The 576,716-nt window shown below is 36.7% G+C and overlaps 2 protein-coding genes, 2 long non-coding RNA genes and 2 pseudogenes across 4 annotated transcripts; 2 read left to right on the forward strand and 4 right to left on the reverse strand.

Moving 5' to 3' along the window:
- The first annotated feature begins 3,652 nt into the window (after positions 1–3,652).
- On the forward strand, positions 3,653–214,241 carry MEI4 (meiotic double-stranded break formation protein 4). Its single transcript, XM_042986699.1, has 5 exons — positions 3,653–3,727; positions 32,378–32,623; positions 64,637–65,172; positions 141,346–141,477; positions 212,906–214,241. Exons 2-5 carry the CDS (start codon positions 32,392–32,394, stop codon positions 213,164–213,166), a joined length of 1,161 nt encoding a protein of 386 aa, XP_042842633.1. The 5' UTR covers positions 3,653–3,727; positions 32,378–32,391; the 3' UTR covers positions 213,167–214,241.
- On the reverse strand, positions 187,434–459,098 carry LOC122238674. The gene is made up of 4 exons (XR_006217715.1): positions 459,027–459,098; positions 435,817–435,981; positions 434,021–434,114; positions 187,434–187,554 (listed from the first exon to the last, which is right to left on the reverse strand). It is a non-coding gene; the product is annotated as an uncharacterized LOC122238674 (long non-coding RNA).
- LOC122238673 (probable ATP-dependent RNA helicase DDX43) lies at positions 267,961–269,919 on the reverse strand. Its single transcript, XM_042986698.1, has one exon. It carries the CDS (start codon positions 269,911–269,913, stop codon positions 268,096–268,098), a length of 1,818 nt encoding a protein of 605 aa, XP_042842632.1. The 5' UTR covers positions 269,914–269,919; the 3' UTR covers positions 267,961–268,095.
- LOC102958207 lies at positions 346,074–346,581 on the reverse strand (annotated as a pseudogene).
- On the forward strand, positions 447,641–448,653 carry LOC102958482 (annotated as a pseudogene).
- A 63,805-nt stretch (positions 459,099–522,903) lies between the features above and the next one.
- On the reverse strand, positions 522,904–525,120 carry LOC122238406. Its single transcript, XR_006217320.1, has 2 exons — positions 525,081–525,120; positions 522,904–523,065 (listed from the first exon to the last, which is right to left on the reverse strand). It is a non-coding gene; the product is annotated as an uncharacterized LOC122238406 (long non-coding RNA).
- Positions 525,121–576,716: the final 51,596 nt, after the last annotated feature.

Below are 576,716 nucleotides of genomic sequence, written 5' to 3' on the forward strand. Positions count from 1 at the left end.
GTTTATATCTTTTCATCAATTCAGGTGGTAAAACTGTGAATCTTTTCAATCAAAAAGGCACTGAAATTCAGTAATGCACTGCTCTGAGAAAACAAAAAATACTAAAAACAGAATTTCCAATCACATAAATTAGGAGTCAATATTCATATGAAAAAGAATTATTCACTTCACACATAGATTTGGGGGAGCATATTTCTTCTAAAAGCCTAATGTTCTCTGTAAATTCAGAATATAAATTTCCTAGAAAATACTTTTTAAATTTTTCTTTAATAAAAATATTTAAGTAAAGTAACATACTTTAATTTGGGGAATAATTATTTTTACAGTATGTGATTTTAGGTATGTTAAAAAGATGTAATTCATAGTTGTAAAAGCTTCCTATCCTCAGCCATATTCTTAATCATTCCACTTTTCTACAATTTGAAACTTTAAGATTCAAAATTACATACTTTAACAACAAACTTTTTTTTTTTTTTTCATGAAATTGATGTAGTTTAGTGGTCTTAAACACTTGGAAACTTTCACGGACTTTGCTCTTCTTAAAGCAAAGATACCAACCATTTTGACAAAGGTTGGGAAACTGTAAGATGTCATCTGGACTACGCTAATAATTATATAAATAATAGTATGAATTACTAATTTCATGTTAACAGTAATTGAATAATTGAAGACAATGGTAGGCAGGATTCCATAGTATAATGTTAATTCTAATGACCATAAGATCATAATCTGCTGAAAATTCTGTTAGGGTTTTAGATCAATTTGAGAAACTGAGGGGTGCTAAAATGGTGAGTGGTGACATATGAAATTGTCAATGAAATTGAAGCAGATGTTAAAGTTATCAGGGTGAAATCTAACCAAGGGACCTGGCTCCAAGAAGTCTGATGAATGGTTCAAAAACACAAAAGCCTTATAGAACTAGCTGCCCCAGATGCCACTGAGTATGTTAAGGTGTTAGTTGATGGAACATTCTGGATAAGGACTACAATTAAAGGCAGCAGCTAAAGTGGGACTTAACTGGCTTCCTGGTTGTGCTAGAGTGAAAGGGTTAAGTTTATTCATTTTGAAGTAAGAGAGTGTGGTGTAGGAATCCTAGCTACCCTGTGTACAAGCTGAATGTCCTTGGATGAATTAGCCAATCTAACGTTTATTTTCCTCCTTGTAAAATAAGGATTAAAAACAGTACTTGGCCTATATGGATTTTGTGAAGATTAATTAAACAAGGTAGCCCATGATTACCTGGCATAGTAGGGATGTTTAGTTTCCTACTAGTTATATTGTCTTGATAATAAAACTTGGCTCCCTTATTGCACAGCAAGATCATTTAGGAGGAAGAGTTTTTTATACTCAGTACCTAACATGATAAATGTTTCTTGAACTACTAAATTGAACACAGAATTAATAATTTTCTCTGTGTAAGTGGGTGTTGGCCTAGGGATTATTGAAGTTTCTATTTCTTGATAGAGAGGCTTACTACTGTTTCCACAATTTTATAGTATAAAATAATGCAAATTACTTTTCCAACAACAGCATTTTCTAACAACAGGCTTTTTAAAATACATGTTATATATTATTTGAAATTTTATGAGAGTTATTTTGTTTATGGTTAAAATAGTCTTTTAAAATTAATATTGTTTTTTGATTACATATGCCGCATTCATTTTATCCATCTTACTTACTTATTTCAGGTTTACATTAAACTGGCTAATAATAACTTAGTATTCTCCATCTAAGGTTTTATATTTTGCGTAGAGGTAAACCATTTTCTTTTATGTTTTTACATAGATCCTAAAAATTTCTTCATAGATACCATTAATATTTTCTTTGCTATATATACAGATTGGCATTTAATGAATTTCCTTTCCTAAAAAAATCTGTTATGTGAGAGAAACATGATTTTCTAACACATTCTGTTCTGCCTCTTTACCCAAGCTCCCTTCAAATATTTTGCATTTAAATGCAGCGACCAACCTGAAGAGATAAGAGATCTTAGGCACATCTTTGCACTTTCACCTTACCCTTCTTTATAAACTCTTTTAGAAAAGTTGTTTGGGCCATGACACAAATAGCTGAATCACAACATTTATAGAAAAGTAGTTCTAAAAGGCATAAATTAAATGTTTTAAGATAATGGGAATCCATTAATTTTTTTATTCAACAAACATGTACTGATTACTTATTACATATTCCCATTAGGGATGAGTAAAGCTAGTATAAAAACTAGTATAAAAACTTGTACAATTTTCATGACAGTTATTTTACATTATACAGTTTTGTAAAATCCATTCCATCTTTAGAAGTTCAAAGAAAATTGTAAATATACCCTAGTTAATAAATATCTATGTAAGGCTTAATGAGAAAGGATATGCTCTCGTTAAAACTGACAGCAGTTTTCCAATAGGATTTCAGTGACTGCAGTTATTTTGATAGTTTGTTTACCTATTTGTTTTAGTTACCAGACTACAGTTGTAAAGGGCAAAAACCATGCCTCACTCAGTGCCTGGCACAAAATAGGAGTTCAATCCAATTTGCATAATGAATGATTAAGTGGAAATGAAGTGCATTTCACACATGCAGTACAAAAGGCAACTTTGCAACATTTCCCCTATTTGACTCTTAATCATCTCTGTGATAGATGAACTATGACTGGATTTTACATTTCTCAAATAAGAACTGCAAATACAGTAAACCATTAGTCTAGTGTTCATTAGTTTGGAGTTCAAGATAATTCACTCTTGACTTATCTGAAATTTACCTCTGCAGGATTAGATATTAAACAAATTACAATAGACTTGAAATCATTGACTCTTTTTCATGGGCAGATGGTTAGAACACTGATACTTAATGTTTTAAAGAAATTTACAATAACTCTATGCAAATGAATGTCTTAATAAAGAAGGCTCATCCATTTAGAAAAGTAAGCTGAACAGAACTCCACATAGAAATGATCGATGATTGATTCTATAAATGAAACTTCTACCCAATAGCAACCAAGTATTGTGTATAATACCAAAGAAAACTACAAAGACTCTGTCCTCAGTATGCTTAGAATCCATTTGGGATTCTAAAATATGAGTTTTAGAAAGAAATAAGGCAAAAACGATTTAAGAACGTAGACTAAATGTGCAACGTAACAGGTAAAAAGTGAGCAAAACCATTTATAATAATCATAATTTCTTGCAAGAGACAGAAATTTAATTTCACCTTGGGAAAAAGAAAAATTGTTTTAGAACTCAGTTTTTCCTCAGTTCTCCGAGTTCCCCCCTCCCCCAATGGCATCAATGCGTCTCTGTCCGACAGTCTCTGCAAGGATTTCTTCCTCCTCAAGGCCTCCATGTCACTGGCAAGCTCCAGAGGGCGCACTTCTTCGGAAAGCGACGGGGCGTGTCCTTTTCCTTCGCCGAGCCCTCCTTAGAGAGCTTCGGGGCGCCGTGCCGAGCCCGCTCCTGGTGACCGAGCTCCCATTCACTCTCCTGGTGAGCGGCCGCGGGGCCTTCTGGGGCTTGTGGTCTCTGGGCCGTGGCCCTGCTCTCCACCCCTAAGGGTAGAAGGCAGGACGAGCTGGGCAGCGTTCCAGGCTCCCGGTCCGGCGCCGGGCCGCCAGGGCGGGCACTCAGGCTTCCCCCGCTCCGAGAGGGGGCTCAGAGTCCCAGCCCCAGCGCTTCCCTCCCCGCCTGCACTGGCTCCCGGCGGAGGGCGCCCTCCCTCCTCTGCTGGAGCCCCGAAGGTAGGTGGGGAAGCGCCCCGCAGTCTTCCCCTGCCCAGCCTCGCCGGCCGTGCTCTCTGCCCAGGTGGCCCGCGGGTGCCTTTCCCATGGCCCTGGGCTTGGACGTACATTCACCCCAGTCACAGGGCTGTGTGGAGTTACGCACGCTGTTGGGGTTTCCCTTCACTTAATTACGTCGATTGCGCCTGCATTCAAGTGCTTGGGGTTACAGGAGCATTGGCGCAGAAATCTATGAATTTCTGTGTTTTGTTCCACGCCTCTGAGCATGTTTAAGCCTAGCTTGACCACTGAAATGGTTCCTGAGGCTTCGTAGAGAAGGAGGGACCTGTGTTTTGAAGCTGTTGGTGGGAATGTCAAATCATGGAATAGATCTTTTATTGATCACCCACTATATTGGAGGAACTGTATAAAGTGCTGTAGGTATCTAATTGGCACACACATGGCTTTCTCACTCAAAGACCTCACAGGCCTGTCCTGGGGATGGATATACAGGTGCCCGAGAAACATTCAGAGGAAAGGGTGAATTTGCATTAGAAGGATCAGATAAAATGCTGTAGGACAGAGAAGCTTCATGGAGAAGGGGGCATTTTAAGGAGGGATAAGTACCAGATATTTAGGAAATAGGGGCTGAAGTTGGGAATTCATTACAGATGAAGGGGTTAGTAAGCAAAGGCATGAAGTCAGGCGTGCATGGAGAAAACAGAATGTTTTAGTGTGTCTAGAATGTTTGAAGTGGCAGGAGAAATTGCTTGGACTGAATTATGAAAGGCTTCTGGTAGCTTGGTAGTCTGGAATTGTGGAAACATGTTTTTGGACTTGGATTCCATCAGGATCCATAGATTATAAAGAAATGTACTGTGTTTAGTATTCATAGAATGCTCATAATGTCGAAAAAACACATAATAAGATGGGCTCTGTTCACGAGATGGGTATATTTTTCAATAGTGATGTTTTTGCCAAATTAATTGCATGCACATTGATCACTTTCTTGGGCTTGTTTGTGTTTCCTTTTTCCTATTTAAAATCGAGAATTTACAGTGCATCATGTGACTGCAATAAGAGTCGCCTGGCAAAGATTTGTGAGTTGCTATCTGCTATTCTACTTGTTTTTATTTGGGAAGACTTACTGCTTCAGAAGGGTTTTAGATCAAGTGCAATAAAGAGCATGTATAATTTGGGACATGGATAATCTGGATGACTTTCAGAGCAGAGAAGTGGACCAAAATGACAAAATTCAGAGGCAAAATATGGGAGTGAGGTTCGGGAGTACAAACTGATGATAAGCATCGTTTTTATTCTTTTTATTTTTTATTTTTTTTCATGAATGATGGAGGGAATACCAGCGTTTGGAACCAGCTTTCCAAAACCAGTATTTTGGAGGCCTTGTTAAAGCTTAGAAAATACTATCTTAAATATGTTTTTGCATATATAAAGATATTAGGAGTCCAGTGGACATTGTGGTGAAGATTGGAGAGAATATTTTAGTTCTTTCACGGGGCATGTGTATGTCACATATGCATTAAACTTCTTGAAAAAGGTACTAGAAGTTGAAGGTCAAGAGTCACAATTTAATAGAGCCAGTTAAATTAGGCCTGGTCACTTTGGAGCATTATTGAGGAAGGCATATGACTGCACTGTGAAGAATGGATTAGAAGGAGCCAAGAGATCAGTCAGAAGGTTGATGCAGTAATAAAAGCAAGATATATTAGTGATTTGAAGAAAAAGTAGACACATCTTTAGATTAGGTTATAGAATTGACAGGGAATTGTATAGAAGGATAATTGGGGGAGTAGTGTCACTAAAGTCAGAGAGCAAAGTGTTTTAAGAATAGAGGAGTGGTCATTAGGATCATATGAGTGGTCAGATGTTGCAGAGAAATAGAATGAGGATTTGCAAATAGCCATAAGGTTTGGCAATTAGGATGCCATTTGTGACCTTGGTAAGAACAGCTAGGTTGAGTGGGGGTGATTAGAGAGGGCTTTTTTTTTTTTTTTTTTTTAAAGCTGGAAGCAACCTGAGCATGGTTGTATGTTGAGAGATAAAATTAGTACAGAAAAAGAGATTAAAAGAGAAGAGAGATGGTTGATAGAGAAGAGTTGGTATGCAAATAGTGCATATTCTTAGAACATTGTGTGTGGTACATAAGTATAGGAAGATGTTGGCTATTTTTTTTTTTCAGTAGCATATCACAGAAAAACCAGAGCTTTCTTATATGCTTGCAGAGTACCTAGGATCTAGCTTACTTACCTATCCATTCATTCATTAGGTCAGTCTCCTGGTATTTTTCATTGAGCACCATGTATTAGCTGTAGGGATTTCTGCTCTGAGCAGACATATAATGAGCTCAATGGAGCTTGCTTGTCACTGAGGGACATAGACATTAAACAACTAATTAAATAGGGAATTATCCAGTTGCGGTTGTGAGAAATGATGTGAAACAAGACTATGGAATGTTAAAAGCATATGTATTAGAGGAAGTTGTCATGGTCTAAGGAAGGCATTTTCAAGGATAGAACGTTTAAGCTGGAATCTAGAAGAGATCACTCTTGTTACCTGTGAGCCAGTCCTTCTTCTTGCTGTTTCCCTGTTAGTCATCCCTTAGTTGTCTGTTCATTGTTGGGCTCAGTTGCCCCTCTCTTGAACACTTGGTGTATATTTTATCAGTGGATTGGTGGGTTGGCAAAACTTTCAGGAAACAAAACTTGGCAAGGATCTTTTCTCAATCTAGTGTTTGCTGCATCTTAGTGACTAAATATGAACTAAGTGGCCATTTAATTTTATTCATGCTACATTGATTACCGTTAGGGAAAGAAGAGGGTTTGGGCAATGGCAAGTTGATGGTCAGCCACAGCCACCACTGACTTAGCCTCTTAACATCCTTTGGAGGAACCACAAGCAGCACAGATCCTGACACTTATTAGGAATTTTTGGTAACTGCCAATGATACCTAGGTTTTGTTTTCTTTGATTTAAAATTTTAATGTTCTCTTGGACAAGTGATTGGGGAAAAAGCAACTACTTATGCTTCTGTCTGTAGGGAAGTGAACATCCTCTTGCTGCTATAATTTTGCATTTATATAGCATTTGAGTGTGAGCTAAGTGCTTTTACAATCAATTTTATTATTCAGTTTAAAAGAGAGCCTACAGTCACCCCTGTCAAAATTTGTTTGGTGTTATTCAGGGAAGGGAATCTTTTATAAAACTGGCCTTCTGTGATGGGGAAAACTGATCAATCAAAAGACTAGAAATAATGAGGGACAAGGTGAACATCATCTAAAGACAGCTGTTGATAGAAGACATTGGCCACATGGTACCTTTTTTCACAATGAAAGAAGGAAAAAAAAAAAACCCACAAAACCAAGTAGAAATACAATCTTTCAGAAAGCCAACTCCCTCATGATTTGGTTTGTAACTGCAGTACTCAGGGATGTTTTACAAGTGAAAATATGTGTCCTTAAATCTACATCCTTAAAGTATTAGGTTTTATTTAGAGCAAGTGTTGGCAAACTTTTTCTCTACAGGGCCAGATATAAATATTTCAGGCTTTGCAGGCCATGCTGTTTCTGTAGCAACCATACGACTCTGAAATTGTAGCACTACAGCAGCAATAGACAATACATAAGCTAATGGCCATGGCTGTTTCAATAAAACATGGTTTCTACAAGCAATGCCACCCAGATTTAGCCTGTGGGCCATTGTCTGCCAGCCTCTGATCTATAGCACTTCTGAGAATCGTTTACAGACTAGGGATGTTATAGATTAGACTGACTGATATTCAGCTCCAAGCTCTATGAAGGCAGAGATGGACTTGTCATGTTGACTGTTGTGTCCCTGTGTCTAACACAGTGCCTGACAAGTAGGAGATGATTAAACATATGTGTTGAATAAAGGAAGGAGTAGCAAGGCTCTCTGATGGAAAATTACCTAAGGTGGGGTAAGTGGTTCTATATTCAGATTTTCAGGTTCCACATCATGTATTCTATGGTACTACCATGTTGGGTACAGCAAATATATTGCAGTTGAGTGCTTAATTCGGAGAACAAATCCAGGGAATGCTTGCAAAATGTAAAAGAGCCAGTGATACAAAATGATGGTAAAGAACAGTAGGTCTATGAGTCTCCATCAATAAAAATACATACTACATCCTTTGGAAGGGACCTGAGAGAGAATATATTCCAACCTCTTACTCAGGCTAGGGCTTTCATTATTTGCCCTGTTTTGTGTGCCTTGCTAACTAGCATTATGCTAGATAGCCTCTTTTGGTCCTCCAGATTTCTCCACTCCTCCATTCTGCTGATTCATACCGCTCTCTGCTCCCTCCACAGTCCTAACAATGGCCTGTAGGATGAAACGTCACAGCTCCTGTCAGGTGGTCCTTTCCCCATGGTGCTCTCTCTCCTGGTTCTGGTAACTGCTTCCTCCTCTCATCCCCTTAGGCCTGGAGTAAATGAAGGATGACCTTGCCCCTTTCTGTTGTTGGCCACCAGGATATTGTGTTTCCCCCTTAGGTCACCCACACTTTTAGAAACAGTGTCTTTATTTTTTTATTTTTTTAAATGTATATTTATTTTTGACAGAGAGAGAGACAGAGCATGAACGGGGGAGGGTCAGAGAGAGAGGGAGACACAGAATCTGAAGCAGGCTCCAGGCTCCGAGCTCTCAGCACAGAGCCCGACGTGGGGCTTGAACTCACAGACCGTGAGATCATGACCTGAACCGAAGTTGGACGCTCAACCGACTGAGCCACCCAGGCGCCCCATAGAAACAGTGTCTTTATTAAACTCTCCTTATATTACCCAAACTGTGGTGCCCTTAGCTTTCTCCTTGGACCCTGGTGGATATAGTATTCCTACCACTTTTTCAAAGGCACCTATTGTATGTCACTGAATGACTTTTAAGTCCCCCAAAGTCAGTGACTGTGGCTTCTATTTCTTACAATCACAGGATTTCAGGGTGAAAGTGATCCTGGAAGGTGAGCCATGTAACTTTTCTGTTCAGGGTTGGGGTGCATTCTGCCCCATCCTTATCAGAGCTCATTGTACCTGAACACCTTCCACAGAATTCACTACTCTTAATGTTCTCTCACACATCTTTAGCCACAACTGACTGGTAGAATATGTATAGTTAATTTCCACCCATTGTCCTTGTCTTGTTCCTTGGGGTTTCATGGAATAAGTCCAGTTTACATTCCATTCCTCTTTTCTTCAGACAGCAGGTTTCTGAGTTCCTTTACCATCTCTATCTGTTTACAAGCAGTACCTAGAACAGAATCTCTTTTTCCATCTGTTGTCTGATCATGCTCAGTTGAGAATGAGCATGATAACTTTCCGTGGAAGGCTTACTACCTCCGATGAATAGAAGGATCAATATGTCCTCTTTCCTTGTTTTGGAGATTTAAGAGGGAACGTGATCTGACTCCATTCCACATTCCCCACCTCTGCCAATTTAAGTGTTACATGTCATGTAAACAGCTATCTTTGACAATGGCTTATTTTTTTCCTTGTTATTGAGTTTATATTTAAAGACTGTCTATCAAGGGACTAAAGTAGTTTACAAATTGTAGATCTATAGAGGGCTATGTCTACTACCCAGTTTCCTTTTGCTTTTCTTCAAATATCAAAAGTACACTGATCATCATTTAATTATTTTAGGGAGTACTATTTAAAGTATTTTACTGAACTTTTGGAGTGCCTGGGTGGCTCAATCTGTTAAGTGTCCGACTTTGGCTCAAGTGATGATCTCATGGTTCCAGAGTTCGAGCCCCATCCATATCTGGTTCTCTGCTGTCAGCACAGAGCCTGCTACAGATCCTCTGTCTCCCTCTCTCTCTTTGCTTCTCCCTGGCTCACACTCTCTCTCTGTCTCTCAGAAAAGTAAATAAACATTTAAAAAAAATAATAAAGTATCTTACTGAACTTTTCATTTAGGTTTCAAATCTGAACAGCATATATCACCAGACTCACAGATTTTTTTAGCATTTTGTTCCTTTTTTTTTTCCTGGACATTCACTCTCACTTATGCCAATTACTATTATCTCTTGCATTTTGGAAATATAACAAACTATTGAAAGGCAGTATTTTTTGGTTGCTAATCAAACTGACTTTAAGGAAATGCTCTGAAGTAGGTTCTTAAGTATATCATTCATTTAAGTCAATTTTTATAATGAAAGTCCAATTTATTTTTTAACAAACCTCCAAAATATCTGTCAGCTTCTTTAATTCTTCCTTCTGATTTATTCAGTGAGCTCATTCCCCATTTCATTTTTGATTAGATTGGCTTCACTGCAGCAGAAGTCAGGAAAATAAATCCTCTTGTATTTAATGTGTGCTTTGGTTTAAGCTGGATGAGTAGAAGAATGAAAACAACCCATTAGAAAGTAATGTTGATTGTTAGAGAGAGAGAGAGAGAGAGAGAGAGACGTGACTTTCTAAATTTTTAATAAAATTGCTTGGAAATATATTTCAGAGGCTGCTTGCCGATTGCTCCTTTTCCCATGCCTTCCTTCTATTTTCATGAATATCTGTTTCTGACAAGATTAAAAAACAAAACATACTTGTGATTCTTTTCAGATTCCTCAAATGGGTTTTACAGTAGCTGATTGTTTATGATGCATTTCTTTTTATCTCTTAGAACAATGGTAGGAGAAAGCTACTTTCTCTTCTGATCTGTTTGTATACTTTATTTGAAGTTCTATTATTCATGCATTAGCGTGTATTTTATTTATTTTCTTATTTGTCTGCCTCCCCCAGTAAAAGAAAAGCTCCAAGAGAAGGGGCATACTTAGGTCCAATGGCTGGCCCAACATTTGTCAGCAGAATATAAATGGATCATGACAATCTGCCATTTTATAACAGTGCGCAAAACACTTAGGTAGTTCTCAAGAAGTTGCTGCTTCCTAAAAAAAAAAAAAAATTTCTCTTATAAATACGGGTCCTAAATTATCCAGTTTTATAAAGATTGTTTTGTCTTTTAATTAAAAAAAAGTCCACCATCCATAATCCTTTTATTTGATAATTACTAAGCACTATTTCATGTATGTAATGAATAGATTATAAAAAATACATATTTCCAATAAGCTTTCTTCATCAGAATCAGTTTCCCCAAGCCAAAATTATGTGCTTTACATGCTTCATGCATGCAAGTAACTATGGCATAACTGTGGATTGCAAATGAAGCAACCATTTCAGCTCCAAGACCCCGCAGTACATTTTGTACTAGATGGCTGATGGTAAATAACAGTCAAATTCCCAGTTTCCCAGTATATTCCAAAAATATGACTCTGGCATAAAATCACTGAGAATGGCACTGATGCAAAGCACATAGCAGGAGGCTGGCTTCTTTAATTATTAATGTGCTTACCTCATTACCATGCCTCATTGATAAAAAGCTAAGATTTAGAACAGAATTAAAAAACAACTTCAGAGCGTAGTTCATGTGGTCTGAGTAAATGTTTGTACATTTTGTACTTTCCAGTCATTTAGTATAGATTTCTGACTAGAGTCCATTCTTCACCAGCCTAATATTGGCGTGGTGTTGGAGTCTTCCCTCACTTTTTCTCCCTCTCTTTAGTCTGGCAGCAAGCCCTACCATTCCATAAACATCTTCCAGAGCTTCTGGTCTTCTGTGTGCTCACTTTCAGTGCCCTGGCCTAGCTCTCCTTCCAGCCCTTCTTTCGTGTGTGTTGAAAATAATCCTGAGCTCCTTCCTACCCAGCACCATCCACTTCCTAAGACACTGCTGGGATCATTTCACTCCTTCACTCAGAAGACTACGCCTGTTTCCATTTGTCCGGTCAGCACTTCCTGACTGGCTCTCAAGATCCCAACTTCCCTATCTTGTATTATTTTCCATTATTCCCTAAAATACCTTATTCTTTAGTCTCTTGGACTCCTCTCCCATAACTATATATGCCATTATCTGCTGTCTGCTTACTGACTCCATCTAAAGTGCTCTTTTGCCTGCTCTTTGCCCCTCTGAAATCTGCTCATCCTTCAGATCTCCCAGGCCTGCTTTGGAGTCTTTCTCCTCCTGTTCATGTTTGCCTATATGTGTCTCTTCTCTGAGCTCTTAATAGATTTATAGTCAGACCCATGTGGAAGTGCAGGCTTGGGAAACAGTGGGCCTGGGATTGAGTCATGGCCATGTACTAGTCTCAAGTAGACCAAACATTGCATTGAGTGTTTACTATGTTCATGATAGAGTTCATAGGGGTCACGTGCCTAAACTGATTTTATCATTTTGGGAACACCTGGATGGCTTATTCCGTTAAGTGTCCAACTTTGACTCAGGTCATGATCTCACGGTTCATGGGTTTGAGCCCTGTGTCAGGCTTTGTGCTGACAGCTAGGAGGCTGGAGCCTGCTTCAGATTCTGTGTCTCCCTCTCTCTCTGCCCCTCCCCCGCTCATGCGTGCGCGCCCTCTCTCTCTCAAAAATACACATTTTTTAAAAAGTACTATTTTGATTCCCACTTTACAGATGAGCAAACTGAGGCACAGAGAGGTTGAGCAACCTGTCCAAAGTCACTCAGCCAGGGAGGGGGCAGAGCTAGGAAGCTTGGCTCCTGAACCTGCTCTCTTCATCCCTCTCCTATGCTATTCTTGTCTTGGAAGACATATTTGAAATGACATATTTGATAGGGATTTTTAGGGTTTATTGATATGCATATTACACTTTCCTGTCTCACTGAGCAGTCTTTGGAGGAAGAAAATCTAACAGTGAGTTTAGAGTTAGTGCGCCTGCATATGTATTGTGTGTGTGCGTGTTTTGCTGTGGTGACAAGCTGGGATGGGCATCAAGGCAGGCACAAGGTAGTTTTGGGGGAGCCGACGCCTTTCCAGGTTACACTTAATTCCTACTCTCAAACCTGGAAACTATATTGTAGAAAGAATGTGTGCACAAAGATGAATATTAAAAAATACAATTTTACCACTTGTTAACTGGATATCCTTGAGAAAGCCCCCCTCTCTGAATGTTAATTTCCTGAGCTCTAAACAGTGAGACTAAATTGTACTTCACCGAATTATTAAGTGAGATGATAAAATGAGGTAATTTAATGAAGTACTGGATGTAAAGTGAATGCGCGGTGTCTACTATGCAGAGGTGTTCAAGAGGTATTTATGTTTTCCTTTGAGGCTCCATACTCCAGCCAGGCTCATGGCTTTTCTGATCTCTGCTGACGCTCTTCTGTTTGTCTCTATAGCCAAGCAGGCCCTCATTTCCACATTGCTAAAATCTCCTTAACTTCTCCTGTCTTTTCTTAGGTACTCTCTTCTTCATGAAGCTTTCTGCAACCCCTTGGCTGGAATTAATTTCCCCTTTCTGTGAAGTATTTCACTTCTGACCTCTTTATCGTAGTCATCTGTGTACTGTATGGCTTCATCTTTCCCACTGAGCCCAGTGCTAGAAATAATAAAAGATGAAGACCCAGTCCATGCCTCTGATGAGCTCACTTGTTGTCAGGGTAGAGAGACCCCCACATGACTGGTGATACTACTTTATGGTAAGATTTCCAGAGTGCTGTGGAAATGCAGAGAAGGGCACAGTTAACAGAGCCAGGGGGAGGAAGGAAGGAACAGGAAGTCTAGAAGATTTCAGACACTGGAGGTTGAACTGGGCCTTAAAGGGTAAGGGAAGAGTCTGCAGACAGGGAATGGGGAAAGGGTGCTTCTGTCAGGGAGTGAACATCATGGACAAAGGTGCATAATCATGAGAGCATGAGGTTTGTTCTGAAGCCACAAGTCCTCTGTGGCTAATTGCCCAGGGGCACGGGAGAGAAGTCAAGCTAGAGGGTAGCAGTGGTTTTGGTTTTCAACAAATCAGTTGTGTGACAGATCTAGCTTCAAAGCAATTTTGAAAAAAAAAATACATGTTGAATTGTTTCTTCTTTATGTCCATTTGAACCATCATGGAGACTGACCAACAACTTATACTATTTTGGGTGCATGAAGAGAAAGGTTCAAGTGTTGTGACTGATTATGTTCATTGCCAAATTGGAGGCTAAGTGCTGAGTGCCACTGAAGAGGGATTTTGCCGAGTCAGAGAATAATCAAAAGAGGCTCAATATTATGATGTTATGATGTTATGATGGGTATAGAAGATTTGACAGGATTTTGCTTACTTCAGATCCTTGGCGGGTGAGTCAGGAAAGTCGGCTTTATACTGTTTTGCTTTCAAGAGTGGACCTGGGCTTCATAAGCAGAAGTTATAGAGTGTCTGGAAGGAGTTTCTCAGAACTGACCATTAGGTAATCCGATTTTTAATACTGTAATGTCCATGGGGACCAAGTTGGACTCCTGATTCCGTCATTGGGTGACAGATGGGATCATTTCTTCAGACACCAAGCTCTTAGGAGTCCATTACACATGTTCAACACTGTTTTGGTATTCAATATATTTTATTATATTTGAAATCTATTAAAATAGATGATCTGTGTCAAAATATACTAATTTAATGTGTGTACATGACAGACAATATGGGAAGATGAAAAGTTTTAGAATCAAATTGTATCTTCATTTCCATAATATTATGTGACTGAATAAGTTACTCTCTGAGCCCACTTGCATGTTGAAAAAGCAGGGATAATAGGAATTATATCACAGGGTTATTGGAAGGATCAAATATGATGGATATGAATCCATATATATATTGTTGCATCATGCAAGTACTGTTAGTGAAGGTACTTTTTTTCCTTTTGTGTATTGTGTCTTACTTACTATGACTTTCTAACAGCACTGAGCACCCAGAAATAAAATATAGTGACATCACCCAAGTTTTTTTCTAAAGTGGAGGCTTCCTTTCATCACTGAGGTCTATTCTTGAATGTTTTCCCATTGAATAATAAATGTCAGTTTATCCAGAAGGGCAAAGGAGTGATGGCAAGTTAATCTAAAGTTGTAACTCACTCTCCACCATCTAGAGGCATCTCCAGATTACAGCATACAGATATTACTTTCTGTGGTTATTTCTCCTTCACTTTATATTAATACAGACATATATGCATAAAATACTTGGCCTTAATAAAAATCTGGAATACTTATGCTCATTAATATGTAATTTAAAAGTTACCCTGAGTTTCCTAGTTTAGCTCCTTAATTTTGAAAAAGAAAGCCTGTGTAAATGTGTGTGTGTATGTGTGTGTACACACACATGTACACTTGAGTATTTGCATATACACACACACATTGAATATGGCTGCAGATTGTTAGGTGTTCTTTCTCCTGCTGAAAGACTTTAAATTGTTCATAATTGTTTTAATTAAGAAAATGTTGATTTTTCTTTCATTAGTTTTAAATTCGTGTATCAAATGTTTAAAAGATTTCTGTATATCCTATTAATGAAGAGAGACATAATATGAAATGATTAGTCTAAGAGGCTGACTGTTTATGTGTTTATTATGACTATTATTGTTAGTATCATCATGTTGTAATTTACTCTGCTGTTACAATTCAGCTTTGGACATTGAACTCTTCTTGCCACTGAGTAAGATTAAAACAGAGAGAGAAATTTGCACACATCTTATATATATACATTTTGTACACAGGCTTCCCAGTATACTTACCTATTAGGCTAAATGTCACTGAGTTTTTACTCTGTGCCAGGCACTGTGTTAAGTACTTTACATGGGTTATATATGTCATTGAATTCTCTCAATAACCCCTATGAAGCAGCTTCTGTATTTGCCTTTTTTTTTCAGATAAGCAAACTGAGGCTTGCAGGGGTTGAGTGCACAAAGCTTAATACTTATAAGTGGTGGAGACTGGATTTTAGTGAAGCTGTCTGATTTCACAGCTGGAACTTTTCACTGTACACCACACTGCCCCGATGCTTGTATAATTGCGGACTCGGAATTGGGTAAGACCAGTCAATCCACGTAGCTTTCACATCAGTGTAGAAATCTGTCTTCATCTCAGACAGATGGCCATTCTGCCTCTGCTTGAGTAACTCCAGTAATTGGAATTTCATAACTTCACAGGATAGCCCATTCCATTGTTGGACAGCTCCTATACTGGCACTTCCAGCATTCATCTATTTATTGGAAACTTGTCTCCCTGTAATTTCCATGCACTTGTCCTAGTTCTGCCTTCTGGAGGATTATTGAACACCTCTCTTCCCTCTTTGGTCTGGCAGCCTTTCAGATGCTGCTGTGCGCAGTCTTCTCTTTCTACAGCAACTCCATGTGCTGTCTCCAGAGCCCTTGCTCTTGCAATCACCCATTCTGACCATCCTGTTTCATCGGTTGCTGCTGATGAGTTGTGGTATATAGAACTGGACGCAGCAGTGTGGCAACTGGTACAGTGGAAAGACTGCTGGACTGAGCTGTAGCACCTAGGTTAAGGTGTCAGCACTACTAACTGTGTGACCTTGGGCAAGTGGCAAAAGACCTGAGCTTCAGACCCTCACTCATAACATAGGAATAATAATTTCCTTAAAATACAGCAGTATGGTGCTGGGAAGAAGCTCCGTGTATCATGGCCCTGGCCTCAGGCCTGTCAGCTTCCCTCTCTTTGGCCTCTTCTTCTACACTCTTCCATGTCAGCATAACGTTGTTTACTGACCTCCCTTTGCATCTTTGTTCAAAAGTCATCTGCCAATTGAGGCCCTTCTTGAGTACTGTATTTAAAATTGCAACCAATCCCTTACTGTCTCCCTCCATCTTACCTGCATGAGTTCTCTCAGCTGTGTTCATCACAATTTGGCACACATGTATTTTACTCATTTATTTTGTGACTCCGTCCACTAGACTGTGAGCTCAGGAACTCACCTGTTTCCATCACTGCTATATTCTCTGGACATAGGAGGCAATCGAAAAATACTTACTGAATAAATGAATGAGTTACCATCATGTTTCTGTTTCTGGTGTAGAGTATAGTTGGCACATTTACAAATTGTTCTTTTAAAATTTTTACTTTAAATTTTTTTTTAATTTTTATTTTAGAGAGAGAGCATGAGTGGGGGAAAGGAGCAAAGGGAGAGAGAGAGAGAGAATCTCAAGCTTGATCCCACGATCCTGGGATCATGACCTGAACCGAAATCAAGAGTTGGACACTCAACTGAGTAAGCCACAGGCACCCCTTAATTGTTATTTTAATGTTTCAATTTCATAAATTAATTGGTCAGTCAATTTCCTTGTGCTACAAGGGTATTTTCTGACAGAACAGTTATCTGAGCTAGACTCCTGGAGTAAAATAGAATTTTCAAATTAAGAAATGTTACTGAAAATGAAAAAAAAAATTATCACTGTCTTCAGTTTCTAATGACTCAGGGTTATAGTTTGGTGGGTAAATGAATATAAATTTTTATTTTAAAATAGCAATTGCTCACTGAATTTCCTGTTAATGTGCTCACTATAGCTATTCGCCATCCTGATTTCTGATCCATAGTGTATCTTACAACCACAACTTTTGTCTCATAGTACACAGCCCTACCTAGTTGGCTGTTTCTGCATTAATATGTTTTTGTTTGTTTTGTTTTGTTTTGTTTTGAGTTCATGGATGGAGGGTAAGACAGAAGTGCAGATGTATTTAGGCCGTACAGATAGGAGACTAAGTAGGGCCAGAGAGGTGCTGGGATCTCAGCTTGCCTCCCAGTGTGAACAGAGTCTAGGAACCATGCTACCTGCCTAGACATGGATCTCAAGGTTGGGTTAGTAAAACCTTATTCATCTATTTGAAGTAGATTGTGGGGTTAAGATTCCTGGGGTTGCAAGGAGTGCTGAATTTCCAGACTGATTGTTGTCGTCTGTGGTTTAGTGACTTGTACATTGAGCTAACTGGTTGCCTGGTCTTAATGGACTAAACAATTGAAGTCAGCAAAACATCTGATTGTAACAGGTGATGCGTCTACTGGCAGGCTGAATAGGGAAGAATTTCCTCTCACACAGCAGAGTCGTGTCTTGGAACGTAGGGGAAAAAAAAAGATACTCTTTCCTTACCCAGGAGAGTTGTCTCTAGATCTATGAATTATTGACATGCTTTCTTGTTGTTAAGCGTTTGCACGTCTACTGAGATCAAATAATGCTGTCAGCAGCTAGTGCTGGGTCCAACTCTTCTGATTTGAAATCTGCAGAATCATGTTTGGTAAGAATGCCTGAAAAATTCCGCAGCTCCTTATTTGAACTTATTTTTAATTTGCTCTAAAGTGTATTTGAATCACAAAGGAGCTTTCAGCAGAATGCTATAAATCTGTCATTGCTAAATACCAAAGCATTGCAAATACACTTGGCATGGGAAAATAATGTCCACATGAATGCATTGTTTATTTATGTCTCATGTTTTAAATGGGAAAGGGAATATGTTTTAGAAGAATCTGTATTTGTGGTAGATGTATGAAAATGTCTTTATGATTTTACAAAATATGGGAATGAAACAAAAATAATTCCACTGGAGACATCACAGGTACAAGGCCAATGTAAACTTTTAATTAATAACAACAATTATGATAAAAGCTTTTGTTAAGTAAACAATTACCCTTGTCTAGGGAAGTGAACAGTTTGGGCACAGAATTGACTAATTGTTTTTCTAGTTATACCAGAACTGCATTTGGATTCCAGCTTACTAATTGGATGTCAAGGAGACGTTGATCAATGTAATGGTTAAACTAATAAAATTGGGTAGGAGAGCACAAAATTAGGAATCATGTGGTTCCAAGACTCATTTCTCCCGTCCTAATAAATAGTAGCATAATGGCATAGCTGTAATGGTAGTAACTGTCCTAGTAGTGATAAAAATAACAATCCTTGAGTGCTTACCATATGCCAGGTACTATCTCATATGCTTTACAATCATGTTTTACTTGAGTCTGCAGAACAGTCATATGAGAATATTACTAATATATTTTCCATTTTATGGATAACGTGAGATGCAGAAATTACTTTGTCATTCAGTTGGCAAAGGACAGAGCTGGGTTCAGCTTGCAGTCCCTTCATTCTGAAGTCTGGGCCTTGGCTCTGCGACCCAATCCAACTGAGAATATACCTACTTATTCAGACCCTCTTGGGGGTGTGGGTGGAGGAGTGAAAAAGGGGAAGGCGGGGGCGCCTGGGTGGCTCAGTCGGTTAAGCGTCCGACTTCAGCTCAGGTCACGATCTCACAGTCCGTGAGTTCGAGCCCCGCGTCGGGCTCTGGGCTGATGGCTCAGAGCCTGGAGCCTGCTTCTGATTCTGTGTCTCCCTCTCTCCCTGCCCCTCCCCCGTTCATGCTGTGTCTCTCTCTGGCTCAAAAATAAATAAACGTTAAAAAAAAAAATTAAAAAAAAAAAGAAAAAGGGGAAGGCGACATAGGCCCTGAGTTACAAGGAACTTAATCCTACCAGAAAGAAAAGACAAAAGCAGATGGTTATTGATTAAGTGCCAGTGTGAGTGGTTCGGTTGACAGGTACCCCAGTTGTTGGAAAAAGGGAGAATTACTATGGGCTGAAGTGGTTAGGGAAGGCTTTCTGGAAGAAGTGGACTTTGGCTTATGCCTTAAGTGACATAAAAGCTTTTTGCCAAAACACATCGTATCCTTTAGTGTTCAGATTCTGATAAGAATTTTATGAATGGCAGCCTAATTCTAGCCTTGTTTATCTTTAAAGAGCTTTTGGGACCCTTTTTTATTTTTTATTTTTATTTTTTTATTTAAAAAAATTTTTTTTAACGTTTATTTATTTTTGAGACAGAGAATGAACAGGAGACGGGCAGAGAGAGAGGGAGACACAGAATGTGAAACAGGCTCCAGGCTCTGAGCTGTCAGCACAGAGCCCGACGCAGGGCTCGAACTCACAGACCGTGAGATCATGACCTGAGCCAAAGTCGGACGTTTAACCGACCGAGCCACCCAGGCGCCCCCTTTTGGGACCTTTTAAACAGTTCTAATATGTGTATATGGTTGACCCTTGAACAATGTGGGAAATGGGGGCCCTGATCTTGCTACACAGTTGAAAATTTGAGTATAACTTTTGACTCTCCCAAAACTTAATTGCAAATAGCCTACTATTGACTAGAAGCCTTACTGATAATATAGTCGATTAACACATATTTTGTATATGTATTATATACTGTATTCTTAAAATGTTATTTTTTAGCATTTTTTAATTAATTTTTTAAGCTTATTGATTTTGAGAGAGAGTGAGCGCGAGTGGGGGAGGGGGAGAGAGAGGGAGAGAGGGAGAATCTCAGGCAGGCTCCCTGCAGGCCAGTGTGCAGAGCCCAATGCAGGAACTCAAACCATGAGATCATGCTTACCCAACCTCCCAGGCACTCTGAGTATGGTGAGATTTTTAATAAATGTTCAATTTCTTTAACAGAGGGCTACTGAGAATTCTTTGTCTTCTTTTGTCAGTGTTGGTCAGTATATTTCACTGTAAATTCTCTAATTTATTAACATAGATTGCTCATAATTTTGCATGAGTTTTTAAAAAAATTTAATTCTGAGGTTCCACAGGGTGGCTCAGTCAGGTAAGCACCTGACTCTTGATTTGGGCTCAGGTCATGATCTCACAGTTGTGGGATTGAGCCCTACTGCATTGGGCTCTGCACTGACAGCACAGAGCCTGCTCGGGGTTCTCTCTCTGCCCCTTCCCCACTCACGCTCTTTCTCTCAAAAATAAATAAACATTTGAAAAAAAAAATTTTTAATTCCAATGTACTTAACATATGTGTTCTATTCCTTTCAGGTGTACAATATAGGGGTTCAACAATTCCATGTATTACTCAGTGCTCATCAGGATAAGTGTACTGTTAATCCACTTCACCTATTTGCCCGCCTCACCTCCATTCTGGGAACTATTTATTCTCTGTGTTTAAGAATCTGTTTTTTTGGTTTCTCTCTCTTTCTCTCTCTCTTTTTCCTTCGTTAGTTTGTTTTGATTCTTCAATTCCACATATCAGTGAAATCGTATGGTGTTTGTCTTTCTCTGACTGGCTTATTTCACTTAGCATTGTATTCTCTACATCCATCCATGTTGTTGCAAATCACAAGATTTCGTTCCTTTTTGTACACACACACACACACACACACACACACACACACACATATATATATATACACATACACACACACACACATATATATATATACACACACACACACACATATATATAAATACACACACACACACACACATATATACACATACACACACACACATATATATACACACACACACACACATATATATATAAATACACACACACACACACACACACACATATATATATATATATGTATATACACATACCACATCTTCTTTATCCATTGATCTGTCAATGGACACTTGGGCTGCTTCCATAATTTGTCTATTGTGAAGAATGCTACAATAAACATAAGGTTGCACATATCCTTTTGAATTACTGTTTTCATATTCTTTGAGTAAAGACCCAGTAGGGTAATTTTATTTTTAATGTTTTGAGGAACTACCATACTGCTTTCTACCATGGCTGCACCAGTTTGTATTACCACCAACAGTATATGAGGGTTCCTTTTTCTCCACATCCTGGCCAACACTTGTTTCTTGTGTTTTTGATTTTAGGCATTCTGATAGGTCTGAGGTGATATCTCATTTTGGTTTTGATTTGCATTTCCTTGATGATGGAAAATGTTAAGAATCTTTTCATGTGTCTGTTGGCCATGTATTTCCTTTGGAGAAATGTCTGTTCACATCTTTTGCCCATTTTTAAATTGGATTATTTGTTTTGGGGGTTTTCAGTTGTACACATTTTTTAATATATTTTAGATACAAATCCTTTATTAGATACGTCATTTGCAGATATCTTCCCGCATTCAGTAGGTCGTCTTTTAGTTTTTTTTATGTTTCATTTGCTTTGCAGAAGCTTTTTATTTTGATGTAGTGCCAGTAATTTATTTTGCGTTTGTTTCCCTTGCCCCAGAAGACATACCTAGAAAGATGCTGTTATGGCCAATCTCTGAGAAATTATTGCCTGTGCTCTGTTCTAGGATTTTTATGTTGCACATGTCACAGTTAGGTGTATCACCATTTTGAATTTATTTTTGTATGGTGTAAGAAAGTAGTCCAGTTTCATTCTATTGTATGTAGATGTAGCTGTCCAGTTTCCCAAAAGCAATTATTGAGGAGACTTTTTCCCATTGCATATGCCTGCCTCCTTTGTCAAAGATTAATTGACCATCTAATTATGGGTTTGTTTCTGGGCTTTCTATCCTTTTCCAGTGACCTATGTGTCTATTTTTGTGCTAATGCCATACTGTTTTGAATACTATAGCTTTGTAATAAACTTGAAGCCTGGAATTGTGATGCCTCCAGCTTCGCTTTTCTTTTTCAAGATTGCTTTGGCTATTTGGGGTCTTTTGTAGTTCCATACAAATTTTCAGACTGTTTGTCCTAGTTTTGTAAAAAATGCTGTTGGTATTTTAATAGAGATTGCATTAAATCTGTAGATTGCTTTGGATAGTATTGACATTTTAAAATTATTTGTTCTTCCAATCCATGAGCATGGAATGTCTATTTGTTTGTATCATCTTTAATTTCTTTCATCAGTGTTAGAGGCTTTTCATCTCTTTGGTTAAGTTTATTGCTAAGTGTTTTATTATTTTTGGTAATTTTGCATTAATTTTTTAATCGCTAGAGGATATACAGGAAATTCTTTCTGTTATTCCTGATCTTGGTATGATGGTGCTATTTCTCTTTTTTTCTTGATAAGTCCTAGACATTTATTAATTTTTTTTAAATTTTTTTAACGTTTATTTATTTTTGAGACAGAGAGAGACAGAGCATGAATGGGGGAGGGTCAGAGAGAGGGAGGCACAGAATCTGAAACAGGCTCCAGGCTCTGAGCAGTCAGCACAGAGCCTGACGCCGGGCTCGAACTCATGGACCGTGAGATCGTGACCTGAGCCGAAGTCGGACGCCTAACCAACTGAGCCACCCAGGCGCCACTAGACATTTATTAATTTTATTAATCTTTTTTAAAAATTAACTTTGCCTGCTAATTTTCTTGATTGCAATTTCCTACTTAATTGCATTCTGGTTATATCTTTATGACATCCTTCCTTTCACTTCCTCTGGGTTTTTTTGTTATTATTTTTCTAATTTTCTAACATAGAAATGTAGGTCATTGAATTTAAACCTTTCTTCTTTTATAAAATAGATACTTGAAGCTATTATTTTTTTACAAGCTGTTTTAGTTTCCTTTCTTAAAGTTTAATAAGTTGTGTTTTCATTATTCTTCAGTTTTAAATATACTCTAATTCTGTTTATAATTTTTTCTTTGTCCCTTATTTTATTTAGAAATGTGTGGTTTGTTTTCCAAATATTTGAGAGATTTTTCTAGACATTTATAATTGTTTTTCTTGTCTTAGAGAACATGTTTTCTAAGATTTCAATCTTTTGAAATTTAATGAGAATTGCTTTGTCTCAGCATATGATCTGCTTTGTTGAATATCCCATGTGAACTTTTATAAGCATCAATTGGTTCAGGATGGTTGGTAGTATTTTTCAAATCTTTTATATCATCATCATTACTCTTCAGGATTTAGTTGTTCTATCAATTGCTGAAAGAAGTGTGTTGAAATTTTCACATATGATTGTGCATTTGTCACTGTCCCTCACATTCTTTCAGTTCTTCTTCATGTATTTGGAAGTTCTATTATTGTCATTATGTGCATACACATTTAGGATTGTTCATCTTCCTGATTAATTGACCTTTTTAAAATCATAGGAAATATTTCTCTAATCTCTGGTAATATTTTCTTGTCATGAAGTTTCTTTTGTCTGATATAGAGGCAGTCCATATTTCTTACGTTTGCTATTTGTATTTTCAATCCATCCTTGTCTGAAAAAAGTTAATTACCTTAGCCTACATATTTGTACTTTAGCCCTTCAGACACAGATCAAATAACTTAGAGCATCTAGGTAGAAGTTTTCTTTTGAGATAAATTGCCAAATATATATGTAAGTTAGTGAATATTCTTTATTTTCTATATTTCAGTAAAATTGGTAAGGGGATAAAATTCAACTCTATTTTCTTGTAGTAATTGAAAGGACAAATAGATTTAGGCATAGAAAGTCTGACGAGTTAAAGATCTGAATTTCTTTTATAGCATGAGCTACTTTGAGAAATTCCTATGGCTTAAACAAAGAACTTTAATTGATTACCCTGGAGTAAAACTGAACACTGATATAGCTAAGGCTGGTTACTGATACAGCTAAGGCTAGTAACCAAATGAGTATCCCATTTATAAGATGAAATATATTGATATTATTTTCAATGAAAGACCTCTTTTGTGGTTAAAAAATAGCATGTTAAAAAGGTTCTAGAAATTCTTTTTTTAATTTTTTTTTAAATCTTTATTTATTTTTGAGAGAGAGAGACAGAGCACAAGCGGGGGAGGGACAGAGAAAGAGGGAGGCACAGAATCGAAAGCAGGCTCCAGGCTCCGAGCTGTCAGCACAGAGCCCAACGCAAGGCTCGAACCCATGAACTCCAAGTTGGGCGCTTGCAAGTAAGCCGAAGTTGGACACTTAACCAATGAGCCACTCAGGTGCCCCTAGAAATTCTTAATACAAATGGCATTACTTAAAAAAGAAAAAATAGACACTCATGCAGTGGTGTTCTGCCTATATTTTCCATGGACACCAAAGTTCAAGCCTGGCCATGGTGTCATTATGAGGCCGTTTCTTGGCTATCATGAATTTGGGTTGGTAATCTCGGGTTGGTCAGATCTAAATTTTAAGGAGGACAGCAAGTTCTGATGGGTAGGAGAAACGGAGTTTGGGAAGTTTGATATAGCTACCTGGGAAAATTAGACAAAAGTTAGGCCACAGGACTGCTGATGCTTCTGACCTTGAATGGTTCCTGTTACATGAGTGGAGATAGGTATTGGTTACAATGGTGGAAGGAAAGCTGGGGGCCCATTCCTGCTCCAGATGCCATTACCTGGTGCCAGGGACAAGTGCCTTATGCTGTTTTTTGTTGTGCTGTTCTTCTGGAATGGCCTGCAGTTTCTTCTGATATTCCTCAGTTGGTTAGAAGTTGTTGTAGTGGTACTAAGTGAGGCAACATGAATCCAGTGAACTGACAGGTTCTTGGTAGAGAAGAGCATTGTATTGATACAGGATGCACATTCTGTGTTGTGTCTGATTTCAGAGTCTACAATGCCATAGGACTAGGTTGAGAGTCTGGGCTGGAGCAGGTGGGATGTTGATGAAACAGTTGTAGATGAAAGCCTGAAAGACCAGTCTTTAGTGATGGCTTGCCTGCAACAAAGGCTTTGTGTGTTTATTGTCTGGAGCATGTTGAGGGGCTGAGTTTAAAGCGACAAAAATTCAGAGGACATCATGTGTGAGAGGATGTCGAGAATCAATGTGCTCAGTATTTGTGAAGCCTTCCCTCTCTTTTAGTAGGTTATTTTAGGCTAATAAAAGTAGAATTCTATTACTTTCTAATGTTTATTTATTTTTGAGAGAGAGAAAGGGACAGAGCACAAGCAGGGGACGGGCAGAGAGAGAGGGAGACATAGAATATGAGGCAGGCTCCAGGCTCTGAGCTGTCAGCACACAGCCCAGTGCAGGACTTGAACTTATGGACTGTGAGATCATACTTGAGCCAATGTCAGATGCTTAACCAACTGAGCCACCTGGGCACCCTTATTAAATGTAAATCTAAGTAGAATGTAGCAGAAGTATTAGATTTATTTGTAAAATGAAGCCTGTGAGGAGCATGAAGCATTGTCAGTTATCTGAAATTCGTGGTGGTCACCTTGGTGAGATTTCAGTGAGGGAGAGAGATGAGAATTGAGGCACTTTTTCAGCCTTAAGGAAAGTTCTGCGGAGTTTCTCGCACTTTCTTGGCTTCACGTATTAAGTATGCACAGATGGGAAGTATAGAAGATACTATGTTATAGCAGTTAGAAAACAAATCTGATTTCCAAAATGGGACTTTTTTGGATAGGGCTGTTTACTTCTTCCAGGAGACTCTGCCTCACCGCCTCCTTCCTTAGTCTTCTGTTTTCCCTGCAGCTCAGGCCCTGGCTCCATGGGTCTCCAGCAACCAGCTGTTCCTCTCCCCTGGTATTGGCTGACCTTTCTCAGTTGCGTCCTCTGGCTCTTTCTTTGGCTTCTGGTTTCATCCTAGACTCTTCCTCATTTTCTGACACATAACTTTTTCCATTTCCAGAGTATAGCCACATACAGATTCCAAATTTGTGGAGTTTATGGGTTTGAGTTCTGTAGATTATCAGATTTTTTAATATACCTAGTGAGAACAAGAGGTTTGTTTTTGTGATGAGGATTATGTCCATATCCGTGTGTGAAATACCAGTGTAACTAGGAAACACCTGCAGTCCTTCTGAATTATATTTTAAAACATGTGTTAATAGTAGATATCAGGTCTTTTTCCCTTCTGGGAATTTATGCAGTGGAAGATGGTTGAGGATTGTGCTATATATACATGACTTTGCATTTCTGAATCAGTGTACTTTTTGCTGCCTTATAAAATGTGTGTGATGCATTTTTCCCACATGAAATTCTGCAACATCTCTTTCTGGAATCCAGAGAAAATCTTGTCTGTGACAAAAAAAAAAAAAAAAAATCATTGAGGCGTCAAAAGGGAGGGTGGGATTTGCATAAAAAGAAAGTGTGAAGAGACTCTGGAGACAATTAAAATCTAGGATTAGTTAACTTTTTCAGCAAGAGGAAAATGCAAGGATCCTTTTATCTTTACTTGCCTCTTGTCCTCAACAGATTCTCTTTGCTGGGAAGGGTTTTAAAGGCCCCCTTAATAAAGTGGAGAGATTTGAAATCTTGAGTAACTCCTGATTCTTTTATGTAAAATTTCACGTGATGTTAATCTGCTGAGCACTTCACAGTAAGTGTGTGCTGAAACTATAACAATAATTAGAGAATTTTCAGCTGGATCTAATCCAAAAATCAGATGTCAGACCTTGTCCAAACTTTACTGAAATTAATTATCCAGAAAATCTTGTGATATCTCACTGTTCTGGCATTGCCATAACTCTGCCCTGTCCCGGACTGATATTTGATAATTGCATATTCCATCATCATAGTACATAGGAACTTCCTCCTGTACTCACTTTGTCCTATCATATTCATCTCAGTGATTTAGGGAATGTTCTTCCATTTCTTGATTTATGAGGAAGGCAAGTATTTATTATAGGGTTCACATGACATTAAATCTGGCTTTTTTCCCTTATAGCTTACCCTCTTATATAAACCTGTGTATGAACTAGATTTTAGCTTTCTTGTATTTTCTTTTTTTATATAATTTTTTTAAGTTTATTCATTTTGAGAGAGAGAGAGAGAGAGAGAGAGCACGCAATCATGTGGGAGAGGGGCAGAGAGAGAGAGGGAGAGAGATAAATCCCAAGCAGGCTCTGCCCTGACAGTGCACAGCCCGATATGGGGCTCGAACTCATGAACTGTGAGATCATGACCTGAGCTGAAGTCAAGAGTTGGGCACTTAACCTACTGACCCACCCAGGCGCCCCAAATGTTTTTATTTATTTATTTTGAAAGAGAGAGAGAGAGAGAGAGAGAGAGAGAGAGAGAGAGTCCACGCATGCACTAGTGGGGGAGGGGCACAGAGAGACGGGGGGGGGGAGAGAGAGAGAGAGAGAGAGAGAGAGAGAGAGAGAGAATGAATATCCCCAGTAGCCTCTGCACTGTCAAAGCAGAGCTTGACATGGGGCTCCAACTCAAGAACTAGGAGATCGTGATCCAAGCTGAAGTTGAACAGTTAAACGACTGAACCACCCAGGTGCCCCTCTTGTATTTTCTTTACTCAAGGATTATTTTGGTGAAAGTTTAAGGGTATACTGTAGAAATGTGTAAGTTTAGAGGGAGTAGATTCACTGGAAGTAGTCAGGAAAGGATGTGTCACAGAGTCAAGAGAAACTGATGTGACCCTTCAGGTTAACTAGAAATTATGCTCCTAATCCATTCTCCCTCTAGTGCCATGCTCCCTAGTATGTGATTAACAAAGACTTTCTTATGAGAGCCAGGGTTAAGAGCTGGTCAAGCAGCCTTTTGTGACTGCCTGACCTATACTGATATATTCATTCATTAATTCACTCACTGACTCATGTACTCATTCAGGTATTTAGTAGCCAGTCTGTGTTCATGGCATTGGGAGTAAAATGGCTAGTAGCCTGCTGGTTAGTCATATTGAATAAAGTTTTTCTGCCCCACCTCCAAAATCCACGGTGTCCTTTGGATTAGTGGGAGTAACACCAAACACATCTGAATGAAGGGGCATGTATCTACTTGTGGACATGGAAAGGTCTGAAGTCCACAGGCTTGGTGGAATTTGGGGAAAGCTGATGAGGGATGGAAATTTGAGAATTTATGGAACAGAATGTTCATTCCATTGACTGTGTTTCCTCAATTCTGAAGGTACTCTCCTAGTTTAAAATTTCTGAGTAGGTTTAGTGTGCTGTGATTTCATTCTTATCCCACTCCCCTTCTCTCAAGCTGTAGTTGAACTGGTGGTGTATTTTACAGTTGAAGATGTCTCAGAATTGAGGTGAGCTCTACAGGCCAGAGCCTCTCATCACAACCATAAAATGACAGCTTGTAGACTTGAGGCTTCATTTAAAACACGTCTTCATTTTTCATATAACATGTAATTTGAAAAATATAGGATAGGAAATATATTTGTATGAGTAGACATTTTTCTGTTGTATATAACATGTTTTATAAATATTTATTGTGGAAAACTTGGAAACTGTAGAAAAGTATAAACAAGAAAATGAAATCAGACTTACTCAATTCACAGTCAGTGTTTTGTTTGTTTTGGTGAATAACCCTAATCTATCTTCCTCCCTCTTCCTTTTCTCTTTACCTGTTTTCTTTCCCTCCTCCTCCCCTCCTGCTTCCTATCTCTACATCTATCAGTATATCAATCTCAGTCTATGGATTTCTCCCCCAGTTTCCAGTTTTACTTCACTTACTGTTTTATGTTTACTCTGCAGTTAACAACATGTAGGAAATATTTTCCCATAGTTTTAAATGTTTTAAAAAACATTTTCAGTTCAATTGTACATTATGTCACAATTTAATGCATTATGTCACTTTATTGTTAAGTGTTCAAGCTGGTGACAGGTTCTGTTTTGTTTTGGTAGTTATAAATAATCCTATAGGATCATCTATGGGCACAAAGTTTTGTATGTAGTCCTGGTCATTTTTTTAAGATAAAATCTTAGAATTTGTATTGCTGGCCTAAAGGGGGATACATATTTTGAAGGTGTTTGATACACATTAGGGAAATATTCTGATTGGTTACCTAAATTTAAAATTTCACTTCTTATATAGAAATTATCTGGGGCTCTTTAGTTTATGGAATTTTCATCAGTGATCTTAGGGATGAACAAACTTTAGAATTCAGGATTATAAATAAAATCTTAAAAATATAAAATCTTTAAAAAAAGAATCCAGAATTCTAATTCAAAACAGTTTGACAGTTCAGAGAATTGGTTAGTTGATGCAAAGTTTGGTAGCGGAAAATGAGGGCAGGAGAAATAGGGCAGGTAAACATTGCCAGAGTACTGTTTACAGAGTAGCCATTTCTGCATGCATTGCCAGAAGGAGAATACAGGGGTACTAGGGAATGTGACTAGATTTTTCTGTAGCCCTATGGGGGACCTTGCCATGGTAAGGTCTGTTCCCAATTGTAAAGAAAAAGAAAGCTCATTTTGAACTAATGTTCTATTCTAAAAACACTGTTAAAATTTTGTGTTTTGTGCTGTTAAGAATTCAGAGACACTAAATACCTTCTTGGGGAACATTAAATGTTCGTTTTAATTATTTACGATAATTATTTGAGCATAAATTGAATTTTAAAAAGACTTTCTGAAAGTTACTACTGATCTTTCTTCAATTAAGTATAGAATGTGTTTGGGAAGCTCATCTTTTTTTCCCATGAATTTTCAGGGGAAATAGAATTATCTTTACCTTGCAAATGGCACTCTGAGAATAGGAATGCTCTTCTTAGATAAAAACAACACATGTTTATAAACACACACACACACTCCAAAATACGAGGAAGCAGTTTAAAAAGCTTCTGTCTAGGTTCCGTCCAGCTGTAGGTTGTAATTTTGTGTTTTTTTAGTGTAATTTATATGATAGAAGGCTGTACCAACATATCTATTAGCAATTGTTTCTCTTCACTTGTGGTACAATTCTAATTAATGTTCAGACAAGTGACCCTGGGATAGTTTTAATCCAGAAGGACTTTATAATTTGATCCTTTTATGTTGTTGACTGATATTCAGCATGGTTTGAAGACTATTAACAAATCACATGATGACATAAAAATCAGAGCATTTAATTAATCTGCTCGCTTAAATCAATTAATTAAATATCTTTGCAAGACAACAGGGAGTTTGCTGTGTTTTCTGCTATCCAGAGAACTTTGTTGTCTTGTGCTAATAAACAGGTTTTTTTTTTTTCTTTTCAGGTTTTAGCCTGGATTCCCACCATTCACAAGTAAATATCAGATCCTTTTCTAACCAAAATACTTTAAGTTACTTATTATTTTCATTATTGTTATTTTTATTTTTTGTCAGGACTGTTACATCTGATAGTAGACTTACTTCTTTTTTTTTTTTTTAATGTTTATTTTGAGAGAGAGCATGTGAGAGAGCAGGGGAGGTGCAGAGAGAGAGAATCCCAAGCAGGCTCCATGCTATCAGTGCAGAGCCTGATGTTGGGCTCGAACCCACAAACCTTGAGATCATGACCTCAGCCAAAACCAAGAGGCAGAGGCTTAACCGACTGAGCCACCCAGGTGCCCAGTAGGCTTATTTCTTTGGGGAGGGTCATCCATGCTCTGTGCTCTCGGCACACAGGTGTTTCCTGAAGCACTGAGAGGTGCTGTTCACCATTGCTGACCCAGCAGATGAGGGATGAACCAGCCAAGTGAAATGGTTGCTGTGAAAGCTAAAATACACGGAGCTATAATTCTAATTAGTTTGTCTATGTTAACAGTATCTAGTCCTGGGTGTATTATATAGCTATGAAAGGCTAAAAGTATAGCAGGTATACCTTCTTTTGGAAATCTATTCTTCATAATTTTTTTCTAATTATAATCTGACATATGTTCATTGGTGAAAATTAGGAAAATTCAGAGAAGTATCTTCAAGAAAATAAAAATCAGTCACTCTATAGTAGAGATAAATCCTATTTACATTTTTTGTATTTCCCATTTTTTATATAATTGGGATCCTACTACATATATATAATTTTATGCCCCCACTGTTTTTACAGTCAGCATATCATTAGTACTTTCTCATGCTAATAAAGAATATCTCTGAAAACCCTATTTGGATAGATAGTATTCATATGAATGGTCGTATCATTATTAACTATTTGGTTGTTAGCCCCAGTTTTCAATTATAAATTATTCTGTTATGAGCATATCATACATACATTTCTGTGTTGCTCTTAATTATAATAAAACAGCATGATGCTTCCTCTTAGATTGTGTATTTTCAGTGTAAACTATAGAATATCAAATAGATACACAGTTTTGTGGGTGGTAATAAATCTGAAAGGATTTGATATGGTGGTATATGAATCGTTTTTTGAAGGATGCACAGCAGGACGTTGGCAGCTGTGAGAGTCATAGTGTCACAACTGGGGAAAATTCCAGAGCAGAGATGTGAATGGGAACGAGCTGAGACTGTGTGCATCTGTTTGTATGAATATGATTTAACCACAGTGGAAGGATAGGCTTGAGAAATGGAAGAAAATAAAGTGTGAGATGTGGAGTAAAGAATTTGAACTTGTTAGTAGAATAGATGTGGCAACCAAAGCCCTAAATTTTCTGGACCATTGTGCTATTCATTACAAATTTTTATGCAGCACATTATATGTGCCATGCTCCCCCTTGTGGAGGTCCACAAGGGGTTTATACTTCGGTATCGGTTGTTGTATTCATCCAGTGAAGGCAGTGTGTGTCCTCACAGATACATTCCTATAGTTAGACTGTGATGTAGTACTACTTTGGAAAAGTACGCTCATGGTGGCAGTTGGAAATCTTTGGAGGCACAGAATCAGAGCAGAGCCACAATTTAAACGATGCAAATATTTTAAAGATTGTTCTCAGTATCATTGGAGGGGCCTGGTTAAAGGCAGCAATGTAGTAGTTAGTTAATGGTTCAATCGGGAAGCAGGGACTGTGCGACTTAGCAGAATGAGTTGGAACAGAAGGGCTTACGTTTAAATAAATGGTTTAATTTAGTGGTTCTGATTACAGAGTAGACCCTTCAAAATGTAAGAGCCTCAGTGCCTATCCCAGCTTTGGTAGATCTGAATTTTGGGGAGCTAGGACCAAATATATGTAAATGTATGTATTTAAAAACCTCCCTTAGAGATTCTGAAGTGTGCCTCTGGTTAGAAAACACTAAATGAATTAATGTGTGTTTTTTCCACCCCAAGAATTTGTCAGATTGTCTGAACCTGTGGTTTTGGATTTTAATACACTTAGTATTCATGTATGTGCATTTTACTTTTGCATATTTTTCGTACTCTTTTCAGTTCCTGAGAAATTTTTTTTCTGTTACTTGGTGTCAAGTTGTATTACAAACTTACTAATTAGTGGTACTCTGCAAAATCAATTTTGAGCAAATGCACTCCAAAAGTTAAAAGGAATTTCTGTAACTTTTTTCCTTACTAACACATAGGGACAAAAGCCAGGATGGATGATCAAGCATGGTATTTGAGAACTTCAAAGCTGGCTCTGGCTGTGGCCATTATCCGCTCAAAACCAGCAGACAAAAGCAGCAGAGAATACACAGAGCACCTTGCGAAGGTGGTGTCTGAGCAGGAGTCAACGTGGAGATCAAAAGTCGAAGCCTTGGAAACTGAAGTTCTGCAATTACGTCAAAAACTTCTTCTGAGCAGGATGTGTTCAGGATTGCTTGAGACTGGTGAGTGTATGAAATTGTCTTCTGGTAATACATCATTCTGGTTTTTTTAATTGTTTATTTTTAATTTAGTATAATTTTTTAAAAAATTGAGTATAGGGGTGTCAGGGTGGCTCAGTCGGTTGAGTGTCTGACTCTTGATTTCTGCTCGGGTCATGATCCCCGGGTCATGGGATCGAGCCCTGCCTTGGGCTACCGGGCTGAGCATGGAGCCTGCTTGAGATTGTTTCTTTCTCTCCCTCTGCCCTTCTTCCCCTTACTCTCTTTCTTTCTTAAAAAAATAAATAAATAAATAAATAAATAAGTAAATAAATAAATAAATTGAGTATAGTTGGCACACAATGTTACATTAGTTTCAGATGTACAGTTCGGTGATTCCATAGCTCTATATGTTATGCTGTGCTCACCATAAGTATAGCCATCATCTCTCCTGTTATATTGCTATTACAATATTATCAACTCTATTCCTTATGCTGTGTCTTTTATTTCTGTGACTTAATGCATAACAGAGGCCAGTATCTCCCTCCCTTTTCACTCATTTTACCTAGTCTCCTGGCCCCCTCCCCTCTGGCAACTATCAATTTGTTGTCAAGGGTCTGATTCTGCTTTTTGTTTGTTTATTCTTTTTTTTTTAAGACTCTATTGATGAGAGGAATCAGATGGTAATTACTTTCTCAGTCTGACTTATTTCACTTATATAATACCCTGGGGGGTGGTATAATGCCCTAGGATATACCTTCTAGGGTAGTATCATACCTCAGATGACATCTCATCCTTTTTATGGCTGTATAATATTTCTCTATCTCTCCTCTCTCTCTCTCTTTCTGTGTGTGTGTGTGTGTGTGTGTATAACATTTTCCTTACACGTTTGTCTATTGATGTACACTTAGGTTGCTTCCATTTCTTGGCTATTGTAAATAATGCTGCAATAAACATAGGGGTTATATGTAAGTGATGAATCACTAAATTCCACACCTGAAAGCAATTTTACCATAACCATATGGTTATGGTAAAATTGCTATATTTATGGTTATGGTTATTTATGGTTATGGTAAAATTGCTAATATATATATATATATTAGAATTTAGATAAAAACTTGAAAAAAACCATAGAGGTACACATATCTTTTCTTGCTAAGTTTTCATTTTCTCCGGGTAAATATCCAACAGTGGAACTACTAAATCATATAATATTTCTATTTTTAATTTTTTGAGGAAACCCCATACCATTTTCTACAGTGGTTATACCAATTCTGTTTTATTTAACCTTCACAATTATTTAGAAATTGGTTAGTTTTCTAAAACTAGACTTCTTCTTGCCCTATAAAGATGTTTTTATTTGTAGTTGTTCATTAAAAGTTTATTGTTACTTCCTAATGAATGGGGCTACATTAGACATTGGGGTGGAGTTGGAGAATGAAAGTAATGTAGATGTGAAGGCAGTAATGTTTTAAGTTTACTGGATAAAAAAAATTTAAAATCTCATTACTCAACCTTATCATTTTACTATGTATGTTATGTTACACTTATATTAAATAATTCATCCAGCAGTCATATACCAAGGACCAACAATGGACCAGTATGCAGTGGGTGGTGAGGACCCAAAAAAAAACCACTTAAGGTGCTGTCCTACCATTGAGTACCTACAATTCTTGCAGGAAATTGGACCTTTAAATAATTTACTCAGTATGATAAATACTTTAATAAAGATATTGACAAAGCACAGAGGAGGAAGCCATTCATTCTGCCTGGTTTTTGGCAAGACTTCTCAGGTCTGGCCCTCAAGGATCTATCTACTAGTCAGTGGTCACAGAATGTGCAGCAACAGGCAGGAACATAATCAAAGGCAGGATACTTGCCTTTTTAGGATACTTGCAGCATTACATTTCAGAAGTGGCCAGAACACCATGTAGGAGAAAGGAAGAGAGGTGAATTGGGACCAGGTTCAGAAGGGCCTTGAATGTCAACCCAAGGACTGTTTTATTTTATTCCCTATAGTAAGTTGACTGTGCGATTTATGGTCTCCCTACCACCCTTGTGAGAGTTGAAAGCAGGGAACTCTTAATAATTACACTGGGACAATAGGCAGAAACCAGGACTCACTTGAGCAAGCTGGAACCTGTGGTTACTCCATTCATCAGGAGCCATACAACTTTTTTGATGCACAGAATTGACCCTTGTATTGGGACTGGGAAACAATTCTGGTGATTTTTAAAGAATGTAAACCAGATCATGTGACTCCTTTGCTGAAAACTTCTACCTGGCTTCCAATCATGCTTCACATTAGATTCAGACTTATGATCGTGGCCTGTGATGCTGTGGGTGATTTCACCTCTATTTACCTCTCCCACCTTGCCCTAGTTACCATGGGCTTCCTTCCAGCCTTGGACCTTTGTTATGTTTGTCTCTTTGACTCTCTTCGTGACTGGCTTCTTCCCTTCCTAGAGGTCTTATTCTAAATAACACCTCCTGGGGGTGCCTAGTTGGCTCAGTTGGTTAAGCGTCCAAATTCATCTCAGGTCATGATCTCAGGTTCATGAGTTTGAGCCTCATGTCAGGCTCTGTGCTGACAGCTTTGGATTCTGTGTCTCCCTCTCTCTCTGCCCCTCTCCCACTCATGCTCTGTCTCTCACTCTCTCTCTCTCTGTCTCTCTCGCTCAAAAATAAACATTAAAAAAATTTTAAAAAATCGAAATGACACCTCCTCAATGACCACTCTATACACATAGCATTCCCCACTAGTTTTTTTTTTTTTTTTTTTTTACCCAAACATCCCCTGTGGACTATTTGTTTGTTTACCTAGTTGGTGCCTTATCTCCTGAACTAAAGTTTAAGTTCACTGAGGAGTGGGTCTTTGATTTGCTGAGCACCCTCTACTAAATGCCCACCCCAAAGCCTGACACACAGTCGATGCTCAATAAATATTTGTCACATGGCCATGGAGCAAAGAAGGTGTTTCTGGTCATAGCAATGATTCGAGGGAAGGATACCAGTTTTAAACATTTTACCAAAACCCATATGAAGAATGATGAATTGAAATCGATCCATGATAGAACTGAAAGGAGGTGAGACATTTAGGAGCGATTTCAGAGTAGACACTTCAGATATTTGTAAATGATGTCAGAGAGTGATTAGGGACATGGAGGCATTTGGGATAGTGAGGTCTCCAATCCCCATTTATTGAATTTATTGCAATGCTTTGAATCTTGAAAGTGAACACAGAAATAAGTTTATAGGATAAAATGTGGAGTTAAGGTTTGTCTGAGTATAGGCTAGTTCCTGAATATATAGAGATTATGTAGAAGGAAGGTGGAAGGATGGTTCTTAGAGTCAAAGGGGATGATGAACAGGCTGGAAATACAGACATAGACGTAGGATCCACTGATATTTAAGTAATAGTTGAAGTCTCAGCCAAGGATGAGACTTGCAGGGAGGACGGAGCTGGGAGGTTGGTGGCATTGGGGGTCCCAACATTCCAGGGGTGGGCATGGGAAAAGGAGCCACGAAAAGAATATGACTGTCCCATTAGGAATGTCACCTAATGACTACACATTAGCAGGTGTAGTACACATATGATTGCTGTGGGTAATAGGGTACTCACTAACTTTACTTTTGGGTATTATCAGGAAAATCTGCTAACCTAATACACAGATGTTACTAAAATCTCATTATTATGTGAGTGAAAATAGTGTTATAGAATTTATAGCCACATTTTAGTCTCTCTAGAGTCTTTCTAGGTAATGGGCTCTTTGTACTCAATGAATGCAAACACAATCAATATTCTTAATTATTTTATGTGCAGTTATATGATTAATAGAATGGCACACAAACATTTCCAGTAATCTTAAACAGACTCTTAAGAACATCTGTGATATCAAAACCATTGTTTACCATCAAGGGTCTGTTTATACCACTGCTCTAGTGGTGTGCATGATTTGTTTGGAACATGAGTATGCCTGACAGTGAGAACCTAGGTGAGAACTTGTTCTCACACCGAAAACTTTCACTTACAATGCCTGTGAGAGAAATCTTCAACTACCTTACAATTAAAATCAGTTTTACTCGCAGCAGGAGCTATAGGTAAAGCGTTTCCACACAGATGTTTGGAAGTAACTTGTCTCTCCATCTGTTAGCTTAAACTTGAAAAATGAAGAATAAATAGATGGATTCAGATAAATAGAGTCGCTATTAAAGGGGAAGGAACAAAACCTAACAAAGGGGGGTATTAGGTTGATAGGAAAATAAAAAAGGAACACAGCTGTTATTTAAAGATACATAATTTGAGGGGCACCTGGGTGGCTCAGTCGGTTAAGTGTCCGACTTCGGCTCAGGTCATGATCTCACAGTTCTTGAGTTGGAGCCCCGCGTCAGGCTCTGTGCTGACAGCTTGGAGCCTGGAGCCTGCTTGGGATTCTGTGTCTCCATCTCTCTCTGCCCCTCCCCTGCTCATGCTCTGTGTCTCTGTCAAAAATAAATAAACATTAAAAAAGATAAAGACATATAATTTGAAAGACTGATGTAACTTACTCTAAGAAAACTCCATACCTGAGATTCAAAACTATATTATAGATATATTTATAATTTTTTAACATTTTTATTTATTTTTGAAAGCATGAACTGGGGAGGGGCAGAGAGAGAGAGAGAGAGAGAGAGAGAGAGAGAGAGAGAGACAGGATCTGAAGCAGGCCCCCTGCGCTGACAGCAGAAAGCACAAAGAGGGGCTCGAACTCACAAACCATTAGATCATAACCTGAGCTGAAGTCGGACACTGAACCCACTGAGCCACTCAGGCACTCCAGATATATTTAGATTATCAAATATTGTTTATTGGGATTTTCAGGATTGCTTTACATATGCAACTGTTCTCAAGTGTTTAGAGACAGCAGGCCCTCAATAAATGTTGAATGGGATGCTTCTTGACAGATTGACAGAGGCTGGGGAACTTAATTTATAGCATCAACTATCCATTGAAACAACTGAGCAACCCAGAATTCAATAAACCAGAGCTGAAATGGCAAAGTAAACAAATAAGAAAGTATGATATCGTTTATCCAGCATTTTGGGAACCCAGCTATGTCTTTATTCTGATTTATTTTCCCACAGCTTCTTAGAGAGAGATATACTTCTTTATTATATTTATTAAATATAATAATACACAGACTGTACGCAGAAGGGATAAATAGAACTTGTTCTTAGAATTCTGCTACATTGTAATTTTACTTAAATGCTCCTTAGTAGTGGGAGGAAGGAAGGGAGGAAGGATCAAAGAAGCCCAGATAATCCATTGACACATTTCCCAAAATCATTTTGAGTGATGTGTGGCAGGTGCAGTTAGTTGTCTACTCAATGTTTAGCTTTCTGCTTCCTTCCTAAAGCACTCCAATTTTGTTTTGAAGAGATGTGCTTATTCCCAGTGGGTTAATCCATGAAGGGCTTAGATTTGTTTTGTCAATATTGTTCTAAGGTTGGGCAGGGGCCAGTGAAAGGTAAAAAGCAATCTTCTGAACTTTTGATAAAGATTTGCCTCTTTGTATGAAGAGACTGAGGCTCATGAAAGAGAACAATTAATTTTTTTTTTTTTTTTATGTCAGCCACTTGTTTCCTGTATGCGGCACTGCCAATTGAAGATACGGAGCCTGGATCTGTGGTAGCCAGTTTGCAACTGTGAGGCAATATTGAGAAATTAATGCCAGCACATTCAGGATAGTGAAATAGTTGGGTGAAAAGAACCTGGGTCCTTCCTGACATTGCTAAGCAATCGAAGCAACGCTAGGATTACTTTATTAGGAATGTTTAAAAAGACAAACAAGGGTTTAATCCATTGTGTCCATGTGTTTCCTTCCTTGTATCTGAGCACATCCTAATTTGTAGAGTGGAGAAGGGGTGGAGGTCATGAATAAATTAGACCAGCGCTACTTTTTCTTTAGCTGAGAGTCTTCTTGATCTATAGGGGAGGGAATGAGTGAGAAAAACTATGTTCTTTGTTCTACAACAGCTTCCTGTTAACAATGGCTTCATAACGTTGGCAAGAATTTCATGTGTCTGAGTAGGTAAGTGAGGGAGACCCAGAGCATAGAGACTGGCCACTAACAGGCATTAGTGTGTGTTTTTAATTGTTGACTAGGGATTGAAGAGGACATAGTAGCAGGGGCAGGGCCTTATTAGTGGGATAAATGACATTGAACTTCAATGAGCAGATTTAGGATTAAAACTTGAGTGTGTATATGTGTGCGTGAAGGTGGGACAAGCAAGGGGAATCTGGGCAGTTGCAATTATACAGTAATTTGGCATCCATGGGAGGGAAGTGGGTAGATGAAGTGTCAGGTATATGCTTTTTCCCCTATAATTAAAATTTTTTTTAATGTTTATTTATTTTCGAGAGACAGAGACAGAACATGAGCCGGGGAGAGGCAGAGAGAGAGGGAGACACAGAATCCGAAACAGGCTCCAGGCTCTGAGCTGTCAGCACAGAGCCCAACTCGGGGCTCGAACCCATGGACCGCAAGATCGTGACCTGAACTGAAGTCAGTCACTTAACCAACTGAACCACCCAGGCGAGAGACAGAGAGAGATAGAGCATGGGCACGGGAGGGGCAGAGAGAGGAGGAGGAGACACAGACTCTGAAGCAGGCTCCAGGCTCTGGGCTATCAGCACAGAGCCTGATGCGGGGCTCAAACCCATGAACTGTGAGATCATGACCTGAGCCGAAGTCGGATGTTCAACCGACACAGCCACCCAGGCGCCCCACTCCCCCCTACAATTTTGTCTTCATAGATGAGAGATAGGCCCTGGATGAGCAGATGGCTATAGTGAAAAGAAAGTGAGAGACAATGAAACCAGATTAGTTCATTGATTTCCATGTTTATTTAGTAAATGTTCACTGAATTCAGAGCTCATATCTAGAGTGTTTGGGGGTGGGTGGTGGTGGTGTGCTCAGCAGCACTATTATTTTCAGTTGGACTTAGCTTTTCTAAGTTTGGGGTCCTGGGAAACAACTGACTGACTAGATGGCTTTAGAAGCTTCCCTTCCCTCTAGCTGACAATGCTTAAGTTTTCCCACCCCCTGGTCTGTTGTCCCCTTTACTGCTTTATTTTTTTTCTTTAAAAAAAATTTTTTTTTAACGTTTATTTATTTTGGGGACCAAAAGAGACAGAGCATGAACAGGGGAGGGGCAGAGAGAGAGGGAGACACAGAATCAGAAGCAGGCTCCAGGCTCTGAGCCATCAGCCCAGAGCCCGACGCGGGGCTCGAACTCACGAACCGCGAGATTGTGACCTGAGCCGAAGTCGGACGCTCAACCGACTGAGCCACCCAGGCGCCCCCCCTTTACTGCTTTATACTCTGAGGATCCAATCCTCAGTACTCCCATTACCTGCCCCAGATCCTACTTCTCATGTTGTATAAGCCTGGATTCAGGAAAAGGCTTTTAGCTACATTGGTGTTGATGAGGGGTCAGGAAGGGGCTGGACATCGTAGTGACCTGTGTGCACTTTGCCAGACCCAGCACGGAGCTTGTCTTTGTCTCCTAATTGCTGCTACTTTTCTGGTCCCAGCTTACTCAGCCTCTGTCCCATGCCACCCTGTCCCAAACCACATACTAAGGAGACATCACAAATAACTGACATCCAGTCATGGTTTTGGAGCTCAGTGTTTATATGTTGGAGCATTCACTGTTTTACGGATGCTGAAAAAGCATGGAAAATGAATGCATAAGTATTTCTCATCTTAGTTTTTACATAGGCTTTTATGATATAAATTATCAAATATAATGGAAATTTTCTTAAAATTGCAGTTTATTTGAAACATACATGCATAATGTACATGAATGTTAGAAAATGTGCCTCTAATTTAATATGGATTCTAATGAGAGCCTCCAAAATAAAGTACATTTATAATTACACATCAGAGATGCTTTACTCATTACATAAAAATTGAATTAATCTTCTGATATTAGAGACCATCAACATACAGAGAAATTAAGGTTAAAAAAAGCTCAGAATATAGTAAATGGCTTTAGTAGTGACAAGGCAATCCTTTAGACATGTAAACATCTCAGTTATCACAAGAGCTGGCTGCCATAGGAATGGGGGTGGAGAGAGGGAGCAGGAAAGGCCACAGGAGTACCAGGGAGGGCCTGGGCCTGAAAGAAACAAGGAGCTCCGGAGGCTGGGCTCAGGTGAGGGCAGTGTTCCAGGTGGGCATCATCAGCCCTGCTCTTCCTCGTATGAGGCTCTGAACCTCACTGTGTGTCACAACCATCTTCTTTGTCTGAGCTTCATTCCAGGGAGGTATCGTGAATGTCCAGGTAATCCCCTAATTAGGGCGACTCTACTTTGTATCTCTGGATTCTTTCTACTTCTCTCCAGTCCAGTGCCACGACCTTGGTCCTGTCTGATTTATCCCAGTTAGACTCCGTGTTTAGAGTTGCAGCCTTGACCTTGGTCCTGCCTGATTTATCCCAGTTAGACTCCATGTTTAGAGTTGTAGCCTTGCCACTTTCAAAGCTAGATCGCAGCCCAGACTCAACTCTTCTCATTTACTTCAGGTTAAATCTACAGCTCTTAAAATAGGCTGCAAGTTTCTCTACTATTTGGCGCTTGCTTTCTTCTCTAGCCCAACCTGTCATCACTATGTCCTCGACATTCTGCACTGAAACGCGCAAAATTTCTTTCACTTTACTCGAATCCACCTTGTTCTCTTTCAGTTCTAGGCTTTTACACGTGTTGTTTCTCTCTGTAGGATATGTTCTTCCAATCCTTTTTGTCTGGTTGTGAGCTATTCTTTTTTTCTGATGTAGTTTTAATACCCTTTCTGCCTTTGCTGACTGCCTCCTTAGAGTAGGTTAGATTCTCCTGCTGGGGGACTATACTATTCTGTACTTTTCACAGCATTTGTGAGCCAAATTGTAATTGTTTAAGCAGCCTGTCTTCCCTGTAGGACCTAAAGCCCATGCTTGCAGGAGTGTGCTTTTTCTCATCACTGCTGTATTTGTAGGGTTAGCACAATGCCTGGCATGAGGTGGTGGGCGGCTGGGTGGGGGAACTTGGGGATATTTGTTGAATGGCTAAGTTTAGACATGGTTTATGTGAGTGTTATTACCTGGAACAAAGGGGCCTGGCTGATTTGTCATTTCTGGGTATCTACAAAACCACTATAGTGCTGAAGGAGGATCAGGAGAGCAAGACCAAAGCATCCTAGGGAAGGAGATACTCACTAAGGTAGGGTGAGTGTCAGGGCTCCTACCTTTGAGGGAGCCATGTGTGCATAGATAGTTTGACCAGAACTGGAGAAATGGAGAGTGAGAATTCTGTCTTCTCATCTATGGAACAAAAGCTAAAACTGTTCAAAATACCTTTGAACTCCAGGATCTTTTTCAGTGTAATTTTTTTGAATAGTTTAACCTGTGGTAAACTTTAATCTGGCCCTTATATTTAGGATTATGTTTATTTTTTGCAGGTTTTGTCTGTGTTTTTAAATGTCCTGCTGTTTCTCTGGATTTGATTTTGTAGATTCTGTTAGAAATCTAAAGGTATCATTGAGGATTCTGAATTTAATATTTTGACCCTAGACATCTTGAAATTTATTTTTTACAATAAATTCATTGTGGAGTGAGTAGAATCCAGTTAGATGACCGTGGACTGTTGTTTAGACTGGGAAAATTAAAGGAGTAATATCAATTTCATTATCAAAGCAAGACAGAAACTGGGTAAATAGGGTAAATGGGAGAAGGCTTGAGATTCTACAGTTCTGATAATCTCTCAGGTGATGTTGATAGTGCTGGTCTGAGGACTAGAGTTTGAGTAGCAAAGGACTGTGGACTATTTTGGGGTGGAGTTTGTTTGTGAAGGGAAGGAGAAGAGGTATGTTGGTAGCTGGAGAGGGAGCAAAGTAGAGAGAAAGTTTTTAATTGTCAACATAGAAAAGACATCAGCACACTGGTACCTGGGTAGGAAGGAATTAGTAGAGAGGGGACAGTGGAAGATTTGATAGGAAGAGGACAGTAAAGGAATCACAAGGGCTTGGGACCCGAATCCCAGAAGAAATATGGAGCACAAGTGTTGGGCCTGGCCCTGTGGACCTCAAGAAGGGGCCAACATTTCTTCTTCTGAGACTCTTTTGAAGGTAGGAGTAGGTGCCCCTTGATTCGTGTTTTTGCTGAATTCATTCCTGGCAGCTGTCATGTAAAGTTCATTTTTGTTCCCTTCTCCTCCTCCAGCGTCCCTTAGTCTCAAATCTGTCCCACTGTTTTGTTGTTGCTGTTTCAAACAGCTTTTGGATTTTCATTCTCGCATTTCTTTGCCTGCTGCTTCAACTCTTGTCTCAGCCATCTCCACCTGGTGCCTTGGTTGTAGAAAATTAAATGAGGAAAGCAGAATTAAGTAACTTGCCAAAGGTCAAACAGATAGTAAATGGAGTGGAATTCTTGTAAAATTCTGGAACAGTGCTTTTCTAGTACTTTGAGGTGTTTTCTTAAACTGGTGGTTCTCAAAGTGTGGTCCGCAGGCCAGCTGCATCAGTATCAGGTGAGACCTTGTTAAAAATGCAGATTCTCAGTCCCACCCTTTGCTTACCGTAATCAGAAACTCTGGGGGTAGAGCCCAGCGACCTGTGGCTTAACAGACCCTCCAGCTGATTCTGATGAAAACCGAAGTTTGAGAACCCCTGGTTTAAATAAATTAAAGTGAAATATATGTTCAGGGAACATAATAAGACCTCTCCAGAAAATGGGTCAGTAGAAACCTATTCATCCCCTGTTCAAAACATGTAAGTGATAAATCAAGAGGGATTTGTAGGCTAGCCTCTGAAAGATTTCTTAATACCAATAGATAATATTTGGCCCTGGTCACCCAAGAATTGAGAAAGTGTTCACTGAGAACCTGAAGGAGCTCTGACAGATAGTAGAAATTAGAGAAAATGAACAAACAAAAACTAGTAACCTTGACATCATTGTAACAACTGTGTTTCATACTGTTCCATACTGTTCAGTGAAATATGTGTATAAATATAATAGGAATCCAAGGAATGTATACTGTTGATTTTTGATGTAGGAGAACTTCTCTCTTCCTTCTTTATCCCCTTGCCCTTCTTTCCCTCCCTCCATCCTTACTTCCCTCATCCCATCCTCATAAGCGCTGGTATGTGCTATCATAGAAGATTCTGGATACAGATATCCTGGTATATAAGATGTGCATTTGTGTAAGATAGCCCCTCCCCTATTTTGCAGGGGAAACATCCTTTTTAATATCTGTTTTAAGTAATTTTGAATACATCTTGTAGAGGAAAATTTTGGGATCAGAAATGTAGGATGCTTTATCCTAAAATTCAGTAGAAAGCCTTAAATTCTGATTATACTATTTTACCAATCCTTAAAAAGTACATAAAGTAACATAGCTAAAAAGAACTGTATTGCAGCAAATGAATGCTAGCGTTTTCCAGGCAATAAGACAAAACACATTTACTCATAAATAAAGTCTCGTATCATGTCTGTGGAACAATAAACACACACACTTGCATTATATTCTTGGTCATACTGAGAAGTAAATAGCTAACTTCAGTACAAAATGAATTTGAATGAATTCCTAAATTGAATATGAAGACAAAGCAAGGGTCTCAGTGAAAGTGGCAGAAAACCAGCAGCAAAGTACTGCACTTGGGAGTGAATATGTGTAGGGGAGGGGCTGCACGGGGGACCACACTTAGCTCTTCTATCATTTATGTGGGAGGGCTCATTACCAGGAGGAGCCTCGTTATGCTTTCCTTATACTACAGGGAGATGGTGGTCTTTTCACTCAGGTCTCCTGTTTTGGAAACCTCATTTATGTGAATTTTAAAATTTAAACTGCTTGCAAGCATTTCTTATAGCATGAAAAAAAAAAATACATCAGAGAGCACTCAGCTGTGGGGTATGTGGGCTGTGAGGGAGACCCAGGTTGTGAGCCGCTCTCAACTATTCAGTGAATCCATTGTTTCCCATCATCGATTATTTTATAGTGAGCATGTGATAATTTTTCTTGTTTTCAGTCTCTCCCATTTCTCTCGGAGTCAGAGAGAAGGATTGCCTATGTGTCTTTAATACATTCAGACCATGTCTGCCAAGTTTTACACTTTGAAATAAAGAAGGGAAAGATTGCTTCCAGAGAAAGCTGGTTCTTCATGCTTGCAGAAGCCTAGCTGTAACAATTCTGCATTACTCTTTTAATTAATAAGTCACATGAAGAACAAAGACTAAGTTGCTTTTGTGCCCTCCCTTGGTGCTTGATTCAGCAAGATCTTTCACACAGTGGTTTTTCAAAGATGTTTCTGGGCTTGATATTTGATTTATCACTACTGGTTAGGCTTGTAAATATTTGTAGCAGAAATAATTTTTGTGACCTAAGGCCAGGTTTTCTATGTAAAATGCAATATAAGACATACAAAATGTCGACATTTTATATCAGTTTGACAACTAACCACAGTGGTGTAGAAGTAACTGATAAAAATTTGAACAATGCTTCTGATCCTTCTACATACTTTTTATTATATTTGAAGTTTTTCTAATTCATCAATAAAGCAGAATATACAGAATTTAGGCCCCTTTCTCCTTTCCATTGATACTCCAGTAACAGGAAAAAGTGACCTTATTCTTCAACCCAGGTCATACAAATTAGATGATATTTTGCATATTTTAATAAACTGTTTTGCTAATAATTGTGCCTTTAATAACTCTGAAGCTACTTCTACCTGTGTACTTTATGAAGTGTTTATCCTGTGAACCGCAAGGTGTCTCATCATATCGGTAATTTCCAAGCAGGAGTCAGTCCAAAGTAGGCCAAGTCCACGCTGGTGAGCTGCTTTGTGTGGCTCTGCAGCTCTCTGATGTCTGATGGGGCGAGAGATACAGCAGGAGCCGGACCTGGAGAACTGTATGCTTCAGTGATCTGTACTTTTCCAGTTCCTCTGAAATTTTTCTTTAAAGAAGTGCTTCGTCCGCGTACAGACGTCTGTGATGGTGAACACAGTGATAACAAACTTAACCGCTCACTTACCTTTTTAACAGCAAATGCCATATGAATCTAGGCCTTTTGTACCTATAGGTCCATGTGAAAAAGAAAAGTACCATTAGTCACATTTGCAACTTTAAATTTAAAATTTTATTTTTATTTTTAAAGTGTCTTTCTGAAAGACTTTGCCTTCTTTGTAGATGTGAGGCTAGAGTTTCAGACGGTGGCCCTGAACCCTGCCTATACCTTAGAATCGCCTGAGGGGCTCTTAAAAATCCTGATGCCTAGGTTTCCCCCCAGGCCAATTATATCATAATCTCTGTGGATTGGATTGAAGCATCAGTATTCTTTAGTAATCTCTAGGTTATTCTAAAGTACCCTCAGGATTGAAAACCACTGGTGTAGGCAAACTTTTATTTTTTATTATTATTACTTTTTTAATGTTTATTTATTTTGAAAGAGAGAGCACACGCTCATGCGTGCGCACGTGCACGCATACACACACACACACACACACACACACACACACACACACACACACCACACCAGCAAGGGAGCGGCAGAGAAAGAGGGAGGGAGAATCCCAAGCAGGCTCTGCGCTGTGAGCACTGAGCCCGACTCAGGGCTTAAACTCATGAATCATAAGATCATGACCTGAGCCGAGATCCAGAGTCGGACGCCTAACTGACTAAACCACCCAGACGTCTCTAAGGCAAACTTTTATATTCTATATTTAACTCAAATGTTCGTATTACCCGTTTTCATTGTTAATCCTACCTAGTTTTAATACTCTTATTTCACTAGGGCTATCTCTGTGGTATGCTGCAAATCTTTATTAGAGTAGAAGACACTGCTTTTGGCCCACTGGGGGGAAACATCTGACTATAAAATTAGTCTACATTAATGTCCTGACACCGGTGAGAGGGGACGGTGGGTCTGTGGGCAGCTGGGGGAAGGACCGTTTAGTTGTCTTCATACATGTTTGGATATGCTCGCAACACAGATGGGTTTGAAGTTGGGTCCTAGGTGGGCATCTCAAGCCTTTTTGTGTGAATAGTGAGCAACTATAAAGTGAAAACTGGCATTTGTTCCGATCCATTTTTTTTCTTCTCCTGTAAGTGTAAATAGTAGCAGATAGCTCATTTTACCCTGTAAAACCGATGTCATAAGGCATTTGTTTTTAAAAATTAGGGAAAAGTTGTATCTCTGTTCTTCCTTCAGTATTATTTATTATAGTAGGTAGCTTATTGAACAGGTTGTGGTGCACTTGTAAAATGGATCTCCTTATGTGATTGCCATTATTTCATTACTGTTCAGAGTCCTTGAGTTAGTAGTAATACTTAGCAGCCTGTGATGAGTCAAAAAGCCTCTGGAGAAAGGTCAACTCACGTGTAATAGGTGACTTCTTGTATAAGTAGGCTATAAAATCTTATTGGCAATACTTTTGAGACTTTTCTGAGAAATCCTATATCCATTGATGCAGAGATGTTTTCTACTGTGTGATTTGTCAGTAAATATTTAAGTAACAGGACACTTGCTTTTACACACAAACACACCCCTTAGTTGTTACACTATAAGCCTTGTGGCAGCATGGTCGTAATTTAGGATTTTGTTAACAGTGTTAACTTAACCAAGAATTCTCAGCTATTAAAATTTCTCAGATAACTAAGAAAATATATTTTAAATAGTTCCATAGTAAATACTCTTTTTTTCTCCAACTATTTAAAATTTTCTACATTTATTGGGAAGTAGTACAGTATTTATGGCATGAATATCATGGAGTTATTTGTTTACCAGAAGGCATCTTGGAAGAAAATAGAAATGATGTGATTGTAACATCCATACTGACACACGTTTGAATAAAGAAAGGGTGATGCCTAGAGCACCATACTTAACATATAACAATTTAATGCACTAATGAATGCTCATCATCAAGGTCAAGCATGCAGGAGATACTCAACGATTATTTTAAGAATGCTCAATCGTAAATGAGGGAAGAACATTCCAACAGAGGGCGCGGAGGCGTTATTGATGGTGGGAAGGGTTGCTGAGGGCAAACTCTGGAGGTAGATTGCTCATTGGGAAGAGCAAGAGGTTTGGAGTTAGATGAATCTGGGTAGAATATCAGCTTCACCAACATTAACTAAATTCTTTTAAGCAAATCACAGATGTCACATGAAACACACTTTTCTCCTCTATAAAATGAGGATGATGATGAGAAGGATAAAGATGGGCAATCAAGGTTAATGGGGAATGCTTGGCACCAAGCTTCCTGATGCAAGGACAAGAAGTAAATACATTTCCTTCCTCCTTGGCCTTGGTAGTCTGCTGGGAATTGCCATTGATTGCTTAGCAGCAGATGAACCTATTTTTTTTTTTTTTTTCCTTTGGACATGAGAATTTTATTATTTAAATCTGTCTTGCAAAGACCTGGATCTATCTGGTTTAGCAGATTCTACTAGTAGGAAAGAAAATAACAAAGGTTTAAGGGTGTTTAAGGTTTTTTCTTTCCAGTAGTAAAACTTTTCTCGGTTCCAGTCCAGTAGCAAACGTGGAAGGTCCTCAGGCCTGGCAGCCTGATTTCTTTCAGTAAACTGCTTAGAAAATTTTGTAGGAATTCAGCTGCTACTCTGTTTAATTATTTTGAGAGATACATTAATGAAACTTGATTTTCATTCTCTACTCTGTCTCTATATTGTTACAAAAAGTTCTAATCTGATTTCTGTCCTGTTTTGATTTCTCAGTCATATAATTCGATGTGTTCTCCTTCCACAATGAACCCTGTGATTTTTCTTTCATCAGGAAAATGTCATCACTCCTTCCTTGACTGTTTCAAGAGGTTTCTCTATAGGTTATCTGTCACACACCTTTTTTATTTATTTATTTTTTTGCCTCTGCGATTTCTTCTAAGATAGTTTAGATCATGTTTTTTTGGTTTTTTCCTTATTTTATTTTTTTTTAATTTTTTTTTCAATATATGAAATTTATTGTCAAATTGGTTTCCATACAACACCCAGTGCTCATCCCAAAAGGTGCCCTCCTCAATACCCATCACCCACCCTCCCCTCCCTCCCACCCCCCATCAACCCTCAGTTTGTTCTCAGTTTTTTTTTTTTTTTTTAATGTTTATTTATTTTTGAGACAGAGAGAGACAGAGCATGAACGGGGGAGGGCCAGAGAGAGAGGGAGACACAGAATGTGAAGCAGGCTCCAGGCTCTGAGAGGGAGACACAGAATGTGAAGCAGGCTCCAGGCTCTGAGCTGTCAGCACAGAGCCCGACGCGGGGCTCGAACTCACGGACTGTGAGATCATGACCTGAGCTGAAGTCGGACGCTCAGCCGACTGAGCCACCCAGGCGCCCCTGTTCTCAGTTTTTAAGAGTCTCTTATGCTTTGGCTCTCTCCCACTCTAACCTCTTTTTTTTTTTTTTCCTTCCCCTCCTCCATGGGTTTCTGTTAAGTTTCTCAGGATCCACATAAGAGTGAAACCATATGGTATCTGTCTTTCTCTGTATGGCTTATTTCACTTAGCATCACACTCTCCAGTTCCATCCACGTTGCTACAAAGGGCCATATTTCGTTCTTTCTCATTGCCATGTAGTACTGCATTGTGTATATAAACCAAAATTTCTTTATCCATTCATCAGTTGGTGGACATTTAGGCTCTTTCCATAATTTGGCTATTGTTGAGAGTGCTGCTATAAACATTGGGGTACAAGTGCCCCTATGCATCAGTACTCCTGTATCCCTTGGGTAAATTCCTAGCAGTGCTATTCCTGGGTCATAGGGTAGGTCTATTTTTAATTCTCTGAGGAACCTCCACACTGCTTTCCAGAGTGGCTGCACCAATTTGCATTCCCACCAACAGTGCAAGAGGGTTCCCGTTTTTCCACATCCTTGCCAGCATCTATAGTCTCCTGATTTGTTCATTTTGGCCACTCTGACTGGCATGAGGTGATATCTGAGTGTGGTTTTGATTTGTATTTCCCTGATGAGGAGCGACGTTGAGCATCTTTTCATGTGCCTGTTGGCCATCCGTATGTCTTCTTTAGAGAAGTGTCTATTCATGTTTTCTGCCCATTTCTTCACTGGGTTATTTGTTTTTCGGGTGTGGAGTTTGGTGAGCTCTTTATAGATTTTGGATACTAGCCCTTTGTCCGATATGTCATTTGCAAATATCTTTTCCCATTCCGTTGGTTGCCTTTTAGTTTTGTTGGTTGTTTCCTTTGCTGTGCAGAAGCTTTTTATCTTCATAAGGTCCCAGTAGTTCATTTTTGCTTTTAATTCCCTTGCCTTTGGGGATGTGTCAAGTAAGAGATTGCTACGGCTGAGGTCAGAGAGGTCTTTTCCTGCTTTCTCCTCTAGGGTTTTGATGGTTTCCTGTCTCACATTCAGGTCCTTTATCCATTTTGAGTTTATTTTTGTGAATGGTGTGAGAAAGTGGTCTAGTTTCAACCTTCTGCATGTTCTCCCAGCACCATTTGTTAAAGAGACTGTCTTTTTTCCATTGGATGTTCTTTCCTGCTTTGTCAAAGATGAGTTGGCCATACGTTTGTGGGTCTAGTTCTGGGGTTTCTATTCTATTCCATTGGTCTGTGTGTCTGTTTTTGTGCCATAGATCATGTTTTAAGCAGTGGATAGTTTTCTGTTGTCTAGGAGCAGGTTGCATTCAAGTTCTTTGCCATTGTGAACTCGGAATCTTTTCTCAGCCTCGTACCGTACTCTTGGATGCCTCTGCTTTCCTTCTGCTCCAGCCACACCTTTTCTGAGCCACTGCTCAGACCGCTGTCGCTTTACCTTTGCTCACACACCTTCCTGGTAGGAAAGGCCTCCCTAATGAAAGCACTGTTGTCGATCCCTTGACTCTCATATTCTATGGAATCTTTCAGGTTTTCCCCCAGTTTGAACTAATTCCTTTGTGTTTCTATAACAAATCCCCTCTACCTCGGTACCTCTGCTTGACACTACTTTTGCCGTGTAGCAGAGGTATTTGTTGGCTGGCCTTTTTCTTAGTTCTTTGATCGTAGGAGGCATGACAGTTAGGTCTATGACTTTTGGCTATATCCATATGTTCTTATTTACCATGTGAGTCCTCTCAGCCCTTATTCCAGTGCCTTTATATTGTAGCATTGAATACAGCATATGTTCTGTGGAATCATCTATTCTGGCAAGGCAGAATATATTTAGTGTGGTTTATTTTCTCCCTGAAAAAAAAAATGTGTCTTAATTTCATTTTAATGTTAAGAGATTATGTTGCTCTTTGGTCAAGTTTACTTAATTTCCTAGGCCACTGAGTTTTACAATAAGTGATGAATGAATGGACCATAATACCAAAGCTGTGTTGTCCTGCTCTGTAACTTGGCCTCACAAGTTATGAAAACCAGAACCTCTGAGAATGGACTTTACTTTCAGGACTATCAGTGGAATGAGTTTTGCTTGGTTAGTAATGTGATGTCTTCAGAAAATTGACTTTGAGCTCTCCTTTTTACTACTCACAAGAATATATTTTAATCATAATTGGCAGTGTGATAATTGACTACCAAGCTGTCTCTGGCTATGCCTCTTTTTTCGGAATTAAGAATATTTTTGCTTTGTCTCCTTCTGCTAAAGAACAGATTCTATGGAATTAAGTATATGACTTTTGGCCACATCCGTATGTTCTTACAAAGTTGTCATTTGGGGATTTACTGACAGATAGACTATACTGTTAAAAGAGAATGTTTGCTATGGAAATGCATATGTCTCCAAACAGTGCCACGTGACTGATTCTTGGTCTTCATAACAAGCTGGTAATTAGTTCATATAGTTAAGGCATATGATGAGCTATTCTGTCATCCATCAAATGTTGTATTCCATGGTGAAATGAAAGGCATCTCATTCCTAGATTCAAAATTGGCCAGTTACAGTATTTTTCTATTTCTGGATTGTCTGTCGGTCTAAAGGTATTATCAATATTTTCAAGTCTTGTGAGTTTTTAGAGAAAAGGGTCATGTATGTGGTTCTACAATGGAATAATCTTCACCTCTGAGCTTTTACAATGCTTTTCTTATAATGCTATTATAACATTCACTTAGCAGAAATTGCTGATGATCAGGTCAAAAAGGATTTTGCATTTTGGGAGAGAAAGGGAATGTGCATTTAATGAGCCAACATTTTATAATTTCTTTTTGGTACCTGCAAGATCCATTATCAGATTCCTCTTGGAGTGACATCTTTGTATGAAAAGGAGTGGTGATTTCTGAGCCCTGCAAGGGTCAGTGAGGGTCTTGGAGCAGGATCCCCTCACCTGGGTTAACAGACTTTATGGGAACTGCTAGCACCCTGGGGAGATAATAGGTAAATACATCAAGGCTTTGAAAGGCACTTGTAGGATGACAGGCTTGTACCATGGCTTGTTATTATAATTTTCAGCACTTGGGAGAAACATTATCTTTAGTCACCAGAACTGAAGATTAAAGGGGATTTTATAAATGTTGTGTGTATCCTCAGACTTAGGGAAGCCTAAGTTATTTGAAGATATATGTTTCACATTTACCTGGGGACAGACTGAACTGTTATTGATTCTGAAATAAATAAGAAAGTGATGTTGGAAGGTAGTATTGCCCCACATTGGGTATAAATAAAATCTTATTTTAAGTGATACTAGCAAAATAACTGTGATTACCTAAATTTTGTGTTTTCTTTTCCTCTGGTTCATAGAAAGCAATTTCCTTAGTATTTGTGATTGTCAGTAAGGTTTTAAACATTGGTTTTAGTAGTGCAGAGTGACTTTTTGATAGATTTTTAAAATGTTTTTATTTGTGTCTGAGAGACAGAGAGAGAGAGACAGAACATGAGCATGGGAGGGGCAAAGAGAGAGGGAGCCAAAGAATCTGAAGCAGGCTCCAGGCTCTGAGCTGTCAGCACAGAGCCTGACGCAGGACTTAAATTCACAAACTGTGAGATCATCACCTGAGCCGAAGTTGGAGGCTTAATTGACTGAGCTGTCCAGGTGCCCCCACTTTTTGATAGCTTTTGAACAAAACCTAGATTTCAAGGACTGGCTTTGATATGTCATATGTACATAATAATAATAATAAAGTCTTGAAACCAAAGCCTGTAACCACAAGCCTATACAAGGAAGGCTTTAAAAAACGTTCTAGTCAGAGGAAGGCCTTATTTCTAGAGATGCAGCTGAGACTTGGACCATCCCTGTAGCAGTTACCTGATTGAGATCTCTCTCTGCTTGATCTGCACAGAAGTACATCGGTCAGACAAAAATGGGCTTGACTCTACCAGGCAATTCAATGGCCACAAACAGGCAAAGCCTACAATCATGGATTTACAAGTTGGATGGTACTTTATATAAGATGGGTGTAATTTAGAGAATGGAATTGAAACGTGAAAAAATTGGAGGGTGAATTAGAATGAGGGACTTCGTATTGTGTTTGTTCAGGTGTGATATAGTAAACATTATCATTTGGTGTGGATGCCTGTGGGTCAAAAGACTGTAGGACACTGAAAGACAGTTTAAAAAAACCAGTTATCAGGGTGCCTGGGTGGCTCAGTCGGTTAAGCATCCGACTTTGGCTCAGGTCATGATCTCGCTGTCTGTGAGTTTGAACCCTGTGTTGGGCTCTGTGCTGACAGCTTGGAGCCTGGAGCCTGTTTCGGATTCTGTCTCCCTCTCTGCCCCTCCTCTGCTCATGTGCTCTCTGTCTCTCTCTGTCAAAGATAAACATTAAAAAAAAAAAAAAACCACTTATCTTTTTCTTTCAATCCAATATTGAAGATCTTCTAAAATAGCCCAAAATAATCAACAAGTAAGTGCTTACATGTATGATATTTGCTCAGTACTGTGCTTGACTTTCAAGATTGGAAAAAAAGAAGTTTATTTGCTACCTATTGTGAGTTTATTGTCTGGTTGGAGAGGCAAGATCTCCTGGGATGGACACATATAAAGAACCACATATGATGTATACAGTTTTGTTTTGGGTTATATTTATTCATGGTCACTCATTCGTTAGTTGATTCATTTCCTCAGAAGCTGTGATTTCTGGAGGTTGTGGTGAAAAAGAATGAAGAAACAGAATCGATACTCCTGTGGAGTAGGCAGACAATAAAAACAAGTAAACTGATAAGCAGGAGAAGTTTGGAGAGTGTTAAAAGCTGTGGAAAAAAAATATATACAGCAGGTTGGAATGATGGAGCGCCTGGGGATGGGGCAGGGCTACTAACAGACTGGGTGATCTGAGAGACCTGATGGAGAAGGAGGTGTTTGAGCTGACTCCTGAAGGAGCAGCATCATCTGAGTGGCCCCTGAGGCGGGAACTAGCTTGCACGTTTAGTGAGCAGAAAGAGAGCACAGTGAGTGAGATGAGACCAGAGAGAGGGCGGAGGTGCTGACGACGCAGGGCTTGCTCCAGTGGGTAGGCCTTTAGGCACAGTGGGAAACCTTTGGTGAGCATGAAACAGCAGCTCTGAACTTTTTGCTGCAGTTGCTGTGTGGAGAATGTACGTGGGAGGGGAAGCAGACTTCCGGGTAGGAGTCCAAGGCTGTGGTCCAGAAGGGACGTGATGCTGGCTTAGATAAGGTGAGAAGGAGACAGCTAGAAAATAGAAGGCTCTACTTTTGCAAAATAGGAGATGCAGTGGCAAAGATGACCCTGAAAAGGGAGTGGGATTCCAGCTGAACTCTGAAAGATTAAATGTGAATTAAACATGAACACATAAAGAATTGGAAATGGGTATTTCTGGGAGACTTGAAGATGGAAATGGCAATGGCATGAAGGAATGGGCCACAGTCCAGTTCTCTGCTATCTGGAGAAATCAGAACAAATATAAATTAATCTAAGATAGTGATTCACACACTAGAATCACCTGGGGAGCTTTAAAAAAATATTGACATCTGGGATAGACCCCTGAGATTCTGGCATGGTATTTAGAATGGGATGTGGTCTGGCATTGGAGTTTTGAAATGTTCCCAAAGTCACTTTAGTGTGCAGGGAAGGTTGAAAACCACCAGTGTAAGATCTCGTAAGTAGGAGAACTGTAGCCCAGCAAGAAACACATGAAGCAGGCTGAGTGCCTAAGTTTGGGAGTAGTGCAGAGCAGTGTTTTTGAGACTTACCCAATTATAAGACTCCCTTGAGATGTTTATTTAAGCTACAAGTTCCTGGAGCCCTCTCCTGAAAACACTGATTTATTGTGCCTAGGAATACTTAATTTTAATATGTTCCCCTTATGGCGATATAGGTTGGGAAAAATTGTACTGTGTAAAAGATCTCAGTGCTTCTGATTTTTGATAAAGAGAGTGAAGTGGGCACATCACTGGAAATGAATGCCAGCCTCAGCTGTCTAGCAGGGTGAGCTTGGGGGACCGAGCCAGCTTGAAGGTAACATCTCAGCAGTACAGATGTGAGCTGTTGAAACTCTATGGTGAAGAGCTGAAGTCAAAGCAGTGGCATCAAGGGCTTGGTGGAAAATAGATTCAGGCAAATTCTTTTGGAAAGAGACTTGGTCAAGGAGAGATTGGAGATGTGTGTGATCTCAGCAGGAAAGGTAATTAGGGCTAGATTGTAGAGAGCTGTGTCATTGGGCATTCACAGCATTGGGAGGCCAATGAATGTGGTGTATTGCTGATGCCAGTGATTGTATTGTTTTTACCAATTCTGCATGACATTCATGACATCCTCACACTGATGGATGGAAGTTATGCAGGTGGATTCATTGGTTCATTTGGTAGAGGGTTGTATTTTCAGGGACTTGATGTTATTCTGTAGGGCTTTTATATGGGTGTTCATGGTCTCTCACCATGGTATTTGCTGTTTGTTAGAAAATGAAATTAGGACTATGCTTTTTTACCTGCATTGCTATCTTTGCCCCCCAAATAACTGAATCCAAGAAGAAATTGCATTTTCTTATCAGCTTCTAATTTTGTCCTAAAAATCCTTTTCTGTTAGAGAAAGTCTGTTGTTCATTTATTCAGTCCCTTTTTATTCTGTAGCTGTTCAGCACAAACAATGTGGAGAATGTAAGGAGAAATAAGGTCTATGTCCTGCCCATGGGCTCACAGAGTCTATTGGGAGCAAGACCACATCACTAATGATACCCAATGAAACTATGGTCCAGAGAAAGATACTAATGTATAGAATAGAGAGTGTTTGCCTTAGAGAAAGGACTTTTCAAAGTCTTTTTTGAGGGTGTTGCTGACTTTGAAGGATGGGTAAGATTTAGAAAGCTATGGATATGAGGAAATTTCAGGCAAGAGGGAACAGTGTAAAGCACAGACACAGGAATCCGCTGGCAAATGGTCTAATTTGACTATGGCATACAGAGCATGAAGAGGTGTTCTGGAAAGTAAGATGAAAAACTAGGTTGGAGCCTATTAAGAAGAGGTGTGACAACCAGTGGAAAACATTCTTTGTTCTGTAGGCAGCAAGGAGCCTTTGGAGATTTTCCAGCAGGAAAAGAGAAGAAAAAGTAGAATTTATTGGGTGTGTGCTATGCATGTGCCAAGCAGTATGCTTTCTGAAAGTGGTGCATTTAGGTGATGTGAGGCATACGTTATTTGGACACAATAATTGGGCATCGTGTTTAGGGTTGTTTGGAAGAGGGAGGAGTTGGAGACAGGAACATCACAGTCCTGGCCCACGTCTTACATGTAATTATTTTGGCATGGGGAAAAAGAGGTGATATAAAAAACAGTTTTTATTGACTGAGTAAATATCTGTTGAGTTCTCACTCCGTACTCCAGGCTGTGGGCTATGGCGGTAAATCAGGCAGTCCAAGACTGCCATACTGTGTACATTCTTGTGGGTGAGACAGAGTATACTGGCAGGAAATGATCAGGCGGTGGCAAGTGAGATTTGGAGAATTAAAACAGAAATGTGACAGACACTGCTCTGGTGACATTTTTAGATTGGGTGGTCACCTAAGGCTTCTCTGCAGAATTGACATTTTAAGAGACCTTTGAATGATAGCAAGGAACCTGCCTTGAGAAAATTGGGGTTCGGTGGGGGGAGAGCATCGCAGGCAGAGGGAATATTTAATACAAAGGCCCTAAAATGAGAACAGATGTAGTGAATCTAAGAAACAGAAGGGTGAGGCAGAATCAATATTATTTGTCCGTGAAATATATATGAGGGGGGTCAAGGAAGAAGTCACAGTTGACCCTTAGGTTTCAAACGTTGGAGACAGACCATGGTAGCGGTGTTATCAGGGAATTGGACCAAGTGTAAGTGAAGGATGTGGTTTATTTTGGGCCAATGTGGTTTAAAGTGCTGAGACCAAGTCATGTTGAAATACATAGGGACTTGAGCTTGGGAGAGGAGGTAGGATTAGAGATAGAAATTTGTGAATCATCTGCCCAAGAGATTCCTTTGAGGCTCTAGGAAAGGTGGTGACCTCCAGGAATTTAGAACATGAAGAGAAAGCCAATGACAACAATGAGGAAGGTTTAAATTGGCAAACTGAGAGTCTGGCTTGGGAGAGAGGGATGGGGACAACCAGGAAAGCTCAGGGTCTGAGCACTGAACGTGGGAGGCAATGTACTGTCAAGTAGTTCTGGACCAAGCTGACACATAAACACACTGTTTGTTTCATGAGCCTGATGCAGTGGATACAATTCTGTTAAGCCCAATCATTCCATTAGCTTGTCATTTCATGCATTTGACATTGCCGTCTCTCTTGGTGCATTCAAAACTGGAATTATGGTGCCAACTGCTACAGTGGGCTCAAACCAAACTGCACGCATTTTTTTGGTCAGCATTTCTCAAATATGCTTTTTAGTATGCCAAAATACATCCTTCCAAAGGTGGAAGACATTTTTTTTTTCATTTTTTTCTTCCACATTTTTATTTAAATTCAAGTTGGTTAACATATAGTATAATATTGGTTTCAGGAGTAGAATTTAGTGATTCATCCCTTACATGAAACACCCAGTGCTCATGGTAACAAGTGAAACACCATCATTTCAGAATTGCGTGGTACTTTAAAATAGCATTTTCTATTTGACCACCAGGTGGCGTAAACACTACTTTTAAGTTCAATTCCTCAGTACGTGTGAGTGACTGTTAATACTAAGAAGTCCTAGTCGGTAGTGACAAGTTCTGTGTGTCTGTGATGACATTTCAGTACATTTGAAGAGATGCTACTTCATTTCTCTTTTTGTTAATATGTATTAAACAAGTATTCACCCACCAACTATGTAGGAGGGCAGGCATCAAGCAACAGAAATTCCTAGATTAGTAAACTCTGTCTGCCCTCAGGACTCTCTCCCTTCCAACAGGGAGTCACTCATATACTCAGAACAAGTTGATGAATGCAGTGATAGAAGTATGTTTATGGTACATGATAGCCCAGATGGGGAGTGATTTTCATCTGCTCTGGGCAGAGCAGGGAAGGTTTCACAGAGAACTGGAATCAGGGTTTAAAGAATCAGTCCATCTCTGGGTTATAGCATAAGAACACACCATGTAGTGGGAACAACTTGTGCAAATGCATAGTTGTATGAATTAGCATGGTGTGTGTTCTGGTAAACTGTGAGGGCTCACTTTTACTTACACATAAATAAGAGTGAGAATGGAGGCAAGGTTGGAAAAGTAAGCAGGGCCACACAGTAAAAGGCTTTGTGGGCCAAACTGAGGATCCTTTTTCTTTTCTTTTCTTTTCTTTTCTTTTCTTTTCTTTTCTTTTTTTTTTTTTTTTTTTTTTTTTTTTTAAAGAGAGAAAGAGAGCAGGGGAGAGGGGCAGAGGGAGAGAGAGAGAAAATGTCAAGCAGACTCATGGAGCTTGATCCCACAACCCTGGGATCATGACCTGAGGTGAAATCAAGAGTCAGATGCTCAACTGACTGACACACCCAGGTGCTCCAAATCTTGAAGGATTCTATCTGGTAAAAGGAAGCCTTTGGAAGGTTTTAAGGATGACAATCCTGTGATCAAACTAGTATTTCAGCAGGGTGACTGTCAGGTTCAGAATATGGCCTAGAAGAGGACAGAACCAGAGGTAGGTAGATCACTTAGGCAAGAGTATTTCAGTAATCAGTGAAAGAGATGATGATGTTGTGAGCTAGAGCAAGGGAGAGGACCAGGGAAGGACAGGTTCACATGTATAATGATTGTTAATTTTATGTGTCAACTTTACTGGGTCACCTAGTGCCCAGATATTTGGTCAGATATTATTCCGGATGGGTCTGTACAGGTGTTTCTGGATGAACTTAACATTTGAGTAGACTGAGTAAAGCAGACCACCTACCCTAGTGTGGATGGACTTCATCCAATCAGATGAACTCACGAAGAGAACAAAAAGGCTGAGTGAAAGTGTATTCCTTCTTCCTGATTGCCTTTGAGCTGGGAATTGGTCTTTCTTGCCTTTGAACTTGACCTGAAACATTGACTCTTCTTGGGGCTGGAGCCTGCTGGCTTTTAGACTGGAACTTACACTGTCATCTCTCCTTTGTAGGCCTTTGTAGTTGCACTGGAACTATAATACCATTGGTCTCCTAGGTCTCCAGCTGGTTGACTGCAGATCTTGGGATTTCTCAGCCTCCATAATTGCATGAGCCAATGCTTTATAAGAAATCTCTTTTCTTCCTATCTCTTTGTATATAAATTCTATTGGTTCCATTTCTCTGGAGAGTCCTGACTAATACAGGTACAGAAGGTAGAATCAGCGTAATGTGGTATTTCACTGTATGTGGAGGGTGGAAGAGAGTTGCCAAGGGTGATTCCTCATTTGGGCCTTATGGCTGGAGGAATAGTCTTGCTATTGGCTGAGATTGGCAGCATGCAGTATGAACAAGAATTGTATGTTTATGTGTGCAGTGTATGAAGATGATCTGTACAGCTGTATAAATAGAAAGTTCATGGGATTTTCAAGCTGTACAGAAAAATATGCCTTTTATACAGTTGGTTCTGTGGGTCTAATTTTACTTTATTTTATTTTATTTTTTAAGTTTTATTTTATTTATTTTGACAAAGAGAGAGAGAGAGAATGGGAGCAGGGAGGGGCAAAGGGAATCCCAAGCAGGCTCGGCACTAACAGTGCAGAGCCCGATACGAGGCTTGAACTCAGGAACCGTGAGATCATGACCTGAGCTGAAACCAAGAGTGAGACACCTAACTGACTGGGCCATGCAGGTGCCCCTCTATGGTGTAATTTTATAAGTGATGCAAGAATCGATGTGGATGTGAAAAATTGGGAGGCTGCAGAAAATACATTTGATTCAGGGGTGGGCATTTCTGGGGTAGGCTGTGTAGCAGGAGGGCACCAGCTCTATTTGGTTGAGCATGCTGGAGATCCACTCTTAAATGGTAAGCGGGGTTAGGATGGAATTTAATAACTGAAAGAAGATGGAAGAGACAAGGGCCCCATAAAATGGAATTGAAAGTCTTTGAGGTCCAGAATAGAAGAGGGACTACAGGATATTTTAGACAGAATCTGTAGTTTTAGTTGGTATCTTATTTTATGTACTTTGACATCTGATGTCATACGTTAGCATAATTTAGATTCTTGGTGCGTATTATCATTTAATAACAATGGGTAGTATTTCTGAGCACTTAATATGTGCTGGACTCTGCTCGATTAGGATGTGTGTGCACATTCTTTATTATCTCTTTCAATCTAATGACGCACATGTTGGTTGGATCATATCAAATGACTTGGAGAGAAATTACAGCCCTCTGTCCCTTCAGCCCAATAACAAATTAAGAGAGAAGCGTTATTTGATTTCTGCTTCACCTTAGTCCCTCCTGAAAAAAACAGGAATTACAGAAAGTTGCAGTAAGTAGCAGGGCTTCATCTTCTCTTTTCTCCTTTGGGTCTGATGCTTTGTTAGTCCAATTTCGAGATTTATTTTGAGAAAAGTTATCCAAGCAAAATGAGTAGCATCTGAGTAGCATGAGTTATGTAAGGCTCCTTTAAGGAGGTATGTACAGAAGCTGGTGTGGGGACACAGGGACCCTTTTGGTGTGGTTAGAAGTGATTGGACTTGGAACGGAGTAATTGGTTTTGCTTATCCCTCGGTGGCTTTTCTTAGACCTCTTAATCAAGTTGAGCCTGCGTTTCCTTATTGCTAAATTAGGGATAATAATAACACATGTTCAAAAGTTGTTTGAAACAACAATCGAATTATTATCATGAAACTGCTTTGTAAAGTGAAATGTGGATATAAGATTCTTGTATTCATTTTGACAAAGTGACTTTAATACTGTTAAGTCTACATTTCATAAAATCTCACTGTGGCCCTCTCTTGAGGAGTTTGTGCATTCCTTTTGGGCACTGAAAGAACATTCCTCTCTGTGTGGTTTTCTGCATTGGTGTCTCCAATATATGCCCTCATCAGCCTTTTCTGAACAGCCAGGAAGAATGACGGTCAGTTTGTGCATTTCTATGCCCGTAGCACATGCATGGGTAGAACCACTCCCTGCAAATATGTACCTATCAGCACATGAAAGAGATGAGACAGAGTGGTTGTGACTTGCCAGAAGGTGCACCACTGCGGAGTAAAAAGCAGAAATAAAACAGTGTTTTGCTTCCCGGTATAGTTGTTAGGCGAATTCATTTTATGTCTTCCCTGAAATCATCACCCATGAAGTTCATTCAGCTTACTTGATGGAAAATTGAGTAGGTTCATAAAATATTTAAATTTGTGTTCATTTTCTTAGTAAAGAACCATTTTGAATTCCAGAAAAAATATAATCTACCTAAATAATTACTGTCATCCCCACCCTTTACTTTTGTGAAGAGTGAGAAGTCATTTCAAATATTTATTCTTGCTCATAAGATAAAGAAACTGTTGGCTTAAAACAAGCAGACTGTGTGCCTGTTTTAGTATAGAAATAGCCACACATAGTTAAAAGTTTTGCTGGTAGTTTACTGTTTGGGTTATGACCACATTTTTGGTTATAGTAGGCACTTGTTAATGGAATGAAGTCTAAATTAAAGCCTGATCTTCCGATTTTGCTTCATCATCACCTTCTAATTGTATTGAAGGACGAAAGAGCAACAAATCAAGTAGATTTCTAAATCTAAGGTGGGAGGGTAGATTTTCCTTTTATTATTCTTCCCATGCCCTGTTCAATGAGTCTCTCCCTGTCTTTAACTTTAAAAGATTACTATTAGGCGAGATCTCTTTTAACTTCCTGTATGCTAGGGGTTTCTTTCTTTTCTTTTGTTTTCTTTCTCATCCCTATACATTCTCATTCTCTTTCCTTCAGCCTCAGAAGAAAATAAATAAACAAAATTTCTCCATCACTAAGCACAACCCATTCACTGGGGTCTTTGACTCTGTCTCCCTTTGCCTTTCCCAGGGCCAAGCCCCACCTGGCTTTTTTTTTTTTTTCTTTAATGTTTGTTTATTTTTGAGAGAGAGAGAGAGAGAGAGAGACAGAGAGACAGAGAGAGAGAGAGAGAGAGAGAGCGTGCAAGCAGGGGAGGGGCAGAGAGAGAGAGAGAGAGAGAGAGAGACAGAATCCAAAGTAGGCTCCAGGCTGTGAGCTGTCAGCACAGAGCCCAAAGCAGGGCTTGAACTCATGAACCGTGAGATCTTGACCTGAGCTGAAGTCAGACACTTAACCAAGTGAACCACCCAGGCACCCCACCTGAATTTTTAATTTTTTCTCATATCTCCAGATTTTGCTTCTGTGTTATTTTTTCTTCTTCTTAGCCTGTTAATTGCTTGAGTTTCTCCCAATTTGACATACAACATTTGCCTGTAATTACTCTCCCATTTTATACTCTACTGATACAACTCCTCAGAAGCCTTGGCTTTTCTTCTCAGACTTTCTGCCCAGTCACTCCCATTGCACTCTGGCCTCTGGCCCACCACCCTGACTGGCCAGAGTTTCTGTGGATACAATCACTGGTGATTTTCTAATGAGTGATTCCAGCATATTTTTTTCAGCTTTTTGTTTTATGGACTTTTATACTATATGTAATTCTTCTTCTTGAAACTTTTTCCTTGACTTTCATAACACAATCACTTTTTAATGTTTATTTATTTATTTTTGAGAGAGAGAGAATGCAAGTGGCAAGGGAGTCCCAAGCAGACTCTGCACTGTCAGTACAGAGCCCGATGTGGGGCTCAAATTCATGAACCCTGAGATCATGACCTGAGATAAAATCAAGAATCGGACACTGAAGTGACTAAGTCACCCGGGCACCCCCATAACAAAATCATTTTTATTATTCCTTTTGTACCTCTTTAATTGTTCCTTCTCTGTCTTCTTAGTAATTGTGTTATTTTTCTTTACTCAGCCCTCAAATATTGATACTCCTCAGTGTCCTTCTTTGATCTTGTAGTCACTGCTCATACTCTGTCCAAGTGATCATAACCATTTTCATAACTGCAGATATCACCTACACACTGATGACTCCTGAAATGTATTTTTAGTCTAGACCTGTTCCCCACCTATAGGCTCATGTGGCCAATTTCCAGGTGACTCTCTTTGCCTAGACTTCCTCCAGTTGCTTCACAGTTTACAAGACCAAACCTGAACTCTCATGATTTCTCCTAAGCCAGGTTTTTTGTTTGTATTTTTACCATTTCAGTTAGTAACACTGTCCTCTCCCCAGCCACCTGAGTCAGAAACAAAAGATGCATTTATTCCTACTCCCACTTCATTGTGCATATCCAGCCAAACCGCTGGCTTCTAGGTTCTAGTTTGAGGTTTTGTATTTCTTTCCCTAGTCAGTTCCTCCCTTTCTCTTCCACAGCAACTGCTTGGTTCATTTCTTTAGTCATTGGCTATTAGGACTAATAGAGGTGCCTTTTAACTGGTTCTTCAGTGTCATTGTGTCCTCCTCAAATCTGCCCTTCATACAGCCAACAGAGTGAGTGATCCGTGAAATGAAAAATAACACCATTTCACTTTTCTGCATTACCATTTAGTGTCCCATTCCTTCTTTCCTTGCTGGCAGCAATATTTCCCAAACTTGGCTTCATAGACATATGCATGTGCTTTAGAATGTTCAATGAGAATTTCTCAATTTTGCATGTATATTTTACTGATAATCATTTTACAGATGATAACCTTATTTGTGCTTATGATGACATCTCTGTAAAAGAATGACCTAAAATTACTAAGTTAGCTTTAACTGCAGTATTTCTCAGCCAACGTCAGAAGATTCTAGTGTTTTATGACATACTTTCAAGGATCTATGAACTCTAGTTCTATCTATCCATCTGTTTATCTCTCCATACAGATATGGGTATACTTGAATAATTATAAGTACGTATATATATAGAAGTTGCTTATAGATACTGATTTTTGTATATCAGGTATATGTGTGGATGTGTATATAATTTTTCCAAAGGGGTCTTACATAATTCAAGTTTGAATTACACTCACTCTACCTATAAATTCTAAGGTCCTTAATATGTGTTTTAAGATTTTTTATGACCTGACCTCTACATATTTATTTTAGTATCTTGCCTTATATTTTTCTGTAAAGGAGTATCAAACCACTTGTTGGTCCTTATACACACAGTGCTTGTCTTTTCCTTCTTAAATCTGTGCTTTAGGTCTTACCCCTTTGGTATATGGAATTCTCTTCCTGCATTTCCCTAACTTTTCACTTTGACCTCCTACTTATGCTTTATAAATTAGTTCCACTATCTCCTCTTCCAGGATGCACTGATCCAACAGGGTGTGCTGTTCAGTGGTCCTCCTGTTTTCATAGTGCCCTGAGTAAATCTCTATCTCTGGATACACCATATTGCTTTGTAGTTACCTCCTTCAGGTCTTGTGGTTTCTTCTCTGTATCTTTCAAGCATGGCACATAGTTGAATGAGAGATAGTGACCTGAAAATATATGGGGGAATCACCTTTGATTTCTATTAGTAAAGAGAAAGATCTTTCTATGGTCAGCTTAAGCAATTTCTGTCACAGTTTTTCTTCTATTTGATTTTTTTACACCCCTGGTTTTTAAATGCTTAATATGTATCTGCATGCTTCATTTAGTATTTTAAGTTAGGAAAATCAATGTCTAGTGTTTATATGAAGAAATTTTAGCAATAGAAAGATAACGCTTCTAATCTTTTCTGTTTCCAGGAGACCCATCTTCCCAATTTCAAGCTCAGGAACCTAGCAGTTCTGAAAATACATTAAATCTGCTGGAAGATTCTGGGTGTGATTTATCAAATGAGCAGAGAAGTGAACCTTCAGAGATGTCCCAGAATTTTGTGGAGAGCTGCACCCCACACCCCCCTCTACCACTCCCCATTGTGAGAAGACATTGTGCCACTCTGGAAAACCCTCTGTCTTCCCACATGCAATTCTTGCAACATCTACTTGAACTGAAGAACTTGACAGAATCAGGGAGTCTGAAAACAGACTTAAGCCACTTTGAAAATGACTTTTCCACAGTATCTCATTCTGTTTGTCAGTTGCTGGATGGCCTGATCGCTTTTTACCGTAAACCCAAATTTCCTTTTTCGAGCTTTTGGACAGAAGCTGTTAATACTTTAGCTGGACTGATCAGTGATTGTAACTTATCTAATCATATTCTTAAAAAGTGTTCCAAGAAGTTGGAAGAATTTGAGAAAACCCTACTACAGGTTATTTTAAGGAGCAACCATATAAATCGGGTAAGTATAAAATATCTTCTATTCATGAATAATATGTCCGTATTTTTTGTGAACATTCCCATTGGATAATATCAATTGCTGTCCCTTAGACTTGTGGCTCAGAGTCTCCAGGTAAGACCTTCTTTTGCAGCCATCTGCAGCTCTTACCCATTGTCCTGTCCCCTTCTCTGGCCTCTGATTGCTAAAGCATCATTCTCTACCTAGGTGCCTACTTCCAGCTTGCACATCACTACTTTGAGTTATATGCCTTGTTTTTTATTGGTATCCTTGAGTTATTATCTTCTTTTGTTTCCCCCTGCCTACATTTACTTCCTATTGCTCAAAAAATCTCAATATTTTTCAGAAAACCACTAGCACTTACGGTTTCCCAATCTATAACTTCTCTTGAGTGTTAAATTCCTCATGATGGATTACCTGTACTGTATTGAATTTGTTCTTTTTCTGGCATTGACTAGCAGATGCCTGGAGGTCAAAGAATATTTTTCTCTTCTTTTAGAAATTTCATTGTAAGTGGTATAATACCTCATGGACCCTCTGCAGTTGTGGATTCAGTGAGCAAATCAGCTGAAGTACATATAATATATGGATTTATTATGTTTTTTCTTATTTATTTAACAAAGCTTAGTAAGGTTGACTCAGAGATTCTTTTTTCACAAGTGACATTGAGGTAACCTGACATCGTTTTGTGGTTTGGCTCTTGAGACATAATGGATGGTTTCTTTTTTGTATTACTTCCTATCTTTCTTCCTATCTGATCCTTTATTTGGGAAACTCCAAATGCATTTTAATCCTTCTAATTGACTACTAAAAATACCACAGAGGAGACTAAAAGGTCTATCTAACTTACTAACTGTATTTCACTGTAGGAAGAAAGTTGTTAGACCTTGTTTCTTCTGATACATCATTGTCAAGTGTTTGTCCTCAGTGCCATTATCTGAATGTTGTACAGTGTAGACTTTACCTGAATTTTTAAGACACTGACAAAATTTGAACTAGTTGTCACCTAATTGTTGCACATACATCTGTTTTTTTCGTCTCTGTTAATGTATGATTTGACCAATATTATAGAAAACTTGACAATTAAGCTTTTGGCATTTGTGAAAGATACTGAATTTTCTGTCTGGCAAACTAAATTTTTTTTCTACCTGATATGGTCAATCAGGAATTAAATATCAGATTTTTCATAGTAGTATCTGAGGTATATAGTCTGTTTCTTAACCATTAATAAATATCTCATACTTAATATTTCTTAATATATTGTTGCATTCTTTTAAAACTACTTTAAGCAGGTTTTATATTGACTTGGAACCTTCCAGATATTGGAAGGAATTGATTCTTTATCAATTACCAGATGATGCGTGAGTATTTTTTTCAGTCTAGTCTTTCACTTAAGGATTAGACTACACAAGAGTAGCCTTGGGACTTGTATGGAGGGAAAGGAGTATGTAGAAGAATCTTGTGATGGTACAGATGGATCTGAAGAATATTTTCTATACCATTTGTCATGGTTCCAGCTGTTGTTGAATAGTTGGTCTGCAGTGGGGGAGTGAGTGAATGAATGGCTTTGGTATTTTTTTTTTTTTTGAGAGGTAGTTGTTGTATTTAGAGAAAGTAGAATCATAAAATTGCTCACTGCATTTGCAATTAGGATGATAGCTTATACATAAGTTTTAATGACACTGTCTCTGTTTTTTTTTCTTACCAGTAAAAGCTTCTTAGATAAAACCATTCAAACTTCTGTTGTCATTATTGCAGTCATCATCATCGTCCAGATATGTTCATAAAGCTTCTTTATTAGAAAAAATGACTAATGATTGCTCTTAAAAATGCTTTTTTTTTGTCTTTTTTAGTTTGAAGAAAGAATATATTCTGATGTGAAATCTAGATAGCTCCTATCATTGCATTTTTTCACTGATACTATTTTAGATTGATTAAAACAAAAAAAAATAGTTCAGAAAAAATTTTGCTTTTTGGAAAAAACCTGTTCCCATAGATTGGAAGTGTTTAAGTTGTATTGCTTAGAAATTCGAGCCCTGCTATCGATTTTGTTAAAGTAAACTTCTGTTTGGGCAGTGTGATAGGAAATAAGAAAAGTTGTGGTATGAATAGAGTCTGACAGAGGGATTTCATGTGTTTACAGTTCATCTATAGCCAGGTTTTAAATAAAATATGTATCTTTTACATGCTCTCAATACATATAGTAGTAAAATTATTCTGACCATAGCTTAGTTTTTCTTTAGTGATCAATAAGAAGCTGCTATCTTTCAAAATCTTGAGGTTATTATCGTGAATGTCACTTATGTTGGGGCTATATATACTCAAGAGATAGGAGGTTGAAATGAGACACCATGGAAATTGTCTTGAATAATTCCCTAATATTAGCTTGGTTGAAATTATTAGTAAGTTTGGGGTAAATATATGTGATTTGTGGTTTTTCAGATTAGGATAAATCCTATTTATTTTTGTGCTATTTTGTGCTATAATATATACTATATTTAATAACAAATGTTTAGGAATTGTTATCTTAGTGCTAAGCCTGCATCATATTTTTAGGATAACCACTAGTGTGGGACTAGAAGGTGTAATTCACAATGACATATCTGACAGGTACAGAAGATATGTATCTTGAAACCAGATGGCTTACAGAGGTCTGCAGTAGGCTTGCTCTAGGGGTTCTGGGAAGCAGTCTTGACTTAACTTGTCTTCTACTTATAGGCCCCAGCATGGCAAGTACCTCTCACTTGCATACTTGCCTTGGGGTCAGGAATGTGTGCCTGTGAGGTATTTAATGCCCTTTGCTTGACTGATAGCCTGACCTTTCCTATATTTCCAGACCCCAAAATGTGTTTATTTCTACTATTAGGTATTTCTTCCACTTATTTTTTCACAGGCCAGGATACTATCATAGAAGTTTAACAACAGAATGCTTATGATTCTATTTAGATTTAGCAATGGTCTCTTTGTCTTAAATTTCCTTTGTTTTGAAAGATGGGAAAGATTATATTAAGGTAAATATCAAAATGTATAGTTATCTTTGAGTTTTCAGGTACTTAGCATTTATTGCTAAATCTTAGAGGTATAATAGTGAATTACCTAGAAAACTTTGTCTTCAATTTCTTATTTCTTAAACCATAAAACAACTCTTGGACATATTAGCTGTGAAATTGAAAAAAAAATAAAACAATTTACTGCCAAGTAGATATTAAATTAGAATCTTTCACATGTATAGTAGGCAGAATAATGGTCTGCCAAAGATGTCCACATCCTAATCCCTGCCTGGAATTTGTGAATCTTTTATGTTGCATGATGGGTTGGGGGTAGGGGATTAAGGTTGCTGACCTTGGGATGAGATTAGCTTGGATATCCGTGTGTGCCAAATACTTACACGGGTTTTTGTAAGTGAAAGAGGGAAGCAGGAGAGTCGTCCAGGTGGGAGAGGAATTTGAAGATGCTGACTTTAAAGATGGCAGAAGGGGCCATGAGCCTAGAAATGCAGGTTGGACAAGGCAAGTAGATGAATTCGTCTTGAGAGCCTCCACAAGGAATGCAGGCCTGGCAACACCTTCACTTCGGCCCAGTGAGACGCACTTCAGACTTCTGACTTCCAGAACTGTGGCTGAATAAATTTGTGTTGTGTTAAGCACTAAGACTGTGGTAGTTTGATACAGCAGCAATAGGAAATAATACACTAGGTTTAATATTTTTACAGTGTTTTCACATCCATCATGTCATTATATATTTATACAATAACTCTGTGAGATGGGCATCATTGCCATTTGTTAGATAAGAAAAATGAGGCTTAGAGAGATTTGCCCAAGGCCACCAAGCTGGTTAGCACTGTGAACGCTAACACCTAGTATGAGATTTGAATGTGGCCGTGCTTTCCCTCTTCATTCTCCCTCCTCAAAACCCTCAAATTTGGTAAAATTGACCCAGATTCTAGGATATATGCAGATATTGCTTGTATAATCCCCCACTCCAGCTCCTTAGTGCACTGCTCAGAGACCAGAACTGCCAGATCTTTACTTCTGTTCTACCACCATTTACACCTCTTTTTTAAAAAAATAAAAGTCTTACACTACTATTTCTTAGGTCATTCATTCACTCGTTCATTTTTGTTTATTTTTTAGTGAGCTCTGTGCCCAATGTGGTGCTCAAACTCACAATCCTGAGATCAAGAGTTGCACGCTATACCTAGTGAGCCAGCCAGGAACCATGGTTATTTTATTTTTTATCTGTTCACTTTGTATCATGGAAGGTAAAAATTTGTGTCTTATGTCACTGCCCTCCTCTACCTACTCTCCAAGCATAGGTTTCGTTAAATCAGTATTACATATTTGTATTAAGTATGTAATTTTATTAGCACTGAGACATATAATACAGAATGATTTCATTTCCTTTTTGTACAACTTTTTTTTTAAAGATAATAGCTTAGAATAATTTCCCCTCCTATTTGCTTAGTTTTCTATGTACCCATAATTGATTCTTCTTTCAAATACTTTGCTAGGATTGTAAACATCCTCTTAGTGTGGCCAAACAAAGTAAGCCATTTATCAATTTGATCTTTTATTTTTAAAGAAACACCTTCTGGAGCCCTCCATCTTCCTGTTCTAATCTGGGCCGATGCTCCTGTGCCTGCTGCTCGGCGTTACTCTAGGGACTCCTTTTCCTTTAATCACCACCTGGAATTCCTTCTGCTGCTTTCTTGTGTCCTGTCTTGTCGTCTCTGGATGTCATCTATTACTTTTCTTGGTCTATAACTTCATTTAGTGATGCCCATTCTTTAAGAGCTGACTTAGAATGGGTTCATGGGATATAATCTTAAAATATTTGTTTACTTCAAATGTTGTATTCCAACTTCAAACTTTATTAATGGATTAGGATAGATTTCCAGGTTGGAAATCATTTTTCCATATATTTTAAGACATTTTTCTACTAACTTTTAGATTCCCGTGTTGCTGAGAATTCCAATGTAATTGTGATTTTAATTCCTTGAATGTGATTTAGTCCGCACCATCATGTACCCCCAGAAGCATTTAGCATCTCTCTTATTCTAACTTTGTTTTGTGACTATGGGATGGTGTACCTCAGTGTGGGTCTTTTAAAATTCTTCTTCTTGAGTCCTTAGTAAGTCCTTGAATCTGGGATTTTATCCTTTGGTTCTGAATTTTTTTTAAGTTTTTTCTCATATAGTTCTGTCCTCTCTGTTCCCTTTCTCTAGAACACCTCTTGGTCTAATCCCCTAAATTTCTTTTCTCTTTTATTATACTGTTTATTCTTTTTAATTTTTGTTTTTTTCCTGGGAGATTTCCTCCACTTTTTCTTTCTAGCCAACTATTGAAATTTTTATTTCTGCTGAAATATTTTTAGTTTCTAGGAGTTCTTATTCTCTTGATTGTTCCTTTTGATGGCCTCCAGTTCTTGTTTTATATCAATAAGATATAAAATGTTTATATTTTCTTAGCTCCCTGCTTTGCCTCTATTTTCTTCTAGTCTTGATTTCTGTATCTCAGTTGATATAATCTTCATTTTTAAGGGTTTTATGGTGCCTTGAGCGAATCTGGAAAGATGGGTTAGACGTGAGATGGCCACCTGACAGATAAGTTGTAGAAGTGTGCTGAGTGGTATGGAAGCTGCTTGGGAAGAGCCAGTGAGGCAAGAGAAAGCCTGGAGAGCCCTGGAACGGCCACAGGTTTCATTTGGGAAAGAGTAGAACTCAGTAATGAATGAGCCTAATGTGATGGAGAAGGGCCAGGTCATTAAGGCTCTTGTATGTTTTGTTAAATATTTGAGTGTCTTGAGGTGTACAATTAAATATTGCATGCATAATTTTGTATATAGAAGCATGTGCTCTTTTTCCTAGGAAGGTGCTTATAGTTTTTATACGATTCTGAAAGGATATTGTGATCCTCAAAATAAACATCTCGGAAATCATTTGGACTGATTGGCACACTTTGCTGAAATGAATCGTTTCTTCTCATCCAGTTCTACCCAATTTTCAAAACATGGCTCAAATCTTATTTACTCATAAATTATTTCTTATCAATCTGATCCAAAAATGGGCCTCTCTTCTAAACTTCTGTAGTGATTATTATCTACAATATTCACTTTTCAATTTGCCACATGCTGTCTTATTTTGGCTTATCTGATATGACTTGGTTTTAAAAAATATTTACTTTTCAAATGTGTTCATCACAGAGATTAATAACTTAGGTTAGAATCCCCAACTTTTGTTAGTTGTCACCTTACAAGTTAACTAACCTCAAGTTCCACATCTACAAATGGAGATAATAAATATGATTACCTCCTAGTGATGAAGTTTTGGGGTGATTGGGGGGTGGTCCAGAGCCAACGACCAAGAAAGAATTCTTAAAGACATCTTTGGTGCAAAAAGGTGATTTTATTAAAGCATGGGGACAGGACCTGTGGGCAGGAAGAGATGCACTGGGGTCACGAGGGGTAACTCATTATATACCCTCAGGTTGGGAGGGGGTCAGGGATAGAGGAAGTCTCTAAGGAATTTTGGAAGCAAGGTTTCCGGGACCTTGAGGAGCTAGCTGTTGCTATGGAAATGCCATTTATTACCGTTTAATAAAACCTCAGTCACAAGACCCTTCAGATGCATATTGGGGGGCCATAAGTTTGGAATAAGATTACCAGCATATATCTTGGGGGCAGTTAAGATAAAGGAAGCAGACTTACAGGATCCTCGAGGTTGGGATAGTGTTAAACTAAGATTCTCTTTTGCCTCCAGCAAAGTGTCATCATCGAGGAAGCTGAGCTCCTAGAGGGAGGTCATTTTGCCCATCTCAAGAGCTTGTCAGTGTGCTGTAGGCAGTAAGGGAATTTAATTTTTCATTTGCCTTAGTTTCCCACGTTACCATGGCAACACTTAAACCCCTTTCTTTTGTTCTTGGGTAGCCAGGAGTGTCCGAGAACTATCACACATATTCCACCTGGGGGTCCTGGTGTATGCTGTTAGCCAGTATTTTGCCCTCAGCTTGCCCCATGCTCCCTCATCACAGCGCCCCCCCCAAATGAGGTATTTTTTGAAATGAAAATAAGACAAAGTAAATGACAAGTAATACTTCATAGGTCCTCATACCTTTAAATACCATCTTCTGACTTTTGGTCAAATTTTTGTGTATGGCACCTCCCTTATGGCAGCTCTGTGTTATTGGCACTATAATAGCATTCCTGAAGCACCTCTGTGTACCAGATAGCTGGTATCATCTTGTGATGTCACTATCCAGCCCCAGTCACAGCTGCCCACTGACGAGCTTAGTAGGCATCACGGGCTTTTTTTCTATTTTAATTACAGAAAATCCATTGTAAATGGACTATTTGAGTGTCATGGTTTCACTTATCCTTTGCACCAATCCCTTCCTGTAGAGCTCCGTTGGGTTGGATCTCTTATCTTGTAGTTGATTTTGTAGGATTTTGTAGTCGACAAGTCCCTCTTAGACTGCCATATTTACTTAGATCACCAGTGATGTGGCCTTCAGGAAGTATATGGGTAAATCTGAAGATACAGTTCCTGAAATCAAATGTATTGTTCACCAGTGTGTACCTCTTAGTTGTATCTTAAAGCTCATTCATGCCACAATTGTATCAACCTGCAGAACCTATTAACTTTTAATTCTGTTCCAGTAGCAATATTTGTTATTGATTTCTCTGCTGTGAGTTAGGACATCATTTTAGTAATGACATAGGCTTTTGCTCCTGCGCTGAGTTTTCCAAAGAGCCTTATGTTCTGCTGCTTTTGTTTTTGTCATAGGTGTTCATCAGTTTCTTGAAGTTTGCCTCGAGGATTTTTAAGGCTGCTCACAGTTTGTTTTGTTTTAGGATATTCCTGGGGAAATAAAAGTGGAATTGAATGTTGAGGCCCCATGCTTGATCTCATCTTTGTGCAGAGCTGTATTTAAATTAAAAAATAATAAAGAAGGAAAAATCTGGGCTAACATTCCTACAGCTGTACTTTATTTTTTTATGAATATAATTTATTGTAAAGTTGACTTACGTACAGCACCCAGTGCTCATCCCAACAAGTGCCCTCCTTAATGCCAATCACCCATTTTCCCCTCTCCCCCACCCCTGCATCCACCCTTAGTTTGTTCTCTGTATTTAATAGTCTCTTATGGTTTGCCTCCCTTCCTCTCTGTTTGTAACTATTTTTTTCCCCTTCCCTTCCGCCATGGTCTTCTGTTCACTTTCTCAACATCCACATATGAGTGAAAACATATGATATCTGTCCTTCTCTGACTTATTTCACTCAGCATAAACCTTCTAGTTCCATCCACTTTGCTGCAAACAGCATGATTTCATTCTTTCTCATTGCCAAGTAGTATTCCATTGAATATATAAACCACATCTTCTTTATTCATTCATCAGTTGGACATTTAGGTTCTTTCCATAATTTGGCTATTGTTGAAAGCAACTACAGCTGTACTCTAATAAGCATTTACTGAAACAAGTTGTATCATAAACTCAAACACAAATCTTAATACTTACTTTGATCACTGCATCAGTGTATAAATCAAACAGTTTTTGGATTTTCAGAACAGTGTTTCTGACCACTTTCAGTGCTGATGCAGAGGAAGGAACAATAGAGCAGAACTTGGTTCTTTCAAGGTATACTTTATAATCCAACATCTCTTCCTGAGATAATTAACAGCAGTCTACCTTCATATTATACTTTATGGTTTTTAAAGCACTTTTATCTGGAGTTTATTATTTGTTCAGGCAACAACTTTGTGTCATGGGTATTAATACTATCTTCAGTTTATAGATGAAAAAATTGAGGGCAGGCAGGTTAAAGGACTCACTTAAAGTACTTAATTAACCGGTCATGGAAGACCTGGGTCTCAAACCTATGTATGTGACTACAGATACCTCCCTCATTCTTCTATATCTTATTTCCATATTAATTTATTTTTCAATTTTTACATATTTTGAGGGGAGAGCAAGAGCGAGCGAGCAAGCAGCAAACAGAGAAGGGGCAGAGAGAGAAGGAAAGAATCCCAAGCAGGTTCTATGCTGTCAGCACGGAACCCCACATGAGGTTCAATCCCATGAACAGTGAGATAGTGACCAAAATCAAGCCACTAACTGAGCCACCTAGGTGCCCCTCCATCTTAATTAAAAAAAAAAAAAAATTCCATACTTTTGTCCCAAATGCAAAAGAAATGAATTGACTTCAGTTTATGGGTTAAAAATGTTAGAAATCAAAGACCTTACCAATATGTCTCACAATTTTATAATGAGAATATGTATAGTTTGTTTGGGTAAGTTGCTGCATTTTATTTAGTACAGTGATTTATGTTTACAGAAAGCATAAAAGAAAAAAAACTATGACTGTGTATTACATTGTAGGATCACCTGTTCCTTGTTTTCATTTTCTTTTTTGGCTATAAATAACATATCTGTTGAAAACTTTATAGCCACATATAGATTCTAGTTTCTAATCGAATATAAACTTTGTGGTTTTGGTTATGTCTACATAAAGATAAAAATGTTTTCCTCTCTGCTTTAACAATATTGTGAAATACATTTTAAATTTTCTTGAAGCTTTATAAATGAGATTTTGAAGCTATCATTTAGTTCAGTTTCTCCATTGAGTTCAGAATCTGCTTAAAGTAACTCCCCTCCCTGCTCTGCCCATAGTTATCAATACTTTTAGGAGTTGGAAAAACTTAATACATAGCTATCAGATGTGAGGCCTGGAAAAATCAAACATTTCTGAGAACATGAAATTGCTTCTCATTTATTTATAGGCATAATGGTTTTAAAGCAGAACATTTTGAGCATACAGAGATTAACCATTAACCCACTTACTCTTTTATTCCATGGTGCTGTTCCAGGGCTAGGTCTCTAAAATGAAACATGGGACTCTTCTCATGTGCTGGGTACTGTCACAGATGCTGGATATAGTCTGGTAGACTAATGAGTCCCTGCCAAGGGTAACTAATAATCCAGATGGCCATTGAATAAATGAACAAGTGATGTAAACTGATGTAAAAATTAACAGGATACAATGGGAGAGAATAAAAGAATAGACATAATTTAGATTGGTGATATTTGTGAGGTTTCACGGAGGAAGTAGCTTTCAAATAGAAGGAACAGAGGTTTGGAGTAAGGGCTCTCAAGACAGTGGTCATAACGTGTGCTACTGAGACAGGATGTATTTGAGTAATTTATTTTTTTAACATTTTTTAATATTTATTTCTTTTTGAGAGACAGAAACAGAGCATGAGCAGGAGAGGGGCAGAGAGAGACAGAGACACAGACTCCAGAGGAGGTCCAGGCTCTGAGCTGTCAGCGCAGAGCCCGACGCAGGGCTCCAACTCACAAGCTGTGAGATCATGACCTGAGCCGAAGTTAGATGCTTACCCAACTGAGCCACCCAGGCACCCCTGTTTGAGTAATTTCTTGAAGCGAGGCGGTGTGCTCAGGTTGAGAAAGCGAAAGGCAGAGAACTGCATAATGAGTAGAAAAATACGGATTGTAATGGATTGGTAAGGTGCCTGCTGTATTAATTTCTTAGGACTTTTGAAACAAGTTACCACAAACTTGATGGCTTTTAAAACAGTAAAATTTATTCTCTTACAATTCTAGTGGCCAGAAATATGAAAAAAAGGTGTTGACCTGATCATATGCTTCCAGAGATGCTAGGAGAGAATTGCTTCCTTGCCTCTTTCAGCTTCTGGTGGCTGCTAGCATTTCTTGGCTTGTGGCTGCATCTCTGTTTTTAATTCATACTGCCTTTTCTACTCTGTGTCTAATCTCCCTATGCCTTTGTCTTCTAAGGATATTTATAAAGGCATTTAGGAACTATATAAACAACCCAGAATTATCTCTTCATTTCCAGATCCTTATCCTAATTGCCTCCGCAAAGACCCTTTTCCTTTTACCTTTTTACCTAAATAATATGGTTAACATTCACAGGTTCCAGGGACTTGATGTGAATATCTTCTGGGGACTATTTTTCAGCCTACCTCACCTACACAGCATTCATTTTCACTCTTACCCTTTGAGAGAGGGAGACACAGAATCTGGAGCAGGCTCCAGGCTCTGAGCTGTCAGCACAGAGTCTGACATGGGGCTCGAATTCACGAATTGTGAGATTATGATGTAAGCTGAAGTCAGACGCTTAACTGACTGAGCCACCCAGACGCCCCCCGAAAAAGCAGGTTATCATAAGGATGGATGCAGAGTGGGTTGGCAGGCTGGCCACAGGTAGCTGTGGGGTCAGGGGGTCAGGGTATTTTCTCATCCCCTCATGGTTTTTCTTTTTAAGTTATATGGGTGTTACTCCACTGATGAGCTTCTTTAGCGACCTTGTAATTTTGGCTTATTGTTTATCTGTCTTTGTATCATGACCTTTCAGTTCCCTCATGCTTAAAACCAAGTTAAGGGCCTAGCACATCTCCTGGTATATTATAGTCTAATTGAATTAAATAATTCTAATATATATTCTTTGTATTGAATAAGTGAATTAATGAGTGAGTAGCTAATGTTCCCTCTGTTAAAAATGTTTATCAAGAGCATCATGCTAGAATCACCAAACATGTTCCTGTAAGTCTCACATATGAAGATAAATACTTTTACATAAAATTTACTTTTAAAATAAGGTACATCCTGGTGAAATTAATCCATTAGTCAAATGTATATACTGACACTGTATCTCCAGATTGCTTTTTTATAAAGCTAAACAGACATTTCCTTCCTTTACTTTGCTTTTTTTTGAATGCCTATGATTTGCCCACATCAGTGTAGTTAGATTTCCCAAATATTGTGTGCTGTTCTCTCTTACAACACATGAATGCTTACTCCTATATATATTAAAACCTTGCTGCTCAAAATGTAGTCCAGGGCCCAGCCATGCCATGTGACATCATCTGGGAGCTTGTTAGAAATGCAAAACCTGAGACCCCTATCTCAGATTTCCAGAGTCTGATTTTGTATTTTAACAAGATCCCCAAGTAATTCAGATACATGTTAAAGTTTGAGGAACACTGCATTAAAAGACAAATTTTGATTCTAGTTCCCCACTAATTAAGGCCTGCCTTTATTGAGTTCTTGCTGAGTGCTTTGCAGAGATCAATTCACTTAATCCTTGTAACAACCCAGAAAAGTATTTATTTTTTTATTATCCTTCTTTTACAGAGGGAGAAATTGACACATAAAGAGGTAAAATCACTTCTCTGTGAGCACAGGTAGGCACACCCTGGATCTAACACAGGCAGTCCTACTCAAGAGGCTCCCTTCTCCAGCAAAACAGTAGCTACCTTCATAAAGCTATGATTTCCTTACTGCCAGCTCCTGCTAGCCCAGACCTTGTGTATTCCACTGGGGTGGCATCTGTCTTTCAAGCTCAGAGAATCTCTTTCTCCCCCACACCCTAACTGTAAAAATCTCTTGGAAGAATATTTGCCTTCTCTCTGCCCTGGTTACTGGAGGGTTTAAAGCCACATTCAGGGATTGTGTCTGTTGTGTGTCAGCCCTGAGGAGGCACGGGCCACTGGGGAAGACTCACAATGGATGGAAAGACAGGAATGTTATGAATGCCATCTGGATTCTGATATGTGGAATTCCTTTGGGAAATAAAAGTCGAACAGTTAGGATTAAGGGAAAGATGAGAGAAGAGGGGAATCACCCTGGGTCCCTTTTGGTCTAGGCACCCTAAACAATGAAGATAGGTGAATCTTCAGTATCAGCTTAGGACATCATGTGAATTTAAAGATAAGGAAAGGATATCCATCTCAGAAAAAATATTTTCTTCATTTACTCAGGTTTTAAAGCAGCTTTATTGAGTGATGAAATACACTGCACATAACACAAACAATTTGATAAATTTTCATCTACTCAGTTTTGTCTGATTTTTTTTCCCATGGGAGACAAACACTGTTATACTACAGAATGCAAAGATGAAACTCTGTGGGAGAGTTTACACCACTATGATTGAGATTTTGGCCAAATGACACAGTACGGAACTTTTTTTTTTTTTTTTTAAATCCGAGGGTTTTTGTTTTTGTTTTTGTTTTAAACTTTTATTCATCTTTGAGAGACAGAGAGAGACAGAGCATTAGCGGGGGAAGGGGCAGAGAGAGGGAGACGTGATCCTAACAGGCTCCAGGCTCCAAGCTGTCAGCACGGAGCCTGACGCGGGGCTCGAACTCACAAACTGTGAGATCATGACCTGAGCTAAAGTCAGACGCTGAATCAACTGAGCCACCCAGGCGCCCATAATAGGGAACTTCATATTTTTGGAAGGTGAGGATTTCTTCCAAACTAAGAAGGCATTTTGAGATTGAAAAAGAAATCACCAACTCCATACTGTGTGCATAGAGTTTAATTCATGGTTAACTTAGTAAAAAGAGGGTCAGGCAGAGGATGATATGGACAGCTCCACAGCTATTCTTTTTTTTTTTTTTAATTTTAATTTTTTAATTTTTTTTAACATTTATTTTTGAGACAGAGAGAGACAGAGCATGAACGGGGGAGGGTCAGAGAGAGGGAGACACAGAATCTGAAACAGGCTCCAGGCTCTGAGCTGTCAGCACAGAGCCCGACGCGGGGCTCGAACTCACTGACCGCGAGATCATGACCTGAGCCGAAGTCGGATGCTAAACCAACTGAGCCACCCAGGCGCCCCGCTCCACAGCTATTCTATGCAAAGTCCAGATCTTATTCTACAGACTTTATAGAGTGAAGGGATGTGAAGGAGGGCATTGTAGTGAGATCAGAGCACTCACATGCACTTTTTCAAAGGGTCTGCATGCACCTAATTGACAGCTAACATTTAATAGATCTTGTGGTGCTATCTGTGCATCAGGAGGGGGAAAGACTATGTTATCTATAACAGAGTCATGGGAGGCCAAAACAACCCTCCTCCATATTCTGGTCTTGGCAGACATTTATTATACCAGGTATGTATATTAATCTCCAAGGGGCCCGGAACATGTAGCTCCAAGAGGAGTCATCAAGTGGACATGAACAAGATGGAGGCCAACTATGGAATCAGTATTGTCAGCACTGCTACAGTTATTTATATACATTACAAATGAGCACCACAATAAGTCTCATCATCATCTGTCACCATATACAGTTTTAACAGTATCACTGAATATATGCCCTGTGCTGCACGTTAATCACCATATCTTATTTAATTTTAAAACTGTAAGATTGTACCTTTTAATCACCTTACCTGTTCCATCCATCCTCCCTGCCTTCCGGCAACCATTAGTTTGTTTTCTGTACCTATGAGCCTATTTCTGTTATGTTTTGTTTGTCTCTTTGTTTTGTTTTTTAGATTCTACATTTAAGTGAATGTACTTGTCTCTGTCGGACTCATTTCACTTATCATAATACCCTTAGGTCTGCTATGTTGCGAATAGCAAGATTTCATTCTTTTTTAAGGCTAGGGAATATTCCATATATATACACCACATTTTTATTCATCTATCAGTGGACACTTAGGTTGCTTCTATATCTTGGCTATTGTAAAAAACGCTGCAGTAAACATAGGGGTGCATATATCTTTTAAAATTACTATTTTTGTTTTCTTTGGATTAATATCCAGAAGTGGTATTGCTGGATTATATGGTAATTCTATTTCTGATTTTTAAAGTAAACCCCATAATATTTTCTATAGAGGCTGCATCAACTTACATTTCTACCAACAAGGCAGAAGGGTTCCCTTTTCTCCATGTCCTTGACAACATTTATTACTTCTTTTCTTTTTGATAATAGCTATTCTGACAGGTTTGAGGTGATATCCCATTGTGGTTTTGATTTGCATTTTGCCAATGATTAGTGATGTTGAGCATCTTCTTTATATGCCTGTTGGCCATCTATTATGTTGTCTTGTTAAACTGACCCTTTGTAATTATATAATGCCTACTTTGTCTTTTGTTTCAGTCTTTGCTTTAAAGTCCATTTTGTTTTATATAAGTATTGCTACCCCAACTTTCTTTTGACTTCTGTTTGCATGGAATATCTGTTTCCATATCTTTACTTTCAGTCTGTATGTATCTTTAGATATGAAGTGAGTCTCTTATAGTCAGCATATAAAAGAATCTTGTTTTTTTAATTCATTCAGCCATCCTATATTTTGATTAGAGAATTTGGTCAGTGTACATTAAAATAATTATTGATGGGTATGTACTTTGCCATTTTGTTAATTGTTTTCTGGTTGTCTTTGTTGTTCTCTATTTCTTTCTTCTTATCTTGCTCTTTTGTGGTTTGATGCCTTTCTTTAGCATATCTATTTGTGTATCTATTGTAGGTTTTTGTTTGTGTTTACTGTGAACTTCATATATAACAACATATATGGCAGTCTGTTTTAAGTTGATGGCAATTTAACTGTGAATGTATTCTAAAAACGCTTTCCCTACATACCTCCTTTAGTTTTATGTTTTTGATATCACATTTCCCATATTATTGTGTATTCCTACCTAATTATTGTAGTTATAATTAGTTTTACTACTTTTGTCTTTTAACCTTCACATTAGTTTTGTAAGTGGTTGATCCATTATCTTTATTATATAATTGCCTTTGCCACTGAGATTTTTTTCTTTGAAATATTTTCTTATTTCTAGTTATGGCCTTTTCTTTTACACTTAAAAAAGTTCCTTTAACATTTACCATAAGACCAGTTTATTGGTGATGAACTCCTTTAGGCTTTGTTTGTCTGAGAAACTCTCTCAAATTCTGAATTATAACCTTGACAGGTCGAGTATTCTTGGTTGTATTTTCCTTCAGTATTTTGAATATATCCTGCCACTCACTTCTGGCCTGCAGTTTCTGCTGAAAAATCAGCTGACAGCCTTACAGGGGTTCCCTTGTACATAAGTAGTTGTTTTTTCTCTTTCTTGCTTCTTTAAGATTCTCCTTTTATCTTTAACTTTTAACATTTAATTATAATATGTCTTGGTGTGGATCTTTTGGGGTTCATCTTGTTTGGGATTCTCTGGCTTTTCTGGACATGGATGTATGTTTTCTTTTCCAGGCTAGGGAAATTTTCAGCCATCATTTCTTCAAGTCAATTTTGTGCCCCCTTTCTCTCTCTCTTCTCCTCCTGAGACTCCTATAATATGAATATTAGTACACTTGGTATAGCCAGAGGTCCTATCTTCATTTTTTATCATGAACATTTTTTATAATAAACTATTGTCATTTTTTTTTAATTATTTCTTTTCTTTTGGCTGTTCTGACTGGGTGATGTCCACTACCCTGTCTGCCAGATTGCCTATCCATTCTTCTGTGTCCTCTAATCTGCTGTTGATTCACTCTGGTGTATTTTTCATTTCATTTATTGTATTCTTCAGCTGTTATTGATAATGTCTTATATTTTCTATCTATTAGTTGAAATTCTCTGTGTTTATTTATTCTTCTCCCAAGTTTTGTAAGCATCTTTATGACCCTTACTCTGAACTCCTTATCAGATTGCTTATTTCTATCTCATTAAGTTCTTTTTCTGAGACTTTGTCTTGCTCCTTTGTTTGGAATATATTCCTCTGTGACTTTATTTTGCCTCTGTTTTTTTTTTTCTATGTATTAGGCAAATCGGCTACCTCTCCCTGTCTTAAAGAAATAGCCTTGTGTAGGAGATAACCTCTGGAGCCAGAAGCACGGTACTTCCTGGCCACCAAGCTATGTGCTCAAGGGTTGTACCCTGTGTGAGCTGTGTGCACCTGCCTGTTATTGCATGGTGCTGGTTAGAGCTCTTTCCCCAGCTTGGCTTTCTGGAGTGCCATGGCTGCTGCTTTTATTGTGGAGGTGGACAGGTCTCTCTCTGCTGCCCAGCTGTGTGGGGTTCCATGGCCACCCTAGCAGCTGTGACAATGGACAGGGCTCTCCCCCTGCCTGGCTGGCTAGGGTTGTGGCATGAGGCAGGCTTCTCAGTGGGGGCATGCCTGCCAACATCAGAAGGTTAGAATGAGAGTTCCAAGATGTTGCCCACCAACTTCAGCACCAGCAGGGTAGAATGTTTTTGCAAAACTGGCACCCAACAGTGTCATTTTCCCCAGAGAGTCTTCAGCAGTTCCCTGCCTCTCCTGCAGATGCTCCAGGGTTAGCTGGTGGGTCTCCTTTACCTGTATTCTGGGTGTTTTTCCAGCTGGTGGTTTATTACTTGGTTCTGGGGCAAAGGAGACCTTGTACTAGCCCTTTTAATACAAAGTGCTCCATTCCCTAAAGCTCTGTGGTTTTCTTGAACACAATCCCTGTTTAGTTTTCAAAGCCTGACATTTTGGGGCCTTGTCTTTCCTATACATGATCTAAGGGTTGGAGTATGTGTTGTGGAGTTTCAACCCTTGCTCCTCAGGGAGAAGTTCCATGTCTTTGAGATCCTTTCCAGTTATAGATAGACACTGCTGTGGTGGGGTTTTTCTTTTTTGGTGAGGCCTTGTCTCCAAAACTCCTACCTGGCTCAGTGATACCATTTTATCCTTTGTTGTGGAAGTTGTTCATCCAGTTTTCAGGGCTTTTTCTGAGGAAATCATTCCATATGTAGATGTTTATTTGTTGTGCCCAGGGGACGAGGTGAGCTTAGGATCCTCCTATACCAGCGTCTTGAACCCTCCTACCTGAAAACCTCCTATCTGTTTTGATAAGAGAAGAGGTCTAGAAGAAAGAAGTCACAGACGGCCTTCAAGGGGAAAGGGAAGTATACAGATGAGATTTAGATAAAGGAAGATTGGAGCAACTTCTCTAATTTCACTGTTTCAGCCTCTTTATTATTATCTATAATCAAAATGGTAGTTGCATGTAGCGATGATTGAACCGGACGTGGGATCATTGCTTCTATATGCATTGCCCTGAATTAGCAAATTGAATATGGGTTTTGAATGAATAACTTAGTGAAGATATGTAAAATTACTTACTATTTTTAATCAAGGGCCTAGAAACTTCATATTTGTAGCAGTCTGTGGCTGAGTAACTATAGCACATGCAGTGCTGTAGTAAGCTACCGTTTAAGTTGAGGTAATTCTCCATAGGGAATTCACCTGAAATTCAGAAGGGACTATTAAATTTCTTTGTAAATCTGTCCCCCACACTTATGTTGTAGTCAATCGCAGCTTTGTTTAGCCTTCTAGAATGTATTTGTCTGGGAAACAGAAAAAAAATTGAGCTTTTCTATAGATTCCAGTGAACACCATCTCAACGTGGTGGCTTTTTCTTCTCCTGATTCCCTAGCAATCACAAAACACAATGAATTTAGGTTTATCTAAGACAAGGAATTCAGCAGTATGAGTTGGGGTGCAGGTGAGCATATATATAGAAATATATGCTTAGTCTGTGACAGGTATATATCTAAGGGCAGAAAAGGGACAAATGGCAAAGTGATTTTTAAAAATATACCTTCCTTCATTATATATAGCTTGTTTTATTTTTCACATTAGTTCATTTTCTTTCCATGAGTCTAAATAGAAACCATGAAGAATCTGATGAGGCTGATCTCTCTACATGACTATAATAACTTCAGATGCTAAGGAATATGGGACATATAATAATAATATATATTCCATTTCTGGCCTTGTAAATAATTGAAACCAGAATAGGCTTAGAAAGGTCTCTTAATTTCCTTTGGTGGGAGTTTTACCTTGTACTGTGGAAGCAAGTTATTCTGAAATATGAGATCAATTTTTGTTCAAAGTAAAAGGTTTCTTTTAGCCATTTTCATGAATATTTCTGTTATTTTATGATAAGCAATTTTTCTTGAGGCTCATCAGATTGAGCAAAATACTAGGAAGTAGATACTGCCAGCCTGATCTTTTCATCGCTTCTTAGTAAATTCAAATAATAAAATCAGAATACTTAAACACTACTACCTGCTACCTTTAAACCAAGATTTGTATGTAGTTAGTTGTAAATATATGTTACTGATGTTTACTTGGTTTCAGTCTTTTTCTAAGAGATGATTCTCTAGAAAGCAGTACTGAAACTTCCTTTTTATAGCAAACTAATCTTAAATAATTGAATTAAGAGAAATCAAGTTGGATAGAGTTACAGAGAACTTCAGTGTAGAATTTGTCTTCAAATAATTTCTACTAACTGACATGAAATTAGCAGTAGTCATTAGCCTATTTAAAAAAAATGCTGGTGCCTGAATTCCCACCAGGCCTATTGAAATGGAATCTTTAGGCATCTGATGCTTTTAAAAGTTTCATAGGTGATTCTAATGCTTAATATGTTGGAGAACCAGTAAGTTAGAGGGGCAGTATATTTCAAAAGCAACACACACACACCATTTAGTAACTTAAACACCAAAATATATATTTTTTAGATGTTAGTGTGGGTTCTGAAGTTTTCGAGTGCTGGCATGAGCACTGATCTTTCAGTGTGATGTTTATGTGTCATCCAGTTTCAGCTGTTATGGAGGAAACAATGTGAGCTGAGCAGCCCATCTCATGCTGATTGTTTTGGCAACTTTGGGGTTGACATAACCTGATTCAGCAACCAGGAGAGATTTCCTGTTTACAGACAAATGCTATTTAAAAATAGACTAATGTATCTCCTTGATGCATTTTTAATTTATGGACATGAAGTTTATTCTCTACGAATTAATTAAATACCAAGGGAATTAATACTGAAGAATACTCTACATTCTTAGGTGCAGGAGTATCAATTAAAGCTGGCAGAACGACAGTTCAATCACAGGGGTTATTAAGAAGCTCTTTGAAAGTTTGCAGTTGGGTGAGTAACAGCAAATGGCTAGATGCTGATCATTGTTAAATGTAAATGTCAAATTAAATGGACTTGCCCTGGGTTGGTTTCTCAGAGTGTTGTATTTACTTGCATAATTTCTCCTTTTATACTCCATAATAAAGAGGAAAATAAATTGACCAACTGGGTTCTGTTCAGTTGCCATCCTAGGCAACCCTTATTACTCCTATTTTTCCTTCTCACCTTCTGATGAGCTACTTGTCCAGTTTCCAGGATATCAGCTACAAGGCACATTGCTTACTCAGGGATTGGAGCTTATTAGAAGTTGTCATTATTTCTTCCTTCCATCCCAGGTACTTTTATGAATAACACACTGGCACTAAAATTCCTCAGATAAACATTTGAGTTGAGATAATATAGAATACAAGAAATCACTAGGGATTTGGAGTGGGGACTGAGAATGTTTCACTTACTAGAAAATCACATAATGTCTGTGCAATTGCATTTTGTCATTTGAAAATGGATTAGGGATGGGGCACCTGGGTGGGTCAGTCGGTTAAGCATCTGACTCTTGGTCTCGGCTCAGGTCATGATCTCGAGGTTTGTGAGTTTGAGTCCTGCTTGGGATTCTTTCTCTCTCCCTCTCTGCCTCTCTCCTGCTCATGCTCTCTCTCTTTCTCTCAGAATCAATAAATAAACTTTAAAAAAAAAAAAAAGAAAATGGATTAGGGAAGACAAAATGTTTAAGGGAGCACTGTAAATATTTGAAGCTGTATGCAAATACTATTATCTTATTATTAAATTCAGCTCTCTCTGAAGTGGGAAAGGATATATAAAGGCCACCTTCATCATTAAAATCCCAACTACAGATCATAGCTTGGAAATAATAGGCCTAGATTGGTATCAGAGGTATCATATTTTACATATTTGCAGTAAACACTAGGGAATGAGAGAAGGCATAGTAGAAGAATAAGAGGCCACTGAGAAGGAAAATGGTAGGACATTGACTAGAAATTTCTCACATTTCATTCTTCCTTCCTTCATTCTCATCTGACTCTGTTGCATGATTCTGTAAAGGAGTTATCTGGAAGGAACAAGTAAAAGCAAGACATTATGTAGGGGATTGTGTATGTATGTGCCACTGGACATTTGCTGATTTATTTATATGAGATGTGGGAGAAATTGCCAGCATTATATTTTGGGGGTGGGAGAGGTGAGTAGAGCTTTGAATTTACTTTTCTTTATAAGGAAGGCCTTGGTCCCCAGGGTAAGAATAACCTAGCAAAAATAACTTGGAGGAAATGGATTATTAAAAAGTGGAGAAAGAAGCAGCTAGATAGAAACAAGGAACTGAGCAAGGAGCTGTCATTCTCCTTACCATAGTTGTGTGTATGTAGGTAGTCATCAGCTTTCTTGGTTTGCCCAGAGATCCTCAGTTCTCACTAGACATCAGAATTACCCAGATGGCTCCCATTACATTTATAGTGTTAGAATCTTAGATGGTACCTGTGGTATATATTTCATTTTGAATGAATAGCATAAAGACATCTGAGGCACAGCTGGTGTTTAATCTTGTTTTTACCTTTGACAAATCTCTGACTTAGCATACCTAAATGTCTTTTTAAGTATCCACTATTTCTGTTTCAAAGTAAAAAGAATTTTAAGAAAAAGGAATTGCATGGAAATTATTTAGTTAAAATGTTTCTTTAATTCACAGTTTACTTAATAGCAATAAGAAATATACATGGGTAAACCTAGAAGAGATATGTAAGATCTCTGTGGAAACAAAAATTAAGAACGTTAACAAAGAAAAAACAATAGGGTAAGGATGTCAGCTCTCTCCAAATTGATATCTCTCTCCTTCTCTCCCTCCCTCTCTCCTTCACTCTATCTATATATCTATATCTAGATCTATGTGTGTGTGTGTGTGTGTGTGTGTGTGTGTGTGTGTGTAGTGAAAATTTATGTTCTATGAACTAGATTAATTTATAAAAGATTTAAGTCATAATGTTGGGAATCACTTCCTACTTCTGGTAATGGAGCTTTTCTATCCTCTGCATACAACATCTAGATTTGATGAAAAAAAAAAACAAAACGTTAATTTATGCATTGAGGAAGATAAGTGAACTTTAAATAAGATAAATACAAGAGAGACACACCTAGAGACAATATAGTGAAACTACTGAGATCAGAACCAAAGAGAAAAATATTTAGAGCAGAGAGAAGAAAGACAGCACAGTAAGGTGAACATTAGCTTTTCATCAAAAACAACTGAGGCAAGAAGGGACTGGAGTGACATAGTCAAAGTGTTGAAAGAAAACAACCAATGACCAAAATTCTATATCCTGCAGATTTACCTTTTTAAATGAGGGCAAAATAAAGACATTTCCAGATAAAGTAAAATGGAGGAAATTTGTTGTTAGCTCACTTGCACTTCAAGAAATGCTAAAGGAAATTGTGAAAGGAAATGAAAGGAAATGGCTGCAGACTGGTAATTTGGATCCAAGGGAAAGTGAAGAATACTGAAAGTGACAAGTATGTAAGGAAATACATTTTTATTTTTTCTCCTATTAATTTCTTTAAAAAATTACTCTGTAAATGAAAAATTATAGATACACAATACACAAAATACTATATTGTGGGATTGTAATATAAATAAATATAACACATAATAATAGTAGAAGAAGGGTAAATAAGCTAAACTAGAGTAAGTTTATTGTATTTTCCTGAAGATGCATCAGTAGTAACTTGGAGATTATGAGAAATTAAATATACTTATTTTAATACCCACCACAATGCTAAAAACTTAAATAAAGATAACTAAAAATTCACAGATAAATTAAAAAATATATGTACATTTGACATAAATAAGACAGTAGGAAAGGAATAATAGAATAAAAAGGAGACAAATATAAACCAAAAAGCAAGATGGCAAGCCTAAATCCCAACATATAAATAATCAGTTAAATAATTACTTTTATATGTTGCATGTTATTTATCTAACTGGTAAAATAATTAAATATTAGTTAATAGTTAAAATATATTACATTTGAAAGACTAAACAGTCTAATTAAAATACAGAGATGGTCATACTGGACAAAAAATATAAAATATAACTATATGCTGTCTAGAAGTGAGGAACTTTAAATTCAAAGACAAAAATGTATGGAAAGTAACAGATTAAAATAAAAAAGATATACAACAGATGTTGGTGAGGATGCAGAGAAATGGGAGCCCTTTTGCCCTGTTGGAAGGAATGCAAACTCGTGCAGCCACTCTGGAGAACAGTATGGAGGGGGCTAATTTGAAGGGGTACATGCACTCCAATGTTTATAGCAGTGGCATCAACAATAGTTAAATTATATAAAGAGTCCAAATGGCCATTGACTGATGAATGGATAAAGAATGGATAAAGAATATGTGGGGTGTGTGTGTGTGTGTGTGTGTGTGTATACATATACACACTGGAGTGACATGTATATGTATACATATACACACACACACATATGGGCTAGGTGAAATAAGTCAGTGAAAGGCAGTTATCATATGATTTCACTCATGTGGAATTTGAGAAATACAACAGATGAACATAGGGGAAGGGAAGGAAAAATAAAATAAAAACAGAGAGGGAGGCAAACCATAAGAGACTCTTAAACACAAAGAACAAACTGAAGGTTGGAGGGGAGGTTGGTGGGGTATCAGTTAAATGGGTGATGGGCATTAAGAAGAACACTTTTTGGGATGAGCACTAGGTGCCATATGTAAGAGATGAACCACTGGGTTCTACTCCTGAAGCTGATACTACACTGTATGTTAACTAACTTAACTTAAATTAAAAAAAAAGAAAGATACCCAATGTTAATAGTAAGCATTAAAAAGCTGACGTGTGTACATTAATATCAGACAAAAAAGATTTTAAGAATAATACTAGAAAGACGAAGGACGTTTCATAATGATAAAAGTATAGAAGTGTCAATATATTAGGAAGATATATGTAAATGTATGTGCACCTAACAGAATCACAAAACTGAAAGAATTAATAGGAGTAATAGACTATTTTAATACTCCTCCTGCAATAAATGATAGATTAAGTAGGTAGAAATTCAGTAAGCATATGAAATACCATCTACCAACTTCATCTAACTGACTTAGAAAACATCAGCCAACAGCAGCAGAATGCACATTCTTTTTTAAGTACACATAAAACATTCATGAACATAGGCTATTCACTAGACCCTAAAAGTACCTGCTTGTGAAGAATTTTTATAACATCATCATTTATAATATCCCCAAATTAGAAACAACCCAAATGAACATTTGCCTGTGAATGAATAAACAAAGTATGGTATATCCATACAATGAAATACTATGAATAAAAAGTTCCAAGCTACCTGTATATAACATAGCTGAATTTTAAAGACATCATGTTAAGTGAAAGATACCAGGCAAAAAAGTATATATTACATGATTCCACTTATATGAAATTTCTAGAAAAAAAGCAAAACTGTAGTGACTGAAAGCAGACCAGTGGGGCTGCTGGTGGATGTGTGTGGATTGAATGCTTTATATCTTTAACAGAATTATTTGGAATAGAAATGATCTATTTTGATACTAAGAGTGATGGATTTTATAAAATAGTCTTTGATAGTCATTAACTAAAGGTTCAAATCAATGGAGCCTAGTCTTACTAACTTAACTCCAATCCCTTTCCCCAACTTTAAATCAGCTTTTAAAAATTGACTATGGTTATTTCACCATATTCATGACTTTTAATTTTGGATCAGGTTTGTACAAATATTTATTAATAGTATTATCATGTTTTTATTTCTGTCATGGTTAATGGTATGTTCCAAATTTAAAATAAGGAGACAGGGGCGCCTGGGTGGCTCAGTCGGTTAAGCATCCGACTTTGGCTCAGGTCATGATCTCACGGTTCATGGGTTTGAGCCCGCATCGGGCTCTGTGCTGACAGCTCAGAGCCTGGACCTGTTTCGGATTCTGTGTCTCCCTCTCTCTCTGCCCCTCCCCCACTCATGCTCTGTCTCCCTCTGTCTCAAAAATAAATAAACATTAAAAACATTTTTTAAAAAAATAAAAAGTAAAATAAAATAAGGAGACATGAGTCAGACAGGAAAAAAATCTGGTTCAAAATATTACTTACATATTTGGGAAGAAATTTCTTTAACAGGGAATAATCAGATTCACTTATCTCCCAATTTTTTTTTTTTTTACCACTCTAAAGTATATAGCTTTAGTGTTATCTTTTTCCATAATTTAATATTATTCACTACGGATCTTTAGATTTTGATAGTAACATTCAGAGTGATCCTATTTACTTTTTAATGAAATCAAGTTGGTATATTAATACCGAAATTCAGTGGCTGAACATTATTCAGAATATACTCCTTATATGTTTTGGATATAAGAAATATAGAGGTGGTAAAAATTTTGTGCCATATTTTCAAGGAATTATGGCTGTGCATTTAGCTACAATTCAACTTGGAAGTGAGACATTAGCCACTGTCATATTACTTATTTGACAAATGTTTAAAAAAATCTGATTTTTATTGCAGACTTGAGAGAAGTTGCCATTTAGGTTCTAGTTGAAGAAATACAGCAGTGGCCTGTGATACTCTGGGAAGAGTACATACTGAAAATACTGTTAAATAATATGAGTGCTTATTTCCTACTATTTAGGCAAAGATATGAGATCATCAGTTTAGTTACTTGTACTATCAGAAAAGGTGTTGATGGATCGGACAATCGTTTGGGCATAGCTCTCAGGATATCCATATAAAATACCAGGAATTAATCAGATCCAGGCCAGGAATTTCCCACATTTTGTATTTGTGCTGTGTTCTGGTATGGTAACCGAAATAAAAATGAATGTGGATACCTAAGCACATGGTGGAAAACCTGGAATACTACTGCCTGGCTAATAGAAAAGGATTCCAGCACCATTCAATAGAACTTTCAGGAGTGATGGAAATGTTCTGTGCTTGAGCTGTGACTACGTAAGCCTTAGTGCAAGTAGTGTACCATAATTACAGCCATTCTGGTTTCATTCCAGCCCTCTTGGACTAGATTTTATGCAGTTTACAGGAGTTCTAATAACTGAGAACATAAGCAGAAGAAATTAAAGCCAAAGAATTAAGCAAGAGATGGTTGACACTTGGGAATGCTTAACCATGGATGGACCCACCTGGAATACTGCCTTTTGAGCTTGCAGAGTCCAAGTGCTTATACGTATTGTGTATTCTATGAACTTTAAAGTCAAACATAAATACCAAAATTTGGTGAAATAGACAAACCCACTCTGGCTAAACCAGTATATTGAGAATTAGAAACAACCCTCTGATTCCAGTTAGTCTCTCTAACATAAGATTTAAGAAAATCTTCTATCCACAGGTCATTCTGGAGAATGGGTTTAGGTGGCCATGTTTTGTACTTACTTTCTTCTTGGTTGCAAATAATAAGTTTACCAGAGAAGGATACTTAATTCCGGCAGAGACAGACAGATTTGTTCTCGTAGGAATTTATAGTTAAAAAAGAGCCTGAGTTCACTGATGGTGAACACTATAGAGCTTCAGAGTCATACAGTCTAAGGATTGAACAAAATGTTGAGTTGCAGGAAAATGATAGAGTACAGATTTTTGACACGAGAATGCAGTGAATAGAAAAGTAGAAACAGTTAAAACTAGTGGTTCCCAACAGAGACGGAAAAACTCGCCATTGACGACTTTCTCATGGGCCTGTCTCTTCTTTCAGCACATTTGCCCTATCCACACACCACACATTTATTCCTTTCCTGTCAAACGATTTCTTTCTCCTTTTTTCTTTCTCTCTTTTTCTTCCTTCCTTAATTTTTTTTCTGCATTTTTTGAGAAAATAAGGTATTTTTTTATTAAATAAGTTTCAGGTTGTAGCTTTATAATTCGACATCCGTATATGCTACAAAGTGATCCTTACCACAAGTCTAGTTACCATCCATCACCAAACAGTTCCCCTTAACTCATTCCTCCCACCCGCCAACCCACTTCCCATCTCATAACCACTTGTCTGTCTGTTCCCTATGAGTTTGTTTTTGTTTTATTTTGTTTGTTTATTTTTTAAGATTATACACACATATACATATACAATATTTGTCTTCCATCTGACTTATTTTGCTCCTCAAAGTCCATTCATGATGTAACAAATGGCAAGATTTCATTCCTTTTTTATGATTGAATAGTATTCCATTGTATATGTATGCATCTTCTTTATCCATTCATCTATTGATGGATACTTAGGTTGTTTCCATATCTTGGCTATTGTAAATAATGCTGTGATGAACATAGGGATGCAGATATCTTTTCAAATTAGTGTTTTTGTATTCTTCAGGTAAATACTCAAGGGTGGAATAGTTAGGTAATATGGTAATTTTATTCTTAATTTTTAAAAATTTACGTTTATTTATTTTTGATAGAGACAGAGCACAAGTGGGGGAGGGGCAGAGAGAGAGGGAGACACAGAATCCGAAGCAGGCTCCAGGCTCCGAGCTGTCAGCACAGAGCCCGACGCGGGGCTCGAACTCACAAACCATGAGATCATGACCTGAGGTGAAGTCGGACGCTTAACCAACTGAGCCACCCAGGCGCCCCTTATTCTTAATTTTTTAAGGAATCTCTGTACTGTTCCTCTTAGTGGCTGCACCAATTTACACTCTCACCAAAAATATACAGTGGTTTGCTTTTCTCCACATCTTTTCCAACACTTATTTCTTGTCTTCTTGATAAAAGCCAGTCTAACAGGTGTCGGGTGATATCATTGTGGTTTTGAGTTTCATTTCCATAATAAATTATTGGTGTTGAGTATCTTTTCATGTGCCTGTTGGCAATCTGTATGTCTTCTTTGAAGAAATGTCTGTTTCGATCCACGGTCCACTTTTTAATTGATTGTGTTTTTTTATTATTAGTTATATTAGTTTTATTTTAATATATTTTACCTATTAAGCCTTTATCAGATATTTGGTTTGCAAATATCTTCTCCCATTCAGTAGGTGGCCTTTTCATTTTGATTATGTTTTTCATTGCTGTGCAGAAGCATTTTAGTTTGATTTGTGTTTATTTTTGCTTTTGTTTTCCTTGCCTCTGGAGTCAGAGCCACATAGATGTTACTAAAACTGATGTTAAGGAGCTTACCATCTATATTACTTTGAAGAGTTTTATGATTTCAGGTCTCACATTGAACTCCATAATGCATTTTGAGTTAATTTTTGTGCACAGTGTAAGACAGTGGTCTAATTTCATTCTTTTGTATGTTGCTATCCAGTTTTCCCAGTGCCATTTATTGAGGAGACTGTCTCCATTGTAAGTTTTTAACTCCTTTATCATAGATTAATTGCTCATATATGTTTGGGTTTATTTCTGAGCTCTCAATTCTGTTATACTGATCTGTGTGTCTGTTTTTGTACCAATACTGTACTGTTTTGATGACTATAGTTTTGTAGTATAGTTAGAAATCAGGGAGCATGATAACCTCTAGCTCTGTTCTTCTCAAGATTGCTTTGGATATCCAGGATCATTTATGGTTTTAGATAATTTATACAAAATTTCAAATTATTTGTTATGGTTCTGTGAAGTGTACCATCGGTATTTTGATAGGAATTTCATCAAATCTGTAGATTGCTTTGGGTACTGTAGATAGTTCAACAATATTAATTTTACCCCATGAACACAGAATATCTTTCCATTTATGTTTCTTCAGTTTCTTTAATCAGTGTCTTACAGTTTTCAGTGTATAAGTCTTCACCTCCCTTGTTAAATTTATTCCTAAGTATTTTATTTTTTGATGTCATTATAAGTGGGACTGTTTTCTAATTTCTTTTTCTGATACTTTGTTATTATTGTATAGGAATGCAACCGATTTTTTTGTATTGATTTTGTATCCTGCCATTTTACTGAATTCACTTATTACATCCAACAGTTTTGGGTGGATTCTTAAGGGTTTTCTATATATAGTATCATGTTATCTGCAAATAGTGACTTTTATTTATCAATTTTTACTTCCATATGTTTTCTTAATTAATTAATGCCACTTCTTTTTCACTTAAAGAAGTCCCTTTAACATTCCTTCTAGGGCCTATTTAGTGGTGATGAGCTCCTTTAGCTTCTCCTTATCAGGAAAGTTAATCTCTCCTTCAATTCTGAATGATAACCTTGATAGATAGTGTAGTCTAGGCAGTAAGTTATTTTTCCTGTCATCACTTTAAATATATCACACTACTTGCTTTTGGACTGCAAAATTTCTGCTGAGAAATCTGATGGCCTTACGGGGTTTCCCTTGTTCATAATAAGTTCTTATTCTCTTACTACCTTTAGAGTTCCCTCTTTATCCTTTAATTTTACCATTTTAATTGTAGTATTTCTTAGTGAGGAGTTCTTTCATTTCATCTTATTTGGAACTCTCTGGGATTCCTGGACCTGGATGTCTGATTCCTTCCCTAGGTTAGGGAAGTTTTCATGTATTAATCCTTTAAATAATTTTTCTAATCCTTTCTTTCTCTCTTCTTTTTCTGAGGTTGCTGTAATGTGAATGTTATTCCACTTTAAGTTGTCTCACAGGTCATTTAGGGTATCTTCACTTTTCTTTCTTCCTTTTTTTCTTTTTTATTATTTTACTTTTATTTATTTTTTAGAGAGAGAGTGTGTGAGTGGAGGAGAAGGGCAGAGGGGGAGAGAGAGAAAGAGAGAGAGAGAGAGAGAGAGAAAGAGAGAGAGAATCTTAAGCAAGCCCTATGCTCACCTCAGAGGCCAACACAGAGCTCAATCCCATGGCCCTAGGATTGTGACCTGAGCTGAAATTCAGAGTCAGAGGCTCAACTGACTTAGCCACCCAGGTGCCCCTGAAGTCTTTCTTTTCTTTTCTTTTCTTTTCTTTTCTTTCTTTCTTTCTTTCTTTGAGAGAAAGAGAACATGAATATGCAAGCGGGAGAGGGGCAGAAGCAGAGGAAGAGAGAGAATCCCAAGCAGTCTCCACCCTCAGTGTGGAGCCTGACACAGGGCTTGATCTCATAACCATGAGATCATGACCTGAGTTGAAATCAAGAGTCTGACACTCAACCTACTGAGCCACCCAGGAGTCCCTATATATGTATATATTTTTAAACTGAGAGCTTTTATTTGTTTGTTTATTTGTTAGTTTATTTATATTTTAGAGAGAGAGCACAAGCAGGGAAGAGGGGCAAAGGGAAAGAGAGAGAATCCCAAGCAGGTTCCACAATGTGGGGCTCAATCCTATGACCCTGGGATCATGACCCGTGTTGAAATTGAGTCAGACACTCACCAACTGAACCACCCAGGTGCCCCTAACTTTTCTAAATTCTGTATGCATTTTGCTCCTTTGACTGAATTCCATTGCCTTGTTTCCCAGCTTGCTGATCTAATTTTCTACTTTATCCAGTCTGCTATTGAACCCCTTTAATTTATTTTTCAGTTCATTTATAACTTCTGTTTGGAATGTTATATTTGTTATCTCTTTGTTGAAGTTCTCACTGTGTTCATCCATTCTTCTCCTGAGTTTGATGAGCATCTTTATAACCATTACTTTCAATTTGTTATCAAGTTGGTTGCTTATCTTTGTTTTGTTTATTTATTTTCCTGAAGTTTTATCTTGTTCTGTCATTTGGAGCATATTTCTCTGTCTGCTCATTTTGTCTAACTCTTTGTTTCTATGTATTAGTTAAGTCAGCTACCTCTGCCAGTCTTAAAGGAGGGCCCTTTTGTAGATGTCTTGTGCCCAGAAGTGAATCTCCCCTGGTCACCAGAGCCAGGAGTTCAGGAGTATCCTTTATGTGGACTCTGTGTGCCCTCTTGTGGCAAGGCCACTGATGTAGTGCTTTGGTGAATGAGGCTGGGTGGTGGTTGGTGCTAAGCTCTGGCCTGGCTTCCCAGTGCAGTCACAATTATTAGGGCATTTTAGGGATGAGGGCTGGTCTCTACCCCAGCTGGATCCTTAGACCCATCTTCTCTGGTGATTTGGTGGGTGGGGTCCCCATGAGGCTTGCCTACTGGCGCTAGTAGGTTAGAGGGAGAATTTCAAAATGGCCTCACCAGCCAGGTATTTGTAAGGTACACTAAGACTACAAATATGGCTCCTGCCAGTGTCTCCATCCCTGGGGAGTGTTTTCTGCCTTTCTGGAAGATGCTTTAAGTTTAGTAAATGGATCTATGATCTGTGATCTATGAGCTTTTCATTGTGTTTGTGTTGGTTTCTGAGTTGATGGAATCTGTGCATGAGCACTTTAGGGGTGGTTTTCCATTTTGTACAGCTTTATAGTTTTCTTGAATGTAATCCCCATTGATTTTCAAACCTGAAATATACAGGGGGCTTGTTTGGGGGCTTGTTTTGGGGGCTTGTCTCACCTCTGCAGGAGCTAATGCTTGGGGTCTCTCAAACTTGAATCCCTTGCTCCTCAAAGAAAAGTTTCATACCTTTGATATTATTCCCAACTGTGACTCATTGCAGATGGGATTTTTTTTTCCCCTGGTGGGTCTGTGTCCCTGCCTCTCTTTCCTGTCTCGATGCCATTTCTTTTATTCTTTGTTGTGGAGGCTTTGTTCATTCAATTTTCAGGTCCTTTTCAGAGGGACTTATTCCGTAGGTAGTGGTAGATTTGTTGTGTCCATGGGAAGAGGTGAGCTCAGGATCTTGCTATGCCACCATCTTGAATCTAACCTTTCTTTTTTGTATGTTTTATATAATTCCTTCTCTGTTATCTTGTCCCAGCAGTGGTTCATATCACTTGCTGTGTGTTAGAATTATTTGGCCAACTTTTGAACATACTGATGTCCAGGACGCACCCAGACAAATCAAAAATATCTGGGTGATGAGCTTCAGGTCTCAGTATAATTTTAAAAGCTTCCCAGGTGATTCTGAAGTATATGCAACTTTGAGAGTTATTGATAGTTTTCTAGTCTTCCAAGGTAAGAGTCATCTATTAATTTTATTTAGTAGAGTTTTATTCACATGTATACTTATAGATGTCTTAATTTTAGTAAAATATGCCAATCATATATATTTTATGTGTCATTGATTTTTTTGTCAGCAGGTTTTATCTGTACTTTCAGCATCGCTATTAAGCATATGACACTTGAACAATAAAAATTCGCTTTGAAATCCAATTTAGAAGTGTTATTTGTAGCTTTTGTTTTTATACAGTGATGTACAATAAAATAATAGAAGATATTTTGATCTGGGATGAGAAAGATAAGATTATTCTATTAAAGAGAAAATTTCCTCAGTTGGAAAGTTAAATAAGTGAAGAATGAGAAGACCTAGACACAAATAAGAATTCCTTCTCTCTGTGTCATCACCTCATCCTTTAGATTAAATTGAACTGTAGTGCTTTGAATATGAATGAAATAGCATTCTGCAAACGATCACCATTCCCTGCTATATGTTTTTCTTATTCAAAGTGAATCATTACAATTTCATGAGCTTGTGAACCTCCTACTTTAGATAATGCTATGTTTATTTATTTTCAATTAGATATTATTATATAAAAATGGATATTTGAAGAATCTTCTATGCATACCAGGTTAAAAAAATTGTTAGAGGAACATTATTGTTCAAGGGCTAAACAAAAGATAGGAGCTGAATTTTGAATTCTAATTTTTTAAATTCTATTTAATAATTAGAATTTTACATTCTGATGAATAATTCTTATTTCCATAACACATAGGGAAAGAAAGCTAGTATAAGCAGTTATTTAGCACTAGGTTAGATCAGAAAAATAAGTGTTTGGAATTAAGTTTCAAATACCTTGCAGGTTTTGAAACCGGGGTTACTGCTTCAAGAAATGAAAATTCTGAAAGGATGAGGGCAGATAGGTTAGGGATAATTTTATGAAGTTTTAAAACATATTCATATCTCTTACACAGGTAATGTATGCTATTTTCCATCTCTCCTGAGAACAGGACAAGAAAAAATCATTTTATTCTACAGCATAAGGGACTTATGAAAATTATTTTCTGAGAGCAAAATTTGTTAAGCATTAGAACAGATACCAGGGGAGCTTGTAAAATCGCTTTCCCTTGAGGTCCCTAAAAATAGAATCATTTCTCCTTTTCCTGGTATTTTACAAATTCTTCCTCAGAGAAGAGGGATGAATAACTTGACCTCTAACAGTCCCTTTTTTCTGGCCTGTTGCAAGTTGCTGTGTGTGAGTAGAAAATATGGTCAGAAACGTCATTAAGGTCTTGTCAAGAAAAAAAAAAGAAAAAAAGGAATAAAGGAATAACTTGAGAACAAAGCATGTACATAACATACATATGAATCATGCTCTTAATTTCTATGAAGTCCTGTTTCTGCATATTTATTGCTTTGGACTTTAACAAAAAGAGATAAGCTTCGATTTTATTTGTACTGTTCATTTTTTCCCCCTAGAAATACAGTTTCTGCTCTGAGAGGCTGAAATGGCAGTGTTCACAATACTGTGATTTTTGGTGTCTTGGAGGATCCAGAAATGCCCTCAAGACCATTTGATTACAAATCAGCAGGGGCAATAATGGTGAGGATATATAACTTAGGGAATCGTAATATGTGATATGTGATATATTCACAGCATTATATACATGTATCTATGGGGTAGTGTTAACGCTATCAAGATTCAGGGTAAGCATAGAATATAAGGAATATAAGGAAGACTTCACCTACAGAGTCATATTTGTTCTTGGTATCGGAGTATTAATATGTCCTCAGCCAAAGGTTTACCAAGTCTGTTTCAATGCAAAAAAATATGAAGAAGCTTCCAGAGCATGGGGTTTTAGTCGGAAATACAGCTATAATGGTGGTTTGGGTCATATTAAGTACTTTGCTTTACTATTTTAAAGGAATTTGGTTTTTAACATAGCTCAGCGATTGGAAAACTGTGCTATTTAGTCATATCCATCCTGTCACCTGTTTTTGTAAATAGAACATATCTACACACGTTTCTTTATGTATTATCCGTGGCTACTTTGCACTACAGTGGCAGAATTGGGTAGTTGCAACAGAGACCTTATGGACCACAAAGCCTAACATTTATTATATGACCCTTTACAGAAGAAGTTTGACCACTTCTGTCATAGATAATTTTGCTTTGTTTTCCCTGGGGAATAGTCTGATCAGATTTATGACTTACAAAACTGGCTTTGGCAGACAGAGAAGATACTGGTTTCTTGTCATATCCTAGTTCTTTGCAAATAGATGTACTTCATAAAGATATTTTGAAGAATGAATGAGTGAACGAATGAATATATTCATTAGGGCATAGCACAGTGAGTCAAAATTAAATTCAGATTTCAGGTGAGAAATAATAAAGTCCTGAAATAAGGAGATTAGCAAGAGGAATAGTAAAGAGAGGGTCTAAATGAAAGTTATTTGAAAAATAGAATTAGCTGGACATGACTTAATCATTTTAGTAAACCAGTCATTTATTTGTTTTACCAATGACTCTTATTTTTAATCTGTTATTATCAAATTTTTTTTAGTTTTTTTTATTATTTTTTAAAGTTTTCATTTATTTATTTATTTAGAGAGAGAACAAGCGAGGGGATGGGCAGAGAGAGAAAGTAGGACAGAGGATATGAAGTCAGCTCTGCGCTGATAGCAGAGAGCCAGTGTGGGGCTCAAACTAACGAACCGTGAGATCATGACCTGAGTTGAAGTTGGACCCTTAACCGACTGAGCCACCCAGGCACCCCTGTTGAAATTTTTAAATATATACCAAAGTAGGGATGAACAACCATGTGGTGACTCCCTCGTCTCAATAGTAAGCAACATTTGCCAATCATGTTTTTCTATCCTCACTCCTAATAAAATACTGTTTTTTTTCTGGAGTATTCTAAATAAAAAATAAGTGCAAATCTAAGAGTAATCAATAATGCTAAGGCTATTGATACTTTTTCTGCAGGTAAGGGTACATAGTCATTGTTAGTTTGCTCATTTAACTTAAAATGTGGCTGCAACAGTGCTTGTCATAGAATAGCATGATGGTTCTCACTCTGGGAAGGCTTTCCAAAATACAAATTCCTGGACTTATCCCCAGACATTCTGATTTTGTGGTTCTGGAAAAGTCTTGCGGTCATGTATTTCGAAAATGTCCCAGGGGTAATGCTGATAAGCACCAAAGGCTGTGAAGCACCAAGTTAGTCAAATACCATAGTACCATGAGATGTCTCTATGGGTTTCGCAAAAAGTAGCTGCTAAGTTTTTGGCTATTACATCATTTTGGGACCTGTCAATACTAAGGCTGTGAGCATTAGAACATTAGACTATGCGTAGGCCTTCTGGAACTTTAGAAAGTTTGAAAACAGTGCAGTGGATGCCTTACACACAGTATGAACATATGTCTCCCATTGCCTGGGTTAGTTCTGGTTATTGTCTGTTGTCCTGGAGTAGTTAGTAGCACTCTGTTTAACTCTCAAAAGGATCCCAATTTGGGTAATTATGGATATGATTGAATATGAAAAATGAACATTCTCTAATATGAAGAGTTTTCAGTGGACTTTTAGATCATGGAAAAGGATTTGAATTTTTGTCTGAAAATACAACAGAAAGCCACCGAGACAGAAGACTAATGTGGTTCATTTTATGTTTATAAAAGATTAGTGACCAGGATATGAAGAATTGATTGAAGGCAACAACAGTGTCCCAGCTTCCAAATGGGGATGCCATTCAAATGAACCGTTGGCTATCTAAGTGTGAAATTCAGAGAGTAGGATTCATCAGCAGTCACCATGGGAACTCTTAGCTTCCAGAAGTACTTACATGGCTGAAGTCAACTGAGGGAGTATTAAAAAAGAAGAGGACCAGGGCTGGCTGTGAGTCAGTCTAGTGTAATAGGAAAAGCAGAGGACTGTCAAAAGATGAAAACTATGAGAGGAGGTTGTTTCAAAGAGGGAGTTTCATCTCTAGTAAATACTTTTGTGAAGATGTCACAGGTTGAATTCCCTGAGAAGCAGTTTCTTGGAAGAAGTGTAATGTGCAGGGTGTTTATCTAGAAGACCTTTGGGATCAACATCTGTGGAAGAAAGGTTTGGAGGGAGGACTAGCAGGAGAAGTGGGGCTGTGGTGTAGCCCAGTGGCAATGTTAGCTGACACCCCAGGGGACTCTGGAGCTATAGAATGGTCCTTAGGAGCTGTCCTGAGTTGGACCAAAAGGCCCCCCTCATTATATTCCCACAGGAATGTGGGTCACACTAAGGAAGGGTATGACTTGGACCAAGGTGGCTCTCTGCAGCTGAGGAAATGTCTGAAGGAGCTGGCAGTTGAAGGCTATCCTGCTGACAGCACTCCTAGCAGCTTGGGCAGCACGTGCTTCATTGGACGGGGATTTGGGGTGGCCCATCGTAGTGTCTACCACACAGGGAAGCTATATGAGGACCAATGAGTGATCTTTACTTACTCAGCATACTTACTGAACATCACAATGTGCCAGGCAGTGAACTAAGTGCTGGTAGATAAATGTGTAAAACAACTGTTACACCTTGTAATACGTGTCGTGAACTACATGAACAGTTAAGTAATGGAGAATGTAGAGTTGAGATTTACTTATTTAAAGAGGACTTTGTGACCTTTACAATAGTAGTTTAGTGGAGTGGCATATGTAGAAACAGACTGGAGTAATTTGAGCAATGAATGTAATAATGTTATTTTCAGATGCATAAGTTGTGATTTCTTTCTATTTGAAAAGATAGCATCAACTTCCTTTATTAAAAACATACTGATTAATAATGACTCACAGATAAAGTTGGCTTCTATTCAGATTTTAGAATTCTTTCACTTCTGTTCACTTAGTTGATTCTCAGCCTTGTAAGGTTGACAGGGAAAGTGTTATTATCCCCATTTTATAAGTAAGGGTACTGGAAAGAGGTACTTCAAAGGTGAGAGGATAAACGGAGAGTCAAAGTCTGGTAGGAGGTGAAATGAGGCTAAGAATCGCATCTTTTGCAATATCTTTCCCTGGTCTTTCCTTCAAGTAAGGTGACCAACCAAATGGTTGATAATAATAGGGAGGACTTAAATACCTTTTATCAAATTCAAATCATCATAACATTGCATGTAGAGTTGCCAGATGAAATATATGAGATATGCTTATACTAAAAACTTATTCATTGTTTATCTGACATTGAAATCAACTGTATTTCCTGTATTTTAATCTGATACATTTGGCAGCTCTTGTTGTGTGACACAGTGAGTCTCAGCTTCCTTTATAGTTGATGCTTAAAAAAAAAATCCCCTGATAGCATGTGCAGTTGACCACACTGTAAGACCTGACCTGCCAAATGTAAGACCTATATTGATGGGCATGAATAAATGAATGTAAGTTAAAATGAGCTAAATCAATACATGCTGAGCAAGTCTGGTGTATATGGTATATGTTGCCCACCCTGAGATGTGGAATCTCATTAATGCCCACCCCAATCTTCCCACGTAGAGAAGAGACATGACAAGATAGTTTTAATGAGTGTAGAGGTGTGCCTGGCAGATGGTCTAGCGTTTTGTAGTGCCGAGCAGCAAAAATGTGTAGTTAACACTCGAATGGATCTTCAAATCTTCCTCTAGGCCACCTGTTGGGGACTCTGGAAGCCTGCTTAGGCTTCAGAATGGTAAACGTTCTGGAAAAAAGGGAATAGGAGCAGTTTGTCCCAGTTCACCATGATTAGACATGGCCAGCTGCTGCTCAGAGAAGGCATTTTTAAGAATTTGATCATGGAAGTAAAACTGTTTGTGGGCTTGACAAGAGGTAAAGAAGGCATTTGCCTGGTGTCAGAGAATAAAAGGTAAAGATAAGTTCATCAATACATTTCACAAACATTTGTTGTAATAGAAGTGTTCATGTAAAGCTTATATTAAGCCCCTAAGCTGTTATTTTAATAATGTAAAAAGTAATTAAAACTGAGGCTTTGGGAACTTTTTTAGTATTTGGCCCTATAAATAGAATCTTACTGCTATTAAAGGGAAAATATGTGTCACAGACCCCCTGAATTCTTAACCAAAGTTTAATAAATAAATGGATCACAAAATATAGAGGATCACAAAAAATGAAATACATCTTTTTCCTGTTACATAAGCAGCAGTATCTATCCTTATTTGTATTTTGGATGTTTTAATGGTTTCTTTTTATATTGTAAGAATCCATGATCTGTCTCCAGATTAATGCATTTGAATATATCTTCTTGATTAGATCTCTTGCTGGGAGGAGAAAGAAAGAAAAACATCTACTTAAAATCAGAACTGCTTATATTGAAATTGATTGCATGATTGGATATTCAAGAGTATTTAATTAAAGCTGTGTTGTACTCTAATTTTCTTTTAACAATTGATTAAAACTGTGTAAATAGATATCAGAGACATCATTCCATTGTTTATAGATGCATCTCCAGTGTTGGAAAACAAATTTGTTTAAGCCTGCATGTGTATTTGGTAGTTTGGCATGTAGTTAAGAATGCAGACTTGTATCAGCTTGTGAAATGGTCTGAGATTTAGTCCTGCCTTCCCCATTCCTTTGTTGTGCGACCTTGAGAAAGTCACTTCACCCTCCTGAACTTCAGTTCCCTAATCTTGTAAAAGAGGGTGAATAAATGTGCCTTCTTTGTGAGGTTATTGTGAAAATTTACTTAGAATGCTGTCTAGCATGATAAACCCTATAAAGTATGTTTTATTGTTATTATCTGTTCATAAAATTATGGTAAGATTGATACCTTCTATAAATGATGTAATTTTGAAATAGTTCATAAAATAACATTTGAAATAATCATCTTAGAAGTATGTCTTAATAATACATTTTAACATTTTGATAGATAATAGGAAGGTATTTGTATACACATAAATACATGCACCAATTAGCTATTTTTTTTCTAATTTTGGACATTCACAATAACTATTTGGTGTGTGTACTTGATTTCTAAGATCTTTTTCAGGTAATTAATAAACTCTTATAGTATATGAAGTTATGTATTTTAGGATCCTGAGAAATACATCTTATGAAGGTACTTACATAATGGTAATGAACAATCTTTTTCTATGAAGTTATAGCTGAAACCTTTTGCTATTTTTTGTTTTACTCCTGAGTAGTTGCTTTTTAATTTGGAGCTAATGTTCATGAATGATTCTTGAAAAGATCAACACTGGAATATATAAAAACTGTCATGAACTCATATCAATTACTACTCTTTGGGGAATCCACAAAGAAACATTTCCTATATTCCTTAATTATCACAAGTTTTTGCAAAATACTAAATATTTATTTTCAGTATGTAGTTCCTACTTCTCAGTGATTATTATTATATTTATTTAAATTTTAGTTAACATAGAGTGCAATATTAGTTTCAGGAGTAGAATTCAGTGATTATCACATACAACACCCAGTGATTATTAATATATTAATTTTGGTAAGGAAAAGATTAAGCAGGTAGGACTTGTGAAGGAGAAAATAAATAACTAAAGTGTCTACATACATTATGCTATAGGGAATTGTGGCAAGCTGCTGTCCTTGATTTCTCCTGTAGTCAGAAGGAGTGGAAATGACCTGATCTTGAGGTAGGGCATCTAGTGGTGACACAAAGTTTGACTCTCTGGAGGTGGAGGGTGAGTTGGGTTAGCAAGGTGTAAATATCAGGTTGCCTAGATTGAGCAGATCTCTGGTAATTTCCTCAGAGCATGGCAAAAGAGAGCCTTTGTGTTTCCTAGTCCATGGATCTTTCTGTGTAGTGGTGTCTACTCATTTGAGCAGGTCAAGACGCACATGGGCTGTTGATTCTCAAATCCCTAAAAGACCACCAGAATAAAACTATTGATAAAACAAAGCCAAGTTTTACTAACATCCTCTTGACAGAGTCATAGTATTTCCAAATGGGAAAATTAAGGAAGGTTAGTTCCTGAAGTTCTAAAGGAACTTTAGAGCCTGAGTCAGTGATGTTCAGGTAGGTCTTGGCCAAGTGGGGAGCTGATTGGGGCTGGAAAGTATCTGTGATGTAATAGTTTTAGACTCTCGGGCATAGGCAGGTGAGGATCCTAAAGCAAGTCTTCTTAAGCAAATTATTTTGGTTGAACACAATCTTATCTTCTGGAAACAGTTATTTTCTGGAGCAAGCAGTTAAGTTTTTTAATAACTGGACTTGGTATTTTTTTTCTAATATAGGGACAGAGAAGAAGTCTTTGTAACCCTGTTGTTTACCATAGGGTCAGGAAATTGTGCCTGGTCCCAGTATTGCTTAACTGTTTAACTCTTGGTCTTAGTTTTCCACATCGACCTAGAGATGAGTTTCCTTGCATTTGCTGGCTTAAATTCACATATGGATACAAACCTGTCTCCAAGACAAACAAACAAAACAACTATACTCTTCCCTTCTTCCTTTTTCTGTCTCTTAACTCTCCCAATGGTGTTGGCCCAGTACCGTCCTTAAGACATTCTTATGGGGCCACTTACTCTGAAACCAGACAGGGCCCTTGAAATATGTCCTCAAGGGGTGCCTGGGTGGCTCAGTCGGTTAAGCGGCCGACTTCGGCTCAGGTCATGATCTCGCGGTTCCGTGAGTTCGAGCCCCGCGTCGGGCTCTGTGCTGACAGCTCAGGGCCTGGAGCCTGTTTCGGATTCTGTGTCTCCCTCTCTCTGACCCTCCCCCGTTCATGCTCTGTCTCTCTCTGTCTCAAAAATAAACGTTAAAAAAAAAATTAAAAAAAAAAGAAATATGTCCTCAAAATATGCAGGAATCTTTATGATCAGGGTAACCTTCTTTGTTCCCCAAGAATCCCTTCCTTTGAACTAGACCTAATGGTTGATTTTGAGTATTGCAAATGATTTTCTCTTTCTGCTGTTGACGTTTCTCTTTTCACAGTTGACATTAAACATTTCTACTCATAGTTCCAGCAGAACCTGTTTCTCTTTATGTTTGTTTTTAAAACAGAAAGACTGATGGTATTTGAGTCTGCTCTTAGTGCCCTGGGGTTGGTACCTGCTAAGGACTGTCTTTCTGATTGTTGTAGTCTTGGAGACCCAGGAATGCCAACCCTCCTGGCCACCAGAGCAAGGCAGTCAAGGGTTATGCCCTGGCAGCAGACTAAAAACTGGGGCCCAGACACATGTAAAAGCTCCACTCTGGGAGATGCTATCATTCTGGCACAGAGCAGAGGGAGAGTGTGAAAACAGTTCCAGCCCTCTAAAGGTCTCAGTCAGCCCTTTGATGTGTGTTAAATTAGAAGCCTGCCCCTCTGGCTGCAACTACTGAAGATAACCTAATAGGCCTCTTTCACTGAAAGATTAAGCACCTGGGTCTGCTGCCTCTTACAGTGTTCAGGGTGTGGTAACTCTTTCTCTGTTGGTTATAGTCCTGTGGGACCTGTGAGCATAAGCCTAAATGTCCACCAAGAGGCAGATAATGCAGAGGTTTCTCCTGGCAGCAGCTGCTAGAATCAGGGCACCAGAGGTGGGTGTAAGATCCTTTCTGGAAGATACCAGCTAGCTGGAATGAAGCATACAGACAGCACAAAGATTGTGTCCATTGGCCTCCATTCTCGGAGAGCATGTCCGTAGGTCCCTACACATGTGCCAAGCCAGAAACCTGCTCTCAGGCCAAAGGTCCTGAACAAGTAACAAATGGACCTCTAAGAAAGGCTGGGGGCATGTTTCAGTCCATTATCTGTATAGTGTCCAGTGAGTGGTAGTCTGCCAAGAGCTGAATTTCCGATTGTTATAGTCCCATGCACCCAGAGCCAGATGGTGAAGGGGTGTCCTCTGGGTGGCAGCCACAAAGACCAGTTAGCCAGATGTAAATACTGGGGCACCACTGTGCGTAGAAGCTCCCCCTGGCAGGTACTGGTGCTCTGGAGTGTAGCATAAGGGGTTTGCAAAAATAACACTCACTGAAAAAGAGGGAGGAAAATGAAAGGGGGAGATAAGGCATTCATTGGACTTAGCAAGGCAGAGGGAGAGCAGGAAGGTGGCACCCACTAGCCTCCATCCAAGAGAATATCTAGAAGGCCCCTGTTCCTCAGACCAATGCTTTCAAGTTAGAAAATGAGTCTCTATCACATAAAGTCTGGGCATTTTTCGAAGGGTTGCTTCTGCACCAGGCCCTGGAGCCAATGAGTCCTGTGTGTCCTTTACAAGCTGTTTCTTAGTTCCCCACAGCCCTGTGGGTCTTGTGAGCAAGAGCCCCATGGGTCTTGAGAGCTGAATGTTTTCGGGGCTTTTTTTCTCAGGTGACAGCCTTAAAAGTTGAGGTGTCTGATGTAGGGTAGGAGCCCTTTGTTCTTCAGGGAGAAGCTCCAGGTTTTGAGTTCTCTTCTGATTGTGGTTCATAGTGCCAGGTATGGGGTTTATGGTGAGATTGTGTCTCCACCTTTCCTACTGTTTCAATATGGTTTCCTTCTTATTTACCTGATGTGAAGGAGTCGCTTCACCTGTTTTTAGGTTTTTTGTTTTTGCTTTTTTAGAGGAAGCTGTTCCATAGATAGCTGCAGATTCAGTGTGTCCATGGGAGAAAGTACGTTCAGGATCTTCCTATGTTGCCATCTTGAACCAGAACCCCATACTTTTGTTGTGTTTAGCTTTTTTTTCATGGTGAAATAAAGCTCTGCTTAGTTATCTTTAGTGGTTATGTTTAAAACTAGCTGGTTTTATATAAAATATATTGAAATTCCTAAACCTAACATGTGTTAAAAGGATAGTATCAAATTTAAAAAGATTTCTTAGTGACTGATAGCTGGAATTCAGTGGAGATTTTCTCTTCAATGACTAGATATTCTTATTTCTGTTATGACTGCTGCTTAACAAAACACCATAACTTTGTGGCTTAAAACAATAGTCATCCTTGTATTATCTCACACAGTTTCTGTTGGTAAATACTTTAGGAAAGTCTTAGCTTGAGGCCTTCCATGAAGTTGCAATCAGACATGATGTGGAGATGGATCGGATGGTAACTAGCTCTTCATATAATCTTAGAGTCTCTCTTTTCATATTGTCTTCAGTCTTTGTATATGGATTCTGTGTGTAGTCTCATTTAGGCTTTCTCACAACATTGTGGTTTAATGGCAGTTGGACTGTTTACATGGTAGCTGAAGGTTTCAAGAGTAAGTATCCCAGTGAGCAAAGCAGAAGCTACGTGGTGTTTTATAATCTATCCTTTGGATTCACATAGCATTACTGTCTTTACTGATTGGCTAGACACAGCCTACCCAGTTTCCAGGGGAAGGGACACAGAAGTTGGCCTCTCAGTGGAAGGAATTTCAGAGAATTTGGGGCCATCTTTTTAAGCCTCCACAATTCTACGCAATTCTATGCAATTGTTAAAGCAAGTTGGTGGACAGGATTACAGCATAATGTTTAACATGGGTTAATTCCTTGGGAACTGGAAGAGGCTTACACTTAAAACCTTTTCAATTATGGATGCATAAGAAAGAATGAAGAGAATTCAACAGCAGTCACTGGCAGAACCTTTTGTTTTTTATTGTCTCCCTTATCCCCTTAGTTTAACTCTAAACTTATAGATAGTACAGTATGTTACTATGCCCCTTTATATTCAAAAAAAAAAAAAAAAAAAAGACTTGATACCAAAACCCTGGTATAGTCAGCCTTGCTGAGCATTAATTTTGAGTAGTATAGCTGAGTACAAATATTAGATATTCTGGCAGATGTATATCAGTCTAAAGGCATTTGATGGATCAGTATCTGTTTTGGTTACCTTTGCTCAGCTACTAGTGTTATGGCAAAAGCTAGTGCCAGTGAAAACACTCATCAGTTCTAAAAGATAAGGTCACTTAGGGCACCTCAGCCTTCCAATTTGGTGCAGATTCTTGTCAGCAATTAGATATCTGAGCACCTACAGGATTGCCAGTCTTTACTTGCGTTATGATCTGTATTTCAAGTGAAAGGCTGCAAAAATACAGTTATTGTGGAAGTCCGTCAATTCAGTAATGTAATTAAAATTCAAATGCAATCCTCAGTAACTTAATTAAAAAAGAAAAGACCCATAATAATCTGGTTAGAGTGGAGAAAATGTGATAAAATTCATGTTAGGATAGGTTGACTAGTGTAATAATCCTCATCTCTTGGTGGTTTAGTGCAGTGCAAGATCGTTCTTTGTGTCTTTGCATTCTTTGTATCTAATCAGAAGGTTTGAGCAGCTTTACAGATGGTTCTTTGGGAACTTGAACTTCTTTGTTGTGCCTTCACATCCCCTCAGTTCTTGGAGCTCTCTGCCAGATTCTCTGCATGCAGCCAGAAGGGAGGTGGAGAGATATGTGGCATGTTTGATGGGCCAGAGCATCCCCACTGCAGAGGAAGTTGGCAAATATGGTCTCTGTGCTTGGAGAAAAAGAAAAGGGATGTGGTGAGCAGGTAGGAAGTTTCTGCCCCAGAATTCTTCATCATTACATTCTTTTATATTCATAAAATAATGCCCAGAAGTGTAATGGTGCCTAGGGATTTACACTGAATAACAAGTTAATATTTATTGTTTACGCTGTGTAGTCTCTAGCCTGGTAATAAGTTGTGTCCTTGATTTTGTATGAAAAAGAACTAGAATATGAATTATTGCCTGAAAGGGTAAGCAAATATAGTCTTTAAAAGATAAATACGATGAAGGTGGCATTCAGGTGATGGCAAGAATTTCCTCAGGCCAAGTTGGAATTGAACATTAAACCACAGAGTATTCCAAACAGTAGATTCACAATTACAATAAGCTTATAGCTCAGAGCATCATTTAGGGAGTAAACTGTTCAAATGTTTACTTGAAGTCAAGTTAGAGTTACATTAGCAATCTATCTTTGGCTCTTATTTAATCTGAAGCTTTGATTAGTATTTGTTTAAATTTTTTATTAATGTTTATTCATTTTTGAGAGACAGAGGGTGCAAGCGGGGGAGGGGCAGAGAGAGAGGGAGGCATAGAATCTGAAGCAGGCTCCAGGCTCTGAGCTGTCAGCACAGATGAACTCACAAACTGCAAGATCGTGACCTGAGCCGAAGTCAGACGCTCAACCAACTGAGCCACCCAGGTGGCCCTGACTTAGTATTTTTAATAACAGAATCAAATTGGATTAGGTATGGGTCAATTTTGAAATGATCAACTTTAAGCTAAAAAATTGCCAGTAATAGTTTAAATGTTTACTACTACTGCTAACTTAAAATATATACTTAGAATGAATAAAAAGCCAGTCAGGTAGACAATTAAAACATGTAGGCAAGGCGGTGTTTCAGCTTAATTCAGCTATTTAAATTGTTTAGGAAGTTACATTGTATTTACAGTTAAGTGTCTATAGAAGGGAGACTAACGACACACATAGCTAAGTATGGGTAAGGAAGAGAAAACAAAACGGAGGCTACCTAGATGAAGACAGCAAGATCAATTATAGGAATTTTAAGAAGGAAAGGAATAAGTGATCAGTTGTTATTCTAGAATAAGTGGAAATGAAGGGCAAAACAAAGCAAACTTCTTTTATAAATAAGAAAAAGAGAACTACCTAGTCTAAAATGTCAATAAGAAAAGAATCAGTAACCCTTTTTTGTTAATAAAAATGTCTTGGTCATAAAATATTAGCTCCATACTTCAAGTGTTCAACAGAAGTGACATAAAAGGTATTAAGGAGACGCCCTAAAGGACTCCTAGCCAGTGCTGTATATAGTGAGGCACATTTGGAAATTAGTTTTGGCCTCTGGTGGACAATAAATCTGCCTCAGCTCCATAGAAATCAGCCCACAGACCAAAGAAAAGTAAAGACCCAGAGGAGGAGAAACAAAATCAAATCAAGCCCCAGGAGTAGGAGGAAATCATCTCGAGGCATTTCCATGCCACTCTCCTGACACGGCCTCTCAGGCCATTCTCTGCTGAGTACCTTCACACACTGTGGGAGCCCCTGACCCCTGACTGTCTTTGCCGCATCCTCAATGTATAAGTTATTGATACTTTAGAGAAGCCTCCATTACTTCCTTTCCTATAATCACCATTTTCTTTCTTATGTTTTCTCATCTGTGAAAATATAAGGGACCTTATACAGGGAGTGCTAATTAAAAGATATATAGGCTCTTGGAAACAGCTAGACCACAGTCCAGCTATAGACAGATTCCCAATTGCTGCATTCTCTGTGGGGCGGAGAAGGGGCAACAGAGAACTGAGGTGAAATAACACTATACCTGCCAAAATTCTAGATTCACACCATAGGCAAAATGTGTTCGAGGTATCCAAAAGAACGTGCCCCTAAACTTCCAACATATACATATTTTTTCCCATATGGTTTCTTACTTGATTCTGCTCCTAGACAGGATCCCTATTTTTATTCTCCTCAGAACAAAACTCAGTATCACATTGCCAGAAAACCCATTACTGAATGCGGTGAAGGCCTGAATCTTCTACCAAATGTCTTATTGATTACCCTTTTTATAATGACCCATACATTCCTAAGCTCAATTTCTGTCATTTCCTTATGTGTTTGCAAGAGTAGGATGACTCTTTACACCTCTTTATTGCAGAATATAACTCATACACAGAAAAGTGCCTTGTTATACATACACACATCGTATTTTAACAAATGGTTAACAAATAAACTCCGTGTAACTCTCTCTCTCTTAAACACTTTTCTGGCTTTTATGCTGATAACTCCCTTTTTTGAAATAGTTATATCACCTGTGTGTATGTGTCCCTAAAGATCATATTTTAACTTTAGAATCGCAAATATTCTTTAGTGTCTTGCTTTGCTCAGTGTTCTATCTATAAGATACAATCAGATTGAGTAAAGCTGTGATTTGTCCTGTATTCATTACTGAATGACACCAAGGTCTGTGTATATATGTGTTTCTTCCCCCCACCCCCCACTTTCTTAAATACTCATGCTTATCAGCATTTTATCTTTAGCTCAATTCTGTTCTGATTGTACATATGTTATCTTGGTATAAGTGAGATACTGGGGTGGAAAAAAAGTCAATAAAGACAACATTTCTCCACTCCACAGGTTAGGTTCAGAGAAGTCCCCAGAAAGCAGAAATTTGACAGAAGCTGTCCTTCTCTGCTGTACTCTACTCTGTTGAAAGATGTAGCTCTTTGTGAGGATAGAAATGGTAAAGTTCCCTGAGTGGCAAGGACCATCCTTGAGTTTAGAGGCTCTGGATTTCACTTCTTATATCCAGGGTGACCTGAACTGCCTGATCCTGAATCCTCATCAAGGTTGTCTCTGCTGATACCTCTATTGACCCCAGTTCTGACTGTTCCTGATGGCACATCAGGTTGTCTCTAGACTTTGCCTGTGCTCTTTTCATTCCCCATAAATCCGTACCATCTTTTTTTTAAATTATTATTTTGAGAGTGTGTGTGTGTGTGTGTGTATGAGGAGAGGAGGGGCAGAGAGAGAGAGGGAGAATCCCAACCAGATTCCACATTGACAGCGCAGAGCCCGATGGGGGGCTTTAACTCACAAACCCTGAGATCATGACCTGAGCTGAAACCAAGAGTCAGATGCTCAGCTGCCTAAGCCACGCAGCACCTCTGTACCATCTTGAAGGAAGTTTGCCACATATCACAGAGAAAGCAATAACTAGCCTTTATAGACCCTAAAATCTTATTTCTCTAATCTCACTCTTATTACTCCCAGAATTTTTTTTTCTTCAAAAATTATTTTACTTTCTCTTTTTTTTTTTTTTTTTTTTTTTTTGTAGGCCAGAATGATACAGACAGACTAGCTTTTAGGGCCCAGGCCTGGAGAGAAAGACCCCATGCTTCCCTCGGCTTACCATGCCTTTAAGTGCAGCATTCTGCATTGCTTCGCTCTCACCCCGACAGTGTCTATGATCGGCTCACTGTCCTTGCTGTATTGACACTGACTTGAACTGCATTGTTCACGGACTGCAGATATCTTAGGCAGTGTATAAGAACCTACTTGTTAGAATCTGTAAATGATTACATCAGATTAGAATCAGATGCCAATAGAACAGGGCTTTTTCAAAGTGTTATTAAATTGGGTTTTTCGGTTTTTGTTTTTTAATATGATTGCTGCCATCTACCCTTGTAAGTCTGGACAATTTATATTGCTCCATAGCCTCTGTTTCAGAATTTTCAATATATTTTGGTACTTGTGTGTTTGTTGCCTTTTCATTGAAACTAATGTTTAAAATTAGTGTCCCTGGAAAAGTTTCTTTTGTATCTAATTTTCCTTTAGATCATATCTGGAAAGCATTAGAGGATCTTTCAAAATAGGAGCTTTGCTTTGCAAATCTTTCATAAGGTTAAAAAATCAGGTGTCCCATTAAAGTATAACAGTACCTGAGTTACGTATCAGTCTAATTGGTTTCTTATATTCATGTTTTCTTAAGCTTTTTAAACAAATACCAATATCAATACAACTCTAAAATTAAGTGGAATTAATTTTCACAATCCTTCTTCTTCCGAAACTTAAAATTTCCTTCCTGCTCTTTGTAAAATTTGTAAAACCATCACTTGTTTTCTTTTGTATCTTTATATTTTAATACTTTTTAATGTGTATTATAATGTTAAGTGTTCTATGTTATTACATAATTGTGATGTTTGTGATATGTATTTAGTGGATGCAACCCAATTTTACCTATTTACACACTGTTGGATATTTAGCTGTTTAAAAAAATACAATTTCAATGTAAACATACAGTATTTTTTATTCTTTCACATTATTTAAATATTATGTTCTAATTGAATGAGTGTAAGGTGGTACCTTCTTAAACTTTTTGGTTTGGTTATTTTGAGATGTAGAGAATTTTTTTCATATATTTATTTACTATTTCTGTTTACTTTGTGAATTACCTATTAATATTTTTTTTTGCTATTAATCTGTTGGGTGCTCAGTAATGTTTTAACTGGTTTAACATTTTTTGATCACTATCATTGACTCTTTTTTTGTCATATTTAATAGGTTTTTCCCTCACAATGCTTTTTTCACTTTCAGTTTACTTAATGTTTTGGTATCGTAGCTTAATCTTTTCATATTTTTTGTCTTATTCATTTTACTTCTCAAAACTTAGAAAAATTATGACCTGTCCAGAACTCTAATGTATATATGTATTATTTTCTGGCATTTTTCCTAGGATTAAAAAACAACAAAACCTAACCCCTTTTAATCTACTTTTAATTCAATTTGATGTGAATATTATGATTAACCTGTGAATACCCCAAATTCTTTCCATGCAAAGTTTTCTTCACTTTGCCTTTTTCTTCCCCCAGTGAATAGATTCCCTCTGATATGGGAAATTCTTGTAAGTGATGATGTAGAACTGAAATTTGGCTGGTAGCTTTACTGGGTTATAAAGACATCTACCAGTTAATGACTTAGGAAATAATAAGAGCCCTTTTTTTAACTGGGATTTAGTATATCCTATATATATCATGGTGTTGGTTTCAATGTATCAGTTTTGTTTAAAACCTGAAGAAGTCCTTCTGTTTCCTATATCTGATCTTCTGTTGGTTCAAGGAAGATTACTTTGAACTCTGAAGATTTATTCTGATTCATTTGTTCAACTTTCTTCTTCAAGAAGCTCTGATTTTCATAATATTTCACTTTCATGTGTACCTGCGTTTCTTATTTTCTTTCCTGCATTTATTGCCTCCATGCACTGATTACATTTGAGTTAGCTTTTTATTATTATAGAGAGCAAATGTTATTTATTTTCCCTATTTTTTTTTCTTTCCTCGCTATGCACTCTGTAGTTGTACTAACACATCCAACAAATGTCAGTATCAGGATTTGAATTCTTTTGATGCAGATTAACATGAAATATAAAAGTATATCTAAAAAAAACTTTAAAACAGACATTAGAAAAGGGAACCAGGCCTCTTCTCAATACTAAACAATAAAAGATTCCTAGATCCATTTTTCTTTAAGTCTTTTAGAGGCCTCTTTGGTGCGGCTTTCCAAGTGTCAAACTAACTCATTTTTTATTCATTACAAAAATGTCTTATTTTCTCTTTGTTCTTTAAGAATAGTTCTACTAGCTATATAATTTTAGATTAATAAATATTTTCTCTAAATATTTTGATGGTAATATAGCAAAGACTTATGGCTTTTATTGTTGCTATTAAGGAATTATGCTGCCAGTCGAATTTTTCTTTTGTTAGTTATACATTATGCTTCCTTTATCTGTGAATTTTTCTTTTGTCTTATGCCTGGAGTACTTTTGTCCTTTATGTTTTCCTATACTGTTCTCCAGATGTCTCTCTTTAAAAAAAAACTCTATATAAACACATATTATACCTTCTCATTCTATTTTCTAAGTCTCTTATATTTATGTATTACACATCTTGTCTCTTTCCTACATTATGGGTGATTTCTTTATATCCATTTCCAGCTTACTACTTTTCCCCTTACTTGTCACTAATCAGATATTCTCCCATTCACAGAGGTTTTAATTTTGATTTTTTATTTCTCAGTTCCATTTGCTTTTATTTTTTTCAAATCTTATCATTTCATTCACAGCTATTTGATAAGCCTGATTAATACCTGAAGTATTTGGAGATCCAGGTTTGTTATTTTCAAGTTTAATTATCCCATGTTTCTCTGAATTTTATCTGTGGATATTCTGAAAAACTGAACTTGGAATGTTTTCATCAAGGATGGTTTGCAAGGGCTTTCCTGGAGAATTCTGCCAAATATTTAAAGAAAAATTAATATCAGGCTGTCTCAAAGTATTCAAAAAAAAATGAAGAGAAAGGAACACTTTCAGATTTATACAAGGCCACCATTACCCTGACACCAAAGACACTACAATAGAAGAAAACTACAGACCAACATCACTGATAATTAAAAATGCAAAAATTCTAGGGGTGCCTAGGTAGCTCAGTTGGTTAAGTGTCAGACTGCAGCTTAGGTCATGATCTCATGGTTCGTGGGTTCAAGCCCTGCGTCGGGCTCTGTGCTATCAACCCAGAGCCTGGAGCCAGCTCTTGATTCTGTGTCTCCCTCTCTTTCTGCCCCTCCCCTGCTCATGCGCTCTCTCTCAAAAATAAATAAACATTAAAAAAAATTTTTACGGGGTGCCTAGGTGTCTCAGTCGGTTGAGTCTGCAGGCCATGATCTCAGTGGTGGTGAGTTCGAGCTCCTCATTGGTCTCTGTGCTGACAGCTGAGAGCCTGGAGCCTGCTTCAGATTCTGTCTCCATCTTTCTGCCCCTCCCTGCTCATGCTTTGTCTCTCACTGTCTCTCAAATATAAATTAAAACATAAAAAAAAATTAAATGTAATTGTTATAAATATGCAACAATTTGCAACAAAATATTACCAAATTGAATTCGATAGCACATTAAAAAGATCATACACCATGGGGGCGCCTGGGTGGCTCAGTCAGTTAAGCATCCAGCTCCTGGTTTCTGCTCAGGTTAGGATCTCAGGTTCATGAGTTTGAGCCATGCATTGGGCTCTGCGCTGGCAGCACAGAGCCTGCTTGGGATCCTCTCTTCCCCTCTCTCTCTCTGCTCTCCCCTGCTCACTCTCAAAATAAATAAACTTTAAAAAAAAAGGATCATACACCATGATCAAATGGGATTTATCCCTGTGATGCTAGAATGGTTCAACATACACAAATCAGTAAATGTGATACAATACATTAATAGAACTAAGGATACAATGTAATCATCTCAACAGATGCTGAAAAAGCATTTGACAAACACATCATTTCATCTTAAAAACTTCAAAAAATTGGGTATAGAAGGAACATATCTCAAATATAATAAAAACCACATATGATAGTCCACAGCTAACAACACACTTAATGGTAAAAGTTTGAAAGTTTTTCTAAAATCAGGAACAAGATAAAAGTGTAGACTCCCATCATTGTTGTTCAAAAGTACTGGAAATCCTAGGCAGAGCAAGTAGATAAGAAACAGAAATAAAAGGCACCCAAATGGGAAAGAAAGAAAGAAATATTCTATGTTTGGATGTGAAATAATCTTCTATTTAGAAAATCCTTAAGACTCCACTAAAATAGTACTGATCAATGAATTTTCAAAAGTCATAGGGTATGTTATCAACATAAAGAAATCAGATGCATTTCTACACTAACAATATCTAAAAAAGCAATAAAGAAAAGAGTCCCATTCACAATAGCATTAAAAATAAAATACTCAGGAATAAATTTAACCGATGAAGTGAAAGGTCTGTACACTGAAAAGTATAAACCTTGATGAAAAAAATGAAGATAAAAATAAATATGAGAAAATATCCCATGTTCAATGATAGGAAGACTTTTTTTTTTATTCCACTCATTCTGCCCTTCCCTGCTCCCCCACACCACCAGTTTGTTCTCTGTATTTATGGATCTGTTTGTTTTTTAGATTCCACATATAAGTGGAATCATGTGGTCTTTTTCTCTGTGTGACTCATTTCACTTAGGATAATATCCTTGAGGTCCATTCACGTTGTGGCAAATGGAAAGATCACATTCTTTTTTTATACCTGAGTAACATTTCATTGTATGTATGTACCACGTCTTGTTTATCCATTTATCTATCAGTGGACACTTAGGTTGCTCCCATATCTTGGCTATTATAAATAATTCTGCAAAAACATAGGGGTGTGTGTATCTTTTCAAATTTATGTTTTCATTTTCTTTGGGTAAATATCCAGTAGTGAAGTTACTAGATCATATGGTATTTATATTTGTAATATTTTGAGGAACCTCCATACTGTTTTCCATTGTGATGGGACCAATTTGCATTCCCACCAACAGTGCATGAGGGTTCCCTTTTTTCCACATCCTTACCACCACTTGTTATTTCTTCTTTTTGATGTTAGCCAGTCTGACAGGTATAAGATGATGTCTCATTGTGGTTTTGATTTACATTTCTCTGATGAGTAGTGATGTTGAGCATCTTTTCATCTGCCTGTTGGCCACCTGTGTGTCTTCTTTGGAAAAATGTCTATTAAAGTCCTCTACCCATTTTTAGTCAGATTGTTTGTTTCTGTTTTGTTTTTTGTTTTGTTTTTCTTTTTTGGTGTTGGACTATATAAGTTCTTTAATATTTTGGATATTAATATCTTTTCCCATTTAGGAGGTTGCCTTTTTGTATTGTTGATTGTTTCCTTTGCTGTGCAAACTTTTTATTTTGGTGTAATCCCAATAGTTTCCTTTGGTTTTTATTTCCCTTGACTCAGGAGACATATTTGGAAACATGTTGCAAAGGCCAACATCCAGGAGTCTACTGCCTATATTTTCTTTAAGGACTTTAATAGTTTTGGGTTTCACATGTAGGTCTTTAATACGTTTTGAGTGTGTTTTTGTATATGATGTAAGAAAGTGGTCCAGTTTCATCCTGTTGCTTGTAGTTGTCCAGTTTTCCCAAGATAATGTACTGAAGACAGTGTCTTTCCCCCCATTGTGTATTCTTGCCTGTTTTGTTGATTGACCATGTAAGCATGACTTTATTTCTGGGCTTTTTATTTTGTTCTGTACACCTATGTACCTGTTTTTGGTTTTTTAAACTAGTACTATACTTTTTTGATTACCGTATCTTTGCAATATAGCTTGAAATCTGGGATTGTAATACCTCCAGCTTTGTTCTTCTCTCTAAAAGATGTTTGGCTGTTTGGGTAGAGTGGGAGAATTATTGTTAAAAGCCATCTATACATTCAGTGCAATCCCTATAAAATCCCAATGGTATGTTTCACAGATATAGGAAAAAAAATCTTAAAATTCGTATGGATCCACAAAAGATCCTGAATAGCCAAAGCGATCCTGATAAAGAACAAAGCTGGAGTCATCACACTTCCTGATTTCAAACTTCAAATACTAAAAAGTTATGGTAATTAAAACACTATGTTTCTGGCATAAAAACAGATATGTATATCAATGGAACAGAATACTGAGCTCAGAAATAACCCCCCACCTATATGTAAACTAGTATTTAATGAGGGAGCCAGAACATTCAAAGGAGAAGAGATAATCTCTTTAACAAATGATACTGGGAAAACTGGATAACCACATGCAGAAAAATAAAATTAGACTCCTTTCTTAAACCACTCACAAAAATTAACTGAAATGGATGAAACAATTAAAGTATCTGATATTGTAAAACTCCCTGAAGAAAACATAAGGAAGAAGCTCTTTGACATTGGTTTTGGCAGTGAGTTTTTGGAGATTACAGAAGAAGCACAAGCAACAGAAGGGGTTTCAAGATGGCAGCAAAGAGGATCATGAGCTCACTTTCTCCCACAGAAACAAGAAATATACAACTAAATATGGAATAATGTCTTCATTAAAAGCCCTGAAATCTGGATGAACAGAGCATCCACAAATGAGCGATAAAGACGAGGTCTTTCCAAAAAAAGAAAAGCCCTACCCCAGGCACAGCTATCCAAGATTGGGAAGGCTCTCAAAAATACGGAACTTCTTCCTAAATAATAAGAGGTTGAAGCTCCATAGCAGGCACTCCAACCTTTAGATCCTGCGAAGAGATGAGTCCCCCAAAAGCCAGGCTATGAAAACTAACAATGATTACATTCAGAAAAACCACAGAGCTATAGGAATTGAGAAACTGCTGTTAAAGAGGTTAAGCACAGTCTCACTCACCTGAGACCCAATGAAGACTCCAGTTGGAAAGTTGCCGAAAATATAGGTGAAGAGACCCACTTACTAGTCCTCGGGTATCTTCAAGAGGGCAAGAAACTGGTGAGACACTGTCTGGGAATGGAGACACAATTGGATGCCATTTTTGTGATTACATTTTACCTTGCTAGTTCTGACACTGGCAAGCACCATTTTGGTATTCTCCCTTTACCTATTAATGCTGGCAGGCACAGTCCATTAAAAGTCCCACCAGCTACCATAGCTGCAGTAGCCACCACAGCACCTCCACCAGCCTGTTGTATGTGTGGGTGGGTCGGGGAGAGCCCTGTCCACTACATTGGTCCCTAGTGGCAGTCACAGAGCTCTTCCAGCTGAGCTGGAAGAAAGCCATATCCACTGCCACAGCACTAGACAGAGAGAGGGGAGAGCCCTGCCCAGTGCTACAGTTGCTATGACAGGTGCAACCAAGCACTTCCCATCTCTGTAGTCCCAGCTACAGCTGTGGTAAATCAAGCATCCCAGCTGGGGAGAAAGCCCCACCCTCAGCCACTCCACAGCCTCTGCCATTGCATTATCTCTGGGACAGCATCAAACATGTTAATATTTGCACTGCATGTGTCCAGAAGGAGAGAAAGAGAGTAAAAAGGGAAAAGTTATTTGAAGAAATGAGTAGTGGCTAAAAATTTTCTTAACCTAGGGAAGACAACATGTGCATGTCTGGGAAGTACAGGGAATTCCAAAGAAGATGAGCCCAAAGGGATTAATACCAAGACACATTATAATTAAATGTCAAAAATTAAAGAGAGACTCTTACAAGGAGCAAGAGAGAAACAACTAGTTATGTACAAGGCAACCTCTGTCAAGCTATTAGCTGATTTCTCAGCAGAAACTGTGTAGGCCTGAAAGGAGTGACATTGTATATATAAAGTGCTGAAAGGAAAAAAAAATGTAAAATCAATAGTACTCTACCTAATAAGGTTATCATTCAAAACTGAAGAAAAGATAGAGTTTTCCAGACAAGCAAAAGATAAAGGAATTCATCACCACAAAACTAACATTGTAAGAAATATTAAATAGATTTTGAACAGAAAAGATCCTAACTAGAAATAAAAAATATATAAAAGAAATCTCACTGACAAATATAGGAAGATCAACCACTTATAAAACTAGTATGAAGATTAAAAGACAAAGGTAGTAAAAATCAACTGTAACTATTATAATTAGTTAAGGGACATACAGTATAAAAAGGTGTCAAGTATTATATCAAAAACATAAAACACAAAGGGGGGGAAGCAAATAAATATTAGAATAGGAATAAATAAAGCAGAGACTAACACACACACACACACACACCAAAAAACAATAAACGATCAGTGAAGCTAAGAACTGCCTCTTTGAAAAGATAAACGAAATGGATAAACCATTAGACTCATCAAGAAAAAGAGATGGCTCAAATATATAAAATCAGAAGTGAGAGAGATATTACCACCAATGCCAGAAAAATATAAAAGACTACTAAGAAAAATTATGTACCGACAAATTGGACAACCTAGCAGAAATGGGTAAATTCCTATAAACATATCATCTCTACCATTGGATCATAGAAAAGTAGAAAACCTGAATAGACCAATTACTAACAATGAAATTGAATTAGTTATCAAAAACCTCCCAACAAATAAAAGTCTAGGTCTGGGTGGTATCACAGGTGAATTACACCAAACATTTAAAGAAAAGTTAACATGTATCCTCAAATTATTCCAAAAAATTGAAGACGAAAGAACACTTCCAAACTCACTTTACACGGCCAGCATTGCCTTGATACAAAACACAGGAAAACACACACACACACAAAGAACCAAAAGGACAAACTACAAAAAAAAAAAAAGTAAAGAAAAAATTATATTGAATATCCCTGATTAACATAGATGCAGAAATTTTCAACAAATATTAACAAAATCAAACAATATGTTAAAAGGATCACACACCATGATCAAGTAGTATTCATTCCAGTGATATAAGGATTGTTTAATCTCTGTAAGTCATTAACATGATATATCACATACATAAAACAGAATATAAAAATCCTATTAGCATTGTAATAGATACAGAAAATGCATATGACAAAATTCAACATCCATTTATGAAAAAAACTATCAACAAAGTGGGTATACAGAGTACATACCTCAATGTAATAATGGCCATATATGACAAGCCCACACCTAACATCATATTCAATGGTGAAAAGCTAAAAACTTTTCTTCTAAGATCAGTAACAAGTCTTGGATGCCCTCTCTCCTCACTTATATGCACCAGAGTATCAGAAGTCATAACCAAAGCAGCAGGAGGAAGAAACAAAGCCATCCAAATTAAAAAGCAGGAAGTGAAGCTATTTGCAGATAACATAATACTATACATAGCAAACCCTAAAGACTCCACCAAAACTATTAGAAGTAATAAATTCAGTAAAATTATAGGGCACAAAATTAATATATAGAAATCTGTTGTGTTTCTATACATAATAAAAACCATCAGATAAATTAAGAAAACAATCCCATTCAGAACAGAAACAAAGATAATAAAATACATAGGAATAAATTTAACCTAGGAGGTGAAAAGACCTGTACTCTAAAAACTATAAGATATGATGAAAGCAATTGAGGACAACACAAACAACTGGAAAGAAATACTGTGCTCATGGATTGGAAGAGCTAATATTGTTAAAATGTCCATACAGCCTAAAGCAATCTACAGATTCGACAAAATCTCTCCCAAAATTCCAGTGGCATGTTTCACAGAACTACAACAAATAATATTTGTTTGGAGCAAAAGAGGAACCTGAATGAGGTACCCAACCAAGAGGGCAATGTAGGAAGACCCTAAACTCACTTTCTTCATGGACACACCAAATCTATACTTAAATATATATATATATATATATATATATATATATACACACATATATACACACATATATACACACATGTATATATATGTATATATACATGTGTATATATACACATGTATATATATATACTTATATACATATATAAATACATATATACACATGTATATATATATACTTATATACATATACATACATATATACACATGTATATATATACTTATATACATATATATATATACTTATATACACATGTATATATATACTTATATACATATATACATACATATATACACATGTATATATATACTTATATACATATATATATACTTATATACATATATATATGTAAAATAGTTCCTCCTGAAGAACTGAGGTCTGACTGAAAAGGTTCTGCACAACAAAAGTAAAGCTACATAAAAAGAATGACAAGAGGGGGGCTCCTGGGTGGCTCAGGCGGTTGAGCATCAGACTCTTGATTTTGGTTTGGGTCATGATCCGAGGGTTGTGGGATAGAGGCCAGCATTGGGCTCTGTGCTGACAGCCAGAACCTCCTTGGGATTCTTTGTCTCTCCCTTTCTGTCTTCTTCACTCTGCCCCCCTCTGTCTCTCTCTCCCTAAAATTAACAAACAAACAAACAAACAAAAAACAACATTTTTGTTTTAAGTACAAGAGAGATCCTTGATGCTGGGAACTGCAGTGGGGAAAGATAGTACTGAAGGACCCTGGAGAAAAGGAAAAAAAGGCATGTTTTAATAGAGCAGTAGTATGTAAAGGAACCAGCCACAGAACCCTGACAAATGGTGGGGGAACTATTGAAACTCTGTGGGTCAGAGGGGCTGACAATTGCCACTGCTTATGTACCCCCTCTGTCTTGATAGCTCAGATGTGAACAGGTTCCAGGTGCCATAAACATCCTGCCACCTCAGTGAGCATCAGGTCACTAGCCCACACCAACTCCAGATATCCTGAGCTTAGAAAAAACAAACAAAAAACACAGTTTGAAAGAATACCTAGGATATAAAGGATCCAGCCCTAGAACTCTAGGAAAGCTGCTTAAACATTCTCTGGATTGGAGGGGTTGGCAAGTACCATGGTTTACATTTCTCCTCTTCCTTGATAGCATAGATAGGAGCAGGATCTGGTCACCCTAAGTGGGATACTACTTCAGTGATCCCTGGGGCTCTAGCCCACACATGCCCAGCATAGCCTATACAGGGATACCCCAAATCAGTGCTCACTACAGCTACAGCTGTCTCACTCAGGTGACATGGGTACAGAGAACCTCAGAACACTCAAACACTCAAGGCTTATACCATTTCTGCTCCAGATAAGTTTCCAGAGCACCTCTGGAGTAGAGCACCCAGACACTCCATGGCCCATGACCACCTCAGCTCCAGTCAGGCTGCCCCTGACCAGAGTGTCCCAGTACCCCCTGGTGTGCTCCTGCCTCAGTTCTACCTGCCCTATCAAGGCACCCCTTGCATGGAGCACCCTCGGACCCCATGGCTTGCACCCTCTTTACTACAGCCGTCCAGCTAAGGCACCTGTTGCATGGAAAGCCTCAGGACTGCCCTGGCCCACATCCACTTCAGCTGTGATCAGCTAGCCAAAGTCACCAGTCACACAGTCTACATAGGAGATGATCATACACAAGATCATTCTTTCAAGTTCAGAAGTAGTTGTATCTGATTCATATAAACAAACACAAAAAGTCAATCACAATGAGGAGGCAGAGGAATATGCTTGAAATGAAAAATCAAGACAAAACCTCAGAAAAATGAAGAGTTCAAAGTAATAGTAACAAAGATCCTCATTGCACTGGAGAGGACCAGATGAACTGATTTCAGAATTGAAGGAGAGATAAAGAGTTTCCCAAAGAAAAGCTAAAGGGTTTAATCACCACTAAACTGGCCTCAAAAGAAATGTTAAAGAGGCTACTTTAGGTGGAAAAGAAAAGGCCAAATTAGAAGAAAATTATGAAAGGAAAAAATTTCAAGGATAAAAGAAAACAAAGTTAGTAGAGCAATCACTTCTAAAGCTTGTATGAAGATTAAAGGACAAAAGTAGTAAAGTCAGAATCACTGGGAAGATGGTGGAGGAGGACCCTAATTTCACTTCACCCCACAGATAAAACTAGATAATATATCAGTGTAAATAACCCAGAAAACAACCCAAAGACTTGCAGGGAAAAACTCCACACTTGCAGAAAAAACATGTAGGAAAGAAAAAAGAGAGTAGGATGGGCAGAGACAGGTCAGGAGCTAAACACACCTGTGGGACTGTCCTCGAGAGGGAGGGACTTAGGGGCACAGAAAGGGGAGAGAAACAGATTGTTGCACCAGGGACCCCATACAGGAAAGACAAATCCCCATAATATTGGCTTTGAAATCCCGAGGGGCTGAATTTCATGAGTTCTTACAACCAGTGGAACTTAAAACCCAGAATATTAAAAAGCGGTGGGCTCAGCTCTGGGAGAGCCAGGAGGGTGAGAGGAAACTGAGTCCCAGCCATTAAAGACACGGCACAACAAAAACCTTCAGAGATACAGCATAGAAGCAGCAGTTTGAAAAATGCTTGGAGCATATGTGAGGGAGAGTTGTTTACTGATCTCAGAGTACAGCTTGGAGGGGGAGAGATCCTTGCAGTGCACACTTTGTGGATCCATCCTTTGCAACCTGGACAGCGTTGGTCCTGGCTACTGCAGTGGGTCCCCTCTTGCAAAGTATCTGCATGCAATCTTTGCTAACAATGTGAGCCCAGCCCCTTGTGCACACTGTGGGTTCACTTTTTCTAACACACTGTTGACCAGAGACCATCTAAAGTGCTACCACAAGCCTGGCAGTGTGTAAGCAGCTCTGACAAGGGTCAGTACTACTCCAGAATGACTCTGCACTGGGGAGAGGGAATGATAACAAAACACACCAGTAAGACTGCAACCCCAGCAGTGGGATGGAGGCAGACAGCTGGTCTGACAACAGGCCCCACCTAACAATGAAAGCTTCTCCCAGGACAACACCCTGCAGCTGGGTGATACTGCATCTCTGGCAAAGCCTGGTCTAATTCAACTGAAGCCTAAGGTGGACCCCTAGACTGGCTCACTAGTACAAGGACAGAACACTGCCCACAGCAAGCAAAGAGAGCCACTGCTGACCACTGGACTGAAGGAAAAAGTGACTCAGCCACAATAGCAGTGTGCACACAGAACACATAGAAGATAGCCCTGAAACACGAGGCTCTCGTGAACAGGGGACACTGCACTGTAGGGCACTACAGCACCTCTTCTAAATAATGCCCCTACATTTAAGAGCAAGTGACATAGCTGACATGTGTAACACACAGAAAAAAGACTCAGAGTTAGACAAAATGAGGAGACTGAAGAATATGTCCCAAATGAAAGAACAGGGCCAAATCAGAGCAGGAGACCTAAGCAAAACAGAGATAAGTAATATGCCTGATAGAGCATTTAAAAGTAATAATCGTAAAGATTCTCACTGGACTTGAGAAAAGACTGGAGGACATCAGTGATACCCTTCACAAAGATATTAAAAAGAACCAGAGATAAAGAACACAATGAATTAAATTAAAAACACACTAGATAGAATAAACAGTAGGAAGCAGAAGAACGAATGAGCAACCTAGAGGACACAGTAACTTCTAATTTTAGTAGATGCAGAGAAAGCATTTGACAAAGCACAACGTCCATTCATGATAAAAACCCTCAACAAAGTAGGTTTAGAGGGAACATACCTTAACATAATAAAGGCTATATATGAAAAATCCACAGCTAATCCTCAATGGGGAAAATTGAGAGCTTCTCCTCTATGGTCAGGAAAAAGACAGGGATGTTTACTCTCACCACTATTATATAACATAGTACTAGAAGTCCTAACCACAGCAGACAACAGGAAGAAATAAAAGGCATCCAAATAGTCAAGGAAGAAATAAAACTTCCACTATTTGTAGATGACATGATACTCTATATAGAAAACCAGAAAGAAAAAATAAATTAAAAAAAAAAAAGTAGCGGGGCGGGGGTGAGGGGCACCTGGGTGGCTCAGTCTGTTAAGCCTCCGACTTTGGCTCAAGTCATGATCTCACCACTTGTGAGTTCGAGCCCTGCATGGGGCTCTATGCTGACAACTCAGAGCCTGGAGCCTGCTTCGGATTCTGTGTCTCCCTCTCTCTCTGACCCTCCCCCACTCATGCTCGCTCTCGCTCTCTCTCTCTCTCTGTCAAAAATAAATAAACATTAAAAAAAAATTTAAAAACTAAAAAAAAAGACTCCACCAAAAAACTGTTAGAACTGGTCAATGAATTCAGTAAAGGCATGGGGTACAAAATCAACATACAGACATCTGTTGCACATCTATACACCAATATGAAGCAGCAGAAAGAGAAATTAAGGAATCAATTCCATTTACAATTGCATGAAAAACAATAAGATACCTAGCAATAAACCTAACCAAAGAGTTTGTGAATGACCTGTACTTTGAAAACTATAAAATACTGATGAAATTAAATTACTGATAAAATTAAAATAGTGATGAAATTAAAGATGACACAAAGAAATGGAAAAACATTCCGTGCTCACAGATAAGAACAAATACTGTTAAAATATCAATACTACCCAAAGCAATCTACATATTCAATGCAATCCCTATCAAAATACCACTGGTATTTTTCACAGAGCTAGAACAAACAATCCTAAAATTTGTATGGAACCACACACACACACACACACACACACACACACACACACACACAAACCCGAATAGTCAAAACAACTTTGAAGAAGGGAAGCAAAGTTGGAGACCTCACAATTCCAGACTTAAAGTTGTATTACAAAGCTGTAGTGATCAAAACATATGTTATTGGCACAAAAATAGATGCAGAGAATAGAAAACCCAGAAATGTGCCCATAACTATATGGTCAATTAGTCTTTGACAAATCTTGACAAAGCAGGAAAGAATATCCAATGGGAAAAAGATAGTATCTTCAACAAATGATGTCAGAAAACTGGACAACAACATGCAAAAGAATGAAACTGGATCACTTTCTTACACCAAACTCAAAATGGATTAAAGACCTAAATGTGAGACCTGAAACCATCAAAATCCTAGAGGAGAATACAGGCATTACTTTAGCAACTTCTTTCTAGGTGTGTCTCCTGAGACAGGGAAACAAAAGAAAAGAATAAACTATTGTGATTTCATTAAAATAAAAAAGCTTCTGCACAGGGAAGGAAACCATCGACAAAACTAAGAGGCAATTAAAGGTAAACCTACAGAATGGGAGAAGGTATTTATTAAATAACATATTTGATAAAGGGTTAGTATCCAAAATAGATAAAGAACTTATAAAATCAACACTCAAAAAACAACTAATCCAATTAAAAATTGTGCAAAAGATGTGAATAGACATTTTTCCAAAAGAAGACATGGCCAGCAGACACATGAAAAGATGCTCAACACCACTGATCATTAGGGAAATACAAATCAAAACTACAGTGAGATATCACCTGACACCTATCAGAATGTCTAAAATCAGCAACATGAGAAAAAAAAGGTGTTGGCAAGGATGTGGAAAAACAGGGACCCTGTGTACTATTGGTGGGAATGTAAACTGGTGCAACCACTGTGGGAAACATGGAAGTTCCTCAAAAAGTTAAAAATAGAACTACCCTATGATCCAGCAATTGAACTATTAGGTATTTACCCCCAAAGTACAAAAATACTAATTCAAAGGGATACATGCATCCCAATGTTTATAGCAGCATTATCCACAATAGCCAAATTAGGGAAACAGCCCAAGTGTCCATAGACTAATAAATGGATAAAGAATATGTGGCATACCCCCTTCTCTTTTTTTCCCTATTCTTTTAACTACAGAAAACAAACTGATGGTTATCAGAGGGAGGTAGGTAGGGGGATGAGTTAAATAGGTTATGGGGATGAAGGAGCACACGTTGATGAACACCAAGTATTGTGTGGAAGTGCTGAATCAGTATTCTGTACACTAGAAATTAATATTACTATATATATATATATATATATACATACACACACACACACATATATATACGGATATATATGTGTGTATATATATGTATATATATATGTATATGTGTGTATATATATGTATAAAATAACTAATTTAAATAAAAACTTAAAAAAAACAAAAAGATACATGCACCCCTATGTTTATTGCAGCATTAATTATAATAGCCAATATATGGAAGCAGCCAAAAGGCTCACTGATGGTGAATGGATAAGGAAGATGTGGTGTATAAATATAATGGAATATTACTGAGCCATAAAAAGAGTGAAATATTTTCATTTGTGACCAATTGGATAGGCTTAGAGGACATTATACTAAGTGAAATAAGTCTAAGACAAATACCATATGATTTCACTTTTATGAGGGCTCTAAAACAAAAGAACAGGTAAACAACCAAACTAACTAACAAAAATAGAAATAGAATTATAAATATAGAGAACAAACTGCTCATTTCCAGAGTTGAGGGATTTGGGGGAATAAAGGAGATTAAGAGGTACAAACTTCCAGTTATAAATAAGTCACTGGGTTGGAAAGTACAACATGGGGATTATAAACAATAATACTATTGTTTATCTGTATCTAAGATTCATAGATACAGAGAACAAACTGATGATTGTCAGCAGGGATGAGGGTTGGGGGCTGGAAAAAATAGGTGAAAGTGATTAAGAGGTACAATCTTCATTTATAACATAAATAAGTTACAGGGATGTAATGTATAGCACAGTGATTATAGTCAATAATATTTTAAAGACCTGTGTGGTGACAAATGGTAACTAGACTTATCATGGTGATCATTGCACGGTGTGTATAAATGTCAAATCACTGTGTTCTATATAATGATTATATATAGTAGAGTTATATAATTTAAATAAGTAGTATAATATAGATGATATAATTGAAACTAATATAATATTGTAGATCAGTTATTCTTTGATAACAAAAGACATGTAGAGATGAACCTGGAACTGAGCACTTGCAAAGCATGCAAACAAAACCAAGGCCCAAGCAACAGAAGCAAAATTCAGCAAATGGGACCATCATACAGAAAAACTGCACAGCAAAAGAAACTATCCATAAAATGAAAAGGCAGCCTCCAGAATGGGATAGAAAAAGAACTCTTACAGCTGTATCAAAAATACAAACAGTCCAGTTAAAAAATGGTCAGAGGAACTGAATAAACACTTTTCCAAAGAAGGTATACACATGGCCAACAGGTGTGTGAAAAGATGCTGAACATCACTCAGCATCAAGGAAATGCAAATCAACACCACAATGAGATACCACCTCATACCTGTCGGAAGAGCTGTCATCAAAAAGAGGAGATAACAAGCATTGTGAGGATATAGAGAAAAGGGAGCTGTTGAGCACTGGGAATATCAGTTGGTACAGTCACAACAGGATATGGAATGGAGGTTCCTCAGAAAATTAAAAACAGAACTATCATAGGATTCAGCAATTCAACTTCTAGGCGCGTGTGTGTGTGTGTGTGTGTGTGTGTGTGTGTATGTATATACATGTATATGTATATACATACATATATGTATATATGTATATATATGTGTGTGTGTATATGTATATATACATATACACACACACACACGTATGTATATATCTCCAAAGGAAATGATATCAGGATCTTGTAGAGATAGCTATACTCCCATGTTCATTGCAGCATATTCAAAATAGCCAAGATACCAAAACAACCTGTGTCTATCTGTAGATAAATAAAGATGATACGGTATATATAAATACAGTGGAATGTTATTGAAACATGAGAAAGAAGGAAATCCTGACATTTGCAAAACATAAATGGACCTCTGAGAGCATTAAGTAAAGTGAATTAAGTGAGAGAAAGAAAAATACTATTGATATTACTTATATGTGGAGTCTTAAAAAGCTGAACACATAATAGAATGGTGTTTACCAAGAGCTGTAGGGTATAGGAAATGGGGAGATATTCGTCAAAGTATACAAAGTTCCAGTTAGAAGATGAATAAATCCTGGGGATCTAATGTACACCTTGGCAATTACAGTTAATCGTACAGTATTATATGACCCAGCAATTGTACTACTAGGTATTTACCCAAGGGTTACAGGTGTGCTGTTTTGAAGGGGCACATGCTCCCCAATGTTTATAGCAGCACTATTGACAATAGCCAAAGTATGGAAAGAGTCCAAATGTCCATCGACAGATGAATGGATAAAGAAGATGTGGTATCTATCTATACATACATACATACATATATACATACAATGGAGTATTACCCAGCAATCAAAAAGAATGAAATCTTGCCATTTGCAACTACGTGGATGAAACTAGAGGGTATTATGCTAAGTGAAATTAGCCAGAGAAAGACAAATCTTGTATGGCTTCACTCATATGAGGAATTTAAGATATTAAACAGATGAACATAAGGGAAGGGAAGCAAAGAATATAAAGACAAGGCAGGGGGACAAAACATAAGAGAGCCTTAAATATAGAGAACTTGCTGGAGGGTTTGTGGGAGGGGAGATGGGCTAAATGGGTAAGCGGCATTAAGGAATCTACTCCTGAAATCACTTTTGTACTATATGCTAACTAACTTGGATGTAAATTAATAAATAAATTAATAAAAAATAAATTTAAAAAATCATACAGTATTATACACTTAAAGATACTAAAAGTAGATCTGAAACATTCTTACCACAAAGAAGAAATTATGGGAAGCAATGGATGTTTTAACTAACCCTGTTGTGGTAATCATTTTCCAACATGTAAGTTATCAAATCATTACAGTGTGCATCTTAAACTTAATGTCATATGTCAATTATATCTCAATAAGGCTGAAAAGAGAAGAGTGGTTTTAGATTTGCATCTTCTAGTTTCCAGAAAAGCTTACTTTCTCAGCTTGGGGTCCTGGCATATTCAGTAGTGTAAATTTGAATCCCAGACCCAACGGAGACATGGCTGACTTTGCACATTCTCACGGGTGACTGTGATTAGTTCTACTGTTGGTACCATTCTTACTAACTTGGACGTTCCTTCCTTTTGCTGGCACACAGATGTTTATCAGCCTGTCTTCCATTAGTACTTCAGCTCTGTAAGATTAACCTGAGGGATATTAGACAATTTGCCACTTTGGAAGGGTGCAGGCCTTAGTTGAGGGTTCCGTGCTGCTAATATTATTTGCCGACAAGGCAACCCCTGCTTATCCATCCCTGAAAGTTAATTGTTTGATTTCATCATATTTTTATTTCTTCTATTTCTTTTGGCCTCTGAGGATTTCCTTTTCTTTTCTTAAGAATTCAGTGATACACTAATATATGTTACTTTATCCAGTGTTACAGTACATTATCATGATCCTATAACTAAGGCAAGATGTTGGTAACTTACCCTCTCTGACACTGTAAGCCATTATTTAGCAGGCTAACCCAAGGATTATTTAAATGTCTGGGGGTGTATTTTGTCAGACTTATTTGGACTCTGTGAAGTTCCAGATTAACCCATAATTCTTATCTGGTATAGACGTAAACAATTTCTATATATAAAAATTCTGGGGGCACCTGGGTGGCTCAGTGGGTTAAGTATCTGACTTTGGCTCAGGTCATGATCTTGCAGTTCATGGGTTCGAGCCCTGTGTCGGGCTCTGTGCTGACAGCTCAGAGCATGGAGCCTGCTTCGGATTTGTGTCTCCCTCTGCCCCTCCCCTGCTCACGCTCATTCACTCTCTCTCTCAAAACTAAAGAACACATTAAAAATATCTTTAAAAAAAAATTCTATGTACACACATACACAGGCATCCCCAGAGGTCATGGTAGGGGTTTATCCTGATAGATACTAACCAGTTGTGTATCTAACTTAACAGTATTATTTCAGTGTTTTTCTTTAAATCCAGTACTCAATTCCTAAGTGTTCTTTACCCTCACTAATAATATAAACACACCATTGACATGTATTTACTCTAAATTTGTATTAGAGTCACATTTTTAACTTTTTGGAAAGTATTCTTTCACATCAGGATCAAGCTGAATTGCATTTTGATAGCGTTTTAAAGTATCTTGCCAACCATAAACAGAAGTAACTACTGAAGCAAAAGTAATCTTATTTTATTCTTCGTTGAATCTAAGTGATAATGGGGTCTAGCACAGTCACTGGCACATGGACCATACTCAGTCAATATTTGCCATAAAGAATGAATGAATGTAGAACCATTTACATTTGGCTCTGATAGCTTTAATTTTATTGTGTCCTATTCTTTAGAATCATGTTTTTTTCGTGAATGATTGCCTACCTTATAAGAATCTTAATACATCTAGTTATTTTTAAAACATCATTTTATGTAAGTAATTGCAACAGTAACTTTTACTCTAAACTATGTAACATATTTATTTTTATAGTATATATTTTTTCACCTGAGTGAGAGCTTTTAAAAAGCGTTTTTTTGTTTGTTTGTTTTTTGGTTTTTTTCTGATTCACTTTCAATTGAGTCTGGATAATTTACTTTTAACTTTAATGCACTGAAGTTTTAAGATCTTTGTACAACAGTTTCTGTTCTACAGCACAGATTGGCACTGCTCTGATCCGGAGAGCTAGGGGAGTGGCCCAGCCCCTTACTCATGCTGGTTTGCTTAAAGCCATGATTAGTTCCAGAGGTCAATTTTCCGGACATTACTGTCTGCTAATTGCTTGCCTACTGTGATCATCTACATTCTGATAAGCCAGATTTAATTAATAGCTATGGTTGATATTGCTGAAGATTTGGGTTGTTTCAGAAGTTTTTAGGTGCACTTATAGCATTTATGGGAAAAGGGTTTTCATACCTATTTATTTACCCACTTCTCAGAAGTAACATCCCCTAAAATATTGTTTCCTTGTCCTAAGTACTTTGGTTTTCTTTATACAATTAATTAATATTAATTATAGAGTAATAGGAAAATAAAGGGGTGGAATACATTAGATGCTTTTGAAAGTAGGAAACACTAACTGAGGGTTGATGGGGGGTGGGAGGGTGGGGAGGGTGGGTGATGGGTATGGAGGAGGGCACCTTTTGGGATGAGCACTGGGTGTTGTATGGAAACCAATTTGACAATAAACTTCATATATTGGAAAAAAAAAGAAAGTAGGGAACACTTAGTGCGTTGTCTACCCAGATTTAGGGCTGGTACCATCTGTCCCTGTATATCTGAGTCTCTTTTCCCCTACTGTTCAGTTTGCTTCCAGTGCTGCTTCACTAACAGAAATTGATGGTGCACAGTCTAGCAATTGTGTTTCCTTCATTTACTGTGGCAATTGATAAACATTGTAATCAGAATCTGGCAAGTGGTTGGAAATTTTCCATAAGTGTTCCTGGGGGCTTTCAGAGTTTTTATGCCTTCACGAGAGATCGGGATGTGATGGCTTTGGATATATAATGGTTAACAGCACAAGGGAATTCTGATTCTTATGCATATTTGATCTAACTTTGAACAAGTTACTTACTCTCTCTATACCTGGGTCCCTGTTATTTAAATTGAGATTATACCTCCTCATAGGGTTATTTTAAGGATTCAGTGATATGATATATAAACACTAAGAATTATACACAAGGCAAAATAAATCATATTATATTAATGAATCATAGTATATTTATATTGATACTGTTTTCTGCTCCTCTGTTGCCATGTTTTCCTGTAAGTTTTACTTCACTGGCAGAAGAGATAATAGGCATTCAAGTTAAAAAAAAATCTGAACCTAACACTAGACTCTGCCCCTCACCATGTGAACTTAACATGTCTGAGTGTTATTTCCTTCCATTTAAAAAATGAGAAATCTAATTATCCAGGTTGTTGGGATACTAGATGGAGTGTCCCAACTCTTTTATCTAGGCAGAAGAAAGCACATAATTCTTACTGTCCCCATAGTTTTTAGTTGGTTTTACTTGATTTTGTTCATTAGTCGAGTGAGATGAGTAAATAACAATAGAAACAGAGGGAATGCATGAATCTTCCAAGGCATGTCCCTCGGCAGCCCTTCCACATGACCAGTTTCTGTCACTTGTTCTGTCATGATTATATACCTTTGATCTGAAAGTGTTTTCTTAACATTTATTTCACAGAATTCATTTGTGACCTTCCGAGCACTCACCTCTTTTCTGTTACTCTATAGAGCCAAGTACTACGATCTGCTATTAGAAGAACCCATGCAAATTATAATCCATTCTCTTTAGGAGCAGTTTATTCACCCATCCTGAAACTTATGTGGTCCCTACTGTATCTAAAAGAAATCCTAAGGGCTTGCTCAGAGTTCTTGTTGAAATCAACGTATTCTATGTCTGGGACTTCTTTTGATAAAACATAGCAACTCTATCATAATAGGACAGGAATTAAAGTTAGTGTGGCCTGACGTTATTCTTTAATTGATGCACCTTCCTAATGACTCTGTATGCTTTTCTGACAAATTTCCTGCACAGCAGCATCCTAAAATTGTGCTAGAATCCACATATATTATTCCGTGGGTTGAGACAACTACTTTCATTTTTAAAAAATTCACATAGCCCTTCCTACTTCTATTCCTTGTTGCCTATTCCTTGTTGCCTCTATTCTATGTTGCCTTTTGTATGGTTTCTCAGTAATTATAATGGAATATATTATTAATTACATCTACAAGTACTTTGTGTACTTTAGGATAAATTTCTTCCAACTTTGAGTTCAGTTCAGGTAACTAGATTCTTACATACTCATTGAATTTGAACCTTGAATTCTGCTTTATCGTTTATATTTGTTATGTTTATTATCTCCAGACTGAAGATCATTCCTTTGAATGGGAAAAGTGAGAATAAAATAGATTTTTTTTGTCATGTGTTAACTCCGTATCATTTTTTTTTCATGAGACTGCTCCATCTCGTCCTTGCTCTAAACCTAAGCAAATATTTGTTTGCCTTTTGATTTTTTAAGTCTTGCTTTGTTTTGAAGCTCAATGATAAATATATCCTGATGTATATCAGTGCCTTACATAGTTTAATTTTTCCCCTTATACCTCTTTTTCCAGCAGCCAGTTGACCCATACATGTGTGCTCAACTCCTTCTCAGGCTCTGGGCTCTCACCTGTACCATGGCAATGATTCAAAGGGCCATGGATAATTTCATTACAAATTAGCAGATGAGTAGTGCGTCTAAAAAATTTGACCTACCTTACATTCTAGTCCCAACAAATGTTTTCTGTGCCTTGTTCCCTATCTGGCAGGCATGGAAACAGAGTTCCTGTCTTATTTCCGTCTTCTTGCTTCTCTGCATTGTCTGCCTTCCCAGTTTCTTACCAGCTACTTAAAACTGAGATCCTGCTGTCTACAGACAGATCATGGGTCTTCAAACGTGACCTTTTCTCAGAGCCTCCTTTCTTCTGTTGTACTCCCTTGCCAGGGTGCCTGTTACTTCTTGCTGTTCTTCTGATGTGGGCTGAACTTGTCTACTATTGTTGTCTTTCCAAACACACTTTGTAGGCGTTCCTCCCTGTGTTTATAAAGCCCAGGTCTTCCCTTTGGAAACTGCCATGCTCTTTAGTTTGTAGATTTCCACTTAATGACACCTTTGAGAAGATTTCTGGAATACTGCCCCTGGTTTTATACATAGTTTTAGAGCAAAACCCTACTATAATACAGGCCTACTTGGAATTTTGCCTTAAAGAATTGGACTGTACCATGTGTCAGTCATAGTTTTGACCAACAATAGAGCTTGATCTAAGCATTCTTGGTCAATGCCTTGTTTTTCCTAATTTTCACTTATTTTTTCTTTTTTAAACTGAGAAGTATTCTTAGAAGATAGGCACACTCTTAGAGTCTCTTATCACTGTAGTCACAAAGAGATTAAATTCTTTGGCAACTAAAGCCTAAGGAAAGATTCTGCCAGTCTTTATCTATAGTGTTTTCCCTCTGGCATGTTATTCTAGACCTCAGTCTTACCTGTGCTTCTTCTCCTTGAAAGAAACAATGGGGTGGAGGAGGTATGAGCTCTCCTGCAGATGTGATGGAAAAAGAGAGAGAGGAGAGAGGAGAGAGGAGAGAGGAGAGAGGAGAGAGAGAGAGAGAGAGAGAGAGACCTTTCTATTTGGTTATCTTCTTTCCTTAGAGTTAAAAATAGCTAACATTCATTACAAATATTTCCATGTATTAACTCATTTATTTTTCAGAACAAGCCTGGGAAATAGTAGCTATTCTTATCCTCCTTTTACAGGTGAGAAAACTAAGCTACAGAGAAGTATAGTAAATTACTAGTGGTCACATAGGTAGTAAATTGCTGAGTTAGGTCTTGAACAGGCAGTCTGGCCTCAGAGTCTGATCTCTTTTATGTAATATGTGTATATCTATATATAGAGAGATAGAGCATGTGCAAACAAGAGAGAGATTTAGGTTTATTTATTTATATACTTACTTACATATGAATTCAATAAAGCTTTTTCCCTTGTTCAAACTTCCCCAAACTATCAATAGCAAAAACTGTACTTGGAAGACATAATGTACCAATTCTCTATAGAAACAAAAATCTGTAGACCTCTTCTCCAAAGGAAAGATGCAAAGAGTCAATCATTTCATGTGATGTGAGGTGATGTGATGTGATTTTATGTGATAATGTGATAATCATTCCTATGCCAGTTCCATCACAATATGTTGCAGTTCATGGACTAAATTATAAAGTGAGCCACTGCCAAAATGCCATACCTACACACACACACACACACACACACACACACACACACACACGAAGAGAAAAATAACCCTCCATGGCCTTCAGTTGTACAACTAGTTATAAATCTACAATTTATATGGACTTTCTTCCTCCACTGAAGTTATACCCTCCACTTGTCCTTAGCCAGAACCTCAATTAATTGGATTTACCCACAGTTTCATCTCTGAAGGATCTGGCCTTTTGGTGGTCTTGCCTCATGAGGTTGCTATAATATTCTATTTACTTACATTACTTGGACATTCATACCAGGTAACACCTGGCTTCCAAATACAATCTTCCCTGCTGCCATTGTGTTTTAAATGCCTGTTTTCCTCAACCAGAGATCAATTGCTCTAGCCAACATAGGAATGTCCTATTTGCTATTGATAGGGTGGCACAAATAACTTCATATAGCCAGGTGGAAATTTCAGCCTCCAATTCATGAAACAATTGTGGGGTTCTTTAGTAGAAATCATTCTTACTTGTTTATTTAGACTTCTAAACCAGAATCCAGTCACAAGGATGTAAAGAATACTTTACCAATGAATCATTAGATATAATATTGAGAATTCCCAGTCTCTTTCATACCTTGGTTCCTGAACTCATGTATTCTGGGTATCAGAGAAAGAGCATCATATATTTGTCACTGGTTTAGAACATAAATTTCTTATAACTCAACCTTATAAGGAGTGGTATTCTAGTTGGAACTAACTGTTCAAGCACCACTTCTGCTTTTATTTCCTGCTTGATCATGATTTTATATATAGTATAGCTACTTGATGACAGAGTGTTGCTGTGTATAACTGACTTTAGGTACCACTGTTCAAATGAGCAGCTTTGGGCATATGTGACTAATCGGTGTCCCATGATCAGGCAGTTATTTAATCTCTTGTAGGACCAAATAGTTATATGTATGTATGTGTGTGTGTGTGTGTGTGTGTGTGTGCGCGCGTGTGTAAGATTATACTTATTTGCCAAGAAAGGTTTGACTTTCTTCCCAAACCAAGTGTAATTTTCTTTGTGATTTTCTTATTACGATCAGCTACAGGCTTCATAAAGTTACTGATGAACTCCAAGAACGTTAGATATTATTGTCGTAAGGCCCAAGTGGCAGAGCTTCCTGTTCCTCAACTTAGACCAGCTAGAGATCTTTATATGACTCTGGACTCTTCTCAAAGTTTATAAATAGGATTTATTCAATGTTGCCATCCAAATGGTAAGCCTAAATGAATATATGCTGCCCCAAATATCCACAAATTCCCATCAAGTATTAATATGTTTTTATTACTGATAGGAAATACATACAAAAGCAACCTGTTTTTTCACTTTGAAGGGGTATTCTAACATGCATCAGACCCAGACACGTCCCAGGTGTATCAGGTACCTGAATCCTGGTGTCCACTCTCTTGTAATGCATGTTTTTTTTTTTTTTTTACCAGGGACTTTAAAACAATTGCCATATCAGCATGATATCAATACAGTACACCAGCATGATGTTCTGTGGAATGTTTTCTTGATCACAGTCCTATGAACTAAGTAATGACACAGAGCCCAGCAAGTTGACATGGCCTTAAATAGGACAGAAAAATTATACTGAATGTCTCATTAGGTGAATGCAAGCTGCTTCATTCTATCCTTATTGGGATAATAAAATATATTCCCAGATTAAGACCTGTCTAACAATATCAGAAGCAGTGTTGATTGTGCTAAGAAAGGAACTACAACTGGAACAAGTAGAACTACCCCTGATGAAATCTGTGCTAATTCACTGCCATTCTCCAAGATCCTTCTATCTTTTACACAGATCAGATAGGCAAATGTACTGAACATGTGGTAGGAACTTCTGCCTCTGCATGTTTCAAGACTTAAATGTCAGCACTGGGTTCTGTGAATCCTCCAGTGGAATATGTGGATCAACGCACGTTTGATTTGGCTGAGTTCACAAGTATTTGAGAAGGCTGAGTTTACAGGAATGACTCCCAAACCACTAAGCCACCAAGGTAGCATCCTACTGCTTCCATCAGGATTAAGAATTTGCAAAAGTAGGAAGCTTTGAACCAGCTGCAGGATGAGCCAAAACCATGTCCCCTCTGCCAGTCGTCACTAACAGAATGCATGCTGCCCTGCTTCTCTTCTTCCGTAATGTTCTTCTAAATAAAAATCTCAAGTGAGTACTTCCGATGGGCAGAACTCAAATAATATCCAAAATTCTAACTGCACAGGAATCTGGGGGAAATTATTAATAACTTTCCAGTCCCCGAAATACAGGAAGATGTGTTGGAGTAGAAAAAGATAGCATAAGTATTGAGTGAGACCTTCCATGTTTTCCACCACAGTAGCCACTTGTATATTGTATCATGTAAGCCCTAGCCTCCATGCCAGCCTCTTTCAAAAGTTCCACTGTGTTTTCAAAAGGGCAAGTGTCAATTAAAATGTAAAGAAGTATAGAGGCCATTTTTATAAAACATTAACAGAATTTTACATTACCTTAACAGTTATATACTTAGTCTTTGTTCTCTTACAAACCTCAGTCATATTGGGGAGACAGTAACAATTCCTATCTAGATTCTGGAAAAGGTGTTTATGATGAACTTTTCTTCTTATCAGTGTTCTCTAATAGGATTGTATTAACTCTAGAAAAACATTTATTTGTATTTTATTACTAGTATTTAACTTTTCAGGGTTCAATAAATTAAATTTCTGTATCCTTCAGTGCTTTTACATTATAACATGTGACACTTATTGAACACTTATTAAATGCCTGGCACTGTGTTAACCATTTTTACTGTCTAAATTAATATGCACAACAGCTGAAGTGGGTGCTATCACAATCATTATTTTTCAGGTGTGGAAGCTCAAACATTAAAAAAGGTAACTTGCTAGTAAAAGTTAATAAGCAGTAGAGGTGACATTTGACTCAGGCAGTTAGGTTCCAGAGTCCACAAACCTAACCTTGTTAATACCCTCATAATTTCATTCCCACTGTCTGAAGTACCTTTTATTTTACTGTGAATTTTTTCTGCACTTTATCTCCTAAAGAATTAAATATTAAGAAAAGACATAAGTACAACTAAAGCATCAGTGGAATACGCAACAGAAATTTTTTTAGAGTTTATATAGGAGTATTCTTTTTTCAGGTACAAACAAAAATGTGAAAAATCTGCAAAAAACTGGCAGTGGAGAGCTACAGAGGGTGTCTTAGCCAATTACATTATTAAGAAATAATAATGATAAATAACTATGATTTCTTATGGTAACAAATCAATGTGGTTTTAGTATTGAGTTGACAAGTTGACTTAGGAAACTATTACTAGGAACTGGTTACATAAATCTGTATTTATAATAGAAATTTCTTTTGAACTCTAATATGTTCACCATTTTACTGTCATTGATTAAATTTTAAGGTATATTATTAAAATATCTATTTGAGAAATATCTACATTAAGTGTTTATCTTAAAGGACACAGGTGACATTTCCTAATTTCATAGACCATTATTTGCTTAACATTATCATTTAAACGTTTTATATACAAAAAGCAATGTCTCCTTAATATGATTTTAACATGACAAGGTATGTGCTATTTCTTTAAGATACTTGTGAAGCTTCCTTTCTCCAAAATATATTAAAGGGTACATTTAATGAAGTTCCAGCTATGATTTATACATAACTTTAATGTGATTTATAATCAGATGGCCTTTCTCTTAATAATTGTATGGGATATAGTTTGTTGTCTCCTAATGTCCTTTTATATTTGTTTAGTCATGAGTACTTTTTGCTGCCTCTAGATGAAAATTTATAGTTCTACATTTTTCTCCTCTCTGTCAAATGCCTCTCTCCTGACTTATGGAGAATAGAGAAGTCCTTCTACCTGTCTCTCCAGTGTACAGTTGGGATTCATAGTGTACCAACAGCTATCCCAAAAGACATTTTCAAACTCCATTCTTTCACTTTTTATATATATCTATATCTATCCTTATATCTAGTAGATAAGCACTTAAGAGTTTTATCATCTTTTATTTTTTTATTCATTCATTCTATATATGGTCTATCATCTAAATATAATTATTTATTTTGATATTTCAGCTAAAACTTATATTTCAGCACTTTGTCATACATTTCAAAATATTAACTGCTATAGAAGATGTTATTACTTATATAGTTATAATGTGTCTATTTCATAATTTCGCTTAAGACTGACCCAGAATTATGTTGACACTTTTTATACTCCTGACAGTATGAATTCAGTAATGAAGTCTTAGAAAATGCCCACTAAATATATTTTGACTTGACTTGATAGAAAGTAGAAACCTATTCATTTTTATCTTTAGTTTCAGGTGCAGCACCATGTGTCTCAGAGTCTGGTAACCCTGGGAAGTTGCAGCTTGTTGAGAAAATCTATACTATCTCAGCTTTTATCAGAAGTAAACAGCTTCACTGACATTCTGGGTACCATCAATCAGGTACATGTAACCCGAAACTGTAACTCTTATTTATTTAATACAGCTATAGACTTTTCTTTCCTTTTCTCCTCTCTATTCTTCTTGCCCGGCTGATATTTTAGTTTCATTACCTTTTTTCCCCAAAGTATGTGAATAAAATTACTGTCTACTAAAGATATTTTACTTTATTTACTTATATTTACTGTCTACTAAAGATACTGTAAAGATATTTTCAGAAAATAGTTTTCAAAATAATACCATCTTATCACCCTTACATGCATATATGTGCCAAAGGTACCACCAGTGACAAGGAATGCTTAGATGAATGGCCTTAAATCTCTCTAATCAGGCATCATGTTCCTAGAGCAAAACATTGAGAGGAAAGTGAATAGGAAAGGATGCTGTATGAAGAACAGCCTCTAACCAGTGGTTTTTATTTCTAATTGCTCATGAGACTCATCTGGTTAACTTTTAAATACCCTATTGTTAAGCCATATGCTAGTTTGGTCAAAAGGAAGTATCTGGATTTAAGATGCAGGTATTGGTATTATTAAAGCTCTTCAGGCATCCCAATTTGCAGCCAGGGTTGAAAACCCGTGCTCTCAGCTCTCTTATCTGTGCAAACTCTTACATCAACGCTGACAAACGTGTCTAAGGAACAGAAGTCATTCCTTTATTTTCATGTTGATACTGGTATATCATGTGTTCACTTTGCCAACTTTTAATACCATTACTGTCTCTGTGATAGAATGAAGCACAATTAAAGGAAATCAGAGACAGGAAGAAACGTTTGGGTAAAAAAGAAAAAATTTAATTAGAAAAATATGTATATAATTTTACATAATATTTCACCAATTGCTTACGTCTAAGTTCCCTACATTTAATAATATATTCCAAAAATACCATTTAATCTAATTGAATTCGGTGAATGACATGATAAATCATCTAGGTGACTACTAAATGGTAAACTCTCTTAAGTGCTCTGTTAGATTTTTTTAAGTAATTGTTACTGGTATTAAGGGGCTAAAAGTGCATTGGAGAAAGAAAGAAGACACATTTACTAAATGAAAAAAAAACAGTGAAGTGCTAAAACACTTGCTGGTGTTTGTAGAAGCTCCAACATCAAGGAAGTGATCAAGGTAGGTTGCAGGTCCCTGAAAAGATGTCATGGAAAAGGAACAACTTGAAAAATGTATTTGAAAAGCAGAAGATAACAGAAAATAGAGGCACTGGCTGTACTTTTTAAAATGTGTGCCCAGCATTCTGAAAGTGCAAGGTAAGGTCATGGAATTTAAAAACAGGAAGCCATGTGGGAAATGACTTGATGAAATTAGATTGCTTGTATGGAAAATAACAAAGTACAGACAAGAAATTTTTATTTACATATTCTCATTTAATTTTCGTGAATCTCCATGAAGTAATTGTGCCTTTTACCTAATATATAGATAAAGAAATAAAACCTTAGAGTGGTTAAGCAACTTGACCAAGATTGCAGAAAGAACATATGCTAAAGCCATAATTCAAACCCAGGCATCTTGATTGTTAAATCACTTGGGAAGAAGGATAACAATGGAACAATAACTACTTTCTGGCAGGTGATAAATAGGGTATTAACATGCTTTACATAAATTTTCTCCATCAAGGAGACAAGAAAACTATTAGTTGGTAAGGAAACAATTAGTTGGTTTCCTTGTTTAAAGACAAGGAAACTATTAGTTGGTATTCTTATAGTATATGACAATATCCACTTCAGCCATTTTAAGCAGAAAGGATGCATGAGTAGCTATGGATTGTTGAGAGGGCTGAGGAAAGAAATTTCAGGCTGTACTTTCATGAATGACTCCCATAATCACACAGCAGAACTTGACTACCAAAGGAGTTGCTGCCTTTGCCATCATGACCAGGTGGCTTCTTAATAAATCAAGGAGATGCTGCTACAGTCACAGGTTCCAGAAAACAGTCCTGCCAGAATGTACAACAGACAAATGTGTGACCTGTGCTGTACCTGTCTCACTATGTGATTCAGTTTGAACTACAAAGTTTTTGTGAGTGAATTTGTTTCTAAACCAACTTTATATTCATAACCCTACCAGCAAGAGAGTATAGGAAATGTAGTTTAACAAAATACGGAGGGCAAGGTTCAAGATGTCAAGGTAGGAAGATCCTGAGCTTACCTCCTCTCATGGACACACCATGCAATAACTACATAATATAGAGCAACTGTATTGGAGAAGAAACTGAAGACTATCAGAACAACTTTAACGCAGATAAAGATATAAAGAAAAAGCCACACCAAGAAGAATAGGGGCAGAGAGGTAGTCTGATTGGGACCCAGACCCCCAGCACACCATTCCTACAAATGAGAGAGATATCACAGGTGTGGAGGTCCTTCCTGAAGAGTGAAGTTAAAGTCCACATTGAGCACCTCCTCCCTTCAAGGATATGTACCAGAAAGGTAAGTTCCCTTAATATCTGGCTTTGAAAATCAGTAGGGCTTAGCTTCAGGAGAGCTGGAGGCCTGTAGGATTGGCCTGCAGGCAATCTTACTCATTCTTGGACCCAACACAGAGGCAGCAGTTTGTAAAGTACCTGGGCCTTAAGTGAAGGACATTTATCGACTACTTTTAGGGCATGCTGAAGGGTCAGGGATCTGTAGGAATGTTCTCTGGGGACAGAAGTATTGGCAGGCACAATTTTTCTTATCCTTCTTCAGCCTAGTTGGCCCATGCCAGTTCTGAACATTCTCCATCAACCTTAATAGCACTGTGTGACCCACCCTGGTGTTCTGTGGCTGCCCTGACCAAACCCACCTACCCTGGCAGCTGCCCTTCCAATGTGGCTCCCACCCTGCCATACGTGGTGGGCAGCCTTATCCAGGATCAGGACTCCTTCAAAGCAACTTCTGCCTCAGAGAGGGAGGGAAGAGCCCTACCCAGCAACAAATCCACAACACTTGCCACCAGGCCTCCCAGCCAGCACCCAAGAACACCAAGAACTAAACCCACCCATCAGTATACCCACAGCAGCTGCAGCTGGGACTCTTAACCAGCCACTGGGGACCACACACAGTCCACACAGATGACACTCACTGGAGTGCCTTATTCTGAAGAACAGGAAGTATTGCATTTCTGTGCCCCAAAGAATGCCTTCAACATCAGTACACTACTTTCAAAACCAGGAAATATAGCTGACTACCTAAAACATAGAAACAAATGCAGAGAGCCAAGCAAAATGAGGAAACAGAAGAATATGTTCCAAATGAAAGAACAAGACAAAACCTCAGGGGAAAAAAACTAAGTAAAATTAACATAAGCAGTCTCCATTTTATAAAGAGTTCAAAGTAATAGTCACAAAGGTGTTCACTGAACTTGGGGGAAGAATGGATAAACACAGTGAAAGCTTTAACAGAGAGACAAACAATATAAAAAGGAACCAATCAGGGCTGAAAAATGCAATAACTGAAATGAAAAATACACTAGATGAAATCAACAGCAGATTAGAGGATGCAAAAGAATGGATCAGCAATCTGAAAGGGTAGTATAAATCATACAAACTGAACAACAAAATGAAAAATAATTTTAAAATGAGGATAAGTTAAGGGACTTCTGGAATACCATCAAATGTATAACACTCACATTATAGGGATTCCAGAATAAGAGAAAAAGGGCCAGAAAAATTATTTGAAGCTGAAAACTTCCCTAACCTGTGGAAGGAAACAGATACTCAGATCCAGGAAGCATAGAGAATCCTAATAAAGATGAAGTCAAAGAGGTCTACACCAAGACATTAATAATTAAAATGTGAAAAATCAAAAATAAAATATTAAATGCAGCTAGAGAAAAGCAACTAGTTACATACAAGGAAACACCCATAAGACTATCAGCTTATGTTACAGCAGAAATTTTGCAGCCCAGAAGAGAGTGGCATGGTATATTATTCAAAGTACTGAAAGGAAAAACACTACAACAAATAATATTCTACCCAGCAAGGCTATCATTCAGAATTAAAGGAAACATAAGTCGTTTCCCATACAAAAGTTAAAGGAGTTTATTATCACTAAACCAGCCTTACAAAAAATGCTAAGTGTACTTATTTAAGTGGAAAAAGACAGAAGAAGAAGAAAATTATGAGATAAAAAATTTCACTGGTAAAAGAAAATATGGTAAATGTAGTAAATTAATCACTTATAAAGCTACTATGAAGGTTAAAAGACAAAAGGAGTTAAGCCAGGTATATCTACAATAATTAGTTAAGGGATATACAAAATAAAAAATATGTCAAATACATAAAATGTGGGGAGAAGGGTAAAAAATGTAGTGCTTTTACAATGTGTTCAAAGTTAAGTTACCATCAAATTAAAGTAGACTGAAGTATACTTATGATGTTCTATATGAACCTTACAGTAACCACAAACCAAAAACATGTAATAGATACACAAAGAATAAAGAGAAAGGAATTCCAGTGTAACACTAAAAACATAATCAAACCACAAGGAAAGAGCAAGAGGAGAAGAAGAAAGGAACAGAGAACTACAAAAACAACCAGAAAGCAATTAGGAGAATGGCAATAAGTGTATACTTATCAATAATTACTTTAAATGCAAATGATGTAAATGGACTACATGCAGCAATAAAAAACATAAGATGATTGAATGGATAAAGAAAAAAAATAATAAACCCATTTATATGCTTCCTGAAAGAGACCCACTTCAGACCTAGAGACATCATGACTGAAAGTGAAGGAATGGAAAAAGATACTCCATGCAAATGGACATATGATTTCATTCATTTGTGGAATTTAAGAAACATAAAAGATAACATAGGGGAAGGGAAAGAAAAACAAGATAAAAACAGAGCAGGAGGCAAACCATAAAAGACTCTTAAATACAGAACAAACTGAGGGTTGATGGGGTGGGGTTAGAGAGTGGAGATATAGGTTATATGGGTGATGGACATTAAAGAGGGCACTTTAGTGCAGGACAGTGGTCCTAACGCCACCACAGGTTACAGGCATGGACAGGACGGACACCCGTCCAAGCGGTAGAAGACTCACCCCGGCTCCAGGCAACCGCAGAGCCCAAGCACCTACCCCTGCTTCACTCCGTGTAGCTCTAGCAAGTGCCCCTTCCTCCAGAGAGCCCTCCCTGACTCCACCCCCATTCCCAGGCCACTTCCTGCTCACAGGCACATTCTTTCCCTTTCCACGCATCTGCTTTTCTCCACCGAGGGAGGATTTGTGTGGGTCTTGAGAGCCGGGACCGTGTCTTACTTGATTTATGTCCTTGCGTGCGTGCAAAGGCCCGTAGTGGCACAAAGCTAGACTGCTGGGCTTTCCCGGGAGGGGCCGCCGTGCGGAGTCGAGGAGGCGGGGGGCTGAAGCGGAGCCTGGAGCCGGCCTGTCACCGGCACCACGTGTGGGCAGCTCAGTCGGTTGAGTGTCCGACTTCGGCTCGGGTCGTGGTCTCGCGGTTCGTGGGTTCGAGCCCTGTGTGGGGCTCTGTGCTGACGGCTCGGAGCCTGGAGCCTGCTTTGGATCCTGTGTCTCCCTCTCTGCCCCTCCCCCACTTGTGCTCTGTCTCTCTCTCTCTCTCAAAAAATGAATAAAAAATTTGAAACCGGTAAAAAAAAAAAAAAAAAAAAAAAAAAAAAAATAAAGAGGGCACTTTATGGGATGAACACTGGGTGTCATATGTCAGAGATGAATCACTGGGTTCTATTCCTGAAGCCAAGACTATACTGTATTTTAACTAACTTGAATTTAAATTTTAAAAAATCTGGGATAGAAATACGTATATCAGATAAAACGGCAAACAAGGGCATTGCATAATGATAGAAGGATTAATCCAAAAAAGGATGTAAGAATTGTGAATGCCCATGCACTCAACAAAGGAGCACTAAATATATAAATCAAATATTAAGAAACATGAAGGGAGAAATTCATAGTAGCACAACAATAATAATAGAGAAATTTAAGAGACCACTTACTTGAATGGATAGATCATACAGGCAGAAAATTAATCAGGAGGCAGAGGATCTAAATGACACTTTGGACCAGATGGACTTAATAGACATATACAGAACACACCATCCAAAACACATTATTTTCAGGTGCTCATGGAGCATTCTCCAGGACAGATCACATGTTAGGCCACAAAACAAATCTTAATAAATTTAAGAAGATTGAAGTTATATCAAACATCTTTTTTTTTTTTTTTTACCAAAACAGTATGAAACGAAATCAATTATAAGTAAAAGGTGAAAAAACACACCTGTGGATGTTAAACAACATACTACTAAACAACCAATGTGTCAATGAAGAAATTAAGAGGAAATAAAGTACATAGAGACAAATGAAAATGGGAACGCAATGCTCTAAAATATTTAGGACAGTTTTAAGAGGCAAGTTCATAATGATACAGGCCTACCTCAAGAAATGAAAAAAAAAATCTCAAAAAACAATGTTAACGTTACAGCTAAAGGAACTAGAAAAAGAAGAACCAAACAACCAAAAAAGCCCAAAGTCAGTAGAAGGAAGGGAATAATAAAAATAAAAATAGAAATAAATAGATACAAAAGAAAACACAAGAGAAAACATCAATAAAACTAAGAGTTCATTTTTTAAAAGATAAAATTAGCAAACCCTAAACCAGATTCATCAAGAAAAAAAGAGCGAGAGCTCAAGTAAATAAAAACAGACAGAAGAGAAATTACTAGTACCACAGAAATACAAAGGGTCATAAGGTAATACTATGAACAATTATATACCAACAATTTACACAAACTAGAAGAAATGCTTAAATTCCTAGAAACATACAATCTTCCAAGACTAAATCATGAAGAAACAGAATATCTGAACAGACCAATTGCTAGTAACAAAACGAAACTAGTCATCAGAGCTCTCAACAAACAAAAGTCTAGGACCAGATAGCTTCACAGGTGAATTCTACCCAACATTTAAAGAAGAGTTAATACATACTCTCAAATTATTACAAAAATTGAGGAAGATGGAACACTTCTAAACTCATTTTACAAGGCCAGCATTACCCTGATACCAAAACCACAAAGACACACGAAAAAGAAAATTACAGGCCCATATTCCTAATGAACATAGATGCAAAAATCCTCAACAAAATGTTAGCAAACCAAACTCAACAATACATTAACAATATCATACTCCATGGCCAACTAATCAATGGGATACACCACACTAACAAAGTATAAAAATCGTATCATCTCAATAGATGCAGAAAAAACATTTGACAAAATTCATCATCATTTATGATTAAAAACTTTCAACGAAGGTAGGTGTAGAGGGAATGCATTGCAACATAATAAAGGCCATGTATGACAAACCACAGCTAACATACCTAAAGGTGAAAAGCTGAAAGCTATTAAGCTATTCCTCTAAGATCAGGAACAAGGATACCCATTATTCACTTCTTTCAACATACTGTAGGATGTTATATCTCTAGCAATTAGGCAAGAAAAGAAATAAAATACATCCAACTTAGAGCTGGAGAAGTAAAACTGTTGCTATTTGCAGATGACATGATACTATAGATAGAAAACCCTAAAGACTCCACCAAAAAACTATTAGAATGAATTCAGTAAAGTTGTAGGATACAAAATCAATAAACAAAAATCTTCTGTGTTTCCATATAATTATAATGAAGTATCAGAGAGAGAAATTAAGAAAAAAATCTCATTTAAAAATTGCATCAAAAAGAATACAATATCAAGGAGTAAATGTAACCGAGGAGGTGAAAGACCAGTACACTGCAAATATAAGAAAGTCACTGGTGAAAGAAATTGAAAGTGACAGAAATGTCGCGACCGGCGCGACAAACACCAAGGTCAGTGTCCTGAGGGTAGGGGAATGCAAGAAGAAAAGAGAGAAGAGAGAAAGTTTGGGAACAGGAGGGTCCCCTGGGCTGATGGCCCAAGTGACGGCTTTATTGTTGCTGTACACAATCTTTTATAATATAAGACTCTTATGGATCAGGTCATTCTAAGAATAATCAGGTTTCACATAATCGCTGCCAACCAAAACATTTAGTTCTGTGTTTCTTGTGCATTTTCTAGACGGGTCACAACAAGACCTTGTTGATAAGATTGCTAGCAAAACACAATTCCCATGTTTGTTTCTATCTGACTCGGGATAGAAAAAGGGAGGTAGCATTACTGCCAACACCTGCAGACCACAGGCTTCAGGAATTAACTTTCTCAGCCTTGACAAGGCTTTCGTATGCCCTTGAGAGTGGGGGAATGGGAGGGGGAACCACCGGGTTGGCTTGAGTCAACAGGGAACATTGCTCGACCTGGTCTCAGCCTGGCACCGGGGCCCGGCCCCCCACACAGAAATAAATGGAAATAAATATTGTGTCCATAGGTTAGAAGAACTAATATTGTTAAAATATCCATACTACTCAAAGCAAACTGTAGACTCAGTGGAATCCCTATCAGAATTCTAATGAATTTTTTCACAGAACTAGACTAAGTAATCATAAAATTTGTATGGAACCACAAAAGACCCCCAAAAGGCCAGAGCAGTCTCAAGAAATAAAAATATGTGAAGGTGTCACACTCCCAGATTTCAAACTGTACTAACAAAGCTATAATAATCAAAATAGTTATAGTACTTGTATAAAAAGCAACACATAGATCAATGGAACAGGATAGGGAGCCCAGAAATAAACTCACACTTATATGATCAATTAATCTACCACAAAGGAGACAAGAATATGCAATGGGGAAAAGACAGTCTCTTCAATAAATGGTGTTGAGAAAACTGGACAACTACATGCAAAATAATGAAGCTAGGGGCTCCTGCGTGGGTCAGTCAGTTAAGTGTCAGACTCTTGATTTCGGCTCAGGTCATGATCTCACAGTTCATGAGTTTGAGTTCCGTATTGGACTCTATGCTAACAACACAGAGCCTGCTTGGGATTCTCTGTCTCCTTTCACTCTGCCCCTCCCCAGCTTGTGCTCACTCTCCCTCTCAAAAATAAATAAATTAATAAAAATGAAACTAGACCTCTTTCTTACACCATACACAAAAATAAGCTCAAAATGTTTTAAAGACTTAAATGTAAGACCTGAAAAAATAAGCTTCTAAAAGAAAATATACATATTTCTGCTTTGACATCAGTCTAAGAAGTTTTCTCTTGGATATGTCTCCTTATGCACGATAAAAGAAAAAATAAATGGTACGACATCAAACAAAAAGCTTGTGCACAGTGAAAGAAACCATTAACAAAATGAAAAAACAACCTACTGAATGGGAAAAGATACTTGTAAATGATATATTGGCTCAGGTGTTAATATCAAAAGAACTCCCACAACTCAGTAACAACAATAAAATACTCACTTAAAAATGGGGATAGGATCTGAATAAACATTTTTGCAAAAAAGGCATATAGATAGCCAACAACAACATGAAAAGAAACTCAGCATTACTAATCATTGGGGAAATGCAAATCAAAACCACAGTGAGATATCACCTCACACCTATCAGAATGGCTGGTATCAAAAAGATAAGAAATAACAGGTGTTGCTGAGAATATAAGCAGGGGACTCTCTCATACTGATGGTAAGAATATAAGTTGGTGCAACGCCTATGGATAGAAGTATCAAGGGTCTTCAAAAAATTAAAAATAGAATTACCGTATGAATAGCAGTGTCACTTCTGAGTATTTATTTGAACAAAATGATAACACTAATTTGAAAAGATCTATATATCCCTGTGTTCATTGCAGCATTATTTACAATAGCCAAGATATGAAAACCGCATATGTGTCAATTGATAAATGAATTGATAAGGAAGAGCTGGTATACACACACAGCACACACAACGGAATATTGCTCAGTGGGAAAAAATAAAAGAATGAAATCTTGCCATTCGTGACAACAGGGAGGGTGGTAGAAGGTATCATGCTAAGTGAAACAAATGAGACAGATAAAATCATATAAGTATGATTTAACTTATATATGGAACCTAAAACAAAACAAAAACAGACTCTTAGAGAACTGGTGGTTACCAGAATGAAGGGAGGTGAGAGGACAGGAAAAATGGGTGAAGGGGACTAAGAGGTACAAACTTCAAGTTATGAAATAAATTTGTCATGGGAATGTAATGTATAACATAGAGAATATAGTCAATAATACTATAAATTTTATGAAGTAATAGATGGTAACTAGACCTATCATGATAATCATTTCCTAATGAAAAAAAATATCAAATCACTGTCTTGTTTATCTGAAATTAATATACCATTGTTTGTCTATTATAATTCAACTAAAAAAGATAATGTAGTTTATGCTTTTTCAGCTTTGTTACTCTAAAAAGATGACAGAATGGCTATTGATATAGTCAGTCCAGTATATAAGTCCATATATAAGGTTCAGAGATTCAGTAATATTCTTTTAAGAGATGGAATCAGAGTAGGACACAGGGCAGAACACAAGGCAAAGGGTGTGAATAGAGGGAAGCCATTTATTTGGGACTGTCAATACAATAAAGCTTCCACAAGCAGCAAAAGAGATAACCACTGTATATAAGTGGTGTTATCCAAAGGGACTTGAGGAGAAATTTAATGTGAAGGAGAGAGGAGAATCACTGGAAAAGTTAATACTGTAAAACTAAGAGATAAGAAAAATGATGTTGTTGAGAAGAATTAGGTAATCAGGAAGGAATGTTTATTCATGAAGAGAATAAGTTTAGTTTAGATATATTGAATTTGAGGAAAAACTGAATTAATCTAAATGTAGGCACAGGGAAATACGAAATTAAAATTTGAAAGAAAGGAAAGGGGCATACCTAAAAATTTGGGAAATACCACAAATATATGGCAATCATGAAATCAGAAAGAGAACAGGGTCTCAGAGAAAAGTAAGGTGGAATGGGAAAGAATATATGAACAAAGAAAAGAAGACAAGCTTTATTTCAATATGTATGTTAGATGGCTGTTAAATGTCAGACTTAAATGGTTTAAAATATTTGTCAGGAGCCTCTTGGTGGCTCGTCAGTTGAGCGTCCAACTCTTGATTTCAGCTCAGGTCATGATCTTGAGATTCATGAGATCGAGCCCCATGTTGGGGCTTAGAGTGGAGCCTGCTTGGGATTCTCTCTCTCCCTCTCTCTCTGCTCTACCCATGCTCATGTGAACACGTTTTCTCTCTCTCTCTCTCTCTCTCTCTCTCTCTGTGTCTCTCAAAATAAATGTAAAATAAAATAAAATTGTTGTCAAATATACAGTAGTATATATTTATTTCATATAATGTGGATTATGCAGAAAATCCATAAGTAAAAATATTAATGTTAATACCACACTACACATTTTATGTCTTTCCAGTTTTCTTTTTAACTCTTAAGAGTTTTTGGTCCCCAAAATATTTGTATCATACAGCACATAGTTTTGTATTCTGCTTTCTTGTGTAAAAGTATATCATTAGCACTGTTCATGATTTTGATTGCCTAAGGTAATGTGATTTTTAGTGACTCAATAGTATTTTATGCTATTCACATTCTTCATTTATTTAGTCTTAACTGCATGCGACTCTTAACTGGCGATTTGCCCCCCAAACTTGCATATTAAGATGATTTTTTTTAAAAAGCATATCTTTTTTTTTGAAAAGCATAGCTATCAAAATACCTAATTATTTAAAACAAATATAATTTCTTGGAGGTTCTAAAAAAGAATTTGAGGGACTTCTGGGTGGCTCAGTTGGTTAACTGTCCAACTTTGGCTCAGGTCATGATCTCACAGTTTATAAGTTTTAGCCCAGTATGGAGTTGAACTGTTCAGGAGTACTGATGTAGGTATTATTTCTGGGTTATGGTCATGGAGAGAAGAAAATTGTGAAGAAGAGCTCAAGAAATTTACATAGAGGCTTTCTTGATTATTCATTGACTACTAAGTTGCACCTGTGCAGGAAGACATTCCACAAGGCCAAAGAAGGAAAAACTGCTGAGAAAAGAACTACTGCCAAGAAGCTGTGAACTGAACAACGCACAAGTGGTTGGGACCATCCACATTCTATCCAGCCATAATGGCAAGACCTTATTTAATACTCTGGGCGTTGAGTAGAGACCCTAAAAGTTTACAACTTAACCATATGGTAATGTGTAGCTGTAGGATAAAAGCTATGGTAGAATGATTCTAACAAAGCTTAGAAACAAACTTTGAAAAGGATCTTGCTGATTCACAGCTAGTCGACAACGTGGTATCATTAATGTCTAGCATCCATTCAGAAATTTAAACATGTGAAGAAGAATGTATAACCCACAGCCATGAGAAAAAAAAAATCAGTTAATTGAAATAGAACCAGAAAGGACAGAAATATTAGAATTAGTATACAGGTCCCAACAGCTCTTATAAATATGTTAGAAGAAAACATGAATAATAAGGGGAAAAACAGGAAATTTAAATATAAAAATAAGAGCAGTATATATTGATACAGCTATTAAAAATATAACAGGTCAGTATAAATATGAAAAAAATCTTTGCCAGTAATCAATAATTTAGGTTAACATACACATTCCTTGAAAGATTAAAATTCCCAAAACTGGTAGTAGAAAACATAAATTACCCTAATCTAATTAAATATTGTATTTAAAATTATAAACCTTGCCACAAATACAACTCTAGTGCCAAATGTATTCTGCCATCATACATTTGAAGAAGAAATAATAGCACTCTTACACAAACTTTTTACAAGAGAGACTAGGGAAGATTTCCTAACTCATTATGAGATCAGCATTGCCTCAGTATCAAAAACAAAGACATCGCAAGAAAAACACAAACTCAGACCAGTATCTTCTATATTCATAGAAGTAGAAGCCTTACTGCATATTAGTAAACAGAATCCAGCAACATATAAAAAGAATAATACATGATGATCAAGTGGGATTTATCCCAGGAATGAAATGTTGTTTTCACATTCATAAAACAATGAATATAATCCACAGTATTAACAGACTTACCAAGAAAATTCATGTGATCTCAGTATATGCAGAAAAGGCACTTGGCAAAATTCACCAACCTTTCATGACTTAAACAAAAACAAAAACAAAAACAAAACATATAAGAATAGAAGGAAAATTTCTAAACACGATCAAAGTTTTTTTCTATGAGAAACCTCCAGAAATACCCAGTGGTAAAAAAGACTGAATGTTTTTCTCCCAAAACTGTAAATCAGGCATGGATAGTCTCTCTCATCACTTCTATGTAGCACTATGCTAGAGATCCCAGCCATTTCAATTAGGCTAATGTACTTTTAGGAAGGACGAAGTAGAACTATATTTACAGTCAACATGATCAGGAATATAGAAAATCTTAGTTTACAGAAAGCTACCAAATAGATAATATTGAAATAGAACCACCCACATATGGTTAATGAATTTTAGACATAGCTAAGGTAATCCAATTGAGAAAGTATGGACCAAAACAACTGAATAAGCAAAAGATTTGAACACAGAAAAGAAGATATTCTAATGGCCAATAAATACATGAATAACACACAATATCATCAGTCATCAGAGAAATGCACTGAACGAACACTGGCCAGAATGGCTAAAATTACAAAGACTAATACTAAATTTTGGTGGGGTAGTAGGAGCTCATAAATTGCTACTGGGAACGTAAAGCAGACTGGCAGTTTCTCAGAAAGTTAATTATACACTTACCATATGGCTGAGCAATTCAACAACTATGTTGACATAAACAGCTGTTCAGGAATGTACATAGCATTTTTAATTTTGAGTATCAATCTGGAAGTAACTCATATCTCCATTGACAGGAGAATCAATAAGCAAATTATCTTCTACCTTTTCAGTAGAATACTGTAAAATGTATTGAATCAATGATACATACAACAGCATGGAGGAACCTGAAAAATACTAGGCTAAGAAAAATAAGCCAGACGCAAAAGAATATACATGATATAATTAAATTTCTATGAAGTTCTAAAATTAGGCAAAACTAATGTATGGTGAAAGATACTGCAGTAGTGGTTGACTTAGGGAGTGGGCCTGGGAGAGACTGGAAAGGGGCAAACAGGGTTGGGGTGTGTGTTTATGAGTGTATACAATTGTAACTATCCAAATGTACACTGACAATCTGGGCATTCCATTGTGTGTGAATTATACCTCACTTAAAATATATGCTTTGAAATCTAAGTTTTTTTTTTATCTGAACCCCAAATAAATATAATGATATAATTTTTCTTACTGATTTTATACTGTTTTTTTAGCTCACTTTAAAGACTATTTTTTGTTCATATCATAATGAATGCTAACATGTCATCAAGAACTGTATGAAAACAGGGTTTTTTACATTTGTATTTAACTTGTAATTGACATACAGTGCAATATTGGTTTCAGGAGTAGAATTCAGAATGGATAAAGAAGATGTGGTGTGTATATACAATGGAATATTATTACTCAGCCATCAAATCTTTCATTTCAAGAATGAAATCTTGCCATTTGTAACAATGTGGGTGAAGCTAGAGTGTATTATGCTAAGCAAAATAAGTCAGTCAGAGAAAGACAAATGCCATATGATTTCGCTCATATGTGGAGTTTCAGAAAAACAGTTTTTAATGATGGAAAGCTTTGTAAATAATCACTAAGTCAAAAAGAACATATAGTACAATAATATAATACATATGGATCTGATTCAAATTTTTTTTAACGTTTTTATTTATTTTTGAGACAGAGAGAGACAGAGCATGAACAGGGGAGGGTCAGCGAGAGGGAGACACAGAATCTGAAACAGGCTCCAGGCTCTGAGCTGTCAGCACAGAGCCCGACGCGGGGCTTGAACTCACGGACCGTGAGATCATGACCTGAGCCGAAGTCGGCCGCTTAACCAATTGAGCCACCCAGGCGCCCCATATGGATCTGATTCAATCTCTAACAATGCAGGAGGGATCGTATTTTATAAAAATAAGTAAGAAATCTCATCGTTTTTGCCATAGGTAATAATGCGGCTTTATGTGGCAAACACTGCTGTAAACATTTTCGACTTCTCCAAGGCTTTTACATATATTTTTTGTTTGTTTACAGTAGATATTTATTAACTTTGATTTTTTGGTTATGTCATTTAATTCTCCCAACTACACTGTTAAGTAGTATTACTGCCATTTTACAAAACAATTAGGACTAGAGGCTTTAAGTAACCAGTCCACGGTCACAGTAAGCACAGCGCCAGGTTATTGAACTCTGGAAGTCTGACTCCAGAGTCTGGAAGATGAACTATGCAATATTTTCTGTTACTGACTGACCACCTTAATTCTTTATATTTAACTGACATTGTTTTATATTTTAATTTGTCCTCTGCAACTCATATGTATATTGTTCCAGTTATTTCTTATATAAGTAAAATTATAGTAGATAATATATTTGTGTCGGTTTTAATATATTCTTCCATAATCAACTGAACCGGATGTTTGAGAAAGTAGGTTTGTATCCTCTATCTTATCATCCTTTTCCATAGCTGTGCTTATTTAAATGCAGTTTTCTTGGGTCTTGAAAAAATCATTTATATGATGCTAAGGATAACACTTTCCTAATATCTTGAGAGATGTGTATTTTGTATACACCTGTTTGGAGTATTTTCTTTATCAACGGATTAGAATTAAGAGTTTTTATTTGTTTGGAGTGACAGAATTTTCTCATCACGGTTATTGTAGATTTACCATCTTGCAACACAGTTACCTTGGTTTATATTTATTTTGAAAATGACTTTTAAAAAGTGGCTTCTGTAGGATTCCATAGACTGCTGACATATTGAGTTTCTAAGGGCCTGAATTGTTTGGCTTTTCAAAACTGAGAACAAAATCAAAATATTGATTTTCATTTTTCAATCATTATGCCATTGGGACCTTGTGTTGGAGAGCTTTGTGAGCAACTCCTTTGAATGACTTTTTTTCCTCTTCAAGCATCTGTCATCTAGGAAAAGCCAGTCAGTAAACAAATAGTTACAAAGCATCCATGGGGTAAATATCTCCATCAAAAGCAACAGACATGGTTCTAGTAAATTTTCTGCTTTGTTTATAAGAATTGTGTTAATAAGTTTACCAGTTTCTCTGGATATCTAGATGTTTTGTGATTTTCATAGAATTAGCCTTTACTAAATTTCATAGAATTAGCCTTCTGGTCAGTCATTACTAAAATTTTATACTGCTGAAAGCTGACTTATCAATATATTTTATTTTTATTTTTAATTTTTTAACATTTATTTATTATTGAGAGACAGTGAGAAACAGAGCATGAGCATGTGAGGGGCAAAGAGAGAGGGAGACACAGAATCTGAAGCAGGCTCCAGGCTCTGAGCTGTCAGCACAGAGCCGGATGTGGGGCTTGAACTCACGAACCGTGAGATCATGACCCTAGCTTAACCGACTGAGCCACCCAGGTGCCCCAATATATTTTATTTTTAAATTTTAACAAAAGTAGAGTGTTTATGTGGAAAGGTGACATGGAAAAACAAGCACAACTATTGTTGCTAATGTTGTTGTAAACATCAGCATGCATGTGTCCCTTGAAATTATATTTTTTGTATTCCGTGGATACATACATTTCCTTGGGTAAATACCTAGTAGTACAATTGCTAGATAGTAAGATAGTTCTATTTTTAACTTTTTGAAGAACCTCCATACTGTTTTTCCACAATGGCTGTACCAGTTTTCATTCCTACCAACATGGTAAGAGTGTTCCCCTTTCTCTGAATCCTTGCCAACACCTGTTGTTTCTTGTGTTAACTTTAGCCATTCTGACTGGTGGGCGGTGATATCTCATTGTAGTTTTTTATTTATATTTCTCTGATGATAAGTGATGTTGAGCACCTTTTCATGGGCCTTTGCCATCTGTATGTCTTCTTTGGGAAAGTGTTCACATCTACTGCCCATTTTTTAACTGGATTATTTGTTTTTGGGTGTTGAATTGTATAAGTTCCTTATATATTTTGCATACTAACCTTTTATCCAATATGTCTTTTGCAAATATGTCATTCCTTAGGTTGCCTTTTAGTTTTGCTGATTGTTTCCTTTGCTGTGCAGAAGTGTTTTATTTTGATGAAGTCCCAATAATTTATTTTTGTTTTTGTTTCTGTTGCCTCAGGAAACATATCTATTAAGAAGTTGCTATAGCCAGTGTCAAAGAGCTTACTGCCTGTGTTCTCCTCTAGAGAACATTGTCTCTCATTTAGGTCTTTCAGCCATTTTGAATTGATTTTTGTGTATGGTGTAAGGAAGTGGTCCAGTTTCATTCTTTTGCATGTTTCTGTCCAGTTTTCCCAACACCATTTGTTGAAGAGATTTTTTTCCACTGGGTATTCTTCCCTACATTGTCAAAGATTAATTGACCATATAGTTGTGAGTTAATTTCTGGGTTTTCTACTCTGTTCCATTGATCTATGTGTCTATATTTGTGGAAAGATCCCAAATGTCCATAGACTGATGAATGGATAAGGAAGATGTGGTATACATCCATACAATGGAATATTATTCAGCCATCAAAAAGAATGAAACCTTGCCATTTGCAAGAACATTGATGGAGCTAGTGAATATTGTGCTAAGTGAAATAAGTCAGAGAAAGACAAATACCATATGATTTCACCCGTATGTGGAATTTAAGAAAAAACAACAACAACAACAAATGAACATAGGAGGAAAAAAAAAGGAAATTCAAGAAACAGACCCTTAACTATGGAGAAAGAACTGATCGTTACCAGAGAGGAGGTGGACAGTGGCGGTGGGGGGGTGGGGGGTTGGAGTTAAACAGGTGATGGGAATTAAGGAGGGCACTTGTGATGAGAACCAGGTATTGTATGTGAGTGTTGAATCACCAAATTCTACAGTAGAAACTACTATTACACTGTATGTTAACTAACTGGTATTTATTTTTATTTTATTTTTTAATATTTGTTTATTTTTGAGAGACAGTGCACAAGTGGAGGAGGGCAGAGAGAGAGGGGAGTCACAGAATCCAAAGCAGGGTCCCAACTCTGAGCTGTCAGCACAGGGCCCTGAACTCACAAACCATGAGATCATGACCTGAGCCGAAGTCAGAAGCTTAACTAATTAAGCCACCCAGGTGCCCCTAACTAACTGTAATTTAAATAAAAACTAAAAAAAAAAAAAAAAAGAAGTATAGATGTTTAGTTTATACTTTATATGAATGTCAAAGAATACTAACTCAAATCTAACTCCAATCTGGGCCCTATTAGCCAAGGACTCACCTTGAGATGAGAAGTAGGAAGGTAGCAAACATAAGATTTTATAAAGAAGCTTAAATCAATAGAAAAAACAGTTTCTGTAGAATGTCAAGTAAAACAGGATGGGCAGACAATGCAGAAGCAAGACAAGAGGCAGACAATGTAGAGGTTCAGTGGGGATCATTCTTAGCCCTGGCAAAATAGTTGCCAACACTTGTGAAACTTACACTTGAATTGTCAAATTGAATTCTATGAATCAGAGAGATATTATTCAATATCAGCTTCAGTAAAATTTTAAAGAGATAGATAATCAAAGGGCACAGATGAAGTAGAAAGGGATATGGGACATCAGTTTGGCTCCCAAGGCCCTTGTTTGAGACGTGTCTCTCCATCCTTGAATGACAGACGAGGTCCCCCAAGTGAGATTCTGCAGGGTTTTTCACAGGGAGGGAGTTTTAAGTTGGTAAGTATCTCCATTTCATAACCCAGAGAATTCTATAGCTTAGAATAGAAGGAGCTTAGAATATACAAGGAGCCACGTATCATAGATCCTGAGTCTTTTTAATGTAAGTTATTCTTTGGCTAGGAAGTTTTTCTTAACTTTTTTTATTATTATTTATTTTTGAGAGAGAGAGAGAGTGAGCAGGGAGGGGCAGAGAGGGAGACAGAGGATATGAAGGGGGCTCTGCACTGACAGCAGCGAGCCCCATTAGGGGCTTGAACTCCCAAACCACAGGATCATGACCTGAGCCGAAGTCAGATACTTAACCAACTGAGCCACCCAGGTGCCTCTAGATAGGAACTTTCTAAGGACATTGAATAGATAAAATTTCCTCCTGATAGTAAATCCCAGGAGGTCCACTTGAGGAGATAGGCCTGGTCATCAGCCTTTTTATTACCCTGTGGCATATTCCCAGTTAGTACCAGGGGCTTTATTTCTTCCTCTAAACTTGCTGTCAAGTTCCTGAGGCCTCATTATGCTAGGAGAATTGTTTATGAACGTGAGTCACCTAAGAAAGAAAATTCTTTATAAAGGTGTATTTCAGCTTTTAACATGATGAATAGGTTTATGATATTTCCCTCAAAAAGTCTGTATAATTTATAATAAATAAAAGATGAATACTAAGATTATATAATGCAGTACACACCCACAGGAAAAGGAGATAAACAATCCAATAGAAAAGTGAGCTAACAATATGAAAAGGCAGTTTAATAGAAGAGGAAACATGAAAAATAAATTGACATGAATGATATTCAACTTCAGCAGTAACAGGGAAATGCAAATTTAAAAAGCAATAGGATGTTTCATACTGATTATATTGACATAAGCTAAAAAAATTAACAACAATATCAGGTGGTAGTGATTATGTGAGGAAATGGAATTTATCACTGAGTAAAACTAAAGATGTGTATTTTCTAGGATATTAAACAGGGCTACTAGACAAAGGAGATCTGTACTCATTTTAACATTTTTATAATAACTAAAAATTGGAAATAACAGTGTCCATTTATAAAAGATGGCTGGCTGTGGTATATTAAATATGAATATTCTCTAGCAGTTAAAGTGAATAAATCAGGTTTCATGTATTAACGGTGATAAATTTTGAAAACTATAGTGTTGAGTTAGAAGTAAAAACAAAGTATTGAAGTAATAAAGCTACCCAAATATGCCAAGTTTGAAAATTATATATACAAAAAATTTTACACACACCCCCCCACATGAGACACTCTTTCAGTAAATCCCTACTTTTATTTATTTATTTATTTAGTTATTATTTTTTATTTTATTTCTTTATTCTTAAGTTAGTTAACATATATTGTAGTCTTGGTTTCAGGAGTAGAACCCAGTGATTCATCTCTTACATATGACACCCCGTGCTCGTCCCATTAAGTGCCCTCCTTAATGCCTGTTGCACATTTAACCCATCCACCATCCCTACCTCCATCAACCCTCAGTTTGTTCTCTGTATGTAAGAGTCTCTTATGGTTTGCTTCCCTCTCTGTTTTTATCTTATTTTTTCTTCCCTTCCTATATGTTCATCTGGAATTTCTCAAATTTCACATATGAGTGAAATCATATGATATCTGTCTTTCTCTGACTTATTTCACTTAGCATAATATCCGCTAGTTCCATCCATGTTGTTGCAAATGGCAAGATTTCATTCTTTGTCATCAATGAGTAGTATTCCATTATGTATATACCTATATATGGGTACATACACCACATCTTAATCCATTCATCAGTTGATGGACATTTGGGCTTTTTCCATAATTTGGCTATTGTTGATAGCATGGTTATAAACATTGGTGTTCATGTGCCATTTCAAATCAGCATTTTTGTATCCTTTGAATAAATTCCTAGTAGTGCAATTGCTGGGTTGTAGGGTAGTTCTATTTTTAATTTTTTTAGGAACCTCTATGTGTTTTCCAGAGCGGCTGCACCAGTTTGCAGAAGGGCTCCCCTTTCTCCACATCCTCACCAATATCTGTTGTTTCCTGAGCTGTTAATTTTAGCCATTCTGGCAGGTGTGAGGTAGTATTTCATTTTGGTTTTGATTTGGATTTCCCTGATGATGAGCGATGTTGAGCATCTTTTTATGCATCTGTTTGCCATCTGGATGTGTTCTTTGGAAAAGTGTCTATTCATGTCTTCTGCTTGTTTCTTCACTGGATTATTTGGTGGTGTTTTTTTTTTTTTTTTTTTTTTGGCTGTTGAATTTGGTAAGTTCTTTATACATTTTTGATATTAACCCTTTATCTAATATGTCATTTGCAAATACCTTCTCCATTCCCATCGGTTGCCTTCAGTTTTGATTGTTTCCTTCACCATGTAGAAGCTTTTTACCTTGATGAGATCCCAATAGTTCATTTTTGCTTTTGTTTCCCTTGCCTCTGACACATATCAAGTAAGAAGTTGCTGCAGCCAAGGTCAAAGAGGTTGCTGCCTGTTTTCTCCTGTAGGATTTTGATGGTTTCCTGTCACATATTTAGGTTTTTCATCCATTTTCAATTTATTTTTGTCTATGGTGAAAGAAAGTGGTCCAGGTTCATTTTTCTGCATGTTGCTGTCCAGTTCTCCCAGCACCATTTGCTAAAGAAACTGTCTTCTTCCATGGGATACTCTTTCCTGCTTTGTCATAGATTAGTTGGCCATATATTTTGGGGTCCATTTCTGGGTTCTCTATTCTGTTCCATTGATCTATGTATCTGTTTTTGTACCAATACAATACTGTCTTGATGATTACAGCTTTGTAGTAGAGGCTAAAGTCTGGGATTGTGATGCCTTCTGCTTTGGTTTTCTTTTTCAGGATTGCTTTGGCTATTCAGGGTCTTTTGTGACTCCATACAAATTTTAGGATTGTTTGTTCTAGCTCTGTGAAGAATGCTGGGGTTATAAGGATAGGGATTAAATTAAATGTGTAGATTGCTTTGGGTAGTATTGACATTTTAACAATATTTGTTCTCCCAATCCATGAGCATGGAATGTTTTTCCATTTCTTTGTGTCTACTTCGGTTTCCTTCATAAGCTTTCTATAGTTTTCAGGACACAGATCTTTTACCTCTTTGGTTAGGTTTATTCCCAGGTGTTTTATGATTTCTGTTGCAATTGTAAATTGGATCGATTGCTTGATACCTCTTTCTGTTGCTTCTTTATCGGTGTATAGAAATGCAGCCGATTTCTGTACATTGATTTTATATCCTGTGACTGATGAATTCATGTATCAGCTCTAGCAGTTTTTTGGTGGAGTCTTTCAGTTTTTCCATGTAGAGTATCATGTCATCTGTGAAGAGTGAAAGTTTGACTTCTTTGCTGATTTGGATGCCTTTTATCTCGTTTTTGTTGTCTGATTGCTGAGGCTAGGACTTCCAACACTATGTTAAACAACAGTGGTGAGAGTGGACAGCTCTGTCGTGCTCCTGATCTCAGGGGGAAAGCTCTCAGGTTTTCCCCAATGAGGATGATGTTAGCTGTGGGCCTTTCATATATGGCCTTTATGATATTAAGATGTTTCTTCTATCCCGACTTTCTTGAGGGTTTTTATTAAGAAAGGATGCTGTATTTTGTCAGATGCTTTTTCTGCATCTATTGACAAGATCATATGGTTCTTATGCTTTCTTCTTTTAATGTGATATATCACATAGATTTGCGAATATAGTCCCTACTTTTAAAATGTCTTGTAAAGATACAGAATCTGAAGTGAATGTGAGAAACTATTAATGAGCATTGAAAATTTACAGCATGTAGACTCAAATGCTATGTATTATTTTTGCACATGTGAAATATTTTATGTTGAAAAATATTTAAGAATTAAAAATGTAAAACAGATTCTAAAATAAAAAGTCTCCCTGGGTATAAGAACTATATTGATTTAAAGTGAAGCCTCAGTGTTTAATGGCTTCCTTACAGAAATATTTTTTCCTTAGATACAGTTCATACTTCTGTCGAATCAGCATGTTTTTGGGTATAGTAGCCAGGCTATTAAAAATGAATAATAAGGATGGGGTGAAATCTGAATTTAGAGTATTCTATACATACTCACATTAAATACTTAAGAAACCTAATGTTTACAAAGTAGATGAAATTTCTACATGAAAATAGATTTTTTTTGAATTGGAAAAAAGCATATTAGCAGAAGAAAACTCAAAAACTTTGCTGCCTACATCAGGGAGCAGTTTTATTATTCAGATGTCTGTTTAACTAACTTGTTAAATAAAATAAAAGCTAATCAGTTCATTTATAAAAATAGAACATGCAAATTAAACATTCTGAATTTGAATGAGTTTGTACATACTTTTTCCAAAGTAAACTAATATTCTATATCAGGGCAAAACATAACAACAAAATAAGCATTTTTTAATAAACAGAGAAAAGTAGTCATAGCTCTGAGCAAGAAACAGCTGACCTATTTCAGTTAAGGGGGGAACCATATTATTTTCTGAAATTATGCATATTTCGATCATATCTAAGATCTAGGAAGCCTGGCTCAGTCAGCAGTCAATCCATTAGGGATCGCAGTTTGTAGCAAACTGCTCAAGTGGACAATATAGAGATTAGGGGCTCTCAGCACCGGCTTTTCCCTTTTTATTTTGGATTGTTTAACAAGAACTTATGAGAAATTCATGATAAAGAGCTCTATTTTAAATTAGTGCTGTTTCTCCTTTACTGGTGTTTTGATGCAAATACTAGGTATGGATGAAGCAAGCTGTAAAATTCTCCAAAATACACTATTGACCTAAATATTTCTATGTTGCTGAATGACTTTTTGAAGCTGATGCTTATTAAGAAAAAGTTCTATCTGTGAGCTCAACAGGCAACAAAGTTGAAAGTTCGCTAGGGCATTTGCCACACATAGGCTAGATCTTTTTAACAGAAGTCTCCAAGAGTAAGCTAAATCATTGTGGCTAAGAGCATGAGCTTTGGAATCAGATGCCTGGTTAAAATGGCATGTGATCTCCGAAGTAGTTTCTTTTGTCAACAAATCAAACCCAAAGGCCCTTAGAATGAATGACAAACTAAGGCAATACAGAAGAGAGGAACATGTTAAATTAGCCATGAGGATGCAGTCAGTAAAATCCAGACTATATAGGAAAAATAACTCATCATATCATCTTCAACAGATAGACTGCATTATAATGAGAAAGTAGTGCGTTGGGGAGAAGGAGCCTATATTTTAAGAGAGTAAAGAGGCATATTAACCTATTGCTGTATATGAGAGATTAATGAACTGTGGCCTGTGGGCCAAATATGGCCTGCCACCTGCTTTTGTAAATAAAGTTTTATTGTAACACAGCCACCTTTATTCATTTATGATTAGTCTATGGCTGCTTTTGCACCCAAACAGCAGAGTCAGGTAGTTGCAGCAGAGACCATATGGCCTATAAAGCATCAAATATTTACCATCTGGTACTATACCAAAAGGGTTTGCCAATACCTGCTACATATGAATCTTATTTGTATAACTGATTTGAACAAGCTAGAAAATATAATAAATTATGAAACACTTGGGGGAAGTTGAATACTGTATATGAAGATACTAAGGAATTGTTAAATATTTTAAATGTGGGAATATTATTGTGGTAATGTTTTTTAAAAGTCCTTATCTTTTAGAAATAAATTTTAAATATTTAAGGATTAAATAACATAAAAATAATAATGCTTTAAACCTGAATTTTTCTTCTTTTAAGTATTGACAGCAATAGTATCTATCACATATAGTTTTTGTGGGTCTCGTTAAATAATCCATATTTGCATTTAGCAAACAACACTATGTGTCCAGTGGCTATTATATAAAGCCTAAAATAACAAAAATCCCCTGATATTAATTTGCATTTATAAAAATGAATGATATTAGAATCATCCTCAAGGGCAGTGTTTCAAGTATTATGTTTGACACCTCATGGTCTTTAAACCATCTTCTGTGGAAGACAGGCATGGGTAACCATAAATATTGTTATTTACTCTTTCTGCTCAATATAAACATTGGACAAATATTTAAGAAACACTTTGAAGAGGTGCCAAATTAGTCTGCTAATGTCTGAATTTCCTTGTGTTGGCTATGGCACTGAGAAAATGAAGAGGGCTGAAAGATTTGTCATGGGAGGTCAGAAAATAAATTTTTCTTGCTTTATGATTTTGCTTTTGCATAATGAATTATATTTGAAATTCTTAAAGTTCATAATCTAAAATGTGACTTACTTTGCATTGGTGGTACAGTGTGAGCATAGCTGCCTTCCAAAATGTGACTTACGATGCTGGATGAAATGGTATACATCATTACAGGCTATCTCCCACTGATTAAAACTTAAAATTTTGAAAAGAAATACAATAAATAACTACCTGAGGACTCTGAAATGTACAAACAATAGTATGTGATTGTTAAGTAGGACAAAACTTGAAGGAAAAAATGTATGGAATATATTTCCTTTTTTTTTCTCTTTTATCTCCCAGATTTGATCCAAGAGCAGCCCCACTCAAGGAAGTATACAGTGCTTGAGAATAACAAGAGCTTGCACAGAAACAGGTCTTCTGGCAAGCAAACTGGGAAATGAGCCTTTGTGAGCTGGAGACTATAGCAGGAATCCTTAAGATGTTCATTTTTGCTTTTGTTTTCTCCAGGCCCTTCAGTAGGGGTCATGGTCATTGAACTGTGCATGAGTAGCTGGGATGGTTAAAATTCTGAGAGAAACCTAAGCCTTTTTGGCAAGAAGAAGAGGAAAAAGAAGAGAGGATAGGGGTGGGGATATATAAATTCTGATTATCTTTTAGAGACATAGGCATCATGTTCTTTTCTGTTTTGTGGTTGATTTTCACAAAATTGACTATCGCAAGTTTCTGGGGTGGTGGGATGTTGATTTAAAAAATTACTTAGCCTTTGGGGTGCCTGGATGACTCAGTCCGTTAAGCATCCAACTCTTGATTTCACCTCAGGTCATGATCTCACAGTTAGTGAGTTGGATCCCTGCTTTGGGCTCCGTGCTGACACCTGGAGCCTGCTTAGGATTCTCTCTCACCCTCTCTCTCTGCTCTTCCCCCACTTGCTCTCTCTCTCTCTCTCTCAAAATAAATAAATAAACATTAAATTTTTTTAAAAAACAGCCTTTTAGAAATCTATTGATATTTTGGACACTATGCTTAGTTCAGATAAATGCTTTAAGGTTGAATGGCATGTAAGTGGTGACTATTTAAAGTATTCCAGCAATTGCATTACTAGGTATTTACCTCAAAATTAGAAAAATACTAATTCAAAGGGACAACATGCACCCTGATGTTTATAGCAGCATCATCTACAATAGCCAAATTATGGAAACAGCCCAAGTGTCCATGAACTAAAGAATAGGTAAAGAAAATGTTATATATACATACAATGGAATATTATGAAGCCATAAAAAAGAATGAGATCTTGCCATTTGCAATGATGTGAATGGAGCTAGAGTATAATATTAAGAGAAATAAGTCATCAGAGAAAGACACATACCATATGATTTCACTCATGTGTGGAATTTAAGAAACAAACGATCAAAGGGGAAAAAAAAGAGACATAGAGGGGGAAACCAAGAAACAGATTCTTAACTGTAGAGAACAAACGGATGGTTACCAGAGGGGAGGTGGGTGGGGGGATGGGTGAAATAGGTGATGGGGATTAAGGAGGGAACTTGCAATGAGCACCAGGTGTTGTATGGAAGTGTTGAATCCCTGTGTTGTACACCTGAAACTAACGTTACACTGTATGTTAACTAATTGGGATTTAAATAAAAACTTAAAAAAAAACAGAATAATGGGGCACCTGGGTGACTCAGTCAGTTGAGCCTCCAGTTCTTGGTTTCGAATCACATCATGATCTTGTGTGTTCTGCGAATTCCAGCCCCACGTTGCGCTCTGTGCTGGCAGTGTGGAGCCTGCTTGGGATTCTCTCTCTCTCTCTCTCTCTCTCTCTCTCTCTCTGCCCCTTCTCCACTTGCTCTGGCTTCTGGAAATTAATAAATTAGCTTAAAAAATACAAAAAGTAAAACATCATCACAGTATTTCTGTGGACTACGGCTTCCACTTAGATGATTCTGCTGAGAAGTTAACACTGGAAGTTTAGTTTTATTTTTGCCTAAAAGTAAATATCTTTAGATCAATTAAAAATACTTACTTTGCAAAAGTTTCTCTATTACCATAATATTCTCACTAAATGTTTGGTGATTTTAATTACTCTTTTTTTTCTGTTTCAGTTCAAAGCTACACCCTTGTTGAGAAAAAACAACAAAGTTGTAAAGATATAGTCAGGCTATTCTTCTTCAAAGCTATTAAAGAACAGGTGGTTCAGAGCAACCATTTGAATCTCTACCTAGTGCATGCTAGAGGGCATAATCAATCAAAGATAAAGAACAGGATGATTTCTCACTAAAGGCCATACATTACTGTATACTTGTATTATAATGGTCCCTGTGCCCTAATTTCAGAAGCCATATCTGAAAAGGCTGTGACAAAGCAACACAACATATGAAAATGAATTATTTTATGATTTCTTAAAAATGATAAGCTGACAGTCTAAAGTAATTAATTCATGATTTGATCATGGGTGAAAACAGAGATATAATAGAGTTGGCAAAATGGTTAGAAAGAGAATCGAGCGCCAGTTGGAAACCCTGGGTTCTTTTCTAGTTGTTATTTTTTTGTTGGTGTTTATTTTTGTGAGAGAGGGAGAGAGATAGTCCCAAGCAGGCTCTGTGCTGACAGCAGGGAGTCCACAGGGCTCAAGCTAAAGAACCATGAGATCATGACCTGAGCCAAAGTCAGATGCTTAACCGACTGAGCGACTGAGGCCTCCCACTGTTCTAGTTATTGTTAACTAGTTTAGTGGCTTTGGAAAATCCACCACTCTGAGCCATGCAGCTGCTATATGATGGGAAGTATATTTTTTTGTCCCAGGCAGTTGAATCAAAGATTTAGGATGGCAGACAATCCAACATGCGGTTTATGGGTACTCTTCACACATACTGCATCTTGATCAACCCACTTTTCTGGCCTCTTTACCATTTTAGTTTGGAGAATGTCTCAAGGGTAACATAGAGCAGATGACCACACAAAGCACAGCAGCATTACTGGTATTTGTTTGAATGGTTCATGAATCTGTTTGTGTTTGCCTTTCTCTTGACACAATCACTATCTGTAGGTTTGTGAATCATGATATGAGTAACTCTTTAAGAACGGTTTGTGATCACGAAGCATGTCCTAAAATTTAGATTTGGAATTCCTGACTATTTTTATACCTGCAAGCAAAGACTCTCTGCTACATTGAAAAGTCGCAGCAAAACATCTTCCAAAGTGTTAAAAACATAACAGAAACCTTCCAGCAATGCGTGAATGCAGTGAATGCAGCGTGCATCTTCATCTTGAAGATCTAGTTATTTCTCCATGAATTGATTAAACTTTTTCAGCTCTCTAAATTTCTACTTATGAGTTCAGAAGTTTGTATTGCCAGTTGATATCTTTATATTAAAGACTGAAGGGGTGAATACAAACCACTAAATAAATACACAGAAATCAGTAATTTGGTAAATGTTTTGATTCCAAAATTTAAATTATGCAGTGAGCATATCAGAGTATATTTTTTTGTTACATTTTTATCAGTGACCATGCCTGAATGCATCCCCCAGTTCTTGCCACATTTGAGAAAAGAAGTTAAAGGCAATGGCTTTAATTTTATATATAAAATAGATGGGGATTAAGGAGTGCACTTGTGATGAGCATAAGTGATTATTTATAAATATATAAATATATATATAACCACAATGTATAATTTACATATTTGTATTATATGGATAATAGAAAATGAAAGGGAGTCTGAGATCTCTACACCCTTTCCCTAGCCTCTCAGAAAAATGTGTCATATACAAAATGGCTTTATTACCTATGACTACGTAGCTTAATAAGACCATCTTAAAATTTTTACAATAGATTTGAGCTGCATCTCCATCGTGTGTAGGTTTCTGACTCCAAATGTTTAGAAAGTACCTGCCCTTTTCCTTATCCACTGGGAACCAGGTGAAGCAGGTGGGAATTCACACTTTTGCTCTTTGAGTTTGTGGGCTTTTTCTTGCAGTTTGTCTACTCGCAGTGACTTTTGATGGCTTCAGCCTTACATGGGTGCCTCAGTTCCAAAACTGCACCTTATCCAGGCCTCGGACTTTGTCTTCCACCCTGTGTAGAGGTAGCCAGGTGAAACCCAAGATGTTGCTCAGCAAGGACTGGCAAATTCTCCTGAGGGGACAGCTCCAGCCCTATCAAACAGATCATCTCTTTTTTTTTTTTTTTTTTTTTTTTTAACGTTTATTTATTTTTGAGACGGAGAGAGACAGAGCATGAACGGGGGAGGGTCAGAGAGAGAGGGAGACACAGAATCGGAAGCAGGCTCCAGGCTCTGAGCAGTCAGCACAGAGCCCGACGCGGGGCTCGAACCCACGGACCGCGAGATTGTGACCTGAGCTGAAGTCGGACGCTTAACCGACTGAGCCACCCAGGCGCCCCCAGATCATCTCTTTGTATTCAGCCTTTCTGATTCCTGAGTCTGAGATGATTGTTATCTTCCAGACAGCTCAGTACTTCTACTCTTGTCAATTTTAGGTCTGCGTGTCTTCATGAGTCTGTGAGGGGGAATGTGTTTACTTAATACTTTTAGGTATTCTATAGCATGAGGGCTAATTTGGTCACCCAGTTCATCATATTGCTGGGAATCAATATCAATTTATACCTCAATTTTCTACACTTATTCAGGATATTTGGAAAGGATATTGGTGCATGGAGTGAGGCGAGGCTCTATGTGGAAAAAAACCAACTTCCCAGTGTTTATGGAGTATCTCTGACTCTTTTCCTTCAGTTCCTTCGTGATGCTTCATTATGTATTTAGTTTTCACGTGTGTGTTGTTTGTTCATTAACCTCCCTGTCAGTTCTCACACTGCTACCACACGAGTTATTTTAGCATTACGTTATATATTGTAATGCCTGATTGTCATAACTGCTTTTTATTAGGTGTTCTTCCTGTTTATACTCATGAATGCCTTTAATAATGTTTTCAAGTTCAAAAATAAAACCTTATACATTTTGATAATTTTTGTTGCATGCTATGAGCCCTTAAAACAGCATTTTTTTTTTCCTGAGGAAACATCTTTTAAAATTATTTGCTCAAAAACCAGTGATTGTGGTTTATAGCTCACATTCTCTATGCTATAATATTTTATCATCATTCCCATCCCTTTGTCCCTACCCATTGTATATGCAAACTTCTCAAGCTCTTCATGCAGTTTTCTGCAATGCTGCTTCTTCAGTTTATCTTCAGTGTGGACTTCAGTTTTTCTTTGGGGATTTTAGTTATCTTGATTTTTCCTCATTTGACCACATTTCACTTTTATTTCACTCTTTATGTTTTTTTAGAATTCAATATGCTTGTCTTTTTATCTTTTCTTGGCTTTCACCTTTTTGTAATGGACATGCACCAAACTGGCCGAACCATCTTCCCTCTGTTAATTCTGGTTTATTTAGTAAGTCAGTTTCAGTCTTCCTCATATTTAGGACACTAGTCTTTTTCTTGTATCATCTGTGTTTCTCATGGTACCTGTGTTTTTGTTTAATTGCCTTTTCCCTTTGCCTTTATCTTCCTTTTTTAATGTTTACCTTTTTTTGAGAGAGAGAGACAGAGACAGAGACAGAGACAGAGACAGAGAAAGCGAGCAGGGGAGGGGCAAAGAGAGGGAGACACAGAATCCGAAGCAGGCTCCAGGCTCTGGGCTGTCAGCACAGAGCATGACGCGGGGCTTGAACCCACAAACCATGAATTCATGACCTGAGCCAAAGTCAGATGCTAACCAACTGAATCATCCAAGCGCCCTGTCTTTGCCTTTATCTCCTAATGAGAAAATTATTGGATCTGACTGAGATTTCCCCACATGCCCATGTCAGTTGTCTCTGCCCCTGGTCATTGTGCTCTCAGGTGATAATACCCCTCCCATTCCACTATTCTGCTGGAGAGACTGTGGCACCTGTGTCCAGCACTTTTCTCTTCACCTCAACATGGAAGCCTGTCATTGAGCTTAGATGAGCTTATGAGATACAGTAAGATCAGAGCGCTAAACATTGAGAGTTTCCAAAGCTTTTGCTCCATCAGTGTTCCTTCATCCCCCATCCTGTTGTTTGGCAACAACAGGAGAATTTATGGAGGGCTCTGAGTTATGTTTTTCTATCCACTTCAATCAGCCTCTGGCTCAGAGTTCCTCTGAGAAACTGGAGGACTCTTAGGAAAATCATTTTTAACAAGAATTCTTGTCACCTTTAAGGTTTCTGTGCTCTTACTAGAAGTTGAAAGGAGTTAGGGAACATTTCCTTATTTATTTATTTTGGTGAGTTAATGAAAAATGTGCCTAAATAAAAGAATCAGTGGTATTCTCTTTACAAGTTGTGAAATGGTGCACAGAATCATTACATACAGGAGCAAATAGTGGGGGAGCCAGGTGCACAGTTGCTGTCACAGTTCTGTGCCTTAGCTTATATTTAATTTAGGAGAAGTTTTGATTAAGTACAGAAAATAAAGCCAATTATTCCCTCTGTATTTGGCTATGGTAACAACAAAATGTCAATTAAGGATGATTAATCTTTACTTTTTTTCAACAAGCATGAGATTGTGTTGCTGCAGTTTTTTTTTTATTTTAATTTTTTTTAATGTTTATTATTTTTGAGACAGAGAGAGACAGAGCATGAATGGGGGAGGGTCAGAGAGAGGGAGACACAGAATCTGAAACAGGCTCCAGGCTCTGAGCTTTCAGCACAGAGCCCGACACGGGGCTCGAACTCACGGACTGCAAGATCATGACCTGAGCCGAAGTCGGCCACTCAACCGACTGAGCCACCCAGGCGCCCCTTGTGTTGCTGCAGTTTTAATGGCTGTCATGATGAGGTCTATTGGTACTGAAAGAAATCATCAGAGTCACTGTGGTGTCATGAGAAAATTCCACATGTATTTCAATAAGGTATCTTTTCCTGATTGCTTTTCTTTTGCTCCCTGTGGCAAGTAAAACCATATTTGTTCTGAACAATTTTCTGACGCAATTAAAATCTAATTCTGTAGCCTTCTGTAACCTAATCACCATGGCAGGAACACCCATGTCCTTACTGAATCTACCTTTGGGAAATATTCACACATTTTATTGGAAATAATTATAATCCAGTATTGTTTTCATGTGTTTTTCTTTGGACCAAGGCTAGTGAAAAATGTCTTATCCATAGTTTTATTTCTATAACTCACTTATAAAAAAAAGATGTGTGTTGACTGAATGAGAACTTTTCACTTTAAACAGAAAGGAAGCAACCCAGGGGGCCTGGGTGGCTTAGTCAGTTAGGCCTCCGACTCTTGATTTCTGCTCAGGTCATGATCTCACAGTTGTGAGATTAAAACCCACATTGGGCTATGCTCTGAGCATAGAGCCTACTTGGGATTCTCTCTCTTGCTGTCTCTCTCTCTGCCCTTCCCCTGCTCATGCGCTTTCTCTCACTCTTTCTCTCTCTCTCTCTCTCTCAAAATAAATAAATAAACATTTTTTAAAAATCAATTTGTAAAAAAGTATAAAGGAAGCAAGCCACAGTGAACAACTGTCATGACCCTGAAACTCACATCACTTCTTTCGTAAACTCTAGTTCTCAGAATTGAAAAGGAAAAAGGGGAAGAAAAGATCATTGGAATTTACACCTCTTCACCATGTCCACTTTAAGCACAAATTCTTGAGTGCCTCAAAAGAATGATTCCAGGAAAAAGATGAATGGTTGGCTCTCGATATTTTTCTAAGAAGGTGGGATGTGTTTGGCACAAATTTGTTACATTAAAAAGCACTTACTGGAGGAATGGAAAACAACAATTTGACAACAAAAGAAAAAATAAATGAATGGGACTGCATAAAACTAAAAAGCTTCTGGACAGCAAAGGAAACCAACAAAATGAAATGGGATGGGAGAAAATATTTGCAAATCATATATCTGCTAGGGGGTTCATATCCAAAATATATAAGGAACTCATACAACTTAATAACAAAAATACAAACAATCCAATTAAAAAAATGGGCTGGGACAACAATAGCCAAAGTATGGAAAGAGCCCAAATGTCCATCAATGGATGAATGGATAAAGAAGATGCGATTTATATATACAATGGAGTATTACTTGGCAATCAAAAAGAATTAAATCTTGCCATTTACAGCTACCTGGATGGAATTAGAGGGTATTATGCCAAGCAAAATTAGAGAAAGACAAATATCATATGACTTCATTTCATCACTCCTATGAGGACTTTAAGATACAAAACATGAACATAAGGGAAGGGAAGCAAAAATAATATAAAAACAGGGAGGGGGACAAAACATAAGAGACTCTTAAATATGGAAAACAAACAGGTTACTGGAGGGATTGTGGGAGGGATGGGTGGGCTAAATGGGGAAGGGGCATTAAGGAATCTACTCCTGAAATCATTGCACTGTATGCTAACTAATTTGGGTGTATATTAAAAAAATAAAATTAATAAAAAATAATAATAAATGGGCAGGGAAACTGAATAGACATTTTTCCAAAAGATATCTACAAATAGACAATAGGTACATGAAAAAATGTTCAACATCACTAATCTTCTGGGAAATGCAAATCAACACAATCAAGAGAGATCACCTCAGACCTGTTAGAATGACTTATCATAAAAAAGACTAGAGGTAACTGTGTTGGTAAGGAGGTAGAGAAAAAAGAATTCTTGTGCACTATTAGTAAGAATGTAAATTGGTGTAGCTACTATGGGTATGGAGGATCCCCCAAAAATTAAAAATAGAACTACTGTATGATTCAGCAATCCCACTTCTGGGTGTATACCCAAAGGAAATGAAATCAGGATCTTAAAGAAATACCTACACCCCTATGTTTATTGCAACATTATTCATTCACAATAGCCAAGGCATGGAAACAACCTAAGTGTCTATCAATGGATGAATACATAAAGAAAACATGATACACACATACTTGTGCACGTGCACACACACACTGGAATATTATTTGGCCATAAAAAAGAATGAAATTTTGCCATCTGCAACAACGTCATTGGACCTGGAGGGCATTATGCTATTTGAAGTAAGTCGTATAGAGAAAGACCAATACCCATAACTTATATGTGGAATCTGAGAAAACTGAACTCACAGAAAACATGATTGCCAGAGATGGGGGTGGAGGGTGGGGGAAATAAGTGAGGTGATCAAAAGGTACAGACTTCCGGTTACAAGGTAAATAAATTCTGAGGACATACTGTATAGCATGGTGACTCTAGTTAACAATACTACATTGTATATTTGAAAGTTGCTGAGAGAGTAGACTTTAAAAGTTCTTATCATAAGAAAAAAAAACATTTGTAGCTATGTGAGGTGATGGATGTTAACTTATTCTAGTAATCATGTTACAATATATACATCTATCAAATCATTTTCCTAAACACCTTAAACCAATACAAAGTTGAATGTCAATTATACTGCCATAACATGGAGGGGGGGGGGCGGGATAAAAGCTACTAAAAGGTATAGTGATAGAGTTGTTCTGGATAGGGTAGAGGTGTCAAATGACAAGTCCAGTGAATAAAAGAAAGACAGAAGGAAAGCTGTATTCTGCCTGTGGAAGTTTGGAATTTAAGATTTTAGAATTGAGGCCCTTTTAGCTGTTGGTTATGGAGTGGGTGTCAAGTTCAGTGCAGTTGAATAGGACAAGACATTGTCAGGGGCCTTGGATGGTTCATCCAAGGGGCATAAGAATCATTCAAGATGACGGCAGCATGTCAGGCAGAAGGAAAGGGGCCTAAGAGAAAGATGCCTGACACTTAATGCCTACAGGAGTGTAGGGCATATATTATGTCAACAAATGAATGAAAGAATGAATTATTTGGATGAGAGGTAGAGAAGAAAAATACTGGTATAAAGATTTATTATTAAAGTCCCTGCTGTGGGCAATGGGCTCAACTCTCCCACAATCTCTGGGAATCTATGTTTGATGGTTGTGATACAGCATGCTCCTCTCTTCTGCCATATTGTCCAACCCCCTTCCCAAATAGATTGGCACCATCTGAGCTCCTCTTTAAAGGAAACTCTAGAGTTGCCACAGTTAAGTGCAGAGCCAGGTTTCTGTGAGGTCACGGGGGCAGAAGTTAGTCTCTATAATCATGATTTGCACTGCTAATCAGAATACCATCGTACTTCTGCTCTCATTTATTAAGCACATTATTTTGAACATGAACTGTAGCTTCTTTCACAGCTTTATTGCTGTCAATATTATTAATCTAATATTTATTGCGTTCTTACCATGAGGCAAGTCTTGGTACTGAACGCCCTGGAGGGTGAAGCATGTGGAACACTTTACAGTTTAACTGGACAGATAAATGCTTGCTGTGACATCCAAACCAAAACAGGTCATGAATAAGTATTTTGAAGGAGCACATAAATAAAACAATTGTTGAAGGAACAGGTCTCATATCATTTAATATATTTAGATTTGTAGAGAGAGATAATGTTAGTATTTTAATACGGAGAGCAAGTCCAAAAAGATTTAAGAAAAAATAAAACTATGTCGGCTGGGCACTCCCCTGACAGTCTCATAGGGGAGAAAGGATTTAAGGCACTGAAGTGAGGACAGACTGAAGGAGAACATTTCAGGTCAGCTGAGGGTACTGACAGCACAGCACGAGGCCTGGGTATGTCAGAAGGATGGATTGGCAAAATCAGAAGTGCATTCCTGTACGCTGTGGGAAAAATCACACTTGATGTCCTTGCTAATGCCTTCCTTGGAGATTATAATTTTAACCGTAACCCATGGTTTATGGCTTTTTATAAATATTTTCCTGAAAGTGCTTAGATGTTCAAAGAATGCAAATAGGGAAAAAAGCTAACGCCAAAGAAATTCATGAAGAAAGGCCTCTCCTAATAGTCCTGGTGATTATAGATCCGTAGTGTGTAATACAGAATCGACTGGGGATTCAGTGGTGCTTGGCATGCCGAAGCGATCATTTCATGTGATTCTCTAGCAGTACAGGAAAACCTCTTTGACTCTCAGTGTGTGTTTATTCCTAAGAGTCTGGCATTTTTGTGGAATTGCTCTTTTACACAATATTACATTAACATTTGAGGCGGTGTTTCCATAAACATTCATCCCATGTGGCTGATTGATTTTAAACCCTTCACCGATGAGCACATCTGATACTAAAATGTGAAAGCAGTGACAGAATTTAGGAAAAAGTAATAGCAATTTTATTTCCATTTTCATCTTAAACATGTACAATATGGTTAAGCATCTGAGGAGATAACTATATTATATATTCCATTTCATCTAGCCTCTAAAGGACGAATATACTGAAAAGCACCTACGGAAGTTGAAAGTAGGGATTTGGGAAAGGAGAAAATGCTGATAGCTTCTGAAACAATGAGGTTTTGTTGTTATTATTATTATTATTAAATAGCAACTGCTTAACCCTTTAATGGGCTAAACATACATTCCAATTCAAATATAAATTAACTTGCTTATTTGCAAATGGGCCTAGGATATTTTTTAAAAAGAACAACATCTAACTAAGTTCTATATGTAAGTGGACCAGATTAAGGATTCAAATATGTAATAAAGTTCCATTTGTAGAATTTTAGTCAAGTTCGCTCCTTTAGCTTAAGTAATATTGTTTTCTTTTTTGTAGAAATAAAAATGCCTTCTGAGCTTGGTTATGTTGTTGTAATCTCCCTCTGTTAGGAAGCTGTCCGCTTCCCTGTATCAGAAAATCGCAAAAGTTCATGGGATATGGCGAGTGTTAAAAAAGAAAAAAGCTTTAAAAATGAAAATGCATAAATTAAATCTTACTTTAATCTTCTGTCTTCAAGTGGTGCTATACTCATCCTAAGGACAACTTTATTACTTAAAATATTCATGCTGGAAAGCAGAAAGAAAGCTTTTAAGATATATTTTTATTCATAAAAAGCTGGCATAGTGCTTTCTCTTTTTTGAAAATAAACTAATATGAATAGCTCCAGGTAGAGACAAGTTTAGATTTGGCTTCTGGTATATGTGTCTTAGAATTGAGCCCAAATCAGCAAATATTTTTTAGTATGTCCTATCTGCAATGATCTAAATCAGATGTTTGCGATTCACAAAGCAAAAAAAAAAAGACCCACCCACTGTGGTCAGGGGATCAAAAAGTTCATTGCTATTTGCATTTCTAGCAGGTATCATTCGTGCATTTTGAAGAAACTTATGAATTATCCAAGCTGCTATCATTTTTTTATGTTGATATAGAAAAGCAGAGCAAGCCCTACTCATTATGAGTCAGCTAATTCATTCATAAGCAATATTATGTATATAGTACATAATACTGTAAATATAGTAAAGCATATATACTGCCCTATTTTTTTATGTTTTGATAACTTTTTGAATAAAGATGGAATACAAATAAATGCAAAAATTTACATAAAAACAACTAAGAAATTTTAAAATGTTCTTTCTTAAACTATGGGCATGGAAGCAAGTGAATTCTTCCTTGTGCTAGAACCTAGCAGGTGTTCAATCTAGCAGGTGTTCAAAGGGCTTGCAGTCTTCCTGAGCTGTAAAGTATATAATAACTGATAGGCTTCAAGTAAATTCAGCGCACAGTGTGGGGTAAAAGAACACAGGCAATTGGGATGCCACAGGGCCTTTCCAGGTAGAGAGTGTGCAGGAGGCATCTGTATCCTCCAGAGAGAAAGTATTTTCCATGCACCTCTGAACCCTCAATATCTTTTAGGAAATGGCCAATAAACGCTTCTTTATTTCTCGAGTTGAGATTTGAAAGATTTGGCTTATAACACAAATGAATGCATATTTCTTAGTACCTCCTATATCCAAGATTTGATCAACTTTAAAGAATGAAAACAGTATAGAGACACAAAGAAAATGGGAGAGAATTGTAGAAATGGGAAAGAACATGAGCAAAACAAATGAGAAATTATTCTGGGTGTCCACTGGTTTGAAACCACAATAATGAACTTTTCATACTCTCTTATCTTAAAACCCATTGGTTTATCTTGCACTTTGAATGGATCTTTTACTCATGCATTAGTCAATTGGAAAATATTGGCTCAGTGAGTTACAAAAATATTCTAAATGTTGATACATTTCATCGCACAATATTTAAAAAGAATTACATCTGTTAATATTACCACTGATCTCATCAGAAAAGTCTTTAAATATTAGGAAACTTTCCAGCCCACTGTGGTGGATACAAGTTTTTCAGACTTATGATTTTTACTTAAAAGCTTCAATTTATCATTGGTAACAAATACTGTATTTTTTTTCTTTGAAATGACAGTTTCACTTCATAGTTTTCTGTTAGCTAGCTTCCAAGTAGAAATGGTGTTCCGTGTAAAAAAAGAAATTAATTCGGCTCACAATTCAATCACCCAAGTCATTTTTCTTGTGGAAACCATCATACTTAAGCATACAACAGAGTGCTTTATTCATACTTTGAATTTTGTCACAGACTATTAAAAAATGTGCATTCGAGAATTGCTATTTAAGAAAATTAATATTTTTTACTGCTTCATCAAGGACATTCTTGAAACTGGAATTTTGTTGTTAATTTGTATTATTACTTTTGTTTGTATGGTCATGCTAGGTGATGAAGAAAATAATGTTTTCTTGTGTTCCTTGTATTTCTTTGATTTGGTGCTAAGGTGCCCATGATTGATTGATCCATTATTGCTTTCATTCAATCAGTACAAATTATTTGTCTTTTTCACAAACACAGTGAAAAACACAAATAACTTTCGAAAATATTTATTTATTTTGAGAGAGAGAAGATGCGTGCATGTGTGTGAAGTGCAGACGGGCAAAGAGGGAGAGAGATAGCCCCAAGTAGGCCCTGGCGGTCAGTGCAGAGCCGGATGAGGAGCTCTGTCTCACAAACTGTGAGGTCATGACCTGATCTGAAATCAGGAGTCGGACGCTTAACCTACTGAGCCACCCAAGCACCCCAAAGACAAATAATTTTAAAATTGTATTCTGGTAGCTTAGCTTCAGAATAGGCTTTAGGCCCCCAGCAGTTTATGAACCATACTTTAAGAACTGCTCATGGAGGAGAAGAATAGGGATCAGTAAATCCAATAAGAAAGGTTCATGCTAACAAAACAAGATACCCTAATACCTAAGTATTAGGGATATAGCAGTGTGCTCTAGAGGGTTGTAGCTCATAGAATAATAGAGCTACAGGGGAAGAGGAAGATCATCTTGACTGACCCCTGCATTTTTTCCTAGTGAAAGACTCCAGGGAGGTTCTGTGACTAGCCTGAGATTGCTCATTTTAATCACAAAAATACCAGTGCTGAACTGGCTCTGCAATTTCAGTTTTGTGTCCTTAGGAAAAAAAGACATCTGATCTCTCTGAATCTCGGATTCCTTGCTGTAAGTCAAAGATAACAATATGTACATGGACTCCATAACTTAGAGGGCTATGAAAAGCATATGAAAGTGTGCTCAGCATGCTTTGAAAAATATACTGAAACTCTATGACAGATCAAGGTCTGGAGAATTCTTATTCTCTGGGAAAATACTAACTGTTCAGTGTTTTCCAGAAGAGTTAAGCCCAAAACATGACCTGAATCCTTGCATGTGTCTCATGAATTTTCTGCATCAGGATATAAATTAGGTTGTGTTAGAAGATGACAGAATGAAATAATGAGAGGCTTAGAGAGTATAATCTAAAAGATAACTATGTTAGAGAAGATCTGTTTTTGATGACTTTAATTCTTCAAAGATTATGCAACATTTTGTTGGAATATCCAAGTAACAGGCTATTATGGTTAATTGTTAATTAGATTTTCTGTTTAAGAGTTAGTTCAACATAATTATTTTCTAGACAATCTTGGAGAGTATGATGCTTGTGAATGTCCCTTCTCACTGGACTTGAGCTTTATTAAAAAGACTGGATTAATGGTGATTTTATGTGACCATGAACTCTTTTTAAAAAAATCTGAAGATCTAATTTTTCCCTTTTACCATCAAGGCATAATAAAATAAATATGTCACCTGATAAATGCTGATGTTAGATAACACACAAAACTTTCCCACAAATGAATAATATGCTTACTAATGGTCAGAGGCATGTATACAATTGTCCAGAACTTTTAAAATTTTCAGCATTTTGGTAACATTATTTGAAAGATAACTATAATGCCAAAAATTATGTATTAACAGTTTAATTATTTGTATAAACAGTTTAAACCTATTTTAAAGCAATAAATTTATATAAGCACATAGTAACTGGGAATTTTTTTCTTTTTCATTTAATTATAATACTGAATGATCCTGCTAGGTCAGATTTCCATGAACACTTATTGACTACAGTGTTCAAAAAACATCAATCACCTTTTTAAAGAAATTGAGGAGGGCCTTTAAAGGACTTCACTGTGGTTAGGAAGAAACATTTACTCAATATAAGTATCTTTTAAAAAGTCTAATTCAAACCTAAGAAACAAGTAACATCTTTAGCTGCTAAGATTTGGTCTAGCATATGTTTCTTTCTTTTTAATTCCTTTCTATATATTTCAGTCGCTAGTTATTTTTCAGTTTCTAACAGTGCCTTTCTTCCTGTCCTACTGAAAGGAAATGCCTATAATTTATATAATTGGATACAGTTTAAGCAGGATGGTTTTTCAGTTTTTGGTAATCCCTTCTAATCTGGTATTCTGAATTCTGAAACAACCCTAATGGGAAATAAGTAGAATTTTAGTAGACTTAGGTGAGAGAAGAATTTTTATTGAGGTTACCCACACAAAACAATGAATCATGGAAAAAGCAGTCTCTTGATTTCCTCTGAGTTACTGATCTCATGTGCTCAAAGATCCATTTGAACTGCAAGACGTAAAGATCCTATACCCACATTTGAGAGAGGAGGCTGTTGGGCCCATCTGTGTGTTGGCAGCAGTTTAGTTGTGATCCAGGCTGATCATTACATCACAGACTCGCCCTTGCTCAGAAGGTGATGCAGATCCTATAAACATGAATTGACTCTACTGACTTTTATTCCATTAGATATCAGTGCATTATTAAACTCCTGTACTTCCAAGAAGAAAAATTTATTACAGAATAACCAAATCCTAACATCTTAAAATTTCCAAAAATTCCTTTCAATCCTCTTAACTAATTTTCTTCTCATAATAATGTGGCCACCTGTAGAACAGGCATTGGGATCTCACTTTACAGATGAATAAACTAGACTCTGCATCCCTTACTGATTAGCAGGAGAGGTAATGTGGATCTGGAGTTTCTGACCCTATCCCACTGCTCTCTACTATAATATATGCTTCTCAAAAAATGATTGTGAAAAATCTGTGAAATGAAATGAAATTTGAATAAAGTCAGAGGGGAGAGTTGATAGCAGCTGCTGTGTGTACCTAAATGCTGGTTTATGATTCCAGTGGAAAATGGAGCCATAATGTTGTTTAGAAAGATTGACCAAGCATTTTGGTCGATGTACTTTATTAAAAAACCTGTTCATGCTCAGCTAAGTGCTAATGGAGATAATCAAGGTGGATTGAAATCCTATATGATTATTTTACTTCATAAAGAAGCATCTTTTCATTGATAATAACCAGGGCGCCTGTGGCTCAGTCAGTTAAGGGTCCAACTTGGGCACAGGTCATGATCTTGCAGTTTGTGGGTTTAAGCCCCACATAGGGCTCTGTGCTGACATTTCAGAGCCTTGAGCCTGTCTTGGATTCTGTGTCTCCCTCTCTCTCTGCCCCTCCTCTGCTCACACTCTCTCTGTCTCAAAAATAAGTAAACGTTAAAAAAATTTTTAATAATAACCATATCTCTTATCCCAGGCTTAGTTTCTAACAGTGATATCATATCAAACTACTTATAGAATAATAATTTTATTTTACATTTAATTATACCTCTTTGACCATAATGAGTTGAGTAATATACATATAGACACATATATACAGTATACGTATTATACATGTATACTGAATATGAGTATCTCCAGATCCAGTTCAAACCTTTCCACATCTCACCATCTTCTCTGTTATCACCATCACATCTGCCACCATGTGTCACTTGGATTACTGAATTTGCCCCTCCAAAATGATCTCATACTGTCTCCCCCTTCACTACAAATTTTTTTTCGGTTCCTTCAGTTTTCTTATACGTGTTCTTTGCATTTCACTGTGAATATTTTTTTTTCTGTTCTTCTCTTTCTTGTTCATGCTGTATGCATTCCTGCCTCACCATTTTCCTTGTTATTCTCTGTGCCTTGAATGCTGTTTCTCCATATCTTATCATGTCCAGCTGCTTCTTGTCTTACACGGTATTACTCTAGTAACAGTATCACCTGCTTAGAGAAGGCTATCCTGGCAGTAGCATCTAAAACAGAATTCCTCTCAACCCCATCACCCATGTAGAACTTAGCCGAAGTCATCTTTACATACAGTCAGTGTTACTTTTTGAAATGGCCTTGCTCTTCCATAATGCTGTCTCCATTTGTCTGTCTTATTCCATAATGCCTGTTTGGTTGGTTGCAAAGGCATGGTAACTGAATTATCTGCTTCTTAAAGCTCAACAAAATTTGCCCATAATACTGTCTAAGCCTGGTTCTTTCATTTAAGGCTTTGCTTTCATTTTGTTTTTAAACAGCAGCTCCTACTTTTTTCATGGCTGCTGGGTTTTTAAACTACTTTTTATGTCAACTTGTGTCAATTACATTTTCCTGCAAAGATCACTCATTTAATAGAAATTTAAACTTGTGCCACAAGAATTTTAATATTCTCTTGCAAATTTTAATATTCTTCATGTATTTTGTTATATATGCCTTTTAATTCTTAGTTTTAGATATTTGTTTTCTCTGAGCAGCTGCGTATATAATCATTACAAATTTGGGTTCCGGAGTCAAGCGGACATGATATCAAAACTTGATGGAGGCACTTAGTAATTGGGCGAACTTAAGCAAGTTAATTAAATTCTGTAAGACTTGGTTTCTTCATCTGTGAAATGAGTACTCCTATTTATCATAAAAGTTTATTGCAAGGATTAATTGGTGATATAGTACATACGAAATGTTTAGTCCACAGGCTAGCCCACAGTAAATTCTGTATGACAGTTAGCTCTTGCATTGTTACTATTTTTACTAGAAGTAATATTGCTAATCATCATTATTTTATAATTAACTATACAGTTGTTTGTTATTGTTCACACTTCAAAAAAAGAATGTTAAAGCTTTAGTAAGTATATTGGTTTTCATTCTTTAATTCATTAATTTCAACTTTTGACTTTTTCTTCTTGCTTGAATTACATTTCTTTTGTTATTTAAAAAAAACTTGGATTTTAAACTTTCTTTCTAAGAAAAGTTCATTTCCAAGAGTTCAGGAGGCAATGCAGGATAGAGGCTAAGCTGAAAGTTTTGACATAAGACTTCCTGAATTCAGTGCTGGCATCACCTCTGATTAACTGGGCTTCACTTGTCCTCTTCATCTATGATATGCAGACAATAACAATAAGTACTTCAAGGTCTGGTTGGCAGCATTAAATTAACAAATACAAGTAAAATGCCTAAAGCCATGTTTGTAGTATGTAGTTAATCCTAACTATTATTCTTTGGTTATTATTTAAATTTTTATTATCAATTACTATTTCTGTTGCATTCTGGTTAGATCATGGGGCCCACATATTTCTTTTAATGTTTACTTACCATATTGAGTCATATATCATATGTAGGATCAGCTTTAATAAATACTTAATAGACAATTGAATAAATACTGTATTTTCTATAAGGTTGACATTCTATAATTGTTAAAACAGCCATACAGTTTCATAATATTCACATTCTCTACAGCTTTCTTTGGTTTGATTTCTTCATTACTCCATCCTGTAGCTTGCCTCACCATCTGTTGGTTGGACCTCTCCAAGCCTTCCATGGTCCCTCTCTATCATGCTACTTATGTGAGGATATGCCTCATTTACTATTTACCTAGAAATGGAGTTTGGGAGAATTAGGGAGCTATGTACATGATTTGTGTTGCCATACTGACATCCCAAGATGTTTACTTTAAGGAAGGCTGAGCCTATGGTATGTTAACAACTGTGCTTTATAGGTGAAGCTTCTCTTTCTAATTTGTGTGTGTGGGGTAGACACACATAGGACAGAAATGGGAGAAATCCCTAATTCCTAGGAAGTACATATCAGTTGTAAGGTTTTTTGCATTAGACTAAATGATTCCTAAGCATTTTCTCATTTATCTTATCATCATCCCCATTTTACAGATACTAAAGTTGAGGCTTAATGAAAATAAATAACTTGACCAAGAGTAAAAAGTTATAAGTATCAGATGGGAATTAAAACCCAGGTCTGTCTGATATCAACCTCGTGCTCCTTACTTCTGTAGATGTTGAGGTTAATGAGAAATGAAGATAAGAATGCACCTGTAAAGTTGTTGTCCCCTGTCCTTAAGTCAAAAGCAGACAAAGCTCTTGAGCAAAACTCTGCAGAGAATGAATCTAACTATATAGATAATCTAGTCTAGCTATGCAGTAGTAGTGATCCTGTGATCATCCCTAAGAGAGATTACAACCAGCAGTGCTCAGATGAAGCACAGCAAGGCCACTGGTGTGGGAAAGAGGGGATTGGCAATTGGAAGAACAACACCTGAACTTCATACAGCCCATGCCCTTGCTTGGGGTCTGCTCCCTTACTCTTGGAATGTGACTTGTTCTTGGATGCATCTCCTGCTTCGCCCAGCCCAGTGTGTGATGCCAAAGAGATCCTCAGAAAAGTTACTCACTCATTCGGCGTTTATATACTGAATGGCAACCCTGTGTCAGAGACTGGTTTACGTGGTGGAAATACTGCAGTAAGCAAAACAAATTATTTCTTAGATCTTATATTCCTGTGTAGGGAGCCAGAGGGGAAAAAAAAGCAAATACATATAAATAATGTCAAATAATAAGTTCTATGAAGACAATAAGTTGCAGTGAAGAGATGGAGTATTATGGAGCCATGTCATTAGGTAGGGTGGACATGGTGGACCTCTGAAGAGGGGACATTTGAATACTAGCCTGGATAAAGTAAGGAAATGGACTCTGGGTAGTTGAAGAAGACATTAGGGAAAGAAGGCAGAAGGAAAAAAGGTCCTGAGGCTGCAGAGTGCTTGGAATAAATAATTAGTAAATGCATGAATGGCTGATTGGGAGGGTAGAAGAGGATATAAAGGAACTATCTGTTGAATTGGGAGGTATAGGGATGAATGAACTGGCCAACAACTTTCCACCACTCCTGGACACTCCATCTTTTCAGGGCTCTGGAGGGTAGGTTGGACATAAATGTGGCACTGCTTTATGGAGAGGGCAGTTCTCAGGGCAACCCCACCATCCACTGGAGAGGAGATGGAGCGAGTGCTACAGTATGGATCTAACACAAGGAGAGGAACAGATGGGATGAGGAAAGACAGAAAGGATATGGGTAAACTGGTCCTCTTCAAATGTAAACATTTCAGTGATGCATGTGCAATCCACATTTTGAATTCCAAGGAGAATGAACAAAAGAATCATCAATTAAGTTTTGAATAGTTATACAATGCTGCTAAATGTCACTTTACTTCATAAAGCGATATGTCCAAACTATAAAGCTAAATGGATATAGCTTTGACTTTCTTTAACTCTGGAATGACTTTTTTAGGCATTTAACACAGAGGGTCAGGAAGAGTATTAGGAGAAAACAGATAATTACATGCCATTCAAACTGTTTACAAACACGAATGTTACAGAGCTAGCATAACCGTAATTACACTGAGCGAAGCTGTGATATGCTGGTTTGCAATAGTTGCATTATTAAAAGTTTTTTTAAGGCAAAGAAGTGTAGTTTCTAAAAGAAGCTTGTGTCTTGAATTTGTAATGAATATCTGCTCATCATATTGCATTCTGGTAATAAATTATTGTAACTAGTTCTTCCTTTTAATATAATGATGACAATATAATTGTTTTACATTAGAATTTGAACACTAGGTTTGTTTAAGGTTTCATCAGTTAATTTATCATTTTTTGGCAAATATTTATGAGTTATGTTTAAAGAGAACTTCTATAGTAATAATAGCACATCTCCTGTGCATATTTTTCTATTTGTATACTTAGTACCATGAGCCTTACCTTATTTTTTGATCATCACAGAATTTTTTAGCTGGAGTTGGTTTATAGTATTTACTTACCTCTCCACCAGTCTTTCTTTTTACAAATAAACAGAACTCAAGGGAGAGCAAGGACTTTTTCAGGGTAATAGAGCAGGTGACCAAGACAGGACTAGGACTGGAAGCTTTTGGCCTCTATTGTTCTTTTGTCCTATTAAAAAACAAAAAGAAGAGAAAAAGAAAGAAACAATCATAAGTCTTTCAGAAAAGATACTTGAAATTTTATAATGCTCCCGTAGAATATGTTCATTTTGAACTTAATTTGGTAGATTTAAATAAAGATGCCCCAAAATGCTGTAAAAAGTTACCTTCAGTAGAAATGGTTATATAAAAAAGCAAAATTGTCTTTTGTGAGCCCTGAAGAAGGCTGGAAGGTAGAGGTCTTGCTTATTTTTAATTTAATTGCTTTAAAAGCTGAAGGGCTTTTAGCTAAAGGATGGGGGTTCAGATTATCCAAGTGTCCACATGGACCCAGTCATCCAGCCCAATTCATGTTATTCTCTCTGTCTGGAGTGATCTGCTTACTTCCCTTCACAAAGGTGGCTCCTCTATAGGCTCTCTACTCCCCTGATGGCAGAATCATGCATAGCTCCCATCTCCTGATATGATTCCATTTATTTTCTTCATAATATTCATCGCACTGTGTATGCATGTGTGTGTGTGTGTGTGTGTGTGTGTGAGAGAGAGAGAGAGAGAGAGAGAAAGAGAGAGAGAGAGACTGTGTGTTTAGTTATTTATTTTCTTCCTTACTTACTAGACTGTAAACTCAAGTAAGGCATTTTCTGTATCTTTTTGGTTCACTATTCCATAAGAGGCCCTGTGGTTTTTGTTACATATAGTAGGCACCTAGGAAATGTTATGTGAATGAGTGACTTCATGAATAAACGGCTATGTGATTAAGTTTGAAGGAGTTGTTTGTGATCAAAGTGTAGTTTAGCAATGGCTTTAGCTTTCTAGTATATTTGACACAACTGTAAAAGATGTAGAATCCTTCATGACACACTGTAACTCTCTGAAATTGTGGAACAAGCCTTGAAAAAGTCTGTCAACTGGACAAAAAGTAGTTTTAGCCATATTTAGTGATTTGTAGTGTTTCAAAAGATCAGAAATTCTGAAATCTTGGGAAGGAATTTTCTTTAATAACAAACACTGAATTAATACCGTTTCATATTGTTTCATGCTAAATCAACATCTTAATAAAGTTTTGTGGCAACAGAATTTAACAGATTTTATGAATGTGAAATACATATTTGTGATAAAATGCACATTATACAGCACAAGAGATGCATGAACACTTAATCTGTGCATTTGGGGGGAGCTCTAGTCCATATGGAAGCTATCAAAGCAGAGTATTAAAATGAAATTGAGAGCCTCATTTTTGACAAACTGTAATCCAGAGAGATTAGGTGATATATCTATTTCACATCCTTTTTCTGGAATGTGATGATATAAATCAATATATAACTGACTTCTCTAAATTTACACCACCAGATGCTGGAATTTAGGATAATAGAACACAGGCTTCAGGGCCATAGGGACCTGGAGGGAATCACAGCTCCATCATGATCCAGGACAGCTTGATGGTTTCTTTATAAAATAGCAACAGTACAACCACCTAATCCATTGTCATTTAAATAAGAATTCCTATGTCAAGTTTTTAGCATAGTGTGTGAACCATAACTGGTATTCAATAAATATTAGTATCCTCTACCTTTCCTTAAATGTCACCTCTCTTGATATAATGTCCAATATAATAGGAAATCCATAGTGTTGCTGCCAAGACAATCTGTTTATTGATCAATTAAAGCTATTAAAATGTCAATTATCATGACTTAGAAAAATATAAGACAAAGTACTACAACAACTCAAGTGACAAAATGTCTTAGTGAATGCTTCTCAAATTAGAAAGAGACATAAAGTAAGTGTGAAATAGAGGGACAACGGGGAGGGAAAGAAAGAAAAGAAAATGGGAAATGCAGAATGAAAATTTCAAATGTTAGCATAAAATATAATTCCTCTTAATTCTTAGTGTTACTAGCTACAAACAGGAGCTTATATATATATATTATATACAGTATATATATATTATATATATACATATTATATATATATATTATATATATATTATATATATATAAAACCTTTGAACAACACAGGTTTGAACTGCATGGGTCCACGTATATATAGTTTTCAACAAATACAGTATGGTACTTTAAATGTATCTTCTCTTCCATATGATCTTAACGTTTTCTTTTCTCTAACTTACTTTATCATAAGAATACAGAGTATAATACATTCAACATATAAAATATGTTAATCAAATGTTTATGTTATCAGTAAGGCTTCCCATCAATACTAGGCTATTAGTAGTTAAACTTGGGGTGAGCAAAAAGTTATACATGGATTTTAGATTGAGCCGGGGATCAACATCCCTAACACCATCATTGTTCAAGGGTTATCTATCTATCTGGCCATTTTCCCTAAGTGTTATCCAGTTGGTGGTGGCTGACCAGGGAAGATTTCCTCACCCACTTAGATTTGCCAAACTTTTTCGTTCACATCCATACGCAAATGGATGGATGGCTCATAGTTCAAACTTGAATAACCATATTAAATATTGATTAACCAGAAATGTCAAACTCTAGCTATTTGAAAAATGAGTGTTTTTAAAATACCAGGTGTTGTGACTGATAGAAGTTTGGTTAAGTCTATTTTCCTAGTGGTTTTATTTTAGAGAGGGTAAAAATGTTGTGCTCCAGGAACCAAGTAGTCAACAGTCTTATTTGGAAAACTCCCTGAGTATTGAATACTAGAAAAGACCATGGAAGTTGTGAGAATGCTTCTCCTCTCAAAAATCTCAAATCTCTTGAGACACAAACACATAAACATTAAATTATTTAAGTGAGAACAAAAAGATTGCTTGGAAAAGATAATCCATTGTATGACTTTTCTGAAAACTGCATCGTGGAAGCGTTCCAAGATGATGGCACAGGAAGAACTTGAACTCACCTCCTCCTACTGACCAATCAGATCTATAGCTACATATTTCCCACAGGAAAAAAAAAAAGCTGAAAACTAGCTGAACAACTCCCAATACAACAAGGGATAGAAAGGCCACCTTGAGATGAGTAGGTGAGGCAGAGGCACATGCTCACCAAAAACCCTACTCTGGGCATGGCAAACCACAGTACAGAGCTTCTACCTAAGAAGAAGGGTTTGTGTCCCAAATTGAATATCACAACTCTTGGGACCTGTACCAGAAAGAGGAAGACCAAAAAATGTCTAGCTTTAGAAACAAAGTTTACATCCAGAGGACTCAGGGGGCCCTGGGGATCTCAGATGCTTCTGAGGGGGCTCATGCTTGGACTCAATTTCCTGGGACCCAGCACAAAGGCAGAAACTTGAGAGGTGACTAGAATATATGTGAAGGAGATTTGTTTGCTGTTCCTAAAACATATGCCAGAAAGGCAGCAACCAGGTGGGACTTACTTTGGGAAAAGAGGTGCTAGTGAGCATCCTTTTTGCACTCTCTTTCTACCATGCTAGTGCTGGCAGGTGTACATGGAAACAGATTTGCTAAAGCCAAGGATGTGCCCTGCCCCCAACATCCTTTCCCTATACTGCTAAAGCCACAATCTTGCCAGCACCCAGTGTTCTTCCTTGGCTTCACTAAAGCCATGGGTGTGCCCTACTCCCTGCACTCTTTCCTGGCCTTGCTAAAACCCCAAGTGTGCTTCACCTGAGTGCTCTTCCCCTGCATCACAAAAGCTGTAGACATGCCCTGTCCTCAACACTCTCCTGCAGTATTGCTAAGGCTAATGGGAAAGCATAGTCCATACATGGGATGCCCCTCAATTACCTGGCTCTGGTAGCCAGAGGGGCTTATATTCCTGGGCTGCATGGGACTAACAATTGGAAAGACAGTTCTGGGCAAGTTACCACACCAGGACAATACACAGACAGCAACAGAAACATCCCCAGTCTGCCTTTGAAAAAGGCCCGTTTCATTGTCCTGGAGTTTCAGTTTCAGGGACATGCTTCAGCTTTGCTGCGCATTTAGAGGCTACAGAGGCACTCTCAGGGAATGTAGGCAGAGAGACACCATCTTTGTGTCCTCTATTATCCTTGCCACAGTTCACTGGTATCTCACAGAAAGGAGCTTATACTCGACTAAAGCCCTGTTTCCTGCAACTGTCACTCAGAGGAGGGTCCAGGAGATCTGGAGGTCATCATATTGCAGTTCCATAGGACTATGCATATTTGCACACTTTAAAAGCTGCTACCTACAAGGAATCACTCCCCTCTGTGCCTGGTAACTATGTATCCACAGGAGCGGGATTGATGCGGAGGAACAGACAGCCCCTCCTCCAGACCAGCGCTGCTGCATTGCCTGATTTAACTCTCAGACAATTCTTATATATATAATATACTCTTCCTTCCTTTTCTCCTTCTTCTCTCATCCCTCCTCTAGTCTGGTTATTCTGGTTGTTGGTTTGTTTAAGCAGACATATTTAATCTATTGTCTTTATACATGTTCTACACCTCCTTCTTTATTTTCCTTTCTCTCTCACTGGATCAAGCCATATAATTTATCTGGTCAATTTTCTTTTCTTTTTCTCCGCCTCTGTCATTTCTCTCTTTGTATGGGACAAGGCCTCTTCCATCGGCACCACCTCCACCCTGTTATTTACTTGTAGCTGATGTTAACTGGGGGTTTGGGGTGTTTTTTTAATTATTATTTTTGTTTGTTTGTGTGTGTGTGTGTTTTTGTTTGTCTTCCTTTCCAGGGCTACTTCAACAAGCAAATCAAAGCACACCTGGTGGAGGGTCCAAAACATCACTACAAGGAGAGAAAGTAACCAAAGTCACAACAACAGAGAGCAAATAACAAACTTCAAAAAACACCTCCTGAAGGGCCAGGCCCTGGACAGTGTATATTAAAGAGGACAGTGACCCCTCTTTAATAAAATAGTGTTCATAGGTGCAGGACACATAAGAAGTTTTAAAACACATAAGGGACAGAAAACTAGCCAAAATGACGAAATCGAAGAATTCTCCTCAAAAGAAATTCCAGGAAGAATGACAGCTAAAGAATTGATCAAAACAGATATAAACAATATAACTGAACAAGAATTTAGGATAATAATCATAATATTAATCAATGGGCTTGAAAAAGCATAGAAGACAGCAGAGAATCTATTGCTGCAGAGATCAAGGAACTAAAAAATAGGATGAATTTAAAAATGTTATAAATGAGGTGCAAAATAAACTAGAGGCAATGACAGTAAGAAATGAAGAGGCAGAGGGGAGAATAGATTAAATAGAAGATAAAATTATGGAAAAAGAGGAAGCTGAGAAAAAGAGATAAAAAAATTCTACACCACAAGGGGAGAATTAGAGAGTTCCAGAAGAAGAAGAAGAGAGAGAGAAAGGGGCAGAAGGTGTACTTCAACAAACAATAGCTGAGAATTTCCCCAATCTGGGAAAGGAAACAGACATCAAAATCCAGGAGGCACAGAGAACTCCCTTCAGATGTAACTTGAATCAATTTTATGCATGACATATCATAGTGAAAGTGGCAAAATACAAAGATAAAGAGAGAATTCTGAGAGCAGCAAACAGGGCTTAACCTACAAGGGTAGACACATAAGGGCAGTAGCAGACCAATCTACTGAAACTTGGCAGGCCATAAAGGAGTGGCAGGAAATTTTCAATGTGCTCAATAGGAAAAATATGCAGCCATGACTCCTTTATCCAGCAAGCCTGTCATTCAGAATAAAAGGAGAGATAAAGGTTTTCCCAGACAAACAAAAACTGAAGGAATTCATCACCACTAAATCAGCCCTACAAGAGATCCTAAGGGGGACTCTGTGAGTGGAATGTTACAAAAACACAAAGGACGAGAGACATCACTACAAGCATGAAACCTAGAGATAACACAATGATTCTAAATCCCTATCTTTCAATAATAACACTGAATATAAATGGACCAAATGCTCCAATCAAAAGACATAGGGTATCTTGGGGCGCCTGGGTGGCTCAGTCGGTTAAGTGTCTGACTTCAGCTCAGGTCATGATCTCACGGTCTGTGAGTTCGAGCCCCACGTCGGGCTCTATGCTGATATCTCAGAGCCTGGAGTCTGTTTCAGATTCTGTGTCTCCCTCTCTCTCTGACCCTCCCCCGCTCATGCTCTGTCTCTCTCTGTCTCAAAAATAAATAAACATTAAAAAAAAAATTAAAAAAAAAAAAGACATAGGGTATCAGAATGGATTAAAAAAAAAAAAAAAAAAAAAAACAAGCCCCATCTATTTGCTGTCTACAAGAGACTCATTTTAGACCTGTGGACACCTTCAGATTGAAAGTGAGGGGATGGAGAACCATCTGTCATGCTACTGGAAATCAAAAGAAAGCTGGAGTAGCCATACTTATATCAGACAAACTAGACTTTAAACTAAAGGCTGTAACAAGAGGTGAAAAAGAACATTGTATCATAATTACAGGGTCTATCCATTAAGAAGAGCTAACAATTATAAATATCTATGCACTGAATACAGAGGCACCCAAATATATAAAACAATTAATTACAAATGTAAGCAATCTTTTATTGGTAAGAATGTAATAATTGCAGGGGACTTTAATACTCCACTTATAGCAGTGGACAGATCATCTAGACAAAAAATCAACTAAGAAACAGTAGCCCTGAATGATACACTGGACCAGAAGGACTTGACAGATATATTCAGAACTTTTCATCCTAAAGCAGCATAATACACATTCTTCTCAAGTGCACATGGAACATTCTCAAAGATAATCACATACTGGGACACAAAATACCCCTCAATAAACATAAAAGAATTGAGATCATACCATGCATACTTTCAGATCACAGTGCTATGAAACTTGAAATCAACCACAGGAAAAAGTTTAGAAAACCTCCAAATGTATGGAGGTTAAAGAACATCCTACTAAAGAATGAGTGGGTCAACCAGGCAATTAGAGAAGAAATTTAAAAATATAGTGAAACAAATTAAAATGAAAACATGACAGTCCAAACACTTCAGGATGCAGCAAAGGTAGTCCTAAGAGAAAAATACATTGCAATCCTGGCCTATCTCAAGAAATAAGAAAAATCCCAAATACAAAATCTAACAGCACACCTAAAGGAACTAGAAACAGAACAAGAAAGGAACACCAAAGCCATCAGAAGAAGAGAAATAATAAAGATCAGAGCAGAAATAATATAGAATCAAAAAAAAACCAGTAGAACAGATCAATAAAACTAAGAACTGGGGTTTTTTTTGAAAAAGTGAAATTGATAAACCCTTAGCCAGACTTCTCAAAAAGAAAAGAGAACTGACCCAAATAGATAAAATCATGAATGAAGATGGATTTATCACAACCAATCCCTCAGAAACATGAGCAATTATCAGACAATACTGTGAAAAATTATATGCCAACAAACTGGACAACCTGGAAGAAATGGACAAATTCCTAGACATCCACACACTACCAAAACTCAAATGGGAAGAAATAGAAAATATGAACAGACCCATAACTAGTGAAAAAATTGAATCAGTATTCAAAAATCCCCCAACAAATGAGTCCTGGGCCAGATGACTTCCCAGGGGAATTCTACCAGACATATAAAGCAGGGTAAATACCTATCCTTCTCAAGCTGCTCAAAAAAATAGAAACATAAGGAAAAATTCTGGACTCATTCTATGAAGCCAACATTACCTTGATTCCCAAACCAGATAGATACCCTACAAAAAAGGAGAATTACAGGGCAAGATCCCTGATGAACATCAATGCAGAAATTCTCAACAAGATATTAGGAAATTAAATTCAACAGCATATAAAAAGAATTATTCACCATGATCAAGTGAGATTCATTCCTGGGCTGCAGGGCTGGTTCGCTATTTGCAGATCAATCAATGTGATACATCACATTAATAAAAGAAAGGATAAGAACCATATGATCCTATCAATAAATGCAAAAAAGCATTTGGCAAAATACAGCATCCTTTCTTAATAAAACCTTCCAGAAAGTCGGCGTAGAAGGAACATACCTAAACATCATAAAAGCCATATATGATAAGCCCACAGCTAATATCATTCTCAATTGGGAAAAATGGAGAGCTTTCACCCTGAGATCAGGAACATGACAGGGATGTTCACTTTCACCACTGTTGTTTAACACAGTGTTGGAAGTCCTAGCCTGAGCAATCAGACAACAAAATGAAATAGAAGGCATCAAAATTGTCAAAGAAGTCAAACATTCACTTTTCACAGATGATATGATACTCTACATGGAAAACCTGAAAGACTTCACCAAAATGCTGCTATAACTGAAACATGAATTCAGCAAAGTTGCAGGGTACAAAATCAATGTACAGAAATTGGTTGCATTTTTATACACCAATAATGAAGAAAAAGAGAAATCAAGAAACTGATCCCATTTATAATTGCACCAAGAACCATAAAATACCTAGGAAACCTAACCAAAGATGTAAAAGACCTGTGTGCTGAAAAATATAGAAAGCTTATGAAGGAAATTGAAGAAGACACAAAGAAATGGAAAAAACATTCCATACTCATGGATTGGAAGAATAAATATTATTAAAATGTCAATACTATCCAAAGCAATCTACACATTCAATGCAATCCCAATCAAAATTGTACCTACATTCTTCTCAAAGCTAGAACAAACAATCCTAAAATTTGTATGGAACCATAAAAGACGCCAAATATCCAGAGCAATCTTGAAAAAGAAAACCAAAGTGGGAGACGTCACAATCTCAGACTTTAGCCTCTACTACAAAGCTGTAATCATCAAGACAGTATGGTATTGGCACAAAAACAAACACATAGACCACTAGAATAGAATAGAGAACCCAGAATTGGTCCCACAAATGTATGGCCAACTAATCTTTGACAAAGCGGGAAAGAATATCCAATGGAAAAAAGACAGTCTCTTTAGCAAGTGGTGCTGGGAAAACTGAACAGCAACATGCGGAAGAATGAACCTGTACCACTTTCTTACACCATACACAAAAATAAACTCAAAATGGATGAAAGACCTCAATGTAAAACAGGAATCCATCAAAATCCTCGAGGAGAAAGCAGGCAAAAACCTCTTTGATTTTTCCTGCAGCACCTTCTTACTCAACACGTCTCCGGAGGGAAGGGAAACAAAAGCAAAAATGAACTACTGGGGACCTTGTCAAAATAAAAACTTCTGCACAGCAAAAGAAGCAATCAGCAAAACTAAAAGGCAACTGACAGGATGAGAGAAGATATTTGTAAATGACATATCAGATAAAGGGTTATTATCCAAAATCTACAAAGAACTTATCAAACTCAACAGACAAAAAACAAATAATCCAGTGAAGAAATGGGCAAAAGACATGAATAGACACTTCTCCAAAGAAGACATCCACATGGCCAGCCAACACAGGAAAAAATGCTCAACATCACTTATCATCAGGAAAATACAAATCAAAACCACAATGAGATACCACCTCACACCTGTCAGAATGGCTAACATTAACAATTCAGGCAACAACAGATGTTGGTGAGGATGCAGAGAAAGAGGATCTCTTTTGCATTGTTGGTGGGAATGCAAGCTGATGCAGCCACTCTGGAAAATAGTATGGAGGTTCCTCAAAAAACTAAAAATAGAACTACCCTACGACCCAGCAATTGCACTACTAGGCACATGCACCCCCATGTTTATAGCAGCACTATCAACAATAACCAAAGTAGGGAAAGAGCCCAAATATCCGTCGATGGATGAATGGATAAAGAAGATGTGGTATATATGTATACAATGGAGTATTACTCAACAATCAAAAAGAATGAAATCTTGCCATTTGCAACTATGTGGATGGAACTGGAGGGTATTATGCTAAGTGAAATTAGTCAGAGAAAGACAAAAATCATATGACTTCACTCTTATGAGGACTTTCAGAGACAAAACAGATGAACATAAGGGAAGGGAAACAAAAATAATATAAAAACAGGGAGGGGGATAAAATAGAAGAGAGTCATAAATGTGGAGAACAAACTGAGGGTTGCTGGAGGGGTTGTGGGAAGGGGGATGGGCTAAATGGATAAAGGGGATTAAGGAATCTACTCCTGAAATCATTGTTTCACTATATGCTAACTAATTTGGATATAAATTTTAAAAAATAAAAAGTAAAGTTAAAAAAAATTATCTTAATAAAGATGGTCCTGACATAAAAAAAAAATATTTTGAGGCAAAACATTGCTGTTGTTCTAGTTGTCTTTACTTTTTGTAGTTCTGAGGCCAATGTAGGACAAAATAATTGTCATAATTATTGATGATTTAAATAAATAAACAGGGTGAAATTAAATAAAAAATAAATGTTAAAAAAAGAATCTCACATTAACAATCTAACTTTACAACTAAAAGTGCTAGAAAAAGAATAACAAATGAAGCCCAAAATTAGGAAAGTTAAGGCTAAATTAGGCTAAAATTAAGGAAATAATAAAGATCAGACAGAAAATAAATGAAATTGGGACAAAATAAAATAGAAAAGATGAATGAAAATTAAACCTGGTTCTTTGAAAAGATAAACAAATTAACAAACCTTTATCTAGGCTCACCAAGAAAAAGAGATTCAATTAAATAACATCAGAAATGAAAGAAAGTTACAACTGATACTACAGATATACAAAGGATAATAAGAGACTACTATGAACAATTACACAGCAACAAATTGGACCACCTAAAAGAAATAAATTTCTAAAAATATACAGTCTTCTAAGACTGAATCACAGAGAAATAGAAAATCTGAAACGTCTAATTATTAGTAAGAGGATTGAATCAGTAATCAAAACCTCCGAACAAGCAAAAGTCCAGGACCAGACAGCTTCAGTGGTGAATACTACAAAATTTTCAAAGAATGATTAATACTAATCCTTCTCAAACTCTTCCAAAAAAATAGAAGAGGAGGGAACTCTTCCAGACTCATTTTTTCTTTTTGTTTGTTCTTTTCTTTCTTTTCTTCTCTTTTTTTCTTTAAAAAAGATTTTTTTAACATTTATTCATTTTTGAAAGGCAGAGAGAGACAGAATGCGAATGGGGGAGGGGCAGAGAGAGAGGGAGACATAGAAACAGAAGCAGGCTCCAGGCTCTGAGCTGTCAGCACAGAGCCTGATGTGGGGCTCGAACTCATGGACCACGAGATCATGACCTGAGCCGAAGTCGGCCACGTAACCGACTGAGCCACTCAGGCACCCCTTTTTTTCTTTTTTTTAAACAATATAGTGATTCGACAGTTCTATACACAGTGCTCATCGTGGTAAGTGTACTCTTTAGTCCCTATCCCCTATTTCACCCATCCCCCCTTCTACCTCCCTCTGGTAACCATTAGTTTGTTCTCTATAGTTAAGAGTCTGTTCCTTGGTTTGCCTCTCTTTTTTCCCTTTGTTCATTTGTTTTGTTTCTTTCATTCCACATGAGTGAAATCATATGGTATTTGTCTTTCTCTGATTTACTTCACTTAGCAATATATTCTCTAACTCCATCCATATTGTTGCTCTTCCAGACTCAACTTACAAGGCTAAAACCAGACAAGGATACCACATGCCACAAATTAGAGGCCCATATCCCTTAGGAAATTAGATACAGAAGTTCTCAATAAATACATTGGCAAACTGAATTCAATAACATATTAACAAGATCATACACTAGGATCAAGTGGGATTTATTCCAGGCATGCAAGGGTGGTTCAGCATCTATAAATCAATGTGATATATCACATTAATCAAATGAAGGGTAAAAATCTTATGATCAATTTAGTAGATGACAAAATTCACCATCCATTTATGGAAAAAAAACCTCTCAACACTGTGAATATAAAGAAAACATACCTCAACATAATAAGGGCCATATATAACAGATCCACAGCAAACATCATACTCAGTGGTGAAAAGCTAAAAGCTTTTCCCTGAAAACAATGATGCCCATTCTTGCTATTTTTATTTAACATAATACAGGAAGTTCTAGCCAGAGCAGTTAGACAAGAAAAAAATAAAAGCATTCGAATTGGAAATAAAGAAGCTAAAACTGTCACTATTTGCAGGTCACATGATACCATATACAGAAAACACTAACGACTCCACCAAAAACAAACAGAAACCAAAACTGTTAGAATAATAAATGAATTAGGTAGTGTTGCAAGATGCAAAATTAATCTGCAGAAATCTGTTGCATTTCTATACACTAACATGAACTATTAGAGAAATTTAGATAACAATCCCATTTACAATTGCATCAAAAAGAATAAAATACCTAGGATAAATTTAAATGAGGGGAAAGACCTATACATTTAAAACTCTAAGACACTGATGAAGGAAATTGCAGATGGCACAAATAAATAGAATACTCCATGCTCATGGATTAGAAGAATTAGTATTTTCCAAATGTCCATACTACCCAAAACAATCTACAGATTCAGTGTAATCCCTATCAAAATACCAATGGCATTTTTCACAGGACTAGAGCAAATAATTCTGAATTTTGTATGGAACAACAAAAAACCTCAAATAACCAAAGCAATCTTTAGAAATACAAACAAAGCTGGAGGTATCATGCTCCCTGATTTCAAACCATATTACAAAGCTATAGTAATCAAAACAGTATGGTATTGGCATAAAATAGATACTAGATGAATGGAACAGAATAGGGTGTCCAGAAATAAATCCATGAATACGTGCATGGATATATTTGTTATATAATTTATGACAAAGGAGCCAAGAATATACAATGAGGAAAGAAGAGTCTCTTAAGTGCTTTGGAAAAACTGGACAGCCACATGCAGAAGAATGAAACTGGACCACTATCTTACACCGTACACAAAAATCAATTTAAAGTGAATTAAAAACTTGAACATCAGACCTCAACCATATAACTCTTAGAAGAAGAATTATGTAGTAAGCTCCCTGGCACAGCCTTGGGAATGATTTTTTGAATCTGACACCTCAAACAAAAGCAACAAAAGCAAAAATAAACAAATGGGACTACATAAAACTAAAAAGCCTCTGCACAGTAAAGGAAACCATCAATAAAATGAAAAGACAATCTAGTGAATGGGGTAAAATATTCACAAAAAATATACCTGATAAGGGATTAAGGTCCAAAATATACAAAGAACTCAGACAACTCAATAGGAAAAAAAAAACACGCAAATAGTCCAAGTAAAAATGGATAGAATATCTGAATAGATGTTTTTCAAAGAAGACATACACATAGCCTATAGGTAAATGAAAAGATGCTCAACATCACTAATTATCAGGGAAATGCAAAATAAAATCTTAATGGGATGTCTCTTCACACCTGTCAGAATGACTATTACCAAAAAGACTAAAATAACAAGTGTTACCAAGAATGTAGAGAAAAGGGAATGCTTAGTGCACTCTTGGCGTAAATGTAAACTGTAGAACTACCATATGACCCAGCAATTCCGCTTCTGGGTATTTATCTAGAGAAAATGAAAACATGAATTTGAAAAGGTATATGCAGCTTCATGTTCACTGCAGAATGATATACAATAGTCAAGGTAGGGAAACAACCTAAGTGTTCATTGATGGATAAATGGATAAAGAAGAGGAAGAAGATGTGAGATATATAGACAGGCATGCACGCACGCGCACACACACACACACACACACACACACACACACACACATACACACAGAAATACTATTTAGCCATTAAAAAAATCTTGCCATTTGCAGTAACCTGGATAGACCTTGAAGACATTATGGTAAGTGAAGTAATTGAGCCAAAGAAAGACAAATACCATATGATCTCATTTACATGTGGAATTTAAAAAACAAAATCTCACAGATACAGACAACAAATTAGTGCTTGACAGAAGCATGAGGTGGTGAGTTGGTAAAATGGGAAAAGCGGGTCCAAAGTATAAACTTCTAGTTGTAAAATAGATGAGTCCCGGGGATGTAATGGATAGCATGTTGGCTAAAGTTTATAATAAATACAATATTGCATATTTGACTGTTGCTAAGAGAGCAAATCTTAGAAGTTCTCATCAAAGAAAAAAATTTGCTGTAACTATATATGGATGGATGTTAACTAGACTTATTGTGATTTTTCATATATAAAAATCATATTACATTGTACACCTGAAACAAATATAATGTTATATGCCAGTTATACCTCAATTTATAAAAGTGTGAAATATGAGGGGGAAATCCTGTGAAATTTATGTTTATATTTTTGTGACCTCCTTAGATCTTATGCATACCTTCACATAATGTGGCTTAACTTCAAGACAAACTAGTATATTCCAATTCAGTTCAATTCTGGTGCTAATTACCTGGAATTACTGTAAACCCCATGGGTTAGAGGTATAGTCCCCATCAAGACTCCCCTCACTTCAGATGCCAGCCCCAAGTTCATGGGCCTCCAGGCTACCTGTACTTCTGACCAACTTGCTACAAATGTGGATGAATTCCTACTACCTCCTTAAGATTCAATAATTTACTAGAATAACTCACAAAACTCAGGAAATTTCATTTTAATTACAGAGGATACAAATCGGGTCAGTTGTAGAGACACATAGCACAAGGTCTAGGAGAATCCTGAACATAGAGCTTATGTGCTCTCTTTTCATGGAATACAGGTGCAGCACCCTTTTGGTATATCAGTGTGTTCGCCAATAAGGAAGATCCACCTAGTATCATTTTCCAGAGTTTTTACTGGAAAGTCATTATGTAATGAATGATTGACTCACTGGACACATGACTGAATTCAGTCTCCATCCACTCCCCTCCGCAAAGGCCAGGCTGGCTTCATGCCCCAATTCTCTAAATACATGGTTGGTGTTTCAGGTGATAGCCCCTTCTTGTTAGCGTAATCTCAAGTGTGAGCTGTAGGCCCACTATAAAAAACAAAAACACACCTATCGGTAAGGAAATTGTGAGGATTTATAGGATGTCTTCCAGGAATGAGGTACAAAGACCAAATTCTTCATTTTATAATACATGCTTACCAAATTGTTTTACTACGCTTTTATGAAAAATAACGTACCTTTAAGCCAAAGTTCTTTTTTTTTATGAGAGCCTATACAGGTTTTCCCATAATTGCTTCAAAACTATGTACATAAAATGGTATTGTTGCCAAGATATTATATATACTTTCATGGATCATTAAAGTATGTAATTATGTTCATATTAATTATATGCAATTGTATACACAAATATATTTATGCATGTGTGTATGTATATACACACATTTTCCTAAAATAGTTGTATATATACTTTGGGTACTCTTTGTCTCTAAGTGAGTTTTCTTAAAACTGTATCTTTAAAAAGATAATACCAATAAACTTTCTAGTATACTTGAGAAGAGTAACTTTTATAGTAATTTTCTCTGGGTAATCCCAGAAACATATTAAAGTTAGGCTAAAATAGATAATGTTATTTGATGGTACATCATATCATCTAAGATCATTAGAAAAATTAAGTATTCTGCATAAGAAAATTTTCCCACATGAACAAGATCCTTTTAAATTTTTGAATTTCCTCTGGCAGCATTTCCTGCTCTGCCCTTGTAACCTTGAGAATTAGCTCATGGTAGGAGTTGAGAAGATCCAAGTGAGGACCCAGTGACCCTCCTGCAGAGTCACATGCACAGTCTACCAGGAATAGTTTCCTGGTAGCTGTTTCACTGGCTCAGGGACTGCAAATTCCAGGATTTTTGTTGTTTGGAAATTAGACATCCTGATAAGTGGGGCTTTATTCCCAAAAAGTAGAGCATTTTATGAGAACCTGTGTATTCCCTTATGCATGAGACATTGTGAATTAGGGTACTAAAAAGCTTTTGAATAAAATACTCATTTTTTTTTCTTTCTGAAGCCCCTTTCTTTAAATATTTGGAGGGTTTTGTTGTATTAGTAAATATATAAACTTAAAGCTTTAATGTCAGTGTTATATCAGATCCATTTGAATTTGAATAAAGAATTTATCACTCTTCTAATGTTAGCAGCATAGTTCCTAAAAAAGGTAAAATTTTTGGAATTTCAGATTCAAACTAAAAAATATAATTACATTTAAAATGTAGTCAATGTTTATTTTAAACATGTCTTTGAAATTAACCAATGATAGTCAACTTATTGGGAACATTTTTTTCTGAAAATAATTGCTTATAAAGCATGTATCCAAGTCCCTACATTATTGGTTAAGTATGCTAATTGATACGTCTTCTAAATGCAAGTATCTCCCCAGAATATTTGATTTTAATTTTGTAATATGTATCTGAAAAAGACAAGAAACACTTTACACACCTGCATATTATATGCATAGTAAATTATTCTACTACTTATTTTATTTCCACTGCATTTAAGTAACTATGTGAATTTCCCATCGTGTATTTCATTTCCCTTGTAAGCCATTGCTATTTAATTTTCCAAGCAGTAGCATTTAGAATTCTCCATTAATATTATTTGCTGAGTGCATTCTTCACCTTGTTTTTTTACTGTAATCTACTTAACAGCAATGCCACTATGATAATGCTGTGGACCTAACATTCTTATACTGTATATCACATTATATTGTGATTGTTTATGTATTTAACTCCACCTTGAATTGTGATGCCCAAAGGATATGAAGCCATATTTCCTGTCATTTTTTGTAAATTCCATCCATATTATGGTTGGCAGTAGTTACTGAGGAAATGTTATTTGAACAAGAGAGCCAATGGAAGCCTAAGTTCTCTGGTTCTGTACGTCACACACACCCCCATCTGTCATCAGATAATGACTCTCACATGCTGCTAACATAAGAAGGCTTCCTATAGGGTCACCTAGCATTTTTATGACAGATAAATTTCCCCAGCAGCATCTCACCATGAAGATTATGAAAATAGTTAAACCGGAAAAGCTATCTCATAGTTTGAAATCTAGTTCCTTCTTCTAAGCATTCTGCATTACATGTGGATCTTTTCTTTTCAAAAATTTCTCTAGAGTATCATCAGATAACAAAATTACAGTTGAGTGTGGAGAAGTATTTCATGTAGTAGAGAAAATAACAGTAAATGAATATATATTAATAAAAATCAACTAGATATAAGGTAACATTTAAAATGTTATTAAACAATATCACATGGTTGTAGCATGACTGCTGTTTCTTTATTCAGAGATTATTTCTATTATGACATTTCTCTGTTCTTACAAGTAATTTATCACATTCATAAACATACTTAAAAGGAGTAAATTTTTATGTAGGTCAATATATCTCAAAAAGCCTTATTTTAAAAAAAGGAGTTGGTTGATTGAAAGAAAGAAAGAAAGAAGAAAAAACAAAAGAAAAGTAAGGAAAAGAAAAGAACAAGAATGTATTACTTTGCTCTAGGCCCAGGCTCCACTTCAACAATATAAAGTGTTCTTAAGAATACATAGTTTTTCCTCCATTGTGTTTCCAAACTTTTCTGTGTGTTGTGCAGTTTCACTTAACCCTCGATATCAAGTTCTGATAAACTGGCTTCAATGAATTAGTGGTGATACATATTGAAAATAGTAAGGAAAAAGGGACGAATGTGTTGACTTTTAATTTCTATGATTCCAACCCTGTTCAGTTGGCCTTCGGGAGATAATTAGATCACCTGAGGCCAATCAGATTTGGCTTTCAGTTTTACAAACAAAATTATTGCAAAGGATCTGGTCACTATGAGCCCATCTTCTTGTTGTCATTGGTCTTGGGCTTTGGATCCAGTGCTCTTAAATACACACACGCACACACACACACACACACACACACACACGCACACACATTTCTTGCTTACTTTGACTACTGTATCAAAGCTTAGATAAGCAGCCTCTAGGAAACTATTTTTGCCTCTGGCTTTGTTTGTCCTGGCTAGGCAGTCATTGATGCTACTCCAACAAATCTGGCTCCCCCTGCCTTCTGCCTAGTTGGGTAGGTTTTGATGCTGTCTTGGATAATCTTTATTTAGAATCCTAAAGAAGAATGTTTCTTGATTTTACCCCCGCTGGCAATTTGGACATTTGTTTTACATCAGTAATGGCCATCCGTTTTTAATATATATGGGACACTTCACCAATTTTGATTTCTTTTTCTCAAGCTCTATCTTAATTACATGATGGGAATGGCTTATCTTGGTGAAACAGTGCATTGTCTCCCAAGAATACTACTTCTGTGCTTCTTTATCTGTGCCTTCCTTCATGAAGCTAAGTATAAAACATTTAAGTGACAGTAGACCTCAAGGAACCAAAGACACTGTTTAAGATTTTGTTAACATAGAGGACTGATTTGGCCCTTGACTGCACACACCAGTTAGTCTAGTCTGGTTCCACTGCCTTAGAGAAGGCTGAAGTATAGGGATTCTGCAGAGATTAATGACATCTTTTCCCCGCACCCCTTTAAGCTTTCTGCCTCTCCCTGGCTTCAATACATATTCACCAGCCAAAAACAGAGGTCCCTGTGGTAGTAGCCAAACAGGTGTTTTACCTATGCTGATAATAACTTTCAAGTCATCTCTCCGAAAGAATCCTGCCATCCTCTTAGGAGGAAGTGAGCCTACAACATCATCACGACTAAACTCATTTCCTGACGTTCAGTGTCTTCTCATACCATGTGACTCAGTTGTCTTTAGAGTGGTTTTTTTTTTTTTTTTTTTAATATCCCTTACAGCATGCACTCTGCATTGGCATTATTTATTTACTTCTTTGTCTCCCTGGGGGCATACTAGGAATTTCTATAGAGGTAGGCATCTTGTCTTATTCATCTCTGTATCCGCAGCACTTACTATAGGGTATGGCACTTGAGAGAACTCAACAACTGCAATAGGACTGACAGAAGAGAGGGAGGAGTGCAAAGCAAGCAGAAACAAAATTGTAAAGTGCTAAGTACTCCCAGCTGAATTAGTCCTTAAAGAATTTAGCTGCTTTTATCCCAGTCTCTGAACCCTGTTCTTTCACTTAATAGACTCTTCTATTAATAACCAAATTGTCTGGTTTGTTCTGCTTTGTCAGAAACTACTGTGATAGAAGTCCAAATAGTAAATGATCTATTTGCCTCTCAAATGTACTTGAAAGAGATTTCCAGCCTTAGATTAAGTTTAATATTATGGTATAAAATGGTGACAACTTTCCTATGAGTGGGATTGATGACCCCATAATTAAGGGAAAGAGCCTGAGAAAGCAGTGAGGATTCAGTGTAAAAGTATTTAAAGTTGATTTAGGAAATGTTAGAACAGAAAAATGCCATCTCCATGTATCAGGAATTCTGTATTCTTTTTTTTTTAATTTTTTTAAAATGTTTATTTTTGAGAGAGAGACAGAGTGTGAGTGGCGGAGGAGCAGAGAGAGAGGGAGACCCAGAATCTGAAGCAGGCTCCAGGCTCTGAGCTGTCAGCACAGAGCCCGATGTAGGGTTGAACTCACAAACCGCGAGATCATGACCTGAGCTGAAGTCAGACGCTTACCGACTGAGCCACCCAGGCATCCCAAGAATTCTGTATTCTTTATGTGAAGAAATCTGAGAAATAAAATCTATGTGGAATCTATCTTATCATATCCATCAATATGCTTATTCTGATGGCCAAGAAAGTGATAAATCAGAGTCAAATCACAGGATATTTCCCCAGAGAAAAGTGCAAATATAAAAATTTTTAGTACCTGGGATTTAATCTATGATGTTATTGGGTTATTCACTAGAAGGGCAAATTATTAGGAATCAGAAAGTCATTTTTACCAACTTGCCTCTAGGATAGACTTGAACAAGTTGATCTATTTCACACTAGTCAGATAATTGGAGAATTTAACATTTTCAAAAAGACCGTCAAGCTGGGTGCTTAAATATCATGTCTTGTTAGGGAACTAGATAGAGGTAAGGGATTGGGCTGATGGACTTTTTTACAGTTGTTCATATCCCATAAGACTGCATTTAACCCATACTTACACCTTCCTCAGGGCCTTCTAATATCAGAAAGGCTTTAAAATAATTATCACACATTTTGGTTCCTCAGCATCACCCTTCTATGCAAAAAGGAATGCTCTGCTACAATTGTCGATGAACAACTTTCTTCATAGAGGAAAGTAGATGAAGACACATCCTTAGGTTCTTTACACAGCCCTAGATGAACAATTTGAAATGCTTCCAAAAATTGATCACAGTACAGTACTTGAGTAATACCAGTAGCCTTCTTCCAGGTGCAAAGTACCTTATGGATAGGGACTGTTTCTTTTTCACTTTGGGTAAAAACATAATAATAATAATGGTGATGATAACAGATAATACGGATTTGAAAATCTGTTTTAAATATGTAAGTATGCATGTGTGTCCTGTGCTGTGTTTTAAATATTTAATTTAATCTATTCTCTCAGCAACCCCAGGGAGGAGTTACCCTGGTTATTTCCAAGTTTTAGATGAGGAAAGTGAGGTTTAGTGAGATTAAATAACTTTCCCAGCTCACATAGCTCATAAATGGCAGAATTGAAATTTAATAAGCAATGAATATGTTTTCAATTGATGGTCTTCCTTTATCAAAAAAAAAAAGTCTTGCTTGATAAGATTCTATTTTCTCAAAGATCTCAACCCATAGGGGCCTTTGCCATATCTATTCTTGTTTGGAGTCAGCCTAGATCTTTTTGTCAAACAAATACAAGTCATCCTTCCCCTTTCTGTGATTCTTGTCCAGATTCCTTGTACACTGTGGGCCATTTTCTTTTTCAGTCTGTTCATTTTGCTATTACTTTATTATATAATTTCAACCTTAAGACACATATTTGAGAAAACCAGGTACAATTGGTTAATGAGAAAATCATTTTTAAACAAGGCTCATAATGACATAATTTAATTTTTGTTATGTATATGAAATTCATAAGTAGCTTTAAAGATTTTTTTTAACATTTATTCATTTTTTTTTTTTTTGAGAGACAGAGAGAGACAGAGCATGAGTGGAGGAGAAGCAGAGAGAGAGTCAGACACAGAATCCAAAGCAGGCTTCAGGCTCTGAGCTGGCAGCACAGAGCTCAATGCGGGGTTCAAACCCACTGACAGTGAGACCATGACCTGAGCTGAAGCGGGACGCCCAACCCACTGAACCACCCAAGTGCCCCCCTAAGTAGCTTTACGTATAAACCTTGCATACGTGAACTATTTCCCATGGGAAACAAGGCAAAAATCAAGATTGCAAATGATGATAGTCTTAATAGTTTAGAACTTTTTATCTATTACTCCCAAAATTAGAAATAGGCCCTTAAAACCCATCTCCAGGATTCAACATTTTAGGCAGACAGTCACACCATTATCTGAATAAAGCAAACTGGATTAATACCTATTGTATCCTTTTTACTCTCCTTTACCTGGCAATCTGATCAAAAGATGATTCACCGATCTGCACCCTCATTCCTTTTGAGCCCTGGCTCACAATTCATCTCTAGGAAATCTTCCCTAATTAACTATACTCTGTTCTGATCAGCCTTTTTGCTTTATACACTTTCAGTATGGTCTGGCACCTAGCTTGTAGGGAACAGAAAAGCATATAACACAGTTTTTACGGAGACAAAGTTTTAAGTGAATGTGTGCTTCTACTGCAATCATGAGTGCATTGATTTTATATGTACATACATTATATATACTGTGCATGTGGTTCTCCTCCTCTGTTCTCAAGCACTGTTGGCTAGCACGGTGATACTCAGGATTGTGCTGGGCCCCTAGCTAAGCACCGGCTTATTTGTCAGCTCTTCCAGTACGTTCTCCTGCTCTTCAGAAGCTGCATGCAAGCTGCTTAGTAAACTGTTGATAGAGGGTTAACTTCATCCTCCTCATCTCCTTCACTGAAACCTACTGTCTTTTTTGCTTTCTAGTAGATAAAAAAGGCTAAGTTATTAAAACTCAAGGATAAGTTTCCCACTTAATTATCCATGGTGACAATTGACCTTTTCCTCCAAAGTATTATGTTTAATTCAGTCTGTTGGAGACTACCAATTTTAGTTGTACCTTACTTATTGCGTCTAATAAATTCTGGCATGAAGGATACAGAGCCAATGGTATATTTATATTCAATGAACATTTAATTTAACATTTTGGTTACTTGCCTGTACTCTGACTTGATTTTCTGCTCTGTAATGATCCAGTTTTCTTCACCTCTTGTGCTTGTAGCAATAAGAAAACCGTTGTGTTGTGTTTTCGCCCCTTCCATACGTAACAGCATGTTTATTTCTGATAGTGTGAGACTTCACCTCTGCATACCTTTGACTAGCACACATAAATTATCATATGCTGAATTTAATGAACTATTACATTTTCATATTTTCAGTATTAAATATAAACATCCAAACTGTGAGCCACACCTTACATACACAGCACATTTTGTTACATCATCTGCTGTCAAGAACTGTGACTTTGTTATTGCCCCCTTAGGCAACTCTGTCCTTTTTGTGTCAGAGACAGCAGAAAGCAGGACCTACTCAAGGCAAAGAGACCTTCAGAGCTCCCTTCCTGCCTAAATGAAGTCTCAAGGTTCCAATTTTAAAAGATCGAAATGGAAGAAGGGGACCCCAGCATAGTGCAGGAAGGTACAGCCATCCTGCGAGGGGGTATTGAGCTGCACCGGGCCTCCAGAATCTGCCCCTTCTTACTGATCCATGGGCGACCCTCATCCTCAAGCTTACAAGATGGCCACTCTGCCTCCAAGCACTGCATGGGTATTTCCAAGCAGGAACAATGGTGAAGAGGGAAGCAAAGCTGCCTTCTACCAGACTTTGCCTTCTATTAAACAGCTTTCCCAGAAGCTCCACCCTATTACTTATATTTACATCTCTTTGAACAGAATTAGCCTTAAAACAGACTGGGAAAATATGCATTTTTAGGTGATCCATTGCCACTCTGAGTAAAACTGGGGTTCTTTTGATGAAAAGGAAGGGTAAAAGGGATATTTGATAAGTAAATAGCAGTGTCTGCTTCAAGAATAATTAGTCTCTACAAAAACAGGTTAACCTTGACTGAATTCCAACTAAAACAATAATTAAGAAACTGGCCTTAGTGTCTATAGCTTAACTTCAGAATCTACATTTTGAAGTGAAATTTAGCAGCATATAAAGAAAATTAATATTTTTTACCACTAGAAAAAATATTTAGAGACTTTAGCTTTCTTAAGCCCAGCTCAAGGATAGAAAAATAAATATAAGAATTGTTTTAATTCTGAAAATACTCTGCAAAAACATCTGGTGATTTTTTTCTACCAGGAAGGTATTTTCCCTTTGGAATGTCTCCTATTATATAAAATGGGATTAAGAAGTAGTCATGGGACTCTCAAAGCTTCCTTTCAAGGCTCCTTAATTCTAAAAGACCTGGATAGAAAGACAGACTGATAGCATTTTATCAGATACACACAGCCATTTTGATCCTGTACTGGGGTCATTCAGTCTTTTGGCAGGATTTCAGGCAAAACACTTGAGTATTTTCCTAGTGGACGAGCTCCACCTGTGTTGGGTATTTTCCAACACTGATGTGACTCAGTCCAGTTTAATGCTGAGAGTACAAAAATTACATCAAAATATAGTAGACTGTCGTCTTAATAGCATTTATTTTAGTTTTCACTCAGTTTAGACACTAATTCAGAAAATGCCTGAGCACATGATTAAGCAAAACAGGCAGCTGCCAGTGTGATGAAATTTGGGAACTCCAGGAAAGACCTCCCTGACAGACATGCCCTTTTAGTCGTGTTGAGAGGAAAGGCCGCTAAGGCATGTTAGGTAAGTGCATGCTGTCCCTACAGAGAGGAGTTCGTTTCAAAATAATATTCTATAACTGTCAATATCTTAAAGGAATGTATCAAATGATTTAGTATAGGCATTTAGGATATAGGTAGAACCCAAGACAGATAAATCCTGGTGAGAGTAAGAGCAAAGTCCAAAACAACATGACAGTAGGGATGCCAGTCCACCTGTAAGTAAAGTTGAACATGCCCAAAGTAAGAGTCCCAAAACCAATGGAAAGGTACCAAGACACTCTCACTGCTTTACACTCTTGCCCTCAAATTGCCTGGGATGCTATGGCTTTTATCAGAAGGGAGAATACATGTGTGTGTGAGTGTGTGCGCATACGTGTGCATGCACATGCATGCACATGCACACACATAATGGATTGTTATTCAGCTATTGAAAAATAATGAAACCTGCCGTTTGTGCCATGTATGTACCTTGAGGGCAGTATGGTAGGTGACATAAGCCAGACAGAATAAAGGTAAATAGCATATAATGCAGTTATATGTGGGATATTTAAAAGCAAAACAAAATTGAACCAAAACCAAAACCAAGCTCATGGATATACAGAACAGAGTGGTAGTTGCCTGAGGTAGGGGTTGGGAGGTGGCTGAAATGGGTGAATGGAATAAAAAGGTACAAATTTCCAGTTACAAAATGAATCTAAGTCATAGAAATATAATGTACAGCATGGTGACTGTAGTTAATAATACTGTATTGCATATTTGAAAGTAGCTAGGAGAGTGGATCTTGAAAGTTCTCATCACAAGGGAAAAAATTGGTAACTATGTATAGTGACAGATGTTAACTAGATTTACCATTTTGCAATGTATATAAATATCAAATCAAAATCATTACCTTATGCCTGAAACATGTTATGTCAATTGCATCTCAATAAAAGAAAGTATCAGATATCTGTATATATTTAATTGTTTAAGGACCCCCCCCCCTTGTTGAAGAATACATTCCTCTGAACTCTAAGAGAATGTCTCTTTTATGTATTATTAGAGTGGGTAGATTTGGGGAATGTTTCCAACACATGTCTCAATAAGCAGATGATAAAGCCAGTTGATATCTTAAAACTGATTCCTGTCTTCCCTCATGTTATGCTTTCCATTGTGCTTTTAGGCCTCACTTTGACTCATCCCACTTTCAACCATCTAGAGTCAAGTAATAACTTCTACAAGACACATCCACATTTTTCCTCATGACCATGTATCCAATTCCACACAGTCTAATCCTATTCCTCCTTGATTTGTGTAGAATGAGATCATGTCTAGTCTCTTACAGATCATAACTGTTCTAGGACTGAGTTATACATTGAAATGTGTTCTTAAACCCTACCCATAAGCATCTTTGTGTTATCATTGGCAAGGGTGGCATGCATCGGAAGTCTTTATCACAACACTGAATTCAACACACAAGACATTGTCAAATATTCTCAGATTCATCTGAGTAATGAATTATAGGAGTAATACAGACAAGGGGTTTGGAGCTTTGTAAGCCGTTAAGAGAAATCATTCACCAAAATCATAAAGTTTTTGAAAAATAAAGAATGTCCTCCCTTGTTCTCTCTCTCTCCATCCCAGTTAAAGGACAGGAAGACAGTTTTAAATATATCAAGTATTTACTTTTTGTCTGAAAATTTAATATCTTTATTTGGCTTTGTCTGAGCTGAGCTACAACCAATATGTTTTTTAAAGGAATTTGTTGTTTCTTTGTAGGTGCAAGCCAGTTATGTGACACACTATGAAAATATCTTCTCCCTGTTCTGGGTTCTGGAGCAGCTTCTTCAAAAGGAAACCCAAGAAGGCAACACTTCAGGTATAGGGCCTGAAGACCAAGAAATCCAGAAATTTCTTCAAAAGCATGATGAAACTATTTTCCAACTCTCTGATGCATTTCCTTTATTTACCTTTTATTTATGGAGACTAGGCATTCTCTTGAACTCAGTTGAAACTGTTGAAAATAACTCACCTCCTTAGCAATTTACTAAATGTCAGAAGCATACTGAAGTATGAAGATCTTCTGCTTAAAATATTTTCAATAATGTTTTTTAAATGAACATTTTAAATGGATCTCTAAACATAATCATTAATTCAATAGTTTTAAATTGTGTATAAAAGATTATGAGTCCTATTTCTATACTAAAATCAGCCAGTTTCAGTTGAGAATGCCCTTATTTCCATGTAACTGTATTTTACAATATATTACTCAATGTAGTCTCCTCTATTATTCTCTATAGTGGACATTAATTGCCTATCTCATAAGTGATATTTACATTTTAAAAGATTTATATGTAATAGATAGTAAAAGGGAACAGATCTTAAAAGTTTTGCTGCTTTATCAACACAGTCTTTAAGTGGTTATAAGTGAAATTTTTAAACATTTTTTACATAGTGTAACTTACATCATTGTCTATCATCTTAGGGGGAGTCATGTAGAAGAAGAGTCTTTTACATTTATAAACCTAATGACCCTCAGTATCATAAAATCAACATACCTCTCAAGTCATCTGAAAGTACTAACTCATTGCTTAAAATGTTGTTTTCATTTTGTTTACTGTATATAATATTCCTGTTATTATTAAAATGTAGTTAAACCATGTATTTTTGTCATTAATATTTTACAAATTTTTACAAATCTAACATCTGTCCAGAAATATACTTTATACTTACTGAAAGTATATTTATACTTATTAAAAGTTTTAGTTGAATTTTCCAGTTACATCAACTTTATTTCAATTATTAAAATCATAACCAACTAGCTTAACAAGTACACATTATGTACTTTCCTATGGTGCAATTTAGGGCACAACAAATACAAATTTGCTTTCTTAATTATGTGTGATACTGCTTCATAAGTTAATTACCATTCTTAAATGCCACTGGTCTTTAAAAAAAACAATGTACAGAAAAGTATATCATCATCTACCATAGTTATTTTTGGAATTATTTCTGGCTTTGTAGGAAACTGTTTTTTTATACTGAAACTCAACATATGTACCATTCACCTATTTTTATGAAACAAACTACTACAAAATCTCAGTGGCATACAACAATAAATATTTATTTCTCAGGTGTCTGTGGGTCAGTCATTTGGGGATCGGCTCATCTGAACTGGGCTCTGTTGGAAAGCTCTTCTTGCGTTGCAGACCCCACTGGGCTAGGTTATTTATTATAAATTGGACTTTGGTCTCTTCCATTTGTTCCTACTCTGGGGCCCAGCTTAAGAGGGAGGCAGCTACTCAGGGCAGCAACTCAGGTCTTCTGTGGCAATGACAGATTGGTGAAAGGAAAAGGGCTAGGTTGAGAAAGTTACACTAATCTGTCTACATTCATAAGCCAAAGTACACCAAATGGTCAAGCACAGAGAACCCTGTGCCCAGAGTGGGAGAACTTGCAAAGCTACATGGCAAAGGGCATGGATATAGGAGAGGATGGAGAATTGGGGCAAATTGTTCTCCACACATACAAGTTGAGCACAAGAAGTGTAATCCATATCTTGAATTAGGAGGATTTTTTTCTAATATTTGATTCCTGGGATTTGAATAGGTGATGACACTACACAAAATCCACTACCCATGACATCTCCCCATCCTTACTCTTAATGATTAGACAAAGTTTGGTAATTACATAAGCAACAGCAGTGGCCCTTTTCCACTGCAGTCAGCTAACACAATGTTCCTAAGAAGCCTTTTGTAACTAGAACAGATTTCTTAATTCCAGTAGTCTTCAAAGCTTCATTGTCTGAAAATTAGTCTAGAAAATGTATTTATTTTAGAGGAACAGACAAGATGTTGAGATCATCATTTAATGTACAGAATGGAGATACATTTTACTTCCATTTGGTATTAATTTTATGTAAACAGTTAACTTTAATCAGTTATATGATACCTAATCATTATCCTGGGTTTCAATTTCCAACAGTGTTAACTGTCCAATATTGAGGTCTAAAAATGTTGGTGAAAAGAAGACAAAATGAGACATCTGTATCTCTGTTTCAGTAAGATGGTGTAAGAGAGAATGAATGAATAATTTAAACTAGAATTAAAATTATTTAAGAACACTGTAGCAATTAAGATTTGATTAATGTCTAACTTTACAATTAAAATTTGGGGGATAAGAATAATGGAGACAGTAGAAATTAGGCAGTGCTGAAATTGATTTTAGCATAGGATAGGAAATAAAGAGAACCACATAATCCTAAAAATGGAAGAAATGATAACAATGATAATAAGTGCCAACATTCATATAGTATAACACTCATGTAGACAGATACAGTAGGTGCCAGCCAGCACTTAGCTAAGCATTTTGCCTGTATTTGTTCATTTAATTCTCCCAACAACCCATGTGATAACCTTATTATCTCCATTTTAGAGATGAGGAACTCAGCAAAGCAATGTTCAGCAACTTGCCCAAGTTTACACCACCAGGTGTGGAAGACTAAGGTTTCACCCCCAGGAATTCTATCTTCCCAGTCCACACTCCTGATTAATCTACTACACTTCCTTCTCATTACAAATTATGCCAGCACTTCGTGAAAGTTTCATAAATACCACTTCTTGGCAATTGTCATCAAAGCCTTATATGCCTTCAACTACAAATCTTACACCATGGCAGTGATGAGCTTATTTTGGATTCTTCAGCCTCCGCAGAGCAGTTGTTCTATCTACCATCATCTTGGAGCAACAGCTTATTTATTCTGTTCTAAATTCTTATTCTTTTTATAGTAGCATTTACGATAGTAAAGACTCTTTAGGTAAGTTACAGATAATCTTCAAACAATTATGTTCTAAAAAATACAAAGCTCTCTTTAAAGATGGGCTAAGTGAACTGTCAGGCTACAGTGCTCCACCTGGTGGGGAGAGGAAACAAATCTGATTGTTTTATCCTTGGATCTATAAATAGATATTGGTGGTGTGTAATGCAATTCTTTCACAAACTTGTACTTTTCCATTATATTTGTTGGCATCCTACAGATAAGGGTAGTTATCCTAGAGAGACAAGGAAACAAGCCATTTACATTTCCACAGGTTATCTGCACACATGAAAAATAAACATACTAAGTTTTAGCTTCTAGCAAATTTATAAAGCAGAGCTTTCTTTTAGTGGTCACTATAATTATGCAACAGCATCAATAGCTTGTATTTTCTGAAGGAGATAATCAGAGTGAAAATATTTATCTGCTTTTGAAAAAAAAAGATTTTTATTATCGAAAGCCAATTCATTCTTTTTAAATTATTTATAGAATTGGACAGCACTAAATTTATCTGGTCAATGAATAGGCTGCTCTTTTAAGAACTGCCTCAGTATTATGGAGTATGATTAACATATAGGAAATGATGTTGGCCTCTTTTTTTATTTTCTGTTTAATATGAAAGTCCTTTAGTTTTAAGAATCTATTACTAATAGGAAACAAAGCTTGTATAAAGATAATATAAGTCTAACATTCAAGACACTGAAGTAATTTTATAATTCATATATATATATATTGCAATATTTTCTTTGGATATTTTAATATAATTTTTGTTTTAGTTGCTTATAGGTTGGTGAACTTTGCTGTATATCAGTCAGTAGTTCCAAATGTTCCATAGCCAATCCACGGGGGCATCAAGATTTATAGATAACATTAACCTCATTTGTCTCTGATCTATATGTAAAGCAGTGGTTCTCAAATATCATCCCTAGGCCAGAATTATCAGCAACACTTTCAAACATGTTAGAAACACAAATCCTTGGGTCCCGCTCCAGATCTACTACAGAATCAGAAAGGCTAGGGTGGAGCCAGAAATCTGTGTTTTATCAAGTCCTTTAGGTGATTCTGATACCCACTAATGGTAGAGAACCATTGCTATAATCATGGATTTTACTGACAGGAAGGCTTAATACATAAAAAATCATTCACAAAATAGAAATCCAATCATCCCAAGTTATTTAACTGAAAAATTTTTAGCATTCCCTCTACGTATGTGCCTTAAATTCCAAAGTAGGATTTGAGGAAACTTAGTTATTCCTAATTCACTTAAAATGAGTAACAAATTTACAAACATATCAGTCAACCTGAATAGCACTTTAAACAGTTACCATCTTTACATTTATTTCTTAGTTACTTCACTAAAATTACTCCCTATTGGTGGCATTTAAAAAAATTATAATTCAACTTTATGAGATATAAATTAACTATAGCTTTCTGTATTAGTCTTTGGTATAAAATGCAGAGAGATGTAGATGTGATGGTACTTCACTCTTAAGTGGGCACCCCCAAATATCAGAATATTCATCTTATTCCCAGAGATGTTTTTATAGATAAGGTAAATATAGCCTAGTTATGAATACATAATTCTATATCACAGCCATAGAGATGAAATTCTACCTTCTTTAAATCCTTCTGGAATATGATGAGATATAAATAAATAGTTAATAAATGATTGCTTATTCTCAACTCTTGTGTTTATTTCCACCACACTGCATCCTTACCACATTACTGTGAGCTCCAAGTTGCCTAAGGACAGAACCCTTGACATAATGAAGGAACAGAGAGCTATCACTGCTTTAACTTTAACAACTTAACCATTAAGACATTTTCATGAATGATTAATGATTTCAGGAGCATTAGAAAGGCCAGACATTCAACCATCAGGGAAAAGGATGTATTTGTTATTTTGCTCTCACATACACATTGAAATTCAACATTTGTTTTGTAAAAAAGAGATCTAAAAATCTTTTCAAAGGAATTCTAAAGTTTGGAGGGGGAAAAAAGTTTCCTTTGTTCTATTTTACCTTGTGTCCTTTAAGGGGTCCCACCACAAGGAGTGGCTACACCTTTGGTATCTTTTTGCCCTGACTTGCATCAAGGATGTGAAGAGGCCCTCAGAAATGACCTGTCATGACCTTCCTTTCTAGAACTCCAGTCAGGACATTCCTCTGAACAGAGGGACCTCAGGCCTTTAAAATGTGTGGCTTACTCCCTTCCACAGTGGCCCATGACCAGGAAGTAGGGTTTACCGGATATGACCACGCACCTTATCTTGCAACTTAATATAGTCTAGGAAAGAGCACATCAGAGACTAGACTGAGAGAATATGGTTAGTCCAATTATTAAAAAAACAAACAAAAACAAAAAAACAGCTGGAAATAACCCTATAGAAATGTGAGGATGACTCCAATTCCAAATAAATATACTGATATTATTCCTATGTAAAAATTTAATAATAATTTCTGAAGTTAGTATGATCTTGGCTCATGAGGTACTTTGCTCTTAAACAGATTCTCTTCCACACATATCATATAAGCCCTGTGCCTTTGTACTGTCACTTGATTAAGGCTGGTAGTAATACCCAGCATAATAAACCCTTGGCATGTGCTAGGCACTCCACCAAGTTCTTTAAATTTATTGTTTTGCTTAATCCTTCTAACAATCTTTGATTTAAGTATATTATTATCCCCAGTTAGATGAGGAAGCAAACACAGAGCATGTAAGCAATTTGCCCATAGTCACAGGACTGGAAACAGAAATCAGAGCCATGATTAAAATAGCAACAAGCCACTGAGTCAACAGTCTTCACTCTCTGCACTCAACTATCCACAGCTGCCACACTCTAACTGTGCAAAAATAGAAATTGAGTGAAGAGAATAGTTACCCTGGAAGTAAAACTCCAGTTTTCATTCTTTTTAGAGTTCTTCTTAGGGGCACCTGGATGATTCAGTAGGGTGTCTGGCTCTTGATTTTTGGCTCAGGTCATGCATGATCTCATGGTTCATGAGTTCAAGCCCCACATTGGGCTCTGCACTGACATCATGGAGCCTACTTGGGATTCTCTCTTTCTCTGCCCCTCCCCTTCTCTCTCTCTCTCTCTCTCTCTCTCTCTCTCTCTCATAAATAAATAAACATTAAAAAAAGTTCTTAGACATATTCTTCATGCACTTATGAGAATTATAGTAGTAGGAAATTTACACTCTATTAAGTAAAATCAGATGATTGAAAGTATCTTGTCATGTTTGGAAACATAAAAGAAATGTGGTAAGAGGTTTCCAATTGGTTGCATTTGAAACAGATATAAATTCAACTGTAGTATCTGATTGTTTTGTAAGCCAATTTAACACTTTCTAAGGAAACGCAAGTTAAATCTTCCAAAATGCAAGGATCAAGATCAGACAACCGTGTATGGATTAGAGTTAATTCCTAAGTCTTAGACATGGAAACAAATAATACACATGTAGCATAACTTCTCCATACTGGCTCCAAAATCATACTTTTTTGTTGTGACTATAAAGAAAAATATCCCTATTTCATGATTAGAATTGATCAGTATAATCCTGTTGACAATGTTTGACATTTCTAAAGCATCTTATGAAGTAGAAAGAAAATGTCTTCATAACTCTTTACATCACAGGGGAAAACATTAATAAGTAATGAATTAAAAACATCTCAGTGATATGTTCTCAAAGAAAGTTTAGGCAGTTCTTGTTTAGTCATTTTCCTTCAGTCTGGGGAAAAGAGATGTGAGGACTGTTCCTTGCACTCTGTCTTGTCAATCAGCACTACATCCAGTTCCATTTGAGAGGCTTTCTGTTTTTACCATACAGAAATACACAGAAATAACAGTGAAGCCCAGAAGAGAATACATTGTAGAAGGCAGAGATGAAAAGGCAGGTTGTGGCTTGTGGGGTAATGGAAGAACAGAGAACAGAGGGCCATCATGGCCAAGCCATACTGTGACCTGACAAGTAATTCAACACCCTCGCTTCCTCATTATAATATAGAACATTTGTTTTTCAGTTTTAAAGTATAGAGAACAAAGAATATCTGTATTTCTGCTCGGGAAATGTGTTTCTTCAGAATGTATGCATTGATGATTAGATCAACAACGTTAAATGCAACTACCCATTATTACTGAATGTTATTGCCAAGCACAGGGGGTTTTGTCTCTTTGCTGAAGGTCCTTCAGTGATAAACTTTTTTACACAGTTTACAAGGTCCAGTAACTGAGAGTTAAAAGATGAGGATATCACTATATCCCTGTTATATAAATAAAACCTCCATTTCTTCATTGTTAATTTTAAAAAGATTAATCTCACCACAATATTATTTATGTGAATGAAATAAAAATATCAAACACTTTATGAACTGCAAAGTAAAAAAAAAATAATAGTTTCTACTCTTGTCAGTGCACTAATATTGCACTGCATGTTAACTAAAATGTAAATAAATAAATAAATAAATAAATAAATAAAACAAACTAAGAAAATGAGCACTTAGATAGTGTCTTTTATGAACCAACCACTCCTCTCAGTGCTTTACATGTTACTTTTTCATTCAATCTTCATAGCTAACTCCAAAATAGGCAATACTATCATTTCTTTAGTCTCATTTTACAAAGGAGGAAAGAGGCACAGAAAGGTTAAGTGACTGGTATGGAGTCATACAAACAGGAACAGAGATAGTGTTAAACATTTATTTATTCCTATTTCCTGCTGTTCCAAGACTTTTACATTAATTATAAGTGAACTCATAGTTGAGTCATACAGAAATTCAACCCCTGCCTGAATCTCTTCCTACTCAACTTAAATTTAAGGGTGCCTATGATGATTATGATAATCAATAAATGTTAGCCATAAGTCTGTGTGCTAGAAACTATGTAACATGCTTTATTAGATAATTTAATTTGCTGTCCTGCCATAGATAAATCAGTCCTTTGAGCTCTTGATTCAGAGAGACATAGTGGTATATTTAGGAGACATCTTTCTACCAACCAGAGAGCTCAGGAATGGATTTCACCTGACTGAACCCTCAGCAAACAAATTCTTTGCACATTGTTCACATGCCGGACTTTTTGCCCTGGCTCCTGATTGTCATTCTCATTCCCCATTGAATCTGGATCTTCATCCGGAATGCTACCAGGGCAGTGGACAATAGTTCTCCTTTTGGAAATAACATCTTAATTTCCTTTTGTGTCCTATGTCCCTACCCCATTGTGCAGAGTCTTTTTTAATACTAAAAAATCAAGATGCCTTTATTCCTAGCTGAAAGGTGTTCACATGACACCAGTTAAGTCATTTGGAAATTCCCTCTCGAAAGTCTGAATCCTGTGCAGAATCACTGAAACTAGCTGTAGTTTATTCATTATAGCAGCAACACACTAGTGGTACTGCTGAGCAATTTTTGCTGCCAGACTCCCAGACTACCTGCTTTCTACCTTTTTCTAAACCTGACCCTTCAGCTTTCCAGTTCAATGTGTGAGCTAACAGATTTTCTTTAATGGCATTGCTTTTCTGTCTCTGTTAGTCAGAGATGACTTCTATAGCTTAGAACTGCTGATCCCTAACTAATATGCCCATAAAACTGTGGTCCTGTTACCCTTGTTTGTTCCTATGAATGCTCCCCATAACATGGCTGGACCATTCTTCCCGCAGTTTTCTCTTACAGTTCTAGCATCTAACGACATTCTGGCTAGCGGATACCTGCATCAATCACAAGAGTTCCTGTGAACTATCACTTTGTTAGTCACCTTGCACTAAAGACCACTGCTCCTTGAAGCAGAAGCTACCCAGGCACACATCATTTTCCAATCTAATCTGCCTGGATTGAGTTTAAATTCTGCATGACTCTTGGACCTTGTGATTCCAAATGGTGACAACTTCATTGGCAGTCCACTTCCCCCAACTGTGGACAGACATCAGTTGTGCTGCCTTTTACCCATGAATCTAGCAATTTATGAACACAGAAGACCTTATTACAGAAATGCACCATTACCTTCACTGGGCCATTATTCATACTTTCTGGTTTGTGTATTTTAAAATATCAAAAAAATTTTAACTTAAAAGAATCTTGATAATATCTAGTTATTGCCCTCATTTTATAGATGACAAAATACATGCCAGAAAAGTTAAGCAGTGACCCCAAGTCACACATAGTTGATTGGCTAACCTAGAACTACTTTTTTAAAATAATTAATGTAGGTGGGTTTGATGTCTGGCCACTACACTTTGAACACTTTGGAAGAGTCCTTCAAAACACTGACCCTGATGTGTAGCAGAATTAAATAATGTTTCTGGCACATAGTAAGTGATCAATAATTACTGACTACATTGCTGTATTAATCCATGAATAGCTATTGATTTCTTCATTCCCTCTCACACATGCGAGTTAGAAGCCTAGGAGAATATTCTGCAATGACGGTCAGTGTCCCAAATTGTGAACAATGTACACTCAAGTAGGTTAATGAATATAAGTCTAAAGCACTCACTACCACTTTCAGTCCAGGCAACTGCCCTTCACTTCACAGAAGTGATGACCTAATGCAGATCTGCAATCTAGCTATGTAGGCAGATGTATTCTCTTATGCAGCTATCTTATGTTCAAATGCTGTTACCCAGGTAGAAAATGAGCTGAAATTCAGAAAGTTTTCCTTAGGGGAAAAAAAGAATATTACCAATTGCAAGTAGTTATAAGCCAAACAACAGTACATACTACAATAGATTAATCTTGGATTAAGAGAACTTTTGTCCTGATGAAAAACCTTATCTCCACCTATAACATAATTTTTATGCAAAATAAATTCACTTTCTACTTAACCTAATAAGTGAGATTTTGTGTCCCAACATATTTCTATTATATAGACTGTTATTAAGAACTTCAAACATTTCCGCCCTTGACAACCAATCACTTATTACAGTTTTTAACTAGGTTACTAAAGAACACTTCTGCATCAAGGGTTGGACAGCTATCAGTGATAAAAGTATCATGTATATCTTTTTCTAAAAGAAAATACTGTTAAAGAATGGCCTTAAAGGAGATATATATATATATATATATATATATATATATATATATATATAATGGTGATACATAGTGAAAAGAAGGATGTAGAACTTACATGTTGGGCTCATGTAATTTTCATTTACTACTGAATACATGAGTGAACAAAATGGTGGGATTTCATTTATTATTTCCTATGAGGTAATTTTGGTGGTAAGGAAAAGGGACCAGGAAGCCAATGCAGACTAATACTGATTCCTACATAATTTTACACATTTGAAAGTACATTATGGCTCTTACTAGCTCAAGAGAATGAAAAGTGGTTACCAAAATGGGGAAAACCATCACTATATGAAAATCAGGAGTATGAAAAAGGGATTAGTTTACTTTTGCTTCACTTTCTACAATCACTGTTTACTGTGGCTGCTTCAACCTTTTAATCATTCAAAGAACAGATAAGCCCTTTTTTGCTCATGGATACTTTTGCTGACAGTACAAAGGAAAATTTATAGCAAATGTTAATGTGCATTAAAAGGGATTATATGCAAAAATATTTTATCTATATTTTCTCCTCAAAATGGGGCAAGGAAAGCATAGTAGTAAATGTGATCAATTATGGCAGAATGATGGCAGAATTTATTAATAGTCCGAAGGATTATCATCAATTCAAGCTGCTACTTAAGAGGTAATATGGAAAATCCATTAGAATGTCAAAAAGCATATATTGTAGAGGCAATGTTTACAAGGGTATACTTCTGAATAGGCAATTACGTAACAAGAACTAGATTTGATCCCTGATGCTAGAAGATTCAACATAATTTGAATTTCAACAACTTCAATTTGAAAATAAAATTACTGGCATCCTAGCAATTGTGAAAGTGATTAAATGGGTAGAAATAATATAAAAGCATTTAGTTTATAACATTTTAGAAAACACTGAAAATCTAAAATGCTAAAATAAATGTTAATAAGGAAAGAAGAAGGATAGTTATGAACACAGAGGTCATTTTCCCTGAAAGTTGTTCTTTATAATGGAGTAAGCATTTTAAATATTTCTAGATATAATTGATCTTTATTTATCTCCTTATAGTATCATTTACCTGCCAAAAGTTGGGTTATAACTGTGTCAATGTACCACTTGATTTACAATTAAGATAATTTATTTCTCGGTGACTACAAAGAAATAAAGAGCATCATGACAAAATGAGATTCTCAAAGTACAAGAAGGCCCATTTATAAGCATTTTTTTCTATATTCATCTACAATTGAACTCTTTCAAGCTAAATATAGATCATATTATTTTCAAAACACCATTGAACCTGACAATGACAAATTGTCAAATTTCATAATTTGAATTTTGAATATTATGAATCAAATATTCATAATAAATATAAACAACTATAAGTATTCTATGATATATTAATAATATTCCTAAGTATATACCCAAAACAAACCACTGTATTTGCTGCAAGAGGGAACACTTATTAATTCAAGAATGTTCATATTATCACTGCTTGTAATAAATAGCAAAAACCCAAATGCTCCTAAATCAGAAAGTGGGTAAACAGTGTTATATTCACTTAATGAAATATTATCCAGCAGTTAAAATAAAAGAAATATAATAATATGTACTAATACGTATGAAAGAAAGTCAACTGATTCATCAATCAATGGTAATGATTCTATATAACATGAAACCTTTTTAAAGACTTAAAAATAATTAAAATATAAAATATATATTTTATAAATGCATATAGATATGATAAACTATATAAAAAGGAAATGTAACAAATAATGAAATAGAATTCAGAACAATCCTAAATTCAAGATAACAGAAGGCAGAGAAATGCATTAGCCAAAATAAACCAAATGGTTAGATGCAGACTTTCTAGGGTTTGTTTTAGATTTGTCAATGGTTATTCTGTTATTTAAAAAAAGATAACTAATGAAATAAATGAAGGAAGGAAGGGCACAGGCTATGAATGGGCCCACAGTGACAGGGTACCATAACCCCAGAATCATGATTGATTTAATTCTGTGCTTCTGCAGAACAAAAACAAAGGAACATACAAAAACAACAATAGAACTAAAAAGCAAATTATCTATATATATAAAGTTGTTCCTATCCTGTAAAGGGGAACTGTTTGCTTGTCCTGGAGTTTTGCCTAAAAAGCAGGCTTCAGATATGGCACACCTTTAGTGACCTATGGACTACTGTCAGGAATGTAGGCTGTGGACACTCATCTTGGTGTTCTCCCTCTTCCTTGCTCCAGCTTGCCAGTATCACACAGAAAAGAGCTCATATGCTCATAGAAGAGACTGTCCTTTTCCCATTGGATATTCTTGCCTATTTTCACATAGTTTAATTGATCATATTAGCATGGGTTTATTTCTGGGCTCTCTATTCTGTTCCACTGATCTATGTGTCCTTCCTTCCTTCCTTCCTTGTGCCAGTACTGTTTGGATTGCTATAGCTTTGCAGTATATCTTGAAATCTGGGATTGTGATACCTCCACCTTTATTCTTCTTTATCAAGATTTCTTTGGTTACTTTGGGCCTTTAGTGGTTCTGCATAAATTTTAATATTATTTGTTCTAGTTCTGTGAAAAATGTTGTTGGTATTTTGATAGGGATTGCATTAAATCTATAGATTGCTTTGGGTAGTAGGGACATTTTAACAATATTTGTTATTCCAGTCATGAGCACAGAATAACTTTTCATTTGTTTATGTCATCTTTAATTTCTCTTATCAGTGGTTTTATAGCTTTTGAAGTGTAGATATTTCACCACCTCGGCTAAGTTCATTCCCAAGTATTTTATTCATAGAGCGGCTGAATGGATAAAAACACAAAACCCATGTATATAAGGCCTACAAGAAACTCATTTTTGATGTTAGTACACACACAGACTGAAAGTGAAAGGATGGAAAAAGCTATTTTATGTAGTGAAAACCAAAATAAAACTGTAGAACCTACACTTATAGAGGATGAAAACAGACTTCAAAATTAAGACTGTACAAAAAAAGATGGGCATTACATACTGAAAAATGTGTCAATCCAACAAAAAGATAGAATAATTGTACATATTTATGTACCCAACATGAAAGCACATAAAGATGTACAGTAAATATTAATAGACCTAAAGGGAGTAAATGACAGCAATAAAATAATAGAGGACTTTAATGCCCCACTTATATCAATGGATAGATCATCTAGACAGAAAATCAATAAGGAAACATCAGCCTTAAACAGCACATTAAACCAAATGGACATAACAGATATTTACAGAACATTCCACCCAAAGGCAACAGAATACTCATTTTTCTCAAGTGGACATGGAATACTCCCAAGATAGATCATACATTAGGCCACAATACATCTTAATAAATTTGAGAGGACTGAAATCATATCAAGTATCTTTCCAACAATGGTATGAAACTAGAAATCAAATATTTATGTCCCTGAAACAAATCCAACTTGATCATAATTTATGTTTTTAATTTATTGTTAAATTTGATTTGCTAATATTTTGAGGATTTTTACATCTATGTTTATAAGGGATATGGACCTGTAATTTTCTTTCTTTTGACATATTTGACTGATTTTGGCATCAGGATAGTACTGGCCTTGTAAAATGAGTTTGGAAGAGTTCTCTCCTCTTCTGTTTTTTGGTAAGAGTTTGAGATGGATTAATATTAATTATTCTTTGAATGTTTTAATAGAATTCTCCAGTGAAGTTATCTGGTCCTGGAATTTTGTTTGTTGGGAGGTTTTAGATTAGTAATTCACCCTTTTTTAGTAATTGATTTTTTTCATGTTTCCTATTTCATCAGGATTCAGTCTTGGTAGGTTTATGTTTCTAGGAATTTATGTATTTCTTCTAGGTTGTCCAATTTGCTAGTACATAACTGTTCAAAGTAGTCTCTTAAGATCCTTTGTATTTATTTGGTATCAATTGTAACATCTCTTCTTTCATTTCTGATTGTATGTATTTGAGGCAGTTTTTTTGGTGAGTCTAGATAAGGGTATGAGAATTTTCCTTATCTTTTCAAAGAAACAGCCCTCAGTGTAATTGATTTTTCAATGGTGTTTTTAGTCTTCATGTCATTTATTTCAGCTCTGATGTTTGTTATTTCCTTCCTTCTACTACACCACTTTTATTCAATGGTATTAAACAATCTAGCCAGAGCTATACTTAGAAAGAAAGAGAAAGAAAGAAAGAAAGAAAGAAAGAAAGAAAGAAAGAAGAAAGGAAGGAAAGAAAGAAAGGAAGGAAGTCATCCAATTTGAAAGGAAGAAATAAAACTGTCACTCTTTGCAGATGACATATTATATACAGAAAATCCTAAACGTTTTGACCACATCAAAAACGATTAAAATAAATGAATTAAATAAAAATGCAAATAACAAAATCAATACACAAAGGCATGTTGTGTCTTTATACATTAATAATGAATTATCAAAAAGAGAAATTAAGAAAACAATTTCATTTACAATTACATCATAAAGAATAAAATACCTAAAAATAAATTTAACCAATGAAGTAAAAGACTGTATATTGAAAACTTCAAGACTTTGATAAAAGAAATGGAAGAAGACAAAAATAAAAAGATATCCCATTTTCATGGATCAAAATTATTATTTTAAAATTTTCATATTACTGAGAAATCTACACAGTCACTGCAATCCCGATCAATATTCCCATCACATTTTTCACAAGTTTCCTAAAACTTGTATGAATTCATAACAGATAGAATAGCCAAAGCAATCTTGAGAAAGAAGAACAAAGCTGGAGGTATCATCCTCCTTGATTTCAAAGTATATCACAAATCTCTGGCAACTAAAACAGTATAGTATTGGCATAGAAACAGACACATACGTCAGTGGAAAAGAACAATAAGGAAAAAACAGTCTCTTCAATAAATAATGTTGGGGAAATTGAACACCCACATGCAAAAGAATGAAACTGGATTACTATTTTATACATACACAAAGATGAACTCAAAATGGATTAAAGACTTGAACTTAAGACATGAACCATAAAACTCCTAGAAGAACAAATATGCAGTAAGCTCCCTGACATAGATGTTGGCAATGATTGTTTGAATGTGACACCTACAGCAAAAACAACAAAAGCAAAAATAAACAAGTGAGACTACATCAAATTAAAAAACTTTCACACAGCCAAAACCATTATCAACAAAATGAAAAGGCAACCTACGGAATGTGAGAAAATATTTGCAAATCATTTATGCAATAAAGGGCTAAAAATTAAAATATAAAAAAACTAATAGAACTCAATAGCAAAAAAAAAAACCACCTGAACAATCCAATTTTAAAATGGGAAGAAAAATAGATATTTTTCCAAAGAAGATAGCTGTATGAAAATATGATGTCATTAGCCATCAGGAAAATTCAAATCAAAACCACAAACAATGATTCTTGCAGCCAGCAGGGCTTAAAGACTTGAGTTTCAATGGTCAGCAGGCTTGACTGGGATAGAGCTCAGAGGACACTGTGCTGCTCCTGGAGAGAGGGCAAGCAAATAACAGAGGGGTGAACAGCATAAAAATGGTAATCTGGGGAATGCATGGGGCACACAGAGGGGGCACTCTTCACTGTTCTTAGAGTGTGTCTCTGAGAGGTAATATTCACGGAGATGCTCCTCCAGAACAAAGGAACTGGCTGGTGCCATTTCCCTCTCTGCCCCTCAGCATAAACATAGGGCCACCAGTGGGAAGCAGCACAGCACTGACACTGGCTGCCTAATTTGGGTACACCAAGTGCTATCCTACTGCACTCTAGCAGAACTGTCCTCAGTCAAGCTTGCCTCTGTCTCAGTGTGGAGGGCTCCTCCCCCAGAAAACCAATATAAACCCCTGTCCACACATGTCTCCCAACCACAGAGCTTTGCAGGGCCTCAGTTCTGATGGAACTGGTGTCAGGTCTCCTTTCACAAGCATACCAGAGCACACCTAGTTAAAACTTGCCACATTCAGGCCAGGGACCAAACACTGCCCACAGCAGGCAATGAGAGCTCCTACAAATGACTGGCTTGAAGGAGAGAGCAGCCACAACACAACAGCAGAAGGCATGCAGCACACATTGGGGATACTCTCTGAAGCATCGGGCCCTGGGCACTACTTGACATCTTCTTCATAAGGCCATAAATTTCAGGAGCGGGAGACAAAACTGGTTTTTCCAACACAGAAAAGAAGGCAGAGATTTAGACAAAAAGCCTGGATGGAGGAATTTATCCCAAATGAAAGAACAAGATAAGGCCACAGTCAGAGATCTAAGTTAAACAGATATAAGTTGTATGCTTGATGGAGAACTTAAACAATCGTAATACTCACTAGGCTTAAGAACAGAATAGTTGACATTCGTGAAACCCTTACCACAGAGATAAAAGAGTTAGAAAAGAATTAATCAGAGATAGAGAATGTATTAAATGATATTGGAAACAGGATTGATGCAATGAACAGCAGCCTGGAAGAAGCAGAGGAATGAAGAATGAATTAGTAATGGAGAAGAGAAAATAATGAAGCTGAACAAAAGATGTTCATCAAACATAAAAAAAATTCATATTATATTAGTCCAGAAAAGAAGAGAGATAAAAGGGGGCAGGAAATTGATTTGAGAAAAAAATAGCTGAAAACTTCCCTAATCTGGAGAAGAAACCAGATATCCAGATCCAGGAGGCACAGAGAACTCCCATTAAAATCAACAAAATCAGGCCAACACCAAGACATAGTGTAATTAAATTTGCAAAATATAGTAATAAATAAAAATCTTCAAAGGAGAAAGGCAACAGAAGTCCTTCATTTACAAGGGAACACCCATAAGGTTAGCTGGAGAATTCTCAACAGAAACATTGCAAACCAGAAGGGAGTGGTATGATATATTCAAAGGCTGAGTAGGAAAAATCTGCAGCCAAGCGTATTCTATCCAGCAAGGCTATCATTCAGAATAGAAAGATAAAGAGTTTCCCAGACAAATAAACAATAAAGGAATTGATGACCACTAAACCATCCTTGCAAGAAATATTAAAGAGGACTTTTTGAGTGCAAAGGAGAGACCAACGTCACAAAGACAAGAAAGGAGCAGAAAAAATCTCGAGACAATGACAAAATAAGTAATAAAATAACAACAAATACATATCTATCAATAATTACTTCTAATGTAAATGGATGAAATGTTCCAATCAAAAACACAGGATGTCAGAATGGAGAAAAAAACAAGATCCATTTATATGCTACTTAAAAGAGACTCATTTCAGACCTGTTATCTGCAGACTGAAAGTGAGGGAATGGAGAAAAATTTATCACACTAATGGATGTGAAAAGAAAGCCAGAGTAGCAATATTTGTATAAGAAAAATGAGACTTTAAAACAAAGACTGTAAAAACAGTCCAGGAAGGGCATTTTATAATCATAAAGGGAACAATCCAATGAAAATATCTAACAATTATAAATATTTATACACCCAACTTAGTGACACCTGAATATATAAAACAATTAATAACATAAAAGAACCAATTGAAAACAACACAGTGGTACTAGGGGAGTTTAACATCCAAGTTACATCAATGGACAGATCATCTAAACAGAAAATCAACAAAGAAACAATGGCTTTAAATGACATGCTAGACCAGATGGACTTAACATATATTCAGTACATTCCATTCTAAAACAGCAGAATCCATATTCTTTTTAAGTGCATATAAAACAATATCCAGAATAGATCACATTTTAGGTCACAAATCAGCCCTCAACAAATACAGAAAGACTGACATGATACCATGCAACTTTTCTGGCCACAAAGCTACAAAACTAGAAGTCAACCACAAGAAAAAATTTGGAAAGACCGTAATACATGGAGGTTAAACAACATGCTACTAAACAATGAATAGGTCAAACAGGAAATCAAAGACAAAATTTAAAAAATACATAGAAACAAATGAAAATAAAAATGCAACAGTCCAAAACATTTGGGAGGCAGTAAAAGCAGCCCCAAGAGGGAAGTATTTAGCAATACAGGCCTACATCAAGAAGTAAGAAAGCCCTCAAATAAACAAACCTAATCTAACTCCTAAAGAAGCCAGAAAAAGAACAAAGCCTAAAACCAGCAGAAGGAAAGAAATATTAGAGTTTTAGAAATTAAAGAAACAAAAGAACAGATCAATGAAACCATAGCTAGTTTCACTGCAAAACCATAGCTGGTTTCATAGCTGGTTCTTCACAAAAATTAATAAAATGGATAAACGTCCAGCAAGACTTATCAAGAGGAAAAGAGAAGGACCCAAATAAATAAAATCACAAATGAGAGAAGAGAAAAAAATCAACCAAAACTACAGAAATACAATTATAAGACAATATTATGAAAAACTATGCCAACAAATTGAAAAACCTGGAAGAAATTGATAATTTCCTAGAAGCATATAAACTACCAAAACTGAAACAGGAAGAAATAGAAAACTGGAACAGACTGATAACCAGCAAAGAAAGTGAATCAGTAATCAAAATTTCCCAAAAAACAAAAGTCCAGGACCAGACAGCTTCACAGGTGAATTCTATGAAACATTTAAAGAAGAGTTAATACCTATTTTTCTCAAACTATTTCAAAAAATAGAAAGGCAAGGAAAACTTCCAAGTTTATTCAATGAGGCCAGCATTAGCCTGATAGTAAAACAAGACAAAAACTAAAAAAAAAAAAAAAAAAAAAAAAAAAGTAAGTACAGGCCAATAGCTCTGATGAATACAAATTTTCTCAATAAAATACTGGCAAATCCAATCGAACAGAACATTAAAAGAATCATTCACTACAATCAAGTGGTACTTATTCCTGGGCTCCAAGGGTGTTTCAATATTCATAAATTAACCAAGGTGATACACCACATTAATAAAAGAAAGAATGATAGGATCCTTTCAACAGATGCAGAAAAAGCATTTGATGAAGTACAACATTCATTCATGATAAAAATCCTCAACAAAGTAAGGTTAGATGGAACATGCCTCAACATCATAAAGTCCATATATAAAAACCCACAGCTATTATCATCATCAATGAGGGAAGAGTGAGAGCTTTTTCCTCTATGGTTAGGAACAAGACAGGGATGTCACCCTCACCACTGTTATTTAACATAATAATGGAATTCAAAGCCACAGCAAGAAATAAAATGCATCCAAATCAGCAAGGAAGAAGTAAAACTTTTACTATTTGCCTATGACACAATACTCTATATAGAAAACTTGAAACACTCCACCAAAAAACTGCCAGAACTGATACATGAATTCAGCAAAGTCACAGGATACAAAATAAACATACAAAATCTGCTGCATTTCTATACACCAATAATGAAGCAGCAGAAAGAGATATTAAGGAATCAATCCCATTTACAATTGCACCAAAAACAGTAAGATACCTAGGAATAAACCTAACCAAAGAGGTAAAAAGTCTGTACGAAAACACTGATGAAAAAAAATGAAGTTGACACAAAGAACTGGAAAGATATTCCATGCTCATGGATTGGAAGAATGAACATTGTTAAAATGTCCATACTATCCAAAGCAATCAACACATTTAATGCAATACCTATCAAAATACCACCAAGAGTTTTCACAAAGCTAGAACAAATAATCCTAAAATTTGTATGGAACCAAAGACTCAAATAACCAAAAACAACCTTAAAAAAGAAAAGAAAAGCTGGAAGCATCACAATTCTGGACTTCAAGTTATACTATAAAGCTGTAGTTATCAAAATAGAATCGTACTGACACAAAACGGGAACAGAGATCAATGGAATAGAAAGGAAAACTCAGATGGACCTACAACCATCTGGTCAATTAATCTTTGACAAAGCAGGAAAGAATACCCAATGGAAAAAAGACAGTCTATTCAACAAATGCTACTGGGAAAACTGGAAAACTACCTGCAAAAGAATGAAACTGGACTTCTTTCTTACACCATACACAAAAATAAATTCAAAATGGACGAGAGACCTAAGTGTGAGACATGAAACACTGAATCCTAGAGGGGAACACAGGAAGTAACTTCTTTCACATCGCCTGTAGCAACTTCTTTCTAGATATGTCTCCCAAGGCAAGGAAAACAAAAGCAAAGATAAACTATTGGGACTTCATCAAAATAAAAGCTTCTGCACAGCAAAAGAAACAATCAATAAAACAAAGGCAACCTATGGAATGACATATTTGCAAATGACGTATCTGATAAAGGGTTAGTATCCAAACTATATAAGGAACTTAATCAAACTCAATACCCAAAAAACAAATAATCAAGTTAAAAATGGGCAGAAGACATGAATATACATTTTCCCAAGGACATACAGATGGCTAACAAACACATAAAATGATGCTCGACATCATTCATCATCAGTGAAATATAAACAAAAACTACAATAAGATATCACCTCACACCTGTCAGAATGACTAAAATTAACAACACAGGAAACAACAGATGTTGATGAGGCTGCAGGGAAATGGGAACCCTCTTGCACTGTTGGTGGGAATGCAAACTGGTGTGGCCACTGTGGAAAACACTATGGAGATTCCTCAAAAAGTTAAACATAGAACTACCCTATAATCCAGCAATTGCACTGCTAGGTATTTATCCAAAGAATACATAAATACTAATCCAATGAGTTACATGCTCCCCAATGTTTATAGCAACACTATCTATAATAGCCAAATATGGAAACAACCCAAGTGTCCATCAACTGATGAGTGGACCAAGAAGATATAGTATGTGTACACATACACACACACACATATATATGTATATATATATATATACATACATACATATAAATATATATACATACGTATATATATACACACATATAATGGAATATTAGTCATAAAAAAGAATGAAATCTTGCCAGTTGCAGTGACATGGATGGAGCTAGAGAGTATAATGCTAAGAGAAGTAAGAGAAAGACAAATACCACATGATTTTACTCATATGCGGAATTTAGGACAAAAACAAATGAGCAGAGGGAAAAAAGAGAGAGAGAGGTAAACCAAGAAACAGGCTCTTAACTATAGAGAACAAACGGATGGTTACCAGAGGTAAGGAGAGGGAGGGGATGGGTTAAATTGGTGATGGGGATTACGGAATGCACTTATGATGAGCACCCGGCATTGTATGCAAGTGTTGAATCACTATATTGTACAACCAAAAGTAATATTACACTGTATATTATCTAACTGGAATTTAAATACAAATTCAAAAAAAACCACAATGAGATATTGTTTCATACCTGTTAGAATGGTTATTATCAAAAAAGACTAGATATAGGAAGTGTTGGCAAGGATGTGGGGGGAAAAAGAACCCCTGAACACTATTGAAGGAAATGTTAATTGATGCAGCCACTATTGAAAACAGTAAGGAGTAAATTTCTAAAAAAAATTGAAAACTAACCCTGTGATCAGCAATTCCACTCCAAAGAAAACAGAAACACTAATTCCAAAAGATATATACAACCCCTGTACTCAATGCAGCATTATTCATAATGGCCAAGACATGAAAATAATCTAGGTGGCCATCACACACACACACACACACACACACACACACACACACACAGAGGAATATTATTCAACCACGTAAAAAATAAGGATAGATCCTGAGGGCATTATGCTTAGTGAAATATGTCAGAGAAAGACAAATACCATGCAATCTCTCTTATATACGCAATCTAAATACATATTTCTAAGTTCATAGATACGGAGAACAGAATTGTAACTATTAGTGGCTGCCAGAGGTGGGAGGTAGCAGGGGAAAAAATGGATAAACTTTACATTTTTTCTTTTGTTTAAGTAAAATGAACAAAAAAAAAATTTTAAGTTAAAAAGTAAAAGAAATTGTAACATTTACATTTAAAGTCCATGAACCTTCTGGTAAAGTACTCATAAATATTTCTTAAATCCTAACAGTAAATAGGATTTATTCTCATTGTTCATAAAAGAAAAAACCTAAGTGTGAAAATATAGGATACACTGAAAGCTACATGGATGAAAATATATCAGACATGATCTCACAACCTGTGTATGTTTTTGCAAATATAACTTAATATCTGTTGAAAACTATTTTACTTTCTCTCTTTTACCTCCATCACATTAAATTTTGACCACTTTCCAGATAACATAAATGATACCCTTGTTCATTTGCTTTAGATACAGGAAAACACCATATGAAAGTAAAATACTGATATGCTCAGCACTAGCCTAACACTGAAAAGTAAAGTCGCAGCATAGGCAGAGAAACATCATTTTCATTTGTTCATTTGTTTGGTTTGTAACCACGATGACTATTGTCTGCCTCGGGCTCTATGAGCACAGTAAAACTTTATTTGTTAATCATATCAAGGTGCTTGTTATTCCTTGACATAGCTAAAATGTAATGTCTTGAAAAAATTAGCCTAGACTCCCCACTTGGTTATAATGACAAGATGATAATACAAGATTACTAAATGATTTGAATTGAATTTGAAAACTCAGGTTAATAATTATTTTGCAAGAAATATTTATGAACCATTTTCCTACATTACTCAGAATGCACGGAGTGGATTATCAAAACCAAGACACTTTCCCACAGCTCTGCCTTTGTCCTGAGTACTCTTCTACTTCACATATATCCCAATCCTGAAGTCTTCCAAGCACTCAATCAAGGGACACCTTCTCTATGAAACATCTTCCACTAGGGCTGATCACTTCCTGTTCTTGCCCCCTCATGGCCCATACTGAGTTCTAATAGAGTGTGTGCATATGTAAGTCCCACTGACAAATACAGTGGCAGATATCTTATATCTCCAGTTTTGTGACTCAGAATGAGTGCAGTAACCCATCTTCTGCATCCTACAACCTCTTGCTGAGCATTCCTGAGAAAAATCACAAAGGAAGACCTAATTGTACCATTATATATTCATTGTTATCAATTTCAGCATAAGCATATCACTGAGCCTTTCTGGTTTTCTCACTTTAATCTCATCTCTGCAAGAACTTGTTCAAACCACCTCTTCTTTCCTCAGATCTCTGGGGTCTCCTCATTTCCTCTCACTGTCAGTAGATAAACTTGTCCTGTACCTTACATAGAAATTAGAAAATATAGGAAGTATCTTAAATTCCTGCTACCAAACATAAAGCTGTCTATCACCTATAAGCATTTTCTTCTCTTTACCAACTTTATAATAAAAAGGTATGTTTGCCTCCTCTTATCAATGGTGATGAGGCTACCTAAACTTTGTACCACATCCTATGTCTACAAGAAACTTGACCCACACATTCACTCCTTTAACTTTAAGCTTTCCCAATTTTCCATATACAAACAAAAGGCTCCCTGAACCCCACATCTTCCTCCAGCCGATATCCCACTTCTAATCAAAATTAAATAGTTGTCAATAGTGCCTACTATTATTTCTACTACTATTTCTACCATCCTCATCTTCTCAATTCATGGCAATACCTCTCTGATTAAGTTTTATAATGATGAAATGAATTAATCAAGTAACAAGCACAAAAGATAACTACTATTCACCCATTGCTCTTTCAGAAGCATTCAATGGGATGACCACTCTCCTCCTGAAACAGTTCCTTTTGGATATAATGGTGCATATTCTCTGTATTGTTTCCCTACCTCTCTATGCCTGTTTCTCCTGCTCTCTTGTTGACTTTTCTTATGCCAGCTGATGAGTCAATGTGAAGCTCCTCAGGGGTCTGTTCTTAGGTGCTCTCTTTGGTACACCCTCTATGAGAAATATTTATTTCCTATGGTTTCACTGACCATAACTTTGCTGTATAGGTCAGAGAATCTAGTTGAAAACACCTGTGTACAAACTAGCTTAACCAGAAGAGCTAGTTCGTATTAGGATGCTCACAAAATCTTAACAAAGATTTGAGAGGCTCTAAAGCAAATCTTGGAAACAGTATCTGTACTAGGAAGATGTGTTAGTGAAAACACTGTGGCTAACTCTGGAAGAACAGGAGGCCCTGCGGCGATGCTTCATCCCCTATACATAGGCATCTCACATTTCTCATGTATACATCCAAGTCTCTCAAAATTGTGTCTGATTAGAGGAACTTAAGTCATGTGTCTGTCCTCACTCAGACTGCAAAGAGTTAACAAATGTTGAGTTTTCTGATTCTTAGTAAGGGAAGACAGGATTTATAGTACAGAGATTACAGAAAATAGGGAGAGTATTCTAAGATACAGGTGATCAGAAATGGCAAAAATCTACTGCAGTCACTCGTATCTACTTGACATTAATATATATCTTTCTTCCCAATATAATCTTTCAAATAGCAACATGCTCCCACCTATCCTATTGCAATGACCTATAAACAAATATATCATCACCTGCTCAAGAAGAAACCATTTAATCATAGTCCCGATGGTAGGACCAGTGAATTTCATGACAGCTGGCCCACTGATTTATTTCTTTTACTGAAAAAAGAGCTCTCAAAAAGGCAAAAATGTTGCATGAATTGTCTTAACAATGAATATGATATTCCATAAAGTCTGTGAATGATGTTGCTGTAGGAAGTAAGATGAGCATAGAGGCAAATATAAATCCAAAGTAGGCATTTATCCTACTAAGAACAATCTACTTCTACTCCATAATGAAATTATCCCCATGTAATTAATTTACCACCAAAAATCAGATACTTTCCCTGAGGCATTGAACCCTACTGATGGCTGAGGATTGTTTCCTGCTGCAAGTAAATTGGGTAATCAGCTGTCGCGGTGTCCAAGTCACCCCTGTTGTGGGAAATCCATGTAAATCTGCAATCCTTGTCACCAGGGCCATTTTATTCCTGAGTGTCCTGGGCAAGTATTGTGGTGACTGTCAAGGAATCAGACTTTCATCCATTTATCAGGTCATTTTGTTCAACTGATTATCGAGAGCTTGTTCCACAACGGGAATCTTTTACAGAGTATTCATGCGGGATGCAAATATTGTCAACATCTCAGTCCATTTTGAGTACGGGGTCCACAAATCTAATCCCAAATCTTCTCTGAGTTTGTTCCATCTGGATTCAGACCACCTGATCAAACTATTGGTTATTACTCATGAATCAGTACAGAACTAGCTTTCAGCCACCTGTCTCTAGACTAAGCAGAAACCAAAACACGCCCCCCTTGAACTTCTACATTTTGAGAGGATTCTCTTTTTCTACTGGCCCTTATGGCCACCCTTGCATGGGTTTAATGTGACAGTCCAGTTCTGATTAGTGCTGGCATTTCATGCCAAGTAAACTTAAATTAGAGTCAAATTATTTCCTTCTCAGTCCATTTGTTATAGGACCTCCTCAAGAGTCACACATGTGAATTGACAGAGAAGTAGCAGAGAAAATCTAGTTGGGCTCCTCTGAGCCCTCTTCTTGATAAGGCCTCAACTTTGGTGACAAAGACTATAAACTCTCAGGACAAATTATTTTGTCCACCCACCACACACACACACACACACAGAGAGAGAGAGAGAGAGAGAGAGAGAGAGAGACAGAGACAGAGACAGAGAGAGAGAGAGACAGATCCCACATTAAAAGACTTGAACAAGCACTAGCATAATTTCTAACAGCTAAAAGTTGCATCCCTAGGATGACCCAAACCCTTTTAAAGTGGTTGCCTGAAATAAATCTCAAGGCTGCCAAAATAATTTTTACCATTTCTAGCCAGTACATCAAGTAGGCCTCTGACTTTCCTTTGTTAAGGCATTTACTAACAAAGCCTTACCATTGTGAATCCTTCCTCTGTCCCTCTGAGATATACATGTATCTCCTACAACTGAAGATTGCCAGGACCATATATTTAGCCTGACATAATAGAATTTGGTCCTTGGGTTATGAATCCAATCTGTGAATCATTCCAGTTACTGATTATAATCATTTCAACTATCAGTAGGAACTAAGAAAATAGCAACAGGATGTGTCTGTAAACCACTGTAAAGTAGGATGTGTCCTACTTTGAGTAGACTCACACTAAACTTCCATTGTTATGGACAGAATGTATCCTTCCCAAAATTCAAATGTTGAAGAGCTAACTCCCCCAATGTAATGGTATTTGGAGGTGGGACCTTTGGGAAACAATTAGGTCTAGATGTCATGAAGGGGGGCTAATCTGCTGGCACCTTGATCTTGGACATCCTGGCTTCCAGAACTGTAAGAAGTAAATTTTATCTTATTTAAACTACCCAGTCTATGGTACTTTCTTATAGCAACCAAGCTGAGCTAAGACAATTATTAATCACCTGGCATCTAATAACTCCAGCATTGTTAGTAAATTACAGAAATGGTTTAGGTTCAGCCAGCAGTATTAACCTGCAATTGGTGTCTAAGACTTAATGAAATGTCTAGGTATTTCTCTTCTTTTAGTATACAGTTGGCCTTGTAAACAGCACAAGCTTCTTAGGAGAAGAGGAGCAACAGCCAGAGTTTATTGACTGCTTAATATGTACAAGGCAATTTTCTAGTGCTTTACGTATATTAATTTATTTTATCACCTTATCCAGTGATCATATAAGCCCCACTGGAATCAGAAAACTCATTTCTTTTTTTTAAATTAAGTTTATTGATTAATTTGAAGGAATGCAGATATAGGGAGAGGGAGGGAGAATCCCACTGCGCAATCAGTGCAGAGCCCCTCCCGGGTCTTGATCTCATGGACTGTAAGATCGTGACCTAAGCTGAAATCAAGAGTTGGATGTTTAACCGACTGAGCCACCCAGGTGCCCCAGGGAACTCCTTCCAAAAGCAGTGTCTCAAAGGTCTTCAAAGATCTATCAAGAAAATTCATTACCATGCTTTTAAATAACTCTGAGTCTCTCCTTCCCAATTATTTTGATCAATAGCTGCACTCCAGGCTTGTGGGTTCTACCAGGGAATCAGTTTAGGAGTTAGAACCATCTATGATAATTCACTACAAAAATTTCCATAATTTATTGGCTTTATCTTTATTTTATTAACTCAAGAAATTTTATGGCATCTTTACCTCATTCAGCATAGGTCAACCTTATGTATAAGTTTCAGTCAAGCAACCAAGAAAGCAACTACAATTTGCTGTTGACTGAATGCAAAAAGAAGCAACAGCAAAGGGCACAAGAAAAATGGCGTCCCTTGCAAGGTTCTAATCTTAGGGGTCTTGAGGCAAGGCCTGAACTGGGAAAGTTCTGTTTTGCTGCAAAGACACTCCAGGAAGTTAGGGTATTTAGGGGTTCTCCCAAATGGCTTTGTAATTCTGGTGTTGTGCTCTTTTCTACTCAACATCCTGTTACTAAGAAATCTGCCAAAGATGTGAATTCAGACTAATATGAAATTCAACAAGCCAGAGCATCAGATAGAATGTTTTATTTTTGGCTATGTCAGTCCTGTTGTTGTAACGCTTTTGACTCAGACACAGGAAGTCCCCAGTTCTCCTACTATGCCTTGGGCCAAGAACTTAAAACTTTGATATTATCATTTGCTGTTGCTAATCTCTGCAGTATAGTTGAAGCCCCTTCCTTTTCTTCCTTGTAATCCCTAGTCTTTCCTATCAACAGCTACGTTTTTTTTTTTTCAAAATCTTGTCTTCTGTAGCCATTTCATTTTAGAAGATAATTTAAGTAACTCTTTCACATGCTGTGCCATTAACTACCAGAGTTCCCAGTTCTGTACTGTGTCTTCAGTGTCTTCAAACCCAACGAGCATAAACAATCTATTCACATATGACAAAAATCATATGGTATTCGTTTTTCTCTACCTGGCTTATTTCACAAATTTTATTTTCTTCATGGCTTGTTGCCTTTCCTGGCACCAAATACCATATTGGTCAGGATTCTTCACTGCAAACATTAGAAAATATTCTATTTGAGGGGAAAATTAATGTTTAAAGGGATCTTAGGGAGCTCATATAAATTAGAGAAGAGCCAGAGGGCAAGATTCTGAAGATACAGGATCCATGACACCACACTATAGAGGCTGCTCCGAAAAAAAGATATCATGGTCATGCCACTTGGAACTGCTTGCCCTTAGGATTGGATGCCTGATGCTCCACTCCCTTCCTTCCCTCAAACATCGGAAAAAAACAAAGTGTCTGTCATTACATGTGCCAGTGTGTGTATTCCCTTTTTCATGGTCACCTTTTCACAATGCTAGCTTTCTAGTGTAAATATCAAGTGGATTCAAATAATTGGAGAAAATAAAGTCACATACCTGCATCTAAAACTGCAAGAAAGTTGGGAATATAATTATTCTGTCCTCAGCCTTGGAAAGAAAGATTTATAACGTGAAAAATTGCCAAAATAGAGAGAAAATACTGGGCCACAATGAACAATAAATATCTACAACATGAGCCATATGTTAAAATCACCTAAAATGATATCATCAATCCAGTCATAGTCATTACTTTACTCACCAGTGTTTTTGGATCTCTTTCTCTTCTGAGGTAATAATTGGAAACTACATTTACCTCCCTCTAGAATTCAGCAGAGGTCAAATAACTTACCTCAGCTGATGAAGTGTAAATGGAAGTGACAGTTGTCATTTCAGGACAGAATCTTTTTGAGCTGATATGCCTTTTAAATACTCTCTTGAGCTGCCATAGTGAACACTGAATCCCCCAATAGATATGGTAGCATCATAACAAAGTAAGGTCTCAATCAGTTTGGGTATCTGAATGGATAATCTGAAAAAGTTCCCTCTTGACCTGCAATGGGCATGTAGCAAAAGCAAGAAATGAAACTGATTCTAATTCCCTGAAATTTTGCTGTGACATGTTCATGCTGACTGATAGAATCTCAGATCTTTCTTCAATTGTACTTTTTATATTGTATATACATAACAGCTTACAAGTCATGACACAAGGTTATCACAAAAGCACTTAATTCAGTATACCCAAAATTGAACTCATGAGCACTTCTATAAACTATTCTTCCTCCAGCGTTTCCTGCCTTAGCAAATCTGACAATCACGTGTTTGCTCAATCTAAAAACATAAGAATCTTTCCTGAGTTTTCCCATTTTCTATTGCTCATATACTGTCAACTTCCAAGTACTATGGTTTTCAGTTCCTCTATTTCTATAGTCTTGAACCCCACTTCCAATAGCCAATCCAAAAAACGATCAACTCTTACACGATTTAATGAAATAGCCTCATATCTACTTATGCATATTTATCACTGCCTTATAACCTAGCCTCCACACTATAGTTAATATGTTTTCATTTTTCAATATATTATTCGATATTTAAAATTTCCTCATTAAAACCATCAATGACTTCTCATTTCTCTTAGCATAAAGTTGAGGCTTCTGATTGAGATCTTAAAGGTTCTTCATGGTCTAGTCTTTTGCTCATCATAACTTTACTCTTTTCTCCAGAAGCGCTGACTGGCATTCCATTCTTAAGATGTGCTATCCTCTTTCCTACCTTATAGCTTATGTTCCTGCTATTGTTTCCTCAATCTTTAGACTCTTCTCTAACTACTCCATTACACCCATTTCTACTGTGACCACCACTATCTTGCTATATCCACCCATTCTCCTTTCTAATGCCCATGCATTCCTTACATCTTTGCTTAACACCACTGCCTTAGGAAACATGCCTCTATTCTTTGATCCTCCAATTACATTCTCCCAAAGAAGGTCACACTTATTATTCACTCTTATCCTCCTTTTGTTATAATTCATTTGAGGTTTGCTTTCCCAAAATAGTGTTTAAGGTCCCAGATGAAGAAAACATTGGCTTGTCTGCCATTGTTTCTTTGATGCCTAACAAAATGTATGTAATTGGTGACATTTTTTTGAATGAGGGTCCGAAGTTGAGTAAATGAATGAATGACTCCTAGAAGATGCTTTCACATCCTTACCATACTTCTGTTTTTTTGTTGATTGTTCCACCAACCTAAGTTTATGTTTAGCTTTTTCAACTTGGAAAAATTAAAAAATGCCCTGTTGTTTGATGTGTACATCACATTATCTGCCCATCTGTTCTTTTTTTTTCATTTATTCTACTTATATTCAGCTTATTGCTTTCATTGAGAAGCATTTTAGTTTCAATCTTCTTAATTGTTTGGAAACCAGGAGTTGGTCTGTTTATTTTTCATACCTCATGCTGGCACAGAATGCTGATATTTTTTTTGGATGATTCAGGTATTTACACAAACTATTAAAAGTCCTCTATATCTGGGGAGGTACAGAAGAAAACCAAAAATTCTGATACTTGGGTTTTTCCCCCTTCAAATTAAAAGGAAACCTTTTGGATTTAAAATATCTGCAGCTTAATCCATGAGAATATACTAACCCTTACATACAGAAAGCACTTCAGAAAATCACACAAATATTAAAACCTAGACTTGAAATAACATCTATTTGAAAATCACTTTTAGTATTTAATATGACTGATAATATCCTGTTAATAAAAACCATTATATAAATAGATCCAAGTACATAATCTATTTATATAACAATCTAAGTAATGTGATAGAAAGGAGAACAGGTATATTTTCATATAGATTAAGTTGGTGCATATGGATCTGAAGCAGAATCCATTGATGGAATGTAGGAGAGGATATTTAAAAGCCTATTCAAAGAGTAATTTATGAGTCTTCCAGGATATTTGGTCTCCAATCAATAAATCATGAGCCATTGGGGTTTGTTAATGAGCACCGTGTTTGGGATAGATAGTAGCAATTTGGCAGATCCCACAGGTGATTTTTTTTAAATGCATCCAAATTCTCCATAGATCGCTCTTACCTTTCATCACAGTGTTTCTTTGAAGGGTGCATGGGGGCTTTCATAAATAGGTTTTCTCATACTATGTTGAAGAACTGAGAAAACTATACAAATGCAAATTTAGGAGCATTAATGGATCTTCCCTTGAAGCTGCCTGGATATTGTTCAGAGAAATAAAGAAATAACAAGCATCGTGGCAAACAGCAAGGAAGAGAACTTAAAACGCAATTGCAATATAGTCTTCTGGCATGTTTTAAAAGAGCACTGGTATAATTAAAGAATGATCTGCAATGATTTTTTCTACATATATAAAGAATTTCCGATGACACACAACTTTTAGGGGCAAATATATGATTTGGACACTACTTGGAGGTTTATTGTGGGCAACACAACTTGTCTACCATCATACCCAGGTCAAAGATCTCTTTAAGGATTTTATTTTAGGTAAAGAGGCTTGCAGCCTGTCAGGCTCCATTGTATTAGAGTTATCATCAGAAATCTCTTAAAACCTTTCATCGATTGAAAGAAATTTAAAATCTCACCAGTATATCTGCTTTGCTTATTGCAGTTTACACTCAAGGAAGATTCATTTTGTGCTTTTTCTGTTGAGATATGTGTCATTACCCAGAGACATAAACTCTTCTAGAGACAGGATATATGTCTCAATGCCTGTATTAACTATATATCTCTGATTCTTTGACTTCTGGGGACTTGTGGACCCTGGAGAGACTGCCCATCCCATGACTAGCCAATTCTTAGAGATAGTGAATCATTTGCCTGAGAACACATCTTTTCTATGCAAACCAACTAATTGAGAGCTCATATTCCTTCCACCTCCTTTATGGGGCTCTCACAAGGCTCTCCCATACCAGGCCACTCACTATCTACCTGCCCCAATCACTCAGGGCTAGATACTCTATGCCCTAAAACCTGTTGACATTGTTCAAACTAGCCAATCCTAAATCTGCTTATCCTGATTCTCCAGTTTCTTATTATGGAGACCACAATAAAGATTATCACCCATGTTTTCCCCTACTCCTTCCGCTTTCTGTCTGACCCTGGTGCTTCCCCAAGCAGCCCTCCATAGCATGGTATGTCCTCCGCCCTCTTGGGATCTGTCAATAAACTATCTTTTCAAGAGCAGTTGTTCTGTGATGTGTTGGCCTCACCTTACTGGAATAATAACAAATCCTATGTTTAAAAATAATATCCCAGATTGCATAATATTCCCAGGGATAATAATGGTCATTTATTTTGGTCTGAGTGAGCATTTACACTCTGGCTGGTTTGAAAGGTGTCAATGAGTTTCCTAAATCAAATTGTGCTCAACCTCCTCATCTCTACTCTTAAGCACCTAGAAGAGAGTGGGCTGTACCATGTAGGCTTATATATGAGTGAAGAAGATAGAAATATGCTGAAATGAGAATGCTGAGCAGCCAGGGGATTGACTGGAGGAATATGAAAAATGAAGATACCCTCATTTAGTTACTCTTCTGACAGTTTCACAATTTTACATAAGGCCCAACCTTGGCATTATATTATCTCCAGATATTTCCTCATTCACAATTTCATATTTTCATAAAATAATTCTTTTTTAATAAACAACCAACTGTTTTTATTAGAACAGATATTTTATTATTGGCACATTTTGATTTGCTAATCTAGTGTGCCTTACCCTCACTCAAAGGGAAAAATGGTAAAGTAAAAAATGTCTTATCCATATGAGGTAAAACTTGGCCAGAACTCAGCTCTCAGGATAGATTAAAGGCTGGTGATATGAAAGAAGCAGGCAACTCAGTGTTCAAAAGTCTAAATTTAAGAGATTTCTGGAACTCAGAAGCCAATAACAAAGGCTCTCACACTCGTTTTTACCAATCTTCAGTGAAGATCTCCAGGTTTGATGAACTTCCTGTGAGCACTTCATAAAATATATCCTACCCGAGCCACCTATACTTTATTCTCAGCAAAGAAGTCAGAGTAAGCTCATAAATCAAGTCATGTCACTCCTCTGCTCAGAATTCTCCAGTGTCCCATATATACTGGTATAAAAGATAATACCCTTACATCACCTACAAGGTGCTCTACTCTCTGGGTGCCCATTGTCTGTCTGACCCCATTTCTTTTCCTGTCCTCCTCACTTCCTCTGCTATAGCCACTCTGTCCTCATTGTTCTAGAGTATTCTGAGTATGCCCTTGCCTCAGGTCTTCTCCACTGTTGCTGTCCATATCTGAGCACTCTCTTCTTAAATATCTCTCTGTACCCAGATAACTGAAAATGGCTAGAGACAAACACATAGCTCTACATTTCTGAGGTCTTCACAAATGCCATTTTCTCTCTGAGGCCTGCTGAGACGACCCTACATCAACTTGCGGGCTTCCCTGTGATAAACATCACCAACTTTCTTCCCTGCTTTATTTTTCTTAACATTTATCAACTTTTTACACATCACATATCTTATGTATTTTATTATTTCCTATCTACTGCCACTAGAATATATGGCACAGTACAAGAGTTTTTGTCTTTTTGTCCTTTGTCTTACGTTTTATGTTCCTTAGCATATGAAGCATGCTAAATGGTGCCTGACTTATATAAGCTTCAGAATTATGTGTTTAATTGAATAAGTGAAAAACACTGTGCTAGATACTTGAAATACAGTTAAGACTGAGTAGCTATTACTCTCCTTAGAGAAATCCAAAATACAGGTAAGCGGTAGAACAAATGTTTTAATTATCCCTTTATCTTCAACACACATTTATAAATCTACATTATTAGGAGGAAGGGTGACTGATACCAAAGTCATGGTGTCAATGACATTGAGAGCTCCAACGACTGAAAACAAAATGTCACTATCTCTCAGAGGAGGGAGCACCTCTCCTGGTCACTGAAGGACGGCAATGACATGAAACCACTGCAAATATGATAAACGGGCATTCAGATCTGCCAGATATAGCCCATGTTAAATATTCACGGCGATTCAAAATTCAGATGGATACGTTAAAGATTACTCTTATAAAAATTCTGTAGAGATTCTCTAAATAGTGCTCCTGATTTATATAAAAAATTAGATTTGAAATAAAAAATTTAAAACTCGTTGCTCTAGTCTTCATTTCCTGAGTTTCTCACCATGTGTCAGGCACTGTGCTTGGAGCTGGGATACAAGGATAAAGAGGACTGAATCTCAAGCTTGTAGTAGAGAGTACACCTGTCTGCTCATGAATAATTTTAATAAAATGACAAAAGATTTCATACCTTAAAATTACTTATCATAAACTCCTTAAAATGGAATGTAAATTCCTTATGGAGGAATACTTGTCACCAATAAGAGGTTTAGGAGAAAGCACAGATTGCTATAAAATAAAGCATTACCTGGTATTAGAACAATTCTTGTTATTTTTTTTCCCTAATGCTTACCCTCAAAGAAACTCCACTGCTCTAACTCAGTCCTCTAACATCAGTGATTACCATACATGTACCTTCCAGGTATACTGAATTTAATTTTCCCCAAGCACACCAGGCCCTGAGTTAATTTAATTTATCACATTATTGGGAACCTAACTTTCATGAAATTCCCTTTCTTCCCTTCTTTATCAATCAAACCGCTGTTTATCTTTCCTACCCTATTCACATGTAACCTCTGTGAATTATTCCCTGAATTCCCCAGCTTGTCAGTCACTCCACTTGCCCATCTGTGCTTTCATAATTTGTGAAATCATTTAACTAGTATTAGTTGAGTACTTCCTCTGTGCCAGGCCCATTTCTAGAAGCTTGGGAATGTCAATGTAAAGAAAACAACAAGAAAAGTCCCTTCCTGCCTAAAATTTAAAATCTACGAAGTGGATTGTGCCATAAAGAAATAAATATGTTATCAAATGGTGATATATGCTATGAAAAATAAAGTGGCACAATATCACAGACTCTTTCCCTGATGTCCCTGTTACTATAGACAGGATGGAGTAGACAGAAAGGACTCTGAGGAAATGGCATTTGAGCAGAGACTTGAAGAGAGTGGATCATAAAAAAAAAGTCTAGTGGAAAATTACTTCAAACAGAAACACTTGCAAAGGCCCTGAGGCAAGAACATGTTTGGGAGCTCTAAGAAGAGCAAGTAAGTCAATGTGTCCTGAACAATGTGATGGTGGGGAGAGCAGTGAGAGAGAATTGAGTCAAATCATGTAGGGTCTTCCAGGTGATGACCTTACTATGGTAAGGACTTTGAAATTTATTTTAAGTGTAGAGAAGCCACAGAGAGGTTTGGACACAAGAATGGCATGGTCTAATATTGCAAGATTAATGTGTCTGCTCTGTACAGAATATAGTAGGGGCAGCAGTGGAAGCAGCAAGACGGGTTGAGAGGAGATTAGCACCGCTGAGAGATAATGGTGGCACTTACTTTTTATATTTATTCATTTATTTTTTACTGTAAAGTGTTTAAAGGTGGACTTTGATATATTCATTTTTTATTTTCAATTCTAGCAAATGCCTGGTGTATACTAGATATTCAATATGTGCTTATGGAAGGAAGGGGGAGAAGAAAGGAAGGGATGGTAAATAATAAGCAGATAATGGGTTTTAGAATTCTTGAATCTAGTTAAAAGGAACAGATGAGAAAGCATTCCTCTTTCAAGCAGCAATACAAAAGAAAAGGCTTCATTTTTTTTTTTTTAGTGAAAGGGACAAATTTGTTTTTATATTCAAAAATTGAAAATGTTAGATCCTACTCATGTCCTAACACTAAATGAATATACAATCATGAAGAAGGCTTTATTTTGCAAAGACTGACCAGTTGGTTTTAAGAAACCAATTGTTTATAGGAAACAAGAAGGAAAAATGGCTTATATTTATTGGAGATGGGTATGTCTTTAATAAGAGAGAAATAATTATCTCCATCTTCTCCCTTAGTGGGTGGCACTGTGCTCTCTTGGGCTTTCAGAAAGTCAAGGTCATGGAGCAGATGGTCCATTATTGGGGTAGAATAAAACAAGACAAATCTGTCATCTGATAATAGTTTAATTTGGGAAGAAAATTTTCACTTTCACAGATGTACTTGAAATTGGCACAAAAAAGAGAACATGTTGAATTTAAATCAATTTCTCTGATCCCTTATGTTTTCTGTTAACTGTTAAAGCATTAGTCAAATGCTTTTCTGCTGTATTTGGCAAAATCACAATGAAGAATAAACCTTAATCTTAAACACAATTATTAATCATCCAAAAAGCATTTTAAGCACGATTGTGTTTGGTACTTCATTTAACAACCCCAATTCAGGCCCTGACACAAGAAATTTAACATTGGATCAGTTTCACTCATGAATCAATCTCTTGGATAGGGCAATCAGGAAAAATGGGCTGATGTCACTGTGTCTGAGTCACTGGGTTATGCTGTAAAGTTAAAAAAAAAAATTAAAGCATGTGATTCACCTTGCCTAGAAATGTGGTAAGAACATCCTGATAAGTAATTTCAAATGGCTGAAACATCTCAGAAGTTGGGGATAAAAACATACCCACACTCAGACATAGGCTTAAAGTGCACATTTAGAGATGTCTGAGCATGGGATAAACATTTAGGAAACTTCCACTTGGAATATCCTTAACCCTTGGCACCTTATTTCACAGTCTTATTTTTACATTACTTTGTGGGATCTGTTTTAATCTTAAGAGTATTTGTTGGTAAACGGCAATTCTATTTTTGAGTTGTTCAGGTGGAAAACATTGGGTCTCTTTAATTCCTATTTAACTCACATACTCCACATCTAATTCATCAATAAATCCTGTCAGCAATGCCTTAAAAATGTATCCAGAATCTTCCTACTTCTCATCCCTCCGTTGCCATCATTATCTCTCTCCTGGATTATTGCAAAAGCTTCTTAACTTGTCTACCTGCTTCTACCCTAGTGGTCCCCCTCAGCGACCACTGGGATGCAATTAAATCAGAAGTTGTACTATATCCCTCCTCTCCTCACATTTCCATGATGGTTTGCTATCAGAATAAAAGACAAAGTCAAAAGGATATATGGCCCTGTGTGATCGGTGTCCTCAAGACCCTATTACCTTTCTAACCTCATCTCCTACTATTTCTCCCTTATTCACTTTGTCTGCATCAGCCACACTGGTGTCTTCGTCATCTCTGGCATAAACCAGATATACCCTTGCCTTAGGACCTTTGTATGTGCTGTTCTCTTTCTGAAGTATTTGTCTCCAGGTATTTGTACGGTCCACTACTTTATCTCTTTCATGATTTTATTGAAATATCACACACTCAGTTTGGCCACCCTCTCTAAAATTACAATATAACACCACACATGATCTCTCTTTTCTGTTGTATTTTCTTACTGGTATTCATTCCAACATAATAGACTATATATCTTACATATCTTTTACATATCTTGTCTTTTCCCCAACTAGAATAGAAGCTCCAAGAGGGTACAGCTTTTTTTCTATGTTTACTAGTATATCCCTAGCAACTAGAACAGTGCCCATATTGAGGATTCAATATATATTTGTTGAATGAATCACTTGATTTATTTATTATTTTGGATTATACTTATCCAAATAAATTTTGTTTATAAATCATAATCTAGAAGGCCTAATTTAGGGTTTGGGCCATATAGAGCATTTGTGAAAACCCTTGGTCCTTTGCCTTCAGTCATAAAGTGAAAGGAATAAAAAATATCAGAAATATGAAGAGCATGAAATTTAGCAGGAGGAAAGGAAGCATAATAAACCCACAGGTTTATTATGTCTCTAATAAAGGTTAGAGGTTACTAAACCAAGAGGCTTGAATTCCCTGAGCCTTAGTTATAACTTAGGTAAACCTTAGAAACTAGAATGGAACACCTAGAAAAGGTAAAAACTAAGTTTTTATCCCATACCCCTACTTCTTCTATATGTTAGACAATTGACTCGAACTCTGTCAGTTTCTTCTTCTGCAGTGATGAAACTATATTAGCTGATTCCTTAAGGCCTTTTGTTAAGCTCCACTGCCATAACTGCTTATTTAGTAATTTTTTTTTAAGTAACAACACCAATATGAGGAAGGCTTCACCATTAAAAGAGAGTTTATGGTAAGAATATTGGGGATTTTACAAAATTTCTTATATATTGAAGAAGCAACTCTTAAGAATGTATGAAACTGGATGTAGGGCTTAATAGAATCAAAAGTTTGAGGGCCTTTCACTAGAGTTCCATCATTAAAGTGACTGACATCCAAGTCCCAGGCTCTATGTACCTCAGTTCACATCCTCGAAGGAATACATGACTAACCAAGTGTTTGTCAGATGTTCATCTCAGTCCAGTTATATATTGCCAGAGAACCAGTATGATGTGATAAAACTATGGTTCCTGTGGCCTCACCATTATGGATGGGTAGACTGTTCTTAGAGAAAAAAAACAAGAAAGATTCCCACAAAGTATCTATGGAAACTTTAAATCCCAGTGTGTCTAAAACAAGATTTGACATTAACACCAGTATGATATCACACAATGGCGATACTTTAGTTAGATGATAATTTTTTTTTACTCTTTAATCATCAATATGAAGGTCAATAATTCTTTAAAGTCAAATGGCAGGTTAGTTACTGATATGATAATTAATCTTGGATAATTCTCAAAATAATCTTTAGTCAATATTGATCTCAGTAACTTTTACAATTTTATAAATTATATAAACATTAATGTACTTTCTCCATTCCCCCAAGTTACCCAGACCTCACATTAAATAGAATCCTTTTCCGGTTCATCTACTACTCATGGTCCAACCAAGATAAAATTTCCTAGACATAAAAAAATGGATTTAGACTATTTTAATATTTTTTTATTATGTGGTCAATATTTCTTTGTGACTAGATATTTTAACATTAACGGTAAAACATTACTGTGATTCCTTGATCCTTATTGCCTCACCACCTCACCAGTCTCTGAAAGTTTTATTTTAGGGTTGATCTGAAAAATAATAAAAATATATTTCTAAGTGTGCACATGTTCATGCTAACATGTGTGAATGCATATTTTCTCTTTCCCTTTAAACCTAACAGAAGCAAATACAGTAAGTTTTAAGTATCATGTGTTTGACATCTTAAAGTATTACCCATTCATTATTTTAGGATAAGCTTCTTTACCCCTTCATAATACAAAGCTTGCCAAACAGATATAGTGCTAAATTGATTTGGAATAGATTGTGAAGTCCCAAAGAACTATGTATTCTTGTCACTCTTTTGGCAAATTTAGTTTAATTTGTAAATAAAAGGAAAAAAAATCATTCAAGGTTGTTTTGAGAGGCAGATTTATATTCTGATTTCCCTGAAACAGACTCTTTGGAATCTCTGTAGGCTGAGTGCTCGTTCTGATTTCTAAGTTTCTTCTACTGATATATTTTATTTCCCAGATAACACTGGTAGAAATTAAATGCTTCATTGCTTTGGGGAAAATTTTACAGCTTGCTCAATAGTTTATATTTAAGATAACTTTTTCTCCCTTGCTTTTCCTTCCATTTGACAAGCTTCAGGCAGAATTTAAAGCAGGAATCCAATATACTTAAATGTTACAGTAATAAGATAGAAATGGTTTTTCCACAGAATCTTTCCTTAAAACTTACTGCTCAACAGTGCCCTCTCTTATCCCAATAAGTTTAAAGAAATACATAAGTTGTTTCCTTTCAGAAAGACTTCAAAAAAACTAGAAAAATCTACAATATAAGCTTTGAGTAACACATAATTATATCAGAATGTAAGCTGAACACCAATAATAGGTGTTGAATAGATAATAATTACTTCAAAAATAGGAAATATTAATATACTGTAAGACTGTTTTGACAAGGGAATAATCGGTAGGAAATGGTAATAAATTTTGTCATTATAATTAAAGTCTTTTTTTCACCCAAAAACCTTTGTTTTTCACCTTTGAAGGCATTTAAAATTGCAATAATTCCTCATAAGAAGTACACAAATAATGAAAGTCTTCTAAGAGGCAGGGTAAAAGACTCTACGTTCATTTAGCTCAGAAAAGAGCCTGAGGGGTTGATATACTTTCAAACATTTGGAGCACTGTTCTAAGATACTAGTGACCAGTTGTCCTCCATTACTGTGAAGGGCAAACCAACAAACAATAGGCTGAAATTCCAATGAAACATGGGAATACATTTCTAAGTATGTAAAATAGTAAATTATATCCCTAAGTGTATATTATTTCACTTAAAAGTTTTAAAAATTACCAAGCTCCAGAATAATTAAATTAGCTTGAGAACTGGCACTTTTCAAAAATTTCTCAGGTGACGCTAACATACAAAGTTGAGAACACCAGTGTGAAGTAACAAGTGTCTATGAAATGCACTGCATTGGAGCATATTAAAATTTGAGCAACTAAGGTGCAAAGAAAACATGCCCATCATTCTCTAAACATGCTTGTATTCAAATCCCATCACTTTAAGAAGCTCACTCATTTTTTCCATATCTGTAATTTCAGAAGGATAAAAATGCTATTTGTGGTCCAGAATTCAAACATGGATTTGAGGTAGTGTTCCTTGCTTCCTGTAAGGGGTTACTAACTATAAAACCAAACCCAGCCTCCTAAAATTAGCAGAAACAGAAACGTGTTTAGGTTGCTAAGTATCTCTGACTTGGCACTCTGAGATTCACCTGCTGTTTAGAATTGTATCATTTTTTACTATAATGCCCATACCACATGTCTGGGCCCTACAAAAACACTGCCCTCATCCTACCTCCAGCACTTTGGCTCAACTTTGTGTCCTTTCCCTTTGGAAGCAAGCTGGAACTCTTAGAAAGAATAACAGGCCAATAAGAGATCATCTAAAAACCATAAATCCAGATATGTAGACAAAATTCAAAATTCTGTTTGCATCATAGACAGCTTATTTGCTGAAAAGGCGGGCCTACACCGGCCGACTCCATCTTGTTTTGTGTCCTTCACCTTGACCACGCCTCCTCCCCTTGAGTAACCTCCCGCTCACCTGCCTAACAGGACTTGGACCCTTCCCCAGCCAATCGGCTGAGGCCACAGCCATTACCTCACCAACTGCCCCTAGGCCCCAATAAAACCTTTGTCCTTTTGAAACTCGCTCTCTCTCCCCGGTATCTCACCACTGCATCTGTGCAGGTAGGGGATTGAGCTCGAGCTAGCTCTAATAAAGGCTCTTTTGCTTTTGCATTGGACTTGGCTCCCTAGTGGTCTTTGGGGATCACGAATTCTGGGCATAACATTTGCCAAACCTGTTCCCATTCACCCACTGTCTTGAAACAACTATACTCCACCCACCAATAAAGCACATGTGTAAACAGCTGACTAATTTATTTCATTTCCTTTTACTTTATTTATTCCCATATGGCAACTTCATAGTCTTGCCACAAAGGTATATCTTCCTATTCTACTTGGTATCTTGTTAGTTAAATCCAAGATAAGAAGATTCAGTGCTTTAGTTTTTAGGAGAAGAGAAAAAAAAAAAACAGGATGATGAAGATAAGGAGGAGGGAGAGAAAAAAAAAATGAAGGATGAAGAGAGGGGAAAGAAGAGAAGCAGTAGCAAAGATAATGAGGAGGAATGTGGGAGGGGAGGTAGGAGATTTAAAATTAGAAGTGACCCAACTATCTGTTGTCTGTAAAAGCCTACTTTAAATATAATGATTCTAATATTTTAAGAGTAAATGAAAGAGAAAAAGAGACACCATGCTAAATGCTAATCAAAATAAATCTGGAGTAGCAATATTGATTTCAGACAAAAAGGACTTCAGAAGAAAGAAAAGATTGAGAGATAAATAGGAGCATTATAACATGATAAAGAATCAATTGTCCAAGAAAACATAAGAATCCTAAAGGTGTGTGCATGTAATAAAAGAGTGTGAAAATACAAGAGACAGAGTTTTTCAGTAGGGTTCAAGGTGGCAACGTAGGAAGACCCTAAACTCCACAGACACACCAAATCTACACCTACATACAGAGAAATTTCTCCTAAAGAAGAAATGAGGGCTGACTGAACAACACAACAAAAGATAGAGAGACCACATAAAGAATGGCAAGAGAGAGACATTGTAATGCAGGGAACCCCCACTCCATACACTACAAACTACAGTGGGGAAGGATAGTTCTAAGAGATAATGAGCAGATCTGTTTGTCCTGAGGCACAGAAAAAAAGGCCAAGGTTTAAAGGGCAATTACAATACAAAGGAACCAGCCCTAGAACCCTGCCAAATGGTGGGGAAGCTAGTAGAAATCATTCAGTCAGAGGGACTGAGGAGTACCATGGTTTATGCTGCCCCTCCACCTTGAAAGCATGCATGGGAACAGGGTCTGGGTGCCCTAGCCAGCCTACTTCCTCGGGAACCCCAGGCCCCTAGCCCACTCCAACCCCAGCCATTCCACCAAGGCAGCCCCTGCCATCCTGCAAATGCACCCCTACCATGGCACATATTGGGACACTCCTGGTCAGCCTTCGCTACAGCTCCAGCCATCTTGCCAAGGTGACACAGATGTATAGACCCCAGAACACTTCTGGCTCACACCACTTAAGCTCCAGATGGCTTGCTAAGGCACCCCTGGCTAAGAGAGCTCTGAGACCTCCTGACTCATGCCTGATTTGGCTTCAGTCACCCCACCAGGGTGTTCCTTGCACTGAGTGACCTGGGAATCCTTGGACTGTGCCTGCCTTTGTTTCAGCCCTGCCAGAACACCCCTGTGTAGAGCACACTAAGACCCTATGCTCCCACACATCCCACCTTGGCACCAGTTGCCAGGGTACCCACTGTGCTAAGCACTGTGGGACACCCAGGCTTGGATCCATGTTAGCTTCAGCTGTCATGCCAGGGCACCTTCTACATCAAGAGCCCAGGGACAGCTCCAGCCCTCCCCCATGTTAGTTTTAGCTGTCCTGCTAGACTACCCTCTGTGGAGAGACCTGGGACCCACTTGTTTGCATTCACTTCAGTTTTAGCTGTTCTGCCAGAGTATTCTCTTTATGGAGAACTCCAGGACCACTCTGGCCAATGTCCACCACAGCTCTGGCCATTTCCCAAGGGCAGCCTCAGCATGGAGTGACTTAAGACCCCCACCCACACCAGCCACAGCTTTAGTCAGCCAAAGTCACCAGGCACATATAGCCTACAAAGTGGACAAAAATACACAAGACCTTATTTTCAAGTTTACAGGTAGCTGTTTCTGCTAATTCATAGAAACAAACACAGAAATTTAGGCAAAATAAGGAGACAGAGAAATATGTTCCAAATGAAAGAACAAGAAAAAACATCAGATAAATAATGATTTCAGGAGTAGAATCCAGTGATTCATCCTCTACATATAACACCCAGTGCTCACCCAACAAGTGTCTTCCTTAATGCCCATTGCTCATTTAGCCCATTCTCCCACCCATAATCCCTCAGCAACACTCACTTTGTTCTCTATGTTTAAGAGTCTCTTATATTTTGTCCCCCTCCCTGTTTTTATATTATTTTTGCTTCCCCTCCCTTATGTTCATCTGTTTTGTATCTTAAATTTCACATATTTAAGTGAAGTCATATATTTGTCTTTCTCTGACTAGTTTTCCTTAGCATAATACACTCTAGTTCCATCCACATTGTTGCAAATGGCAAGATTTTATACTTTTTGATTGCCAAGTAATACTCCATTGTATATATATACCACATCTTCTGTATTCATTCATCTGTTGATGGACATTTGGGTTCTTCCCATACTTTGGCTATTGTCAATAGCACTGCTATAAAAATTGGGGTGCAGGTACCCTTTCAAAATAGCACATCTGTATCCTTTGTATAAATACCTAGTAGTGCAATCGCTGGGTCATAGGGTAGTTCTATTTTTAACTTTTTGAGGTACCCCATACTGTTTTCCAGACTGGCTATACCAGTTTGCATTCACACCAGTAGTGTAAAAGTGTTCCTCTTTCTCTGCATCTTCAACATCTGTTGTTGCCTGAGTTGTTGATTTTAGCCATTTGACTGGTGTGAGGTGGTATCGCATTGTGGTTTTGATTTGTATTTCCCTGATGATGAGTGATGCTGAGCATCTTTTCATGTGTCTGTTAGCCATTTGGATGTCTTCTTCAGAAAAGTGTCTCTTCATGTCTTTTGCCTATTTCTTCACTGGATTATTTGTTTTTTGGGTGTTGAGTTTGATAAGTTCTTTATAGATTTTGGATACTAACCCTTTATCTGATATGTCGTTTGCAAATATCTTCTCCCATTCCAGCAGTTGCCTTTTAGTTTTTCTGATTGTTTCCTTTGCCAGGCAGAAGCTTTTTATACTGACGAGGATTCAATAGTTCATTTTTGCTTTTGTTTCCCTTGCCTCCAGAGACATGTTGAGTAAGAAGAAGTTACTGTGGCCAAGGTCAAAAAGATTTTGCCCGCTTTCTCCTCTAGGATTTTGATGGATTCCTGTCTTATGTTTAGGTCTTTCAACCATTTTGAGTTTATTTTTATGTATGGCATAAGAAAGTGGTCCAAGTTCATTCTTCTGTCTGTCACTGTCCAGTTTTCCCAGTACCATTTGCTGAAGAGACTGTCTTCATTCCACTGGATATTCTTTCCTGCTTTGTCAAAGATTAGTTGGCCATACATTTGTGGGTCCATTTCTGGGTTTTCTATTCTGTTCCATTGCTCTAAGTATCTATTTTTGCACCAATACCATACTGTCTTGATGATTCCAACTTTGTAATATATCTTTAGGCCAGAATTGTGATACCTCCAGCTTTGGTTTTCTTTTTCAGGATTGCTTTGGCTATCGGGGATCTTTTGCTATTCCATACAAATTTTACAATTGTTTCTTCTAACTCTGTGAAGAATCTTGGTGGTATTTTAATAGGGATGGAATTGAATATGTAGATTGCTTTGGGTAGTATCAACATTTTAACAATATTTGTTCTTCCAATTCATGAGCATGGAATATTTTTTCTATTTTTTTGTATGTGTGTCTTCTTCAATTTCTTTCGTAAGCTTTCTATATTTGCAGTGTATAGATTTTTCAGCTCTTTGGTTAGGTTTATTCCTAGGTATTATATGTTTTTAGTGCAACTGTAAATGGTATTGATTCCTTGATTTCTCTTTCTGTTGCCTCATTATTAGTGTATAGAAATGCAACTGATTTCTGTGCATTGATTTTATATCCTGAAACTATGCTAAATTCATGGATCAGTTCTAGCAGTTTGAATTCGTTCTTGTCAATTTGATTGCCTTTTTTTTCTTTGTGTTGTCTGATTACTGAGGCTAGGATTTCCAGTAGTATACTAAATAACAGTGGCGAGAGTGGACATCCCTGTCGTGTTCCTGACCTTAGGGGAAAGTATCTCAGTTCTTCCCCATTGAGGATGATATTAACAGTGGGTCTTTCATATATGGCTTTTATGATCTTGAAGTATGATCCTTCTATCTTACTTTCTTGAGGGTTTTTATCAAGAAAGGATTCTGTATTTTGTCCAATGCTTTCTCTGCATCTATTGTGAGGATCATGTGGTTCTTCTCCTTTCTTTTATTAATGTGATGTATCACATTTATTGATTTGAAGATATTCAACTAGCCCTGCATCCCAGGTATAAATCCCACTTGATTGTGGTGAATAATTCTTTTATTGTATTGTTGGATCTGGTTGGCTAGTATCTTGTTGAGATTTTTGCACCCATGTTCATCAGGGAAATTGGTCTATAGTTCTCCTTTTTAGTGGGTTCTTTGTCTGGTTTTGGAGTAAAGGTAATGCTGGCCTCATAGAATGAGTTTGGAAGTTTTCCTTCCATTTCTATTTTTTTGGAACAGCTTCAAAAAAATAGGTGTTATCTCTTCTTTAAATGTCTGATAGAAATCACCTGGAAAGTGTTCCAGCCCTGGTCTCTTGTTCTTTTGGGAGATTTTTGATTACTTATTCGATTTCTTTACTGGTTATGGGTCTGTTCAAATTCTCTACTTCCTGTTTCAGTTTTGGTAGTTTATCTTTTTCTAGGAATTTGTCCATTTCTTCTAGAGTGCCCAATTTATTGGTATATAATTGCTCATAATATTCTCTTATTATTGTTTTATCTCTGCAGTGTTGGTTGTGATCTCTTTCTTTCTTGATTTTATTAATTTATTTTGATCCTTTCCTATTTCTTTTTGATCAAATCGGCTAGGGGTTTATTAATTTTGTTAATTCTTTCAAGGAACCAGCTCTTGGTTTCACTGATCTGTTCTACCGATTTTTGGTTTTGATAGCTTTGATTTCTGCTCTAATCTTTATCATTTCCCGCTTTCTGCTGTTTGGGGGTTTTATTTGCTGTTCTTTTTTCAGATCTTTACGGTATAAGATTAGGTTGTATATCTGAGACCTTTCTTCCTTTTTTTGTAAGGCCTGGATTGCTATATACTTCCCTCTTTGACTGCCTTTGATGAATCCCACAGGTTTTGTGTTGTGGTATTTCCATTTTCATTGGCTTCCATGTACTTTTTAATATCCTCTTTAACTTCTTGGTTAATTCATTCATTATTTAGTAGGATGTTCTTTAATCTCCAAGTATTTATTGCCTTTGCAAATTTTTCTTGTGGTTCACTTCAAGTTTCATAGCACTGTGGTCTGTAAATAGGCATGGTATGATCTCAAGCTTTTTGTGTGTATTGAGGGCTGATTTGTGTCCTAGTATGTGATCTAATCTGGAAAATGTTCCATGTGCACTTGAAAAGAATGTGTATTCATTCCTTTAGGATGAAATATTCTGAATATACCTGTTAAGTCCATCCAGTACAGTGTGTCATTCAAAGCCTTTGTTTCCTTGTTGGTTGTCTGATTAGATGATCTGCTTATTACTGTAAGTGGGGTGTTGAAGTCCCCTACTTTTATGGTATCATTGTCAATGATTTTATTTATGTTTGTGATTAATTGATTAATATGTTTGAGTGTTCCACCTTGGGACATAAATGTTTACAATTGTTAGATGTTCTTGAATAGACCCCTTAATTATGATAAAATGTCCTTCTTCATCTCTTGTCCTTCATCACCTATATTTGTTTAAAAATCTAGATTGTCTGATATAAGTATGACTACTCCTGCTTTCTTTTGGCGACCATTAGCATGATAGATGGTTCTCCAACCCCTTACTTTCAATCTGAAGGTATTTTTAGGTCTAAAGTGGGTCTTGTTTTCATATAGATATATAGAAGGATTATATAGATGGATCTTGTTTTCTTATCCATTCTGTTACCCTATGTCTTTTGATTGGAGCATTTAGTACATCGACATTTAGAGTGAGTTCTGAAAGATATGAATTTATTGCCATCATATTGCCTATAGAGTTGGAGTTTCTGGTGACGTCCGCTGGTTCTTTCTGGTCTTCTGTTGCTTTTGGTCTTTTTTGTTTTGTTTCATCTTTTCTCCTCTCAGAGAGTCCCCCTCTCTTTCTTGCAGGGCTCATTTAATGGTCAAGAACTCCTTTAGTTTTTGTCTTGGAAACTCTTTATCTTTCCTTATATTTTGAATGACAGCCTTGCTGGATAAAGAATTCTTGGCTGCATATTTCTCCGACTTAGCACGTTGAATATATCCTGTCACTTCTTTCTGGCCTGCCAAGTTTCCGTGGATATGTCTGCTGTGAACCTCATCTGTCTTCCTTTATACGTTAAAGGACCTTTTTTTTTCCTTGCTACTTGCATACTTCTTTCTTTGTGTGTATTTTGTGAATTTGACTATGATATACCTTGTTGATGGTCAATTTTTGTTGAAACTAATGGGAGTTCTCTGTGCTTCCTGAATTTTGATGTCTGTGTCTTTCCCCAGGTTAGGAAAGTTTTCCACTATAATTGCTCACATGAACCTTCTACCCCTTTTTCTCTCTCTTCATCTTCTGAGATTCCTGTGATCTGGATGTTATTCTTTTTTAATGAATCACTGAGTTCTCTCATTTCTATATTGTGTTATTTTGCCTGAGCTCTCCTCTTTTTTTCCTGCTTCATTATTCTCCAAATTTGTCTTCTATATCGCTGATTTGCTGCTTTGCTTCATCCATCCTTACTGCTGTGGCAACCATTCAAGATTGCATCTCAGTTACAACATTTTTAATTTGTCTTGACTAGATTTTACTTCTTTTATGTCCACAGAGAGTGATTCTGTGTTTTTTTTTCAACAACAGCTAGTATCCTTATTATCACAATTCTAAATTCTAGTTTAGACATCTTGCTTATATCTGTGTTAAGTCCCTGACTGTCATTTCTTCCTGTTCTTTTTTTTGGGTGAATTCGTTCTTTTCAACATTTTGAAGGGAGAAAATGAATTAATAAAATTAAAATCGAAAAAGTAAAAACAGCACAAAAAAATGAAACAAAGGAAGATAGATCCTAGGAGTGTTTTAGTCTAGTTGTTGAAATAAGCTTGATAAAAGGTAAATAAAAGGAAAGAAAGAAAAAAAAAAGAAAAATTTTTAAAATAAAAAAAATGTATGCAATAAAATAGAATAAAATGAAATGAAGAAAGTAAAATAGAGTTTAAAAAATTTACCAAAAACATAAGGAATACAGTTAAGAAATTAAAAATTTTTAAAAACTTTTTTAAAATTACAAAATTAAAAAAAAATTTATACAAATGGAAAATAAAAATAATTTTTTTTCTTTTTCTGTAGCCAAGAATAAGGAAAAGAGAAATAAAAATGAATGGATGGATCAGAGAACAGAATGAAATTCAAAAGAAATTACATCCTGTTTCTGTCAGAAGTCAAAGTATGAAGCACTTTTTAGTCCGTACACTAAACAGGTGAAGAGACCTGTAGTCATCCTCTAGGGCTTGGTTGGTGCAGTTGGATGGGGCTTGGTGTAAAGGCTCCATTTCCACTAAGTGGCACTGCTTAGCTTACTGTGGTGGATTGGTGTGGCACTCATGTGAATGTATGCACAGGCACAGGAGAGGTGAAAATGGCATCACCCAGCTTCCCAGTCTCTAGCATCAGAACTCTGTGTTCTCACTGACTTGCCATCAGGCACCCCTCTTTTATCTTTGGCTTCTGGACACTCCCAACTTCTACACTGTCTGCAACCAAGCCATCAACCTACCAGGTGGCATCTCTGTCCTGATTTTTATCTCAGATGTGGCTGTGTTTCCACATCTTTCACTTGTGAGGGCCTTGTGACTTGGGCCCACTCCCACCCTCTGAAGAGGGTTGCACAGAGCAATGGCAGGGTGCTGGCTTGCCCCAGGAATGCCTGTGCAATGGTGCCATTGCAAAAGCCTAGAGACTGTGTCCAGGTGCCAGCCAACCCCAGTAAAAGTTCATGAGATCATGTAGTAGCAGTGGTTTGGGGACCATGGCAAATCACAACACACAACTGGGGCCAGGCTTCACCACACCCTGGCATCCTTGTTCCAACACCAGCAAATGTGGCTGTTCTCTGGGGTCCCCTGGTACCTTTTCCCATGGGAAGCCACATGACTTCTACCAAATGTCCTCCCATCAGGGGAACTGCCTCTCCCTGTGTGGTCTGAGGACCCTGAGGACCTCACTCTCTGCTCCTGGGGATTTGCCCTTTCCACCAGAGCACCACCAGGTATCAAGCTGCAGAATCTCTGACTCTGTATTTCCCTGTTATAGAGTCCTAACGGTATTTAAACCCTCTCCTTTTCCCTTTCTTGTTCAGACCCTTGTGGGTGTTTCCACTCTTTCTCTTCATCTGCTTTGAGGGGAGTGCTGTTCCTGTACTCTCCCCCATCTCTGTTCTCTCTCCACAATCAAACACAGATCACTACCTTCTGCAGTTTTGCTCTCCCCCAGTTAACCTATCACTGTGTATCGTCAAGTTCTGTGGCTCACGTTATGCAGATTGTTATGCTTCCTCAGATCAATTTTCCAGGTATGGAAAATGGTTTGCTGATGATCTAGTTGCATTTCAGGGATGAGAGAAGCAGAGAACGTCCATGCTGTTCTGTCATCTTGGCCCCTCCTCCCTAAACAGATTCATACTTAATTAAAGATTTTAACACCTCTTTCATTATTTGGTAGATCAAGCAGACAGAAAATCAGTAAGAATATAGGTGACCTAAATAGCACTACCAATCAACTTGATCTAATTGACATTTATAGAACACTTCATTCAATAGCAGAGCTTTTATTTTTTTCAAAATTACATGCAACATTCAGCAAAATACACCACATTTTAGGCCATAAAACACACGTTAATAAACTTAAAAGAATAGAAATCATACAATGTATGTTCTCAGACCTCAATGGAATTAAACTAGAAATAAATTATAGAGAGCTAGAAAATGCCCAAATATTTAGAAATTAAATAACATATTTCTAAATAATTGATGACTCAAAAATCCCCAAATAAATCTTAAAATATTTTTAACTAAATTAAAATTAAACTACAACATCAAAATTGGTGGGATGAAGCAACAGCAGGGCATAGAAAGAAGTTTATAGCTTTCAGTACTTATATTAGAAAATAAGAAAGATATAAAATCAAAAACCTAAGATTTAACTTTAGGAAGTTAGAGAAAGAAGGGTAGTTTAATCCTAATTTGGCAGGAGAAAAAAAGAAGTAATACAAATTAGAATATAAATTGATGAAATTGAAAACAAGAAACCAATAGAGAAGACTGTTTTAAAAATCTGGTTCTTTAACAATATTAACAAAATTAATAAACATCTAATTAACCCATCAAGAAAAAATGAGACAAGACACAAATTACCAATATCAGAATCAAAAAAAGGGATCAACACTACTACTAATAAAATACTACAAAAGACTTTATTTTTGCAAATTTGATGTCATTAAAATAAATTCCTTGAAAAACACAAACTACCAAGATTCATGCAAAAAGACACAGAAAAACTAAATAGCCTGAAGTTACTATTAAAACTGAATCAGTATTTTAAATGTTCATTTGTTTTTGTTTTTGGGAGAGACAGGGGGACAGAGGATCTGAAGCAGACTCTGCACTGACCATAGCGAGCCCAATGTGGGGCTTGAACTCCCAAACTGTGAGATCATCACCTGATCCAAAGTCAGACACTCAACTGGCTGAGCCACTCAGGAGCCTCTGAATCAGTATTTTAAAACCTTTTAAAAATTAATTACCAGACTCAGATATTTTCAGTGATGGATTCCACCAAATATTTAAGGAAAAATGTACCTATTCTCTACAATCTTTTCCGGGAAAATATAAGCAGAGAAAGTATGTTCTAATTTATTCTCTGAAGCCAGAATTACTTTAATATGTAAAACAGATGGCATTACAAGGAAGAAAACATCAGAAAAATATCTCTCATGAGCACAGATGCAAAAATCTTCCATAAAACAACAGTAATAAAATCCATCAATATGTAAAAAAAATTTACACACCAGGAACAAGTGAGATTTATCCCAGACACTTAAAGCTGACTTAACATTTGGAAATCTACCACTGTAACCCACCATGTAAGCAGGCAAAGATGAAAAAGAAAGATGCTGAAAATACATTTGACACAATCCAACATCCATGATTAAAACTCTCAATACTCTAGAATAGAGGGGGAACTTCTGCAACTTGATAAAGAATACTTACAAAAAACCCTATACTTCATATCATAATTAATGATAAAAGAGTTGAGAAAAAGAGATCATCTTACCATTTCATACTGAAAGCCCTAGCTAGTACAATAAAATAAGAAGGGAAAATTAGACTAGAAAGAAAGAAATAAAACTTTATTTGTAGATGACATGAGTGTATATAAATACCCAAAGGATCTGTAGAAAACGGTCTTGGAAATAATAGCAATATCACACTATACAACATCAGTATACAAAACACAGTTGCTTTCCCATATACCAATATGAATAACCGAAATTTGAAATTCCAAAAAGTACTATTTGCAATAGCACAAAAAAGGGAAATGCTTAGGTATCAATGTAACAACATGTACAAAACTGTATTCAGAAATCTACAAAACATTGATGGGTGACATCAAAGATTTAAATAAATTGAAAGATATTCCATGTTTCCAGAATGAGACTCAATATTCTTATGATGACAATTTTCCCCAAATTGTTTAGTCAACATAATCACTATTAAAATCTGAGCAAGCCATTTCACAGATATCAACATACTGTCTAAAATTTATATGGAAAGACAAAGGATATAGAAAAGTCAATAAAATATTGAAGAGTGGTAACACTGGAGGACTCACAGTATTTGATTTTAAGACTTGTGAATCTACAGTAGTCAAGAGAATGGCAGATGGCAGATGTTAGGAGCCAGGTTTCTCAGTGTTGGAGTAGGAAGTTATGGACAAGCAGGGGGAGAAGTCCAGAATGACCAATGAGGTAAAGACATCAGTATGAACTCATGTGTAGCTTAATATAAATATGTATAGATATGTGCATGTATAAGTATTATTATAAACATATATATGTATTATAAAAATATGTATATAGTTTGCTCTGTCAGCTGACAGGGTCTAGTAATGCTGACACCCAGGTAGCAAATAGCACAACTAAGGCACAGATCTTGGATCCTAATACAATAAAAGGAAGTAGGGCTCCTTAACAAAATGACCTCCTAGAAGGCTGTGTCAGTGGATATACAAGATGCACTTGGATAATACTGCTATAAACATCAGGGTGCAAACATCCCTTTGAATTAGTAGTTTTGTATTCTTTGGGTAAATACCTAGTAATGTGACTGCTGAATTATAGGGTAGTTAGTTCTAATTTTAACTTTTTGGGGAACATCCATTCTATTTTCCAGAGTGCCTGCACCCATTTGCATTCCCACTGACAGTGCAAGACAGTTTCCCTCTCTCTGCATCCTCGCCAACACCTGTTGTTTCTTGTGTTGTTAATTTTAGCCATTCTGTTGGGTGCGAGGTGATATCTCAATGGGTGGGGGCATGGGTTAAATAGGTGATGAGGATTAAGAGTGCACTTGTTGTAATGAGCACTGGGTAATGTATGGAAGTGTTGAATCACTAAATTGTACACTTGAAACTAATATTCACTGTATGCTAACTAACTGGAATTTAAATAAAAACTAAAAAAAAGACGCACTTGGAACATCTTGTAATGCTAAAAAAAACCCTCTGAAAAACAGAAACAAAACATACAAACAAAAAAATACATAATGATGCTATGTCAAAGAGATACAGGACTCAACTGAAAGAGTTCTCAATAGCCAATGCTAGAATAATTTGAACAACAACAAAAAAGCACTTCTATTGGATTATAATACAAAATGTAAAATAATTATTGATGAGTCTATACTAATATAAATGAGTGACTGAATAAATAAATCAGGAGAATAGATAAATTTCTTACTCAGAAGAATTCCAAATAGTTTATACAATATTCCTCATTCACAGAGGTAAACCACAATTCCCCATTCCTTAGTGTGAGTTGCATACAGTTACTTCCTTCCAAAGAGTATAGTATGGAAAAAAAAGGAGAAAAGAATAATATGGTGGAGAAATATGACAAATACTTCTTCAGCCAGGAGTTCAAGGGAACCAAAAGTGATAAGTCATATTGATAAGATACACTTGGTCATGATGAGTATGGTACTTTAACTTGTGGGTTTTCTCCCCAAAACCCATCACTGAGAAACACAGCCAAGAGGAAGTAGGACACATCACAAATAAATGGATGTGGTATCGGGAATGGGATCCTGGAATAGAAAAAGGTTATTTGGTAAAAATAAAGAAAATCTGAATAAAGTATGGACTTCAGTTAATAACATAATAATATTGGTTCATTAGCTGTGACAAATTACTAACTATAGTAATACAAGATGTTAATGATAGAGAAACCTGGGTGTAGGATATCTGGGAACTCTCTGTACTCTTCATAACTTCTGTAAATCTAGAACTATTCAAATAAAATGTCTATTAAAAAACTGAGCAAGTATTTTCTGTATCCCCTATTTTCTACTTTCATTTCTCTTCTTCCATGTTTATGCTGTTTATTGATGTTTTACTAAAGTCTTCAGTTTGAAAAAAGGTTTATGACTGAAAGACATGCAGCTTAAAATGGCATAAGTCATAAGATTGGATACATACATGTAGGGACTGGATGTAATAATTTTTATATTTATTTTTGCATATATTAAATGCTTGATATGTTGAGACAATAGCTTGATTAAATAGCAAGAACATAACTATGGATTAACAAAGAGCAGTGTGAACATGACCTTAGACAATATTTTATCTACTAAAAGGACTCTGGCCAAATAGTTGGGGTAACTGGTAACACCACAGCTTTTAAAACCCACAAAAGGATCACATCAAGAATAAATGAAAAATTATAAGCATTTATTTGACAAATCTAGATATGCCTGAAAAAGTCCTTTTTCAATGTTGACCTTTCAACAAACATAAGCACTATTTTTATACTCTGCAGATTCTGGCCTAAAAATGAAACTTCTGATTCGGACAGGCCGTAGTACGTCTTTTCCTTCATAATAGCTTCTCTCTGCTTCTACTAAGATTTGCCACAATTAAAATGATTCTCCCTCCCTCCTCTCCCCCTGTCATGTCCCTAGAAAAGTCCTATTTCACTACTAGATAGAGCTGCCTTTTTTTGTCTTTTAGAACTGCCTTGCTTTTTATTAGTGCAAGCCATTTGCATGAGAAAATAGAATTCTATAGACAGAAATGACACTCACTGGGCCACAAGTCTACTTCCAAAGGGAGAGTATCCTGTGGATGCAAATGGAAAAATCAGCACCTACAGAATTTTTAAAATGTATAATCTAACAGATCTAATCTCACTTAGTGATACTGTTTACATAGAATACCAATGAACTTCTCCCACTAAACTAATGTCTGCTTTATACCTGGGATTTGGGGCTATATGCTTCTCAGCTTTTTCCTTGAAATAACTTAGCCTTAACCATATTTAAATGGGAAAACAACACAAAATACCTTTTCAAAGTCAATTTTAGTAAAATAATCCTTTCCTCATGTGAGTTCTGTAAAGATAACATAATAACCATGTTGGAAGTGAAAATACAAGATGGCCCTGGCTCCCAAAGAAAATCTGATTAAAATGGAAAAGTTACACTTACTTATAAATATCAAATGTTTTCACCATGGGAACAGAAGTACAAATAAAGCTGTATGAACAGCTTCACTTTACATAACTTACATTTACTGAGAATTTCTCATGTGTCTCACTGACCTTAGCATATATTAAGGATTATATTTTCACAGTTTGAATTGTGTTTGAATGAGTTTAATGTAATATTTGGCTATAATAAATATATGGATCACTTTTGATTTTTATTTTTTATTTTTATTTATTTATTTTTTTTCAAGTTTAAATGTTTGATTTTATTAAAGAAGGTATAAAATATTGAATTCCACCTTTTTAAACACTATTTTAGAATCAGTCATCTCTTCATAGAGCCAGCATGTTTGCAATATTTCCACATATCCTAAATAGTATCTCTAAAGTCTCGAAATCTCCTATAGGTAGGCTGGTACCACTTTTCAACAAGGACATTAGTAATAACATTTCTTAGGTTTTCCTTGGGGTTTTCCCAATTTTTCCATTTCTCTTCTCAGTTTATTTGCCTTGTATCTCTCGGCCATTGCCATAAGTTCATCTGGGACATTCTGATGTGTTCTTTCCAGAATGTTAATTAACTCACCAGCGATCCTCCAGTCATTTCTAGTGATGAGGGTAATAGACATTCCAGTCTTCCCTGCCCTTCCTGTGCGGCCTACTCTATGTACATATTCTTCAATGTTCCGGGGGAAATCGTAATTATAAACATGTGTGATGTCGTGGACATAAAGACCTCGAGATCCTAAGTCTGTTGCAATCAGTATTCTTATTTTACCTGTTTTAAAGTTTTCTAATACTTTCTCTCGGTCTTTCTGTTCTCTGTTGCCGTGAAGGGACTCCACTGATATATGTTGCAGGATCAGGTCACTTGATAAGTGATCGGCAACAGCTTTTCTACTAACAAACACGATGACTTTGTCTTTGGGAGACATGTTTTCTAGAAAAGTTTGGATATGAGATCGCTTCTCTTCTTCTGTGGTGACAATTATGTTTTGTTTCACCGTACTTACTGCAATTAGGTCCAAAGTACCAGCATATACAATCATGGGCTCTTTTAAATAAGACTGTGCAAGTCGACGGACAGCATATGGCCACGTTGCACTCGTCATAATTGTCTGCCTGTCTGGGCGCACATCTAATAAAATCTTCATTATCTGGGGTTCAAATCCCATGTCTAGCATCTTGTCAGCTTCATCTAATACCAAGTAAGTTATGCTTCTGAGGTCGACAAAGTTATTCATTTGTAGATCATTCAGTCTTCCAGGAGTTGCAATAATAATATCTACTCCTTTTTTCAGTTCTTGTATCTGACCATTTCTATTTCCTCCACCATATATACAAACACTTTTAAGGCCTTTATATGAATACTTAGAACATTCCGCTTGTACTTGAAGAGCTAATTCCCTAGTGGGTATAAGGACTAACATTCCGGGTCCGTTCCTTTTTTCTCTAATTACAGGCTGTAAATCGAGATGGATGAATCCAGGCATTAGGTAGGACAATGTCTTCCCTGTTCCAGTTTGGGATACTCCTATAAGATCTATTCCTTGTAGGACTATTGGCCATGTCTGTGACTGAATTGGTGTCGGCTTCCTGAAACCTGCCTTTTTAATGTTTTCCACAACCTCAGGGTAATGTTTAAAGGCGTCCTCAAAAGTACAGGTAGGATTTGGTATCTGAAGCTTCTGACCATTTTTCAAGTCATCACACATTATATTATAATTTTCTTTCCTCCAACTTTCTACTTGCTCTTGTGACATTGAACTTGTTGCTTCTGACTCCTTGTAAAAATTTTTCTTAATTGCAGGTAAGTCAATTCTAGGCTTTAAACTGTAACTTTCTTGTTGTTTAACATTATCTGTCGCTGTTTTGGCCTTGGCCTTCATACCCTTGCCACCGAATATCTTGACCTGTGCATCAGGATAACCTTTTATTATCTGTATTTTTGTGTTTGTTGTACTTTGTATGTCTTTTATTTTTGACCCACCACGACCGATCACAGCGCCAACCCACATGTTCTTCAATCCAAAGCAGAGCGGCGGTTCGTGGGCACCAGGCGCCACAGGCTGCGGAAGACCAGAGGAATTCCTCCAGCCGCCACCTCTGCCGCCCTTAGGGACCCCCTGACCTCTTCGATTTGAATCCTTCGATTTGAAAGAAAGCCTCCTTTCTGGAGCCCGGGACACTGCCGAGCTTCGTCGGGTCGCAATGACCCACGAGGAGGCGTTGGCGTCTGCTTCTTGCCTCGACATGGTTCCTTGAAGAAGATCCGACGCGTCCGACGTAGCTCCAGTAGGGACCTGCACCACACCCCCGTGCCGTTGTAGTCTTCCACTTTTGATTTTTAAAAAAACACTTTTTAAAAATTGTCAATTTTTATTTCTTTAAATCATCTCATTGCACTTAAAGCCATCTGTGACAGAGAGGAGGATGAGCTACTATTTTCATCCTATCTTGTACAGATTGCCCCATTGTGACTACACTGGTCATAATAACATAAGTGTGGACAAGTTTATACTACCTTATTTGTAGTATGATGAATCAGTGGCTCCATATAGCTACACAATTATTTTCAGGTTCATTTGTAATATTTCATAAGAATAAATGAATATATTATTGAGATACTGAGAGGTCTCTAAAGGTGGCTTGGAGAGTAATGGTTAACAGTGGAAAATGATGCTAGCTACTCTACTGGATACTCATGACCTACTTCAGTAGTTTGAAGTTATCTTTAAGAAGTGACCACTCAGTCATAGATTATACTTGCCAGTCATCCTTGTATCTCAGTGGGGCTTGTACTTGATTCCTGCCAGTGGAATGTGAGCAGAAATAATATGTGACACTTTCAGGTCAAGGTAGTTTTGAAGTGGAAATAGTTTACTATGTTCTCTTTCCCTCTGTCAGCTGAATATGAATTCGAGATGATCTTGGAAGACATTTGTTTGTTGATGTTATAACCTCCAATATCCTGGGTGTCTAAATGACTACATGAAGTAGAATTCTCTAACCCAGTAACCAAAAGCACCTGCACAGCATAGTGAAAAATAAGCATTTACTATATTAGGGCACTGAATTGGTTTGTTAAATTGGTTTGTTAAAATCTGGGAATTGGTTTGTTAAAATAGCAAGCATTACCCCACCTCACACAGCAAAGGCATACTTTACTGACCTTCCAGAAACATAATGGACTGCTTTGCAAGTCCAAGATAGTCTGGATGTGCAGAGGGTGCAGAAAACTTGAGCACTAGCCTTTAATTCTGACAGTTAAATAGAGCCATACAAACAAATCCCAAATAAACCAGTTGTCTTGGGTATAAATGTAAAACCCATGAAAGTTACTATAGAATTTTTCTAGATGTTTTAACTATTTGTTTCCTACAGCAAAATAGATCCATTTTATTTAGCATGATCTTTATTTTAATTATTTTTTTTATTTTTAAGATAATTTATTACCAAATTGGCTTACATAAAGATTGTTATCCCTTTTAAAAATCATAGTGATGTTTTGGTGTTGGTAAAATAATATTTACATGATTATAGAATACACTTGCTATTGTAGATATAAACCTAAAAACTGTGATCACTGTTAGGAGTATCATTTTATAATACATCTAGGATTATGAAAGAAAGGTTTAAGAAGGAGATCATTTTCAGTTGCCACTAAAAAGAAGCCAGAGTTTATTACCTGGTTTCCAGGGAATTGCTATCCTTCAACAGAAGAGCTCTTTTAAAGACCTGATTTTCTATGACTGAACTATATTCATGCTGTCAGCTTGTGCTTTAGGGGGGAAATATTCAAGACCTTGTTAGAGAAAGAATGTGGGATAGATGAACTTTTCAGAGGAATATGGGTCTTGTTAGCAGGTTAATTAGTCTCAAATGCTCCAAGAACATGTGATAGAGTAAGACACCCAAAGCACCTAAAGTCTATGTTTGTGTGTCTTTTTTGGCCAAGTTGTCATTCTTGAGCCCTTTTATATTCTTTCATATTCATCTCCATCTGCCCTTAGCACTATCTGGAGGGAATAAAAAAGAGGTAAAAGTATCAATAAGTTAATTTTGCTACTTTTTGAACTTAGAGAAAAATCAGAAAGCAGGAAAGAACTTTTGAAGGGTTTCACCCTACTTGTAAGTTAACAAGTAAGCCTGTCCGTTTTGTGGATGCTACCAACAGACACAAGACACCTAGATTAGAGACAAAGGAACTTACTACTCACACCAATGTCAGCAGTCAGAACATCGGAAGTTATCATACTTCCTCAAACCTAATTTCCAGGGTTTCTGAGTCCAAGACAGTGGGCATAGGAAGATTCTGAACTCACATACTTCCATGGACACAACCAATCTACACCTATATATAGAGCAACTCCACTTGAAGAACTGGGGGCTTATTAAACAGTTTCTGTACAACAAAGGATAGAAGGACCACATAGCTAAAGATAGGAGAGACAGCAACACAGTAACCATGGAACTCTCATGCGACAACCCACAGAAAGGAGGGATATCACTAGAGAGTCCGCACAAAGATTTCCCCAACCTGAGGCACAGAGAACAAACAAACAGTAGTTTAAAGGGCAACTATTACAAATGACTTACCCTAGAGCATATGTCAAGTGGTGGAAAAACTGCTGTAACTCTCTCTGGGGTCAAAGGTGCTGGTTAATGCCATGGTTTACATTTCCCCTTCACCTTGATAGTGCATGCAGGACAGGTCTATTTAGGTGCTCTAGCCTACCTGCTAGAGCCACTGTAGTGAGCTTTGGGCCCCTAGCCCACACCAGCTCCAGCCATCCCCCAAAAGGTGGCCCCTGCCCTAATTATATCCATCCCACTAAGGTAGCTCTAGAATGGTATGCACTAGGAAAGCCCCATCCATCCCACCAAGGTACCCCCTGCACAAAACAGTCTGAGTATGTCCACCTCAGCTCTATATAGAGTAACCCTGGCCAGAGCATCCTGGAAGCCCCCTGGCCCACATTTGCTCTAGTTTATGCCACATCACCAAGACAGTTCTGGTGCAGAGTGCCTGGGACCATCTGGCCAAAGGCCAATGAAGGTCTGGCCATCCCATCAGTGTGGTGACACAGCAGAACACCCCAGGATTCCTGGCCTGGACATACTCCAGCTCCAGCCAATCAGCCAAAGCCATTAAGGATATGCAGTCAACAGTGGGGACATTCCTACACAAGACCACTCCTTCAAGACTGGGAGAGGTAGCTATTCTACCTATTCATAGGATAAAATGTAGAAAATCAAACAAAATGAGGAAAAAGTGAAATGTTACAAATGAAAGAAGACAACAAACCTCAGAAAAAGAACTAAATGAAATGGAGAGACCCAATCTGCCTGATAAAAGTTTCAAAGTAATTGTCATAAAAATCTTCACTAAAGTTGAGAGGAGTGGATAAATTCAGTAGAAACTTCAACAAAAGATACAGAATATTAAAAAAGAACCAATTAGAGCCGAAGAATATAGGAGCTAAATGAAAAATACAGTAGAGGGAATCAACAGCAGATTAAAGGATGCAGAAGAATGGATCAGTGATCTGGAAAACACAATAGCAGAAATCATCCAAGCTGAACAGCAAAAAGGAAAAAGAATTTTTTTAAAAAAAAGACTAAGAGACTTCTGGGATATTATCAAGCATACTAACATTCACATTATAGGGCTCTCAGAAGGAGAAGAGAGAAAGAAAGGAACAAAAAAATTCATTTGAAGAAATAACAACTGAAAACTTCCTAAGCTGGGTAAATTCAGGTCCAGGAAGCACAGAGTCCCAAGCAAGATGAATGCAAAGAGATACACACCAGGACATATTATAATTAAAATGGCAAAGTTAGAAAAATCTTAAAAGGAGCAAAAGAAAACAGAGTCACATACAAAGAAGTGCTCATAAGACTATGAGCTTTTTCAGCAAAAATTTTGCAGGCCAGAGGGAATGGCACAGAAAGAGAAAAATCTACAACCACGAATACTGTAGACAGCAAAATTACTATTCAGAGTTGAAGGAGAGAGAGATTCCCAGACAAGCAAAAGCAATTTTGCTTTTCATCATTGCATTTTGCAATTCATCACCACTAAACCAGCCTCATAAGAAAGGCTAAAGGGTCTTCTTTCAGTGGAAAAGGAAAGGCCATAACTAGATATTTGAAAAATATAAGAAAAAGTAGCACCGCTAAAAGCAAATCTAAAGCAAAGGCAGTAAATCAGCCACTTAAAAGGTTAGTATAAAAGTTAAAGGACTAACAACTGTAACTATAATAAGTGTTGAGGGATACACAAAATAAAAAGATACCAAATAACATGTTAAAAACATTTAATGGGGTGGGAGGAGTAAAAATGTAGTGCTTGTAGAATGTGTTCAAACTTAAGTGACTATCAGCTTAAAATAAACTGGTATATGTGTTAGTATAAATGACCCTCATGGTAACCACAAAACAAAAACCTACAATAGATACATAAAAAGAATTTTAAAGCACGGTGGGGGGGGGTGGTGCTGAGTGGCTCAGTCAATTAAGCATCCCACTTTGGCTCAGGTTAGGATCTCAACAGTTCATGAGTTTGAGCCCCATGTCGGGGTCTGTGTTGACACTTCAGCCTGGAGCCTGCTTAGGATTCTGTGTCTCCCTCTGTCTCTGCCCCTCCCCCACTCATGCTATGTCTCTCTGTCTCTCTGTCTCTCTCTCTCAAATAAATAAATATTAAAAAAATTAAAAACAAAAAATTAAAAAAAATTAAAAAGCACAGGAACCAAATAGAACACTAAATAAAACCATCAAACCACAAGGGAAGAGACGAAAGATAGAAGAAAGGAACAGAGAATAACTGCAAAAAAGCAAACAAAAAAAATAAATAACAGAAAACAATCCAAAATATAGCAATAAACACATACCTACTGATAATTATGTTGAATATAAATTGACTAAATGATCCAATTAAAAAAAAACCGTGACAGAATGGATAAAAGAAATAAAACCCATATACATGCTACCTACAAGACCTCACTTTAAATTTTTTTAAGTTATTTATTTTGAGAGACAGAGAGTGCATGAGCAGGGAAGGGGCAGAGAGAGGGAGAGAGAGAGAGAATTCCAAGCAAGTTCACACTGTCAGCATGGAACCTGATATGGCGTTTGAACCCACGAACCATGAGATCATGACCTGAGCCAAAGTCAAGAGCTGGTTGCTTAATCAACTGAGCCACCCAGGTTCCCCCAAGAGACTCACTTTATATCTAAAGACACACACAGACTGAAAATGAAGGGATGGAAAAATGTATTTTATGAAAACAGAAACAAAAAAAAAAAGCTGGTGTAGCAATACTCATATCAGATAAAACAAACTTTAAAACAAAGACTATAAAAAAGGACAAAGAAGAGCATTACATAATTATAAAAGAGTCAATATACAAAGAAGATAAATCATTAGTAAATATTTATATACCCAAGATAGGGACACCTAAATATATGAAACAAATATTAAAGGACATAAATGGAAAAAGTGACAGTAATACAATAAAAGTGGGGGACCTTAATACCCATTTACATGGGATAATTACATGTGGATAATCTAGACAAAAAAATCGATGGGGAAAAAATGACCTTAATACTTTAGACCAGATAAATTTAATAGATATATACAGAAATTATCATCCCAAAACTTGCACACAGAACATTCTCCAGGATAGATCGTGTCAATTCACATGTCTCACTAAATTCAAGAAGACTAAAATCATATTAAACATTTTTTCCCACCACAATATGAACTAAAAATCAAGTACAAGAAAAACATGTGGAGGCTAAACAACATGCTACAACATGAGATCAATGGGTCAATGAAGAAATCAAAGAGAATATAACAAAAATGTCCCAAGGCAAATGGAAACACAAATTTCCAAAATCTATGGGATACAGCAAACCACTTCTAAGGAGAAGTTTACAGTGATACAGGTCTAACATAAAACAAGAAAAACAATCTGATTTTATACCTAAAGGAACTAAAAAAAAAAAAAAGAACAAACAAAGCCCATAGTCAGTAAAAGGAAAATAAAGATCTGAGCAGAAATAAATGAAGTAGAGATTTTTAAAAAATACAAAAGATCAATGAAACTAAATGCTGGATCTTTGAAAAGATAAGTAAAATTTATAAAGCTCTAGCTAGACACATCAAGAAAAAAGGAAAGAAGACTCAAATAAATAAAATCAGAAATGAAAGGGAAAAAGCTACATTTGGCACCACAGAAATATGAAGGATCATATGAACAATAATACACAAACATATTGGACAACTTATAATGAATAAATTCCTAAAAGCACACAAACTTCCCAGACTGAATCACAACGAAATAGAAAATATCACTACACTTATTACAAGTAATGAAACTGAAGCAGTAATTTAAAAAAACTGCCCAGAAAGCAAAGTCCACAACCAGATGTCTTCACAAGTGAATCTACCAAATATTTAAACTAGAGCTAATTCCTATCCTTCTTAAAGTATTCCAAAAAAAATGAAGAAAAAGGAAGACTTCCAAACTCATTTTATGAGGCCAGCATTATCCAGATACTGAATCCATGTATATACATGATCAAAGAAAAGCAAGAAAGGAAGCAAGGAAGGAGGGAAGGAAGGAACGAAGGGAGAAAAAGAAAATTATAGGCCAATATCCCTGATGAACATGGATGCAAAAACCTCAACAAAATATTAGCAAACCAAATTCAACAATATATGAAAAGACTCATACTGCATGATCAAGTAAGATTTATTCCAGTGATGCAAGGATGATTCAACATCTGCAAATGAATCAAGATGATACACCACATTAACAAAAAAAAAGATAAAAATCATATCTCAACAGATGCAGAAAAAAGCATTAGACTAAATTCAGTATTCATTTATGATAAAATTCTCAACTAAGTATAGAGGGAATGTACCTCAACATAATAAAGGCCCTATATAACAAACCCACAGCTAACATCATACTCAATGGTGAAGAGCTGAAAACTTTTCCTCTAAACTCAGAAACAAGATTGAAATGCCCATGCTTTCCATTTTTATTCAACATGGTACTGGAACTCCTAGCCATGCCAATTAGGAAGGAAAAGGAACTAAAGTCATTCCAATTGGGAAGGAAGAAGTAAACCTGTCACTCTTTGCTAAGGACATGACACTATATATAGAAAACCTTAAAGCCTCCACCAAAAAGTATTAGAACTAATAAATGAATTCGGTAGAGTTGCAGGATACAAAATTAACATACAGAAATAAGTTGTGTCTCTATACACTAATAATGAGCTATCAGAGAGAGGAATTTAAAAAAAAATCCCATTTATAATTGCAAATAAATTTGACCAAGGAGGTGAAAGCCTGTACTCTCAAAACTATTAAACATCAAAGAGAAATTGAAGAAGACACAAATAAAGAGATATTTTGTGCCTGTAGACTGGAATAATTAATATTATTAAAATGTCCATACTAATTACAGCAATCTACAGATTTAGTGCCATCCCCACCAAATTACCAAAGGAATTTTTTGCAGAACTAGAATAATCATAAAATTTTTGTGAAACCACAAAAGACCTCAAGCAGCCAAAGCAATCTTGAGAAAGAAGAACAAGCTAGAGGTATGATGCTCCAGATTTCAAACTGTACAAAGATATAATAATCAAAACAGTGTGGTACTTGCACATAAGCAGACACATAGATCAATAGATTAGAATAGAGAGCCCAGAAATTAAGCCATGCATATATGGTCAGTTTATATATATATGACAAAGGAGGCAAGACTATACAATGGGCAAAAGACAGTCTCTTCAATAAATGGTGTTAGGAAAACAGGACAGCTATGTGAAAACGACAGCTATGTAAAACTGGGCCACTATCTTATACCATACATAATAATACATTCAAAATAGATTAAAGACTTGAATGTAGGGGTGTCTGGGTGGCTCAGTCAGTTAAGCGTCTGACTCTTGGTTTTGGCACAGGTCATTATCTCACAGTTTGCAAGTTCGAGCCCCATGTTGGGCTCTGTGCAGACAGTGCAGAAACTGCTTGGGATTCTCTCTCTCCCTGTCTCTTTGCCCCTACCCCACTTGTGCATGCTCGCTCACTCTCTCTCTCTTTCTCAAAATAAATACATAAAACTAAAAAAAAAAAAAAAAGACTTGGGGCGCCTGGGTGGCTCAGTCGGTTGGGTGACCGACTTCGGCTCAGGTCATGATCTCGCAGTCGTGAGTTCAAGCCCCGCATCGGGCTCTGTGCTGACAGCTCAGAGCCTGGAACCTGTTTCAGATTCTGTATCTCCCTCTCTCTCTGACCCTCCCCTGTTCATGCTCTGTCTCTCTCTGTCTCAAAAATAAATAAACGTAAAAAAGAAAAAAAAATTAAAAAAAAAAGACTTGAATGTAACATTTAAAAACCAATAAACTCCTTAAAGAAACCATAAGCAGTAAACCCTTTGACATTAGGCTTGCAATATTGTTTTGAACTAGTCTTCTCAAGCAAGGGCAAAAAAAAAAAGCAAAAATAAACAAATAGTTTCACATCAAACTAAACAGCTATGCACAGAGATGGAAACCATCAACAAAATGGAAAGGCAACCTACTGAATAGGAGACGACATCTGAATGTCATCCATCCAATATGGCGCTAATATCCAAACTATGTGAAGAATTTATACAAATTAATATTAAAAAATCAGATAACCTAATTGAAAAGAGAAGCTTAATAGACATTTTCCCCAAGAAGACGTACAGATGGAGAATAGGCATATGAGAAGATGCCCAACATCACTAATCAACAGGGAAATACAAAATTAAAACCACAATATCACTTTATCCCTGTCAGATTAGCTATTGTCAAAGAGACAAGAAATAATAAGCATTGACAAGGATGTGGAGAAAAGGAAGCCCTCTTACACTGTCAGTGGAAAAGTTAATTGTGAAAAAAAGTAAATGGTGTGAAAGTTCCTCAAAAATTTAAAAATAGAATTACCATCGGATCCAGCAATTTAACTTCAGACAATTAATACAAAGAAAACGAAAACACCAATCCAGAGAGATACATGCATCTCTATGTTCATTGTAACATTATTTGCAATAGCCAAGACATGGAAGCAACCTTAGTGTTCATCAATAGATGAATGGATAAAGAAGATTTTTCACACACACACACACACACACACACACACACACACACACACACAGGAATATTCCTCAGTTATAAAAATAACAAAAAGAATAAAATCTTATTATTTGGGATGACATGGACAGATCTAGAAGGTATTATATTAAGCGAAATAAACCACAGAGAGAAACACCAATGCCATATGATTTCATTTATATGTACAATCTAAAAAATAAAACAAATGAACAAATAAAACAAAACAGAACCAGATTCATAGATACACAAAACAAAATGTTTGTTACCAAACTGCGGAGGATTGGGGCATAGGCAAATACATGAAAGGGATTAAGAGGTCCAAAATTCCAGTTATAAAATAAGTCATGGGTGAGGGAGGGGGGCACCTGGGTGGTTCAGTTAGTCAAGTGTCCAACTCTTGATTTTGGCAAAGGTCATGATCCCACAGCTTGTGGGTCGAGCCCTGCATCAGCCTCTGTGCTGACAGTGAGGAGCCTACTTAGGATTCTCTCTCTCTCTCTCTCTCTCTCTCTCTCTCTCTCTGCCCCTCCCCTGCTTGTGGTCTCTCTTTCTCAAAATAAATAAATAACTTAAAAAAAATAAAAAGAGTCATGAGGATGTAGTAATGTACAGCATAGTCCATAATATTTTAATAACTTTGTATTGTGAAAGGTGATAACTAAACTTATCATGGGATAATTTCATAATGCATAAAAATGTTGAAAAACTATGATGAAACTAATACGATATTGTGTGCCAATTATACTTCTTAAAGAAAACTAACTTCCACTTCAATTTAAAAAAACAACAACAAATAATTTCCACAAAGATATAAAGAGGATCAAGTAACACTGGAACACATAAAGGACTGCCTTACAGGAGAGGGACCCTGAGCTTAGAAAATCTGAATCTTTATCCTTTATAAAGGATAGCATGCCAGATCTCTGTTCTGGAGGGTAATACTATTATCTTCCAAGGATGTAAGCAAGCCTATCTTCATTCCAGAGAAAGATACTACACTTGTGTAGTATAAAAACATCCTTGAAAGAAAATAATTCAGAACAAAAGGTAGTAAACAAGGTCACATTCTCAAGATGTATACAAATGCAAAACTCACAGATATGAGAATTTTCTCTCCCTGTCCTCAGGATCTATATATTTGAACATTCTGCACTTGTGTAAAGCATGGCAAGGTTAATTAACTATGTAGAACAGAGTTTAATAAATACTTATTTGTGATTGATTGAATTAACTATCACCAACCAGAGATTTTTTTTTTAAATATATACAGCTGACCCTTGAATAATATGGGTTTGAACTGTATGGGTCCACTTATTCCAAGATTTTTTAAATAAATGCAGTACAGTTCTGTAAATGTCTTTTTTCTTCCTTATTATTTTCTTAATAATATTTTCTTTTTTCTAGGCTGCTTTATTATAATAATATAGCATGTAGTACATATTACATAAAATATGTGTTAGTTTATTGGTAAAGCTTCTGGTCAACAGTAGACTATTAGTTTAGTTTTTGAGGAGTCGAAAGTTATATGTAGATTTTTGACTATACAGGGGGTTGGTGCCTCTCACCTCCATGCTGTTCAAGGGTCAACTCCACATACATGTTTGTATTACATATTAAATGTATTATTTATATATATTTATTATTCTATGTATACATTTATTACATGTACGTATTTATTATTTACTATATTATATATAATACATATTTATTATACAATACAAAATACATTTATTATATTATAAATATAAATATATATTTATAACAGATATTTATGTATTATATACAGTTTATGTATATACATATATACTGAATATACTGTATATATGTACTGTTTATGTATATACATATATACTGTATATGTATATTCAGCTTATGTATTATATACAGTTCAATTATATACAGTTTGATTATGTATTATATACAGTTCAATTATATACAGTTCAATTATTTATGTATTATATGCAGTTCAATTATATAAAATATGTTTTATATATAATATATATTAATTATATATATACATTATTACATATATGTTTATTAATATTTTACATGCTTATGTATTATATATTAAAATACATATGTCAAATATTTTATTTAGTTGCATTTATAATGGAGATAAGTATTTACTAAACCTATTTTACATAGTTAATTAACCTTGCCATGCCTAAGTTCCCTAACTTGTAAGACTAAGATAATAAATTGCACTGTTTTGACATTTAAATGAGACTATGCTTGTAAAACATAAAATTTTAGTTCCTTATACATACAAGTTCAGAAAATGTTAGCTCTTTCTGTTTTATTATATTAATGTTTGTATTTTATCATGTTTTTCAAATCATCTGTTGGCTGCTACTTATTTTACTAGGTAATCATTAATAACTATCCATCTGTACAGATACATGTATACATATATATTATGATTTGAGCATTTCAAATGTATTCTATCTATAATTCTATTCTATTCTGTTTCTTTAGAATATAAGAATATCGTCTATTATTGATTCAAGTAGACTTATGCTGAAATATAAAATCAAGTTAAAATAGAGGAAAGATGAGACTACAATGTTCCTGACCCCTTTAGGAAGTAGCATATTAATTCTCTCCTCCTTTGTAGATTGAATCCTTTTAATAAACTGTGATCCATAAAGTATAGGAAAAGAAATGCAGTTTGGGAAGGAAACCAAAAGAAAGGACTTTTATTAAAAGCACTATGATTTTCCCTTCAAAGAGTATTCATAAAGAGCCTGTTAAAAGGGAGTGAAACCTTCTGTTCCTGTGGGAGAACACATTAGGATTTCCTTTGTTTCTTTTTTAGACTTGCATCTACCAAGAATCTCCTTTTTAATAACAGGGCTAGATCATGCTGCAAAACATATGATGCTATTTGTGGAATTTTTCTAGTTTCTAAGTGGTTTCTGATCATTTTCACTTTTCAAGGAATAAAAGCTTAGGGGAAAGGGAAGGTCAGGTTATAATGAATTGGTGCTATTAGTTCGTATATAGGGTGTGGGTGGGGCAGGCAGGAGTAAATTAGAAATGAAGATAGCAGTAGGGTAAAGCTTATTGGATGTATACTTTTGCTAAATATTCTGAATGAAAATTTTCTCTCCTTGGTCTTTAAATTCACCCTCAGTTGTGTGAGATTCAACTGAAATTAAACAATAAAACTAACTTGCTGAATTTAAATGCAAAATCAAAATGGCTACTAATTTCCCTAGGTTATTTATGCTGTCTTTGTGCAAAGAGCACTAGACAACAAAAATAAATGAATGTGCAGCTGCCAGTTTATAATGAAAAGCACACCCCCACGATTGCCTACTAATTACCAGCCCGAGAGTTTAATTAACATCTAATTACTCATTTTAGTACCATATTGCCTTAATTATCTTGCAAAAGAGGTCAATCCATAGATATAGTCAATGGTGGGTCAGTCATCCACCTGGTCTTAGAGTGTACTTTTTAGGGAATTTTAAAGCATACATCATACTACTGCCTTTTCCTCTTATCTTTCATAAATAACATTTTTGTTGTTGTTGTTGTTGTTGTTGTTGGAATAAAGCCCTTATGTTTCCCAGTGCTTCCATTCAATCCTCATTTAGATGAATAAAATACTTTAGAATGACACTTGTTTGTCCAATTTGAAAGCATGGAAATGTGCAGATAAATATAGTTAACTGTTGATTTTTGTTGTTGTTGTTTAATTCATGCCTTAGTTTAAATAGCCCAAGATTATTACTGTTTCCTGATAGTTATACAGAAAGAAAATCCTGCAACGATGTTACCTGCTGGGATTATAGTACAAATCTATATTGTTCCAGTTCTTATAATATTTCACCAGTAGAAAAAAAAATACCAAGGGGCACTAGAAGTATGCTAGAAGCAAACAGTCTCCTTCCTCTTCCACTTTACCCTGATATAACTTCATAATGCCACATGAAGCAGCAGGAAATGCCCTTTAAAATTGGCATCTCCTTATTAGATAATATAACCTCTTGAAGCACTATTAAATTGTATTATGATCATTTATTTTAATAATATCACATGGGTGTATAGGAGTGAGGGATTTCTATTACCTATATAAAACAGGCTATGTTTCTTCCTGCTCAGGAGAATTTAGTCTCAAATATGTATTCAGTGAACCATATCACCTATTAGTGATCTTGACAGAAAAAGAACATATAGCTCCTACCTACCTATCTCTAATCAGTGAAGGTTATCAATATTTACTCAGAGAACCTGTACAACAAGTAATTACAATAGCTTTGAATCTTATGCACAGTTTGATGCCAAGGAATCTTATGCACAGTTTGATGCACAGTTTGAAACTTATGCACAGTTTGTTGCAGGTTATTTTAGTATATACTAGTAATCTCCCCTGATTATAGCTGGGTGGATGGGTCATATGTACCTTTCTTGTCAAGATCACTAAGAGATGATGTCTCAATGCAGATATAAAAATTTATTAAAGAAAGGGCTCACTTAGATGGCTCAAAGGCTTAAGAACAACAGCCATAATCTGACTGTCATGTAATTCCATAAAAAGGAGAATGATTTAGATGGGTGCGTCAAAGCTTTGGTGATTTTTCCAAATCTACCTTATTAGGTTTCATTAAATTAAAAAATGTGAGAATTTAAATTTTTGTTTTGCCAAAACTCCCATTAAGTCATGCTAGATAATGGACTTTACTATATTTCATTTATAAATATATGGAAGAAAATAGTTGATAAAGAAATTTATGGTTTCCAGGTTTTCCCATTCAACTTTAATTGTGTGGAAAAAAAACTGATTAAGTTAATGAGGGTCAAGAAAAATATAAGAGGAATTTGTAGTCATAGATATTTCTGTTAGTAAAATTGAAAATAATGATTACTAATATATCCATGTGAAGAATGTCGAGACAACTTTTTCTTTCAACAGTAACAAAAGCATCAGAAAGAGTATAGTTTTTAAAAAGCAGATTCTGTCTACTTTGTAACATTTAATTTTATTTCACTTCTATTAAGAGATTAGTTAATCCCAAATAATACAGATACATTAGACATATTGGGATAGGTTTAAGTTGTTTTGATATTCCATTCTCAAATCGCAATATCTTAAAATATAAAGTTTATTTTTCACTCATGTAAAGCCTTCTGTAGGGTTTGGAACTCTCCAGGGTGCTGAACTCTATGTGATGGCTCAGAGATACAGGCTGTTGCAAACTTGTAGTTCCACCATTAACAACATGTGACCTTTACTCTTACCCTGAAGGGATAAGAGCAGAACTAGAGAATCATGAGATGCTTTTCCTTGCCTTAAATAGGAAATGAGATTTACTGCTTCAGCTTACATTTCATTGTCCAAAACTAGTCACAAGGTCCCTTCTTACTGCAAAGAGATTGGAAAATGTAGGGAGACAGATAAAATGTTTGCTGAGCATCAATATCTTTGTTGAACTAGATTACCGGACATTGTAAGAACCAGCCCTGAGAAAGAGCAGAGGTTTTCCAATATTCTCTTTCCCAGATATGAATTCCCAGAGTTTACATACAAAATGTTTTATAAGGTAGGGTAAGATTTTGATTACATAGAATTTATATTGCTGGTGAAGAAACAGAAACAGAAAGGAACAGAGTCAGACTCCCAAATAAGTTAGGCTCACCAATTCTGTACTGTAGTCTTTACTGCCTTTCTCTTTCTCAGCTAAATCTTTTTCTTGGGCAGGAGTAAACACAAGTATTTCCTACCAGACTATAAGATGAGCAGCAAGCAAACATTGCTGTATGTGATGTAAAGCAATTTCAGTCTCTCTCTGGCTCTTTACCTATTTCTGTACCTGCTTCTTCCTCTCACTCGCACCTGAAAACTCCATACTCTCTGAAAGACAACAATAATACATGCAATGATTTTCTCCTTTATGTGACTTTCATTTAAAATTTGTTTCTGCCTCATCATGTTAGGAATATGATGCTTTCCTTTTATTCATAAATTGACAATATTTGTTTAGGTTTCCTATGTGGGAAATATACAAAAGAAACATTAAATTGAAGACAATATTTTCCCTTCAATTCTCTTTATGTTATAGAAAAATTCCAGTTGTTTTAGAATTCCCTGGTTGCATATCATATTTACTGGTCACTGACCTCACAGTTGATTGAACCCAAGAAGGAACAATGTAAAAACAACAACTAGAATAATAACAATAAAGTTATGGCCCAAAATGAAGGCATTAAACTAAATTATTTTGTAAAAGTGCCTCATCATTTTATGACTTGGCTTTTATTTCTAGGGTACAAGATTATCCTTTTAACATCCCAGTATAAGAAACTGAATTTAATGTATAATGCACAATTCTGAGAAGCTTCATAATGAAGTATGAATTTTCTTAAATACAAAACTTTTCATGCTTATGAAAGTGTATTTAGTTTTACCATGACTGGGAATCAACTCAAGGTGTAAATATCTCCTTTAATTAAATATCATAGGTTGATAAGTTAATTACTATTTTGAAATAATATACTATAATCTTTCCATATGAGACTGATAAATAGTAAATATATTTTCAAGATATGATAGATGGATTTTAAGTATATGAAAAGACCTCCCCTACTTATCTATATATCAGTCTTCATAGTGGATTGAATCATGGCGTTCAAAAAGATAAGTCTACCTGAAACTTGCAAATATGACTTTATTTGGAAAAAGGTCTTTGCAGATATAATGAAGTTAAGGCTCTTAAAGTTAAGTTCATCCTGTATTAGGATGGGCCTTAAATCCAGTAGCAGGTGTCCTTATAAAAGCAGAGAGGGTATAGAAACATACACAAAAAAGACCATGTGAAGACAGGCAGAAATTGGAGGTATCTTTCCATAAGTCAAGGATGCTTGGGGACACCCAAAACTGGGGAAGAGGCAATGTAGGATTCACCCCTAGAGGCTTCAGAGGGATTGCAGCCTGCCAACACCTTGATTTCAGACTTCTGGCCTTAAGAATTGTGAGAAAATAAATTTCTGTTCCTTCAAGCCATTAAGTACATAGTAATTTGTTATGGTAGTCCTAGAAGACTAATAGTGTCCCAGAGGTTCTGTCCTTTCGAACAAATCTTTGAATCTGGTTGTGTGAGGAAAGCTGTCCTGTGTTAGAATCGCATATTTTGGGAGGCCCAGCTAGAGCTTAGGCGCTAACGAACATCAGCTCCTCGACTGGGCACTTACTCACTAGATGATTTAAAAACTATTGTGTCATACATTTTTTATTAAAACTATGATGACACTTTTTAAATTCTTTGCACCTTACTAAATAAATAATCCTCTGTGGAAAAGTGAAAAAAATTCCACCACAACAATGCCTTGAAAATGAATTTGATTTATAAGTAAGATTTTTAAAAATGCAACAGTGTATACTTGCAAAAGGAAAAGAATATGGCCAGGAGTCACATTTCCCATGATTTGAAGTCCACTTGATGGGAAATTACACGAAGAAAATTCTTTACATTATGACAAATATTTCATCAAAATTTTCTCTCAATATCTTTAGACTTTTGAGAAATTTGAGAAGACAAGCTATGAATTTCTCTTAGAGATGTTTCTTTGTCTACTGTTTAAAAAATAAAACAAGAAAACAGCCACTAAAATATGAACTATATTTGCATGGGTAGGAAAATTGATATTAGTTCATGTTCTCAAACTTAGATTAACTAGTCAGTAGAATGGATTTTCTAGGATGGGCTGGGCTCCACATGCCTGATTGTTTGGAGGGGCAACTGTACTGTAAATTCCTGAAGTCACTTTGTGGTCCCTGCGGCTTGAAGGGAGAGAGCAGCCACATCCCTAATATTCAGTATTTGCACTCTCCAGGTCAATAACCCAAATGCCAGCTCATAGACTTTATCTCAAATTATTTTAGAGATATAAATCCAGCTAACAATCTCAATTTGAATTCTCTTCCCATCAATATCTTTTTAGTACAAGACTATGAACTGGAAGGAGCTCCATTTGGTTAGTTTGGCAGGTTCATAGGGTCCAGACCTACCAATAATATTAGGTCTTTCTATAGTCCTTTTCCCCTCACCTCATTCTCATTGGAGCCTGCCAGGTCTCCTCCCAGCTTCCACCCCTGTTCATGGATTATCCAATCTAACTTTACGGTTTTTATTTGGGGGCCATGTTTGTTTGTTTCTTTTTCCCGCATTCCAACACACAGTCACTGGTATTATGTGAACCCAGTCGCTATTAGAATTTGGTCCCTTCCCACACTATTTGAGATTCATGAGAATTTGTTGTTACCCTGCTTTGTAGTAGGTATTGTACATGGGCATTTTGTTTGTTTGCCTGCCTACACAATCGCTGCATTAGTTTTTGAAGGGGAATTCAAAAAGATAAAAAGATGCCACCCAGGATTCTCACTTATTGGAGAATGACCTATCAGAGTCTCATTTACTTATCCTTAAAATTAAACATAATAATAGTAGCTATCTTATATAATTAAGATAAGAGTCAAATAATATGAGACATGCATATTTTTAAACACTGGTGCAATTTTAGAACGTGAAAATATTACTTTTATTTTTAGCCATTATGCTCATGCTCCTTCAGGACCGTCTAGATTCTTTTTTTACCATGAAATTCCAAAGAAGCTTTTCTATGTGTTTTCAGAACACATAGCAGATAAGAAACCAAAAACTAACACGTGGTAGGACGTGCCATTATCACAACTGCAATTACATCAGAAAGGTTCTTTGACAGCCTATTTGAGGGAAGGCACAGAAGTAAAAAGCGATAAAGAACTATATTATTCTTCAGTTCCATAATGGACACTTATACCTTTCACAAAGAGATTATAGTGTTGTTAGGTAATAGCTTGAAAAACATTTAAAGTTTCTTTAAATAAAATTGCAGAAGTTAACTCCATTAAAAGTTTTTTTTAACTTGATCACAAAACATATTTTATTAAGAACACTGTTACTGTGTCAGCCTTCTTTAGGTTAAATAAATGGATATCTATCTATTTATAACTAAAGAAAAAATCCACTAAAAATCACTTTGTTATTCAAAGTTATAGAGAGGGACAAATAATGTACCATTAGTCGTGGAAGATATCTCCCACTACCATTCAGAAAACCCAACTTAATACGTGATGTTTATTCATCTCTCCTCTAACAGCATTATTTTAAGGAAGTGTAAACTCTGTATCAAGTTTGGTTATTTGCAAAATTGAGTAGTTTGGTGGTAGGACCATGTTATCCCCAACTGAAGAAACGATTATCTAGAAATACAGTGAAGTTCAATTCTAAAGTCTTTTTCATTCTACCGTGCAACATAGTGGCACTTTAACGAGCTCACAGTGTAATCTTGGGGTTGTTTGCCTTTTGAGCTCTCTTTTAATGTCCCCAGAGTATAAATAACTGAATGGTAGAAACTGACATCTGAGACCTGGTGATGACTGGAGCAGAACACTGAAGATGGGCATCTCGCATGAAAACCATCAGTAAAAAATTACCTCATGCCCAATTTTCTAGCTACCTTGGTGATTCTGATTGACGCATGTAGCTTGTGTCCCCAGGCTACTCCTTCTCTACATGATTTTTTTTTCTTTGTAGCCCCTGGTCCTCTTCTCTTTTCTTTCTGTCCTGTTGTTCTCTCTTTTAAACTCTCCATTCATTATGGTACTTTTATATGATTTTTTAAAAACAGGCACAGTGTATGAATGCCTTTTAAAAAATATTTTAGCATTCCCATTTTGAGCTACTTCGTAGGAACAACAAATAATGCCATTCTAATAGAGGAATAAATGACAATTTTGATAAATGTGAATCAATTTAAATTAAGCACTATGCGGGGCAACTGGGTGGCCCAGTTGGTTAAGCATCTGACTCTTGGTTTCAGCTCAGGTCACAATGTCACAGTTAGTGGGTTCAAGCCCTGCATCAGGCTCTGCACTGAGAGGGCAGAGTCTGCTTGGAATTCTCTGTCTCCCTCTCTCTCTGCCCCTCCTGAACTTGCTCTCTCAAAATAAATAAACATTTAAGATAAATAAATAAATAAATATAAATTAATTAATTAATTAAGCACTAGGCAACAGAGAATGAAAGGATAAACCACAAAATGGAAATATCCATGAAATATTAAAATTCCTACAAATCAATAAAATAAAAAGAGGCAATTCATTGGAAAATAAGAAAAGGGCTGAACAGGTCCTTCAAAGAAAGGAAATTCTAATGACCAATAAACAAGAAGTTACTGCGTCTCAATAATCATAAGGCAAATCCAAATTAGAATGATTTTGAAAGAGCACCATGCATTCACCAGATTAGTAAAAATTAAAACATTAAACATATCAGGTATTGGTAGGATGTAGTACAATGAGAATTCACATGCAGATGGAAGGGTTAGGTGTTTAGCCATGTTGAAAGTTTAAATTATCTAGCTAAGTTGAAGATGTTTATTCTTGATGTCCCATCAATTCCACTTCTAACTATACTTCTAAGTATAAAGGACAACTGTTGTAAATGTGTATAGGGAGTGATGTGCATAAGAAGTCAGGTACATGAGTATCTATGGCAGCATTATGTGTGAGAGTCCTAAAGTTGAAACAACCCAATGTCTGGCCAACTAATCTTTGACAAAACAGAAAAGAGTATCTAATGGAAAACAGACAGTCTCTTTAACAAATGGTGCTGGGAGAACTGGACAGCAACATTCAGTAGAATGAAGCTAGACCAGTTTCTTACACCATTCACAAAAATAAACTCAAAATGGATGAAGGACCTGAATGTGAGACAGAAAACCATCAAAACCCTAGAGGAGAAAACAGGAAAAAAACCTCTGTGACCTCAGCCATAATTTCTCACTCAACACATCTCCAAAGGCAAGGGAATTAAAAGCAAAAATGAACTATTGGGACGTCATCAAGATAAAAATCTTCTGCACTGCAAAGGGAACAATCAACAAAACTAAAAGGCGACCAATAGAATGGGAAAATATATTTGCAAATGGCATATCAGAGAAAGGGTTAGTATCCAAAATCTGTAAAGAACTCACCAAACTCCACACCCAAAAAACAAATAATCCAGTGAAGAAATGGGCAGAAGACATGAATAGACACTTTTCTAAAGAAGACATCTAGACGGCCAACAGGCACATGGAAAGATGCTCAACATCACTCCTCATCAGGGAAATACCAATCAAAACCACACAGAAATACCACCTCACACCGGTCAGAGTGGCTAAAATGAACAAATCAGGAGAATACAGATGCTGGAGAGGATGTGGAGAAACGGGAACCCTCTTGTACTATTGGTGGGAATGTAAACTGGTGCAGCCACTCTGGAAAACAGTGTGGAGGTTCCTCAAAAAGTTAAAACTAGACCTACCCTATGACCCGGCAGTAGCACTGCTAGGAATTTACCCAAGGGATACAGGAGTACTGAGGCATAGGGGCACTTGTACCCCAATGTTTATAGCAGCACTTTCAACAATAGCCAAAATTATGGAAAAAGCCTAAATGTCCATCCACTGATGAATGGATAAGGAATATGTGGTTTATATATACAATGGAATACTACTTGGCAATGAGAAACAATGAAATCTGGCCATTTGTAGCATTGTGGATGGAACTGGAGGGTATTATGCTGAGTGAAGTAACTCAGGCAGAGAAAAACAGATACCATATGTTTTCACTCTTATGTGGATCCTGAGAAACTTAACAGAAGACCAGGGGGCAGGGGAAGGGAAAAAAAAAGTTACAGAGAGGGAGGGAGGCAAACCATAAGAGACTCTTAAATACTGAGAACAAACTGAGGGTTAATGGGGTGTTGGGGAGAGGGGAAAGTGGGTGATGGGCATTGAAGAGGGCACCTGTTGGGATGAGCACTAGGTGTTGTATGGAAACCAATTTGACAATAAATTATATTTAATATAAAAAATAAAATTACATTTGACAAAAAAAGGAAACAACCCAATGTCAAACTAAAATAGACTAAAATATATTTCATAATTCTTAATGTATTCATGCAACGGTATTTATATAGCAATGTAAATAAATAAACAATGTCCACATGTAATAACATTTGTGATTATAAACATAATGTTAAGCAAGTCTCAAAATAATGCTTGGGTATAATTTATATAAAGTTTAAAAACAAGCAAAGTTAAACTATATTGCCTTGGGATACATAGATGGTGACTAAAAAAAAAAAGAAGGAAATAATGACTATCATAAAAAGAAGGATAGTGGTTACCTGTGGTTGGAGGAAGGTCATTGTAATTGGGTAGGGCACACAGAAGGTAGGGATGGAGGTGGAGGGAGTTTCTGCTGTGTTAGCCAAGTTGTTTCTTGATCTATTGGCACTTATAGAAATAGATGTTTGCTTTATAATCCTTAAACCTCCCACAATTAAAAAACAAAACAACCACATGCGAAAGAATTGATGAAAGAAATCTGGTAACTTGCTTCTAAAGATGATCTCCCAATGAACCATGCATTTAATGTCGTCCCCTCCTCTTGAATCTAGAATATGGCGAAAGTGATACTGCATAATTTCTCATATAGGTTATAAGAAGCCATTTAGTTTTTTTGCCCTCATCCTCTGAGAATGTTCACTCCAGGGAAAGCCAACCACTATGTAAGAAGTCTGATTACTCTGAGGCTGCCATGGTATGGAGATGCCCAAGCTAGTCATGTGGAGAGGCTTCTTGGAGAGACAGATGTCCAACCAGCCTGCAGCTGCTCCAGCCATCTCAGCCCAAGCACCAGACACATGAATAGAGAAGTCTTTATATAACTCCAATCCCATAACTTAAACAAAATTTCATGAGAGTGTCTAAGCATCTAGCTGAGTCCAGTCAAACCAAAAAACCATGAGAGATAATAATAATAAATTGATATTTTGAGCCACTAAGTTTTGAGTTGGTTTGCTATGAAGCAATAGATAACTGGAACAGAATGAGAGTGGAACACATAGAAAAAATAAAGTGGGAAACTTATTTCATAACTAATCAAGATAAGGAAAAAACCAGAATCTCATATATCTAAATAATAAAAAGGTAGCACTTCTTCAAAGTTGGCTCACTTATTTATTTCAACAAACATACACTTTTCTTAGTAACAGAATTTCAACTGTCTGTTAGACACCTCTACCTGGATATCCTGTTGGGTTTTTTTTTAACCTAATCTGTTCAAAATGAATACACCCCTTTCCCCTGGAATCGGCTCCTGTTTCTAAGTAAGTATTTCTGTTAATGTCAGAGTAAGCCTGACTCATATTTATTTCTACACTCACTTATTTACATTAACTTAATTAGATACGAGATCCTATAAACACTAGCTTTCATTTATTCATTCATTTAGTCATGCCTTCTGCAAATAAATAATTAGTCCATACTAACTTCCAGGCATTAAACTGGGTGCTGAGCTACAGAGGTGACCAACCAGTCATGCTTCCTGCCATCATGGGACTTTCTGCAACATTCTTGCTGCAACCCATTCTTGCTTCAGGAGATTTCATTTCCACTATCTCCACCTACTTTCTAGGCTTTATTTCCTTTCACTTGAACTAACAGTCAATTTCTCTAACAAGAGAACAGGTTTTTCTGCCTGCTGTTTTCACTGGTCTGACTTAGCCATATGACAGAATGATCTATGTACTCGATTAGCATATTCCTTCACAAAAGTGATTCACTCATGTAGTACTGATCCAATTCCTCTTTCCAGAACTTAAATGCAACATTTAATGCAACATTTACATAGTATCATCCCTCCTTACTGATTCCTACTTATCACTCAAGTCACATCTCTAAAATTACCTGTTTCACACAACCTGTCCTGTGTGAGACGTCCTTTTGTTCATTTCAAATCAGTTTATTGAGGGGAGTCACACTATGTATTCTGCAATGTATTATAGTTGTATGAAATGAGTAACTGTCCTCTCCAAACTACAGATTTAATCATCTCCTATTTGCAATAGCTTTTCTATCAATACTTTAACTTATTTGGCCCTAATTCGACATAGTCCATTTTCATAGTCTATTTTCAATTTAGTAGGGTTTACAACTAGTAAATGTATTGCATCAGTGTTGAAGTTCTGTCCCTGCAAGGTAACATACTTACAATTTCAGCTGCTATGAATATAGAAAAATTAAAAGAATCAGTTGTCTCAGAAATTTTTATGTGAATTTATATTAAAGATCCCACAAATCAATAAAGAAGGTAAAAGCTTTTACATCTTTGGTTAGATTTATTCCTAGGTATCTTATGCTTCTTGGCGCAATTGTGAATGGGATCGGTTTCTTTATTTGTCTTTCTGTTGCTTCATTATCAGTGTATAAGAATGCAACTGATTTCTATACATTGATTTTGTATCCTGCAACTTTGCTAAATTCATGTATCAGTTCTAGCAGACTTTTGGTGGAGTCTATCGGATTTTCCATGTATAATATCATGTCATCTGCAAAAAGTGAAAGCTTAAATCAGACAAAGGGCTAGTATCCAAAATCTGTAAAGAGCTCACCAAACTCCACACCCAAAAAACAAATAACCCAGTGAAGAAATGGGCAGAAAACATGAATAGACACTTCTCTAAAGAAGACATCCGGATGGCCAACAGGCACATGAAAAGATGCTCAACGTCGCTCCTCATAAGGGAAATACAAATCAAAACCACACTCAGATATCACCTCACGCCAGTCAGAGTGGCCAAAATGAACATATCAGGAGACTATAGATGCTGGAGAGGAAGTGGAGAAATGGGAACCCTCTTGCACTGTTGGTGGGAATGCAAATTGGTGCAGCCACTCTGGAAAAGTGTGGAGGTTCCTCAAAAAATTAAAAATAGACCTACCCTATGACCCAGCAATAGCACTTCTAGGAACTTACCCAAGGGATACAGGAGTACTGATGAATAGGGGCACTTGTACCCCAATGTTTATAGCAGTACTCTCAACAATGGCCAAATTATGGAAAGAGCCTAAATGTCCATCAACTGATGAATGGATAAAGAAATTGTGGTTTATATACACAATGGAGTACTATGTGGCAATGAGAAAGAATGAAATATGGCCCTTTGTAGCAATGTGGATGGAACTGAAGAGTGTTATGCTAAGTGAAATAAGCCATACAGAGAAAGACAGATACCATATGTTTTCACTCTTATGTGAAACTTAACAGAAACCCATGGGGGAGGGGAAGGAAAAAAAAAAGGAGGTTAGAATGGGAGAGAACAAAAGCATAAGAGACTCTTAAAAACGGAGAACAAACTGAGGGTTGATGGGGGGTGGGAGGGAGGGGAGGGTGGGTGATGGGTATTGAGGAGGGCACCTTTTGGGATGAGCACTGGGTGTTGTATGGAAACCAATTTGACAATAAACTTCATATATTGAAAAATAAGAAGATAAAAGCTAATTCACACACACACACACACCCCCCCCCCCGCCAATTTGCTCTAAAATAAAGATGACAAAGCTAAAGAACATGGTCCTGTGGTCCCTCACAGACATGCAGAGCAATATACTAGACTTAAAAAAATTAAGCCTCTTGTTGCTCTGGAAACTTTCCCCTAAATATTTTTACAAGGCCAGTTTAATGAACTATTTATTGTTTATTTACAGCTTTTTCTTTAGCATTTTCTTTTTCTTCAGCATTTTCTTTCTAACATTAAAAGCTGTTCATATTTTCATGAAGGACTCATTCTCACTTTCAGAATTTTAAAAATTTAAATCCTTGTATATAATCATACCTTAGAAAAAGAAATTCCAAAGTATTTGATTTTTCAACCACACAAATCCTTCCCAGTACTGTTCTTTTAACATTAAAAGCTGCACAGATTCTCATATGGGAGTCTTTTTTACAAACTTTTTGTTTAAGCCTTTCTACAAAATCATGCCTTAAAAACATAACTGCCAATGATTTGACTGATGTTTTCAACCACACACATCTAATAAATGCACCTGAGGAAGTAAAGCTGGTGAAGCAAAGCTTATTTGCCTTGAAGACATCTGTAAGATAAGAGAGAGAGAGAGAGGAGAGCGAGTACACCACAGCAAACTTAGAGAAAAGGAATTACAAAGACAGTAAACAGGTTCTCTCCTTCCTAAGAATTCTACATTTAATGTTTCCATAGTTTGAAAAGCGAAGAGTAGGGGCGCCTGGGTGGCTCAGTGGGTTAAGCTTCCGACTTTGGCTCAGGTCATGATCTTGCAGTTAGTGAGTTAAAGCCCCACTTCTGGCTCTGTGCTGACAGCCCAGAGCCTGGAAGCTCTTGGGCTTCTGTGTCTCCCTCTCTCTGTCCCTCCCCTGCTCACACTCTGTCTTGCTCTCTCTCAAAAATAAGTAAAAATGTTTAAAAAGAAAAGACAAGAGTAATCCTTTAAAAGAATATCTTCACCCTAATTCTGAACCGTATTTCTTTATAAAATAGGAACTAGATGTTATTAAGTGTATAGTAGGAGGCTGTCTGACATAGGGTTGTGAACATAGGGCTTAAAAGAGAGACATCTATACTTCATCATAGACCCTGGAAAACTTGGGACAGTTTACTTAATCTCAGTTTGCTGCCCTCTCTGCAAAATGTGGATAATTAACCTCACCTTCAGGATTCAGATAAGAATTAAATAAGATAATCAATGGAAGAAGCAGATGATCTTGTGATAGCCATTGCAGCCATAGTGATAGGAAAAAAAATTCTTGTCACTCAAAGAGGTGGATGTGATTAATCATGGGAGATGGAATGCAGTGGTTATAAAAGATCAGACTATCAGTGTGTGTCTATCAGTGTGTCTATCAGATGCACTAGGAAAGGGAATTACGCTCACATTTCATAAAGCTGTAAGTAATGTGACATCTCTGAAGGAAATGCAACAGAATTATCATATTGACACTAAATAGTCCAATTCCTTAAAATCATATCACTTTGACCTGCTGGGTCATGATTTAACCAAATGTATCACTCTCTGTACAACTTATCACCAGGGTTGAACTGAATGATGCTCCCTGTCATATACTGGCTGCTTAACTGAATAGAAACGTGCCCCAAAACTTGCTTTACAGAGCCCCGAGACTTCTATTAGATAACTTGGTTGCTGTGCTTTCTACCTTTACCTGGATCACTGAAAAATATCCCCTCAGGTAACTGAGCTCTGTAAATCAAGTAAGAACATGAGTGGCAGCTAAAACGGAAATATTTCTACTTGATATTACATAGTATTCTGGTGTGGTGGTTTTGGTTTAACTTTTTACTGATGAAATGAAGCCACTAATTCCCCCAATACTCACTTCACTTGATATTTTGTGGGCAGGGAATATATGTTGGAATTGTAGTGATGGCATTGTACAAAGGCTGAAATTTTGCTGTCCTTCACAGGGCCTAAAATTCACAAGCAGGCCACATGTGGCACAGTTACCTCAGAGCGGCCGCTTTTAGGTTGTTAGCATCCTGACATATACCAAGGAAGGCTGAATTTCCCTGGAATTGGGGGGAGTAGGGAACCTACTGTGGGTGGGAATGTCTAGGAAAGGTAACTGTCGTTGTGGCACAGGAAGTGTAATCTGGGGATTTTCAAGTATTTCTTTATAGTTCAGGAAAAATTTCCTTGGAATAAGGAGGAATTAGCATTTATAAAAAGTTGTCAAGCTTCTCTTATTTCCATAAATTATACTAATGACCAAATTTTGGAGTATGAGGTTTGTTATTTGATAAGAAGAGTAGGAGTATTAGAGCAAGAATGAATACAGTGTCAACAGTAATGATGCTATCATCATAATAATATTTTCCTGCATTAATAAAGACTCATGGTCAAATTCCTGGAAAAACATGCCTACATCTTGTAGAAGTGCAGAGGGAGAGGGCAATCAGAGGACGTCTCATAGAGGAGGTGACAAATGACTCATGTTTTTGACCAATCCTCAATTTTCTTGCTCATGTTCTTCATGCCCCATCATGTTCTTTACGGATGGGACATAAAGCATAGCCTGAACAAAGCATGAACTTTTCTTTTCACAAGCTTTTCTATCCCCTCAACTTTCTCTCTAACCTTAAATTAGCAATTACTAGTAGCAAGATCATCTAGAGACTACCTCTTTGGAGTTCTTCCTACTTTGAGCACTACTTCCGCAACTGGTATCTCTGCTGAGTGGACTTTGCTAAATGTCACTTGGATAAATAGTAAGCCCCTTCCCATGTCTCTTCCTTCTCCCTGCATATCCCTAAAATTCTTTCTCTAGTACACTTCTTACATCAAGCTCTTCTAAATTGTATGGAAATATCTCTTTTACAAGTGTCTCCCTCTTATCAGACTACAACACTCAGAGGGTACAGATTGTACAGAGGGTATCCATGGTAGATGGTACATGCATTTTGAAAGAAATTGACTGAAATTTCAACTGGAAAGTTAGAAGCTGTTGCTTCCTTGCCCTCTAGTCACCCCTTTTAGAAATATTTCTTCTTTAGCTATCACTCACATTCTTACTTCCAAATATTCTCAAAATATTTAAGCTATACTCTGAATGATGTTCTGTCTTTCCAGATAGTCAGACTTTTAAGATTCCATCCTTCTAACTATCAGAAATTTTATGGAATTTCCCTGGGCTTTTACCCTTCTCATTTGTACCAGCCCTTGTCTGATTCTATACACATCCATAATTATTTCCTCTTAAGTTTGAATCTGAATTCAGATGGTTTAAGTACAAGTAGAAGCACTTTCTTTTACTAGATCTGATATATTGGGCAAGATGGTTTGCTTCTCCAAGCCTCAGTCCCCTTTTCAATAAAATTTAAGTATTAATAACTGTGAGGCTCACAGAACTATCATTAGGAACACATGAAAGAGAGGCTTAGAGTGCGACAGACCCTACAAGGTTTTGTAAACATGTAAGTTATTATACTGAGAGACTGAATATATCAACAAATATAGCCAAAGCATACATGGCAATAGAACTTGGACACACAGCTTCTGTAGCAAACAGCCCAGCAACCCAAATCACAACCTCTGTAGCAATTGGCCCCAAATGGCCAAAATGTATTCAATAATTGCCAGTTTCCCTAATTTTTGCCACTCCTCTCCACTTCCAACTCAGAACCAACCAGAGAAAACCAATATGGTCCTCAAACAATCACAAGGGACTCTTCCCTCCAACTTCCCTTGCCAGCAACTTCCAATAAGAGCATTCCTGAAGCCTTCTTTTTTTTCCCCTCTAGAAAGGGAGAAACTCCCTTTTTCCCTCAACTTCCTCGCCTGCCTGCAAGTCTGCCAAATACAAGTAATTGTGACTGTTTTCTTGCGAATCTACATAAATTGCCTCTGCTTATTCTCATTTGGGTAGCCTTTATATATTTTTATAATACCGTGATGTATATTTAAATTTACTGTCATTGAATTTGAGAGTACTGTATTTTCTTCTCTCAGATAAATCTATTCTTTCATTTGCTTAATGTTGATATTTATCAAGCATCTCCTATATAATACTGTGATGGCTCCCACAGGATTCCAAAGAAGAGTAATTTACTTAAAACCATAAATTATGTAGAATGATGGAACACAAAGGTCTTGTCCTGTGATACAGAAAAGGAAAAAAAATGGTAAGTAGAAAGTCCACAATTCAAGACAAGCTAAAAATAGTAGTGTATAGATGTAAAATCAGTGGTATAGGCAATAACTGCACCTATTCAAAAAGTAGATATCATCTATGCTTAGCTGGGGTCTAGGAAGGCTTCAAGCAGGAAATTAGATTTGAACTCATATTTTCAGGAAAGTTATAAATTTAGGGTAGTGTCAGGAAGTGAAGATAATCCAGATAGAGAAATGTCTATTAGTAATCTCCAGGGCAGGAGTGTGCAAAACCTAATAGGAAAACTGGTCATGATTACAAGAGCAATCACTGGGAGCAAAATGGAATACAAGGAAGTGGTGGCAATTGAGACTATAAAATCATTCACCAAAATGTGACCTTTATCCTGAGAAGCTCCTTATGTTTGTGATCAGCGGTATAATACATGGAGATATAATTTCAAATTTAGAAAGCTTCCCCTCCATATTTATGTTAACCTCTCAATATGTGTGAGGAAATACCCCTCCATTTTGGGCTTACTTATAATAATTTATAAAGGTATAATTTTTGATGTAACAATATAAACTATTTGAAGTTATCAAAAAATTTCCAGGTACTGAAATCAAAGGTCTCTACTTCACTTTCCTAGGAAAAAGCCTTTTATTACTTGCATAGTTAGAAAGCATACAGACAGAAAGACTTTGGAGAGCATAAAGACATTATGAATACTCATTTTATTATTAAGCACTCATCGGATTTTATTTGGAAACCCATACTCAGCAAAACTTCCATTAAGAATTTTGCCATACTAAGGATTACAAACTAATACGTTGTAAAGTTTTCTGGTGGGTAATTATCGCAAATGACAACTCTAAACAAACAAAAAAATTCAGCGAAAAAGCTTATAAGCAACCTGAAAAAAAGTTTTGGTTTACAGTATTTGGATTTTTCTGAAGTAGAAATGCCACCCTCTCCACTAATTTTTAAGATAAATTTTAACTTGCTGGCAGGTGCATTATGATGAAAATACTTTTGAGGAAGCACTCTGAATCTTAGAGATAAAGAAAGAAAATGGCATCTTTTGGGGGTTCTCATTAGCCCACCAACCTCTGCACACTGGGGTGAGTCCCTTCATGGCCATAATAGCCTTCCCTCATTACCTGTGCTCCACCATCACAGCCAAGTATGTCTCCCAGCTGTGCTTTTTTGGATGTCAGAATCTTTATTTTGATGCATTTTATCTTTTAAAACTTGTAAAATTGATTTTAAAGGTAATCTAATTATATGTTCAAAGTTTTATTTCAATAGAATATCACCTGCATCTATCAAACTGCTCTCGAGATATTCAGTTTGAAGAATGTAGACAAATCACAATGTATTATTGTTGTGTGGAACCTATTTTATTTCCTTTCTCACTTCCTTTCCTAACTTTCTGGGGCCCAAGCACATACTGAAGATTCTGAACTCGTTTCATATTGCAACACAATATTGAGAGAATGATTTTTCCTCATCTAATACAAGATATGTCAAGAAGTCAATCTTTGGTGTTGAACCAAACTATTGGCAACCTTTGTGAAGCTAATATCTAGAAAATCAGTATTCATGAGTCTTTGTGCCCTAGAAATGGAGAAGGGGTCCCTAAAAAAGGGAAAATTTGTTTTATTGACCAGATGAAGGTGACTATAATGTATCCTGAGAGTCTAAAATGTTGGCCCTAGGTTCACTTAGGAGCTGAAGGCAAATTATATAACTTGAAAAGCCACTATGGACACACCATGCAACACCCACCCCCAAAACACCTATGGCTTGATATATAGGAATCAGACTTTGTTTAAATATCAAATCTCTGTACATTCTTCTGGAATTCCCATATGCTCAACAGGCCAAGAATAAAATTTTTTTGTACTGTATTGTACCACTTTCCTTGAATGCTTACATAGGATTATTGGAGTAAAAGCTAGGAGTTTCATAGTAAATCTTCTCTAATAGTTATTAAATATCAATAGGTTGAATATCTTTTCCCTCCATGGGGAGAAACAAAGTTTGGTAATGGAGAAATACATACAGAAGAAGTGTCTTGCATGGCTAAGGAAATAAACTAGCCATGGGTCAATGATACAATAAAATATTTTGCATTCAAAAATTAATACTTATATAATTAACATGCTTTTGATAAAACAATAGCAAACAGTACAGACAAGTATTTTAAAGGGAAAGAAATGAACAAAATTCAAAGATAGAAATGTAAGAAGAAGTTTAGAAGTTGAAAAACTTGAACTATACATTCCCTCAGATGATCCATAATGAAAAGAGAATAAAAGGCATTGCTAATGAGAGGAGAGAGGTCAAGAGAGTGGAGTGTCAATCAGAGCTTAGTCAAAGAAAAGTTTGAAAAAAAAACTTAGCAAACCATAGGAGGCAAATAGTTCCAGAAAGAGAAGGCTTTAGAAGTAAGACACTGGAGGAGATAAAGATAAAAGGAACAGAAAAAAACCAAGCAGGGATATTGACAGATAGAAAATTATGTACGTATAGAAGAAGGAGTCCAAAAGGAACTTTGAAAACTGCGGACGATTTTACATGCAGGCTAATAGGAATTCAGCAGCCCAGGAAACTGACCCTTTTATTAACAATTCCCCTCACATCTTAGGTACTTATCATCTAGTGAAGATAATAACCAGAGTAATATAAATTTAGCACCAATGTGCTGATGTGGAGACCTGAGGAAAGTTATATTTTTATCTATGAGAAAACGGGCAATATATGGAACCAAAGAATCCCAGGGTTGAAAGCATTAGAAGGGTATAAGTTGCTTGAAAGTCATCTACACGTCACCTTCCAAAAGCTTATTACCTTCTAGGACAGTCTATTCCAGTCAGAACACTGCCGGTTAGATCTTCTTTGTACTGCACCAGAATCTAGCTCTGTGTATCTATGACTCATTGAGTCTAACTCTAGGACCACATGAAAATACTAGAGTCTTCCACATCAGATCCACATGTGCTCTCTATCATGTGACTTAAAGACATCTGTATCATGTGACTTACATAAAGACAAATCTCCAAATAGTGACTCTAACACATGGTGTTAAAGTTCTGCTACCAGCATGAGTGTTCTTAGAGCATGCTCCACTTAATCTAAAATTTTTAGTACAATCTCATCAACCTTCTGGGAACTATTATTGTGGTATAAATCAACTGAGTTTTGTAATGAATCTATCATACTGTTGATGCTTACTGAATTGATTGAAGTTAAACACATGCTGGTAATAAGCCCCATTTCTTGATCTTGGTCATATATAAGTAATTTTGTTTGGGGACCCTAGATTTTTAGCAGAGATGCATTATTTTATTGGTCTGTTGTTCTGTTGTCTGTATTTCTTTGGCTCCTCACTCAGTAATGAGTTTATATGTCTTATTCAGTAGTGTCTTCATATCATTTAATAACTTGATATAAGTCAGTCATTTACAGCACACCATTATAGATATTCCTCTGGGTCTCAAACATGCCTAGGTATATGAGAAAACTAAAACACATTTCTTCAGCTTGTCCTCAATAATAACCTGAGAGATTGTCAAATATTGTGTTATTACATATCTCTCATCTACAGGATTAGTAAACTTGTACAAAAGTGAAATGAGGCAACAGAATATGGTCCTACTGAAACTATGCAAGATTCTACTGATTATGGCTTTCTTCTTTTTATCCTTCATTTCTTAGGTTATTTTATAACTATTTTTTAAATGATAAAAGTTACACATTGTTACTATAAAAATAAAAATCACACGGCTATGAAATGTAAAAGCCTTCCATTTTCTCCAGTGTCCACACAGAACAACTCCCTCAAAGTAATATATATATATACATATATACGTATATATACACATATAATATATATACATATATATTAATATATATACATATATAAATATATGTATATATATTATATGTGTATATATACGTATATATGTATATATATGTGTGTATATATATGTATATATACATATATATGTATGTGTATATATATATGTATGTATATATATGTATGTATATATATGTATGTATATATATGTATGTATATATATGTGTATACGTATTATGTATTATATATGTATTATATATATGTATATATGTATTATGTATTATACGTATATATACACATATATGTGTATATATATACACATATATATGTATATATATACACATATATATGTATATATAATACATATATAGATACATGTACAATTATGTGTTATATATTATATACATGTGCAATTATATATTATATATTATATAAATAATATAATAATATATATATTTTTTAAACAAGACATTTTCTTTTCCTTTTATTTAAACTGGAAAATCCTAATTCCATGCAGGAAGAGAATGTTATTCTGACATAAGACAGAAGCAAAGAAAGCATAGGTCATAAAGATCAAGCTCAAAACACTTAGGAGGATAAATAGCACTCACAGGACTCTCTAACTTTAGGAAACTAGCCAATGATGATGCAGGAGGAGCCCATTCCACAAGGTAGAAATAAGTGCAGTTGAACAAAACTCTGATCGACTACCAACTTGGTATTCTCCTGGCAATCGGCTCCCATCAGTAAGACACATTGCAAGCACACTAGGAACATTTACTCGCTTTTATCCTAAGTTTAAATGATTTTAATACCTCCAACCTAGTTAGGATCCCTATGTCCAAACTAGAGCCTAAGCAGAATTAAAAACCTTTAAAATCTAGACATTTTTGTGGGCTCTGAAGATGATTGAAAGTATTAGCTTAGTTACCTCCAAAAGGTTTTTCCATTTTGCCTTCATTATGCAAATTTTACTTTTCTCATCTACTACTAGACCAGAAGAAGAAGAAAGTAAAGAAAATGGAAAAAAAATGGAAAAATAAAAAAGGAAGCCAACAAGAGGAACAAAGACACAAATAAAATGAAGAAAACAGAGCAGATTTGAGAAAGAAAGAAATTCAATTCAGCAAATTCATCAGAACACTGTGAATAATATATCCTAAAATGATCAAACTCATAACTAAGGTGAGTTCCAATTTACACAGTTTGACCAAAAACGAAATGATTTTAGATGGTATCAAACCAAATTATTCTCACTTCCACATTCATAAGTGATTCTGCTCACATATCAACAACCCACCTTAGTGGTTAAACAGCAACAAAACTTTCAGTGAAAACTCATCCATTTCAACCAGGATCACACCAGGAAACTGAATGGTTCTTGTTTTTGTTTTGCCTTTTTGTTGTTGTTAAACAAGCCAAAACAGATTAATAGCAATGAGTTTTTAAACACATTTCTCTTACAAGCTCATTCAGAGAACAATAATTTTGAAGTCTATTAGATCTTGGCATAAAGAGAGAAACTTGATGAACAGGTTGTACTTGAAATATTGTGGGATGCTTTTGGCTGATCTCCCCGTATTGTTTGCCCATAGCGATTCACGTTTTCATAGAACACACCCATAGCTGAAAACAATTATAGGAAGGAATATATGACAAGATGATGCGCCAGATATCCATTACATGAAGGACCTTCACAGCCTCATACACACACACGAAGAGGAGGGGGAATTACATGCCTTATAATTTGGCATATTTCAAACATATTTTATTTTCAGATTCATATTAAAATGTACAGATAGAGGGCTAGTTATACCTTATATCTATGAGTGGAGATATAGGTAGAAACAGAATATGTAGATGTTTTTATCATCCATCTATCATATGTCTACTGCTTATTAACACATCTACCTGACTCTCCAAGGTGTTCATTTGTTTAGCTATTTGCCTTTTTTACTTTAAATGCCTCAATTTATTTTCATGAATAGATATAAATTGTATTGTAATTTATAGTAAGTTCAATGTCTTCTATTTGCCTTTCCATATTGATTTGCCACCCTTTCCACCTTCTTTTGTATCCTGGAGTGCTGGAATGCATGGACCACATCAACTGTCTGTTTCTGGCCAGAATTCTGATGGATATGTGTATTGATGGCTTTTAGATTGTTTTCTATACTTTACTACTTCAGAAAAATTTCAGTGAACATCCTTGTACATGTATCTTTGCACAACTTAGGAGACCATTTCTGTAGGAACATTTGCTTAGAAGGGGAATTTATGAGTACCTATCTTTTTTTCAGATAAAACTTTGCAAATTTGTACTTACAATAGCCTTGTGTTGATGAGAGTAAAATCTGAGCTCCCCTGTGCAGCATGAAATCCATATGAAATACTGAATAATTCATTCAAGAATTTTTCCTTACTTTGATATAAAAAAAATCACCAATCACAGTTTTCAGAACCCACTTCAAATGTTTTAAGAAAAGTTGTAAAATGGTATTTTCTCAGCTTGCATTTTCATTCTCTGTCCTCTTCCCACAATCCTTGCTATTCCTCTGATAGATCTGTCTTCCCCAGTGTGTCTGTTAGTCCTGGGATGTGACTCTTCTGCAGCATTAATACAAAGCCGGGAGTGTTTACCAAGCTTCTTTAACTTACAGGGATTAAACTCTGTCTTCCTTTCACTAGGAGGCTGTTACCAACTTTGTTCAGCACTTTCAGCCTCCTAAATATTGTTCTTCCTCTGGACTCCTTATAGTCTCATAGCTCATGAGTCCATCAGGGGTGGTAAAGAGTCTGAATGAAGATTTTTAGGCTTTCCTGTCTGCTGTTGCTTTCTTCTGGGATATTACCTCCCTGATTCTCCAGCCTCTGTAACAACTCTGAAATCCAAGCATTGACTCTTTAAGACACTAAGACTATGACATTGTGCTCCAGTGTTAGCTTTAGTTTGCTGTGGGGACTAGGGAGTGTCCCAAAGGAAAAATGAATATGACCTTCCAAGGGTCATAGCCCCTCTAGCTTCTGCATGCATTAAGTTCCTTTAAATATCATGCATTTAGTTTCTTTAAATAGTTCCTTTTTAATATGTTGTTTAGAGCTTATTATTATTATTGGCAATAGGTTAGTCTTACCAAGCTACTCTACTATTACCAGGAGCCAGAACTTGGTATATGACCCTTTAAAAATCTTGGCATCTCTGGGATGCTTGAGTGGCTCAGTCGGTTGAGCTACGTACTTCCACTCAGGTCATGGTCTCACAGCTCGTGAGTTCCAGCCATTCGAGCCCCGCGTTGGGCTCTGTGCTGACAGCTTGGAGCCTGGAGCCTGTTTAGGGTTCTGTGTCTCCCTCTCTCTCTGCCCCTAACCCACTCGCATTCTGTCTCTGTCTCTCTCAAAAATAAATAAACATTAAAAAAAATGTTCGCATCTCAGAATTTTTAGGACTTAGGTAAAAGCCTGGATATTTATGTGAACACTGCGATAATTTTTGCTAAATCTTAAAAAGTGAGGAAACCAGTGATACTCAAGAGTTGAAGCTTGAGATAAGCAGGACCCTATTTTATCATCTGTGATGAGAAATAGAAACACAGGGCTTAAAAACACAGAACATTTAGTTACTAAGTGTATAGACTATTCTAACAATTACAATACACCTTAAAAGTTTAGAATTCTAGTTTTTCACCGAAATTCTTACATAAGAAAAACAATATTGAAATAGCTTTATAGAAGTTTAATTGAATGGTTTCAGAAATGAATTTAAACATTACATTAGTCTTACATTTTTGGAGAATACTGGCTTTTAGTTCAGAGGCATATGAAACTATCTATACTGAAGACACTCTGTTTTATGAAAGTGGTTCCTATGTGTAAGGCTGTACTTACTCATTTATCTCTAGATTCTATATGAAGAAAGGCGTTATTAAAATAAATTTAATAGTTTAAAGAAGATTAGAGAGGGTATTTAATTTAAGGGAGAGAGAAACTGCTTTTAAGCATAATTTTGCTGTTTAGAAGTATACATTTAAAAGCAATTGAAAGACTAGAAATCATTCTTATCTTTTCACTACAGCATGAACAATAATGTAAGCATGGTTTAGGATCTTACCAGCTTATTTATAATTTTAGGTTTTAGTATTTTCAAATTGCTAAAATACCTTATACCTTCAGGGTTTGTTGTGACTATTAGTTTACATCTCTGTACCCTCTGATTGCCTCTGTCTTACTCAGCTTCATGCTCCTTAAGTTCAACATGATGCCTTAGGTGTAGTAGATACAGAGAAAAATTTGATTATACATATATTTATTTTAAAAAATTTTTTAATGTTTATTTATTTTTGAGAGAGAGAGAGAGAGAGAGAGACAGCTCATGAGTGGGGTGGGGCAGAGAGAGAGGGAGACACAGAATCTGAAGCAGGGTTCAGGCTCCAAGCCATCAGCACAGAGCCTGACGTGGGGCTCAAACCCACAAACCGTAAGATCATGACCTGAGCTGAATTCAGACCCTTAACCAACTGAGCCACGCGGGTGTCCCTGATTACATGTATATTTAATTTTAATGACTAGATAAATAACTTTCAAAACTTTAGGATCAAGATTTCTATTTCAGATTGGTATTCCACAACTAGTCAGATCACTTGATACTTTTTGTGGTATTTTAGTATTTTCTTAAGATTATTTATTTTGAGAAAGAGAGAGAGAGAGAGAGAGAACACACACATGAGTGTAGGGGAGGGGCAGGGAGAGAGGGAGAGAGACAAAATCCCAAGCAGGCTCCATGCTGTCAGCACCAGAGCCCAATGTAGGGCTCAATCTCATGAACCTCGAGATCATGACCTAACCTGAAATGAAGAGTTGGACTCTTAACCGACTAAACCACCCACGGGCCCCTTTTCTAGATATTTTAAAGCAAACTTAGTAACTAAACTTAATTATTACAAAAGATTAGAGAAATCTGACACTATAGAATGTAGGTTACAGAAGTTCTATAAAGGCAATTGTATGTGAGGCCAGAGGTAAAGTTAAGATTTTACCTGAATATTACTCTGCATCCATCTTTCAAAGCTCCCCCACTCGCTCAGTGGTTCTGTCAAATTCAAGAGTGCAGCACTAGCCTCTGCTACCTCTGAAACCTGATTTGCTGGTTCTTAGTTCAAGCACATTGACTAAAGTTACATTGTGCATAACGTCAAGATGCCCCTGTATGAAATCTATCACTCCCACAGAAACTAGCTATTCTTCCCACCTTCTGTTGATGCATTCTTCCTGTGAAGGCATACCATGTTATATATATCAATTTAGGGTCTGAAATTTATTTTCTGGGAATAAAATATGAAAAGAAGTGAATGTCAACTGCAATGATAATAATTCCAATAAGTATAAAAATACTAACAGCTATCATTTATAGAGCACATATCATACACCAGCTTCTTTTCTATGTGCCACGTTTCAATGTTTTACAACATTAATCTAAGATGCCCAAATATACTTATTTATGCAACAAGAATATGCACGTTTTTAGAACAACACAAATTCATATCCTTCTACCAGGATTTGCTCGATCTCTTTGTAACAGCAACTGTGACTAAGAAATGCCAACCTAATTGACCTATTTTCTCTTAAATATGTTAAAACCTAAATTAGGTTTTAGAGAAGTCCAGCTAGGCTATAAGCCTTTTGGCTTCTTTAAAATTCTCTGTACATATCTTCTCTGATCCTTATATGCTGATTTCATATTTGATTCTCAAAGAATACATCGCCTATATTTCTAAGTTACTTGAAGGGAAGGGACTACACTATTGTGAACTAGCACAGTAACTCTTCTTTTGTATACAGCTTTGGCAAGAATCAAATAATGATAATATAATTATACTATATTTATAATTAATAATTATGTATTATTAATTTATAACATCAAGTGCCAGATAGTTCTATGCATTACAGATGTTGATCCTTTTAACCCTGACAATAATCTTATGAGATAGGTACTGCTATATTGCTCTAATCTTCATTTTTAAGATAAGATAATGAGGCATAAAGAAGTTAACCACAATGACCAAGTTCCCATAGCCAAGTAAGGAGCAGAGTCAAAATTCATACCAGGCAGTAACTGAGGTTGATCTGGGGCTTTCTTTCATTAAAGAAATATTGTTTAATTTTTTTTTCTTGTTATAATGGCAGGTGCCATTCATTCAATGAGAAAATCTGTGCATGCGACTCATAACTAACTCCTCTTTCTGTCATTTTTACATGGAAGGCTGATTAAGTCTACATGCAGGCTAGATAAAAGATGTGGAACAAATATGGAAATTCTATTTAAAATAGAAAGATAAAACTTGGATATAGGATAGTGGCAGGAAAGGGATAGTGACAGGAAAAGGAGACGGAGTGTAAGGCATCAGTTCTTTGGGAACTAGGTTTAGATGATAGTCCCTGGGTGTCTGCTTATTTATTCTTAATACATTCAAATTATATGTTTTAGTAAAAGACTTTTCTGTTCTTCAAAATAACTTCAGGAATGGTTCAGATATGACCCAATACTTTAATTTTAATTTTCATAAACCTATAAGAATTATGGTGAATGCACAGAAGCTGAGAACTACAATGTATTTTAGCAAAATTGAATTAATTTTGGATACTTTCATTAATAGATAACAAGCATGGCATAAAGAAAGCTGCATCCAATGGAAAGTCTATAATTCAGTGTTTAACATCAGCTTTCAGGAATAAGAGTTATTTTCCTACTCTGTTTTCTCTAATGAACCAGAAATTAAAGAATTAAAGATCTAAACAGTCATTTAGTAGATTTAACAGAAAAGAGACAATAGTTCAAGAAAAGGAAAATGTACAATATAAAATGAAAGGATTGTGGAAATGTCTAATCTAAGAAAACCAAAGACATTATATATAATAGTTGTGTACTAGTATCTCATTGCAGTTTTAATTTGCGTATTTTTTTTTATATTTTTGAATTTTTTTTCAATGTTTATTTATTTTTGAGAGCGAAAGAGAGAGAGAGAGAACAAGCAGGGGAGGGGCAGACTTAGAGGGAGACACAGAATCTGAAGCTGGCTCCAGGCTCTGAACTGTCAGCACAGAGCTAGATTCAGGGCTCGAACTCACAAACTGTGAGATCATGACCTGAGCTAAAGTCAAAGGTTTAACAACTGAGCCACCCAGGCACCCCTAATCTGCATATTTTGATGAGTAACTTTTTTGTAATGCTTTTGCCACTCATTTACCTTCTTTGATGAAGTATCTTCAAATCTTTTGGCCGTTTTTTAAAGAAATAATTGGATAATTTGTCTTATTCCTATTTTTTGAGAGTTCTTTATATATTCTATATTCTAGATATAAGACCACTATCAGACTGTGATTTGAAAATATTTTCTCCCAGATAGTATCTTGTCTTTTCATTCTCTTAACAGTATCTTCAACAGAGCAAGTTTTTCATTTTGATGAAGTCCTTCTCATCATTTTAAAAAATTTTATAGATCACACTTTGTTTTATCCAATAAATCTTTGTTTACTCCAAGGTCAAGATTTTGACTTACGTGTTTTTCTAGAAGTTTTATAGTTTTAGTTATACACATAGATTTGTGTACCACTTTGAATTGATTTATATGTGATATGAGAGGTATGAATTGAGATTATTTGTTAGCATTGGATATTTGATTGTTCTAACACCCTCTGTTCACAAGACTATTCTTTCACCATTAAGTTACACCTCAATAGCAAAAAAAAAAAAAAATCAATTTAAAATTGGGCAGAGGAACCAAATAGATATTCTTCCAAAAAAGCCTCTATAAGTGGCTTTTTCCCTCTTCTTAAAATGAGCATTTAATAGTATAAATTTCTCCATAAGCACAGCTGTATCTGAATTCCAGATATCATGATATATTTTTTAATTTTAATTCAATTCAAAATATATTAATTACCTTCTGAGTCTCCTACTTTTTTTTTTTAATTTTTTTTTAACGTTTATTTATTTTTGAGACAGAGAGAGACAGAGCATGAACGGGGGAGGGTCAGAGAGAGGGAGACACAGAATCTGAAACAGGCTCCAGGCTCTGAGCTGTCAGCACAGAGCCTGACGCGGGGCTCGAACTCACGGACCGCGAGATCATGACCTGGGCCGAAGTCGGCCGCTTAACCGACTGAGCCACCCAGGCGCCCCCTGAGTCTCCTACTTTGATCACATATTATTTACAACTGTGTTATTTAACTTCCAGTAATTTAGGAAGATTTTCTTGTGTGTGTTTTTTTTTTTTTTTTTTTTTTTTTTTTATTGATACCAACTTTAATCCATTTTGGTCAGATGGTCAAAGAACATACTTCCTATGATTTTAATTCTCTTAAACTTCATGTTATGACACAGAATATGGTCTGTTTTGGTAAATGTTTCATGTGTATTAGTAAAAAAAAAAAAGTTATTCTGCTGATGTTGGATGGTATGTTCTTTAAATGTCTTTTAGATCAAGGCTTCCAGGGTGCCTGGGTGGCTTAGTCGGTTGGGTGTCCAACTTCAGCTCAGGTCATGATCTCATGGGTCAGTTCATGAATTCGAGCCCTGTGTTAGGCTCTGTGCTGGCAGCTCAGAGTCTGAAGCCTGTTTCAGATTCTGTGTCTCCCTCTCTTTCTCTGCCCCTTCCCCATTCGTTCATCCCCATTTATTCAAAAATAAATAAACATTAAAAAAAATTAGATCAAGATTTTCTATTTCTTCCATCAATTACTGAAAGAAGAGTGTTCGTGTCTCCGATTGTAATTATGAACTTACCTCTTTGTATATGTTTTATCTAAGCACACCTACTAAAAGGTAGAGATTGTTAGCTTGGTTAAACAAGTAAAGCCAAACTATTGTCTTCCAGAAACCACTTACAATATAATGAAAAATAGAAGTTAAAAGGAGAAAGATGGCAAAGTTATACCACAGAAACACTAATCAAAGACGAGACAGGTGGATATAATAATATCAGAGTAAATTTCAGAAGAATATTATCAGAGATTAACTAGAACATTGTATCATGATAAAAGGTCCAGTTCACCAAGAAAAGAAAACAATATATATCAAACAACAGAGCTTCAAGATACATGAAGCACTGTGTGTTTTTTGTTTGTTTGTTGTTTGTTTTTCTTTTTGAAGCATTTTTAAATTGAAATATTATTTATCTACAATATAATTGATCTACGTTAAGAGTACAGTTGGATGAATTTTAATAATATTATATAGATGTTAACCACCACCATAGTCAAGATATACTATAGTTACCTTACCCTAAAAAATTTTCTTCTACCCTTTGCAGTTCCTCCTACATCTTACAGCCCATCTTTTTCTCCCCTGTCCCCAGGTCTCAGGTGATGGTTGGTCACTTTCAATTATGCAATTTTCATAAATTCTACAATTTCATATAAAAGAGATCATTTAGAGACAAATGAGAAAAAAGAGATAAATGATCTATTATATTGGGTTCTTTTACTGATCACGCTTTTTTATATTAACCCATGTTGTGGTGTTCATTAATATTTTATTCCTATCTCTAAATAGTATTGCATGGGTTGATCATACTTATTTACTGCTCAACAACTGATGGATATTTGAGTTGCCTCCAGGTTTTAGTTAATGTGAATAATCCTGCTCTAAGTATTTGCAAACAAATCTGTAGTGACAAATGTAATTTCTCTTGAAGAAATATCTAGTATTGAAATTTCTTGGTCATATGAAAAGTACAGGTTTAAGTTTTAAAATATAGTCATATTTCTTCTAAACGCAGAATTCTTAAAAATGCTTTACCATTTGCCTTCTTATCTGTAACACATGACAGTTCCAGTTACCATACATCATTGCCCATAAGTGGTTTTGTAACTTTAATCTACTGGGTATGTAATGCTATCTCACTTTTATTTTAATTTGCATATCTTTGATGTCTGGTCATCTTTTATGTACTTACTGGCTATTCTTATATATTTATATATTCTTTATGTAAAATCTTCAAATCTTGTGTCCACTTTTGGGGGGTATATTTGCCTATTTATTATTGAATTTCAAGAGTTCTTTATGTAGGGAGGATACAAACTTTTTGCTAGACATATGCTTTGTAGATATTTTCTACCAGTCAGTGGCTTGTTCTTTCATTTGTTTAATTCTGTCTTTGTAAGAACAAAAATTTTTAATCCCTAATGAAGTTAATTTTATCATTTTTTCCATGTTTTTTGCTTTTAGTGTCTTATCTAATAAAATATATATCTAACAACAACAACAAAAAGACTGCCTAATCCAATTAAACAGGTATTTTATCCTCTTCTAGAAGCTTAATAGTTCATATGTTACATGTAAGACTATGGTCCAATTTTGTTTAATTTTTATCTATGGTGTAAGGTAAGGATACAAGTCCATTAGTTTTTCCTCACAGATCTTCAGTTGGTCTAGCACCGATTTTGAAGAGATAATTTTTCCTCCATTCAGTTACCTTGAGTTTTTTACTTATTTATGGATAGTCTATTCTGTTCCATTGTCCTATATATCTATCCTCTTGCCAATAGTACATTGTCTTGACCATAGCTTTACAGTAATTTTAAAAACAGGCAGTTTAAGGCTACCAAATTTATTTTCCAAAAATCTTTTTGGCTTTTTTAGGTCTGTGTAAATTTCTTTGACTTTTTTACTTTCTGAAAAAAAATTATTATTATTAATGTTATTATTATTATTTATTAGTTTTTGAGTATTTTACTATACAAAACCTTCAGGTATATAATACAAAAAAATGGGAGGGGGAATGCTTTTCTATAAATGGAGAGAAGGACCACCATATACATATTTGAAGAAAGGGCATTTGATCTCGAGTAAGAGAGAGAAAAGAAATATGAAAAAAATTACCATCATCAAAATTACCAGAGAATTACCATCCACTGTCACAATAGAGGAGGAAAGTTCATGCTGTCTTACATGTGTGCCAGGATGAGAAGAGTGGGATAGGTGGACATAAGAACCACTGTTTTCTAATCTACCCACTCCTTTACAAACACATGCTCGAGAGAAAGTCCTTGAAAATTAACCAGTGTGTCTCTGGGTCCACATATAAGAAGCTTGGAAACGCAGTTCTGTTTGAACAGTAAGTAAAAAGCTGAACAGACTAAAAACATCAACTTTTCTTGGATCTGTAACAAAGAGGAAGATACAGGGCAAACTACTGCCCTCAATATTGGAGAGACAGGAGAGTACAAGAAGTCATGGCTTAGGGGAGCAGCGAATCATGAGAAGAAACCCCTGCAGGAGCCCACGCGGTAAGAAAATCTGAGCTGTAACTGGAAGTGTGTGGCATTGCTGGAGACTGAGTGTGGATGACTCTGAGAGTTAAAAAGTCCAGAGAAACCCAGTCATAGGGTTGCCCCACAATTTTGTAAGATTTTCTTCCAGGAGCCCAACCAGGTTCTCACAGTGAATGGCAGAGAAAAAGCCCCCAAGGCATCTGGCAGGAAGACGGGGAAAGTCACAACTCTGAAGTAAATGAGAACAGTCTGGTCTATGCCCTTAGGAGAGTTAAAGAGAGCCTAATGCTGGGATACTGTCAGAGCCTAACTGACCTGGGGGAAGGGACCTGCAACTCCAGTTAGCTGTGGCCTTCCATGTGGGGGAAGGAAATACCCAACTTCAGCATACACTAGTCATCCCGTCTTAACTGATAGGGAAGAAATAAAAAGCTGAGAAACACCTGTGTGGTTCACCATCCAGAGGCATAGGCTCATGAAAAGACTGAGACCAAATCAGAACAAGTCTCAGCCTCCCAACCCCAACACCACATTACTAAAGGCCTATTTACATTAGTTCTTTTGCCCAGTAAATCATGCCCGGCTACCAAGAAGAAATTTTAAGGCACAACAAAAAACAAAAAACACAATTTGGAGACACAGATCAAGCATCAGAGCCAGAGGTCAGCTATATCAGGGATATTGGATTACCAGGCCAGAATTTATTTACATATATGTGTATATATGTATGTATTTCATTTTGGGAGCGAGAGTGTGGGGGAGGGGCAGAGAGAGAGGTAGGTAGAGGTTAAAATTTCTTTTAATTTTTTTTTTTGAGAGAGGAGGAGGAGAGAGAGAATGAGCAGAAGAGGGGCAGAGGGAGAGAAAGACTCTTAAGCAGGCTCCATGCCCACTGCAGATCCTGAGGACGCAGGGCTGGATCTCACAACTGACCACATATCATACTAATTAGGTACCATGCAGTATTTGAAGTGCTATGACTATATTAACTCATTTAATCCTCAAAACAATACTATTGCATACATTGTCCTCATTTTATAGACGAAAAATAGGGAACAGAAAGATTAAGCTTATATAGCTAGTAAGTGGCAGAACACAAGATTCCCAACCCAACAGTCCAGCTACAGAATATCTGCTCTTAATCACTTCCCATTTATTTTCTCTGGCTTTATGTAGCTCTAAGTAGAAGGCTTTTAGTCTCTACTCCTATTATGGAGTATATGTTTAGCTGAACATATCACAGGTGATAGTTATTTTCTCTCAGCACTCAGAATATTTTATTCTATTGCTTACTGGAATATAACAATGCAAATAAAATACTGCTATTATGTACTTATCCTTTATTTTAAGGTAATCTCCTTTTTTCTATGCTAGCCTTTAAGACTACTTTTTCTTGTCATTTATGTCTTTTAGTTCAATATAGAGTATCTAAGTTGTGTAGTTTTGATATTCCTATACTCCTGAATTCTTAATTCTGGAGAATTCATATATAGTCTATCTTTGAAAATAGTTCCACTGCCATTGTTATAATATATATTAATATATAATGTAATACATATACTACAGTTGACTTTCGAACACGAATTTGAAGTGTGCAGTTCTGTTTTACAAGTAGACTGATTTCTTTTTTTTTTTTTACAAGTACACTGATTTCAATAAATATACCTACAGTACTGTACATGTATTTTCTCTTGCTTATGATTTTCTTAATAACATTCTCTTTTCTCTAGGTACTTTGTTGTAAAAACACAGATGATGTATATAACATACAAAATATGTGTCAATTGACTGTTTATGTTACCAGTAAGATCATGTTAGCAGCAGGCTGTTAATAGTTAAGTTTTTGAGGAGTCCGAAATTATACATGAATTTTTAACTGTGCAGGAGTTGAAAGGTTTGGGAGCCCCTAACCACACACTGTTCAAGACTCTACTGTGTGTGTGTGTGTGTGTGTGTGTGTGTGTGTGTTGTGTGTTGTATGTGTGTATAAACAGAAAGAGATTGAGAGATTAAGAAACATATACTTCATATATATGTATATATATACTATAGGTATATGTTATTCAATACATATGTATCATGTGATATATGTACATATTGCATACATATGTATTCCATGGAATGTATTTTATATTTACACATTATTTTATCTATCTTAAATGTTTCTTGAACATATTTCTCCTTTATAGGATTTTTTTAATGTTTATTAATTTATGTTGAGAAAGAGAGAGAACACAAGTGAGAGAGGGGCAAAGAGAGAGAGGGAGAGGGAGAATCCCAGTCTAATGGCACATAGCCCAATACAAGGGCTGGATCCCACAAATTGCTAGATCATGACCCGAATCAAAATCAAGAGTTGAATGCTTAACCCACAGAGCCACCCAGGTACTCCTCTTTATAGAAATTTATTTATTTATCTATCTATCTATCTATCTATCTATCTATCTATCTATCTGTTTTATTTATTTTTTATGTATTTATTTTTGAGAGAGAGTGTACATGCACAAGCAGGGGAGGGGTAGACAGAGAGGGAGACAGAATCTGAAGCAGGCTCCAGGCTCTAAGCTGTCAGCTCAGAGCCCAACGCAGGGCTCAAACTCATGAACCATAAACACTATAACCTGAGCTGAAGTTGGACAGTTAACCAACCCAGCCACCCAGATGCCCCTATAGGATTTTTAATAGGTTCTTTTTATATCCACCACCTGTTGTTCTATTTATTCCTGTATTTCTATTTATATATATTTAAAGATGTCTTTCACTTCAGTTATTTATTTATGTATGTATGTATGTATGTATGTGTGTGTGTATGTATGTATGTATGTATGTATGTATTTATTTATTTATTTATTTATTTTGCTTTTATTTAGTTTTGGGGAAGGCAGAGAATCCTAAGTGCAAAAAGTCATTTTCATTTACCTATGGTTTTAATCCTATCTAGAGTGATAGGACACTGTTCATTGTCTTTCTGGTATTTGTTTTCCCAATGTGTTTTGGGATTTTTGTCAGCAGATACACCTGGAATGTGGGGTCCTGCATGGGCACCCATAGAATGTCTAGTTTGAAATAAGTTAGTGAGTTTAAGTTACTGAGAGAAGTTCAGGACACATAAACTTCCAATAAACCTTAGGACTTTTCATGATACCTACTATCCGGATCTCATTTCTTTTGTTGCTTTTATCTGGCTCCTACAGATCTCATCATTTCAATAAAAACATATGCTTTGAATTAACTCACTCCATCTGAATCTGGAATCCATTGGTCAACATGGTATAAAATTTCCTATTTAAAAGAACAATAATTCTATTTGCATTTGCTACTTTACTGAACTTACATTTAATAAATGGTAACTGCACTAATTTCTGGGCTGTATATTTGTGTTTTTTCAAGCAAGACGACTAAATGTCTTCATTTTCTGAGAAAAATTTAATTGAATCAATGAATGCCTCCATAATGATAATGAAAATATTTTCACAATGAAATTCTGAACATTAGTTCTATTAAAGTGCGGTACCTCAGAAGTAAATATGTAGTAATTATCAAAATAAAGTATTTTATCTTTTTGCTAATGTATGTTCTTAAGTATGAATTTAGTTTTGGTGGAGATAAGGAAGGATAGGAATGAAGACAATATTTTACTTATAATATGCAGCACTCATATACACGTTATATGAACAGTTTTTATGAAATTTTCTAATTAAGATGTTTAAGGGGCTGCAATATTTTTATGATAAAAGAAAATCTGTTAATATTTGAAATATAAAATCGCACATAACCTTTATTCCATACAAATATTGCCTCACTCTTTAAAATCCAGTGTCCACACAGAAGTTCAGACCACTGGCAGGCTACACAAGGAAATGGGAAGCACAAGTGTTTTTGTTTGATATTGTCATCAACTTGGTTTCCACCAAGTATTAGAGATATTTAGAAGAGTAAAGTGTATCCATATGTCTAGTACACTGTTCTGTACCTTGTGGACAGCAATAAAATACATGTAACCTGAAAGATTGCATGTGATTTTCAATAGTTCATATAAAAATGGAAAATGTTCTATTTCAATCTTTATCATTGGTATGGACAGGAAGTATGTTGCTGCCAAGCCATAAGGATTTTTTTTCCTGGTGACTCTAGCAAAACAGCATCCAGTCCAATTAAAAAGCTGTTCTTTCCCTGTTAGTTTAAGAAGTCAGCACCCACGCTTCACTGTGGTGTTCAGCTTTCATTTATTAACAGCTCTCTTGACATCTTATTAAATTGGAGAGGCTTTCAGACCCAAGATTAAGTGGCATGTTTGAATCTCTTCATATTATTTGAAATATATATTCTATCGGCATAAACTACTATTTCTATTATCTTAATTTTGTATGACAAAATAAATTATGTGAACTATTATTCCTAGGCCCTCAAAGAGGGTAATTTTTCAGAAAGGAAGGAGCCACATAATAAAAGGTCAAAGCAAAATCACAAAAGAAAAAGTCTCTAATCATTAAAAATACTTCCTTTTTTTTTTTTGGAGGAAGATGAAGCACATCAGATATCAGCTCTTTTCTAACATAATCTAGATATAGATTTATGGTGGACTAAATAATATATCTTCTCAATTCTAGGGGCACCTGGATGGCTCAGTTAAGTGTCTGACTTAAGCGCAAATCATAATCTCATGGTTCATGGATTCGAACCCCACATTGGGCTCTGTGCTGGCAGCTCAGAGCCTGCTTGGGATCCTCAGTCTCCCTCTCTCTCTCTCTCTCTCAAAAATATTTATATAAACATAAAAAAAAGAAACCTTCTCAATTCTACATATTAGATTCCTTCCTCCCAGGAGTACAAGTATGCTTATAGTACCCATATTTAGAAAGGAATTCCTTCTTCTTTTAAAAATTTACTTTATAAATAAACATTTAAAAAAAGGGGGGTGCCTGGGTAGCTTAGTTGGTTAAGTGTCTGACTCTTGATTTTGGCTCAGATTGTGACCTGTCTCCCACTCTCTCTGCCCCACCCCTGCTCATTCTCTCTCTCTTTCTCTCTCTCTCCCTCTCTCAAAATGAATAAACATTTAAAAATTTACTTTAGTGAGGAATGATATACATACAACAAAATGCACATATTTTAGAGTTTGATGAGTTTTCCTATTCATAAATGCATATACACACTCATGTGACAATAATATATAGAATGTTTTTTTTTGTTTGTTTTTTTTTTTGTTTTTTTTTTTTGTTTTTTTACGTTTTTTATTTATTTTTGGGACAGAGAGAGACAGAGCATGAACGGGGAGGGGCAGAGAGAGAGGGAGACACAGAATCGGAAACAGGCTCCAGGCTCCGAGCCATCAGTCCAGAGCCTGACACAGGGCTCGAACTCACGGACCGTGAGATCCTGACCTGGCTGAAGTCGGACGCTCAACCGACTGCGCCACCCAGGCGCCCCTAGAATGTTTTTATCACCCCAAAATATTCCTTCATGTCAACTTGAGTCAATCTCCAATCTCCATCCTTGGCTCTAGGCAATTGTTAATATACTTACTCTCTATCACTAAAGAATAGAATGTTTCCTGGACTTTAACACAAATGAATCTATATGGTATATATCCTTTTATATATATGGTTTATTTCACTAAATGTATTTAAAAAATTTTTTTAAGTTTATTTTTGAGAGGGAGGCAGGGAGGGAGACAGAGTGAGAGAGAGAGAGAGAGAGAGAGAGAGAGGACAGCAGAGAGGGAGACAGAGAATCCCAAGCAGGCTCTGCACTACAGTGCATGGGGCTCGAACCCATGAACTGAACCATGAGATCATGACCTGAGCTGAAATCAAGAGTTGGATCGCTTCACCAACTGAGCCACCCAGGCACCCCTAAATGTATTTTTCTAAATAAACTCTTCATTATAGGATATTTTAGGTTCACAGAATAATTGCAAAATGGTACCTCATACCCAGTTTCCCCTATTCTTAAAATCTTACATTAATTGGGGAGAGAGGGAAGATGGCAGCGTAGGAGGACGCTGGGCTCACCGCACGTCCTGCTGATCACTTAGATTCCACCTACACCTGCCTAAATAACCCAGGAAACCGCCAGAGGATTAGCAGAACAGAGTCTCCGGAGCCAAGCACAGACGAGAGGCCCACGGAAGAGGGTAGGAAGGGCGGCGAGGCGGTGCGCGCTCCAAGGACTGGCGGGAGGGAGCCGGGGTGGAGGGGCGGCTTGCCAGCCAAGCGGAGCCCCTGAGTCTGGCTGGCACAAGCGGAGGGGCCGGGCGGACTGTGTTCCGACAGCAAGCGCAACTTAGCATCTGGGAGGTCATAAGTTAACAGCTCTGCTCGGAAAGCAGGAAGGCTGGAAGACAAAGGCAGGGAGAGCTGCTGAGCCCCCGGACGACAGAGCTCAGTTTGTTGGGGAACAAAGGCGCTCACCAGCGCCATCTCCCCCGCCCATCCCCCAGCCAAAATCCCAAAGGGAACCAGTTCCTGCCCGGGAACTTGCTCGCTCCCAGCAAACACCCAACTCTGTGCTCCTGCGGAGCCAAAACTCTGGCAGCGGATCTGACTCCCTCGCTGCCACAGGGCCCCTCCTGAAGTGGATCACCTAAGGAGAAGCAAGCTAAGCCTGCCCCTCCTGCCCCCGTGCACCTTGCCTACCCACCCCAGCTAATACGCCAGATCCCCAGCACCACAAGCCTGGCAGTGTGCAAGTAGCCCAGATGGGCCACGCCACCCCACAGTGAATCCCGCCCCTAGGAGAGGGGAAGAGAAGGCACACACCAGTCTGACTGTGGCCCCAGCTGTGGGCTGGGGGCAGACATCAGGTCAGACTGCAGCCCCACCAACCAACTCCAGTTATACACCACAGCACAGGGGAAGTGCCCTGCAGGTCCTCACCACTCCAGGGACTATCCAAAATGACCAAACGGAAGAATTCCCCTCAGAAGAATCTCCAGGAAATAACAACAGCTAATGAACTGATCAAAAAGGATTTAAACAATATAACAGAAAGTGAATTTAGAATAATAGTCATAAAATTAATCGCTGGGCTTGAAAATAGTATAGAGGACAGCAGAGAATCTCTTGCTACAGAGATCAAGGGACTAAGGAACAGTCACGAGGAGCTGAAAAGCGCTTTAAATGAAATGCAAAACAAAATGGAACTGACGACGGCTCAGATTGAAGAGGCAGAGGAGAGAATAGGTGAACTAGAAGATAAAGTTATGGAAAAAGAGGAAGCTGAGAGAAAGAGAGATAAAAAAAATCCAGGAGTATGAGGGGAAAATTAGAGAACTAAGTGATACACTAAAAAAAAATAATATACGCATAATTGGTATCCCAGAGGAGGAAGAGAGAGAGAAAGGTGCTGAAGGGGTACTTGAAGAAATTATAGCTGAGAACTTCCCTGACCTGGGGAAGGAAAAAGGCATTGAAATCCAAGAGGCACAGAGAACTCACTTCAGACGTAACTTGAATCGATCTTCTGGACGACATATCATAGTGAAACTGGCAAAATACAAGGATAAAGAGAAAATTGTGAAAGCAGCAAGGGATAAACGTGCCTTCACATATAAAGGGAGACCTATAAGACTCGTGACTGATCTCTCTTTTGAAACTTGGCAGGCCAGAAAGGATTGGCACGATATCTTCAGTGTGCTAAACAGAAAAAATATGCAGCCGAGAATCCTTTATCCAGCAAGTTTGTCATTTAGAATAGAAGGAGAGATAAAGGTCTTCCCAAACAAACAAAAACTGAAGGAATTCGTCACCACTAAACCAGCCCTACAAGAGATCCTAAGGGGGATCCTGTGAGACAAAGTACCAGAGACATCGCTACAAGCATAAAACATACAGATATCACAATGACTCTAAACCCGTATCTTTCTATAATAACACTGAATGTAAATGGATTAAATGTGCCAACCAAAAGACATAGGGTATCAGAATGGATAAAAAACAAGACCCATCTATTTGCTGTCTACAAGAGACTCATTTTAGATCTGAGGACACCTTTAGATTGAGAGTGAGGGGATGGAACTATTTATCATGCTACTGGAAGCCAAAAGAAAGCTGGAGTAGCCATACTTATATAAGACAAACTAGACTTTAAATTAAAGACTGTAACAAGAGATGAAGAAGGGCATTATATAATAATTACAGGGTCTATCCATCAGGAAGAGCTAACAATTATAAATGTCTATGCGCCAAATACAGGAGCCCCCAAATATATAAAACAATTACTCATAAACATAAGCAACCTTATTGATAAGAATGTGGTCATTGCAGGGGACTTTAACACTCCACTTACAGAAATGGATAGATCATCTAGACACACGGTCAATAAAGAAACAAGGGCCCTGAAGGATACATTGGATCAGATGGACTTGACAGATATATTTAGAACTCTGCATCCCAAAGCAACAGAATATACTTTCTTCTCGAGTGCACATGGAACATTCTCCAAGATAGATCATATACTGGGTCACAAAACAGCCCTTCATAAGTTTACAAGAATTGAAATTATACCATGCATACTTTCACACCACAATGCTATGAAGCTTGAAATCAACCACAAGAAAAAGTCTGGAAAACCTCCAAAAGCATGGAGGTTAAAGAACACCCTACTAACGAATGAGTGGGTCAACCAGGCAATTAGAGAAGAAATTAAAAAATATATGGAAACAAACGAAAATGAAAATACAACAATCCAAACGCTTTGGGATGCAGCAAAGGCAGGCCTGAGAGGAAAATACATTGCAATCCAGGCCTATCTCCAGAAACAAGAAAAATCCCAAATCCAAAATCTAACAGCACACCTAAAGGAAATAGAAGCAGAACAGCAAAGGCAGCCTAAACCCAGCAGAAGAAGAGAAATAATAAAGATCAGAGCAGAAATAAACAATATAGAATCTAAAAAAACTGTAGAGCAGATCAACGAAACCAAGAGTTGGTTTTTTGAAAAAATAAACAAAATTGACAAACCTCTAGCCAGGCTTCTCAAAAAGAAAAGGGAGATGACCCAAATAGATAAAATCATGAATGAAAATGGAATGATTACAACCAATCCCTCAGAGATACAAACAATTATCAGGGAATACTATGAAAAATTATATGCCAACAAATTGGACAACCTGGAAGAAATGGACAAATTCCTAAACACCCACACTCTTCCAAAACTCAATCAGGAGGAAATAGAAAGCTTGAACAGACCCATAACCAGCGAAGAAATTGAATCGGTTATCAAAAATCTCCCAACAAATAAGAGTCCAGGACCAGATGGCTTCCCAGGGGAGTTCTACCAGACGTTTAAAGCAGAGATAATACCTATCCTTCTCAAGCTATTCCAAGAAATAGAAAGGGAAGGAAAACTTCCAGACTCATTCTATGAAGTCAGTATTACTTTGATTCCTAAACCAGACAGAGACCCAGTAAAAAAAGAGAACTACAGGCCAATATCCCTGATGAATATGGATGCAAAAATTCTCAATAAGATACTAGCAAATCGAATTCAATGGCATATAAAAAGAATTATTCACCATGATCAAGTGGGATTCATTCCTGGGATGCAGGGCTGGTTCAACATTCGCAAATCGATCAACGTGATACATCACATTAACAAAAAAAAAAAAAGAGAAGAACCATATGATCCTGTCAATCGATGCAGAAAAGGCCTTTGACAAAATCCAGCACCCTTTCTTAATAAAAACCCTCGAGAGAGTCGGGATAGAAGGAACATACTTAAAGATCATAAAAGCCATTTATGAAAAGCCCACAGCTAACATCATCCTCAATGGGGAAAAACTGAGAGCTTTTTCCCTGAGATAAGGAACACAACAGGGATGCCCACTCTCACCGCTGTTGTTTAACATAGTGTTGGAAGTTCTAGCATCAGCAATCAGACAAAAAAAGGAAATCAAAGGCATCAAAATTGGCAAAGATGAAGTCAAGCTTTCGCTTTTTGCAGATCACATGATATTATACATGGAAAATCCGATAGACTCCACCAAATGTCTGCTAGAACTGATACAAGAATTCAGCAAAGTTGCAAGATACAAAATCAATGTACACAAATCAGTTGCATTCTTATACACTAACAATGAAGCAACAGAAAGACAAATAAAGAAACTGATCCCATTCACAATTGCACCAAGAAGCATAAAATACCTAGGAATAAATCTAACCAAAGATGTAAAAGATCTGTATGCTGAAAACTATAGAAAGCTTATGAAGGAAATTGAAGAAGATATAAAGAAATGGAAAGACATTCCCTGCTCATGGATTGGAAGAATAAATATTGTCAAAATGTCAATACTACCCAAAGCTATCTACACATTCAATGCAATCCCAATCAAAATTGCACCAGCATTCTTCTCGAAACTAGAACAAGCAATTCTAAAATTCATATGGAACCACAAAAGGCCCCGAATAGCCAAAGTAATTTTGAAGAAGAAGACCAAAGCAGGAGTCATCACAATCCCAGACTTTAGCCTCTACTACAAAGCTGTAATCATCAAGACAGCATGGTATTGGCATAAAAACAGGTACATAGACCAATGGAATAGAATAGAAACCCCAGAACTAGACGCACAAACGTATGGCCAACTCATCTTTGACAAAGCAGGAAAGAACATCCAATGGAAAAAAGACAGTCTCTTTAACAAATGTGCTGGGAGAACTGGACAGCAACATGCAGAAGGTTGAAACTAGACCACTTTCTCACACCATTCACAAAAATAAACTCAAAATGGATAAAGGACCTGAATGTGAGACAGGAAACCATCAAAACCCTAGAGGAGAAAGCAGGAAAAGACCTTTCTGACCTCAGCCGTAGCAATCTCTTACTCGACACATCCCCAAAGGCAAGGGAATTAAAAGCAAAAGTGAATTACTGGGACCTTATGAAGATAAAAACCTCTGCAGAGCAAAGGAAACAACCAACAAAACTAAAAGGCAACCAACGGAATGGGAAAAGATATTTGCAAATGACATATCGGACAAAGGGCTAGTATCCAAAATCTATAAAGAGCTCACCAAACTCCACACCCGAAAAACAAATAACCCAGTGAAGAAATGGGCAGAAAACATGAATAGACACTTCTCTAAAGAAGACATCCGGATGGCCAACAGGCACATGAAAAGATGCAAAACGTCGCTCCTTATCAGGGAAATACAAATCAAAACCACACTCAGATATCACCTCACGCCAGTCAGAGTGGCCAAAATGAACAAATCAGGAGACTATAGATGCTGGAGAGGATGTGGAGAAACGGGAACCCTCTTGCACTGTTGGTGGGAATGCAAATTGGTGCAGCCGCTCTGGAAAGCAGTGTGGAGGTTCCTCAGAAAATTAAAAATAGACCTACCCTATGACCCAGCAATAGCACTGCTAGGAATTTACCCAAGGGATACAGGAGTACTGATGCATAGGGGCACTTGTACCCCAATGTTTATAGGAGCACTCTCAACAATAGCCAAATTATGGAAAGAGCCTAAGTGTCCATCAACTGATGAATGGATAAAGAAATTGTGGTTTATATACACAATGGAATACTACATGGCAATGAGAAAGAATGAAATATGGCCTTTTGTAGCAACGTGGATGGAACTGGAGAGTGTGATGCTAAGTGAAATAAGCCATACAGAGAAAGACAGATACCATATGGTTTCACTCTTATGTGGATCCTGAGAAACTTAACAGATACCCATGGGGGAGGGGAAGGAAAAAAAAAAAAGAGGTTAGAGTGGGAGAGAGCCAAAGCATAAGAGACTGTTAAAAACTGAGAATAAACTGAGGGTTGATGGGGGGTGGGAGGGAGGGGAGGGTGGGTGATGGGTATTGAGGAGGGCACCTTTTGGGATGAGCACTGGGTGTTGTATGGAAACCAATTTGACAATAAATTTCATATATTAATGAAAAAAATACTATAAAAAATCTTACATTAATTACAATGTAATTAACATAATAAATATGGTACATTTGTCACTACTAATGAGCTTATATTGGTACATTAGTACTAGTTAAAGTCATATTTTATGTAAATTTCCTTACTCTTTAATGTAACACCCTTTTGTTAGTTACAGAAACCCATCCAGAATATTGTGTTACATTTAGTCACTATGTTTAGGTGTCCTGTCTCTTGGCTGTGCCACTTTCTTGGATTTTTCTTGCTTTTTATGACCTTGACAGATGTGAAGGATACACAGCTCAGACATTTTGAAGAATGTTCCTCAAATAGGATTTGACTGACGTTCTCATGCTTTCAACATGGTTAGGGGTTTGGAGTAGAAGACCACAGAGGAGAAGTGCCAATCACATCACACCCTATCAACGTGACTTTCACTGTTGATGTTAATTTTAATCACTTAACTGAGGTAGTGATTGTCAGATTCCTCCAATGTAAAGTAACTCTCCCCATCCCTTCCACCACCTGCCACTTCCATGCTATACTCTTTGGAAGTCACTAACTGCAAGCCACACTTACAAAATCGGGAATCATGCCCACCTCATTCAATATTATTTAGAATTCTTCGACATGGGAGATTTATTATTCCCCATTTAGTTCTTCAATAAGTACATATTTATATTAGTATGGACATATGCACATTTAAACTTTGAGTTATAATACAACACTGTGTTATTAATTTTTTTCCAGGTTTGGCCATTTGGAGTGCTTTCAATTGACTCTTTTTCCCTTTGATATACTTCTTTCATTGTGGGGCTTTTTTGGTTTTGTTTTGTTTTGGTTCAGTCTGGATTTTGTGTTTGTTTTTGAACACTATCTTACTTTCTGTCACTATAAGTTTCTCCAGTCTTATATATTCTCTGCTGTAGCCCTATATCTTCCATTTTACCAATAAGTTCATCCCTTTATAGAATGGGATGAAAATGACACTTTACCTCTGTGGCTTCCTCCCAAAACCCATAATCACGATCTAATCATAAGAAAGGCTGGAGAATGGTATTAGATACCAAGAGCTAGATGTGCTCACTTACTGAGTTATATCATCATATCAAGGCCTTCTCTGCAGAACAAGGATATACATGTTCCCAGCCCATATATATACATATATCTATAAATATTTCTATATATACCTATCTGTATCTATACTGACCTATATATAACGTTCTACACTGTCACTAATCCATGACTATGGGGATAATTTTAGCCATTTCCTCTTGCTTATTAGTAAGCTCCCACTCCAGCAGTGAGAAACTTAACTGATCAATTCTAGCATATATTTTACATAGAGGTTTCAGAATTGTTATCCTATACTGCTGGAGAAACAACTTTATCAATTAAATTGCTGTGTATAGTTCCTTTAGTCTTTGGTCTTAAAGTCTCCACTGAATTCTAAAGTTACCTAGTTCAGCACCTTTTCCTTTTACCCCTTCAGTGATGTTGTTTATTATATTTGTAACAGGGTCTGAGTTACTGCTGTATATATAAAGGCACCATTAATTGGGAATGGAAAAATGTAAGGGCTGAGAAGTTTTTTGTTTTTGTTTTTGTTTTAAATCAAGAGTTGCAGTTTCATGTATGTTAAATTGAAGATACTTATTAGAAATCCAGAGGAAATGTCAAGTAAACTGTCACCAAATATCAACCATTTGGTATGTAAATTGCCATTAATTTCTCCAGGTCAATGTTCAACTTTTGAATTTGATCATGATGTAATTATATATAATTAAATATATACATTTTATATTCAAATATATATAACATATTTCATAGGGAAATTAAAATATATTTTTCTTTCTATCCTTTTATTCCTTCTAATTGTCATTTTAAAATTAACACATACTCTGGGTGCTTTAAAACTTTATAGCAGAAAAATTTTGAATTCCATTTAGCAAATTTCCTTGTAATCATTGTATTTTCTATCTAATTATCATGACATTTTGCTGTAAGTAGCTGAGATCCATTATGTCTCCATATAAAAGTGAAGGACAAAATTGTCCCTACTCTGAGAGGACACAATTGTCTGTACTCCAATCTCTATATGAATGAAGAGATCTTCTGTTAGGTACTCCTGTTTAACTACATCCTCAATTACCTGAAGTGAGGGAGAAAACAGTATTATTTCTTGAATGATTTAATGCACTGCATTGTTATCTTTTTTCCTTTATAAATGCACTGCTTGGTCTACTGACATATTAATTTACTTAAAGCTCTATTTCTCAGAATATTAAATTTATAATTAAATTGTATATCAAAAGTATAATATGTGGGAAATAGGATAGAATAGCCACAAAGATCTGAATATATTACAAAATGAAAATTGAATGCATTCCTCACCAATAGCTGCCTTTTAATCAACAGTGATGATCTTGACATCACCAGCTTATCACTTTCATGGAAGGGATAAGAGCCAAAAATGCTCACCAGGAGAAAACTTTTTTTTTTTTAACATGCAAGACGTTATGACAGGGGCTACAGGAGTGTTGTGCACAATTTTAGCATGGACTCTCATCTAGAGAGGAACAGAAGGAAATTTGAAGGGGAGTTCAGTTTATATAATGACTCTCTCTATAGTTGTGATATTTTGGTAGTACTTTATGTGACATGGGAAATATGTATAAAAAATAATAAGAACATGTTTATAACTGGAAAAATTATGCCACAGAGAGCTTGAAAGGGTAAGAGTTTGTCACATAAGGCACACTGTACTAAAAAAGAAAAATATAGTCCTTTGTGGTTGACATATAAATACTGTTCAAGCCTCCTACTCTTTTCTTGGATTATTAGCCCTCAAGTAAATCCAACTGGTATTTTCCCAACTGAACGGATATGTAGGCAAAGTGGAGCCTTTCCATTATACATACATACTTTCAAATAAACCTAAATATGCTTAATTTATCAATTCATAAATGACTTGCTTTTGATATTTTCAGCAAGTACAAAGTTAGCTAAATTGATACCATACTAATTTTCTTTAATGTTTTATCTAAAGCATACTTATTTTGCTTCTCATGTTTGAAAATTTCAAACTACATCATCATGGATTATATTTCTTTTCAAGAAACTACAAATAAGAACTAAAATAGGCATAAAATAAGAATAGAGGCATAAAATAAAATAGAGGTATTTCTTAGGGGTTTTCTCCAATTTTCCTAATGGCTATAAGTAAGGATTCTATGCTATTATATCTTTTTTCTTTCCTTTTTTGGTGGAGGGGAGGGGAGGGATAGGAAACCACAATATATCTACTATAAGAAGGAAGAAAAAGCTTTATTTTCATCTATTGCTAAATGTTTAAACTTGGGTTCTCCAACAAGAAGCTCAGTGTGAATTAATCTCACAGACCTAAATGTCATTTAAAAAAAATACAGAAAGGATAAAATTGCAAATTCAATTTTTCCCTAAAGATCCTCATCCAACTTATAAAAACACACATATGTATATAGCACACATATTTTACACATGTATAGATCTGACCATCATAGACCATCTGAAGGTAAATGTGGCTGAGCATTCATATTAAAGGAACACAATGATCATTTTAATCAGAACAATGGCTGGTTCTCCTCAGGAGGATATAGTTTACCAATTGGTTGAAAATATTAATATTACTGAAAAAATAATTATATTGCTTATTATAAATTATTAAATTCAGGTTTTTATGCTATAAACGGTTTTGAGATAAACACATTTGAGTTGGATTTCTTTTTTTTTTTGTTAAGTTTATTTATTTATTTTGTGAGAAAGAGAGCACAAGCAGAGAAGGGGCAGAGAGAGAGAGAGAGAGAGAGAGAGAATCCCAAATGAGCTTCTCCTCACTGTCAGTATCGAGCCCCTCAGTGTTGAGCCCCATGTGAGGCTTAAATTCACAAACCTTGAAATCATGACCTGAGCCGAAGTCAGACGTTTAACTGACTGAGCCAACTAGGGGCCCCTAGAGTTGTATTTCTTTAAATGATTTACCACCAGGGAACAGCAACAAAATTATAAGACATCGATTCAAAGTAAATGATGGCTGTGAAAGACTGCTGAGATGCTCATAATTGGATATGAAATTAAAACACTGTTTGTACTTAGACTTCAACTATGTGAAATTATATACGATCTAAAAAGACTAAAAATGCTGAGTAGTTGTCTCTGGGAGTCAAGGGTATAGGCAATCCACACTTCCTCTTTATACTTTTCTGAGTTTCTCTAGCCTTTTACAGTCATCCAGTAATGTTTTAATAATCAGTGAAACACATAAAATTTTATTTTAATAGCTTTATCTATCAAACGAAATTCTCTTGCTCCCACATTCTCCTGGCTGTAATAATTACATTCTAACAGTGAGTCCCTATCTGTGGAGGTCTATCCTGACAACCACAGACAAGCTCTGCTAATGATTTATAAATAACCCTAGGAAATTACCTCCATCTTATAAACAACACAGCATCGTGTTCTCTTTGCTTTAACTTATAATAGCAAATTCGACCTGGTACTCAACAGACTATTTTAATACTGTTTTCATTCTGACAATATCCTCTGCTTCAGTTAAATTTGGAGAAGCTGCTGTGTTCAGAAACTGAAGAGAAAGTTGGATGTGAGGGTTTTTTGGCCAGAAAGAGGATTTTTGTTCCCTCTGTAGTGTTGTGAACATTCTCATTCCTCACCTGGGAAACAAAACAATGTCGTGCCTGCTGTCATTTTAGAGCCCAAATCATAATGAGAAATGTTTCTTTAGCTGCAAGGGCAGTGTTAAGCTATATTAGAAGAGAAAACAACCCTGACAAAAATATAGCCACATGAAGGAAAAGTACCATGAAGAAAAGAACCAGGCTTTGAATTGGAGCCATCACGACATTAATCTGATCAATTATATGCATAATGTTGAGTATGGTGCATAGGAGCAGCTCAATAAATATTTGTTGAAGAATTATAAAGTGTGACCATAAAGTAATAAGGCAGGTCCTGTAGGACCATGCTATCTTGTAGTCATGATTTTTATATTATTGTATAGTTGGTATAGCAAAGATCTTCTACAAAAGCCAGTGATGTCCTTCTTGTCTGATTTTAATGCCATTGATTTTTGCAGTCTAAAAAACATGAATTTGGGAGTCAGAACTGGATTCCAGTCTCTACTCTTGTATGAACCTATGTCCTTGGGCAAATAATCTAATTTCTATAAGCCTCAGTGTGTTTCTTTGTAAAATGGTAAAAAATAAAACTTAGATGAAAACCTCATAGGGTTCTAGTGAGAATTAAATGAAATGATATGAGCAGAGCAATAGTTGAGATACATTAAATGCTCAACAGAGAGAAGCTGTTATTATTTTTTTAGTGTTTATTTTTGAGAGAGACAGAAATACAGAGTGTGAGCAGGGGAGAGGCAGAGAGATGGAGACAGAAAATCTGAAGCAGGCTCCATGCTGTCAGTGCAAAGCCCAACTGGGGCTTGAACCCACGAGTGGTGAGATCATGACCTAAGCCAAAGTCAGACGCTCAACTGACTGTGCCACCCATGCACCCCAGAACTATTATTATTCTTGAAATGAATTTATTCTGTGATTTTGGGAGCTATTATCTTAAGCAACAATAAAGTGTTGTGGGTAAGAGTTTGAGACTGAAGTCAGACAATCCTGGCTTCAAGTCCTTGCTCCATCTCATGCTATAAGTTTTGTGATCAAGTCAAATTACTAAGCTTCCTTAAAGCTCAGTTTCTATATCTATAAAATGATGGTAAAAGAATTTACATCATGGAGTTGTTCTAGAAATTCAACTAGAGAATCCCTATAGATGTGTGCTAGAGGGATAGAATTTAATAAAATGTTCAATAAATACTAGTTATTGAAGCTTTTATTGGCAAGACTCAGCTGATGGTAACACAGATCCTGCCTCCAACTCCCAGATGGACTTTATCAACCCCTTGCTCAGCTAGGTTCTCTTGTGTGAGCATCTGGGGAGGACTACCTTCAACCATCTGCTGTGTATTCATAACTAGCTTCAACAGAGTTAATCAATGTCTGCTCTTCACCCTGTTTCTTTTTCAAAGAATGTTTATTTTGAGAGACAGAAAGAGAGAGAGAGAAAGAGAGACCATGCATGTGCAAGCAAGGGAAGGGTAGGGAGAGAAGAAGACAGAATCCCAAGCAGGCTCTGAGCCATCAGCGCAGAGCCAGACACAGGGCTCAATCCCACGAACCATGAGATCATAAATGAGTCAAAATCAAAGTCAAAGTTTTACTGACTGAGCCACCCAGGAGCCCCTCTTCACCCTGTCTTTAATGTTCTCAGTCAGTTCATCAAACAATAGCTGCTCTGCTATATATATCCCATAAACATTTATTTTTTGTTATAAGTTCTTATATGTTGTTATATTTTGCCACCAGGGGGATGTAGATAAATGTAAAATTACAAAATAGAAGAATTCTAAAAGAGTATGAGTGGTCGTTATTCCTATCTTCTGTAAATAAAGCTAGAGTTTAATTCCTCAGCTGTTTTTAGACTGTTCTGTAAGCTGAAAATAGAAACATCTCTAGACAGATCTATCAGAATTTTTCCCATAGTCCTTCCTACTCTACCATATGGATCCCACTCCCTATTCTCATCACAACCCTCAATGTCTTTGTAATAATCAGGACCTATTGTTACTTATTGTTACTCTTAAGTCATCCTTAATGAAGCACTCACTAAGGGCTAGGCAACGTATGTACATCATCTCTGATTCTCACAAAGCTCCACAAGGCAAGTATCTCCTGTCCCACTTTACAATGTGTACAAAATGAGACTTGGAAGAAAGAGAAAAGATGAAGTATAAAATCAGGCCATGATCTATGTACCAACCTATCACTCAAAAGATTATCTAAATGATCAGTCAAGACTCTTAAAAGTTGTAGGATATATTCATGACTCATAAGGATCTCCAGTCTATAGCTCCCATATCTGCCCTCAGTCTTATCTATAAAATGTTAGCACATGTTATTTCCTGTCACCAAACCTGCCCCACTAATAGTTGTGTACTATGTTAGAAGAGCCTAAGACTTTGAAGTAACAAAAGGATAATTTTAAAAGAGTTTTATTTCCACTGTAAGATGATGCTTTTCTACAAAAGATTTATAAATGAGTGGATTCTAAAATGATACAATCCATTGAAGCAAGTCTGAGGAATAGTGTATGGTCACATTACACTAAGTCACACCTCTGATTTCTTTGCAGAGTTTTGTAGCTGTCTGGATATAGATCCTGGTCATATCGTTTTAGATTTATACCTAATTATTTCATTTTTTGGTGTTAATATAACTGGTAATTGTGATTTTAATTTCAAATTCCACTTGTTCGTTGCTGATGCGTAGGAAAGCAATTGAGTTTATATACAAATTTAGTATCCTATGACCTTTTAATAATGGATTATTAGTTCCAGGAATTTTTTTCTTTCTGCATGTGTTGATTTTATTCCAATTGTCTACATGTATAATCATGTCATTTGTGAGAAAAGACAGTGTTTTTCTTATTTTTCAATCTGTGTACCTTTTATTTCCTTGTCTTGCTTATTGTACCAGCTGAGACTCTGGGTAGGATGTTTAAAAGGCATGGTGCGAGGGGGCTTTCTTGTCTTGTGATCTGGGGGGGAAAGCATCCAGTTCCTCATCGTGAAGTATGATGTTAGCTACAGGTATTTCGTCAATATTCTTTGTGACCTTGAGGAAGTTCCCCTTCATTCCTAGTGTGTTGAGAGGTTTTATCTTAAATGTATGCTGGATTTTACCAAGTGCATTTTCTATGTCAATTGATATGATTGTTGATTTTTCTTCTTTATCCTTTATTTTATGGATTTTATTGATTGATTCTTTGAATGCTGAACCAGCCCTGCCTAGCTGGAATAAATCTCACTTGAGTGTAGCTTATAACTTTTTTATACACTTTTTATTCATTTTTCCTAAATTTTGTTAACAATTTTTGCATCTATATTCATCAGAGATATTGGTCTGTAGTTTTCCTTTCTTGTTATGTATTTATCTATTTTGGTATTATGGCAATGCTAACCTAACATAATGAGTTAGCAAGTGTTCCTTGTTTGTGTTTTCCGAGAAAGATTTTGAGAAATTGGTATCATTTCTTCCACAATGTTCAGCAGAATTCACCACTTAGACCATATGATCTTGGTGCATTCTATTTAGGAAGGTTTTTAATTATTGGCTCAATTTCTTTCATAGATATAGACATATTCAGATTATCCTTTTCTCTTCATGTGAGTTTTTTCAGTTTTTAAAAATCTGTTATTAAAGTATAATTGAGGGGCACCTGGGTGGCTCATTCAGTGAAGCGTCCAACATTGGCTTAGGTCATGATCTCACAGTTCATGAATTTGAGCCCCACATTGGGCTCTGTGCTGACAGCTCAGAGCCTGGAGTCTGCTTCGGATTCTGTCTCCCTCTCTGCCTATCCTTGGCTTGTACACACATTCTTTCTCCCTTTCTCTCTCTCTGTCTCTCTGTCTCATCTTTCTCTTTCTCAAACATAAACATTAAAAACATTTAAAGTATAATTGATATACAGTGTTGTACTAGTTTCAGGTATACAACATATTTATTTGACAATTCTATACATTACACAATGCTCACCACAATAAGTATAGTCACTGTCACCATACTAAGTTATTAAAATGTTGTTGACTATATTCTCTATGCTGTAATTTTCATCTTCGTCTTATTTATTTTATAAATATAAGTTTGCACCTCTTAATCGCCCTTATCTATTTAGCCCACCTGCCACAAACACCTCCACTCTGGCAACCACCAGTTTTTACTCTATATTTAAGAGTCTGGGGACGGGGAGGGAGGGTTTCTTTGTTTTTGTTTGTTCATTTGTTGTTTAGATTCCACATATAAATGAAATTATGTGGTACTTGTCTTTCTCTGATTTATTTCACTTAGCATAATACTCTCTAGATCCATCCATTTTGTTACAACATGGAGATACACACACACACACACACACACACACACACACACACACTACATCTTCTTATCCATTCATCTATGGATGGATACTTGGGTTGCTTCTATATCTTGGCTATTGAAAATAATGCTGTAATAAACAGAGTTTCATGTATCTTTTTTTAATTAGTGTTTTCATTTTTTTTGATTAAACACACAATAGAATTGCTGGGTCATATGGTATTTCTATTTTTAATTTTTTAAGGAAACTCCACAGTGGCTGTACCAATTTATATTCCCACCAACAGTTCACAAGTGTCCTCTTTTCTCCATATTCTCACCAATACTTGTTTCTTGTCTTTCTGATCCTACTTTTTCTGACCAGTTTGAGGTGATATCTCATTATGATTTGATTTACATACCCTGCTGATTAGTGATGTTGAACATCTTTTCAGGAGTTTGTTGGCCATCTCTATGTCTTCTTTGGAAAAATGTCTATACAGGTCCTCTGCTCTTTTTTAAATCAGCTTGCTTTTTTGGCATTGAGTTGTATACATTTTTACATATTTTGGATAATTACCCCTTTATCAGATAAATCATTGGCAAATATCTTCTCCCATTCAGTATGTTGCCTTTGTTTTTTTGACAGTTTCCTTTGCTGTGCAAAAGCTTTTTATTTTGGTGTAGTCCTGATAGTTTAGTTTTGCTTTGGTTTCTTTTACTTGAGGACCCATATCCATGTTGCTAAGGCTGCTGTCCAAGAGATTACTGCCTATGTTTTCTTCTAGGAATTTTATGGTTTCAGGTCTCACACTTTGCTAGTTAACCTATTTTGAGTTTATCTTTGTGTACAGTATAAAAAAGTGGTTCAGTTAATTCTCAACCAAGTGGGTTTAGAGGGAACATAATTCAACATAATAAAGGCAATATATTAAAAAACAAAACAAAACAAGTTAACATTATACTCAATGGTGAAAAACTGAAAGCTTTTCTTGTAAGATTAAGAATGAGACAAAGATGTCCACTCTCACCACTTTTATTCAACATAATATTGGAAGTCCTACCTATAAAAATCAGACAAGAAAAAGAAATAAAAGGCATCTAACTGATGAGGAAGAAGTAAAGCTCTCACTCTTTCCTGATGACATAATACTTTTTATATAAAACTTCACTCCACAAAAAAACTATGAGAATAAATGAATTCTGTAAAGTTGCAGTCTACAAAATTAATATACAGAAATCTACTGCAACTCTATACACTAATAATGAAGAAGAAGAAAGAGAAATTAAGAAAACAATACCATTTACAATTACACCAATAACAATAAAATACATATAAATTAATTTAACCAAGGAGGTGAAAGACCTATATTCTAAAAACTATTAAGACATTGATGAAAGACATTGAAGATAACACAAACAAATGGAAATTTATACTATGCTCATAGGTCAAAGAATATTGTTAAAGTGTCCATACTATCCAAAGCAATCTACAGATCCAATGCAATCTTTATGAAAATACCAATAGCATTTTTCACAGAACTAGATCAAATAATCCTAAAATGCATATGGAACCACAAAAATACCTCAAGTAGCCAAAGTTATCTTGAAAAGAACAAAGCTGGGGTTGTCACAATAGATTTCAAGATATACTACAAAGCTGTAGTAATCAAAACAGTATGGTGCTGGCATAAAAACAGACACTTAGATCACAAGAACAGCATAGAGAGTCCAGAAACAGACCGACACTTGTATGGTCAATTAAGCTATGACGAAGGAGGCAAGAATGTACAATGGACAAAAAGAAATCTTGTCAACAAATGGGTTGGGAAAAGTGAACAACTACATGTAAAAGATCGACTATTCTCTTTTTTAAAAAATTATTTTTCTTTTTGCATTTCAGGTTGGGGAGTTTCTACTGACATATCATCAAGCTCACTTATTCCTTCCTCAGTTGTGTTAAGTCTACTGATGCACCCAATAAGGTATTTCTGCCTCTACGTTCTTATATCTAAAATTTCTTTTCTATTCTTTAAATTTCCTTCTCTCAGCCTATATTACCCATATGTTCTTGCATGTTATCTTCTTCCATTATAACTCTTAACATATTAATCATACTTATTTTAAGTTTCCTGTCTGATAATTCCAAATTTGTTTCATATCCGAGTCTGTTTCTGATGTTTGCTTTGTCTATTCAGACTGTTTTTTTCTTTCTTTCTTTTAAATGTTTATTTATTTTTGAGAAAAAAAGAGAGAGCACAAGCAGGGGAGGGAGCAGAGAGAGGGAGACACAAAACCCAAAGCAGGCTCCAGGCTCTGAGCTATCAGCGTAGGGCTTGAACTCGTGAACTGTGAGATCATGACCTGAGCTGAAGCCAGACACTTAACTGACTGAGCCACCCAGGTGCCCCAGACTGTGTTTTCATTTCATTTTGGGGCATGTGTTTGCTACAGTTCCCCCAAAGAAATAATCAATAGGATGTTTTTTTTTTTTTCCTTCCTTCCTTCCGTTATCTATCTATTAAGAGATTTATTAAAACAATTTGACTCACACAATTAAAACAATTTGACTCACTGGAGACTGGCCAGTTTCAAAATCTGCAGTCAGCAAGCTGGAAACATGAAAAAGTTGATGGTATAGTTCTATTTCCAGTCCAAAAGACTGAGAACCAGGACAGTTGATGGTGTACAACCTAAAAACCAGTAGCCTTAAGACCCAGAAAGAGGTGAAGATTCAGTTGACTCTAAAAGCAAGAAAAGACTGATGTCCTAGCTCTAAGGCAGTCAGGCAGAAGGAATGCTCTTATGCAGACTTTTTGTTCTAGTTAGGCCTTCAGTTGATTGGATGAATCCCATTTACCTTAGGGAAGGAAATCTGCCTAACTCAGTCTATCGATTCAAATGTTAATGTAATCCAAAACACCCTTACCAACACAAGGATGTTTGACTAAAACATCTGACTACCCCCTGGCCCAGTCTACTTGATACATAAAACTAACCACCAACAGCACACTTTGTAATTGTTGCTAAAACCTGGAAATGATGTATTAAGTAATAGGAACTGAAATAAATAGGCTGTGGTATGAGGTTTTATATTAATTTTACTAAGAGTTGGGTTATGTTTAATGTTTGCTATATATATATATATATATATATAAAATGTTTGCTATAAGGAAGGTGGAGAACAAAGGCAAAAGGAAATGTAGATAAAATTAAGTTTCTTTATAACTTAAAACCCACTGATAAATACTCGAGAAAGGGAGAGAACGACATTCCTCCAGGAACTCCCAACTATCTTAACATTAATGCTTTGCCAAAGGCAGAAAGCAACCTTAGCTTGACAATAGCCAGAATTTCAGGATCCTGTAAATCTTCTTTAACATGAAAATCCTTTTGGAAACTTCATCTCTGCCCTTCATACCCCAGCTTAAAATTATATAATCAATAGCTCCTCACAATGCCCATGCAGCCCTTTCTGCTCATACATCCTGTCCCTGTGTTTTTATACAACTACCTTTTTTGCACTGAAAATGTCACAAATCAGCCCTCAACAAGTACAAAATGATTGAGATCATACCATGGATATTTTCAGACCACAACACTATGAAACTTGAAGTCAATCACAAGAAAAAAAAAAAATGGAAAAACCACAAATACATGGAGGTTAAAGAATTCTTTTTTGGCCATTTGCTCCCAGATCCCAACATTAAATCACATCATAAGCACTATAGGTTTCACTAACCTCCAATGTCCTTATTTTTGTCTACCATTTTGTCTTTGCGTGCCTCTGAGAAACCCTTAATTTAAATCTGTGTCTTAGAGTTCTTTTAGCTATGATCTGCTATTATTCTGAAGTCTTGTTGATGTAGTGGTAAGACATTAGGTGAGGGAAGGGGAAATATTCTATAATCTTCTGAATTAAATCTCAATCTTTTAGTGGACCTGTGTCCCTGGGCTGTGACCTTCACATTATGTTTCTTACCTTTTCTCTCCCTCTCCCCTCTCCTCTCTTGTGTTTAGGGAACACAAGAGCCAGAGCTGGATTTAGCTAATTGTCCTTTCCCCAGGTAGACAAGGTTCTGGTAAAGTTGTTTCCTTTGGGAAAAAGTTCTTTTTCATAGTTTGGACATATTTCTAAATGGTTACTTTCCCCCCACCGCTGCCAGAAATATGAGGGGATTTGTCCCTGATCTTCACTATGAGAACCTATCAGGATTCCTAGAGGTAATAATTGATGAGGTTTTGGAGGTGATAGTGGGGTTCGTGGGGCCCAGAGCCAACAACCAAGAAAGAATTCTTGAAGATGTGTTTGGTACAAAAAGGGGATTTTATTAAACCATGGGGACAGGAAGAGCTGCCCTAAAACCATGAGGAGAGACTGGTTATACACTATGGAGTTGGGGGAGGTAAAGTCCAGGGGAAGTTTCCAATGAGATTTTCATATGCTAACGAAGACTCACAGGATACTGATGGCCTAGCTCTCGACAAGCCAAGGTTGTTTTTCTCTCAAGTAAAGCATTAGCATTAAGACAGTAGGGAGTTCCTGGAGAAAGGCTCTACTCTGCACCACCCCTCCCCCCCCAACACCTCAAGTGTTTTCAAATGGGCTGCAGGTTATAAGGAAATTTAATTTTATCTGCCATTTCCTTCTGCCTTTGTTTCCCACATCAATACCCATGGAAGTGTGGGGATCTGACTGTGGCCTCCAGGAATTTCTCACTCTCACACATTTTCACCAAGACTAAGCCTCCAACAATTGGTCAAAATTCTTTACTCCAACACCTTTATGGCTATAATATCTTCTGCTCTATGTAAGCTGACCTTGGTTGAGATTCTCTGTATTACTATTTCTCTCCAGATTTCAAGGCTTACTCTGGACCCTATTTCTCTAATGGGTCCAAGAAAAGTGGCTTATTTTCAGTTTTTCATGGGAGTAATGACTTCTAAGCTCTTGACACATTGGAACTGAAAGCAGAACTTCATAGCTTCTCTATCATTACTCAATTGCAATTAAAGGGAAACCCATAGACTCCATATTTTTCTTCTAAATTCTCCCTACCTTATATCATGGGAGGGCGTTGGTGGTATAGTGGTGAGCATAGCTGCCTTCCTTATATCATGGGATTAATTATGAAATTATTTTCAATATCTTTAATTCTCAGCATTTTATTAGTCTCTTCTTTGGCAGCAGGGGAGGGGGAATCTTACAATCGTACATTTCAAAGTATAACCAAAACATTTTTTGTAAGCAGAAATTACAGTTAAAATATAAACATGAAAGTGTGGTTTGTCATGTTTTAAAATTTAAGAACAGAGAAATAATACAAATAATACAAATCTGGGGCTGCTCATTTTATTGCTCATCTAAATTTTATGGACTGTTGAGCATATAAATACTATCGACTGGTGACATAAGAAGCAATAAGTACTCACAGAAATGGATTAATAAATACTGATTTTTTTTAAAAGTAATTCATCTATATAAACTGTTTTTTTGGTAGCAAATGATAAAGCTAAAGATTGTGGTTGTTTTTATTCTATGGATCATTATGCAGATAATAAAATTCTAATTCTCCCTTGTAAAAGATTGGGAATATGCAACTTTTATTTCTTCTCAGGGAGGTAATATTGTAACATCTTATTTATCATTGTCCTTATGAGTAATATATCCATATTGATTTCAGACTTTGAAATTTTACACCTAACTTTTGTACAGGTAATACCATTCATATGATTCAAAAATTATTAACATAGAGAATAAAATGTCTCTTCATCTCCATCTCTATTCTTTTGGCTTCTGTTCCTATATATTACTATAATTAGTATGTAAGTACAAATAAAAAATCCAATATTTGTTCACAGATTGAACATTAGGTTTTCACCCAAGTAATTTAAAGGTTGAATTCCATCAACTGAAATGGGTAAGACTTTTAAGTAGAGTAGATTTGTGGGAAAAGTCCCAAAGTCCCACTTTGGATATTTATGCTACAGATTCCTACAAGATATCCAAGAAAATAGATTGAGTAGGCAGTTGGACATGTGTATGGAGTCCACCATAGAAAATCAGGCTAGAGACATACTTTTGAGAATTATCATCAGTGATTCGATAGTATTTAAAGCCATGAGACTAGGTGAGATTACTGAGAGAGAATATATTTGACAAAGAGAACCAAGCATTGAGCCATAGACACTACAACATTAAGCATGAGGATGTGGGGCCAGTTGTAGAGACTGTGATGGAAACAAGTGGTAGGAAGAAAGGGATGATCAGCTGGATCAAATGCTGCTAATAGGTCAGGTAATATGAGAACCAGAAGAGGATTATTTGATTCATCAACATTAAAAACATTAGTGATCCTGACAAGAGAAATTTTAGTGGAGAGATGGAGGGAAAAGTCATGTTGGAGTAGGATCAAGACAGAATGGAAGAAATAGAAATAGAGATACCAAATACAGATAATTCTTGTTATGTTAGTATTTTGTCTTCTAATTTTCTTCAATCTGTCTAATTTTCTTTTAGGGGATCCACTAGCTTAATTAAAGTGATGACTGATCTCATGGTGGATATATAATCCCTCTTAACTAAATCCTCTCTCCCTTTAGAAAAATTTCTGCACCTACAGGATGTTTCCCATAACTAGCCTTCTGATCAGGCTGGCTTCCTCTTTTGGACTGAGTCCCTATGTCTTTTATGCAGGGTGTAATCTGCTGCCTCAGGAGACAGTCCAGTATTTTCCAAGCTCTTAGCATTGCCTCTCTGTGCTTTCAGGGATATAGTACCACTTTCTCCACAAGAGATAATGCTTGTCCTCAATGGCTTATTTTTAGCCCTTTCTGCGTCATATCTAGAAATTATTTGGCATAGGTGGTATAATAATTCATTTTCTGCATGGTGTTCAAGACATATAATTTTTCTACCAGTTGTAATAATCTTTTGGTCATTTTTGTTTAATTTGTAGGAGGAAGGCAAAGACATAGTAATAATCCATGTTCATACCACATTTTCTGTAAGTTTGGCTCTTTAAAATCATATTTCAGCTACTTGCTATATGACTGACCTTAGGCAAATTACTAAACTTTTCTAAGACTCAGTTTCATTATGCATAAAGTCACTGATGACACATAAAGGGTTACTGTGAAAATTTCAGTGCTTGGCACAAGTTAAACTCTCTTTAAGCTTCTGCCACTTTGGAAACACACAAAGATATTCAAGATATATGAGCACCACTGTTTGTCTGTTATTGGCAACCCTAAAGGCATCTTTAAACACTGGGAGAAGACAAGTTGATTGAACATACAATGCAAAGGAACATTGTTTTCCTTATTTCAGAGATGTATTGGCAGGAGGTATAAGAGGTACATTTTACTGCCAAGACTTTAAAAAAAAAAATAGTTCAGGAAAAATTTGCAGAATTCTTTCCATAAATAGGACAAATTACAGAATCATGTTATGAAGATTAAAAACATGATAGCAGAGCACCAAGGGGCATACAGCTCTTGGATTCTGCGATTAAAGGAAACATTTTTTGTGTAGCCCTAAAATTAATTTAGAGTACTTTCAATGCCTTTAGGCATATGACAGAATAACGTAAGGTCACACTCTTTAAAGATAGCAATCATCACCAAATCCAACTTCTTCATGCTGGCTGCAATTTAGTTGTTTTTCCTTTAAGAACTGTTCTTATTCAGGGAATTAATAAGCAAATCTTAGTATTGAAACGTTCCTGCCTTACAAATTATATTGCAGCTCTCCAGTGAATGTAGAATACTAGCAAGATTTTTTTTAATTAGTGAATTTTAGAAAAACAAAAATTTACATTGTGCATCTTATTTTTAAATTTTTAAACATTAAATTACCCCCAGAGCCGTGATTTCTGTTTTATTCAACATATTAATTAATTTTCTAACTTACATTTAGGAAACCAATTTTGTTTTTGTCAACAATATTAAATAGTTTCAAAATTGAAAACAAAAAATATATTTTTATAGCTGTCTTTATAAATATTAGCACATAATGGTTATGAGACTGATTTTTTTCAAAATAATTTCACTTTTCAAGTTTCAAAATACTTACATCTGAAAAGTTAGGAAAAAAGAAAACATGGGGGAAAATGGATATTCATTCTTTAGTCTATTCGGCAAACATTTATCGAATGGCTGTCCTTTGAAAGTTCCTAAACTCTGCAAAAGAACTATCTTATGGAAAAGCCAGTAAATAAACAGATAATAAAAGAATTTAAAAATTGCTGTCACAGAGGAAGTGCTTGGATGGAGGAAGACTGAGACCCAGACAAGGGAAGCAGAATAACTGTGGGTGCATAGAGATGACTTTCCAGATCACTGAGCTGCATGTTAAAAGCGAAGGATGTGGAATGGACATTACAGAGAGGAGTAGCATTTGCAAATATTCAAGACATGAGGAAGTTGGTGTGCTTGGAATACAGAGTAAGAGGTGGAGAATGGCAAGTTTAAGGCTGTAGAACCCTAATGAAGAAAAATGTCTTTTGGACCAATACCATATGATTTCACTCGTGGAATTTAAGAAACAAAACAGACAAACAGAGAGGGAGAAACCAAGAAACAGACTCTTAACTACAGACAACAAACTGATGAATACCAGAGGAGAGGTGGATGGGGGGATGGGTTAAATAGGTGATGAGGATTAAAGTGTGCACTGTTGTGATGAGCACCGGGTGATGTGTGGAAGTGTTGAATCACTATATTGTACACTTGAAACTAATGTAACACTTAATATCAATTGTGCTGGAATTAAAATAAAAACTTTTTAAAAACAGAAAAATGTCTTTCATTGCATGGAATCTTGATTGAATCATTGGCAGGAACCGGTTAACTTGTCAGTCTCTTATTACTGAAAGAGCTGCTTCTCAGAATGATAATGGACATCTTAAGGCAAAGTAGCCTGATAATGGCTGATAGGTCAAGATAAGAACCAGAAGGTGATCATATAATTCAGCAACATTACATCACTAATAACCTTGAAAGTTTAAAATAGATGTCATGAGCAAAGTTAGAGGAGTAGACCAATGAATCTAGAAGAATCCCTAAGCTGTATTGAGGGCCTACCTGTGGTTGATAACCATGAAAACAAAATTTATATAATGATACACACAGTAGATAGAGGTTAAAAAAAGCATTGAGGATAATCTAAGTCCTTACCATTAAAAACACTTTTCCAAAGGGATTTAACTAGGGGTTTTCTATAGATGAGCTCTAAACTACATAGGGAGCTCCATCCTCAGAATTCAAGAGCAAAGTCAGAAAATGTCATTGTATGATATTGAAAGTAATCATCATCTTCAGAAAACATGTGTTTATTCATTTTCAAAGGTAAGTCACAGAAAGTATTGGTTTGTGGAAGCTCTGTTGATAACACTAATGTGGTCACAATTACTATCAAGTGAATAATCAGTCTCCCCAAACTCATTAAGTATTTAATATAAGGTAACTTGGGAGTAATGAGTTGTGATATGTCTAAAAAGTTGGTGACAGAACACTAAGATGGCAGCTTAATACATAAAATGTTAGAGGTGAATGTTTAATAAATAGAAGTATTCAAAGTAGTATTCATGAATACTACAGGTTTCAAAAAATGGTCAACAGATTCGTGCAGTTTAAATAAAATACTCCCACTTTTAAACATACATATATGCATGTGTATTCATACATATATGCATACATACATGTGAACATATAAAAATATATGTGTATGGATAGATAAATGTTGTTTTTATCTGGAAAAAAATTAATATTTACTATCATTTAATCCAGAGGTGTACACGGACTTCTTAATTGGTCCATGGCCAAATAGTTCCACCATCTGGGAAAAGGGTGATACACCCAAATATTAAGGTATTGGCAGAGGCACCCTTATCTCCTCTTTCATCATAATGCACACATTTCTGTCCACAAATGAAGAGTCATTCTGAGCAGAGGATAAACACAACTGTTGAAAGATTAGGAAATACAAATGAGCACATTCATTCAGGAAGCTATGAACCATATGATGCTATAGGAATGTAGAGAGAATGTGGACGAGTGAGGAGATGAAGTAGAAATACAATTGTAAATGTTGTGGTATTGATATTAAGCGTAAGTTTTCCATCTTTACCTGTCTCTCCATTCAAGAAGCTAGCGGGCTCTGTGCTCATTTTGGGGGTGAGATGTGGCAGAGAAGAAAACAGGACAAGACCTGTAAGTCTTTATAATTTTTATTTTCAGAAATTATATGCATCAATTAGGGAGAAGTTTCCCGGTATAAACAATATATATTGAGGGAAGCCAAAGGCAGTAGGAGGCTCCTATCTATGACACCCAAGAATAAAAAGACATCCCTTGAACTGTAGAGAGAACAGAAGGTAGAGATACATAGAGGATAGAGAAAGGGAGGAAGTGAAAAAGTGAGAAAAACAAAGAGAAAAAAAGAGAGCAGTGTTGGTGGGTCTTGGGACTAGGACAGCCTTCTGGCAGATCACAGGGGATCTAGCAAGTCACCACAGAGAGGTGTACGGTTTGTCTAGGAAGATGGAGCCCTGGACAATTTCTCCAAAATATTAAGTGTTCCATTTGGCACAGGATAGTTGAAATCACTGGACCTGGAGTAGCCAAACCAACTGGGTAATGTGTATTTCACTGTCAGACTACTGGAGCAAAGCCAGAGTAAGTACATTGTTCTCCTTCCCCCAACTCTTGCTTTGACATAACACTCTAGGATATGGGAGTGTTGGTGACCCTCGAAGGGACTGAGATTCTTCACCCACAGTGATAAAATAGAGACAGAAATTAAGTCAAATTATAGAAAATTAAGTTGATTTTGAGATCAGATATGTAATACTAATTGCATAACTATAAGGATTTTGGTCTTAATCTGGAAAGTAATTGAAAACCATTATAAGAATTTAAGTACAGGAATTTAGCATCACAGTTTTGTTTTGATTTTTGTCTTCCAACAGTTTATCAGAAAGAATGTAGACATTAAAAAAAATTCCCACTGTCATAGATATAAATTGAGGTTTTCAGCCTGGGACAAGCTAAATCAAAAAAAGAAATAAAAAATCCAATAGTGTATCAACATTTTTTTTCACTCATTTGCCATACTGACAGTTCAAATACAAATTTGGTCTAAATATACAGACTCTCAAGCAACAATGTACAAAAGTTTAAGGGTCAAACATACCAAATGTACAGTCTTCAAAACCATCTAATTTAAGGCATTTACTACTGTTAGCTAAGATACATCTGGAACAAGTGATCACTTACAAAAATGTGAAGTAATTTTTTTTTTTGAAAAATAAAACTTTATTGCAATAATCCTGGAAGATATACTTGAGGAACAAGTTACCAAAGTATCAAACAATTTGTTTCATCAGCCACTTTGAGTGCATGTTCTAAAGTTTAGTTATCTTTCTTCTAAGCCAAGAGCTTCCTATCATTTCAGTATCTATGTTCTGAAGCAAAGGAGACTGAGGTGAAATGTTTTCATTTATCACAACTGCTGTATCAATTGCCTAGGACCTCAACAGCATCATGGTAGTCTGAGAAAAGTTCATGTATAGGGCTATTTCTTTAGCTGACTTAAAATTGCCCCTCACAATGGTACCTATCAACCTTTGGTGAAGCCTTTAAAATAATAAACAGGTTGAAATGGATCAAAGGAGGCAAATACAGCATCTGCCTTTAGAGCTATCAACTCAGGAATTCTCTTAATTATGAAATCTTACAGAGATGTTATTTTTCTTCCTCAAAATCCAGTGATGACAACATTCCTTACTCCAGAGCTGGCATTTTTACATCATCACTGTCTTGTGAATCATCATCTCCACCTACTTCTGGTCAATCTACATCCTCCTCACCACCCATGTTGTTCATCTCAGAGGAATGATCAAAATTAGACATATCTTCATCTGAATCATCTTCCCAGGCTTTCCAGTTACTAAAGTCCACACTGACCCAGTTAAGCTTTGCCCTTTCTTTTGTCAACCTTGGCCATGACTGGCCAGATTCACCTTTGGTAAACAAAATAAAATCGCCCTGTCCATTCTTTTATGCTTGGGATCATTTGGATCAATACAGTGAAAAAGATCAATTTCATTTAAATGTTTAAAATTATCACTTCCTCCAGGACAACTGATGGGAAGTTTGGATTTTTCTAAATTTACATTAACATCTTCACTGTCTTCAACACAAAATCAGTGAAGACGTAGTCCCTTGATCCTACCACTTTGCAGTAGCAGGCTGCATGGCGAACCCAACAGGGGGACCTGGTGAAAGGGTGGGCAGTTCTCTCTGACTCCTCTGGGGTCCCTTCCTCTTCTTGTTTCTCTCAGGCTACAGGGCAGTGTCCCCCTGGATCCCCAGAATGCACCACGCATGGAGAGAGTGACAACTCTGATCCCAGGAGAAAAGGAAGGTGCAAGACTCACAGTTCCCTATTTGTATAGGGGACTGTCATGGAGGAGATAATACAGGTGAAATATGGCAAAACATGTTTCCTGATGAATGGAAAGATACATCCTTTATTGCACATTAACAAAATTGGGCCGTTACTCTTTAAAAATCAGTATCTTCTTGAGGTTTACAGTGTTCTAGAACTTGAAGTCAACAGCGGGAGAGTGAAGTGAGTCAGCTCATTGTGGTTTTTCTCCATAGGAAGCACTGTAGAGGCTGATCATATGGATTTGGGGTTTGGGCAAAAGAGGGGGCAATGATTTGAGAATATTGGCAAGAGTGTTCTTGTAATGATGAACCAGAGGACTTACTCTGTTAGAAGAGAACCATCAAAGAAAACTTGCACCAGAGTTAAGCAGGCAAGTAAGACTCTTCAAGTCTTACTACAGAGGGGAGAGACTGAACTCTACTGAAACAAAAGTTAAGAGGGATTTTAAGTGCTGAGGTGTGCTAGTGAAAAAGTACTGGAGGGTGGGGTTGGCCAATGGAATGTGTCCAGCACACTGAACCATTCCTATGTTTGAAAATGGTTTTCTTTGTGATTAAGCCAGCTGCATTTGTTAATAAGCACTTATCAAGTTAGGCTTTTATCCTCCAATGGGAAATAGGATACTATCTTTCTTGATGGTTACCTTTCAAAGAGATAACTCCTAGGACCTTGAGAAAGACATTCCTGGATTGCAAAACTGGTTAGAAGTCGGGAGAAGGTTTATGCACATTTCAAAAGGGCAGAGAAAGAATTTGCAATTACAAGTATTTACAGTAAATGCTCTGAGAAAAGGGAGGTTAAGGGCCTATAGTAAGGAAGAAACCTGTCTAAAGTTCAGTGTAGCTGAGGGGAATGGTAAGGCTATCTTGGTCCCAGTGAATAGAAAAGGTGGTAAGAGACATAGAAATCACATCAGGATAAATGGATTATAGCTCCCTATCTGGTCAAATAATTTTAAGTGGTAGCATATTGTTGGGAGTTAGTAGGAAATACAGGTCTTAGAGAGTAATGACTTTTTTTGTGTGAGTTGTGTGTGTGTGTGTGTTGTTTTGTTTCTGTTTTTTGTTTTGTGACATAAGTTTTTCTGCTCCAGGAAGGAAAAAGTTGGTGTATTAGAAGCAAAAATGGTTTGCATGTAAGGCAATCTGACATTTGTTCTCAGAGTTCCTCCTGGCCCTTTTTGTACTTGAGTGAATCCTCTGAAGCAAGTAAATTAACTCTGTAAATTGTGCCATAGTAAATAAACCTCAAGAAAAGGGAGAAAATGATCTAGGACACACACACCAAGTATCAAAAGATGCTCTATATATTCTCATGGTTTATCTCATTTAATCTTCAGAACTCTTAGAATTAAATAAGAATCAGTCCATATTTATGGGTGAAGGAACTAAATATAATGCAGTTCTTAAAAGTTGTTTAATATATTAATCTTAGTGTTCTTTGGTACTAATGAAGACCTCTTCATTGTTGTTGTCACTATGGAATATGGAACTATGAAACAGAATGCTTCCTATAAAAACAGGAGATCAAACTTGGTTATTGTGAACTTTCTTATCTCTGGTGTGATCACTTCCATACTACACTTTTCCAAATTCACATTTTCTTGTAATTATTTTACTCATAGACAACCACTGTGTAGATTGTTTTACTCCAGGGAGGATCACTGCCAACATCTTGTGGAAACACTTTTTTTTTTAATACTAACATAAAGCATGCTGATTTATAGCCGTTGATCAAAGAATATACCAATAAGAGTCTAACTAGTAAAGTTGCTAAAATACTTTTTTACTTGAAGCCCCACATTTTAGTAGAATCATTTACTTTAATATGCAATCTACATTCTCTTAAAGCATTTTCTCCATCCATCTCTAAAGTTGATCTATACAGGTTACTTTCATTTTAATAACACACTCTAAATCTACTTGATAGATGTAGAGGAGAAAATACAGTTAGTCTGACCTTAAATTGTAATTCTTTAGCAGCAAACACTGTATTTTCTCCATTTCAATTTTATAGCAACTGACAACTTAAAGTGTTCCATTGATATGAATATTATCTTACAGGATTTTGATGATATTAGATTTGGTAATATAAAAAATGTCTGTTTATTTTAACTACAAATCAGCTTTAAGACTTTGTCTTCAATATCAAATAACTTTCCAATTCAAATTGTTTTTTTTTTTTTTTATAAGTACTAAATACAAGAGATGCATCATGTTAAAAAAGTCAAACTGGTTGACTCTGGCTGGGTGTTGATTACCAGAGAATGAAATAATATCAGTGGCATAGCTGGGCTCCAGAAAATTGCTAAAATAAATTTAATTCATACTGAAACATCCAAAATCACATTTATTAAATCATATGCAAGCCCACTCAGTTTAAAGTGTGCAATAATAACTTGTTTTTATTCTGTGAAGATTGCCAGAGTTTTGGATGTGGTTGTCAATCCTCAACATTTTCTGAAAAATGATCTGAGTTGTATGGATCTATTCCATGCATTTAAGGAAAGAGAGTAAATAATACACTTACGGACCAATCGATCCCACCTGTGATAACTATTCTGACTTACTGCATAAGAGAACATTGTCTTCACTGCATAGACCAGTGAGTAGTCATCAGGCTCGCATCTTGTGGGGCTTCACCTCAACATGGATATTGCATAAACTACTAGAGTTCTCCTCACTTCACTTGTTGTTGTTGTTATTGTTGTTGTTGTTGTTGTTAGGAAAATACTCTGACAAATTGCCACTACTCTGTGGGGATTTCATAAGAATTTGAAATATTTGCCAAGTGCACAGCCTAGGTGAATAAGCAGAATGACATGCAAAATCACCAAGACTCAAAGGGGATTTTATAACTTTACCGCTTTGTACTTACTGACTTTGATTTTAATATCATTTCCAAAGGAATTATTTTGCTTATGACTTTATTTTGAAATAACATATAGTAAGTAGTAAATATAGATATAAAATAGCATAGATAAAAGAGGAATTGTGTGTATTCCAAAACTTCCAATGGGAGTGTTTATATTACATCAGCTTGGCTAATCTGGAACTACATTTCTCAGAATCATCTTCCCTGTATAGTTCCAGTTTAGCTTTGGCCACAAGAGAAATTTGCATAAGAATTGGACCAGTGAATCAGCAACCATCAACTCCCTAAAGGTCATCATTGTAGGACACAGAGAAAGACAGTTGTGGAAGGGCTGGTGGGTCCCAGTTTATCCTCACTTTGAATTTTGCTCTTCTTCCTATCTATTGACCCTGCCTCCCAGGCCCAATAATGCTTGGCTGTGAATTCACAGGGGGCAGTAACTGTAAACAGGCAGTAGCTTTCCTGATACTTCTATACCAGCACCCACCGCAGCTTACACCAGCAGCTGGAAGTTGTTTTCAGATTTCCTAGAAGCTTTACCATCGCCCCCCTGTGCCAGTGCTTCAGGAGAACTACTTAGCGACTTCTAATGATTTCTAATCTTCCAGCTTCCCTTTGTGGACTTACTTTCTCAATTCCTCCTACAATTGTGAAATGTCTAATTCTGATAATAAATTCCTGATTGCATAGTCATAGCGTATCTGTTTCCTTGATTAAAGCCTGACTAATCTATTGAGAATATTTTCATTAGTATTCATTAGTACACTTCTTCTCTATTATTTTTTAACAATTAATTCAGTCAACATTTGACAGTCATTTTTTAATTCTTCCTCCCTCCTTCCTTCCTTTCTCCTGTTCCTTGGTTTCTTTCCTGTTTGTCTTTATCAGAAAGTAAACAGTATGAGAGCAGCGACTTATGTCTTGTTTCTCCAACATGCCTCCTACACCTGCAACACATCACCGTTGTTTCTTGTACAACAAATTATTATTAAATGATTTGAATAAATAGTATTAAAATGGTGTGATTTAATAATCAAATTCTTAAGATTATCTGTTTTCCTAATGAACATTCTGATTAATTATTTGAATCTGAGTTCCCACTATCTTCATCAGTCTCCCTATAGTTAAATGCAACCCAATGTTGTGTGAACATAATACAATTTGCCTCCATTTACAGGAATGTTCATTGCCTTCTAAAAATAATCAATTATGTGATTTTGTAAGTAATTGTAAGTCTAAACATCATTTATAAGAGACTAAATTAAGAAATGACTATGATTATAAATTGCATTTTCTGTTTTCTTTGTAAAATATTTGGCTTTCTTAACATCCTTACTCCCTGGTAACATAGTAATTAGAAATAGTATATTAGTGGACTTAAAAAAGCTTTAAATCAGAAAAGCATTTAATCTGGAATATTGCAGTTATTACATGAAAAAGCTTGAAACACTCATTATTTACTGTTATCCTAAAATGTAATTCTGTGTTGTCCAAATGGTTTTTAAAAAAAAATAGTGTTTTGTTATTTTTCAGAGGAGTTAACTCTGTCTTCAAGAAAACACATCCTAAGTATTCTGATTTCTTTTTTTATTTGAGGCCAGAATTAGTAGAATTAGTAAAAACACTAGTGGAAATAGGTGCAGTGAAACGAATCCTAAAATCCTCGGACATGGTAGTTTATCAATAATCTTTATTTGTTAAAGGTTATTATGGTGAATCAGAGACTCCTAATCAAGACATTTTTAAAATAATGTTAGGACTTGGATACAATTCCTAATTCTGAAGCTTGAGCAATGTAGCTATAAGACATGGGCTTGTTTGCTGGAAATCTCTTAGCTTGTTTTCTAATATATTTATAATACATAATAATATTTATGCTTGCTGAGAAATTACAGATGTAAAAGATGTTGTAAGTAAGCAATATGAATGTTAATATAGTTATTACTAACAATTATTGATCCTGTTGCCCTGTCCAGGTTTTCTTCCCAGGTGTCAGTCCAATTCTACTATTTACCTTTGATAACTCTGTCATATGTGGACCAGCTTCAAATTATCTCTGGTTACGTCCCACATCTTTTACTCAAATGAGAAATGTATAAGAAAGAATTAACGGCTGTATTAGTCATAAAGTCAGCATGGACCCCTGACTTTAAGTACTACCACTCACTGACCTGCTTTACTGGGACCTCAAAATTCCCTTCCTTTTCCAGAAGGACAATATTGCAAATGTGAGCATGTTAAAAATCTGTATTGTAATAAATCTCTAAATGCAGATCCTTTCCACCTAAAAGAAGACTTGTGTTTTCCTTTCTTTTATCTTGAATTTAATTTTATGCCGAGAGCATTCTGTACTATTGAGGCAAACTTATACAAAAGAATAACATTTCAGCATTTTTGTCCATGTATTTTTTTACTACTCTTAATTTTGCTCTTTCCTCTGCAGCCCTTCCATTATTAAAACTACAAAACAAGGTTAAAGTGTTCTGCTCCAGTGAAAATAATACATTTTTTTCAAATTCTCAGCGCTAAGTTCCAAAATATACTCTTGACCTTTACAATATAAACAGTATCCTTGAAAAATTTTGAGAGTGATAATGATTTATGTAATTTAAAGTATGAGGGACTGGAGAACTTGCAGCACGAAGTTTATGCAATGAACTCTAGAGTAAGATAAATGCAAGAGGTAATACCAACTGCTTGCAAGAATAGATCCAAAAGGTTTAAGAGCCTAAACACAATAGAATATATTTCTAGCTCACCTATCTGTTCAGTGCAGGTCTTCCCAGTTGATAGGAGGTCTTTTCCATGTGGGGATCCACTGACGTAGGCTCCCTCCATCTTGTGGCTCACTCATCCTCTCACACCTGCTCACTATCTGAAATTCAGACTCAACCAGGTGAAGGGGATATTGAGTGGAGAGGAAAATCACCTGCTCCTAAAAAGCTTTGTTCCCACATGTGTTGCACTCTTATTCGGTTTATAATGAACTTTCACATCAGGAAACCAAGCCATGGTGTTAATCATATCAGGTTTTTGAGGGCTAATATGTTTTTCTATGTTACTAAATGAAAGTATTAAATTATCATATGTTAAGAGTTATCTTTCAATGTCTAATTGGCTCCTGGAAAAGCTTCCCATAGCACTAGCTGGAATGACTCCAAAAGGAGCAGGTGAAAGGAATAGACTTGCCTTCAAGATAAGACACTTGATAAAGGTGAGAGGATCTACCATGAGTCATTAAACAACTTCCAGAAAAGTGTTTTAATATCCTTTGTCAGTAAGCACTTGGTTCTCATTAATCCTTAACTTGAAGATTTTGGTATGTGCTTGTTCCTTCCATTTGAACATAGCTCATGTTTATTATCCCTGGTGCATTAGATATATAAACTTTTGAGAATAAGTGACTTTTTTTACAAAATTGCATCTAACCCTTGCTTCCCATCTGTATTCATATGTGAGATGGAAATGTGGCTGTATAAGTGTGTCTGAACCTTCAAATGTTCTGTCCTTCAGCTGTATTTAGGAAAATAGGCAGTTAATTTCTAGTATTAAGTCATTACTGAGTAATCTGACCTTTGAAAGCTAGAAATAGAGAAGAATAAAAGTGCACTTTAGTTGAGACTCTACACCTTGTTTTAGAAATAATTCAAAAAGTGTTCTCCAAAGATTCCGGTATCTGGTTATTCAATCAAACACTAGTCTAGTTATTTCTGTGAAGGGACTTTGCAGATTAAATTAAGATTATGAACCAACTGACCTTAAGATAGGGAGCTTCTCCTGGTAGACTTAATATAATCACACTCTTCCTTAGGAGAAGAAAATAGAAAGATGAGTCAAAATATGTGGTGGAAGACAACAGAGGAGCAATGAGGCAAAAAAAAAAAGGATGTCAGAGACAAATTTTATTTTTTTTCACATTTATTTATCTATTTTTGAGAGACAGAGCACAAGTGGGGGATGGGAGGAGAGAGAAGGAGACACGGAATCCGAAGCAGGCTCCAGGCTCGCAGCTGTCAGCACAGAACCCCACGCGGGGCTCGAACTCACAGACCGCGAGATCATGGCCTGAGCTGAAGTCGGACACTCAACCGACTGAACCACCCAGGTGCCCCAGGACGTCAGAGACATTTAATGAGTGAGAAGGACTCAATCCACCATTGCTGTCTTTGAAGACCGAGGAAGGGGGCTATGACCTAAGAAATGCAGGCAACCACTAGAAGACATGGACGATTTCTAGGCAACATCTAACAAAGAAGTAGAAAGCTCAGTTCGACAGCCACAGAAAACTGAATTCTGGCAACATCCTGAATTAGCTTGGAAGTAAACTCAAATCCGAAGTCCCTGGAAGGAAATGCAGTCCTGCCAGGAATTTTGGCTTTTTGAAATCAGAAGTAGAGAACCACATAAACAATGTGCCTGGAATTCTGACCTACAGAACTGTGAGATAAATAAGTGGCTATTATTTTAAGCTGCTGAATTTGTGGTAACTTGTTACATCAGCAACGGAAAAATAATACCTGCTTTTATGGGCTAAGAAAACCAGTATTTTTACATTAGGTAGCATAAACTAGTGGAATGGAAATGACCTACTGGTGTTTCCTGAATTTTTAAAAATCACTTCACCAAATGAGGTTTTTAAAATGTTCACTGGAAACCTTAAGGGTGACTTATCAGAGCCCAGTAATACAATTTCACAAGTATCTAGGACTAAAGGGGAATAAGAACCATATATAACACTGTTTGAATTTTAACTGTATGTTCAATACCTACAGAAACCTCATTACTTCACAGTGATAATATAGCTGATTCCCAATCATCTTGGCTTGTATTGCAGATGTATGTTTTCAGGCTTTGTAGACTAATGACTTTGGTGTGTATTTTCACCCTCTCAAATTCTGATTCTTTTTTTATTTGCTACATGAAACCTTCATATCCCTTATGTTGAATTACATTGACAAAACTGCCTCCAATTGTCAGTGATGATCCATTTGGAGACAACACTGCACTCATATTTGAAAACACTTTCTGAAGAGACATCTGATATATAAAAATGCTTTAAAAATCAATGAACTTTTAGAAACAGTGACAAAATGATAAAGCAGCAAACTTTAAAATCTTAGTGAAGGTTTTTTTTGGATCAACAAACATTTATTAAGAATCTACTGTGTGTTTAGGATTTAAAAGCTTCTAAGATATAACAGAAAAATAAAGTTCAGTTGGAAACAGATCCAGGTCTGAATCAAATATTCAACTACTTAAAGCATGTAACTTTAGGTAAGTCACCCAACATCTGGGACTTCAGGGGTCTCACCTGTAAAATCAGAACAGTAATAATTACTTCAGAAACTAGCTATGCAGATTTAGTAAAATGATGCATAGGAATATGTCTAGTTGGCATTTATAGCAAGCTGAATAACGGCCTCCAAAGCTATAAGGTTCTAATCCTCGGAAACTTTAAATGTTACTTTTAAGGAAAAAAGGATCTGTGAAAACTAAATTAAGATTCTTGAGATGGAAAATTATTCTGCATTATCTGCATGGGCTCAAAATGCCAGTGCCCTTAGTTAAAAAAATAAATAAATAAACAAAAGCAGAGGATGATTTGACACAGAAGTGGAGAAGGCAATGCGACCATGAAGGTAGATTAGAGGGATGTGGCCCATAAACCAAGGAATGTCAGCTGCCACCAGAAGCTAGAAGAGACAAGAAACGCATTCTACCCAGGAGCCTCCAAAGGGAGTGCAGCCCTGTTGATACCTTGATATCATCCCAGTGAAACTGATTTGGGATTTCTGCTGTCCAGAACCATGAAAGAATTAATTTCCATTTTGTTTCTAGTTACCAAGTTTGTCAAATTTGTTAAAGAAGCCACAGGAAACTGACTAATGCTCAATGAAAGTTAGTTTGCTTTCCCATCTTTGGACAAGCTTTGTCTGTATTTGTATTGCCCCATTGGGACTTTCATTCCATTTTCATCATTGGAAACTAGATATCATATCCAATGAGATATAACTGCAGACTAACTCTTTCACCCAGTTGCCATTTTCCTCAATAAATTTATTTGGTTAAAGTTATTCCTCCACCTATTCATTAACAACCAACTATCTGCTAGCCATTGTAGTAGGGAGTATAGAGGATGAAAAGATGGACCAAGTCTCTACCCTGAAAGAATTTGTAACCTGCTTTAGTAGTTACACTTGCATCAGACAATTTGCACTAAATAGGTGAAACATTTTCAGAAAATCAAAGGTGGGAAAGAATTATTCATTCTAGAGAATCAAGAAAGGCTTTATGGAAGAATTCACCTTTGATCTATATCTTCAAGACAGCTCTACTTTATGCAGATGCAGAGATGGTACAGGAAAGAACAGTAAACAATGGAGGAATTATCAGCAAGCTTAATATATGGCACCATACAATGCCCAGCAAAATGTGGGAGGAAAAGCTATTTAACCAGACGAATAGAGAAACATATTCAAGCCAAACAGTCTCTCTAGATATTGTCCAATCACTTCACATGTTTTGAAATCAAGTCTGGTCTTTTATTTTTGAAAAATCATACTATTTTTAATTTGTAAACACTGGTGACTCTATCAGAGCTACAAAAGGCTTTTGGAGACTGTGATGTGGGGCACTAGCAGCAATGTCCTCAAGAAATTAGCTAGATCAATTGGGAAACCAATAGGAAAACTTACAAGAAGTTGTTGTCCGGATAATTCAAATTATTTTCTTTTAACTGTCAAATTCCTATGTGAATTTGATACTGAATAAAAGCAGAAGAGAATACCAAAGTGTTCCAGTTTTCCTGTGTGTGTTTTTTTTCACTGCGTTTTAATAAAAAGCCTCTATAACATTAAAATATTTACATTATTCTCCTCTTTTCTGGAAAATATGTAGAGCCCCAAAGCAATAAAGCCATGATACGATTTTCGTTTAAAAGTCTTGAAAGCATTCAAACAGTTGAAGACATGGTTTCATCAAAACACAGCTTGCTATTGTTTTTACTGTGACTATTAGGTTTTCTTACACCTGAATGTTCTTTAAATCGATCCACTGCTGTAGGTGTTTGGGGCTAAATTGGAAGATCAATATTCATTATCCTCTGTGTAGATTATCTCTGGTTTTACCCTGATGCAGACTAAGTCAGAAAAGGAAAGGAAGAATAGCAAAACCATCTAGGTGCAGGGGAGAGAGATTGATGAGCTGTGGCAGCAAGGAAGGGACATTAGACCGTTTGCTCCTGGAGCTCATATAAATCAACCATAGAAGAAAAAAAATGTGAAAGTGAGAAGATGGAGGGGGAACTATGGAGAAATCTAGTTCCACTTAAAAAGTTAAGTTTCACTATTAAATTGGTTAGACAGGTAAGCTTCCTCCTCTTGGTAAGTAAGGAAAATGAATCTTTATACACTCAACTGGATAGTCTGATATATATCTCTAACATGCTTCTTTGGCACCTGGTTGCAGAATCTGGTAGTGTAGTTTTAACTATTTTGAAGGTAACTGATTAAATGATAGCAGGCATTCAAAGCTATGTAGAATTTTATAATTTACACTCAACAAATATAATCACACTTGATTTTCATAGTGATGTAACTCAGGTATCAGCTCCACTTTCTAGGCCAGGAAATCATAGATGGTGGCTTGCCAAGGACACCTACCTTCTAATTTGCAGATCTAGGACTCCAACTTAGATCCAGGATACTTTCCATCAAACTGATAACTGAATGCTAGCTACAAAACCTGATGCAGCAATTTTGATGAAAAGCATTGGTAAGGATTAGATAGTATCTAATAGTAACAGTTAATATTTTAAGTGTTTACTATGTTCCAGATGCTAATCTATGTGCTTTATCCCCCCAACCACCCTATGAGGTAAATGTTAATAGTATCACCATTTTATTTATTTATTTTTTTTAAGTTTACTTATTTATCGGGGGGTGGGAGGGGGGCAGAAAGAAAGAAGAGAAAATCCCAAGCAGGCTCCATGCTGTCAGTGCAAAGCCTGATGTGGGGCTTGAACTCATGAATCATGAGATCATGACTTGAGTTGAAATCAAGAGTCGGTCGCTTCACTGACTTAGCCACCCAGATGCCCCAACACCATCTTATTGATGGGCGAATTGAGACAGGTCCCAAAGATAATGTGAAGCCAGGCTTTGAATCCAGGGAGCTCAACTTCAGATGTCATGTTCCTAACCAGTAGGCATATTACTTCACAGTCAGATATATAAAAAACAAAATTACTTTAAATTTAGTTTCTACTAATAAACTAATAAACTGTCACTCTTTAAATGCTGTGTTTGATTTAATTTGAGCATGTTTACATTTTGTTTCACACCAACCCACGGTCAGAAATGCTCAGCCAAATTAGGGATAGGTGATTTGAGTTACTGCAGACACCCAATGTGGACAATTAAGACTTCCCTATTTCATTTTGCTTTGGAGATGTAAGAGCTGGACTTTGCAGAATATATAGGTTACTTTGAAAAAACTTAGGAAATATTGCCTATGATCAAAAGTAAAAGTTAGGGAGAGATAAATATGTTCATATATCTTGTGAATATTTTATCATTTCTGGCATCTTATCTGTTTAGATTGCTCATGTAACAAGTGGATCTGTAGGTAAATTTCAACTCTTTACTCACTTACCTAGGATAAATTTCCCAATGTCAGTAATTTGCATTTCAATAGTAGCAAAGAGTGCTATAGCATGCAGATATCATTTATCCTCTAAAATTTAAAAAGCTGCCCCCCAGATGTTGGGTGGGGCCATGAGGCTAGCCTGGCCAATGAGGTGTGAGCTTTCATCTTTCAGGGGTCAAGCAGGTCCCCTTGGGGAACCTGAAAGAAAGGGAAGCACAGACTGGGTACGTGAGCCTGGCTCTGCTGATGTTAACATCAGAAAGTAAAAGTGGGTTATAGAGAGAGGTTGGTTCCAAGATGGCAATGGAGGAAGACCCTGAATTCACCTCCTTCATGGAAACACTGAATCTACATTGAATTTATTTAATTATTATTTAGAGCAATTCTTTGTACGGATAAAGTAATTCCTCCTGAAGAAGAGCTGAGGGCTGACTGAACAACCTCTGCACACAAACAATAGAGGGCCTGTATAGAAAGGGTAGGAAAGATAGAGACACAGTAACCACAGGAACCCCAGTCCTGGTGCTGTGAACTGCAATGGGGAGGGAAAGTACTGAAGGACTGGGCGCACATCCTGAGGCACAGGAAAACAAAACAAACAAAACAAAACAAAAGCTGTGGTTTAAAAGGGCAACTAGAATTTAAATGAACCAGGGCTTGCGAGTCTGCCAAATGGTGGGGGGCTTGTGGAATCCTCTCCAGTGTCAGAGGGGCTGGTGACTGTCATTTTTTACGGTCCCCTTATACCTTGATAGCACAGATGGAAGCAGGGTTCAGGCACCCTAGCCCGCCTGACACTAGCTCCAGCTCCCTGGGGCACAGAAAAAAAAGTAATGGTTCAAAAAAACAATTAGAATATAAAGGAAAGAGCCCTAGGAGAACCACAGAAGTGCTCTCCAGGGTCTAAGAGGCTGACAAGTGCCATTGTTTATGCTTACCCTTCACCCTGATAGCATAGATGGGGTAGGATACTGGCACCTGGACCAGCTGGCTGCCCTAGCAAGCCCTGGACCACAAGCCCACACCTGCCATTCCCCCAGAGAGACTCCCCCCACCCCTGCATCCCACCAAGGCAGCACCAGTGCAACACACACCAGGACATCCTTGGATACTACAGCTCCAGCCATGTTTCCAAGGTGACATGGATGAAAAGCACTACAGGACACAGCAGGCCCAGACCCACTTCAGCTCCAGATGACACACCAGAGCACTTCCCCTGTGCAGCATCCCAGGACTTCCCAATCTATACCTGCTTCAGTTCCAGCTGTTCTGCTGGGTCACTGCTGCATGGAGTGTCCTGGAACCACCAAGCATGTGCCTGACTAAAAGTGTTGCCATCCTGCCAGGGAACCCCCTGCATAGAGTGCACCAGGACAACCCTGCCTGTGCCTATTTCAGCTCCAGCAGTCCCATCAAGGTGCACCATGTGCAGAATGTCCTGAGACCCGCAGCCTGCACCCACTTCAGCTCCTGCTCTCCTGCAAATGTGCCTCCTGTTAGGAATGCCCTGAGACCCCATGGCCTGAGCCCACTTCAGCCTCAGCCCTCCAATCAGACAGTCCTGTGTGTGGAGCATTCTAGGAAGCCCTGACCCATGCCCACATCAGCAGCAGCCATCAGCAGGGAGGCTCTGGTGATAATGCCCTGGTACTCCAAGAACATGCCTACGAAAGGTCTGGCTGGCCAGCCAAAGCCACCAGACACATGCAGTTTACACAAGGGATATTCCTACAAGGCCAATCTTTCATGACCCGGAGAAGTAGCTATTCCATCTAATTCAGATAAATAAACACAGAAGATCAGACAAAATGAGAAGACAAAGGAATATGCTCCACAAACAAAAGAACAAGACAGAACTTCAGAAAAGCTAAATGAAAGAAAGATAAGCAATCTACTCAATAAAAAGTTCAAAGCAATAGTCATAAAGATGGAATGGAAAGAAGAATGAATTCAGTGAGAACGTCAATAAAAAGATAGAAAAGAAAAAAAAAACCATTGAATAATAAAATAGCTGAATAAAAAATACATTAAGGGGAATCAACAGCAGATTAGAGGATGCAGCATAGATCAATAATCTGCAACACACTACAAAGCACCCAAGTTGAAGAACAAAAAGAAAAACACATTTTTTAAAAATGAGGATAGGCTAAACAATTTCAGGGACAACATCAAGTGTACTACCATTCACATTTTAGGGATTCCAGAGGATAGAAGAGAAAGAAAGAGGCAGAAATTTTGTTTGAAGAAATAATAGCTGAAAACTTCTAGTCTGGGGAAAGAAATAGGCATCCAAGTGCAGGAATCACAGAGAGCTCCAAACAAAATAAACCCAAGAAGGTCCACACCAAGAGACATAATAATTAAAATGTCAAAGATAAAAGATAAAGAAAGAATCCTAAAAGCAGCAAGAGAAAAGTTATGTATAACTTAAACTAGTTATGTAGAAGGGAAACCTCATAAGGCTGTCAGCTGATTTTTCAGCAGAAACTTTGCAGGTTAGGAGGAGTGGCATGATTTTTCAAAATACTGAAAAGAAAAAGCCTACAACCAACAATACTCTACTCTGCAAGGTTACCAGTCAGAATTGAAGGAGGGATAAAGACTTTCCCAAACAAAGGAATTTACCACCACTAAACCAGCCTTACAAGAAATGTTAAAGGGGCTTCTTCAGCAGATAAGAAAAGGTCATAACTAAAAAGAAAAATATGAAAGGAAAAAAATTCATGAGAAAAAGTAAACATATAATAAAATTAGTAGATCAATCACTTATAAAACTAGTAGGAAGGTTAAAAAACAAAAGTAGTAACATCAAGTTATATCTAAAAAATTAGTTAAGGGATCCACAATACAACAAGATGTAAAATGTGACATCAAGTATATAAAATGTTGAGGAGGGGAGTAAAAATACAGTACTTTTATAAAGTGTTTGAACTTAAGTGACCATCACTTTAATATAGACTGCTTAATACACACTTAAGATCCTGTGTATGAAACTCAAGGTAACCACAACCAAAAGCCTATAAAAGATAAAATAATAATAATAATAATAATAATAATAATAATAATAAAATAAAGAGAAAGAACTTCAAACATAACTAAAGAGAGTTATCAATCACAAGGGAAAAGAGCAAGAGAAGAACAGAAAAGAATACAAACACAAACAGAAAATAATGAACAAAATGGCAATAAGAACATAGTTATCAGTAATTACCTTAAAGATAAATGGTCTAAATGCTCATATCAAAGGAAATAAGTTGACTGAATTGGTTAAAGAAACAAACACAAAACAAAACAAAAAACCAAAAAACTGATCCATCTATAGCCTGCTCACAAGAGACTCCACTTCAGATATAAAGACACATACAGACAGACTGAAAGTAAAGGGATGAGCAAAATTATTCTACACAAATGGAAGCAAAACAGAAAACAAAACAAAACAAACCAAAAAGCCTGGGTAGCAATACTTATATCAGACAAAATAGACTTTAAAAAGTCTATTAACAAAAAGACAAAAAACAAATAAGATTATTACATAATGATAAATGGATCATTCCAAGAATATGAGTTATTAATATGTATACATTTAACATATAAGCACCTAAGTACAAAAAGCAAATATTAGCAGAAATAAAGGGAGAATTGACAGTGATACAATAATAGGAGGGAAGTTTAACACCTCAGTTACATCAATGGATAGATCATCCAGACACAAAATCAATAAGGAAACAATGTCTTTGAATGACATATTAGACTAGATGAAAATAACAGATATACCCGAGCAACAAGAAAAGTCTCAAATAAACAATCTAAACTTACAACGAAAGGAACTAGAAAAAGAACAAAGCTCAACATTAGAAGAAAAGAAATAAAAAGCCAGAATGAGAATAAATGAAATAGAGAATAAAAAAATAAAACATCAATCAAAGAGCTGGTTCTTTGAAAAATAAATAAAATTGATAACATTTAGCCAGACTCATCAAAAATAAAAGAGAGAGTTTTACTTCTTCCTTGCCCAGTTGGATGCCTTGTACTTCTTTGGGTTGTCTGATTGCTGTGGCTAGGACTTCCAGTATTATGTTGACTAACAATGATGAGAGTGGACATCCCTGTCTTGTGCCTGACTATAGAGGAAAAGCTCTGTTTTTCCCCATTGAGAATGATATTAGCTGTGTGTTTTTCATATATGGCCTTTATTATGTTGAGGTATATTCCCTCTAAACCTACTTTGTTGAGGGTTTTTTTTTATCATGAATGGATACTGTACTTTGTCAAATGCCTTTTCTGCATCTATTGAAATGATCATAATGGTTCTTATCCTTTCTTTATTAATGTGATGTATCACATCGATTGACTTGTGAATATTGAACCACTCTTACAACTCAAGAATAAATCCCACTTGATTGTAGTGAATCATTTTTTAATGTATTGTTGGATTTTGTTTGCTAGTATTTTATAGTTTATTTTTGCATCTGTGTTTATCAGGGATATAGGACAGTAGTTCTCTGTTTTTGTGGTGTCCATATTTGGTTTTGATATCAGGGTAATGCTGGCATCATAGAATGAATTCAGAAGTTCTCCTTCCTTTTGGAAGGAGTTTGAAACTATTTTTGAACAGTTTGGCACAAATAGGTAATTAACTCTTCCTATTTTAAATGTTTGGTAGAATTTGCCTGTGAATCCATCTGGTCCTGAACTTTCGTTTGTTGGTAGTTTTTGATTACTGGTTCAATTTCTTTGCTGGTTATCAGTCTGTTCAAGTTTTCCATTTCTTCCTGTTTCAGTTTTGGTAGTTTATATGTTTCTAGGAATTTATCCATTCTCCCAGGTTGTCCAATTTGTTGGCATATAGCTTTTCATAATGTTCTCTTATAGTTATATTTCTGTGGTGTTATTTTTCCTCTGTCATTTGTGATTTTATTTGAGTCCTTTTTCTTTTCTTTTTGATAAGTCTGCCTAAAGGTTTGTCAAATTTATTATCTTTTTTAAAAGCCACTTCTGGTTTCATTGATCTGTTCTGTTGTTTTTTAGTTTCTATATTTTTTTTTATTTCTGCTCTAATCTTTACTCTTTCCTTCCTTTTGCTGGCTTCAGGTTTTGTTTGTTCTTTTTCTAGCTCCTTTAGGTATAAAGTTAGGTTGTTTATTGGAGACTTTTCCTCTTGAGGTAGGCTTGTATTGCTCTATACTTCACCCTTAGGACTGCTTTTGCAGTATCCCAAAGGTTTTGGATCATTGTGTTTTCATTTCTTTCCATGTACTTTTTTATTTCTTCTTGATTTCCTGGTTGATCTAGTCATTGTTTAGTAGCACGTTGTTTGTTTAACCTCCATGCAATTGTAGTCTTAAGATTTTTGTCTTGCTTTTGACTTGTAGTTTCATAAGCAAAAATATACAAAGGAGAAGACAGTTTTTTCAATAAATGATGTTGGAAAAATTGGATAGCTACATGCAAAAGAATAAAAAAAAACAGTTTCTTACACTATCCACACATAAAAATTCAAAATAGATTAAAGACCTAAATGTGAGACCCAAAACCACAAAACTCTTAAAAGAAAACATAGGCAGTAATTTCTTGGACATCAACCTTAGCAACATATTTATGGATATGTCTCCTCAGGCAAAAGAAACAAAAGCAAAAATAAACTATTGAGACTACACCAAAATTTAAAACTTTGCACATAGAAAAGGAAAACAAAACAAAAAGGCAGCCTACTGAATGGAAGAAGATATTTACAAATGATTTATCCAACAAGGGGTTAATATCCAAAATATATAAAGAATTTATACCAATGTCAATACATATACACACACAAAAAAAAGAATGAAAAATAACCTACCAAATAATCAAATTTAAAAAATGAGTAGAGGACCTAAATAGAAATTTTTCCAAAGAAGATGTACAGATATAATAGACATGTGAAAAGTTGCTCAACATCACTGATCATCAGAGAAATGCAAATCAAAACTACAATAAGATCAACAACAACAACAACATAATAAGATATTACTTTATACCAGTCAGAATAGCTATTATCCAAAAACAAGAAATAAGTATTGTGAGGATGTGGAGAAAAAGGAACCCTCTGCACTGTTGGGGGAAATGTAAATTGGTGCAGCAACTGTGGAAAACAAAAATTAAAGCTAGAATTACCATATGATCCAGTAATTCCACTACTGGGATTTACCCAAAGAAAATGAAAACACTAATTTGAAAATATATGCACATCTCATGTTTATTGTGGTATTATTTATAATAGCCAAGATAGAAAAGCAAACCAAGTGTCCATCGATAGATGAATGGATAAAGATGTAATATATATGTACCATGTAATATTACTCAGCCAAGACTGTGGATGGACCTTGAGTGTATTATGCTAAGTGAAATAAGTCAGACAGAGAAAGACAAATACTATATGGTTTCACTTATATGGGGAATCTTAAAAGACAAAACAAGTGAACAAAGAAACCAAACAGAAACAGACTCAAAAACATAAAGAACTAGGTGTTGGCACGGTGGGGGGATGGGAAAAATAGGTGAAGGGAATTAAGAAGTATAAACTTCCAGTTATAAAATAAATAAATCACAGAAATGGAAAATAAAGCATAGGGAACATAGTCAATAATATTGTAATAACATTGAATGGTGACATATTACTACACTTATCATGATGAACGTTGTGTTTTTTTAGAATTGTCCAATCAGTATTTTGTGCACCTGAAACTAATAATGTATATAAAGTATACTTAAATAATAAAAAAATTTTAAGTGGGTTGTAGGTTTCTACCTTCTTCAGACAATTTTCAGACAATTTTAAGAAAATCAGAGTAATGCATACTGGAGAAGTTTTAGTGTATCAGTCAGGGTTCTCTAGAGAAAAGGAATCAAATACTATGCATATAAATAGTGACAGCTTTATGAAATTGCTTCTACTATTATGGGGACTCACAAGTTGAAATTTGTAGAGCGGGCCAGCAGGTTGGAAACTCAGGCAGGACTTAGAGGCAGAATTACTTCTCTGAGAAACTTCAGTTTTTGTTCTTAAGGCCTTCAACTAACTGGATAAGTTTCATCCATATTATTGAGGGTGATCCCCTTTACTTAAAGTCTACTGATGATAATAAATGTTAATCACATCTAAACAATGCCTTCAAAATAATATCTATACTGATGTTTCATTAAACAACTGGGCACAATAGCCTAGCCTAAGGTGATACACAAAATTAACTCATCTATTCTTATAACTCATTCTATCACATATTGTCTATTCATAATGTGCTTGAACGAATAAAGCTAACTAAAGACATAGTATTTACCCTAAATCCTATTTTTTTTCTGATGTACTCCAATAATACTCCCAACTTATCCTGAAATCTTGATGGTTACTCAACACTCTGATGTCAAACTTTCCTCATGCCCTCTGGATATGGTGTTTGTTCTTCTATATGGATCACATAATACTGGTTATATGGCCAGTACCCCAACTTTAATAATCTGAACACCCAAGGAGTGATGAGATTCCAATCCTAAAATGAAGTGCAAATTTTCTTGTTTTCTCTCTTGTAATTTTCACTGGAAACTAAAAATAATGATGATTTAAGACACGATTTCACATAACCTTGCTACAATCTGACATCTACTCCTTTCTGTGGATGGATACTTATAGTGGCTTTACTCATAACTGCCAAAATTTGGAAGCAACCAACATGTCCTTCTGTTATTAAATGGACAAATGAACTGTGGTACCTCCAGACAATGGAATGCCATTCAGCACTAAAAAAAGAGATGAGCTATCAATCCATGAAAAGACATGGAGAAAACTTAACTGCAAATTACTAAGTGAAAGAAACCAGTCTGAAAATGTTACATAGCATATATGACATTCTAGAGATTCTGGAAAAGGCAAAACTATGGAGATAATAAAAAGATCAGTGGTTGCCAGTGTTTGGATGGGAGATAACTAGGCAGAACACAGAGTATTTTTAGTGCAGTGAAAATATTGTGTACAGTGCCACGATGATGGATTTATACATTATACATTTGTCCAAATCCATAGAATATATAACACCAAGAGTGAACCCTAAGATAAACTATAATGGGTAATTATGATGTGTCCGTGCATGTTCATCAATTGTAACAAATGTACCACTCTAGCCGGGGATGTTGATAATGGGGAATGTAATGCATGTATGAGGGCAGAGGGTATGTGGGAAACTTCTGTACTTCCCTACAAATTTTTCTGTGAACCTTAGACGGCAAAAAAAAAAAAAAAAAAAAAAAAGCCTATTCAAAAAAGTGCACGATTAAATCACTGTCCACCTCTTTATTACTCTCCCTTGTCCACATTAGCCTTAGCTCTGTTTCTAGATTTTTCCTTTTGTTTCTAAATCACATTAAGATAATTTCTTCCTTAGTGATTTTGCCAACTCTGTTCCCTCTGCTTGGCATGCTCTTCCTCTAGAATTCTAAATGTCTTTTTGTTCTTATCCTTCACATCTCAGACAAAAGTTCTTAACTATGCCTGTATCTAAATTATTCCTTTCCCTCTCAGACTGTGCATTCATATATCATTAACTCACTGTATTTTTGTATTTTTTGCTACCTGAAATTATCTCATTCATTTCTTGTTTATCTGTCATCTCCCCATACCTTCCTCTAACTCCACCGTGATTATCAATGGATTTTGAGATTTTATTGTATCCACTGCGAGATTTATTATATCTGTTGGGCCTAGATCAATGCTTATTAATTTGTACGTGTCTAAAAATGTTGGTTAAACAAATACATCTGGCAAGGCTCCATTCCTGAAAAGCAGGAATATGGTATTAGCCACTCTTGAATTGGGAATGAGTACAGAGGGTCACAAATGTGCAAAGTTTCTCATTGAATATGAAGAAATCTTTGAACTATCATTGAATATAATCACATCTGTGCCTCATTTTTAATTTAATTAAATACAGATCTTTGGGGCACCTGGGTGGCTCAGTCAGTTAAACATCCAACTCTTGATTTCAGCTTAGGTCATGATCTCACAGTTCGTGGGAATGAGCCTTGCATGGGGCTCCACACTGAGTATGGAGACTGCCTAGGAGCCTGCTTAAGAGTCTCTCTCTTCCTCTTCCCCCACTCTTTCTCTCTTTCAAAATAAATAAACTTAAAAAAAAAAAAAAGAACAAGTAAAAAAATACAGATCTTTGAAGGCTGTGGGTTTATTTTGCTAATAATTAAGTAACCTTTTGTGCAAGTGTGTTAGAACATGGACAGCCAGGACAAGGCCTACAGGAAATATTGAGGTAGACAAATATTATATATTATATATTATATATTATATATTATATTATATATATTATTTGCCTTTAATTCTTCTGTGTGCCATGCTCTTATATTCCCACAACCAGTTATCTTTTAACTTTAGGTCCCCTACTGATTATTGTGACTGTTCTTTTCATCAGTGGAAAATTTCTCTGATAAATCCCTATATATATTCTTGACTTTAGTATGTTATTCCTTGTAGGAGAATGGTAAATTGATCCCATTGGAGCATTATATGTTATACGAGCAACCCCTGCTCTCAATTTTGCCTGAGCAGTAAGTCCTTGTTGAAGTTACGGAAGACCCTCCAGGTATGAACTTAGGTAAAGTAGCTTCTTACCTTACTGATACCACAAACTATTAATGTAGTCTTTTACTTATTTGGGCGGGGGGGACCTGGTTTACTCATCAATGAATAAGACCAGACTAAATTATAACTAAATTCATTTCAACTTCAAAGTAAACTGTAATACAAATTTTTATATACCATTCATATTCCCTCCTCACCAATCTTACTTGCAGGTGGTGTTAAATTTGGAAGGAATTAGTAAGTGGTAAATATTTGCAACTACATTGACTATAACAAATTATCCAGTATGTTATTAGAGAAACCCAAAATTGTTTCTGATAATTTTTCAGCATGAATAATTATTCTTCACTTAAAGAAAAGATTTGTATCTGTGCATTCATCCTCTAATTCCATTATTGTCATTTTAATAAATTAGATTTAGAGCATTGCAATTGTTACTTTAACACATTCAATTAGAGAAGCAACATGTTGAGAATACATCACAAATCTGTGACTTAAAAAAAACACTTTATTATACTCTCTAAAAAATCAGCTTTTAGTTATTTTCTCTGAAAAAGAACTTTAAGAATTTCAAAATATACTGTGATGGTATGAATTGGAGTGGGAGCAGAAGCAAAATTAAAATGCTACGTTAGATTTGAGAACTACTTCACCGAAGGTATCTGCTGTCACCTATGTGCTTTTAGAAAGTAATATCACCTTCATTATCTCTGCTTTGATATGGGTTTGGCATCAGCCTTCAGATACTGGAAATACTCTTCAGATGTGAGACAATAAAATAGAGTCTAGAAAAAGTGACTATTTTAGAATAAAGAAAATATGTTTCATATCCTCAGATCTTCTGTAAAAGATCATCTGTAAAAAGGGCTAAGGGCTGAGGAAGTACTATGAGATGGATTCCTACATGACTGAATACCAAGCTTCTGAATTAGTAGTCTATTTCTTGAAATAAGATGAAAGCATTTTCAGTTAGTTTTGTTTTTATTTTTTAGTCTAATGGGGGGTGGAATCTCATTTATTGTACAACTAGCCTCTTGTATTGTTATCAGCATGTTTATGCATATGTGTTTATTTACATATATATTCTATTCAAACATCAGGCATAAAACTTTATTTTAGAGGCAGAATTTGTACAGTGAGAGAGAGAGAAACCACAAGAAATGTTACATTGTTTTAATGCATATTAATGAATGACTGACCACCTTAACACAAAGCTGTTTATAGGAGTCTTTCTGGTTCTCCAAATTTGTAGCTAGAATACTTTATTTAATAACAATTATGACAGTCTCAGTTTTTTTTAGCTCCACCTATTCATATTTTTTATAGTGTTGGCTGCCTCCAGACTCCAAAATGGGGCTAGTCATGCTTCTAGGGCATAAATGGTCAAAAGACATTTTGATAGTACTAGGAGAGAAAAAGCAGACAGAAGCAATATCTCCTTGACATGAACAGAGAGTAGTGTCTTAGAAAACAGTGAAAAGCTGTATAGCTTCAGTAACATTTGTACAGTTAAGACTCAGTGTGTCTTATTTTCAGTAGGGTGCTGGGTGAGCACAGGGAAATCACAGCCTGACACCCCAGGAGCAGCCGTTTTGTGACTCTAAGGCTTCCTACATCCCTTGAGAATGCGAAGTACCCCGAAGATCCCTATTTGCTTCACATTTTACTACAAGCCAATAGTTTTCCAACATAGTACTAACCAAAAACAGAGCAACAACTTTCTATTTTTTTATATAGAAAGAAGTATTTGATATGAAAGGGAAACATTTCAAAGCAAATTGAAAGTTACCTGAAAATAGTAATGTCCAAGGAAGAAGAAAAAAGTAAAACCAAGACCAAAATGGCTTTTGAAGTTCTTCGTATGTTTCTGAACTGCCACAGAAATTTAGGGCTGGTACAGTGAAATTCAAGTTAAACAATGGAAATAATTAAAAGAAAAAAATAGTTCATTAAAGAATAAGGTGGTATGATATTGGTGAGATAACAAAACGATACATCAAAAAACACATGTGGAAAAGATTCACAGATATTTGATGCTTAAGAAATTAAGATTAAATTTAGTAGGAAGAGAGGAACTCTTCAATTACAAGGACTGCAAAGGACTCCTAAAATGACATTTAGGATTAAGGATCAAATAAAACACCTAAATAACCTAAGAGGTTGCATATACAGTATTGCACTACTCATAACCCAAGGAAATAGATTATTGTGTCCTATTCTAGAAGCAAGACATTAATCTCATGTAAAGATTATTTGGTTATAGTGTAGAGATAGGTTTTTCTTTAGACATTCTATTTCTAAGAGTCCTCTAAAATCCTGGGTCTATATATGATCTGTAAAAAGGGCTAAATCCTTTAATAAAAGTTTCCATTGAACTTTTAAATCTGTTGGTTCTCTCTGTTGATAAAATGAGAAATCTTTAAATTCCTTCCCTATAAGGCCTTTTAGAAACCTCTAGCTAGTGACTTTTCCACCTTTCAAGTTTGAGAGCTTAACAGTCTTCAACTCATCATGCACTCTTGGGAATAAATCCAAGTTTTGTTGGGCCTGAAGCTTATACATTGGGGAGGGACAAATTTAAGAGAAAGAATACAATTTATAAATACAAAATGAGGCATAGGGCCTCAAAGGTAAATGAGCTGTGCTGAGATTTATGCCTGATCATGGTTTGAGGTAAATCAGCCCCATGATGTAGCTTAAGGAAACTAGATCCTTTGTTTGCTTACATTTATTATAACATGATATGCAATGGAGCAATCTGTGTTATCCCTGAATTGTAGTTAAGCCCTCAAAGCTAACAGCAATGGATGGTAAACATCCTAAATTCTAAGTAGAGTTTCTAGATACATTCATGAAAATTCACTAAGAGGTAGCCCAGGTAATCCTTTGACTGCTTTATCCCACAGCCATAACTAGCCCTTGTAAGATTAGAGACTTATTATGCAGGTTTTTGAGTTAAATTCATAGGATCAGAGAGTTCTGTGGGCTTTTCACCAATAAATCCATGTTGCAGGGGTATCCAAAAGATTGGAGAGACAGGTATCTTCTATCCTGGCTAGATGTTTGCTAACTTGTAGGTATTCCAATGTCTGGCCTATGATTTTCCTGGAGCTGGGCATGAAAAAAATCCTTAGAAGTCCACATATGTTCTCAGGAATTAGAAACATAAAATGAACAAAGAGGTTACTTAGAGTATGCTACAATGGTTAGCAATTGAAGAAGCCACACAACCAGTGTTTGGTTCCACAAAGATACATGAGTTTTGGTGTCCTAAGTAGACAAGATTTTTTAACACCTGAAAATGAAACTTTACAGTTTCTGCAAAGCAATCATAAAGGGTCATCAAACACGAGAAAAAGTGATCTGAACTGTTCGCATGTTTGAAGTTCATAGTGCAAGAAAGATAAAATTCTTTCTTACTTATCCTCTATGGAGCTTTTGTCATTCAATAAGGGAGTTATACTTACTTAGAAGTCATGTATTTTTAAGTTCTCTTACAATGAGCTGGTAAACTCCTTGGAGAGAATTAAGTTTACACTTGTTTATATTTCCTATGCCATTTGATATAATGCTTTGAATATTGTATCTGTTTCATAAACACTGATTCTTACTTACCTGTACTCTGTTCATCATCAGTTGGACACTGTGGTGATGAAGGGGTAGTTTTCAGAGAACTGACTTAGCACAGACACACAGCTAATTTCCTGCATTTTGTATCACTTCGATGAAATAAAAAATGTTTTCACAATTCTGGAAAGTCAGCATTTTTTCTATTCCTTTCAGGCATTTTGAATATATAGCAGTGAAGGTTTGTTACCTATAATCCAACTAGTGCTGAATAATGAAATCCATATGTACTCTCCACAGCAACAGGAAAACTCAAATTTTCGCCAAACTTTTCCTTCATCTGATTCCTAGACACAGGCACTGAATTGCTGATGATAATGTAATTATGTCCCAGCTTTGAAATGTCAGCTATCAATTTTTCCTTAGCACCTTTGAAATGTGACAGAATCTCTCATTTGAACCAATTCCTCAGCTTTCTCATCTAACACAATCTTCTTTGATGCAATGCAGTTCATATTGTTTTGAAACATTCGACACATGTTTTAAATAAATAAAATTTCAGTCTTTATAAACCCATTAAATTACAATTGTAAGAATTCCTGAGCACATCAAAAGAAGGAGCTCACATAGGATCTGCAAGAGATGACCCCAGGACATGAACAAACTGGGAAACAGTGAACGAAGTGTGAACAGGGAACAAACTGGTTAAGATTTCTCCAGAATCAGATTACCACTAAAACCAGAGGCTAAATGCTCTAAGTTTGTTCCTGCTCAATTAGCTAATCACACCACCCAGCCCCATGGCTTCTACTCTTCTGTTATTAAAAACCAATGGAACCCGGGGCGCCTGGTGGCTCAGTCGGTTAAGTGTCCGACTTCGGCTCAGGTCATGATCTCGGGGTCTGTGAGTTCGAGCCTCGCGTTGGGCTCTGTGCTGACCACTCAGAGCCTGGAGCCTGTTTCAGATTCTGTATTTCCCTCTCTCTCTGACCCTCCACCATTCATGCTCTGTCTCTCTCTGTCTCAAAAATAAATAAACGTTAAAAAAAAATTAAAAAAAATAAATAAAAACCAATGGAACACAATCTGGCTGGACAAAATGGAGCTTCCCTTGCACAAATAGCCTTTGATTTTTCCATGGCATCCCTTACACTTTCCTTCTTTCTCAGTGAGAGAACCAAGCTACTACCCAGGGATATGGAAGTCCAAGTCTCCAGTACATGGATATTCTTATTTTCATAGGTCCTCAGAGAACTTATCCTTATATATCCCTCTCAGGAAGCTGGAGTTTCCCTCTTTATGTCTTTCCTGCCAATCCTATCTCATCACTGAATGAAATCTCTGACTAACAACTCTGTTTCTCCCTGATGCTTAGCTTTTGCCACTGCCCCAATGTCCTGAGGACTGTCTCCCAGAGCAGACACTTGTCAAGGAGAAGGGGTGTGACAGATTCTCAGAATATCCCCTGTTCCTCAGTGCCCTTCTCCCAGAACTGGCCTCTCTTCACTTCCAAAATTCAGCAGTCATCCATTTTTGCTTTTGCATTTTTCATAAAATATATGAAATATTTTATATCATATAGACATGATATGTTAGATATTACATGACTGTGTATTTGTAATTTGATTATTAGTTGTGATACAACTAAAATACATGTAAAGACAATGAAATCTGCCTCTTACTGAACTAAGTCCCAAAGAATCACAAGGTAATTACTTCCTAGCTTTTCCCCATGAACAAACTCACACAAAGAAGGGAAAAGCATTATCTCAACACCATTTGAGATACAACAGGCCAACCAAAAATATTATTATTTATTACTCTTTCTACGATTCCACATTTTACATGATTTAAAACCTAACACAGTAAAAATGAAATGAAAAGTTTCAAAATTGTTTTAAAGCGTCTTTAAAAAACTGAGAGACTGATTTAAAACCTATAGCTTTCTTCCACGATGCTTATGAAGCCACTAGAGAATACTTGTGTCAAGAAAGAAGATACCTTCCAAACACAAGATTCCTTTCCAATATCATATATAGTCATTCTTTATGGCTCAATATCCGATCAGAGGTACCAATTAAATCATCACAGTACTACATTCAACTAATTTATGCTTGAAAAATCATGCATGAAACTGTGTTTTAAAGAAGAAATAGTAAGCAATACACCAGCAATCGCCTGAAACCCTTTCAACATTGACACATTACTTCTCATAATAATTTCGTGAAATAAGAACTATTATTATCTCCATTTTACAGTGAGGAAATTGAGGCATGAAGAATAGGAGACAGTCACACTTTGAAACCAGGCTTGATGCTGGCTTCAAAGTCCACGTGCTTAACCACTACGATGAAGAAATTTATTCCAGGGCACCTGGGTGGCTCAGTCAGTTAAGTGTCCAACTCTTGTTTTTGGCTCAGGTCATGATCGATCTCAAGGCCATAAGATCGAGCCCCACATCGGGCTCCATACTGGACATGGAGTGTGCTTGAGATTCTCTCTCTTTCTCTGCCCCTCCCCTGCTTGTTCGCATGTGCTGTCTCTCTCTCTTTCAAAAAAAGAAAAAAGAAATTTATTCCATTATAAAATACTTTTAGAGATGAAAAAAAGAAGCAATATAAAATGGGTCAATGCTTTGAATAAATTTATAGGTGGGGTGACACATCTCTCAGTATATAACACTTACCAGATTTGAAAAGAATAGAGCTGCCAATCACCTCAAAGTGACTAGAATAATCACATGGAAAAGCGCTTTGCAAAGTGAAGGAAGAAGAGATGTTAAAAGTAATTAAGATAAAGTTTCACTGTCTCCACTTTATATGTGTGATCTCACAGACACTGAGAGGTAAGGATCTGTTCTTTCCGTTTTACTATTTGTAGAATAATTATATTCATCACTGTATATTTTTTCAAACCAGATCTATTCTTTATAGAAGAAAAGGGTAGAATTTACTGCCCATTCAATTCTGGAATGCCAAATATATACTCAAAAGTTTAGTGCTTCGAGGAGAAGGGGAAAAAAAAAGTTACAGAGAGGGAGGGAGGCAAACCATAAGAGACTCTTAAATACTGAGAACAAACTCCGGGTTGATAGGGGAGGGGGGGGAGGGGAAACTGGGTGATGGGCATTGAGGAGGGCACCTGTTGGGATGAGCACTGGGTGTTGTATGGAAACCAATTTGACAATAAATTGTATTTAAAAAGTTTAGTGCTTCTATTTTTTAATTTGAAGGTGCTCTGACAAAGTCTAGACGTAAATAATAAAAGTAAGAAATGTTATTGTATCAGACTACATATTTCCATTAAATTTTAAAAACTTGGAAATTTAGAAACATTTAATAATAAGACTAATTTTTGTCTAAAATGTTATTTAAGATAATCTTAAATCTAAAATGTCAAAGGCAATAAATGATAAATTAATTTGGTTTCTAAAATGTAAATGCACATTCTTTCTTACTAAAACACTCAAAAATAATATTCATCGTAAAAAAAAAATTTCAATCCCTAACATTAACACTGATCAGGTGACTTTGTAAAACACTATTTCTTAACTTCAGTTTTTCAATATGAGAAGGGGAGTGAAACAATTCTCTCAGTAGGAAATGCAGAAATTGTAGAATATTGCATTTAATGTACTGAAAAAGCCATTTTATAGAAGAATGAATGCATGCTCCGTACTTTAGAGTTATCCACATTCAATATCCCCTACTTACCCACCTGATTTATATGACTTTTGCTCTTTTTAAAGAAAAGTGGTGATATTTCAATTACCATAAATATGCATATATGCATTGTTAAAATACATACATAGTACTTGAGTTACCTCTCTAGACTGTAAACGTGGGGTTGAATAGATAGATAAGTGAATGGAGAAATAAATTTAGAAATTATTGAATTGTTGCTAACTATTGCACAGGATAATTCAAAGGTAAATAAAATGATACTTTAATTCCCTTTGTGCAATAGAGGAGGAAAGAGCAAAAAATTTTATTATGTCAGTCATTGTACTTTTCCAAAATATCTACATTGGATTCTGTGTTTATAATTTCTATCTTTTAATTAATATTCTCTATTTTCAGACATTGTCATCATACCCTCCTTTTTCTTCTTTCAGCATAATTAGTTTTTAAAACATATTTATAGTGCCCACTTTGATGTCTATCAGGGATATCTGACAGATGGGTCTTCTCAAAGGCAATTTCTGTTGCTTGCTTTTTTCCTTTGTGTGTGGGCTACATGCTCCCGCTTATTTGCATGACTCAATTCCTCCCGCCCCCACCCCACCCCCCATCCCCTGAAAAAAAGTTGCTACATGGTAGCAAATCTAGATGCGGATTTCCCCTCTCCACCTCCTATTTGGGACTTGTTTGCTCGTTTGTTTATTTAGAGACTTGGCTGGAATGTTTTATTAAAGTCTATCTCCTTTGCACTGTGCAGCCTCTGATGTTGCTCCACAAGTTCACAGTCACCTTGGCATGGCAATGCTTCCAGCAGGGCTTTGTGTCTTTCCCTGATCTCAGTTAAACTGTCTCTCTAGGTACCACACACAGTCGTTAGCCTCCGGGACTTGCTGGTTGGTTTCTCTATCGTTTTTAACAATGCTCCAGGACACAAACTGCTTTCTAGTCTTATCCAATTAAATTTGGGTCCCTTTGCATGAGGCTCGTCTTTGAGGTTTTTTCCAATCCCCAGAGGGCTCTTGGCCATCTTTCCCTGATTCTCTGGCGAACTTCTGGCTGGTCTACAGACTACCTTGTTACTCAAATGGAGTAACAGCTTCCTCTTAATTACTTATTATAAAAGTTTCCTTATTTTCAAGGGTGCCCTTAGGCCTGACCTTCCCCACACTCTGAAAAGGTCAATTTCCTCCAAGAGATCTTCAAAGCTGTCTGTTTCTATGGCCTCTGTCCCTAGGCAAAATCTCTGTGCCACTTCTTAGGAAAAGGGAACAAAAACAATGGCCCACTTTTCTCAGAGTGACACCTTAGGAGGATGCTGGGTAGGGGCAGCAGCCTGTGGTCTTCTCTGCTTGTGTCTCCCAGGCTGGAATCTCTGCCCTGACTCTTTGGGGTTAAGGTTTCCATTAGTGGGGGCTAAGCAGAGGATGAGAGCCCCAGAATAGACCTCTCAGGCGCTGTTGTCTCAAACAGATCTTGAGTAACACAAAGCTTGTTGGACGGACAGGGGATGACAAATGTTGGTGGCCTCCCTCTTCTGGGCAGATACTATATCCCTTGACTGGGAGCTGAGGAGAGAGGGGACCCCATCCCTTTGGATGCCATCTTTTGTTAGTGAAGCTTCCATCATGCTGAGCTGGGTTGTGGCTAAAAATGCCACCGATTCTCACTGTTCTCAGTGAGATTTAGTAGATTTCTTTGAATAAACCTATCTTCATTTGATGCACTCCCTAAAGACAATTTCCAGACATCTAGATAAATAGATATTTTTACCAGATATAATTGTTCCACTGAAGAGAGAATCCATGGAGCTTCTTACCCTGTTATTTTATAGTTACCTTATATTTTAGTCTTCACCTTGTTGGGATTTTAAAGCACTAATGGAGTCAATTTTATTTTCAAGAGCAGTGTGCAAAATTAGTGAAGCATTTAATAAATATAAATCATGATAGGAAAAGTGAGCTGTAGCATTCATTTGCTATTGAAGAATTAATGCTTAATAAACTATAAAAGTTCCTTATAAAGATAACGTAATTTGATGAATTTCAGGTATTGAATTAGTGTTCACTATTTTATAATAAAATAATACATAACCAAAATGGACCAAATAGTTTATTTTTGTTTTAAAAAGCTTTAAGAAGTGAGAGAGTGAACTGTATTGTATGGCAACTCTTTACTTACCTCTGACAAAAATATGTCCAACCACAAATGAAATCTAACCTGTCCGGCTACCCTGGGAACCAGTCAGCACCAACATTTCAGGAGGGGCCATTCATAACTAAGCATGGGTTGAACCATTTGAAAAGCAAAACAAAACAAAGCACCTATAGATTTTGTTAGGGCATATCTAGGAAAATAGAAAAATAAAACTCCCTTTTAACAGTAATATATTCACATCTTATATGTCAATATATTCCACAGAAGCCCAGAGATAGACAAGTTGCCAAAAACTAAACATGTTCTCTAAGAAATGTAAAAGCAAATACATACTATCTGATATTTTTAAATAAGAGGCTCTGTGTACAACATAGTATGGTAAATTGTGGGTGCCTTCCATAGTTTGCTTCTCAAATTTTGCATTTTTAAGCTGTCTTAAATTTTCAAGGTCTAGTTTATGGCCAGGAGAGGAACTAACACAGATACACCCATACACACATGCACACAAGCATGTGTAAGCACATACACACACACACACACACATATACACACGTGCGCATGCACACACACACACACATGAGACAGAAGCTGTCTAGTATATTTAGTTGACTTCTCCAAGATTTTCTGCATGTGTGTGTGTGTTTTGTATTTTCTTTTTTTCTAATGTTTATTTTTGAAAGAGAGAAACAGAGAGAGGGAGAGAGAAAGCACACAAGCATGACCATGAGCAGGGCAAGGGCAGAAACAGACTCTGCGTTGACAGCTGTGAGCCCTATGCGGGGCTCAAACTCACAAACCGTGAGATCATGGCCTGAGCTGATAGTCTGATGTTGAACAGACTGAGCCATCCAGGCACCCCTGCATTTTCGCTATACTTTGTCTACATGTCTAGCTGGAGATTTCTCTTTATTCCTCATGTTTGAAATTATGTGTGTTTTTTTCATTTTGAATATAAAAGTCTTTCATTAAATCTGGAAAATTCTTATCCATTACCTCTTCCTCCTTTCCTTTTAATTTCTTTTTCTTAGGCTGAACATTATCTGTATGTCTTGCTTACATATATTGTAACCTTATTCCACTCCAGGTTGCATGTCAGTGATATTATCAGGTCTATATTCTAGTTCATTTATATCTTTTCATCTGAGACTAATCTTTAACCTGTCATTGAGCTTTTAAGAATTTTATTTTCCATTTCCAGCTGTATTTAACTATTTTTCAAATGTGCCTTTTCTTTTTCATTTATCTTATAGTTGTTATTTATCTTACTTGTAGGTGTTATTCTCACTTTTCTCTCTAGTTCTATTATCTCATGTTATTGGAGTATTAATTCTGTTACTGTTATCACATCTCTTGGTTCTAAAATTCATCAGATTGCTGTTTATTTTTTAACTCTAGAATACTGGAGCTTTTACCAAGACTGTAAAGGCAAATATTTCACTCATTAAGAATTCTAAAACAAGCAAAATAAAACAACATCACTATGTCTATTAAGGAATTGACTAGCAGAAGGGAGGATAGTCTTTCCCTAAACTCTAAGTCATAAGTGGCTCTCTTGTACTGGACCTTAATTCTGAAAGCCTTTCAAAATGTGGTAAAAGCAATAGCCCTTTCCTGTGCAGATATACTATCCAATAAAAAGACAATTTTCAGGAGATTCTAGGAACTCCTAGGGGGTCCATGACTATGGATGCAGAAATACTCTAGTACATTTAGCCTAATATACCTCAATATCTGTGGTTAAGGAAATTGCTTCTTTTTTTTTTTCAAATTTTTTTTTTTAACATTTATTCATTTTTGAGATAGAGAGAGATAGAGCATGAATGGGGGAAGGTCAGAGAGAGAGGGAGACACAGAATCTGAAACAGGCTCCAGGCTCTGAGCTGTCAGCACAGAGCCCGACGTGGGGCTCGAACTCATGGACCGCGAGATCATGACCTGAGCCGAAGTCGGATGCCCAAACGACTGAGCCACCCAGGCGCCCCAGGAAATTGCTTCTAAGGGAGGAATTAAGCTATTTATAAATTTATAAATTAAATGTTTTATAATACACTCAAAATGAGATAATTTCCAGAAGATTCATAATTTTCTAAGACATAAAACTAAGGTATAGAATTTAAAGTTTATCTCAGGGGCACCTAGGTGGCTCAGTCAGTTAAGTGTCTGACTCTTGATTTCAGCTCAGGTCATAACCCCAGAGTTGTGGGATCGAGCCCCACACTGGGCTCTGTGCTGAGCATGGAGCCTGCTTAGGATTCTCTCTCTCTCTCTCTCTCTCTCTCTCTCTCTCTCTCTCTCTTTCTCCCTCCCTCCCTCTGCCCTTTCCCTAATTCACGCTCTCTCTCTTTAAATAAATAAATAAATAAATAAATCTCAAATATAAAAAATCAGAAGCAGAGATGCACCAAAATATTTTTAAGTCTCAAATCTGGCCCAAGTTATAAAATTCATCCTCAGTTTGTATTAATGATGTTACCTTGGAGATTTCATGGCAAAAATAATAAAATCAGTAAAATGAAGAGACATTTTCCAGATATGTTATCCTTTGTCATTTCACATCCATTCATATCCATTCATCCATCCATATACAAATATTTTTGAGCTCCTGCTCTTACATGGAAGGCTTATAGTCATAAATAACAAATCATATAGATTCTCTGCTAAGATTGAGTAGAAGCCATTGAAAAAGGTAAGAGGTAATTTTAAACACTGAAATAATAAAACAATTAACATTTGCTGATTTCTAAGTTCTGTACTAAGTTATCTGTATGCCTTATATCAGTCAGTCCATAAGACAACCCTAAGAAATGCCCCCCCCCTACTTGTTACAGATAAGAAATCTTAGGACAGAGAGGTCAACTTGCCTATGGATATTAAATGGTAGACTTTGGATTAAATCCAGACAGGGTGACTCGGGAAGTGGGTTTATGGAAGGTTTTCCAGAGGAAGTAACATCATAACTAAAACCTGAAGCATTTAGTGCAAACTGAGACTGGGGAAGGATGTTATAGAAATAAAGAAGCATATGAACAAGCCACGAGGCAAAGAAAAAAACATGGCATATTTGGAAATTTTTAAATGTTTAGGTCTAGCTGTCAAAATGTGCCAGCAAGGGGACAGCAAGAGTGAGATGCTCAAGAGCTAAAATGGCCCCATGAAGGAAAGGTTGAGCCTTGATAATGGGGTTACTGTAAGTGCAAAATAGAACTGCACATTGGTTTTAAGTTGGGGAATGGGCAATAGATTAGAGGGAAGTCAGATCAATTTAGGTCACTGCAATAATCCAAGTAAGGGACAATATTTATTCAAACCCAGGTAGTCACTGTGGTGGTGGACAAAGTTGGGCAATCTTGAGAATAAAAGAATAGAAAGTAAATTGGACAAGACTTCTAATTTCTTGGATATCAGAGTAGAAGAAGAATAAATAGATGTGGATGATACTCAGTTTTACAGCTTGAATTATCAGAAGAATGGTGGTATCATTAATGGAGACCTAGAACACAAGAATGGGGACATATTTAGAGGAATAGGATAGTTTTACTTGCTATACAAACACGCTGACTTAGCTGACTGGTCAATGCAGGAAGAGTTGTACAGAAAAGACTTTGAAATGAAAGAGATTGGAACTTGAAACGTTGATTGGGGACTCTGCAAACCAGAGATAGCAGAATGGATGAGATTGCAAAAAAGAGGCTTGAAATGAGATGCAAATTATACCCAAGACAGATACATGGAGTAAAACGCTTTGAAGGACAAAAGGGGAAGAAAAGCTTGAAAAAGACCTGATAGGGAATGAGGTGGGTGAAAAAATAAATAAATAAAGGCTGAAAACACAAGATGGGAAACGAACTTTAAATTTGTAACTGTCATTGTAACAAACATATAAAAAAAAAACTAAATGAACAAACCTAGAAGAGTTCTAACTTACCTTTTAATTTATTACAAAAACCAGTAGGGTACTAAATGTTGCTCAAAGCTTCACAAAAAGATCTAAATATGCTACCTAAATTGGAACTGGCAGAGACAAGCTTAGGGAATATGATAAACTAATGCAATGCTTTATTTTGTTACCTGAAAAAACTACCCGTGGAAAAGAGAAAATAGAAGCAAGAAAATGGGATCCCTAAGAGAAATAAACTATATTCATCTGTTAGAAGAGGAAGTAGATACAGAGGATGCTTTTTACAGTGTTATCACTATGGGGATAATCTAAATGAAAAGCCAAGTATGACAAACACAAAATTAAGTACTGCATCAAAATACGAGAAAAAGCCTCAAAGCATTAGAGATAATTGCTCTAGTTTTGATTTTTAAAAAATCAATTGTTGATACCTAATTTTGATCATTATTTACTTAAAGGTTAACATAACCATAGATTTATACTTAATATAGAGTTCTTTATGATATGAAAAGCAAGATCATATTAAAAAGTAAGCATATATCAGTAAGCAAGTATATATATATGTTTCCTTGGAGAAGGAAACTGTTATTTCCTGGTATCTCTTTTCTTTCCCATTCATACCTTTCTTTTTTCACATGGTTACACACTTTTCTACATAAATAATATTTACACATTTTTTCCTTAGATTGCCCAAGTGAGGAACCAATTTGCTAATTTGGGCTTTCAATATTTTAATAATGAAGACCTAACAAAAATGTTAGAATTTATCATAACCACTAATAATAGCAAATAATTCTTTTAAAAATTTAGAAATCTACAAATTAAAATACGAATTCAATTAAGTTGCAATAATATTCTCCAATGGCGTTTAAGGAAAGGTCAAGGCTAAGAGAAGTACATGATTCAAGAAGATTGCTTTGATCAACTTAAATGTTTCTAAAAGGTTGAAAATATTGAGAACAGAAATGCTTCTGTTGGACGTGGCAATGGTGATCTTGCTTCAGATCATTGCTGGCCTTGGCCAAAGTAATGGTAGGAGCAGATTTTGGATTTCAGAGGTTTGAATGAGTGGATTTGAAATGGTTATCGCTGATGGTATCACTTTTGAGAAGTATGTCAATTTAAAGAAAATGGAAGAGGGGTCATGCAAGGGGATTTTGAAGATAGAATTCCTAAAGCATGTTTATAGGCTAGTGAGTATAATGCCAGTGATTCAGATGAAATTTTTACTCCCTTATTCCACAAAAAATGTTTTTCCTTTGTTTTCATATTCCTAAATAAAGACAAACATATGTATTCCTGGTAATTACTAATGAAGAGTGTCCGTAGATTCCCTCGTGGTCTTTCTCATATTTTACTAAGATGTTGTTTGCAGTGGAATTTTACAATGGAATTTACATTGTTATGTTTATAGCTGATGATCAAGTTGTTGTCCACAGCTCCTAGATCAGTTCCCAGTATTCATTCATCTATCCACCCATCCACTCATCCATTCAGCTTGTTTCTGTAGGCTTACTCTGTGCAAGAAATTAAACTAGCATGGACTTTCCAGACTGAAACAGTTGAATTCTGATCTATTGTCTCTCTTATCTTATTCTATTACACTGTTAACCAATTCAGAATATGAAGAACAAACAACTAAACAAATAAAAAAAATCACTTCTTACATAGACTATATGAACTCTCCCCTCTTTTCCTTTGCCTCCACAGGAAGAAACTATAACAAAAATATAATTATATTCAAAAATATTAATTTTATAAAGTGATGAGACAAAACACAAACTGTGAAAAATATTTATAATATATGGAAAAATATGGCTCATATTCTTACAAGATTTAAAAAACCAATTAGAAAACAAAGATTACCAAGTTAGAAAATGATGAACAAGCAGTTCTCACGAAATAAAAAAGCTGATAATAAGATAACTGTTTAACTTCCTAATAATAAAAAATTAAGCAACAATGAGAAAACTTATTTTCCTTCTTATATTATCGATGAATATGAAGAATATTAAAACCTAGTGTTGGTGAAATATTTAGAAACTGACACTTTCCTATAATGCTAAGGGGAGGGTCAATTGGTACAATCTTTTTTGAAGACAATGTTGACAAACTGTATTAAATCTTACAGTGTGAATTCTTTTGACCCTAGTAATACCACTACTTAAAATGTTTTATTAGGGAATTCATTAAAATCCAATGAAAAGATTCATGAAGAGAGTGTAGAGCTATGGTATTTATAATTGCAAAAAAACTAGAAATACTTAAATGTCCTTCAACATATATATTTAATATTATATTCCAATAATATATTCCAACATAACAAGGATTTGGTTAAAGAGATTATATTGTATGTTTATAATGGAATACAATATAACAATTAAAAATTATCTCATAAATAATATTTATATAAATATGTATATTATATTCATTAGTGATAATACTATACATTTAAAATATAAATATGTATATCTGGATATATCTCTTTATAAACCATATCTATATTTATATATAAACATATATACATTTATATTTATATTAGATATCTACACATATTTATTTATATTCATATAGAGAAAAAGGAATTAATTAACAATAATATTTAAGTGGCAAGATTATTGTTGATTTTTGAAATGTGTTTTTCAAAATTTTTTGCACTGAACACATATTACTTTTATATAGAGAAATAATTGCTATTTTAAACACATCAGAGTGAATTATTATTATTTTCCTACTTCCTAATGTTAGGTTGCAGAGAGCTGCATCCTTTGAAAGTATGTAGAAAAAGAGATCATGACTTCTATTTCAAAAGATCAAACTGAGTACAGTTTCTCTTTTCTTTCTCAAATCCATGAAATTTAAAAAAAAAAACCTCTTAAGTAATATTGACCTTAAATCTCTTCAACAACATAGGAAAACAAACGTAAAACCCCCTGATGAACTAAAGGAGGTAAGGGACATTTTGGGGAAGAAAATTAAGTAAGATTCACTTAAAGAGTGCTTACCATTAGATGAATAAAGAAAATGTGGTATACATATGCAGTAGAATATTATTCAGCCATCAAAAAGAAGGAAATCCTGCCATTTACAACATGGATAGACCAGAAGGACGTTATGATAAGTGAGAAAAGTCAAACAAAGAAAGACAAATGCTGTATGATATCACTTATATATAGAATCTAAAAAAGCCAAACTTGTAAAAACAGAGAGTAAAATAGTGGTTACCAGGGGCTGGGGAGTAGGCAAATAGGACAGATGTTTAAAGATACAAACTTGCAACTAGTGGATAAATAAATCCTAGAGATCTAATACACAGTATGGTGAATATAGACAACAATATTGTATTCTAATCATCAAACTTGCTAAGTGACTAGATCTTAATTATTGCCACAAGCATAAACATCATGTGGTAGAGTTGCTAACAATTGCTACAGCAGCAATCATACTGCAATATATAAATGAATCAAATCAATATGTTGTACACCTTAAATTTACACAATGTTATATGCCAAATATATGTCAATTAAAAACAGAGAATCATCAAAACAAAATAGGCAACAAGAGAGTGTTAATCAAGAAGGGAGTGCTTTGTTCAAAGAATGTTCTATACTTACAGAAGATGAATCCTTGGAGTAGGAAATGAATTAGGGACAAGACATAGGATGATTAGCTGAGATCACGGTTAATGGTTCATGGATCATGGTTAACAGAAAGCAGGCAAGGCACCCCTGTTCATGGTGCTAATCTTGGGTTAGGCAGAAGCAAAAGGGGGTCTGCTTCTAGGTGGAAGCAATGAGCATGGGCGTTTGGATTAGAAAACCAGCCATAGTGCCAGCTACTCCTCAACGGTGATGTCTAAAAGGAATACAGAGAACCAGGACACAAAAGACTGTATTGTATCTAAGAATCCATCTCATGACATGGCCTCACCCTCATTCACTTTAACTAAAAATAGGCAGGTATATCAGCCTTTACTATGTGATGTTGAAAGAGCAGGATGAGTAAAACCTTTTCAAACAGCTACCAAAACATATGACAAAAAATGATGCGCTAGAAAATGTGGACATAAAACATATTCATAGATAGGAAAACTCAACAGTGTGAAGTTACAGTTATTTCCAAACTACTGTTTGGAAATCAACTATATTTGATACTCTAAAATCTCAATAAAACTTTTGAACAAAAATTGATGTCCTGATTTTAAAATACAAAGAATGTAAGAAAAACCAAACAATTTTGAAGAAAAAAAAGAGGGAGATAGATGTGTTTTATCAAAAGACAAAACATGCTATTGTAGCTATAGTAATTAAAGCATAATAATAATACATATTATACATACATATGAATGAAATATATATTCAATAAAAATATATGGAAATATATCAATGCAATAAATGAAGGTGCTCATATAAACATGGGAATATGTTATATAATAAAAATGGAATTTCCAAGAAACAAGAAAATTATTGCCTCCTTAATACTTACCATAGGAAGAATTTCCTATTAACTTGACCCTCTATGGATTTATTTCCATAAAACAGGGAGTCAATGTAGGGTTTCTGAGAGTATTAAATATACCTTCTCAAATTATACACTTAGGAATGAGGAAAATAACACTAGAAGAATTTATTGATTCACCAATCATACTATAACATGGACTTAGCCCAAATTCATTCATACCTGATCACTCAGCCCTTACCCCTCCCACTCTGATTGATGGACAACAGTGGTATCTGGATGCCAGAAATAAGTGTTGTCTCAGATCCAGAATCCAATAAACAATACCCTGTAGGTATTCCCTTTTCTCCATTGTAATGCTCTCCTGGAAGATGGCCACAGGTATATCTAGGCAAGATTCAAAGGAAGTTTATCATAGAATTCCTCTATCTTCCTTCATGAAAGGGGCAGTGAATGTTTATTGACTAAGGTCTAGTAATGAATGAGGAGTCATGACTCTCTGTCTAACTCAATAAAGCTCTATGTTCCAGAACTAGTTTTTCAGTTATAAAGATCAGGTAGGATCTTTGAAGGATGTCTATTCATTTTAGCTCTGGTGTTCCCATGAACAATGATGACCCTCTGCTAACCATGTCTCCTGGTCTAAACCTTTTGATGATCTCTTTGGCCTTGCTGCTATCTTGTCTCCAGTAGTTAAGTCCTGTCATTTGGCATCAGATATTCTGATGTCTCATTATTTCCACCAAATCAGAGAGCTAATTTCAATGGTAACATCCCCCATCATAATTCTTTTCAAATATTACAGTGCTTTTCTCACTAATGTACATTTAATATTTAGTAATGTATTAACAAGGTCCTTGTTACCCTACTTAACTTGGCCCACTTGTTTCTTTTTAGACAGCACTTATCACCTTGTGGCATATTATGCATTTACTAATTTGTCATGTTTATTATTCATAGTATGTCTTTCCTTTCCTCTACCACAACTGGAATATAAGAAAGTATAGATCTTTGTCTTGCCCACTGATAAATCCCAAGTGTTAGAATATTTTCTGGCTCATAGTTGCATTCACAAGATATGAATAAATGAATGAATGAATGAATGAATGAATGAATGAATATACACCTCAATATATTAGCTATGAGAGAACTCTCTGAGCCCTCTTAATATACATGGTTAGAGGGTGGGTGACTGAGTCTCACATGATAATTCCACTCCATCAATCCTGTCTCCCTAAAGCTTTGAGTACCTTTCAAAGAATCTCTGATATTATACATTTTTGCTGAGTTTAAGTATGCCATTATAGTCTCTAAGTTTCAATTATTAGGAAAAGCAAACGTATTCTTTCCCAAATGCCCCACACACTAAATTCAGAATCTATCTGGCAATAAAGGATCAATCCTACCCAAAGAATGGTTTGGCACTTGATTGGCTCCTGGGAGGTAATCTCTAAGACCCTGGAATGTTCTGCCTGATAAGAGTGTCTTTGTTTATTTGGAGACCCTGGGCCAACTAGATAGTCTGTGCTAACAATGTAATTTTGATGGAGACCTTGGGCCAGGAAGTTTGAGCTTGACCTCTGTAGGGGCTGGAAACGGTTGTACAGGAGGGCAGTCAGTCATGCCTATGTGACCAATCCTAATAAATGTCCTTAGCACCAAGGCTAGGGTGAGCTTCTCTGATTGACAGTATTGTATGCATACTGTCAAATATCATCTGTAGGAAAAATAAGCACTGTCAACATGACTATACTGGCAGAGGATAACTGGAAGCTGCACATCTGCTCCCTCCTGATTTCTCCCCAGTTGGTCCCTTTGCTCATTCTAATTTGCATCCTTTCATTGCAATAAACTGTAACCATAACTATAATAGCTTTCCTGAGTTCTGTGATTCTTTTTAGTGAATTATTGAACCTGAGGACAGTCTTGAGGACCTCCCAAATTACACTACACTAAATGTAGTGTTATGAATAAAGCCAGACTAATCTCCCCTTGATTTATAACAATTAGAAATCATCCCATACATATTTCCCAGGTTTGTGTTCTTATAGCTTAGCAAAATCTCTCATTTAACTTCCAGCAAAAAAGAGAAAATTATGAAAATGTGACAAGCTTAACAAATTGAAAAATGGTCTAAAATTGTCAAATTGAGATAATGAAAGGCTAATGTAAGTCCTTTCTTGATTCCTCCTTCCCCAGCTCCTTTCTTGATAATGGTTTTGAGAAGTAGATGAGAAAAGAAAAATAAGGACTGCAAAAAATGAGTAAACCCTAAGGAAGAAGCTCTAGCAAATAGTCTAGCTAAGCATGGCTGTTGAAAAAGAAAAATATCCCATATTTACCTAAACAAAATAATTGTTCCACTCCACTGGCCATTTGTCAGGTCTCATTAAAAGTATTATGTTGAGATTATATTTTGTCATTACAATAGAAAACTGATTTTAGTGTCATAAATAAAATGGAAAATTTCATTAAATAAAGTGTCTGAAAAAGGTTCATGCAACTGGACATGTTCAGCCTATTGGGAAAATATTAATAAAACATGACTATTTAATGAAACATAGAAGATCATTTTCAAGGAGATTTGGGTCACTTGTTGGTTAATAGGAAGATAATTGTAAACTTAGGCAAGAAGATTTAAAATTAGTCACAAGAGATTGGATGGGGTAACTACACATAAAATTTCACCTACTATGTTATCCAGACTTGGTCTAGATAGTTAACATTCCCTTGTGATTTAGCCCACATTAACCAGTAGCCTCAGGGTATCCATCTACTTAGCTACAACAAGAAACGTATACTTCAAAATACACTTGCAAACTGGTATCTAAAGAATACTGGTAGTGATTCTGGAGGGAAATTATTACTGAAATGCTCCTAGGATCCTTCTTGACTGCTTAATATTTTTTCCAATAACTTGGTTAAAGTTGTCTCTATGTCACCCTGTAATAACTAACATTATTATCTGTCTTCTCTTAAAGGCTTCCAATATCTGGAAGGCTAGAAATTTTTCTTCTTGGATTTTGTACATCCTTAATGCCTAACACAGGATCTTATACGCTTTAGATGCTCAGTAAATGTTTAATATCAAACAACCATGACAGAATTTAATAATAGTCTGGAGAAAGGAATGTTTCCAAAAAATTAATTTTAGAAGAATAAATGTAAGTTTCTACATATCGTTCCAAAGGTCAAAATTCATGACTACATAATGGAGCATATGCTATGGCAAACTGCATGCATTAAGTGAAGGCCAAAGAGGTTTTAGACGACAGCTCAATCTTAACATTGTCTAGAATATAATGCTATTGCCCCAAACTAATATTAATTGGAATATAATACCTAGAGTGAAAGTATTTATAGTTTTTGAGAGCTAATTATGGCACATAATGGAGTTTAGCATTCATTTTTTTGTATGCCATTCTTTAAATTTGTAAAATAATGTAATTGCTGAGATAAGAAAGCACAGGAAGCAAGTGATTGCTAATGGGGAAATGTGTTGAAGAGTTAAAAGATTTGGGCTGATTATTTTTAGAAAAGAGAATATGCATGGGGACACAGTGACAGTAACTATTTGAAGTTCCTATATGGCAAAGGGATGGAAAATTTTTCCATGTGGCCTCTTAGGGCAACAGTAGGATTATAGGTAGAGCCAACTGAGACTTGTGTCCCTCAATTGGGAAAAACAACAGAGTCATAACAAATACCCAGACAAAAATATGTATTTTTTTCGGATCAATAGAAATACATCAGTCAGATGTATCAGAAGAAAGATTGAGCAAAATTCCCTACCAATGGAACTGTCATCTCTAAACCGAAGATCTGCACCTGCTTCATAGCAAAACGAAGGATTCAAAAAAGAGATGAGCCAAATGACCTTTAAAATGTCTTTAAATCTTCTTGAAATCCCTTAATTCTATCCGTTTTTCATCAGTCAAGTGTTTAACCTTGGAACAACAATAGCGAATGAGTGAATGAATACATACATACATACACACACACTCTCATACATATATAGAAGTTGGTTCCTGTGACTCTATTTCTTGGCAACATTTTATGTGTTCTCTCACAAAGCTCTTATCATGCCAGATGTATCTGAGAGGCCATTTTTAACCAAAATGACTAAGTATAAGTCTCTGGAAAGAAATTGCCACAAATTGTTGAAATACTTATGGCTGAGTGGTTTATGATAAGGGAGAAAAGAATACTTAAAATCCGTTTCCTTTCCTCTTCCTAAAAACAACTGTCCATGCAATATCAGGAAAGGTCAATGCCAAAAGGCAGATATTTTGAAGGAGAAATCCTTTATTTATTTATTTTTAAAATTTTTTTAATGTTTATTTGTGAGAGTGAGAGAGACAGAGTATGAGGGGGTTAGGGGGGGTTGGCAGAGAGAGGGAGACACAGAATCTGAAGCAGGCTTCAGGCTTTGAGATGTTAGCACAGAGCCTGACGTGGGGCTGTGAGATCATGACCTGAGATGAAGTCAGATGCTTAACCCACTGAGCCACCCAGGCGCTCCAGAGAAATCCTTTATTTAAAGTAGAATTCACTCCATAAACACTGAATAGACACCTACTATGTGCCAGGCACTGTGACAGAAATGTAGTAACACATGACAGAAGCCCACCTTCAAGGAACTCATCTTTAGGGGGTAGGGGCAGATATATAATAAAAGAGCTGTCAAGGTAAGTGAATGACATTAAGATGTATACAGGAGGCATAAAGGGAATGGCCAGAGCGAATAAGGTACCTTGAAGGAGCCATGGAAATATGTGTGTGGAATGGACACGTTTAGGGACATAGACATGGTGTGCTTGGCAGGGACTGGGTAATGAATGTCCTCAGATACAAGACAAATGATTTTGGACTTCCTAGAAACATTTCTCACAGTGTTCTTTGGTATACCACACTTGTCATGGCTTTCAAGTGTGCAGCATGACAAGAGGGAGCTCATGAATACTGAGTGCTGTAGTTGAGTCACAGCTGTAAAAATCCTGTGGTACAGAAGCATCTTTAACATTGCTGAATTAATATTTCCTAACTTAGTCACCTGAAGAACCTTAATAAGATGGACTGCTCTTTAACATCTGTAAAAATACCCGTGGAAAACCATTAGAGAGGTGCTCTCCCATAGAAATAGGGAGTCTAGGGATTATAATAGGGTTTAAGTTGGGACACAATGTGAACCAATTTTTATTTAGCAAAAACTCACCCTGATTGCTAAGGGGAGGATGGGCGAGAGGGAGGCAAAGAGACCCCTTGAAAATAAATGTCTGTAGGAAAAGACCAAGCCTTGATGGTCAGCTTCTCATTGCCAACACTAAGGCTTTTTTTTTCTGGATGTCAGGCACCACCTTCAAAGTACTTCATACAGAGTCTCAGCTCTCAATACATATCTTCTGTTTTATTTCTGAGTTTTTCTTTTTCTTTTTATGAGGCTTTGGAAAATGGTTTTTTGAAGATGTTTTTAATGGTGGTCTATGGGTTTCCTGTTAAAATTACTCCTGAGTATATATGTGTTTTTATATTCTCTGTCCTTTGCATCTTTTGGGTCAGGTGACTATCTGAAGATAGGGCCACTTTTAGCAGGTGAGGCTTACCTGCAAAACGGACAGGGAAAACCAACCAATTCTCCAGAGGCAGCATGTTCCTTTCATGAAAGTCACTTTTTGGACCCTGCTCCCATGCACCTCATCATTGTTCCTTATTTTCACCCATCTCTAGGTCCTGCTGCCTCACAGGGACATAATTCCCATTCCCTGAAGCCCTGACCTTTGACCTGATGGGCTCTACAGTTTTGCTGTGAGAGTCCTTTCCCTGTTCCTATCTGGTTTGTTTGTTTGGTTGGTTTTTTTATTTGTTTTTTGTTTTTTGTTTAATATGAAATTTATTGTCAAATTGGATTCCATACAACACCCAGTGCTCATCCCAACAGGTGCCCTCCTCAATGCCCATCACCCACTTTCCCCTCCCTCCCACCCCCATCAACCCTCAGTCTGTTCTCAGTTTTTAAGAGTCTCTTATGCTTTGGCTCCCTCCCTCTATTTTTTTTTTCCTTCCCCTTCCCTATGCTCTTCTGTTAAGTTTCTCAGGATCTACATAAGAGTGAAAACGTATGGTATCTGTCTTTCTCTGTATAATTTATTTCACTTAGCATAATACTCTCCAATTCCATCCACGTTATTACAAAAGGCCATATTTAATTCTTTCTCATTGCCACGTAGTATTCCATTGTATATATAAACCACAGTTTCTTTATCCATTCATCAGTTGGTGGACATTTAGGCTCTTTCCATAATTTGGCTATTGTTGAAAGTGCTGCTATAAACATTGGGGTACAAGTGCCCCTATGAATCAGCACTCCTACATCCCTTGGTTAAATTCCTAGCAGTGCTATTGCTGGGTCACAGGGTAGGTCTATTTTTAATTTCTTAAGGAACCTCCACACTGTTTTCCAGAGTGGCTGCACCAGTTTGCATTCCCACCAACAGTGCAAGAGGGTTCCCATTTCTCCACATCCTCTCCAGCATCCATAGTCTCCTGACTTGTTCATTTTATCCACTCTGACTGATGTGAGGTGACATCTCAGTGTGGTTTTGATTTGTATTTCCCTGATAATGAGTGACTTTGAGCATCTTTTCATGTGCCTGTTGGCCATCTGGATGTCTTCTTTAGAGAAGGGTCTCTTCATGTCTTTTACCCATTTCTTCACTGGATTATTTGGTTTTTGGGTGTTGAGTTTGATATGTTCTTTATAGATTTTGGATACTACCCTTTATCTAATATGTCATTTGCAAATATCTTCTCCCATTCTGTTGATTGCCTTTTAGTTTTGTTGATTGTTTCCTTCTGCAGAAGCTTTTTATTTTGATGAGATCCCAATAGTTCATTTTTGCTTTTAATTCCCTTGCCTTTGGAGATGTGTCAAGTAAGAAATTGCTGTGGCTGAGGTCAGAGTGGTATTTTCCTGCTTTCTCCTCTAGGGTTTTGATGGTTTCCTGTCTCACATTCAGGTCCTTTATCCATTTTGAGTTTATTTTTGTGAATGGTGTGAGAAAGTGGTCTATTTCCAATCTTCTGCATGTTGCTGTCCAGTTCTCCCAGCACCATTTGTTAAAGAGACTGTCTTTATTCCATTGGACATTCTTTCCTTCTTTGTCAAAGATTAGTTGGCCATACTTTTGTGGGTCCCATTCTGGAGTCTCTATTCTATTCCATTGGTTTATGTGTCTGTTTTTGTGCCAACACCACGCTGTCTTGATGATGACAGCATTGTAGCAGAGGCAAAAGTCTGGGATTGTGATGACTCCTGCTTTGGTCTTCTTCAATATTACTTTGGCTATTCAGGGCCTTTTGTGGTTCCATACAAATTTTAGGATTGCTTGTTCTAGCTTTGAGAAGAATGCTGGTGCAATTTTGATTGGGATTGCATTGAATGTGTAGATAGCTTTGGGTAGTATTGACTTTTTAACAATATTTATTCTTCCAACCCATGAGCATGGAATGTTTTTCCATTTCTTTGTATATTCTTCAATTACCTTCATAAGCCTTCTATAGTTTTCAGCATACAGATCTTTTACATCTTTGGTTAGATTTATTCCTAGGTATTTTATGCTTCTTGGTGCAATTGTGAATGGGACCAGTTTCTTTATTTGTCTTTCCGTTGCTTCATTATTAGTGTATAAGAGTGCAACTGATTTCTGTACATCGATTTTGTATCCTACGACTTTGCTGAATTCATGTATCAGTTCTAGCAGACTTTTGGCGGCGTCTATTGGATTTTCCATGTATAATATCATGTCATCTGCAAAAAGTGAAAGCTTGACTTCATCTTTGCCAATTTTGATGCCTTTGATTTCCTTTTGTTGTCTGATTGCTGATGCTAGCACTTCCAACACTATGTTAAACAACAGCAGTGAGAGTGGACATCCCTGTCATGTTCCTGATCTCAGGGGGAAAGCTCTCAGTTTTTCCCCATTGAGGATGATATTAGCTGTAGGCTTTTCATAAATGGCTTTTATGAGGTTTAAGTATGTTCCTTCTATCCCGACTTTCTCGAGGGTTTTTATTAAGAAAGGATGCTGAATTTTGTCAAACGCTTTTCTGCATCGATTGACAGGATCATATGGTTCTTATCTTTTCTTTTATTAATGTGATGTATCACATTGATTGATTTGCAAATATTGAACCAGCCATGCATCCCAAGAATGAACCCCACTTGATCATGGTGAATAATTATTTTTATATGCTGTTGAATTCGATTTGCTAGTATCTTATTGAGAATTTTTGCATCCAATTTCATCAGGGATAGTGGCCTATAGTTCTCTTTTTTGTTGGGTCTCTGTCTGGTTTAGGATTCAAAGTAATACTGGTTTCATAGAATGAGTCTGGAATTTTTCCTTCCCTTTCTATTTTTTGGAATAGCTTGAGAAGGATAGGTATTATCTCTGCTTTAAATGTCTGGTAGAATCCCCCAAGGAAGCCATCTGGCCCTGGACTCTTATTTGTAGGGAGATTTTTGATAACTGATTCAATTTCTTCACTGGTTATGGGTCTGTTCAAGCTTTCTATTTCCTCCAGTTTGAGTTTTGGACGTGTGTGGGTGCTTAGGAATTTGTCCATTTCTTCCAGGTTGCCCAGTTTGTTGGCATATAATTTTTCATAGTATTCCCTGATAATTGCTTGTATTTCTGAGGGATTGGTTGTAATAATTCCATTTTCATTCATGAGTTTATCTATTTGGGTCATCTCCCTTTTGTTTTTGAGAAGCCTGGCTAGAGGTTTATCAATTTTGTTTATTTTTTCAAAAAACCAACTCTTGGTTTCATGGATCTGCTCTACAGTTTTTTTAGATTCTATATTGTTTATTTCTGTTCTGATCTTTATTATTTCTCTTCTTCTGCTGGGTTTGGAGTGTCTTTGCTGCTCTGCTTCTATTTCCTTTAGGTGTGCTGTTAGATTTTGTATTTGGGATTTTTCTTGTTTCTTGAGATAGGCCTGAATGGCAATGTATTTTCCTCTCAGGACTGTCTTCGCTGCATCCCAAAGCATTTGGATTGTTGTCTTTTCATTTTCATTTGTTTCCATATATTTTTAAATTTCTTCTCTAATTGCCTGGTTGACCCATTCATTCTTTAGTAGGGTGTTCTTTAACTTCCATGCTTTTGGAGGTTTTCCAGACTTTTTCCTGTGGTTGATTTCAAGTTTCATAGCATTGTGGTCCAAAAGTATGCATGGTATGATCTCAATTCTTTTATACTTATGAAGGGCTCTTTTGTGACCTAGTATGTGATCTATCTTGGAGAATGTTCCATGTGCACTCGAGAAGAAAGTATACTCTGTTGCTTTGGGATGCAGAGTTTTAAATATATCTGCCAAGTCCATGTGATCCAATGTATCATTCAGGGCCCTTGTTTCTTTATTGATCCTGTGTCTAGATGATCTATCCATTGTTGTAAGTGGGGTATTAAAGTTCCCCTGCAATTACCACATTCTTATCAATAAGGTTCCTTATGTTTGTGATTGTTTTATATATTTTGGGGCTTCTGTATTTGGTGCATAGACATTTATAATTGTTAGCTCTTCCTGATGGATAGACCCTATAATTATTATATAATGCCCTTCTTCATCTCTTGTTACAGCCTTTAATTTAAATTCTTGTTTGTCTGATGTAAGTATGGCTACTCCAGCTTTCCTTTGACTTCCAGTAGCATGATAGATGGTTCTCCATCCCCTCACTTTCAATCTGAAGGTGTCCTCAGGTCTAAAATGAGTCTCTTGTAGACAGCAAATGGATGGGTCTTGTTTTTTTATCCATTTTGATGCCCTATGTCTTTTGGTTGGAGCTTTTAGTCCATTTACATTCAGTGTTTATTATTGAAAGATATGGGTTTAGAGTCACTGTGATGTCTGTAGGTTTCATGCTTGTAGTGATGTCTCTGGTACTTTGTGGTCCTTGCAACATTTCACTCACAGAATTCCCCTTAGGATCTCTTGTAGGGCTGGTTTAGTGGTGATGAATTCCTTCAGTTTTTGTTTGTTTGGGAAAACCTTTCTCTCTCCTTCTATTGTGAATGACAGACTTGCTGGATAAAGGATTCTCGGCTGCATTTTTTTCTGTTCATCACATTGAAGATTTCTTGCCATTCCTTTCTGGCCTGCCAAGTTTCAGTAGATAGATCTGCTACTATTCTTAATGTGTCTACCTTTGTAAGTTAGAGCCTGTTTATCCCTAGCTACTTTCAGAATTTTCTCTTCATCCTTTTATTTTTCCAGTTTCACTATGTTATGTTGTGGAGAAGATCGATTCAAGTTACGTCTAAAGGGAGTTTTCTGTGCCTCTTGGATTTCAATGCCTTTTTCCTTCCCCATATCAGAAAAGTTCTCAGTTATGATTTGTTCAAGTACACCTTCGGCCCCTTTCTCTCTTCTTCTTCTTTTGGAATTCCTATGATATGGATATTGTTCTGTTTGATTGCATCACTTAGTTCTCTAATTCTCCCCTCATACTCCTGGATTTTTTTAATCTCTCTTTTTCTCAGCTTCCTCTTTTTCCATAATTTTATCTTCTAATTCACCTATCTTCTCCTCTGCCTCTTGAATCTGTGCTATGGCCACCTCCATTTTATTATGCACCTCATTGATAGCATTTTTTAATTCCTCATGACTATTTTTTAGTCCCTTGATCTTTATATCAATAGATTCTCTGCTGTCCTCTATGCTTTTTCAAGCCCAGTGATTAATTTTACAACTATTAGTCTAAATTCTTGTTTTGTCATATTGCTTAAATCGGTTTTGATTAATTCGTTAGCTGTCACTACTTCCTGGAGTTTCTTGTGAGAAGAATTCTTCCGTTTCGTCATTTAGGGTAGTCCATGCAGTGGCTCCCAACTGCAGGGCACTTCCCCTGTTCTGTCTGGAGTAACTTGCGTTGGTGGGCGGGGCCACAGTCAGACCTGATGTTTGCCCCCAGTCCACCCCTGGGGCCACAGTCAGACTGGTGTGTACCATATCTTCCCCTCTCCCAGGGACAGGACTCACTGTGGAGTGGGGTGGCCCCTGTCTGGGCTACTTGCACATTGCCAGTCCTGTGGTGCTGTTTTGACGGGCCAAAGGCATATTAGCTGGGGTGGATCCGCAAGGTGCACAGGGGCGGGAGGGGCAGTATTAGCTTGCTTTGCCATCCATGGTCCCCTGTGGGAGGGGCCCTGTAGCACCTGGAGGGAGGTAGGCCCGTGGGTGGATGGATCCACAGAAGCACAGCATTGGGCATTTGCGAGGTACAAGCAAGTTGGGTGATGGGAACTGGTTCCCTTGGAATTTCAGCTGGGGGATGCAAGAGGGAAATGGCACTTGCCAGTGTCTTTGTTCCCTGTGGAGCTGAGCTGTGTCTTCCAGGATTCAACCACTCTCCCTCCCCATGTCATCTCACCCTTCCTGCTCCCCGAGAGCAGAGCTGTTGACTTTTAACATTCCAGATGTTAAGTCCTGCTGGCTGTCAGAACTCATGGAGTATGGCCCCTCTGCTCTCGCAAGCCAGACTTCGGGGTCTCTGCCTTGCCCGGCGGGCTACCCCTTCACCACCCCGGCTCCTTCCCACCAGGCCATGTAGTACGCACTGCCTTTCTACCCCTTCCTTCCCTCTTCTATGGGCCTCTTGTCTATGCTTGGCTCTGGAGAGTCCATTCTACTAGTCTTCTGGTGGTTTTCTGGGTTATTTAGGCAGATATGGGTGGAATCTAAGCTATCAGCAGGACGAGGTGAGCCCAGTATCCTCCTATGCCACCATCTTCCCTGTGATCTTAAATCTTTTCTAACTTCCAGAGTAATCAGCCTTTTCCAGCTCCAATTTTTCCATGAAATATAAAATTGATGTTTTCTGTTGAATAAGAATTAGTCACTTAGGAAAGGTGATATCATAAGTGTGGATATCATTTGGAATGTTCAAATCTTTACAAGGTTCAAATCCACACCCCAGTGCCTGTCCCTTATGACCAACCTAGATGTCCTATCTGGTTTGTTTCACTGGTATTCTCTTCAGTGCAGCCCACTGAAACTTTCAGTATATTCCTAATCCACAGTTACCAACTACTGCCAGGCCAGCTGAGGCTTGTGATCCTCAACTGGGAAAAAAGCAGAGCCAAAACAAATACCCATCAAAGGATATCTCTAGTACTTTAACGAGAAAAAGAAGTCATTCCTAGTTATAACTTGAGGTAGGCATTTTGCCAATGGAAATAGGAACTTTTTTGAAATTTAATTGGCTAATTAACATGTCTTTTGCTTATTTTATTTTTTAGAGCTTATTTTCCAAGGAACTTAATCTTTGTTCAGATTCAGCCACAGCTCTCAGACAAACATTAAAGCTTGTGAAAACAGACATCATGGCAATGCCTAGAATATGACATTACCATTGAGAAAGAAGAACAACAAAAAAAATGAACAAACTAAAAAAAACAAGCAACTTCTGACATCTAAGAACCTGTCTGATATTCACAGCTAGTCCATATTGTTCTCATGTTGGATATAAACAATCTGACAGAATACCGACCTCAGACAAGTTTACTCAGATCATCACAAAATGAGACAAAAACAGTATCTGTTTTGGTCTCTGTTACCAGCAAAATATAAAATCTCCCTTTTGTCCAGCTACTATGAGTGTCTGGTGTTTCTCCATCAATTATAGCTTTATCAGTTACTAAACATAAGATTTACTGAGATACCCAATCATAGAATTACCCTACCTTCCCGACAGCATCCAATCCAGAATGAAGTTCTGCTTCCTTACTCCCCCTCAAATTACTCCTCCTTCAAATCCCAAATCCTGTAATAGGTCCTTTCTAATCTCTTACTGAAGTATTCCACAATTCCTTATGGTGTGTGTTCTCCCTCACTATAATGAATGATAAAGTCAACTTATTCAATTACAAGGATAATTCTAGAGATCTTTGGCTGAAGGGCATTGACACCATAGAGTAGATAAAGTCCATGCTTTTGGTTGATAATAGATATACTGAAAAGATGTTATTGAGGCAACTAAATTAAAAAATGTTGCACAGATAATATTATTATAAATTTTCCTTACCTTTTCTGAAACACAGTAATAGTTAATAAATATCAGTAGAACAATAGTAATACAAATCCTGCAAAAGGGAGAGTAAATCAACCCAAAACCTCATCTTAGTAAATGAGTTATTTATGGTATTTCCTTGTCTCCTAGAAGCTCATGTCCATATTCGTATATAATTTTAATTCTGTTATGCTGTACAACTAGAAAGGTACAAGTCAACATCTTCAAAAGGGTTGATCATATGGTTTTTCCAATTAAAATCAGAAACTTCACTATAATAGGTGAAATCTCATCTAGAACCCCACTTTCAGAGATGACTTTAGTTCTTTATAAAGACAATAAAGAAATTGATTGCAACTAAAAATGGAATGACAACAATATATAATCAGTCCAACATAAAATTTATGACATTAAATGAATAACAGTGAAGTTCTGATACTTAATTTCCAACTCCTTCCCACTAAGGTAATGGTAAAAACCTTTGGTCAAATGTGGCAGAAAATTATCTCCGTTAAGCCTAATTTCCTTAATCTCCATTAAGCTAATTTCCTTGGGGTGCCTGGGTGGCTCAGTCATTTATGTATCTGACTCTTGATTTCAGCTCAGGTCATGATCTTGGGTCATGAGATTAAACCCTGTGTGGGGATCTGCACTGGGCACAGATCCTGCTTAAGAGTGTTTCTCTTTATACCTCACCGGCTCACATGTACTCTCAAAAAAAAAAAAAAAAGCCTAATTTCCTCTTCCAAATGCACCAAATTTTGACCTTCCACTGTGTTTTGAGATGATGCTTTCCTCTTTCAAAGCCATTATTATTATTATTTGCAGAAAATGATCTGCCTCTAAATCTGCAACTACACAAGGAATCCTTTAGACTGCTGATATTTGGTGGTCAGTTATAGTCCTAATGAGGTCTATTTCCATTTGAAAATCCCTACCCCTGGTTCTTACTGTAAATGGTTTCTCTTTCCTGGTCCAGCACTAGAAATACCCCTTGTGTTGAGTATCTATCTTGCTTCAGTTATTCCCCAGCTGTGGGTCACCAAGGAGTTTCTTCTGCTTCCTTGTGGGTGGCTCCAGATTGTGTCTCAAGTGAAACTGAATTCCTGCATTGTTTATTAGTATGAACAATAAGATATATTCTGTGTGATACCAATTAGCACACTCTGGCCACAGAACATATGGCATTTCATTACCCAGCTATTTAATACTGAGTCACTAATCTCATAGGCAACAGAATTTTAGTTAAAATGTAATTGCTTTCTTCTCTTTTTCCCTGTTAACAGTATAACACAAATAGTTTCCATATTTCTCTACAAACTTCACAAATATCATTTTAGTAGTAAAATACATTACAGTATTTTACCTAATGAATATACAGTAATGTAGTAAAATAGTCCTTTATCATTAGATATTTAAATCTTGCTATCAAATATTTGGGAGTTTGTATCTTTTTAAAAGATACTATAAAAACTTGTTTTATTCACATATGCTCTGAAGCTAATAAAGAGGTAAAAACAGTCACTTTAAGTGTCAAAATATTTAGTTAAGTAAATTAAATTGTTAGCTTTAGATACTACAACAAAAATTCAAAACCTGACTTTTTTTTTTTCTTAATGGCAGGAATTGCCATTCATGATCAGGAAAAGACCAGCTTCCATAAGACCCATAAAGGTGTGGCAAGTGAATGCCTGACTTAAAGAATGACTAGTGAGCAGCTAGTTTACCAGAAGTGGAGAACTTCCATGAGAGGAAAGAGACAGGAGCAGGGAGAAGACAGAAAGCAGAGGGGAGAGAGAGAAAGAGAAGGAAGAAAAGAGCCACATCTACCTCCAAGCAGTCTCCCGGTCAGACATTCTCCCCAAAATTGGCTACAATGTCCCTGTAGCCTTCGTATTAAATTCCAGAATTACCTTCTCTATAGACATTCTTTCCTTAGCCTCACTGCTTGTCATTCTAACCATCCTTTGGTCACATTTGTACATCTTACTTCCTTATTTAAAGCGCTCTATTGAAAAAAAAAAGGGCCTAAAATTTCATCCAGTTTTTTAATGCCATTATATAGAGTAAATGAATGCTCGATATACTTGCCTTATCAGACAGCAACATGCTTTTCCAAATGAAACTGAACCTAACATCTTTGTAAGTCTCCAAAGGGAATATTGAAATCACCTCTTTGGTTTGGACACTTCGTTTTGGACACAGGCCCTCTGTTTCTCTTTACTGAGATTTATTGTAACTCCTGTCTCTTTCAGTGTCATTCTTTTTATCTCTAAACCTCAAGAGTCAGAGGCCCTGTTGGTGCTGGTGAGGATAGTTATGTAAATGTGTGGGACCAAGTCACCATGTGGGGTAGTGAAACACTTCCCTGTCTTCTTCTCTGCACGGCAGGCTTCACTCAAAGTTGTTGTCAATTAACAAGGCAGTAGCACTGTTCTGCTATTTTTTATTAATTACATTTCTTTCTTAGGTTCTGAGAACATAACAGAAAACTCAACTGACAGTTTTGGACAAATCTTGACGTTGATTATAAGTTGTGGGCCTGAAACTTTTCTTTAACAAGTCTCTTGCAGAGTGGAATGCTAATCTTTTCAGCTAACTTGATTTATGTTACATTGTTATCAGTCAATCACGCTTGTAATTGACTTTTGCTTTTATAACAATTCTAATGCTTATATGACTTGAAGGATGATTGAGCACACTTTTGTTCTAGCTTCTTCACTGAATACCAGATAACTTAGAAAGACTATAAGTCATAATTCTAAGAAACTTAAGTAAAAACTTCTCTAAACTAAAACATTAACATTGAAAAAATTGTAAATCATAAGCACTTAAATTATTTTAAACATATCATATTCATAAACCAAAGTTTTAAGAAAGTCTATGCCTTTAATGAGTATACACATATACAAATAAATATAGATTCTCTAATATATCAGCAACAACCTCTGATAGATATTGTCCTCAAAAGCTAATATTAATCAACAAATGCTTTGAAGCCATTTGAAGATTGAACAGTTCTATGCATTGTCCCTGTTAAAATAAAAAACTCATTTAATAGAAACTGCTACCCTTTATGTCATTTGCAGAATACTAATAATATTTCAAAGTCCTTTTATAAGCAAGGAGAAGTAAATCTTTTTTTTTTTTCATTATTTCAGGCAAATAAAGTCCCTAAATACAAAATAGGACAACTATCATTAGATAACTAAATAATATGATCTAGTTTGGATAGAATTGATGTTTAACAAAAACCTTTAAGAACTACTGTTTTATACCATAACTGTGAGCAAGTAGTAAATTTGTAGGGATGCTGAGTCCAGATAAATTAGGGGGAGAAAATCTAATCATCTAAATTTTAATTTTTCAGGGAAATGAAAAACAAAAATAAATATTTATCTTTGGAAAAATTTCATAGCATCTCAGAAAATGCACACTGTATGTGCATTATTATTACCATATTCCATTTATTCCTTAAATCAATGTAGTAAAAGTGTATGTAAGTGCTGTTAATTTACAAAATCCTTAACTCATCCTAATATTTTATAGCTGAAATTCAGTGTATGCATTCCTTTAAACATACTTATTTATATCACCATAAACTTCTTGTACTTGAACAAGAGGAAATCTAGGCTTCATAAAGCATGCAAATGAGGCAAAAATACAGATCTACCTCAAACTTCATCCTTGAGTATAGATGCGATTTAGCATGGCAATTATATGGCAAGCTCAAGGTTTGGAGGCATACAGAGTTGTTTCCTCTGTTCTTTGCCAAGATGTACTTGCAGGAAATGTGGGTGAGGAGTTTGAGGACAACATTAGGATGGGACATGAAATGAACAACAGAATTGCTAAGTGGAAATATTTATATCACTCTCTATGGAAATAAATGATCTTGGTAATTGATAGAAGTTGTTACCTGCCAACCCACAGATTCCAGACATTTAAGGTTTCCTCTGATCTCAACTGTCTAATGTGGACTAGATAAAAGGCTATGCTTCTGGATACCTTTAGTAGAATCACAGGGCTAGAAGAGACTTCTTAACTTCTTGAAACACTCCAAAGCAAAAAAGCCTACTTCAAGATGATTGATTTATATTATTCTCTTAAAGATTTTGAACAATTACCTCTGCTGAATTTATTTTTTTTTAAGTTTATTTATTTATTTTGAGACAGAGAGAGAGAGGTGGGGAGGGGCAGAGAGAAGTAGAGGGAGAATCCCAAGCAGACTCAGCACTGTCAGTGCAGAGCTGGATGCAGGGCCCGCAATCACAAACTATGAGATCACGACCTGAGCCAAAACCAAGCGTCAGACTTTAACTGACTGTCACCCAGGTGTCCCTGCCTTCCACTGAATTTAAACTACAGTGTTTACCCAAAATGTACGTCATAAACTTATACTTCCCCTGCTTTTGTTGATTTTTTTTACATTTTGAATCAAGCTTCAAATAGAGATGATTATTATCTCCAAGTATAGTCAGTTGTTACAGCATTTTTGTCACATTGCCTTATTTGATTCTTACTAATTTGATAGAAACTCATGAAGACTTTTGAAGTAAAAACTTTTCTTCTTTCAAATGCTATCCAAACTATTTTGTTGTTAATGTACATCATTAATTGATAAATTAAATACATATTTTTGAGTTGCTATGTTCCAAGCACTGTGTTAGACACATACTTTTCAGATACCTGATTTAGAATCTGGAAAGAAAGACATAAAATTCACCAGCCATCGCCAAACATAATTAAATAAACAAATGTGCTAAGTGTTCATAAAATTAGTAAAATCCAAAAAATATGTACTAAACAATAATAATTTTCACTCTAATTGTTTTTTAATGTTTTTACTTATTTTTGAGAGGGGGAAGGAGTAACTGAGAAAGGGACACAGGATGTGCTGACAACAGACTCCAATGCAGGGCTCAAACTCATGAGCCGTGAGATCATGACCTGAGCTGAAGTCAGACGCTTAACTGACTGAATCACCCAGGCACCCCTTTACCCTAATTGTTATAGCTGTGATTGTTGAAGATGAAACTGTCCGTTAATGAGTTATGAGAACTATTCTCAGGGTGAAGGAATCTAGTGATGTCAAAATCTTTCAGGCAATAATCAAACCAGACATTATGTCGCATGCCCTAAAGTCAGAGCACCTGCTGAAGCCTCTGTCACCACAATGCCAGAAAGTATTTGCAGGCATGCTGTTTGCAGAAGGCATGTCAGTGCCATACTTCCAAAGTTTTAATACTTGAACGAAATGACACAGAACAGTAGGAAGCAGCTGGAATATTTAAAGAGCAAACCTAGCACAGCTGCAAATACACACACTTAAGTTCTTTGCAACATGTATATTAATCACTGCTGAATAAAGAAACTGACTGGGGGCACCTAAGTGGCTCAGTCAGTTAAGTGTCCAACTCTTAATTTCAGCTCAGGTCATGATCTCACGGTATGGGACTGAGCCCTACGTTGGGCTCTGCACTGAGTGTGGAGCCTGCTTGGGATTCTCTCTCTGCCCCTCCCCCACTACTGCCTGCTTGCCTGTCTCTCTCTCTCTCTCTAATAAATAAGCAAATAAAAAAACCTGGCTTATCCAGAATAAACTGGCATAGACATGTAGTCAGATAAGTGCACACAGAGTAAGCATGATCAAGGTGGAATAGAAAATATGTGGGACTAAGATTCCAGATATTATTGGCTAAAGTTTTTTTTTCTTAAGTTTTTTATAAGTATGCTAGAGAAGAAAATTATGGACATAAATTATTTTGTGGTATTATTATATGTTATCAATAATCTATATAACTAAAAAAAGTGTGGCAAAAGTGATATAATTATCCATCAGTAGTTGTTTCTCCTTTCTTCTATGCTAAGACACATGCTAGCTGCCCAAAAGAAAGCTCTCCTGGCAGTTAGCTGTGGCCACGTGACTAACTCTGTCTAAAGGAATTTAAACAGAAGTGTCATGTGGCAATTACCAGCAAACTTCCTTAAGATCCAGTCAGGGTCCCTTTCTTCATCTTCTTTTCAGACTTCCCATCACCCTGGTCCCTGGAGTTCAGATGCCACCATTTTGGACCATGGTGTCATGAGTCACACTTGACAAATGGCAAGGTCATGAGCTGGGAAGATCCTGAGTTTTGGGGGACTTTATGAGCATAGCTGCCAATCAGCCCTGGATCACTGGTTACCTCTAGATTTTGTTTGTGTGAGAGATAAATTAATTTTATCTTATTTAAACCACCATTATTTTGCTTTTCTCTCACTTATAGCCAAATCTAACCCTAATTAATAAAATTTGTTCATGCATATATACACAGATTTGTATTTGTTCATATATGCAAATGTTTCCATAGTAAATTATTTTTTAATACATGTATATCTTTTGTTGACATCTTTAAATGTAAAGAGAAGGCTATGAATTATAGTTAATGAGCATATTTCCACTAGGCAAGTCCAACCAAAATTTGTGGTCAATATTCATTTTGAAAAAATGGACTGAGCAGTGCTACCCTATGACAACGGCAAAATGATCCCTTGCTCTAAATCCTATGCTCTAAGGGACCCCACAGATCACACAGAGAGACACACATACAATTAAAGGACATATATACACTTCTGCCATGCAGCCTTCTGCACTTAATGTGGCAGACTGTCCCTAAGAATCCTGAACATTTGCCCTTCTGATTAACACTGTTCAGATGCTATTTCTCCCCATCTCTTGCCCTGTATCCTCAAAATAAAAGGCAACTACTCACACATGTCTGTGAATAGTGCTATTTCAGAGTGGTAGGAGGACCTAAGCAACAGAGTGTTTATGTTAGATGAAAAAAAAATACTTAGCATGAATTCAACCATTTCTGGCTTAACAGTATTTCATTTACCAGTCATGCTAAGAGTCATTTTCTTCTTTCTCTTTTGGTTCCCAAGTATAGTTCTGGAGGTTCTCACAAATTAGTGTGGTAATTTGGCATACATGTGGCACCTGAGGAATATTCTGCTCTCTTACAGTATTAGAAACTCAACAGATGAACATAGGGGAAGATTAGGAAAAATAAGGTAAAAACTGAGAAGGAAGCAAACCATAAGAGACTCTTAAATACAGAGAACTGAGGGCTGCTGGAGGGGAAGTGGGTGGAGGGATGGGCCAAACTGGTGATAGGCATTAAGGAGGACACTTGTTGAGATGAGCACTGGGTGTCATATGTAAGAAATGAATCACTAGGTTCTACTCCTGAAGACAAGACTACTAGACTGTATGCTAACTAACTTGAATTTAAATTAAAAAAAAATTTATCATAAAAAAAGAATTAAAGTTGTCTTTGATTTGTATAAGTATAGGTGTGTATATAAAGTATATATCTCTCTATATATAGATATTTAGCTATATCTTAACATTATTCTTATTATAATTAGATGGATATTGAATATTAGAATTAGAAAATTATTTTATTAAAATATTTAACAAAACATGAAATTTTAAATTAAATTTTAATACTTATTTAAATAATTTAATGTTCAATGTTTATTGAAATTGAATTTTTTTCCATTTAGTTAAATTAATTTTTAATACTCTAAGAAAAATAACTTTTTTGACAACATATATAAAATAATTTTAACTTCTAGATTGAAATGTACTTTAATTCACATTATTAATAAAAATATTTAAATTTCTACTTTAGGTACTATTTTACTTCTTAACATTTTTAGAACAAAAGATGTAATCATTTTGGTTATAATACAATAAATAGGGACATGCTTTCTTGTTGTTAGATCTTCAGGTAGTTGACTTCTGGGACTTTTTACTTTCTGTATCTTCTCACTTTCCTCAAGTTCTCTTCTTGTGCTCTTTCTCACTATTTACATTTGATGATAACAGTAATCCAGTCCAAACTGTTGATCTTATTTGTATTCACTCTCATTCATATAATGATAAATAAATGTGAAATGGATAAAACCAGACACTGGCAGATGTAAAAAGATATGCAAAGTAATTGTTGAAAAAAGAGAAAGAATTAGAAAAGAATGAAGATAAAAAGAGTGGTGAAACCAGAAAACTACAAAAATCACTCTCCAGAATACTTTAATAAATGTTATAGACAATAAACAAGAAAGCTAATAGCATTCTGGAATGCAGCAATGCAGAGTGAAGGCCTCGCAGGCAAGACTTGTGCAGATTTAACTCTGCTCCATAGATGTGTCACCAGCTAGACCCCAGGACCTGACCTTGACTGCCCACCTGCTTGTACCCACTGGGCTTTGTCCCACCTTTTCCCTTAAGCTTTTCTTTCCAGCTTATCTCTTAATTCAGGCAAAAGACCCAGTGGGCATAGCATGATGTGATGGCACCAAAACCACCCCCTAAGCAATAACAACTGCCCTGGTGAGGAGCTCTGGTGGCTCAGACCACCCAGACCAGTTAGAGCTCCACCCCCAACTCAGAATCATGCAGACGGACCATGGAGTTAATGACAGCTACCTTTACCTCACTGTAATGCTAACATCTCCACCCAACAAAGAATACAAGCCTCATAACATACAATGTACGTACAGACATGTTTCCTTATGGAACATGTTTTTTTTTTAATATATGAAATTTATTGTCAAAAAGGTTTCCATATAACACCCAGTGCTCATCCCAAAAGATGCCCTCTTCAATAACCATCACCTACCCTCCCTTCCCTCCCACCCCCATCAACCCTCAGTCTGTTCTCAGTTTTTAAGAGTCTCTTATGCTTTGGCTCTCTTCCATGCTAACTTCTTTTTTTTTTTTCCCTTCCCCTCCCCCACGGTCTTCTGTTAAGTTTCTCAGGATCCACATAAGAGTGAAAACATATGGTATCTGTCTTTCTCTGTAGGACTTATTTCACTTAGCATCATACTCTCCAATTCCATCCACGTTGCTACAAAGGGCCATATTTCATTCTTTCTCATTGCCACGTGGTACTCCATTGTGTATATAAACCACGGTTTCTTTATCCATTATCAGTTGATAGGCATTTAGGCTCTTTCCATAATTTGGCGATTGTTGAGAGTGCGGCTATAAACATTGGGGTACAAGTGCTCCTATGCATCAGTACTCCTGTATCCCTTGGGTAAATTCCTAGCAGTGCTACTGCTGAGTCATAGGGTAGGTCTATTTTTAATTTTTTGAGGAATCTCCACACTGTTTTCCAGAGTGGCTGCACCAGTTTGCATTCCCACCAACAGTGCAAGAGGGTTCCCGTTTCTCCACATCCTCGCCAGCATATATAGTCTCCTGATTTGTTCATTGTGACCACTCTGACTGGTGTGAGGTGATATCTCAGTGTGGTTTTGATTTGTATTTCCCTGATGAGGACCGATGTTGAGCATCTTTTCATGTGCCTGTTGGCCATCTTGACATCTTCTTTAGAGAAGTGTCTATTCATGTTTTCTGCCCATTTCTTCACTGGGTTATTTGTTTTTCGGGTGCGGAGTTTGGTGAGTTCTTTATAGATTTTGTATACTAGCTCTTTGTCCAATATGTCATTTGCAAATATCTTTTCCCATTCCGCTGGTTGCCTTTTAGTTTTGTTGGTTGTTTCCTTTGCTGTGCAGAAGCTTTTTATCTTCATAAGGTCCCAATAGTTCATTTTTGCTTTTAATTCTCTTGCCTTTGGGGATGTGTCAAGTAAGAAATTGCTGCGGCTGAGGTCACAGAGGTCTTTTCCTGCTTTCTCCTCTAGGGTTTTGATGGTTTCCTGTCTCACATTCAGGTTCTTTATCCATTTTGAGTTTATTTTTGTGAATGGTGTGAGAAAGTGGTCTAGTTTCATTCTTCTGCATGTTGCTGTCCGGTTCTCCCAGCACCATTTGTTAAAGAGACTGTCTTTTTTCCATTGGATGTTCTTTCCTGCTTTGTCAAAGATTAGTTGGCCATACGTTTGTGGGTCTAGTTCTGGGGTATCTATTCTATTCCATTGGTCTATGTGTCTGTTTTTGTGCCAATACCATGCTGTCTTGATGATTACAGCTTTGTAGTAGAGGCTAAAGTCTGGGATTGTGATGACTCCTGCTTTGGTCTTCTTCAATATTACTTTGGCTATTCAGGGCCTTTTGTGGTTCCATACAAATTTTAGGATTGCTTGTTCTAGCTTTGAGAAGAATGCTGGTGCAATTTTGATTGGGATTGCATTGAATGTGTAGATAGCTTTGGGTAGTTTTGACTTTTTAACAATATTTATTCTTCCAACCCATGAGCATGGAATGTTTTTTCCATTTCTTTGTATATTCTTCAATTTCCTTCATAAGCTTTCTGTAGTTTTCAGCATACAGATCTTTTACATATTTGGCTAGATTTATTCCTAGGTATTTTATGCTTCTTGGTGCAATTGTGAATGGGACCAGTTTCTTTATTTGTCTTTCTGTTGCTTCATTATTAGTGTATAAGAGTGCAACTGATTTCTGTACATCGATTTTGTATCCTGCAACTTTGCTGAATTCATGTATCAGTTCTAGCAGACTTTTGGCGGCATCTATTGGATTTTCCATGTATAATATCATGTCATCTGCAAAAAGTGAAAGCTTGACTTCATCTTTGCCAATTTTGATGCCTTTGATTTCCTTTTGTTGTCTGATTGCTGATGCTAGCACTTCCAACACTATGTTAAACAACAGCAGTGAGAGTGGACATCCCTGTCATGTTCCTGATCTCAGGGGGAAAGCTCTCAGTTTTTCCCCATTGAGGATGATATTAGCTGTAGGCTTTTCATAAATGGCTTTTATGATCTTTAAGTATGTTCCTTCTATCCCGACTCTCTCGAGGGTTTTTATTAAGAAAGGATGCTGAATTTTGTCAAACACTTTTCTGCATCAATTGACAGGATCATATGGTTCTTATCTTTTCTTTTATTAATGTGATGTATCACATTGATTGATTTGCAAATATTGAAACAGCCATGCATCCCAAGAATGAATCCCACTTGATCATGGTGAATGATTATTTTTATATGCTGTTGAATTCGATTTGCTAGTATCTTATTGAGAATTTTTGCATCCAATTTCGTCAGGGATATTGGCCTGTAGTTCTCTTTTTTGTTGGGTCTCTGTCTGGTTTAGGATTCAAAGTAATACTGGCTTCATAGAATGAGTCTCGAAGTTTTCCTTCCCTTTCTATTTTTTGGAATAGCTTGAGAAGGATAGGTATTATATCTGCTTTAAATGTCTGGTAGAATTCCCCAGGGAAGCCATCTGGTCCTGCACTCTTATTTGTTGGGAGATTTTTGGTAACTGATTCAATTTCTTCGCTGGTTATGGGTCTGTTCAAGCTTTCTATTTCCTCCAGTTTGAGTTTTGAACGTGTGTGGGTGCTTAGGAATTTGTCCATTTCTTCCAGGTTGCCCAGTTTGTTCATAGTATTCCCTGATAATTGCTTGTATTTCTGAGGGATTGGTTGTAATAATTCCATTTTCATTCATGAGTTTATCTATTTGGGTCATCTCCCTTTTGTTTTTGAGAAGCCTGGCTAGAGGTTTATCAATTTTGTTTATTTTTTCAAAAAACCAACTCTTGGTTTCATGGATCTGCTCTACAGTTTTTTAGATTCTATATTGTTTATTTCTGCTCTGATCTTTATTATTTCTCTTCTTCTACTGGATTTAGCCTGTCTTTGCTGTTCTGCTTCTATTTCCTTTAGGTGTGTTGTTAGATTTTGTATTTGGGATTTTTCTTGTTTCTTGAGATAGGCCTGAATGGCAATGTATTTTCCTCTCAGGACTGCCTTTGCTGTATCCCAAAGCTTTTGGATTGTTGTCTTTTCATTTTCATTTGTTTCCATATATTTTTAAATTTCTTCTCTAATCGCCTGGTTGGCCCATTCATTCTTTAGTAGGGTGTTCTTTAACTTCCATGCTTTTGGAGGTTTTCCAGACTTTTTCCTGTGGTTGATTTCAAGTTTCATAGCATTGTGGTCCAAAAGTATGCATGGTATGATCTCAATTCTTTTATACTTATGAAGGGCTGTTTTGTGACCCAGTATGTGATCTATCTTGGAGAATGTTCCATGTGCACTTGAGAAGAAAGTATACTGTGTTGCTTTGGGATGCAGAGCTCCAAATATATCTGTCAAGTCCATCTGATCCAATGTATCATTCAGGGCCCTTGTTTCTTTATTGACCGTGTGTCTAGATGATCTATCCATTGTTGTAAGTGGGGTATTAAAGTCCCCTGCAATTACCACATTCTTGTCAATAAGGTTGCTTATGTTTGTGAGTTAATTGTTTTATATATTTGGGGTCCCGTATTTGGCACATAGACATTGATAACTGTTAGTTTTTCTTGATGGATAGACCCTGTAATTATTATATAATGCCCTTCTTCATCTCTTGTTACAGCCTTTAATTTAATGTCTAGTTTGTCTGATATAAGTATGGCTACTCCAGCTTTCTTTTGACTTCCAGTAGCATGATAAATAGATCTCCATCCCCTCACTTTCAATCTGAAGGTGTCCTCAGGTCTAAAATGAGTCTCTCGTAGACAGCAAATAGATGGGTCTTGTTTTTTTATCCATTCTGATACCCTGCGTTTTTTGCTCGGAACATTTAGTCCATTTACATTCAGCATTCTTATAGAAAGATATGGATTTAGAGTCATTGTGATGTCTGTAGGTTTCATGCTTGTAGCGATGTTTCTGGTACTTTGCCTCACAGGATCCCCCATGGGATCTCTTGTAGGGCTGGTTTAGTGGTGATGAATTCCTTCAGTTTTTGTTTGGGAAGACCTTTATCTCTCCTTCTATTCTAAATGACAGATTTGGGGATAGAGGATTCTCGGCTGCATATTTTTTCTGTTCATCACATTGAACATTTCCTGCCATTCCTTTCTGGCCTGCCAAGTTTCAGTAGAGAGATCCGTCACTAGTCTTATAGGTCTCCCTTTATATGTTAGAGCACGTTTATCCCTAGCTGCTTTCAGAATTTTCTCTTTATCCTTGTATTTTGCCAGTTTCACTATGATATGTTGTGCAGAAGATCAATTCAAGTTACGTCTGAAGGGAGATTTCAATGCTTAAGGCGCATGTTTGATATTATGCCCACTTCTACATATGATGACAAGGCTGCCCTTTCTAAATATTCATCCTAACCCTAAAAGGAACATATTCACCCTTGTTCAGGGAGTCATGGCTTTGGAAGTTATTCCCTGTGGTCTCTTTATTTGCTGCAAATAACGTTTCCTTTCTGTGACAATTCCACTTGATGTAGTTTCTTTCTGTAACTCACCAAGGAGCAGAATCATGTTAATTTGGTTACTGATACTGTGAAATCATTTAACTATCTGGGCTTCTATTCCTAACAAAATGTAAGGTTGACTGGCTTTCAAAGGTCACTTCTATTTCTATCATCTTTTTTTTACAATTTTTTCTTAATATTTTTATTTATTTATTTGAGACAGAGAGAGACAGAGCATGAGCAGGGGAGGGGCAGAGAAAGAGGGAGACACAGAATCCTAACAGGCTCCAGGCTCCGAACTGTCAGCACAAAGCTTGACACGGGGCTCGAACTCATGGAGTGTGAGATCATGACCTGTGGTGAAGTTGGACGCTTAACCAACCGACTGAGCCACCTAGGTGCCCCTCTATTTCTAACATCTTGCATTTGACAGAATAGAACAGATATCGGTAGAATGACCATAGTATCTAAGTTATGGTTGGTTTATATTTACTCATTATAACTTCAAAAAACTGAGTATCTATGCAAGAATATATGAAAAGATGAACATATCCATCATAATATGACTTACTAAAGTTGTTTTAAGACAGATGCCTGATCTATATTATTACTTGTTAGGATCAGGATTTTGTATCTAGTTAAAGACCTCTCATTACTGGGACCCAAATATCCCTCTTATGTTTTATAACAGGATACATAAGGAACACTGTGAAGCTATCTAAATTTGAGGTTAAATTTAAAATCATTAGTACAGTGACACATATTTCACTGCTCTTTTGCCAGAGCAAACCCTCTCTTCACAGCTGGAATGTCGCATGTACCCACAATCAAATCCACTCATCTACCAAGAGTGGTGGTTTTGTTCTGTCTTCTAGCTCTGGTCTCTTTGTGGCCATGTCTCCCATTAAGGCCTCTACAATTGATGCTCCAAACTGAATTAGTTTTCTCCATTGTATATATCTTCATAGCCCCTGTACTTCTCTTTTGACTATTTATTGAAATTAAAATTAAGAAATCATTTGTGTTATTATTTGTTTGGTGCCCATTTTTGTCACTTTACTCTGCCCCTGGGAGGGCCAGGGACTGGGACCTTGTTCTCTTGTAATGCCCAGCACCTAGCAGAGGACCAAGGCCATAAATGCCTTGCTACATTTCCAGGGCCTAGAAAAGAATGCTGATTCCACCACTCCACTGCATCTCATCTCCTTTTCCAGGCACTGCTGTGCTCACCGACGTTTCCTTACCACCCGTCACTTTGCCATCAGCCTACAGAACTCTACCGCTGATGTCCTGAGGCCTTCAGGTGCCAAACTGATGTTTTGTTCTCAGGAGTCCTCCAGACTCTGAAGCAATTAATTCTGCACTCCTCACAAAAGTGGAAAGAATACCTCTCAACCCCTTTTAAATTACATTTTGCACTGTGAATGTCTTTTTAGTGAAAATAGCTCTTTTAGCTCCTACTTACAGCACAGTTTTAAGTCCAGATTGTCCTGCCCAAAAACAGTCCCGTACAAACTTATTCCACACTTCAAGTGAAGAGCCCCTTCATGACAACTGTGAATGGAAAAGTTTGTGTTAATTTATTGAGTCTTACTTGAAGTAAGCTCAGTTTTTTCTTCTTGTAAAATGTTAGCAATTTAGCACAAGTCATTAAGGTGGTATAGTGTTAGAGGACAAGTTAATTTTCTTAGCAGTAGAGTGTCATTTCTATACCTTGAAGAACCATGTGGGGAAGGCAATGAAACCTTCAATGGATGTATCTGAGGAATACTAAGGGGTCAGGGGCTAGCTACTGTGTGGCTACCACTGTTGTTCTCAAAGTTGAAGGAGAGAGAACCAACAAAGAGCTTTGAAAACCTTTGTTTGGGGGAGAGAGAGAGAGAGAGAGAAGAAAGGAGACTGGCCAGAGAGACCCACTTTCTGGGAAACAAGGGACACATTTCAAAGGAGATTTTATTAAGTTCTGCTGTGGAAGATATAATAAGACTTCTTTTCCTCACATCCTTATGGAACCTCTAGGAAAAAAAACTGCCTTTTTTTTTTAACTTTTTCTATTTAAGTTTTTCATTATCTATTTTGAGAGAGAGTGCAAGCAAGAGCGGGGAAGAGACCGAGAGACAGGGAGAGAGAGAGAATCCTAAGCAGGCTTTGCACTGACAGCACAGAGCCAGATGCAGGGCTTGAACTCACAAATCACAAGATCATGATCTAAGCCGAAACCAAGAATCGGAGGCTTAACAGACTGAGCCACCCAGGTGCCCCGAAACTGCCTCTTTTTAACATATATCAAATTGAATATGGTTCTAGAACTGTTTTGAAGTGCAAAGCCACTTTTAAGATGCAAGTAGAGAAAGAAGAGAAGCAGCTTACCAGGGCCAATCACATTGGGGTTGTATATGTCTCATGGAGTTTAGTTTACCTCCTTGTTATGGAAGACCGGGCCTTTCACCTTAGCCATGATAGAAACTTTAACTATCATGACTTTGCACAGGCGTTCCAAGGCACAGGATTTCTATAATATTTTCTTTCAGTAAACCCGTAATAATTTAGCATACTCTGGCCCTAATGTTTAGAATGTCAAACTATTACCCTTTTATTAAAAAAAAGTCTAATATGTCTTAAGTTGAATTATGGAATATTCCTTCCATATTTTGTTCTACTTGAGACATACTTAAATTTTTATTTCCATCAATTTAGACAGACATTTCATGACTCTCCAAACACAAAAGTAAACAATTTTCTAGTTATTTTACACAATTGCAGTCCTACAGTCAGATTTTTGGATGCATTTATTTGTTTCAGTAGTAAAAATCAAATGGTTGTGCCTTAACCAACATAATTTCATTAAGAAGCATTATTTCATGGTTTGACATTTTTGAAGGGGTCTTCACATATTTTAAGCTTTGAACCAGTTGTCTTCATTGTTCCTACAAAATAATGTTATGACATATCAACTGACATTTTACATAAGTACAAAGGTATCAATTTAATCATAAGTTCATTATGCAAGTTTTTCAGGGAACAGAGAGTAATTGCCAATGCTGCTGAGATATTAAGTCAGGTGAAGCCTGGCAAGTGACCCTGGCACTGGGCAGCATGGAGAATACTGGTGCCCTCAATAAAAGATGTTCTACTGGGAGCACAAGGTGATGGCCTAACAGGATAAAGTGCAAAAGTGAATGGGATGAGGAGACAGTTAGTAGAGACAACAATGTGAGGAATTTTGCAATAAAAGGAGCAGAGGAAGATGGTCATTAGAGGGTCTGTGCCATCAAGGGAATGTGTTTATTAGAGTGAGTGACATTGAAACAGGCCAACTCTGTCATGGGCAAACAGATGATATTCACCCGGAATGCTGGTTGTTCCAGTCACTTCCATAAGGATACATCAGTGCTTGCGTTGAGATTACGTCTTATGCCGATATTATTTGAATATCATCCCTGTCAATGGGAATAACTTAGCAGGCATGGCAAGTGTAGTGACAGAAGAGAGAGGAGTTAACTGCAGCTACGTCCCTAGGTAGGTGAGAAGCTAGTGCCAGCAAGGCCAGCTCAATTATTTACCAGCAGGGAAGGCAGTGACAGGCCCAGGTCCAAGGAGATGGTAAGATGAGAGATTTCCCTCTGGTTGCTATTTTCTTTAAGCTGAGAAATAATCTAGTCAAGGTCATCAGCTGAGGGTAAGGAGAGATGCTGCAGGTTTAAGGAGGGAGTAAAGCCTGAAGAGGAAGCAGTCTTGTCAGGAAGCAGCCTGGTGACTGTCAGAGCAAGAACAAAGAAACTTTCAAAGAGGTAGTAGGCACACAGGGGATTTTATGATAACAGACTGAGTTCCAAAGGACCAGTGGAAGTAGGTTTAGGACAGAGGTTTTTCAACACTGGCTACATTTTAGAATCAAGCAGATATTAAAAATACACCAGTGCCTGGGCCACACACAAAGTTTAATCAAATCTAAAACTTTGGGGTGGAACCCAGGTATCAGATTTTTCTAAAATCTCCTCACAGGATTCTAATGTGCAGTCAGGGCTGGACCTGGCTTAGGGGTTAGCGATGGTGGGGGAATGGGAGTGGGAATGGATAGAAGAAGGTGGAGGAGGGAGGATGACCTAGATCTCTTGACATGGGAGAAGTTGACCGTGATGTAAGTAACAGAATGGTGAGATGTTCTTAATGATTTATTCATCCAAGCTCTATGTATTTATAGGTTGTAAAGCAAAATCATCATAGATATTCATGGCCCTTTCTTTTCAAAATTTCCATTTTAAATAAAGGAAAATACAGAGGACACCCAAAAATGATGTCAACTCTGATAAATATTTTTCTTACAAAATTGGTTGTTTTATTGGTGGGTACTTGACAAGATGGTCTGTTGTATTCTATTCATTTTTGATATTTTAAAAATCCAAGAATAATATTTATTCTATTAGGTTCAAGAAAATATATATGATTTATTTAAACGAGTTCTCATTTCCTCCATGTAAATGAAATGTTTATATGAAAAAGTATCTTGGTTTGAAAATAAAATGTCCTATAATAATATATGTTTTAAAATTAGATCTGTCTGAAAGGTCCTCTTAGAATTGGATCCCCCTCAATTTCAGTTGATTCATCAGAGGTGTGAATAAGGACAGAGAAGCAGTTCAGGAGCCTCTCCAAACAGACAGCCGTGGCAGGAGTGGAAAGTCCGAAGGCTGTAGATGTGGACACTTTGGACTCTCCAGCACCTATCCTGAATTTCTAACAGTAAAATCATCTTTTACTGTAACAACAATGAGATTTTGAGATTTTGCTTTGTATTATAAGGAAAGTTAGGCTGTTTAATTTTTCCTTCCTTTCTCTCCCACCTTCCATCCCTTCCTTCCTTCTTTCTTGCCTCCTTTTCCTCACCTATTTCCAGAAAATCCATTCTAACCAAGATATAAAATGACCTGCACTACGGATAGCCACAAACTTTTTTACCCCCTCTGCTATTTGATTCCTTCCACTAGACAACATTTTGAAAAGCAGAGATTTCATTTTGGTTTTCTTTGTATTGTTCATGGATCATAGTCGTGACACAAAGGACCTATCCAATATAAAAATAAGCTGAATGAATAAAGGAATGAATAACCACCTCTGACTTTGCTCTAAAAAAGCAGCTTTCAAAGTAAATAGTTATGCTTTCCCCTGACCAAACCAATCCTTTATTTAAAAAAAAAAAAAGCCTTTAACTTTCATGTTATTATCATTTGAACTTCCTTAAAGTACTTTATAATATAGAGTTGATGCTCCCAGTGAGCATGGAGGTAATTCCATCCTTTCCAGACAAGCATTAGCCTTCATGGCAATGAAACCCTATCTTAGTAAATGGTTTTGTCTATTGTGCTAGCTAGCAGCCCTCACACTTCAATTAATACTACTCTTAAGAGAGAGACCAATACTTTTCACTGTAAGTCAGGTATATGCATCACTGATCTGAACATCCCCCTGACCAGAGATTGATTATACCTGATGACAATTCCTTAATAGTGAAATGAAGCAAGACTCCTGCTTTCACAGGAGTCTTCAGTGGGACCTTTCTTCACTGTGTCTAGAAAAGACTACCCACTTCCCCAAACACTTGCATTTAAAACAGCCAAAACTGAAAGTTTAAAAAAGACAAATCTTTCTTATCTTGAGCCTCTTTAACTCTCTTTAGGCAGATGAGAGTCAAGGCCCGCCTCCAGCACAGAGATGAGGAATATGCCAGAAAGGTGCCTGCCACTGACATTCGTGCTGGGCTTGTGCTTTGGCTTTTGAGTCCAGGTCCCCCTGGATATGCGGACCCAGCCAAGGATAAAGAGACAATAATCCAGGCAGATAGCTGCCTGGCATAAAATGTCATATGCCACAAATTAAGCAAAAATGCATCTCTCATCTGACCTTGAAATACATCACTGTAGCACAGAGTCAGGAAATATACAAAAGTCACTTTGATTATGAACCCAGGAGAATTTCAACAAGGCTTCCACCGTCATAATAGGATTTATTTTTCCTGAGGCAGAAGCAGTATATTGAACAAAATTATGACTTTTTTTGGCAATGAAGAGAGCATTTAAGGATCAAAAATGTTCAGCCATATGCGTCTTTGCCAAAATTTTATTGTTGATGAGTTGGAGTGAAATCCTAATGCTGTACCAATCAATTCCCTAAGTCACAAAATAAATGAAAAGAGACACTCTTTTATTAAACCTTTATCATTGAGACTTTTGCTGGGAACAGACAAAGCTTTGAAAACTGATCATCACATTGTTTTTAAAAGTTAATTTATGCCTAGTTCACTCTTTATCTAGTTGTAAGATATAACCAACCTATGTACAAGGAAAATCTGAACAAAATCAATATCATCTGTGTTTCATGTGCAGAAGGTTGTCTTTTACCTTTATATTTAATTCAGGTTTACAACCTTAAAGATTATTCATGATGAATTTTAGCTTTAGTGTATGCTTTGGAATTATGCACCTGTGATACCTCATAAATTTAGGCACAATAATAACATGTCGCATTTATATGAAGCTTTTCATCTTCAAAGCATATTATGCACATTAGGAAATCCATCGTTTCAACACACTTATGAGGAAAGTAAATATTCTTATCTCCGTTTTACAGATAGGGAAACTGAAAGAGACAAGTCATGCACAGGCATAATTAGATGGGGGCTTTCACTCTGTGTGTGTGGTGGGGTTATGAAATACTGGTATTCTATTTTAAAATTTATAAAACCAAGAGAGCACACAACTATTTTCTGTAAAATTTTCTATACTTGGGGGTGCCAGGGCGGCTCAGTCAGTTGAGCATCCGACTTCGGCTCAGGTCATGATCTCATGGCTCATGAGTTCAAGCCCTGCGTCAGGCTCTGGGCTGACTGCTCAGAGCCTGGAGCCTGCTTCGGATTCTGTGTCTCCCTCTCTCTCTGCCCCTCCCCCACTCACATTCTGTCTCTGTCTCTCTCAAAAATAAATAAACATTAAAAAAAAGTTAAAAAAAAATTTCTACACCTGAATCCCTACACTTGCCCCAAATGCACACACTTATTCTCCAAATATGGTGTGGAGTTTAAAAACAAGTTACCAGCTCAATTTCCTTTTGGTTTTGAACTAGTTTCTAACTTTAAAAAGGAAAAGTTTATTTGTTATATTTAGTGGTAAGAGTCCTCACTTGTGTCTTGCTCCTTGTACTGAAACAACTAAACTGTTAAACATGTTTTTGATATGTTTTTATGGAAAACTGAGGATTCTTTGTTTTAAGAGGTTGCCTATTGAGACTTATTCACAATGCAATCACTTAGATTGGTAACTTCAATACCAAAGACACTAGGCAGCTAATTATATATTCTGTTGTAGTCTTGATGTTATATAAAGCATGTAATTACAGCTCTTTTCCAGTCATGTTTGCTTATCAACACTGGTTGTTCATATCTGTGATGATACTTATTCCGTTGTTATTACACTGACATATGAATTTATATAAGATGCCATGTCCTATGGAAATGGTGGTTTTCAGAAACAGCCCAAATTAACATTAAATTGCAGAAAAAGATCCCACTGTCTTAGGAATAGACTCCAATAAAGAGCTCTGTGTAAAGGTTTTATCAGAGTGTTCCTCAAAGGGAACAACACCTACCAGGGAGCAAAGGAAACAGGATTGGGCAGAGGGAGAAGCAGAAATGTAAGGTAGCCACGATAGAGACTTAGGGGTGGTTTTAAGCTGGAATAGCCCTTGGGAGTTGTTCTAATTTGAAGGAAGGAGGCTGGGTCTTGTATCCCCAAATCAACCACGCATAGGATTTGGGATGCCTCTGTAGCAGAAAGAAGCATGATCCGGATAAGACAGCTTCCTTCAGCCAGAGGGAAATTCCCAGAGGAAATCAGTGCTGAGCTATCAGCAGCCAACAGTATCCTCTACATTAATGCGCTAGGTATCACAGTAAGAAGCAATCTTTGCTCTGATTCTCCAGCCCAGAGATAAAACCCAGACTGTCATCATATTGTTGTGTCAATGCAGCCTTTAAATTTGGCTGACAGAAGAAGTGCAGATGAAGTGTCAAAGACTTGGAGGGTGGGCACATGAGAATGCTCTTCTGTGCAAAACTGTTGCTAAATCCCTCTTCCCAACACACTAGGAATATATAATTTGCTGGCCAAAGGAACCATGACCAAGACTTTGAACCCAGAGGATTGAAGCTGGAATCAATTGGTGTACAATATGTTGCCTTGAGAAAAAAAAAAATCCCACAAATATAAAGGTGAACCAAAACTAAGAACCATACAGTGTCAAACACAGGGAAAGCAAAATCAAAAATGAAGTTCTGGGGACAGAAGGTGGCAGGAATAAATTCGAGAGCTAAATGTAATTAAAAAGGAACTAGCACAAATTGGATAGAAAAGAGTATAACCCTGACAAACTGTTGTGAACTGTTTGGAGTATCTTTAGCCTGACCTTATTGAACATTGTGCATAGGTTGTGGTTTAGGGTTAAGGCAGGAAAATGATGGGACAGACTTTTATGGAAAATGACTTCTATGTATAAAAGAAGGCCCTTACTTGCTGAGCTCTCATCAGTGTTTAAGCTTCACCCAGAAAATGCATAATGCCACTGATATGAAGAAGAAAGGGAAGTTTAAACATATTAATTAGAGAGCTATGGGGGAAGAGATGTGAAATTAGGATCATGAATCATGTTGCTCTTTTTATGAAACCATCTCCTTCTGTCATCAGGAAATCCATAGGCAGGATATAGGTGCTTGGGTAAAATACAGATAAATAGCTCTATTCCTTAATCTCCTAAAGGAAGCACAACACTCACATCTCATTGATAAGCTTTCTGCCGTTTTCAAACAGAATATTGACCATGAAGTCGGCAGAGAGATTCCTGAATTTGATTTTCTTCACAAACGTCAGACCTTTTAAATTGCTTTGATAGAATGTATGCTCTGAAGCTTAGCACAAAGAAAGCAATTGCTCAAAGAAGTCTTGAACTAAAGGATCAGTTACAAGGAGTGTGTAAATGAGCTTTTGGTGGTTTAAAGAGGTCATTCCATTAGACCTGTTACAGGCTCTTACAGGGCTCAGAGAATTTACCAAAGTAGGAAAGTATTTCAAACACTAGTTCCCATTAAATTGATAACCTGTTTTATTCAGCACATCTGACCTCTGAGCTTGAAAATGACTCTTTACAAGTGGAAGCTTAAAATGCCATGTGTAGCATAAAAAATAAGGTATGTGGGTGTTACAAAAGCATTCTCTCTCTGTGATGGGATGGCTCTGGGGAGAGTTCACTACCCAGAGGATCTTTTATCTATGAGTCACAGTTCCTGGCAAGGGCAGTTTCAGAGACACCTTCATTACACATGAGCTGTGAAGTCAATGTGTGCTCTTTGTTCTGAGTTTAATGGACAAGTAGCATATGGTCAAAGTTCCTGGCACAGTTTGCCCCAATTAGTCCTCTGTTTTCAAGCCTCAGCAAGGAAGCTTGGAACTAAAATAGTTGGGAGGACATTCTAGTTTGCAGGCACAGTATAACAGATAAAGTAGATTACAAATCTTTAAAATGAACTAAGGTAGTAGATAACACAACTCTTCAAAGATGCAGTTAGTTGGAGGAATTGTGAACGCAAACTTTTTAAAAAATTCAGTGAAATGCCTTTATGCAAATTTTAATTTCTCTGTAATAATAAATACTTATTATGGAGCAAAAAAAATTAGTCAAGCATCATACAATTTCATAGATGGAAGAGGCCTTCATGATGACCTTGTTCTCTTTTTCCTAATGAAGAAACTGAAGTGCAAAGTGGTAAGTTAATTTGCCCAAGGTACTTCAGCTTGTTACAGGCTGGCTTGAGCCCAGAAGCAGGTTTTCTAAACCCTTCCAGTTGGGGTTCAATGTTACCCTACCCCCAAACGTGGGCCCTCACTGGAAGACTTGCCTGAAAGTCTGTGACTAATAAGAGAATCAAGTCTGCGGGTTTGTTTTATCTGAATCCCAGTCACTGATGAGAAGATGTGCGTTTACGGGGATTGAAACATTATAAGCTTAGTAAGGATATGCATAGCTTACAATTTCTTACCAAAATAAGAACAGATGCTCTTGTTGGAATCAGTTCCCTAAAGTCAGAACTCTCATTAGATCCTATCCGTCCACTTTTATGGCAGATTGAAAAGAACTAAAAATTCTCTGACATTCCTTCCATCAGAAGGTGGGTCTCTTTCTCCTCCCACAAACCTGAGATATGCTGTGATTGCTTTGGCCATGAAACTACAGCAGAAGTAACTCTATGTCAGGTCTGGGCCCTACCTCAGATAGTTTTCCCCTTGGACTTTATAGAGTCCTGAGCCACTTTTTGAGAACCATAGGGCTTCTGTAACCGAGTACCACAGACTGGGGGGCTTAAACAACAGAAATTTATTGTCTCTCCTTTCTGGAGGCTAGAGGTCCCAAGTCAAGGTATTGGCACAGTTGTTTCTTTCTGAGGGTTGTGAGGCAGAATCTGTGCCAGACCCTTCTCCTTAGCTTGCAGACAGCTGGCTTCTCCCTGTCTCTCACATCATCTTTTCTGTATGCATGTCTCTTGTCTAAATTTCCCCTTCCTATAAGGATACCAATCATATTAGATCAGGACCCATCCTAATGGCCTCATTTTAACTTGATTACCTCTATAAAGACCCCATCTCCAAATAGGGACTTTTAATTTAGGGAGACTTGAAATCCATAACACAAAACCCATAATAGCAGCTAAAGAGAGAGAGTCTGGAGACAGCTTCACCATTTTTACATCCTCACTAAGGCATGAGGAAGGCATGTGAAGGAAAACATTTTGGATTCTCCAGACCTGCCAGCAGCCTGTGACTCAGTCCAAGTCATGTACAGCAGAAGAATTGCACTGAATTCCTGGTGCATAAAAATCACTAGATATAATACAATTGTTGTTGCCTTATTTATGGCATTAAGTTTTGGAGTGTTTTTTTTTTTTTTTTTTTTTTTTTTAAAGCTCTCAGTTTTTCCCCATTGAGGATGATGTTAGCTGTGGGCTTTTCTTTTCTTTCTTTCTTTTTTTTTTTTTTTAGTTTTTTTTTTAATGTTTATTTTTGAGACAGGGAGAGACAGCATGAACGGGGGAGGGTCAGAGAGAGAGGGAGACACAGAATCTGAAACAGGCTCCAGGCTCTGAACTGTCAGCACAGAGCCTGACGCGGGGCTCGAACTCACAGACTGTGAGATCATGACCTGAGCCGAAGTCGGATGCTTAACCGACTGAGCCACCCAGGCGCCCCTTGGAGTGGTTTTTACATGACATATGAAAGGCAGACTCCTCTGATAGTCATCATATCATGTAACAGTAGGCCTTTCAGGTGTGACTATATAGAATTCTGGCACTAAGTGAACTTCCTTGAATGAAAAGCCACTCATGGGGTGCCTGGGTGGCTCAGTCGGTTAAGCGTCTAACTTTGGCTCAGGTCATGATCTCATGGTTCGTGGGTTCAAGCCCCATGTCAGGCACTGTACTCATAGCTCAGAGCCTGAAGCCTGCTTCAGATTCTGTCTTTCTCTCTCTCTCTCTGCCCCTCCACCATTCATGCTCTGTCTCTCTCTCCCTCTCAAAAATAAATAAACATTAAAAAAAAAAGTCATTCACTTAGGTCACTTGTGGCCATGCTATGTATGGTTAATTTCATGTACAGCTAGCTTTGTCCTAAAAAGACTGGTTTGCTAACACAGAAATGTATTGAAGGTATTAATTTGGTCCCAATCAAACTTATTATTTCTATTCTGATGTTAAAAGTTTAAGTGATAAGTAAATAATGGTCATGCCTGCATCAGGGGCTGAGGGAAAAGATACATCCTAGAGCAGAAATCCAGAGATGTGGACTCCCCTTTGCCATTAACAACAAGGTGATAATTAACAACAAATTATTTAGTTATTTGATTCTTACTTTTCCCCAATTATATGAGAGGATAATAAAGACATTGATTCTAATGTGTTGTGTTACTTATCTGCATTTTAAGAGGCAAAGCAACCTGTGGAGATACTACACTGAGAGAAAGGGTATTTCTGTAGTTCCCCAAACAAACAGAATATTCACAGGAGCAGCTCTGTTGGGAGCTCTGAGTTTCTCGGAGAAAATGAGACTCTAATATGCACTAAGCTTTCTATGTAAGGGGAAAATCCACATATTTAATCATTTGGCATACTTATACATCATCTCTTAAACTATATATACATTTGACATTGTCTTCTGTATTACATATCTGTGTAATGACAATTAAAGCTATGTCTGTATTTCAGAAAACAATTAGAATTCTTTAGATATGGGTTTAAGTTGTTATTATAGAACATAAAACTTGGTAGCTAGTCAAGAGTGAGGTCTCTTTTGATTCAAAAGATAGAAAACTCAGTTCATACCAGCTAAACCATAGGAACTTCATTGCCTTTCCTGGCTGAATAGCTCAAGGGGTGGGTTAACTGTAAGCAAGTTTGGTTTCAGCAGTTCAGATGAATTGCTGTTATGACCCTGTCCTCTAGCCTTGCTAGTCTTCATGTTCCTCATGGTGGCAAGATGGCTACTAGGAGCTTTACACTTATATCCTTTCAGGTCCAAGACAATAGGAAAGATACAGTACCTCTCCTCCAATGTCTCTGGGGAAAAAAAAAAAGTCTCATTGAATCTCATTGTCTCATTCATCACATGCCTATTCCTACCCCCAATCATTGTAGCTAAAGAATTAGATGTGCAGATTGGACAGACTTGAACCCCATAATTACCCTAGCAGTAGATGTGAAGCCCTGCCTGAAGCACATGGCATAAAGTTGGGGCAAAAATGATGGGGCAGAGCAAAATCACAGTACTGTTAGCAGAAGATGGGAGACTGAGTAATGAGCTGCAACAAGAACATATGTCTACCAAACTATGATTTTTGATATATTATTAATTTTGATATTTTATAAACTCTTTTATTTCAAATTGAATACAATCTTCTGCACTGCTCTTGCTGACAAGTACCAAAAGTTGAATGCCATATAATGTGTACCAACCTTTACTGATATCACAACAGGGTCATTTACTAATGTCAATGTGATGGATTCACACAGTGATTTTAGCACTAGGTAATCTTATTCAACTAAAAGCTTCAGTGAAACTCAGACTGATAAAAATTGAGCTTTTAAGGTTGGGGCAGATGGGGATCCTCTATATCAGCCTCCTGGTCAAACAATCCTGCAGATAACCCTAGAATACTTCAAATAAACCTCTGCGCTCCATACAGCAGCATTACTAGAGGGAAACAGGTGGTCTTATTTGAGTTTCAAGATGCTATTTTTCCTTCTCTCTAAAGGCTGACTAACAGACATCAACAGGAGAATTTTGTGCTCAAACTGAAGGAAGATATGGGTGACAATAATTTTGTAAGTGCTGTTTATCTAGAGAGTCCTGCTTTAAGATTATGGGGGCACTTACAAAATTAATAACGCCAAAATAGGACTCTGGATAAAAAAAATGGATTGGAGAACGTGACAGACCTGAGGACAAAGTGCAGCTCTTTTCTCTTGCACTGAAGAGAAGACAGAAGGGTGTAGAGGCAAGTCTAAACTGATTTCTTCACTTACTTATCACAAAAGGCAAGGGGACCAGTGAAGCTAGATGCAGAGAATAAAGGGGAAAATGGGAGAGTTGGAGAAGGGATGCCTCTGCTAGAGGAACACTTCCTAGCCTGTTGATCCATGATACACTAAGAGCAAGAGGAAGCATTAAGTCTGGTTTCTGCCCTCAACACAGTAACTCCAGCCTTCCCAAACCTGGCCATATGGATGTCCTAGATTCAGACTAGTCAGACTGGTAAGTTTTGCTTCTGTGAGGAAGAATGAGGAAGAATGTATCCCCATGTAGAGAAGGAGGCAGAGGTAACTTGCTCCTACTCTTTTGTGTGGGGTAGAAACGAGAGTCCTTTCCTCAGTGGAAAGAGGACAAATATGAAGAGAAAGAAAATTTCCCCAAGAGTTTGGCCCAGAGTGGCCTTAGATGAAAGAATGGGTATGTGCTGGGGTGCCTGGGTGGCTCAGTCGAGTAAGCATCCAACTTCAGCTCAGGTCATGATCTCACAGTTCATGGGTTCGATCCCCGCATTGGGCTCTGTGCTGACAGCTCAGAGCCTAGAGACTGCTTCAGATTCTATGTCTCCCTCTCTGCCCCGCTCACACTCTGCCTCTCTCTCAAAACTAAATAAACATAAAAAAAAATTAAGAATAGGTATGTGTTGGAAAGTAGGGTGGACTCTATTCTTGGTTAGTGTGGTAGAAAGAATGATGGCCCCCAAAGCAATATATGCCCTAATCCCAGAACCTGTGAATATGTCACATTACATGGCAGAGGGAATTAAGGTTGTAGATGGAATTAAGTTTGCTAATTGGTTTACTTTAAGATACAGAGATTATTTCAGATTATCCAAATGGGCCCAATCTAATTATATTTCTAATAAAAGCAGAAGAGGGAGGCAGAACAGGGGGATGGAAATAGGCAACATGAGAAGGACTCAACTATGCTAGCTTTGAATGTGGAGGAAGGGGGTTGTTATGGGCTAAACTATGTCTCACCCAGGATGTCTGGGTGGCTCAGTTGGTTAAGCATCCAACTCTTGAATTCCTAATAACCTAATGAAGTTTGGCTGTGTTTAGAAATTGCTTGGGACTGGTGACTCTTTGTTTTTTTTCTTCCATTTTCTCCCCTTTCAAACCTAGTGTCTATAATTGTTATTCTATGCCTATCCCACCATTGTACTTTGGGAGCAGATAACTGGTTTTCTGGTTTCATGGGACTACAGATGGAGAGAAATTGTATCCCAGAAGGGACACCCAGAGCCTCACCTACAGCTGATTTAGATCATTTAGGTCATGAGATCTGGGACCTCATAGCTGACGAGATTTACATGGTATTCTGGATTCTAAGCTGATGGTATAATGGGATGAGACCTTCTGACAGCTTGGGATGGGGTGAATGTATTTTGCATGTGCAACAGATCTAGAAGGTAGACTGTGGGCAGATAATGACCCTCCACAAATGTCTATATTCTAATTTGCTATGGTGGCAACAGAACACCAATAGTTAGTGATGGACTTCTCTGTGAATCAGTGCTAGAATCCTAGGACCTAAGAGCAGGAAGCATCTCAGCATCTAATTCACGTCCGTTATTATCCAGATGCTGATCCTGTGGACAAGGGCTGATGAGAGAGTACTCCATGTGACATGGCTCATTTCTGTCAAAAAATGAGAGTTTATTTCCCCAGAGTAATTGAGGTTTGATTATTCTATGCTTTCAGCACCTTATAGTGTGTGTGTGGGGGGGGCGTCTATTCTCTTTGACCTAACTCTTTAGGTACCCTCTACTCCACACTGGCTGCCCTCAGTCTAGTGCCTAGTAAGGTCCACCATTGCCTCAGCATCCCATTTCCATTTCTTTGGCTTTTGACAAAATGATCCTTATAAAGTCAGTCATGTATTACTCCTGACAATTTTACTTTTTAATTGACACTTAACAATTCCCCCAAAAATGAGATTATACTGGGAGAATTTCAAAAACAACAATCTTTTATCTCATCACCCAGAGAAAACTACTGTTAAGTCCTCCAGAAACTTTTTCAACTAATGGATATAGTGCCCTTGTTTTTGTCTCCACTGTCATCTCTGGAGTTTTTTTAGACTCCTTAAAATAGGATTTGAGTCTTTCAATTACTTTAGGTACAATCCACCATTCTAACACAGTAGCTCCATTGATGTGGTGCTAAGGTGTGGAGGAAGGGAAAGTATTCAATAACTTCCAATTAGGTCTCCATCTTTCAGTGAACCTCCAGGCTGTCAACTTCAGAAGTGTTCCTCAGCTTTCCTCCCTCCCTTACGTGAAACAGGAAGGCTAGAGATGACTGAAAATGGGTATTTCTCTTTCTTTATGTCAAAGGCTAGAGAGGTAGAGAGGGATGGAGGTGGGTATTTCCCTTCTCCCAGATCAGTTAGCTGCTGCTAAAATAGTTTCCCTGGAGTTTAGGGCTTGTCAAGGAGTACATAGCTCTCTGGGCATATCTCAAAATGGAGACTTTTCCTGTCCCTCTGCTGGAAGCATGAAGGGAATTTTGTCTGATCTTTACCATGAGAGCCTGGTAGGGCTCTTGGGAGGTAAAATATACAAAAGTATCGGGGAGGGGGTCTCCTAGGACTGGGCCCCAGAGTTTTTAATTCTCAAGCTGTCCACACTGAGCCTCTGGCAACTTGCTAATTAGTGTGTGTTCCTACCAGTGACTGGCTTCTGTTCCTAGTAACCTGTGATTCTCGGTATCTGACTTCAGTTTTTGGAGCAGCAGTTTGCTCTGTGACCTCGATTCTAAAACAGCTGCAAGAAAAGTTGTTGATTTTTAGTTTGCTCAGCTTTTTCTTATTGTGAGGATTGAAGTGATGACTTAGCATGTCAGAGTAGAAAATGGAACACTCTATACTAAAATGGGATCAAATTGAAATACTGTTTTTCATAAATATTTTCATGTTGCCAAATATATTCACAACATGCATGTTACTATTTGCATAATATCCTCTTATATAGGTACACTATAATTTGCTAAGTCAACTCTCCAGTGTTAGACACATACTTCGTTGCTTATTTTGAACCACTTTATACAATCTGAAAGTGGAGCGAGCTTGTGATGCATCTCTGTGCATATCGATGATGATTTCCTTAGGATATTTTCAAATATTTCTATGAAAAAAAAATAAGGTTTAGTGTGCATGAAGATTTACTGAAAAAACAAGGAGAGGAGATGGATCCCTATAGCCACCTTTGGGTACTGCCCACCTCTTCCTAACTTTCCTTCGGTTGGTCCTGTTGTCTTTCTCTTCACTTCCTCATGTGCCCACTCCCCTCTGGTTACCCAGTACCCTGGCATGGAGCTCAGAGGACTTGTACAATTTAATGTGCCCTGTGTGGAGATGGGAATTTCTGGGAATACCCTGGAGAATGATTACTACCTTCTCTTTCTGAATCCCTCATCTCAATCTCAATAGCAAAAGAAGGAATGTGTCCAGAAAGCACCTGAATACATTGCTTTTTAGGTTTTATTTATTTAATTTTTAATATTTTAATGTTCTATTTATTATTTAGAGAGAGAGAGAAAGACAGACCGTGAGTGGGGGAGGGGCAGAGAGAGAGGGAGACACAGAATCTGAAGCAGGCTCCAGGCTCTCAGCTGTCAGCACAGAGCCTGATGCGTGGCTTAAACTCACAAACCACAAGATCATGACCTGAGCCAAAGTCAGGATGCTTAACTGACTGAGCCACCCAGGTGCTCCCAGATTGTTTTTGTTTTTGTTTTTGTTTTTGTTTTTGTTTTTGTTTTTGTTTAATGTTGAAAAATAAATACGTGTCTACATGTTCCCAAGCCTCCTTTTGCTAAGTTTTTGGGAGGTAGGCAGAGTGGGCCCCCTCAGAGATCCTTAGCACTTCCCATTGGGCCCTAAAGACAGGAGAGCTACCCCCCACCCCAGTTCTGCTGCTGTCAGGCCCCAAGGAACCCGTCTGCCTACCCACCTCCCCAAGCCCCTAGCCCACCCAGACTTACTGGTAAAGGACAGAAAAGAGGAAGAATAGCCAACATGCCAAACTGTCTCTTTTCCTACCCCTTGTGGGGAACAACTCACGGGGCATCAAGATCAGCACCAAAGCTCACAGAAATACACAGAAGTCTCAGAATCAGCTAAGTCAGAAGTATGGACGGATAAAGACAATGGACAGTTTTCTTTAAGGCCTCAGTGCATGATGTGTGTGGTATAAAACTCTGGTACTTTAATCTGTTGATTAATATCAAGAAAAAGTTGAGCCATACTACCTCAAAAAGGGGGAAAGTGTCACGACAATTCTACTTTGAAATCAATTTCTTTTTTTCTGTCTTTTAATTTACATTACTTAAGAGTGCTTATTTCTTTAAATAACAAATAATCACTTAAAATGACTCAAGTTGAATGTCATTTTCATATTTCAGCCAAAATAGGATTAAAAATACAGCACTGACTCGAGTCACAAGGAAAATGTTTGAGGTTTTGCTATGTGACAAGAATACAAAGTATTTCTACATGTATCATTAAATACATAACAGAAATCAAAGCATTATCCTTGGAAATTAAGATCAGAAAAATGACCTTGAATGCTTTCAAACATTATACGTTGATCAGTCTGGCTATAAAAATAAACATAATTGGGTTGTAAGAAATATTTAATAACTATACATTTTAGAGGAAAAGGTTAGTGAGAGAACCCTATGAAGAAGGGAACATAATCACAAGAAGGAGTAGAGCTGGGGTTCAGGGAGGAAAGTGGTCCTTTCCAGGCCTGGTGGTGTGTGTGTGTGTGTGTGTGTGTGTGTGTGTGTGTGTAAGAATACTTAACATGAGATCCACTGCCCTAACAAAATTGTAAGCGTACAATTTTGCATATACATTTGGGAAAGCAGAGGTTTATGTGGGAAGCAGCACTTATGGACTTTCCTATTATTTCTATGTGTGAAACTGGGGCTTCACCAGAACCAAGCAGTCAGATAAGTGACTCTATAAGTGAAAACACAGAGTCTCACTCTGTGTAGAATGCAGAAATGTACCTTGACTTGCTTATCAGTGTATCATTTAGCATTCAGCTGCCAGAGTTTGGAAAGTGAACCTGAAAGAATTCTGTCACCACAGAGGTGCCCCTTTTCCTTCCAGCAGGAAGTACTTCATCCTCATAAACATGCAGGAGAATCATGCACAGAGATGTGGTTCTAAGAGTCAATATCCTTCTGGATATAATCTTCACGTTTTGTGTTAGAACTCTTACATTAATATTTTGCCCAGCTTGCATTGTTTATTTTAATGATGAATCACCTTTATATATCACTTTTCAATGCCTGGATTTTTTTGATCCAGCAACCTTTTCATGCCCACTTAGTTTTAAAACTAATAACAAAAAACTGAGTCGCCAGTTCCTCCTCTCCCCCACCAGGAAATGTTGAAAACCCTGTCTTTTAAGTGCTATGAGAGACCAACTCAGCCTTCTCTTTGATTCTTTTCAAAGAGTTTCAACAGGGAATCTTACCTAATTTCCAGGATTATGTAACATGACAATGTTTTTGTATATGATTTATAGCCATCACAACCATCTTGGGGAGAGGCTATTATCATCCTAAACTCATTGCCTTGATACAGCCAAGGTTAGTTATTTCTCTGTATTCAAAGAAGTGACTGCTAAAGGTCTGGTACCTTCAGCAACAATGCTCAAATCTTTCCCCCAAAGAAAAAGCTTCTCAAGGTGACAAATGACCTCGAATATCACAAACCAAATAGTGCTTAGTGTATTTAATATAGTGTTTTTCTCTACTTCTGTTCACTGATGTGTAGGAGATGATACAGCCTGGTCCAAAATACAAAAGCAGTCTGCAATTCTAATTTACCTGCCCCTAAAACAGGAAGCCCTCCACCCACCCCAGTCTCATTTTCTCCAACATACTTGTGAACAGACTTGGCCCTCCAGATCTCAGTCTAGGGTGTGAGATGACTCTTTTCTATCTTATCTTTCTTGGGATGTTACTTTTTTCTTCTCACAGGCTATGATAATAAAAATTAGCATTTCTGAATTCCTTATTATAGGCTGGTGCTGTTCTAAGTGCTCTACATATATTAATACAGTAAATCCTCACAATAACCCTATGAGGAGGCTAATACATTAGTCCCATTTTACAAGATGAGGAAGCTTCAGGAACAGAGGTGTCACACAGCTTGCCTGATGTCAAACAGTTAATAGTGGAAGATTCCAAACTGAGCAGTTTAATTTCAGAGTTCCCGTTCTTAACCCCAACACTGCTGATCTGCCTTATCCACCTCATTACTCTCTTCCTAAGACCTCCCTTGTTTTCTACCCCTAATCTTTTATATTATCTCTTTCTGAGGGCTATACTTCTTGAGGTGCCTTTAGACAGTAATTGAAATATCTTTTTGTCTTAGGCAGAGTTTGACATTGTTGAGGATGGGAAGTAGAGGTGTGATTCCAAGAGCTGGCGTCTAGATCCCTCATCTTGATTCTAGGGGTCTTGATTGAGCAGTCTTTATAGCAGCGTGATCAGTTCTTTCCTCTCCCATCTCCTGCCTCTCATTCCCACATCTTGTAGTGTATGTGAGTCATCTGGTTTCTAGGATCATTCTCCCTCTTCCTTTCTAAGGCCTCATTCTTCCAAGTAGTAGCTGGGAGAAAGAACAGGAGAAGCAGCGAACATCTTCTGTAAGCAGATACTTAGCAGTGGTAGACAGCATTCTTTGGCCACTCCTGGATTGAGCTGGCTCTCTCCTGCTTTTGTGGAGCTTTGCATGGATCCTAAGTGTGTTTTAGCTTCATAACAGCACTTTCTGTCACTAAGAACACCTCTCAGATAGGGACGGTATGATCTTCCTTTAGTCCTAATAGAACAAATCCCCAGGCCCCTATCTGGTGGCCTTACCTTGCTCAGTCCCTTGGAAAATCCTAATACAAAGTAAAAACTGTCTTCACTTATTCACTGTAAAAGTGAAAATTTAATAGTAAGTTTGCACACACACACACACACACACACACAAAAACCCACCTATAGTTTACTTGAAACTATAACATGTTTTAGTACTAAATTTAATTTTGTTAATTCTTAAAGCTATAGGAGCTGTTTGTATTCAATGAATGTTAAACACAGTAGATAATCTATTATCGGGGGCGCCTGGGTGGCTCAGTCAGTTGAGTGTCCGACTTTGGCTCGGGTCATGATCTCACGGTTCGTGAGTTCAAGTCCTGCGTCAGGCTCTGTGCTGACAGCTCAGAGCCTGGAGCCTGCTTCGGATTCTGTGTTTCCCTCTCTCTCTGTTCCTCCCCTGCTCACACTCTGTCTCTCTCTCTCAGAAATAAATAAAGATTAAAAAAAAGAAAAGAAAAAGAACATCTATTATTATTCAGAGAGAGAGTGATTCATTTAGGCTTGCTACAAGTCTGTCCACCGGAACATTTGCAAAGAAAAGTAGCCTGTAGCTTACGCTGTGTTCTTCTTGTGTAACTAAAATTGAGATCTCATTACTTGTAGACCTACATTCAATTAACCTTTCATTTCAAAGGTGAGAGAAATAAAATCTAAAGATGCTCTCTATCTGCAAGTACATATAAACATGACTGCACATGGGTAAACATACTTCAATAAGCACAAAGTCTCTAAGGTGCCTTCCATAGCAAGTGAAGATTCCTAAACTTGGTTTTTAAAGAAAATAGTGCTTTACTGAACTCCTAGGTATGCCTTGGTTTCAGCTTCTCTCTGCCCCACACATGCTGCATGTTCAGCTCACGCCGGCCTGGTAGTCTCCATCCTTGATGTGTCATTGATAACTTTCCTTCTTCCCTCCTCCCAAGCCTCCCTCCCATGTCTAGTTGTGAGGCTGCCTTCCTGTGTTCTTAGAACACAAATAAAACCTTCCTTTAAGGCCATGAGAGATGTGCGGCATTTTACACAGAACCCATGTCCTTATTGGCAATGGCCTGAAGAAAATAATCTGCTACAGTATACAATGTTATTGAATGAAATAGAGTACAATTTCTTAGTGAAGTCAGACACGCATAGATAAGATTCAAATGAAAAATTGATTTACTCAGTGTGAAGAGATGGAACTCATCTGAATGTATGCCGTGCTCTGGGCTAACATTCAAGGTGCTGTGGAGATTCCACACAAATGAATGTGGAAACAGAAACTGTTTTGGCTTGTTTTGTACTCTTCCCATGATTTTGACAAAAATTCCCAGACTCCACATGATTGAAGCAAGAATCATGGCAGAACTCAAAGCACACTCATTCATTATCTGCCCCTCTTTCTTCCTCTTACACAGGGGGAGACTGATGCAGGGGTGAGGGGGAGACTGACACAGGGAGACTGACCTGGCCAGTTTGCGTGCGATATCTCAGTGCGATATCTCCCTACAAAACACCCTACTGGCGTTTTGTAACATACCATACCAATGGGTAATGCTCAGTTCTCCAAGTTCCCAGAAGCCTTTCTTATTCTCTACCTTACCTTTTGAAAAGTAGCAGGAAGGGAGGCCATGATCCATAACTCTCATTGGATGTCTTTCCAAATGCCACAGGATTTACTGATGGTAACTGGAAGCCTGCCAGCGCAGAAAACATACACTGTGTTATGCGTGTTTTCAGATCCTGCGTGAAATCAGCTACCGTTTAAAAGACATTTCCTTGACTGTGCACCCCTCTCCAGCAATTCCCAGGTTTCTACTTCAAAAATGTTTTGCCAAGTGCCTGCCTTAAAGAACCCTGTACTATTTACAACATTTTTGTTGCGCCTTCTGAACTCCCTGCTTCAGATGTATCCTGCCCTAGGTGTGACCTTGAAGCAGAACTGCCTTGTTCAATCAATAATAAGTTTTTGACCACTTACTGTGTGTACATCTCTGTGCCAAGCACTGCAGGAGGATCTGAAGAACAAGAAAAGCGCTCAGAACTTCCATGTATCTTAGGCAGATACAGTTAAAACCTGCAGACTAACTAGAGAACAATGAAGAATTGAACTATGAAAATTAATGCAGTAGAATATGACTGAGAAATATAAAAAAGACACTTAAGTTTATTTGGGTTCCTTTGAGAAATTTCATAGTGGAGGTAAGACATGGATTGGGGCCTGAAGGAATGAAGAGAATTTGGTGACAGAGGAAACAAAGGACGGAATGAAGAGAATTGGTGAGAGAGAAAAAAAAGGAAGGGGCATCGCAGTGGGGAGGCGAGCCTGGGCAAAGACTCAGAGGTGGAGCTCATCATTGAGTCTAATGAAAGGCTGCAGCGCATATTAGTGAAAAGGGAGGCAAACACAGATGGCAGGTAAAGCACACTTGGTCACGAGGGGTTTTTGGACTTGGTCCTGACATTCGAACTTGGCACAAAAATGACCTAATAGAAAATTATGACAATAATGTTGTTCAAAGTGCAGCCTGCAGACCACCCACTGAAAAATGTGTGCCATGCTCCCTAACACCACATATTTCTGTAACTACCATTACAGTAAGGGTGAAGAACAGTTTCGTGGGCCCAAACCACGCCCTAGTGTCAGCGTTTTATGGTCATTCCCTTCCCTTACTCCAATACATGTGTCAAAATTCAAAGAAGTGTACATCAACAGGTCCATTTTCCTTGTATTAATTTGAACACTTTTTTTTATGTTTATTTATTTTGGGGAGACAGAGAGACAGAGCACAAGCGGGGGAGGAGCAGAGAGAGAGGGAGACACAGAATCTGAAGCAGGCTCCAGGCTCTAAGCTGTCAGCACAGAGCCCGACCCAGGGCTCGATCCCACAAAGTGCAGGATCATGACCTGAGGTGAAGTTGGACGCTTAACCGACTGAGCCACCCAGGTGCCCTGATATTAATTTGAAACAAAAAAAAAATAAATGCAAGATTGTCTTCACCTATAAAAAATGGCATTTTCCTGGGCTCCACATCAAATGGACCAATATCAGAACTTTAGACACTGACTCCAGATATCTACATTTTTAAAAAACATTGCTTGCTGTGACAGAGGGGGATCTAACCTATATAAACACCCTCTACCTTTCCTGCCCTGCCTCCTCCAAGTAAGTAAAATGAGCAAAATTCATTCTGGAAACATGTCTGTAATCCAAAGCACTTGTATGTCAAATCAAATTTCAAGAACCGTTGGCTCAGTTGTGATGATGATGTTCAGTGCCACATACTACTCATATTGCTAGACATCACTTATCAAGTTAAAATTTATTAGAAATGTTTGCTCGTCTTGTGGAACACTCACAGAACAAGTTACTCACCATCCAAGGTTTTATTACATACCTTTGGAGGCCTTCTTCCTCCAGGGGAGGATGGGCTGGAAGTCTGCTGTTCTGCCAGTATGTGACTGAGCTGTAGTCCTATAGTCCGGGGATGGCCTTTCTTTTCTGGATTGGTGCCATTGTCCTGGATCTTCTATTTCTTGGTTTACTGCTCCATTTTCTTGGACTTTCAAAGAAAATGTATATGAGAAAAACTATTGGAGTTCTTGGCAGTCTGAGAAGGTTTATGTATCACCACATTGGAGTGATAATTTGGCCTTTGTACAAAATTCACAAAGGAAAATAATTTTCCTCAAAACTCTGTATTTCTCTGTTGTCCATATGGGGTTTTGCTTTTCCTTGACAACTTTGTTTTCTCTACTTTCTAAAAATCATTTATTTTCTTTTCCAAGGTGCTTAGCATTTCTTTTTTTTTTCAATATATGAAATTTATTGTCAAATTGGTTTCCATACAACACCCAGTGCTCATCCCAAAAGGTGCCCTCCTCAATACCCATCACCCTCCCTCCCCTCTCTCCCACCCCCCATCAACCCTCAGTTTGTTCTCAGTTTTTAAGAGTCTCTTATGCTTTGGCTCTCTCCCACTCTAATCTCTTTTTTTTTTTTTTCCTTCCCCTCCCCCAAGGGTTTCTGTTAAGTTTCTCAGGATCCACATAAGAGTGAAACCATATGGTATCTGTCTTTCTCTGTATGGCTTATTTCACTTAGCATCACACTCTCCGGTTCCATCCACGTTGCTACAAAGGGCCATATTTCGTTCTTTCTCATTGACATGTAGTACTCCATTGTGTATATAAACCACAATTTCTTTATCCATTCATCAGTTGATGGACATTTAGGCTCTTTCCATAATTTGGCTATTGTTGAGAGTGCTGCTATAAACATTGGGGTACAAGTGCCCCTATGCATCAGTACTCCTGTATCCCTTGGGTAAATTCCTAGCAGTGCTATTGCTGGGTCATAGGGTAGGTCTATTTTTAATTTTCTGAGGAACCTCCACACTGCTTTCCAGAGTGGCTGCACCAATTTAGCATCATTTCTTACTTCTGAAATTTTCAGACACTTCCCAGTAATGTGTCTGGTGGTAGGTCTCCCATTCACTCATTCATTGTGTTAGGCAGTTGGTGGACACTTTTAATCTGAAGAGTTGCAGCCTCTTTCAATCTTGGGAACTCCTCTTACATGATTCCCTTGATAATTTCTGTCTTTTGTTTCGTCTATCCTCTTTTTTGGAACTTCATGTAATTGGATATGGGACATGTTATTGATCTCCAAAACTTAATCTTTTCTCCTTTTTTTTTCCTCTTTCACCATTGTCCCATGTTGGCAAATGCTGGTTATAACTTTGTCCTGCTACATCAATCAGTATCCCTCCAGGAGTTGTATATTCATTTTTTATTGCTGTTGTAACAAATTACCCAAACACTATAGCTTAAAATTATACAGATTTATTATCTTACAGTCCTGGGTATCAGAAGTCCAACACATGTCTCAGAAGACTAAAATCAAGGTGTTAGGAGGGCTCCTTCTTTTCTGGAAGAGAATTTATTTCCTTGTTTTTTTCCAGCTTTTAGAGATTGTTTACATGTGTTGGCTCATGACCCCCTTCCTACAGCTTCAAAGCCAACAATGTTACATCTCTCTCTCTATCTTGTTCCTCTGTCTCTTCACCCCTTCATCCTCTGTATGTATCTAAAGCCATGATGGTCCTTTGCTTTTAAGAACTTATGTGATTTAATTGGGACCACCTGGATAGTCCACAGTAGTCGTGCCATCTCCAGATCTATAACTTCAATATCAGCAAACTACCTTTTGCCATGTAAGGATATCCTTAGGTCCTGGGGATTAAGGTATGCACATTACTGTGGGCCATAATTCTGCTTATCACAAAATATCTACCAGACATTTATTAGACTCTGCTTCTGCTGCTATTCCCTTTCTATTTTCTTCATTGCTGTTGGCATGTGTAACTTTTTTTTTATTAATTTATGATTATTTTACGGTAGCTTTGGGAGGAAAAGGAGGTAAATGGATGAATTTAATTTGACATCTAGAATCAGAAGTCTTTCCCCAGGATTTTGTAATGTTCATTATTTAAAAATAACTGTCATGTGGGCTCTTGAGTATAGGGAAAATTAAATTAAACATTAAAAAAAGTTTTGCATATATTTTGTATTTTCTTTCTTTGGGATTTTCTTTGTTTTTTTTATTTTTTTAATTTACATCCAAGTTAGCATATCATGCAACAATGATATCAGGAGTAGATTCCTTAATGTCCCTTACGTATTTAGACCACTGTCCCTTCCCACAACCCTTCTAGTAACCCTCCATATTTAAGAGTCTCTTATATTTTGTCCCCTCCCTGTTTTTATATTCTTTTTGCTTCCCTTCCCTTATGTTCCTCTGTTTTCTATCTTAAAGTCCTCATATGAGTGAAGTCATATGACATTTGTCTTTCTCTGACTAATTTTGCTTAGCATAATACCCTCTAGTTCCATCCACGTAGTTGCAAATGGCAAGATTTCATTCTTTTTGATTGCTGAGTAATACTCCATTGTGTGTGTGTGTGTGTGTGTGTGTGTGTGTGTGTGTGTGTATACACACCACATCTTCTTTATCCATTCATCCATTAATGGACATTTGGGCTCTTTTCATACTTTGGCTATTGTTGATAGTGCTGCTATAAACATGGGGGTGCATGTGCCCCTTCAAAACAGCATACCTGTATCCCTTGGATAAATACCTAGTAGTGCAATTGTTGGGTCGGAGGGTAGTTCTATTTTCAATTTTTTGAGGAACCTCCATACTATTTTTTCCAGAGTGGCTGCACTAGTTTGCATTCCCACCAGCAGGGCAAAAGAGATCCTCTCTCTCCACGTTCTTGCCAACATCTGTTGTTGCCTGAGTTGTTAATGTTAGCTATTCTGACAGGTATGAGGTGGTATCTCATTGTGGTTTTGATTTGTATTTCCCTGATGATGAGTGATGTTGAACATTTTTTCATGTGTCAGTTGGCCATCTGGATGTCTTCTTTGGAGTAGTGTCTATTCATGTCTTTTACCCATTTCTTCACCGGATTATTTGTTTTTTGGGTGTTGACTTTGCAGGATATCATATAGATTTTGGATACTGACCCTTTATCTGATATGTCTTTTGCAAATATCTTCTCCCATTCTGTTGGTTGCCTTTTAGTTTTGTTGACTGTTTCCTTTGCTGTGCAAAAGCTTTTTATTTTGACGAGGTCCCAGTAGTTCATTTTTGCTTTTGTTTCCCTTCCCTCCAGAGACGTGTTGAGTAAGAAGTTGCTGCGGCCAAGATCAAAGATGGTTTTGCCTGCTTTCTCCTCGAGGATTTTGATGGCTTCCTGTCTTACATTGAGGTCTTTCATCCATTTTTAGTTTATTTTTGTGTATGGTGTAAGAAAGCGGTCCAGGTTCATTCTTCTGCATGTCACTATCCAGTTTTCTCAGCACCATTTGCTGAAGAGACTGTCTTTATTCCATTGGATACTCTCTCCTACTTTGTCAACGATTAGCTGGCCATACGTTTGTGGGTCCATTTCTGGGTTCTCCTTTCCATTCCATTGATCTGAGTGTCTATTTTTTGTGCCATATATTTTGTATTTTCAAAACTACCCATCATTTGCATAATCCTTTTGACTTTTGTATGAATTTAAATTTTATTATAAATGGAATAACTTTAAGTTATTTAATTGTAACACTGTCCCTTGATTTAAATTTTATTACAAATGGAATTACTTTATTTAAGCTATTTAATTATGATTAATTATTATCCCTTCAGTCTGAGTCTTATCAGGTTTTCTTGTATATCTTTTTAAAGTATTCCGTATATGTGTAAATGCTGACACACTTTGTGTGTGTGTGTGTGTGTGTGAGAGAGAGAGAGTGCGTGTACGTGTGTGTGTACAGGTCTGCATATATTTCTAGGAGTTGGTCATATTAAAGTGGTACCAATTATTTTGCTAGGGATACAAAAAATTCTTTGAGAATAACTTTTACATTTAGGATGAAGTAGGGTTTGTCATAAAATATTTAGTCAAACCTTATCGTGTAATACTTTTAATTTTTTTTAAGTTATTGCATTTTAAATTTCTTATTAGAAATGATGCATTTTCTGTAGTTCACTGAAACTTCAAAGTACCTTCCTATTCTTACCAGAAACCATTATTCTCAAAACTGTATTCCATAGAACCCTGGACTCTTGTGAGGTGTCTTGCTCTTAGGAAAAAGTATTCTGTGGGCAAATAATTTGGGAAAATGACTTACTCTATTACATTGCCGCCTCAGTATTTACAAAGTCTATTAAGAGACATTATGCATCAAAACAAATACATTTTTAAAAATCCTTTGATCAGCCAAAAATATTTTAAATATTTGATCATAATTTTTTTAATTTAAAAATTACCCTCTAACAGCTCAGGTAATAAGCTATAAACTATATATCTCAGAAACATCGTTTCTTTTACAATTTTAATTCCAATGTAGTTAAATACAGTGTTATATTAGTTTTAGGTGTACAATACAGTGATTCAACAATTCCATACATTACTCAGTGCTCATCAAGATAAGTATGCTCTTAATCCCCTTCACCTATTTGGTCCCCAACCCCCCACCATCCCATCCATCCCCCCACCATCTGGTAACTTTCAGCTTGTTCTCTATAGTTAATAATCTATTTTGGTTTGTTTCTTTGTTTTCCTATATTTGTTTTATTTCTTAAATACACACTTCTTAAACATGCATTTCTTTAATGCACACTTGGGCTGCTTCCATAATTTGGTTATTGTAAGTAATGTTGCAATAAACATAGGATGGTATATATCCTTTTGAATTAATGTTTTCATACTCTTTGGGTAAATACCCAGTAGTGTGATTACTAGGTCATAAGGAAGTTCTATTTTGAATTTTTTTCAGGAACCTCCACATTGTTTTCCAGAGTGGCTGCACCAGTTTGCATTCCCACCAACAGTGCAGAGGATTTCTTTTTCTTCACACTCCCACCATAGTTGTTGTTTCTTGTGTTTTTGATTTTAGACATTCTGACAGGTGTGAAGTGATATTATGCTTTTGATTTGCATTTCCCTGATGATAAGTGATGTTGAACATCTTTTCATGTTTCTGTTGGCCATCTGGATGTCTATGGAGAAATATCTGTTCATGTCTTCTATCTTTTAACTGGATTATTTGTTTTGTTTTGGCTTTTTTTGTTTTTTGGTGTTGAGTTATAGGAGTTCCTTTTTTTAAATGTTTACTTATTCATTTTGTGAGATAGAGATAGTGGAGGAGGGGCAGAGGGAGAGATAAAGAATCCCAAGGAGGCTCAATCTCAAGAACCCTGAAATCATAACCTGAGCCAAAATCAAGAGTTGGACGCTTAACTGACTGAGCCACTCAGGTGCCTGAGTTGTATAAATTCTTGATACATTTTGGATACTAACTCTTTATCGGATATGTCTTTTGCAAATGATATTTGCAAGTATCTTCTCCCATTCTGTCAGCTGCCTTTTAGTTTTGATGAATACTTCCTTTGCTGTGCAGAAGCTTTTTATTTTGACGTAGTCCCAATAGTTTATTTTTGCTTTTGTTTCCCTGTCCCAGGAGACACGTCTAGAAAGATGTTGCTACAGCTGATGCCAAAGAGGTTACTGCCTGTGTTCTCCTCGAGGATTTTTATGGTTTCAGGTCTCACATTTAGGTTGTTCATCCATTTTGAGTTATTTTTGTGTATGGTGTAAGAAAGTGGTCCAGTTTCATTCTTTGGCATGTAGCTGTTTTCCAACAACAACACAATTTGAAAGTGCTGTTAGAGCTTATTCCTCTGATTGTTTTTTGCTAAATAATTTGACTTTATCATGTACAAACACAATTCAGGCTAGGGCACAGTGCTACAGCTGGAAGGGAATTTGAACCTGTGCCTTGCGGCACGTGATTAGGCTCTCTGTTGTCTTACCCACTGATTCTTCCCTAGCATGTACTCAAGAAATGGCATGCATTTCCAGAGTTGCCATCTGAAAGCCTAATGTGGACAAGTTTTCCATAATTACTCTGTGGCCAACAGCACATTTTCCCTCTTTCTTCTACCTTTCTCTGCAAAGCAATGTTGGTGCAGAACTGAGGTATAAGAAAAAGCAGAAGAATGTGATAGGACACAAAATGCTTTCTTCGGTTTGACTCTCATCTGCAGATACCACTTCATTTAGCTCAGTTATAGTGCAGCCATCCTCTCTCCCAGGCAATTTTTTGAAAATGGTTCAGGATCAGTTTATTAGGTAATATTTATACCTTTTGTTTCAGAAAATGTTTTGGAAGATTTTCAAAAATACCTAAATTATAAGACGTTAACATGAATAGTATATTGTGACTTTCATTTTTACCATGATTGGGCCATTGTTTAGTGTTTTATTTTCCAGAAACCAAATGCAAACAAGGAATCATTGTCACTTAAGAGTCGCAATATCCACTGGATAGAAACAACTCAATTACTTAAGAGAATTACAACTATTCTTTAAACTAGAGTCATGCAGAATTTTATGCTGGGGGCTTTTTAAGGAGAAGATTTTCCCATTTAGTAAACAGCATTTTCGCACTTCAACAAATTTCTTCTGGATCTTTCTTATAACACTGTCGATAAAAGCAGATACTATCATGACTAAATATGATTTAGTAATAGCAATTCTTGTGTATATGTGTGGGGATGAGGTATGGTTGTAATTCAGTGCTAATTAGATGTCTGGCTCTTGGCTGACCCTGAGGAGGGTTGAATTCCCAGCACCCAACCCATTGCCCTAAATGTAGCAGGTGCCAATGACTCTTTGTGATAATTATGTATCAAAGAATGCATAGGATAGTTCTGCTTTTACAGTGTTCACACTAGTATCTTGTTATACAGACCACTTCAAATCCGCTGCCTTCCACCCTATACCCATGGGAATGGAATGAAATGAAGGTTACTAACCAAGGCACAGTCTGAAAGATTGCTCAGTTGTGGCCAGCCTATATTTTATAATCTCAACCTCCAAAGCACAAAGTTGATATTTCAAATATCTGTTTAAAATGTCTATAAATTTACCCACAAGATTTAGTTCCATTGTCAATAGATTAAATATGCCTGTAAGGTAGGAACTTACCAATAAAGATATTGAGATTCATGATGGTTGAACATATTGACCCAGTTCATTGAGCTAGCAAGTAGCAGAGCTGGGATTTGAACCTAGGCCTGTCTAACTTCACATTTCATGATCTTAATGTGCTCAGCAATGTGCTAAGAGAGATCCTGTAGGGCTTGTACTATTTACTTTTTTTCTCAAAGAAAGAGCAGAAAAGGGCACTGCAGACAGAAGGAGCCTTAAAAACTTCACAGTCAATAATTCTGGAAATTCAGATATTTTGAATTTGCTTTGATGCCCCAGGGTCTCAAAACTTATCTCTGCTGTCTTGTGAGCTGGCCTTTCTCAATGCCATTTTTTGTGTCATGCTTCAAGGACAGCATGTCTGATGTATCTTTTGAATTCCAGGGACACTGACTTTCACAGAAGGACCTACATCCTTTCATTTATTTTGTGTGCTCTCAGGTGGTATTTAAGTTGACAGCCAGGTCCTCAGTCTTCTTCTTAAGGGATTATAGGTGTTGAACTGCTTTCATCTTTCTTTGTCTGTGTATTTTTTTAAGTGATAAAGGATCAAGATGGCTCTCCATCCTTCTCTCTCCCCTGGAGTCCCCTGGCATTCTCAGTGAAATGTTAGTTGGAAAATCACACTTCTAGAGTGGTGGATAGATAATTGAAATTCAATGCAGCAGGGAGAAAATCAGTTCTGAAGGACTATTTTGCTGCAAATTCTTTATTAGGATTTTGGCACTAGATCTGCACCAGTCAAGATGGGGAGAATTAAAACAGAACAGGATTCCCTGCAATGTTCTGAATGGAAATAATTACATCCTGAATCTGTACATCTGAGATGGCCTGCTTACCTTGCACACATCCTTCTGGTCTCCTATTCTTTAGATGTACTTTTTGATATCAAGTCCTCCTGAAAAGCATTTTTGGCAAACACTATTTGAGGGTTAGACATACAGTGTTTATATTAATTTGAAAACTTATCAAATATCCTTTTAAAAAAAAATATTCCAAGCAGGCTGACAACCCATCATCCCCAACATAACAGCTTCTTACACAATTTCCTTTAGCATACATGTTAACAGGTTGTATTTGTCAATTGAAGACAATCTACCCATTTTTTGTGGGAAATCTGGCTTTTAAAAAATATGTTCTCTTCTGACAAGCATAAGACTGGCATTAGCCAAAAAGAGAAAGTCTAATTTTCTGATTCACTGAATACAGTAGACATACAATAGAGCCCAAACTCATAATGTTATAAGATTTTGAAGAACATAAAAGGTAAAAAGACACCATTAATTTTCTTTGTATCTGTATATGATGGCCCTGGGTCATTAAAAGAATCTTATAAAGAAAAGGAATGGGAAAAAGAGGTCTGAAGTATAAACTGTTAAGTTTGTGAAGCCTATGAATTATAAGTGAAGTATTAGTCCCTGCTTCCTAAGTTTCAATTTTTGTTTGTTTAGGGCTTTGATTTGGGCTACAATTAAGCTTCATAAAGAGAATGATAAATTACATTTAATAGAAGCAGTTTTTAATAAAAGGAAAAAAAAACACTTGTGTTGCCCAGCTCAGAAATAGTTAATTTAGAATTATAATGTATTAATATGTACATGTAAAACAACATATAGTGGAAAGGCATTAATGTACAAAAAGGCTTTCTGACATTTCTATTTGCAAAGTTAGAAGTGAAAAATCTGATTAAGGGAGATCACCAAAGTTCCTTGAAGTCACTCAGAAGGTTCTGAGGCAACCAGGACATTTTCAATGCACAACGTCCAACATTCAATCTAAAAAAGTTACTGGCACTGCCAAAGAACAGGACAAAGGGAAAAGCCAGACAATGGAAACAGAAATAAATTCAAATATTGTAGCTACTGAAGTTATAGACACAGACTTTGAGATAACTGTGGTTAATATGTTAAAGCAAATGACATAATAAGCTGAAATAATTCACCACACCACTGGAATACATAAAGCACAATAAATTAGAAAGTCTAGAAACTTAAAAATAAAAACTTAAAAATAAATGGACAGGATTTTAAAAACCAATGCGTCTATTTATCACAGCTGATAAGACACAGCTGAAGAAAAGAATTGGTGAACTTGAGGGTAGAAAATATTCTGACTGATACATAGAAAGTAAAACAATAGAAAATATATAAAAGAAAATAAAGGATATACGGAAAATGGTGAAAAGATCTTTAGGAAAAGGTCATACATGTAGTTGGAGTTTTAGAAGTGAGGGAGAAAGTGTTTCAGAGTAGAAGCTTTGAAGAGACAGGGGATCAGATTTCTTCAAAATGGACAGAAGTTGTCTGATATGTTGCTAAACTTCCTTGAAGTTAGGCCAGCGGTTCAAGAAGAGTTAGGAACCCTAAGCAGGACAAATAAAAAGAAAATCCTACTCAGACACATTATAGCAAAAACTTAAAAGTTTTTAAAAGATAAAGTTTTATAAGTCACCAGATAACAACAAACCAGATCAAAAACAAGGCTGATGGTAACAGAAGAAATGGAAGCCAGTAGACAACAGAATGACACCTTCAACATGCTGAAAGATCACTGACAACCTAAAAGGCTACACCTCGTGAAACTATCCTCTAAAAAATAAGGCAATCAAAATATGAAAAAAATTAAAGAAACATCAAAATGAATTTTTTTCAGTAAAAAGAAAATAATCTTAAATCAAAAAGTAGACTTGCAGGAAAAAAGGAAAGCATACTAGAAAGTGTAAATATGTGGATAAGTAATAAAAGATCATTTACTTTTTACAGACCAAGGATAAACTGCACATAATCAAATATATATGTAGAATTAAAATGCAGGGCAATAATAACATAAAGATGAGAGGGGCATAAAAGCAGTTAAAGTTCAAAGGCTCAAGCATTATCATAAAATGGAAAAATACTAATTCATATTCAATGGTAAAAATTAAGGATGAATGTTATAATCTCTAGGATAACCTGAGAAAATAACCAAAGAACATCCAACTTAAAAAAAATAAAATCAGAATAAATAGAATAATAAAAATTTCTTGAGGACACCGGTTACAGCCACCATGGAGTAGCTGATATCAGGCTCATCCTTCTACCATAAACTACCATTACATCTGTACACAAATATATAATTATTTAAGGTACTGGAGGGAAACCAACACGGGTTTAAGAATTTTATAATGGGGGCGCCTGGGTGGCTCAGTCGGTTAGGCGTCTGACTTCGGCTCACGTCACGATCTCGCGGTCCGTGAGTTTGAGCCCCGCGTGGGGCTCTGGGCTGATGCCTCAGAGCCTGGAGCCTGCTTCCGATTCTGTGTCTCCCTCTCTCTCTGCCCCTCCCCCATTCATGCTGTCTCTCTCTGTCTCAAAAATAAATAAACTTAAAAAAAAAAAAAGGATTTTATAATGTGGAAAGCACATAATATTAGCTCATATTAACTCAGGATTTCTCCCTGAGAGAGGACTTTCCAAATATGGCCCAGGAAAATATAGTCCATGTAGAATGGTGGTATCACTGGGTAGAAGAAAAAGAAATCTGATTTGGGGAAGCTGAAGTAGGTGGACTTGGGGGGATAGAGAAATGCAGAAGAAGGATTCATTGAGAAGAAATCCCAAAGTTTTCCATACAAATGTTCTGAGGGTCCTTTACTCTCCTCTAAGCCACAGATGTGCAAGGCAAAGCCTTCAACTGACACTTCACAAACAGTTTAACCAAATTGTTAATATAGGCAGTATACATATTATACATTCTCAGTCATTGGTCATCAGTGAAATGCAAATTAAAATCACAGTGAAATATCATACACATCCTCCAGGCTGTCTACAATGAGAAAGACCTCCAAAGGTATTGGCAAGGAATTGGAACACCTGGAACTCTCAGGCACTGTTGATAGATGGGTAAATTGGCTCAATCATTGAGGAAAGTTAATTGGCTTACATCATCACCATAAGAAATGCAAAAGCACATTCATACAAGCTTTTTCTGTAATAACCCAAATTGGAAAAACCCAAACATTTATCAATAATAGTATGGACAAATAAGTTGTATTTTTTTTAATTTTTTACATTTATTTATTTTTGAGACAGAGCGTGAGCGGGTAGGGGCAGAGAGAGAAGGAGACACAGAATCCGCAAGAGGCTCCAGGTTCTGAGAGAGCTGTCAGCACAGAACCTGATGTGGGGCTTGAACCCACAAACCGTGAGATCATGACCTGAGCGGAAGTCAGATGCTTAACCGACTGAGCCACCCAGGTGCCCCCAAATAAGTTGTATTTTAATCATACAAAGGAACAACATTCATCAGTGGGTGGTGACAGAAGTCAGATTAGTTTTGTCGACTTTGAATTTTATTTAAATGGGATCATGCAACATGTATTCTGTATACCCAGCATCGATAATGTGGAGGCACATTCATGTTGTTGCATATAGAAATACTACATTTTTTCTCATTGCTGAATAGCGTATTTTTTGTGTGACCTTCTATTTGTTCTGCATTTCTATATGTGTGTGTGTACATTTGTATATGTAAATAGTATATAAATATTCTATATGTATATGATATAAAATATACTAAATACACATTTTTGTGCTATGTTATTTTATGCATATAATATGCATATAAAAGAAAAATGTGCATGTGGCTCCACAACTGGGGACACTGACAGCTCTATATGCCCAACCCAACTTCTTTCACGATGTCTACCGTTCACAAAATTCTCTGTGAGCTCAGTCTGGAGGGTGATCACTCCATGCCCCAAGTGCATACGAGTCGGTCAAAGCATACACCAATTTTGATGCTGAGCTCTGAACATTGAAATGGCCATCAAGACCAAAAGTGTGGGTGAGGCCACCATTGTCAAGATTTTGACAAACCTCGGTGGTGAATGGAGGGAGGATATTGCCTTTGCCCACAAGAGAAGGACCAAAAAGGAACTTGCATCAGCACTGAAGTCAGCCTTGTTCAGCCACCTGGAGACTGTGATTTTTTGGGTCTATTTAAAACACCTGCTCAGTATGATGTTTCTTAGCTGAATGCCTCCATGAAGGGGCTGGGGACTGATGAAGGCTCCCTCATTGAGATCATCTGCTTGAGGACCAACCAGGAGCTTCAGGAAATTAAAAGTCTACAAGGAAATGTACAAGACTCATCTAGAGACCACATAATTTCTGACACATCTGGCAACTTCCAAAATTGGATGGTTGTCCTCACAAAAGGTAGAAAAGCAGAGGATGGCTCTGTCATTGATTATGAACTGTTTGGCCAAGATGTTCAGATCTCTATGATGCTGGAGTGAAGAGGAAAGGAACTCATGTGCCCAAGTGCATCAGCATCATGACCAACAGGAACGTCACTTCCAGAAAGGATTTGACAGGTACAAGAGCGGCAGCCCTTATGACATGCTGGAGAGCATCAAGAAGGATGTCCAAGGATACCTGGGAAATGCTTTCCAGAACCTGGTCCAGTACATTCAGAATAAGCCCCTGTATTTTGCTGACTGGCTGTATGACTCCATAAAGGGCAAGGGGACTCACAAGAAAGTCCTGATTATTAGAATCACGGTCTCTCACAGTGATGTGGACATGTTGAAAATTAGGTCTGAATTCAAGAGAAAGCATGGCTAGTCCCTGTACTGCTGCATCCAACAAGACACAAAGAGTGACTACCAGAAAGCAGCTGCTGTACCTGTGTGGTGGGGATGACTAAGGCCCACGAAGGTGTGAGGGTCCAGGGTGGTGCTCCTTCATTTCCAGAAAACAGTTCTACAAAATAGCTTGTGACTAACAGTCCCTTTGTGGGACTGTGAGGATGACATTGACATTTCCCCCGCTCCATCCTTCTTTCAGTTGATGGAGCACTGCCTGCCTCTCATACCTAGTCTTTCCTTTTAGCCAAAGAAATGAACATGCCAACAAGCTGGAAGCGAAATCTATGATGTGAAACACTTTGCCTCCTATGTACTGTGTCATAAACAGATGAATAAACTGAGTTTTACCTTATAAAAAAGTAAAAGTAAAATGTGCATGTATACATATAATAGGTATAATATATAATAAAATGCATACAAATATAAGATGTATATAACAATCATTTATTTTAAAATGTTATTGTGTTAATATTCTGACGTTCTCATTAAATAAAATACTAGACCAGAATAGTTATGATTGGCCAGTTAAGAGTTAATTACATGCTATGAAAAAATAAAGGAATCAGTGAAATCTGTCTGGGTTTGCTTTCAAGAAAACAATGTAGGGACCAAAGGCAGGCTGCCCCAGGATGGGCTACTTTGGCATGAACACTATATTGAGTTAAAAGTAATCAAAACCCAACAGATGCAGGAAAAACCCTCTTCCTGATCTTCCGCTGCCTAAATTTACATTTGTAAGGAGAGCCAGTACCAGGAATAGAGCTATTAACAGAGACTCCTCTTTACCTAAGAAACTTATTTGCATAACAGGGCAAGCTTTGTTTTTTTAAAACCTCTCTTTTCACCTTCCTGCTAATGGCCTCCTCCCCTTTATGTCCTCAGATCGTACCCCTGTCCTTAGCTCATATAAGTTTCCTGTTGCCTCATTTCCTTTGGAATTTTATATCTGTGTGAATTCCCCATATGTATGCTACTAAATTTGATTTTCTCCTGTTAATCTGTCTCATGTCAATTTGATTCTAAGTGGAGCTAGCTAGAAGGACCATAGTGCAGAGGAAGGTCTTCCTCCCCAACAATGCTAACTAAATCCTCACTAAATGCTAAAAACTGCCATAATTCCCTTCTTTTGCAGTAATGAGAATGACAGTCTGAGAGACGAACTTTTGTCCTATTTTCTAATTTTTCATTCCTCTTTTTCACACATACTACATCCAATCCATCAGATATTTTGCCAACTATACTTTCAAAACATGTCTTGAATATTACTTCTCAATAAGTCCATCACTACAAGCCTAGTCTAAACCATTAACCAAGAGGATGGAAGAACGTAAGGAAATACGAGGGGAAAATGTACTACCCCCAAGATGGGAAACAAGGACTCAATCCCACTCCTTAATCTGAAGAGTTCATTGAAGGGGGCTGTTCTAGGACTGAGAGGGATGTTTGATAGGAATTTGATCTTGATTTAGGAATTCAGCCAGTTAAAGGCAGTCACTCTTGAGAAGTAAGAATGAGGAAGAAATATCCTGAACTTACCTTTCTACCTCAGTTCTTTGTGCATGCTCCCCATTGGCTGGCCATATGTCAATAGAACCTTTTGATGTGATCCACAGAGGCCATACAGGCGTAGAATAAGGTAGAAGATGGTGGAGAGTAAATCCAGCATAAGGCATTGTGTCTCCTAGTGGAACTTTTCAATTCCACTGTTGTTTCCTTTTATTCTATTTTCCACAAAGCAACCAGAGTGATTTCCCTAAAGCCTAAGGGAAATCATGCCATTGGTCCCCTGAAGACCTTCCAATCGTTTCCAGTTTCAAGCAGAGTAAAATCTAAAGTCCTTCTAATGGGCTACAAGGCCCTAATGGACCTGGCCCTATCACCACTTCTTTGGCTTTATCTCTAGTTATTCTCCCTCTTGGGCAAGATCCCTCAGTAACATGACATCTTTTCTGCTTCTCAAACACATTAGGCTCACTCTCAAACCAGCATATCTGTCATTAATATTCTCGCTGGAATCCTCCCCCTTGCCTTCCACATATATTCATGGTTCTTTACTTTCTTCAGTTCTCTGCACAAATATAAAATTGCTTCTCAACATCACTCTCTAACTGTGCTTTTTAATGTTTATTTTGAGAGAGACAGAGAGAGAGAGACAGAGAGAGACAGAGCGTGAGTGGGGGTGGGGCAGAGAGAGAGGGAGACACAGAATCCGAAGCAGGCTCCAGGCTCTGAGCTGTCAGCACAGAGCCCAACACAGGGCTTGAATTCATGAACTGCGAGATCATCACCTGACCTGAAGTCGGATGCACAATGGACTAAGCCACCCAGGTGCCCCTCTATCTCTGCTTTTTTATTATTTCTAGCACTTATCTGTATCTGGCGCCTGTTTTATATTTGTTCTTTACCTTCCACTCTATTTCGGACTGCAAGTTTTATAAAAGGAGGGGCATATTTTTTCTCTGCTCTATCCCTAGGTCCTAGATCAGTGACTCACACATAGTAGGCACATGTATCAGTAAGGAAAGGTTAACTTCTATAATGAACAACCACAAATTACTACACTAAAATGTGTTTCTCAGTCATATCACAATCCATGTAAGTCATTGTAGGATTACTAAGGCACCTGACGGCTAAACAGCAAACAATCTAGAGATACATCCATATAGTTAGACTATGGAAATGATTCATAAGAATTTCTAAGAAATTTCTAGTACATAAAGAATAATGAAGCTCTGAAACTTCCACCTTATTTTTAAAGGGTCAATACCTTCCCTAATCCCAGAACACAACCTTAATTACGAGAGAAAAGAAGTGAGAGGAAGAGAATGGAGAATGAAGAAACAGGGTATTTATGTACAAGCTTATATTAATGTATTCATTTCTCTCTTCTTATTATTACCTATGATGACACTAGGGAGCAGAAAGGGAAGTTATTCTCCTTTCTTTCTGAGTAAAATAATTATATCTCAGAGTTTTCATTTATTTGAAATCCCTTTGGAAACTACTGGGTCATTCCTTTTGTCAAGGCACCTCCTTGTATGTGCTACCAAAGGAGCCTCTGGAGTTCATTTTTCATATAATGTATATTCTAATCAGTGTGATATCTGTGAGTTTTACATTTTGATTTCTTTCATTGATCTAGAGGTTTGTTCTGCACAGTCATTTGTAAGTCAATACTTATTTCTAGGATTCTTTAAGGGGACTCATTTAATTTTTGCAATATAAGCAATGTTTCAATGAGAAGAATCAATGTTATGACATACATAATAGTATAAATAAGTTGATACATTTAAAGGAAAAATATCCTTGAAAGAAAAGAATCACTACTTTTACCTCTCTGAGCTAAGAAGAGTAATGGTGAAAAGTGTCATACGGTCTTAAATCACTAAGGACATAATACATACATAACAAGTATAGACATAAGTATGTAAGGGAGGTTACCAGAAAGCACAAGACAAAATCCTTGCTCACAAGGAAATACCTTTATAAGCATTTAACTTTATGAAGAGTGACTATTTTTTAAGCAAATATTCAGTGAATCCAAGTTTTATGTTTTTGAACAGAACAAGTATGTGGTAGACTCATTTCTGCCACAACTTCCCAGATGATCCTAAGAATTTATTTCTCTCAGGACAACTATCTAAAGAGAATGGCTCTGTGAGTCCCTTCCCCCTACCCACCCATGGCAGCTTTTTGCAGGTCTCTTCTTAAGCAGAATAATTTTCCTAAATAGTAATATAGTTTTCAATTGTCTTATCACAAGTATGATTTAACTGACCATATTGTGATTTTTGTTGTATATCTTCAAGAACTATGTATCAAGAAACAAAATCATTGTATCTACATCATATGTGATATTTTTCAAAACAAGGAAATTTGTGCTTGCTTAAGCACATATACTAAAATCAAAAGAAGAGAACTCTGGCACTTGTGAGCATTTACCCAAGCACCTTCATAGAGCCCCCACACTGAAAATGTCATTGAAGTAGACCATTTCCCAAAGAAAATGTAGCAAACGGGTTACAGATCCTTAGTGGTTTTCCAAACATAACACTAACCATATGAAATTTTAAAATGTTTTATTCCCACAGTAAAGCCATTATTTACAATGTTTTGGTGAATAGCATTAAATATATATAAATCTGCAATGGACCTCAATTGTTGTCATTTTACAAGAGAATTTTTGTGTATGAGAAAGAAGAGAGCAATGTAGCCATACTGAAAAATGAATGCTAGACAATTCTCTAACTTCCTACTGTTCCTAAGTGATGATTTCTCACAACACAGACTTAACAGCAATGTAGAGGACAGAAAACCAGTGTCTAGCTTCCAGTAGACTCCACTGGCTGCAAAAGTAGTCTAAACATTTCCTGTAATCCTTTGCTCTTACTATCAAGCTCATTTCCCAGGGGAAGTGAGCTTGAATATGTTTTTTAGCTCAACATTATACAGTTTTTATTGAAATAGAATTACACTGAACAGTCAATTTTTTCATACAGCAGGTTTACCTTTTGTGTCTTTGGGGACTTTTCAGTGGAACAGAGAAAAAATGAGGATTGATTTAAATCACTTTCTAAGTAAGACAACTTCTTAAACTGAACAAATTAAGAACTGTGGCATCTCTTAACACCAAATCCCTGAAGAATGTGGCATTGCAATGTGCCATAACACTTCTTATCTGCGACTTAGCAAATATTTCTTTGATCTCAGGGTAGGATTATGAGAGTATATAAGTAACATAAAATGTTTTCTGAGAGAAACATATACCATACCCATGATGAATTATTAAGGTGGAGATTTTATTGAAGGGCAGTCATAGGAAGCAGGCATTGGGTTATGTACCAAAGACACCTGGAAACACTACTACAGAGGCCACCCAGAAGCCTGCATCTAAGGTTTGCAGGAGTCTGATGTCCTACACACAGTTTATTGAGTTTATCACATCCTGAACTCCTATCTAAAGCTTTGCTCATTAGTCCTCCAAAATAGGAATGTACAAGTATCTTAGTGGCAGCACTTCAGTTCCACCAAAGCACTTAGTTTTTTCTTGCTCCTTTGAACAGACTCTTGATCTTGTCTTGTCTTTTCCTGATTATCTTCGAGTTGGAGGACTGTCCACCATCAACTTTGCCAGATCAGTTCCATATTCTTGTGCATCCTTTCTCACTGCATTTGATATTAGAAAAAAGAATTCCCCAATTTTCTCCTTTGGGTGTGAGACCCAAACAAAATTGCACAGTGAGTAAAACTTATCTCCAAAGCCCTCAGGTCCTGTTTCGGTCTCTCTGCCTTCCATTTGGGTAACAGCAGTAAGAGAGGGGATATCTCACACTGTTGTGTCTTCTCTCTTCCCAACAGAACCCTATAAGGCTGCTACAATTATTATCCCCATTTTGTTTTACCAATTAGGAAGCAAGGAGGGAAGAGCCCAAAGCACATTTCTTGAATCCAAGATACAAATCCTATTCTGGTCTGATCCTAAGTGCTTTGCTGAGGTTACTTTTCTGTCTACATTCTCTCATCCTGATGCTCCTCTGCACCACTATCCCCTGTCCTTGTCCTGTCCTCTAAAAAGCCATTGATGCCCTATAGGGCATTTTTTCCACCTTGACATCTGAGCTGAAATCCAAATTTATCTAACTTGTGCTATGCCAAGCAACAGCCAACATGCCAAGTAATCTGAGAAACAATTTCAAGTAAAGGAAACGATCGCTGATACTAAATCACTTGTTGAATTTTTTTTTTTTTGAGGAGGGGTGCAGGGAGGAGTCTGAAGCTCTAACAGAACTCAGGGTTCTATAAATATTCCACAAATATTACTGTGTAAATGTGATACTGGCTTATGATGAATTAACTCTGTCTGAACCTAAAATTCTTTTCTTTTAAACTTATCTCCTTCCTCTATCACAATTCCCTCATATGATAAGCTACTGAAAATTTTAAATTTTTTTTTTCAACGTTTTTTTTAAATTTATTTTTGAGACAGAGAGAGACAGAGCATGAACGGGGGAGGGGCAGAGAGAGAGGGAGACACAGAATCGGAAACAGGCTCCAGGCTCCGAGCCATCAGCCCAGAGCCTGACGCGGGGCTCGAGCTCACGGACCGCGAGATCGTGACCTGGCTGAAGTCGGACGCTTAACCGACTGCGCCACCCAGGCGCCCCAGCTACTGAAAATTTTAAAACTTTCTAATGAATTCTATATACCTCAGCAATAATTTCCAGACATTGCAACTTTTGCTAGTACTACTTTACCCTTGCAGCATTTTCCTTTTATTTTACTTTTGTAATGTTTATTTATTTATTGAGAGAGAGAGAGAAATAGAGACAGGGAGGCACAGAGAGAAAGGGAGATAGAATATCCAAGCAGGCTCCACACTGGTAGTGTGGAGCTCTACATGGGGCTCAATATGGAGTTCGAACTTGTGAACCAGAAGATCATGACCTGAGCCAAAATCGAGTTGGATGCTTAACCAACTGAGATACCCAGGTGCCCCAATTGCAGCATTTTCCTTTTAACTGAAAGCTTGCACATTTTGGACCCGTGTTTTTCAAATTGTCTCCCCAGCTGAGGACTGCTATCCCCCCTACCTCTAGCTAAAAGCATAGCCATGATCTTCATATTTTTACCATGACACTACAGATTCCACAACAAAACATCTGGAAGTCTTGAGCTAGATGATTGAGAATTTAATTTTTTTTATCTTTTATGATATGATGACATTGTTTTACCAACACATTTTGACATTAAGTCAGCATGGCTATTGAGTTCTGAAGCATATATTTGCAATGAAAGAATTAGAATTACCCATACACTATTCATAAAAATATAGGCTTTATAAAGTAGAAGACTCCCTGCATCACAAATTACAATAATATTTCTAATTTTTCTATAAAGAAAAAAGGATAATATTATTTCCCATAATTGCTTTAACAGTTTAATTTTTATGGGTTGTTGTCAATTATTTTGTTTTTGTTTGGGGGGGTTGGAAGGGTAAATAATATGGCATATCAAAAAAATCCAAGATGTGTCAAATTTAAAATGTACACTGTTATCATACATATATGTAGTGTTCTTAGCTTAAGACTAACAATTTAAAATATAAAATTTACTAAAGTTGTAAAACAGATTTACAGTGGTTTCATTAGAAAGATCTGTATATTTATTAATATTCCTGAGGAGAGAAAGGATTCATGCAAATATATGGGCTGAATGCTATAGGAGCATGCAACATTTTTCCATAATATAGACAATTCTTTACAATTTCATGAGAGGTGAATAGTAGAAAATATGTTTTTTCCCAAGGAAACTAAATAGCAAAATGAGAAAAAAATTCTCAGATATCAAACAGTGTGTATGTGTATATATACTTTATATATATATATATATACACACACACACACACACACATATATATTTCACATATATATTCACATATATATTCATATATATTTTCTATAAAATATATAATATATAAAATATATTTTATATAAAATATATATTATATATAACATATATATGAGGGTTTAGAATCTCATTATAAGTAGAATATCATTATTGTTTACATTATGTTCTGGAGACTTTTGCCAAACAGAAGACTATGGGGACCTTTTACAATTTCTTTTAAGCATACAAAGATGTCATTTTCAATGAAAGATAATATATAATACCCTTATAAATTGCAGGTGTTTATAGTCATTCTCTGTACACTTTGTGGGCTAAATTATTAGTTTCTTAAACTCTGACACATTTTAATCTTAGAGATATTATAGCCTTTAAGTTTGTAAAATAAATCTTCAAATATCATACTTTGATTTCCTTTAAATAAAATGGTACCACCTGCAATCCGGCAATTCTTTTACCCTGTCCATGAAAGAAAATCTTATGATTAGTATCTATATTCTAGGTGTTCCATGACAAGAACAGATCATTTGGACATTTTCTAACCAAATCCTGGTTTGCTGTTTTTTTCTTATTGTTATGCTAGTTGTGGTGGCTTGCTTTATTTTTAAAATTAGAAAGTCAAGTTGAACATACAATAATAAGTCCATTCTATCTTATACGGTTCATTTCTTTACCAGAAATCAAATCCATTCACATAACCCAATGGCAGGCATGTCAAATAACTAAAAATATAATGGTAAAGATACTGCTAACCACTATGAATAACTGCTATCAAAACAAAAGGGCTTTTGGGCGTCTGGGTGGCTCAGTCAGTTAAGCATCCGACTTCAGCTCAGGTCATGATCTCATGGTTCGTGAGTTCAAGGCTCTCTGCTGTCAGCATAGAGTGTGCTTTGGATCTTCTGTCCCCCTTTCTCTCTGCCCATCCTCTCATGTGCACTCTCTCTCTCTCTCTCAAAACTAAATAAACATTAACAAAATTTTAAAAAAGCCTTTAATGAAAAACACTGTCCTAAAGGAATAATGACCCATCTCCCCCATACACACACAAAGACACAGAGGTCATGTTTTAGCAGAGCAACCTGCTAAACACTCTGCCCTGACTGAAGTCCTTATGTAAGAACTTCTTACAGAATATAAAGTCAAATCCATGGAGAGGTTCAAAATTCCATCACGCATACCCTAGATTTGTGTCCTAAATTCTGAAAAGAAACACTGGGAACTATCAGATTGAAAGACCTAAATGGTATGACCTAGTAAAGCCAGGATGGCCACCTGATAGTATCTGATAAAACTTGAACATTTGTCAAAACCCTCCATGAGATGATCCATCACAGTAAGGACAAAATGACCACAATATTAAATAGCGGTAGATAAAATATGTAAGGATAACAAAATATAGTCTCATCTGTGGCCAACATAATTCTGGAAAAAAGTATAAAGGCAAAGCAGAGACTGGAACCATGCTCTGAGACAGTATTTAAACATTTTCAACTGAATTCTATATAAGGACTTCCCTCTGGGTGATATGTATTTACAAATAACAGTATATTTATTTTCTGGAAAGTTGAAACATTCCCTTATTAAACCAGACACAGCATAGATTGTAGCTAAAAGATACTGAATATCCTATCCCCAACATACATTCTAACTATTCTATGCAGTAAAAGTAGACCATTCTACCAGCACAGTTATTTATGAAATCTGCAAGGGTTTGTCCCTTGCTCAAAAACATTCAGTCTTCATTGTCATGAAACCTCTAGAATAGCAGAAAGGATCTTAACAGAACTGGTAAGTGATACCAATCAAGTTGTAATAAGAGTAGATCTTCAGAAAACCCCAGTTAGGCTACTGCTCACCCAAGATCTTCAGAATAAGCAATGGCTATAGAATGACAGAGCTTACAATCAAGACCATCAAAAGCAGATTCTTCTAAATACATGAGACTGCTGATTGTTACCCTCTCCTTTGCACACTTTTATTCATTATCCTTTTACTTGTATTTCTTTCCTTACAAGTTTGAGTTATACACTGTGATTTTTTCCTGTTTCCCTTATAACAGTATAAATTTGTTCAAGATTTCCTATAGCCAGTCACCACCATTCCTCTCTAATAGTCCATCCAAACTATTGCTGATCATGCAATTTGAAAAAATAATGTAAAGTCATGATACACTGACTTTGTTAGCAGTGAATTTCTTATAGATAATACATAGTGAGAGCATGAGAAGAAGGGAATATTTTTAGGATGCCAAATTGACTGTTTGACTTAATAAAACCCTAAAGATGATATATTTACAACTTCACAGAAGTTGTTCTTTCATGAAGTTCCTGTATTCCTTGAGGAGAAATAAAGTTTCTTCAATGTTCACACAGAACCAAGTCTTTTTGTCCTGTCCTTGGAGTTAGGCTACTCCAAGCAGATGATTTCCCAGTACTTTCTGTTGACTTTTAGACTTACAAAGAGCCTAAAGGTTGAAATCCTTTGTGGAGGAATAAGGACCAGTGGAACACATCATGGAGGAGTTAGGTAATTCAATATGGGCAAAAAGGTTTGGTGCATAATTTGAAATGTTGTAATAAGTAATATCACACAAAAATAAGTTTAAATTCCTTATACAGGTAATTGGATAACATAAGGTTTTCTTTTAGCTACTCAGGGAAAATCTATGTCACTGTTAACACACCTTGTTGTATATGTATTAACACTACGCTTGACATTAATCAGTCTGTTTAAGTGAAAAAACAAAGTCAGGTTGGCTATCTAAAGTAGACTCAGGGAGTCACTGGGATCTGCTTTCATAATCAAGCCTGGAACACCATGGATCGATTCAATAGTGCCTTTGTGCCCCATAGTTATTTTTGTTTTTCTTACAGTTTGTTGGTATCTGTTGTTTGTAAATGTAAGTACTTGTGTGTAGTCTCTGCCCTGATAGATGATTCAACAAGAAGTGCAAAGACAAAAGCAGAATATAACCATGCTGGTCAATAATCAAACCAAAAATCACACCTCCACAAATAAGTCTCACCTTAAAAGAGTTCCACAAAACCTCCACTTCAAGGAGAATTAACACCAGTGGTAAAGATCTGAACAACTCATGATGACCTTTACTTTGGTTGGCTGTGAAAGAACCAAAAGAAGGTACTAGGAGTAAAACATTCCCTACATTCCAGAAAAAGACCTATCTTCTGTTGCCATGGTAATAGGGCAATAACTTAGTTTCAAAAATTTTTTATGGAAGTATCATTGAATCAGAACTCAGGTTTTTAACTTGCTTAATAAATAAGTGACAGCCATCGAAAAAATGCACTTTTTTGATGAGTAAATAATTTAAAATTTATTAAATTATTAGTTTTAAATTTGCTTAATTGACCAATGACAACCCACTTCAGTAAACATGGTTATGCAAGCCAAATAAACAGCAATATCCTTTTGCTTCTGAAAGGCAGCCCATGAGGAAGACACTCATTCCAATGAACATGATTCTGAGTGCTAGGCAATTGACAACAGTCTTATCCAAATAACCATTTATCTACAGCGATGTTAAATCAGTCCTGTCTCCGAACTTCAGTGATGTTAACCACTGAACTTCTTGTTCCCAAACTTGCTGTATAAGACTGAGAATTCTGCTCTGCTTAGAGAGACCATGCCTGACCAGCAGAACTGTCCTAACTTAAAAAAGCAGAAAGTTCAGCTATGTGTATTCAGATATTGAATGATGGCTTCATTCTTTACAATGGTAATACCTAAATTTAAAAAAGAGAATATTAGTAATAAAACACATAGGCAAAAAGACATAGGCATTTAGACGTGAGATGGAAACATGGAACACTGCCTATGTGGCCTCTCTCACCCACATCAGCAGCCCCCAAGATACCTCTATGATCTCAATGGGATCCACAGACACATTTTGAAAACAGCTGCTATATACATGATAATGACAACTCAAGTAGGCACTGGAAAATACAGTGTATAATTCTTCATTAATGATGTTTTGACTAATTTGGAGAGGTTTAAAAAGCACGAACTAAAATCCAAGATAGAAATGATATGGAAGTGGGGAAAAGGGATCAGAATTAGAGCAACCTAAGATTCCTTAGATTATTCAAAAGGAAGATAAAGATATTGATTAGTTTGTTAAATCAATCTGCATGTTAAAAAACTCCAGAGTAATCACTAAGTTGACAACATAAAATATATTACTTCCATTTCAGCAGAGGAAAAAGAAGAGAACAAGAAAATCTGGTTAATCCAATAAATGAAATAAGAAAAAAGAAGCAAAGATAAATGAAATAAGTCAGACTGAGAGAGAAATATACCATATGATTTCACTTATATGTAGAATATTAATAAAACTTAAATAAATAAACAAACAAAAAGCAGAATCAGACCTGTAAACAAGAGAACAAACTGATGGTTTCCAGGCAGGGTGATGGAGGGATGGGTAAAATGGGTGAAGGGCAGTAGGAGATACAGTCTTCCTATTCATTATGGAATGAATAAGACAAGAATAAAGGTACAGCATAGGGAATATAGTCAATGTTACTGTATTAGAGTTTTATGGTGACAGATAGTAGCTACATTTGTGGTGAGCACAGCATAATATTTAAATTATTGAATCACTATATTATATACCTGAAGCTAAAATAAAATTGTGTGTCCACTATACTCAAATAATTAAAAAAAAAAAAAAAAAGAAGAAGCAGCGGCAGCAGCAGCCAAGGGGAGCCTGGGTAGCTCAGTCAGTTGAGCATCTGTCTCTTGATTTTGGCTTGAGTCATGATCCCAGGGTTGTGGGATTGAACACTGCATCAGGCTCTGTGCTGAGCATGGAGCTTGTTTGAGATTCTCTCCCACTCTGTTTATCTTTCTGCCCCTTTCCCCCACTTGCACACACTCTCTCTAAAATAAGTAAATAGATAAATACAGTAAAAATAATACAAATAAGAAACGAAAAAAAGCAAAATAAATGTGCTGTCAATGGTGTAACAGAGCCAGCTACAGTCCCACCTGCTCTCAACAGTGACCGTGCACAACTCCTTCTCACCCCAACTGCAAACTGCACAGTGGTGGTTTTAATTCTGCCATGTTGACAGTATTACTCCAGGGAAATAAGCAAATGCTACAAATCAGAGATTTCGTTTCAGATAACCAGATTTTAAACATTTACTGGTATACTTCTGTGTGTAATAAGTAAAAAAACACAACTATCAACACTAAAAATAGCAGCAAGAATATGGCCCAGTAACATTAATATCTAATCAAACTGACTCTATGCACCAAACAGAGCATTTCTGAGTTATTTAATAATATAATATAAGGACAAATTCATGTACGGACATCACAACCCTAAATTAGTGTGCAGTTAACATATATAAAGCAAAAACAGAATTACAAGAAGAAATAGAAAAATTAGTACTCAAATTGGGGAATTTCAATACCTCTCAGAAGCAAATAGATTAAGACGGCAAAGAAGTTATTAAATATATGAAAAGGTTGTACTACATAAATAGGAAGCATGACCGAATGGACACATGTAGAGCTCTGTAGCCAATAATTATAGGATACAAATTATTTGGAAGAACATATAAAACATTTGTTAAATTATCATAAAAGAAGTTTCAAAAACCTAAAAACTGGTATATAAACTTATTTTATAATATTGTCATAAAAAGAAAAATAAAGAGCAAAGTTGAAATCATACATTTGAAACAAAACAAATATCTATCTCATGGATCAGAAACTAAATTTTAATTGAAACTTAGGAAATGTTTAAAAATGCACTACAACAAAAGTACTATGTTACTATCCCAAAACTCATGGGATGTTGTAAATTGGGAAGTACTTAGTGAGAAATGTACAGCCTACAATGTGAAATGTTAGAAAATAAAGACTAGCAATAAATGACCTAAGTGCTCATCTCAAAAGTTGAAGAAAACAGAACAAACACAATAGAATTAAAAGAATGACACTTTTTTCTAGAAAAAAATTAAGTGATCAAAACTGAATACAAATGGACACAAGCATCTCTATCACTCTCAAAAAATCAATCTTCAGGGGTACCTGGGTGGCTCAGTTAGGTTAGGCTGCTGACTTCAGCTAAGGTCGTGATCTAACAACTCGTGAATTCGAGCTCCGCGTGGGGCTCTGTGCTGACAGCTCAGAGCCTGGAGACTGCTTCAGTTTCTGTGTCTCCCTTTCTCTGCCCCCACCCTCACTCATGCTCTCTCGCTCTCTCTCTCTCTCTCTCTCTCTCAAAAAGAAACACTAAAAAATTTTTTTTATTAAAAAAATGTTTTAAAAATCAATCTCCAAAACACATTCACAAAACATAGAGCTTGTAAACAAAAAACAAAATTGCCATTATTTGCTCTCATTGTGATCAATTATATAGAAAATCCATGAAAATGTGCAGCAAATTATTAAAGCTAACAAAGGTTTTCATCAAAATTATTGGATATAAAGTCATTGTAAGACATTCAATAGCATTTTATCTATCAGCAACAACCATTTAAATGTAAATATAGAAAATATTCCCTTTAAAATAGCAAGAAAACCTGGAAGGTACTTAAGAAGTTAGCTAATAAAGTTCATTTACTCCAGATTGATCTACAAATTCAGGATAATTCCAATAAAAAATATCCAGAGATTTTTTTTCATGAAAATTGATATGCTGTCACTAAAATCCACAAGGGAAGAAGAAATGGCCAAGAATAACTACAACACAAGCAGATGGAGAAAAGGTATGATGCTATTTATGTAAATATTACAAACATACAAATCAATTATATATTTATATACATACATATACAGTTTAGTAACACATGCATATATAATGAGTCAAAGATAAACATAAAGTAAGGATAAGTATTGATATCTGAATAAGGAAAGAAGGAAAATGTAATAAGTAAGAAGGACAAAGAGGATCTATCCATAATGACTTAATTTCTGGAAAAACATATGATGAAAACAGCAAAATGAACAATTGTTAGACTTGATTTTCGGTACATGGTGTTTGTTATATTATAACCTATGTTTTCTGTTTATAAATTATCCAGATAAAAATCCAAAAATTGAAAAAGCTTGAATCAGAGGTTGGGAATAGTTAACACTGAGCAAAGATAACTCTTCTAAGGTGTTTAGCTTCAATGAGGGCAGGAGTCAGATAGCAGCATGAGGTCAAGGAAAAGTTCTTTTTGTAGTGTGGGGAAGAATGGAGTATGTTTCCATGTAGATAAATAAAAACATTTTATGATACTGGGGAAAGATGATAGAATTGATAAGGGCCTTGAGCATTGAGTACATTGAATCAAAAACACAAGTGAGAAGAAAAGAGAACAGATTGCCTCTATTTAATTAACATGACCAGAGTAGAGAAAGAATTTGTGGGAAAAATGGCTCCAAGGACTTTTATCTTCGGCACTAACCAAGATAAGAATAGATGTGAAATATTGTGTTTATGTGACTATTAAATGGTAGGATAAGTGGAGGAAGGGAATTAAGATATATAGTTAGGATCCCAAGATGACTTTGGGAAAGTTGAATAAAACAGTCTCCATGGCATTCTAAAGATCATGGCTCCCAGACCAGAGTTTCAATCTTCTTTGAAACTTAAAGATTTTCTTTGCACTCTACATGGAGAGAGTAATTTTCTCCATACTATAAATTTTTGACACACTGTGGGGATGTTAGATATAATTTAATGTAACATCTTAATTTTCCTTCTTGATCTCCTAAAGAGATAGGAATATAATTATTGGACTTTTTTTTCTTGATCCAAACAGAAACAGACCAAATAGGTTGGGGTGATGCCATTTACACACGGAAACTTTTTGTTATTCTTTTTTAGTAAGGCAAAAGCCATCACACATACATTTCCTCTTAAAGTAAAGTGCTGACTGGAAGATGAGACTTGAGATCCTTAAAGAGTAAGGCAGACTACCCAGCCACCACCCTGGCCTTCATTCTTTATAAAATTGAGGGCATTGGGTTAATGATACCTAAAATAAAATCCTACAGTTCAGTGATTCTGCCTCTGTGGCTATCCACCCCAGTAGAATGGAAACAACCATCAAATACCTTCTTAAGAGTTAAACCTCACAAACATCCCAGTTTTTTCTCCATCAGTAGCTGCTGGTTAGATATGACAAAAGACTTTAACTCATACAAATTTAGAGCTATAGTAGACCATTGTGAGCCTAGTGCTTTCTTCTTACAGCTGAGAACATTATAGTCCAAAATCGAGTTAATGGCTTGCTTAAGGGAACACACTGACTAGTGGTGTCACTCACTGTTCCCTCATAGGCTACAACATTTAAAACTTGCTTCTGATATAAATATTTGTTGAATTAAACTACTTTCTGAAAAGTTTGTACACTTTGATATAACTTTACATTTCATAGGGATTTAAATTGAAAGCTTAACATGATTTTTAGCATGAAGACTTAAGAGGCTTTTGCCCACGGGTAGTATATTTTGTATGCATAATTACATTTAATACTACAGTGGTTCATGCCAGTTTTTTTTCCTATCACACATAAGAGATCATTGGCTTTTTGAGAAAAATGTCTATTAAAGTTCACTATCTATCTCTGTTTCAAATGCAGCTGTGGAAGGAGATATCTTAGTGGGCTAGAACTTCAGCCAATTCCATGCCTCTGTTTAGTCAAATTGAGTATATCTGGCAGGGGGGGAGGCTTCACATTTATATTTAGGTTTATGAATTATAGGTTTCTGATATGGATTTTTGACAACTGTTGATGGATTTATAAGCCATGATAATTTAGAATAGGGAATAGAATAGCATAATAACAATCATTGTTTCTTTTTCACCTGAAAGTAGTGACTGAAGGACTATTCTTATTTTGTAACTCTCTGAAATATTTAGATTTGTAGGCAACTGTGAAAGGCTTTTTAATGTATCTATTGAAATATAAAGTGCACAAAGCAAAGAAACAGTCTCTTAAAGTGTGATCACATTCAGGAAGAACCATCTGGATCTCTTCCTTTAAGGTTTCTGGTGTTTGTTCCCAGTAAAAACTTAATTTTATTTTAGTCTTACAAACTGCTCCAACTAGGACACTATTGGGAATGCTGGGAATTAGAGTTTTAGTTCTGTTTGTGACCAAAAAAAAAGCATTTAACTGCTGGTCTTTGATAATCAGGATAGAAAAATGACCAGTCTGAAAAGGAAAACATAAATTGCTTCATATAAGAAAACATTCTTAAAGCCAAGCTATAACAAGGTAGAAAGTAAGTACAAATCAATCAAATAGTGTGTGAAGTTTAGCTTTAAGGGAATAGAAAATAAGTTAACTCCAACTGTCTATGGTTGTATAGATTCTACAGTGTTCAATAACAGCAAGCACTTAGACTGTGGTGTGTACAATGTAGATATTATAGATGTGTAATTTTATTGCAATTTTCCTAACAGATAGGGAGGTAACTATCTTTGGGAAAGGACACCTTTTTTAGTTAAAAAAATTTTTTTAAGTTTATTTATTTTGAGAGAGACAGAGACAGCATGAGTGGGGTAGGGATGGGGGGGGGAGAGAGAGAGAGAGAGAGAGAGAGAGAGAGAGAGAGAGAATCCCAAGCAGGCTACACACTGTCAGTGCAGAGCCTGATGCAGGGCTTGAACTCATGAAAACATGACATCATGATCTGTACCAAAATCAAGAGTTGAATGCTTAAATGACTGAACCACCCAGGCACCCCAAGGATACCTGTTTTTAACCCAAACAAATATACCACATAGACTAGTATTAGTTTGAATCTCAAATCATTATTGTAATAATCAATTTCAATCTCCCTGTTTGTGCATGTGTGTGTGCATGTGTGTATGTGCGTTTCTTATAATGTTAAAGTCTTCATATTACCTAAAAAGAATTTTTAAAATAAGTTAAATAATGTAAGAATTAAGCTAGTTAAACTGCCATTAACTGTGAGGACACAGTAAATATTTACCCCAAATCATATTTAAATAGAACTTTAAAACAGTTACTTGAAATAAGCACTACAGAGTTAATAAAATTAAATCTACATATCTCATGTGCATAAAACATTGTGTATCTTTAACTCTCATCTTGTATAAACCATGGTATAGTAGGGAATTTTATTCAGAAAAGAATACTGTTCATTTTTCAAGGAAAAAAAGAGAAAGAGATGAATCTGAACCTATCATTTTGATCTAAAAAAATTGTTTTCAAGAATCTCCTACTGAAGTCTACAGTGAGTTGGAGTAGAAATCATTTATGGCTAATATTAAAATTTTATTTGAAAATCCTACTTTTTCTCAGTACTAGAAACATATCTAACTCTAAAATTCACTTTGTACAGTTTTGCGATAATGTAATGAAACCTAATAATGTATTAGACAGGGTGGAAAAACAAAGATATCCTCTGTTGTATTTTATTTTGTCTTTAAGGTTATCAGTATCCTATAAGCTAGTCATAGCTAAATTGGATCTCTAAAGGCATTTTCTCTTGTTAACAAAAGCAATTGCTTAGTGTTTCCATTTAAATGTGAAACGAATCAATAATGCAATACAGTCAAGGAAGAAGAATACACTCACAAAGACTACCAACTTTTAAATAATGAAAATACGGTCTTAAGAGTCACTTTCACCAGTGTCTGTGATGCCTGGAGATGTGTCTATGGTCACACTAGTGTAGATTGTGATATTGCTACTGCATTCAGTATTGAATCTACATCTGAGACTTCTGGCTCCAAAGACACCACATGTGCCTGGATCCAGGATTGCATCCATCATTCACTATTCACTTAATATTAAGCAAGCTACCTCATGTCTCTGATGTTCTCCATGGAAACTGGGAGTTAACAAAAGTCACACAAAGGATTTTCCAAAAGTGTGTTCCACAGAATATTTGGACAATTACATGAGTAAAACTCCTAAGATTTGTAGAGCTCTTTCTCTTCATCTCTCTGTTTCCAATGGCCTGACCTGCTAATTCCACCAACCTTAGCAGCCTCAAATTACAATCTTTCTACCACTTAGATTCTATTTCTTTCAACCACTGAGACCAACACTCTCTGGCCTTCACTTCCCCGCATTACAACATGAAACCACCTACAGGAAGAACTCTTGTGTGCCTCCCCTTACTCAAGTTTCTGAGCCATTTATTGGGTTTATTTAATCCCTTTAATTTGTTGTTTCCTATATTCTGAATAATTTTATAGATGTTGAGTGCAATTCTGATTCTAGACACTCTATTATGATCCACACCCAGATGTCCCTAGAAAAGCATTTTTATGAGCTCACTCTTTCTCCCAAATTGATAATAGATTCGTTTGAATCAACTAAGCAGAGATAAATAAAGCTATGCTGCAGTTGTTCAAGCTAGTGATAATGATAGCTTTGTTTAGCATAATGGTGATAGTACAGAAGGAGAAAAATCAGCATTTGTGAAATACGTAGGATAATATTGGTGTCATTTGGTATTTCATAGCATATGACACTAAAAAAAGATGGGGTTTTCCAGAATGGCACAGTTTTCTGGCTTGGGCTACAAAATGGATGGTAATATCTTTCCTAGTGGTCATAATGGATTTGAGATTCCTGTGAGATATCCAAGTAGAAATAATGGAAAACAGAGCAGATTTACAATAATAATAGCAGCGAGGGTTTCTTTACCTTTTACTCTAATTATTTCACTTTCACTATAGTTTGTTTTTTCATTCTACAGAATGAATAAATTATAAATAAAACCATGTCTAACATTTCATTTTCCTGCAATACCTGGCATGGATAAAACATGTCTGAATAAGGCAATAAAGGCCTCTAGGAGAAAGGATGTAGGAGAAGATACAAGAGAGGCTAAAGAGGCAGAGTCAACCAAAGTTAGTAATTAATAATATGTAAAATATTAGGACAAAGGAAGGAAAATAAAATAACTTGTCAGTTGTTAGCATAAGTATCTGGATCAGTGGTGTGATCATTCATCAAAATACAGATTATATGAGGAGAAATAGTCTTGGGGTGTAATGAGTTTTGTTCTAGATATGCTGAGCGTGTAGGATGCCTAGGTGAAGACGGAAGGTAAGCAGTCAGAAGTACTGGCCTGACATTTATAAAGGAAATCTTAGCTATGGACACAAGACTGGAAGTCAGCACATATGACAGTTCATAAATGTAGATGATATACACCAAGTATAATGCTCAGAGAGTTCTGAGTGGAACCTTGAGGAACACCATTATTTAAGATAGTAAGTGTGGATGAGCTCATTGAAAATCATTGAAAGAGCTTGAGGATGAGTAGCCAGAAAGGGAAGATGGGAAAAAAGCAGAGGAATGTCATATCAGTGAAAATCATTTCATTGATTTGGAATTTTACACTTTGCAATTTCCTCTTCTTTTACTCACTGCTATGAGCAGTAAGTTTTGGGGTTACATCTTGGAAGAAAGCAAAAATTTAAGCCAATACTTCTCTTTTCATTTATTCTGTTTTTTAATACTTTAAAATCAAGAAATGCAATATTTATGATAGCATTTAAATATCTTCGTAGGGTTTCCATGTCACTGAAAAAGGAAAATTGTTTTAGCTGAAATTTAGGAAAAATGTTGCATATGGCTATAATATTGCACTTCTAAATATATTTGCTATTGGGTAGAGTGTTTTTGCTCCACTTCTAAAATTGCAAAATACTAGGGTGCCTGAGTGGCTCAGTTGGTTGAGTGCCCAACTCTTGATATAAGCTCAGGTCATGATCTCATGTTTTGTGGGATCAAGCCCCATGTGGGGTTCTGTGCTGATAGGGATTCTCTCTCCTCTCTCTTTCAAAATAAATAAACTTTAAAAAAAACAAATAAAATTGCAAAATGAAGCTTTTCATAGTATACATGTGATATGCTCCCATTGCTAATTAATAGTTCCATATTTAACACAGTCAATATTGAATTGCTCAAAATATTCTTAAAAGACACACTTTCAAAATTACTTATTTCAAAGAGCTCCTATTTTACCTAGAACAAAGCCCTCCATAATCTCCCTGGCCCCACTCTGAACTTATTCATATCCTATTTCTTTAAGCACAATAAAACACAAACATAGAGGCACTCATGAATATGTACATGCACTCCACTGTTTCAATATGGGACATATTGTTCATAAATGTAGATGATATACACCAAGTATAATGCTCAAACAAAGAGTTCTGAGTGGAACCTTGAGGAACACCATTATTTAAGATAGTAAGTGTGGATGAGCTCATTGAAAATCATTGAAAGGGCTTGAGGATGAGTAGCCAGAAAGGGAAGATGGGGTCAGGCAGCCGTTTTGGAGTCATGAGATAAATTAGGTGATTCTTTACTCCATGGCCCGTTTGTTTCAACAGTCATTATTTCCTCACTAAAAAAATCCACTTCTTTCAACTCCCATGGATGGCCAGACCATAAGTACCACTGGTAGTGATCAGTACAAATGTTCTGGGTTGGGGTGCCTGGATGGTTCAGTCGGTTAAGCATCAGACTCTTGATTTCAGTGTAGGTCATGATCTCATGGTTCATGGCATCAAGTCCCGTATCTGGCTCTGTGCTGACAACTGGGAGCCTGCTTGGGATTCTCTCTCTCCTTCTCTCTCTCTCCCCTTCCCCATTCTCTCTCTTGAAATAAATAAATAAACATTAAAAAAATGTTCTGGGTTAACACAGAGGAAGGCATGCGTTGAGGAGATTCTATGTTGATGTTCCTGACATTAGATTGCTTATCATTCACTGAATTAACAGCAACTATTTGGTCCCCTTCCTTTATACGTTACACTTTTATGTTTAGTTACTATACTCAGTGAATAAAGTCAGATTTTACAAACTGAAGATTTTTGTTGTGACATTTTCTGTCCCACTTCCTCAAGTACTTAACCTTCTAACCTCTCTGACCTTAGGATATGGCTTTCAATGTCTGACTTTGCCTAATAAGTATTTCCTAGTTAAGACTTTAGTAATATTTATATATTCTTATAAACATACTTTGGTTTTTTTTGGCCTAAGCATATGAGAGTTCCTAGAAATAGTCAACTGGTAAATTTAGCACCTAATGCTTCTTCCAATAACCAGAAACATCTTTGAAAAACATTTGAACTGAAAATTTCTTGAGTCATCATGAGAAACTGAAATACCAAACATTTGGGTATTTGGTAAAACAGTTTGCACATTGGACATGCCTAGGAGAGAAAAGCATCAAAGTCCTAAAATCACTGTTTCATATATGTTCATCTTTTGGTGCTTTGGTTGCATGAATTGTTTTTTAAGAGAAAGATGAAGGAAATTAGGTATATTGATGACTCTTACTGACTCTAACTGGTCACACACGAAGTCACATAAATGGGAGATATGGAGAATTGATGAAGGGACATGAAAGAGAACATTTATTTGGAAAGTGTACCTCTCCTTGAACTCACTCTTGCTCTCCATTCTGTTTAACCATAGGGAATGACTTTTTAAAAATTATTTTTAACTTTGATCAATTTCTCTTTGATTCTTTGTATAACATGCACACTCAGTATATCTTTCCACAGACTGTTCACAGAGTTGCACCCATGACAAAATGAAAGAAGTTTCTCACTGCTCTGGCATATGGCCCATTCCTGCTGACCTAACAGCCATTCATATCCCAGGAAGCAAATTATAGAGAAAGCTTGGTTAGGGGGAAAAGACTATTTCTTCCCACCCACCAGATGTTCAGTGAAATGATACATTTTGATGCATCTGCTATAAAGCAGATTTCTTCCAGAAGTCTTGTCTTTTTGCATAAACAAAAGAAAAACCCCTAGCTTCCAATTTGGATCCGGCCAGGTATGTTTGCTCAAGAGAAAAGCTAGATCACATGTATCTAAGCTCAGACTGTAACATCTCAACATCATTGGAGATGCCATCCAGCCAGAAACCTCTCTACTCCCATCTGTCTGCAAACACAGTTCTAATAAAAGTTGTTTTATTTCTAAAAAGACTCAGAAGACTAATTAAAGATGGAGAACTTCTCTCAATTAAATCTAAGGATCATCTGAGATAAAAAAAGAGTCAATTTCCCATAAATTAGAAGCAGGCTGACCCAGGTGTTCTCCTTTGTATAGAGGAGTGAGGGAATGACCACAATTGTGTACAGTACTTTCTACTTTTTAAGTGTCATCATTAAATTGTCTTACTGCCTCCAAAGCACATCCCATGGGATATCATATGATCCACTGGGACTAAGAAAATGGGTAGAACTTCTATTTCTATTTAATTCTTGTCATCTCCTAATTGTGAATGATTTTACAATGTATATAAGTCAGTAAAATATGTATATATATATATATATATATATATATATATATATATATACACATATACACACACACACACACACACACATACATACACACATATGTATACATATGTTGGGAAGTGGAAGAGGAATTTCTTTTTGAAATGAATATATATTTAAGTTTGAGGAGTGCTAACCTAGACTATTAAAATTGCCCCCTGATTCTGCCTATGAATCACACCCCCGGTGCAACCACTTTTCTCAACTTCGCTGAAGAAGACTTTCTGAATGTCTAATCATCTTAGCTCTCTGTATCATTATTTCTGATGGATTGCTGAAGTTTGACATTTAAGACTTTGTATTCCAGCCCACCCTAATTTCTAGTCTTAGTTCCAATGTATTTCTTAGAGCTCTCCCTCCAGGGTTTCAGTGCTTTTGCTATACTGGTGTTCTCAGTATTGTCTGAACACACTGTGATACTCTTCTGTCCACTGGAAAACATTCATTTTGCCTTGAATGTCCTCTACGAAAAATTGCCTGATAGATATGGCTTACCCAGATCTCAGTAGGCAGAACTGAGATTTTTTTATACTGTACAATTGCAAAGCACATTTAATTCTCTGTAAGCATTTACCCCTGTGCAATATATTTGTGTTTATGTCTATCTCCTACTCTAAACTGTAAGCCCAGAGAAGGAAGGGCCGATTTTCAATTATCTTTTTATTTCCCAAGCATCTTACTCATTGCCAACTCACCTAGTTTGTTTTTAGAAAGTATTTGTGAGCTTATTTCAAGTGGGATCAATAGATAAAATCAATAACTTAGTAATAAAAAAATATGAAATAGGTCTTACTAGTTATTTGCTTCTAAAATAAAGCCCCTATATGCATTTGCTATGAATTTATATTGTTATTTACAGCTCTTCCAATGCCTCTAGCTTTAGAAATAAGATAACATTTGAAAAGATTTCATTGACATTCAGGGGCATTTTCCTAGAAAAATGATATTTCTGATGACCTTAGGAGGTATTATTTGAGAACTCTCTACTTCTGTTTTTATATCGCAATTATTTTATTTTATCTTAACTCAGATGGAAAGCCCTCAGGGAAGTAACAGAGTCATGTTGTGTGAGTTATGAGGCCCAAAAGACATCCCTGGAAATTCACACATAAATATATCATAATCATCATAGTTGTCCCTGAAGAGTATGTTACATTTAAATATGAATATAAAAATCCATGTTATTTACAACAATGGTTTTATGAGCTTCCCTTTAGCCTAGTTTTGTCTTTCACAGAGCTTCATTCAAGCCTGAGAATTCTCTCCCCTAAAAGTCTATAGTAAAGCAGAGTAGAAATGTGACACCCTTAGGCTTTATTGACCATTTATTCCCTAAAGTTATAAGTCTCTGGATTTGTTCAGATAGAAAATAAAATACTAGTTGGACATACTTAGTACAAATGTCTATAATACCTCTTTTTAATAATTATCTGGCTTTCTCAATCTCTCAGTAGCTTTACATTTTTATAGATGACATAAAACTTTACTATTTAAATTACAATTTCATATACCAATAAATTTGCATTCTAGATGTAACCCTTTACAATTCACACTATTATCTAATTTTTAAGCGAATGCCATTGTAGGTTATGTGAGACTCATACAAATTTAAACATAGAGGGGATGTTTCTTTTATCAACAGTGATGATGGTGATGGGAACAATAACGGTGATGATGTGGTGACAACGATGGTGGCAAGGATGAGCAATGGCAACGGTGTCAGCTGAAGAATTTTCACATGTTAATTGCCATACAATGAATTAAGTGCTTTCATAAATTAGCTCATTTAATCTCTTCAGCCAGTCCATGAAGTAACTAAGAGTATCATATTCTAAAATTAAGAAACTAAGCTTTGGTTAGTTTGAAGATACCAGCTGAGGGCTTGATCTCATGAATAGTAAGATCATGATCTGAGGCTGAAATCAAGAGTTGGAGGTTTAATTGACTGAGCCACCCAGGCATCCTTAGTTTGAAAATGATTTTAGTCAGATTTATTGAGGTATAATTTAAGACAGTAAAAAGGTAAATATCTGAGATGACACATATGTTAACTCAATCATAGGAATCATTTTTACAATGTATACAAAAATAAAATCATCACATTTTGCACTTGAAATACCTTACAATTTTATTTGCCAACTACACCTCAGTAAAGCTGGGGGGGAAAAGAATTCAATGCATACATATTTCCTTTAAGTTTTAGTTTCACCCTAAAAATTTTTGTTCTATATTCATTTAATTAAAATACATTCTAATTTCTCTCTTTTAATTTTTTATTTGAGTATGGCTGACATGCAATGTTAAGATTAGTTTCAGGTGTACCACATAGGTATTCGACAATTCTCTACATTATTCTATGCTTACCACAAGTGTAGCTGTCATCTGTCACCATACAACACTATTGCAATATCATTGACTATATTCTGTAAGTGTTGGTGAGGATGTGAAAAAAAAAAATCAGCCTTCATGCACTGTTGGTGGAAATGTAAATTGGTACAGCCACTACGGAAAACAGTATGGAGTTTCCTCAAAAATTAAAAAAAAGAAATGCCATATGATTCAATAATTCTATTACAGAGTATATACTGAAAGAAAACAAAAACACTAATTGAAAAGGATATATGCACCCCTATGTTTGTTACAACATCATTTATAATTGCCAAGATAAGAAAGCAACCCAAGTGTCCACTGATAGATGAATGAATAAGGAAGAATTTATATATATTACACACACATACACACACGTATATGTATATACACACATATACACACAATGGAATATTACAGTTTTCAGCAGGGCCTGCATGCCTCAAGCACAGAGATTTTCTCCCCAGTCTTTTGCCTTCTCAGTGTTAGACTATTGTGACATTTCATCTGGTGAAAAACTCATGGTGGGAGCAGAGGATGATAGTTGTCAGGTCTTCCGGCCCAGTCTTATTCTTGGTCCAGTGCTGTGAACTAACTGGGTCTAAAAAGCTGACTCTTTCCCTCACTTCATCCAAATGCTTCCTTGTATCTGTGCAGGGTTTTGAGAGAGACATTTTCTATCCTTTCCTCCATCGTAGCAGAACTGACATCAGTGCAACATTCTGGGTCCAAGCTCTGTCCTTTGCATCAATAGCCTTTGCTGCTCCCTTGGTAGCAATGTACCTTTGCCTGAGACTCCACCCAGAAGGATTTCTTGGTCTTTCCACAACTGTTGACCACTGTTTCTTCCTACTCACTGCATGGCTTGGGGTGGGCCATAGGGCTTCCTTTTCCTTTCTCAGGAGGAGACAGGTTTTGTTTCTACCCCTCTTCAAGTACAGATGACTTGCTTTTAACTTTCCTCTACACATAACATATCTTTTCTTGGTTCTATTCTCAAGTCACTGGAGGATTTTGCTTCTTGTAATTGAAAAGCTCAAGATATGGGCATGATTTTGTACCCATGTACCACTGAAGGTAGCTCTTTCCTGCCCCTAATCTTTCTCATCTAGTGGAAGCCTATGAAAAAAAAGATGGCACATGAATGCACACTCCCATTGGGTCTGGAGTTCCCAGAGGTTCTAAACTTTCACTCTAGCCTCAACTCAACCTTTAATAATATATTAAATTGTGACTGTTTTCTTCTCACCTGATTTTACCAGAGGCTGTCCCTTCATCTCATATTCTGCCAAAGATGAAACAATTCATTTGTGCCATCTGCCCTTAAAAAGACTTACAACTCTGGAATTTCATCTACCAGCTTGCCCCAAGACTTCAGCTCTGATAATTTCAAAAAAAGTTTATAGTTTTGAAGATTAGTCTTTTCTTCCTGTTAAGATGTGAATAACACTCCTCACAGCTTTTTATTCCTAAGTGGAAGTACAACTCCCTACTGAAGATCTTTTGGGGAGTTTCTACCTATAGTATGATTACCTGGTATACTGAGATAGTTGAATGCAGAGGTTGGGGAAAAAAGGTAGTTTTTATGGACAAATCCCATAAATGTATTTTATATGGGTTATATCCTGTACTTAAAATTTATAGTTATGTTGTATCTCTCAATGATTATATTAAAAGCCCTTTAAAAAGTTAAAAATAAAAATAAGCTTTAAAACTAATTTTGCTTCATCTAGAATTCTTTATTTCATCATCATAGTTCTGGTACAAACTCATCATACTAGAAGCTGAGTTTGCATTATGAGGGGATACCAGAGAATCAAGACTTAAGTTTTCTAACGTAAGAATAATTTTTCTAACCTCCAGGATATCTCCAATACACTCTGAAATTTACCAAATAGCCAGAAGGGAGATACAGCATCACGTTTCTAAAATTATAAACAGAAAATAGAATAAATTCCATTGCAAAATTAGATGTATGTACCTAAAGAATACATTTTCTAAAAACTATATTGTTAAAGTAATAGAATTCAGCAAGCTGAATGTTAGATCTATAAATTTACTGTATCCCTTCATTAGAGAAAGACATAATGTGAAAATCAAACAGTAAACGTATCAATGTTTCAATCAAGAGCAAATTCGAGGAAAGGAGGAAATCCTGCATATGACAAGGGGCTACCAGTGGCTTAAGAAATTCCAGTAGGCTAATGTAGAAAATGTTCTCTTATCAAAATTCTCTTATCAAACTTTTCACCTAGAATGTTCCTGTGGGAAGAGCAAGGACAGAAAAGTACTGCATCTTTTAAAACCTCAATGCAAGGACTATTTACTCTTCCAACCTATCCTTTTTAGCTCATTAGGGATTGGCACAATTGCAGTATTTTACATTACCAAAAAAAAAGACAATCTGAGATACAGATGGATAGAAATGGGGGCACCTGGGTAGCTCAGTCGGTTAAGTGTATGACTCCAGCTCAGGTCATGATCTCACACTCATGGGTTCAAGCCTCACATGGGGCTCTGTGCTGACAGCTCAGAGTTTGGAGCCTGCTTTGGATTCTGTATCTCCCTCTCTCTCTGCTCCTCCCCCGCTTGTTCTCTCTCTCTCTCTCTCTCTCTCTCTCTCTCAAAAATAAATAAACATTAAAAAATGTCAGATTGTTTGAAAGACTCAAGTTTCCTGGAATTTTTGTCAAAGTTTCCAAATATCTTCACAACTTGCTAATACAACTTTTCAGTAGCATGTACATAACCGCATATCAGCAAATTTGTTATCATATTGCTAAGTTTTCCTAATTGAACCTTTCTTAAAATGTGGACAGAACAGGATATTTATATTCCTCAAACTGCTTTGTCACCTCATGAATTTCAGTAAAATAGAAATCAGCCTTTTCTGGACACATTTTAGAAAAACCTAGCCTTTCCTCTATAGTCCATTCTGACAACATGAAAAAAGCCTGAAAGAAAATGAAAATGGCTATTTTCTCTCTTATTCTGATACCACCAGAGGTCTGCTTACTTACAAATGGTAAACTGCAAAAGGTAACTAGACTCTTTCCCAAGATTAGCAACAATTACATTGCTCATTGCTCTGCTGTTGTGTCTGTGTGCATAATCTTCTACTCCACTTTGTAATTCCCCCAGTCAGCTGCTAGTGATGCTATAGAATTGCTTCATTCAAAAAAAAAAAAAAAGTCTGATGGAAGATTACGACCATATAATCATGTTGACACATAATAGCCCTTTTGCATAAATATAATACAACCTCAAACCTGGATATATTCCAAGCCTTAAGTGTTTGAGAGAAGAATGTGCTTGAGAAGAATGGATTTTATTGAACAGTCTTAACAGCCACAGTTGCCTTTCTCAAGCCTTGGACATTGTAGTTTTGTGTGCCTCTAAGGACTTTACTCACCAGATACAGTGTTGAATTAGGTACTAGATGACATTTTATGAAAAATGAAAGTATTCCTAAGAATGGTAAATGTAAAATTAATTCAACTCAATTTGAAACAGCATGGAAAGATTTCTACAGTACCAGAAGCTTTGTCCACTAGGCACTGAATGCATGCAATTCTGACATATCACTGAAGAGGAAGTTTGATTATATGCTAAAACATAAATTAAGATTTACATAATGGTTTACATTTGTGTAACATGTATTTTCTTCTTAATTTAAGGACATGCTAGGAACAAATGGGGTAATATTGGTATAGTAAATCCACATGGTTTTGTACCCTTTTAAGTGCATATATATAGTAGCAATATTAAAAAAACATGAAAGATAATCAAAAGAAAACACTACTCTAGTAAAAGATAAACTTATTTGTAAGCTGGAAATGAAATAAATACCAAGCAGTAAGGAGAATGAAGCCAAAGTCGTGCTGAATCTCAGGTTAAGAAGGTAGTAGGAGACTGAAATTTACTTACAGGGGGGTTACCAGGAACTAAAAGAGTCTTTCATATGCCTAAGGTATAATCTAAGAAAAAAGCCAAAACCAAATGCTGTCGATGGTGGTCTGTGGCTTAGGCTCATAGGAACATGTGGGCTGAAGTGATGGGAGGATATAAACAGCTTCATGAATTAGAAATAAACCAGGTCTGGCTCTGTAACAAGTATACACAAAGTAGAAAAAAACCACAATTATATACCTGATTCTATATGCTGATTCTTATAAAACATGGCTTGAGAGAAAAATCACATAGTAGGAAGGAAAGAGACAGAAAGAGAGAGAGAGACAGGAAGATAGAATTCTTTCTAATCAAAATGAACCTACAAACCAAAATTTTGAATTGTTTGAAGAAAGATGCACACATCAATAACAAAGCAACTGAAAATCAACAACTAGAACATACACTTACCCTATATATAGTCAAATTATAGATGTGTGATGGAGGCTATAATACAGTGAAGAAACTATCAGTATGAAATACTTTTTCTATTTAATGAGAAAAACTATTTCAATGAGAGTTTCTATTTCAGTGAGAAACTATTCTTTATATGTGGAAAGATGGAGACTTGTGATTCAAAACCATCAAAAAAACTTAAGTCTTCAGTAACTGGAAAGATAGAAAGCATACCCAATGAACTAACAGATCTGGCCAAAAAAATATGCAGGCATAATGGTGAAATTGACAACTGGCTTTTTGTGTCTATGACAAATATGGGATGAGTGTGAGCTACAGTGAGAATAATCCAGAATTTAAAGGAAAGCAAGCAGAATTTAAAGGAAATTTAAAGTATTAAGACATGGTGGGTTACAAATGAAACCATTTCATATTTCTAGACTTTCCAGTTCTGGTCTCAGAGTAAAGATCAAATGTCATGTGTGGCTATAAGACCTATAGTTAAGAACACAGAGATTTATAGGAGTGCCCAGTAAACCTTCACAGTAAGACAAAGACTTTCTGAGAATCTTAATGGTATGGTCTCAAAACAAGCTCACATATAGCTCAAAGTAAATAGAAGTCTATTTCTTTTTTTTTTAATGTTTATTTATTTTTGAGAGAGAGTGTGTTAGTGAGCACGAATGGGGGAGGTACAGAGAGAGAGAGAGAGAGAGACAGAGACAGAGAGAGACAGAGACAGAGGATCTGAAGCACAATAATACAGAGCCTGATGTGGGATTCAAACTCATGAACCATGAGATCACAACCTGAGCCATGGTTGATGTTTAACTGACTGAGCCACCCAGGTGCCCCAATAGAGGTCAATTTCTAAAGAATTATGGATGTGGCTTTTGGGACTTTGAGGATATCTCAATCAGATTCATAAATAGTTCAAAGTATTTCTAAGGGAGTTAGAACAGGCTCAACTATAGGGAATAGAGATAGTTCAAAATACAAAGAAGCCTCTGGGATCCCAATTTTCTATGGTCAAGAAATAGGCAAAGAATGCCTTTTGGAGAATAACTGGACCCTTATTAGGGTTCACATTCTTACTCTGGAAAAGGAGGCTCTGACATGTATATGGCTAAATTTCAGAATTGTTTGAGTAGTGATTGCTATATGCCTCATCCCATTTCTCCCTTTTTTGATTGGGTATGGCCATTATAATTATTCTGTCCTTGTCTTACTATCATATGTTGAATGTATACAGCATGAGTAACTTGCCCTTTTTCTTTATAAGTCTCTAGATCATGAGTGGTTGTACCGGAGGAGCTACATATGAGGAGTCTACCTATTCATCTAACCTATTGCATATAATAATGTCATGATCAGATAAAATTATGGGATTATATGAATACACTAAGTATATTCTGCATGTGGGAAAATATGAGTCATTTGGTCTAGATGACGAGTACTACAATAAACTGTTTCCACAATGCCTCCTCCCCCAAATGACATTCGTCTCTGTCCACACACTTCTGAGATATCATTGTAGCTTCTCCCTTTGACAGGTGGAGTCTAGTTTTCCACCACCCTGATTCTGGACTATCCTTGTTCTTTCTTTAATAAACTTTTGGGGAAATTAAATTGTGCAAATTTGAAGTCTAGATCTTAAGAGAACTTGCAACTTCTGCTTTCAACCTTTTGGACCAATACCTTCATCATAGGGACAAGCAAACATAACCTACTGGAGGATGACAGGCTACATAGCTGAAGAACAAGTCACCCAGCCAATGGTCATCAACAACTGCTAGGCAGGTAAATGAGAGCATCTTGAAACACACTTCACAGTTGAACTGACTCAACCTTCATGAGTGATTCCTGGCAAGATTAGTGGAAATATCAGCCAGTGAGGCACAGGCCAAACTGAAGGATCATGAAGAAGTAAATGATAGTTTTAATCATAAAGTTGGTTTGGGGGCCAAGGGGAGTAGTCATTACAAGCAATGGATAAATGATACTCAAAGCAATCAAAAAAACTAAAATCTAGCCAACATCCAAAGAGAATTAGTGAACAGAACACAATATAGGACATTCACTCAGAGTAAAACAGAAAGTAAAAAATAATTCTTTTAATATGAAAAAAGCAGGAGACCTGTAAACTAGTTTAAAAGAAGCATCACATATGACTTAGGGATTCCAGAAGAAGAAAACGAAGGTAATAGCACAGCAGAAATATACAAAGAGATAACTTTTGAGAACCGAGTTATGAGACTGCATTCTCCATACCAGGTGTATATATAGATAAACCCAAACCTAGAGCACATTACAGTGAGACTGTGGCACATAAGTATTAAAGAGATTAATAATATGTATTAATTTTTTTATGAGAATGCATTTTTAAATGTCAGAAAGAAAAGATACATCACCTATAGAAGAACATCAAACCAATAAAAGACGTTTTTCACTGTCACAATAGATGACAAAAAAATAACGTAGTATCATCATCAAAACGTTGAAGGAAAATAATTCAGTGTGAGATTTTATATCCAACTAAACTTGATTTTATAAGCAAAATCAAGAAATGTTTCAGACACACAAATGTTGACTTTACAACTCACAGAATAACTCCAAATGAACAAGGAAAACATGTATTTAATTTTTTAAAAAGTTAATCTAGAGGAAAGGCATAGAACATAAGAACATCACTGTGCACAGAAATAGATAAAACACATCATGGAATTTAAATAACTGCTAACTAAAAGTAAGATAACTGAACTTTGCCCTTTCTATGAGGATGCAAGTTCCATGATGATTTTTTTTTTATCTCTGGGATGTAATCTTTAGTGTTTGTAACATAGTAAGTTCCAATAAGTATTTATTAAATTAAGACTTTAGGTCCTAAGTCATGAGAATTAAAGGTACAACTTAGAGAATATAGTCGATAGTATTTTAAAGGTCTTGTATGGTGACAGATGGTAGCTATACTTGTGAACATAGTATAATCTATAAACTGGTCAAATCACTATGTTGTGCACTTGAAACTAATATAATATGTGTGTTAACCAAACCTCAATAAAAAAGACTCAGTCCTTGAAAAGGATAAAACTACTGATAATCTAAATTTAGCAGAGAAAATTGTTAGCTATGCACTGAAATAATTAAAAATTTTACTAAAAACAGAAATATAACCTACAAAGTCTAATAAAAGACAGAAAAGAAGAGAGAAAGGATGCAGAAAAAAAGATAGTCAATAGAAACATTAAATTCAGGTAGAATTGAATTAAAATATACCAAAAACCACAATTAATGTAAATATTTTAAGCTCGCCTACTATGTGATCAAGATAATAGAATTAGAGGAAATAAACAGCAGGTGTTTGTTACTCACAAGAGACATAACTAAAAAAAGTATATAAGAAAGTTGAAAATAAAAAGCATAAAAAGTGAAACATCAGTATGTCACCAAAACAAAACTAATAAGATAGCATTTAAGATAAGAAATCATTAGTATCGATAAAGCAGCACAATATTCAGCAGTCATTCATTTTGAACCTCTGCATGCTTTGCTTTGCTGCAAATCAGTCACAATTGCCCCCTTTAGTAGCCTGCCTTTGAGCACTGTAGCAATTTAACTTTTGCAGAGAATCAGAAGTCGTTAGTAGTTTATGTTTACCCCCAGGGATACCTTCAGCTAGTACTCAACTGTTACTGCACTATTAAAAACTCACCTCCTTCACCATAAGTCAGGATAACCTCTGAAGTACAATTTATGCTACAAAATTCACCAAATGATCAACTAAAGCAATCCAAGATGTTACCAAAATTGTATACTTTCTGGGCTTCTTCTTCCTTTTCCTGCTACCCCCATATTCCTATTTGCTTTTTTCTGGGAGTACTTTCTTAGTAAATCACCTGCATTTGAATCTTTGGCTCATTATCTGCATCTGTAGGAATCTATCCTAAGACAACTATATACTACCAGTTTAAGAAGTAACTGCCTATGAAGTGGAAAGTTGGAAAGAGCATTGGTCCCACAATTATAACACAAAAATGCTAAATAAACTACAAAATCATGACTTTTCTTGAAACTATCAGAGAACTGAGATCTCAGGGCAACCAATTAGTTTGGAATCCCAGGAATGATATCTCTAGGCAGACAGGACACATACATTAAAACACACATGGCAAAACATGACAAAAAGAGACACCTGTGTCATACAAGTATGGGCTCTGGGCTCCTGGGTAACTCAGGCAGTTAAGCATCAGACTCTTGGTTTAGGCTCAGGTCATGAACTCACAGTTTCACGGATTGAGCCCCACATCGGGCTCCACGCTGGAAGTGCAGAAACTGCTTGGGATTCTGTGTCCTTCTCTCTCTGCTCCTCCCCCACTCACACTGTCTATATGTCTCTCAAAATAAATAAATAAACTTAAAAAAAAAAAGATCTGAGTATGGGCTAGCATAAGGGTATCTAACACCTGGGAGTCACAGATACAGGAGCATTCATACTACCTGTAGGCTTTTTTTCCATAGATCTCTGCTAGGACTCAAAGAAGGAATGGGGCATGTTGGGAATAAGAGAAACCCTCTCAGGATTGGGCAGGTTTGGATAAGGAGAACATCCAACACTAGGGGAAAGGCATAAATTCTCATTTAAAAACTTCTCCTCTTCAGAACAAAAGCCTTAAATTGCTGGGATGTTACAGCACAAAACACCACTCCAGGGCACACTTAAAGGTGAAGCTGAGAAAAAGTAAAAATAAAAATAACTTCTATCTCCAGAGTAGGAATAGGAAACTGTCCTGGGGCCAGACCATTAGAGGTCTTCTACCACTAAAGGAGGGGCAGGAAACTCCCACACAATACCTAGCAGAGTCTGGCTTACACAGGTATCGAGGCAGGTTTACTAAGAAAATTCCAATCTTGAGACCAAATTTTAAGCTGGACCAAAATAAGAGAAAATCCCCCTTTCCCTTACAACCAGGATCACAACATAAAGTAGTAAGTAGCAATCTACCACTGGGGAGAACGGACACCTCGGCCCCCTGTCTGGTGCAAGAGCAACAGGGAAGGCTAAAAGCTGAGGACAGGCAAGAAGAATTAAGAAAAACACTCTGGTTCCATACAAATTTTAGTATAGAACCAGAGTGTTTTCCTTAATTCTCCTTACTCACTAAAATTGGTATGGAATCACAGAAGATTCCAAACAGCCAAAAAAATCCTGAAAAAACAAACCTGGAGATATCACAATCCCAAATTTCAAGATATACCACACAGCTGTCGTAAACAAAACAGCATGATGCTGGCACAAAAATAGACACATAGATCCATGGAACAGAGTGGAGAGCCCAGAACTACAGGGCTAATTAATCGGTGGCAAAGGAAGCAAGAATATACAATGGGGAAAAGGCACTTTCTTCAATAAGTGGTACTAGGAAAACTGGACAGCCACATGTAAAAGAATGTAACTGGGCCACTTTCTTACACCATACACAAAAATAAACTCAGAATGGATTAAAGACCTAAATGTGAGACCCCTAGGAACATTTTACTAGATAGGTCTCCTGAGGCAAAGGAAATAAAAGCAAACTTACACTATTGGGACTACATGAAAATAAAAACTTCTGCCCAGCAAAGGAAATCATCAACAAAACAAAAAGGCAACCTACTGAGTGGGAGAAAATATTTGCAACTGACATAGTCAATTAGGAGTTAATATACAAATTATATAAGGAATTTATATAACCCAACATTTAAAAAAACAAACAATCCAATTTAAAAATGGGCAGAGGACTGTTATTCAACATAGTACTGAAAGTCTTAGCCTCTGCAATCAGGCAACACAAAGAAATAAAAGGCATCCAAATCGGCCAGGGGGAGTTCAAACGTTCACTCTTCGCAGATGACATGATACTCTATATGGAAAACCCAAAAGATTCCAACAAAAACTGCTAGAACTGATTCATGAATTCAGCAAAGTTGCAGGATATAAAATTAACAGACAGAAATCGGTTGTATTCCTATACACCAACAATGAAGTGACAGAGAAATCAAGGAATTGATCCCATTTACAATTGCGCAAAAACCATAAAATACCTAGGAATAAATCTAACCAAAGAGGTGAAAAATCTATACACTGAAAACTATAGAAAGCTTATGAAAGAAATTGAAGAAGACACAAAAAAATGGAAAAAGATTCCACGCTCCTGGATAGGAAGAACAAATATTGTTAAAATGTCAATACTACCCAAAGCAATCTACATATTCAATGCAATCCCTATCAAAATAACACCAACATTCTTCACAGCGCTAGAACAAACAATGCTAAAATTTGTGTGGAACAAGAAAAGACTACAAACAGCCAAAGTGATCTTGAAAAAGGAAATCAAAGCAGGAGGCATCACAATCCCAGACTTCAAGCTATACTACAAAGCTGTAATCATCAAGACAGTATGGTACTGGCGTAAGAACAGACACTCAGATCAATGGAACAGAATAGACAACCCAGAAGTGGACCCACAAACGTATGGCCAACTAATCTTTGACAAAGCAGGAAAGAATATCCAATGGAATAAAGACAGTCTCTTTAGCAAGTGGTGCTGGGAAAACTGGACAGTGACATGCAGAAAAATGAACCTGGACCACTTTCTCACACCACACACAAAAATAAACTCAAAATGGATGAAAGATCTCAATGTAAGACAGGAAGCCATCAAAATCCTCAAGGAGAAATCAGGCAAAAACCTCTTTGATTTGGTCACAGCAACTTCTTACTCAACACGTCTCTGGAGGCAAGGGAAACAAAAGCAAAAATGAACTACTGGGACTTCATCAAAATAAAAAGCTTCTGCAGAAGGAAACAATCAACAAAACTAAAAGGCAACCAACAGAATGGGAGAAGATATTTTCAAATGACATATTAGATAAAGGGTTAGTATCCAAAATCTATAAAGAACTTATCAAACTCAACACCCAAAAAACAAATAATCCAGTGAAGAAATGGGCAAAAGACATGAAGAGACACTTCTCCAAAGAAGACATCCAGATGGCCAACTGACACATGAAAAAATGCTCCACATCACTCATCATCAGGGAAATACAAATCAAAACCACAATGAGATATCATCTTACACCTGTCAAAATGGCTAACATTAACAACTCAGGCAATAACAGATGTTGGCGAGGATGAGGAGAAAGAGGATCTCTTTTGCATTGTTGGTGGCAATGCAAGCTGGTGCAGCCACTCTGGAAAACAGTATGGAGGTTCCTCAAAAAACTAAACATAGAACTATCCTACAACCCAGCAATTGCACTACTAGGCATTTATCCAAGGGATACAGGTGTGCTGTTTTGAAGGGACACATGTACCCCCATGTTTATAGCAGCACTATCAACAATAGCCAAAGTATGGAAAGAGCCCAAGTGCCCATCGATGGATGAATGGATAAAGAAGATGTGGTATATATATACCATGGAGTATTACTCGGCAATCAAAAAGAATGAAATCTTGCCATTTGCAACTATGTGGATGGAACTGGAGGGTATTATGCTAAGTGAAATTAGTCAGTCAGAGAAAGACAAAAATCATATGACTTCACTCATATGAGGGCTTTAAGAGACAAAACAGATGAACATAAGAGAAGGGAAACAAAAATAGTATAAAAACAGGGAGGGGGACAAAAGAGAAGAGACTCATAAATATGGAGAACAAACTGAAGGTATTGGGAGGGGTTGCAGGAGGGGGGATTGGCTAAATGGGTAGGGGGCACTAAGGAGTCTACTCCTGAAATCATTGTTGCACTATATTCTAACTAATTTGGATGTCAATTTAAAAAAATAAAAAATAAAAGAAGTTAAAATTTAAAAAATTTTTAAAAATGGGCAGAGGAATTGAATAGACATTTTCCCAGAAAAGAGATATAGATGGCCAACAGACACATGAAAAGAAGCTCAACATCACTAATCATCAAGGAAATGCAAATCAAAACCACAATGAGATATCACCTCATGCCTGCTCAAATGGCTAAAATCAAAATGACAACGAATAACAAGTGTTGGCAAGGATATCAACAAAAGGAACGCTCATGCACTATTGGTGGGAATGCAAATTGGTGCAGCTACTATGGAAAACAGTATGGAGGTTCCTCAAAAAATTAAAAATAGAAATACTGCAAGATTCAAGAATTCTACTACTGGGTATTTACCCAAAGAAAACAAAAACACTAATTCAAAAAGATATATGCACCCCAATGCTTATTGCCACATTATTTCCAATAGCCAAGATACAGATGCAACCTAAGTGTCCACTGATAGATGGAGGGATAAGTAATATGTGGGGCATGTACGCACGCATGCACACACACACACACACACACACACACACACACACACACATACGTATATATCTATGTATATACAATGTGTAATGAAATATTATGCAGCCATAAATGTATGAAATTGTGCCATTTGTGACAACATGGATGGACCTAGAAGGTATTATGCTAAGTGAAATAATTCAGACCATGAAAGACAATTACCATATAATTCCACTTACAAGTGAAATATAAAAAAACAAAAACAAAAAACAAATGAATAAACAAAAAAGCAAATCAAACCTATAAATACAGAGAACCTATTAATGCCAGAGGGGAGGAAATGAGGGGTTGGGCAAAATGAATTAAGGGGTGTGGAAGATACAGATTTCCACTTATGGAATGAATAAGCCATGGGACTAAATGCCTCTGAATAAAGAATATAGTCAATGATATCATAATAACAATGTAACAGGACAGATGGTAGCTACATTTGTGGTAAACACAGCATAATATACAAATTTGTCAAATCCAGTTGAATACCTGGAACTAATGTAGCATTGTGTGTCAAATACACTCATATTAAAAAAAATTATTTAAGAAAAAGGAAAACACTATGGCAACCCAGTCTACCCTAAGGTATTGCGTGAAGAATTTAAAAGTGGTGATACACTGATGATAACCATAGCAACAACATAATCCCAAACCACATAAACTCATGACTAGATTGACACAAATCTCTACATTAACAGCTAGTAGAGAATCACACACATTTCTATGCAAAAATGGCTATGTACCTTAGTCCGTATTGTGCTGCCTTGATGTCCAGAATCAATAAAAAGAAATTACAAGACACACACACAAAAAGGAAAGAAGAATCCACTACAATACACCAAACAAAATTAGCTCAGAAAGACCCCAATGTTGTAATTATCAGGCAATAAATTTAAAACAATTATGATTCATAGTTTTTAAATTCTAAGTGTAGTTTCCTTATCTTCAAAATGGGGACTTTAAAAAGCATCTATTCATATGGTTTTTGTGCAAATGTAACGAGACAATGGTAGTAAGTCATACTTAAAAAAATTCCCAACACTTTTAGTACAAGATAGTAGTTGTAGTCACTATTACCTTGGACACTTAATTAAAAGTTCACTAGTTTTATTCCAAAGCTTCTTGAGATTATCTGTGAGCCTCACTTCTCCCACTCCAAGCTGATTACTTCTTTTGCTATGGGTTTTTCATCAGGAAGGAGAAATTAAAAAGTAGCTAAGCTTCCTTCTCTACTTTATTAGTATCTTGGCTGTTGGTAACTCTCCCAGTTCTCTATTCAAAAACATTGGGAAGACTTTTCCTCACAACAAAATCAGAAACCCCTCTGTAGTCTATATCTGTGTTGTTATGATAGAACTCAAAATTCAATTTTGCACTTTTTATCTTATTTCTATTTTTCCCTACCATAAAACCAAATAGGCTAGATAGCACCACATATCAATTTAAGATATTATTTGCAATATACCTTTGAATCTCTCCCTTAAAATTTGTGACACTTTTACAAGTAAATTTCCATTAAAAGTCTGTATTCATACACTGGTAATCAGGGATGCCCAGTTGCAATGATGAACACTGTGCCTAAAAATTCAAGATTATCATTCAAGAGGCTGAACCTGAATTACAAATCAACTTTCTTCCATGAATATTTCAGAGTTTGTAACATCCTTTTATTTATTTTTTTAAAGAAGAGCATTTTTTTACTTATTTTTTAAAGTCTGTTTATTTTGAGAGAGAGAGAGAGAGAGAGAGAGAGAGAGAGAGAGAGAGAGAACACAAGCAGGGGAGGGACAGAGAGAGAGGGAGAAAAGAGAATTCCAAACAGGAGCCACATTGTCAGCACAGAGACCCATGTGGGGCTCTAACTCACAAATCAGGAGATCATGACCTGAGCCGAAACCAAGAGTTAACCAGATGGTTAACCAACTGAACCACCCAGGCACCCCTATTTATTTATTTATATTTTTAAATATTTTTTTAATGTTTATTTCCTTGTGAGAGAGTGAGAGAGACAGAGAGAGAGAGAGACAGAGAGAGAGAGAGAGAGAGAGAGAGAGAGAGAGAGAGAAAGAGAGACAGAGCATGAGCAGGGAAGGGGCAGAGAAAAAAGGACTCACAAAATCTGAAGCAGGCTCCAGGTTCTAATCTGTCAGCCCTGAGCCCAATGCAGGGCATGAACTCACAAACCGTGAGATCACCACCTGAGCCAAAGTCAGACACTTAACTGATTGAGCCACCCAGGTGCCCCTATTTTTTATTTTTTAAATGTTTATGTATTTATTTTGAGAGAGAGAGAGAGAGAGAGCGAGAGAGAGCGAGCATGCATATAAACGTGAGCAGGAGAGGGGCAGAGAAGGAGAGAGAATCCCAAGCAGGCTTCCTGCCATCAGCACACAGCCAGATGGGGGTAGGGGCTCTATCTCACAAGCCGTGAGATCATGACCTGAGCCCAAATCAAGAGCCAGATGCTTAACTGACTGAGCCCCTCTCCTTGCTCCCTTTTATTTTTATATCACTTGAGTGAGTTCTCTTGATGTATACTATGCCTTGAAATATAGTCTTCAATTAATAAAATATATAGGGTTCAAGCCACAGAACATGTCCATTTGGTCTAACCTTAGATTCTTAAATTTATGTAACCAGGCTGCATTTATGATGGGAATACCATTGGCCAGCTATTTGCATCCAGTAGATGTATGGAGTATATCTAATATATGGTAGCTTCGTGGTTGCTGTAGTTCTTTCAAAGTGATTTATTAAAATTAAAGCTATGCACATATACTCAAGTTTCCCTAGCTACTTTGCCCTGGTATCCTCTTTAAATTAGGTTTACTTTTTAAAAGAATAGTTGTTTCAGGAAGGCTAATCCCATAACTGTTAATATCATGTATTTCATTGCCTTCATTTAGAGAAGGTAAGTGACCTCCCCACGTGAATGGCAAAGGTAGGATTGCAACCCCAGTTTATGTGACTTGGGTCCATCCTCCAGAGAACTCTGCCATGCTGACTCTCAATATTCTCTAGGTAGTCTAACTCTGCCACTAATTGGTTGACCTTGGAAAAGCCTCTTAATTTCTTTAACGCATAGCTTCTTCGTATGCAAAATGGGGATAATCACTGTGGCTCTCTCACAGCATCATTCTGAGAATTGAGGTACTATTTGAAAGCATATACAACACTGCTTGGCACACTGTAAGCACTGGAAAGGTGTTGGCGTAAGTTCTGTTACTTTGAATACCACCCTTGAGTTATCTTATTGATCTCACTTAACATTTTGATGGGTAGCGTTAAAATTGTTAGTACAAACTGTAACTACATAAAAGAACAATTGTTAGTCTGTGGCTGGAGTAAATCAGAACATTGCCATGAAATCCCCTTGCAGTTTTGTGATCACTTGCCTGAAAATACCAAAGAAGCACACAGCTACTCAAATTCTATTTGGAATAAAATGTATTCATAATTCAATGATATTAATTACTATAGCTAGTATTTACTGGGCACTTACTGGGCACTATTCTAAATATTAATTGTGAACTATAATTTCCAGAATAACCCTATGGAAGTGCTACTGTTAACCCCATTTTACAGATTAGGAAACAGGCGCAGAAAAGTAGCTTGTGCAAGTTCACACAGCTAATAGTGGGCAGAGCTGAAGTAGAAGAATTACACAAGCTACTTTTCTGTCTTGAGCACTTCCCAGTTTAGCCAGTCCTCCACTTTTCCCTTACCCCAGAGTGGCAGAATCCTACTGAGAAATATAAACAAAGAACATACAGGGGAAACATAAGAATAGTTTCCAAAATGTAGTCTCCTCACTACCTGGTGGTAACAAATTATAAATGGACAGTTCCACTGAAAGTGAGCAAGTTCAGGAAGTCACTGCATCTTAGTTCCTTCCTTAACCTCAGTGAAAAGCCCGAGGTTGCCAGCGGCCCTAATGTTTCTTCCCTAGTATGAGATTGTTTAAGTTTTTGTACACAGCAAAGATAAAGAAGTGAGTGTGTCATCTGCAAAAAGTAAGACACATTATGAAGGCATTAGCCAATCTTAAGATAAAAAAAGGAATGTCTCCAGTGGGTGGAAGAGATGAGGTAAAGGGGTAGAGGATGCTACTGTACTACACACCCTTATCCAACCACGATACCACTCTACAGCCTTTGCATGGACAAATGAAACACAGAGGCTTTGACATTGTCCTTTTAAACAGGACTGGCTCAACAAAAACCTATTGGCAACTCATAACATGCTAGGCATTGCTGATATACTGGTCAACTAGAAAGACAGTTTCCTGTCCCCAAGGACCTGATAGAGAGGAATAATTGCCAATTAATTATAATTGTAATGAGCATACAAAGAAGTATAGATCATTATGGAAGCTCGTAATAGGAAACCTAACCTTACTTAGTCAAACAAAACATAAAGAGGCATTAAAGCCGAGGTCTCAGGGATGGGTAGGCTTTAGCTTTTCTATGTGGGGATGATGGGGACAAATTGATGAGGAGAATTTTAGGCAGAGGAAAAAGAAACATAACCTTGATGGCTGAATTTATGCTTTAAAACATCAATCTACCTTCTTCCATCTGGAACCAGGTAAGGATTGAAGAAGGTAGAACAATTATATTAGCTAATATGTATCGCATGCTTCCTATGTGCCTCAAAACTGCTAAGGTCTTCATATTTGATACTTTATTTAATCCAAGCAGCAGCCCTATAAGGAAAGTGCTATCTTTCCTTCCATTTTACACAGGAGGAAATGAAAGAGCAAAGAGTTTACACTGCATATAAACGTAAAGCCAGGAATTCAAATACAGGTCTCCCCGGCGCCCACCCTAAACTCTTTCCAAAACACCTTTGCACGTTTGTCAGCGGGAAACAGAAACAAAAAGTCCTACTCAGTACAAGCAGAAAAAATTCTCCTGACCAAGAAGAATGAGGGGAGGAATGCTCCTGTCTGCCTATTTATAATCCATCTATATCCTCAAAAACACACTGCCAGAGTCTATTTGCCTGTTTAAAGAAAAATGTGTGGAGATTATTAAAGAATCAATACCAGGAGGCACCACTCTGCAACCCATTACAGATGACCAAGATTTGCTTCAGATTCTGCCCCTTCTGTTCTCTAGTAAGATGTCCGTCAACTCAAAACCGAATGTACTCCATTTCCAATAGAAAGGACATTTTTCCAAGGTGAAATTGAAGGTGATCCTTCTCAAAATACAAAACATTTCACACAGGAAATGTCTAGCTTTCTCTTGAGTCATGTTATATCATTGCCTCCACAGTCATATTGTACAAGACTTCTCTTAAAGCCCAAAGTGGTTTTTTTTTTATGTTTGCAAAAAAAGAAAAAGGAAAAAGGAATATTGTAGAGGAAAGAGTTTCACAAAGATGAAAATGACTCAAATAAAACAATATATCACTAAGTTTTAAGGAAAAGAAAGCTTTAAAATTCGCTAAAAAAATATCATCAGATAGGGGAGCCTGGTTGGCTCAGTTGGTTAAGCGTTAGACTTCACCTTAGGTCATGATCTTGAGGTTCCTGCGTTCAAGCCCCACATTAAGTTTTGTGCTGACAGGCCAGAGCCAGGAACCTGCTTCAGATTCTGTGTCTCCCTCTCTCTCTCTCTCTGCCCCTCCTCTGCTTGTGCTCTCTTTCTCCAAAATAGATAAACATTAAAAAAAAATATATATATATATACATATATATATACATACTTATATATATACATACATATATATATACATACTTATATATACATACTTATATATATACATATATACATATATACATATGTATATATATACTTATCAATATACATACCTAGATAGATAGATAGATCATCAGATAATCATACTGTCAGAACACTTAACTTCTCTCATATCACCCAAAGAGACTGGACTGATGATTCTCAGAATGCACCATTCAAACAAAAGGAGCCCACGAATTCACTCACCTTGAAAGTTGTCAACTTTGTGTTTTAAAACTCATTTCAAACACCTAAGAAAAAGGCATTTTCTGAATCTTTTAGTGAGTCAAAAGAAAGATAAAATGAATCAATACATGTTTTTCAAACCAAAAACTGTATTATTTCATTACTGAGAGAAGTAAAAAATAAATTCTTCTAACAGCAATAGTGACATTAAACTGCAACACCTCTTTTTTTCATTTATTGGTAAAATATCTTTTCTTATTGTAGCATATAAAATGTTGTTTTCTTATAAAGCATATAAAATGTTTAGAGGGTTTTTTATCTCCTTTTTGCTAAGTCTTCATAATAATCTCCCTCGGACTGAGTTCTAAACTCTTTGGAAACTACTGACATGTTAATTGGCACTTAAAATTCTTAAAATTATAAATTTCACTTAATTGCCACATATGGCCTTTCCCTTAAGTATTAATGGCTCTTCAACAATATCTCTATCTGTAAATAAAACCAGACTTTAAAAGCCCTCTCTAACAGGTGAATGAAAATCTGGTAGATTTTGTTTACCTGCCACAACTGAAAAACCAGTCCAGAGCTGAGGAGATGTCATTTTCTTCTGGAGAGTATAAAGAAACAAAACAGAAAGGGGATGTGTGCCTTTGGCAGTCCCTGTTAAAAAACAGTGCAAAGAAGGAGGAAACGAGGTCAGACAACCCTGTATCCAGTTCAGAAGTTGGGAAAAGACCAATAGTGTCATTGAAACAGAAGACTGTTCTAAGAGTTGAGGGAGAGGGGACAAGAGCTTGTCCAGTCCTCTCACTGGATGGATAGAGAAACAGAAAGAATAAAAGGCCACATTTACACAACTAGGCAGATGAACATAAACATCTAGCAATTTACTCTTCTCAAAGCCTTTTATGTTTTATCCCATGGGTAACATCATGCCAAATTTATAGATAAAACTAAAACAGGGACACTAAGTGATTTCACTGAGACCTCATAAGCAAATTAGTGGAATGACTAACACTAAAACTTGAGGGCCAGTGCTCCATACATCAAGCCTTCTAAATGAGAACTTAAGTTATACAACACACATTTATTGAACACTATCTATTCATCCATCCATCCATCCATCCATCCTGTGCTAGGTTTCAGACAGAGAAAGCTCCTAGGTGCGATGTGTTCCTTCAGGGTATTTGCATCAAAAAAGAGACTTTGGTCTTCAATACCCTTGTGGCCAAAGTTATTTACCAGGGTCCATGCATGATTGGATGCATCATTGATTATTCAAAACCCAAAAGGGGGAAAAAAGCCACAGTTTAAATTCCCTGAGTATAAAAATTTCTGAAAATAAATTGGAAACATTTTTTTTTACTCTAGCAAGAAGAATTCAATAAAAGCAAATACATGAATCATAGACTTTGACCAAAAATGGATAGGAGACTGATTAATCTATTAAGTAGCATACTTTCAGGTAACACAATAAGACAAATTCTATCCTTCTGGACAAGCAAGCATCAAGAAAGTCAGATTTAGTGTTGTCTGTTTTATTTTGGTCAAACCAGACTCCATCATTAATATCTAATAATTTCCATGATCTCTCATCTCCTAGTTAAACATGAGGGATCGTCTCAAGTCACCACATATCTCAGGCTTATTTATACCCATCACAAACACTCAATACACATGAATGTGCCTTTTCTCTGCCATATCTTCCACTTAACAGATTTTTGTATGTTTCAACTCCATCAGTTCCATGTATAGTCATAAATCATGGCAAAAAAATATTCACCTTTTTCTTGCCTTCATATTTCTCCCATCCACTATTACTATTGTTACTCTGCAATTAAATGGTAGATTAGGGATGGGCAAAATATGTGTGAAAATATGAAATATGAAATTATGAAAATATGAAAATATATAAAAGGGGTTTTGTACTGATCTTTATGAAAACAAAGACTCTAAAACTGGAGTTCTGGTGATTGAGAGTGCATCTTATTGTAACTTTCGGTGAAAATAACCGAAATAAAGATTTAGAAAAAGGAGCTTACGAAACTTTCAGAAATACTAAGATTTTTAAAGTAATATAGACCAAATAGCTTGGACTTTATGTAAACAAAACTTAAAGAACTAAAAATTAAATTTTTCACTTAATAAGAAGATTTTAAATATAAGTTAATTTCCGCTTTCTCTCATGTTCTTGCTCTCCTACTCTGATTCCTGGTTTTAATTCTAGTTTTATAAATTTATTCTATTTATAATTTGTAAATGGAAACGAACCTCACTGAACACCAGGTCCCTTTGTTCTCCTACTGCATTTTTTACACCTTATTCAGCAAAACTTTGTGAAACAGGTGTCCATATTCACCAGCTCTTCTTTCTTACCTCTCATGCATTCAGTGCCTTTTATCTCCATCACTCCACAGAAGCAAGTGGCACCCATGTTATCAAAATCAATAACTAGCTCTCTCTTCCTCTTTTTCTAATTCATTATTTTTTTAAAATTAAGACTTTGCTTTTTTAGACAATGTTAGGTTCACAGCAATATAGAGGGGAACATGCAGTGGTTTCCCATATATATCCTATTCCCACACATATATGGTCTTTCCTATTATCAACATCTCTCACCAGAATAGCATGAACCAACATTGACAGCTCATAATCACCCAGAGGCCATAGTTTACACTATGATTTATTCTTGATGTTGTATATTCTATCGGTCTGGACAAATATATGATATTGCATCCACCATTATGGTATCACAGAGTGTATTATTGCTGCGCTAAAAGTCTTCTGTGTTCTGTCTAGTCATCCCTCTCCTCCCAACCCCCAGCAACCACTGATCTCTTTGCTGTCTCCCCAGTTTTGCCTTTTCTAGAATATCACGTGTTGGAATCATACAGTATGTGGACTTTTCAGACTGGCTTCTTTCACTAGTATTATGCATTTACAATTCTCCATGTGTTTTCAAAGACTTGGTAGTTCATTTCTTTTTAGCACCAGCGTTTCCCTGTTGTCTTTGTTCCAGATTCTGGCCATTATAATAGGTGTCTTTGTGGCATCTCATTGTTGTTTAATTTCCATTTCTCTCATGACACAGGATGTGGAACACCTTTTCATGTGCTTATTGCCATCATTATGTCTTCTTTGGTGAGGTGTCTGTTAAGGTCTTTGGCCCATTTTTAAATCAGATTGTTTACTTATTGCTGAGTTTTAAAAGGTTTTTTGTTGTTGTTGTTGTTGTTGTTGTTGTTGCTGTTGTTTTGGTATATTTTGGATAACAGTACTTTATCAAATGTCTTTTGCAAATATTTTCTCCCAGTCTGTGACTTGTCTTTTCATTATCTTGACAGTGTCTCACAGAGCAAAAGTTTTTTGTTTGTTTTGTTTTGTTTTTAATTAAATCCAGGTTATCAATTCTTTCTCTCATAGATCTTGCTCTTGATAACCCAGGCCATCTAGGTCTACCCTTTTCTTACTCCATCCCTTAATAGCACACAACACAGTTGGCTAGTTGCTCATGCCCTCCTTCTTGAAATGCTCCCTTTTCTTTGCTTCTTTGACACCACACTCAACTGTCAAACTCACTACTCTCTCTAGTCACTCTGCTCACTATGTCTCCTTTGTTTTAGCTATAAATGTTGGAGTATATTTGTTTTCACCTCTAACTTTCCTTTCATCTGGTCCCATGGCTTTACATTTCATTTTGATTCCTGTTATCCTACATGTGTATCTTGCTTCCCAACCTCTACGTTGAGCTTAGGCTACTAAAACCTGCTGCATATGGACAGCATATGCATATGCATATGGACCCCTCTACATGGACATTCAGTAACCATGTAAATGGTCACATTAGAATTACAGAACTCCTAGATCCATTCCTATCCAGTTAGCTGTATCTCAGTGAATGGAAAACCACCCATTCAGTGGCTTAAACCAATAATTAAAAAGTCCTCCTCGATTTTTCTCTCTTTTCCTCATATCCATCCATCCAATCTATAGAATCCTATAATTCTATATAATCTTATAATTATCAAAAGTAGTTTGATAATTCTATGTCTAAAATCTATCTTGAATCCATCTACTTTTTTTCATTTGCAATGTTAATACCCTAGTTTTGCCACCATAATCTCTTTATTGACTTACTGTGATAATTTCCAAACTTCTTCCTGTCTCCCTCCCTATAGTTCACTATCCACACAATAGCCTAAGCAATCTTATAAAATGTAAACTAGATCATGCTTAAACCTTTTTTTTCTCTGCTTAAACCTCCAGTGGTTTCCTTTTGTATATAAAATAAAATCTAAACCCTTTAATATGGCTCACAAGGCTCTTTATCATTTAAATCCTGCCTCCTTCATGGATACTGCATCCTTCCCTCCTTGCCACTGTACTTCTCACTCATGATGATACAGCTATCTTTATCATCTTTTATTTCCTTAGACATGTAAAACTTCAATCCTGTTTTAGTTTCTTAATTCTCGCTTTTTCTTCCACCAGAAATGCTCTGAACTAGATTTTCTCACAGATGCTTGTTATTAAACTCTAATTTCAAAAGTAATCTCCTCAGAGAAGTCTCCCCTGATCACCCAACCCATCCAGACTACAGTCATTCTATTTCGTATAACTTTTTTCTTCACAGCCCTTACAACAATCCAAAATTATCTTATTAGTGCTATTGTTATTGTTTATTATCTGTCTCTATGTCTCTACCAGAATGTGAGTTCCAGGAAGGTAAATACCTCATCTGACTTGTCTTATTATGGCTGTTTCCCCAGCTTTGGGAACAGCGTTTGGCATATTATGGGGACTCAATATATTTTTTAAAAGAGTTGAATGAATTCACTCAATAGGCAAATTGATATAGGGCCATAAAAATTATTATGATCCTTGTGTTTGTAGTTAATCAGATCTAGTCGAATTGCACAGGGTCATAAATCAAAGCATCTGAAAGATCTTTATGTCTGTTTGCACACAGAATTGATTTTTTTATAGAATTTACAGCCTTAATTACACTGTGAGACAACAGATTCTAGAAGATTGTATTTATTTGATTTTGTAAATGAGCATATTGGCATATATAGAAAGAATAGTCAATTCTTTAATGAAGTCAGATCTCTGAAGTGCTAACTTAATGTTGTGTTACTATGTTTTTTCTAAAAATATGGCGTTCTTCAACCAAAATGACACCCAGCCCAGTGCAACATCCGGGAACTATAATCAACAGCTAAATTACTGATACAGAAGATAGTCCAGGACTGCAGGCTAAATTAGAATAAGGTATATCTTTATTTCTTAAACACTGCTTTGGTTTTATTATTCCATGCTCCTCAACCCACATTAGCATCTATTGGCCACTCTGATTTCTTCATTCTTCATATGCTGGAAATAAGGTTTATCAAAAGTAGTTATTTAACAGATGTTTATAAAAGACTATGGCAATATTTATAACTCTCCAAAATCTGACTCTATCCTATCTTCAGTCCCAAACGCAAGGTGAAAATTAAAGTAAAAACACTGAACAAATTAATTTTAGCATTGCAATATCTTTCAAAGGCTGAAACAATTCTGAACTGTGATTGTGTTTTACATGTCTTTTTTAATCATTTTTTTCTAACTAGAACACATACACAAAAAATTCTTACTGTTCTTTACATATCCTAGAGCATGCTGTATAGAGCTGATCATCTCAGAAACAATGCAGTAAATATTAGCATCTGGAAATACCATTATCTGCCTTTGAGACTTATTAATCATGGTGGCACTGGTGCTTGCTAGGAACTGCAAACATTTGGGGGGGGAAAGGTAGTTCTATAGAGAATTAGTTGTATCACAGGGAGAAAACAGAATGTGCTTCATTGCCCTCACTTGAAAATGTTGAGCAAGTGACATCTGGTGCTTATCCCAGGAGCAGTAATCCCAGGATGTTAAACCACTGCATAGTTTGTTAGTGTTGAGGTCACCAAGATAGACATGACTCACACAGGCCATGGTTGGAACACCACTTTTCTTACATAGAGAAAAGGCAGAGCAAGATCAACTTTAATAGTGAGCATCAGGGCCCCATATAAGGAGAAGCATATATCCTTCTTGTCCTGCAGCTGAATGACCCCTTGCCTCCCCACCATAACAGAGATAGCAAAGTATCAGCACAAATTTAAGCCAAACAGAAAAGCACACATCAGGCCCAGACCAGGGAAAGATAATTCCAAAAAGAAATGCCTAGCTTAGGCTATAAAGGCTCTTGATCTTTCTTAAAGAAAATGTTCCATGCCTAAGACCACTCTTAACGCAGTTGTGTAGGGATTGAAAGACTGTGCTCACTCATAAGTTCCAACAGAAAATGTAATGACTGTCCTCAATGCTATTTTATAATAACTGAGGACCAGATAATTAACTGAAGCTTGTCTCTCAAATTCTACCCCCATATACTTTTGCCCTACTATTCCTTTCCTTTACCATTTAGAAAGCAATAACACCTTCCTATAAATCTGGTCCTTAGGAGGAGGGTTGATATAGCTATGGAAAAAATATATTGGATTCATGTTTTAAAATATTTTCTTTGGAGTTACAGCAAAAAAAAATAGTCTTGAATGGCAAACTATATTTAGTCTGTACACGCCAGATGGTTAAAACAGAAAAGTCATTTTGTTTGTTACATTTCTGAAACTTGTTTTAAATATGAAAAGAAAAACACTAAAAGTAGTAGAACTTAAGTAGAACTCTCTAAAAATAAGTGTATCCATTTCAGTAATACTAGCTGCTATAACAAACAAACTCCAAGTTTATATGGCTTAAGTCCATAGAAGTTTATCTCTTGATCAAGATATCTCTTGACTGTACAAAAGTACAATTGAGGTTGATAGCTGATGGTGGCCTGAGGTGCAGCCATGCTCCCTGTAGTCATTTATGGATACTGGGCTGATAGAGGATTTGTCTTTGTAAGCATAGGTGTTTTAATATCACCCTGAGTGTTGGCATCTGACCAAGAGGAGAGGGAAGAAAGTGTTGAGACTATATACTTGTTCCCTTACTGCCTTACTGCCTTTACTGTTATGGTGAGGTCTGGAAAGAAAATAAATGTCTTCCATTTATTTTTCTACAAGAATCAGTCACATGACCCTACCTAGATGTAAGGGGTGCTAGTAAATGGTCATTTCCATGGGACAGTTCTACTCTCTGGCAGAATTTTGAAATAGGAAGGCCACAAAATGAGTCAGTCATGGTTGTTTCCTAGAAAAGCAAACACCCCTGCTGCTGTTAACTCTTAATATTGAAACTTCAATAGGAAAGGCCAGCTCATAGGCTTAGGGTTCAGAGAGCAGAGGGTGTTTGTGCCCAAATTGCTATATGGCTCTCAGAGGTGATATAATCTCATGGAACACTTAGTGCTAATGTGGGTAGCATCAGTGGAGTTGAAATGGTGTTATTTCTAATCAGATATACAGCTTGAAATAAAACCCATCCCCAAACTATCAGAGGCCTGTAAAGGTGAAGAGCATCTAAATGTAGCTTGTCCTACTCCACATTGATGTAAAATAGGACAGAAAGGCTTTCCAGTTGAGAATTACACAGAGTAGACAGCAGGGGTCTAACGACTGGTGAATGGGGTTCATCAGACACTGCACCAGGTTGAAACAGGGATGGATGCTGACAACCAAAGGCATGTTTGCATTGGTAGGGTTAGGTTTTCTCCTTCTGAGTATAGAGATCAGTTAAATAAAAGGTACAAAAAAATTAATAACATCATTTGATTTCACAGTAGTTTGGTGTCCCAAAATACAGGTCTGATATATCTAGAAACTGAATATTGCTTCATAAGTAACCATCTCAGAAACTCTGGAATTTTCATAATTTTCTCCAGTGATACTTGTCAATTAGAAGAGCATATGCCTTGGGGCACCTGGGTGGCTCAGTCAGTTAAGCATCCAACTCTTTATTGATTTTGGCTCATGATCCCAGGGTTGTGAGTTCAAGCCCTGCATTGGGCTTTGCATTGAGCATGGAGCCTGTGTCAGATTCTACTTCTCTCTCTCTCTCCCCCTCTCCCCCTCTCCCCCTCTCCCCCTCTGCCCTTCTTGCCTGCTTGTGCTCTCTCTAAAATAAAACAAAATAAAAATTGAAAAAAAATAAAGAAAAGCATATAGCTTTAGATTTATCCTTCCATTTCAGAATTTTATTTAGTAAGATATTTTAGTCATTAAATCAATATTAGATTCTGTAGCAAAATCAAGTTGAGGCTTACATATGTGAGATCATTGTTTTCCTTTTCTATAACATCTTAATATATTTGGTGTTTTTCTTCCAATTGGCAGCCAAGTACTCTTCCCACTAGACATTCTTTTCAGCTGATTATGAAGGAGCATTTCTCTCATGGTTGGTAACCATGTGGGCTTCTCACTCAACTGCAGTGTTAGTGGCTCTCAAAGATATCTGTCTGTTTTCAGGAGCCCCAGCCTTTCTCAGTTGCCTTTGAGAGAACTTAACTCTCCCTTTCTACTTCCAAATGGACAACCTTTGGATTTATCCATGACATTGCCTTTGTCTTCCTTTTTCTCTGGAAGTTGCCTCCAAACAGTTGTCTCTGAGGTATTCCAGCACTATCAAAGCATATAAAGAGGGGTTTTTTTTGTTTTCTTTTTAAAAAGACCCTCATATATAAACCCTTCAAAGTCGATGAAAATATGTATGGAAGGTTTCCCATGGTGGCAAAATAGATAGGAACTTAATTATTTCTAAACAGATTCATTCAAGTTAATATCCACACAGTCTCCTCCACATAATATCCCATTCCATTTGTGTACCTTGAAAATTTTAGATTTTTTGCCTGACTAAAGTGATCTTCATTATCCCTCCCACATCTCAGTTTCCTCAACATCGAGCCTTCCTATCCCCAGGGATAAGTTTCACTCCAAAACTGATCTTTTAAAGAAAATTTTATTGTATTTACAAGAAACATCATCTAATTGACTTTATCATTTCCCTGGGAATTAATTTTAAATCCTTACTAAAGATCTTTGAGGGCAAGAGCATTTTACAGATCTTTTTTTTTTAATCCACCAAAACAGTTGGCATAGTGCTAAGTTCATATCATCATGCAGGCTACTCAAGCTACACAAAAAAGTGAAATTGAGTGTGACTACAGTCAGTATGTTACCATGGCTCTTTCTGAAGAATAAGGATGGATCTCCGAATAGGAACGTATAACTCATCAATACAATTATGACATTTCAAGCTTCTATGCAGAAAAATAGTCCTGTTAATCATAAACTGAAATAGTCTTTAATATCTAATTATACACCTTCTTTGGTAAGAAAAAAAGTATGATCTCAAATTTTATGATTTTTCACTTTATAATTAGTTTAGTGTAAAAAAACAGATCAATACAGTACTATCTCTACTCCCTCTCTGCAGTGAGTAGAACTTGAAATTTTCAAAGTTCCTTACCATGAAAAGGATGTTTTTGGCCACAACTTAGTTTTTACATTTAGACTGTTGACAATAACTTCATAGCACTTATCCAGATGATCACCCCCCTTGTAAAGAGGACCATCTTTTCTTCTAAGGTTTGTACTGAGTTCCAAATTTCATAGAAAATGTCATTAAGACTTGTTTCTCACAGATATTTTATGAATTAGCTCCGATGTTTACCCGATGTTACTCCGATGTTTACATTTGTTTCTGAACAAATTTCTGCCAGTGGTTACTTCAAAAAAAATAAGCCCCTCTTCAAGGACTGATAGCTTTGGAACCAACTCATCCACCAATGTACTGATTCAAAAAGACTTAACCAATCAATGTAAACACCCTTCTCTTGACTGAGATGTATATAGAGAATAAAATTAGAATCTAGACAGAATTAGGGATCATTTTATTATCAACATCAAAACTCATTTATAACTCCTTGAAATTTGAAGGAAAACTGGAAGGAGAATTTACTCGTTCTAAAAGAAGGGATAAAGTTCAAGGACACTGAAACCAAGGAATCCAAGGCAAACTGGACTCAATCTCCAACTCTCATCCCCTTCTCTTGCTATATGTTGCCTTCATTCTCTGATCAGCTTTACTGCAAGATAATGGATGTGGCTCACTTTGGTACCAAGTTGAAAATTCCAATGAAGGGTTCTTATTGCCATTCCATGGATCAAATACTCACTTGTTGCTGATCAAAGGATGGCTGGGAGAGCTACAGTGGGTTAGTGGCAGCACCCCTCACAAACACATGCCTAGAGTTTGAACAGCGGTGAGTGAGCTTTATTCGACATAGCAAATAATAGATGATGGCCATCAGAACTTACAAAAACTTTCAATCAGCAAATAAAGGACATTTATATGTTGACACTAATGGTAAAATGGTAGTTTCACTTTGGTTTAGTCTCTAAAAGTGTATTACATAATTATTGAGTAGCACATTTTTATAATCATCTAATTCAAAGAACCAGGGATGAAAGATGACCTCAAATCTATTGAGCGTGATGGTTGCATTTCTTAAGTGTTCTGTCTTCATGCTATAAAGTCACTGATGAATAAAACAAAATCACTTAGAATTTGTCTATTAAAAAACTATTGAACTTCATAAAGAATTCATGTCCTTTGACAGAAAAATAATGTTTTTTTAAATTTTTTTTAACGTTCATTTATTACTGAGAGACAGAGAGAGTTAGAGCATGAGCAGGGGAGGGGCAGGGAGGGAGAAACACAGTATCCGAAGCGGGCTCCAGGCTCTGAGCTGTCAACACAGAGCCTGATGCAAGACCCAAATTTGTAAACCACGAGACCGTGACCTGAGCCGAAGTCAGACGCTTAACCAACTGAGCCACCCAGGTGCCCTGACGGAAAGACAATGTTAAACAAAAGTAGGCTCTCATATAGATAGCTATTTAGGAGATCAATAAAACAATGATCCAATTTAAGTAAAAAGTTAGCAGAAAAAAACCCCAATATTCATATTGCAATTTTCATTGAAGTTTCATTTATTTCAAAATGATTTTTCTGTTAAGGCCAAAATATACTTTTATTCTGCACAATTAGAAGCAGATTATCTTAAAATATTAAAATAATAAAGAATCACTGAACAATATCTAAAAATGATTACTAATATAAGGGAGTAAAATATTTACCTACTTAACGCTATAATATTTTCCTCTTTAGCATTTCCAGAAAGAGATTTACTTTCCCCTGAAAATTTTCATCAGTGTTTTCTAGATTGTCCTCTCATCAAACAAACATCACATTATTCATGATTGCAGATTACACAGATTTGCAAACATTTAATTTTAGAATGCAGTAGATGCCTTACTGAGCATGTTTTCCATAAAATGTACTATGACTAACCTTCCTTTGGAGGATATATTCATCAAGAAATATTGCTGAGTTCTTAATACATGAAGCCTTGTCCCAGCTGGAGATAGAGGGGTGAATATGAAATAGTCAATAAAGACAAGCAGTGTTCAGAGAAATACCTGCTGAGACTCACTCTGCCTGAAAAAGTAAGGAACTCCCTAATCGGCAGTGAGCCCTCATTGTGACTCACACTTAGTTGGGGTCACCAGAGAGCTGACAACAAAGGCCCTGCTGCCTGCCCTGGTCTGCAGCTTTGAGAGGTCTATGAACAGCGTGGTGTTTAATACAAAGTGTGGACAAATGAGGCTTATCATTCTGTCTGCAGCATCAGATAAACAATGACCAAATCTCCATTTGATTTGTGTGGAACTCATATATTACCACAACACAGGCAGACCATTACCATGAGAAACTGGAATCTGGGGTGCCCCCCTCCCAATTTCACCAGAGTTAGGAAGTTTCTCTAGAGTCATAGAGCTTTCCAATATTCTTTTTGAGAACTTTTTCTGTGAAGGGCAAGCGTAGAAATGGAGCAGTACCTTGTGGGAATATTGAACTTAGATCTACATATTTGCCTTTTTTCTTGTCTTTCATTTTCTTTTCATTTCAAGATGACAGACACTACAGCATGTTTGCAGGATTAATAGAAATTATACAGAGAAAGAGATCATGCTTGTGAGGAAAGGGAAAATGACAGGAGCAAATCTCTGAAAATCTAAGAAAGGAGGAGGGGCTCTGAAGCACAGGTGAGAGGGGGTTTGGAGTGGGAGGGTGGCGCTTTCACCTGAACAGGGGAGGGCAGCAACAGGGCAGATGCTGGTATAGCTCTTAACATCGTGATGGGAGGGGAAGCTCCCTTTCAATTGCTTCTATTTTCTTTTTTGGTGAAGTATAGGACAGCTGTATCTTCTGCAAGACAATGAGGAGGGTAGAGGGAAATTTAGAAGAGAGGTGAAGGTATGAAATAATCCTCCAGGATAGTGTTTCTCAAATTATCCAAGGCAATAGGCCATTTATTTCTAATTTCCAATCCACCATGGACAAATGCTTTTATAAAATAAATAAAAATGAAATAATGGAAAATTAAATGTTTAGAAAGTTAGGCAAAACACAAACAAAACATTTTTAACATAAGATTCAGGAGAATTAAACTTACTCCAAGAAATTACTCTAAAAGTTTGCAAATCCTTACTATCAACTATTAGAATACACTTGTCATGGACCCCTAATAAATAGTTTACAAATGAGTACCAGTTTCTGGAAAACTCTTTAAGAAGCACAGATCTGGGAGAGGGAGAGAGAGAGAGAGAGGGAGAGAGAGAGAGAGACTTGAAGCTTACTAGGAATGTATTGCAGAATTTCATTCCAGTGTTACATAAATATTCAAGTTTCATCATGATGAATTAAAAGTGAAACCAGCTATCCTGGTTACATGATTTTTCTATGCAAAGTTCAGCTATTTGTGTACAGACAGGGATAAGCTGGATGACTGGATTCAACAGGAGTTGGACTATTTCTGGTGGAGAACATCAGAGCTCAAAGATGAAAGGGCTTTTGCAAGGACCAAGTAGACCACAGAATATAAACTGAGCAAAGAGTGTAATGAGCTGCGAAGAGGAATGTTGGTTAGGAAGTAAATTATGGGGTTAGTTGACCAGCAGCTTCAATATGAGGAATCCTATCAGTGAAATTGGATGATAGAGGGTGTTGGGGTGGGAAGTGAGATGTTTGAAATCACACTTTCAGAGCTTCTAGGAATAGCAATAGTTAAAGATGTCATTTTAATAAGTAGCAGAAGAGGACTGGGATAAAATACCATTGGAGGGACTAGAATGCCAAGGTGGACAAAGGGTCTTCCTCATGGTGGTGACACCATCAAGAATGACAGTAAGAATGGATTCAAGAAAGGATTTTGAGTCAAGAACTAAAGACTTTACTGAGTGAAGGAAAATTCATGGAGAAATGAAAGAGATTAATGAGTCAAATGTGATCATGAATATCAAGAGAATGGTGAAGTTTTGGCAAGATAGAGTAGAAAAAAATATATGGAATTAGCAATGTGAAGAAGAAAAAAGGAAACCAACTCCACTTCCTGGCTACAGATACCTGGAGTATGAAAACAGAACAAAACAGAACAAGTCTTCATTCTCTTGACACAGCTCAGTCCTCAGAACCTTGTTAATCACAGAGGGCACCGCAGAGGGGTTTATATGTGCTTAGTTCTGCAATCACAGCCAGCTAGACCCACACACCCCTCTCTCTTTTTTTCGAAACAAAGATAAAGCAAAATATGCTGCTGCTATGTATCTTTAAAAAAGCCAATATCATGATATATGAGACTACTCTCCTATAAGGAAACATTTCGATAAAATGTTTGGATACTAAGACTAGAAATATTTCATGTTAGTTGAATTCAGTAACAAAGTAACTGAAAAAGATAAATCGATAAATTATGGTTAGAGGTTGACACAGGAATTATATATGCACTCAAATAGAGGGTGTGTGCTAAATAAAGTGTGCTCATTCTGATAAAAATAATAAGAACCTTTACTATAACATTAGGCTTTTCTGTTTATTATTTTACAATTTTTTTGTTAAAAATAGAACATGATAAATATGATGACCTTTGTTTTATTATTTTAATCATCATTTCTCCCTCAAACTATAGAAATAAAATCAAACAATACACATATATAAAAATGTTACTGGAGCTTTATAAACGTACCTATAAAATTAACAGTGATGAATCTCAAGTCCAATCTAGAAAGTGAAAACAATTTTCCAAATACAGGTTGGAGAACAGTAGTTTCCTGACATGTGAAGTGGGATAATAAAAGCATCAATTTTATAAGATACAATGAGATTGAAATGAGAGAGCTATTGTTATGTACTGAATGTTTGTGTTCCCAAACCCCTCAATTTCATATTCATATATCTCAAATGTGATATTATTTTTGGAAGTGGGGACTTTGGGAAGAAATTAGGTTTAGATGAGGTCCTGAGGGTAGGGTCCCCATGATGGGACTAGTATCCTTAGAAGAAGACAAAAAGAGGCCTGAGGGTCTCCTGTCCTCTCTTCCAGGTGAGGACAAAGCCAAAAGGCAGCTATCTAAGATCAGGAAGAAGTCCTTCACCAGCAAATGAATCTTGGACTTATTTGGACTTAATCTTGGACTTCCCAGCCTCCAAAACTATAAGAAATCAAGGTCTGTTGTTTAAGCCACTCAGTCTTCAGTATTTTGCTGTGGCAGCCCAAGCAGATTAAGACAATCATGTAAAGAATGCAATGGGATGACTAGCATACATTGGTGTATAAAATGTTACCATTGCATAACGATTCAAAACTTTACGGGGTGTCTGGGTGGCTCAGTTGGTTAAGCATCCAATAGGCTCAGGTCATGATGTCTCCGCTCGGTTGAGTTCAAGCCCCACGTGGGGCTCTGTGCTGACAGCTCAGAGCCTGCTTTGGATTCTGTGTCTCCCTCTCTCTACCCCTCCTCCACTCACATTCTGTCCCTCTCTGTCTCAAATATAAACATTAAAAAAATGAAAAACTTTATAAAATACCATAAAACCAATTGTTTGCACAATATAGTAATAGAGGGTTATTATACACTGGACATGTTAGAATAATCATGATAATAACGTAAAAATAATAACACCGTAGTCACATAGCAGTGACCAGAGCCAACCACCATTTAGATCACTTTACATGTATAAAAGTGTTTAATCTCATAATAGCACTGTGAAATGGCATGCTGATTATCTTCATTTCATGGAAGAGGAAATTGAAGAACAAAGAGTTTCTAAGTGTTTTACATGTATTAAGTGTTTAACTTTGCTAACAATAATAAGAGATGGGTAGTATTAACTGTCCTCATTTTATGGATGAGGAAAGTGAAGAAGTGTTAATAAAATTGGTCCATGTTTTTCAGCAAATAAATGGTGGAGTTAGAATTTGAACTCATTATCATCTGGCTCAAACCTATGTGTCTAATTATTACCCTGTATTATCAAGGGACCATGGTCTGTCCAAATCTCTTAGAAACAGATAAGCCAGCTCTAATATTCCTATGGAGGACAGGCAATGAATTTGAACCGATAATTCACAAGTGCACATATCTCCTCTTTTCTTTGACATGCTCATTTTACCTATGACTGATGGCCTGGATAGCTTTTTGTGCAAAAGTCTAATCCATTAAATACAGTAATTTTGATAAAAATAGTAACCTCTAAGGTGGGCAAAGTATTAAATTGAGTATTAAAATTTCATATTGCTTATCAAACTGAATGGAAATTTTAATTTATTAGAAATATATACCACTTATAATTTTTATTCTTTTAAAATTCTTATTTATTGTATAAACTCATTTCAATCACTTGAAAATGACTGTGAAAATCACTCTGTAGGTCACTGGTTAAAAATGAATGAAATGGAGAAGTTAGCAAAAAAGAGAGACAAACGACTTTGGAGGCAAAAAACAAAACAAAACAAAACAAAACAAACAAGGAAATAGATTACCCGGACAACAGCTTCTGAAAAATTGATTCTAACTGACATCTTTAGGCTCTAGTGGTAGCCCACAGCTGGAATAGATCAGTGAAACACCTTGGAAATACCATACATTTTTTTTATCTTTGTAAATATTCAAAGCTGTATGGAAATAATATTTATTTGGTATTTTACTCACAAGTGGTACCTTCAGATTGCTGAATAATTAATATGTCTCTCTATGATGATAAAAAATTGTGGAGTTTTGATCTTGTTTACTTGCCCAACATGTAAAAACTGTTTCTCCTTTACATATTATGCATAGCCACTCAGCTTCTCTGAAAACAGCCTTCTGGCTTTTCCTTTTTCACAGAAGTGTCTATTTTCTATAATTCATACCACAACTATTTCATTTTCTCACTCTATATTTGGTTATAAATTAGCTAATATTTCAACAGTTATAAATACCTCTCTTTCAATTTCCTAACTTTCTAATGGACTTTTATCTTAGATTTTGTATTGTCTTTTGAGGACTAAGAATAAAAAAGGGAATCACTGAATCCTGAACTGAATTTAGTGTTACAACATAGTTAGCAATATTTCATCACACTATTCACTAAAGTGTATTATTCAATCTAAGGTATATGGACATTCATTAAGACACTATTTCCAAAGTGAAACATAATTAAGTTAGTACTGAGACATTCACATAAAGTTACCTCATTTGGGAACCCCAAACAAAAATTCTATTGAGAGAATCATTTGAATAATATTTTTAGCATCTACTTCACAGTTAATAGCTAGTTCTTAATACCAATAATTGACTAATAACCCATTATACTGATATTCACTTTCCTTTCAAAATCAATACAAAAAAAACCCCCACTATTTTACAAATTGGTACTTTTATAATTAACTGTCAATGAAAAAGGTCATTTTTTCCCCATAGTCTATAAAGTTCTAGGAGTTACATTAGAAAACCCTAGCAAATTATCTTCCTTCTTTTCTACTAATTCCATTTTTAAAAATTGATAACTATTACTTAATATACCCATACCACAGTGAGCATTTTCTTCTCATTTCTCCTCACACTTGTAGAAAAGCTAACATTTTATACTCCACAAATTATATTCTTTTGCTCTTACTTTAAAATGTATTTATTTTCCTCTTGGCTAGAAAAATTTTACAGCTACCTTCTTTTAAAAAGTATTTATTATAAAGATTTTATCTCATTAGAGTTATGCAATAGTCTGTATTTTATTTTTTATTTTTATTTATTTATTTTAATGTTTATTTATTTTTGAGAGAGAGAAACAGATTGCAAGCAGGGGATGGGGGGAGAGAGAGGGAGACACAGAATCTGAAGCAGGCTCCAGGCTCTGAGCTGTCCGCACAGAGCCCGATGTGAGGCTCAAACTCAAGAACTGTAAGATCGTGACCTGAGATGAAGTTGGATCCTTAACCAACTGAGCCACCCAGGCATCCCTGAGTGTTTATCTAATATTTATTTATATATAATATTTACATAGAATATTTATTATATATTTATTTATATATATAAAATATTTATTTATATATACGTGTGTATATATGTATATATATAAATTGTACAAACTGTATGACTCTATTGACTATATAGTGCCACAAAGCTAGATATTTGAAAATTATTTATATTATCAATTAAATTACATTACCCGATGTTTAATATCATATAGCTAGCAAGAATTGGCACTGCCAGAAATGAAATGTGACTATTTTAGGGATTATTTAGTAAATGCTAGCCATCTATTTGAGGCCTCTATATTTTGGAATTGGGTATCTATGCATAAGTGTGACAGCTGTAAAAGCCCCTTTCAATTACCCTATGTGTACCTTGAATTCACTTAGGTAGAATCAAGTGTAGCTAGAGAAACAACATCCAAACATCTCCATTTACCTATCTAAGAGAAGGATACTGAATAGTCAGCAAGAATTAGTGGGAAAAAAAAAATCAGGAAATTAGAACCACAAGTCTGTGTTTCAGAACCTTCATGGACTTTGAAGAGTGGATTAATTAGCCTTGGGCAAGACACATGATACTGAGATTTTCTTTATTTCCTCCTCCACACAACAGGGACAGTGAACAAGAAAGTCTCTGAGGTCCCTTTAAATTTAAATTGTCCTTAACTATACTGTGAAATTGAATAAAGGAAAACTCATTTAAAATAGAACTAGGAGGCCAGAAGGGGGAGCTCTCACACACTACCACTCATCAGTCCCAGACCCTAACAGGAAGAGAGGTACCTTGCATTCCCAACATGAAGAAGTCTATACTTTACTATTCCAGCAAGGAGTTTGAAAGATTTTCTCCTTGTCCAGCAACAGCCCATCCAATAACAGACTGTCACAATTCAGCCAATGAAAAGCCACACTTTGACCCAGTTTACTCCAATGAATTTTTGTTTGTAATAGCCCCTCCCAACTCCCACCTTTCCTCTATAAGAGAGCATTCCTCTCCTTTGTTCTCCAGACTTGCTATGGTTTTGCCATAGTTTGCATGTCCTGAATTGTAATTTTTTGTTATTCCCAAATAAATCCATTTTGTTGGTAAAGTAACTGGCTATTTTATTTTTAAGGTTAATACATACACTGTAAAATTAATTAAATAAGGAGGCCATTAGACTGATGTGACTCTAATGCCATGGTGGCCTACACAAGCAAACCCAAATCGAATTCTGTAAATGCCTCAGGGTTATGAAACCAAAATGTTATAAGGACAACCAATCACAAACAGCTAACTAGGCTTTAAGCTAGAGCCAATCAATAGTTTCTTTACTTTGCATCCATCTTTTCTCTATAAAAGTCTCTGTGAAGAAGTGCTCCTGACAAGTTCTAGTTTGGTGTTGCCCAATTCAAATCAATTTTTTCTCAAATAAACTCTTAAATTTTTTATATGCCTCAGTTTATCTTTTAACAACACTCAGCTATCTGAGCAAGAAAGGTTTAAAGGGCAAAATTCATCTCAACAGAGCAGAGCATTAATGTAACAGAAAAAATGAGTACAAAATAATGTTTTGTTGAATAGTGGGTGAAGACTAAGAGTTCTAGAAGTCTTTCCCATCAACAGATAATTCCGTTTTTTAATAAATCCTCACACTGATACGATCATAAGGGAAAAGAACCTGTAACAGGAGTCACTGGCAACTTTTATAGCAATTTGCAAAACATGCAACTGTAGCAAAGTACCTGATTCCTTAAGTTTCCACATTACCCAGTCTGTGTCATAGCTAATAAAAAATGAAATAGAAAAGACTATAGAAAAATAATGAATGAAGGCTCATTCTGAAGCATGGTGCTTGGTTATTTGCAGAAGGAACATAAGAAGTCTCTGCTTTTAGAATACAAAACCTTAGACAAAGAAGTGACAAATCCAGTAGTCCTCCCTGAGTAATGTGGGCAATCTAGCATGGGCTTCTGAGGTCAGCCCATGGGCTATGTAGAGTCTAGTCTCGGAACTGGATAAATTCACACATATGTAATTTAATCTGATGGCAGGACAGGGAGCTGGGAGGACCACACCTAAAGTGTATATTTACATAAACAGTACTCACTGTCTATAATACATATATATTTAATCTTATTCATCTATAAATAATATATATATATACACACATTTAATCTTATTCATCTATAAATAATAATTCATTCCATTAACCTTGTCAGCTAAGTATTTTTAATTGTATTGTCAAATTAATTAAACAAGGAAGCCATTAGACTGAGGTGGCTCTAATGCCATGGCAGCCTATATAAGCAATCAAAAATCTAAGCCTATAAATGCTCAAGTTTACAAAATCAAAATATTAAGGGTAACTAATCACAAACAGCTAATCGGGCTTGAAGTTGTAGCCAATCAAATCATTTCCTTTCCTTGCTTCTGAACATTCTCCAGATGTCTTTCCCTCTAGCTCCTGTCAGCAACCACTCCTAAACACTTCCGATTGGCATTGCCCAATTCGAACAGATTTTCACTCAAATAAACTTAAATTTTTAATATGCCTTGGTTTATCTTTTAATACTTCTATGTCTCCAAAAATTAAAATAGAATTTTTTGGTTATTTTCAGAGCTATGGACATAAAGAAGCTGTACCTATATTAGGACTACAATAAGGTTCTCTTTTCCAGAACGAGAGGATTGATGAATACCCCTCCAAAAGAATGTGGTCTGAGTGGTCTACATCCAAGAGATGAGTTTCTCTCCAAACACCAGACTATGTTGAAAATACAGAAGTCTGGATTTTTGTTTATATGGCAAAATAAATGTCCTGTTAAGAAGCTTAGATTTTAGGTAGGACAATAATATACACACTTGATATAAAAGCCTTGTTTACATGGTGGTTTAGGAACACATTCATTCTTTAAAGGACAAAAAAAAAAAAATAGTTTGCTTCACATCCAGATCTTTCATGGCTCTCAGATAAAGGTTTTAGAGAAAAATGTCTGTTTGAATGAAGTGAATTTATTTCTGTTCCAGTGTAATAATAAAAATTCATCATTTACATTTATTCATACATTTGTATCTTTTTAAACAAAAACCATCAGTCTGATGCTTGCTTTCTCAGTTCATATTAAAAGCTCATATTTGGAGCGTTTGAGGAATTGACATAGTTCATAGATATTTGCTTTTGGAGACAAATGATAGTAATTAAATAAAATGCTGCGTGTTTTACTGAATGAGCAATGTAAAAACATTTAGGCATATAGACTCAAAGGGTAAATCTCTTCAATTTAAAAGCAGTTTACTATTTTACATCCTTAATGAGAGTCTTGATTATTGGTGATATACTCGCACCAATTTATACTCACGTTAAATTAGTTAACCATATTTTCTTAACTAATCAAATTGTTAACTACTGTTAAGCACACTATGCCTGTTAGATTTCCCATAAAGAACAACTGCAGGAAGAATAATGAAGTTCTGAGTATAATGCCAAATATCATTTGGCTTCGTTGAGTATAACATGCTATTGGATATTAACGGTTGTGTGTGTGTTTGTGTGTGTCTGTCTTCCTGCCAGTGAAAAGATCATGGGCTTTCTTTTCAGACATCTATGGATACGAATTTAAGAATAACCTTTCTTGGCTGTGTGAAATTAGGTAAGATATCAGGCTCATAATCCTAAAGATTAAATGACAAATTCTCATTCCAAACTTCACTTTCTCTTTATGTCTTCTATTCATCTCTCTACAGGTTTTCCTCCTCTCCACTGCTCTTCCATACTCCCCTTTCCCATTGCTTGTCATTTCTCTTTCATGTGGCAGAGACTGAAATACCTTCCACCACAAAACAAAACTCTTTCCCTTCTGTTGAGCTCACAACATAACGACACCCCTTGCGCTGGCCCTGGAAGTTGGATGCAGCCATTTGACTGAATTCCTGAAGTGAAAAACACTACTTCCAGGTCTGGCCCATAGAAGCCATGATGCCATTCTCTGCTCTCTTTTTCCATTCATTGGCTGAATGTACAAAACTCAGAGGACAAGGAGGAGGGTAGATTCAAAACCATGGATGAAAGGTGCCGGAGTCCTTGAACACTTTGTTAATACCAGCATTGAACTGTAGGTAACAAAAATAGAGTTCTATAAAGCCACCAAGAATAGGGATTATTTTTACATACGCTAGCTTTACTTTAATTTGTGCAGAAATTGGTAACTTGAACTGAGATATTGTGGTGACACCCACTTATTGATCAGGTGGCTATTGGCAAGAAAACTGCTATGGAAGCGGGACACCTGGAGAGCCACACTATGCTGTGGTAAAACACTTGGCAAAAAATGCCACCTGCATTAACATGATAGGAAACCATGTGCCTGTAGCTTTAGAGGAACAGATTGGAAAACAAAACACTAGGTTTTCTACCAGTGATTTTTACTGCCTAGTAGCAATACAGAAGGAAGCGAGAACCTCAGGCAAACAATTAACAATCTGCAAGTTAAAAAGACAAACAAAAAAATTTTATACCTCAGACGGTGAAAACAAATACGGCTATGCTGACATTTAAATAACATTCAGGCCCCACAAATGGCATGGCTATTAAAGCTATAAAACCATGAGACAGACCAAAGCATAATCCCCATTTCTTACTTTGGATTTGGCCAAGGAGAATGATCACAAAAGTTGCTCTCGGAACCCCAGATGAGGGAGTGACTCTGAGAAAAGCAGAATCAGGGTCTAATTAGAGCTGATTAGAAACAACTAAGCAGCTGTAGAGGTAGGTAGAGCCAAAGGATCCTATTAAGTCTGAGTCTTGAACTCTTGACAGTCACCAGCTGAATATTTCCAATAAACAGTTACAGGAGCAAGAAATAAAAGTAGTACTCAAATTGAGTGTGTATCAGCCCCCCCCCCCCCCCCCAGGGGTTGTGAAAATGCAGATACTTTGTTGTATCCCCTGAGTTCTGAATCCAATGTTCTGGGTGGTGCCCAAGAATTTGCATGTCTAACAAGTTCCCAGGTGCTGCTGATGCTTCCGGTAGGAGACCTTTTGAAAACTATTGATGTATGTAGGTTACTCAAAGAAACATGAGATCTCTTGTCAGTGACATTAGCTAGTCTTAGTGTAATGCGCACACAACATGCATTTTGCATTCCTTCAAATCCTCTCTCTTCAAATTTGTATCACCCTCCTATTTTTGCTTCTTTCACTGTGACCCACTCCCTTTTCCTCTTCTTTCTTTACCCATTCTTTTTCATTTCTACTCTTTTCTCCTTTTGTCTATCCTCCTGTCTTGGAAAGATTCTTGGTAGACTGAATTGAAATGTACATCTCAAAGTAAAAATTTCCAGGAATCTGGAAGAGTCTATTTTAAATATCCTTCTTAAAAGAAAGTTATCACTACTTAAGCAGTTGTGGCCTCTTTTAAAGTGGTGCTCTCTATACAGCTAATGTTCAAAGATGATCCTTTAAGGAGTCATCTATTTATTAATCAAACTCCAAGAATGTTCAGTTTTCTTGGAGGGAGCTAGGATAAACTCTCAAATGGGAAATAAACATTAAATAATTTTTCTTGCAAAATGATTATTGCCCTTGCACTATTCTCTCATCAAAAGGATAGGACTATAAAAAGCATTTGTATATAGTATATATGTTATATATATTTATATATTTTATATATTATATATGTTAGAACATTTATATTCCTTTTAAAAAACTTCTGGAGGGTCCCCATGTAAACGTGTTTAATGATCTCTAATGTGTGCAATGTTTTTCTTGTATCCATTCCAAATCTGTTTCACTTGTCAACCTTAAAAAATAAAATAGCCAGTTATTATGTCAGCAAAAGGAGTTTTATTCAAGAATGAGAGTAACTGTGTTCAGGATGTTAGATAGAAGCTGGACAAGAACACGGGTAAGAACGCCCTGAGGCAGAGTCTCAAGTCCTTAAAGGGGAATGAGAAAGACACTTGCTGGAGGCAAGGGTAGAGATTAAAAAAAAAAAAAAAGTGAGCAGCGTTGGGTGGGTGGCTTAGTTAAGTGTCAGACTCTTGATTTTGGCTCGGGTCATGATCTCATAGTTCATGGCATCGATCCCCTAAGTCTGCTCTGTACTAACAGCAGAGCCTGTTTGGGATTCCCTCTGTCCCCATCTCTCTCTCTCTCTCTCTCTCTCTCTGCCCCTCCCCCACTCATAATAAATAAATATTTAAACTTTAAATAATATTAAACTTTAAAAAAAAAAAAAACAAACTACATGTTATAAGCGCAGGAGCTCAACATCCTGACCTTGCAGCTTCCAAGACCTTGGAGTTGACAAAGCAAGAGTCACAGGGACAGAGCCTGTGCTCTCCTCTTCTCCCTCAGAGTAACCCCTGCACTCATTAGAATCCATTTGCATTGCCGGAACAGCCCTGCCCAATGGAGAAAGGCTACCCTGAGAGTTTGCTGCAAACCTTGCAGAGTCAAAAACTCCCCCACCCACCTGTAGGAGGAGTTCCCCAAAAGATTGGAAGCAGCTTACTTTAGAGACCACCCCTCTGTACCTCACAGCTCCTCCTGGCTCAGAAACACCCAGATAATATCCAATCTCAAATCAACCTAAGGATCGGCTTCACTTCCTGGAACCTGCCCACTGCCTGCTCTCCCACCTCGAGGGTGTACTTTTGCTTTAATAAACTGCTCTGTGCTTGCTCCTTTCCTCCTGGCTGTCTTTATTCTGATCAGGGATACCCAAGTAAATTTTCTTCCTGGGGAATCCAAAGACAGGGATCTGTCTGTGTGAATACCATTCACACAATACAGATGCTTTCTCACTCCCTAACAAGGACAAACCAACTATGGTGAAGCACAGACAAATCTATAAAACAAAGGGAGTATTCTTTTTTAGAGGGGGGGAAAAACAAAAAACAAAAAACCGGGGGGGGGGGGGGGGGTTGGGAGGGGCTGTTTACAACAGAAGTCCATTGGAGGAAAATAAGAGTTCAAAGAGGCAGTGGCTTCTCATTGGCTGCAGGCAAGGGTGCCTTGCTGTTGCTGGTCTGGGAGGAAATCTTCCCTCTTCCCACTGAAGTGTGCAAGAGGCAACTAGTCGTAGGTAGTGTGTGTGATGGTTCCCCTTTCAGGGTTTCCCGAATCCCTTTTAAATGAGGTTTCCTTCACTCATTTTCACACAGTGAAGGCACATTTCTTTTGTTTTTTTTTTTCTGTAAGGATGTAGATCAGGGGGTTATCATTCTTTTCAGATGTTTCTCAAATATATAAAGACAACACTTCTGATGTATATGTTAAATTTTTCTCATGTTCAAAATATAGAAATCTCAAAAGGTTCTAGACTGATGGTTTTGAAGCTTTTAAACCAAACTATTAAAGGCCAAAGTTCTTCATGGCAGTGTGGACATTTAATATGTTAAGGACTAAAATTACGTGGCTCTGAAATATTCGGTCTTCATTACAGATTGTTGGAGATGTTTTAATGCATTTCTATATTTTCATTATAATTTAAGCCTTCTCATTATTTCTATATAACCCAGATGTTTAAAAAATACTCATTACATAGCCTATTTGTAAATCATGTATTATTGTTATATGTCAACCTCCTAGGATAATGTTATCGCCTACTTACTCAAAGCATAATCATTTGGATCTTCGTTTCTCCAAATCCCTTACCATGACTCATATCCTACTTACAATCCTCAGACCTCATACCTTGTATTTACCGTTTAGATTTTCTTTGCTCCAGCCAAGCTACTCAGTCATTTTTATCTGAAATAAGTCTTTCTCCATTCCCTTCCATGCTATGTATCTCTTTTGGAAGGTCAACCTATTTCCTTTACTGGATTCATGGAAATGTTATTTCAGTAATAAATTCCAGTCTTCTTTAACTCTGTTATTTACAGGATGACTTGGGTTAAAATTTGGGGCTCTCCCAAGCATTTTCTAAAAAGGTGATAATAACAAATGTGGCAGTTAAGTAAGATTTATGGAGAAAAGAAAAAGGAAGTAAACCATTAAACTTACCTCTCAGATGACAGGAATTTTGTTACGTTCACTGTGTTATCACCAATATCTGGTATAAAGTAAGTAGTTAACAAACAAAACTTTCATCTTTTTAATTAATTTGGCACAAATACATTTAATCTATACCATAAATTGCTTCTTTATGAATTTCAAGTCAACAAACAATTATTGTATATTTGCTATGTGTTGAATACTGTGCTAGCCAGTTGACATAAAAGGATGAAAACATATAGTCCCTGTGTTCAAGGACTCTGAGTTTCCATAGGAATCTGAATAAGTAAGTTGGCAATAACAATAAAATTCTATTAGAGCTATGTTAAAAGTGTTACAGGTTTTTATAGGAGCATTTAAGATAAGACTAGTTCTTAGATTGGGGCCATGGAATTTACAAAGGAGGAATTTACAGGAAATTTACAAGGAATTTACAAGGAATTTACAAGAATGTCATTTCCAGGGAAGAAACAACAGGTACAAAAGCCTAGAAGCAAGAGAGGGTGTAAAGTGTGGGTAAGGACAATAGCTTAAAATGGCAGCCTTCAGCACATGACAAGAGTAATGATTAGAGGTAAACCCAGAGAGCAAGGCAACACCACATCAAAAATTTCAAGCGCCAGGTAAGTGAGTGTGGACTTTAAGGATATTGAAGGCACACTAAAAGGTTTTAAACAGAGAATGGGGATGACATCATCAGATTTCAACCCTGGACATTCAGTCTTTCGTGAAGGGAACAAAGTATGCTCCATAAGAACATGGAGATAGGAGGCAGGATATTGTACTGACTGATTCACATATATTCACAGATACACATGTGGACTGAATCATCACCTTACTTTTATTTTACCTCTATGTGACAAGTTATTTATCAATAAATTTTGCTGTATGGATTCCAAAGTAAGGTGAAGAGTTGGAGGGAATCTTTCTCAGTGCAAGTGGATTGGAGGGAGAGAAGCCCCAGCCAGCAGAACAAGCTGGAAAGCTGTAGGGATGAATAATTAGAATATGAGAATTTACGGCTAATTGCTGGAATGAGGAAAAGGAATGAGTCAAGGCTTATTTTAAAACTTAGGCGCGGTAAATGGTTGCTTCTTAGAGTATATTTTATCTTCACAAACTAAAGGGTAAGATCCTAGAGGTCAGAGACTATTTCCTTCCCACCGACTGTACCCGGTACAGAACTCTCCTAAAGCAGGTTCTAGTGAATGGCTGTGGACTGGCCATCTCACGATTAAGAGTGGGGCCACATTTGAAATTCTGTGTGTTTGCCTTACCTCAGATTTTGTGCAGTTCAATGATACTAATCTGAAGCAAAACTTTAAAAATGAATATGAATAAAAAATAGTTTGAGAACAGAATGCAGCAGGTCAGAAATGAATATCACAAGGTTTCTTTGCTTATGATTGGAATTGAAGGAATGCAAGATGACGTTTCAGTTATAATGTGTATTATTCATTTTGATGTCTTCAAAAATCACTACACCTATGTAAATTTTGGTTTCCCCTTAATCATTTTATCTTGTATGTGCAAACACTGTTTTCGATATAACAGTGAAAAATTAGCAAATGACTCTCCAAATGCAAGCAATATTCACTTGAAAAAATACCAGCATCCCTGAGAAATGGGAATTATTTTTTTCACTGTAATATTACTAGATTATAGCTTGAGTGGATGTTTGGTGAGATGGTATTCAGAGCAAAATAGCAAGTGCCACAGAAAAGGTGAGATAAAAAAAAAAACTATGTTAACTGACTCCATTTAACAACATGCAAGAGGAAGTTTGGCTCCCTATCTTTAATGTAAATTATCTGCACTAAAGCCCATGACACTGTAAATGCTTGCAGCCAGCATGCAAATTCCTACCCCTTCTGCTTCTATTAATTGAGATGTTTGCTTACTAAGTCAAGTATTTCCCAAACCTATTGATGTTGATCTTATTAATGGTTTCATGCAGTTGAATTTTTTATTTGTTTACATTACAGATTAATGTGTTTACTAACATTTTGAATAGACTCAGTTAATGAACACTCTGTAGAGCAATTTTGAAAAATAGTTTAAGATTCATAAAAACAAAGAATATAATATCTGTAGTAGAGGCTAGCAGACCAAATTTTAATTCCTGGTTCATTTCACAGTAAAATTGCTGACGCTGGGTACATGGCTTCACAGTTAGGGATGACATTTCCCAGCCCCCTAGCAACCGAGTCCAGTCCAACTTGGCTACTGGACTCCTTTCTCTTAAAGGATATAGGACAAAATTCATATACACAACTTCCAGGTCAGTTCCAATTTATTTTTTTTAATGTTTATTTATTTTTGAGAGAGAGAGAGAGAGAGAGAGAGAGACAGAGCATAAGTGGGGGAGGGGCAGAGAGGGAGACACAGTATCTAAAGCAGGCTCCAGGCTCTGAGCTGGCAGCACAGAGCCCAATGCCAGGCTGGAACCCATGAATCCCAAGATCATGACCTGAGCTAAAGTCTGATGTGTAACCGAATGAACCACCCAGGCACCCCCAGGTCAAGTGGCTTATCCTGAACTGTTCACCTTCCTTTAGGCTGCAAAGAAGATTTTGGAAATGGCACAGTTTTGATCACAAAGATGAGGCAGTGTCTAAATAAGAATGAGATGAAGGAAGCCTCCATCTCTAACAGATTTCATGAGGCAGAGCTTCCCTGCTGGTTAGGCTGTTTTCTGAGAGGGGAAAAAAAAACAACAACAATTTCTCTTGTATTTAAGCCATTGCATTTTTGGAATCTTCTTTGTTACAACTTAGCCTCTATCCTAATACAAATTCTTATCCAGAAATTCCTCTGCTAGGAATATATCATAAAGAAATAATCTTACATTGAGAAGAAATAGCACTGCTATATAACTTTGTTTTCTGAGCCCAAAAAGGAGAATAGAGAAATTTTAGTAAATTACAAACAAATGAAGTTTGCCGTTAAGAGGGCCTATTCTAGTAAACATAGGAGAAACTGAGAACATCACCATTTTGAATTCTCAAGAAAATTTGAAAGAAAAAGGTTTTATCACATCCCAGATATTGACATGTTACGTCTTTTTATCTGTAATTATCCTATGACATTTCCCAATTATACCAATAAGGGACATGGACAAATGAGCACATCCTGAGGAAAGCTATCAGCAATTATGTCATATGAGAAAAAGAAGAAGAAAATGAGAATACTTAACCTAAAGAAGAAATTATTTATGCATAACCTGGTATATTTATCTAAGTATCTCAAAACTCCTTAGGATAATATAAATTATTCTGAATTAATCAAGGACAGAATTAGAGCCAGTGATTGGAAGCTAAAACAAAACAAAACCCCACAAATTTCAGCTCTACAAAAAGATGGTTTCTAATGGTATGAACCTTTACTAGAATGAAGAGCTAATTGTCATTAGTGGTGCCCAAAAGGGAGATTAATTACCATTTGATGGAAAGTATTCAGACAGAAGGATGGTATCCAAGGTCCCTTTCAATTCTCAGCATCTATGATTCTCTGCTGATATGCCAGGCAGTTTTTCTTCATCAACATCAGTTACTACAATCTTTCATGATTTGAAAATCTTGAAGTTTTTGGTACTGCAATTGTTTCAGCATCTTTTGTATAGCAAGAATACAAACTCTGGATAGGGCTGTGCACTCCCAAATCCTAATTCTAATGTTTAGGAAAGTTACTTATGTGGTGTAAAACTTGGTTTTCCCATTTCCAAAATGAGGTTAATGATATGTCTAGTGCCTAGGTTTTTATGTATGTTAAATAAGAAAATGCAACTGCAAATCGCTTCTCAGCCTTTTGGCTAAGATCAAGTGAAGAAAATTCAACTGCTTAGCATAATTCTATAAAAAAAAATCACAGAATGTTAGGTGTTGTTATACCCTCATTGATTAAATCATTCTATGTGTGATTTATTTTGACTTTTGAACATCATGTCAGTAGTCTATTTGCAAACCAGCTACCCATTTTTTAAAAAGACTTTACTTTTTTTAGAGAAATTTTAGGTTTACCACAAAATCGAGAGGACAGAGATCACCCAGATAGCCCTGCTCCCACACGGTTTGCAGCCTTCCCCGTTATCAGCATACTCCCCCAGACCAATACATTTGTTACCACTGATGAACCTACACTGACACATCATAATCACCCCAAGTCCCTACTTTACATTAGTTACCTCTTCATGTGGTACATTCTATGGGTTTGGACAAATGTATAATGACATATATCCATCATTATAATATCATATAGAGTATTCCACTGCCCTAAGAACTCTCTATGCTTCACTTATTCATTTCTCTTCCCCCAATCCCTGGCAATCACTGACCTTTTTACTATCTTCATAGTTTTGCCTTTTCCAGAACATCATATAGATGGAATCATACAGTATGTGGCCTTTCAGATTGGGCTTATTTTACTTAGTAATATGCATTTAATTTTCTTCCATGTCTTTTCATTGCTTGATAGTTCATTTATTTTTAATATTGAATAGTATTCCATGTTCTGGATGTTCCACACTTCTTTTACCCATTCCCCTCCTGAAGGACATCTCAGTTGCTTCCAAGCTTTAACAATTATGAATAAAGCAGCTATAAGCAACTGTGCACAGGTTTTTGTGTGGACATGAGTTTTCAACTTCTAAGAGCCATCCTCTTTCCTCTCTCCTCTTATTCCTAGCTCCCATTATGGTCTCAGAATAAAACCTTAACACATTTTTGTCTTTATGGGCATTCATTTACTCCATTTTTTTGTTCTTGTTGTTTTTCTCTTAGACTTGCTTAGCTTCTCAGCTTCTATGTGGGGAAAAAAAGCCCCCCTTTTTTTAGCCCTAAAATTGACAATACAAGATGAAAGCAGACCCTAATGCCAGGTTTCCCCTCTCTGTATTTCTATCTTCTAAATGATCTTAGTCACATAGCTTTTCACTGCATTATTGGTTCTCCAATGCTTTCAGGCAGAATTTTTTAAATATAAATTTTGTCCTGAGTTTCTCTTTGTCCCCATCGGGAGGATGTGCCTGAAAAATCTGATCTGCATCTACTGGACACTGAAGTTAAAGAATGCATGTTTTTATTGCAAAATTCAAGTCAGTATTCTTTTACCTTCGTACTAAAGTCCCTGGGAAATGCCCGTTCACATTTATAATAGTAACAAACTTTTATGCTTTTAAATTTTGCATGGTTGAGAATACTTTACATCTGTTTAGTGACTTAAAGCTTTCATGGTACTTTTATATGTGGCACTGCTGTGATCCTCACAACAGCAAATCTAAAGCAAGTCAGATATGATTTTCTTTACTTTTGGGAAGAGGGATTGGAGATATAGGGATATGAAATGACTTCCTCAAGGCCACACAGCTTGACAAAACTTAGAAGTACTGCACCGAATATTCAGTCTTATAATTCGCATTTGAAGTGCTGTTCCACACTGCCAACTCATCCTAGAACACAGAAGAGACCCACTGAGAACAAAGTAAGCAACAAATCACTAGAAAGTGACAAGCACCTATCATATGGGTTTTTATACAGATATTTATTTCTTCTCTACAATTATAAAATGAATTCTATCCACCCACAAACATGTTGACCATACTTTATTCAATAAACATACCCTTTTCATACTTACACTTGACTATGCTTAGTCAAGAGCTGCATTACTACTTAGAAAACAATAGTTCAAATGTTTCTTTCAGATTGAAATTATAAAACGTTAATGCCTACTAACTTACTTAAACACTTAGAACCTACTTTTAGTCATCCATTCTCTAATATAGGTAGAATTCATGGTAGAATTCCTTAGAACACAATTCATAGTAGACATTTTATAAAGTACATGTAAATAAAGGGCATGTAATTAGGATTCATTTTAATTTTGCAATGCACCAAAAATAGCATTAACATTTTCACATGCCTTTCCTATTAGAAGGTTCTACAGATAATAGGACAATAGTTAACACTGAACACTAAGTGCTATAGCCACACAGTTCTAAGGACTGTTGCCATTAGGGTTTCTTTAAAAGTTCTTCAAAAGTACCTCGGGACTTTTTGCCTCAAGGCTCTTGCACATGATATTCCCTGTCAGGAATCCTATTTTAAACCCAACCGTAGAATACAAATTGTCTGACAAAGAGATGATTGAAGAATCATTTGGATCCAAAACTCCAAGTTCTTTAATTCAGTGACTAAATCCATCAAGCTACTTCTTTAGAAATATGAAGGTAAAATGTACGCAACGTTTTTTAGTTGCCATATAATAATAAATAATATGTATAAAAATAAACATAAAAATAAAAATAAATAATAAATAATATAATAAATATAAAGCCATATAATTTATTCATCTAATCTCAAATAATCTACGTGAATGCATGCTCTAAAAATGTGGTAATGCCTTCATTCTCATTCATTCTTTCCATATAGAATAAGTTCATTTCTTCTTTTATCTTTTCACATCTGCAGCATCTTAAACTAAAAAATACCTTGGTGAAAGTGTTCTGATTTGAACTAAAAAGAAGAGTCATATAATGCTAAATGTTTAAACATTTTGCATTCTTTTAAAAAATAATATTGCATAAGAAACTAAAATATTTTGTGCAATTATTTCATGTATCCTTATGAGAACTCTGTCTTTTTAAAGAAGACATGATTCTAATATTAAAATTAATATAAAAGTATTGGAGATATATTAATGACAAAATGTTGTATTACAAAATCTGGAGCACAACATCTCTCTAGTATGTCTTGTAAAAGACAAAATAGATATGCAAAAAATAGTGTAATGTGCCTTTTACAGCACCAGGCCAAATTTAATGAACTCACTTTGCATACACTGACAGATGAATTGCTGGTGTTGCGAGCTCTCTACAAAGAATTGTTCAAAGATATGACATAATTACATATCCAGAGCCTAATTCAAAATTTGGTATTTTAATGTAGCAGTTGTCTTTTATTAATAATTTTACACAAATAGTCTAGGTTATTTTAAAAAATGGTAGCATATATCTTTTTTTTTAACTTTATTTTTTATGTTTTTAAATTTATATCCAAATTAATTAGCGTATAGTGCAACAATGATTTCAGGAGTAGATTCCTTAGTGCCCTTATCCATTTAGCCCATCCCTCCTCCCACAACCCCTTCCGTAACCCTCAGTTTGTTCTCCATATTTATGAGTCTCCTCTGTTTTGTCCCCTCCCTGTTTTTATATTATTTTTATTTCCCTTCCCTTATGTTCATCTGTTTTGCCTCTTAAAGTCCTCATATGAGTGAAGTCATATGATTTTTGTCTTTCTCTGACTGACTAATTTCATTTAGCATAATACCCTCCAGTTCCATCCACATAGTTGCAAATGGCAAGATTTCATTCTTTTTGATTGCCAAGTAATACTCCATTGTATATATACACCACATTTTCTTTATCCATTCATCCATCGAGGGAAATTTGGGCTCTTTCCATACCTTGGCTATTGTTGATAGTGCTGCTATAAACACAGGGGTGCATGTGTCCCTTTGAAAGAGCACACCTGTATTCCGTGGATAAATGCCTAGTAGTGCAATTGCTGGGTTGTAGGGTAGTTCTATGTTTAGTTTTTTGAGGAACCTCCAGACTGTTTTCCAGAGTGGCTGCACCAGCTTGCATTCCCACCAACAATGCAAAAGAGATCCTCTCTCTCCACGTCCTTGCCAACATCTACTGTTGCCTGAGTTGTTAATGTTAGCCATTCTGACAGGCGTCAGATGGTATCTCACTGAGGTTTTGATTTGTATTTCCCTGATGATGAGTGATGTGGAGCATTTTTCATGTGTCAGTTGGCCATCTGGATGTCTTCTTTGGAGAAGTGTCTCTTCATGTCTTTTGCCCATTTCTTCACTGGATTATTTGTTTTTTGGGTGTTGACTTTGATAAGTTCCGTATAGATTTTGGATACTAACCCTTTATGTAATATGTCATTTGAAAATATCTTCTCCCATTCTGTCGGTTGCCTTTTAGTTTTGCTGATTGTTTCCTTCACTGTGCAGAAGCTTTTTATTTTGATGAGGTCCCAGTAGTTCATTTTTGCTTTTGTTTCCCTTGCCTTTGGAGATGTGTTGAGTAAGAAGTTGTTGCGGGCAAGATCAAAGAAGTTTTTGCCTGCTTTCTCCTTGAGGATTTTGATGGCTTCCTGTCTTACATTGAGGTCTTTAATCCACTTTGAGTTTATTTTTGTGTATGGTGTAAGAAAGTGGTCCAGGTTCATTCTTCTGCATGTCGCTGTCCAGTTTTCCCAGCACCACTTGCTGAAGAGACTGTCTTTATTCCATTGGATATTCTTTCCTGCTTTGTCAAAGACTAGTTGGCCATATGTTTGTGGGTCCATAAAAAATGGTAGCATATATCTTAACTCCAGACCAAGATAATTACATAGGAGGCCCCTGAATTTCCATCCTCCCATGGAGGTCTGGGAAGAAGTATAAAAATGTAGAACTTTCATACACATTTGAAGTTAAGTTGATTTCAGTTTAAAATAGATTGTTGTAACTATGAATTTTTTAAAGTAAACCTTGTGATAACCACAAACCAACCTATATTAGACACACAAAAGATAAAGAGAAGGGAATCAGAGCATAACCCCATAGAAAATCATCAAATTTCAAAGAAAGAGAGCAAGAGATGAAGAAAGGAATAAAGAAACTATAAAACAGCCAGGAAACAACAAAATGGCAGTAGTAAGTCCACACCTTCCACTACTACTTTAAATGTAAAGGAACTAAGTTCTATAATCAAAATACAGAGTAGCTGAATGGAAAAAAAAACAAGACCCAACTATATGCTGTCTACAAGAGATTCACTTCAGCTTTAAGGACACATGTGGATGGAAGGTGAAGGATGAAAAAAGATGTTCCATGCAAATGGAAGCCAAGATGAGGCTGGGTCACTATACTCATATGAGACAAAATAGACTATAATCCAAAAACTATGAGACAAGGAAGGTTATTACATAAAGATAAGGGCCAGTTCATCAAGGATATAACAATTGTAAATATTTATGGACTAAATACTGGAGCATCTAAATGTATAAAGCAAAGAATAACAGATCTAAAGCAAGAAATAAACCACAATACAATAATAGTAAGGATTTCAATACCACAGTTTCAATAAAGAATAGATCACCTAGACAGAAAATCAGTGAGGAAACGATGGGCCTAAACTTCACATTAGACCAGATAGACCTAACAGACATATACAGAACATTCCATCAAACAACAGCAGAATACACATTCTTCTCAAGAGCACATGGAACATTTTCCAGGATAGGTCATATGTTAGGCAATAAAACAAGTCCTAATAAATTTAAGAAAACCAAAAACATATCAACCATCTTTTCCAACCACAATAGTATGGAAGTAGAAATCAATTATAAGAAAAATATAAAATTCACAAATATGTGTAACTTAAATAAAATGCTCCTGAAGAATCAATGAGTCAAAGAAGAAATAAAGGAAAAATCCAAAAACATCTTGAAACAAATGAAATGATAATACAACATACTGAAACTTAGGGGTAGAGCAAAAGAAGGAAGTTTATAGGAAAAAACAACCATATTAAGACAAAAGAAAGATTTCAAATAATCAATCTAATATTACTCCTCAAGGAACTAGAAAAAGAAGAACAAAATAAGCCCAGAGTCAGTCAAAGGAAAGAAATAAGAAAGATCAGAATAGAAATAAGTGAAATGGAGACTAAAAGACAATGGAAAGATTAAAAACAAAAACAAAAACAACTAAGAGCTTGTTTTTTGAAAAGATAAATAAATTGACAAACTTTAGCTAGACTAAGAAAGAAAGAGAGGAGACTCAAAATTATAATGAAAGAAGAGACACTACAATAGATTACAAAGAAATACTAAAGATCATGAGAAACTACCCTGAACAATTATATACCACTAAGTTGGATAACCGTGAAAAAACAGATAAATTCCTAGAAAAACACAACCTTCCAGGACTAAAACATGAAGACACAGAAAATCTACACAAATAAATTACTAGAAGATTGAATCAGTAATCAAAAACTTCCCAACAAACAAAAGTCTAGGGCCAGATGGCTTCATTGGTAAATTCTATCAAATGTTTAAAAAACAATTAATACCAATCCTTTCAAACTCTTCCAAAATCTAGAAGAGGAGAGAATATTTCCCAATTCATTGTAGAAGGCCAACAATACCCTGATAACCAAAACCAGACAAGGACACTACAAGAAAAGAAAATAACAGGCCAGTATCTCTGAAAAATATAGATGGAAAAATCCTCAAAAAATACTAGCAAACCAAGTTCAGCATTACATTAAAAGCATCATACACCATTATCAAGTGGGATTTATTCTAAGTATGCAAGTACAGGTCAACATATGTAAACCTATAATTGTGATACATAACATAAAATGAAGGATAAAAATCATATGATCATCTCAACAGATGCAGAAAGGCATCTGATGAAATTCAACATCCATTCATGATAAAAATTCTCAACAAAGTGGATATAGAGGGGATGTACCACAACAAAACAAAGGCTATATATGACAAGCTCACAGCCAAAATCATACTCAATGGTAGAAAGATCAAAGTATTTCTTCTAATATCAGGAAAAAGATAGATGCCCATTCTCCATTTTCATTTAACATAGTGTTGGAAGCCCTTGCCTGAACAATTAGGTAAAAACAGGGAAAAAGGCATCCAAATTGGAATTAAGCAAGTAAAACTGTCTTGGTTTACAGATAACATGATCTGTATAGAAAACCCAAAGACTCCATCAAAAAAATTGTCAGAACTAATAAAAGAATTAAGAAAAGCTTCAGGATACAAAATCAACACACAAAAATCAGTTGTGTTTCTGTACGCTAACAGAACTAGACAGAACTATCAGAAAGAGAAATTAAGAAAGGAATCCCATTTACAATTGCACCAAAGAAATACTTAGGAATCAATTTAAATAAGTAGATAGGAAGTCTACACTGAAAATTATAAGGCATTGATAAAATCAATTGAAGAAGAAATAAATAAATACAAAGTTACTCCATGTTTGGAGATTGGAAAAATTCATTGTTAAAATGTCCATCGAACTCAAAGCAATATATAGATTCATTGCATTTCCTATAAAAATTGGCATTTTCCACAGAAATAGGAAAATGAACCCTAAAATTTGCATAAAACCAAACAGACCCTGTTTGAAACCTTGAGAAAGAATAATGCTGGAGGCACCACACATTCTGATTTAAAACTATATTACAAAGCCATAGTAATCAAACAGTATGGTATTGGCATAAATACTGAAATTACATAGATCAATGGAACAGAAAAGAGAACTTAGATTTACTCATGCATAGGCAGTCAATTAATTTACAACATAGGAGCCAATAATATACAATGAAGAAACAACAGTCTCTTCAATAAATGGTACCGGGAAAACTTGACACTAACATACAAAAGAATGAAATTGGGCTCCTATTTTACACGATACACAAAAATCAACATAAAATGGGTTAAAGACTTGAATATAAAATCTGAAACTGTAAACTCCCAGAAGAAGAGATAGGCAGTAAGCTCCATTACATTAGCTTTGGTAATTAACTTTTGGATTTGCCACCAAAAGCAAATGTAACAAGCAAAAATTGTGAGACTACATAAAACTAAAAAGGTTTCTGCTCAGTGAAAGAAACCATCAACAAAATAAAAAAGCAACCTATGGAACGGGAGAAAATATTTGCAAAGCACATATTCAATAGGGGTTAATATAAAAAATACACAAGGAACCCATACAACTCAATAGCAGAAAACCAAATAACTAAAAATGAGCAAGAAATCTGAATAGACATTTTTCCAAAGAAGACATACAAATGGCCAACAGTATATGAAAAGGTTTTCAACATCACTAACCATCAGGGAAATTCGAATCAAAACCACAAGATGATATCACCTCACACCTGTTAGAATGGCTATTCTCAAAAACACTGGAAATAACAAGTGTCAGTGAGAATGTGGAGAAAGGAGAACCCTTGTGCACTGCTGATGGGAGTGTAAATTGGTGCAACCACTGTGGAAAACAGTATGGAGATTGTTCAAAACAATAAAAATAGATCTAAAAAAAGAAAAGAAAAATAAATGTTTATAACTCCCAAACTGGCACCACTAATACCAAGTGCTCCCAGCTGTTCCCCCAAACTTACAACTTACATATCCAACTAATCACAGGACAGGCCAGTAATCTTAACTGTATATGTTCAAAGCAGAATGCCTGACACTGTTTCCTGTTCCTTTTCTAGGTTTTTCCATTTCAACTAATGGAAGCTCCTTCTTTCCAATCATTCAAGTCATAGACCTTTGAGTTCCGCTTGCTCCTCTTTTTCTCCTGGTGGTCAATCTTTCAATAAATTCAATAATTTCTATCTTCAGAGTATTTCCAGAATCTGCATGCTCTCACTGCTGCATTGTCGCTCCTGTTAAAATACAAGTTCTATCATTCTTCTGAAATGATTAAGACCCTTTCTATGGTTTGGTCATCTAACCCTGAGAAAAAGTCAGTCACTCTAAAGACCTTTACCATCTGCCTGTTCTTCCTCATGCTCCCTTATGACTCCTCACTCCTCACCTCTATGACACCATCTGCTCCTCCTTTCTCTGTTGGTCACTCTAATCCCAGCCGATGACATCCCACATGAGGCCCACTCCCACCCAGAGTCTTCATACTTGCTCTTTCCTCTGCCTGAATGCTCTTCTCCTACATGCACATCATACTTCAGGTCTTTACTCTCGTGTCTCCTTTGCTGTCGGGACTCTTTTGACCACAGAAAATTGCTGTCTTTCCACTTCCTATTTTCCTCCTCTTCTGCATTCTTCTTTTTAGCATAAATCACTAACACACATTTTTAACTCGTTTAAATTTACAAGGATTTCTGTTTTAGTCACTGATGTATCCCTAGAACTATTTGGTATATGTATGTACACAATACATATGAAGAATAAGATGCCATATTAGAAGTCCTGAGGAAGATCTAGGAAACTTTTATAAAGTATAGGATCATTTCTTGTTGAAAAAAGGAAAGGCTTCAAAGGACAAGTTACATTTAAACTGAGATTAGATGAGGAGTTAGGTTTGGGTGTATGGACATGGAGGTGATATCTGGAGGTAGAGGTGACTGTGTATACAAATTCAAAAATCATGGGGTATCTGGGTGGCTCAGTCCATTAAGCATCCAATTCTTGGTTTTGGCTCATCATTATCTCACAGTTTTGTGAGTTCGAGCCCCGCATCAGGCTCTGCATTAGCAGCACAGAGCCTGCTTGGGATCTTTTCTCTCTCCCTCCCCCTGCCCCTCCCCCACTCGCACTGTCTCTGTCTCTCTCAAAATAAATAAACTTTAAAAAATTAAAAAAAAAAACAAATAAAAAATCCTCAGAAGTAATGGATAGCAGCAAGATAGTTATTCAGTTTGGCTGGAGTGCAGAATACATGAAAAGAACAGGGAGGTAACTTAGGGCATGGAATGTAAGCAAAAAGCCTGAGTCTTTAAAGTGAGCGGTGTAGCTCTTCCCTCTGTTGAGCAAACAGGTACATCTTAGCCATGTTCCATTTAGATATGAAACTGGCACTAGGAAGTTATGTAGAGTGGTTGTAGTAATATCTTCCTCTTCCAGAATTCTGCTGGTGACAGTCTTTCTGATTATCAGGCTGGCTGAGAGAAAACTGGATCAATAAACCTCATTTCTTATTGAGGTGGACCAAATACTTTTTTTCATGCTTACTTAAGGAATGTAACTTTCAGTTCCAGAATTTTCAAACTATACACTCTTCCAAGTAAGCTGGGAAATAATTATAAGCATATAGAAATAAAAATGTTTTACTCCAGGGGCGCCTGGGTGGCTCAGTGGGTTAAGCATCCGACTTTGGCCCAGGTCATGATCTCAGGTCCGTGAGTTCAAGCCCCGCGTCGGGCTCTGTGCTGACAGTGCAGAGCCTGGAGCCTGTTGCAGATTCTGTGTCTCCCTCTCTCTCTCTGACCCTCCCGCATTCATGCTCTGTCTCTCTCTGTCTCAAAAATAAATAAACGTTAAAAAAAATTAAAAAAAAAGTTTTACTCCAAAGGATTTACATATAAGTATTTCACTAGAATTGCTCTTCTATACTTAAGATCTGAATCCAAGTTTGGGAAAAGCAATCAGTCAGCTTACATAATGAGATTTAAGAAAAAACAGTCAAGCAAGAAATTCCTCTCATGGGCAACAGTTTCTCCACTTTCTAGTCTTCACTTCTTTATTACTGCTTGGCTCAAAATAGAAAAATTCTATCCTTAAATCTTTAGCACCCCTAAAGGAATTCTCTTCTAACAAGATTATTTTTTCCTTTGTAGTTATATTTCTGATGTGGGACTATACCTTCCATTGCTTCCTGGATTTGACCTCTCTTACCATATTTTAAAAACCCAGTGATAGTGAATCATAAAAGCATAAGTAAAACAACTAAAACTACAACAACAACAACAACACTGGCAACATGGTCAAATAAAATGAGAATACTGAATGGCAGGTGCTTCAAAATAGCACTCTGGGCCTATATGTCTGGTTAGCTGAATTTTTTATTTGAGAATAATCTGTTCATCAAAAAGTAATTCACCCAGCATGTGTTGACATGTCATATACCATAGATCATCAGATTAACAACTCCATATTAAATATATTATTATTATTATAAAATATTACATATTTATTGAGGACAGCAGGCATTTTATATGAATTATGTGGTGCAATATCCCTACAACAGCCCTCTGAGGTAGGACATATTATAACCCCCACTTCACAGATGAAAGAAATGAGGCAAAGCAATGTTAAGTTACTTACTCGAGATCACAAAGCAAAGGAGGGGGCACAGCCAGAATTGAAAGGCCATCTTATCAATACAGAGTATACACTTTAACCGTCCACAATTTTGCTGACTTTCCATAATATACAGTTTCTCCAGTTATTAAAAGTAAAAATGACAGGTAGCATTAATTAAGCACCTATATGTCAGAGATTTCATATTAGTCCAAGATTTACAACAATCACATAAATTGGACATTTTACAAACTAGGGAAGAAAATCTGAGATCAATTTACTTGTCCAAGATCCTTCTCATTCCAGAGATGGGAGTCCTATTTCCCTTGGAAGACTATCACTAGACCAGTAACATTCAACAAGTACACTTCTACAAAATCACAAAGCTCACTGTATTGTCTTGGTGAAAGTCATGACTGAATTAAAAAAGAGATGACAAAAACATATTCCATTATGTCCCCCATTTTCCAGGTCCATCTCAAATACCGATCCCTTATTAATTCCTTGACCCCCATACTTAACTAGTCTTATATTTCAATTCAGCTATGGAGAAGCAGTTCAAACAGATTGGGGAACAGATATATAAACTGTTAAATCACCATTGCTTACAGTGAGGTTCAGACCTATTACACCCTCATTTGTAAAACTCCTGTGTCTGACTCTTATGACACATATTCTCCTAGTAGTGGCGTTATCATTGTGCTTGCCTTATCCTCTCTTCCAGATTTTAAGCAATTAAGAGCAAAGCCTGTTTTATCCTCATCCACTTTTTATCATCTACAGTATTCAATACACTGTCTGGCATATTGTATTTGCTTAAGTAGTGGTTATAATCTTGGTTGTGATGAAGAATTCAATCACCTTATCTTTGGCTATCAATTACTTAATAATCTTTCAATGCCTAAAATGAATAGCTCCACTCTCTTAGCTTGTATAGCTCAATAATTTCTAGACACTGGCAATGATTTTCCCATGATTTCATTGAAAAAAAAAGTTTCACAGATGAGGTAACAGATTTGGAAAATATTAAATATGGCATTTGCCTGATGAGGGCATAAGATAAGCGCTTGCTCTCATCTCTATTTTGCTCTAGAATTATCTGTGTAAGACCATAAGAATTAGCTTAGCCTATTCCAGAGACAGTTGTGTAATTGAAGTGTATATAGCAAGGGGAAGAGGGTAGAAGATGAGATTAGAACTTTAGAGCCAGAATAAAGAATGTGGAATTTATTCTAATTACAACAAGAAGCAAGTGGAGGGTTTAAAGCAGTCAGACTTATGCTTTAAAAAGATTTCAGCCTTAAAAAAAAAAAGAAATCCTTTAATTCACAGCCACAGGGATGAATCTGTAGGACATTATGCTAAATGAAATAAGCCAGAGACAGAAAGACAAACACTGTACGATTTCACTCATATGTGGAATCTAACACAGTCAAATTCATAGCAGCAGAGTGTAGAATGCTGGTTACTGGGGACTGTGGGGGGTGGGGGGGAGTAATGAGGAGAAGCATCAAAGAGTACAAATTTTCAATTATGCAAGATGAATAAATTCTGAAGATCTAATGTTCAGCATGGTGACTATAGTTAACAATAGTGATTTACATATTTGGAATTTGCCCAATGGGTAGATCTTAAGTGTTCTCACCACAAGAAGAGAAGAGAGAGAGAGAGTAAAAGAGAGGGAGGGAAGGAGGGAGGGGGAGGGGGAGAGGTAGAGAGGAGGAAGGAAGGAAGGAAGGAAGGAGCAATTATTTGGGAAGATGGATATGTTAATTAGCTTGATTGTGGTGATCATTTCACAATGTGTACAATATATCAAATCACCAAGTTGTACTCCTTAAATATATACAAGTCCTATGTGTCAATTATCCCTCAATAAAGCTGAAAACAAGAACAATAACAAAAAGTATTACTTTGACTACTGTGTAGGGAAGGTTCTTGAAGGACGAGATAGGAAAGAACTTCCACTCTGGTGGGAGAGGGCCAGGTGGTTGATGCTACTACCTCAACTGAGGGCTGTATCTGTGGAAATGGCGAGGAGTGGTCTGATTCAGACTTGCCAAGGCAGTGGCTATGGGTTGTGAATGAAAAACATGAGATTCAAACTCAGGTTTATCTTCCTCTAAATTTTACAGTGTTTCCACACCTTCATATTCTCTCCCTCGGTAGCTTATTATTGACTTAAAAAAAAAAAAGATAATATAAAACTTTTAAGCCTAGTGTTTCTTCTGGGTACTTCATTGCTTTATGATTTATCATTCTTATCTTCCTAAAATCCAAATGCAGTTTTAGAGAGTGTGATTATTCATTCAAAAAATTAAAAAAAAGAGTGCATGGATGCATGGAAATTAGTAGGTAACCTAAAAGATTATCTTTTCCCAAATTTGACCTTGGCAATACAAGTAGGTGTACAGGGTGGATAAGCCAATTACTTAAACAAGACAGAAAACATGTAACCTCTTTCTTTTCTTTGTATAAATAACTTGCAGCATTCCAGACTTCTTTCTCATTGCAAGTTTAATATAACCACAAAAGGATTTTGAATATCATTTCAAGGAACATTTGTTTGCCACCACACTTTTCCAAGAAAATTATAAGAAATATAATGGTTAGAATAAATGCCTCAAGATATTCTTTATCTTTGAGAAAGTGTGCAAACTTTAAAAATTTATAGATGAGGCAATATGATAGCAAGTTATGATAGCAAGTGCAGAGTCCATTAATAATAGGAATTTATTAAACAGGAATGGTGATATTAAAAAAGTACTAGTACCTGGCTAGACTTCATAAGATTATAATTCATTTGGATTAGGATGAAGCCCATGGTATTTATTTTTTTCTCAGATAATTTTAATGTAAAAACACAGTTGAAAAGAGGGTCTGTGGGAAATAAAGTATTCTTTCTTACCTTTCCATATCTAAAACAGAAACCCATCCCCATTTTTCAAGTTAAAAGAGCTCTTTTAAATCTGGCAAATCTCAGGAAGAAAGTGCCATACATGGAAAATACAAAGGTTTCATGTGTGCACATGCACATGAGCACACGTGCCTGAACTCGTGTAGTATGAGGTTCAAAAAAGAATTTTAGAACTCTACAGCCAGGTGGAGACATACCTCTAACAGAAGTAAAGCATAATTTCCATCATAAGAGGGAATTGAGAGTCAGCACAGGTCTTTAAAAAGTAATACCAAATGGTTTAAAAGAGGAACTTTATGTAAATAGCAATTGTAGCAAAGATTACCTTATATTTCTATTTTAGTCCCTTACTCCATTTTAAAATATCTACTAAAGACATCGTTTTTCATTACATTAAGAGGTCCTTCCCACAAGTCCTTCACCAACTCTTTCTGTTCTCCTCTCTGTACTACTGCCTTGTTAGCTAATGACCAAAACTGATTAATGAATTGAATTCAATTTAACAAGAAGTTAGTGAAGACCTACTTTACAGCCTCAAGTCAAATATAAACCACACTAGGTAGTTTCCTTGGTGGAAACTAAGGAAGTGATGGCCAAGGAAGTGATAGCTTCATGTACAATTAATTTGCATTAAGTTTTCTATCAATGCCTAGTCCAAAGGAGAACACAGCACCTGGAAAGGATGAAACTCTGAATGAGTGCTTCTGGGTACAAAAGAGATCTTAAAAGTCATCAAAGAACTGTTTCTTCTGCCTTATAATAGACACCGAGTAGATAATATTGTCAATCTAGAAGCCCCTTTCACATACTACCTGAAATACCTGGAAGACCACACAGTCCAGAAAACACAAAAATTCTAAAACCAAGAATGAATCAGGCTCTGTGGAACAAAGGAGAATGCAAATAAGAAATGAAATTAACTTTTATAATTGCAATACAATGATTTTTAGTTAAGAATTTTATTTTTAGGGCTCTTGGGTGGCTCAGTTGGTTAAGTGTTCAACTCTTGATTTTGGCTCTGGTCATGATCTCATGATTTGTGGGATTGAGCCCTGCATCAGGCTTCCTGAGAACAGAGCTTGCTTGGGATTCTCTCTCCTTCTCTCTGCTCTTTCCCTGCTCTTGCCCTATCTCTCTCTCTCTCCTAAAATAAATAAATAAACATGAAAAATTTTTTAATTAAATTTTATTTTTGTAGGGAAAACCTTAAGACCGAGTCTCTCAAAAAATGAAATGAATGTGTCATCATTTATGAATTTGTTCACTCTACATTTACTGAGCACCTACTAATATCAGGAAGTAGTTTGCTTACTTATTTATGCAGCTTAATTTAAGTAAGAGAATATGAGAAAGAAAATTTAAGAACCCAGCCAAATAAATAATTGTGCTACACAGTTAGAGGAAGATAAAATGCTATGAGAAAAAAAGTAGGTACAGACAAAATATGACAGACAGAAGGGTTGAGTGACAACTTTACTGTGATGAAGAAAAGCCTCTTAGAGAAGTTAATATTCCAGCAAAGGCTTAAAGTTGGTGAGAAAATTGGGTTATGCAGATGTTTAAGGAAGTGGGCACAAGGGAAGGCAAATTTTTGAGATGGAAGAAATAGTAATACATTTATGCTTACGGGCAAGATCTAGCAGAAAAGAAAAATATAATAATGAAAGGAGAAAATTGCTGAAACATCGAGTATGAAAAGTAATCCAGTGAATATGTGGAGGGATGCTTCAGAGAGCAGCACAGGCTCCACTTATATAAGATCATGGAAATGCAGAGCACCATGGCATTTTAGTCCCAGGCTGGCATTGCACATACTGGAAGGCACACCCCTCAGTGTGTGTACAACAGTAGTGTCAAATTTCTGTCTCTTACACTTTTCTTCTCTAAAAGTGGACGTTCTAGTTCCCGACCCATTGTGGCCACTGAATCTTTTGGTGGAGAGTGAGAAAGCACTGAGGAGTGGTAAGACAGACTCATATGCAGAAGGCACACTGAGAAAGAATAGCATAAATGTCCTAACATCATTCGCCTCTATATCACAAGCTTTCATGTTTGCAAGTTTCAAGTTTCATGTTTCTTACCAACTGTGCTGGGAGGTGGAGTTCACTGTAACCCTCACTACAAGGGTTGTGTGTTGAAGGAAGTGACTCTCCATGCTACTTCAGAGAGGTGCTGCTCTGGGGATCTGCTCTGATGCTGAGAGGCAGATGCTCAGTCTCTGGTTGGAGCAATAAAGTCAGTACATTTATGGGAGCTTCAGGTGCTGATAAGTTTGAATAAACATGCATCATAAAGACCCTCCCTCACACTGCCCCTGGCTCCAGCTTATTGCAGCCCAAGACTTCTCTCTCAGCCAAACCATTTCCTTCCTCAAATCCGGCTCTCCTATCAAGTTGTTTTGTTTTGTTTGTGGGGTTTTGCCCTTGGCACAATAAATCTAAGAAACAAATTCACGTGTATTCACCAGAGTACCCAAATATGCTAACCGTCTCAAAAAGCATTTGCTTTATCAACAAAGAGGTTCAATTAATCAATAAAAAGGAGTAGCTGATGGTAAATACTTGGGGGCAGCTCTTAGGGAGAGATGTTCTTAAATAGCTCTTGAGGATTGGTATATCTAGCATGTAATCTGCTATGCTCACTGCAGTTTACTTTTTTTTTCTTGCAGTCTATTTAGTTATATACAAATAATGTCATTCAATTCATCAGATCAGCAAACAGTTATTGATTGGGTATCAAGAACTATGCTTAGTTCTTAGTATAGTCTACTGAGATGACATGTTGCCTTATTCTCAAGAGACTGTAGCCTAATTCGAGAGACAAAGTCACAAACAGCTACTATTCCTACAATAGAACAAGCACCATGACAAACACACGCCCCTGATGCTACTGACATACAGAGTAAAGTACTTAGCAGAGTCTGTGGGCTCAGGAAATGCTGGAGACTCCTGAGAGCTCATGGGAGAGTGGGAGTGAGTCAGGCCAACAAAGGTGGGAAGAGCACCTCTGATAAATCACCAGAAAGTAAAAAGTAGGTGATGATAGATAGATAGATAGATAGATAATAGATTGATTCTGGTTTCCATATCATTTGGTTGAGTTGGATGACCTGAAATTTAACTTACAGTAATACCTAGTTGAATGGAACGACCCCTTCTAAGCTAGATAAATACTACCTTTCATGTAACATTTCTACAAGGTATTTCTACCTTGTACATATCTACAAGATATTTCTACAATATCTATTCTCTAAGATATTGTCCTTGGTGAAATAGGCCTGGGATTTAAAGGAGAAAAGTTATAGCTGGAATACACTATTTTCCAGCCCAATTTGTTTGTAACAGAGGCAGAGAGCTATGGCAAAAACCATTCCCTACAAGAATAAATTGAAAAGTTCTACAGAGTTCAAGTGTTGACTACATAGTGAACTGACTATGAAATTTTCAGATGTGTTTTTGCTTTGAAGACATATTGACATGATGTCCCTTGAAAGAATATAACCATCCTTTTGAAATCATTTTTAATATACCTTATATAATACAGATTGTTATTTGTCCAAAACTATTTATCTCTGAAGTTTCCAGTGAAAGTCAACCTTAACCAGAACCTGTGTCAAGTTATAAAAGTAAATATATCTGACAGCCTGAGAATGTTTGAACTTGAAAAAAAGTATAAAAATTGGATAATTCTACTTTACAAAAAGCATAATTTGTGTTTTAGGATCTCAAAATTTTCACTCCAATCATAGTAATTACACTTCATTATTAATTGAATGTACTACACAAAAGAAATTGACCTACTGAATGATTAGATTTGTCAGTCAGAATTTAATATTTCAAGGTTATTATGAAGATGTTTTGAAAAAGAATATTCCTTTTTTTTTACCTGAAGCTAAAACTCTACTGCAATCATAAATGCAGAAGCTAAATGTAGTTTCAACAATGCAATTATAAAATATGGAACCTCTAAACCCATTCTTACAATGTGCCAGTTGTATAGGATTGATGTTTAGTTTCCTCTGTCTATACACCATACCAAGACAATCAAGCAAATAAAACAAAACAAAACGAAACAAAACAATACAAATGGAAATAACAAAACAAAACTCCCACTTATACTAATAACATATGGAACTACATGAAGATAGTGGCAGATGTTTAGATCTACACAAGTGTGGGTCTTTGTCAGTACCTATACCATCCACACACTGGCAGAATGAGCTCTGAGGGTTTCTGAACAGAGGAATTCCTGGGGTTTTATCTTTTAATAGAGGATGACACTACTCTATTCATTTATGTATGATGTAATCTGAGATTTTCTTGGCCATCTCTCCCTTTATGTGATCTTACCTTTCTGGAGTTAACACATAGCTTCTTGAATATTAGGTAGATGACTGTAAAGTGCACATTTTTATAGAAAAAGAACAAAAACACTACGTTATGACATGAATTTGTGATGTGTACTTCCCCCAATCATTATGTGTATTTCCACATTTTGGTGTAAAAACTGGAGGCATGCAGATACCTATCTGGTCTACAGATAAGGCCACTGTGCCATCAACAGTTTCTGGACACTTCCAATTACCTTGTGTTTCACTTTCCAGGGTCAGAATTTACGAATTCAGTATACAGTCCTTTCCCTAGCCCTCAAAAGTATGATTTGTACTTTATAAATATTTTATATATGACTTATATAAGCAATGCTATACTGTATTAGTTTCCTGATATATGACATGATATACTAAAAAAAAAAGACTACTACTTTGGAGGAGAGAATACATTGATTCAAATTCCAGTTACTGATGACCTTGCCTTGTTTCTCTGTTGGTGAATGGCACTATTGTTTTGCCCAGTGACTGAAGGCAAACCTGAGCTTCACTGTAAATATCTCCTTTCCCTCCATGTCCTCATCAAATTAATCATATATCTAGCCAGCTTTACTTCTTAAATTTCTCTCAAATACATCTACTTCTCTTAATAACCCCACTAGCATTTATTGGCTTATAATTATCTTTCAACTAAAGTACTACAAATGTTTTCCATTGTAAACATGGCAGCACAAGATTGTGGTGTTTTTGTGGAAGTATGTGGTCATCCTCATTGTATTCGTTCTCTATTGCTGCATAATAAATTATCACATACTTCATAGCTTAAAACAACACACGTTTATCTCTCAGAATCTCTGAACCAAAATTAGGTATGATTAGCCGACTTCTAGGCTTCAGAGTCTCTCACAACACTGATGTCAAAATGTTTCTTCTGAAGGTTTGGTGGGAAAGGATCTGCTTCCAAGTTCATGTAGTTGTTGGCAGGATTTCTTTTGGGCTATTGGAGTGAGAACCTTAGGTCTTTGTTAGCCGCCAGTCAGCAGCCGCTCTCCAGACCTTGAATGCGATCCTGTCCATAGAGCAGTATGTAACATGGCTGCTTGTTGCATCAGAACCAACAAAAGGATAGAGTCTGATAAAAGAATCCTGTCAGAATCTTATGTAGCTGATTTGCAAAAGTGTCATTCCATCATCTTGGAGGTATTCTGTTGGCTAGAAGCAAGCCAGAGATCCACACTCACGGGGAAGGGATTACACAAGATCATAAACCAGGAGGCAGGGATCATCAGAGGCTATCTCAGCTGGCTACATTCATCATTTCCTTAAGTTGCTTAAAATTCCCATAGAAACCACAATTTTAGGGGCCCCTGGGTGGCTCAGTCAGTTGAGCATCTGACTCTTGATTTTGGCTTAGGTCATGATCCCACAGTTCATGAGTTCAAGGACCTCATGGGGCTCTGCACTGGCAGCACAGAGCCTCCTTGGTACTCTGTCTGTCTCTCTCTCTCTCTCTCTCTCTCTCTCAAAATAAATAAATAAATAAACATAAAAAAAAGAAGCACACAATTTTAGGTAAAAATTTCTGCAATCTATACATAAGCAGCTTCAAAGAAAATCTCTGAGGGTGCAGGTGTAGGTAAGGGAACCCACTTATGTGCTTCCTTACTACCCTTTATTTCCCCTTACTACTTACTTGCCCTTTATTTTACCTTACTAATCACATTGTATTATTGTACTATTGTTATCTCATTTATATATCAAAGACTTTGGCTGTCTTATTCATTACCAGTACCCAGCACAGAGTCTCCTATATAGTTGGAAATAGAGAGGCTGAAGAATAATGAAGATGGTGATAACAATTAAGAAAAAAAGTGTAAATATGATACACTTTGGGGCACCTGGGTGGTGCAGTTGGTTGAGTGTCCAAATCTTGATTTCAGCTCAGGTCATGATCTCATGGTTTGTTAGACTGAGTCCTATGTCAGGCTGACAGCATGGAGCCTGCTTAGGATTCTCTCCTCTCTCTGTATCCCTCCCCCCATTCTCTCTCTCTCTCTCTTTTTCTCTCTCTCTCTAAAAATAAATAAATAAATATTTTTAAAAATAAAAATAAATATGATATACTTCATATGCAGTGGAAGACAGGATGTTTATATTAACTTTTAGGTTTTAAGCCTGGAAGACTGGAGGTGTGGTAATGCCATTAAAAGCAAAAGGGAACACAAGAGAGGGAAGAAAGCATGTGCCAAAGGGCAGGGAATGGGATTCCCCTTGTAACATACTGAGCCTGAAGGGGCTGCCAGATATTCAAGATATAAATGACAACTGGCTGTCAAAAATAAATATCTACTTCTTGAGGTGAGGATTAAATGATTTGTTGGATTTAACACCATCTCTGGTACACAGTCATATTAGATAAGTAGTCTTAAGCAGAATTTCCAAAATTCATCAAGATTCAGTGACAAACAAGCATTTTGATACATAAGTTTTCATCAAGGTGAGAAGAAACTGAAGCCCAGGATATTTAAACAATTTTAACAAGACCTCATAGCCAATAACTGCTGGAGTAGACATTTTCTAAGCCCAGTCACAAACTATTACATAAGCAAGAAATAATAGTATTATAAAATTTAAATTCTCTTAATATTTGTAGGAAATATCAGTCAGCCAAATAGTCAATGTCAGGTTTGATTATGAAAAAAATTCATTAGGGTGGAATCCTAAATTTCAGAAAGGTAAAATAGCTATCGATGATATTTTAATCATCTCAATTTCCCCTAAGACCAGAATCCTAGCATTTTATGAAACTAATAAGATCCATTACACATTTTAAAATTATTTATTTACAAAGTCAAAACATCTCCAAAATTTCAGGAAGTAAAGCTTTATTTAAAAAAATAAATTTTGAAATTTTAAAGTAACAGAAATGTTAGTTAGGGATGGTTCTCAAATAGTGAAAGAAAGCTACTTAGAACTAAGAGGTTCCAAAGACAAAAATTTACAAGACATTTTCATACTAGAGGAAGACTTCCAGATTTAAGGGGTCAATGAAAAATTTCACTGCTACCTTCTCCTAAGGTAAATCATACCAAAACAATTAGAATGAGAAACAGAGAGACAAGACATTTTTGCACAATTAGGAGATAAAATAATAAGTTGAATAAAATAGAGACAAACTTCATCTTTGTGAATTCCAGGAGACAAATACTCCTATAATAGAGAGTTTGAGAAAAGGACACCAATTACCATGAGGAATGCCACAGGAGTATAATATCATCCAGAAACTGAATTCTGGCAGCTGCAGATCTTGAGCAGCAGATTTTCAAGGTTTAGACCACTCTGAGTGTAACAAAAAATGGATATAATAAAGACTAAAGCAGATATTAGTAAATTAGCAAAAAGAAAAATGGTGAAACTAAGAAATAAATATAAGAATGTTTACTGATTAGAAATAGACAAAATACTGTTAATTTACTCATAGAAATAAGGAGGAAAATGAGTACACAAAGCAAGAAATTACAGGTAAATAATGGCAGACAGAAAATTAGAATAATTTAAGATCACATTGCTCGAATCTATGCAAATGAAATTTAAAATATACATGAAAATAATGAGTTCCAAAACAATGTGAAACACCACTCATTCCCAGAAGATGTAAGGAACTCTAAATTATTTAAGTAACAAGGGAAAAAAGAGAACTACCATACAAAAAGGCTTTGCATATGGATTCTTTTGCAACATAATTCTAGAAAAATATAATTGAGAATTTGAACTCAAATGATCTCTGAATTACTCCAGTGGAGAGAAATGGGAGAAAAGCACCCACAAGAGATAATTGTGTTTGATATTGAGAAATCATTCCTATTCAAATAAGAAGCCAGGCAATGATGGCCACTATCACCAGAATATTTGAACACTGTTCTAGAGGAACTAGCAAGCAAAATTAGACAAAAGGGGAAAGAAGAATTATAAAATTTAGAAAGAAGAAAATAAAAGCAAGTGTTGTCTGCACTTGATAATATTAGACATGTAAAATTTCAAGAAAATCAACTGAAAACTATTACAAACAATTCTGTAAGGTGATTAGTCACAAAATGAATATATACAACGTAGGCTTCCTATAGTCATCAACAGCCAGATAAAAACATTGTGGAAGAAAATATCTCAAAACAATAGTAACAAAACAAACAAAAAACAAACAAAAACAAAAAAACAAAAAAGGGAAAATTCCTCAAAATAAACATGTAGGAACTACACAAAGAAAACTTTTCACTCTATGAAGAATCCCAAACAAGTCTTGAATAAATAGAAAAATACACCATTTCTCTCTATGAATCTTCAACATCCTATGAGTATCAGTTATCCCTAAATTAATCTATACATTTAAATGAATATAATAATATTACAAGAGGATAATTTTAGAAGTAAACAAGCTGATTGTGAACTTCATTTGGAAAAATAGCTTGGGAAAAATCAGGCAAATTCAACTTTAAGAAAAAAGTTGGACTTCTGAGATGGAAAAAATATTTAACAAAACTATCACAAAATAGTGTAGTTCTGACACTTAAATAGGTAGACAATTAATGAAGCAAAATAGATGGTATGCTAGTGAACTGAGTCTTTATTCTGCTATTCCCAGACCCACACTTGTTTTTTTTTTCCACGTGAATGGCACAGAATTCCATTTCCCAGCCTCCTGTGTGTATTGTCTGTGCCCTGTGTCCTCATTCTTCTGGCTGGGTTCATGCAACAAGAGGCATTGGCAGAGGCTGGCAGAGAGGAAAGAAAAAAAATCCAAGGTACATCTCAGGTACTCTCTCTCCATGGCTCCTGATCCTATGGGACAGCCACTACCTCCATGATATCAGTTTCCACTGGACATACCTTGAAATGGCTGTCTCTCAAAGGAAGCACTGAATTCCTGGTTCTGATCACTAACTTCTTGCTTTATCACTACAGCAGCACAAGTGGTATCAGCTTCCTGCTGTTGCTAATCTCTGCCCTCTATGTGGTAGGTACCCTTATTTCCTCCACCTGTGTAACAAATTCCCTACTTAAGCATTCTGTAATACCCAGAGTGATTTCTGTGTCCCTGCCTAGATCCCAGCTGTTCCTGCTGGCATGTGTATCAGCAGAGAAAAAGGTACCATTCAACTAATGTGTTGAGAAAATTGGAGAGATATTTAGAAAAAAGTATTATGGTCCATCTCACTCCTTACAACAAAACAAAATGCAGATGAGTCAACAATTTACATATGAAAATGTTCTGCAAACATGCTGCAAGAAATCACAAGAGAATGAAACCTTCCTAAGTATGACACAAAACTCAGATGTGGAAGAAAAGATAGATAAATGAGACTACGTAAATGTAAAAAACAATCACAAAACAAAAGCAGTGTAAACACAGTCGACCTATAAAATACATATTGACAACTTACATTACAGATAATGGGCTAATTTTCTTAGTACATAAAAACTTGCTACACATCTCCTAAAAGAATGGACAGTATAAGAAAAAATGAGCAAAGGCGTGACTGGACAATTCACTGAAGGAAGAAAAAAATAATGATCTGAAATATCTTAAATACATAAAAAGATGTTAAATCTCACTCACAATAAGAGAAAAACAAATTTAAATTATAATGACACACCTACCTGGTGGGAAATTTATGATGCCTTGTAGGAAAAAGATATTTCATACAATGCTAGTAGAATGGACAGATCTCTTCAGAAAGCAATTGGGCAATAACTACGAATATAAAAATTCACACCCAAGTCCTAGCAATTGTATTTCAAGAAATTTACTCTTCTACTACAGTTGCGTGTTTGCAAATTGAAATACTTATTAGGATGTTTATTGTGACATTGTTAATTATAAAGACAGAAAATAATCTCAGTGTCTAATCAGGTACTACTTAGGACACACAACGAAATTTCAATATTGAAAAGAGCAGCAGCTCTCCAAGATATATTAAAACACAGTGCAGTATATGGCATACTACCTAAGTGTTAATAATGTATACAGAGGGGCACCTGGGTGGCTCAATCGGTTGTCTGACTCTTGATTTCAGCTGGGGTCATGATCTCATGGTTTGTGAGATGGAGCCCCTTCTTGGGCTCTGTGCTGACAGTGCAGCCTGCTTGGGATTCTCTCTCCCTCTCTCTCTCTGCCCCACCCCTGCTCAAGATCTATCTTTCTCTCAAAATAAATAAATAAATTTGAAAAAAAAAAGAATGTATACAGAGATAAAAGTGCGTGATGACATATGCATAATATATTTTTGAAAAGACAGTCAAAAACTATTAGTGGGGAAGAGAAGGACTAAGACCTATGGAAGGAGACATTTAACAGTAAACCTTATGAATCCCTTGATCATTTCAACAATATGCTTGTGTAACTTTAAGAATTAAAAAATCGGTATTTCAAGTTGAATTTTTTAGCTTAACTGTCCATTAAGAAAACATGTAAGGATAAAAGAGTTGGAAATGATTTGGATTTTGAAAATGGAGATATTCTTTGAGCCCTAATATGATTTTTGAAGTGAGGTTGTTTTGTTTTTATTTTCATTTCTGGTTGAAAAAGAAACAGCGTTTTCTTCAAGTATTCATCTGAGCACACATGAAAGTGTTCTGCATTGTTTTATCTCAGTAATCTATGAGGAATTATAAGAGGTCTATCCAGATGTGTCTGGCTGAGGCACACAATGCCATTTCTATAACATCTAACCCCCTGGATACCACACACGGCTCCCGGGATAAGTCCCTCCCTGGTAAGTGCTCAGTTAGAACAAAAAACAATGCTACCATTGACTGACCATCTCATATGACCTAGTACATGCCAGGAACTTTACCTTTATGGTCTCTTAACCCTCACAATTACTCTAAAGTTTTCTGCATTTTATTTATCAAAGAAATGGCACTCAGAGAAATCAAAGTGTGCCCAATGCCACTCAGACATGGTTGCCACAGAATGCAAACCACATCAGGCCAATGGAAGCCAAAGCTCTTCCCCACCACTTCCCTCTAGGTCTCCACTTATTAGATTCCAAGACACATCATTTTACTTCCAGAATCCCCAGTTCATGCTCACTAAGTAAACAGTTCCTCTCCAGACATTCTTTCCCTATGCCAACCTAAGTCCTCACAGACATTCTAGAAAACAGGCACTCTTTTCTGGGTCAATACAAATAAACAAAACACTAACTCCAAGTAGCAGGCTTCCTGATTAGCTCTGTTCTCCTCATCTATCTCTATTAACACAAAACACACACACACACACACACACACACACACACACACACAAAATCCACCCATTCTAGACTCCATTTTACGTACAAAGCCAAACCATAGGACTGAGTCTAGATTATACCATTAGAGTTACTTAACCTTCATGTTGTCTGTGCTTATATCCCCACCAATTCAAATCTTTTCCTTCTGCTCAAGTAACTACTCTTCCTTTCATCAAAACTTAGTATCATATCGTTCATTCATAATCAAGTAAAAATAATCCATAGTAACATATATCTGAGATTTTCTATTTGAATTCCATAAGATTTCAATATTATGACAGGATACATGATTTGGTTAATGTTGGGCTGAACAAAATATAATGCTTTTTAGTCTTTAATTGCTAATGTGCCTGCAAAGAGGAGATTCCAAGAGTAGATTCCAAGCTTAATAGATGATGTATTCCAAATGTAACCATTCTGAGAAAGGATTAGAATTAGAATTAAGTCTCCTAAACTCTTTTTAAAAATTTTTTTTAGTGTTTATTTATTTTTGGGAGACAGAGAGACAGAGTGCAAGCAGGGGAGAGGCAAAGAGAGAGGGAGACACATAATCCAAAGCATGCTCCAAGCTCTGAGCTGTCATCACAGAGCCTGACGCAGGCTTGAACCCACAAAAGATGGGATCATGACCTGGGCTGAAGTTGGACTCTCAACCGGCTGAGCCACCCAGGTGTCCCAAGTCTCCTAAACTCTCAATCTTCGAAGTGAGATGCTAAGAACACACATTCTGCCTTCAGAATATACTTTGCAAATTATTTGCCTATAGCATTATCTGCTTGGGTATATTTGCAAATACAAATATCTTGGGACAAATGAGACACTTGAGGCATTAGTCTAAAATAATGGGTAGGAAAACATTTGAGGAAATTAGGTCTTCCCTGTGTCCTTGAAATTAGCTGAGTAAGCAACTGCACTTATAAGATCAGTATACTTTTTTTCTTTTTTGGTTCAAATTTTCCTCAATTCACTTTGTGTTTACTTAGTATAATCACCTACACTTCCTACACCAAAGCAAGGAAAAAGGAATCAAATACTAAACTCTTAAAAAAAAGAAAAGAAAAGTTAAAATTATATTAACATACACTCAAACTAAGTTCAAAGGTAAATAATTCAAGCTACAAGTTAAGTAAAAATCAGAAAAATAAAGTTTACAGAAATATTCTAATATATTTCTAAACATTGAGACATAACCCTGAATATTTTAAATAATTAAACTGGTAAGGTACATAAATTAATTAATTAGAGAAAAGCTTTATTGACATTAGAGCAGGGCTTTGTAAATTCATATGCAGAGGCATCCATCAATACAAGGGAAATCTTGGAAAATGCTGATTCACTAAGTCTGAGGCCTAAGATTTTGCATTTCTTGTATACTTCTAGGTGATGTCAATGTGCTAATCTACAGACTCATTTGAATAGCAAGGGTTTAGACTACATTATTAATTCTAACTTTTGCTCAGAATGGTTATCTCATGAAAGCTTCCTGATATGAATACATTGTCTGTTAATTATGAATAGGCTATGCTAAACAAGACAAAAAAAATGCACACCAAGAATCAACACAGCCAAAAAAGTAGATCCAGCATTTTAGGAAAGTAGTTCAAGCCAAAAAAGCAGCATTTTTGCTTTACACACTGCACTAATTTTGGTATTTTAAATTGACATGTCAGTAAGAGACTGAATATCCTCAGAGGGCTTCTGTTAATTAAGAACTGTGGACTGTTGAGTGACATCCCCTCCGCTCTTAGCCACCTGTTAGGGCCACCAGCCAAGAACTGAAGTTACAGGAAAGATGCCAAGCAGCAAGAAATGACTTAAGGTAATGCCAGATTTGATAATGCGAATGAATATACTTCCTGTTGGTTATCAAAAGATGCTTTCACTATCATAGCAGATATATTCAATTCCACCTTCTCAGTTGGACTGTCTTTTCCTCTGCCTTTCTTCTAAATTATCACCAGTGGAGGTTGACTATAGCAATTTTTCAAGTGGATTGCATAATGTTTTCAAGTTGTTAACTTGCTCCCTCATCTCCCATTTGAATCTATTTTTTTATTCTCTTGATGAATACACTTGATTTTGGAAGTGTGTTGCCCTAAAGCTATGTTACATGTCTTGAAAAATGCTTGCTCAAGACTATTGATTTCTGAAATTGTCAGGCTATAGCCAACAGCATACATTTTTACCACCATTGTGATTTCAGTGACTTACAATGTCATGTTATCAAAACCCTTTAGTCATATTTGCAAAATTTGTACCTAAATGACATTGATTAAGCACATTGATTAACCACTTCTTCTCTTGCTGCCAAGGAAATGGCAGCCTCCATCTCTCACTTCACTATTTCATTGTTGCCTTTCCACCATTTTCATTTTAAAGTATGCAGCTACATGTAGCTCAATCCCTCAGTCCTATTACCACAAACTCCAACAGAGATCCTACTTCCTTGTTGCTGTTTCTTTGTCAACAGGACTGCAATAAGAATGCCACTGCCTGGCTCCAATGACTTATGGTTATTCAGATGTTTTTGTTGATTTGCTCTAACAAGATCTAACCTGGAGGGACACTAAAAATGGTGGCCCCAGTGTCCATGTGAGCCTTGGTTAATAACTTTAGTTGGATAGTACTTGATCTCTAATCCTCTTGGTTCCACTAAGTAAATTTGCTGAAAAGCTAACTGTTAATCTTCAAAAGGAACAATGTTTACTTTCCAGAGAAATTTTACTAGATTTACAGAATTGTACCAATTACTTTTGCCTTTAGAGCATGAACAATTTGACAACATTAATTAACTCAAATTTTGCTGCAACCCCTTTATTCCCTGGACTAACAGAGTTTTGTTTTGTTTTTAAACACTCAGGATTCTGAAAATAAGAAATTTGTAACTTCTAAAGTGGAGATAATTCTAGACATGAAGGAGCACAACAATGAAAAGACAGTTTATCTTGCTTAACCTTTTAAAATTGTTTTTCAAGCAGTTTTTTAAGCAGTTTTTTTTTTCATTTCGTATTTCATAATACTGCTTTTCACTACCAGAATCAGAATAATGTCTCTCCTACAATCAAGAAAAGATAGTAAGGAACAATACTATTTCATTCTTTTAAGACTTGGTAAATACCCCCCATTAGATTCAACAAAAACCAACCATCAACAAGGCATATCATAGTCAAATTCACAAAACAGTCAGGCAAGGAGAGAATCATGAAAGCAGCAAGGGGAAAAAAGTCCCTAACCTACAAGGGAAGACAGATCAGGTTTGCAGCAGACCTATCCACAGAAACTTGGCAGGCCAGAAATGAGTGGTGGGACATATTCAGTGTGCTGAATCATAAAAATATTTAGCCAAGAATTCTTTATCCAGCAAGGTTGTCATTCAAAATAGAAGGATAGATAAAAAGTTTGCCAGACAAACAAAAATTAAAGGAGTTTATGACCACTAAACCAGCCCTGCAAGAAATTTTAAGGGGGACTTTCTGAGGGGAGAAAAGATGAAAATATATATATATGTAAATACCAAATGCAACAAAAGATTAGAAAGGACCAGAGAACACCACCAGAAGCTCCAACTCTACAAGCATCATAATGGCAATAATTTCATATCTTTCAGTACTCACTCTAAACGTCAATGGACTCAATGCTCCAATCAGAAGACATAGGGTAACAAAATGGATAAGAAAACAAAATCCATCGATATGCTGTTTACAAGAGACCCACTTTAGACCTAAAGACACCTTCAGATGGAAAATAAGGGGATGGAGAACCATCTATCATGCTAATGGTCAACAAAAGAAAGACAAGTAGCCATATTTATATCAGACAATTTAGACATTAAAAGAAAGACTGTATAAGGAGATGCAGAAGGGCATTATATCATAATCAAGGGGTCTATAGACCAAGAAGACCTAACAATTGTAAACATTTATGTACCAAATGTGAGAGAACCCAAATATATAAATCAATTAATCCAAACATAAAGAAACTCATTGATAGTAATACCATAATAGTAGGAGACTTCAACACCGCACTCACAGCAATGGGCAGATCATCTAATCAAAAAATTAACAAGGAAACAATGGCTTTGAAAGACACACTGGACCAGATGGACTTAACAGATATATTCAGAACATTTCATCCTAAAGCAGCAGAATATACATTCTTCTCCAGTGCACATGGAATGTTCTCCAGAATAGACCATATACTGGGACACAAATCAGCCCTAAGTAAGTACAAAAAGATCAAGATCACACTGTGCATATTTTCAGACCACAACACTATGAAACTCAAAATCAACCACAAGAAAAAATTTGGAAAGGTTACAAATACTTGGAGACTGAAGAACATCTTACTAAAGAATGAATGGGCTAACCAACAAGTTAAAGAGGAAATTAAAAAGTATATGGAAGTCAATGAAAATGATAACACCACAACCCAAAACCTCTGGGATGCAACAAAAGTGGTCATAAGAGGAAAGTATATAGCAATCCAGGCCTTCCTAAAGAAGGAAGAAAGATCTCAGGTACACAACCTAACCTTATGCCTTAAGAAGCTGGAAAAAGAACAGCAAATAAAACCCAAAATCAGCAGAATACAGGAAATAATAAAGATTAGACCAGAAATTAATGCTATTGAAACAAAAAAAAACCCAGTAGAACAGATCAATGACACCAGAAGCTGGTTCTTTGAAAGAATTAACAAAATTGATAAACTACTAGCCAGTTTGAACAAGAAGAAAAAGGAAAGGACCCAAATAAATAAAATCCAGAATGGGGTATCCGGAAGATGGCGGCGTAGGAGGACGCGGGGTTCACAGCGCGTCCTGCCGATCACTTAGATTCCACCTACACCTGCCTAAAGAACCCAGAAAACCGCCAGAGGATTAGCAGAAGGGAGTCTCCGGAGTCAAGCGCAGACTAGAGGCCCACGGAAGAGGGTAGGAAGGGCGGCGAGGCGGTGCGCGCTCCACGGACTGGCGGGAGGGAGCCGGGGCAGAGGGGCGGCTCGCCGGCCAAGCAGAGCCCCCGAGTCGGGCTGGCAAAAGCGGAGGGGCCGGACAGACTGTGTTCCGACAGCAAGCGCGACTTAGAGTCTGGGAGGTCGTAAGTTAACAGCTCTGCTCGGAAAGCGGGAAGGCTGGAGGACAAAGGGAGGGAGAGCTGCTGAGCCCCCGGACGGCAGAGCTCAGCTTGGCGGGGAACAAAGGCGCCAGCGCCATCTCCCCCGCCCATCCCCCAGCCAAAATCCCAAAGGGAACCAGTTCCTGCCAGGGAACTTGCTCGCTCCGCGCAAACACCCAACTCTGTGCTTCTGCGGAGCCAAACCTCCGGCAGCGGATCTGACTCCCTCCCGCTGCCACAGGGCCCCTCCTGAAGTGGATCACCTAAGGAGAAGCGAGCTAAGCCTGTCCCTCCAGCCCCCGTGCACCTTGCCTACCCACCCCAGCTAATACGCCAGATCCCCAGCAACACAAGCCTGGCAGTGTGCAAGTAGCCCAGACGGGCCACACCACCCCACAGTGAATCCCGCCCCTAGGAGAGGGGAAGAGAAGGCACACACCAGTCTGACTGTGGCCCCAGCAGTGGGCTGGGGGCAGACATCGGGTTCGGACTGCGGCCCCGCCCACTAACTCCAGTTATACACCACAGCACAGGGGAAGTGCACTGCAGGTCCTCACCACGCCAGGGACTCTCCAAAATGACCAAACGGAAGAATTCCCCTCAGAAGAATCTCCAGGAAATAACAACAGCTAATGAACTGATCAAAAAGGATTTAAATAATATAACAGAAAGTGAATTTAGAATAATAGTCATAAAATTAATCGCTGGGCTTGAAAACAGTATACAGGACAGCAGAGAATCTCTTGCCACAAAGATCGAGGGACTAAGGAACAGTCACGAGGAGTTGAAAAACGCTTTAAACGAAATGCAAAACAAAATGGAATCCACGATGGCTCGGCTTGAAGAGGCAGAGGAGAGAATAGGTGAACTAGAAGATAAAGTTATGGAGAAAGAGGAAGCTGAAAGAAAGAGAGATAAAAAAATCCAGGAGTATGAGGGGAAAATTAGAGAACTAAGTGATACACTAAAAAAAAATAATATATGCATAATTGGTATCCCAGAGGAGGAAGAGAGAGGGAAGGGTGCTGAAGGGGTACTTGAACAAATTATAGCTGAGAACTTCCCTGAACTGGGGAAGGAAAAAGGCATTGAAATCCAAGAGGCACAGAGAACTCCCTTCAGACGTAACTTGAATCGATCTTCTGCACGACATATCATAGTGAAACTGGCAAAATACAAGGATAAAGAGAAAATTCTGAAAGCAGCAAGGGATAAACGTGCCCTCACATATAAAGGGAGACCTATAAGACTCGTGACTGATCTCTCCTTTGAAACTTGGCAGGCCAGAAAGGCTTGGCACGATATCTACAGTGTGCTAAACAGAAAAAATATGCAGCCGAGAATCCTTTATCCAGCAAGTCTGTCATTTAGACTAGAAGGAGAGATAAAGGTCTTCCCAAACAAACAAAAACTGAAGGAATTTGTCACCACGAAACCAGCCCTACAAGAGATCCTAAGGGGGATCCTGTGAGACAAAGTACCAGAGACATCACTACAAGCATAAAACATACAGACATCACAATGACTCTAAACCCACATCTTTCTATAATAACACTGAATGTAAATGGATTAAATGCGCCAACCAAAAGACATAGGGTATCAGAATGGATAAAAAAACAAGACCCATCTATTTGCTGTCTACAAGAGACTCATTTTAGATCTGAGGACACCTTTAGATTGAGAGTGAGGGGATGGAGAACTATTTATCATGCTCCTGGAAGCCAAAAGAAAGCTGGAGTAGCCACACTTATATCAGACAAACTAGACTTTAAATTAAAGGCTGTAACAAGAGATGAAGAAAGGCATTATATAATAATCACAGGGTCTATCCACCAGGAAGAGCTAACTATTATAAATGTCTATGCGCCAAATACCCGAGCCCCCAGATATATAAAACAATTACTCATAAACATAAGCAACCTTATTGATAAGAATGTGGTCATTGCAGGGGACTTTAACACCCCACTTACAGAAATGGATAGATCATCTAGACACACAGTCAATAAAGAAACAAGGGCCCTGAATGATACATTGGATCAGATGGACTTGACAGATATATTTAGAACTCTGCACCCCAAAGCAACAGAATATACTTTCTTCTCGAGTGCACATGGAACATTCTCCAAGATAGATCATATACTGGGTCACAAAACAGCCCTTCATAAGTTTACAAGAATTGAAATTATACCATGCATACTTTCAGACCACAATGCTATGAAGCTTGAAATCAACCACAGGAAAAAGTCTGGAAAACCTCCAAAAGCATGGAGTTTAGTTAAAGAACACCCTACTAACGAATGAGTGGGTCAACCAGGCAATTAGAGAAGAAATTAAAACATATATGGAAACAAACGAAAATGAAAATACAACAATCCAAACGCTTTGGGATGCAGCGAAGGCAGTCCTGAGAGGAAAATACATTGCAATCCAGGCCTATCTCAAGAAACAAGAAAAATCCCAAATACAAAATCTAACAGCACACCTAAAGGAAATAGAGCAGAACAGCAAAGGCAGCCTAAACCCAGCAGAAGAAGAGAAATAATAAAGATCAGAGCAGAAATAAACAATATAGAATCTAAAAAAACTGTAGAGCAGATCAACGAAACCAAGAGTTGGTTTTTTGAAAAAATAAACAAAATTGACAAACCTCTAGCCAGGCTTCTCAAAAAGAAAAGGGAGATGACCCAAATAGATAAAATCATGAATGAAAATGGAATGATTACAACCAATCCCTCAGAAATACAAGCAATTATCAGGGAATACTATGAAAAATTATATGCCAACAAACTGGGCAACCTGGAAGAAATGGACAAATTCCTAAGCACCCACACACGTCCAAAACTCAAACTGGAGGAAATAGAAAGCTTGAACAGACCCATAACCAGCGAAGAAATTGAATCGGTTATCAAAAATCTCCCAACAAATAAGAGTCCAGGACCAGATGGCTTCCCAGGGGAGTTCTACCAGACGTTTAAAGCAGAGATAATACCTATCCTTCTCAAGCTATTCCAAGAAATAGAAAGGGAAGGAAAACTTCCAGACTCATTCTATGAAGCCAGTATTACTTTGATTCCTAAACCAGACAGAGACCCAGTAAAAAAAGAGAACTACAGGCCAATATCCCTGATGAATATGGATGCAAAAATTCTTAATAAGATACTAGCAAATCGAATTCAACAGCATATAAAAAGAATTATTCACCATGATCAAGTGGGATTCATTCCTGGGATGCAGGGCTGGTTCAACATTCGCAAATCGATCAACGTGATACATCACATTAACAAAAAAAAAGAGAAGAAACATATGATCCTGTCAATCGATGCAGAAAAGGCCTTTGACAAAATCCAGCACCCTTTCTTAATAAAAACCCTTGAGAAAGTCGGGATAGAAGGAACATACTTAAAGATCATAAAGGCCATTTATGAAAAGCCCACAGCTAACATCATCCTCAACGGGGAAAAACTGAGAGCTTTTTCCCTGAGATCAGGAACACGACAGGGATGCCCACTGTCACCGCTGCTGTTTAATATAGTGCTGGAAGTTCTAGCATCAGCAATCAGACAACAAAAGGAAATCAAAGGCATCAAAATTGGCAAAGATGAAGTCAAGCTTTCGCTTTTTGCAGATGACATGATATTATACATGGAAAATCTGATAGACTCCACCAAAAGTCTGCTAGAACTGATACATGAATTCAGCAAAGTTGCAGGACACAAAATCAACGTGCAGAAATCAGTTGCATTCTTATACACTAACAATGAAGCAACAGAAAGACAAATGAAGAAACTGATCCCATTCACAATTGCACCAAGAAGCATAAAATACCTAGGAATAAATCTAACCAACGATGTAAAAGATCTGTATGCTGAAAACTATAGAAAGCTTATGCAGGTAATTGAAGAAGATATAAAGAAATGGAAAGACATTCCCTGCTCATGGATTGGAAAAATAAATATTGTCAAAATGTCAATACTACCCAAAGCTATCTACACATTCAATGCAATCCCAATCAAAATTGCACCAACATTCTTCTCGAAACTAGAACAAGCAATCCTAAAATTCATATGGAACCACAAAAGGCCCCGAATAGCCAAAGTAATTTTGAAGAAGAAGACCAAAGCAGGAGGCATCACAATCCCAGACTTTAGCCTCTACTACAAAGCTGTCATCATCAAGACAGCATGGTATTGGCATAAAAACAGACACATAGACCAATGGAATAGAATAGAAACCCCAGAACTAGACCCACAAACCTATGGCCAACTCATCTTTGACAAAGCAGGAAAGAACATCCAATGGAAAAAAGACAGTCTCTTTAACAAATGGTGCTGGGAGAACTGGACAGCAACATGCAGAAGGTTGAAACTAGACCACTTTCTCACACCATTCACAAAAATAAACTCAAAATGGATAAAGGACCTGAATGTGAGACAGGAAACCATCAAAACCTTAGAGGAGAAAGCAGGAAAAGACCTCTCTGACCTCAGCCGTAGCAATCTCTTACTCGGCACATCCCCAAAGGCAAGGGAATTAAAAGCAAAAGTGAATTACTGGGACCTTATGAAGATAAAAAGCTTCTGCACACCAAAGGAAACAACCAACAAAACTAAAAGGCAACCAACGGAATGGGAAAAGATATTTGCAAATGACACATCGGACAAAGGGCTAGTATCCAAAATCTATAAAGAGCTCATCAAACTCCACACCCGAAAAACAAATAACCCAGTGAAGAAATGGGCAGAAAACATGAATAGACACTTCTCTAAAGAAGACATCCGGATGGCCAACAGGCACATGAAAAGATGTTCAACGTCGCTCCTTATCAGGGAAATACAAATCAAAACCACACTCAGATACCACCTCACGCCAGTCAGAGTGGCCAAAATGAAGAAATCAGGAGACTATAGATGCTGGAGAGGATGTGGAGAAACAGGAACCCTCTTGCACTGTTGGTGGGAATGCAAATTGGTGCAGCCGCTCTGGAAAGCAGTGTGGAGGTTCCTCAGAAAATTAAAAATAGACCTACCCTATGACCCAGCAATAGCACTGCTAGGAATTTATCCAAGGGATACAGGAGTACTGATGCATAGGGGCACCTGTACCCCAATGTTTATAGCGGCACTCTCAACAATAGCCAAATTATGGAAAGAGCCTAAATGTCCATCAACTGATGAATGGATAAAGAAATTGTGGTTTATATACACAATGGAATACTACGTGGCAATGAGAAAAAATGTAATATGGCCTTTTGTAGCAACATGGATGGAACTGGAGAGTGTGATGCTAAGTGAAATAAGCCATACAGAGAAAGACAGATACCATATGGTTTCACTCTTATGTGGATCCTGAGAAACATAACAGAAACCCATGGGGGAGGGGAAGGAAAAAAAAAAAAAAAAGAGGTTAGAGTGGGAGAGAGCCAAAGCATTAGAGACTGTTAAAAACTGAGAACAAACTGAGGGTTGATGGGGGGTGGGAGGGAGGGCAGGGTGGGAGGGAGGGCAGGGTGGGTGATGGGTATTGAGGAGGGCACCTTTTGGGATGAGCACTGGGTGTTGTATGGAAACCAATTTGACAATAAATTTCATATATTAAAAAATAAAAAAAAAAAATCCAGAATGAAAGAGGAGAGATCACAATCATCACAACAGAAATAAAAACAATAATAAGAGAATATTATGAGCAATTACATGCCAATAAAATGGGTAATCTAGAAGAAATGGACAAATTCCTAGAAACATATGCACTACCAAAACTGAAACAGGAAGAAATAGAAAATTTGAACAGACCCATTACCAGTAAGGAAATCAAATTAGTAATCAAAAATATGCCAAAAAACAAGAGCAGGGCCAAATGGATTTCCAGGGGAATTCTACCAAACATTTAAGGAAGAGTTAACACCTATTGTCTTGAAGGTGTTCCAAAAAATAGAAATGGAAGGAAAATTTCCAAACTCTTTCCATGAAGACAGCATTACCTTGATTCCAAAACCAGACAGAGACCCCACTAAAAAGGAGAACTATAGACCAATTTTCCTGATGAACATGGATGCAAAAATCCTCAACAAGATATTAGCCAACCGGATCCAACAATACATTAAAAAAATTATTCACCACGACCAAGCGGAATTTATACCTGGGATTCAGGGCTGGTTCAATATCCACAAAACAATTAACGTGATTCATCACATCAATAAAAGAAAGGACAACAACCATATGATCCTCTCAATAGATGCAGAGAAAGCATTTGACAGAATACAGCATCCTGTCTTGATAAAAACCTTCAAGAAAGTAGGGATAGATGGCTCATACCTTGAGATCATAAAAGCCATATATGAACAACCCAACGCTAATATCATCCTCAATGGGGAAAAACTGACAACTTTCCCCCTAAGATCAGGAACAAGACAGGGATGTCCACTCTCACCACTGTTATTCAACATAGTATTGGAAGTCTTAGCCTCTGCAATCAGACAACACAAAAAAATAAAAGGCATCCAAATCAGCCAGGTGGAGGTCAAACTTTCACTCTTCGCAGATGACATGATACTCTAGATGGAAAACCCAAAAGATAACACCAAAAAAACTGCTAGAACTGATTCATGAATTCAGCAAAGTTGCAGGATATAAAATTAACAGACAGAAATCGGTTGTATTCCTATACACCAACAATGAAGCAAGAGAAAGAGAAATCAAGGAATCGATCCCATTTACAATTGCACCAAAAACCATAAAATACCTAGGAATAAATCTAACCAAAGAGGTAAAAAATCTATATGCTGAAAACTATAGAAAGCTTATGAAAGAAATTGAAGAAGACACAAAAAAATGGAAAAAGATTCCATGCTCCTGGGTAGGAAGAACAAATATTTTTAAAATGTCGATACTACCCAAGGCAATCTACATATTTCATGCAATCCCTATCAAAGTAACACCAGCAGTCATCATAGAGCTAGAATAAATAATCCTAAAATTTGTACAGAATGAGAAAAGACCCCGAATAGCCAAAGCAATCTTGAAAAAGAAAATCAAAGCAGGAGGCATCACAATCCCAGACTTCAAGCTCTACTACAAAGCTGTAATCATCAAGACAGTGTGGTACTGGCATAAGAACAGACACTCAGATCAATGGAACAGAATAGACAACCCAGAAATGGATGCACAAACGTATGGCCAACACATCTTTGACAAAGCAGGAAAGAATATCCAATGGAATAAAGACAGTCTCTTCAGCAAGTGGTGCTGGGAAAACTGGACAGTGACATGCAGAAGAATGAACCTGGACCACTTTCTCACACCACACACAAAAATAAACTCAAAATGGATGAAAGACCTCAATGTAAGACAGGAAGCCATCAAAATCCTCGAGGAGAAAGCAGGCAAAACCTCTTTGATCTTGCCCGCAGCAACTTCTTACTCAACACGTCTCTGGAGGCAAGGGAAACAAAAGCAAAAATGAACTACTGGAACCTCATCAAAATAAAAAGCTTCTGCACAGTGAAGGAAACAATCAGCAAAACTAAAATGCAAATGAGAGAATGGGAGAAGATATTTGCAAATGACATATCAGGTAAAGGGTTAGTATCCAAAATCTATAAAGAACTCATCAAACTCAACACCCAAAAAACAAATAATCCAGTGAAGAAATGGGCAAAAGACATGAATAGATACTTCTCCAAAGAAGACATCCAGATGGCCAACTGACACATGAAAAAATGTTCCACATCACTCATCATCAGGGAAATACAAATCAAAACAACAATGAGATACCACCTCACACCTGTCAGAATGGCTAACATTAACAACTCAGGCAGCAACAGATGTTGGCAAGGATGCAGAGAAAGAAGATCTATTTTGCATTGCTGGTGGTAATGCAAACTGGTACAGCCACTCTGGAAAACAGTATAGAGATTCCTCAGAAAAATAAAAATAGAACTATCGTACAATCCAGCAATTATCCATGGGATACAGGTGTGCTCTTTCAAAGGGACACATGCACCCCTGTGTTTATAGCAGCACTATCAACAATAGCCAAGGTATGGAAAGAGCCCAAATGTCCCTCGATGGATGAATGGATAAAGAAAATGTGGTGTATATATACAATGGAGTATTACTCAGCAATCAAAAAGAATGAAATCTTGCCATTTGCAACTACGTGGATGGAACTGGAGGGTATTATGCTAAGTGAAATTAGTCAGAGAAAGACAAAAATCATATGACTTCACTCATGTGTGGACTTTAAGAGATAAAACAGATGAACATAAGGGAAGGGAAACAAAAATAGTATAAAAACAGGGAGGGGACAAAACAGAAGAGACTCCTAAATATGGAGAACAAACTGAGGGTTGCTGGAGGGGATGAAGGAGGGGGGATGGGCTAAATGGAAAGGGGCATTAAGGAATCTACTCCTAAAATCATTGTTTCACTATATGCTAACTAATTTGGATGTAAATTTTAAAAAATAAGACATAAAATTTTAAAAAAAGGACTTGGTAAATAATGAGAAGAAGTACAAAAATGGATAGGTGAATCGATCTATTAATTCCTTCGTTGTGTGTTCCTTGGTTTGATTTTTTTCCTCCTTTTTTTAAAAAAATATTTATTTATTTATTTTGAGAAAGAGCGAGTGTGCGCACAAGTGAGGGAGGGACAGAGAGAGAGGGAGAGAGAGAATCCTAAGCAGGTTCTGACACAGGGCTCAAACTCATGAACAGTGAGATCATGACCTCCACCTGAGCCGAAATCAAGAGTCAGACATTTAACCAACTGAGCCACTCAGGTGCCCCCGATTTGCCCCTCCTTTACACTAGAAAACTGCTCTAGGACACCAAGTAGTAGTAGTAAGAGTAATAATGTTGACATCCACAATGTTTATTGAGTGCTTACTATGTGCTAGGCATTTTACATGCTTTATCTAATTTAATATTTAATAAATACCTCTATAAGAACTAACATTGCTATTTTACAAATGAGAAAACTAAGTGTGAAGAGGTTAAGTTGCTTTCCAAAAGTCACTGATACAGTCAGGCTTTGGATTCAGTCTTTCTGAGCCTGACGCCAGGCTCTTATCCAAAACATTTTCTGTCCATCTGAACATTAACTTCAGTTAGAGAGCTACAATAAAGACAGCTAGATTGTATGTGTTGCTCAATGCCTTCAATTGATTCTGGCCCTTCCCCAAGTGTGTCTTCTTGGATTTGGTTATTTAATGAGGAGCCAAATCCAGACACTTGCTGTTTCCTAACACAGGTGCATCTGTTCATTGCCAGAGCACACAATTAAGGCTAAAGATACTGTACCAGATCCAGACTTCAACCCTCTGCATCATAGAAGTCGGCTCTAGGAGGTCACAGAGGGGCTCAAAAGGGTTTAGGATGCCTGACAGAATATTAATGTTCTTCAGAATTTAAACTACAGTCATTATTTACATAAAATTGGTTGTAAATAAACATGCATTTTTACTAACTTGTCAAAATATGTTCATAAATCTGCAACATTACTCTCAAGATTTGTTTGCTGGAAGGCCTACATTTCATTTAAGCTGAGTCGCGTCCTCTGCCTGGTTCCAGTTCACTCTCTGCCATCCCCTGAACCTCCAGTGAAATGAGGAGGTGCACCAGGTAATCTTTACAAATTTTTCCAGCATGGGTCTCTTATTCTGCGTTATTCCACGAGGAGCAGGGTTCATCACCCAGGAAGATGGGATGGGGCTGCTCCAAACAGTGTGGCAGGTCACTTAGATGCCAGAGAGAAAGGATGAGAAGACCAGAATCTGCCCCACTTTGTCACAGAGCTTGGGTTGTACCCCATTGGGATGGAACAAGAGAGTCATTCACTTGAAATCAGAAGTGTTCGTTTCAAGATGCTTTCTGAGTGACTGCCAGAGTTCTGACACCATCGGGCTTTGGTCAGTGTCTTTTCCCTCCTCTCACAAAGTAAAATTTATCCTCTAACACCCTCGTCTGACTATTTTTTTCACCATCTGTTGAGTTATGATTCTGGTTCTCTTCTATTTCTTCCACATCAGTTAATCGGCAGCAAGCAAGCCTTACAGAATTTATAATGAAGTAAATAATAAACATTATAATTAAGTTGCTTTGTGAAGAAATAAATTTAAAAAGCAAATGATGGCCAAGATGCACACACAGTAGAGATGTACCTGAGAACAATGACTGTACATTTCTAAAACTGGCAGAAAGAGAGCATTGGTATAAGACAGGAAAACGAATGCATCCACTCAACACATATCAAGTGACCACCTGCAAGCAAGTGTCCTGTGAGCACAGTGGGACATAAGATGATGAATAGGATCTGAAGCCCACCTTCAAAATTCTTGCCATCTGGTGGCAAAATAAGGTGTGTGTAATGGAAGTTATATGAGACAGAAAGCTGTACACATTATAAGCTTCTCTTTCTAGGCTTAACCACACCTCTTTCTATAATCATCTTCACCAGAAACACAGGTTCATAAACATAGTGTGACCACACATTTGGATTTGCCAGGATAGTCCCAGGTCATGCCTGTTTTCCAGGCATAATTACTAATTTTCCCTTTCACTTTCAAAAATGATCCAGATTGGGCAATTAATTCCATGGTCACTTTTATTTTAGTACATGCCATTTATCACAATTTTTGGTTTATGCATCTATTTCTCCACTAAAATGCAATTTCCTAGAGGGAAGTGACCACGTTTTCAAGCTTTTAAAAAAATCCTTTGCCTCTAGCACATGCCTGTCACACAGTAGGCAATTAATTTAAAATACTGAAGAGAAAGTACTAATTCTCCATTTGGGGAAGAAGGAAGTTTACATTTATTTAAGGGAAAGGGGGAATTTTAATGGAAAAAGTGGTATCCAAAGTGGACCTTGAAGGAAAGGTAAGATATACTTCAGAAGAGATTAGGAGAATAGTACTGGAGGTGAAGGGAATGCCAGGGAATGTTGAGGCAAAGGGTAGAAATTAGACAGTGAGAGCAAATATTAAAGTACCATTATGAAACCTAAAAATGAAATGTTACTTCCAGTCTCATAAAGAGTCAGTAAGGTCCACCCTGTATTGAGAAAAACTGAATATTCTAATACGGTCATCAGGATCCCAGAAATTCCTGTGCTATTGACCAAAATAAAGATACATATTTGTAACTGGAACCCTGGTTTTTCATTTTTTAATTTTTAAAATTGCTGCTAGCATAATACAGAGAGTAGATCAATACAGAGTATCTGTGAAGACTCAATGTTCTATACAGATCTAGTTTCAAGACAAGTTTGACAGTGTGACCCTGGGCAAGTGACTGAACCTATGGAATCCCCAGTTTTATCATCAGTAATACAGGGAGAACCACTGCCTCCTGTTACTGTAGGGACAGAAAGCAAAGGCTGATACAAAGTAAGCAATCAGCTAATGTGGCTGTGATCAGCAGTTCAGCAAAGAACAAACAAAATTTGTCTTTCATGTGTATAGATCAGGATTAAAGAACTAATCCCAAATCATTTCTGCAGCAGAAAGAGTAGATGAATGGGTTTACTGTATGTCAGTATATACTTGTATTCCAAATGGGAATTTTTTCATTGATTATAGCTGTTGTAAATTTTATGTTATTTTTCTTTTAGTCTACAGTGTTTAATGCATGAGAATATTATTTTTACCATTTTTAAAATAAGAAGTGCTCTGGTGGTGTTGTCTTGCTTTGTTTTGCATAATCAAATACACCTATGAATTTCATATAGAATTACATTATATAGCATATATATGTATTCATCAACTGTGTTGCTTCTCTGTTCAAAATTAACAGATCCTGCTGAAAACTGTTCAAATGATGTTATTTTTAACATTATGAGAAATAAAATACTGTCCTGGATAATAAGGTATAACTGTTATACTCATGAGGTTTTTTATATTTCAAAAAAAATTAATATTCTTCAGTTATCACAAAGATTGAGTCCTAAGACAAAGAAAAATGTTCCACAAGCTCTGCTTGACTTTTTACCTCATTTAATTGGAATTTGCTAATAACCTCCTTTCAATTACAAATCTGCATTCAAGTACTATGACTCTCATTTGTCAAACAAATTAGTGTACAATGCTTCACGATACATATCTTCTACATTTACTCCATTCCATATGTATTTCTACCAATCATCTCATAAAATTATATAAATATGACATGTTTATTTAAATATATATCATGTAACTATACATTTTATGAATGACTTCCAATCCTGACTATTGAAGATGGCCTGGCCCATTTCCATACCAGAAGAAGGAACAAAATGAGATTAAAGTAACCAACTATTGGGGTACCCGGGTGGCTCAGTTGGCTGAGTATCCAACTTCGGCTGAGGTCATGATATCACAGTTTGGGGGTTTCAGCCCCACATCGGGCTCCATGCTGTTGGTGCAGAGCCTGCTTGGGATTCTCACACTCTTCTCTCTCTCATCCTCCCCCGCTCACACTTTCTCTCCCAAAATAAATAAATAAACTTAAAAAAAATAAAGTAACCAATTACTTAGGAGAAATCTTGAGTTTTTTCATCAGATGCTCCTATTCTTGTCTCATTTTTATGAAGCTGGCATTTGAATTTAATTTCCAACTTTTGACTCTTCTTTCTTTTCAAGGACTTTAGCATGAACATATCTGAATTGCTTTTCCTGTATTCGGCTCTACAGAACAAGAAACCTTGATCTTGTTAGTCCCTTTGGACTAACTACTCTAACCACATAGCTAGTGTCTTGGCTAGAATTATTCAGACCACTTTTTAATGGAGTAGTGATACTGGTATTCATTTTACCAAAGAGAAAGGGGCGTGGGGGCATTTAATCATGTAATATGATATGATAATATGATAGGATAAGATACAATAAAATAGAGCATTAGGACAATGAATATAATTTCCTCATCAGTCTGCTCACAGATGAGAAAAATTCTGGCCCCAAACAGCCTCAGGCATGATCCATAAAAGAAATAATTGATAAGCTGGACTTCATTAAAATTAAAAACTTCACAATCTGCATGGCCCTACAAACTAGGTCCTGATGTAGTCCAATCGGACTCCCTCTTTGGTCACCAGTCTCCGGACTGTAGGGACAATCTGGGTGCAGCACTTGGACAGGATTTGTTTCCCAGAAAACCATCCTCCTGTAAATTTTAAATATCAAAATAATTTTGAATTCCTCAAGTCCTACATCTCTCAACAGTAGAGAGATAGGCTCATAGGTGCTTTGTTTCAGAGATTTGGAATATGCACAGCATAATAACATCAATATCGGAAACTGAGAATTTCTGAAAATTCCCAGTTTTTCAGAGAAAATAGGATACTAATGAAGAAGAGAAAACAGAAAATTAAAAATAGAATATAAAAGGAAAAAGAGGACAAGGGATGTGAGGAAAGAGAAGAAAAGGGAGAAGGCAGAAGAAGGGGAGGGATGGGGAGAAGGTGGGGAGTTGCTAAAAAAGTAAAGGTGTCTGAGGCAAAATATTTAACATGTTTCTTTACTAAGAAAATCTTAATATGCCACTAAATATTCTATATAATTTCCTATACTTATTTGATCATGGAAACTTTGTCAAAGTAAAATGAATTACTGATCAAGGTCCATCTCTTTCAGTTTGCAGTTAGGGAAACTGAGGCAATAGTCCTTAACCGACTCATCCACGTTCCTGCAGTTGATTTGTCACAGAAACAGACTTGCGGTCCTGTATTCTTTACAAAGTCACAGTTAATACTGGGAATTCGTATCAGATAAATTGTGAAAACCTATTCCTTGTTTATACTTAGAGGCATTTGTCGATCACACTACTGTGAATCAATACATTAACAACATGGCTTTATTCTATCTTGGCAAGAACACGTTTCCCCCTTCTTGTTTGCATCAACATATATTGAATGTGTCATGTGGCTATAATGGCAGTAAGTCATCATACTTGTGATTGGTATATGCCAGGCTGGTTCCGTCTTTGTAACTGTCTTCCAACCTCCAACGTTCAGCTCTTGATGGATCTGTTGTAGTTTTCTTCTCAGTTAAATATCACTGTAATTTAGATTATCACTGAAATTATATATCACTGATTAGACACTCTTGGGTACTATGGGTGTATGGCTGCATATTAAATAGTTTTGAGGTTTGTTTAAGTGATGGGTCACAGTTGTGCCATGCAAGCTTTTAACTTTCTTCATGGATATTCAACTAGCTCCAAACAACAATCTCCAATAGACAGCTTCAGTTTGATTTACATTGCACTCTTAAAGCATACAGGAAAGACACAAAATTATGTGGTCATTTATTGATTCTTGAGCTGTTAGAATTAGAACAGACTTTGGAGTCGTTTAAATGAATGTCTCATTTTTTTCTTTTCAGTTTTTTATTTAAATTCTAGTTAGTTAACATACAGTGCAATATTGGTTTCAGGAGTAGAACCCAATGATTCATCACTTACATACAACACCAGTGCTCATCACAACAGGTGCCCTCCTTAATACCCATCATGCATGTAGCCCATCTCCCACCCCCTCCCCTCCATCAACTCCATCCTCAGTTTGTTCTCTGTATTTAAGAGTCTCTTATGGTTTGTTTCCCTTCTCTCTCCCCCTCCCATTCATATATATTCATGTTTTGTTTCTTAAACTCCACCTATGAGTGAAATCATATGGTATATTTCTTTCTCTGACTTATTTCGCTTAGCTTAATACACTTTAGCTCCATCCACACCATTGCAAGTGGCATGATTTCATTCTTTTTGATGGTTGAATACTATTCCATTGTATATATACATACCACATCTTCTTTATCCATTCATAATTAAATGTCTCATTGACTGCCAGAATTACCCTATCAGCCTGATAAGCCATCCATCCTCAAATGGAAATATCCAGTGATAGGGACTTAGAAGTTTTAAAGACTTATTCCAGTATCAGAAACTTGTTAGAATTTTCATTCTCATGTTGGGTTAAATGTATATTCTTTTGGTTCCTCCTCTCTTCTCTGGAGAAAAAAAAAATATATATGTCCCTGATTCTTCTAATTGACACATATTGAGCTTGACAAAATTTAATATAAAAACTCTAGAGAAGCTTTAGGTGGATGCTTTTTAATCCCAATTGCTATATCTGAGGGGGATTTTGAAGTGAAAGACAAAAAGTAAGCATAAAGAGGAGAATTTTGAGTAATGGAAGAAGTGCTCTCAGTTTCTTCAAAAGTCTTTAAAATAGGACGCAACACCTTCCAAGATCTGCAAAACAGGTCACTCCAAACATTTGTGGCACATGATGATAGTTTTTTCTCTGCCTTTTAACATTTGCCTTCACTAAACTAATATCCCATAATATGATTAAGTCCCTTCTTGACTCCTCCACATCTAGAGATCTTATATTGTGGAAGAAGAATCTGAAGAGACACAGACAAAGGGAAGCATATGATGGTGGCATGATTCTGGTTCTGGATGGTTGCAAGGGTAATTTCAGAAGGTTTAGAGGATGGCCAGGTAATTATCTGAAGAATATAATGCCTGTGTCTTTAAGCTATATGGCCAGATGTAGCCAGCCTCTATTTTTCTTAACTTTTTGCCAAGTCATTTACCCCACTTAGGTTAAGAGATTACATTGCTAATTCAGTCAGTAGACTATCTCTGTCTGGATTTTGTGTATAATATTCATTTTATGCAGTTTCCAAGTTCTCTTGCTGCTGTTTTCTTTGTGCATGTTTCCATGTGTATTTTAGCAAAAATTTGGAAGACTGTGTTTGTCTAGTCTGGCACCACACTAACCCAGAAATTCCCCATCAGCCACTCACATGCCTTTTTAAGTATACATACACTCACACAAACACAGACTCCATCTGTTTAAAAATGTATCCTAATTCTTGCCAGGAATTTACAGAAATTTTAGAAACACAAAAACATAGAATGTCAGTCCTGGAAGAAACCCTAGAAACGATTGAGAATAATTACTTCATTTCATAGTTAATGCCAAGAGAGGTTATGTGACTTACACAATGTCATCTTCTTAAATTCAATTTTTGATTGTTTTCAAATTTCTGGTCCACACTGACCCACCTCTCATCTCTTATATTTTCCACAATTTTTCAAAAGTCTCTGATAATAGCACCAAGACTATATCTCAAGATTCTTTTAGAGCCCCAGGATTTAAACACACTGTATGTTTTCTAAAATCTTCTTAATTTTCTTGGATCCTCCATTTCCTCCTGTATGTAATATATGTAAAATCCCTTACTAGCAAGAGTAATAAAATATGACTACTACAGTCATTTATTAATGTTCACTACCTTCCCCCAAAAGTAGACCTATCCCTTCCATGTTATTATTACTACTCTATGTAATACTGTTATAGTGGGTTATGATGTTACACACGTATAAGCTAGGTATGCTGTGACCATCTTAACATCAATCCTTTTTTGTAAATTTTAAAAAAAATTTTTAAAAACTTATTTTTGAGAGAGTCAGAGCCAGAGTCTGAAGCAGGATCTGGCTGCTCCAGGCTCTTCTGCACAGAGCCTGATGTGGGGCTCAAACTCATGAGCTGTGAGATCATGACCTGAGCCAAAGTTGGATGCTTAACCAACTGAGTCACCCAGGTGCCCCAACATCATTCTTACATCTGCATGTTACTCGTTACTAAAGCAGCATTCCCCAAAGTGTACCATTGGCCTATAAAAATGATCTGAGAATAAGATTTCTAATGTTAAATAAATATGAGGATTTCTGCATACTGTATACTTTTCTGAGAAAGTTACAATACATATTAGCATGTGAAAGAATCCATTAAGTCCTGTTCTAAAATACTCCAGGTATGCAAATACATCCAAATTTCATGAAAACTGCTATAGAAAATACTATTGCAAATATTCTGTCCACATTTTGCTTATAGTTCCTTTATATACAAAGTTATTAGAGAATTGAATTTTTAAGCTTACCTGTTTCCTAATATATGGAATTTCTACGTTTTGGAAATTGGTTGACAAAATTTTGAATCCCCATCCTTATTTAGTTATATTTTTCCTTTAAAATATATAACACTAACATTACATACATGTCTTTTTTCCCCTCAATTTTATGAAATATATTTCATGATAACCTAGGGATTAGGTCTGACTCTATACAGAATAGATTTTTTTCCTAGTCAATATTAAATTTGAAAAATGTTTAAATACTATGGAGCTCCCTCTGCATATTGAATTCAGGCAGAACAATGTAACTCATTTTTAAAATAGAAATAACTATGTTTATTGTTATGTTTTTAAAAAGCATTCCATGGGAAAAGATATTTGCAAATGACATATCTGATAAAGGGCTAGTATCCAAAATCTATCAAGAACTCACCAAACTCCACACCCGAAAAACAAGTAATCCAGTGAAGAAATGGGCAGAAGACATGAATAGACACTTTTCCAAAGAAGACATCCCACAGACACATGAAAAGATGCTCAACGTCACTCCTCATCAGGGAAATACAAATCAAAACCACACTGAGATACCACCTCATGCCAGTCAGAGTGGCTAAAATGAACAAATCAGGAGACTATAGATGCTGGAGAGGATGTGGAGAAATGGGAACCCTCTTGCACTGTTGGTGGGAATGTAAACTGGTGTAGCTGCTCTGGAAAACAGTGTGGAGATTCCTCAAAAAATTAAAAATAGATGTACCCTATGACCCAGCAATAGTACTGCTAGGAATTTACCCAAGGGATACAGGAGTGCTGATGCATAGGGGCACTTGTACCCCAATGTTTATAGCAGCACTTTCAACAATAGCCACATTATGGAAAGAGCCTAAATGCCTATCAACTGATGAATGGATAAAGAAGATGTGGTTTATATACACAATGGAATAGTACTTGGCAGTGAGAAAGAATGAAATCTGGCCATTTGTAGCAACATGGATGGAACTGGAGGGTATTATGTTAAGTGAAATAAGTCAGGCAGAAAGACAGTTACCATATGTTTTCACTCATATGTGGATCCTGAGAAACTTAACAGAGAACTATCGGGGAGGGGAAGGGGGAAAAAAGTTACAGAGAGGGAGGGAGGCAAACCATAAGAGACTTAAATACTGAGAACAAACTGAGGGTTGATAGGGGGTGAGGGGGAGGGGAAAGTGGGTGATGGGCACTGAGGAGGGCACCTGTTAGGATGAGCACTGGGTGTTGTATGGAAACCAATCTGACAATAAATTATATTTAATATAAAAATAAAATAAAGTAAGATAAATAAAAAGCATTCCAACTAATAATTAACAAAACTTTTATATGGCAGAAAACCAGATGTGGTCCCAAACAAAATTTAAAAAATTAATTGTTCTTTTTTAAAAATTTACTTACTTTGAGAGAGAGATTGAGAGAGAGAGAGAGAAAGCACCAGTGAGCATGAGTGGGGGAAGAGCAGAGAGAAAGGGAGAAAGAATCCCAAGCCAGTTCCACACTGTCAGCACAGAGCCCGATTAGAGATTTGATCCCACAGACCATGAGATCCTGATCTGAGCTGAAATCAAGAGTTAGATGCTTTATCAACTGAGCTACCCAGCCATCCAATACAATTAATTGTTCTTATGGCAAAGCATTGTATAATAGGATATGGGTATTACAAAAACATTTAAAACCTGTGTTCCCTGTTCTCCATATCCTTTTTGACTAGTTGAAAAGATGCTGACTAAACATATTACTGAATAGGAATAAAAGATTTAACAACTCCATAAAAATAAGTGCAAGAAATGCTACAGTCTATGCTGTGATTGTTAAAATGAATTGAACAATGAAAATTTTAAGGAAATTATTATAAAAATACCTTTAAATATCTAATAAAAATAACGTAGGTGACAAATGTTTGATTTTTATTACACATGACAAAGTCACTGGAATGTCATCAATCTCTTAGCAGTACTCATACCAAGAGAATTGTTGTTAGTATTGCAGTATTTGTCAAGATAAATCTATTTCATTTTAATTGGAATTTCCAGTCAATTTCAGGAATCCCTTTAGAAAGTTTTCCCCCCAGTGGTGTCTTTCTGAATGGGTTTATTTAAAATATTGGCACTAACTAAATGGAATCTCTCCTTTTTATTTTTTTTCCTGTAAAAATTTTAAGAATATAAGTGAATTAGAATCTACCTCAGAAATTTAGAACTATAAAACAGAGAAAAAGTGTAGAACTATGATAGTGGTAACTCTAAGTTGTACAAAATGATAATTTGAGATTTTTACCTATCAATTAATATTTTGATACAATTGTTATTCTGGCAACATTCTTTGGAGTCAAAAGAATCCAGAGGCTGAACTACAGTAGACAAATCACTAAACCTCTTTTACCCACAGTTTCCTGATGTGTGAAATGAAACTAATTTCTAGTAGGAGCAACATTAAATGTGATGACATTTAAATGAGATAATTTAAGTGCTCAGCAAGCTCCTTATCAAAGGGTAACTATTATGATTGTTTTAATGCAACAAAGGAAAGGCTGTAAACAAAGTATCTCTCCATTTCAGCAATGCCTTTGACAAACTGATGATTCCCTGTGGACAAAGTAAATGTGAGCTGAATGACAGAACAATTATGTGGATCATGGTGGTTGAGCAACTGCAGCCCCCAAAGTATTGATTAATGGAACTTTATCACCTTCAAGGAGGTAAACTGCAAGGTTGTGCCCTTGGCCCCTTCCTGTTCAGCAGTATCATCAGTGAAAATGGAGAAAAGCATAGGTGAATTTACCTAATTTATATATTACCCCAAATTGAGAGAAACAGGTTAACACATGAAATGACAGAATATATGTTCATATAATCTCAATAACAGATGGTAAATAAATGTTACGTATGATAAAAGGAAATGGACTGAGAATAATAAGATTACTTATATTTAAAATGTGTATTATATACAAAAATCATGGGGGAGAAACTGATAGGAAAAAAGCTCTTAAGAAAGACATAATTTTTTTTTAATCTGCAATTTGTACTATTTAACATAATGTTGCCTATTGTAGCAAACTGAACCTAGAACATGTAATGATTCCAGCACAATCCAAAATAGGTATTCCTGATCAGTAGATGACTCTGTGATAAGTCTTCAACCAGGAACTATTTCAAAACAGTTGATTGAAAATAATCAGTACAATTTTATAGTCTTTTCTATTTACATACGTAAGCAAGATACAATGTCATATCTAAAGTCAAAATTATATAATATGTCAAGTCAATGGCTCCTAAACTGGGCAACACATTAGAATCATGTCAAGAGCTATCTAAGAAAATGTTTCCTGATAGCAATGAGGATGATAACATCATCAAATATTAGAGGCCAGTCAGGTGTGTTTAAGCAGATTACCAGGTGTTTTTGTTAAAGCAGATCAACAACACAGCCTTAGGAATGTAACATGAGGCATTTGTTTTCTATATGCTTTATTTTCCAAAATTACCAGAAAAGAAAATCAGAGTTCACACATTAAGTGGAAAAAACAACAGTATACAGTTGAAGTCTTGCCCCAAAGCTGTGTGAATGCTTCTACCCTCTGTCATAAAATAGCTGGAAGTTACCTAGACCATCTATCATGGACCTTCTGCAGAACATCACACTGACATCATTTTAATCAGAAAAGAATAATAATAAATGAGAGGTATCTTGGAGGCCTTGGTAACATAAATGTACTCCACAGGGTTAAAGATAAATTCTACAAAGATTCAGATACCTATCTCATCAATGAATGTTTAATGGTCCCATCATCAGGGCATAGCATAACCTCCCTTCTCAAAGTAAAATTCAAATGATCACATTTGGCATCTTCCACCACTAGAAGATATGGTGGGCCTCTTCACATAGTGATGGCAGACTAATTTACACTTGGGAATATTGCTGCAACACATTGACCAAGTAACATGGAAGGTGGCGAGCTCTTCATGGGGTCCAAGCTGTAATGCAAGCAGTCTTTTCAGATGAACCACATGAATGAGAAGACCCTCTGGTCTTAGAGGCACTAGTAGTGAACAATGTTGCATAGAATTTATGACAATAAGTGGGAGAGTCACAACTAAGGTCCCTAGGGTTCTAGAACAAGGCCATGCCATTTTTAACAGAAATTATACACCATTGAATAAACCATTACTGCTAAACTACTGGATCCTGTTAGACATAGATCAAGTGAACAAGCAGCCAGAACTGTATTATTTGAGTTTTTTCCCAGCCTATCAAATGATATTGTTGGGCAGGGCAGTAGCAACCCATCATAAAATGGAAATGGTGCATAAGGAATTGGGTATACTAAGACCAGAGAGCACAAGTAAACTGCAGAGACCCCATGCCATTTACTGTATCATGGCTTCTCTCCCTCAGCTCCCAATTGACAAAGAAGGTAAAAGGGTGATGTTGGTTCACAGGTGGTTCAGCTGTAATGTTGCCATAGCCCAAAATTAAGTACTGCTGCATTATAGCCATACTTATTTGTGTCCCTGAAAGACAGCAGCAGGGGCAATTCTTCCAAAGGGCCATGCTTTGGGCAGTGCATCTGGTCATTAATTGGCCTGAGGTAAGAATATATATATGGATTTACAGACAATAGAGAATAGCTTGGTTTGTTGGTCAGGGGCCTAGAAGAAAAAAAAAAATTGAAAGATTGGGGACAGGGGCATGTGAACAAGCTATGAGAGTGAACAAAGTATGAGGATCTTTGTGTCATTTGTAATTCCCTGCCAGAGAATATCCACCACCAGAAAAAGCACTAAATAACCAAGTAGACATAATGATTCAACTATTCAATATTATTCAACTTCTGTCATCATCCACTCTAGTACTTGTACAATATGAACACAAATGGAATTATCATGAGAGTAGGGACAGAGGATTTATACTTGGCTCCCAAAACATGATCTTCCACTCACCAAGGCATACATAGCTGCTGCCAATTCTAAATGTCCAACCTACCATCTGGAGGCATGAAAATGGCACCATCTCTCTAGTAGGTCAGTAGTTCCTCAGTGTCCATTTGATTACACTGAACGTCTTACCCTTTGGAAGAGGGAGTAATTCGTTAACATATAGTGAGTGAGGCAGCTCCACTATCTCAGGGCTTAGTGAGTGTTTGATCTGATATTCTACCCCATCTAACATTGACTAAGCAATCCACTTTACAGAACAGAAGGTGAACACTGGGCATACGAACATGACATCAATTAGTCCTATAACATACCACATCGCCTGACAGAGTAATATAAAAGCCTTTCAAAGGTCCAGCTTGAAGACACCATGCAAACATAGAAATATCCTCCAAGATGCAGTATGTATCCTAAATTAACAATTTTGTTTTGTTTTGTTTTGTTTTTTTACCGTTAGGTAGAACACAAAGGTCCAGGATCCAAGAAGTGGAAGATGGAGAGATCCTGCTTAGTCTCACTCTCTGTGGCCTACTTAGAAAATCTGGATACCCATCTTCACACAAGTCTATGTTTTATAGTTGTGAAGGACTTCATTCACCAAAGGGAACATTTCTACCATAGGCAAAGCAAGAGTCCAACAACCAAGGGAGCAACATACAAGGCATGGTAACACCCTGGCAGAGAAAATTGACCCCAATCATAAGGAGGATATAGGGCTACTATTACATAATAGGGACAGGGAAAAATATGTTTAGCATTGAGATGATTCATTGGACATCTCTTGGTACCTCTTTTCTAATTTTTATGGTATATTGACAATTGTATAAAAAATTCATTACAAAATTATTTTTTTGGTTAACAACACAGTTACATCACTATGAACCTTGCTCACTTTCTTGGTTATTTTTATAGGCCAAACTCTGCCCTTTGTTGACTCTGCTGCCTCTGCTGTTTGTGCTTATGATAGATAGAGTTAAAAATGTGGAGCTCTGAATTTCCTCAAAGGGAGTCATCTTTGCATATACAGTTCTGGTAGAACAAGGATCCCAGAGTGAAAATGAAGCAGAGGATTCTCCTCCCATCGAATAGCTCTTTCTCTTGTGAAGCCAGAGCAACAAGGTGCCTCCAAATGCAATAAAGTTAGATAATACACTACAGGAAGTAAGGTTGTGCTGATGAGAGAATCCTAAAGGAAAGACTATTTTAATTTTTTAATTTTCATGAAATATTCTTGTTTTTCTGATATTAAATGTGCTTTAAAGAAAACTTCCTTCTCCTCAGGATGCAGGGAGTCCTTCCACTAGAAACCCAACAATCCCAGTGTGCTCACCACTGGAACTAATCTCATTGGACCCTTTGATCCGTTTATGTTGCTACACAAAAATCCACAGACTCTCAAGTCACCCTCATTGCTCCTTCTCTGTGCAAAAAAGGCTGAACCCTCTCTCTCTCTAGTTTTTCCTCAAATCTTGAAACTCTTTCACTGAGCCCACTGGAGTTCATAATTTATTATCAGAAAAATTTGTTTTCTTAATCACTTTAATTAAAACCTACCTTTTTGCCTCACATGAAGGCTGTTTCTCATGATTTTGTAGCCCTGGGCCTAAAACTATATTTACCCACTTGCTCTCATGGGTAGATATCCTGGCATTGCTGCTATCTCTCTGAATTGTAATTGGCTGTTTATTTTTATGTCTTTCTCAGTAGAATATGAACTTCTGGATATAAGAGACAGTTATCATATTCAGGGATGTACTCCTAGAACTGAGTACAGTATCTTGTACATCAAAAGACCTCACATATTTCTGTTGAAAGAAACAGAAAATGCATGTATAAATATAGTAATAAAAATATTTCAAATCAGTAGAGCTTCAAAATGTGTATTTGTGATATTTAGAAATGTTTGTACCCTCATATCTAGTCATCCTACTTCAAAATTTATCCTAAGGAGACACTAAGAAAATGTATCCAGACATGTTCAAGAAGATTTAGGTAAAAAGACATTTATTACAGCAGACTGGAATGTGGGGGAAAGGCTAAATTTACAACAAAAGTGACCTGTTCGGTAAATTACTGTACATTTATAAAATGGAATACTATGAAACCATTAAAGTCATGTTTGTGAAGAACAATATGAAATATTTATTATCAATTCAATTAAAAAGAAACTTACTGTTGGGGTGCCTGGGTGGTCGGTTGGTTAAGCATCCAGCTCTTGATTTTGGCCCAGGTTTCGATCTCACAGTTCGTGAGATCAAGCCCTCCATCAGGCTCTGTGCTGTCAGATTCTCTCTTTGTGCTTGGGATTCTCTTTCTCCCTTTCTCTCTGCCTCTCCTCCATGCACGTGCTCACTCTCTGTCACTCTCTCTCTCTGTCAAAAACTAAATACACTTAAAAATTTTTTTAAGTAGATTACTATTAGATACAAGAGGCTATTTCCAAATTTCAAAAAAAGTCCAAGATGCTAATGAAGGCTAGCTTCATGTGGTAGAATTATGAATGAATTTCCTCATTAAATACAATAAATACATTTTCCAAAACTTCCACAGTGGCCAAGTTCCTTACCAGTTAGCTAAAAAAAAAAATTCTCCCCACAATATTTATTTCACAACATAAGGAATAGCTCCATAGTCTTAATATGGAGGTAGGTGATTAATACTTCCTGCTCACACTGCTGTATCTTGTTGAGTAGCAGTAAGAGGATGAGGTTAAAGTTAGGGCTAAGAAATATTACCAA

This window comes from Panthera tigris, chromosome B2 (assembly GCF_018350195.1).
Source record: "Panthera tigris isolate Pti1 chromosome B2, P.tigris_Pti1_mat1.1, whole genome shotgun sequence".
NCBI lineage: Eukaryota > Metazoa > Chordata > Mammalia > Carnivora > Felidae > Panthera > Panthera tigris.

Coding starts and splice junctions, on each gene's coding strand:
- MEI4 (XM_042986699.1), top strand. CDS start 32,392: ATGGATGATCAAGCATGGTATTTGAGAACTTCAAAGCTGGCTCTGGCT. Junction 65,173..141,345: donor GGAGCAACCATATAAATCGG/GTAAGTATAAAA, acceptor TTTTATCTTTAG/TTTCAGGTGCAGCACCATGT. Junction 141,478..212,905: donor TTCTGGGTACCATCAATCAG/GTACATGTAACC, acceptor GTTTCTTTGTAG/GTGCAAGCCAGTTATGTGAC.
- LOC122238673 (XM_042986698.1), bottom strand. CDS start 269,913: ATGTCGAGGCAAGAAGCAGACGCCAACGCCTCCTCGTGGGTCATTGCG.